The 537,790-nt window shown below is 47.6% G+C and overlaps 3 protein-coding genes across 4 annotated transcripts; 1 reads left to right on the top strand and 2 right to left on the bottom strand.

The window, feature by feature from the left end:
• Nucleotides 1-39,590: 39,590 nt before the first annotated feature.
• On the bottom strand, nt 39,591-71,980 carry KCNK16 (potassium two pore domain channel subfamily K member 16). Its single transcript, XM_089690365.1, has 5 exons — nt 71,768-71,980; nt 58,019-58,133; nt 49,418-49,584; nt 44,475-44,640; nt 39,591-39,814 (listed from the first exon to the last, which is right to left on the bottom strand). The coding sequence occupies exons 1-5, from the start codon at nt 71,978-71,980 to the stop codon at nt 39,591-39,593; spliced, it is 885 nt and encodes a 294-aa protein (XP_089546491.1).
• A 23,953-nt stretch (nt 71,981-95,933) lies between these two features.
• KIF6 (kinesin family member 6) lies at nt 95,934-470,452 on the bottom strand. Of its 2 annotated transcripts, XM_089690367.1 has the most exons (22): nt 470,317-470,452; nt 459,980-460,089; nt 453,375-453,449; nt 410,785-410,932; nt 406,528-406,637; nt 389,908-390,037; nt 359,390-359,596; nt 354,012-354,155; nt 348,949-349,035; nt 344,953-345,056; nt 328,467-328,572; nt 323,741-323,882; nt 317,595-317,813; nt 272,435-272,537; nt 258,715-258,770; nt 147,535-147,585; nt 145,558-145,642; nt 141,998-142,133; nt 141,776-141,834; nt 126,245-126,316; nt 109,522-109,628; nt 95,934-99,197 (listed from the first exon to the last, which is right to left on the bottom strand). In XM_089690367.1, exons 1-22 carry the CDS (start codon nt 470,389-470,391, stop codon nt 99,181-99,183), a joined length of 2,343 nt encoding a protein of 780 aa, XP_089546493.1. In that variant the 5' UTR covers nt 470,392-470,452; the 3' UTR covers nt 95,934-99,180. The 2 variants fall into 2 exon arrangements, with proteins under 2 accessions (XP_089546493.1, XP_089546494.1); XM_089690368.1 differs by lacking the exon at nt 126,245-126,316.
• Nucleotides 470,453-502,676: 32,224 nt separating this feature from the next.
• Nucleotides 502,677-537,306, top strand: LOC149451647 (zona pellucida sperm-binding protein 4-like). The gene is made up of 12 exons (XM_089690366.1): nt 502,677-502,899; nt 530,288-530,409; nt 531,156-531,249; nt 531,446-531,604; nt 532,031-532,215; nt 533,706-533,803; nt 533,871-534,001; nt 536,280-536,469; nt 536,540-536,690; nt 536,769-536,847; nt 536,959-537,054; nt 537,137-537,306. Exons 3-12 carry the CDS (start codon nt 531,168-531,170, stop codon nt 537,280-537,282), a joined length of 1,317 nt encoding a protein of 438 aa, XP_089546492.1. The 5' UTR covers nt 502,677-502,899; nt 530,288-530,409; nt 531,156-531,167; the 3' UTR covers nt 537,283-537,306.
• The last annotated feature ends 484 nt before the right edge of the window (nt 537,307-537,790 follow it).

Below are 537,790 nucleotides of genomic sequence, written 5' to 3'. Positions count from 1 at the left end.
TTCCTCTATAGTGACCCTTCCTTTGTAGTGACCCTTCCTCTATAGTGACCCTCCCACTATAGTGACCCTTCCTCTATAGTGACCCTTCCTCTATAGTGATCCTTCCTCTGTAGTGACCCTTCCTCTGTAGTGACCCTTCTTCTGTAGTGACCCTTCTTCTGTAGTGACTCTTCCTCTGTAGTGACCCTTCCTCTGTAGTGACTCTTCTTCTATAGTGACCCTTTCTCTATAGTGACCCTTCCTCTATAGTGACTCTTCTTCTGTAGTGACCCTTCCTCTATAGTGACCCTTCCTCTATAGTGACCCTTCCTCTATAGTGACTCTTCTTCAGTAGTGACCCTTCCTCTATAGTGACCCTTCCTCTGTAGTGACCCTTCCTCTATAGTGACCCTTCCTCTATAGTGACTCTTCCTCTATAGTGACCCTTCCTCTGTAGTGACCCTTCCTCTGTAGTGACTCTTCCTCCGTAGTGACCCTTCCTCTGTAGTGACCCTTCCTCTATAGTGACCCTTCCTCTATAGTGACCTTTCCTCTGTAGTGACCCTTGCTCTATAGTGACCCCTCCTCTATAGTAACCCTTCTTCTGTAGTGACCCTTCCTCTATAGTGACCCTTCCTCTATAGTGACTCTTCCTCTTTAGTGACCCTTCCTCTATAGTGACCCTTCCTCTATAGTGACCCTTCCTCTATAGTGACTCTTCCTCGATAGTGACCCTTCCTCTATGGTGACCCTTCCTCTATGGTGACCCTTCCTCTATAGTGACTCTTCCTTTATAGTGACCCTTCTTCTATAGTGACCCTTCCTCTATAGTGACCCTTCCTCTATAGTGACTCTTCCTCTATGGTGACTCTTCCTCTATGGTGACCCTTCCTCTCTAGTGACCCTTCCTCTATAGTGACCCTTCTTCTATGGTAACCCTTCCTCTATAGTGACCCTTCCCCTATAGTGACTCTTCCTCTATAGTGACCCTTCCTCCGTAGTGACCCTTCCTCTGTAATGACCCTTGCTCTATAGTGACCCTTCCTCTATGGTGACCCTTCCTCTATAGTGACCCTTCTTCTATAGTGACTCTTCCTCTATAGTGACCCTTCCTCTATAGTGACTCTTCCTCTATAGTGACCCTTCCTCTGTAGTGACCCTTCTTCTATAGTGACCCTTCCTCTATAGTGACCCTTCCTCTATAGTGACTCTTCCTCTATAGTGACCCTTCCTCTGTAGTGACCCTTCCTCTATAGTGACCCTTCCTCTATAGTGACCCTTCTTCTATAGTGACCCTTCCTCTATAGTGACTCTTCCTCTATAGTGACCCTTCCTCTATAGTGACCCTTCCTCTATAGTAGCCCTTCCTCTGTAGTGACCCTTCGTCTGTAGTGACCCTTCTTCTATAGTGACCCTTCCTCTATAGTGACCCTTCCTCTATAGTGACTCTTCCTCTATAGTGACTCTTCCTCTATAGTGACCCTTCTTCTATAGTGACCCTTCCTCTATAGTGACCCTTCCTCTATAGTAGCCCTTCCTCTGTAGTGACCCTTCGTCTGTAGTGACCCTTCTTCTATAGTGACTCTTCCTCTATAGTGACCCTTCCTCTATAGTGACTCTTCCTCTATAGTGACTCTTCCTCTATAGTGACCCTTCCTCTATAGTGACTCTTCCTCTATGGTGACCCTTCCTCTATAGTGACCCTTCCTCTATAGTGACTCTTCCTCTATAGTGACCCTTCCTCTATAGTGACTCTTCCTCTATAGTGACTCTTCCTCTATAGTGACCCTTCCTCTATAGTAACCCTTCCTCTATAGTGACCCTTCCTCTATAGTGACTCTTCTTCTTTTTCATTGCAGGTAAATAATGGATTCCAAGCAGAAGCAATGTGCCATCATTGAGTTGTTGATGAAGGAGGGGTGCCAGCTGTCTGACATCCACAGAATGTTTATGGAGATGGCTAGTGATGAACCCCCCCTGTTCAGTTTGCTGTTGAGCATTCAAACCCAACAAATGTTCCACTGTGAACTTCGAAACTTAATGCAAGTCTATGGGACTCGAAGGCTTATATACAAGGCATCAGTCATTAAAGAGGTATGGGGACTCGGGGACTACCCTGAGGGACATGAATATGAAAAAAATTCAAAAAGTTCAGTTTTTAAAGGGGCAGTCATTTTTCATTGCTAAAAGTAAAAAAAGAAAAAAGAAAAATTCCTTTAAATATCATGCTGTTGTGGTTGAGGGGTCCCCTTAAACGTATAGAACCTGCTGCAGCAGGACTGACAAAAAAGAAAAAAAAAACAACATAGGGTCCCCCCCCCAATACATACCAGACCCTTTAGGTCTAATATTATTATTATTATACAGGATTTATGGCGCCAACAGTTTGCTCAGCGCTTTACAATATAACGGGAGACAATACAGTTCAATACAAGAGGGATAGGAGGGCCTGATCCTGGGAGCTTACAATCTAAGAGCAGGAAAGTTAAGGGGGAACCCCAGGCAAAATAAAATTAAAAAAAATAAGTGTGTAGGGTTCCCTTTAAAAGCCATGCCAGGCCCTTTAGGCCTGAAAGGACTTTCGAGGGGAACCCCACCTCTCAAAACTGGGGGGAAAAAAGCATGGAGTCCCCCTACATTCCTACTAGACTCTTGATCCGTGCACAGGCCTGGCAGGACAGGAAATAAACAAGCGCCCCCCTCGAAGTTTACATGGGGACGGTGTCCCCATGCTGAAGGGGACAAGGGCCTCTTCCCCACAACCCTTGCTGGTGGTTGTGGCGGTCTGCTGGCAAGGGAGCTCATTAGCATCAGGGTACCCCTTTAAATAAGGGGGTACCCTGATGCTGGCCCCCCTTATGAAAGAGTAAGGGGTGCCCATTCGCTAAAGCACACGTGTCAAACACAAGGCCTGCGGGTCACATCCGGCCCTCCAAGCCATTTTATGTGGCCCTTTCATCACTCCTGCATATACCCCATTGTCTCTGCCCCACCCCAGTCGGCAGCAGAGAGGAGGACAGAACTCCTCTACCAAATCCTGCACCTCTCAGTGAAGATGCAGCACCCCCTCATCTCTGCCTCCCCTGATCTCAGCATTCAGCAGACTCTGGTAACTGACTCCACTCCACCGGAGGTCCTCCTCAAGACCCTGCACTCTCTGCTTTCCGGATCTGCCCCCAAAGGGGGTGCACGGTGATGTTAGGGAGGGTGTGGGATTCTTGACATCTGATATAAGGGGGTGTGGGGTGCTCTGGACATTTAGTCTAACAGATACAACGGGCCCTTTGAGGGCAACCATAATGCTGATATGGCCCACAATGAAATGCAGTTTGACACCCCTGCGCTAAAGGGTTGAATTTAGTAAAAAATAGAGACCAGTCCTTAGGAAAAAAATCCCTTATTGAACGAAAACAAAACAAAAGTTTTTGACAAGTCCGTTATTTAAAAAAAAAGTCCAAAAAATGGTTCCATCGTTGTAATCCATCATCAATCATGGCGTCAAACGACCCGTTCGTACCCGCTGAGCACTCACCGCACTCTGACATTTGCCAATCAGATGTAAGCAATTGGATGGGGCTAACGGTGACATCACTGCAAGCTCTGCCCAATTGTGCTGTGATTGGCCAAAGCAGTGCACCAGACTGGCTTTGGCCAATCACACTGTTGGATTGTTTGGGTTCCTTTGCCCTGTACAGGAGATGGCCCATCTTTACAGGTCTTACAGCACCCCTCAGAAAGTAGAGTAAAGGGAAACAGGACACCCCCTGGACATCAGAGCACCCTGGACAGCAAGAAATTGGTAGGAGAATGCATGAACAACTCGAACACTCTGAAGCAACAGCAACCTCTGCAGTTCTGTCTGTCCGCAGCACAACACTTGTCCAGGTGCAGCATTCCTCCCAGCAGAACAGCGCACATGGCCTGCTTTGTAGGCTCTCACAGAACCCCCAGGCACTCACGCTCTCTCCCCCTCTGTGGGTCCAAGCCACTCTGAGCTCAGCCGGGGGGTGGGCAGTTCTCCAGGTCATGTGGCCAGTCATAGTCTTCATTGACCAGTCAGCCAAAAGAATCCTCCTGATGCCCTGTTCTAGGGACGGGTCTCCTTCAGCTGAAGCAGAAGCCAAACACTGGGTGCAGTCTCCTCCTCTCTCCCTCCCTGGGTTGGAAGAGGAGAGGAGAAAAGAAAAAAAAAGTACTGCTGAGCGAATATGGAGAACTCAGCCGGCGTTAAACTTCCCCCACCAAAAACTCTTTGGTCCTCCAAAGAACAAAAATTTGCACACATACATTTAAGCTAGATAGCAGCATTCTCTGGGTAACAGTCTGCAACAAACAGCTCCCCACAACAGAAGACCTAAGCCCCTCTCTTTGCTTTGTTGGCTCCAGGCAGCACAGTACAGGCTCCCACAGCACCCCCAGGCACTCATGCTCTCTCCCCCTCTGTGGGTCCAAGTCACTCTGAGCTCGGCCGGGTGGTGGGCAGTTCTCCAGGTCATGTGGCCAGTCATAGTCTTCCTTGACCAGTCAGCCAAAAGAATCCTGATGCCCCGTTTTAGGGACGGGTCTCCTTCAGCTGAAGCAGCAGCCAAACACTGGGTGCAGTCTCCTCCTCTCTTCCTCCCTGGGTTGGAAGGGGAGAGGAGAAAAGAAAAAATAAGTACTGCTGAGCGAATTTTGAGGACTCAGCCGGCGTTAAACTTCCCCCACCAAAAACTCTTTGGTTCTCAAAAGAACAAAAATTTGTACACATAAATTTAAGCTAGATAGCAGCTGTCAGGGCTCTGTCCTCGGCAGAGGTGTTAGGAGACCTGGCACCCCTGCCAGTACCTTGCATGGCCGCAGAAGTACACATCGGCTCAAATTTGGTGCCAAACGGCCTTTATAAGGAAGCCCTGCACTACTCTCAGGTGCTGGTTGATCTCTGGCTTCCCAGTACCTTGCTCCTGTGCTATTGTGATTTCCTGTTAACGACTCGGCTTGCTCCTGGACCTGTCTGCTCTGTTTAACCCCTGACCTGACCCCAGCTTGTCTAACTCTCTTGCTCTCTGTGTATGACCTCGGCTATCCCTTTTGACTACGTCTGCTCCGATCCCCACCTGGCACCCGACCTTGGCTCAAACTGTTCTCCTGTGATCCTCTGTTTTCTGGAAGACCTGCATACCTCACACAGATGCCCCTGCCTGCAGACCCCATCTCAGCGCATCAGCCGTGCTCCTGGGTGGACCACCTAACAAGCACTCCTACAGGTGACCTGTGCTACTCTGGGCCTGACTCCTGCTGTCCCACCTTCAGGGGAGTCTGGAACTTAGGTGCAAGGGAAGCCCTCTCTCCATTGGCCTCTGTCACCAGGTATGTGATAGCAGCATTCTCTGGGTAACAGTCTGCAACAAACAGCTCCCCACAACAGCAGACCTAAGCCCCTCTCTTTGCTTTGTTGGCTCCAGGCAGCACAGGCTCACAGAGCACCCCCAGGCACTCACACTCTCTCCCCCTCTGTGGGTCCAAGCCACTCTAAGCTTTGTCTGGAGGTGAGCAGTTCTCCAGGTCATGTGGCCAGTCATAGTCTTACTTGACCAGTCAGTTTTTGAAGACTCAGCCAGCGTTAAACTTCCCCCACCAAAAACTCTTTGGTCCTCGAAAAAACAAACATTTGTACACATAAATTTAACCCAGATAGCAAGTCTCTGGGTAACAGTCTGCAACAAACAGCTCCCCACAACAGCAGACCTAAGCTCTTCTCCTTGTTTTTTTGGCTCCAGGCTCGCACAGAACCCCCAGGCACTCATGCTCTCTTCCCCTCTGTGGGTCCAAGCCACTCTGAGCTCTGCCAGGTGGTAGGCAGTTCTCCAGGTCATGTGGTCAGTCATAGTCTTCCTTTATCAGTCAGTCAAAATAATCCTCTTGATGCCCCATTCTAGGGGCGGGTCTCCTTCAGCTGAAGCAGCAGCCAAACACTGGGCGTAGTATCCTCCCCTCTACCTCCCTGGGTTGGAAGGGGAGAGGAAATAATAAAAAAAAAGTACTGCTGAGCGAATTTTGAGAACTCAGCCGGCGTTAAACTTCCCCCACCAAAAACTCTTTGGTCCTCAAAAGAGATAAAATTTGTACACATAAATTGAAGCTAGATAGCAGCATTCTCTGGGTAACAGTCTGCAACAGACAGCTCCCCACAACAGAAGACCTAAGCCCCTCTCTTTGCTTTATTGGCTCCAGGCAGCACAGTACAGGCTCCCACAGCACCCCCGGGCACTCATGCTCTCCCCCCTCTGTGGGTCCAAGCCACTCTGAGCTCGGCCGGGTGGTGGGCAGTTCTCCAGGTCATGTGGCCAGTCAAAGTCTTACTTGACCAGTCAGTTTTTGAAGACTCAGCCAGCGTTAAACTGGGCAGCACAGTGGCTAAATGGTTAGCACTTCCTCCCACACTCCAAAGACATGCTGGTAGGTGAATCGGCTCCTGTCTAAATTGGCCCTAGTATGTGTATGTATGAATGTGAGTTAGGGACCTTAGATTGTACGCTCCTCGGGGGCGGGGACTGATGTGAATGTACAATATATATGTGAAGCGCTGTGTAAATTGACGGCGCTATATAAGTACCTGAAATAAACAAATAATGATGAATAGAAAGGGGGAATCTCCCTAACGGGGGCACAGACAGCAATACAAACTGACAGGGGTGTCTTATCCTCTCCACTCCATGCAAAACTAAAAAAAAAAAAAAAGTTTTGCTTTTAGTTATACTTTAAAGTGTTGCTAAACCCACAACAGTACAATCAGTCTGTAGATGCAGTAAAGCATGCTGGTTATACTCACTGTGGAACCCAAAAAGGCTGTTTGATCCTGTCTTCTCTGATCCTCCCCTCCTTCTACTGTTCCTGATCCATCTGCTGAAGAACAGAGCCTTGAGGGCAAGCTTCACATGCTCAGTTTGGTGTGTATTGCGAGAGATTTTTATTTTTTTTTCATTGGGAGGGTGCATGTGATCAGCACAGGGCCAAACAGCACGGTCCAGACAGAGGGTCAGGGGTTCTGCAACCTGCTAGGACAATCCTCCTGCGAGCTTTATCCAGTGCTCTGCTGGACACTGATAGAAGTCACAAGACTGCTCTATACTGCTGATGAGAAAAGGTATTTAGCAATATATATAGTTACTAAAATAATTGCATTTCCATGTTCTGTGTACTGTGGGAGCGCGGATATAGTGAATGCGGGGTCCGGGGAGAGCGGATATAGTGAATACCGAGTCCAGGGAAGGGAATATAATGAATACAGGGTCAGGGGAGACTGGATATAGTGAATACGGGGTCTGGGGAGAGCGGATATAGTGAATGCGGGGTCCGGGGAGAGAGGATATAGTGAATGCGGGGTCCGGGGAGAGCGGATATAGTGAATGCGGGGTCCGGGGAGAGCGGATATAGTGAATGCGGGGTCCGGGGAGAGCGGATATAGTGAATGCGGGGTCCGGAGAGAGCGGATATAGTGAATGCGGGGTCCTGGGAGAGCGGATATAGTGGATGCGGGGTCCGGGGAGAGCGGATATAGTGGATGCGGGGTCCGGGGAGAGCGGATATAGTGAATGCGGGGTCCGGGGAGAGCGGATATAGTGAATGCGGGGTCCGGGGAGAGCGGATATAGTGAATGCGGGGTCCGGGGAGACCGGATATAGTGAATGCGGGGTCCGGGGAGAGCGGATATAGTGAATGCGGGGTTCGGGGAGAGCAGATATAGTGAATGCGGGGTCCGGGGAGAGCATATATAGTGAATGCGGGGTCCGGGGAGAGCGGATATAGGGAATGCAGGGTCCGGGGAGAGCGGATATAGTGAATGCAGGGTCTGGGGAGAGCGGATATAGTGAATGCGGGGTCCGGGGAGAGCATATATAGTGAATGCGGGGTCCGGGGAGAGCGGATATGGTGAATGCGGGGTCCAGGGAGAGCGGATATAGTGAATGCGGGGTCCAGGGAGAGCGGATATAGTGAATGCAGGGTCCAGGGAGAGCGGATATAGTGAATGCAGGGTCCAGGGAGACCGGATATAGTGAATGCAGGGTCTGGGGAGAGCGGATATAGTGAATGCGGGGTCTGGGGAGAGCGGATATAGTGAATGCGGGGTCCGGGGAGGGCGGATATAGTGAATGCGGGGTCCGGGGAGAGCGGATATAGTGAATGCGGGGTCCGGGGAGACCAGATACAGTGAATGTGGGGTCTGAGGAGAGCGGATATAGTGAATGCGGGGTCCGGGGAGAGTGGATATAGTGAAAGCAGGGTCCGGGGAGAGTGGATATAGTGAATGCAGGGTCCGGGGAGAGCGGATATAGGGAATGCGGGGTCCGGGGAGAGCGGATATAGTGAATGCGGGGTCCGGGGAGACCAGATACAGTGAATGCGGGGTCCGGGGAAAGCGGATATAGTGAATGAGGGGTCCGGGGAGAGGGGATACAGTGAATGCGGGGTCCGGGGAGACCAGATACAGTGAATGTGGGGTCTGGGGAGAGCGGATATAGTGAATGCGGGGTCCGGGGAGAGTGGATATAGTGAATGCGGGGTCCGGGGAGAGTGGATATAGTGAATGCAGGGTCCGGGGAGAGCGGATATAGGGAATGCGGGGTCCGGGGAGAGCGGATATAGTGAATGCGGGGTCCGGGGAGACCAGATACAGTGAATGCGGGGTCCGGGGAAAGCGGATATAGTGAATGAGGGGTCCGGGGAGAGGGGATACAGTGAATGCGGGGTCCGGGGAGAGCGAATATAGTGAATGCGGGGTCCGGGGAGAGCATATATAGTGAATGCGGGGTCCGGGGAGAGCGGATATAGGGAATGCAGGGTCCGGGGAGAGCGGATATAGGGAATGCGGGGTCCGGGGAGAGCGGATATAGTGAATGCGGGGTCCGGGGAGAGCGGATATAGTGGATGCAGGGTCTGGGGAGAGCGGATATAGTGAATGCGGGGTCCGGGGAGAGCATATATAGTGAATGCGGGGTCCGGGGAGAGCGGATATGGTGAATGCGGGGTCCGGGGAGAGCGGATATAGTGAATGCGGGGTCCGGGGAGAGCGGATATAGTGAATGCGGGGTCCAGGGAGAGCATATATAGTGAATGCGGGGTCCGGGGAGAGCGGATATAGTGAATGCAGGGTCCAGGGAGACCGGATATAGTGAATGCGGGGTCTGGGGAGAGCGGATATAGTGAATGCGGGGTCCGGGGAGAGCGGATATAGTGAATGCGGGGTCCAAGGAGGGCGGATATAGTGAATGCGGGGTCCGGGGAGAGCATATATAGTGAATGCGGGGTCCGGGGAGAGCGGATATAGTGAATGCGGGGTCCAGGGAGAGCGGATATAGTGAATGCGGGGTCCGGGGAGAGCATATATAGTGAATGCGGGGTCCGGGGAGAGCGGATATAGTGAATGCAGGGTCCAGGGAGAGCGGATATAGTGAATGCGGGGTCCGGGGAGGGCGGATATAGTGAATGCGGGGTCCGGGGAGAGCGGATATAGTGAATGCGGGGTCCGGGGAGACCAGATACAGTGAATGTGGGGTCTGGGGAGAGCGGATATAGTGAATGCGGGGTCCGGGGAGAGTGGATATAGTGAATGCAGGGTCCGGGGAGAGCGGATATAGGGAATGCGGGGTCCGGGGAGAGCGGATATAGTGAATGCGGGGTCCGGGGAGACCAGATACAGTGAATGCGGGGTCCGGGGAAAGCGGATATAGTGAATGCGGGGTCCGGGGAGAGGGGATACAGTGAATGCGGGGTCCGGGGAGAGCGAATATAGTGAATGCGGGGTCTGGGGTTTAGTAACACTTTAAGGGTTCACTTATCACTTTAAACTAACTTCCCCAAAAATCTTCATTTTAAAACTCATTTAAATGGGATTTGTTTAAAAAAAGGGAAGAGCTGCAAACAGGGACATGAAAATACTAACAGAAAGGAAGGTGATCTACTACTTCTCCTTCTCTTTGATCTGTGAATAGAATAATTATTATCTGTAGGCAGAAACCACAAACTGCCCGCACCCAGCGCTCACAATACAACCTTTATGTCGTCCTGTAGATGTTAGGTTATGTGTTGCCCCCCTCCCCCCCAGGACTGATATCTATTATGTACTGTATCATTGAGCAGCTTGTATCCACAGCCAGGACAGGAGATGATGTGAGCGATGTTACAATGTATCCCAAGACTAAACCCAAGAACACAAATGTGATACATTGTAGCTTTCCAGTCTTTAGATGTGCTGGCTGCATTTATTTTATTTTCTCCTTCGGGACCCTTTCAGCCCGGGTTCACATATATGCAATGCGGTATATCACATGTGGAACCGCACCGCATTCCTGTGCCAATCACATGCGATTTGTGTGCGGTGCGATCGGAGGCGTACATTTTGTATGGCTCTAATCGCACCGCATCCGCGCCAAAAAGGTGCAGGACCCTTTTTTTTGGGTCCGCACTAGAATCGGATCGCACGTGTATTCATACCTCTACGATCCGATTCTACACACCGCACCGCGTTTTGCGGACCGCTTTCGGGGCATTGTTAACTTAACATACACACCCGCAGCGGTTTGCATGAACGGGGTGCGATTCTGATGCGGTGCGGAATTCACACAGAAAACGCTGAGAATAGAGCCTCTATAGTCAATTTTGGAGAACTGGAAGGATTTTCGCATGCAGAGCGGTATTAGATTCCATTATCCACCATCCAAGGCTCATATTTGTCCATTCCCAGGAGAATTCAGGCCGTTTAGGATGCCAAAGGCCGTCCAACACCATATTGGGTAACAATTTCCTTCTTTTACTTGGCATTTCCATAGTTTTGTCCAACCCCTGTACAATGTGTGGGAGAAAAATGGGCAGTCAATGAAATGTGTGGACGAAAAACAGACAGTCGTTACAATGTGCGGGCAACAGACTTTGTTACAATATTCAGGGAACAAACAGAAAATCGTTACAATGTGTGGGGCATATTTTTTAAAATATATTTTTATTTTATTATATTTTATGCTATTGTATTATATTTTATACATTTTTTATTTTATTATATGTTATTGCAATATATATATATATATACATATATATAACTCTCTCTATATATATATCTATAACTGTATATATATATATATATATATATATATATATATATATATAAAACATTTATTTTATTATTTTTTATGCTATTTTATTATATTTTATATATTTTTATTTTATTATATATTATTTATTTTATATATATATAATTTATTTATTTTATTATATTTTATGCTATTGCCTTATATTTTATATATTTGTGCTTTATTATATTTTATGCTATTGTATTATATTTTATACATTTTTTATTTTATTATATGTTATTGCAATATATATATATATATATATAACTCTCTCTCTATATATATCTATATATACATATAACATTTATTTTATTATTTTTTATGCTATTGTATTATATTTTATATATTTTTATTTTATTATATATTATTTATTTTATATATATATATATTTATTTATTTATTTATATATAACTCTCTCTCTCTCTCTCTCTCTCTCTCTCTCTGTGTATATATATATATATCTATATATATATATAATTTATTTTATTATTTTTTATGCTATTGTATTATTTTTTATATATCTTTATTTTATTATATATTATTTATATATATATATATATATATACAGTATATATATATATATATTTATATATAACTCTCTCTATATATATATATAATTTATTTATTTTATGCTATTGTATTATATTTATATATTTTTACTTTATTATATGTTATATTATTGTATTATATATATATACTTTTTATTTTATTATTATTTTCTTTTACATTTTATTTTATTATCTTTTTTTTCAATTATTATATTTTATATTATTATATTTTAATGATGTTGAAAAGGAAGTAAAGAGCACCGGGACATGCAGCAGTTCAGTGATTGGATACATTTCCTTGTGTCAGCAGATCCAATTATAAGAGGTCGGTTGGTGTCTGCACGTTGCGCGCAGGGCGGTAGATGAGGTCGCAGGATGAGGTCACTGACAGGAAACACAAAGAAGTAAAGGAAGTTCTACTTACAGAAATGAAACTGAGCGACTCCTCAGTCCTGTCTGTGGGAAAAACTAAGAAAAGGTCAGAAATTGGAGCTTTCAGTTCTTTTTCACGGGAAGTACAATATCTGATCATTTCTTCTATAATTCGGATGCACGCTCCATCTTATTTCACACAATCATTTGTCCTTTTCATCGAACTAAAAAAAAAAATGCTGTATAATTGTGACAAAATTCACCCAACCACAACCCAAAAAAAAAAATCAACGTATTTTGTGTAATATGAACATTTCCCATGATCATAGGCGCCATCTAGTGGCCACAATGCAGTCTTTTTATCAAAATGCGTTAATCCATAAAAAAATCAGCTTAGGCCACTAGATGGCGCTGACGACAATAGGAAATACAGAGACTTTTCACCAGGGTGTTTAACAAGTTCATAGGGTGAATGACCCCCAAGTATATAACCAGCATGAGAGGCAACAGATGATGACACCTCCATAGTTCACAAATACATTACGTTTCATTTCAGACAGTGTAATCCCCTGAAACTCACACCAGCTGCAATTTTATATCAGTCATGCAATGGGAGTATCTGCTTTGCAAACCGATGGGCGGGAAGTACTGATAAGTCATGCCGCAGACCCCCTAACCCGCAGACCCTCTCACCCGCAGACCCCCTGACCTCCTGACCCTTTGACCCCCTGACCCTCTGACCCTCCATCCCTTTTGGAGGACAGGATGTGGGGACATATCACCATCCCAATAACAGGCTTTGTCTCTTCACCTTCTTGCAAGGTAAGGTTCTTGGGGGGAGGACATATTTGCTCCCCAGCCCCGCCCTTTTCTCTTTATGGCCCCCCGGATGAATGCATGGATAAGGGTCATTTAAAAAAAAAAAAACCTATAGGGGCCCCACAACTTTTTTTCTTTTTATATAGACAGTAAATATTTTATTTAAAAAGTGCCCTACTGCTACCCCTTAGAGGCAGATTGTCTCCAGGTTTCGTATCCATGTCAGGCTGGGGCCCCTTTCCACTGACCACCAATGTAAAGGGGGCCCTTCTGCACTGACCGCCAATGTAAAGGGGGCCCTTCTCCACTGACCATCAATGTAAAGGGGGCCCTTCTGCACTGACCACCAATGTAAAGGGGACCCTTCTCCACTGACCACCAATGTAAAGGGGGCCCTTCTCCACTGATCACTAGTATAAAGGGAGTCCTTCCCTTCTGACCACCAAGGTAAAGGGGGCCCTTCTCCACTGATCACCAATATAAAGGGGGCCCTTCTCCACTGATCATCAATGTAAAGGGGGCCCTTCTCCACTGATCATCAATGTAAAGGGGACCCTTCTCCACTGATCATCAATGTAAAGGGGACCCTTCTCCACTGATCATCAATGTAAAGGGGACCCTTCTCCACTGATCATCAATGTAAAGGGGGCCCTTCTCCACTGATCATCAATGTAAAGGGGGCCCTTCTCCACTGATCATCAATGTAAAGGGGACCCTTCTCCACTGATCATCCATGTAAAGGGGGCCCTTCTCCAATGATCACTAGTATAAAGGGGGTTCTTCCCCTCTGACCACCAAATAAGTGTGAGGTCCCACCCAGAAATCCACACCAGATCCTTATCTGAACATGCAGTCCAGGCAGGAAAAGGAGGGGGGGGGCGTTCCCCCCCCCCCCGCACCTTACCAGGTCACCCCTGTCACCCATAAAGGCTGTAAAAGCAATCATTTCTCCTTCTCTCTGGCTGCATTCCTGTAGCCATTGAGAAATACTGTGTGAGCTGTGATTGGTCACAGCTTGTCACATGGTAAAGGGCTGTTGTGAATAGCCCTGTACCATGTGATCTCTGTGATCATTCACTGATTTCACTAGTAGTAAGCAATGATGTCAGAAGTGATATTTTGCTTACTACTCTTCATGTGATCACTGATTGGCCAACCGGTGATCACATGATCGGGACCTTGCACAGAGGTCCCGTACAGCGATCGGTGTTCCCAGGGAGCACGCACAGGCAATGCCCACCTGCATTGGCAGCGCTACCATCTGGCCGTTTATTGACAAGAGCCAGATGGGAAGAAGTTAAAGGGACATTATCTTGAGCTCTCCACCATAATGGTTGGACCCAACGAGCTGGCCAGCAGAATGAACAGTTATTGTGGTATAGCGCCCCCTAGTAATGGTTTCCCAGTACGGGGTTCAGGAGGCCTTGTGTTTTATAACGAGGATGTCTGCAGCATATTACTCCTATTGCTTAATCATCGCAGCATAGTTCTCGTACTGTGTAACCGCATACCATGTACTTCTTTTCTGCCACACTGTTGCAATATACCTTTTGCTATTACTTAATCAGTTGTCATGTCATTCCTCATGTCTATGCAGCTTGAGGCATTGGGTTGTTTTACCCCCCCCCCCCCCCCCCGACCCCACTCAGCTATGTCTGTCATTGTATCCCACATGGAATATATTTTTAAAATATTCTTCCCAAATATATTGACATATATTTGAAATGCTACAATTTTGGACATATTCGATATATTTATATATATAAAAAAAAACTGAAGAATATATTTGAAAAAAAAATAAATATAAATTATAAATATTTATTTTTTAAATACATTCTTCAGATTTTTTTTAACATATATTTTTACATATATTTGTAAATGCATTCCAAAAAATGTAGATTTGTATTTTTAAAGGCATACAGTATATTTGAAATGTATTTTTAAAAATATTTTTCACATATTTTGTAATAAAAAACGAATTTCAGCATGCAGTGTATATATATATATAATGTAGAATGGGTGCACCACCCTGTGTTCATTCTTTGCCCCCTTTCCACGTGGAAGAAAAATATATTTAAAAAATATTCTTCCCAAATATATTGACATATATTTGAAATACTACTATTTTGGCCGTATTCTATATATTTCAAAATTTATTTATATATACACATTTTTATATGTTAAAAAAACGAAGAATATATTTAAAAAATCTATATTTTTAAAAATATTTTGTAATATATCAAACATGCACTGTGTGTATATATATATATATATATATATATATATATGTATATGTATATTATTTATATATATATATATATATTTATGTATTTATTGAAATATATTTTTGAAATATATTGGATACAGCCAAAATTGTAGCATTTCAAATATCTGGCAATATATTTGGGAAGATTTTTTTTTAAAATATATTTCAAATATATTTTTCTTCCATGTGGGATGTGATGCTATTTGAAGAGTCGCAGGAACAGAGTCCCCAGAAAATCCAGTTGCTCCTTTGGGGATAAGTGCTACATTATTATTATTATTATTTATTTTAATAAACATTGCTGTGAGAAAGAATTTCTCCCCTTTCCTGATTTTATTTTTTTTTAATATTTGTCGCACTTAAATAATTCACATCATAAAACAATTTTTTAATACAACACAAAGATAACCCGAGAAAATACAAAATGCAATTTTTAAATAATTATTTCAATTACTAAGGGAAAAAAGCTGCCTGGCCCCTTGTGAAAAAGTCATTGCCTTTGCTAATTCATGAATGAATTACGATTTAACCACTTTTTTTGAAAAACCGAGTTATATTTCACTTGCCACACCCAGGCCTGATTACTGCCAGACCTGTTGAATCAAGAAATCATTGAAAGTGGTCCTAAAGGGTCAAGGCTTTTTACCTTCTTCTTTGCATGAAGGTAAAAACCTTCTGTGTGCAGCAGCCCCCCCCCCCCCCAATAAAACCTTACCTGAGCCCCCTCCAATCCAGCGACATTCTTGACAGCTTCTGCTGCCTTGGGATTTGTCCTCCTCATTGGCTGAGACTGCAGCAGGAGGCCATTGGCTCCTGATGCGTTCAATCACAGCCAGTGAGCCAATGAGGAGAGAGCGGGGCGGGGGGCCGAGCCACAGCTCTAAGTGTCCTATGGACCAGGAGCAGACTGGCCATTTGAAACCTCCTCCTCCTCCTCCTCCTCCTCCTCCCATGCGCAGATTTTTTATCGGTAAAACGATCGGCCGATTTGCCCATCATTGCCAGGAAAATCGGCCGATCGTCAAAATCAGCCGCGAATTTCCCAACATGACTAATAGAAAAAATGTGCCAAAACCCCGAAAAACAGCCGACCAATTAACCCACTAATGGTGCGAAAATCAGACGATTTTCCACCCGTCTATGGCCGGCATAAATGAAATTATCTATTTAAAAAAACTTCATTTTTGTAACTCGGTCACCTCCGAGTAAAATCCTCGAATTCGTCTGACGATCTGAATCCTTTATGTGTGACCAATATTATAAAAATATCAGGAAGGGGGCAAATACTTTTTCACATCCCTGTATCGTGAGAAACCTGCAATAGGAAATGAGTACATAACTGTGGAGTTGTGGGAGGGGCGATATCACAGGGGGGTCCCGGGCTCGGGAATTCTGCAGAGCGGGGGGGAGGAAGGAATTTGATGTTTACAGTTCGGGGCTCTCAGTATGAAATGGGAGGGGCTTATACCGAGAGGTTTCGGCAGCTGTACATCCTGTTATTGGAACTTCGCACAAGAGTCCCCCCGCCCCCCCCCCCCATATCTGTAAACTCCTCACCCCGCTATAAACGCAGCAAACGCAGCCCAGCGCAGATTCCAGAGAACTCTTAAAGGGGCACTCCACCCTCAGTGCAGGCGATGGACAGACAAACCACCTGACTGCTTTCCTTTTGTGTTAGTAGTCTGATGGCAGCGACCCCGCCTACAGGGGGAGGGGCATGATAATGTGAACACCTGTAGGGTTCAGGGCCGCTTCACACTACAGAAACGCAGTTCAGGTACGTTCTGGATGCATTTTTGCATGCGTGTTCTTGGCACGTTCAAGTACGTTTTTTTTTGTATTATGTATATATTTTTTCCCCTCTTTTTCTTCAATTTAAAAAGGGACATGAGCGTTATAGTGCGTTTTTGCATGTGTGTTTTTGGCGCATTCTGGTGCGTTTTTGATGCATTTCTGAAGTGTTCCAGTGCGTTTTTTATATATTATAGTTCATTTTTCCCCCTTCTTTTGTCCCTTCAATTTAAATAGGGACGTTCTTTCCAGTGCGTTTTTGTGTGCGTGTTTTTGGTGCATTCCAGTGCATTTTTTATGCATTTTTGATGCGTTCCAGTGTGTTTTTGATACATTATAGCTAATTTTTTCCCCTCTCTTTTTCTTCACTGTAAATAGTGACGTGTGTTCCAGTGCATTTTTGCATGCTTGGTTTTGGCGTATTCCAGTGCGTTTTTGATGCATTCCAGTGCGTTTTTTATGCATTTTTGATGCGTTCCAGTGCGTTTTTATGCGTTTTTATGCATTTTTGATGCGTTCCAGTGTGTTTTTGATGCATTATACTGTAGCTCATTTTTCCCCTCTCTTTCTCTTCAGTTTAAAAAAGGGACATGTGCGTTCCATGCACGTTGCATACATGTTTTTGGCACGTTCTGGTGTATTTTTATGTAGTTTTGATGCAATTCAGTGCGTTTCTTATGCATTATATTAAATTTTTTCCCCTCGCTTTTTCTTCAATTTAAATAGGGACATGTGCAATTTTGGTGCATTTTTGTGCGTTCTGGTGTGTTTTTGATGCGTTATACCGCGTTCCAGTACAGTTCTGTGCAGGAAAAATGCAGACTGTTCTACTTTTTTTTCTGCATCCGGAACTGCAAGCACTGATGTGAACTATGACACTGACAACCAGATCACCGACTTTCTGTGCGTTTTGGATGCAGAAACAAAGCAACTGAAACGCATGGAATGTGAACTGACCCTCAAAGTACAACCAAAGTCCACTGAAGGGTCTAAAGAAATACAAAGACGAGTCTCTCCGGGGACTGTGTATGGGGACTGTGTATGGGGACCGCCTACACGGGACGAATGTCAGGAGCGATTGCCCAGCCGACCCGAATTCTGATCATAGAGTCCGATGATTGACAGCCCCATCTAGTGGCCATCCTGAGGTATTGTCCCGGAAATACCTCAATCAGGAAAAATATTGCCATTAGATGGAACCGCTTCGGATAATTCTCTTCGGATGTCATCGGATAATTCTCACCTCTTCTGATGTCATCGGATAATTCTCACCTCTTCCGATGTCATCGGATAATTCTCACCTCTTCGGATGTCATCGGATAATTCTCACCTCTTCCAATGTCATAGGATAATTCTCACCTCTTCCAATGTCATAGGATAATTCTCACCTCTTCGGATGTCATCGGATAATTCTCTTCGGATGTCATTGGATAATTCTCACCTCTTCCGATGTCATTGGATAATTCTCACCTCTTCCGATGTCATCGGATAATTCTCACCTCTTCGGATGTCATCGGATAATTCTCACCTCTTCGGATGTCATCGGATAATTCTCACCTCTTCCGATGTCATAGGATAATTCTCACCTCTTCGGATGTCATTGGATAATTCTCACCTCTTTGGATGTCATTGGATAATTCTCACCTCTTCGGATGTCATCAGATAATTCTCACCTCTTCGGATGTCATCGGATAATTCTCACCTCTTCGGATGTCATCGGATAATTCTCACCTCTTCGGATGTCATCGGATAATTCTCACCTCTTCGGATGTCATCAGATAATTCTCACCTCTTCGGATGTCATCAGATAATTCTCACCTCTTCTGATGTCATCGGATAATTCTCACCTCTTCGGATGTCATTGGATAATTCTCACCTCTTCGGATGTCATCGGATAATTCTCACCTCTTCCGATGTCATAGGATAATTCTCACCTCTTCGGATGTCATTGGATAATTCTCACCTCTTTGGATGTCATTGGATAATTCTCACCTCTTCGGATGTCATCAGATAATTCTCACCTCTTCGGATGTCATTGGATAATTCTCACCTCTTCGGATGTCATCGGATAATTCTCACCTCTTCGGATGTCATCGGATAATTCTCACCTCTTCGGATGTCATCAGATAATTCTCACCTCTTCGGATGTCATCGGATAATTCTCACCTCTTCGGATGTCATTGGATAATTCTCACCTCTTCGGATGTCATTGGATAATTCTCACCTCTTCCGATGTCATTGGATAATTCTCACCTCTTCGGATGTCATCGGATAATTCTCACCTCTTTGGATGTCATTGGATAATTCTCGCCTCTTCGGATGTCATCGGATAATTCTCACCTCTTCGGATGTCATCGGATAATTCTCACCTCTTCGGATGTCATTGGATAATTCTCACCTCTTCCGATGTCATTGGATAATTCTCACCTCTTAGGATCTCATTGGATAATTCTCACCTCTTCGGATCTCATCGGATAATTCTCACACCTTTCGCTGCATTTTTCCGCAATGATATTCTGTGGCATTTCAGTTGCATCGGATATCTGACAGATGTCCCCTCCATGGTCCCGGCACACACGGTGTCACCATTGTACAATCTCATGTCGGTTTCTCGGGACGAACATTTATGATATTTCATTGTCCCAGAATTGGAAACCGACCTCAGTGGCAGCAGCGCCACCACCTGGCTGGAAGGTGTCATTACAGATTGCTTTCTGTCTGTCGGGCTTTACAATCCCTGCAGCTGTCAAAAGGATCCCCAGAGCTGCAAATAAACAGCTGATTGGACGGCGCATGCGGGGCGTACAGGAGGGAGGAAATCGATGTCCTGCTATAAGTCGCTGATCTCCGCCATTACCAGTGTAGCGTCCATAGCTGCGCATATTCCAGTATACATCCCATAGTGTGCGGGCGCCATGACCTTCACACAAACCAATCAATAGACACTCAGTGGCATTTTTTTTTACCAGCAGAATACATTTTTGGCCTAAATTTATTGGACATGTTTTATAACAGCAGAAAATATGTATTATTATATATTATTATTATTATTGATATTTATTATTATTATTATTATTATTCTAATGTATTTTGTATTATTATTATATATTATTATTGTTGTTGTTATTATTATGTATTATGTATTATTTATTGTTATTATTATTTTACTACTATTTATTTTTGTTTTGAATTTTTTTTTATATTATAAAAAAAAATATTAAAGAACCCCAATACAACCAAAAGAAAGCTCTCTTGGTGTGAAAAAAAAAATGAAGTATTGCATGATGGCGCAAATGCCAGGTAAAGTAGCAAATGCCAGGTAAAAAAAAAAAAAGACTGGGTCATGAAGGGGGTGACACCCCGGACACACCGATCACAACTTTGAAATCGTGTGACTTTCAGTGAACGAGCGAACGATTATTATTATTAATATTTATTTAATTTTTATTATTATCATTATTATTATTACTATTATTTTTATTTAATATTTATTTATTATCTATTTATTTTTGTTTTCAATTTTTTTTTTAATACAGTTGTGCTCAAAAGTTTGCATACCCTTGCAAAAATTGTGAAATTTTGGCATTGATATTGAAAATACGACTGATCATGCCACAAAAAGGTTTTTTTATTGAAGGATGATGATCATATGAAGCCATTTTTTAACAAATAATTGTTTGGCTCCTTTTTAAATGCTAATGATAACAGAAATTCCCCAAATGGCCCGGATCAGAAGTCTCTGCCCCCAGATCACAAATCTCCCCCCCCCCCCCAGATCACAAGTCTCCGCCCCCGGATCACAAGTCTTCAACGAGGATCAGAAGTCTCCGCCCCCGGATCACAAGTCCCCGCCCCCGGATCACAAGTCTCCACCCCCGGATCACAAGTCTCCACCCCGGATCACAAGTCTCCCCCCCCCCGGATCAGAAGTCTCCGCCCCCTGGAATGTTGGGCTTTGGTACAGACACACAAGGTGACACACACGGGTTACAATGCCACTTAGAGGTTAATGTCCCCCATCTGTGGCTTTATAAATCACAATCAGTGTCAGTGTATAACCACTTCCTGTCCGGACACTTTTACCCCCTTCCTGTCCAGGGCAATTTTCAGCTTTCAGCGCTATCACACTTTGAATGACAATTGCGCGGTCATGCAATACTGTACTCATATGAATTTTTTACCATTTTTTTGAGACAGATAAAGCTTTATTTTGGTGGTATTTATTCACCGCTGGGATTTTTATTTTTTTTACTATGTAAATGAAAAAGTCCAAAAATTTTGAAAAAAAGTGTTTTTTTTTATAAAATTTTGCAAATAAATAATATTTCATCCTAAATCTTGGCCAAAATTTATTCCATTATTTTTTTAGTAAAAAAAAAAAATCCAAATTAGTTTATAACCAAACATTATAATTTTTAAACATTTTTTTTTACATTTTTATTTTATTTTTTTTTATATTATTTTTTTTTTTTATTTTTTATTTTTACATACTGTCACCCTAGCAGTACAGTGTCACCATGGTGACACTGTACTACTTGTGGGGGGTGATGAAGATTTTTTTTTTTTTTTTACACTGATTGCTTTTACACCCATATAGGATGTAAAAGCAATCATTTCTCTTTCTCTCTGTCTGCATTCTTGCAGTCATTGAGAAATACTGAGTGAGCTGTGATTGGTCACAGCTTGTCACATGGTACAAGGCTGTTGTGAATAGCCTTGTACCATGTGACCTCTGTGATCATTCACAGATTTCACACGTAGTAAGCAATGATGTCACAAGCAATGATGTCACAAGCTTACTACTTTGCATGTGATCACTGATTCGCCAATCAGTGATCACATGACCGGGACCTCGTACAGAGGTCCCGTACGACGATCGGTGTTTCACTGTGTCCGGAGGACACAGCGGACACAGCGGACACCGGATCGCGGTGGTGCGCGCTCCTAGGGAGCGCGCACAGCTAGAAAAGGCGGGTGCCGTTTAGGAACGGCAGCCCGACCTTGGACTGCCACCGCCCTGCCGTTTATAAACAGCAGGCGGACGGCAAGAGGTTAAATAGTCAGTGAGTGTGAGTTTGTTAGCTCACATGTGGAAGCACTGACTAGGCTAGATACTGAGCCATGGGGAGCAGAAAAGAACTGTCAAAAGTCCTGCGTAACAAGGTAATGGAGCTTTATAAAGATGGAAAAGGACAAATAAAGATGTCAAAAGCCTTGAATATGCCAATCAGTGCTGTTACATCACCTATTAAGAAGTGGAAAGTTCGGGGATCTCTTGATACCAAGCCAAGGTCAGGGAGACCAAGAAAGATTGCAGCCACAACTGCCAGAAGAATTGTTCAGGATACAAAGAAACCCCCCACAGGTAACCTCAGGAGAAATCCAGGCTGCTCTGGAAAATGACAGTGTGGTTGTTTTTAAGGAGTACAATATGATGATACTTGAACAAAAATGAGCTGCATGGTGGAGTTGTCAGAAGAAGCTTTTACTGCACCAATGCCCCAAAAAAGCCCGGCTACAACATGCCCGACAACACCTGGACATGCCTAACCGGGCCTTCTTGTGTCACTCCCATGCACATACTAAGGCCTATTTAGACAGGAGCCAGTTCACCTCCCAGCATGTCTTTGGATTGTGGGAGGAAACCGGTGCATGCAGAGGAAACCCACGCAGGCACAGGGAGAACATGCAAACTCCAGGAAGGTGGTGCCATGCACAATGATGAAGCCCATGGGCTTGATGTTCGAGTCGAACTTACGCTTTTCGCCCACCGCGCCCCACCATGCACTGCGCTCTCACAGTGCATTGGGATTGGCCAAAGCAACACACCTTGTGTTAGTAGAGGACTCAAATCGTCCACTTGCTTATCTGTTCCTGTCCTAATTTATGACGCTAGCTTTGAAATGTGCGCACATTGGAAGGGACTCACGCTGACACACAAGTTCAGTCTATGAATACTTCTAGTTTATTATAATGAGAAAGTGAACTTATATATGCAGAATGATGCGAGAGTCATGTGACATATTAGTCTAGTCTATTAGTCTTTGATTGGTCATTTCCACACGAAAACAATCTCCGTCATGGTATAGGTGTGATCTTCTTCCAGGCCTTATCTCATAGGAAAACATTCCTTTGTTTCCCAAATCACACGGTGGGAGGGGGTCTGTGTGTGTGAGCAGACATTTCTTAAGCAAGGATTTCTTATAGTACCACAAAGCCCAGCAGGCAGAAAATATTCACACAACATATGTATTAAAGTATAAAAGTAAATATTTATAAAACTTATAGAAATAGCGTATATATACAGTCATGGCCGAAATTGTTGGCACCCTTGATATTTCTCCAGGAAATCATGTATTTCTCACGAAACGTATTGCATTAACACATGTTTTGCTATACACATGTTTATTCCCTTTGTGTGTATTGGGACAAAACAAAAAAAGGGAGGAAAGAAAGCAAATTCGACATAATGTCACACAAACCTCCAAAAATGGGCTGGACAAAAGTATTGGCACCCTTTCACAACTGCGGATAAATAAGAATGTTACAAGCATGTGATGCTCCTGTAAACTCACCTGGGGCAAGTAACAGGTGTGGGCAATATAGAAATCACACCTGAAAGCAGATAAAAAGGAGAGACGTTCACTTAACCTTTGCATTGTGTGTCTGTCTGTGCCACACTAAGCATGGACAACAGAAAGAGGAGACGAGAACTGTCTGAGGACCTGAGAACCAAAATTGTGGCAAAATATCAACAATCTCAAGGTTACAAGTCCATCTCCAGAGAACTAGATTTGCCTTTGTCCACAGTGCGCAACATTATCAAGAAGTTTGCAACCCATGGCACTGTAGCTAATCTCCCTGGTCGTGGACGGATGAGGAAAATTGATGAAAGATTGCAACGCAGAATAGTCCGGATGGTGGATAAGCAGCCCCAAACATGTTCCAAAGACATTCAAGCTGTCCTGCAGGCTCAGGGAGCATCAGTGTCAGCGCGAACTATCCGTCGACATTTAAATGAAATGAAACGCTATGGCAGGAGACCCAGGAGGACCCCACTGCTGACACAGAGACATAAAAAAGCAAGACTACAGTTTGCCAAAATGTACTTGAGTAAGCCAAAAGCCTTCTGGGAAAACGTCTTGTGGACAGATGAGACCAAGATAGAGCTTTTCGGTAAAGCACATCATTCTACTGTTTACCGAAAACGGAATGAGGCCTACAAAGAACAAAACACAGTACCTACGGTAAAATATGGTGGAGGTTCAATGATGTTTTGGGGTTGTTTTGCTGCCTCTGGCACTGGGTGCCTTGACTGTGTGCAAGGCATCATGAAATCTGAGGATTACCAAAGGATTTTGGGTCGCACTGTAGGGCCCAGTGTCAGAAAGCTGGGTTTGCGTCCAAGATCCTGGGTCTTCCAGCAGGACAATGACCCCAAACATACGTCAAAAAGCACTCAGAAATGGATGGCAAAGAAGCGCTGGAGAGTTCTGAAGTGGCCAGCAATGAGCCCAGATCTAAATCCCATTGAACACCTGTGGAGAGATCTTAAAATTGCTGTTGGGAAAAGGTGTCCTTCCAATAAGAGAGACCTGGAGCTGTTTGCAAAGGAAGAGTGGTCCAAAATTCCGGGTGAGAGGTGTCAGAAGCTTATTGATGGTTATAGGAAGCGACTGATTTCAGTTATGTTTTCCAAAGGGTGTGCAACCAAATATTAAGTTAAGGGTGCCAATACTTTTGTCCAGCCCATTTTTGGGGTTTTGTGTGACATTATGTCATATTTGCTTTTCGGCCTCTGTTTTATATTTGTTCCAATACATACAAAGGGAATAAACATGTGTATAGCAAAACATGTGTTAATGCAATACCTTTTTTGTGTGAAATACTTGATTTTCAGGAAAAATATCAAGGGTGCCAACAATTTCGGCCATGACTGTATATATATTCAATAGGAAACGAAATAGGCATTTTACCAAATCCATCACAACCTGACCACACAATGCTTTGGCCAGTCCCACACAGAAGAAAAATATATTTTAAATATATTTTTAAAATAATCTTCCCAAATATATTGACATATATTTGAAATACTACAATTTTGGCCGTATTCAATATATTTCAATATATATATATATATATATATATATATATATATACAGTTGCAAGAAAAAGTATGTGAACCCCTTGGGATTACGTGGAGTTTTGCATGAATTGGGCATAAAATGTGCTCTGAACGTCATCTAAGTCACAACAATAGAAGAACACAGTCTGCTGAACATAATACTACACAAACATTAGATGTTGCCATGGTTTCATTGCACATAACATGTAAACATTCACAGTGCAGGGAGGAAAAAGTATGTGAGGCCCTAGCTTAATGACTTCTCCCAGAGCTAATTGGAGCCAGGAGTGAGCCAACCTTGACTCCAATCAGTGGGATGATATTGGATGTGTTGCTGACAGCTGTCCTGCCCTTAAAAAACACACACCTGTTTTGGGTTTACTGGTTTCAAGAAGCACTGTCTGATGTGAACCATGCCTCGCAGAAAAGAGCTCTCAGAAGACCTACGATCAAGAATTGTTGACTTGCATGAAGCTGGAAAGGGTTACAAAAGTATCTCCTTGAGCCTTGATGTTCATGTGTCCACGGTAAGACAGACTGTCTACAAATGGAGAAAGTTTAGCACTGTTGCTACTCTCCCTAGGCGCGGTCGTCCTGTAAAAATGACTGCAAGAGGACAGTGCAGAATGCTGCATGAGGTAAAGAAGAATCCTAGAGTGTCAGCTAAAGACCTACAGAAATCTCTGGCACATGCTAACATTTTTGTTGACACATCTACAATAAGGAAAACATTAAACAAGAATGGAGTACATGGGAGGACACCACGGAGGAAGCCATTGCTGTCCAAAAAGAAGATTGCAGCACGTTTGAAGTTTGCAAAAGAGCACCTGGATGTTCCACAGCACTACTGGCAAAATATACTGTGGACAGATGAAACCAAGATTGAGTTGTTTGGGAAGAACACACAACACTATGTGTGGAGAAAAAAAGGCACAGCACACCAACATCAAAACCTCATCCCCACTGTGAAACATGGCGGAGGGAGCATCATGGTTTGGGGCTGCTTTGCTGTCTCAGGGCCTGGACGGATTGTTGTCATTGATGGGAAAATGAATTCCAGAGTTTATCAAGACATTTTGCAGGAAAACGTACGACCGTCTGTCCGCCAACTGAAGCTCCGCAGAGGATGGGTGATGCAACAGGACAATGACCCAAAGCATACAAGTCATTCAACAAAACAATGGCTGCAACAGCACAGAATACGCCTTCTGGAGTGGCCCAGTCAGAGTCCTGACCTCAACCCGATTGAAATGCTGTGGCATGACCTTAAGAGAGCGATTCACACCAGACATCCCAAGAATATTGCTACACTGAAACAGTTTTGTGAAGAGGAGTGGTCCAAAATTACTGCAGATCGTTGTGCAGGTCTGATCTGCAACTACACGAAACGTTTGGTTGAGGTTATTGCTGCCAAAGGAGGGTCAACCAGTTATTAAGTCCAAAGGTTCACATACTTTTTCCTCCCTGCACTGTGAATGTTTACATGTTATGTGCAATTAAACCATGGCAACATCTAATGTTTGTGTAATATTATGTTCAGCAGACTGTGTTCTTCTATTGTTGTGACTTAGATGACGTTCAGAGCACATTTTATGCCCAATTCATGCAAAACTCCACGTAATCCCAAGGGGTTCACATACTTTTTCTTGCAACTGTAGATGGATACACTGTATGTTGAAAGGCGTTTTTTAAAATTTATGAAAAATATTTTTAAAAATATAAATTTTTAAAATATATTCTTCAGATTTTCTTTTTCAACATATAAAAAAGTTATTTTAACATACATTTTTACATACAGTCAGGTCCATACATATTGGGACATGGACACAATTCTAACATTTTTGGCTCTATACACCACCACAATGGATTTGAAATGAAACGAACAAGATGTGCTTTAACTGCAGACTGTCAGCTTTAATTTGAGGGTATTTACATCCAAATCAGGTGAACAGTGTAGGAATTACAACAGTTTGCATATGTGCCTCCCACTTGTTAAGGGACCAAAAGTAATGGGACAGAATAATAATCATAAATCAAACTTTCACTTTTTAATACTTGGTTGCAAATCCTTTGCAGTCAATGACAGCCTGAAGTGTGGAACGCATAGACATCCCCAGACGCTGGGTGTCATCCCTGGTGATGCTCTGCCAGGCCTCTACTGCAACTGTCTTCAGTTCCTGCTTGTTCATTTTCCCTTCAGTTTTGTCTTCAGCAAGTGAAATGCTCAATCGGATTCAGGTCAGGTGATGGACTTGGCCATTGCAGAACATTCCACTTCTTTCCCTTTGGTTGCTTTTGCAGTCTGCTTTGGGTCATTGTCCATCTGCACTGTGAAGCGTCCAATGAGTTGTGAAGCATTTGGCTGAATATGAGCCGATAATATTCCCGAAACACTTCACAATTCATCCGGCTGCTTCTGTCAGCAGTCACATCATCAATAAATACAAGAGAAGCAGTTCCATTGGCAGCCATACATGCCCACGCCATGACACTACCACCACCATGATCACTGATGAGGTGGTATGCTGAGGATCATGAGCAGTTCCTTCTCCATCCTCTTCTCTTCCCATCACTCTGGTACAAGTTGATGTCGGTCTCATCTGTCCATAGGATGTTGTTCCAGAACTGTGAAGGCTTTTTTACATGTCGTTTGGCAAACTCTAATCTGGCCTTCCTGTGTTTGAGGCTCACCAATGGTTTCCATCTTGTGGTGAACCCTCTGTATTCACTCTGGTGAAGTCTTCTCTTGATTGGTGACTTTGACACACATACACCTACCTCCTGGAGAGTGTTCTTGATCTGGCCAACTGTTGTGAAGGGTGTTTTCTTCACCAGGGAAAGAATTCTTCGCTCATCCACCACAGTTGTTTTCCGTGGTCTTCCGGGTCTTTTGGTGTTGCTGAGCTCACCGGTGCATTCCTTCTTTTTAAGAATGTTCCAAACAGTTGTTTTGGCCACGCCTAATGTTTTTGCTATCTCTCTGATGGGTTTGTTTTGTTTTTTCAGCCTAATGATGGCTTCACTGATAGTGACAGCTCTTTGGATCTCATCTTGAGAGTTGACAGCAACAGATTCCAAATGCAAATAGCAGACTTGAAATAAACTCTGGACCTTTTATCTGCTCATTGTAATTGGGATAATGAGGGAATAACACACACCTGGCCATGGAACAGCTGAGAAGCCAATTGTCCCATTACTTTTGGTCCCTTAACAAGTGGGAGGCACCTATGCAAACTGTTGTAATTCCTACACCGTTCACCTGATTTGGATGTAAATACCCTCAAATTAAAGCTGACAGTCTGCAGTTAAAGCACATCTTGTTCGTTTCATTTCAAATCCATTGTGGTGGTGTATAGAACCAAAAATGTTAGAATTGTGTCCATGTCCCAATATTTATAGACCTGACTGTATATTTGTAAATGCATTCCAAAAATGTAGATTAAATATATTTTTAAAGACATGCAGTATATTTGGAAAATGTATTTTTAAAAATGTTTTTCATATGTTTTGTTATATATAAGAAAACACATTTCCACATACAGTATATATATATACACACATACACACTGCGTGTTGAAATGCGTTTTTTATAGATTACAAAATATATGAAAAATATTTTTAAACATACAGTATATGTTTTTTAAATATATTCATCAGATTTTTTTAACATATAAAAAAGTAATTTTAACAGATATTTCTACATATATTTGTAAATGTATTCCATAAATGTAAATTAAATGTATTTTTATAGACATACAGTATATTTGAAAATGTATTTTTAAAAATGTTTTTCATATGTTTTGTAATATATAAAAACACATTGCAACATACAGTGTATATATATATATATACTGTATGTTGCAATGTGTTTTCTTATATATAACAAAATATATGAAAAATATTTTAAAAAAATACATATTTTTTAAATATATTCTTCAGATTTTTTTTTTAACATATAAAAAAGTAATTTTAACAGATATTTCTACATATATTTGTAAATGCATTCCAAAAATGTAGATTAAATGTATTTTTAAAGACATGCAGTATATTTGAAAATGTTTTTTTTAAAAATATTTTTCATATATTTTGTAATATATAAAAAACGCATTTCAACATAAAGTATATATATAGAGAGAGAGAGAATATGGCCAACAGTTTTGTATTTCAAATATATGTGAATATATTTGGGAATAATATTTTTAAAATAGATTTTTCTTCTATGTGGGATCACAGCACAATTGTTTACAATTGTTAACTTCTGACCGTCAAATGTCAGATTACGGCGGGTGTGGACGGGTCGGCGCGCATCGTGACAATGCTGGACGCCATGTTTGGCGATGGATTACAATGAAAAAACTGTTCTTTTTTGGGGTTTTTTTTTTTTTTTTTAATAAAGTCAAAAACTGTTGTGTTTTTGCTCAATAAAGACATTTTTCAAAAGTCTGGTGTCTTTATTTTTTACTGAATTTAACCCTTTAGTGAATGGGGGGGGCAGCATCAGGGTGCCCACTTACAGTATATTAAGGGGTACCCTGATGCTAATGGGCCCCCTGCCCGCAGACCCCCACAACCACAGGGCCATGGTTGTGGGGAGGAGGCCCTTGTCACCATCGGCATGGGGCCAGTGCCAAGGGCACGTGGCCTGGTGAGCCGCAGGGACGGGGGGGAAGATGCTCATGCATCCCACTCCCCCCCTTTCCTGGCCAGCCAGGCCTGTGCGCAGATCAAGGGTCTGGAAGGAATTTAGGGGAGCCCCCACGCTTTCATCCCCCTCCATTTTTGGGAGGTAGGGTTTCCAGTTCCCCTTAAAAGTCCTACCAGGTCTAAAGGGCCTCTTATGGCTTTTAAGGGGAGTCAGTGGTGCAGGGGGCCTGGTAACATGGAAGGTACGTTCACTACAACCTGACCTCCATGGGGGGTCACAGCGAGGTCATTTTATGGCAGGGGGCAGCATTTACCCCTCTAGGGTGTCATCTGGATGAAGATCACCCCGACGAGGAGCCCAATTTCAGCCGTTTCAATGGGCAACTATTATTGATGGAATACAAAATGTAAAATAAATGCAAGTTTATGGAACCCCTGCCTGGTGTAAATTGGGAACCCCTCCCTGCACTCCATCCTGACTCACCTCTCAGTCTAACAATACAAGTATTTCTGCTCTTGGGGGGGGACTGTTGGACTTTTAGAGGGTGCAAGTAAATTAGTAGGGGTGGGGGCTGAAGGACCCTTTTATCAGATAATTGGAAAACCCGCAGAATTACCCCCCCCCCCCCCCCCCGCCTACGGACCATATGGCCTCCACTGCCCATCCAATAATGGTTGGTGGGAGGAGCGGAGAGGAGGAGAGGGCAGCCCTTGTGATTGGGGGAGGGGGGGGTGGAGCGCAGGGCAGCAAGAGCCAGAGGGGGCCCCACGCAGGGGCCCATGAACAGCCCAAACCTATCACCTCCTAAGTATTTGTATTTCACTTTTCAAAAGCCATGAAAATATTACACAAGAAATCGTATTACAGCCTTTATTTTAGTTATAGAAAACACACATTTCTGTCATTTACCCTCCAGCTGACGAAAATCAACTCACGTCCATAGCAACAGAAGAGCGCCCCTTTGTGGTTTTTGTAAGTTATTGCAAGTGCAAAAGCGTACCTTCCAACTTTTTAGAGATGGGCATAGGACACACCCCCTGCCACGCCCCTTTAAAGAAGCATTCAACAGAAAAAAAATATTAATTAAACCCACAAGTGGTTTTTTTTTACCACAACTATTCCTTTACACTGGCTTTAGAAATTTACAAAATGCAGCCGTTTAGAATTTGGATGAAAGATTTAGAGCCGGAAAACACTTTAATGAATGATAAATAATGCATTTTATATACAAACATAGAGATCAGACCAAAATGAGGGGCAAATGAGGAGGAAAGAAGGACAGAGGGACTTTGTTCCAAATCAGGGACATCACTGACAGTGCGGATTGAAAAAGAGACCTGTCTGATTTCTGAGCAGTGCGGTCCACCTCAGGTGCAGATTACAGGCTATTGACTTCTACGGGAAAGAGGGACTTTGTTCCAAATCAGGGACATCACTGACAGTGCGGGTTGAAAAAGAGTCCTGTCTGATTTTTGAGCAGTGCGGTCCGCTTCAGGTGTGGATTACAGGCTATTGACTTCTACGGGAAAGAGGGACTTTGTTCCAAATCAGGGACATCACTGACAGTGCGGGTTGAAAAAGAGTCCTGTCTGATTTTTGAGCAGTGCGGTCCGCTTCAGGTGTGGATTACAGGCTATTGACTTCTATGGAAAAGAGGGACTTTGTTCCAAATCAGGGACAGTCCCTCAATATCAGGGACAGTTTGGAGCTATGCCTACATTGTCTGTTCACACGTGTCTGATGCACTAACAGTGCGGGTTGAAAAAGAGTCCTGTCTGATTTTTGAGCAGTGCGGTCCGCTTCAGGTGTGGATTACAGGCTATTGACTTCTATGGAAAAGAGGGACTTTGTTCCAAATCAGGGACAGTTGGGAGGTATGCCTATGGTGTCTGTTCACACATGTCCAGTGCACTGAAAGTGCATATTGAAAAAGAGTCCTGTCTGATTTCTGAGTGGTGCAGATTACAGGCTATTGACTTCTATGGGAAAGAGGGACAGAGGGACTTTGTTGCAAATCAGGGACAGTCCCTCGAAATCAGGGACAGTTGGGAGCTATGCTTATGGTGTCTGTTCACACATGTCCGGTGCACTAACAGTGCGGATTGAAAAAGAGTCCTGTCTGATTTCTGAGCAGTGCGGTCCGCCTCAGGTGTGGATTACAGGCTATTGACTTCTATGGGAAAGAGGGACAGAGGGACTTTGTTCCAAATCAGAGACAGTCCCTTAAATTCAGGAACAGTTGGGAGGTATGCCTATGGTGTCTGTTCACACATGTCTAGTGCACTGACAGTGCAGATTGAAAAAGAGTCCTGTCTGATTTCTGAGCAGTGCGGTCCACCTCAGGTGCAGATTACAGGCTATTGACTTCTATGGGAAAGAGGGACAGACTGACTTTGTTGCAAATCAGGGACAGTCCCTTGACATCAGGGGCAGTTGGGAGCTATGCCTACGTTGTCTGTTCACACATGTCCAGTGCACTGACAGTGCAGATTGAAAAAGAGTCCTGTCTGATTTCTGAGCACTGCATTCCGTCTCAGGTGCGGATTACAGGCTATTGACTTCTATGGGAAAGAGGGACAGAGGGACTTTGTTCCAAATCAGAGACAGTCCCTCAAAATCAGTGACAGTTGGGAGGTATGCCTATGGTGTCTGTTCACACATGTCCAGTGCACTGACCGTGCGGATTGAAAGATTGAAGAGTCCTGTCTGACTTCTGAGCAGTGCGGTCTGCCCCAGGTGTGATTACAGGCTATTGACTTCTATGGGAAAGAGGGACAGAGGGACTGTCCCTTTTTGCAAATCAGAGACAGTCCCTCAAAATCAGGGACAGTTGGGAGGTATGCCTATGTTTTCTGTTCACACATGCATGTCCCATGCTCTGACAGTGCGGTTTGAAAAAGAGTCCTGTCTATTTGCTCAGCAGTGAGGTCCACCTCAGGTGCGGTTTACAGGCTATTGACTTCTATGGGACAGAGGGACTTTGTTCCAAATCAGGGACAGTCCCTCGAAATCAGGGACAGATGGGAGCTATGCCTATGGTGTCTGTTCACACATGTCCGGTGCACTGACAGTGCAGATTGAAAAAGAGTCCTGTCTGATTTCTGAGCAGTGCATTCCGTCTCAGGTGCGGATTACAGGCTATTGACTTCTATGGGAAAGAGGGACAGAGGGACTTTGTTCCAAATCAGGGACAGTCCCTCAAAATCAGGGACAGTTGGGAGCTATGCTTAACGTATATCTAAAGCATGAAGATGTATTTGAAGTTCTTGATTAGGTTAAACTCCCTGTTGAGCCGCCCTGTATTCCCTGGAAGGGATTTTCAGGAACCTGTGAGCATAGCAATGTGGGAAGCCATGGCTTGATGTTAGGGTTTCCTGTCATCCAGGGCCGGGACAAGGGGTGGCCAGGACAAGGGGTCGGTGGGACAAGGGGTGGCCGGGAGGGGTGGCTGCCCTGGGCGCAGTGGTTTACTGTAGGTATGGAGGCTCCTTTCTCCTGTTACAAAGCTGACAGGAGTAGTGACAGTTCAGCGCTGGGAGTGGTGAAGGGAGGAGGAGAAGGCCAGGAGGTGGTGCAGGCTGTGCTCTCTCTCCCCCGCCTCCATTCTGCATTTGGAAGCCATTTGCCAGTTTGGCATCTATGCCCTGGGCGTTGGACCGCCTTGTCCCAGCACTGCTGTCCTCTCCATCATTTCATCACCGGTTATCGGGAGTAATAAAGCAGGATGCTAGATCTGGCCTTCATTTTTGCATGCTTTGTCTGGTTTTAGATCATTGTTGCTGTTTGTCCTCCTGAAGAAGATTTACCTCCATTTCCTGTGTGGTCACTGAAACAGGAAGTGAGCAGGATCTGCCCAACTGGGGCACAAGCAGTGGTTGTCATTTCTGGCTGTGTGAGGAAGGCCTGCATCCTTCTGCAGTTCTATTGCTGTCGCTGCTCCTGTTGGGGCGCCAGGGCTTTTTTTCAGCAGGAATGCGGGAGAACGCAGTTCCGGCACCTCCAGTGCTGAATGTATGTAATTGCAAGGGGTGTGCTGGAGGGTCTATTGATGCTGGCTGCTAGGGCATCTATTTTCGAGTGGGGTCTATTGTTGCTGGGAGGTCTATGTTGCTGGGGGTTCAATTTTTGCTGGGAGGGATCGACTGTTGAGGGAGAGGTCTACTGATGATGGTTGCTGGAAGATCTGTTGATGCTGCCGGGGGTCTGTTGTTCCTGGGGTAGTACTGTGTTGTGGGAGGTCCATTGTTGCTGGTGGGGGGTCTATTGATGTAGATGAGATCTATTGTTACTGGAGGGGGTCTATTGTTGTGGGGATTCATTGTTACTGGAGGGGGTCTATTGTGGGGATCCATTGTTACTGGAGGGGGTCTATTGTTGCTGGAGGGTCTGTGTAGCTGGTGGGGAGCCTATTGTTGCTGGGGGGCTTATGTTGCTGGGGGTTCAATTGTTGCTGGGAGGGATCGACTGTTGAGGGAGAAGTCAACTGATGATGGTTGCTGGAAGATCTGTTGATGCTGCTGGAGGTCTGTTGTTGCTGGGGTATTATTTTTTGTGGGGGGTATAATGTTGTAGAGGGGATCTATTGTTACTGGAGGGGGGTCTATTGTTATGGGGATCTATTGTTACTGGAGGGGGTCTATTGTGGGGATCCATTGTTACTGGAGGGGGCCAATTGTTGCTGTGGGGAGTCTATTGTTGTAGAGGGGATCTAATGTTGCTGGAGGGGGTCTATTGTCGTGGGAATCCATTGTTGCTGTGGGGAGTCTATTGTTGTAGAGGGGAACTATTGTTACCGGAGGGGCCGATTGTTGCTGGAGGTGGTCTATTGTGGGGATCTTTTGTTGCTGTGGGGTCTCTTGTTGCTGGCTAAAAGGGATCTATTTTACTAGTTTTCTTGTTATTATTAACAAATTCTATACAAATGACTTAGCTCCACAAAATGATACTTGGTTCTGCATTCTCCAAGGGTAGTGATCAGAGGTGGGGATGGGGTGGAACCAAGGAACAGTGCTCGGAGGTGGGTAGGGGGCGGAACCAAGGAACGGTGCTCGGAGGTGGGTAGGGGGCGGAACCAAGGAACGGTGCTCAGAGGTGGGTATGGGGTGGAACCAAGGGACGGTGCTCGGAGGTGGGTAGGGGGCGGAACCAAGGAACAGTGCTCGGAGGTGGGTAGGGGGCGGAACCAAGGAACAGTGCTCGGAGGTGGGTAGGGGGCGGAACCAAGGAACAGTGCTCGGAGGTGGGTAGGGGGCGGAACCAAGGAACAGTGCTCGGAGGTGGGTAGGGGGCGGAACCAAGGAACAGTGCTCAGAGGAAGGGAGTGGGCGGAACCAAGGGACAGTGCTCGGAGGTGGGTAGGAGAAGCAACCAAGTAACAGTGCTTGGAGGTGGGTAGGGGGCGGAACCAAGGAACAGTGCTCGGAGGTGGGTAGGGGGAGGAACCAAGTAACAGTGCTCGGAGGTGGGTATGGGGTGGAACCAAGGAACGGTGCTCGGAGGTGGGTATGGGGTGGAACCAAGGGACGGTGCTCGGAGGTGGGTATGGGGTGGAACCAAGGGACGGTGCTCGGAGGTGGGTAGGGGGCGGAACCAAGGAACAGTGCTCAGAGGTGGGTAGGGGGCGGAACCAAGGAACAGTGCTCGGAGGTGGGTAGGGGGTGGAACCAAGGAACAGTGCTCGGAGGTGGGTAGGGGGCGGAACCAAGGAACAGTGCTCGGAGGTGGGTAGGGGGCGGAACCAAGGAACAGTGCTCAGAGGAAGGGAGTGGGCGGAACCAAGGGACAGTGCTCGGAGGTGGGTAGGAGAAGCAACCAAGTAACAGTGCTCGGAGGTGGGTAGGGGGTGGAACCAAGGGACAGTACTCGGAGGTGGGTAGGGGGTGGAACCAAGGGACAGTACTCAGAGGTGGGTAGGGGGTGGAACCAAGGGACAGTGCTCGGAGGTGGGTAGGGGGAGGAACCAAGTAACAGTGCTCGGAGGTGGGTAGGGGGAGGAACCAAGTAACAGTGCTCGGAGGTGGGTATGGGGAGGAGACATGGGGTGATTCAGAAAGGGGGGAGTTCTTTCACCTATTTTCTGATAAAAAAAGCCCTGTGTGGGGCGCTATTTGTACAGTCAGGAAGGGAGGGCAGATCTCCCCAATATGAAGCAATAAAAACCAGGCAAAGGGTCCAACTCTTGTCCGCTGTATCTAAAACAGAAAAAAAACCTCTGGTGTGAGGATATGAGGTCTGATGAACCCCAACCTGTGCGGAGAGAATGGGGAGATTGGGCTAAAACACAGTGGGGGGGGGGGGGGAGATTTACTAAAACTGCAACACTCAGAATCTGGTGCAGCTCTGCATGGTGGCCAATCAGCTTCTACCTTCATCTTGTTCAGTTAAGCTTTGCCAATAAAACCCGGAAGTGGATTGGTTCCTGTGCAGAGCTGCACCAGATTCTGTGTGCTCCAGTTTTAGTAATAAAATGTCACCTTCGATTTCCCCAAAATTCAGAAGTCAGTAACAAGACGATCCGATTCAATTCTTTTGTCTGCGTTGACCATCCAAGGAAACGGACGCATTGAACGAAGATCGGGCCACTTGGATGAAATGCAGAGGCAACATAAACCTGAACCCCCCCCTCCCCCCAAGGCCTTCAAAGGACCCTGTGATGAGGTCTCCATGGTCTTTTTAGAACTGCACCTCTGTGAGGCCGGGGTGCAGACTTGCACTCACCTATAGCTGAACTTCCTGCAGTCCAACTGTATAAATATTCTGCCATTCTTACTGGGATGAAGTTACCTTCCTGAAAAGTGTTTACATGAATGTAGAGGAAGATATCGATCAATTCAACACCAAACATTCCGACATCACGAGGACCTGACGGCTAAGAGGACCACTTTAGCCTGGGATCACACTGCGGTGCGGGACACGCGTGTAATTTGTATGGAAATCGCACCGCATTACTAATGTGAATGACACCATACACTTTGTGGGGGTGTTGGTTGGTGCCAGGCTCTCTCCACGGGGGATGGGGGGGGGGGGTAGGCCAATATTTGTGTTGCCTAATGCAGCACAAAACCTAAATACACCACTGAGGGCAACTGCACATTGCAGAGTACACAGTCTATTTGCCTTTAGTAAATCAACCCCAATGTGTCCCTTGTGCTGATTCTTCTTCTTTTAGGAGAAATCGTCCTCCCCCAACCCGCTCTTGCTGCTGTAATCTCCAGGTGCAGGAGGGGTTCATACAGCTGAAGGGTCATCAGGAGAATCCCTACTACAACCTCTGTGAGAATCCCTACTACGGCTTCTGTGAGAATCCCTACTACGGCCTCTGTGAGAATCCCTACTACGGCTTCTGTGAGAATCCCTACTACGGCCTCTGTGAGAATCCCTACTACAACCTCTGTGAGAATCCCTACTACAACCTCTGTGAGAATCCCTACTATGGTCTCTGTGAGAATCCCTACTACAACCTCTGTGAGAATCCCTACTACAGCTTCTGTGAGAATCCCTACTACAGCTTCTGTGAGAATCCCTACTACGGCCTCTGTGAGAATCCCTGCTACGGCCTCTGTGAAAATCCCTACTACAACCTCTGTGAGAATTCCTGCTACGGCCTCTGTGAGAATCCCTACTACAACCTCTGTGAGAATCCCTACTACAGCTTCTGTGAGAATCCCTACTCCAACCTCTGTGAGAATCTCTGCTATGGCTTCTATGAGAATCCTTACTACGGCCTCTATGAGAATCCCTACTATGGCCTCTATGAGAATCCCTACTACGGCCTCTATGAGAATCCCTACTACGGCCTCTGTGAGAATCCCTACTACAACCTCTGTGAGAATCCCTACTGCGGCCTCTATGAGAATCCTTACTACAGCCTCTATGAGAATCCCTACTACGGCCTCTATGAGAATACCTACTACAGCCTCTATGAGAATCCCTACTACGGCCTCTATTTGAATACCTACTACGGCCTCTATGAGAATACCTACTACGGCTTCTATGAGAATCCCTACAATGGCTTCTATGAGAATCCCTACTACGGCCTCTATGAGAATCCCTACAACGGCTTCTATGAGAATCCCTACAACGGCTTCTATGAGAATCCCTACTACAACCTCTGTGAGAATCCCTACTGCGGCGTCTATGAGAATACCTACTACGGCCTCTATGAGAATCCCTACTGCGGCCTCTATGAGAATCCCTACTGCGGCCTCTATGAGAATACCTACTACGGCCTCTATGAGAATACCTACTACGGCTTCTATGAGAATCCCTACTACGGCCTCTATGAGAATCCCTACTGCGGCCTCTATGAGAATACCTACTATGGCCTCTATGAGAATACCTACTACGGCCTCTATGAGAATCCCTACTGCGGCCTCTATGAGAATCCCTACTGCGGCCTCTATGAGAATACCTACTACGGCCTCTATGAGAATACCTACTACGGCCTCTATGAGAATCCCTACTACGGCCTCTATGAGAAACCCTACTACAACCTCTATGAGAATCCCTACTGCGGCCTCTATGAGAATCCCTACTACAGCCTCTATGAGAATCCCTACTACAACCTCTATGAGAATCCCTACTGCGGCCTCTACGGTAGGTGTAAGATGGAGATAGATTTCTCCTAAAAGAAAAAGAATCGGCACATTGATTCATTAAATGACACATCCTACTAAGTTATGTCCCTTGTGCTGTTTTTTTTTTGTTTTTAATATTTAGCTAAACTTATGCAGGCCATAGACGGGTCGAAAATCGACCGTTTTTAAAAAAAAAACAAAAAATGAAAAATCAGTCGTTCAATAGGCCGACGTTACCACCAACGGTAAAAAAAATCGTCCCGTCTACGGCCGGCATTTAATTACTTCTGTCCCTGCAGAGAGCTCCGCTATTATATTTTACATGAAAGTCTTGCGGTTGCAACAATGTATCCATTTGTATCCATTTGTATCCATTTGTATCCATTTCGGATACAGATGTTTTATTCGGATACAAATAGATACATTGTTGCAACCGCAAGACTTTTCATATAAAATATAATAGCGGACTGGAATTCTTCTTTTTTTTCTTCTTCTTCCTCTTCCAGGTCACGGCTCATGCGCAGATTTTTTATCGGTAAAAAGATCGGCCGATTTGCCCATCATTGCCGGGAAAATCGGCCGATCGGCAAAATCGGCTGCTTTTTTTCCAACTTCACCGATAAAAAAAAAAGTGCCAAAATCCCAAAAAACGTCCGACCAATTAACCCACTAATGGTGCCAAAATTGGCCGATTTCCGACCCGTCTATGGCCTGCATCAGGCTTGAAGGCATCCTGAGGAACTACAGATTCCAGAATTCCCGCTCAGCCTCCGATCATCTCCACTTTTTAAATAATTATTTCCGCTTCCCACAATCTCCCGGGAACATCACACGATTACATCCCATTACTCCGCACCGTATTACATGACGTCGTATGATACAATGTAACTATCAGATGATCATATTGTTACAATCCGCAGAGCAGGCGGAACTCCGCCCACTCCTCTATATACCAACATTGGAGGAGAATCTCTCCGCCCCTCGCGTTCCTCATTTGCAGAATGGGTCGTATTGGTTCATCATTCCCAACGCTCACACTGTCCCACATGGGTGGCATTGTCCTGGCCTATGTAGTACAAATGAGGAGGGGGAGACAAGTTCTTGTAGAGTTCAGGAACCATTCAGTCCAATCCTGGAGCCAGCAGGAACTTAACAGCCAAGAATTTTTTTTTTTTTTCGTGAAAAGTTACTCATCGGGCAAAACCGCGGAGCCGTCATGTTTGGGCCCCATAAACATTTCTGCATCCCGGAATCCATTTTTGTTTTTCCCGAGGTGCACTGATGACCAGGCTCCGCCCAGTTCTCCGGTCCACATGGTTTCCATACTCGGCCGTCTGAGTTCCCAGAGGTTCCGCGGCACGGTTCTACATCCGGATTCCATGCTGGATGTGGATCGGGTGATCGTCCGCTTTTTGCACGCCGGTTTCCTCCTTCGCAGCGTCCTTCCTTAACATCCGCCATTGCACCAATGTTTCCACCAATTCTGCCACCAAATTGAACACCAAAGCCAGCCAGGCCAAGCCGAATATAATCCACAGCGCGGCTAAACTTCGATACATCGATATGTAGTGTTTGCTGGGATCCTTCCCTGACGGCAAATATATAGATAGACAGAAACGTCAGATTCCAGATTCCCCTCTAAAAACATCTTCCCTGCAAAATGTGATGTTGTAACGCAGAGATCTCCAAACTGCCCCTCCCCCCCGGGGGACAAACGCTGCCCTCTGCCTGCCTTTATCTTCCCCTGGAGGCACAATTCCTGCACTGACACCAACAATGCGGCACCATTTCTTCCACTGACACCAACAATGCGGCACTATTCCTTCCACTGACACCAATGATGGGGCACTATTCCTCCCACTGACACCAATGATGGGGCACTATTCCTCCCACTGACACCAATGATGGGGCACTATTCCTCCCACTGACACCAACGATGGGGCACTATTCCTCCCACTGACACCAACGATGGGGCACTATTCCTCCCACTGACACCAACGATGGGGCACTATTCCTCCCACTGACACCAATGATGGGGCACTATTCCTCCCACTGATATCAACGATGGGGCACTATTCCTCCCACTGACACCAACGATGGGGCACTATTCCTCCCACTGACACCAACGATGGGGCACTATTCCTCCCACTGATACCAATGATGGGGCACTATTCCTCCCACTGACACCAATGATGAGGCACTATTCCTCCCACTGATACCAATGATGGGTCACTATTCCTCCCACTGATACCAATGATGGGGCACTATTCCTCCCACTGACACCAATGATGGGGCAGTATTCCTCCCACTGACACCAATGATGGGGCACTATTCCCCCCACTGACACCAATGATGGGGCACTATTCCTCCCACTGATACCAATGATGGGTCACTATTCCTCCCACTGATACCAATGATGGGGCACTATTCCTCCCACTGACACCAATGATGGGGCAGTATTCCTCCAACTGACACCAATGATGGGGCACTATTCCTCCCACTGACACCAATGATGAGGCACTATTCCTCCCACTGATACCAATGATGGCGCACTGTTCCTCCCACTGACACCAATGATGGGGCACTATTCTTCACACTGATACCAATGTTGGGGCACTGTTCCTCCCACTGACACCAATGATGGGGCACTGTTCCTCCCACTGACACCAATGATGGGGCACCGTTCCTCCCACTGACACCAATGATGAGGCACCGTTCCTCCCACTGACACCAATGATGAGGCACCATTCCTCCCAGTGATACCAATGATGGGGCACTATTCCTCCCACTGACACCAATGATGGGGCACTATTCCTCACACTGACACCAATGATGGGGCACTATTCTTCACACTGATACCAATGTTGGGGCACTATTCATCCCACTGACACCAATGATGGGGCACTATTCCTCCCACTGATACCAATGATGGGGCACTATTCCTTCCACTGACACCAATGATGGGGCACTATTCCATCCACTGATACCAATGATGGGGCACTATTCCTTCCACTGACACCAATGATGGGGCACTATTCCATCCACTGATACCAATGATGGGGCACTATTCCTTCCACTGACACCAATGATGGGGCACTATTCCTCCCACTGACACCAATGATGGGGCACTATTCCTCCCACTGATACCAATGATGGGGCACTATTCCTCCCACTGATACCAATGATGGGGCACTATTCCTCCCACTGACACCAATGATGGGGCACTATTCCTCCCACTGACACCAATGATGGGGCACTATTCCTCCCACTGATACCAATGATGGGGCACTATTCCTTCCACTGACACCAATGATGGGGCACTATTCCACCTATTGACACCAAACAATTTTAATTTTAAAATCAATTTTTGGAAGGTGGCTATATTCGTTCTATTTGATTCTATTCAGTTTGTTTCTTTTTTCTATTCTATTTCATTCTTTATTTTCTATTCTGTCGTTTTATTTTATTATTTTCTATTCTGTTCCATTGTATACTATTTTATTCTATTCCATTCTTTTCTATTCTATGTTATAAAGCAGCCGATGTAAGTAGGAATGATCATCTTGTTTCACTTTTATACCTCACTGCAGCCTCTCTCACCCTTTTCAACACAAAGGAACCCTTGAAATAACTATTCGATCTCAAGGAACTCCTGACATTGGTGGTCAGTGGGAAGGATTCCCCCCTTACAGAGAGCTAATAAGATCAATGGTGTCAGTGGGAACTTATCTGAGAGGCAGAAATTGCTCATTGCTCAAGGAACCCCGAGCAACCTCTGGAGGAACCCCGAGCAACCTCTGGAGGAACCCTGAGCAACCTCTGGAGGAACCCCGAGCAACCTCTGGAGGAACCCCGAGCAACCTCTGGAGGAACCCTGAGCAACCTCTGGAGGAACCCCGAGCAACCTCTGGAGGAACCCCGAGCAACCTCTGGAGGAACCCTGAGCAACCTCTTGAGTAACCCCGAGCAACCTCTGGAAACCCTCCCTAATAGGTCGAAGTCCGAACTAATTTTCTTTAGAAAATCGGAAATTTTGTGTGTTTTGTAACCCGATGGCGCCACCATTGATTTCGAAATTCAACCAACCGAGCCGCCAGTTTCTCCTCATGTTGCTACAGAAAAGAATTTTCGTGGCCAAGAATTTTCATTTCTTTCCAGGTCACAGCTTTATATTTCCCGCACGATTCTCCCGTCATTGATTCGAAATTTGTTCGTTTTTCAAAAAATTTCCAACAGGCCCGATCACTCAAATTCGATGGTCATACGAAAATCGGCCGTTCCTGTGACCCACTAACGGTGCGAAATTCAAACAAAATTCTTAGGAAAGATTTTGGAAAGAAAATTCTTTCGGAATTCAACCCACAAACTCACATGGAAGAAAAATATATCGGAAACATATTTTAAAAATATTCTTCCCAAATATATTGGCATATAATTGAAATACTACAATTTTGGCCATATTCAATATATTTCAAAATATATCAATAAATAATGCACAGACCTCACCTTCCGCCCCCCCCCACCCCCCACCACCACCACCTTCCTGCTTCCTGGAGATCAGCAGCCCCTTGGAGGGGAGGGGGGGTGTAGTCCCATAGGATCTGAGGAAGGGGGGGTGGGGGGAAGAGTAAGAGGGAAGACAGAGAGAGAGAGAGAGGGAAGGAAGAGAGAGAGGGAAGAGAGAGAGGGGGAAGAGAGAGGAGAGGGGGGGGGAGAGATAGAGATGGGGGGAAGAGGGGGGAGAGGGAGAGATAGAGAGGGGGAGGAGAGAGAGGGAGAGGGGGGGAGAGAGGGGGGAGGGGGAAGAGAGGGAAGGAGAAGATAGAGAGAGAGAGGGGGGAAGAGAGAGAGAGAGGGGAAGAGAGAGAGAGAGAGAGGGGAAGAGAGAGAGAGAGAGGGGAAGAGAGAGGGGGGGGGAGAGAGATGGAGGGGAAGATAGAGGGGGGAGGGATGGAGGGGAAGAGAGCGAGAGAGAGGGGAAGAGAGAGAGGGGGGGGAGAGATGGAGGGGGGGGGAGATGGAGGGGAAGATAGAGGGGGGGTGGAGGGGAAGAGAGCGAGAGAGAGAGGGGAAGAGAGAGAGGGGGGGGAGATGGAGGGGAAGAGAGAGAGGGGAAGAGAGAGAGAGAGGGGAAGAGAGAGAGAGAGGGGGGGAGAGATGGAGGGGAAGATAGAGGGGGGAGGGATGGAGGGGAAGAGAGCGAGAGAGAGGGGAAGAGAGAGAGAGAGGGGGGAGATGGAGGGGAAGAGAAAGAGAGTGGGGAAAAGAGAGAGAGAGGGGGGGAGAGAGATGGAGGGGAAGATAGAGGGGGGAGGGATGGAGGGGAAGAGAGCAAGAGAGAGGGGAAGAGAGAGAGGGGGGAGAGAGGGGGGGAGAGATGGAGGGGGAGAGAGAGAGGGGGGGAGATGGAGGGGAAGAGAGAGAGGGGGAAGAGAGAGAGGGGGAAGAGAGAGAGGGGGAAGAGAGAGAGGGGGAAGAGAGAGAGAGGGGGAGAGAACTGGAGGGGAAGAGAGAGAGGGGGGAAGAGAGAGAGGGGGGAAGAGAGAGAGGGGGGAAGAGAGGTGGAGGGGGAGAGAGAGAGGGGGGGAGATGGAGGGGAAGAGAGAGAGGGGGGGAAGAGATGGAGGGGAATAGAGAGAGAGAGGGGGGAGAGAGATGGAGGGAAGAGAGAGAGAGAGGAGAGGGGGAGAGAGATGGAGGGGAAGAGAGAGGGGGGGGAGAGAGATGGAGGGGAAGAGAGAGAGGGGGGGGAGATGGAAGGGAAGAGAGAGAGAGGGGAAGAGAGAGAGGGGGGGAGAGATGGAGGGGGGGGAGAGAGGTGGAGGGGAAGAGAGAGGGGGGGGGGAGAGATGGAGGGGAAGAGAGAGGGGGAGGAGAGAGAGGGGGAGAGGGGGAAGATTGATAGGGGGGAGAGGGGAAGAGAGAGGGGGGGAGGGGGGAAGAGAGAGAGAGGGGGAAGAGAGGGGGGAGAGAGAGGGGGGAGAGAGGGGGGGGAAGAAATCATATACACATACACACACTTATTGAACTCTCTCGCTCTCTCCTTGGGGGGGGGGGGAAGATGACATGACAAACAGAAAAGTACTGTTAGATCCTGTCCAGTGCCTGGGCTCCGGAAATGTACTTGAGACACTTAATGGGAAATGATGGACAATCAGATTTGCTTTGAAGGAGCCCCGTGGGAAGACCTCACACACACACCAATGTCCTCCCATAGACTGCAGTGCAGACAATAGAGATGTCATTACCTACAACATAGTCACCGAATCCGATGGTGCTCAGTGTAATGAAGGCAAAGTAGAATCCTTCACAGTAGCTCCACCCCTCCACGTAGCTGAAGATCATTGGAGGGAAGACGAGGAAGAGGAGGGAGCCGGTGATGAGGAAAAGACCCTTTACTATCATCTTCATCATCTGAAAGAACACAAAAGTCTCATCATGGTCTCACCTTGTTCTCATCACCGATACATTTGGTGTCAGGGACTGTCTAGGCATTATGTGCTACCAAGTCCGTGAGAAAATTCCAACCAGAGTTCCTGTGGTGTCCACCTGATGTCACCCTTACCTGGTACACCAGTCCACCATTAGAGCAGAGGACAATGGTGCCATGTGACCATGGGAGGTGGATGCTGGAGTAGGGAGAAGATCTAGAGATACGAGGTATGGTCAATGGACCATCACACAGCTTACTGGGCATCCCATTCCAACACCATGGTCAGTGATATGGAATTGGCCCCCCTTGGACTCCTTCGGGAAGGTTTTCCACAAAACCTACAAGTGCGTCTGTTTGGGATTCAGGTCTTTTCAGCCAGAAGAGCATTTGTGAGGTCAGGTACCAATGGTGGATGAGAAGACCTGGATCACATCACTCTATCCCAAAGGTGTTCAGTAGGGTTGAGGTCAGGGCTCTGTGAAGGACAAGTTCTTCCAAACTAGAAAGGTCACATCATGTCTTTATGGAGCCGGCTGTGTACACAGGGAACAGTCATGGTGGAACAGAAATGGGTTTTAACCAAACTGTCACCACAAGGTTGGCCTAAACCAGAGGTCTCCAAACTGTGGCCCTTAGGGCACTATTCCTCCAAGTCAACTGACACCAATGATGGAGCACTATTCCTCCCACTGATACCAATGACGGGGCACTATTCCTCCCACTGACACCAACAATGGGGCACGATTCCTCCCACTGACACCAATGATGGGGCACTATTCCTCCCACTGACACCAATGATGGGGCACTATTCCTCCCACTGACACCAATGATGGAGCACTATTCCTCCCACTGATACCAATGATGGGGCACTATTCCTCCCACTGACACCAATGATGGGGCACTATTCCTCCCACTGACACCAACAATGGGGCACGATTCCTCCCACTGACACCAATGATGGGGCACGATTCCTCCCACTGACACCAATGATGGGGCACTATTCCTCCCACTGACACCAATGATGGGGCACTATTCCTCCCACTGACACCAATGATGGAGCACTATTCTTCCCACTGACACCAATGATGGGGCACTATTCCTCCAATTAAAAATAATGATGAGGCACTGTTCTTCCCACTGACACCAATGATGGTGCACCATTTCTTCCACTGACACCAATGATGGGGCACTATTCCTCCCACGGATACCAATGATGGGGCACTATTCCTCCCACTGATACCAATGAAGGGGCACTATTCCTCCCACTGACACCAATGATGGGGCACTATTCCTCCCACTGACACCAATGATGGGACACTATTCCTCCCACTGACACCAATGATGGGGCACTATTCCTCCCACTGACACCAATGATGGGGCACTATTCCTCCCACTGACACCAATGATGGGGCACTATTCCTCCCACTGATACCAATGATGGGGCACTATTCCTCCCACTGACACCAATGATGGTGCACTATTCCTCCCACTGACACCAATGATGGAGCACTATTCCTCTCACTGACACCAATGATGGGGCACTATTCCTCCCACTGACACCAATGATGGGGCACTATTCCTCCCACTGACACCAATGATGGGGCACTATTCCTCCCACTGACACCAATGATGGGGCACTATTCCTCCCACTGACACCAATGATGGGGCACTATTCCTCCCACTGACACCAATGATGGGGCACTATTCCTCCCACTGACACCAATGATGGGGCACTATTCCTCCCACTGATGGGTTAGCTCAGCACCTAATTGTAAAGTTGCGATACCCGTCATGTCAGGACTTGTGTGAGGGACCTGGGTCAATTGCTGGTGGCACTGTTGTTCCTAGAGTGGAATGGCGCAGTTCTGGTGGCCACCAGTGGGTGTCTCCCATCAATACACCTATCCTAGTCAACAGGCTGCAAATGATACTGGCTGCTGGGAATGTATTTAATCCCTTCCTTGATGAAGATCGATGCTGCAGTGTTCTACCTGTGAGCCATTTCCCTGCCTGATCCTGCGCCTTGTGACCTGTGACCGGCTTCCAATATCCAGTACTCAGTCGCCTGTACCGTGCACCCTGTACCCCGCTCTCCGCACCCTGTACCCCGCTCTCCGCACCCAGTACCCCGCTCTTCGCACCCAGTACCCGCTCTCCGCAACCAGTACCCCGCTCTCCGCACCCAGTACCCCGCTCTCCGCAACCAGTACCCCGCTCTCCGCAACCAGTACCCCGCTCTCCGCATCCAGCACCTTGCTCTCCGCACCCAGTACCCCGCTCTCCGCACCCAGTGCCCCGTTCTCCGCACCCAGTGCCCCGCTCTCCGCACCCAGTACCCCGCTCTCCGCACCCAGTACCCCGCTCTCCGCACCCAGTACCCCGTTATCCGCACCCAGTACCCCGCTCTCCGCACCCAGTACCCCGCTCTCCGCACCCAGTACCTCGCTCTCCGCACCCAGTACCCCACTCTCCGTACCCTGTACCCCGCTCTCCGCACCCAGTACCCCGCTCTCCGCACCCAGTACCCTGCTCTCTGCATCCAGTACCCCGCTCTCTGCACTCAGTACCCTGCTCTCTGCACCCAGTACCCTGCTCTCTGCACCCAGTACCCCGCTCTCTGCATCCAGTACCCCGCTCTCTGCATCCAGTACCCCGCTTCTCTTGTTTCCTGTCCCAGTCCATGTAAGCTCCCTCCATACATTGTACCCCGCTCTCCGCACCCTGTACCCCGCTCTCCGCACCCTGTACCCTGCTCTCTGCATCCAGTACCCCACTCTCTGCACCCAGTACCCCGCTCTCTGCACCCAGTACCCCGCTCTCCGCACCCAGTACCCCGCTCTCCGCACCCAGTACCCTGCTCTCCGCATCCAGTACCCCGCTCTCTGCATCCAGTACCCCACTCTCTGCACCCAGTACCCTGCTCTCTGCACCCAGTACCCCGCTCTCTGCACCCAGTACCCCGCTCTCCGCACCCAGTACCCTGCTCTCTGCACCCAGTACCCCGCTCTCCGCACCCAGTACCCTGCTCTCTGCACCCAGTACCCCGCTCTCCGCACCCAGTACCCCGCTCTCCGCACCCAGTACCCCGCTTCTCTTGTTTCCTGTCCCAGTCCATGTAAGCTCCCTCCATTTTGTACATAGGTTTTGTTAAGTTGTTCCGGGCTTTCTGCACTTTTATCACGTTTATTATTCTCATTGTTTTTGGCTGGCTGCTGTTAGAGATGAGCACGACGGGGGAAATCCGCCTGGTTCCATTTCAGATTCCTTCATTCAGGTGATCATTTCGTTTCATCAGATTTGTTATATTAGAACAATTCATTTTTGTTTTGTATATTCGGAATTTTTTGCATATTTGTTATTTTCAAATCGATTCGAAATTTGAAACCCCAACTGGAAATTTCAGAAGATGGCTATATTTGTTCTATTTATTTTTTCTATTATTTTCTATTCTTCTATTTTCAATTTTATTCTTTTCTATTCTTTTATTTTCAATTCCATTCTATTCTGTTCTATTCTATTATTTTCTATTTTGTTTTATTGTATTTTATTAGATTATTTTCAATTCGGTTTTATTCTATTCTATTCATTTTTATTCTTTTATTTTTCTATTCTATTCTATTCTTTTCTGTTCTATTCCAAACCTTTATTTTCTATTCTATCCTATTCATTTATTTCCTATTCTGTTCTGTTGTATTCTATTTTATTTTCTATTCTATCCTATTCATTTATTTTCTATTCTATTCAATTGTATTCTATTTTTTTTATTTTCTATTCTATCACTCATTTGTTTTCTATTCTGTTGTATTCTATTTTATTTTTTATTTTCTATTCTATTCTGTTTAATTCTATTCATATTCATTTTTATACTATTCTATTATTTTCTATTCTGTTATATTCTTTTTGATTCTATTCTATTCAGCAGGAATCATCACTTTATTTCTTTTTTATACCTTACTGCAATTACTGCAATATGTTTCCATTTCGAAATCAAATTCATTTTTGAATTATTTTCTCTTCTATTTTGTTGTATTCAATTTTTTCTATTCTTTTCATTTATTTTCTATTCTATTCTGTTGTATTCTATTTTATTTATTTTCTATTCTACCCTATTCATTTATTTTCTATTCTATTGTATTCTATTTTATTTTTTATTTTCTATTCTATTTTGTTTAATTCTATTCGTATTCTTTTTTTATTCTATTCTATTATAATCTACGCTATTACATTCTTTTTGATTCTATTCTATTCAGCAGGAATCATCACCTTATGTCTCTTTTATACCTTACTGCAATATGTTTCCATTTTGAATTCAAATTCATTTTTGAATTATTTTCTATTCTATTCTGTTGTATTCCATTTAATATTTAATATTTTATTTTCTATTCTATCCTATTCATTTATTTTCTATTCTATTTTATTTTCTATTCTATTCTGTTTAATTCTATTTGTATTTTTTTCTATTCTGTTCTATTCTTTTTGATTCTATTCTATTCAGCAGGAATCATCACCTTATTTCTCTTTGTTTCCATTTCGAATCCAAATTCATTTTTGAATTCGGGTCATTTGTTTTGTTATAATTTATTTCAGATTCTTTGAAATTTGTTACTATTGCGATTCAGATATTTAGACAGCAGCCGGCGATGCCTGAGCTATGACTACGTATTGGCCCCGCCCTCGGGTTCTTACTCGGGGGTGTGGCTTGTGGTGGCGCGTTTTATTTTAAAGAGATAAAAAGGTTAATATTTTTCCGTTTTTTACCCCCGATCCTCCGGGATGCTGCGCACAACGGCCCAGCGCCACCAGGTGGGTGTTCAGTCCTCTCCCGACCGCGTTCAGAAAGGCCACATTCAGCGGAATCCCAAACAAAGCGTAGAAGACGCAAAAGACCTGTCCAGCCGTCGTACTCGGATACAAATGTCCATAACCTGCAGGGGAGAGGAACAGATCAGCAGCAAAACATTCCGAACATGACATATCCTCAGCATTTCCTCAGCCTTCCCTCCCCCAGTGATCAGACTGTACATTGTAACTTTGTAGGAGGAGGAGGAGGGATTTCCTTAGTCTCCTCCCCCAGTGATCAGATTGTACATTGTAACTTTGTAGAAGGAGGAGGGGGCATTTCCTCAGTCTCCCCTCCCCCAGTGATCAGACTGTACATTGTAACTTTGTAGAAGGAGTCATTTCCTCAGTCTCCCCTCCCCCAGTGATCAGACTGTACATTGTAACTTTGTAGAAGGAAGAGGGGGCATTTCCTCAGTCTCCCCTCCCCAGTGATCAGACTGTACATTGTAACTTTGTAGAAGGAGGAGGAGGCATTTCCTCAGTCTCTCCTCCCCCAGTGATCAGACTGTACATTGGAACTTTGTAGAAGGAGGAGGAGGCATTTCCTCAGTCTCTCCTCCCCCAGTGATCAGACTGTACATTGGAACTTTGTAGAAGGAGGAGGAGGCGTTTCCTCAGTCTCCCCTCCCCCAGTGATCAGACTGTACATTGTAACTTTGTAGAAGGAGGAGGAGGCATTTCCTCAGTCTCCCCTCCCCCAGTGATCAGACTGTACATTGTAACTTTGTAGAAGGAGGAGGGGGCGTCTCCTCAGTCTCCCCTCCCCCAGTGATCAGACTGTACATTGTAACTTTGTAGAAGGAGGAGGGGGCGTCTCCTCAGTCTCCTCCCCCAGTGATCAGACTGTACATTGGAACAAGGATGAGAGGCTGCAGCAGGGGCTGATCTGTGTCAGACATTTGTGATCACAGCCCTCCACAGGCACCAGGATGTACAGGATCTCAGTGCAGGAAGTGGGTGATGCCTCAACAAAGATGGTGCCATCCTCCTGGAGAGAATGCAGATGGATGCCTTGTCCTGGGATCTCTGTGAGTGGGAATCAATACTTGGAAGTGTGGATATAATACTGAGCATTACAGATCTATCAGAGATCATCTCCTGGACCCGCGGGCGCAGCGCGGTGCACATATCGGGGTGTCGGGAGTCACAGATCCGGCAATCTGAAGTCATGGCCCCGCCTAGAAATAACCGTCACACAGCGGAGGAGAGGATGGCCTGCGGGGTACAACCACATTACTTCACACCAGAGTTCTTCTTTACATCCCGGAGACAGTCCACTTCCAGGTGCTACCATGGGGGGTCTCACCTTCCCGACACTCGGAAAATGGGGAGCAGAGGCAGGGAGGAGACCCCCCTACTGATCCCCAAAATGATGAGAGAAGTCTGCTGCCCTCTGCTGGGCTCAGTACAGTACTACAACACAATCCGCCACAGAGACGCCTCTCTGCGCAGTCTGGACCGTACCGGAATACTGACCTCCCGAGTACTGACCTCCCGGATGCTGACCTCCCGAGTACTGACCTCCCAAAGACTGACCTCCCGAGTACTGACCTCCCAAAGACTGACCTCCCGAGTACTGACCTCCCAAAGACTGACCTCCCTGATACTGACCTCCCTGATACTGACCTCCCGAAGACTGACCTCCCTGATACTGACCTCCCTGATACTGACCTCCCGAAGACTGACCTCCCAAGTACAGACCTCCCAAGTACAGACCTCCCAAGTACAGACCTCCCAAATACAGACCTCCCGAAGACTGACCTCCCGAAGACTGACCTCCCGAAGACTGACCTCCCGAAGACTGACCTCCCGAAGACTGACCTCCCGAAGACTGACCTCCCGAAGACTGACCTCCCGAATACGGAACTCCCAGATATTGACCTCCCAAAGACTGACCTCCCGGATACTGACCTCCCAGATATTGACCTCCCGGATACTGACCTCCCGAGTACGGACCTCCCGAAGACTGACCTCCCGAAGACTGACCTCCCGAAGACTGACCTCCCGAAGACTGACCTCCCGAAGACTGACCTCCCGAAGACTGACCTCCTGAAAATTGACCTCCCGAATACTGACCGTACTGAAGAATGCCCAATACACATCCACGGCCATTTGTTATCCTGGATGTGATCCCGGGTCCTTGTGTGCCAATCAGCACTCTGCGGGTGATGTCACCTCCTAATGGGAGAGGTTCCATGTATGGCGGGGACGGTTAGGCAGATCCACTGTAAGGCTAAGTTCAGAAATATGCTGGGTGCCCACCTAAATGCCAACACCCCCCCCCCCCCCATCAACAACTTTCACCATCCCCCTACCACCACCACCATCCCCCAACCACTATCTCCACTCCACTACCACCATCACTACGCCCCACCCCCATCAACACAACTTTCACCACCCCCTAATCAACGCAACTATCAGTACCCCCCTACCACCATCACCACCCCCTACCACTATCACCACCCCCCCATCAACACAACTATCAGTACCCCCCTACCACCATCACCACCCCCCTACCACTATCACCCCCCCCCCATCAACACAACTATCAGTACCCCCCTACCACCATCACCATCCCCCAACCATTATCACCACCCCCCTAACACCATCACCACCCCCTAACACTATCACCACCCTCAGCAAAATAACCATCACTAACCCCCTAGCACCATCACACCCCCCCAGCACCATCACCCCTCCCTACCACTATCACCCTCCACCCCAGCAAAACAACCATCACTACCCCCCTACCACTATCACCATCCCCCTACCACCATCACCACCCCCCCAACACTATCACCCCCCCCCAACAAAACAACTATCACTACCCCCCCACCACCATCCCCACGCCCTACCATCATCACCACCCCCTACGACCATCACCACCCCCTACCACCATCACCACACCCCTACCACCATCACCACGCCCCTACCACCATCACCACGCCCCTACCACCATCACCACCCCCTACCACCATCACCACCTTCTACCACCATCACCACCCCCTACCACCATCATCACATCCCTAACACCATCACCACACCCCCATCACCACCCCCAGCTTGTACACGTGCACCTTGTAGACATGTATGTAATATCGGTCAGTCTTGTACCGTACTCCTAGAATTGGAATAGTTTGTATGTACAGAACTTTGTTTAGTAAAGTCACATTAATACATTACAGAGGTTTAACCCGTCCAGCCAATAGCAAAATGTCGGCCGAGCGGGACATTCATTGATCTGGTTGGACATCATATGACGTCCTCCTGGATTGTGACCGTGCTGCAATGAGATCTGACATCGGCTGTATCCATCAGACACTTATGTGTGCACCGGCCCATTGCTGGTACCATATGACTGCTGTGACCAATCACAGCAGGTCACATGACAATTACAAACAATGAATGGCTTCCTTTCATGCCATCCATTGTATGCAATTGTGTTGCTAGCTGTGATTGGTCTCAGTGATCACATGGTACAGAATGGGCCAATCACAGCCAATCACAACAAAGCACACTGAATGAATTGATTTCATTCACTGAAATGCTTGCCCATAGCGGTGAAATTCACTTCTAGAGGCGGTCATAATGTGTAAAAAAATAAAAATAACCAAATACTGATGATTTCCCCAGAGCAGTGCGATGTCACGGTGGGATCTCCCCAGAGCAGTGCGATGTTACGGTGGGATCTCCCCAGAGCAGTGCGATGTTACGGTGGGATCTCCCCAGAGCAGTGCGATGTTACGGTGGGATCTCCCCAGAGCAGTGCGATGTTACGGTGGGATCTCCCCAGAGCAGTGCGATGTCACGGTGGGATCTCCCCAGAGCAGTGCGATGTTACGGTGGGATCTCCCCAGAGCAGTGCGATGTCACGGTGGGATCTCCCCAGAGCAGTGCGATGTCACGGTGGGATCTCCCCAGAGCAGTGCGATGTTACGGTGGGATCTCCCCAGAGCAGTGCGATGTTACGGTGGGATGTCCCCAGAGCAGTGCGATGTTACGGTGGGATCTCCCCAGAGCTGTGCGATGTTACGGTGGGATCTCCCCAGAGCAGTGCGATGTTACGGTGGGATCTCCCCAGAGCAGTGCGATGTTACGGTGGGATCTCCCCAGAGCAGTGCGATGTTACGGTGGGATCTCCCCAGAGCAGTGCGATGTTACGGTGGGATCTCCCCAGAGCTGTGCGATGTTACGGTGGGATCTCCCCAGAGCAGTGCGATGTTACGGTGGGATCTCCCCAGAGCAGTGCGATGTTACGGTGGGATCTCCCCAGAGCAGTGCGATGTTACGGTGGGATCTCCCCAGAGCAGTGCGATGTTACGGTGGGATCTCCCCAGAGCAGTGCGATGTTACGGTGGGATCTCCCCAGAGCAGTGCGATGTTACGGTGGGATCTCCCCAGAGCAGTGCGATGTTGCGGTGGGATCTCCCCAGAGCAGTGCGATGTTACGGTGGGATCTCCCCAGAGCAGTGCGATGTTACGGTGGGATCTCCCCAGAGCAGTGCGATGTTGCGGTGGGATCTCCCCAGAGCAGTGCGATGTTACGGTGGGATCTCCCCAGAGCTGTGCGATGTTGCGGTGGGATCTCCCCAGAGCAGTGCGATGTTACGGTGGGATTTCCCCAGAGCAGTGCGATGTTACGGTGGGATCTCCCCAGAGCAGTGCGATGTTACGGTGGGATCTCCCCAGAGCAGTGCGATGTTACGGTGGGATTTCCCCAGAGCTGTGCGATGTTACGGTGGGATGTCCCCAGAGCAGTGCGATGTTACGGTGGGATCTCCCCAGAGCAGTGCGATGTTACGGTGGGATCTCCCCAGAGCAGTGCGATGTTACGGTGGGATCTCCCCAGAGCAGTGCGATGTTACGGTGGGATCTCCCCAGAGCTGTGCGATGTTACGGTGGGATCTCCCCAGAGCAGTGCGATGTTACGGTGGGATCTCCGCAGAGCAGTGCGATGTTACGGTGGGATCTCCCCAGAGCAGTGCGATGTTACGGTGGGATCTCCCCAGAGCAGTGCGATGTTACGGTGGGATCTCCCCAGAGCAGTGCGATGTTACGGTGGGATCTCCGCAGAGCAGTGCGATGTTACGGTGGGATGTCCCCAGAGCAGTGCGATGTTACGGTGGGATCTCCCCAGAGCAGTGCGATGTTACGGTGGGATGTCCCCAGAGCAGTGCGATGTTACGGTGGGATCTCCCCAGAGCAGTGCGATGTTACGGTGGGATCTCCCCAGAGCAGTGCGATGTTACGGTGGGATCTCCCCAGAGCAGTGCGATGTTACGGTGGGATCTCCCCAGAGCAGTGCGATGTTACGGTGGGATCTCCGCAGAGCAGTGCGATGTTACGGTGGGATCTCCGCAGAGCAGTGCGATGTTACGGTGGGATCTCCCCAGAGCAGTGCGATGTTACGGTGGGATCTCCGCAGAGCTGTGCGATGTTACGGTGGGATCTCCCCAGAGCAGTGCGATGTTACGGTGGGATCTCCGCAGAGCAGTGCGATGTTACGATGGGATGTCCCCAGAGCAGTGCGATGTTACGGTGGGATCTCCCCAGAGCAGTGCGATGTTACGGTGGGATCTCCCCAGAGCAGTGCGATGTTACGGTGGGATCTCCCCAGAGCAGTGCGATGTTACGGTGGGATCTCCCCAGAGCTGTGCGATGTTACGGTGGGATCTCCCCAGAGTAGTGCGATGTTACGGTGGGATCTCCCCAGAGCAGTGCGATGTTACGGTGGGATCTCCCCAGAGCAGTGCGATGTTACGGTGGGATCTCCGCAGAGCAGTGCGATGTTACGGTGGGATCTCCCCAGAGAAGTGCGATGTTACGGTGGGATCTCCCCAGAGCAGTGCGATGTTACGGTGGGATCTCCCCAGAGCAGTGCGATGTTACGGTGGGATCTCCCCAGAGAAGTGCGATGTTACGGTGGGATCTCCCCAGAGCAGTGCGATGTTACGGTGGGATCTCCCCAGAGCAGTGCGATGTTACGGTGGGATCTCCCCAGAGCAGTGCGATGTTACGGTGGGATCTCCCCAGAGAAGTGCGATGTTACGGTGGGATCTCCCCAGAGCAGTGCGATGTTACGGTGGGATCTCCGCAGAGCAGTGCGATGTTACGGTGGGATCTCCGCAGAGCAGTGCGATGTTACGGTGGGATCATTATATCATTATATTACTCTGCTCACAGTGTTTTATGAAACAAAAAATTGTGAAAAAAAAGTAATAAAAAGAAAAAAAAAATCACCAGTTATATGATGACGCTGGACTGCTCTGGTGACAGGATGTAAAAGAAAATGGGGAAAAAAATGTATTTTATTTATTTTCCAAAAAATGATGACAACAAATTACAACTTGAAAAAACCCGCCACGCCTCTTACTACATACAGCCGACTGTTTACTTTCCAAAAAGGGGTCATTTTGGGGGTATTTCTACTGTCCTCACATCTGGGGGGATTTATACTTTCCTGACATTTGGGGGGGGGGGAGATTTGTACTGTCCTGACATTTGGGGGGAATTTGTACTGTCCTGACATTTGGGGGGGATTTGTACTGTCCTGACATTTGGGGGGGATTTATACTGTCCTGACATTTGGGGGGGATTTATACTGTCCTGACATTTGGGGGGGGGGGGAGATTTGTACTGTCCTGACATTTGGGGGGGATTTGTACTGTCCTGACATTTGGGGGGATTTGTACTGTCCTGACATTTGGAGGGGGGATTTGTACTGTCCTGACATTTGGGGGGAATTTGTACTGTCCTGACATTTGGGGGGGGGGGGGTTGTACTGTCCTGGTATTTTTTTTGGGGGGGGGATTTGTACTGTCCTGACATTTGGAGGGGGGATTTGTACTGTCCTGACATCTGGGGGGGGATTTGTACTGTCCTGACATTTGGGGGGATTTGTACTGTCCTGACATTTGGGGGGGATTTGTACTGTCCTGACATTTGGGGGGATTTGTACTGTCCTGACATTTGGGGGGGATTTGTACTGTCCTGAAATCTGGGGGGATTTGTACTGTCCTGACATTTGGGGGGGGGGGGATTTGTACTGTCCTGACATTTGGGGGGGGATTTGTACTGTCCCGACATCTGGGGGGGGGGAATTTGTACTGTCCTGACATTTGGAGGGGGGATTTGTACTGTCCTGACATTGGGGGGGGATTTGTACTGTCCTGACATCTGGGGGGATTTGTACTGTCCTAGTATTTGGGGGGGGGTTGTACTGTCCTGACATTTGGGGGGATTCATTGTGCTGACAGTTGGGGGGATTTGTACTATCCTGGTATTTGGGGGGGGGGTAATTGTACTGTCCTGACATTTGTGGGTATTTTTACTGTCCTGACATTTGGGGGGGGGGGGTTGTACTGTCCTGGTATTTTTTTTTTGGGGGGGGGACTTGTACTGTCCTGACATTTGGGGGGATTTGTACTGTCCTGACATTTGGGGGGAATTTGTACTGTCCTGACATTTGGGGGGGGGGGGGGGTTGTACTGTCCTGGTATTTTTTTTTGGGGGGGGGGTTTGTACTGTCCTGACATTTGAGGGGATTTGTACTGTCCTGACATTTGGGGGGAATTTGTCCTGTCTTGGCATTTGGGGGGGATTTGTCCTGTCTTGGCATTTGGGGGGGATTTGTACTGTCCTTGTATTTGGGGGGGGGGGGATTTGTACTGTCCTGACATTTGAGGGGATTTGTACTGTCCTGACATTTGAGGGGATTTGTCCTGTCTTGGCATTTGGGGGGGATTTGTACTGTCCTGACATTTGGGGGGGATTTGTACTGTCCTGACATTTGGGGGGGATTTGTACTATCTTGGCATTTGGGGGCAGATTTGTTGGCCTCAAGACATGAGATCGGCCGTCAGTACATCAGGATTGATCGATTATCAGATATATATCTCATAGTTTGTGGACTCTATAACTTTCCTACAGACTAAACAATAAACACTGATTTGGGTTACTTCCACCAAAGAAATGTAACAGAATAAATTTATGAAGAAAAATTATTTATTTGGGAAATTTTATAACAGAAACGAAAAACTATTTTTTTCAAAATGTTCTTTTTTTCATTTATTTAACAAAAAAATACCCCCCCCCCCCAGTGGTCATTAAATACCACCAAAGGAAAGCTCTAGTTGTGTGAACAAAATGATAAACATTTGGTTTGTGTACAATGTTGCAATTGTCATTCAAAGTGTAGGAGCGCTGAAAGCTGAAAATTAGCCGGGGCAGGAAGGGGGGGGGGGGGTAAAAGTGCTCAGTATTGAAGGGGTTAATTGCTTCCTTGGGTTTACCGCAAAGAACATTAAAGGACAGAAAGCAAAACCGGTGTGGACAATGGCCCCCTTCCTCCCGTGACCACATGCTGCACCATGTCCCAAAATATTGGGTATTTCTCTAGGAGTGGAGGGGAGGTATGTGCAGCTGCGGGGGCCACTATTACAGTGGCCCTTACCTGGCCCTGCATGGACACGGCGCGGATCTGTTTTACCTTTCATGGCTCTCCAGCTGCGATCTTACCTATGGTAGTGATGACGGTCCCAGCAAAGAAGAAGGAGTTGCTGAAGTCCCAGTTGCTGGGGTTGCTGGCGTTCCCTTTGGGGTTCAGTCCTTTCTCCCAGGCCTCGGAAATGATCTGCGTGAATGAGAATCAGCGTGAGAGGTGGCAGAGGAGGGCGCAAACTTCCTCCAAATGATATGGGGCTCATTCACATATTGGGTGCACCACAGGGGTGGACTGACAACTCATGGGGCCCCTGGGCAATAGGCGATCATGGGGCCCCTGTGTCCTTGCAGAAACTCAAAAAAGCCTATGAAAAAGGTACCAGGGGCATCTCATGGGGCCCCCTACTGACCCCGGGCCCTCGGGCAGTGCCCAAGTTTCCAAATGGTCAGTCCGCCCCTGGTGCACCACCATCTTCCTCTATATTTTACAAACTATGCCATCTGGTATGAAATCTCTGTCTTTATATAATCTGGTGTGTGTGTGTGGGGGGGGGGGGGGGGTGACCGGGGTAGGTAGGGTGGAGGTGGGGGGGGGCTCCTTTTATAGCACATGAGTCAAACACAAGGCCTGCAGGCCAAATTCGGCCCACAAGGCCATTTCACGTGGCCCTCGCAGCTCTCCTGCAGCTGCGGCACCCCCTCATCTTCGCCCCCATCTTGTCTCAGCAGTCGGCAGGTTCTCTGTGTACCCGCAGAGATGCTGGTTTCTGTCCGCCCTCCCCATCTGTCTGCAGCAGAGAGGAGGGCAGAACTCCTACAGATCCTGCACCTCTCAAGAGTCCTCCACCCTCCCTTGTATCACAGTGCACCCCTTTACCTTGTGCTGCTGCCGGGAAGAAGCTGGGGGTGCAAAGCTGGGAGGCAGAAAGTGCAGGGTCTGGAGCCACAGCACCCCCTCATCTCTGCCCCCCCCCCCCCCCCCCCTGGTCTCAGCATTTATTCAACTCCAGCCCTCCTCTGGTCCTCCTCCAGACCCTGCACTTTCTGCCTCCCAGCTTTGCACCCCCAGCTTCTTCCCGGCAGCAGCACAAGGTAAAGGGGTGCACTGTGATGTAAAGGAGGGTGAAGGACTCGATTTCTGATAGTGGAGGGGGTTCTTGACATCTGATGTAGGGGGGGGGGGTGAGTGCCATAACGCAGATGAGGCCCTACATCAAACTGAGCTGGACACCCCTGTTTTATAGAGCCTACACTTTCTCCCAGTCCTCCTGATACCCTCTAATGGGAACACCAGCTGTAAGCTCCTTTTTACATGTGCTCCTTTGTTTCATCACCTCTCTGCTATACAATTAAACCATCACACACAACAGGTAAAAGGAGTCAGAGCAGTGACTCCGCCCTTATCGGACAGATTCGTCTGAGGTTTCAGTCAGACACAGTAAGCCTTAAAGCAGGCTGCTTCCACTGTGCCATAGTGCTCTGAGAAAACAAAAAAAAGGTATAAATCACAAATATAAAATCATATAAACTTTACAAAAATAAGATATAGTTGACCTAAAATTATTTAAAGTATTCCGGACTCGTCAAGTTATGCACAGCTGCAGTGCTTTGCTCCCAAGATCCAAAATCTGGAAAAACGTCCACAGCAGTCATAGAGGACCAGTATCAGAATCAGAATCTCAGCTGGAGTACAGAATACTTTTTGCTGCAGATCCTCAGAGGTGGTGTACCTGATATTGTGTACATAATACCCTACAGGACTGTTGGGGAGATGGGTCAGACCAGGGGTGGACTAACCATTTGGAAACTCGGGCAGTGCCCAAGGGCCCGGGGTCAGTAGGGGGCCCCATGAGATGCCCCTGGTACCTTTTTCATAGGCTTTTTTGAGTTTGGGCAAGGACACAGGGGCCCCATGATCCCCCATTGCCCGGGGGCCCCATGAGTTGTCAGTCCGCCCCTGGGTCAGACCCTTCGCCAACAAATGAACCTTCATAGGGTCAGATGTTCCTGTAGAAGCCCATCTCTGCAGCAGAGGCAACTGTGTAAATAATCTCATGAATGTGGTTCTGACGGGGAACTTCAGATCACAGAAAGGGAGGCTGGATCAGGAATGTACATTCATAATTCAAAACTCTGGACCAGACATTGCCAACCCAGGTTCATCTAGTGGTTGTAGGGGGTTCATTGAGCTGTGGCTGACTGACCTCCTGGTATCTGCATAGTTCCAGGTCCAATGCCACTTGGCATAACCAGCATCATGGCACCAATTGTCTATCTGTCTGTAAGGAGCATTCTGACCCCCAATGTAAGGAGCATTCTTCCCTCTGTCCACCAATGTAAGGGGCATTCTTCCCTCTGTCCACCAATGTAAGGGACATTCTTCCCACTGACCACCAATGTAAGGGACATTCTTCCCACTGACCACCAATGTAAGGGGCATTCTTCCCTCTGTCCACCAATGTAAGGGGCATTCTTGCCACTGATCACCAATGTAAGGGACATTCTTCCCACTGACCACCAATGTAAGGGACATTCTTCCCACTGACCTCCAATGTAAGGGACATTCTTCCCACTGACCCCCAATGTAAGGGACATTCTTCTCACTGACCACCAATGTAAGGAACATTCTTCCCACTGATCCCCAATGTAAGGAACATTCTTCCCACTGATCACCAATGTAAGGGACATTCTTCCCACTGATCACCAATGTAAGGGACATTCTTCCCACTGACCCCAATGTAAGGGGCATTCTTCCCACTGACCTCCAATGTAAGGGACATTCTTCCCACTGACCCCCAATGTAAGGGACATTCTTCCCACTGATCACCAATGTAAGGAACATTCTTCCCACTGATCACCAATGTAAGGGACATTCTTCCCACTGACCCCCAATGTAAGGGACATTCTTCCCACTGACCACCAATGTAAGGGACATTCTTCCCACTGACCCCCAATGTAAGGGACATTCTTCCCACTGACCCCCAATGTAAGGGACATTCTTCCCACTGACCACCAATGTAAGGAACATTCTTCCCACTGACCCCCAATGTAAGGGACATTCTTCCCACTGACCACCAATGTAAGGAACATTCTTCCCACTGACCACCAATATAAGGGACATTCTTCCCACTGATCACCAATGTAAGGGACATTCTTCCCACTGATCACCAATGTAAGGGACATTCTTCCCACTGACCCCCAATGTAAGGGACATTCTTCCCACTGACCACCAATGTAAGGAACATTCTTCCCACTGACCACCAATATAAGGGACATTCATCCCACTGACCACCAATGTAAGGGACATTCTTCCCACTGATCACCAATGTAAGGGACATTCTTCCCACTGACCCCCCAATGTAAGGGACATTATTCTCACTGTCATCCAATGTAAGGGACATTCTTCCCACTGATCACCAATGTAAGGGACATTCTTCCCACTGACCCCCAATGTAAGGGACATTCTTCACACTGACCCCCAATGTAAGGGACATTCTTCCCACTGACCACCAATGTAAGGGACATTCTTCCCACTGACCCCCAACGTAGGGGACATTCTTCCCACTGACCACCAATGTAAGGGACATTCTTCCCACTGACCACCAATGTAAGGACATTCTTCCCACTGACCCCCAATGTAAGGAGCATTCTTCCCACTGATCACCAATGTAAGGGGCATTCTTCCCACTGACCCCCAATGTAAGGGACATTCTTCCCACTGATCACCAATGTAAGGGACATTCTTCCCACTGACCATCAATGTAAGGAGCATTCTTCCCACTGATCACCAATGTAAGGGGCATTCTTCCCACTGATCACCAATGTAAGGAGCATTGTTCCCACTGACCACCAATGTAAGGAGCATTCTTCGCACTGACCACCAATGTAAGGAGCATTGTTCCCACTGACCACCAATGTAAGGAGCATTCTTCCCACTGACCACCAATGTAAGGGATGTTCTTCCCACTGACCTCCAGCATCAGATGACCCGTGGTATTGCAGTGGAGACTGTGGCTGCACCTGATGAAAGGGTTAATGTCTGTGTGACTGACAATTCTGCAAGTGCAGGTGTGATGAACAATCCTAGGAGCTCAGATCTATCTGTGAATATTAATGTGCAGACTAGTGCTCTATCAGTGTGGGGCCTTGGTCCTGATAAGCCTACCTTTGCTCAGGTGGTAGGCTCTGCTCCTGGTAATGCCATCAAGCCAGGGCTGCAGTCAAAGGGGAACTCCACTTTCAAGCAAGTTGTTCCCCCAAAAACCACCACTTTGAGTATCACAGGGTGAGGTCTAAGATCTCTGGCCTCTGCCGGGGGTCTCATCATACTTAAATAGGAAGGTGGTGCAGTCCCTCCAGCAAGGTGAGTGGTGGTGGATTTGATCTTGGGGATGGGGTTCAGGGCAAATTACCTCTATGCCCTCATTCATGTAGCTGGGAGCCGGGAACACACCATAAGCTTCACCAGTTTAGAGGGTCTGGACCTGTTTTGGGAACGGTATGAGGCTCAGTGCAAGTCAAGCCCCGAATGGGAAGGTCTGGCACCAGTTGCTGTCTCACAGAGGTCAAAAGTGAAAAAGATAACCATCATCCTCAGTAATGAGAGTGTTCCTGCCCAGGACCTAGAGATCTGGTTGAGGCATTATGGGGAGGTTTTGATAAAAACAGATAAAATTCATGATGAGCGCAACATCTGGGGACTGGGAGTTGGTCGGTGACAGTCAGGTTGGCCAGGAATGGGAACATTGTCTGTCACCTGCCCTCCTCTACTTTTATAGGGAGAGACAGAATGACTATTTTCTATCCTGGGCAGCCAAAACTGTGTCACCAGTGTGGAGAAAAGGGGTACTTTATCTCCTCCTGTTCAGCTTTGATATGTTCAATGTGTCTAGGTAAGGGTCATGTGGCCAACGACTGCACCCAGATAAGGTGCAACCTGTGCCTACACCTTGGCCACCCCTACAGCCAATGTCCTGAGGCTTGGCACAATGTGGAGAAAGAGGTGATGGATAAACTGTTGAGGCTGGACAGGATGAAGGGCGAGGCCCCTGGTGTACCATCCTCCTTTCCGGTGACTGGTGATCCGGTGTCCAGCCCGATGTGCCTCTGTCCAGTGTCCAGCCCGATGTGCCTCTGTCCGGTGCCCAGCCCGATGTGCCTCTGTCCGGTGCCCAGCCCGATGTGCCAGTCTTTGATATCCTGCCAGTTACCGGACCTGGGCGGTGGAACATTTTACCCAGCTAGGACTGTTTGGAGCGTCCTGAGGCCGCTCCTTGAGGGGGGGGGTACTGTCAGGAATAGACTTGCCAATAATGGAGGGACTCACCTGCCTTGTGGGCTGCAGTACCAGGGCTGGCCAGCGGGTGCTCTCAGCAATCAGAGACTCACCCCTGCAATCAGCCAAACACCTGAAGCTGATTGCAGGGGTTGTATTTAAGGAATGGCCAGACTCACAGTCAAGGCCGTGGTGTGTGTTTTCCATGGGCCCCTGTATCTTGTAACCTGCATTCCTGTTCCTGTCTGACTTGTTGCCGACCCTGCCTGATCCTGACCTCTGCGGAGTTCTCCTGCTTGATCCCTGGCTTGTGACCCTGACCATTCTCTGCCTGATCCTCTGTACCGTGCTGCCCGTGAGTTACTGAACCCAGCTTGTGACCCCGACCACTCTCCCGCCTGTTCCTGGTACTCCGTTTGCCCGTTTGCTACTGACCCGGCCTGCTTGACGACTCTTGCATTGTATGTATTGTTATCTGTGGGTGGTTTGGTTTGGTTTGTTTGCACTGTGTTTATGTTTAGTTTTGCACTGCGTTTTGTATTGTTAGTCTTAATAAATTATATTGTTTATACCATATCTGAAGCCTGCGTTTCCCTGTGTCAGTCCACAAACCTCTGGTCATACCCTGATTCCTGACATCTTGTATAAGGGGGCAGAAAGCTTCCCTCTTGTTAATGGTTGGGTTGGGCAGTCCTTTGAGGTTGGCTCTGGGGTGCACCAGGGTTGTCCTCTCAGTCCCCTGCTCTATGGGTTTGCAATCGACCCCTTCATCAGGAGGCTAGAGAGCAGCGTGTTGTGTGGGGTACCAGTGGGGCTCCCGAGTGAGCCACCTTTGAGGGTTGTTGCCTATGCGGATGATGTATCAGTGATTGTCACTGGGACGGATGAAGCAGAGGAGGTGGTCTCTCTGATATCACGGTACTCTGAAGCATCAGGCTCCAAGATCAATCGGGATAAGAGTAACGTTTTCTGGATGGGAAAGGAAGGTGAGGTGTTTAATCTCCCGGACGCCTTTCCAACGCCCCAGGAAAAAATTAAGATACTAGACACTGAATTTGGACCTGGCGATTGGAAGTTGCCAATACTAGAGTGAACAGCTGGAAGAGATGGAAGGTATCTCTGAGGGAAAGGGTTCATCTGATTAAGACTTACCTGATTCCGATCTTCTTGTATGTCAGCTTTGTCTGCATCTTGCCAGTGTCTCTCTATGCTAGGGTCTCTAGTGTGTTCTTCCAGATGCTGTGGGGGAACAGACTGAACCTCATCAAGAGGAACATCACCTATCTGTCCAGGAGGGAGGGAGGCTTAGGTATGGTCAACCCAGTTCTTTTCACTGCTTTTTCTAAAGTTTTAACATTGGTAATATGCTTGCAGTGGAACCTTCTGGATGGACAGGCATGTTTAGATCTTGGTTTAGGCCTTTTCTATGACTTTGGGAAGAAGGTGGCCAAGTGAAGAATCTCAGAGGTCATCGTGGTCAGCTTCCAGCCTACGTCTCTCCGTGCCTGAAGTTGCTGCGGCAGTGGCGATTGTCGGCTGAAGATCTCAGATCAGCTCCGAGGAAAGATCCTATGAGCCGGGTCTTAACTGCAATCTTTCATGACCCACTGGCCTTAAGGGATTGCCCATGTGAAATTATGAGGGAAGGGTTAAGGCTGATTAATTTGGATAGAGTCCCCCTTAAATTTAGAGATCTGACCTGGCTGTACTTCCATGGCAGCCTTTATGTTCTGGGCAATTTGAAATATCGCAGTGAGATGGATCGTAGTTGTCCTGAGGAGGAGACTATGGACCATTTTCTGCTTCGTTGCCCTTTTAACATAGAGGTATACAAACAGGTGGGGTGGGCCCTCGGTGTTCCTTTCCTCTGTAGGCTGGGTTATGCTGAGTGGGTGTACGGAGCATTCAACACTGGTGGGGCTTTTTGTTTGGATACACTTTTTTAGTTAGTCTAGTAGTCCATTATTTCACCTGGAACACACGTTGTCAGGTCACCACTCAGCGTAAAATCCTCCTGTTCAGGTGGTGGTGTGTGACATTTTGCAATAGCTGGGGAAGATTTGGGTGCTTGAGAGAGACAAGTGGGGTCGGGGGGCTTGGATGAAGGCGTGGGGGAGTTTCAAGCCTCCCTGACTACAAGGAGTCTCTTTCCGGGGCGTGGCTGTCTGTCTCTTATCGCCCTCGTTTTTTATTTCCTTGATGCTCAATTTAGAAAAATGGCTGCGTACATACAGTTGTGTTCAAAATAATAGCAGTGTGGTGAAAAAAGTGAATAAAGCTGAAAATCCTTCTAATCCTTTTATTTCCATCCACACAAATGCATTGGGAACACGACACATTCTATTCCAAATCACAACATGAAGAAAAATACATCAAATTTGTGTTGTTCCTCTAAAAAAATGGAAGAAAAGTGAATAGTTAAAAAAAAATGGCCGTGTTTGTATTCTTCTTTACAAACTCAAACATTCACTATATAAACTGAGAAATGTTTGAAGATTTTGCTTTCCTTTGAATGACTTCATGAATATTTGGTTGTAGTCGCACTGTTTCTGAGAACTGCTGTACATCTGTGTTGCATGGAGTCCCCCAACTTCTGGCCCCTGTGATCAGGTATTCCAGCCCAGGATGATTGGACCACATTCCACAGTTCTTCTCTATTTCTTGGTTTTGCCTCAGAAACGGCATTTTTGATGTCACCCCACAAGTTTTCTATTGGATGAAGATCCGGGGATTGGGCTGCCCACTCCATAACGTCAATCTTGTTGGTCTGGAACCAAGATGTTGCACGTTTACTGGTGTGTTTGGGGTCGTTGTCTTGTTGGAACACCCATTTCAAGGGCATTTCCTCTTCAGCATAAGGCAGCATGACCTCTTCAAGTATTCTGATGGATTCAAACTGATCCATGATCCCTGGTATGCGATAAATAGGTCCAACACCGTAGTATGAGAAACATCCCCGTATCATGATGCTTGCACCACCATGCTTCACAGTCTTCACAGTGTACTGTGGCTTGAATTCAGTGTTTGGGGGTCATCTGACAAACTGTCTCCGCCCACTAGACCCAAAAAGAACAATCTTACTTTCATCAGTCCACAAAATATTGCGCCATTTCTCTTTAGGCCGGTCAATGTGCTCTTTGGCAGATTGTAACCTCTTCAGCACGTCTTTTTCCCAACAGTGGGACTTTGCGGGGACTTCTTGCAGATAGCTTGGCTTCACATCGGTGTCTTCTAATTGTAACAGTCCTCACAGGGAACGTCACACCTTCTTTCATCTTCCTGGAGCTGATTGTTGGCTGAGTCCTCACAGGGAACGTCACACCTTCTTTCATCTTCCTGGAGCTGATTGTTGGCTGAGTCCGCCCCATTTTGGCTATTCTTCTATCCATTCCAATGGTAGTTTTTCGCTTTCTTCCACGTCTTTCAGGTTTTGGTTGCCATTTTAAAGCATTTGCCATCATTTTAGCTGAGCAGCCGATCATTTTCTGCACTTCTTTATATGTTTTCCCCTCTCCAATCAACTTTTTAATCAAGGTACGCTGTTCTTCTGAACAATGTCTGGAACGACCCATTTTCCTCAGAATTTCAGAGAGAAATGCACTGTAACCAGCATGTACAACATTTGCTGCCTTCCTTCCTTAAATAAGGGCAATCATTGCCACCTGTTTATCAAAGAATGAATGACGTCACTAATAGAACTCCACACGGCTATTATTGTGAACACGCCCCTTTCAATGAGTGATTCAATGACACAGAATCAGCAGCATGCATGTCATGACTGTTGGGTCTGTTGGATTTCTATGACTCTACTACACCTGCTAGGAAATTATTTGCCGTGTAGGAATATCATTTCCACCAAAAACAGTGATTGATCCGGTTAGTGATGTCTGGTATTATTTTGAACACAACTGTAGATGACAGGCATACATAGGTGATGGGCATTCATAGGTGATGGGTTGTGCCTTAGGCCCTCTCTGCTGCTTTATGTAAATAGTTTTCAATAGTCAGAAAATGTTGGTAGTAAACTCTGTATATATTTTATATATTCTGGACGTGGATGTACATTCCTTTTGTTTTCTGTTGTATGACTGTACTATGGTTATGTTTTTTTTACGTTTGTATAAAATTATGTTGCTTGATTCTTTTCAATAAAAGATCAATAGTGCCTTATCTTTGGTGTCAGTGGGAGGAATAGTGCCCCTTCATTGGTATCAGTGGGAGGAATAGTGCCCCATCATTGGTGTCAGTGGGAGGAATAGTGCCCCCATCATTGGTGTCAGTGGGAGGAATAGTGCCCCAACATTGGTGCCAGTGGGAGGAATAGTGCCCCATCATTGGTGTCAGTGGGAGGAATAGTGTCCCATCATTGGTGTCAGTGGGAGGAATAGTGCCCCATCATTGGTGTCAGTGGGAGGAATAGTGCCCCATCATTGGTGTCGGTGGGAGGAATAGTGCCCCATCATTGGTGTCAGTGGGAGGAATAGTGCCCATCATTGGGTCAGTGGGTGGAAAAGTTCCGCATATCAGCATGAAGAACAGTGCTCTTGGGCCGGATAAAGGCAAGCAAATGGCCACATTCGTCTGGCATCCACAGTTTGGAGATCACAGCTTCAATGGGTGTCAAAATATTTTACATTTTTTTGATATTTTATTCCTCCTTCTTGTACTGTTATGTAGAAGGATGCAGGATTCAGAACTCTATAAAGCCTGGACGAGGGATCCCAAAGGCTTGTAATAAAGGGGATCACTTAAAATTAAAATTTTCTTCAATGTATTTGAAATTCACTGTTTGACTTCACTTGTGTCATGGTGTTCTCGTGAAACAAAGGGTCCCTTGGGCCCTTTAACGTATTGAGAAGTCGAAGTGTTTCTCAGCCTCGCCATTCATGAAAACCAATCTGCTGCAGTCACATGAAGTGGCGCGATGGGGGTGGTCATCGGTTTTATCGGCGAAACTGTCACATTTGTAATCTTGTTTACTAGGTGAGATGTTTGCTCCATTGTTTGTACAAATTGACAGATTGCTTCTTCTGGCTTTGAGTAAACATAGTCGGAGATACCGCATGGCACCCTGCCTGGGTCAGCGGGCACACTGGCAGCTCTAGAACCATCATTAGTACCGATTATCTGAGTGACCTTTTTGAAGGAAAATGTCAGACCAACAATATGTCTGGGAAGGAAGCAGCACAAGCAATATTTGCTCCATTTGCCTCCTATCTGTGTAGCATTCACAGATACATATGTCAGAATTTTAGATTATCTGTAAAGTGTTGCATCGTCCTATAGCAAAAGGGGGTTCCCGATTTAAAGGTAAGGTAGCAATGACCAGGAGCCCGCAGCTCATCAACGTGTTGACTGGCCTTCCACTGAAGTCTGGCTGTCATGTGCATCTGGAAAGTTTGGAAAGAGCAAAGGTCTCCCAACCATCCTACATTTGTCTGGTCAGTATGACTTAGAGCCATTTATGCAACCCTCTAAGTAGAGCCTCTGGTTTATAGACCAGATACATCCTAAATATAGAACCATTTATCCAACTGTCCATCCAGAGCCTCTGCTTTATAGACCGGATACATCCTAAATATAGAACCATTTATCCAACTGTCCATCCAGAGCCTCTGGTTTATAGCCGGATACATCCTAAATATAGAACCATTTATCCAAATGTCCAATCAGAGCCTCTGGTTTACAGACCAGATACATCCTAAATATAGAATCATTCATCCAACTGTCCATCCAGAGCCTCTGGTTTATAGACCGGATATTTCCTAAATATAGAGCCATTTATCCAACTGTCCATCCAGAGCCTCTGGTTTATAGACCGGATATTTCCTAAATATAGAGCCATTTATCCAACTGTCCATCCAGAGCCTCTGGTTTACAGACCAGATACATCCTAAATATAGAACCATTTATCCAATTGCCCATCCAAAGCCTCTAGTTTATAGACTGGATACATCTTAAATATAGAATCATTCATCCAACTGTCAAGACAAATGAATGAAAGCCTCTGGTTTACAGACTAGATACATCCTAAATAGATATATAAAGGGGGTTCCCGATTTAAAGGAAAGGTAGCAAACTCATAAGAAGAACCATACTCTTTTGGCTTTAATGGCCAGGAGCCTGCAGCCCATCAACGTGTTGACTGGCCTTCCACTGAAGTCAATAAAATCTGGCTGCCATGTGCATCTGGAAAGTTTGGAAGGAGCAAAGGTCTCCCAACCATCGTTCATTTGTCTTGTCAGTATGACTTAGAGCCATTTAACCAACCCTCTAAGCAGAGCCTCTGGTTTATAGACCGGATACATCCTAAATATAGAACCATTTATCCAACTGTCCATCCAGAGCCTCTGGTTTATAGACCGGATACATCCTAAATATAGAACCATTTATCCAACTGTCCATCCAGAGCCTCTGGTTTATAGACCGGATATTTCCTAAATATAGAGCCATTTATCCAACTGTCCATCCAGAGCCTCTGGTTTACAGACCAGATACATCCTAAATATAGAACCATTTATCCAATTGCCCATCCAAAGCCTCTAGTTTATAGACTGGATACATCTTAAATATAGAATCATTCATCCAACTGTCAAGACAAATGAATGAAAGCCTCTGGTTTACAGACTAGATACATCCTAAATAGATATAAAAAGGGGGTTCCCGATTTAAAGGAAAGGTAGCAAACTCATAAGAAGAACCATACTCTTTTGGCTTTAATGGCCAGGAGCCTGCAGCCCATCAACGTGTTGACTGGCCTTCCACTGAAGTCAATAAAATCTGGCTGCCATGTGCATCTGGAAAGTTTGGAAGGAGCAAAGGTCTCCCAACCATCGTTCATTTGTCTTGTCAGTATGACTTAGAGCCATTTAACCAACCCTCTAAGCAGAGCCTCTGGTTTATAGACCGGATACATCCTAAATATAGAACCATTTATCCAACTGTCCATCCAGAGCCTCTGGTTTATAGACCGGATACATCCTAAATATAGAACCATTTATCCAACTGTCCATCCAGAGCCTCTGGTTTATAGACCGGATACATCCTAAATATAGAACCATTTATCCAACTGACCAATCAGAGCCTCTGGTTTATAGACCAGATCCATCCTAAATATAGAACCATTTATCCAACTGTCCAATCAGAGCCTCTGGTTTATAGACCGGATACATACTAAATATAGAACCATTTATCCAACTGTCCATCCAGAGCCTCTGGTTTATAGACCGGATACATACTAAATATAGAACCATTTATCCAACTGTCCAATCAGAGCCTCTGGTTTATAGACCGGATACATACTAAATATAGAACCATTTATCCAACTGTCCATCCAGAGCCTCTGGTTTATAGACCGGATACATACTAAATATAGAACCATTTATCCAACTGTCCAATCAGAGCTTCAGGTTTATAGACCGGATACATCCTAAATATAGAACCATTTATCCAACTGTCCATCCAGAGCCTCTGGTTTATAGACCGGATACATACTAAATATAGAACCATTTATCCAACTGTCCATCCAGAGCCTCTGGTTTATAGACCGGATACATACTAAATATAGAACCATTTATCCAACTGTCCAATCAGAGCTTCAGGTTTATAGACCGGATACATCCTAAATATAGAACCATTTATCCAACTGTCCAATCAGAGCTTCAGGTTTATAGACCGGATACATCCTAAATATAGAACCATTTATCCAGCTGTTTCCCAAGACACAAGCAGGCAAACCCATCTCTAGAAACGTTCAACAAGACTCCCATACTCCTCCCTCTAATCCATTCATTAAGTTTTCCTTTTAAATACCCTTTGGACCATTTTATACTTACTAAGTCGGCCATCTGGATTCCAAACTAGGGGTCCAACACTGCGGATGTGCCGGTTGAACAGCCAATAGGAGATGTCCACATCACACAGGTGGTGAAATGGACACCTGAAAGGAACCCCAGTTTCCACGCATGAAGGCTGAAACATCACATGATGGCGGATTTATGGGAGTAAAAAGGGCATTTGGGAGAAGAGCAGTCCAAAATACAGGGGCTGCCCCTTGCTGCCTAGCTGGTATGTTGGCTCTCAGGCATCAGTACATTCTGAGAAAGAAGGCCACCATGGTAGCCAAGCAACTAGCATTTTTAGAAGGGGGTTAGTAATAGTTGCCTCTGTGTTTTCCTGGTTTACTTTAAAATGTCTGTAAATCCAAAACCTTAGACAGATACCACCAGAAGAGGTAGAAATATTTCCCTTCACCTTCTCTTCTTATGATAACCTACTTTCTGTCTTGAGACAATAGCCGCCATGACCAAGAGAAAGGATGAATCTGCCCAATGGGACACATACAGCAATTAAAACCTGGCAGATGTTTTAACCCTTACCCATTCTATTACAAACTAAAAACTTGACATATTTATCAATTAACTAAACTAACATTCTCTACGTAAACCAAGGAGCTCTCCATCTATGGTGGCCTTTGACATTTCTTCCAAGATATACAACTCATGGCCATTTGTTAGATGAGAACGCTTGAAAGAGTTGGCATATCGTACCTGTACAAACTGTTCGATGGCCCCCGCATCCAGGCAGGTGTAATTCTGGAGGAAACTAAGCTTGGCAAGCTGAAATTTATCTCGGGAATTGGCTTCAGCTTGTTTCTCCAGAATCTGGAACATCATTGCTCCCATGAAGAGGTATATGAAATAGCCCAGGGACAGGGCGACTCCTAGCATGGTCTGCCGGCTACAGATGAACATCTGACACATGGCTGAAGCTTCTAGACCACGATGAAGGCTTTACTAATCTAAAGAATCATCCCAACACCGATGTGAAGCTGTTGGTGTCCGCCAAAGTATAACTGGAGAGCTTATGTTACCTCCTTACGTTTGTCAATGCCCTGTCTTCTTGGATTGCCAAGCAAGAGGACATCATTTCCATCTTCAGAAATTGGGGAATCAAGTTGTGAAGCTCGGTTGAACCTTGGTGATGAAAAACTGGCACTGTAACTTGTTAATCATCCGGCCTCAGGCACCGAGGTCTGACTTGTCTTTTTTGCTCAGATTGACAATCTGGAGAAGTTTGTGTGTTCCTGGTAATGGATCATCTGCCTGAGGAGATAACGCGTCTTCCACATCACCCAACTCAGAAGGAAGCTGGTTAATCTTTAGCTTTGAAAAGTCGTGGCATATAGATTGACTTCGGTGGAAAAGCCAGAGAAGAGGCTAAATACAAATAGTCACACTGGAGTTTCTGATAAATGTGACATTTCGCTTCCAGATTATTTCACGGACAGCTACACCACAGCTCTCTTTTAAAGCTCAGCTCCAGGCAAATAGATAAATACACAAATGAGATACATACAATGGGGATGGAAAGTTTGGGCACCCCAGCTAAAAATTTGTATTAATATGCATAAAGAAGCCAAGGAAAGATGGAAAAATCTCCAAAAGGCATCAAATTACAGATTAGACATTCTTATAATATGTCAACAAAAGTTAGATTTTATTTCCATCATTTACACTTTCAAAATAACAGAAAACAAAAAAATGGCGTCTGCAAAAGTTTGGGCCCCCTGCAGAGTTAATATCTTGTACTGCCCCCTTTGGCAAGTATCACAGCTTGTAAACGCTTTTTGTAGCCAGCCAAGAGTCTTTCAATTCTTGTTTGAGGTATCTTTGCCCATTCTTCCTTACAAAAGTCTTCCAGTTCTTTGAGATTTCTGGGCTGTCTGTCACGCACGGCTCTTTTAAGGTCTATCCATAGATTTTCAATGATGTTGAGGTCAGGAGATTGTGAAGGCCATGGCAAAACCTTCAGTTTACGCCTCTTGATGTAATCCCCCGTGGATTTCGAGGTGTGTTTAGGATCATTATCCATTTGTAGAAGCCATCCTCTCTTTAACTTCAGCTTTTTCACAGATGGCATCAAGTTACCATCCAAAATTTGCTGAAATTTTATTGAATCCATTTTTCCTTCTACTCGTGAGATGTTCCCTGTGCCACTGGCTGCAACACAACCCCAAAGCATGATTGATCCAACCCCATGCTTCACAGTTGGACAGAGGTTCTTTTCATTCAATTCTGTGCCCCTTCTTCTCCAAACGTACCTTTGCTCATTCCGGCCAAAAAGTTCAATTTTAACCTCATCGGTCCACAGAACTTGTTTCCAAAATGCATCAGGCTTGTCTATATTTTCATTTGCAAAGTTCAAACGATGATTTTTGTGGTGAGGACGTAGAAGAGGTTTTCTTCTGATGACTCTTCCATGAAGACCATATTTGTACAAGTATCTCTTTATAGTGGAATAGTGACCACAACTCCAGTGTTTGCCAGATCTTTCTGGAGGGATCGTGCAGTCAAATGTGGGTTTTGAATTGTTTTTCTCACAATCCTGCGAGCTGTTCTGTCTGATATTTTTCTTGGTCTTCCAGATCTTGCTTTAACTTCCACTGTTCCTGATGACTGCCATTTCTTAATTACATTCCGAACAGAGGATATTGACATCTGAAAACGCTTTGCTATCTTCTTATAGCCTTCTCCAGCTTTGTGAGCGTCAACTATTTTCAGTTTCAGTTTTCTAGACAACTGCTTAGAAGAACCCATGGTGCTGATTGTTGGGGCAAGGTCAGATGAGTCTGAGCATTTAAAACCTTTGAGATTGACATCACCTGGTCTTCCCAGACGATGATTGAGAACAATCCATGACACTGGCAGGTCTCAGCTTGGCAAAGGGGGCAGTGCATGCTATAAATTCTGCAGGGTGCCCAAACTTTTGCAGACGCCATTTTTTTGTTTTCTGTTATTTTGAAAGTGTAAATGATGGAAATAAAATCTAACTTTTGCTGACATATTATAAGAATGTCTAATCTGTAATTTGATGCCTTTTGGAGATTTTTCTATCTTTCCTTGGCTTCTTTATGCACATTAATACAAATTTTTAGCTGGGGTGCCCAAACTTTCGATCCCCACTGTATATGGGGGCGGTTTTACCTGGTATAGAATTTATATTGTTGTCCATCCAGTCCTGAGATTTATGTTCAATTGTTTTTTATTGAAAATTTCAGACATTACATGGTAACAAGAAACGGTTCAATCAACAAATTAAACATTACACATTGAATATGTAAAATAGAAACCCCACCATTTGGCTGGGGAAATAGTTAACTTAACCTGAGAAGATTATTGGGTGAAAGAACCGCAATCCTTCGTATAGTTAATATAAACAAGGGGAATAACAGGTAGGGAAAGGAGGTAAAAAAGGGGTTGAGGGAAGGGAGGGAGATAGGGAGGGGAATACCACCATACCAGTCTAGTGCAGAGAGTTCAGAAAGTTCAAGTTTCATACATATAAGTCATCAACATATTACAGAACAGTTCGGGTTTCGTAGCCATCTAGCCCATTGGACGTGGAACTTATGGTATGAAAAGTTATTAAGGGTCGATCTTCTCTCCATATCACATTGGACGTTGAGGTCCACCACCAGCGAGGTAATAGATGGAGTTTTAGTAGAGTTCCACAATCTATTGAGATTGATTTTAGCTGCTGCTAGTGTGTGAATGATAACAGTGCGGGAATCATTTGGGAACTGATCAATTCCTATGTGAAGTAATGCAAGGGCAGGGTCGGGAGCTACTGAAGAATCAGTTTGTGTTGAGATCAAGTGAAACACACTATTCCAGTAAGATCTGATGGATTTGCACGTCCAAAGTATATGGAGAGTTGATCCTATGTCTCCGCACTGTCTCCAACACGCCGAGGAGTGCTGAGGATAGAATAGGGAGAGCTTAACTGGTGTGAAGTACCATTGGTGCAAGATTTTTATATATGATTCCCAGTGGGAGCTACACCGGGAAGCTTTATAGGTAATGGTAAAGGATTTTTCCCATGTGTGTGACGGAATATGTTGAGAGAAAAGTTTCTCCCAGTTGATTAGAGAAGTTGTTAATAGAGAGAATTGAGAGTTGGTAAAATACGTGTAAAAAGTAGAAATCCCTTTCCGTGGGTATTGTGTTTTATTGAAAAAATTGTACGCTACGGTAGGGATGTTCACCATAAGTGGGAGCTTTGTTTTTTGTAGGGAGTGTGCAATTCTCAAGTACGTAAAGTGTTCCGTATCAGGAAGATTCAATTTCCTTTGTAGAGTGGAGAAAGAATCTAAGGTGTCATCTGTATATAAGTGCTGTAAGTGGGTGATTCCTCGTTGTTCCCACTGTAATAGGTTTAAAAAGGGAATTATGATTCGGAGAGTGGCAATAGGGGTAGGTAGTGATGTGGTTTCATTCGAAGTGCAACTTACAAGATCATACCATGCCTGTAAAGATGCCCGAATACAAGGATGATTAAATATGGTAGTGGTCTGGAGCATTCGCGGTAGAAATAGAATATCTCGAGAAGAGATCGGGGTGTGCGGGATGGTTTCCATAGTTGACCATGTTTTCTCCCGATTAGGGTGCCACCAGAAATAAATCTGGTCTAGCAGGGCTGCAGTATAGTATGACTTCAAATGCGGGAGACCTGCACCTCCTCTGGACGTTGGGCGTATTATTATTATTAGTATTATTATACAGTATTTATAAAGCGCCGATAGTTCGCTCAGCGCTGTACATTACAGAGGGGGACAGAACATGTGACAGGACAATACCAATACAATGCAAAACATGAGGGGATTGAGGGCCCTGCTCCTTGGAGCTTACAATCTAGGAGGGAGGGGATGGTGGCACAGGAGGAGATAGCTGTGGGGGATGGAGTGGTAGGAAGAGTGGAGGAGGTCGGCAAGTTAGCAGGGGGTGGGGTAGGCTTCCCTGAAGAGATGGGTTTTCAGGGTGTGCCTAAAGGAGAGGAGAGTAGGTGACAATCTGATGGGTTGGGGCAGGGAGTTCCAGAGGATGGGTGACACCCTGGAGAAGTCCTGGAGGCGGGCATGGGAGGAGGAGACCAGGGAACTAGAGAGAAGGAGGTCTTGTGATGAGCAGAGTGTGTGTGTTGGGTGGTACTTGGATATTAGGTCAGTGATGTAGTTCGGGGCAGTATGGTGGACGGCTTTGTACGTCAGTGTTAGGATTTTGAATTTGATCCGTTGCGAAATCGGAAGCCAGTGGAGGGATTGGCAGAGAGGGGTGGAGGACACTGAGTGGAGCCCAGAGGAGGGATTGGCAGAGGGGGGTGGAGGACACTGAGTGGAGGCCAGTGGAGGGATTGGCAGAGGGGGGTGGCGGAGATGGAGCGGTTGGAAAGGTGAATGAGTCTGGCAGCCGTATTCAGGATCGATTGAAGCGGGGATAGCCAGCGGCAAGGCAGGCCAGTGAGGAGGGAGTTGCAGTAGTCGAGTCGTGATATGATGAGGGAGTGGATGAGCTGTTTAGTGGTTTCTGGGGTTAGGAACGTGCGGATTTTGGCGATGTTGCGGAGGTGGAGTCGGCACGAGTTTGTTAAAGATTGGACTTGGGGCTGGAAGGATAGGTTGGAGTCCAGAATGACACCAAGTACTCTGGCCTGCGGGGCAGGTTTGATGGTGGCGTTGTTGGATGTGATGGATAAGTCAATGGGGGGTGGTGTCTGGGCTGGGGGGAACACAAGAAACTCGGTTTTGGAGAGGATTAAGAGATTTGTTGTATATCTTGGTTGTTTTGAGTTCCAGAGGAACTTGGCAAATATCGCTTGTAGTTTAGTAAAAAAGGTATTGGGGATAGGGATAGTGCGGAATTTATATAGAATTTTGGGAAGTATATACATTTTTAAGGGTGCTATCCTGCCCAATTTTGACAGTGTGGAAGTGCACAAGTTAGTAAGGTCTTGTGGAATAGATTCAAGGAGAAGTTTATGATTTGACATATATAAGCTATCTATTGAGGGGATGAGTTTTATCCCCAAATAAGGAATGCTATGCTGTTCCCAAGGAAAGGTCAACCGTTTAGTTAACGTTTGTTGGATTTGGGTTGGGATATGGAGACCTAGGATCGAGGATTTAGATTCATTGAGTTTATAGTAAGAGACTTCCGAGTATGATTGAAGATGAGAGCGAATTGCAAGAAGCGATTTGTGAGGGTTTGTTATCATTAATATAATATCGTCAGCAAAGAGACTAATTTTGTGTTCTCTACCAAGGTGAGTAATTCCTATGAAAGACGGATCAGCTCTGAATTTTGCAGCTAAAGGTTCAATGAGTGGGATGAATATTATAGGAGGCAATGGACAACCTTGTCTCGTGCCGTTGGAGATGCAAAAGGGTTGCGAAAGTGTATCGTCGGTTAACACTCTGGCTGATGGGTTAGAGTATAGCGAGAGGATTGCAGAAAGCATCCAGTCGGTAATTCCAAATTTTTGAAGCGTTGATTTCATGAATTGCCAGTGAATACGGTCGAAAGCTTTTTCTGCGTCTAGGGACAAAAATATGGAGGGTTGTTTAGTGTGGTCTATTTTGTGGAGGAGGGATAGGAGTCTTCTGGTGGCGTCAGGTGCCTGGTGACCTGGGATGAATCCTACTTGGTCTGGGTGGATTAACATAGGCAGGAGGGGTAGCAGCCTTTGAGCTATTATTTTAGTGTAAAGTTCAATGTCCGTGTTTACTAGTGAGATTGGTCTATAGTTCTGAGTTAATTGGGAGTTTTTGCCTGGTTTTGGGACGGTCGTGATTATGGATTGTAACATTTATTTCGGAAATGTACCCGCGGAGGCCCCATGGTTAAAAAGAGTAGAGAGATACGGAGCCAGTGTCGGGGCAAAGGTTCTATAAAATGCGTTAGTAAAGCCATCAGTACCCGGGGATTTATTGAGAGGCAATAATTGAATGTTTTTTTCTACTTCCAAAGGGGATATTGGGGTAGATATTGACTCGAGTTGCGCTGGTGTAAGATGAGGAAGATTCGTATTGTCTAAAAATTTTTGTGTGGTGGTGAAAGTTGGTTGAGATGTATGTGGATCATCTTTGATGTTATATAATGTCGTGTAGTAGTCCGCAAACGCATTGGCTATATCTTGCGGGTTCGTGAGGGGGGATTGTGTGGTGGGGTGTTGGATGGAAGAGATTTCAGCTTTAAGGCGTTTTTGTTTAATTGTTTTGGTTAAGAGCGAGTTCGCTTTATTGGCGAGAGTTGAATCGTGCTTTTGTTTTTTGTAAGTTAAGGTCATAGTTGTGCAGTAGGAGTATACGGAGTTTGTTCCTATCAGAGGTGAGGGATGCAGTTGTGGAGGGAGAGGGATTTTGTTTATTGGATTCTTCTTTAAGTTTTATAGATGTTAACCATTAGCTGCCCGGCCTATAGCCGTTTGGCGGCGGCAAAAATGCTTCACCTTTCCGGGTGCACGCCATTTGGCACATGCGCAGTTCACGCGGTTGCAGAGCCGCGCAGCGGCGCGATCTGTCACCGGCCATGTACCCCGGACACAGCCGATGACAGATCTGAGTACCGGCCCCCGTTGCCGGTACCATGTGACCTGCTGTGACCAATCACAGCAGGTCACATGACAGTTGTATACAATGGATGGCTTCATTTATGCCATCCATTGTATACTAGTGCCTAGCTGTGAATGGTCACAGCAGGTCACATGCACATGTCATGTGATTAGCTGTGGCCAAATCACAGCTAAGCACAAAAAAAAAAACCTGAATGAATCGATTTCATTCAGGTAAATGCTTGCTTATAGCAAAGTAATTATTTGCAATAAGCAAATTGTGTAAAAAAAAAAAACAAAAATACTGATCACTTCCCCAAAGTAGTACAATGTTACTATGGTAACATTGTACTACTTTGGTCATAGTAAAATCTGAAAAAAAATCTTAAAAAAAAAAAAATGTAATAAAAAATTTTAAAAAATAAATAAATAAATAAATAAAATATATATATATATATTTTTTTTTTTCATACTGTCACCAGTCAGTGTCCCTGTTCACCACCATGCCAGTTATATGATGACGCTGTACTGCACTGGTGACAGTATGTAAAAAAAAAATAGTGAAAATTATTTTTTTAATTTTCCGAAAAATTATGACAAAAAAATACAACTTCAAAAAACGCGCCATGCCTCTTATGAAATACGTCAGACTGTCTACTTTGCAAAAAGGGGTCATTTGGGGGATATCTGTACCATCCTGACATTTGGGGGATATCTGTACTGTCCTGACATTTGGGGGATATCTGTACCATCCTGACATTTGGGGGATATCTGTCCTGTTCTGACATTTGGGAGATATCTGTACTGTTCTGACATTTGGGGGGATATCTGTATTGTGCTGACATTTGGGGGATATCTGTACTGTTCTGACATTTGGGGGATATCTGTACTGTGCTGACATTTGGGGGATATCTGTACTGTCCTGACATTTGGGGGATATCTGTACCGTCCTGACATTTGGGGGATATCTGTACCGTCCTGACATTTGGGGGGGATCTGTACTGTTCTGACATTTGGGGGATATCTGTACTGTGCTGACATTTGGGGGATATCTGTACTGTCCTGACATTTGGGGGATATCTGTACTGTTCTGACATTTGGGGGATATCTGTACTGTGCTGACATTTGGGGGATATCTGTACTGTTCTGACATTTGGGGGATATCTGTACTGTGCTGACATTTGGGGGATATCTGTACTGTCCTGACATTTGGGGGATATCTGTACTGTTCTGACATTTGGGGGATATCTGTACTGTCCTGACATTTGGGGGATATCTGTACCGTCCTGACATTTGGGGGATATCTGTACCGTCCTGACATTTGGGGGGGATCTATACTGTTCTGACATTTGGGGGATATCTGTACTGTGCTGACATTTGGGGGATATCTGTACTGTCCTGACATTTGGGGGATATCTATACTGTTCTGACATTTGGGGGATATCTGTACCGTCCTGACATTTGGGGGATATCTGTACTGTTCTGACATTTGGGGGATATCTGTACTGTTCTGACATTCTTGGACCTCAAGAAATTAGATTGGCTGTCAGTACTTCAGGATTGATCAATATTCAGATCTATACCATAGTTTGTGAACTCTATAACTTTCCTACAAACTAAAAAATACATCCTAATTTGGGTTATTTTCACCAAAGACATGGAGCAGAATACATCTCGGCCTAAATTTATGAAGAACAATTATTTATTTACAAACTTTTATAACAGAAACAAAGAATGTGTTTTTTTTCAAAATTTTCGGTCTTTTTTTGTTAATTTAGCAAAAAATAAAAACCCCAGCGGTGATTAAATACCACAAAAAGAAAGCTCTGGTTGTGTGAAGAAAATGATAAAATTTTAGTTTGGGTACAATGTTGTATGACCGCGCAATTGTCATTCAAAGTGTGAGAGCGCTGAAACCTGAAAACTGGCCTGGGCAGGAAGGGGTAAAATTGCCCGGTATTGAAATGGTTAAGAGTTGGTCAATTTGCTGCGATCGGATTTTGTTTATGCGTGAGTTAAGTTGGATAAGAATACCTCTCATATAGGCTTTGTAAGTGGTCCACAGTGTGGATATGGATATATCGGGTGTGTCATTGCATTCAAAAATGACATGCAATGACACAAAAATGACATGCAATGGGGAGGGGAAAAATATATGTAGTCTCTTTCCGTGCCATGTTGACATCACCAAATATCGTAAAGATCATGGGTATGCAGAAAGCTGTTGAAGCTCTGGTTCGAGGATCGTTTGGTCGAGGAAGAGTCCAGAGATGGATTTCCAATGATGTTGAAGTCACCTCCAATGATTATTATTATTATTATTACATCGATTTTATATAGCGCCAAAGGGTTTGCTCAGCGCTGTACAATAGGGGGGACAATACATGGCACAGTACAACAACAAACAACGTACGAGGGGTAAGAGGGCCCTACTCTTTCGAGCTTACAATCTAGGAGGGAGGGGGTAATGGTACAGTAGGAAGTGGCTGAGGGGAATGAGGGGTGGGAGGAAAGAGGGAGAATGGCCGTTAGGTGAGGGTGGGGTAGGCTTCCCTGAAGAGATGGGTTTTGAGGGAGCGCCTGAATGTGAGGAAGGAAGGCGACAGTCTGATGGATTGGGGCAGTGAGTTCCAGAGGATGGGGGAGGACCCGGAGAAGTCTTGCAGTCGTGCATGGGAGGAGGAGACAAGGGAGCAGGATAGAAGGAGGTCCAGTGAGGAGCGAAGGGTACGGGTAGGGCGGTACTTGGGGATCAGGTTGGTGAGGTAGGTAAGGGCAGTGTTGTGAACGGCTTTGTAGGTCAGGGTTAGAAGTTTAAATTTGATGCGTTGGGCAATCGGGAGCCAGTGGAGGGAGAGGCAGAGGGGGGTGGCAGAGGTGGAGTGGGTGGTGAGGTGGATGAGTCTAGCCGCTGAGTTCAGGATGGTCTGGAGCGGGGAGAGCCTGCACTGGGGTAGGCCGGTGAGGAGGGAGTTGCAGTAGTCAAGGCGTGAGATGATGAGTCTACCTCGTGTTTGAGAAGAGACAGCGGAGTAGAGTTTCTTGTAAAATCTCATTTGCTTGGTGTTAGGGCCATAAACGTTGACCAGAGTATATGGAATACTGTTGATTGTGCAGACTAGGATATGGAACCGACCTTGAGGGTCCGCTAACTCCGAGATGAGCTGGAATTGTGCAGAATCTTTGATAGCTGTAATGATGCCATTTTTTTTTTTTTTTTCGGATTGTTAGCCATATAGATGTGACGAAATCCATGTAAGGTCAATTTGGGGGATTTGGCAGATGCAAAATGTGTCTCTTGTAGAAAGAGAACGTCGGCGTGGAGCGTGCGGGTCTCTTTTTGAAGCATTGATCTCTTAAATGGAGAGTTCAGGCCGCGGACATTGAGAGACGTGATATTAATCATCCTGAGAATTATAGAGTCGATTAATGAGGTCGGGTAGTCATTTCTTGAGAATGTGGAAGAAGTTGGAGATAAGCGGTCCTGAGCATGATAATTCGAGAAAGATGGCAAGGTAGTGACGTCTTGAGTGAAGCTTTAGAGGTTGTGTTCCGAAACAACAAACATGCTGCACTATACAAGTTGCTTCAGACGTGCGACTGGTGGTATGGGAAGGTAAGAGGGTAAGGAGGGGTAAAAAAAACTTGTGCAAAACACAAGAAACATGAGTAGCAATGATTGCCACTGCAAAACATGGGGGTGCGATTTGGCGTTGACCATTATAGAAGTCATGCCGAACTTGCACTTGGATCAACAATATACTTGAGGGAGGCCGTTCGCCAGTATTGTGTTTGTCAGGTTACAGTGCCCAAGGAGGTACAGTTGGAGTTCTTGAGGATGTACCGAGACGGGATCATTCTGCTTCCATTTGTTGGCTGTTATGAAAGGCGGATCGTGGGGGTTCCACGGGTATTATGTTCCAGGATTTTAGCAAGTCGATGCCAGCCTCCAGATTTTTAACAGTGTATTTTCTGCCATATTGCTTAACCATCAGTTTTGTAGGGAAGCCCCATTGGTAACTTATACCATGGTTACGGAGGGCTTTAGTGACAGTCACCAGCTTTCTACGGTTAGAGAGCGTAGCTTTTGACAGATCTGCGTAAAACCTGATGTTTGCATGAGAAGGCGGGAGTGGTGGGGGATTTCTGGCTGCAGACATAGTTTTTTCTTTTACGTGGAAAAAGTATATGCGGGCCAATACATCTCTTGGGATAGAAGCTGAGAGAAAGGATGGTTTGGATATCCGATGCGCTCGATCTATGGCTAGCTCTAAATCTGAGATAGACGGGAGCAGGTGTTTCATATACAGTTGCAAGAAAAAGTATGTGAACCCCTTGGGATTACGTGGAGTTTTGCATGAATTGGGCATAAAATGTGCTCTGAACATCATCTAAGTCACAACAATAGAAGAACACAGTCTGCTGAACATAATACTACACAAACATTAGATGTTGCCGTGGTTTCATTGCACATAACATGTAAACATTCACAGTGCAGGGAGGAAAAAGTATGTGAACCTTTGGACTTAATAACTGGCTGACCCTCCTTTGGCAGCAATAACCTCAACCAAACGTTTCCTGTAGTTGCAGATCAGACCTGCACAACGATCTGGAGTCATTTTGGACCACTCCTCTTCACAAAACTGTTTCAGTGTAGCAATATTCTTGGGATGTCTGGTGTGAATCGCTCTCTTAAGGTCATGCCACAGCATTTCAATGGGGTTGAGGTCAGGACTCTGACTGGGCCACTCCAGAAGGCGTATTCTGTGCTGTTGCAGCCATTGTTTTGTTGAATTACTTGTATGCTTTGGGTCATTGTCCTGTTGCATCACCCATCCTCTGCGGAGCTTCAGTTGGCGGACAGATGGTCGTACGTTTTCCTGCAAAATGTCTTGATAAACTCTGGAATTCATTTTCCCATCAATGACAACAATCCGTCCAGGCCCTGAGGCAGCAAAGCAGCCCCAAACCATGATGCTCCCTCCGCCATGTTTCACAGTGGGGATGAGGTTTTAATGTTGGTGTGCTGGGCCTTTTTTTCTCCACACATAGTGTTGTGTGTTCTTCCCAAACAACTCAATCTTGGTGTCATCTGTCCACAGTATATTTTGCCAGTAGTGCTGTGGAACATCCGGGTGCTCTTTTGCAAACTTCAAACGTGCTGCAATCTTCTTTTTGGACAGCAATGGCTTCCTCCGTGGTGTCCTCCCATGTACTCCATTCTTGTTTAATGTTTTCCTTATTGTAGATGTGTCAACAAAAATGTTAGCATGTTCCAGAGATTTCTGTAGGTCTTTAGCTGACACTCTGGGATTCTTCTTTACCTCATGCAGCATTCTGCGCTGTGCTCTTGCAGTCATTTTTACAGGACGACCACGCCTAGGGAGAGTAGCAACAGTGCTAAACTTTCTCCATTTGTAGACAGTCTGTCTTACCGTGGACACATGAACATCAAGGCTCAAGGAGATACTTTTGTAACCCTTTCGAGCTTCATGCAAGTCAACAATTCTGAGAGCTCTTTTCTGCGAGGCATGGTTCACATCAGACAGTGCTTCTTGAAACCAGTAAACCCAAAACAGGTGTGTGTTTTTTAAGGGCAGGACAGCTGTCAGCAACACATCCAATATCATCACACTGATTGGAGTCAAGGTTGGCTCACTCCTGGCTCCAATTAGCTCTGGGAGAAGTCATTAAGCTAGGGCCTCACATACTTTTTCCTCCCTGCGCTGTGAATGTTTACATGTTATGTGCAATTAAACCATGGCAACATCTAATGTTTGTGTAGTATTATGTTCAGCAGACTGTGTTCTTCTATTGTTGTGACTTAGATGACGTTCAGAGCACATTTTATGCCCAATTCATGCAAAACTCCACGTAATCCCAAGGGGTTCACATACTTTTTCTTGCAAATGTATTGGTGGATGTATGAGGGTAGTGCGTCATTTGTGATATTCTCAGGTATCCCCCTCAGTTTATTATTGTTGCGTCTCGAGCGATCTTCCAGGTCTGCTAACTTTACATTTATTTGCTCAAGATCCGTAGTGTGGTCTGCATGTGCGTCAATTAGGTCATTATGTGCTGAGATCAAATCTCCCATTCTCGTTTCAACATGGCGCATTCTATGGTTTTGGTGTTGAACCACATTGGAGATCTGAGATAGGGATGTTGTTATGTCGCTGTGCAGCGTTTGACGCAAGGATAGTAACATATTTTTCATGCAGATTTCTGTAATGGGCTGATCTGACGCTGGGAATGATTCTATCTCTGATGGTTCTGCATTGATCTGGAGTGATAGTGGGAAGGGTGGTGGGCTTTCAGAAAAGGAATCCCCCTCCAAGCGTGGTCTCGATTTTGCTGGGCTACTAGTAGTGGGTGAGAGTGGAGGAGATGACTCACCCGGGTCCCCAGGGTATAGAGAAGCTCTCAGCCAAACATCTGGGTGCTGGGCTGTGCTGTCTCCCTCCTTGCTGCTGTGCCTGCTTGTCAGGGAGCCGGCGCCATCTTGGATTTCGGCCGACACGGCCGGGAAGAAACTTGTCAGTTTCCCTGGTGGTCCAGGGGTTTTACGGCGGCGTGGCATCGTTCTTGAGGGTTGTACACCCTTCATGTGTGCAGCTGTCCAGGATAGAAGCCTCAGGGCCGGTGAGTGCCGCTGTGTTACTGGCGCTGGGACGGAGCGGGTCTCAAGCTGCGTCCATCCGTGAGCCGGCCGCGCATGCGCCCCTCCAGTCCTGAGATTTAAACAGCTCTACCACATGGCAAAACTCTGCCTGGCAGAAAAAACTGTAGCTGTTGACTTTTAATAAACACACTTACCTGTCCCGGGGTCCAGCGATATTCTCACCCACACCATCCCTTCTCTCCTTCTCTCCCTGGTGCCGGCATCTCAACTGTGGGCACCAGGCTGTGACAGCTCGCGGCTTCACAACCGGGTGCCCACTGCACATGTGCAAGTCACGCTGGGCATTTTGATTGGTCCTGCAGTCTTCTGGGACCTGTGAAGGTTCCCAGAAGACTGCGGGAGGAAGGAGGGGGCCAAACTTCCGGCTCAGTTCACTACGGCAAACTGAGCCGGAAATGGGAGCAGGTACCTGTCCAGGGGCAGACTGACCATTTGGAAACTCGGGCACTGCCCGAGGGCCCGGGGTCAGTAGGGGGCCCCATGAGATGCCCCTGGTACCTTTTTTATAGGCTTTTTTAAGTTTGGGCAAGGACACAGGGGCCCCATGATCCCCTATTGCCCGGGGGCCCCATGAGTTGTCTGTCCGCCCCTGTACCTGTCAAAACCAGGTATCCGCTCCCCCCCAAAAGGTGCCAAATATGGTACTGGAGATGGGGAGGGACTGGAGATTTGGGTGGAACTCCGCTTTAAGTAACACTTACAGGCCTTCTCCCTCCCGTAGCCTGTGATTGGCCAGTGAAAGGCAAAGCAGCAGACCAGTGAGCTCATCTCTCAAAAACAAAGTTTCTATATTTCAGCGACCTTTTTCAATGGGATTGATCACTTTAGATATTTTTAATGGCTTTATGTGTCATCAGCTTGTAGAAACTCCTCCCTTAGGGCCCATTCACACCAGTAAGGACCGTTGAACGCACCACAACAAACCAAAATGTGGAAACTAGCCTTAAGTATGGCAATGCGTTATCACATGTTGCATTGGGAAGGTGCACTGGGAACGCCATTCACAATAAATGTCACCGCAGCACACCAACGCTCATAACGCGATATTGTGGTAATATGTAAATTACCACCAAGGACGTATTTACCACCAGGCACTTGCCTAGGGCGGCATTTTTCAGGGGGGCAGCACCTCCCCCCAGAAGAAGGCATGAAAGAAGGGACAAGAGCACCATGGGAACCAGGTGGGATCTGAGAGGGGCTGCTTGATGGTGTATGTGGAGCCTGGCTCTCATTCCCGTGGATGTTCGGAGCAATAACGATGAGTGTCTCTCTATCGCCGGGGGAGGGGGGTTGTAGTGGAAGGCTCTCCCGGGTGGGGGGCAGGGGTGTTGTTGGTCAGTGTCAGGCTCTCTCCATGGGAGGGAAAAGGGGGGGTTGTGTTGGTCGGTGTCCATGGGGGCAAATGATTTTTTGTTGCCTAGGGCAGCACAAAACCTAAATACACCCCTGGTTACCACAGTACAGTGATGTTAACATAATGCATCTGTATATCACACCGAGGAAGGCGCATGAACAACAAGTAGATGTTTCACCGTTGAAGTTGCGGGGAAAAGGGAACTATGGGACACATATGGTGGCACTCCACAAGTATACAGGATTATTGGAAGGAAATAATACAACTCATCCAGGAAATATGTGGGATTACAGTTCAGAGAGATCCTCGGATATGTCTGTTTTATAAATTCAAACCTTTAATAAACGAGCGCAGGAATAGAGTATTGTATCATCTAGTCAGTGCGGCCAAGGGCCTGATCCCCAAATTCTGCCAAGTCTCAGAGCCACCAAAAGACTGGAAAAAGAGAGTGGAAGATATTTATAGGTTGGAGGAGTTACATCATAATGAGGCGGATACATTGGATAAACTTGGGAAAACATGAAGTAGCTGGTTACATTATAAATCACCAAAAAAAGCTGGAATTAGTTGTTGTCTAGGTGGAATCTATCAGAAGTCTAAGATCCCGGGAGAAGGAAAGGATGTAAGATGGAGGGGTACAGAAATAGATAGAGAACCATGAGGAAGGAAAACGGAAGTAAGAGGATATGGATAGGGGTAGATGAGGATATGGATGGGGGTAGATGAGGATATGGATGGGGGTAGATGAGGGTATGGATGGGGGTAGATGAGGATATGGATGGAGGTAGATGAGGGTATGGATGGTGGTAGATGAAGATATGGATGGGGGTAGATGAGGATATGGATGGGGGCAGATGAGGGCATGGATGGTGGTAGATGAAGATATGGATGGGGGTAGATGAGGATATGGATGGGGGTAGATGAGGGTATGGATGGGGGCAGATGAGGGTATGGATGGGGGCAGATGAGGGTATGGATGGGGGCAGATGAAGGTATGGATGGGGGCAGATGAGGGTATGGATGGTGGCAGATGAGGGTATGGATGGGGGCAGATGAGGGTATGGATGGGGGAAGATGAGGATATGGATGGTGGTAGATGAGGATATGGATGGGGGCAGATGAGGGTATGGATGGTGGTATATGAAGGTATGGATGGGGGCAGATGAGGGTATGGATGGGGGCAGATGAGGATATGGATGGGGGTAGATGAGGATATGGAAAGGGCTAGATGAGGGTGGGAAGAAGGGTGGGGGAGGAAAAATGTGGCGAAAAATGAACGTAGGTAATGGGGATGTGAATGTGATGTGTATTCCTGCCTTTTTTATTATGTATTGGATGTATTTTTTGTAGCAGAAAAATTTAATAAATAAATTAAAAGAAAACCAAACATAATGCATCTGTAAAATAGAATGCCTTCCGTGGAACCAGCGCTCTGCCGTCTGGGGAAAAACCATAGAGGTGGGGTTTAGGAAAGCAGGACTGCGTCGCCTCATGACCCTTTTTGTAGCGGAATGTCATTTTGGCTGTAACGTACATTTTTACACGCTCACTGTACGTTTTTGTACGATGGTGTTTGATATACTTGATATGTAGATTGTTATACTTTCCCTTTAGTGGCTAATTCATCATCGTACACAGGGTGTGTGTGGTACATCTTGCTGCTTCTCCAGACCTTAATCCGAATGAAAATCTGTGGAGGGAGCTGAAAGTTCGAGTTGCCAAACATCAGCCACCAAACCTTAATGACTTGGAGAGGATCTGCCAAGAGGAGTGGGCCAAAATCCCTCCTGAGATGTGTGCGAACCTGGGGGCCAACTCCAGGAAACATCTGACCTCTGTGATTACCAACAAGGGATTGGCCACCAAGTACTAAGTCATGTCTTGTGAAGGGGATAAAATCCTCCTTTCCCTCATGAACATGCAGATCAGTCATCATTTGTTAGACGCATTTCTGCTGAATTTGTTGTTGTATTCTGTCTCTCAGTGTTACACCGAACATTCCATTGTTAGACCGATCATTTCTGTGTGAGGGGCGAACATTCAACATCAGCAGGGGAGCAAATACGCATTTCCTTCACTGTATATATTTTGGAAGTGTCTGGTGTGGACGTCACATCTGGTGTACAGAGTGGAGCAGCAGGAAGGAGAGTGGGGACTGGACTGGAGTGGAGCAACCGCCACATGAGATGCAACATAGGAAAGCTGTAGTGGAAGGTGAGTACCAGAGAGAGAGAGGAGAGGGCGGCGGAGGATGAGCAAAGCTGGGGGACTGGAGCAGGAGAAACTATCAGATGTCACACATGGGGCAAAGCATGGGAGCACTATAGCGGTAGGTGAGCAGGGACCAGAAAGAGAGGATGATCAGTGAACCAGAGGATCAGCAGAGCTGGGGGTTACTACTGAGTGGGGGATCAGCAGAGCTGGGGGTTACTAATGAGTGGGGGATCAGCAGAGCTGGGGGTTACTACTGAGTGGGGGAATCAGCAGAGCTGGGGGTTACTACTGAGTGGGGGAATCAGCAGAGCTGGGGGTTACTACTGAGTGGGAGATCAGCAGAGCTGGGGGTTACTAATGAGTGGGGGATCAGCAGAGCTGGGGATTACTACTGAGTGGGGGAATCAGCAGAGCTGGGGGTTACTACTGAGTGGGGGAATCGGCAGAGCTGGGGGTTACTACTGAGTGGGGGAATCAGCAGAGCTGGGGGTTACTACTGAGCGGGGGATCAGCAGAGCTGGGGGTTACTACTGAGCGGGGGATCAGCAGAGGTGGGGGTTACTACTGACTGGGGGATCAGCAAAGCTGGGGGTTACTAATGACTGGGGGATCAGCAAAGCTGGGGGTTACTACTGACTGGGGGATCAGCAGAGCTGGGGGTTACTACTGACTGGGGGATCAGCAGAGCTGGGGGTTACTCCGTGTGAATTTATCCTTTTTGCTGCCCTAGAAAACACTAAAATCTGCCACAACCCCTTCCCAGCCATGACCACTACCATCCCCAACCAACACCCCCCCCTACCCACCACTCTTTGCCACCGCTGCCCAACAACCCCGCGTTTGCATTGAGCGCTGCCTGGGCTCTGAGTGAAGAGCGGCTCTGGAGGGAAAGGACAGGGCAGAGAGCTCTACTACGTCATGAAGGATGTGACGGCCGGGCAGCGGGGTCCTACTCAACTCCAACCAAGGGCATGGCTTGCTCCTGCTGTGGACAGGTGAATCAGCCCAAAGTGCAGGCAGAAGCAGGGAACCTGCAAAGAAAGCCGGCAGGGGATGCAGGGAGCTCGAATGAGCTTGTTGGTGAAGCTGCTATCTTATAACAGCAGGGGGCAGCGCTGCCCCTCTGAAAATTGCAAACACCTTGTTTGCTCTATGGTAAATATGTTGCTCGGGTTACTACTGAGAAGGGAATCAGTAAAGCTGGGAGTAAATACTGAGTGGTGGATCAGCAGAGCTGGGTGTACTGCTGAGCAGGGGATCTGCTGAACAAGGGTACTAATAAACTGCGGATCTGCTAAAAGAGGGTGCTAATAAACTGGGCATCTGCTGATCAGGGTACACAGAAGCTGGGGATCTGCTGATCATGGAACACAGAAGCTGGGGATCTGCTGATCAGGGTACACAAAAGCTGGGGATCTGCTGATCAGGGTACACAGAAGCTGGGGATCTGCTGAACAGGGATACTAATGAGCTGGGGATCTGCTGAACAGGGGTACTGATGAGCTGGGGATCTGCTGATCAGGGCACACAGAAGCTGGGGATCTGCTGATCATGGTACACAGATTCTAGGGATCTGCTGAACAAGGGTACACAGAAGCTGGGGATCTGCTGATCATGGAACACAGAAGCTGGGGATCTGCTGAACAGGGGTACACAGAAGCTGGGGATCTGCTGATCAGGGTACACAGAAGCTGGGGATCTGCTGAACAGGGATACTAATGAGCTGGGGATCTGCTGAAGAGGGGTACATAGAAGCTGGGGATCTGCTGATCAGGGTACACAGAAGCTGGGGATCTGCTGAACAGGGGTACTGATGAGCTGGGGATCTGCTGAACAGGGGTACTGATGAGCTGGGGATCTGCTGATCAGGGTACACAAAAGCTGGGGATCTGCTGATCAGGGTACACAGAAGCTGGGGATCTGCTGAACAGGGATACTAATGAGCTGGGGATCTGCTGAACAGGGGTACTGATGAGCTGGGGATCTGCTGATCAGGGTACACAGAAGCTGGGGATCTGCTGAACAGGGGTACTGATGAGCTGGGGATCTGCTGATCAGGGTACACAGAAGCTGGGGATCTGCTGAACAGGGGTACTGATGAGCTGGGGATCTGCTGAACAGGGGTACTGATGAGCTGGGGATCTGCTGATCAGGTTACTCAGAAGCTGGGGATCTGCTGATCAGGGTACACAGAAGCTGGGGATCTGCTGATCAGGGCACACAGAAGCTGGGGATCTGCTGATCATGGTACACAGATGCTGGGGATCTGCTGAACAGGGGTACAGAGAAGCTGGGGATCTGCTGATCAGGGTACAGAGAAGCCGGGGATCTGCTGATCAGGGTACACAGAAGCTGTAGATCTGCTGGACAGGGGTACTAATGAGCTGTGGATCTGCTGATCAGGGTACACAGAAGCTGTGGATCTGCTGAATAGGGGTACTAATGAGCTGGGGATCTGCTGAACAGGGGTACACAGAAGTTGGGGATCTGCTGATCAGGGCACACAGAAGCTGGGGATCTGCTGATCATGGTACACAGATTCTAGGGATCTGCTGAACAAGGGTACACAGAAGCTGGGGATCTGCTGATCATGGAACACAGAAGCTGGGGATCTGCTGAACAGGGGTACACAGAAGCTGGGGATCTGCTGATCAGGGTACACAGAAGCTGGGGATCTGCTGAACAGGGATACTAATGAGCTGGGGATCTGCTGAAGAGGGGTACATAGAAGCTGGGGATCTGCTGATCAGGGTACACAGAAGCTGGGGATCTGCTGAACAGGGGTACTGATGAGCTGGGGATCTGCTGAACAGGGGTACTGATGAGCTGGGGATCTGCTGATCAGGTTACTCAGAAGCTGGGGATATGCTGATCACGGTACAAAGAAGATGGGATCTGCTGAACAGGGGTACACAGAAGCTGAGGATCTGCTGATCAGGGCACACAGAAGCTGGGGATCTGCTGATCATGGTACACAGATGCTGGGGATCTGCTGAACAGGGGTACACAGAAGCTGGGGATCTGCTTATCAGGGTACACAGAAGCTGGGGATCTGCTGATCAGGGTACACAGAAGCTGTGGATCTGCTGAACAGGGGTACTAATGAGCTGTGGATCTGCTGATCAGGGTACACAGAAGCTGGGGATCTGCACTGTGGGGGAGAACAACCCCTGCACGTTGTCATGGGAGTGCTGGGCGGGTGGGACCATTTGTCACGTTACCCCCTAAATATGGGTGCGACATGCTGCAAACGGTCGCGTTAGCCTTTGAGACAACGTGCGAAGTGTCAGTAGCATGGACCACATGAAAATCATCACCCCTATCAATCATTTCATGGAAGCGCCTCTCAGCCAGGGCTTGCATGGAGGCAGCAGATAAACCCAGCGCACCGGACAGTGTGAAAAGCTTTTCTGTCTTTGAAAATAACAATGAAAAATCAATAAATTTTTCCTATCAGAAGATAGAGGTGAGCAATTCAGGCCAGGCTTCCGCTACAGAGCATCAATCACAACGCGATAAGACTGGAGGCACCGCCATGCCTTTCAAGATACAACGCGTTTCAAAGAGACCACGGCGGGTCTGAATTATGAACAGGTTGTGTGATATTGACTGGAAGACGTCATATCGTTAACAATGCACCATTAGACAATGGAGAAGATCTAAAAGCAGATGAAAGGTGACTTAAAGTATATCTAAAGCCAACAGGTTTTCTTTTTTTTGGGCGGGGGGGGGGGTGTAGACAATGGTTGGAACCTCTGTCAGGTATTTTTTTGCTTTCTGTGATCGCCCCTTAGCAGCTGTAACAGATACCCCCCTAAGAAGGTTTCCTCTCTAATTTATGGTCACCGCAACAATTATTTTCCCAATGGAGACGTAGGCTCCATCCAAAACTCGATCCATTGACAAAAACATGGATGGAAACATTGGAATGAATATTTGAATTAATAATTTACCTCATTAAAAATAGGATCCTGAGCCCTAATCGCCAAAATTGAGAAGGATCATTCATACCAACAATTTATCTGTACAATAGGAGGATCTTATCTTCTAAAGAGATTTTTTGTCAAATACACCGGTGTCAACAAAATTACATATCCAAGACAAGGGACTTACCTTCTATGTACACCGAATGGCCTAAAGTATGTGAACCACCCCACTAAATGATTGAGTTCAGGTGTTTTCAGTGAAGGGTACTGGTAGTACAAAGATATTGTAGACAATTGTGCTCTTCCAACCTTAACATTTTGGTGAAGACCCTTTTCTGTTTCAGCGTGACTGTGTCCCTGTGTACAGAGCCAGCTCCATACAGATATGGTTTGACCATGTTTGCTGCAAAGGAATTCAAGTGTTCTTTAGTACCTTGACCTGAACCCTACCGAACACCTCTGGACTCAACCCTACTGAACACCTCTGGACTCAACCGCACTGAACAACTCTGGACTCAACCCCGCTGAACAACTCTGGACTCAACCCCGCTGAACAACTCTGGACTCAACCTTGCTGAACACCTCTGGACTCAACCTTGCTGAACAACTCTGGACTCAACCTTGCTGAACACCTCTGGACTCCAGCTTACTGAACACCTCTGGACTCAACCCTACTGAACACCTCTGGACTCAACCCTACTGAACACCTCTGGACTCAACCCTACTGAACACCTTTGGACGTCAACCCTACTGAACACCTCTGGACTCAACCCTACTGAACATCTCTGGACTCAACCCTACTGAACACCTCTGGACTCAACTCTACTGAACACCTCTGGACTCAACCCTACTGAACACCTTTGGACGTCAACCCTACTGAACACCTCTGGACTCAACAATACTGATCAATTTTAGACCTCAACTCTACTGAACACCTTTGAACCTCAACCCTACTGGACACCGTTGGACCTCAACCCTACTAATCAATTTTAGACCACAACCCCACTGAACACCTCTGGACTCAACCCCACTGAACAACTCTGGACTCAACCCCACTGAACAACTCTGGACTCAACCTTGCTGAACACCTCTGGACTCAACCTTGCTGAACACCTCTGGACTCAACCTTACTGAACACCTCTGGACTCAACCCTACTGAACACCTCTGGACTCAACCCTACTGAACACCTTTGGACGTCAACCCTACTGAACATCTCTGGACTCAACAATACTGATCAATTTTAGACCTCAACTCTACTTGAACACCTTTGAACCTCAACCCTACTGGACACCTTTGGACCTCAATCCTACTAATCAATTTTAGACCACAACCCCACTGAACACCTCTGGACTCAACCCCACTGAACAACTCTGGACTCAACCTTGCTGAACACCTCTGGACTCAACCCTACTGAATACCTCTGGACTCAACTCTACTGAACACCTTTGGAGCTCAACCCTACGGGACATTGTTGGACCCCAGCTCTGCTGAACACCTTTAAACTCCAACCCTACTAAACACTTTTGGACCTCAAGTCTACTAAGCACCTTTGGACCTCAAGCCTACTAAACACCTTTGGACATCAAGCCTACTAAACACCTTTGGACATCAACCCCACTGAACATCTTTGGACCTCAACCCTACTGAACATCCTACTGAACACCTCTGGACTCAACAATACTGATCAATTTTAGACCTCAACTCTACTGAACACCTTTGGACCTCAACCCTACTGGACACAACTGGAACCCAACTCTGCTGAACACCTTTGGACCTCAAGCCCACTGGACACATTTGGACCCCAACTCAACTAAACACCTTTGGACCCAAACCCTACTGGACACCGTTGGACCCATACTCTACTGAACACTGTTGGACCCAAACGCTGCTGAACACCTTTGGACCTCAACCCTACTGGACACCACTGGACCCCAGCTCTGCTGAACACCTTTGAACCTCAAGCCCAATGGACATATTTGGACCCCAACGCAACTAAACAACTTTGGACCCCAACCCTACTGGACACCTTTGGACCCATACTCTACTGAACACCGTTGGACCCAAACGCTGCTGAACACCTTTGGGCTCCAACCCTACTGAACATTTTTAGACCTAAACCCTACTGAACAACTTTGGACCTCAACTCTACTGGACACCTTTGAACCCTAGCTCTACTGAACACCTTTGGGCGTCAACCCTACTGGACACCTTTAGACCCCAACCCTACTGAACACTTTTGGACCTCAACCCTACTAGACAATTATATATCTCAACCCTACTGGACAATTTTAGACCTCAACCCTACAGGACATCTTTGGATCCCAACCCTACTGAACACCTTTGAACCTCAACCCTATCAGACACCTTTGGACACCAACTATACTTGACACCACTGGACCCCAATTCTACTAGACACCTCTGGCCCCCAATTCTACTGAACACCTTTGAACCTCAACTCTACTGAACACCTTTGGGATGAAGTCTTATCCAATATCAGTACCTGACCTGATAAATGGGCACAAATTCCCCCACACATCCCAAAATCTTGTGGAAAGCATTCCCAGAAGACTGGAGGATGTTATACCCACAACAAGGGGCAACTCCATATTAATGGCCGTGGTTTGGAATAGGATGGCCAACAAGGTCATATCATTGCGATGGTCAATTGCACTCTTACAAACACACCTCAGTGCACAGACAGGAAAGCAACACAATGCTAAAAATGTAATTGTGCTTAAGCAGTACCCATAAAAATGTATCTTCTGTCTGGAAGTCCTCCTGAGATGTAGTAGTGCACTTTCTGGTATGTGAAGGTGCCTAGGCACTCCGTCACCTCATAGCTGTATATCTGCAGTGTGAGATCTAAGGCACTGCTAGTCTCAGGAGATGTGCTGCTCACTGTCCATCTTGTTGGAGGCTTTAATGGGAGGAAGCAAAGCCCTGCTTCTACCAAGATGGCTCCCTCCATACAGAGACTCAGTGCAGAACAAGACCTGGTAAGTCAGTATTTGGGAATGATCTGCTGCAGGAAGACCACAGGTCACAACAGCGCTATCCCCTCTGCTGGACGTTTTTTGGGCACATCTCCCGGAGTTCAGGTCCTAAAATTTGGTCCACAGAGACATGCAGCATTAAAACGATTTGTGCATCATCTTATTACATTTTTTTATTAGAAATAAATACAAAATTCAATAAAATAATCAAATTAATGGAAGAAGAAATTTTCTAAGGTGGCACAAACTACAGTATAAGGACCGCTCAACATGAAGCAGATGCACTGCACCCCATTTTTATAGAAGCCCCGCCCCTAAAAAAAAAAACACTACTAAACTTTCATATAAATATACTCAATAGTCGCTATCAGAGGCTACAGGCAATTAGGAATATTTGCAGAGGCACTACTAAGCAGGAGGCAAGACCTGCCTGTGTAATGAACAAACATGGCTGCCCCCCTGCACAGAGCCAATCAGAAGTGCGATCGTTATATACAGCCCGGGGCGGGGGAGGGAAGGCACTACGAATACATACTATAAAGAGTTCACAATTTCAGTGATCACATAGTGGGGGGCAGGGGCGGACTGACAACTCATGGGGCCTCCGGGCAATAGGGGATCATGGGGCCCCTGTGTCCTTGCCCAAACTCAAAAAAGCCTATGAAAAAGGTACCAGGGGCATCTCATGGGGCCCCCTACTGACAGCGGGCCCTCGGGCAGTGCCTGAGTTTCCAAATGGTCAGTCCGCCCCTGGTGGGGGGTCATTGTAGGATTTCTGATGTTCACATTTGTACACCCTTGCTGCACCACATATTTGTAGAGTCGCCCCCTACTGGTTATCTATACTGTGGCCCCTCTACCACTCTGACAACACAAGGTCCGCTCCTTCACAATGGAGCAACGTAGTACAGTGCAGGTTCTGCATTCCAATGTGACGCCACGACTAGGTCCGCACCATGCAGGTGCGTCTGAGCGTTCACGCCTTTCAGCGCGTCACGCGTAGGGCAGACCATTCTTTTTAATGGGCTGCCCTAGATGTGAGAAACGCACAAAAGAAGGTCCTGATAGTTTTTCAAAAATTGCACCAAGCGGCATGCGTTAGCAGCCCGTTAAACAATTAGTGACACCGCCCCACGTCTACTAAAGGACAGTTTCTGTGCCTGTCAGGGAAAGACGCAATTTTGAACGCATTCCTGACACGCACAAGGGCTTGTTTACGTGTTACTGCACCTCTGAAAAGCGGTCTGTGGTGGATCACTTTTCAAAGGGCATTTGACAGGAAGTGAGAAGGCCATATGTGGCGAAATCGCATGCACTGTACACAGTTGCGGTGCGTCCGCCTGCAGTCCGTTACAACTCGCATGGGCCGCGTTTGACTGTGGCTATGCCCGCTGGCTGCTTAATTTTTGCCGGGCCATGTGCAGGGGCGTATTTACCACAAGGCACTTGCCTAGGGCGGCAGTTTTCAGGGGGCAGCACCTCCCCCCAGAAGAAGGGATGAAAGAAGGGACATGAGTGCCATGGGAACCAGGTGGGATCCAAGAGAGGCTGCGGGCTGCTTGATGGTGTATAAAGAGCCTGACTCTCGTTCTCGGGGATGTCCAGAGCTGTGAAGATGAGTGTGTTTTTCTCTATCGCTGGGGGGGGGGGGGGTAGTGGAAGGCTCTCCTGGGTGGGGGGTGTTGTTGATCAATGTCAGCAATATCAGGCTCTCTCTGTGGGAGGGAGAAGGGTGGTGTTGGTTGGTATCCATGGGGGCAGACGATTTTTGTGTTGCCTAGGGCAGCACAAAACCTAAATACACTACTGGCCATGTGTACAGTCCACGTTCAGGCAGGCGGGGTGGGGCTTGTTTTACTGCCCCCTAGCTGCACATGTGAACGAACCCTAAAAGACCCTGTTACAGTGCAGAGCCATGCCTTGTAATGCATGAAAAAGAAGGAAACCAGTCCACGCCCCGGACTACATCTTCCTGATGACGAAACGCGTTGGTTGGAGCTTCGGTGTGTGACGTCACCACGTTCTGGAGGGGCGGCGGACATATTTTTGGTTTGAAACAATTCCTATTCAATGCTGATTATTTTAAATTCTTGATGTACGTGGATCTTTTAATAAATCTGCCAATACTTTATTGAATGACTGCACTATGAGTTGCCTTTGTTCTTTATGTGTGGGGGGTGTCATTAGCCACGTGTCTGCTAAAGGGCAACGCGTTTCTGTGCACGTTGGCGAAGTGCGTACCCGGCCTTACCAGACACTGAGAAGTCTCATCTAAGAGGGGAGCTGATACACAAAATCCAACAAAGGCATACTCAGCAACATTATGATCTCAGGGCATGTTAACCCCGCCCACGGTCCCTCGTTAGTCCCACCCAGACCCTGCCTGGTTGGTCCCACATAGACCATGCCTCAAAATAGGTGGGGTCCACCCAATCGCTCCTCCATTCCCTGCAATGAATGCCTTTTTTCTAATTACTGTGCATGTGCAGTTAAGTTTGGCGGTGATTCCGGGACAGAGCCCTGGACACAGCATTGGAGGGACGGAGGGTCAAAATAGGGGACTGTCCCTGCCAATCCGGGACAGTTGGTATGTATGCAAAGGTTTGAATGATGTTCATACTGTCTTCCAGGGTAAGGGCCGATAAAGCTCACCTGTCCCGAGAGAAGGCTGACCACTCCTGAAAATGCGAGCTGCCTGGCTTTCCTACTTATCCTCCCTTGCATATCCTGGGCCCCTGACTTGTGATGGGAACGCAGAATCGGCCAATGATAGCTTTACTAGGCAACCTCCTTACACCTCTATGCAGCTGCCTGAAGGAACACATATTAGCCCCGGTTCACATCTATGCGGCAGTGCGGGCCGTGTTTTGCGCGGGCACAAGAGCCCATTCATTTGAATGGACTCCGGTGCCCCGGGACACGCAGGGAAGAAGTCCCGACACGTCTTTGGAGAATACAGCTGAGGTTCCCAGTACGGTTGCGATTTCCAGTGCGGGCGGCGTGCCATTAGAACTAATGGAACCCCCCCCCCCCCGCGGGTCCGCAATTCTCTGTGCGGGTGGTGCGGCTGCACGGATTTTTGTGCAAATCCGCAGAGGCACCACCCACACAGATGTGAACCTAGCCTTAGTTAAGATGATTCTGTTGATGGCCTTCTCCCCCCCTCCAGCCTGTGATGGTGTTTCCCGTTCCTCCCTGGGAGGGGACCCTGTTCAATGGCGGACGTATGGCACAATCCACATCACAATAATGACAGGTGCTCTTTGTGATCTGTTTCAGGCACCATTTAGCCGTCCTGCAATATGGCACTGTCTGAGGTGTGATCACAGCTCCATTTAGCGGGAGACGCAGGACCTTCTGGTGTCGGCAGTCTGTCTTAGCACGTGTTGGCACGCCGGCCGTCCGTTACTGATGGGCGGAGCCTAGGGAGGAAGAATAACAATCATAAAGACATGTGATTGGTCAACATGGGTAGGATGATTCAGATATGAGCAGAGAAGGGCGGAGTTAGAGCAAAAACCGCACCATCTAGTTTCAAGGTGTTCAGAAATCAACAGGGGGGGGGGGGGGGGCTGTAAGAAGCAACAAATATGTAATTTAAAGTGGAACTCCATGCAGTATTAATATAGACCAGAGGTCTCCAAATGGGGGCCCAGGGGCCACATGCGGCCCTTTGCTTGCCTTTTCTGGCCCTTGGGGCACTGTTCCTCTTACTGATAAGACACACTATTCCTCCCACTGACACCAATGACGGGGCACTATTCCTCCCACTGACACCAATGACGGGGCACTATTCCTCCCACTGACACCAATGACGGGGCACTATTCCTCCCACTGACACCAATGATGGGGCACTATTCCTCCCACTGACACCAATGATGGAGCACTATTCCTCCCACTGACACCAATGATGGGGCACTATTCCTCCCACTGACACCAATGATGGGACACTATTCCTCCCACTGACACCAATGATGGGGCACTATTCCTCCCACTGACACCAATGATGGGGCACTATTCCTCCCACTGACACCAATGATGGAGAATTATTCCTTCCACTGACACCATTGATGGTACACTATTCCTCCCACTGACACCAATGATGGAGAATTATTCCTTCCACTGACACCATTGATGGTACACTATTCCTCCCACTGACACCAATGATGGGGCACTATTCCTCCCACTGACACCAACAATGGGGCACTATTCTTCCCACTGACACCAATGATGGGGCACTATTCCTCCCACTGACACCAAAGATTGGGAACTATTCCTCCCACTGACACCAATGATGGGGCACTATTCCCCCCACTGACACCAATGATGGGGAACTATTCCCCCCACTGACACCAATGATGGGGAAAGATTCCTCCCACTGACACCAATGATGGGGAACGATTCCTCCCACTGATACCAATGATGGGGCACTATTCCTCCCACTGACACCAATGATGGGGCACTATTCCCCCCACTGACACCAATGATGGGGCACTATTCCTCCCACTGACACCAATGATGGGGCACTATTCCTCCCACTGACACCAATGATGGGGCACTATTCCCCCCACTGACACCAATGATGGGGCACTATTCCTCCCACTGACACCAATGATGGGGCACTATTCCTCCCACTGACACCAATGATGGGGCACTATTCCTCCCACTGACACCAATGATGGAGAATTATTCCTTCCACTGACACCATTGATGGTACACTATTCCTTCCACTGACACCAGTGATGGAGAGTTATTCCTTTCACTGACACCAAAAGTGCGGCACTATTCCTCCCACTGACACCAATGATGGGACACTATTCCTCCCACTGACACCAATGATGGGACACTATTCCTCCCACTGACACCAATGATGGGACACTATTCCTCTCACTGATACCAATGATGGGACACTATTCCTCCCACTGACACCAATGATGGGGCGCTATTCCTCCCACTGACACCAATGATGGAGCACTATTCCTCCCACTGACACCAATGATGGGGCACTATTCCTCCCACTGACACCAATGATGGGGCACTATTCCTCCCACTGACACCAATGATGGGGCACTATTCCTCCCACTGACACCAATGATGGGGCACTATTCCTCCCACTGACACCAATGATGGGGCACTATTCCTCCCACTGACACCAATGATGGGGCACTATTCCTCCCACTGATACCAACACTGGGGTATTATTCCTCCCACCGACACCAATGTCCAGCCCCCCTAAAGTCTGAAGGACATAAACTGGCCCTTTGTTTAGTGCAGACCCCTGATAAAGACGATGAAATCTTGGCCAATGCCTTGGCGTTGCTCTTTAAAAATGTGTGCTGCCCCCTGCTGGTAGTGATGAGTAATACTACTGGGAAGCTTACACGGTGACACCACACAACACTTCTGGTGTCACCAGTATCTTCAGTCTGTGAAGTACCCAGTAGCCTCTGGGACAGGAGCCCCTCCCTAAAGTGACATCACAATACACTCCCTTTCTGCTGAGCAGATGAAAGGCATGCTGGGAGATGTAGTCCCTGCAATGGTACACACCGCATCCTGACATGCTCAGCATTTTCTGCATCCAATGTGCATCTTCTTCCTGGGCGGTCCTAGAATTTTGCTTTAACCAATGAAAATGAGGAAAACCCCCACATGTGACTCTGTGATTGATATGCAATGTTCTCATTCCCTCTACAGATCATTGTGCAATGTGGGGGGGGATGGGCAGACCCCGATGATTGGATCTCTTACCGACGTTTCAGTCCTGAACCCCTGACACGAGATTAACCCCGCCCACAGCCTACCTGACCAAACGGTCCTGCCCACACCCATTCCAAGTCCCCTCCCACTTACTACAGTGGCCCACCCAAACCCCACCACTAATTATGCAGAGACCGCCCACCTCGGGCCCCAATCACTCTAATGAACGCCTTATTAAAGTGGCTGTAATCCCTGCCATGTACCCAGTGAGGTGACTGGCGTCAGAGATGACACGAATCCTCCTACATAAGGTGTTCCTGTTTATCTGCTGCCTTTTCTTCTCTACAGGCATTCAAAGTGCTGAATTTATACAGCTTGTCTGAGCTTTCAGAAAGCGAGGGGGCGGGGCCAAAGTTGCACTCTGCAGAGCTCAGTGAGAGCTGATTGGAGGGAATAGAAAGGAAGGGAAGGGAAAAGAAAGGAAGGGAAAGGAAGGGAAGGTAAAGGAAGGGAAGGTAAAGGAAGGGAAGGGAAAGGAAGGGAAAGGGAAAGGAAGGGAAGGGAAAGGAAGGGAAGGGAAAGGAAGGGAAGGGAAGAAAAAGGAAGGGAAAGGAAAGGAAGGGAAGGTAAAGGAAGGGAAGGGAAAGGAAGGGAAAGGAAAGGGAGGGAAGGTAAGGGAAAGGGAAGGGAAAGGAAAGGGAAGGGAAAGGGAAGGGAAAGGGAAAGGGAAGGGAAAGGAAAGGGAAGGGAAAGTAAGGGAAGGGAAAGGAAGGGAAGGGAAGGGAAAGGAAGGGAAAGGAAAGGGAGGGAAGGTAAGGGAAGGGAAAGGAAGGGAAAGGAAGGGAAGGGAAAGAGAAGGGAAAGGAAAGGGAAGGGAAAGGGAAAGGGAAGGGGAAGGGAAAGGGAAGGGAAAGGAAAAGGAAGGGAAGGGAAGGGAAAGGAAAAGGAAGGGAAGGGAAAGGACACCCCCCCTTCACACAGGAATAAAGCTGAGGCTGAAGATCCCTCCCCGGTCACCATTTTTCTCTTGGTGTCAGGAAAACACATCAGAAGTGACTCTTGCTGATAGCAGGGGACAGAGGCAGCAGAAGGAAATGAGACTTCATTCTCTGGACTGTGACAAGTACACACTATAGAGGGATATGCTTTGTTCATATTTCATGTCTGAGGATCACAACACACACGCATGCAGAGTAACTCAAATAATGGTGATATAAAGCCAGCTTGCATCAGGGCTGATGGCTCTTGAGAGGAGTACTGAGGCAGGGTGCTGTGATGTTTTCAGGAAACTATGTACAACACTCTTCCAGCCCCCCCTCCCCCCAGACACGATCTGCCTGCACTGCATAGAGAAGCACAGAGATCCAGTGATGACATCACTGGGTATAAAATAAGGTATGTCAAGAACATGGAAAGTCATTAGCATGTTGATGAGAGTGGGAGTGGGGGAGGGGAGTGGGGGGGTCATTGTTGCTGTATATGTGTCTATGGGTGTAAAGTCAACGACAGTTTGACTTTCACACACGAGGCGAGCTGTGCTGCAAATGGCCGGCGTGGGTCTGCGATGTCTCTGCGCTGTGATAAATGTCTGCTAATAAAGGGGCGATGTGATGAGTTAGCGGACACTCACATCAGGGTAATGGACTAGATGAACACACAATCATAGTACGCCATTAACCGCGACATGTGACCGCTGCTGGTCCGGCCGGCGGCTCCTCTGTTATCACCGGCACTGGATTGACAGTCACAGAGGAAGGACAAGTCGACACCCCCTCCCCCCCCCCCCATTGCGTCACCATTTGTAACTTGACTACCTTCTCTGGAAGGTGTACAGGACTCCCGGTGTGTCCGGGCGCGATCCCGCACACACCGCAGACCTCTGACACTCTTCCGGCACCGCGTGTGAGCATGTCAAAAATCCAAGTCTAAAAACTGGCCCACGTGTGCGCATGTGTGGGGGAACCGACGTCATTCTGGCCTGGATTTAGGTTGTGTAAGGAAAAAAAATATTTTCAAAGTTTTACTTTAAAAAAAAAAAATGTATAATTATTTTAATAGTAATAATAAATATAAATTTATATTAATAAAATGATTTGAAAATTAGCGAGGGGGGGGGAGTGGAATATGAAAAATGATTCCCCTTTAAGCATTTGCACGGGTACAACAAATGACCCCCATATTTATTGTGATATAATTATCTCCTATGATCATCATCTCCATCTAGTGGCCATAATGCGGTACTTTTTTATTTATTTTTTTAGGTATTTCAGGACAATACTATATTATGGCCACTAGATGGAGATGATGATCATAGGAGATAATTATATTACAATAAATACGGGATTATTTGTTGTGCTTGAGACATCTGCCTGGCAATTTTTTTTTAAACACAGACCCCTGAGTATCACACAATCATAACAAAGTACTGTTGGTGGGGTCCTGCATCTTCTTCTTGGATCTCGGTGATCTTTGTGTATTTCCACCAGATCTGGGCAGTAATCCAGTGTGAGACTTCCTGGAATAAAGACCGCTCACTGCTGCAATCTCTCCTTGTGCAGGGTGACTGGTCTTATTTCTGCCCCCCTCCTGTAGTTTTCTGTAGTGGGTGGAACCTGCTGGGCCCCTCCCACAGCTTTGCATTCTCTTCTTGTGCAGGGGGACCGATCTTGTCTCCGCCCCCTCCTGTAGTTTTCTGTAGTGGGTGGAACCTGCTGGGCCCCTTCCACAGCTTTGCGTTCTCTTCTTGTGCATGGGGAACGATCTTGACTCCGCCCCCTCCTGTAGTTCGTGGAGCCTGTTGGGCCCCTCCCACAACTTTGCATTCTCTCCTTGTGCTGGGGGACCGATTTTGTCTCTTCTTCCTCCTGTAGTTTTCTGTAGTGGGTGGAGCCTGCTGGGCCCCTCCCACAGCTTTGCATTCTCTCCTTGTGCAGGGGGACCGATCTTGTCTCTGCCCCCTCCTGTAGTTTTCTGTAGTGGTAGGAGCCTGCTGGGCTCCTCCCACAGCTTTGCATTCTCTCCTTGTGCAGGGGGACCGATCTTGTCTCTGCCCCCTCCTGTAGTTTTCTGTAGTCGGTGGGGTCTGCTGGGCTCCTCCCACAGATCTGTTTTCTCTCCTTGTCCCTGCCAACTCCTGTAGATTTTTTTTAAGTGTTTGGGGTCTGCTGGACCCCTCCTGCAGCTCTCTCTCCTTGTGCAGGGTTACTAGTCTGGTCTCCACCCCCCTCCTGTAGTTTTATGTAGTGGGTGGAGCTTCTGGGCCCCTCCCACATCTCTGTGTTCTTTCCTTGTGCAGGGGGACTGGTCTTGCCTCCGCCCCCTCCTGTAGTGGGTGGGGCCTGCTGGGCCACTCCTACAGCTCTACTTTCTCTCCTTGTACAGAGTGACTGGTCTTGTCCCCGCCCACTCCTGTAGTTTTTTGGTAGTTGGTGAGGCCTTCTGGGCCCCTCCAGTAGGTCTCTCTCCTTGTGCAGGGTGACAGGTCTTGTCTCCGCCCCCCTCATGTAATTTTCTCTAGTGGGTGGAGCCTTCTGGGCCCCTCCAGCAGGTCTCTCTCCTTGTGCAGGGTGACAGGTCTTGTCTCCGCCCCCCTCATGTAATTTTCTGTAGTGGGTGGAACCTGCTGGGCCCCTCCCACAGCTCTGATCTTTGCACAGGCTATGTACAGCCCAGTGATGATGTCACTGCAACTTTTACAAGGTAATATATGGATTTGCAAAGGCACAAAAAGTAGATTGATATCCTTTGTGACTATTGAGGAATATAGTTAAAGTCGGAGTTCAGTCTGCTTCTATTTTCCCTTCCCCGCCTCCAGATCATAGAAGGGGGTCACAGGGCAATGTGGTGGCCACCAGACAGTACATTAGACAGGGTCTGTATGGTGGGGGCGCCCATGACGCCGGGTGCAGAGATACCGCCAGAGACGTGAGCAGAAGCGGCGGGGCGCTCGGTGTGAAGTGGTGCCGCTTGCCATTCTCGCTGTGTTTGCCTGACAGCAATAGCTGATAAGCCGGCCGATAATAAAGTGCCTCTTAGGACAACAGTAACACCATATGCCGCTTCTGCTCATCGCCGTTCACTGGAAATGATGAGGGACGCCAATTACATCCACAGAGCTTCCTTAAAGGGCAATCCGCAGGGAAGGTGATGGGTGCAGTGGGGGGGGGGGGGCGTTACTGGAACCGATCCCCTGTATGGCTCCCTCTGCAGTAGCTGAAAGCCAGCGGGAGGGAGAGCAGAAGAACCAGCTTTCAGCTGCTGCGGAGGAAGCCATACAGGGGATCAGTTCCAGTAATTGCCCCCCAACCATGCTGATCACCCTTCCTGCGCCTTACAGGAGGACTGGAGGTCCCCCCTTATCCATGACCCTGGGTGAGTATGTCAGGGGGGCCCTTTGCAGAGACATTGTGATTTTGCCTTTTGGCAAGGCAACGGTGTCTCTTTACGTGTACCCAGCTTTATGGAACATATTAACACCTAAAAGCTACAATGTATGGAAATGTTCTGAGTAATTATACAAATGTTTAAATGATGGATTTTGTAGCAGGTTGTAACACGAGGAATTGTGGAGAATGGAGCCGGTAGGAACTCCGCTGAGCTACGATACATTCACACACGTGAATGTGCTTTGGGGGGGGGGGGGTGTAGGATTATGCTGAAAAGTCCACAGGTCCAAAACTAACCGAGGCGGCTCCTCAATCAGACTGCAGTGATCTCTGCAATATATAAAGGAAGCTGCAGAGGACGCCCACTAAGTGCAGTATATAGATAAAGACAGGGGCGGACTGACAACTCATGGGGCCCCCCGGGTAATAGGGGATCATGGGGCCCCTGTGTCCTTGCCCAAACTCAAAAAAGCCTATGAAAAAGGTACCAGGGGCATCTCATGGGGCCCCCTACTGACCCCGGGCCCTCGGGCAGTGCCCAAGTTTCCAAATGGTCAGTCCGCCCCTGGATAAAGACATTATTAAACATCACAGGTGGCAACTCTCAAGATGCATAAAGAGATGAACATGTCATCCACTCAAAGCGGTTGAGCCTCAGCGTGTCTTCTGAGGTTACTCTCTGCTCCCTCCATGTCAGGGTCCTGTCCACGGCAGAAGTTCTGGAAGATCTGGCATTTCTGCCAGTACTCTACATGGCCGCAGAAGTACACATCAGCCTCAGTTTGGTGCCAGACAGCCTTTATAAGGAGGCTCATCACTTCCTCAAGTTGCTGGATGATCTCTAGCTCCCCGTGCCCTGTTCCTGGTTCCTGACCCGTGATTTCCTGTTACCGACTCGGCTTGCTCCTGGACCTGTCTGCTCTGCTTTACCCCTGATCTGACCTCAGCCTGCCTTACGGATTCTCTCTCTCTCGCTCCTCTGTGTATGACCTCGGCTATCCCATCTGACTACGTCTGCTCTGATTCCCACCTGGTACCTGACCTTGGCTTGAACTGACTACCCAGTAAACATCTAAATCCCGGAAGGGCTTGCATGCCACGCACAGGCGCCTCCTGTCTGCAGACCTATCTCCGTGCACCAGCAGGCAACCTGTGCAACTTTGGGCCTGACTCCCGCTGTCCCACTCTCAGGGGAGTCCGGAACATAGCCGCAAGGGAAGCCCTCTCTCCATTGGCCTCCATCACCAGGTACATGATACTCCATCTGCTGCAGTACACGGGGGATCTTCAGATGGAGAGTAGGAAATGGGGGGTGATAAATATATCGTACTTACCGGGCCCTTTCTTTTCTGAATGAACACAGCGAGTGTCTGGTACCAATCGCTCACTGTGTTCATTCACAACTGAAGCCTAGTAAACTGTTTCCTATGCTTCATTTTGTGAATGAACAGGAAACCTCAGACCACTTCATTTGTTTCTCTGAGGCTGCAGAGAAAGTGATTGGGGGACTGTCCTCAGTCCCTTTCTTTGTCCCAAAAGTGAGACATCAGGGGTCTGATTAGACCCCGTGATAGCTCCCCAAGGACCTCCCATTAGCGATGTGCAAAAAAAAATAAAAATTTTGAACATTTGAAAAAAAAAAAATGTAAATTGTAAAAAATAAATAAAAATAGTAAACAAAATATATAAAAAAAAATAATAATTGTAAAGAGTAATTAATTACGTCCAAGCTCACGTCCAAGCTCCTTGAGCGCTTGGTCTACGATCGCCTAAGCGCCCACCTAACTGACAACAACCTCCTTGACCCACTACAGTCCGGCTTCCGTCCCCTACACTCCACCGAAACTGCCCTCCTCAAAATCACCAACGATCTACTAACCGCCAAAGCCAAAGGCGACTACTCTGTCCTCCTTCTCCTAGACCTCTCTGCGGCCTTTGACACAGTCGACCACCCCCTCCTCCTTAATAAACTACTCTCCCTTGGCATCAGAGACTCCGCTCTCTCCTGGTTCTCCTCCTACCTATCCCAACGCTCCTTCAGCGTTTGCTACAACGGCGCCACCTCCTCTTCCCTCCCCCTCTCTGTTGGGGTCCCCCAGGGCTCTGTCCTTGGACCCCTTCTCTTCTCCATCTACACCTCCTCCCTTGGCAAACTCATACACTCCCACGGCTTCAACTACCACCTCTATGCTGATGATACTCAAATCTACCTATCCGCCCCTCACCTCACCCCCACATTCTCCGCCCGCATCACTCACCTCCTAAACGACATCTCTGACTGGATGTCGCTCCATTTCCTCAAACTCAACCTCTCCAAAACCGAGCTTCTCGTCTTTCCCCCTTCCCGTGCCCCCCCCCCCATCCTTTCCATCACTACCAACAACACCACCATCAATCCCGCCCCGCAAGCCAAGGTCCTTGGCGTCATTCTGGACTCAAACCTTTCCTTTCAACCTCATATCAAATCTCTCACAAACTCATGCAGGCTCCACCTCCGGAACATCTCCAAGATACGCTCCTTCCTTACCCCAGACACCACTAAACTACTCGTTCACTCCCTGATTATCTCACGCCTTGACTACTGCAACTCCCTCCTCACCGGCCTACCCCAGTGCAAACTCACCCCGCTTCAGACCATCCTGAACTCAGCTGCCAGACTCATCCACCTCACCAGCCGCTCCACCTCTGCCACCCCCCTCTGCCTCTCCCTCCACTGGCTCCCCATTGCCCAACGCATTAAATTCAAACTACTCACTCTGACCTATAAAGCCATTCACAACACTGCCCCTAACTACCTCACCGACCTGATTCCCAAGTACCACCCTACCCGTACCCTTCGCTCTTCACAGGACCTCCTTCTATCTTGCTCCCTGGTCTCCTCCTCCCACGCACGACTGCAAGACTTCTCCAGGTCCTCCCCCATCCTCTGGAACTCACTACCCCAACCCATCAGACTGTCACCTTCCCTCCTCACCTTCAGGCGCTCCCTGAAAACCCACCTCTTCAGGGAAGCCTACCCCACCCTCACCTAACAGCCGCTGCCCTTCCCTCCTCCTTCCACTCCATCCCCCACAGCCATTTCCTCCTGTACCTCTACCCCCTCCCTCCTAGATTGTAAGCTCGAAAGAGTAGGGCCCTCTTACCCCTTGTGTGCTGTTTGATGTTACTGTACTGTTTCATGTATTGTCCCCCCCTCTATTGTACAATGCTGAGCAAACCCTTTGGCGCTATATAAACTCGATAAATAAATAAATAAATAAATAAATTAAAAAAAATGTACAAAAATAATTTAAAAAATGATTACTGGAGAAAAGAAAGTCAGGGTATACAGGAGGGGGGAGGGAAGATGTGTAGAGAGGGTGTGTACAGGAGTTGAATTCATTTTGGGATAATTGGTTGTGTTTATTTGTTGTTACCAATCAGATTATAAAGCCCCGCCCAATATGTAGCATCATTTGCCACACTCACTTTTTGCCGCGGCACGCTACACAACGCAGGTCGCCGTCTCCCTGATAGGGGCCCCGGTGCATTACTTTGCCCAGGGACCCATGATGCTATTAGGATGGCACTAAAGTGTACGATAAACCTGAAGACAATGATTTTGGCTGATCTTTATGCATAGAGCTCTAAACAAAGACATTTTATTGCAGAGCTTCATTACCTTTCCTCTGCAGGAGGTTCTGCCGCGCTCTCACAAATGCCAGGATGTCGGCGTCCGTCTGGCTGTCCCCCGTGAGCGGGATCGGAGTGTTGGCGGAGGGAGGAACTCTGCAATGTCAAATGTAACATAATGTATTGTTAGAAATACAAGAAATAATGAAGTTCGGTAGTAAAATCGATTATAAAATATCTTTTGTATACAATGTATCTTATTCTGTAATTATGAAACTCTGCATGAGAACGGATCGTATTTAGTATTGAATGCAGACAACAAGAACACCAGCTTTCTGAAAGACTGATCTACCACTGCTGTGGGGAAATGGCTGGAATAGCAGAGAGATCAGATTACACAGATTGCAATGTGCGCTGGAGAACTGACATGTCCCCTTCCTCTGTCCTAGCAGAGATGGACCAACTGAGTTATACAAATGCAGCCAACAAGCATGCTGGCAGTGAAGGCCCGGCTTAACAGCAATATAGACACTCTGTATTAGTGGCTAAATGGTTAGCACTTCCACCTGGCAGTACTCGGGTCGTCGGTTCGAATCCCAACCAAGGCACCACCTGCCTGGAGTTTCCATGTTCTCCCTGTGCCTGCGTGGGTTTCCTCTGGGTACTCTGGTTTCCTCCCACACTCCAAAGACATGCTGGTAGGTGAATTGGCTCCTGTCTATATTGTCCCTAGTATGTGTATGTATGGATGTGAGTTAGGGACTTTAGATTGTACGCCCCTCGGGGGCGGGGACTGATGGGAATGTACAATATATATGTAAGGCGCTGCGTTAATTGATGGCGATATATAAGTACCTGAAATAAATAAATATTATTATTATACAGGATATATATATATAACGCCAACAGTTTGCGCAGCACTTTACAAAATGAAGGCGGACATTACAGTTATATACAAAAAATCACCAACACCAAAAATTGTGAAATAATTCCTGAATATATGCTGCTGCTCCTTAGTGTAAACACTAATAAAATAACAAAAAACATCAAAACAGCGCAAATAAATACTCAAACGAATTAAAAAAAACATACAAAAAAACATATAATATATATAATATTAATTGGATAGTCCCACTCCAAAAAAATTATTTTTGAGATGAATATGGTGAGTAGAGTGTAATTGAAAGTCCTTATTCCAAGACCCCTGACCCGTGTTTTGTTGCAGTGCGACTGTCCAATTAATATTATATATATTATAAAATTTTTTGTATGTTTTTTTTTTTTTAATATTTTTCATTTATTCTTTTGAGTATTTATTTGTGCTGTTTTGATGTTTTTTGTTTTGGACATGACAGTTACAATATAATTTGGTACAAGAGGAACCAGAGGGCCCGGCTCCTGGAGCTTACAATCTAGGAGGAAGGGTGGAGCGATACAAAAGGTAATATCTGTGGGGGGAGGAGCTGATGGAGGAAATAAATGGCAGTTTACTAGGTAGAAGCAGGATAGGCTGCTTTAAAGAGAGAGGTTTTCAGGGATCGTCTAAAGGTGGATAGATTAGGAGATAGCCAGACAGATTGGGGTAGGGAGTTCCATAGGATGGGAGAAGCTCGGTAGAAGTCCTGGAGGTGAGCATGGGAGGAGGTGACACGGGAACTAGAGAGCAGAAGGTCTTGGGAGGATCGAAGAGAGCGGTTTGGTTGATATTTTGAGACCAGGTTGGTGATGTAGCCGGGGGCAGAGTTGTGGATGGCTTTGTAAGTTGTTGTTAGTATTCTGAATTTTATTCGTTGGGCGAGTGGAGGACACTGAGTGGAGGTCAGTGGAGGGATTGGCAGAGACGGGTGGAGGACACTGAGTGGAGGCCAGTGGAGGGATTGGCAGAGACGGGTGGAGGACACTGAGTGGAGGCCAGTGGAGGGATTGGCAGAGACGGGTGGAGGACACTGAGTGGAGGTTAGTGGAGGGATTGGCAGAGAGGTGTGGAGGACACTGAGTGGAGGCCAGTGGAGGGATTGGCAGAGACGGGTGGAGGACACTGAGTGGAGGTCAGTGGAGGGATTGGCAGAGATGGGTGGAGGACACTGAGTGGAGGTCAGTGGAGGGATTGGCAGGGAGGGATGGAGGACACTGAGTGGAGGTCAGTGGAGGGATTGGCAGAGAGGGGTGGAGGACAATGAGTGGAGGTCAGTGGAGGGATTGGCAGAGACGGGTGGAGGACACTGAGTGGAGGTCAGTGGAGGGATTGGCAGGGAGGGATGGAGGACACTGAGTGGAGGTCAGTGGAGGGATTGGCAGGGACGGGTGGAGGACACTAAGTAGCAGTCAGTGGAGGGATTGGCAGAGAGGGGTAGCAGCTGGGGGTTGGTCGGTGATGGTCAGGTTGGCCAGGGATGGGAATGTTGTCCGTCACCTGTCCTCCTCTGCTTTTATAGGGAGGGACAGGATGACTATTTTCTATCCTGGTCAGCCAAAACTGTCACCATTGTAGATAAAAGGGGTATTTTAGCTCCTCCTGTTCGGCTTTAATATGTTCAATTTGTCTGGGTAAGGGTCATGTGACCAAGGACTGCACCCAGATAAGGTGCAACCTGTGCCTACACCTTGGCCACCTCTACAGCCAATGTCCTGCGCAGAGGACTGATCAATTAGACTGGCTGCTGCTGCTAGCAAAATCACAAATGTGAACAAATGTGTGAGTGCAAACATAAAAATTGTTGTGCTGCCTCTCCCAAAAACTACTTTAAATAATTAATAAACAAATGCATGAACTCCCTACTACACAAAGAGTCCCACTATGAGCACAGTTTGTGAGCACAGTATCTCCCTTTGGATCCCAATGCAGCCCTGATCCTCCTAGCTGCCTGAGCTACAACAAAATGGTGGCGGCTGTTAACAGGGACTTAGTTCTATACCAATTAGTACTGACTACGGGAAAATGGCGGCCGCAAATCAAGCTTGATTTTTCACATACTTCTTGGGGGTATATATATATATGTATGTATGTGTATATATATATATATATATATATATATATATATATATATATATATATCACACACACATCAAGTGGGGTGCCCTAGTCATGCTCCTGATGACGTCATATGACGAAACATGTAGGGCGGGGCTTGATAGCGCTCTGAGAAGGGTGATTATAAAACCCCTGGGCCTATACCGACTTACAATAGATTCTCTCCGTTGAGACATTATGACACCTATTATGGAACCCCAAGAAATAATCATGGGTACAGAGGAGATTTTTTTCAGAAAGAATACAGAGAACGAGCCCCTGGAAATCACAGATGGAATGCCCCCCCCCCAGGGAAGATTACAGGGGAGACCTCAGGGGTCCTTCTTACAGGGACCCAGGATAAAACGGTCCCCCTTACAGGGATCCGGGATGGAGTGGCCCACCCAGAGAAGAAGGATGGCAAGGGCCGATGAATTATGGGGGATGGAGAGGCCCTCCAAGGAACACTGGGTGGAGAGGACCCCTCAGGATCCAGCAACAAAGGCAATATATCCACACCAAAACAAAGAGACCAAGGACATCAAGGGGGAGTATCCAGAGAGCCCCATATATCAAAAAATGCACCCGAGGAAGCAGGGGAGGTAGGAAGAAAAAGAAGAAGGGAGCAGTAGGGGCTGGGGTATTCAATCTCACCCATGAAACTTTCACTCAAGAGGAATTACGCATTTTGGCATTGGGATTGAAGTATGCCCCAGATAACAATGTGGATAAGTTTGAGATATATATGGATGTCCAAAAGTTTATTAGGAAGCTGAACCTTAACCCCTTCATGCGCAAAACAAATCTTAACACCTAAGCACAATTTTGCAACATTGACATGTGTTAGTAAAACCGTCCGTATCATCACCACTACATCCGGGTGGATTATACCGCGTTTTTTTCAGGACAAATTGGGCTTTCATTTGGTGGTAAATGGTAATGGATATCTCCTGATTTTTATTAATTATCAAAGGAAAACTGGCCCAAAATAGTAAAAAAATATATATTTTTTTAATTTAGCTGTGTGTTTCTTGTTACTACCATAACCTACCACTAAAGATCAACCCAAAATAAATTCTCCAGCTCCTGACGATCGCAGCGACACCATATAGGTGTATTTTATTTGTTGTTTGTACCCGGAGTACAGCCCAGAAACAATAGTGCGCATTTTGTTTTGTTTTTTTTTTATTTTGTTTTGGGTTTTTTTTAACCTAAAACACACTGACACCAATTTAAAAAAAAAAAAAAAACCTGACCTTTGACCCTGACCTTTTGACCTTGCCCTTTAACCCTGACCCAAACACTTACCCTGGCACTGAGCTAGATCAAACCTTGAACTAGGTATTTTTTCTTATTTTTAAATATTTCTTTATTCATCTTTTTTTTTTAACAAAACTTTTTCTCTATTCCAGGAGTAAGAGAGATACAATGTATAATAGAATGTATATAACGATACAATGTATAATAGAGTGTATATAATGATACAATGTATAATAGAATGTATATAATGATACAATGTATAATAGAATGTATATAATGATACAATGTATAATAGGATGTATATATTGATACAATGTATAATAGAATGTATATAATGATACAATGTATAATGGAATGTATATAATGATACAATGTATAATGGGATGTATATAATGATACAATGTATAATAGGATGTATATAATGATACAATGTATAATAGGATGTATATAATGATACAATGTATAATAGAATGTATATAATGATACAATGTATAATAGAATGTATATAATGATACAATGTATAATGGAATGTATATAATGATACAATGTATAATAGGATGTATATAATGATACAATGTATAATAGAATGTATATAATGATACAATGTATAATAGAATGTATATAATGATACAATGTATAATAGAATGTATATAATGATACAATGTATAATAGGATGTATATAATGATACAATGTATAATAGAATGTATATAATGATACAATGTATAATGGAATGTATATAATGATACAATGTATAATGGGATGTATATAATGATACAATGTATAATAGGATGTATATAATGATACAATGTATAATAGGATGTATATAATGATACAATGTATAATAGGATGTATAATGATACAATGTATAATAGGATGTATATAATGATACAATGTATAATAGAATGTATATAATGATACAATGTATAATAGAATGTATATAATGATACAATGTATAATGGGATGTATATAATGATACAATGTATAATGGAATGTATATAATGATACAATGCATAATAGAATGTATATAATGATACAATGTATAATAGAATGTATATAATGATACAATGTATAATGGAATGTATATAATGATACAATGTATAATGGACTGTATATAATGATACAATGTATAATAGAATGTATATAATGATACAATGTATAATAGAATGTATATAATGATACAATGTATAATGGGATGTATATAATGATACAATGTATAATAGGATGTATATAATGATACAATGTACAATAGAATGTATATAATGATACAATGTATAATGTGATGTATATAATGATACAATGTATAATGGAATGTATATAATGATACAATGTATAATAGGATGTATATAATGATACAATGTATAATAGAATGTATATAATGATACAATGTATAATGGGATGTATATAATGATACAATGTATAATAAGATGTATATAATGATACAATGTATAATAAGATGTATATGATACAATGTATAATAGAGTGTATTATAATGATACAATGTACAATAGGATGTATATAATGATACAATGTATAATAGGATGTATAGAATGATACAATGTATAATGAGATGTATATAATGATACAATGTACAATAGGATGTATATAATGATACAAGGTATAATAGATGTATAGAATGATACAATGTATAATGGAATGTATATAATGATACAATGTATAATGGAATGTATATAATGATACAATGTATAATAGGATGTATATCATGATACAATGTACAATAGGATGTATATAATGATACAATGTACAATAGGATGTATATAATGATACAATATATAATAGAATGTATATAATGATAAAATGTATAACAGGATGTATATAATGATACAATGTATAATAGAATGTATATAATGATACAATGTATAATAGGATATGTATGTAATGATACAATGTATAATGGGATGTATATAATGATACAATGTATAATAGGATATGTATATAATGATACAATGTATAATAGGGTGTATATAATGATACAATGTATAATAGGATGTATATAATGATACAATGTATAATGGGATGTATATAATGATACAATGTACAATAGAATGTATATAATGATACAATGTATAATAGAATGTATATAATGATACAATGTATAATAGGATGTGTATAATGATACAATGTATAATAGAATGTATATAATGATACAATGTATAATAGGATGTATATAATGATACAATGAATAATAGGATGTATATGATGATACAATGTATAATAGGATGCATACAATGATACAATGTATAATGGAATGTATATAACGATACAATGTATAATAGGATGTATATAATGATACAATGTATAATGGAATGTATATAATGATACAATGTATAATAGGATGTATATAATAATACAATGTATAATAGGATGTATATAATGATACAATGTATAATGGGATGTATATAATGATACAATGTATAATGGGATGTATATAATGATACAATGTATAAGAGGATGTATATAATGATACAATGCATCTCTCTCCTCCATTCATAGAGAAAAAAAAAACAAGGGGGCCGGGCTGTACAGTGACTGATCACTGTAGTAGCCAATCAGAGGCTATCACAGCGATCATGTGACCCGGAATCGAGAGTCCCAGGTCCAGATCGTTAGAACGGGACTCGGGGCTCTCAGTGACACCCCGGCCTTTGTGCTGGGAGCAAATATGCGGCGCCATGGAAAAAAGCCCGGTTTTGTGAGGCCGCATATTGTGTGACGTTGGCGTTAAGGGGTTAAATACCATGCAGAGAAGAAGTTTATAAGTTTGGAAGAAAGTAATTAGTTCCAACATAGTAATCTCAGAAATGATTCCACCTTCTGCCCCAAAATGGGAGGTAATAAATACCTGGAAGTTTTAAAAAAAACTGGTAACGGACGATATAGAAGATGTACCAGAAAAAAACATCACGGCAGGGCGATATATGGCGGGTTATTAACCTCCCTTGCGGTCTGATTATGTTCATATTTCTGTGCTCAAAGCGGTACATTTTTTTGCATGGAAATATGTTGTTTTTTTATTGTAGGCCTGTAATTTTTAGGAATAACTCACTGAAATCTGTCCGGACAAGAGTCTAGTAAACATCCCGGGGAGGATAAAATTTGAAACACAAAATCATAAATTATAATTTAATAAATAATCATAAAAAATAATAATATAATAATAAATGTAATTCAATAATATAATCAAACCAAAAACACTGAAATGTGAAATAGAGCGCCAAGTTCGCACATCGCTGAGCTCAGTCGCAGAATCGTTTTCAGTGTCTGATGAGGAATTTCCCCCACCAATCATTATCACTCAATTCTGCAAGTGGTTCTGATTTACTATCGCTGTTCTCTAGCCGGTCTAAAACCGCGTCTGACCTAAAGGGACGCTTTTTGGACGCCATGGACGTTTCTCAGTTTCCAGGCAGAAAGAACAGTAAAAATGCAGGCAGGGCGCCGGACAAAGCACTCGGGACAAAATGTATGTGAAATGGTTTGATACAGGAATGTTATACGATGTGATTTTAGTGTATTTAGTGAATGTCACTTTTAACATTTTCAAATTTCCTGCCAGTTCCATCCCCCGTACGTCCCGACGTCGCAGGGAACGGAACCCGGAAGACAGATGCCGGCATCGGCCGGAGGACATTACAGGGGACACTGCAGGGGGGACATTGCGGGAGCGCAGGACAAGGTAAGTGCAGAAGAGATCCCGGAGCAACGCTGCAGTGTATTCCCGAGTGTAGCTCGGGGGGGTTACCGCTTGTGGTGCTGAAACTTTACCCCGAGCTACACTCAGGAATACCGCCGGGGGGGTTAAACAGAGAGTAGAAAACATTTTGTAATTAGTCTGGAAGATAAAGGAGGGGGATTAGTTATCTTGTCTAAATCTGATTATGAAGAAGAGATGGGAATATTATTGAGCGTGAAGGATACATCCAAAAAACTGAGACGGAACCCCAAAAAGAGCTATGAGCATAACTTAACACGTTTGGTGAAGAAGGCCAAGGACAGAGGGATTCTTAACAAGCGAGAGGCTCGGTATCGTGTCCTGGAAGCAGCGAAGACTCCAGTTAGTTATTACACAAAAATGCAACCAACCCCCCCCCCCGGGAGACCCATAGTCAGTGGGACTAATTCCCTTTTTTCGAGGCTGTTGAGTATATTGACACATTTCTACAACCTCTGGCCGCTAAGGGCCAATCACATTTGAGAGATATCAAACAGTTAATATCCTTAAGGCTACGTTCACACTAGCCTTGTGTGCAGGCGGCAGAGAGGCGTTTGGGAAGCGTTTTTACCGCTTCCCGAACGTTTCTGCCAATTCTGCACATTACAGCACATGGTGCTGTTCTAACGGGAGCGTTTGCATCGCGTCGCGTTGCGTCACGGCAAAACGGACGCCTCTGGACGAGTCAGGAGGCTTTGAAGCCTCCTATTCTCGTCTATGGTGCCGCTCCGCAAACGCCCGGCCGGCGTTTGCGGTGCGGTTGCAATGCGGTTGCGGGGCGTTTGTGGAGCGGTAACACCACTCAAACTGCATTATAGGCGTTTGTGGGGCGTTATTAACGCTCGGCAAACGCCTAGCAACCGCCGCTAAACCGCGTATGCGGCGTTTGCGGAGCGTTTGCCGAGCGTTAATAACGCTCCGCAAACGCCGGACCAACACTTGCCAAACGCTATAGGGGCGTTTGGCAAGCGTTGGCAAAACAGCCTAGTGTGAACGAGCCCTAATAGATAGCTTACAGGATGTGAGTCGGTGCATCCTAGCTACTATTGATGTGAATTCACTATATACCAGTACTGGGCAACAGGACGGATTGGATAGTTCTGATTGGGCTTTGCAGACACAATCAAATCTGAAGGAGGATCAGATAAGATTTATAGCGGATGGATTGACGATGACAATGGAAAGCAATTATTTTTGCTATCAAGGGGAATATTATGTGCAAACTAAAGGAGCAGCCATGGGGGCAAAGTATGCACCCAGTGTTTCTAATATATTCATGAATAAGTGGGAGGAAGAGGAAATATAGTCTAGGGTACGTTCGGAATTAATAGTCTATCAACGCTATATAGACGACATCTTCCTTCTTTGGGAAGGTAGTGTGGAATCACTGGAATCCTTCTTTGAAGTAATAAACAAGAACAAGTACAATATTTTCTTTTAGTGGCAATTGGAACTACCATAGCATTAGTTATCTGGATCTAGAGGTCTTTAACCACTTCGACGCTTTCCCCCCCTTCCAGTCCGGACACTTTCCCCCCCTTCCAGTCCGGACACTTTCCCCCCCTTCCAGTCCGGACGCTTCCCCCCCCCTTCCAGTCCGGACGCTTTCACCCCCTTCTAGGCCGGACACTTTCACCCCCATCCAGTCCGGACGCTCTCACCCCCATCCAGTCCGGACGCTTTCACCCCCTTCCAGTCCGGACGCTTTCACCCCCCTTCCAGTCCGGACGCTTTCACCCCCCTTCCAGTCCGGACACTTTTACCCCCTTCCAGTCCGGACACTTTTACCCCCTTCCAGTCCGGACACTTTCCCCCCCTTCCAGTCCGGACGCTTTCCCCCCTTCCAGTCGGGACGCTTTCCCCCCTTCCAGTCCGGACACTTTCACCCCCTTCCAGTCGGGACACTTTCCCCCCCTTCCAGTCGGGACACTTTCACCCCCTTCCAGTCCGGACACTTTCCCCCCCTTCCAGTCCAGACACTTTCACCCCCTTCCAGTCCGGACACTTTCCCCCCCTTCCAGTCGGGACACTTTCCCCCCTTCCAGTCCGGACACTTTTACCCCCTTTCCAGTCCGGACACTTTCCCCCCCTTCCAGTCCGGACACTTCCCCCCCCTTCCAGTCCGGACACTTCCCCCCCTTCCAGTCCGGACACTTTCCCCCCCTTCCAGTCCGGACACTTTCCCCCCCTTCCAGTCCGGACACTTCCCCCCCCCCTTCCAGTCCGGACGCTTTCCCCCCCCTTCCAGTCCGGACACTTTCACCCCCTTCCAGTCCGGACACTTTCCCCCCCTTCCAGTCCGGACACTTTCACCCCTTCCAGTCCGGACACTTTCACCCCCTTCCAGTACGGACGCTTTCACCCCCTTCCAGTCCGGACACTTTCCCCCCCTTCCAGTACGGACACTTTCACCCCCTTCCAGTCCGGACACTTTCCCCCCCTTCCAGTCCAGGCCAATTTTCAGCTTTCAGCGCGGTTACTTTGAATGACAATTGTGCGGTCATGCAACACTGTACTGTGAATAGCAATTGGCATTTTTTTGAGACAGATAAAACTTTATTTTGGTGGTATTTACTCACCACTGAGATTTTTATTTTTTTTTTGCTATGTAAATGAAAAAGACCAAAAATGTTGAAAAAAATTGTTTTTCTTATACAGTTTGGCAAATAAACAATCTTTCTTCATAAATCTTGGCCAAAATTTATTCAGTTATCTTTTTAGTAAAAAAAATAACCTGAATTAGTTTATAACCAAAAAATTTTCTAAATTTGTTTTTACATTTTTTTTTTTACATACTGTCCCCCCAAGCAGTACAGTGTCACCATGGTGACACTGTACTACTTGTGGGGGGTGATGAAGATTTTTTTTTTTTTGTACACTGATTGCTTTTACACCCATAAAGGCTGTACAATCATTTCTCCTTCTCTCTGGCTGCATTCCTTCAGCCATTGAGAAATACTGTGTGAGCTGTGATTGGTCACAGCTTGTCACATGGTACAAGGCTGTTGTGAATAGCCCTGTATCATGTGATCTCTGTGATCATTCACAGATTTCACATGTAGTAAGCAATGATGTCAGAAGTGACATCTTGCTCACACCTATTCATGTGATCACTGATTGGCCAATCAGTGATCACATGATCGGGACCTCACACAAAGGTCCCGTGCAGCAACAGATCGCGGTGCCGCGCGCTCCCAAGGAGCGAGCACAATCCAAAATGTTTATGAACGGCAACCCGCCCCTGCACTGCCACCATCCAGCAGTTTATATACAGCGGCCTGACGGGAAGTGGTTAACATAGATATAGACCTTAATTGCTACATTTCCAACTACTAGGTATGGGAGCCCAGGTTCCTTTCATTCCTTTACCTCTGCATGGTTTTTTGGGGCTCAGGTTATGTAACATTGTTATCTACTGTGGAGGGGGGGGGGGGTATTCCCATGGTCACATTGGGTCCATTTTTGGCTGTGTTTAGTATTAGACATATACACGTATAGAGAGCACCAATGGATGCGGATTATCCCCCTGGATTTATGGAAGAGGTGGGACCAGTAGGTATATCCCCATTTTCCTATCTATTTAGTCACTTTATGGCCTGTACCTCAGGCAGGATGTGGATTATACTGTACTGGGTTCTAATTACCCCCTTGCTTTTGTAAAGGTGGGCTTACACGGCGCTTAGAACAGGGTGGTCTATATTCACCCTATTTTGAGTATGGAGTTTGCATACCAGTAGTATCAATGTCAGTCAGTGTCACAAGCTTGAGGCTCTGGAAACATGGCCGCCGAGTTTTTAAATTTGTTATAATGAATTGCACTAACCTTTCATTTATAATATTTTTAGTATATTAACTAGTTGTTAGCCTCCCTTTTTCTCAGTTATAAATGCCTCCCACCTTTTGTTTGGCCGGTTTTAGGGCCCATCATTCTAATAGAATCAGGATATGGGATTGCTTTGTATACTGTCTACAGTATCATGGCGACCGTAGTGACACGCCCACCGCATTGTGGCGGTCGTCTGGTTACCATGACGACCGCCCACAGTATGGAGGGGGTCCTCATACCAAGCTGGGGCTGGGGGTCTGAACACAGGTACCAAGTTATAAGCATAGTTTGTGAGCACAGTATCTCCCTTTGGATCCTAATTCAGCCTGATCCTCCTAGCTGCCAAAATGGCGGCAGCCGTTAACAGGAACTTAGCTCTATACCAATTAGTACTGACTACGGGAAAATGGCAGCGATCGGGACTACAACAAAATGGCAGCCGCAACTCAAGATCGATTGTTCACATACTTCTTAGGGGTATATATATACATCAAGTGGGGTGCCCTAGCCAGGCTCCTGATGACGTCATATGACGAAACGCGTAGGGCAGGGCTTGATAGCGCTACACTTGTCCTCTGAGGAGGAATTGCTTTTTGCTGAGATTTAAACTGCCATACACATGTTTTTTTTATTTCAGTGCAATTTTAAATGTTTTTTACCCAATAAATTTGTTGTTACACTATGGAAGTTTCCCTTTGATGTTTTTACGGTGGTGGAGAAGTACTGTGGAGGTTCTGGAGGAGTTTTGTCCTAAACGATTGATCTAGAGGTGTTTCCACTATGGAGTCTTCCATCAGCGTATAGAGGTGTCAAGACCACACAGACGGCCAACTTTCCTGCAGGAGAGCGCTGCAACATCGCATGCAAAATTTGACCGACCATTCCAGGGGGTCAGTTATCTGTGGTGGGTGGGGCTCTGGAGGAGGATCACTGATTGGAGCACTTCGCACAGAAAATTGCCATGGATAAGAAGATTTACTACTGTATCCCTTATTACTCACATTGGATGCGGATTGGGGTTTCTTTGGGATTTTTTTTGGAACTTTCATTGTTATTTGAACCTTTATATGTTTGCACAATTATTGAGACTTTAATATATATATATAGAATTGCCAGCCCACGGGGCATTATAGTATATGCATGTTTGTGGGGACTCTGTGTAGTAGGGAGTTCATTCATTCATTAATCATTTCAAGTAGCAATTTTTATGTTTGTTCTTCTGTAAAGAAGTCTTCTGTGAAGAATTCTAACAAAAAGCAAGAGATGATGAGAGCATCTCTGAGCCTGGCTGGCAGTACCTAGAGGGGAGAAGGAAGGTTGTGAGGCAGAAGAGGCGGGCGGTGGGGAAGGGGGAAGCTCCAGTGCCTGTCTCCAACCGTTTTTCCAATTTAGATATTTCCTCATCAGGCACTTCTTCTGAATGTAGTTCAGAATCTAAAATGGAGTTTGAGGAGGCCTCCAGAAAGAGAGAGGCTTCTGGTGATGAGCAGCAGAGGGACGCTAAGAAGCAATCCACCCAATAACCCAAATGGAGGTCCCCCCTCAATAAATGTCACCAGCATTAAGTCGGTAAGAGCTCGTTCTATGGCCTTCTTTTTGTTCAGCCAATTAGATGCTGAAATTTTATTTTTGCAAGAGACTAGGCTCACCTCCTTGGCAGATGTAAGGGACCACCTGGCGGTACCTCTAGCAGCCCACTGGTCAGGCTTCCCCAGAGTGCGGAGTCTAAGTCCCGGTTCACTTGTTCACCAGGGCCCCTGATGGTGGGGATGGACTTGGAGAGTACTGAAACCAGGTCGCGGCTGCTAGGTATACCTACCAGTGGTAGAGGAGCTCGCCAGAGGATCCTGCAGGGTGAGAGCCTGATGTGAGGAGGCCAGGAGATCCTGACGGGATGGACAGATGGATGAGCAAGTGCAAAGTCAGACAAGCCGAGTCGGTAGCCGTGGGGTCGGTGCGGTACAGAGCAGCGGGCAGAGAATGGTCGGGTCACACGCCAGGTCAGCAACAAGAGGTCAGATCCACAAGGGGGCATGCAGGAGCGAGGTCAGGTAAACCAAGGGTCAGAGCAGGAGAAATCAGCAAGGTCAGGCGTAATCTGGTCAGCAACAATCACGAAACACAGGAACAGGAATGCAGGGAGACCATACGGCAACCAGTGACAGCTCAGGGGGGATTTAAATACCGCGCTCTGCGCTGTCATCGGTGCCAGGCGCGCACCCGCGGACCCTAGTGCGCATGTGCGAGCTCCGTCGCCGCGGCTGGCTGACCAGGACCTAGTGCACGCATCCCCGAGCGAGACGGCTCACTGCGCCTGCGCCGGGACCAGCGCTGCGGCGATCCCTGACAGCAGATATTCATATGGCCAAGAGAGAGTGGAGGTTTGGTCCATCTTACTGGTGTCTTCCGGCTGAGCCTTACAGCGGTGTGGCGGTGTTGTGTAAAACCGGCATGGTAACTGTCCGGCGGGTTATTGAGGTGGAGATTGGGAGATGTATGGTCTTAGACATCCTTGTGGGAGGACCTGCACCTAATTCATGTTTATGGGGCGCACACAAAGTGGGACAGGAAAGGCCTTTCTACAAGGATCAAGCCATTTCTTTTTACATCCCGGCAAGTGGTCTTTGGAGGTGACTGTAATACTGTGACTAGGCCCAAGGACAGGAAGGACTTCAAAGACAAGCTGGGATATGATGGCGTTTTTTTGAATAGTATGGTTAGGGATGCTGGTCTTGTGGATGTGCATATTAAGCACCTCCCAGACAACACCGGGGGCACCTTTCATCCAGGTAAGAGCCAGAGTAGGATAGATAGGTTTTTTTAAAGGAGACCTCTGCTTTCTCTCCCCCAGTGGTGCAGGCAGTAGAGTTCTCTGATCACTGTATGCTATCTGTGGTCTTGAATGCTTTAGACTCCCCTCAGAGGGGCAAAGGCATCTGGAGATTGAATTCGACTCGATTCGAGGAAGAACATGTTAGACAATCCTTTGAGGAATTATTTCAGGCACAGGTGACCATCGTGGACTTTTGTATCAGTAAGGCTGACCAAAGGGAGGATCGCTGGATTCTTCAGGGGCCTAGCTAATAGAAAGCAGTTTGGTAGACACATGACCTAGCAAAGGTTGTGGAGGAAGCTGGATATTCTTGTCTCGAGAGGAGGAGATCCTGGGGCAATCTCTGAGGTGAAACTCCTCCTCAGGAAGTGTCAATATGATCGGCATGCCTCTTTGGTTGTGGAGAGGGACTATGGGAAGTACCACTCGTCCGACCCTTACCAGAACTGCAAACAAGGTGTAGCTGTTAAGACGGTCATTGGCCTTAAGGACAGTACAGATTCCTTGACAAAGTCCAGGTCAGGAATCCCGGAGGTCGTGGGGTCCTTTCAGGGGCGGACTGACCATTTGGAAACTCGGGCACTGCCCGAGGGCCCGGGGTCAGTAGGGGGCCCCATGAGATGACCCTGGTACCTTTTTCATAGGCTTTTTTGAGTTTGGGAAAGGACACAGGGGCCCCATGATCCCCTATTGCCCAGGGGCCCCATGAGTTGTCAGTCGGCCCCGGGTCCTTTTATAGTGAACGTCTTGGCAGGAAAGAGCTTGATCGAGGCAAGATGGAAGGCTTTTTTGGACTCTACTTCATGTCTAAATGCTGGAGATGTTCCATTGATGAATTTGACAGAGGAGATCAGAGTTGAAGAGGTGATGAGGGCGGTTGAGCAGCTAGCCATCAAAACGTCACCTGGACCGGATGGCTTGGCAGCTGAGATTTACAAAGCCTTTAAGTCAGTTCTGGACCCGCATTTGTTAGAGATTTTTAACAGCTGCCTCGCTGAGGGGACTCTTCCCCTTCCATGAGGCACTCAGCTGTGATTCTTCTGTCAAAAGGTAAGGATCCTTCGATGATTGAGAATTGGCGCCCCATCAGCCTTCTCAATGTCGATAGAAAGGTGCTGGTGAAGATACTTTCCTGGCGCTTATCCTCAGTAGCAGAGTCTTTGCTTTCTCGCCATCAGCACTGTTCAGTCCAGGTAGGAGCACCTTTACAGTGGTGTTAGCTGTCCGGGAGGACCTGGAGCAGTGCAGGGCTGCATGCTGGGGAAATTTGCTGGCATTTATAGAGGAAGGAGCGGAGTCCTCCAGCAGTGCAGAGTATTTCAGGAGAGGAGTTATAGAGGAAGGAGCGGAGTCCTCCAGCAGTGCAGAGTATTTCAGGAGAGGAGTTATAGAGGAAGGAGCGGAGTCCTCCAGCAGCGCAGAGTATTTCAGGAGAGGAGTTGTAGAGGAAGGAGCGGAGTCCTCCAGCAGAGCAGAGTATTTCAGGAGAGGAGTTATAGAGGAAGGAGCCGAGTCCACCAGCAGTGCAGAGTATTTCAGGAGAGGAGGGTTATAGAGGAAGGAGCGGAGTCCTCCAGCAGTGCAAAGTATTTCAGGAGAGGAGGGTTATAGAGGAAGGAGCGGAGTCCTCCAGCAGTGCAAAGTATTTCAGGAGAGGAGTTATAGAGGAAGGAGCCGAGTACTCCAGCAGTGCAGAGTATTTCAGGAGAGGAGTTATAGAGGAAGGAGCGGAGTCCCCCAGCAGCGCAGAGTATTTCAGGAGAGGAGAGTTATAGAGGAAGGAGCGGAGTCCCCCAGCAGCGCAGAGTATTTCAGGAGAGGAGAGTTATAGAGGAAGGAGCGGAGCCCTCCAGCAGAGCAGAGTATTTCAGGAGAGGAGAGTTATAGAGGAAGGGGCAGAGTCCTCCAGCAGAGCAGAGTATTTCAGGAGAGGAGAGTTATAGAGGAAGGAGCGGAGTCCTCCAGCAGTGCAGAGTATTTCAGGAGAGGAGAGTTATAGAGGAAGGAGCGGAGTCCTCCAGCAGTGCAGAGTATTTCAGGAGAGGAGAGTTATAGAGGAAGGAGCGGAGTCCCCCAGTAGCAGTATTCACTGAGTTTGCTGGCTGACCTCACCTCTGGGTGGATGCTGGACGCTGTACACTGCTTGCTGTGCTGCTGGCAATAAAATCTGTGTTGTCTGAAGCACTGTAAAACATACATACAGTAACTAAAAAATAGATGTATTCCATAATAAAAAACTAGGCAACAACTTCATCATGATAAAGCCATAACATGAAACCAGTGACACCAGAAATCCATCCTGGAGAACACGTTGTTGGCAATAGACTGTCCATATCTCTGCTCCTCACCAATGTGCAGCTGTACTACCTCACCGCAGCCAGTAGATGGCAGGAGAGCTCCTCCATTCTAATATACATCAGACCATCCAGGGCAGACAAGGAGCTCCTATAGAATAATAATGTACTGTGTATGTCAGCACAGACCGCAGCTGGCGGAACAGTCTGCAGGAGCCAGACCATCGCACCCATCATCACAGTTGCAAGTTCCAAAGCAAAAGAAAAAAAAACACATTTTTGTTTGCGGCAATATTGGTTTTTTTTGGGGTTTTTTTTTTTACAAAGGATGAACTTCTTAAAGTGTATTCAGTGGGGGGGGGGGGTGCTGTCAGCTTTCCTCTCATGTTGTTACAGTTGTGCCTGTGATAACTGTCACCTTCTCAGTCCAAGCTGTGTACTAAATGCCCTGATAAGAAGGGGGGCTCTGATATTAAGGGGGGGGCTCTGATGTGAAAGGGGGGCTTTGATATTAGGGGGAAGCTCTGACATGAAGGGGGAAATCTGATGTGATGGATGGGGGGGGGGGGCTCTGATGTGATGGGAGGACCTCTTATATGTAGGGGGCCTCTGATGTGAAAGGGGGTTGTGATATTGTGATGAGAAGGGGGGGCTCTGATGTGAATGGAGGGCTTTGATATTAGGGGGAAGCTCAGACATGATGGGGGGAACCTTATGTGATGGATGGAGGGGGGGGGGGCTCTGATGTGATGGGAGGACCTCTGATATGTAGGGGGGCTCTAATGTGAAAGGGGGAATCTGGTGAGAAGGGGAGGTCCTGATTTGACGGGGGGCTCTGATATTACAGGAGGCTGTGATGAGAAGGGGGGCTCCAATGTAAAGGGGGGACTTCTGATGTAAAGTGGAAAAGTATGTGAGGGGGGGGGGGGGCTCTGATATTAAGGAGAGTTTATGATGTGAAGGGGGGGTTCTAATGTGAATGGGGGCTCTGATATTAAGGGAGGGCTGTGATAGGAAGGGGAGGCTCTGATGTAAAGTTCTGCTGCAAAGGAAGGGCTCTGATATTAAGAAGGGTTGCTGAAGTGAAGGGTGGCTGTAATATTATGGGGGGGGGGGGTTCTGATATTAGGGTGGCTGCGATGAGAAGGGAGCTCCTATGTGAAGGGGGGCTTCCATATGAAAGGGGACTCTGATGTAAAGTACTGCTGTGAAGGGAGGGCTCTGATATTAAGGAGGGTTTCTGAAGTGAAGGGGGGCTGTGATATAATGGGGGGGGGTGGGGGGGGTTCTGATATTAGGGTGGCTGTGATGAGAAGGGGGCTCCTATGTGAAGGGGGCTTCAATGTGAAAGGGGACTCTGATGTAAAGTACTGCTGTGAAGGGAGGGCTCTGATATTAAGGAGGGTTTCTGAAGTGAAGGGGGGCTGTGATATAATGGGGGGGGGGGGTGTTCTGATATTAGGGTGGCTGTGATGAGAAGGGGGCTCCTATGTGAAGGGGGGCTTCAATGTGAAAGGGGACTCTGATGTAAAGTAGAAAAGTACTGCTGTGAAGGGAGGGCTGTGATAAGAATTAAGAATGCGGGGGGGGGGGGGGGGGCTCTGATGTAAAGTACTGATGTGAAGGGAGGGCTCTGATATTAAGGAGGGTGTCTGAAGTGAAGGGGGGCTGTGATATTATGGGGGTGGGGGGTTCTGATATAAGGGAGGCTGTGATGAGAAGGGGATGTCTATGTGAAGGGGGGCTTCGCTGTGAAAGGGGGCTCTGATATTAAAGAGGGTTTGTGAAGTGAAGGGGGGCTGTGATATTATGGGGGGGGGGGGGGGTGGTTCTGATATTAGGGTGGCTGTGATGAGAAGGGGGCTCCTATGTGAAGGGGGCTTCAATGTAAAGTAGACAAGTACTGCTGTGAAGGGAGGGTTCTGATATTAAGGAAAGGGGCTGTGATGTGAAGGGGGGGCTGTGATGTGAAGGGGGGGCTGTGATGTGAAGGGGGGGCTGTAATGTGAAGGGGGGGCTGTAATGTGAAGGGGGGCTGTGATGTGAAGGGGGGGATGTAATGTGAAGGGGGGGCTGTGATGTGAAGGGGGGCTGTGATGTGAAGGGGGAGCTGTAATGTGAAGGGGGGGCTGTGATGTGAAGGGGGAGCTGTAATGTGAAGGGGGGGCTGTGATGTGAAGGGGGGCTGTAATGTGATGGGGGGGCTGTAATGTGAAGGGGGGGCTGTAATGTGAAGGGGGGCATGTAATGTGAAGGGGGGCTGTGATGTGAAGGGGGGGCTGTAATGTGAAGGGGGGCTGTAATGTGAAGGGGGGGATGTAATGTGAAGGGGGGCTGTGATGTGAAGGGGGGGCTGTAATGTGAAGGGGGGGCTGTAATGTGAAGGGGGGCTGTAATGTGAAGGAGGGGATGTAATGTGAAGGGGAGCTGTGATGTGAAGGGGGGGATGTAATGTGAAGGGGGGCTGTAATGTGAAGAGGGGGATGTAATGTGAAGGGGGGGCTGTGATGTGAAGGGGGGGCTGTAATGTGAAGGGGGGCTGTAATGTGAAGGGGGGGATGTAATGTGAAGGGGGGCTGTGATGTGAAGGGGGAGCTGTAATGTGAAGGGGGGGCTGTGATGTGAAGGGGGGCTGTAATGTGAAGGGGGGGATGTAATGTGAAGGGGGGCTGTAATGTGAAGGGGGGGATGTAATGTGAAGGGGGGCTGTAATGTGAAGGGGGGGATGTAATGTGAAGGGGGGCTGTGATGTGAAGGGGGGGCTGTGATGTTAAAAGGGGGACTTTTGTTGCTCTGAAAGAAGGTATCTCTTGGGTCGATTTTATTAATTGAAATTGTATTCATTCATTTTTAAAACTGGTTTTCATTGGTCCCATGACTTGTGTAATATATCCGAAGTGATCGTCATACTGGAGACCCCGATCCTCCCCGGCCTGACTGCCCCTGCCCGCATTTCATTGGGTTTCAGTTCCGTCAATCACGGAGGCTCACATGTGGGCGTTTACCTGTCATACAAATGCAGTCTGCATGGTAACACCCGCTCTCCCAGATGGAATATGCCCCTATATTTGTATAACCCCTCCCAAGCACCAGCCCACTGCTTGGATTAGGGATGAGGGGTACAGAGGCAGGGCACTGTGATGTTTTCAGCACCCTGCCACCAGCCATGATATGCCTGCATTGCACAGAGAAGCACAGAGGCCTGGTCAGCCCCTCCCACCAGCCATGATCCACCTGTATTGCATAGAAAAGCGCAGAGACCCAGTGATGGCATCATTGGGTATAAAAATAAGGTATGTAATGAAAGTAGAAAGGTTTTATTTAAAAATGTCATTAATATGTTGGTGATGGGGGCAGGAAGGAACCAGAGAAGGCAAAGGAGACGGAACTTCAGCTGCAGTTCATGTCGATGAACATTTGTTGTGTCTGTGGCCGGCTCTAGACGATTCTACACTCGGGGAAACAATGGCAGGCTCCGAATGTGGTGGATTATTGGGATAAAGAGTAAGAGCGCTCTGAAATGTCATCTAATTAACACCACGGCGGAGAGCGCGCGGGGAAATTCCCAGAGACGCAGCCGGCGGCTCGGGTTTGATGCGGCTTCCCCTCCACATCTGTTAAGTGAATTGACCGCCGAGGAGTGTTGGGCGGCTGGCTCTGGCCCCTCAGGTCCCGGGACCGGTGTGAACAGACATGCTGCGCTGTAATGGAAGAAGCAGACCCCTAATCTGTCCCTCCAGTGGGCTCTGCGTATGGGAAGGAGGAAATAAAGATGTCTCTGCGCTGGCACGCGGCTCGGGGTGACGAGAGCGGCTCCCGCGTGTCTACGCGGCTGTGTGTGCGGAGGAGGAATTCATCCACAATACCAGGGACCAGACATGGAAAATGGAGCGCCGCATACAGAGCGCATTTGCACAAAAAAACCTCCAAAATCAGGTGGCTGCGGACAAAAACTGCTTTTATCTGACAACTCATGGGGCCCCCAGACAATAGGGGATCATGGGGCCCCCAGGAAATAGGGCATCATGGGGCCCCTGTGTCCTGGCCCAAACTCAAAAAAGCCTATGAAAAAGGTACCAGGGGCATCTCATGGGGCCCCCTACTGACCCTGGGCCCTCGGGCAGTACTGAATTTCCAAATGGTCAGTCCGCCCCTGTATCTGCCCCAATTTCTGGTTCCCAGCAAACCCGTATTTTAGTTTTGGACATGGCGGGGGAGGGGGAGCGTCCTGGTGCCCCTGTCAGGGTTACATTCTCCATATGGTACTACGTTGAAGAAGGGTGCAAGTGAAGGATGAAAGGTGAAAAGAGATCGATCCACGAGGTTCAGAGATCGTCATAAAGAGCCAACGGGGGGGGGGGGGGGGGGACCTTTCCCCACACCACTGAGAATCAAAGCAGATGCATTCCCTAACCTAAACAGAACTCCAGGCACAGACTTTCCTTTAAAAAGGATATAAATCCACTTTGTGAGCATCAAATGCCTTTGCAAACCCAGATATTGCCTTGTAAAGGGGGCAGTGACTTCATCACTGTGCTCTGCCTGTGCAAAGAGCAGAGTGTGGCCCAGCAGGCCCCACCCACTACAGAAAATTACAGGAGGGGGCGGAAACAAGACCAGTCACCCTGCACAAGGAGAGCAAGCAGAACTGTGGGAGGGGCCCAGCAGACTCCACCCTCTACTGGAGGGGGCGGAGAACAGACCAGTCACCCTGCACAAGAAGAGCAAGCAGAACTGTGGGAGGGGCCCAGCAGGCTCCACCCTCTACAGGAGGGGGCAGAGACAAGACCAGTCATCCTGCACAAGGAGAGCAGAGCTGTGGGAGGGGCCCAGCAGGCTCCACCCTCTACAGGAGGGGGCAGAGATAAGACCAGTCACCCTGCACAAGAAGAGCGAGCAGAGCTGTGGGAGGGGCCCAACAGGCTCCACCCTCTACAGGAGGGGGCAGAGACAAGACCAGTCACCCTGCACAAGGAGAGCAAGCAGAACTGTGGGAGGGGCCCAGCAGACTCCACCCTCTACTGGAGGGGGCGGAGAACAGACCAGTCACCCTGCACAAGAAGAGCGAGCAGAGCTGTGGGAGGGGCCCAGCAGGCTCCACCCTCTACAGGAGGGGGCAGAGACAAGACCAGTCATCCTGCACAAGGAGAGCAGAGCTGTGGGAGGGGCCCAGCAGGCTCCACCCTCTACAGGAGGGGGCAGAGATAAGACCAGTCACCCTGCACAAGAAGAGCGAGCAGAGCTGTGGGAGGGGCCCAACAGGCTCCACCCTCTACAGGAGGGGGCAGAGACAAGACCAGTCACCCTGCACAAGGAGAGCAGAGCTGTGGGAGGGGCCCAGCAGGCTCCACCCACTACAGAAAACTAAGGGAGGGGGCGGAGACAAGACCAATCACCTTGTAAAAGGAGAGCGAGCAGAGCCGTGGGAGGGGCCCAGCAGACTCCGCCCTCTACAGGAGGGGGCAGAGACAAGACCAGTCACCCTGCAGAAGAAGATCAAGCAGAGCTTTCAGAGGGGCCCCGCAGGCTCCATCCAGTACAGAAAACTACAGGAAGAGGCAGAGACCAGACCAGTCACCCTGCACAAGGAGAGAGAGCAGAGCTGTGGGAGGGGCCCAGCAGGCTCCACCCACTACAGAAAACTACAGGAGGGGGCGGCAACAAGACCCGTTCCGATTGATTTCTTTTTTAATAAAATATAATTTTCCCCTTTTTCTTGCTGTATCTCAGTGCTGCTGATTTGCATTCCCTGCCCCCCTTCTTAAACCTAGCAGAGTCATTTTTTCGAGGGTCCAGTATGCAGTGAGGTTGAACACGAGTCAAAACTCTTTTATCAGTTAACGTGTTTGCTCACATGTATGACGGGGACTGCCGAGCCGCAGAAAGAGATCCATGCTCTGATAGCTTTTCAGAGATGTGCGGAGGCATTGTATTGCCTCTTCCCCATCTGCTTTAGCTCTTTTCATCCCACCCTAGTGGGTTTGCATAGGGCAGGGGTAGGCAACCTGAGAGCCGCAGGACTACAAGTTCCATCATGCCTCTGCAAGTCATAGCTGTAACTGTCAGTCTTGTAATCTTTGCAATGCCTCATGGGAAATGTAGTTCCACAACAGCTAGAGAGCCGCAGGTTGCCTACCCCTGGCATAGCGGATCCCCTATGACTAAGTCGGAAGTGACGAAACGCGTCAGGGCGTGGCTGTGCAGTGAACGGAAGTGACGTGATCAGAACCAGAAGTGCCGTGATCAGAACCGGAAGTGACATGACCAGAACCGGAAGCAACATGACCAGAACCAGAAGTGATGTGGCCAGAGCTGGAAGTGACGTGACCAAAACCGGAAGTGACACGGGAGCGTCAGAGATCGAGGGCCGACAGTGGTGAGATCACTGGTGCAGCTTTCTGAACACTGAGAGCTTGCTAAAAGTCAACATCTTTGGGCTTTTATATTGATTCCCATCTTGTAAGTGGCACTTTATCGTGGCAATAATATCTTGTAGTTGGTACGGCACCATTGGGGGTTCTCTCGTTTTTTCTCCCATGGTTATTGGAGTGTGGAGCTCGGTGAGGAGGAGTCTATGTGCCGGAGTTTGGTCATCCTGGGATTCCAAGGTTTCAAGAATAAAACATCACAGTGACCTGATCTGGTCCTTGGAGAAATCGTCTACTTATAGAGGAGCTCCACCCAAAAGGGGAAGTTCCGCTTTAAGGACTGCTCCCCCGCTCCCCATTAAGGATTGGCACCTTTTGGGGGGCGGGTACCCGAATTTGACAGGTACTTGCTCCCACTTCTGGTCCGATCGCCTGGGTGACCGGAAGCAGAAGTTGTCCTTCCTCCCTCCCTGAAGTCTTGTGGGACACGTGACAGGTCCCAGAAGACTACAGGACCATTCATGAAGTGCAGCGCTTGGCCATAGTTTGGTAGCCCAGTCCAGCCTTGTGTAGGTCTACCATCTTGTCCCTGACATCCTTGGACAGCTCTTTGGTCTTTGCCATGGTGGAGAGTTTGGAATCTGATGGTTTGATTGCTCCTGTGGACAGATGTCTTTTATACAGGTAACACAATGAGATTAGCAGCACTCCCTTTAAGAGACTGCTTCTAATCTCAGCTTGTTACCTGTATGAAAGACACCTGGGAGCCAGAAATCCTGCTGAATGATAGGGGATCAAATCCTTCTTTCCCTCATGAACATGCAGATCCGTCATCATTTGTTAGACGCATTTCTGCTGAATTTGTTGTTGTATTCTGTCTCTCAGTGTTACACCGAACATTCCATTGTTAGACCGATCATTTCTGTGTGAGGGGCGAACATTCAGCATCAGCCGGGGAGCAAATACACATTTCCTTCACTGTAGGTATGCATTTAATTTCTTCACAAGTTTTCTTCATGTGGTGATTGATTTGTGGACTGATTCATTTGGACTTTTCTTTTTTAATATATTTTTTTTGCTATCCTATTAATTTGTATTTTTATACCATATATATATATTTTATACGGTTTTTTTGGCACTATTAACCACTTCAAGTCCAGACACTTTCCCCCCTTCCAGTCCGGACACTTTCACCCCCTTCCAGTCCGGACACTTTCCCCCCCTTCCAGTCCGGACACTTCCCCTCCTTCCAGTCCGGACACTTCCCCCCTTCCAGTCCGGACACTTTCCCCCCCTTCCAGTCCGGACACTTTCCCCCCTTCCAGTCCGGACACTTTCCCCCCCTTCCAGTCCGGACACTTTCCCCCCTTCCAGTCCGGACACTTTCCCCCCCCCCTTCCAGTCCAGACACTTTCACCCCCTTCCAGTCCGGACACTTCCCCCCCCCCTTCCAGTCCGGACACTCCCCCCCCCCCCTTCCAGTCCGGACACTTTCCCCCCCTTCCAGTCCGGACACTGCCCCCCCCCTTCCAGTCTGGACACTTTCCCCCCCTTCCAGTCCGGACACTTGCCCCCCCTTCCAGTCTGGACACTTTTACCCCTTCCCCCCCAGGCCAATTTTCAGCTTTCAGCGCTGTCACACTTGGAATGACAATTGCGCGGTCATGCAACACTGCACCCATATGAATTTTTTAGCATTTTTGTGAGACAGATAAAGCTTTATTTTGGTGATATTTATTCACCGCTGGGAGTTTAATTTTTTTTGCTATATAAATGAAAAAGTCCAAAAATGTTGAAAAAAAAGTGTTTTTCTTATAAAATTTTGCAAATAAATAATATTTCATCATAAATCTTGGCCAAAATTTATTCCGTTATCTTTTTAGTAAAAAAAAAAAAAAATAACCCAAATTAGTTTATAACCAAAAATGATAATTTTTAAACATTTATTTTTTTATTTTTTTTATATTATTATTTATGGGTTTTTTTTTTACATACTGTCACCCTAGCAGTGTGGGGTCACCATGGTGACACTGTACTACTTGTGGGGGGTGATGAAGATTTTTATTTTTTTTTACACTGATTGCTTTTACACCCATAAAGGCTGTAAGAGGAATCATTTCTCCTTCTCTCTGGCTGCATTCTTCCAGCCATTGAGAAATACTGTGAGAGCTGTGATTGGTCACAGCTTGTCACATGGTACAATGCTGTTGTGAATGGCCCTGTACCATGTGACCTCTGTGATCATTCACAGATTTCACACGTAGTAAGCAAAGATGTCAGAAGTGCCAATCAGTGATCACATGATCAGGACCTCGCACAGAGGTCCCGTATGATGATCGTGTGCTCCACTGTGTCCGGAGGACAGAGCGGGCACCGGATCGCAGTGCTGCGCACTCCCAGGGAGCAAGCACAAGCAGAGGGTGGGGAGGCCGTTTATAAACGGACACCCGCCTCTGCATTGCTCCCGTCCGGCCATTTATATACAACGGCCGGACGGGAAGTGGTTAATTAATTTTATGCACCATGAGAATACTTTTGAAGTGTATCTTTGCTAAAAAAGTCCTGCTGGATAATTTCAGTCTGGCCCCTTTTGTAGGTAGAGAAATGTAAAACATTGAAAATAAGTTCCTATAATGTTTAAAAACCAGTGACACACTATCATACCCTGCTCTGCACATGCTCAGCTGCTCTCCATTTTTAGGCGCTGTGCCGAAAATGTAGAGGCCAGTCTGCTGACAGCCTAAAGATTTACTGCTGCTAAGGGGCTCTGGACTTCAGCAAAATGGCCGCCTCCAGCAAGAAGAAACAGGAGCTGGAGGCAATTTTCAGCACACACTAATTTTGGTAGCATAACTATTAAACACTTGAGCTCTGGAAGGTTTTACCCCGTTCATAACCAGGCCATTTTTTGCTATTCGGCACTGCGCTACTAACAGGTAATTGCACAGTCATGCAAAGCTGTACCCAAACAACATTGATACAATTTTTTTTTCGCACAAATAGAGCTTTTCTTTTGGTGGTATTTGATCGCCACTGGGTTATTTTTTTATTATATAAATGAAAAAAAGAAAATTTTGAAAAAAAAACCCACAATATTTTTTAGTTTCTGCTATAAAACATATCCAATGAAAAAAAAATAAAAAAATCTAATTTCTTCATAACTTTTGGCCAAAATGTATTCTGCTACGACTTTGATTAAGAAAAATCCCAATGAGTGTATATTGATTGGTTTGTGTGAGAGTTATAGCTATGGGATATATTTTGGAATTTTTTTTCTTTTAGTAATGGCGATGATCAGCGACTTATAATGGCACTCTGATAGTGTGGTGGGAAATCTAACACTAACTGACGCTGGGGGGCGGGGGAACTGACTGACACTGACATCAACAGTGACACTAAACCACTGACTAGTGCTAAAACTATCCACTAATGACATTGGTTGGGACGGGGTTGACATCTAGGGCAATCAAAGGGTTAAATGTGAGCCTAACACGTGTTAATGTGTGTACTCTGTGCTGCTTTGTACTAAATATCTGTTTGTTCCTTCTCCCTACTTTGCAGGAAGAAGAAACAAAGAGATCATTCCCTCTGTACAGAGCCCTGTGTTGAATGACAACACAAGGCTCTGGGCTGTGATTGGACACAGCCGATCACCAGGTCCCAGTCATGAATGATGTGGTTAATGTGGAAAGCATGTTCCTTGCTCAGGATATAGTTTTCTATTGTTATGGGTACATTTCCACTTAAATCAGAGCTAGGGTTCTGGGCTCCACCCTCCCGAGGAGTCCGTGTGGTTGCAAGGGAGCCGCCAGAGGTGCGCGTTCCTGCGCGGTGCAGTCTAGGACAGAGAGAGGATCAAGCCTGAGGGCCGGAGCAGCAGGGAGCTGACGGAGGTACAACGCTTGAACACAGGGGTGCGGTGAGGTGGTCAGGACTATAGAGGCACAAGGCCTCTTAATAGCATCATAGGCCCCTGGGCAAGGTAATGCACTGGGGCCCCTACCAGCCTGCCCTGATTTTGCACCTACCCTCAAGAAATAGAGTATAAATAGTTGATAGAATTAAACATATATTAGTACTTTCAATAAAATGGATTTTAAACAAGGAGAAAACATGCCATAAATCAAAGACTGATCAACACAAAGGGCACAGTACGGGGGGGGGGGGGGGGGGCAGAAGGGCACAATACAGGGGGAGTCAAAAGAGCACAATACTGGGATCAGCTTGGTACAAAACGTGACTGTCCTGGCAAATCCGGGACAGTTGTCATGTACGATCACACTGTTCAACAGGTAAAAAGTTTTGGGCATAAAATTAGCTAATCTTACATAATTTTGGGGTGCTGAAAATGAAAATGACCCTAAAAAATGTTGATTGGCTCTAGTTTCCATGATATATTCACCCATCTAATGACGTAAGCCATTCAAAATTATGATGAAACTTCAGCTGCATATTGCGCAATTGATACTGGTGACCAATAGAAAATGTCATGTATACTGAGATGATGCAATATTAGCCTTTAATTGCATCACTTCACTGCATAAAAGCTGCAGTATCTGTAGCTGATTGGAGTTCGTCTTTACATTTCGTTTTATGCTTATATAGGCTACTCAGTAATGCCTCGAACTTGTGTGAATAAAGCAGATAATTTCTGCTATATCTGCGGTGAAATAACTTTTATCTCACAAAAAAGGAGGATAACAGGAATGATTAAGAAAGCCTACAACTTGTATTTTGGCTGCAAGATAGGAGACCAGGACAAGAGCTGGGCACCACATATATGCTGCAATTCTTGTGGGACGGCACTGGAGCAATGGTTGAATGGAAAAAAGGCATCTATGCCTTTCGCTGTGCCAATGATTTGGAGAGAGCCAACAGATCATGTTAGTAATTGTTACTTTTGTATGGTGCCTCCAATTGTAAAAGGGCTAAATAAGAAGAAAAAGTTATCTGTGCACTATCCAAATATTCCATCGGCAATACGTCCAGTTCCTCATGGAGAGGGGCTACCAATTCCTAAAGCATCAGAATCCTTCGTGGTTGAGTGAAGTGAGGAAGAACCTGAAGCGTGTAGTCACGTGCAGTTGTAAGAGATAGCCCTTTCCTCGAATACAAGAGAAGCGCCAAGAGAAGCAAAACCGACACAAACTGAAGACAAAACTAGTGAGAATCCTAAGTATTAAAATGATTCAACTTAGCTTATGGCTATCATTTTTCTTGGTAATCCTATGCAATATATTCTGCCATTTAGGCTTTGTTATGTAGTCAATATCACTTGCTTTATATTTGTGGAAAGACATCTATCTATATAATTATTGTGCATTATGTAGTCATTACGCCTATAGTAGAAAACTTTCCGTTTACAGAAAAACTAGAGCCAATTGACAAATTTCATTGTTATATTTGAACTCAGAATGTGAAATTCATTAAGAAATGGATCCTTTTGTTTCCAAAACTGGCAAAAAATAAAAATTTGTTGAACAGTGTTATCATGGGGCCCTATGCACCTGGGGCTCCTGGGCAGTTCCCAAGGGTGCCCATGCATTAAGGCAGCCCTGGGCTTCAGCGGTGGTGCTGTTGACGAGAGCCAGGAGGCTGAAGATCACCGTATATTGTGTTGATGGTGGAAATCCCTGCGAGGGTTACTGACTGCTGTGAACTTTTTTCTTCTTTTGTTTCCATAAAAGTGGGCCAACAACCCCTTAAAAGGCATTTTTGGCATGGACCTGGGAGGGGGGGGGGGGGGTAGAAGGGCACAATACAGGGGGAGTCAAAAGGGGAAAATACTAGCATCAGCTTGGTAAAAAACAGGACTGTCCTGGCAAATCCGAGACAATTGGCAAATATGATATAACGCACGATTATCATGGGGCCCCTATGCACCTGGGCAGTTCCCAAGGGTGCCCATCCATTAAGGCAGCCCTGGGCTTGAGCGGTGGTGCTGTTGACGAGAGCCAGGAGGCTAAAGATTAGTATATTTTGTGTTGATGGTGGAAACCCCTGCGAGGGCTACTGACTGCTGTGAACTTTTTCCTCTTTTGTTTCCATAAAAGTGGGCCAACAAGCCCTTAAAAGGCATTTCTGGCATAGACTGGGAGGGGGGGGGGGGGGGGAGGGAGAATGGCACAATACAGGGAGAGTCAAAAGGGCACAATACTGGGATCAGCTTGGTACAAAACGTGACTGTCCTGGCAAATCCGGGACAGTTGTCATGCACGATTATCATGGGGGCCCTATGCACCTGGGGCCCCTGGGCAGTTCCCAAGGGTGCCCATGCATTAAGGCAGCCCTGGGCTTGAGCGGTGGTGCTGTTGACGAGATCCAGGAGGCTGAAGATCACTGTATTTTGTGTTGATGGTGGAAACCCCTGCGATGGCTACTGACTAGTGTGAACTTTTTCCTTCTTTTGTTTCTATAAAAGTGGGCCAACAAGCCCTTAAAAGGTATTTCTGGCATAGACTGGACTCACTTGTGAGTGCAAACGTTCACCTAAACAACCCGCAGACATCACAGACAACATGGATGCAAGCAGGTATGTGTGGGAGTGGCATGTAAGAATGCCCCTTGCCCCCCACAGCAATGGCGGATCTAATGGTGGGAACATTGAAAGCCTATCTTGGCTTCTCCAGGCTGCAGCAGAACCAGCTGTTCACAGCCATATGTTGTGTCACATCAATGTAAAGCCTGGCATGGAGACAAGCCGCCACAGCTGCTCTGTAATCGCTCGGTGCCACGAGCGCTGAGACTTCCAATCCAAGGCCGCCAGTTCATGTCTACAGGACGGGCAGAGAACGCCAAGGAAGGTGCAAGAGAAACAAGGGCACACTTGGAGGGAAAGAGCAGAAAATCCCGGAATGGGTGACGTGTTATGACGGGTGATTACATTATCGGGAAGATGAAAAGCTCTGTACTGCAATGCCGGGCATTAGGTGTCGGGTCTGTAATAGGAGATTTAATACTTGGAAAATATTCCATAAACTACCGATCATACACAGACCAGGCCACGGGGGTGGGGGGTGGGGGGGGACTTCAGCCCTTTCTGGTGGCAGTTGGAGATTTATGGCTTTGTTTAATATTTACTGGCAGAAACAGCTGCTCAACCATTGCTGGAAATACAAAAGTCCCTAATAGTTCTGTGGGTCCATGTAGTTAATCACGGAGCTCCAGACTGCAGTGAAACATTCCTTCACCGGTCATCGGGGTGGAGGAGGAACAACAGCGCACAGGGTGCAGGTTATTGGTTGCTGTGGTTAGTGGCTTATTATACGGAGACATCAAAGTATCAAAGTGATTGTAAAGGATTACATTTTATATTTAAAAGATTATACTTACCTGTTCTGTAATGGTTTTGCACAGAGCAGCCCCGATCCGCCTCTTCTCAGGTCTCCCGCCGGAGCTCCTGGCTCCCCACCTCGCCAAGTGCCCCCATAGCATGCGGCACTTGTGTGGGCTTGCTCCTGAGTCGGCAATGTGCATCCATAGACACACAGAGTATGGCTCAACTCCACCCCTGCTCCCTCCTCACTGGTAGTGCTTGACAGTCAAGGGCTCCCGATGCTGTCTCTGAGTCAATGAGGCGGGAGAGAGCCAAGAGAGCCTCTACTCTTGTGCACAGTATGCATAGAGTTGGGGCACAGTTGGATAAATGGCTCTATATTTAGGATGTATTCGGTCTATAAACCAGAGGCTCTGGATGGACGGTTGGATAAATGGCTCTATATTTAGGATGTATCCGGTCTATAAACCAGAGGCTCTGGGTGTACAGTTGGATAAATGGCTCTATATTTAGGATGTATCCGGTCTATAAACCAGAGGCTCTGGATGGACGGTTGGATAAATGGCTCTATATTTAGGATGTATCTGGTCTATAAACCAGAGGCTCTGGGTGTACAGTTGGATAAATGGCTCTATATTTAGAATATATCCAGTCTATAAACGAGAGGCTCTGGAAAGACAGTTGGATAAATGGTTCTACATTTAGGATGGATCCAGTCTATAAACAAGAGGCTCTGGATGGACAGTTGGATAAATGCCTCAATATTGAGGATGTATCCGGTCTATAAACCAGAGGCTCTGGGTGTACAGTTGAATAAATGGCTCTATATTTAGGATGTATCTGGTCTATAAACCAGAGGCTCTGGATGAACAGTTGGATAAATGGTTCTATATTTAGGATGTATCCGGTCTATAAACCAGAGGCTCTGGATGGACAGTTGGATAAATGCCTCAATATTGAGGATGTATCCGGTCTATAAACCAGGGTTTCTGGATGGACAGTTGAATAAATGGCTCTATATTTAGGATGTATCTGGTCTATAAACCAGAGGCTCTGGATGGACAGTTGGATAAATGGTTCTATATTTAGGATGTATCCGGTCTATAAACCAGAGGCTCTGGATGGACAGTTGGATAAATGGTTCTACATTTAGGATGTATCCGGTCTATAAACCAGAGACTCTGGACGTGCAGTTTGATATAGCTGGTCTATAAGTCAGAAATTCCAGATGCAACATTAGCAAGGACATATAGGAATCATTTACTTGGTCCCACCTGCAATCCTTGATCCTTGATGATGGAAGAGGTGATATATTAAATATCTTCTGTTTTTGTAAAGTATGTGTAAAGTAAAGCTTTTATACCCAGCCTGTTACTGTCCAGATTAATTATATTGTAATACCGAATTTAGCCTGAACCCGCCATTTTGAAATGGTTAGCTCCAACGTTTAGACCTTCCAGCACTGTGCAAGATTGCTCATATAGAATCACAGGTCTAAATGGAACCATTGATGACTCAAATGGCTCTGCCCTCATTCTTCGAAGGTCATGTGACTAAATGGTCTCCTCTTGTAAATCAACTGCCAATATTCACTAAATCCTTCACCATTGGAAGGACCAAGTACAGTTTTTTCCCTCCTCTACTCTCCAGTTTATTATTACATTAAAAAGGGAATCTCTTGGAAACCAATGAATTTGTTTTGTACCTGGAAGAAAGGGACCGAGAAGGTGACACGGTGCTGCTTGTGCTCAGTTCTGTCCGGTTCTGCAGAAAAAAGAAAATAAGTTACTGTTGATGCTTTACTGATCGCCCAGCCATAGATACAAGGACACCTTGCCAGCTCAGCACAGTGCCGGGGGCCATGACTATGCTATAAAATGACCAGGCAATGCAGAAAAGACACAAGAAGAACATGTCTGTAGGTCACCTGTAAGTCTGAGGCCTCCTCGGCCCACCACTCCTCAAAGTCCTTCTGAAGTTTGACCTTTGCCTTTTCTAGGAGAAGCTGCAAGTGTTCGATTTCTGTCTTCAGGCTTTTCAGACGATTGAAGAGGGTTTTGTACCTGCAGAAGAGGAAACAGTGACTTTGCCAGGCAATAATCAGGGAACATAATCAGGATCTGAAGGAGTACTATGGGGAAAATATTGTTCGGGGTTAATATCTGTAATGACTGTAATCTGTGTATCAATTCTTTCTTTTGCAGCTCTTTATTTATACTTTACTGCACATCAAAGCGTATCTAGATCTCAAAACAGTAGAACATATTAGTCCCCACAGGTGTGGTGGCTGCATTAGATTTCTTTTTCGGGCTTTTTTGTTTTATTTTCACCTGTAATCCTGCAAATAACACACTTCCTGTCCTGGGAACTCCAATGTATCGTGGTCGTCACCCAGGCTGCACTACAAACAGGCAACCCAAGCGGTCTTCCTCTACATTTCCATTATATAGAGGGGCGCTGGGGGGGGATTAATAGTTTACAGGATAACCTTTAACTAGAACAGGGTCTGGAAAGTGCGAAAATGGAACCCAGTGCCCAAATTATACTTCCAGGCCTCACAGTGGCCAGCTTGGCTCCATAATGGCACTCTAAAGCTTGGTTGATAAAAGGCTGATCCAGATTGTGGCATCTAGAGACCAACTCAAGCAGCAATGTAGCAAGGAATCTCTTCAGTGAAACATTGAAGAAGAATTTAAGTAAAAAGCAAGCAAAAATGGTTGGACTTTTCCCAGCAGAGCTGAAGACATCATTCGTCCTAGGACACTGGTAAAAACTCAAGCATGCAGGGTAGAGGAGCGGATATCCAGAGCTGGCCTACAGACTTTTTGTTTGCAAGTCTCCAATTATCCTGTAGGAGGCAGTATGACTTCCTGTGTTTCTCAATGGATAAGAAAGAAAATAAAAAGAATGCAGCCACCACTGGTATTCTACACTCACCGGCCACTTTATTAGGTACACCTTGCTAGTGCCAAGAAAATATCCCCCACACCATTACACCACCAGAATGAACCGCTGATACCATGAAACATTGGATCCATGCTTTCATGTTGTCTATGCCAGATTCTGACCCTATCATCTGAATGTTGCAGCAACCAGTCTGCCCATTCTCCTCTGACCACTGACCTCAACAAGGCATTAGGTCCACCTTGCTAGTACCGGGTTGGACCCCTTTTGCCTTCAGAATGGCCTTCATTCTTCGTGGCATAGATTTAACAAGGTGTTTGAAACATTCCTTAGAAATTTTGGTCTATACTGTCCTGAGTTACTGTTGCCTTTCTATTATCTCGGACCAGTCTGCCCATTCTCCTCTGACCTCAACAAGGCATTAGGTCCACCTTACTAGTACCGGGTTGGACCCGTTTTGCCTTCAGAACGGCCTTCATTCTTCATGGCATAGATTCAACAAGGTGTTGGAAACATTCCTTAGAAATTTTGGTCTATACTGACCTGAGTTACTGTTGCCTTTCTATAATCTCGGACCAGTCTGCTCATTCTCCTCTGACCTCAACAAGGCATTTTCCTCCACACAACTGCCTCTCACAGGATATTTTCTATTTCCATGCCAAGTCACTTGTTGGTGTCAGAGGTCAGAGGAGAATGGGCAGACTGGTTCCACATGGTAGAAAGGCAACAGTAACTCATGTCAATATGGACCAAAATCTCTGAGGAATCTTTCCAACAGCTTAGTGAATCTATGCCATGAAGAATGAAGGCAGTTCCAAAGGCTAAAGGGGGTCCAACCCGGTGCTAGCAAGGTGGACTGAATAAAGTGGCTGGTGAGTGTAGGCAAAACATAAAAAGAAAAATGGAGAAAAGCCAAGAAATAAAATAAAAGGAACACCATTAAGTTTTAAAGTCACGTGTTCTCTCATCACATCTAATACTGGTGGGACAGTAACGAAAGCCCGCAAAAACGAGTGGTAAAAACCAGGGATACCAGGGCATAATCAGGGTTGGTGGCTCACCTGGACAAGTTGTTGAAAAGCAAGATCTGCTAGAACAGCCTTTCTCAACCAGGGTGCCAAAGCACCCTGGGGTGCCTTGAGGTTCCTTCAGGGGTGCCTTGGCAAAATGTCCAAAAATTGCCCAAAACTTGTATGCAAGCTAGTGGGTTTTCATTACGGGCACACAGGCACCACTACGACCTTCTAGCCGCAGATGTCCTGACAGCCAATAACATCATCAGTTGATAAGGAGGATGTAGGCTGTCTGCACAGCATCCTAGTTTGATCATCCCCTACCTCTCCCTGTCAGTGCTGGGGTCACATTAGCTCAGTGATGGAGAAAAACTGAGGGAGAAGAGAAACATTGGAATACTAGTCAGTACCAGTGTGCAGAAGTGTATTTGCTTTGAAAGAATAAATAACCTCCAATGTTGGGTGTCCTACATGTGTGTGGGTGTTGCTGCAATTACAAAACTATTAGAAGAGTTTTTTACATTTTAGAATGGGGTTCCTCAAGACTGTCCATAATTTTAAAGGGTGCCTCGAGATTGTCCATCATTTTAAAGGGTGCCTCAGGACTGTCCATCATTTTAAAGGGTGCCTCGGGATTGTCCATCATTTTAAAGGGTGCCTCAGGACTGCCCATCATTTTAAAGGGGGCCTCAAGACTGTCCATAATTTTAAAGGGTGCCTCGGGATTGTCCATAATTTTAAAGGGTGCCTCGGGATTGTCCATCATTTTAAAGGGTGCCTCAGGACTGTCCATCATTTTAAAGGGTGCCTCGGGATGGTCCATCATTTTAAAGGGTGCCTTGACTGAAAAAAGGTTAAGAAACACTGTGCTAGAGCTAGTAAAGCAATGTCTAAACTAGACTTTTTTTTTTCTTTTCTCATGGATGGTAGGGTGTGGGTCCTCGGGCCTGCCCTGAAGTCTAGGGGGAGGATGCGTGGCCTTTTGGTTCCTTCCTCCCCTGTTCCTGGGGGGTCTCTCTTCAGGAGAGCCCTCTGACCTAGTGATTGGTGGTCGGCTTTGGCTAGCCACAAGGAAAGGGGTCCGCCAGGCCTCTTGGCTAGGTGGACCATGTGGAAACCTCAGTCCCTGTCAGGAGCCTCGCGCCCTGGGGGATCAGGGTAGAGGTCCTACCCCTTTCGGGGGGTGGACTAAAGCACACCCCTAAGTGCACTTTTTTGTGTTTTGCACTTGAACGTTTTTTTGTTCACTTACGGGTTTTTTGTTTTTTCGCACTTCTGCAGACTTAGACAAAAACAAAATGTCTAAACTAGATGTGTGCGACCCAGTTGTATACCGCCGCCAAGATGCCCAAGTGGAATCAAAGTGTTTCCACGTTCCCTTGCATGTAGCAATCCACTCCTCAGCCCATTTACTGTTTCTGCACGTGGTCCTGTATACCTCCGCTCATTCTGGTCATTAAACCGGCAATCACTGTCAAGACAGCCAACTCACATAAACTAATTTTTCTAACAATAAAGGGAAATGTGTAAATGAAGTGCGTTTTATTGCAGCCACGCAGAGCGATCGTACCTCTTTTTTTCATCTTCCATCTGACCTCGCAGTTCATCCTCGGCTGGGTCGTACACGTTCAGTTCATCTGAGGAGCTGGAAACACCTAGAGGATATTTTGGAAATGATAGAATATTTGGCATGGATGTGCTCCCAACCTTGGCCTCCTGCTTTCTTGTAGTAAATACAATCATTTTACAGTGATTCCAGGGAGCTTACTACGCTTGGAGAAGGAAGAAAGACAACATAGCTCTTGGGTCGTTTACCATCACATGACACATCGCATATACTCACACCTGTCTACTACTAAACCATGAGCACCTGAACTCTCAGCGCCCTTAAAGGGTACCTGTCATACTGAAAAAAAGATGTTCAGCTAACCCTAGTTCCTACTTCAAGCGTACCTAAAGCCCAAGCTATTTTGAAGGCTTTAGGAAAGGGTCAGACCAGCCTTTCTCCATTTTTTGAACACTGATGAACCCTTGCAATAACTCTCCAGTTGCGATATCTCCTGCGCTCCGGGACCCAGACCGGTGGTGAGTAGATGGAATCAAACTCCAAAAAAGGAGGAAGAAGGCATGTCCTTCGAAACGCGTCAGTTGTACTGAGTGGCTTCCTCCATGATGGGATTCGCATTGGCATCTTGCCTTTAAAGTCCCTTTGAGGACTTACATGCCTGTTTTTATTCGCTGTTTGTGAGTACCATTCTTTTACTAAATACATTTTGGTTACTGAGGTAATGCACAAGGTTGGTGCACTTCTTGTTGTTGTTCTACTTCACAATAACTCTCCAGTCTCAGGGAACCCTTGTTGAAAATGACTATATCTACAACTCATGATACATTAGTGTGATGGCCAGCGGGAAGAATGCTCCTTACACTTGTGGTTGTTGGGAAGGATTAGTGGTAATTTTGATCTGAATAAAGTGAATATATGTTTGGTTACACTGCAGTTGGTCTTCCAGAGAAGCCTCTTTATTATGGTGACCTCCTTTGGTCAACAATACTTTCTTCTTAATAGGATTTTGGCTTAGGAGGTACCCCACTGATAATAGGTGAGTCGGTGACCATCATTAACTTTAATCAAACGGCACTAAGATCTCCCACAAATTATGGACCTAAGCACTCTATTAGCCTTTATATTCGTAATTAGTATATGTCGTTGGGAAGGATTACCTCTTACAGATAGATAAAAAGATCAATGGTGCCAATGGGAACCTATCTGAGGAACCCCTAGCAACCTTTGGAGGAACCCTGGTTGACATACCCTGGGTTAGACCTTCTGTCAATTTTTATCATGGTGTGTGTCAGAATCCAAAAAGGAACACAAGTGGAGAATACGAAGTGCAGTAATAAGACACAAGTTTATGAAAAAGCCATTAGGCAACTCACATGCTAGAAGAGAAAGGCAGGCATGTCTGATGTATCTGCGGTCTGAGAGTGGGCACAAGTCAAGTTCTCCAACTGGACTGATGTTTTTGCTCCTCACAGTGGTCAGAGCATGGGGGATCGCTACTGGAAGTAGCAGTGCCAGAGTGAAACGCAACCAGAAGTGACGTCACCAAGGAGCCCCAGGGAGGGGCTAGGTTTTGTGTTTCAGAGCTTCCACTTCTTTATCAAACCTCAAACCACCACAGGTTTGATGAAGAAGCAGAAGCTTTGTACCACGAAACCATGCTCCTTCCTGCTGCTCCTTGGTGACGTCACTTACATTTGCTCTCCAGGGTGGCTCTGCTACGTCCAGTCGCGGTCCCCCATGGTCTTTGAGCACTGTGAAGAGCAGAAACATCAGTCCAGTCGGAGAACCTGGCTTGTGTCCACCATCAGACTACTGATAAATCAGACATGCTTGCCTTTCTCTCTTTACATGGGAGTTGCCCATTGACTTTTTAATAAACTTGTGTTTTAATACTGTACTTAGTTGGGGCCCCCTTGTGTTCCTTTTCCAGATGGACATAGTTTGCTCCCCTGTATATAATGTAGCATGGTGTCTACTCACCTAATGCTGCTCTCTGCATCCTTCTCTTCTCCACTTCTCCCTTCAGGTGATCTGCAGGAAACACAAAAAAGAAACCCAAATCATAAGGTATCTCCTGAGACAACTTCAATAGATGTAAACCCTGAGGCCTCTTTCACACAGACGGCCGGGGGGTGGAGGGGGTTGGGGGTTAGGCTAGGTCAGTGGTCGGCAAGAAGCGGCTCGCGAGCCACATGCGGCTCTTTACACACTTTAATGCGGCTCTTCTGTGTGCCGGGCGTCCGCTCCCCTGCCTCCTCTCGGGCGGCCGCCCCAAAAGTCAGGACTCTGCAGCTAGCCCATCAATGGGCAAACTACGGCCCGGCGGCCCTTTTAATCCGGCCCGCGGAGCGTGGCAAACATTGGCTGTCAGGATGTAGGCGGGGCAGCGTGACGAACTCCTCTCCTCTCACAGTCCGCCCTGAAGACCGGAACGGTGCGGGAACACGGCGAGAGGAACGCGCGGAGCAAAGGTAAGTGAATTGACACAATATGGGGAATGAATTACTATATGGGGGATGAATTACTATATGGGGAATGAATTACTATAGGGGGGATGAATTACTATAGGGGGGATGAATTACTATATGGGGGATTAATTACTATGGGGGATGAATTACTATATGGGGGATGAATTACTATATGGGGGATTAATTACTATGGGGGATGAATTACTATATGGGGGATGAATTACTATATGGGGGATGAATTACTATATGGGGGATGAATTACTATGGGGGATGAATTACTATATGGGGGATTAATTACTATGGGGGATGAATTACTATATGGGGGATGAATTACTATATGGGGGATGAATTACTATGGGGGATGAATTACTATATGGGGGATGAATTACTATATGGGGGATGAATTACTATATGGGGGATGAATTACTATGGGGGATGAATTACTATATGGGGGATGAATTACTATATGTGGGATGAATTACTATGGGGGATGAATTACTATGGGGGATGAATTACTATATGGGGGATGTATTTTCAGTTTTAAAAATGTGGCTCTCAAAATAAATTTCAATCGTGGTTTTGGCGAGATTTTGCTCAGTTGAAAAAAAAGGTTGCCCACCACTGGGCTAGGTGGTCAAAACAGGTTATTGTTCTTTGGTTTTAATGCCCCATGACTTCCCACCTGAAGCCTATCATAAACATGTAAAATTGAGGTAGGCTCTATCTGACTCGATGAAGCATCTAATGCACGTTGTGAGCAGCTCGCAGTATGCCATGAAATCACAGTAAGCCATTTTAGTACAGAAGAGGAGCCTTAAAGTGGTTCTAAAGGCTGAAGTCTCTTTACCTTTATGCATTCTATGCATGAAGGTAAAAAACCTGGTTGCTGCTCCCCCTACAGCCCCCACCAATAATTACCTGAGCCCCATCTCCATCCAGTGCTGTGCACGGGAGCCTCAGGTCTCCTTTTCCTCATTTGGCTGAGACACAGCAGTGGGAGCCATTGGCTTCACTGCATGTAAAGAGAGCGCAGGGGGCGGGGCAGAGCCACAGCTCTATGTGTGTTATAAATGCATAGAGCGTGGCTCAGGAGCGAGCATTCACCAGTGCCCCCATAGCAAGCGGCTTGCTACTGGGGGCTCTGGTCAAGGGTGAGGAGCCAGGAGCGCCGGTGGGGGACCAGAGAAGAAGACGAACGGAGAGCTTTGTAAAAAACCATTACACTGAACAGTAACGAGTATAACATTGAATTCAATCTCAGGCTGTCACAGAGGCTGTCATACTGCAGAGGAGCTGGGATATCAGTGCTTCAGATGTGAATTTGAAAATGGGTTTATCCACAATGCCTATAGCTTCAAAGATCAATGTCGGCTTGTTTTAATGTGTGTTTAGTGCTGGTAAATTCTTTAGTGTGCATAATATGGACACATGTTCATTATTGGTGTTTATATCTGGGCTACGGGTTAGGTTTAAGGAGTGAAGCCAAGATTAGATGCTAGGGGGTTGAGTTATGCCCAGGGGTTAGTCTTATATGAAGGGTTAGGTTTAGATTATGAGTTCAGGAATAAGGTTTAGATTAGGTTTATGTCACGGTTTTGGGTAACGTTTAGGCGTTAGGTCAAGGGAGTTAGGTTTAGGTAGTTGTGTTCAGGAATAAACTTGAGGTATAAGGTCAGGTTTACATCAATGTTAAAGGTTAGGCTTTGGGGTTAGGTGAAGGTTAAATGGTAAGTCATGTCCAGAAGGTTGGTTTAGCTAAGAGTTGTGTTCAGGAATAAACCCGAGAGGTTAGGTTTACATCGAGGTTAAAGGTTAGGCTTTGGGGATAGGTGAAGGTTAAATGGTAGGTCATGTCCAGAAGGTTGGTTTAGCTAAGAGTTGTGTTCAGGAATAAACCCGAGAGGTTAGGTTTACATCGAGGTTAAAGGTTAGGCTTTGGGGTTAGGTGAAGGTTAAATGGTAGGTCATGTCCAGAAGGTTGGTTTAGCTAAGAGTTGTGTTCAGGAATAAACCCGAGAGGTTAGGTTTACATCGAGGTTAAAGGTTAGGCTTTGGGGTTAGGTGAAGGTTAAATGGTAGGTCATGTCCAGAAGGTTGGTTTAGCTAAGAGTTGTGTTCAGGAATAAACCCGAGAGGTTAGGTTTACATCAATGTTAAAGGTTAGGCTTTGGGGTTAGGTGAAGGTTAAATGGTAGGTCATGTCCAGAAGGTTGGTTTAGCTAAGAGTTGTGTTCAGGAATAAACCCGAGAGGTTAGGTTTACATCAATGTTAAAGGTTAGGCTTTGGGGTTAGGTGAAGGTTAAATGGTAGGTCATGTCCAGAAGGTTGGTTTAGCTAAGAGTTGTGTTCAGGAATAAACCTGAGAGGTTAGCTTTACATCAATGTTAAAGGTTAGGCTTTGGGGTTAGGTGAAGGTTAAATGGTAAGTCATGTCCAGAAGGTTGGTTTAGCTAAGAGTTGTGTTCAGGAATAAACCCGAGAGGTTAGGTTTACATCGAGGTTAAAGGTTAGGCTTTGGGGTTAGGTGAAGGTTAAATGGTAGGTCATGTCCAGAAGGTTGGTTTAGCTAAGAGTTGTGTTCAGGAATAAACCCGAGAGGTTAGGTTTACATCAAGGTTAAAGGTTAGGCTTTGGGGTTAGGTGAAGGTTAAATGGTAGGTCATGTCCAGAAGGTTGGTTTAGCTAAGAGTTGTGTTCAGGAATAAACCTGAGAGGTTAGGTTTACATCAAACTTAAGTCAAAGTTAGATGGTAGCTTATGTCCAGGCATTAGGCCCATGTTAAAGGTTTAGGTTAAAAGTTGTGTTCAGACATAAACCTGAGGTATAATGTTAGGTTTACATCAAGGTTATGGGTTAGGTTTAAGGGTTAAGTCAAGATTAGATAATAGGTTATCTCCAGGAGTTGGGCTCATGTTAAGCAGTTAGGTTAAAAGTTGTGTAAACCTGAGGTATAAGGTTTGGTTTATGTCAGGGTTAGAGTTCAAATTTAGGGGTTAGGTTAAAGTTGTTCGATGGTAGATTACGTCCAGCAGTTAAGATCATAATAAGGGTATATTAAGGGGAGATAAACCTGAGGTGTAAGGTTAGGTTTACGTCAAAGTTAAAGCTTAGGTTTAAGGGTTAGGTCAAGGTTAGATGATAGGTTATGTCCAGAAGGTGGGTCCACGTTAGGGAGTCAGATTTCAGTTAAGAGTTATTTTCAGGAATAAACCTGAGGTATAAAGTTATGTTTACGGTGGGGTTAGAGTTAGGTTTACGGGTTAGGTCAAAGTTAGACGGTAGTTTATGTCCAGGAGTTTGGGCTCATGTTAAGGGTTTAGGTTAAACGTTGTGTTCAGACATAAACCTGAGGTATAATGTTAGGTTTACATCAAGGTTAAGGGTTAGGTTTAAGGGTTAAGTCAAGATTAGATTATTATTATTATTATACAGTATTTATAAAGCGCCAATAGTTCGCTCAGCGCTGTACATTACAAAGGGGGACAGAACATAATAGGTTATCTCCAGGAGTTGGGCTCATGTTAAGCAGTTAGGTTAAAAATTGTGTAAACCTGAGGTATAAAGTTATGTTTACGGCGGGGTTAGAGTTAGGTTTACGGGTTGTCAAATTTAGACGGTAGTTTATGTCCAGGAGTTGGGCTCATGTTAAGGGTTAAAGGTTGTGTTCAGGAATAAACCTGAGGTATAAGGTTAGGTTTAGGTCAAGGTTGTAGGTTAGGTTTAGGTTTAGTTCAAAGTTAAACAGTAGTTTATGTCCTGGAGTTGGGCTCACGTTAAAGGTTGTGTTCAGGAATAAACCTGAGGTATGAGGTTAGGTTTACGTCAAGGTTGTAGGTTAGGTTTAGGTCAAGGTTAGACGGTAGTTTATGTCCAGGAGTTGGGCTCACATTAAAGGTTGTGTTCAGGAATAAACCTGAGGTATGAGGTTAGGTTTACGTCAAGGTTGTAGGTTAGGTTTAGGTCAAGGTTAGACGGTAGTTTATGTCCAGGAGTTGGGCTCATGTTAAGGGTTGTGTTCAGGAATAAACCTGAGGTATGAGATTAGGTTTAGGTCAAGGTTGTAGGTTAGGTTTAGGTCAAAGTTAGACGGTAGTTTATGTCCAGGAGTTGGGCTCACATTAAAGGTTGTGTTCAGGAATAAACCTGAGGTATGAGGTTAGGTTTACGTCAAGGTTGTAGGTTAGGTTTAGGTCAAGGTTAGACGGTAGTTTATGTCCAGGAGTTGGGCTCATGTTAAGGGTTGTGTTCAGGAATAAACCTGAGGTATGAGATTAGGTTTAGGTCAAGGTTGTAGGTTAGGTTTAGGTCAAAGTTAGACGGTAGTTTATGTCCTGGAGTTGGGCTCATGTTAAGGGTTGTGTTCAGGAATAAACCTGAGGTATGAGGTTAGGTTTACGTCAAGGTTGTAGGTTAGGTTTATGTTTAGGTCAAAGTTAGCCGGTAGTTTATGTCCTGGAGTTGGGCTCACGTTAAAGGTTGTGTTCAGGAATAAACCTGAGGTATGAGGTTAGGTTTACGTCAAGTTTGTAGGTTACGTTTAGGTGTTAGGTCAAGGTTAGGTAGTTGGTATGACCCATGGCAAGGGTTAGGTTTAGGTTAAGGGTAGTTTTTAGGTTATAAGGTTGGGGATTAAGTTCAGGATAATGATCGGTATTACACAGGTTGTGTTCAGGAATAAACCTGAGGTATGAGATTAGGTTTACGTCAAGGTTGTAGGTTAGGTTTAGGTCAAGGTTAGACGGTAGTTTATGTTCAGGAATTGGGCTCACATTAAGGGTTGTGTTCAGGAATAAACCTGAGGTATGAGATTAGGTTTAGGTCAAGGTTGTAGGTTAGGTTTAGGTCAAAGTTAGACGGTAGTTTATGTCCTGGAGTTGGGCTCATGTTAAGGGTTGTGTTCAGGAATAAACCTGAGGTATGAGATTAGGTTTAGGTCAAGGTTGTAGGTTAGGTTTATGTTTAGGTCAAAGTTAGACGGTAGTTTATGTCCTGGAGTTGGGCTCACGTTAAAGGTTGTGTTCAGGAATAAACCTGAGGTATGAGGTTAGGTTTACGTCAAGGTTGTAGGTTAGGTTTAGGTGTTAGGTCAAGGTTAGGTAGTTGGTATGACCCATGGCAAGGGTTAGGTTTAGGTTAAGGGTAGTTTTTAGGTTATAAGGTTGGGGATTAAGTTCAGGATAATGATCGGTATTACACAGGTTGTGTTCAGGAATAAACCTGAGGTATGAGATTAGGTTTACGTCAAGGTTGTAGGTTAGGTTTAGGTCAAGGTTGTACGTTAGGTTTAGGTCAAGGTTAGACGGTAGTTTATGTCCAGGAGTTGGGCTCATGTTAAGGGTTGTGTTCAGGAATAAACCTGAGGTATGAGATTAGGTTTAGGTCAAGGTTGTAGGTTAGGTTTAGGTCAAAGTTAGACTGTAGTTTATGTCCTGGAGTTGGGCTCATCTTAAAGGTTGTGTTCAGGAATAAACCTGAGGTATGAGGTTAGGTTTACGTCAAGTTTGTAGGTCAGGTTTAGGTGTCAGGTCAAGGTTAGGTAGTTGGTATGACCCAAGTCAAGGGTTAGGTTTAGGTTAAGGGTAGTTTTTAGGCTGGGGGTTAGGTTCAGGGTAATGATCGGTATGACACATTTAGGCCAACGCATTATATTTCCAAGTATGCTCCTTTCATTTTTCATGCTTTATCACCCAATTTTCCATGTATGACTTGGCTTAGTGCTGGGTTGTATCTAAACCTACTACTCCAATCTATCGACAAAGGAAAATAACATTCCGGCCCACACTTTCCATCAGGTTATTTAAATAAAAATATTTTTAAAAAAATGGAAATTGATTGATGATATTTTGATGGGCCTCCATATATGTCTTTATAAATGTGTATACAGCTGTTCACCACATTAAGCGGAGCCGTACGCAGGGCTTAAAATTTCAAGTGTAGACCTACTAGCCAGGCAAAAACCTTACTCTCCACCAGCTGCCCCACCAAACCTTGCCCAGGGCCGCTTCCAACCCCACCCCACCCCCGTCCCCCCAATCCTATAGACTCTCTAGTTATTATAGTATCACAGAAGCAGAGATCAGAGCGCCATCCTTTCCTCCGAACATCAGCCTGCTATAAATAGCGGATAGCTGGTAAGGATTTTGGCCGCAGCTTTCCTTCTTCCACAGATAACAGAGGAGGAAGATGTCTTGGCTGAACATTTCTCAGCGGAGGTGAAGAGAGCGCTCTACGTGTGCTGCTCGCTGTCATTGGACCTGTTGATAAATGTGTTGGTTTTGGCACCATCTGGGACACGGGGCAGGGTGGAGGTGCTGCAGAGGGAACACGGGGATTCGCTGGGATGGGGGGGGGGGGTGTAAGACGTGGTTATGGATTGCTGGGCTCACCGGTGTGTCAGGAGAGCAGAGCTCTTATCCTCCTTAGATGAGTACTCTGTACAGACAGGCAGATGATAACGTGGATGAGCTGGAACCGAGAAACCAGTCATTACACATAATGCTGCTGTGCCCATTATGAGGGGTTCCCTCCATCACTGTGCTGAGTTCCCGGGTCTGTACACCCGCTGTGCCCATTATGAGGGGTTCTCACTATCCCTGTGCTAAGTTCCTGGGTCTGTACACCCGCTGTGCCCATTATGAGGGGTTCCCACCATCCCTGTGCTGCGTTCCCGGGTCTGTACACCCACTGTGCCCATTATGAGGGGTTCTCACTATCCCTGTGCTAAGTTCCTGGGTCTGTACACCCGCTGTGCCCATTATGAGGGGTTCCCACCATCCCTGTGCTGCGTTCCCGGGTCTGTACACCCGCTTTGCCCATTATGAGGGGTTCCCACCATCCCTGTGCTGAGTTCCTGGGTCTGTACACCCACTGTGCCCATTATGAGGGGTTCCCACCATCCCTGTGCTGAGTTCCCGGGTCTGTACACCCACTGTGCCCATTATGAGGGGTTCCCACCATCCCTGTGCTGAGTTCCCGGGTCTGTACACCCACTGTGCCCATTATGAGGGGTTCTCACTATCCCTGTGCTGAGTTCCCGGGTCTGTACACCCGCTGTGCCCATTATGAGGGGTTCCCACCATCCCTGTGCTGAGTTCCCGGGTCTGTACACCCGCTGTGCCCATTATGAGGGGTTCCCACCATCCCTGTGCTGAGTTCCCGGGTCTGTACACCCGCTGTGCCCATTATGAGGGGTTCCCACCATCCCTGTGCTGAGTTCCCGGGTCTGTACACCCACTGTGCCCATTATGAGGGGTTCCCACCATACCATGGAACTCAACACAGGGATGATCGGAACCCCTCATATCAGCCTGAAGGAGTGAGCATGCTCCGAATGTGCGCAATCTTGGAAACCTGGTCCATGCGGTGACATCATCTCTGCGCCCTGGACACCACCAGAGCGGCAGGAAAACACCCAGAGCGCGGCCAAAGGACCTAATGCTCCTACTGGACCTCCATCACTTGACATGCCTACCTGTTACCTACCTGTGTGAGTGCAGTTTTACCATTAAATCTGCCTGATTTTAACCGTCTACACCCATTATGAGGGGTTCCCACCACCCTTGTGCTGAGTTTCCAGGTCTGTACACCTGCTCTGCCCATTATGTGGGGTTCCCACCATCCCTGTGCTGAATTCCTGGGTCTGTAAACCTGCTGTGCTTATTATGAGGGGTTCCCACCATCCCTGTGCTGAGTTCCTGGGTCTGTAAACCTGCTGTGCTTATTATGAGGGGTTCCCACCATCCCTGTGCTGAGTTCCTGGGTCTGTAAACCTGCTGTGCTTATTATGAGGGGTTCCCACCATCCCTGTGCTGAGTTCCTGGGTCTGTAAACCTGCTGTGCTTATTATGAGGGGTTCCCACCATAAAGGAAGGGAAAAACAGTGTAAACCACCATAGTGCAGCATCATTAATAAGAGTTCTTGTGACATAACATAAGTGGGGATCGCGAGGCAGGAGACAGACAGACCATACACCAATCACAAGCCCTGGCCAGGGGCATTGGACTTCACAGACATACTAAGTCACCCGGCATAACAAGGGCGCTTTTACTTATGCAGCATAGAGATGTTGCATAATTCTGGTGTTGGGAATGTCATGTGGTTGTGTACAGCCGCCGTCCCCCATTCATATCTATATGCAGCCCCCAGACAGCAGAATTATCTGTACGCTGCACGGGCGTGAAGCCTTATTATGGGGGGTCACTCAGTACGACTGTGAAGTCCAGTAGGCAGTAGAGTTACAGCCAGTGCACTCCGCACTAATAGACCTGGTAAGACACACCCCCTCTCTTCTGTGATGATGGGTGTGGCTACTACTCAGCTCCATCAGAAAGCAGCATTTTCACTGAGAGAAAAGTTCATTATTAATCACCGGATCCCCCCGCCCCCCATGTTTACCTGTCATTCGGCATGTGACAGGACGTGGGATGGATGTGTTTGGCGAGTGCTGGGATTTTTTATTCCCTGTGCAGGTCACAGATCCGGTAAGACACACCCCTTCTCTTCTGTGATGATGGGTGTGGCTACTACTCAGCTCTGCCAGAAAGCAGCATTTTCACTGAGAGAAAAGTTCATTATTAATCACCGAGGACCCCGCCATTCGGCATGTGACAGGATGTGAGACGGATGTATTCGGCGAGTGCTGGGATTTTTTATTCCCTGTGCAGGTCACAGATCCGGTAAGACACACCCCCTCTCTTCTGTGATGATGGGTGTGGCTATTACTCAGCTCCGTCAGAAAGCAGCATTTTCACTGAGAGAAAAGTTCATTATTAATCACAGGATGGCCCCGCCCCTATGTTTAACTGTCATTCGGCATGTGACAGGACGCGGGATGGATGTATTTGGCGAGTGCTGGGATTTTTTTATTCCCCGTGCAGGTTACAGATCCGGTAAGACACACCCCCTCTCTTCGGGGATAATGGGTGTGGCTACTACTCAGCTCCGTCAGAAAGCAGCATTTTCACTGAGAGAAAAGTTCATTATTAATCACCGGATGACCCCGCCCCCATGTCTACCTGCCATTCGGCATGTGACAGGACGCGGGACAGATGTATTCGGTGAGTGCTGGGATTTTTTTTTATTCCCAGTGCAGGTCACAGATCCGGTAAGACACACCCCTTCTCTTCTGTGATGATGGGTGTGGCTACTACTCAGCTCTGCTAGAAAGCAGCATTTTCACTGAGAGAAAAGTTCATTATTAATCACCGGATGACCCCGCCCTCATGTCTACCTGTCATTCGGCATGTGACAGAACGCGGGACGGATGTATGTGGCGAGTGCTGGGATTTTTTATTCCCTGTGCAGGTCACAGATTCGGTAAGACACACCCCCTCTCTTCGGGGATGATGGGTGTGGCTACTACTCAGCTCCATCAGAAAGCAGCATTTTCACTAAGAGAAAAGTTCATTATTAATCACCGGATGACCCCGCCCCATGTTTACCTGTCATTCAGCATGTGACAGAACGCGGGACGGATGTATGTGGCGAGTGCTGGGATTTTTTATTCCCTGTGCAGGTCACAGATTCGGTAAGACACACCCCCTCTCTTCGGGGATGATGGGTGTGGCTACTACTCAGCTCCATCAGAAAGCAGCATTTTCACTAAGAGAAAAGTTCATTATTAATCACCGGATGACCCCGCCCCATGTTTACCTGTCATTCAGCATGTGGCAGGACACGGGACGAATGTATTTGGCGAGTGCTGGGATTATTTTATTCCCCATGCAGGTCACAGATCCGGTAAGACACACCCCCTCTCCTCGAGGATGATGGGTGCAGCTGTTACTCAGCTCTGCCGTAAAGCAACTATTTGAGTAAAGTAGCACATGGTGCCACTGATTGTAGGTAGTACATATGCAGGACATTATGTCTCAGGGGCGGGCTGACCATCCAGGAACTTAAGCACTGCCCCAGGGCCCGGGGTCAGTAGGGGGCCCCATGAGATGCCCCTGCTACCTTTCATAGGCTTTTTTGGTTGTTGTTTGAGTGTGGGCGAGGACACAGGGGCCCCATGATCCCCTATTGCCCGGGGGCCCCATGAGTTGTCAGTTCACCCCTGTTATGTCTGTCATGTGATACTTTCCACAAATAGTAGCGCTTACCTGTGCACAGCCGTCTTCAACCATTCATGTCTATGGAAGGCTGTGTGCAGTTCCAGGACATCCTGAGCACCAGACATCTGCAATGTATTTACAATGCACGGGCAAATGCGCCCATGTGCATGAGGCCTTACTGCAACAAAAGAGTTGGAAGGAAGTTCTTAGTTCCAAGTCTATCTGACTGCATAGCTCATGGTGTGACTTCATTGGGATTTAGGGACTTGTTGTATCCCCCGGGCTGTGTGATCATTTCATCGCCATCGATACTTCTCTCTACCTTACTCCAGTTTTCCTTTCCCCTTAGACATCTACTACAATCTTCCAAACATCACCTGCGTCTGACCCGTAATCCAGTCTGCGAAGACAGCTCGGAGCATCTAATGAACGTGCTGGAGCTCTGCCAGTCCACGGCACTCTGTACAACATATCAGTCCGTATGTCAATCCTCAGCCAAAACGTACGTCTTCCAGCAGGCAAGTTTTATTAGCCGGATTAAGGTATGATGCAGGCCATTTGGTTCTGCACAGCGTTAACTTAAATCATTTTCTGTTGCAGAAAAGAACTCCCCCCCCCCCCCCCCAATGGCTTGACCATGGTTCACATTATCCACTGATTAACTGCATTTTGCAGAATCAATGATACGTAAGGGGAATACATCGCTTAATGAAGACACGGTTCGATTTTTGCTACAAGAGCTATAAATAAATTGCTGAGCAATAAAACCGGCAGCGGTGCATTTAAAGGCTACGATGGATCAATGTACATGTCAGGGCAGGGGCCGAGGAACGGACAGGTAGGCCTAGTGGCAGGGTAACGCACTGGCTGACGACAACCACCACCTACAGACCGAAGTCCCTCAGGGCGCGGAGTCTAAGTCCCAGGCTGCCCTTCACCAGGGCCCCTGATGGTGGGGATGGACTTGACGCAGCCAGGAACCAGGTCGCGGCCCCTGAGACACCCCGGCTGCGGTAATGGCCGCCGCCAATGGCGTGTAGCTGGTGAGAATGACAATAGCGTAGTCAGGCAAGCCGGGTCGACAACAACGGGACAAAACGGTACAGAACAGTAGACAGAGAATAACAGGTCACGGGCCGGGTTCAGCAACGGAAGGTCAGATCGAAGAAAAACACAGAGAATGGTCTTAGTCACAAGCCGAGTCAGATACCAGAAGAGTCACGAGCGTATACACAGAGCTGTAGCAAGACAAAGACACAAGACACAAATGCAAAGAGCATGTGCGGATCACAGGCTTATATGTACTCAGCCACACCCCTCTGGGGGATGGACCTCAGAGACCTGAAGGCATAAAAGATTCCCACCATGCTCAGCAGAGATCCAAGATGGATGCCAGCACATGGAGTAACATAACCTCTGGGAAAAGGTAGGACCTTGACAGTAAAATGGATGGGAGGTTAAAGAGAAACTGTGGAATAACCAAAAGAGCAATATCTTGTTCGAAAACACTTTGAGATCACAAAAAAAACAATAACCCTTGCGCTATTATGACCAAAGGTCTATGGACACCTATCACGCCTACCTATGTTGCCAAAATGATGAGTTCCGGTATTTCCAGTGAAGGGTACAGGTAATACTCCATCATACAAAGACATTGTATACAAGTGTGTCTTCCAACCTTGTGGTAACAGTTTGGTGAAGACCCTTTTCTGTTTCAGCATGACTTTGCCCATGTACAGAGCCCTGACCTTAACCCTACTGAACAGCTTTGGGATAAATTGGAATGCTGACTGAGAGTCAGGTCTTCTCATCCAACATCAGTCCTGTCATTGGAGGTTCATGATCTATGATTTCAATAGATACACTGTATGGCCCAAAGGATGTAATCTCTCCTCGAAATGATGGCAATAAGGTTTCTCCAGTGAAGGGTCCTATTAATACTACATCATACAAAGACCTTGTAGGCCAGTGTGTCTTCCAACTTTGTGGTCAAGGTTTGCTGAAGACCCTTTTCTGTTCCACCATGACTGCGCCATGGTTTGACCAGTTTGGCGTTGAGGAACTGGAGTGTCCTGAACAGAACTCTGACCTCAATCCTACTGAACATTTTTGGGATGGATTGTAATGATGATGGTGAGTCAGGTCTTCTCATCCAACATCAGTCCTGTCATTGGAGGTTCATGATCTATAATTTCAATAGATACACTGTATGGCCCAAAGGATGTAATCTCTCCTCGAAATGATGGCAGTAAGGTTTCTCCAGTGAAGGGTCCTATTAATACTACATCATACAAAGACCTTGTAGGCCAATGTGTCTTCCAACTTTATGGTCAAGGTTTGCTGAAGACCCTTTTCTGTTCCACCATGACTGCGCCATGGTTTGACCAGTTTGGCGTTGAGGAACTGGAGTGTCCTGAACAGAACTCTGACCTCAATCCTACTGAACATTTTTGGGATGGATTGGAATGATGATGGTGAGCCAGGTCTTCTCATCCAACATCAGTCCTGTCATTGGAGGATCAACTCCATATTATTGGCCATGGGAGAAGTTGGACAACTCCATATTATTGGCCATGGGAGAAGTTGGACAACTCCATATTATTGGCCATGGGAGAAGTTGGACAACTCCATATTATTGGCCATGGGAGAAGTTGGACAACTCCATATTATTGGCCATGGGAGAAGTTGGACAACTCCATATTATTGGCCATGGATTTAGAAAACAATATTCAACACAGGTGTGGTGGTCAGGTGTCCACAATCGTTATATCAACCCAAGTAGCACCGAAACCTTAATCCAATCACCACAGAATGTGGCAAGGCAAACTTTGATTATCCAAGAACAGGATGGAAAGTGTGAAAGTTGTGGAACCCCCCAGTTCCCATCCTTATGATTTCATGGTGATTAAGTCAAAGTGTTGCTCCTACCTTTGTGAATAAAAGTGTCAGTAGATATGTACGGTTCACTTTGATACAAATTGAAATGCCGACAAAATTTTCGTTGTTCGGAGATACGGATGCATCAAAATTTCCGAATCACATTTCAACGAATTTCAATGAATCTGAGAAAAATGATAACGTAACAAATGGTCCGAATTCAAATTAAAAATGAATTTAAATTCGAAAATGAATTTGGTTTCAACGTGGAACCCTACGGCAATAAATAAGGTATAAAAGTAAAATAAGAAGATGATTCTTATTAAAGCGGAACAGACAGAACAGAATATAAAAGGAATAGAACAGATTAAAACAGAACAGAATAGAACAGAACAGAAGAGAACAAAAAAATAAAATAATAGAGAATAATAAACTAGAAAAGAATAGAAAGGAATAGAATAGAAAATAATAGAGTAAAATAGGAAAATAAAAGAATAGAATACAGTAGAACATAATAGAATAGATTAAAAAAAAGTAGATTTTTTTTTTCCCTATGGTTGAACTGGATGGACTTTTGTCTTTTTTCAGCTAGACTAACTATGTAAGAATAGAATAAAACAGAATGAATATAGTCGTCTTTTGAAATTAAAATTCCACAATTTGAATCGATTTGAAACGAATGAATATACAAAACAAATCTGAATCATTTCAATATAATGGATATGACAAAATGAAATTATTAACTTAAAAAACGAATCCAAAACAAAACAAATTTTTCCACCATGTACATCTCTAAATGTTGGCGTACCTACCTGACACTCATTAGACCTGAAGAAGTGGATTGGAGAATCTACAAAATGTCTTCCACATCACAGAATCTACTCCTAGATATACCATGACCTGGATAAATGAGAACCTTCAGAGTCATAAGGTTTTGATTCGAATTATGAGATGTTGGTGACCTTATGTACGTTTTCCCCACAGAGTCCAGGAGGAAGCTGAGTTCAATGACACAAGAATCAGCATATTTGGCCATTCCTAGAAGGCAATGATCAATGTAGGATGACAAGGAAAGGTTAAGTGCCTTGGAGTTACCCCGGTCTGTCCTGGATTCCGGTCTGTCCTGGATTCCGGTCTGTCCTGGATTCCGGCATTCCACATGAACATGCAGCTAGACAGCAGTGATTGAAGGTTTTCACCTTGATTGATATCCAGGAATGCAGAAAACGAGGAGCAGTAGGAAGCTGGAAGGAGGGGGGTAAGGAAGGATTCTCTGAGATCTGATGAAATACATTATTTGTGTGGGACTTTGCCACAGGTGGAATAACACCGCGGGTAGATGATACAAGGCAGATGGCACTTAAAGGGGACCTGTCACGCGTTGTAGGAGCTGCAAAAATCCCATTTAGGGATCATTCCATGAACCCCAATGCAAGAGATACACATACGTCTCAAAATGCATAAATAAAAAGCATGAATGGGTCGTTATTTTGTACATTCATTGCTGAGTGAAGATTGGTGGAAAATTAAAAGTTTTTCCTTTATCAATTATTTATTAATTCTACTGTCAGGACCCGGATCTGAACCTGCAACTTCTGCTGTGTCTGGCAACGTCTCTCCTTGCTGAGCCACCTGAGATGCTGGACAGCTCCCAGGACCATTCCTTGAATTATCTTGCCTTGTTTCTCTTTAGTCTTGAACCCTTTGCGCCTCCCATGAACTTCCTATTTAAGCCTTGCCTTTGCACTTCCTGTTCACCAGATTATTGTGCTCTCTCTAGCCAATATCTCATTCTTGTCATTCCTGCTGATGTCTGTATCTTCACTACACTTATTGTAGACCTTTGGCTTGTTTCTCATCTATGCTAATGCTTAATCCCAACTTGCGACCACTCGTTACTGACCTTTGGCTTGTTTACTGGCTATGCTTCTGCTTGATCCCTACTTGATCCCTATATCTGCTACTGGACCCCGGCTTCCATACCTCCTGGTGGGTGATCCTGAGGACCGCGACCTGGTACTATCATGCAACAAAACCCATCTCCACCATTAGGAGCTCTGGTGAAAACCGGTTAGTGCTTAGACTCTGGAACCTCGGGTGAGCCTGCATCATCTGTCAGGGTGACCGTCTGATGCACTTATCCAACTAGTCAGTGGGAGCCTCTTTACTGCTATATCTACTGGCCTCCGAGTCTGACCACGACAACTATTCTGTAATAGTTGTTGTTGCATTATCATAGTTCACTCCACTTAGAAAACTGGTCAATTTTCCCGAACCTCCATAATGTAACAGAACCATGTCCAGCATCCAACTGATGTCCTACAGCAGGGGTCTCCAAACTATGGCCACCCAGCTGTTTAAAGTTCTACAAGTCCCTTCATGCCTCTGCCTCTAGGAGTCTGGTCTGTGGCTGCCAGAGTCTTGCAAAGCCTCATGTGACTTGCAGTTCCTTAACACCTGGAGGGCCATAGTTTGGAGAACCTCCATAATGTAACCGAACCATGTCCAGCATCCAACTGATGTCCTACAGCAGGGGTCTCCAAACTATGGCCACCCAGCTGTTTAAAGTTCTACAAGTCCCTTCATGCCTCTGCCTCTAGGAGTCTGGTCTGTGGCTGCCAGAGTCTTGCAAAGCCTCATGGGACTTGCAGTTCCTTAACACCTGGAGGGCCATAGTTTGGAGAACCTCCATAATGTAACCGAACCATGTCCAGCGTCCAACTGATGTCCTACAGCAGGGGTCTCCAAACTATGGCCACCCATCTGTTTAAAGTTCCACAAGTCCCTTCATGCCTCTGCCTCTGGGAGTCTTGTCTGTGGCTGCCAGAGTCTTGCAAAGCCTCATGGGACTTGCAGTTCCTCAACACCTGGAGGGCCAAAGTTTGGAGACCCCTGTCCTACAGGAATGTGCACATGTTCACATAGACATACACTCACATATGTGCAAAAGCCTGGGCACCCCCTGAATGCAAGTGCACCAACATACACTACGTGGACCTTCTACTTCAAAAGAACCGAACCTGGCCTCCAATGTTTCCAGCAGGATTGGTCAAAGCGATCACATGCCGCCACTGAATCGCTCTGATCTATCCTACAAGCCCTACAAAAAGACAGGGGGAGAAGAACAGGGATTTATAATCCCCAGCTTGCTGCACCGGCTACGTGGACACTCATAGCTCATCACCCATGGAGTTAGGTACCCACAGGGACTAGGGTGCGGGGGGGAGGATGTAGGATGTTCACCATTTATTTTTTTTTAAAGTGAATTAACCCTTTAATAATAACCCAGGGATGACAATTGTACCCAGCCCCAGCCAATGGTCATTTTTGTCCTTGAACCCCCCCGCCCCATCCAGAAGAAGGAAATGCATCTTTCACTATTAATTCTCTATTACTGTTTGCTTTTCTGCTCCAGTAATTCTCCCAGTGAAATGTTATAGTGTAACAATATTGTTATAACGGATTTCTGGGGCCGCCGTGTAGAAGGGCTGAGTGACGGCTCCCACCTCTGCCAAGACTAACCGTACAAAACGCCTTGTTTTCCCGTATTGTCATCTAAAGGTAAAACCATGTGACGTTTATGATTTCTGCACACGTTCTTTATAATATCAAGTGATTCAAAATGCTTTTTTTTTCCTTTTTTTTTTTTTTGGCTTCAATCTGCAGAAGCCGCGGCTTTATAAAACTGTCAAATTAGTCAAATGCGGCTTCTGGGCAACTACTGTAACCGTACTTGGTTTGTGCAGAACGATTCCCAGAAGTCTCATCTCTCTGCTCCTGTAATTGGCTCACTACCTTCCACGCCTGTCGGCACGGAGCTATGGGCGATATTTACTGACCCCCTGGTTCACATATCCGCGGTCCTTGGGCCACGTTTTGCGCGGGTACGAGAACCCATTCATTTGAATGGACTCCCGTGCCCTGGGACACGCAAGGAAGAAGTCCCTGCACTTCTTTGGAAACCGCAGCCCGCACGGGAATGTGATTTCTAATGCGGGTGGCGTGCCATTAAAATTAATGGCACCCACCCGCGGGTCTGCATTTTTCTGTGTGGGTGGTGCACAGGCTGCACAGATTTTTGTGCGGATCCACAGCGGCACCACCCGGACATATGTGAACCTAGCCTGAAACTGGAGCACTCAGAAAGTGGTGCAGCTGTGCATGGTAGCCAATCAGCTCCTAACTTCAGCTTGTTCAGTTAACCACTTCTTGACCGCGCTATAGGTGAATGACGGCTACAGCCCAGTCTATCAGTTCTGAGAGGGCGTCATATGACATCATCCCAGAATGCGCACCCCCCCTCCCCCTCAAGCGGCGCACATCCAGTGCTCTCTGTGATTGCTGTGTCCTTTGGGCACAGCTGATAACATTACATGATAAAAAGTACTGCCGATGACCGGCAACTGTCAAAAGAGGCATCTACACTGATTATCAGTGCAGCCCCAAAAGTGTCCAACAGTGCTGCCCATCAGTGACTGCCAGTGCCACCTATCAGTGCTGCCAGTCAGTGCCCATCATTGCTGCCTATTAGAGATGAGCGAATCGAAGTAGGCGAAGTGGAATTCGAGTCGAATATTGGAAAATGGCGGCGGACATGTGCGGCGACGGAGCGGGGATGTCTGGGAAGGCACGCAGACAAGGCGCGCTGACCCATAATGCATTCCTTAATGACATGTGATCGCATTAGCCAATCAGCAGCCAGGCAGCCAGCACTGTGTAATGGTCGAGCTATAAATAGCGGCCATTTTAGAATTCTTCATTTGCCTCCAGTCATTGAACAGAGGCAGACCGCTCTGTATTAGGGACAGAGTTAGGGCCACAGAAACGTTACTTGGGGACAGAGAAACGTTACTTAGGGACAGAGAAGCATTACTCAGGGACACAGAATTGTTAATGAGGGCCACAGAATCGTTACTTAGGGCCAAAGAAACGCTAGTTAGGGCCACAGAATTGTTACTCAGGGACATACAGAATTGTTACTGAGTGCCAGAGAATTGTTACTTAGGGCCACAGAAACGTTACTCAGGGCCACAGAATTGTTACTCAGGGACAGACACAGAATTGTTACTGAGGGCCACAGAACTGTTACTTAGAGCCACAGAAACGTTATTAGGGCCACAGAATTGTTACCCAGGGACAGACAGAATTGTTACTGAGTGCCAGAGAATTGTTACTTAGGGCCACAGAAACGTTAGATAGGGCCACAGAATTGTTACTCAGGGACAGACACAGAATTGTTACTGAGGGCCACAGAACTGTTACTTAGGGCCACAGAAACGTTAGTTAGGGCCACAGAATTGTTACTCGGACAGACACAGAATTGTTACTGAGGGCCACAGAATTGTTACTGAGGGCCACAGAACCGTTACTTAGGGCCACAGAATTGTAACTCAGGGACACAGAATTGTTACTGAGGGCCACAGAACCGTTACTTAGGGCCACAGAATTGTTACTCAGGGACAGACACAGAATTGTTACTCAGGGACACAGAATTGTTACTGAGGGCCACAGAACCGTTACTTAGGGCCACAGAATTTTTACTCAGGGACACAGAATTGTTACTGAGGGCCACAGAACCGTTACTTAGGGCCACAGAATTGTTACTCAGGGACAGACACAGAATTGTTACTCAGGGACACAGAATTGTTACTGAGGGCCACAGAACCGTTACTTAGGGCCACAGAATTTTTACTCAGGGACACAGAATTGTTACTGAGGGCCACAGAACCGTTACTTAGGGCCACAGAATTGTTACTCAGGGACACAGAATTGTTACATAGGGCCACAGAAACGTTACTCAGGGACACAGAATTGTTACTGAGGGCCACAGAACTGTTACTTAGGGCCACAGAAACGTTAGTTAGGGACACAGAATTGTTACTCAGGGACAGACACAGAATTGTTACTGAGGGCCACAGAATTGTTACTTAGGGCCACAGAAACGTTACTCAGGGACACAGAACCGTTACTTAGGGCCACAGAATTGTTACTCAGGGACAGACACAGAATTGTTACTCAGGGACACAGAATTGTTACTGAGGGCCACAGAAACGTTACTTAGGGCCACAGAAACGTTACTCAGGGACACAGAATTGTTACTGAGGGCCACAGAACCGTTACTTAGGGCCACAGAATTGTTACTCAGGGACAGACACAGAATTGTTACTGAGGGACACAGAATTGTTACTGAGGGCCACAGAACTGTTACTTAGGGCCACAGAAACGTTAATCAGGGACACAGAATTGTTACTGAGGGCCACAGAACCGTTACTTAGGTCCACATAAACGTTATTCAGGAACACAGAATTGTTACTGAGGGCCACAGAACTGTTACTTAGGGCCACAGAAACGTTAGTTAGGGCCACAGAATTGTTACTCAGGGACAGACACAGAATTGTTACTGAGGGACACAGAATTGTTACTGAGGGACACAGAACTGTTACTTAGGGCCACATAATTGTTACTCAGGGACACAGAATTGTTACTGAGGGCCACAGAACCGTTACTTAGGGCCACAGAATTGTTACTCAGGGACAGACACAGAATTGTTACTGAGGGACACAGAATTGTTACTGAGGGCCACAGAACCGTTACTTAGGGCCACAGAATTGTTACTCAGGGACAGACACAGAATTGTTACTGAGGGCCACAGAACCGTTACTTAGGGCCACAGAAACGTTACTCAGGGACACAGAATTGTTACTGAGGGCCACAGAACCGTTACTTAGGGCCACAGAATTGTTACTCAGGGACAGACACAGAATTGTTACTGAGGGACACAGAATTGTTACTGAGGGCCACAGAACCGTTACTTAGGGCCACAGAAACGTTACTCAGGGACACAGAATTGTTACTGAGGGCCACAGAACCGTTACTTAGGGCCACAGAATTGTTACTCAGGGACAGACATTATTGTTACTGAGGGACACAGAATTGTTACTGAGGGCCACAGAACCGTTACTTAGGGCCACAGAATTGTTACTCAGGGACACAGAACTGTTACTGAGGGACACAGAACCGTTACTTAGGGCCACAGAATTGTTACTCAGGGACAGACACAGAATTGTTACTCAGGGACACAGAATTGTTACTGAGGGCCACAGAACCGTTACTTAGGGCCACAGAAACGTTACTCAGGGACAGACACAGAATTCTTACTCAGGGACAGACACAGAATTGTTACTCAGGGACACAGAATTGTTACTGAGGGACACAGAATTGTTACTCAGGGACACAGAATTGTTACTCAGGGACACAGAATTGTTACTGAGGGACACAGAATTGTTACTCAGGGACAGACACAGAATTGTTACTCAGGGACAGACAGAATTGTTACTGAGGGCCACAGAAATGTTACTTAGGGCCACAGAAACGTTACTCAGGGCCACAGAATTGTTACTGAGGGACACAGAATTGTTACTCAGGGACAGACACAGAATTGTTACTCAGGGACAGACACAGAATTGTTACTGAGGGCCACAGAACTGTTACTTAGGGCCACAGAAACGTTAGTTAGGGCCACAGATTTGTTACTCGGACAGACACAGAACCGTTACTTAGGGCCACAGAATTGTTACTGAGGGCCACAGAACCGTTACTTAGGGCCACAGAATTGTAACTCAGGGACACAGAATTGTTACTGAGGGCCACAGAACCGTTACTTAGGGCCACAGAATTGTTACTCAGGGACAGACACAGAATTGTTACTCAGGGACACAGAATTGTTACTGAGGGCCACAGAACCGTTACTTAGGGCCACAGAAACGTTACTCAGGGACACAGAATTGTTACTGAGGGCCACAGAACCGTTACTTAGGGCCACAGAATTGTTACTCAGGGACACAGAATTGTTACTTAGGGCCACAGAACCGTTAGTTAGGGACACAGAATTGTTACTCAGGGACAGACACAGAATTGTTACTCAGGGACACAGAATTGTTACTGAGGGCCACAGAATTGTTACTCAGGGACACAGAATTGTTACTGAGGGCCACAGAACCGTTACTTAGGGCCACAGAATTGTTACTCAGGGACACAGAATTGTTACTGAGGGCCACAGAACCGTTACTTAGGGCCACAGAATTGTTACTCAGGGACACAGAATTGTTACTTAGGGCCACAGAAACGTTACTCAGGGACACAGAATTGTTACTGAGGGCCACAGAACTGTTACTTAGGGCCACAGAAACGTTAGTTAGGGACACAGAATTGTTACTCAGGGACAGACACAGAATTGTTACTGAGGGCCACAGAATTGATACTTAGGGCCACAGAAACGTTACTCAGGGACACAGAATTGTTACTGAGGGCCACAGAACCGTTACTTAGGGCCACAGAATTGTTACTCAGGGACAGACACAGAATTGTTACTCAGGGACACAGAATTGTTACTGAGGGCCACAGAAACGTTACTTAGGGCCACAGAAACGTTACTCAGGGACACAGAATTGTTACTGAGGGCCACAGAACCGTTACTTAGGGCCACAGAATTGTTACTCAGGGACAGACACAGAATTGTTACTGAGGGACACAGAATTGTTACTGAGGGCCACAGAACCGTTACTTAGGGCCACAGAAACGTTAATCAGGGACACAGAATTGTTACTGAAGGCCACAGAACCGTTACTTAGGTCCACATAAACGTTATTCAGGGACACAGAATTGTTACTGAGGGCCACAGAACTGTTACTTAGGGCCACAGAAACGTTAGTTAGGGCCACAGAATTTTTACTCAGGGACAGACACAGAATTGTTACTGAGGGACACAGAATTGTTACTGAGGGAAACAGAACTGTTACTTAGGGCCACATAATTGTTACTCAGGGCCACAGAATTGTTACTGAGGGCCACAGAACCGTTACTTAGGGCCACAGAATTGTTACTCAGGGACAGACACAGAATTGTTACTGAGGGACACAGAATTGTTACTGAGGGCCACAGAACCGTTACTTAGGGCCACAGAATTGTTACTCAGGGCCACAGAATTGTTACTGAGGGCCACAGAACCGTTACTTAGGGCCACAGAATTGTTACTCAGGGACAGACACAGAATTGTTACTCAGGGACACAGAATTGTTACTGAGGGCCACAGAACCGTTACTTAGGGCCACAGAACCGTTACTCAGGGACACAGAATTGTTACTGAGGGCCACAGAACCGTTACTTAGGGCCACAGAATTGTTACTCAGGGACAGACACAGAATTGTTACTGAGGGACACAGAATTGTTACTGAGGGCCACAGAACCGTTACTTAGGGCCACAGAAACGTTACTCAGGGACACAGAATTGTTACTGAGGGCCACAGAACCGTTACTTAGGGCCACAGAATTGTTACTCAGGGACAGACACAGAATTGTTACTGAGGGACACAGAATTGTTACTGAGGGCCACAGAACCGTTACTTAGGGCCACAGAAACGTTACTCAGGGACACAGAATTGTTACTGAGGGCCACAGAACCGTTACTTAGGGCCACAGAATTGTTACTCAGGGACAGACACAGAATTGTTACTGAGGGACACAGAATTGTTACTGAGGGCCACAGAACCGTTACTTAGGGCCACAGAATTGTTACTCAGGGACAGACACAGAATTGTTACTGAGGGCCACAGAACTGTTACTTAGGGCCACAGAAACGTTATTAGGGCCACAGAATTGCTACTCAGGGACAGACAGAATTGTTACTGAGTGCCAGAGAATTGTTACTTAGGGCCACAGAAACGTTAGATAGGGCCACAGAATTGTTACTCAGGGACAGACACAGAATTGTTACTGAGGGACACAGAATTGTTACTGAGGGCCACAGAACCGTTACTTAGGGCCACAGAATTGTTACTCAGGGCCACAGAATTGTTACTGAGGGCCACAGAACCGTTACTTAGGGCCACAGAATTGTTACTCAGGGACAGACACAGAATTGTTACTCAGGGACACAGAATTGTTACTGAGGGCCACAGAACCGTTACTTAGGGCCACAGAACCGTTACTCAGGGACACAGAATTGTTACTGAGGGCCACAGAACCGTTACTTAGGGCCACAGAATTGTTACTCAGGGACAGACACAGAATTGTTACTGAGGGACACAGAATTGTTACTGAGGGCCACAGAACCGTTACTTAGGGCCACAGAAACGTTACTCAGGGACACAGAATTGTTACTGAGGGCCACAGAACCGTTACTTAGGGCCACAGAATTGTTACTCAGGGACAGACACAGAATTGTTACTGAGGGACACAGAATTGTTACTGAGGGCCACAGAACCGTTACTTAGGGCCACAGAAACGTTACTCAGGGACACAGAATTGTTACTGAGGGCCACAGAACCGTTACTTAGGGCCACAGAAACGTTACTCAGGGACAGACACAGAATTGTTACTGAGGGACACAGAATTGTTACTGAGGGCCACAGAACCGTTACTTAGGGCCACAGAAACGTTACTCAGGGCCACAGAATTGTTACTCAGGGACAGACACAGAATTGTTACTGAGGGCCACAGAACTGTTACTTAGGGCCACAGAAACGTTATTAGGGCCACAGAATTGTTACTCAGGGACAGACAGAATTGTTACTGAGTGCCAGAGAATTGTTACTTAGGGCCACAGAAACGTTAGATAGGGCCACAGAATTGTTACTCAGGGACAGACACAGAATTGTTACTGAGGGACACAGAATTGTTACTGAGGGCCACAGAACCGTTACTTAGGGCCACAGAATTGTTACTCAGGGCCACAGAATTGTTACTGAGGGCCACAGAACCGTTACTTAGGGCCACAGAATTGTTACTCAGGGACAGACACAGAATTGTTACTCAGGGACACAGAATTGTTACTGAGGGCCACAGAACCGTTACTTAGGGCCACAGAACCGTTACTCAGGGACACAGAATTGTTACTGAGGGCCACAGAACCGTTACTTAGGGCCACAGAATTGTAACTCAGGGACAGACACAGAATTGTTACTGAGGGACACAGAATTGTTACTGAGGGCCACAGAACCGTTACTTAGGGCCACAGAAACGTTACTCAGGGACACAGAATTGTTACTGAGGGCCACAGAACCGTTACTTAGGGCCACAGAATTGTTACTCAGGGACAGACACAGAATTGTTACTGAGGGACACAGAATTGTTACTGAGGGCCACAGAACCGTTACTTAGGGCCACAGAAACGTTACTCAGGGACACAGAATTGTTACTGAGGGCCACAGAACCGTTACTTAGGGCCACAGAATTGTTACTCAGGGACAGACACAGAATTGTTACTGAGGGACACAGAATTGTTACTGAGGGCCACAGAACCGTTACTTAGGGCCACAGAAACGTTACTCAGGGCCACAGAATTGTTACTCAGGGACAGACACAGAATTGTTACTGAGGGCCACAGAACTGTTACTTAGGGCCACAGAAACGTTATTAGGGCCACAGAATTGTTACTCAGGGACAGACAGAATTGTTACTGAGTGCCAGAGAATTGTTACTTAGGGCCACAGAAACGTTAGATAGGGCCACAGAATTGTTACTCAGGGACAGACACAGAATTGTTACTGAGGGCCACAGAACTGTTACTTAGGGCCACAGAAACGTTAGTTAGGGCCACAGAATTGTTACTCAGGGACAGACACAGAATTGTTACTGAGGGACACAGAACTGTTACTTAGGGCCACATAATTGTTACTCAGGGACACAGAATTGTTACTGAGGGCCACAGAACCGTTACTTAGGGCCACAGAATTGTTACTCAGGGACAGACACAGAATTGTTACTGAGGGACACAGAATTGTTACTGAGGGCCACAGAACCGTTACTTAGGGCCACAGAATTGTTACTCAGGGACAGACACAGAATTGTTACTCAGGGACACAGAATTGTTACTGAGGGCCACAGAACCGTTACTTAGGGCCACAGAAACGTTACTCAGGGACACAGAATTGTTACTGAGGGCCACAGAACCGTTACTTAGGGCCACAGAATTGTTACTCAGGGACAGACACAGAATTCTTACTGAGGGACACAGAATTGTTACTGAGGGCCACAGAACCAATACTTAGGGCCACAGAATTGTTACTCAGGGACAGACACAGAATTGTTACTGAGGGACACAGAATTGTTACTGAGGGCCACAGAACTGTTACTTAGGGCCACAGAAACGTTAATCAGGGACACAGAATTGTTACTGAGGGCCACAGAACCGTTACTTAGGTCCACATAAACGTTATTCAGGAACACAGAATTGTTACTGAGGGCCACAGAACTGTTACTTAGGGCCACAGAAACGTTAGTTAGGGCCACAGAATTGTTACTCAGGGACAGACACAGAATTGTTACTGAGGGACACAGAATTGTTACTGAGGGACACAGAACTGTTACTTAGGGCCACATAATTGTTACTCAGGGACACAGAATTGTTACTGAGGGACACAGAATTGTTACTGAGGGACACAGAATTGTTACTCAGGGACAGACACAGAATTGTTACTGAGGGCCACAGAACTGTTACTTAGGGCCACAGAACTGTTACTTAGGGCCACAGAAACGTTACTCAGGGACACAGAATTGTTACTGAAGGACACAGAATTGTTACTGAGGGACACAGAATTGTTACTGAGGGACACAGAATTGTTACTCAGGGACAGACACAGAATTGTTACTGAGGGCCACAGAACTGTTACTTAGGGCCACAGAAACGTTATTCAGGGACACAGAATTGTTACTCAGGGACAGACACAGAATTGTTACTGAGGGCCACAGAACTGTTACTTAGGGCCACAGAACTGTTACTTAGGGCCACAGAAACGTTACTCAGGGATACAGAATTGTTACTCAGGGACACAGAATCGTTTAATTAAAGAGTATGTCAGACAACATGCAGAGGAGTGGCAGAGGAGGCAATGTTTTAGGAGCGAGCAGACGTGGCAGCAGAGGAAGGGGTCGAGGCAGCACTATTCGCAGCCAGAGGCTAGTGCTCCCGGTGTCATCCAGTACAGTGAGGAAGAGCTAACAGAGGGCGGTCAGGAACGGGGGGAGACATCCGCCTCTTCAGCAGCCAGGCGAAGAAGTAGTGGCGAGGAGAGTGGCTCGGTAGCCGGTGTAGAGACAGGTCTGTCTCCTGACCCACATGCAGCCGAGGGGGCTAGTAGTGAGGCGGAGACCCTAATTGATGATGATGAGGCTGATCGCACTTGGCAGCCTCGTCGTCATCAGGCTATTGCTTCCGCATCATCAGGAGAAGAGGGTGGCAGCTTGGCAGCGAGCAAAACAGTCGGTGGGTTGTCTCCATCGCCACACTCTGCCATGTGCCACTTTCAGATCTCCTCACACACTGCTGGTGTGTTGAATTTTTTGACATAGGGTGCTGGCAGATTACGGGCCTCCCATAGCTGCTGCCAGGCCCCTAGTCTGCCATGGGCCCCTATACCGCCTCCTCATGCTGCTGCCAGGTCCACAGTCTCTCATGCCATGTGCCACTTTCAGGTCTCCTCACACTGCTGGTGTGTTCAATTTTTTGACATAGGGTGCTGGCAGATTACGGGCCTCCCATAGCTGCTGCCAGGCCCCTAATCTGCCATGGGCCCCTATATACCGCCTCCTCATGCTGTTGCCAGGTCCAGAGTCTGTCATGGGTCCCTGTACGGCCTCCCATTGCTGCTGTCTCCATCGCCACACTCTGCCATGTGCCACTTTCAGGTCTCCTCACACTGCTGGTGTGTTGAATTTTTTGACATAGGGTGCTGGCAGATTACGGGCCTCCTATAGCTGCTGCCAGGCCCCTAATCTGCCATAGGCCCCTATATACCGCCTCCTCATGCTGCTGCCAGGTCCAGAGTCTCTCATGGGTCCCTGTACGGCCTCCCATTGCTGCTGTCTCCATCGCCACACTCTGCCATGTGCCACTTTCAGGTCTCCTCACACTGCTGGTGTGTTGAATTTTTTGACATAGGGTGCTGGCAGATTATGGGCCTCCCATAGCTGCTGCCAGGCCCCTAATCTGCCATGGGCCCCTATATACCGCCTCCTCATGCTGCTGCCAAGTCCAGAGTCTGTCATGGGTCCCTGTACGGCCTCCCATTGCTGCTGTCTCCATCGCCACACTCTGCCATGTGCCACTTTCAGGTCTCCTCACACTGCTGGTGTGTTGAATTTTTTGACATAGGGTGCTGGCAGATTACGGGCCTCCTATAGCTGCTGCCAGGCCCCTAATCTGTCATGGGCCCCTATACCGCCTCCTCATGCTGCTGCCAGGTCCACAGTCTCTCATGCCATGTGCCACTTTCAGGTCTCCTCACACTGCTGGTGTGTTGAATTTTTTGACATAGGGTGCTGGCAGATTACGGGCCTCCCATAGCTGCTGCCAGGCCCCTAATCTGCCATGGGCCCCTATACCGCCTCCTCATGCTGCTGCCAGGTCCAGAGTCTCTCATGGGTCCCTGTACGGCCTCCCATTGCTGCTGTCTCCATCGCCACACTCTGCCATGTGCCACTTTCAGGTCTCCTCACACACTGCTGGTGTGTTGAATTTTTTGACATAGGGTGCTGGCAGATTACGGGCCTCCCATTGCTGCTGCCAGGCCCGTAATCTGCCATGGGCCCCCGTACCGACTCCTCATGCTGTGACGTTGCAACAAGGTGGAATTCAACCCTACATATGTTAGACCGCCTTTACGAACAGCGAAAGGCCATCACAGATTTCCTGATGTTAAAAGCGGATAAAGGTACTCCCTGTGTAACTTAGATGTCAGCCATTGGCAGCTCATGCGTGACACCTGCGCTTGCTCAGGCCCTTTGAGGAGGCCACGCTATTCGTGAGTCGGCAGGACTATGGGATGAACGACGTCATTCCTCTGTTGCACGTCCTGGAACAAATGCTGTTAATAATGGCTGGTCAGGGTGCGGTAGACGTGGCGCACAGATCTCAACGCCACATGACCCATGTGGGGGCAGGACAGGAAGAAGAGGAGGAGGTAGAGGAGGACATTGGTGCTCAGGAATTATTGAGTGAAATGGGTGGTTTTTCCACTCAGCGGACAGGAGTGGAGGAGCAGGAGCATCTGGTAGAGGAGGAGGAAGAGGAGACAGAGGACCCAGACGCACCGTGGCAGTATGCTGTGGAGATGGAGGCAGGGAGTCCCTCGCATTCCTTGGCACAACTGGCCCATAGCATGCTCGCTTGCTTGCGTAGCGACAGCCGAATAATAACCATCAGACAGAGGGATGACTTTTGGCTGTCCACCTTGTTGGACCCTCGCTACCGTTCCAAAATGGTGGCCTTTTTCACACCTGCTGAGAGGGAGGCCAAAATAACGTACTATAAAAACCACCTATGTAGTCAGCTGGTCTCTGCCTGTCTGCGCCAACGTCCATCCTCAGACACTGTGGGCCCTGTGCGCTCGCGTTACGCTGCCATGGCAGCAGGGGAGGGGTGGGGTGGTAGGAGCAGTGGCAGCTCCACCAGCAGCAGCTGCCTCAGTCTGCAGTCGATGATGAGTAGCTTTCTTCACCAGCGCAGTGAGGAAACTACTAACCAGCCGCAGCAGCAGCAGCATCAGGTGGACCTGGAGCAGGACCTCAAACAACAGACTTGGGCCTACTTGGACAGCACCCTGCCAACCGAGGTAGACAATCCTCTTGACTACTGGGCAACGAAACTTGACCTTTGGCCCCAACTAGATGAATTTGCCCTTGAAAGACTGTCATGCCCGGCCAGTAGCGTGGCATCGGAGCGCGTGTTTAGTGCGGCAGGAGGTATTGCAACTCCGCGGAGGACACGACTGTCCACCCAAAGTGTGGAGAGACTCACGTTTGTGAAAATGAATCAGGCGTGGATTAGTCTGGATTTCAAACCACCAGTTCCTGACACAACTGACTAAATCCGCCATGAATCATGCCCCAAACATGTGCCACTTTCAGGTCTCCTCACACTGCTGGTGTGTTCCATTTTTTGTCATAGGGTGCTGGCAGATTACGGGCCTCCCATAGCTGCTGCCAGGCCCCTAATCTGCCATGGGCCCCTATACCGCCTCCTCATGCTGCTGCCAAGTCCAGAGTCTGTCATGGGTCCCTGTACGGCCTCCCATTGCTGCTGTCTCCATCGCCACACTCTGCCATGTGCCACTTTCAGGTCTCCTCACACTGCTGGTGTGTTGAATTTTTTGACATAGGGTGCTGGCAGATTACGGGCCTCCCATAGCTGCTGCCAGGCCCCTAATCTGCCATGGGCCCCTATATACCGCCTCCTCATGCTGCTGCCAAGTCCAGAGTCTGTCATGGGTCCCTGTACGGCCTCCCATTGCTGCTGTCTCCATCGCCACACTCTGCCATGTGCCACTTTCAGGTCTCCTCACACTGCTGGTGGGTTCCATTTTGTCATAGGGTGCTGACAGATTACGGGCCTCCCATTGCTGCTGCCAGGCCTGTAATCTGCCATGGGCCTCCGTACCGCCTGGTCACGCTGCTGCTGGGTCCACAGTGTGACATGGGTCCCTGTACCGCCTCCCATTGCTCCCACTCTGCCATGTGCCACTTTCAGGTCTCCTCACACTCCTGCTGGTTTCCATTTTGTCATAGGTTGCTGTATGGCCTCCCATTGCTGCTGCCTCCACCGCCACACTGTGGCTCCAAACACTGGTTTTGGCCCCGTGACTGGCCAAATGAGTGAAGTGTGCGGTGATTCTAAGATTGACGGCACTCATCTGCATGTCATACTGACTGACAGTATTATTTCTCTTCCCCAGCAGACTCCAAGGGCATTTAAATTAAAGGTACAGTGTTCTGCACTAATATTAAGTCTCTCTGAAGCCTAGAAACACCCTTTTTTAAGTTAAATTCACAGCGAATATATTCGACTCGAATCGAATATTGTTCACGAATTCGCCGAATCAGTCGAATCGAATTTTTGAATACTTCGCTCATCTCTACTGCCTATCATTGTCCATCACTGCAGCCTATTAGTGCAGCCTCATCAGTGACTGACAGTGCTGCCCGTCAGTACCACCTATCAGTGCCCAGCAGTCAGTGCCCATCATTGCCACCTATCAGTGCCCATCATTGCTGCCTACCAGTGCAGCCTCATCAGTGACCGACAGTGCTGCCTGTCAGTACCACCTATCAGTGCCCAGCAGTCAGTGCCCATCATTGCCAACTATCAGTGCAGCCTCATCAGTGACCGACAGTGCTGCCTGTCAGTACCACCTATCAGTGCCCAGTAGTCAGTGCCCATCATTGCCACCTATCAGTGCAGCCTCATCAGTGACCGACAGTGCTGCCCGTCAGTACCACCTATCAGTGCCCAGCAGTCAGTGCCCATCATTGCCACCTATCAGTGCAGCCTCATCAGTGACCGACAGTGCCCGTCAGTACCACCTATCAGTGCCCAGCAGTCAGTGCCCATCATTGCCACCTATCAGTGCAGCCTCATCAGTGACCGACAGTGCTGCCCGTCAGTACCACCTATCAGTGCCCAGCAGTCAGTGCCCATCATTGCCACCTATCAGTGCCCATCATTGCCGCCTATCAGTGCAGCCTCATAAGTGACGCCTATCAGTGCGGCCTCATCAGTGACGCCTAACAGTGCAGCCTCATCAGTGACGCCTATCACTGCAGCCTCATAAATGCACATCAGTGAAGGAGAATAATTACCTGTTTGCTAAATTTTATAACAGAAACAAAGAAAAACTAATAAAAAAAAAAAAATTGGTCTTTTTTCATTTATAGTGCAAAAAATAAAAAACCCAATGATGATTAAATACCACCAAAAGAAAGCCATATTTGTGTGGAAAGAAATTATAAAAATTTCATATGGGTGCAGTGTTGCATGACCGCGCAATTGCCATTCAAAGTGCGACAGCACTGAAAGCTGAAAATTGGCCTGGACAGGAAGGCGGTGAAAGTGCCTGGGCAAAACCCAAAAACCTGGAAGCTGTTTGGTTTCTATTCAGAGCTGCACCAGATTTTGCGCTCTCCAGTTTTAAGCTAAGAGCAGAGCTTAGAGGGGTAATAAAAGAAGCAGCACAAGGAGCCAGCGTGTATGCTGACAAGGAGCATGCTGATAGGAAAAGAGAACCCAGAGAAGAGCTCATCATGGTTCTCATTCCTTGCTCAGTTTCAGGGTGGTCGGGTCCAGGACAATCTGGGCTTAGAGGGAATAGGTTGACTGATGCCAGCCATCCTTCATTCCAGGAAAACAAGAGATATCAATTTGTGAGAAAGAAGTACTGCGGGGGGCAGCTCCGGACTGACGGTAAGTATTGCAACAAAAGCTGCTTTCTTTAAAACGGATTTCCATCCCCCCCCCCCCCACACACACACATTTTGTTATATACCCCTGCATACCTGGCGATGAGTTCTGCATATTTCAGATATTCTCCCACCCAGCAGATCCAGCGTTCTCCAGCTGAGATTCTCTTCTCTTCTGGCAATGGCCAGTCTCATGCCGCAAAGTTTTGGAGCGACATCATCGAGAGGCTGGCGGCTGTTCTGTTCTGAATGGAAGGCTTTGCCTCCTGGGATATGTGACATGCAGGGGGCAAAGGGAGGAAAGTGCCCAGGCCAACGGTCTCCAAACTTTCCAAGCAAAAGGGCCAGTTTACTGTCCTACAGGCATTGGGGGGGGCCAGATTGTGGCCAGTCTCGTGCCGCAAAGTTTTGGAGTGACATCATCGAGAGAAAGGCGGCTGTTCTGGGTTCAGTTGGCACGCTTCCCAATGATGCCCCTCTATCTTTACTGAATGGAAGGCTTTGCCTCCTGGAATATGTGACATGCAGGAGGCAAAGGGAGGAAAGTGCCTAGGCCAAGGGTCTCCAAACTTTCCAAGCAAAAGGGCCAGTTTACTGTCCTACAGGCTTTAGGGGAGATCAGACTGTGGCCAGTCTCGTGCCGCAAAATATTGGAGTGACATCGAGAGGCTGGCGGCTGTTCTGGGTTCAGTCGGCACGCTTCCCAATGATGCCCCTCTATCTTCACTGAATGAAAGGCTTTTCCTCCTGGGATATGTGACATGCAGGAGGCAAAGGGAGGAACGTGCCTAGGCCAAGGGTCTCCAAACTTTCCAAGCAAAAGGGCCAGTTTACTGTCCTACAGGCATTGGGGGGGGCCAGATTGTGGCCAGTCTCGTGCCGCAAAGTTTTGGAGTGACATCATCGAGAGAAAGGCGGCTGTTCTGGGTTCGGTCGGCATGCTTCCCAATGATGTCCCTCTATCTTCACTGAATGAAAGGCTTTTCCTCCTGCGATATGTGACATGCAGGAGGCAAAGGGAGGAAAGTGCCTAGGCCAAGGGTCTCCAAACTTTCCAAGCAAAAGGGCCAGTTTACTGTCCTACAGGCTTTAGGGGAGATCAGACTGTGGCCAGTCTCGTGCCGCAAAATATTGGAGTGACATCGAGAGGCTGGCGGCTGTTCTGGGTTCAGTCGGCACGCTTCCCAATGATGCCCCTCTATCTTTACTGAATGGAAGGCTTTGCCTCCTGGAATATGTGACATGCAGGAGGCAAAGGGAGGAAAGTGCCTAGGCCAAGGGTCTCCAAACTTTCCAAGCAAAAGGGCCAGTTTACTGTCCTACAGGCTTTGGGGGGGCCAGACTGTAGCCAGTCTTGTGCCGCAAAGTTTTGGAGCGACATCATCGAGAGGCTGGCGTCTGTTTTGGGTTCAGTCGGCACGCTTCCTAATGATGCCCCTACATCTTCACTGAATGAAAGGCTTTTCCTCCTGGGATATGTGACATGCAGGAGGCAAAGGGAGGAACGTGCCTAGGCCAAGGGTCTCCAAACTTTCCAAGCAAAAGGGCCAGTTTACTGTCCTACAGGTTTGGGGGGGGGGGTCAGACTGTGGCCAGTCTCGTGCCGCAAAGTTTTGGAGCGACATCATCGAGAGAAAGGCGGCTGTTCTGGGTTCAGTTGGCACGCTTCCCGATGATGCTCCCCTATCTTTACTGAATGGAAGGCTTTGCCCTCTGGGATATGTGACATGCAGGAGGCAAAGGGAGGAAAGTGCCTAGGTCAAGGGTCTCCAAACTTTCCAAGCAAAAGGGCCAGTTTACTGTTACAGGCTTTAGGGGAGGTCAGACTGTGGCAGTTGGGAGTAAAATATTCCCTGGAATCAGTGCCCCATCATTGGTTTCAATGGGAGAAATAGTGACCTATTGTTGATATCTGTGAGAATAATAGTGCACTCTTCATGATTTCAGTAGGGGGTATAGTTCCCCATCATTGATGTTAGTTGGTGGAATAGTGCCCCAAGTGCCAGATAACAGCAAGCAAAGAGCCACTATTGGCCCCCGGGCCACAGATTAGAGACCACAGGCCAAGAATGACATGCAAGGGGGGAGGAGGGCGGGACAGTTTATAAAAAAAAAAGCGCTATCCAGGCACAGGACTGGAGGAAGGGTAGAGAGGATCATATTTAAGAGGGTCCGTTTAAAATTATCTTTTGAATGGGTTTTTTTTTGTAATGGTGTTCTGCTTTAGGCCAGATTTCAGGCACCTCTTGGGTTCGCTGCAGCTTCATCCTTGCTGATATATTTGCAGAAGGTGCTGCGTGAGGGATGTCATGGAGGAACGGAGAACTGTATTTGCTTTTTACTATATGTATTCAATATTTATTTTAAAACAAACATGTAATAAAATGACAAAGGAATTCCAGAGTGCTAACAATCAGCTAAAGAGATAACAAAACTGATAATCCATTAATATAGAGATATCACCTCCCCCTTCACCATCAATATGGAGTTGCCCCCATCCCCATTAATGTGGAGTTGCTCCCCTCCCCCATGGCCATTAATATGGAGCTGCACTCCTCCCCATGGTCATTAATATGGAGTTGCCCTCCTTTGTGGCTATAACATCTTCCACTCTTGTAGGAAGGCTTTCCATAGGATTTTGGAGGCTGTCTGTGGGAATTTGTGCCCATATGTCAAGTCAGGTAATGATGTTGGATCAGAAGACCTGGTTCACGATCGGTGATGCAATTCATTCCAAAGGTGTTCAGTAGGGTTCAGGTTGAGGTGCAGGACACTCGAGTTCCTCCACACCATAGTGGTCAAACCATGTCTTTATGGAGCTGTACACAGGGGCATAGTCATGGTGGACCAGAAGAGGGTCTTCACCGAACTGTTACCACAAGGTTGGAAGAGCACAATTGTCTACAATGTCTTTGCTGTAGTTTTGAAAGTAACCTTCACTGGAAACCATGGTCATTAATGTGGAGTTGGTCCCTAACCCTTCCCTTCTTTGTAGCTAAGCCTCCACTCCTCTGGTAAGACTTTCCACAAGATTTTTGGAGGGTGTCTGTGGGAATCTGTGTTCATTTGTGAGGTCAGGTACTGATGTTGGATCAGAAGACCTGGCCTGCAATGATTCCAACTCAACACAAAGGTGTTCAGTAGGGTTGAGGTCAGGGCTCTGTGCAGGGCATATGAGTTCTTCCACACCAAACTGGTCAAACCATGTCTTTATGGAGCTGGCTTTGTACACAGGGGCACAGTTATGCTGGAAGAGAAAAGGGTCTTCACCAACCTGTTACCACAAGGTTGGAAGAACATAGTAGTCTACAATGTCTTTGTATGATGTAGGATTACCAGGACCCTTCACTGGAGACACCTGAACTCCATCATTTGGAGGAGTGTTCACATCCTTTGGGCCATATAGTGTATCTGATTGTAGTTATGACCCTATTATCATTATTAATAGAGTTCTTTAATCATGAACCTCAAATGACAGGACTGATGTTGGATGAGAAGACCTGGCTCACCATTGGAGTTCCAATTCATCCCTAAGGTGTTCAGTAGGGTTTAGATCAGGGCTTTGTGCAGGACGCTCACATTTCTCCACACTAAATGGATTAAACCATGTCTTTATGCAGCTGTCTTTGCACACAGGGGGCACAGTCATGGTGGAACAGAAAAGGGTCTTCACCAAACTGTTACCGCAAGGTTGGAAGAGCACAATTGTCTACAATGTCTTTTTGTGATGTGGTATTAATAGGGCCCTACACTGACACCTGAACTCCATCATATGGAAGGGGGTTCACATACTTTTGGCCATAAAGTGCTGATAGAGACAAGGGTAAAGCCAGATCCTCTTAACACATATCAGTAAGCAATACTCATGCTGAATTTGTATAAGATGCGGGATTAAGAGTTATTCTGGCAGAGAGGGAGCTTTGAGGTCACCAAGATAAAACCACCAATGGCACATCTGAATGAAATCAAGTAAACGATCACGTATTCTCTATAAGCGTTTAGAGTGCACAGTACGATGTCACAAGCTATTATCCTGAGAAAGGCAAAGCGGTGCACTGACCAGACCAGCATCCTTACTCCAGGAATACGATCAACTGGAAATGTTCAGTAGTAAAAGTAACGAGCTGATATAAAAACAGCACAAACTCATAAAATGCTTGTGTCGTGGCCAGCACTGTTCCTGGACCGGCTGGAGGAATGCGGCGGATTGCCACGGACATTTTCAATATTTACATTGCGCAATGTCGAGCGTTATCCCAAGAATACCGCGGCCTTTGTCTCTGCTAAATCCAGCTCGTTAACAAGACATTGCTGTGTAGATGTTCTGCTGAACGATTTGTTTTTCCACTTTCTGCTTGTGGTTTTATTAAATCTGAACTCCGCTCTAAATGGAACCTTTTCTGGAGGTTCTGGAAGCAGAGGTGAACAGACCTCAACTTAAACGTTTAGACGTAAAAGTCCTGCCTATGAGCAGATACTATAAAATGCTAGCTGGTACCTGGATTAGACAAAATATCCTCTTCAGTGCTCCTCCCTGACTTAGTTTTTACTGGGACCCAGCAACATAAAAAACTTTAACTAAAAGCACAGAAAAATCAGGTTTTTTAGCTCCTTACTGCTTCTGGGATCAATCACTTGGTGACTAAAGTACATACACTATTTTGCAGAAAGTATTGGCCCCGCCCTCCAAATCACTGGATTCAGGTGTTCCAATCCCCTCCATGGACACAGGTGTATACAATCAAGCCCCTAGGCATGCAGACGGCTTCTACAAACATTGGTGAAAGAATGGGTCACTCTCAGGAGCTCAGTGACTCCAAGCGTGGTCCCGTGATAGGTGGCCACCTGGGCAATAAGTCCATCCGTGACATTTCCTGGCTACTAAATATTCCACGGTCAACTGTTAGTGGGATTATAACAAAGTGGAAGCAACTGGGAACAACGACAGAGCAGGGTCAGCACACGCTGAAGCGCACAGGGCACAGAAGTCGCCAACTGTCTGCAGAGTCAATAGCTAAAGACCTCCAAACTTGGTGTGGCCTTCAGATGAGCCCAACAACAGTGCGTAGAGAGCTTCATGGAATGGGTTTCCATGGCCGAGCAGCTGCATCCAAGCCTTCCATCACCAAGTGCAATGCACAAAGTCCTGACCTCAACCTGACAGAGCACCTTTCGGCTGAATTAGAGTGGAGACTGTGAGCCAGGCCTTCTCATCCGACATTTGGACAATTTCATGCTCCCAACTTTGTGGGAAGAGTTTGGGGATGGCCCCTTCCTGTTCCAACATGACTGCGCACCAGTGCACAAAGCAAGGTCCATAAAGACATGGAGGAGCCAGTTTGGGGTGGAGGAACTTGACTGTCCTGCACAGAGTCCTGACCTCAACCCCATAGAACACCTTTGGGATGAATTAGAGCGGAGACTGCGAGCCAGGCCCCCTCCCCCGACATCAGTGCCTGACCTGACAAATGTGCTTCTGGAAGAATGGTCCAACCTTCCCATAGACACCCTCCTAAACCTTGTGGACAGCCTTCCCAGAAGAGTTGAAGCTGTTATAGCTGCAAAGGGCGGGGCCAACTCAATATTGAACCCTACGGACTAAGACTGGGGGGGCCATTAAAGTTCATGCGTGTGTAAAGGCATCATATCCCCCTGAGGAGGGGACCCTGTGGCCCAGCGCATAGGGGAGGGGCTTGTTGACATTACAACGCTCGTTATTCATCCATGCAACCACACTGTCACATCAGAGGAATGGAGTTTTTTCTTCGCCAGTTTGTACGGGGGCATTTCTGGTTTTAATGTCTGTATATCTGGTGCGATCCAGCACCTGAACCATGTGAGTTGCCACTTTTATGTTTCTAATAAAATTATGTGTTTTAAAAGATAAAGCACTATTGTGTTTCACTCGTTTTTTGGCATGTATGCTGAGTGGAGGAGGAAAGATTTAAGGGACCGGTGATCTCTGGAGGAAGAGTCCATTTTCAGGATATACCTGTCTATCTATGTCCACATCAAGGGTCACATGCATTTTTGACCAAACTATATGTGAGGTGAAAAACTCCAGGTGAGAGCATATCTGGTGTTTTGTGGTGGAAGATTAAAATGGCGCAAACATTGCATGAAGATATGGAATTGTGAGGTCTTTTAAATTGAAGAAATCACTGTATTTAGAGACTTTTTATTATATAAGTTCACAGTTTTTTTTTATATTATTTCTTTTATATAATTTGTTTGTATTCACATACATTTAAAGACATTGCGGCACTTTTCTGTTTCTGTATTGAAATTCACACATATGGTAGGAGTATGTGTTAGTGTGAGCTGCTTTCTGTAGTATAGCATTGTTTGATCTGATATACTAGCAAATAGGTTTTGTAGTATCTGAGACTGCTCCCAGAAGAGTTGAACCTGTTATAGCTGCAAAGGGCGGGGCCAACTCAATATTGAACCCTACGGACAAAGACTGGGGGGGTCATTAAAGGTCATGTGCGTGGAAAGGGCGGGGCCAACTCAATACTGAACCCTACGGACTAAGACTGGGAGGCCATTAAAGGTCATGTGCCTGGAAAGGGCGGGGCCAACTCAATATTGAACCCTACGGACAAAGACTGGGGGGGTCATTAAAGGTCATGTGTGTGGAAAGGGCGGGGCCAACTCAATATTAAACCCTACAGACTAAGACTGGGGGGCCATTAAAGGTCATGTGCGTGGAAAGGGTGGGGCCAACTCAATATTGAACCCTACGGACTAAGACTGGGAGGCCATTAAAGGTCATGTGCGTGGTAAGGGCGGGGCCAACTGAATATTGAACCCTACGGACTAAGACTGGGGGGGCCATTAAAGGTCATGTGTGTGGAAAGGGCGGGGCCAACTCAATATTAAACCCTACGGACTAAGACTGGGGGGCCATTAAAGGTCATGTGCGTGGAAAGGGTGGGGCCAACTCAATATTGAACCCTACGGACTAAGACTGGGAGGCCATTAAAGGTCATGTGCGTGGAAAGGGCGGGGCCAACTGAATATTGAACCCTACGGACTAAGACTGGGGGGGCCATTAAAGGTCATGTGTGTGGAAAGGGCGGGGCCAACTCAATATTGAACCCTACGGGCTAAGACTGGGACGCCATTAAAGGTCATGTGCGTGGAAAGGGCGGGGCCAACTCAATATTGAACTCTACGGGCTAAGACTGGGACGCCATTAAAGGTCATGTGCGTGGAAAGGGTGGGGCCAACTCAATATTGAACCCTACGGACTAAGACTGGGAGGCCATTAAAGGTCATGTGCGTGGTAAGGGCGGGGCCAACTGAATATTGAACCCTACGGACTAAGACTGGGGGGGCCATTAAAGGTCATGTGTGTGGAAAGGGCGGGGCCAACTCAATATTAAACCCTACGGACTAAGACTGGGGGGCCATTAAAGGTCATGTGCGTGGAAAGGGTGGGGCCAACTCAATATTGAACCCTACGGACTAAGACTGGGAGGCCATTAAAGGTCATGTGCGTGGAAAGACCGGTGTCCCAATAAGGCAATATAGTGTATATACAATGAAGGAAATGCATATTTGCTCCCCAGCTGATTTTGAATGTTTTCCCAGTCACAAAGAAATAATCGGTCTAAAAATCGAATGGTAGGTGCAGGGGCGGACTGACCATTTGGAAACTCGGGCACTGCCCAAGGGCCCCGGGGTCAGTAGGGGATCCCATGAGATGCCCCTGGTACCTTTTTCATAGGCTTTTTTGAGTTTGGGCAAGGACACAGGGGCCCCATCATCCCCTATTGCCTGGGGGCCCCATGAGTTGTCAGTCCGCCCCTGGGATTTTGGCTAACTCCTCTTGGCAGATCCTCTCCAAGTCATTGAGGTTTGGTGGCTGACATTTGGCAACTCTAACTTTCAGCCCCCAAAATACTTACAGTTGTGTCCAAAATTATTCAACCCCCACTGAAATTGAGTGTTTTGGCCAGTTTGACATTGCTTTTGATCATTCAGTCATCTTGCTTACATTTACATTAAAGAGGCACTTGTAGGTCAGACAAATATAACATAACAGTTATAATGAAATAACCACAAATGTCTTTTCTGTGCTCACAGCATTATCAGTTTTATTCAACCCCCAAGTGACATTCAATCTTAGTACTTAGTACAGCATCCTTTTACAGTTATAACAGCTTTTAAACGTGAAGCATAGCTTGACACAAGTGTCTTGCAGCGATCTACGGGTATCTTCGCCCATTCTTCATGGGCAAAGGCCTCCAGTTCAGTCACATTCTTAGGCTTGCGCACTGCAACTGCTTTCTTTAAGTCCCACCAGAGGTTCTCAATCGGATTTAAGTCTGGTGACTGCGATGGCCACTCCAAAATGTTCCAGCCTTTCCTCTGCAACCATGCTCTAGTGGACTTGGAGGTATGCTTGGGATCATTGTCCTGTTGAAAGGTCCAACGTCTCCCAAGCCTCAGGTGTGTGACGGACTGCATCACGTTTCCATCCAATATCTCCTGGTACTGAAGAGAATTCATGGTACCTTGCACACGCTGAAGCTTCCCTGTACCTGCAGAAGCAAAACAGCCCCAAAGCATGATTGACCCTCCACCATGCTTCACAGTAGGCAAGGTGTTCTTTTCATCATAGGCCTTGTTCTTCCTCCTCCAAACATAGCGTTGATCCATGGGCCCAAACAGTTCTAATTTTGTTTCATCAGTCCACAGAACACTATCCCACAACTTTTGTGGTTTGTCCACATGGCTTTTGGCATACTGCAGTCGACTCTTCTTATTCTTTGGAGACAGCAAGGGGGTACGCCTGGGAGTTCTGGCACGGAGGCCTTCATTACGCAGTGTGCGTCTTATTGTCTGGGCTGAAACTTCTGTACCCACATCTGACAAATCTTTTCTCAGTTCCTCAGCAGTCACACGGGGACTTCTCTCCACTCTACGCTTCAGGTAGCGCACAGCAGTCGAAGTCAGCATCTTCTTTCTGCCACGACCAGGTAGCGTTTCAACAGTGCCCTTTGCCTTGAATTTGCGAATGATGCTTCCTAAGGTGTCTCTTGGTATGTTTAACATCTTTGCAATCTTCTTATAGCCATTGCCCTTCCTGTGAAGAGAAATCACCTCTTCTCTTGTCTTCCTGGACCATTCTCTTGCCTTCACCATGTTTGTAACCACACCAGTAAATGTCTAGAAGGAGCTGAGTATCACAGTCATTTTAAAGCTGCCTAATTGGTGCTTATTATGCTTGATTGCTGCTCGGTGACATCCACAGGTGTTTTCAATACCTGATGGAAAGCACCTGTATGAACCTCTGTTCTTCAGAGTGGTAGTCTTTAAGGGGTTGAATAATTGTGGCAATGAAGAAACCACATAAGAACCATTTACTACTGTATTACATAAACAATTGATGTCATTTTAGTTGCATTTGGGTAGTTACAACGTCCTTGTAGGATTTGATTCTGAATACAATTCCAAATGTACACTATAGTCCCTAAACCCCTTTACAGCATTGGGGGTTGAATAATTTTGGACACAACTGTATTTCCTTGACTGTAAATATCTTCTCAGCAAGTGGTTGTTATAAGATCATCAAGCTGCAGCTATGATCCTGGTACAATTTTTTTCAACCGGCAACTGACTGTTTTGTATAAGTGATCCAGGTGCCTTTACAGCCACCTGATCACTTTTACAGCTCTGGGAAGGACCACCTTGGAAGCGGAGAATGACTTTAGTAGCCATACCTGCTGTCTCCTGGGTTCCATGTAAACGGCTGCACCGCTGCGCAGTCACCAATGGATGGCTTGGTGCTCAGTACAGGCACCTTCCAGAGAATGCTCTGATTGGATGAGTTGGAGAGACGTGATGGCATAGCCTCTACCTCATCCTCAAAGAAAATCTTGTATTGGTAGAAAAAAATACAAAGTGTTCACTGAATGGCCACTGCGTCGAGCGAACGACTTCCTATGGTTACTATGCAACAGAGCAGTCACTCAGGACAGGACTAGGAAGGCAGCGAAGATCACTGTAAGGGACCACCTGACAGCACCTCTAGCAACCCACTGGTCGGGCTTCCCCAGAGCGCGGAGTCTAAGTTCCGGAGCACTTGTTCACCAGGGCCCCTGATGGTGGGGATGGACTTGGAGCGCTCCGAGACCAGGTCGCAAGTATATACCCACCAGTGGTAGAGGAGTCCGCCAGGGGCTCCCCTGCAGGGTGAGAGTCTGATGTGAGGGGACCAGGGGGTCCTAGAGGGATGGATGGATGGAGGAGCGAAAGCTAAGTCAAACAAGCCGAGTCGGTAGCCGGGGGGGTCGGTGCGGTACAAAACAGTAGGCAAGGAATGGTCGGGTCACACGCCAGGTCAATAACAGGAGATCAGATCTAAAGCGGAACATCCAGGAGCGAAGTCAGGCAAGCCAGGGGGTCAGGATAGGAGAAGGCAGCAAGGTCAGACAATCCGGATCAATAGTACTCACAACACAGGTATCAGATAACAGGAATCACAGAAAGACCATTCGGCAACAAGTGTCTGTGCAGGGCTGGTTTAAGTAGCCCGCCCTGCACCTGACAGGCGCAGCCTAGGTCCTAGTGCCTGCCCAGCACTGTCATAGATGACGGGTGCGCCTGGGTCCTAGTGCCCTGCTGCCTGCATGTCTTGACAGACACCTACGCATGTGCAGACCCATGCGTCATGATGGTCCCTGACAATCACTGTACAAGGGTAGTTTGAAAAGTTCAAAGCCCGACACTGAAGAAGTGAGCACACAGACATGAAGCTTTATCACTGGACTAAGCCACTGTTCCAGATGTTCAGCGCTGAAAATGGCACATCCGCGCTCTATGGTTTTCACGCACTATTTTCAAACAGTTGAAAATAGAGAAACTGGAAGAAGGCTCAGAGTGTTCCATTAGCAGGCAAAGTGATGGCAACAGTCTTCTGCTCACCATCAAAATCCCACAAGACCGTTGCCACAATTTTGCCGGCTGATGCCTCTCGGGGGATCAGGAAGGAATTGTTTTCCCTGCAGGAGCAAATTGGATCATGCGTTGATGGTTTTTTTTTTTTTTTTTTTTTGCCTTCCTCTGGATCAACTGTGGGTGGAGGATTATAACTTTTTTTTTTTTTATTTAGTGGTTGAACTGGATGGACTTTTGTCTTTTTTCAGCCAGACTAACTATGTAAGATTTGATGACATTCTGGACATCCAAGATACTGCGCAGCGTTCCACAAAACAAATTCCAGGAATGTTTCCAGCAGTGGCACAAGCGTCTAGAAAAGTGCGTCGCAAGTGTATGATCCAAACGCACACGTTCCTGCGTTAAAAATGGCTGTGTGTATAAGTGGGTGCTGCAGTGACCGTCGGCTGGAACCGAACAAAATCAGCGAGGTCCTGCGAGACTCCGAAACGTTGCCTTGCTGTAACTATGTGATGGTTTATTAAAACCTTTGGACCCGAATTGGTGATCCTCGGTGTGCTGGTGACATTTTTTCCTAGAAAAGTGCGTCGCTTCCCAAGGGGACTACTTTGAAAGCAAGCTTTTTTTTTTTTAACCTCCCTGGCGGTATTCCCGAGTGTAGCTCGGGGTAAAATTTCAGTACCAAAAGCGGTAACCCCCCCGAGCTACACTCGGGCTTACCATGCGGCGCTGCATAGGGAGTCCCTGCAGCACTTACAGTTGCAAGAAAAAGTATGTGAACCCCTTGGGATTACGTGGAGTTTTGCATGAATTGGGCATAAAATGTGCTCTGAACGTCATCTAAGTCACAACAATAGAAGAACACAGTCTGCTGAACATAATACTACACAAACATTAGATGTTGCCATGGTTTAATTGCACATAACATGTAAACATTCACAGTGCAGGGAGGAAAAAGTATGTGAACCTTTGGACTTAATAACTGGTTGACCCTCCTTTGGCAGCAATAACCTCAACCAAACGTTTCCTGTAGTTGCAGATCAGGCCTGCACAACGATCTGGAGTCATTTTGGACCACTCCTCTTCACAAAACTGTTTCAGTGTAGCAATATTCTTGGGATGTCTGGTGTGAATCACTCTCTTAAGGTCATGCCACAGCATTTCAATCGGGTTGAGGTCAGGACTCTGACTGGGCCACTCCAGAAGGCGTATTCTCTGCTGTTGCAGCCATTGTTTTGTTGAATTACTTGTATGCTTTGGGTCATTGTCCTGTTGCATCACCCATCCTCTGCGGAGCTTCAGTTGGCGGACAGATGGTCGTACGTTTTCCTGCAAAATGTCTTGATAAACTCTGGAATTCATTTTCCCATCAATGACAACAATCCGTCCAGCCCTGAGGCAGCAAAGCAGCCCCAAACCATGATGCTCCCTCCGCCATGTTTCACAGTGGGGATGAGGTTTGATGTTGGTGTGCTGGGCCTTTTTTTCTCCACACATAGTGTTGTGTGTTCTTCCCAAACAACTCAATCTTGGTTTCATCTGTCCACAGTATATTTTGCCAGTAGTGCTGTGGAACATCCAGGTGCTCTTTTGCAAACTTCAAACGTGCTGCAATATTCTTTTTGGACAGCAATGGCTTCCTCCGTGGTGTCCTCCCATGTACTCCATTCTTGTTTAATGTTTTCCTGATTGTAGATGTGTCAACAAAAATGTTAGCATGTGCCAGAGATTTCTGTAGGTCTTTAGCTGACACTCTGGGATTCTTCTTTACCTCATGCAGCATTCTGCACTGTGCTCTTGCAGTCATTTTTACAGGACGACCACGCCTAGGGAGAGTAGCAACAGTGCTAAACTTTCTCTATTTGTAGACAGTCTGTCTTACCGTGGACACATGAACATCAAGGCTTTTGGAGATACTTTTGTAACCCTTTCCAGCTTCATGCAAGTCAACAATTCTTGATCGTAGGTCTTCTGAGAGCTCTTTTCTGCAAGGCATGGTTCACATCAGACAGTGCTTCTTGAAACCAGTAAACCCAAAACAGGTGTCAGCAACACATCCAATATCATCACACTGATTGGAGTCAAGGTTGGCTCACTCCTGGCTCCAATTAGCTCTGGGAGAAGTCATTAAGCTAGGGCTTCACATACTTTTTCCTCCCTGCACTGTGAATGTTTACATGTTATGTGCAATTAAACCATGGCAAAATCTAATGTTTGTGTAGTATTATGTTCAGCAGACTGTGTTCTTCTATTGTTGTGACTTAGATGACATTCAGAGCACATTTTATGCCCAATTCATGCAAAACTCCACGTAATCCCAAGGTGTTCACATACTTTTTCTTGCAACTGTACCTTGTCCTGCGCTCCCGCGATGTGTCCCCTGCAGCGTCCCCGGCCATCTCCTCCGGCTGATGCCGGCATCCGGCTCCTGTGTTCCGGTCCCTGTGACGTCGGGACGTACGGGCGCCGCCGCCGGCGGGAAATTTGAAAATTTTTAAAAAATGTCATTTTTTTTAAACGATTTTACATAGTAAAACATTGCTGTTTCAACCCATTTCACATACATGTTGTCCCGAGTGCTTTGTCCGGCGCCCTGCCTGCATTTTTACTGTTCTTTCTGCCTGGAAACTGAGAAACGTCCATGGCGTCCAAAAAGCGTCCCTTTAGGTCAGACGCGGTTTTAGGCCGGCTAGAGAACAGCGATAGTAAATCAGAACCACTTGCAGAATTGAGTGATAATGATTGGTGGGGGAAATTCCTCATCAGACACTGAAAACGATTCTGCGACTGAGCTCAGCGATGTGCGAACTTGGCGCTCTATTTCACATTTCAGTGTTTTTGGTTTGATTATATTATTGAATGAAATTTATTATTATTATATTATTATTTTTTATGTTTATTTATTAAATTATAATTTATGATTTCGTGTTTCAAATTTTATCCTCCCCGGGATGTTTACTAGACTCTTGTTCAGACAGATTTCAGGGAGTTATTCCTAAAAATTACAGCTTACAATAAAAAAACTACATATTTCCATGCAAAAAAATGTACCGCTTTCAGCACAAAAAATCTGAAATAATCATATCGCCAAGGAGGTTAACAGTCCATTTCAGGATTGAAATTGTCACGCCTCAGACATGTAAATTTCTGCGTAAATTGAGGACATTGAGGATAAAAACCTATAATACAGTGGGGATCGAATGTTTGGGCACTCCAGCTAAAAATTTGTATTAATGTGCATAAAGAAGCCAAGGAAAGATGGAAAAATCTCCAAAAGGCATCAAATGAAAGATTAGACATTCTTATAATATGTCAACAAAAGTTAGATTTTATTTCCATCATTTACACTTTCAAAATAACAGAAAACAAAAAAATGGCGTCTGCAAAAGTTTGGGCCCCCTGCAGAATTTATAGCATGCACTGCCCCCTTTGCCAAGCTGAGACCTGCCAGTGTCATGGATTGTTCTCAATCATCGTCTGGGAAGACCAGGTGATGTCAATCTCAAAGGTTTTAAATGCCCAGACTCATCTGACCTTGCCCCAACAATCAGCACCATGGGTTCTTCTAAGCAGTTGACATATTATAAGAATGTCTAATTTGATGCCTTTTGGAGATTTTTCCATCTTTCCTTGGCTTCTTTATGCACATTAATACACATTTTTAGCTGGGGTGCCCAAACTTTCGATCCCCACTGTACATAAAAGTGTCTTTGCATTTGCGGCGTGCTGCGTCTTGCATCTCCCTCCTGTGTTGTCACGGCTGCACATGGACTCACCCACTGCAGTAATAACCTTGACGGTGGAATGAAGAGCATTCTTCTCACTAATGATTCTCATACACACACAGATATTTCAGGAATGCCTCGTTTATGATGAGTTGGTTAGAATTTCCATCAGTAAAGAGACGTAAATAAGAGCGTTTTTGATTAAGATGTGTCTGGAAGGAGCGGTGGATCTTGGCCCTTGGTACGGACGCTCCATCCAAGAGAGACTGCGTCCGATCTCCGGAGCTGAACACCTTCGGCGGAACTAATTCCCTGCGCGGTATGAAGATATTTTACAGTCGCCGGTGCCAACTGCCCAGAGCACAGGACCTGCCAGACACTTTGACCTTACCTGAACCGTCAGGGAGCCCAGGATTCCCGTTTTCGGGGCAGTTTTAGAATTACAAAGTAACGATGATGAGAAAAAGAGATTATTTGTAATATTTTATGTTAAAGAGAAACTAGAATAGTTTGGGTCAATTTTTTAGTTGCCTTCTTCTTTTTTTGTTTTTTTTTAATACATTTGCAAACTGTTGTTTTGTGTGTTTTATCATTATCTATAAACAAGGGAATGATGCTGAGGAGGACTGGTTGGAAGTGTTGTGGTCAGATGAGACCAAAATCCAGCTCTTTGGCATCAACTCAACTCGCCGTGTTTGGAGGAGGAGGAATGCTGCCTATGACCCCAAGAACACCATCCCAACTGTGAAACATGGTGGTGGAAACATTCTGCTTTGGGGGTGTTCTTCTGCTAAGGGGATAGGACAACTGCACCGCATCAAAGGGATGATGGACGGGGCAATGTAGAGCTGTCCAAGGATGTCAGGGACAAGATTGTAGACCTACACAAGGCTGGACTGGGCTACCAAACTATGGCCAAGCAGCTTGGTGAGAAGGTGACAACAGTTGGTGCAATCATTCACAAATGGAAGAAACACAAAACAAGTGTCAGTCTCCCTAGGTCTGGTGCACCATGCAAGATCTCACCTCGTGGGGTGTCAATGATCATGAGAACAGTGAGGAATCATCCCAGAACTACACGTGAGGATCTTGTCAATGATCTCCAGGCAGCTGGGACCACAGTCACCAAGAAAACAATTGGTAACACACTATGCCGACAAGGACTGAAATCCTGCAGTGCCCACAAGGTCCCTCTGCTCAAGAAAGCACATGTCCAGGCCCGTCTGAAGTCTGCCACTGATCATCTGAATGATGCAGAGGAGGACTGGTGGGAAGTGTTGTGGTCAGATGAGACCAAAATTCAGCTCTTGGGCATCAACTCAACTCACCGTGTTTGGAGGAAGAATGCTGCCTATGACCCCAAGAACACCATCCCAACTGTGAAACATGGTGGTGGAAACATTCTGCTTTGATGGTGTTTTTCTGCTAAGGGGACAGGACAACTGTACTGCATCAAAGGGACGATGGACGGGGCAATGTACCCTCAAATCTTGGGTGAGAACCTTCTTCCTTCAGCCAGGGCATTGAAAATGGGTGGTGGATGGGTGTTCCAGCATGACAATGACTCAAAACACACGGCCAAGGCAACAAAGGAGTGGCTCAAGAAGAAGCACATTAAGGTCCTGGAATGGCCTAGCCAGTCTCCAGACCTTCATCCGATTGAAAATCGGTGGAGGAAGCTGAAAGTTTGAGTTGCCAAACATCAGCCACCAAACCTTAATGACTTGGAGAGGATCTGCCAAGAGGAGTGGGCCAAAATCCCTCCTGAGATGTGTGCGAACCTGGGGGCCAACTCCAGGAAACGTCTGACCTCTGTGATTGCCAACAAGGGATTTGCCGCCAAGTACTAAGTCATGTTTTGTGAAGGGGATCAAATACTTATTTCCTTCATGAACATGCAGATCCGTCATCATTTGTTAGACGCATTTCTGCTGAATTTGTTGTTGCTATTCTGTCTCTCAGTGTTACACCGAACATTCCATTGTTAGACCGATCATTTCTTTGTGAGGGGCGAACATTCCATTGTTAGACCGATCATTTCTTTGTGAGGGGCGAACATTCAACATCAGCCGGGGAGCAAATACGCATTTCCTGCACTGTACATGACACAGGATTCCCAGAGCCCTAGGAGTTATCTAAAGTGACAACACAGCAGATGAAGCTTGCATTGGCGCTCCCTGTGTCGGACTGAAACCTTGTACCCAGCCATATGATAAGGGTTGGGTCACTGCTGTGATGACCCTCTAGGCCACGGGTGTCAAACTGGCGGCCTTCCAGCTGTTGCCAAACTACAAGTCCCATGAGGCATTGCAAGATGGACAGTTATAAGCATGACTCCCAAAGGCAGAGGCATGATGGGAATGATAGTTTTGCAACAGCTGGAGGGCCACCAGTTTGACACCCCTGCTCTAGGATCTCTATGCCAGGGTGCTGGGGCCCAGTTTGTCCAGGATCAGCCCCATGAGTTGCCACGGCTAGGCTAGCCGCCAGCACCATGACAACGAAGAGCTCTGTGATGGCGGAAACTGCGTGATTTAGGCCTCTTGCACTCAGTATTGATATTCAAGCATCTGCTTTTTTTTAACGTATTTTCAGGCTCTTGTTTTGCATGTATTCTATATTTGCGCACATCTGTACATATTTATGAGCACAATGTATTCTTAGGGAAAATTAATTCATATTCGTGAATTCGTGTGCAGGAGGCATAAATTACTGACCAGAAACGCAGATTTACCTATATTTTTATACTGAGGAATACGCGGCGCTTATTTACATGTTTGTGCGCAAAATCACATTCTAGATAATGGGAAACAGTTATATCAGTGAAAACAAATGCTGCACTGAGCTGCTTCAGGCTGCAGTGTGCAAGAGGCCTTAGGGGTTCTGATGGGGGGATTGTGTGACTGGGGGGGGGGCTCAGTGATGGGGGGATTGTGTGATTGGGGTGCTTTGTGATGGGGGGATTGTGTGACTGGGGGGGCTTTGTGATGGGGGGATTGTGTGACTGGGGGGGCTTTGTGATGGGGGGATTGTGTGATTGGGGGGGTTCTGTGATGGGGGGATTGTGTGATTGGGGGGGCTCTGTGATGGGGGGATTGTGTGATTGGGGGGGGGGTGGCTCTGTGATGGGGGGATTGTGTGATGGGGGGGGGCTCTGTGATGGGGGGATTGTGTGACTGGGGGGGCTTTGTGATGGGGGGATTGTGTGACTGGGGGGGCTTTGTGATGGGGGGATTGTGTGATTGGGGGGGTTCTGTGATGGGGGGATTGTGTGATTGGGGGGGCTTTGTGATGGGGGGATTGTGTGATTGGGGGGGTGGCTCTGTGATGGGGGGATTGTGTGATGGGGGGGCTCTGTGATGGGGGGATTGTGTGACTGGGGGGGCTTTGTGATGGGGGGATTGTGTGACTGGGGGGGCTTTGTGATGGGGGGATTGTGTGACTGGGGGGGCTTTTTGATGGGGGGATTGTGTGACTGGGGGGGCTTTGTGATAGGGGGATTGTGTGACTGGGGGGCTCTGTGATGGGGGGATTGTGTGACTGGGGGGGCTTTGTGATGGGGGGATTGTGTGACTGGGGGGCTCTGTGATGGGGGGATTGTGTGACTGGGGGGGCTTTGTGATGGGGGGATTGTGTGACTGGGGGGCTCTGTGATGGGGGGCTTTGTGATGGGGGGATTGTGTGACTGGGGGGCTCTGTGATGGGGGGATTGTGTGACTGGGGGGGCTTTGTGATGGGGGGATTGTGTGACTGGGGGGGCTTTGTGATGGGGGGATTGTATGACTGGGGGGCTCTGTGATGGGGGGATTGTGTGACAGGGGTATTGTGTGACTGGGGGGGGCTCTGTGATGGGGGATTGTGTGACTGGGGGGCTCTGTGATAGGGGGGATTGTGTGACGGGGGGCTCTGTGATGGCGGGGATTGTGTGACTGGAGGGCTCTGATAGGGGGATGGTTCGACTGGGGGGTGCTGTGGTGGGGAGATTGTGTGACTGGGGGGGCTCTGTGATGGGGGGATTATGTGACTGGGGGGGCTCTGTGATGGGGGATTATGTGACTGGGGGGCTCTGTGATGGGGGGATTATGTGACTGGGGGGCTCTGCCATAAGATGGATTGTGTGACTGGGGGGGGGCTCACTGTGATGGGGAGATTGTGTGCCTGAGGGCATTCTGTGATGTGGGGATTGTGAGACTGAGGGGGCTCTGTGATGGGGGGGATTGTGACTGGAGGGGCTCTGTGATGGGGGGGTATTGTGTGACTAGGGGGCTCTGTGGTGGGGGGATTGTGTGCCTGGGGGCATTCTGTGATGTGGGGATTGTGACTGGGGGGGCTCTGTGATGGGGGGGATTGTGACTGGGGGGGCTCTGTGGTGGGGGGATTGTGTGACTGGGGGGGATTGTGTGATTGGGGGGGGCTCTGTGACGCCCTCCCAGAACTGGCCGGCTTCAGTGTAGCCGTCATTCGGCTATCTGCGGTTGGCAAGTAGTTAAAGTGGAACTTTATTCTCTCAATCAACATTGACTGTGTTTAATCCATATGCTACTCGCATCAGTAAATAGGACAGCAATTCATAATTACTTATTTTATATATTTTTTTTACATTTTTTTAATTACTTCCTGGTTTCCATGCCTAGGCAAATGATGTCATACATCCCAGGAGTCTTCGGGAGAGGAGGAGGGGTTTTTTCAGCTAAGCACAACCCTCCTGCCTGCATGCCTGAACTAAGGGCAGATGGCTTCCAGGAAGTAAATGCTACATGAATCATCTGCCCTTACTCAAAATGGCCACGGCCAGAAATGCTGGAGGGGTTTTTCTTTTCAACAAAATAAAGCATGGAGACGTGGATGGGCGGGGGAATTTGATATGATAATCAAGCTCTCTAGCTGTTGTGGAACTACATTTCCCATGAGGCATTGCAACATTACAAAACTGACAGTTACAGCTATGACTTGCAGAGGCATGATGGAACTTGTAGTCCTGCAACAGCTGGAGAGCCGCAGGTTGCCTACCCCTGACCTATACCAAAGCACATTCTTTACCTGGTGCTCGTAGCAACTTCATCTCCATATCAGACCCCCATAATGTGTCTGCCTCCCTATAGGAATGAAGCATTTTTCTGCATGAGATGTGTTGTGAATCGAACATTTGTCCCATTATCCTGGACGCAGGTAAACGTACGCCGCAATGCTGAGAGCGCGGCACTCCGTCCAGGCATGGTTCCGTGTCTACACATGCGTATCATTCACAAAAATGCTGCTACGGACAATCTGTGCAAAATATTTCAGGAATAGCACAAGGCTCTCCAAAACAAACACATCTGAAAACTATTCCAGGCATCCTATTGCCAAATTAGCAAGCCAAGGAATTAATGGCAGAGCGCACAACAAAATCAAGCCATCTTGCGGTGATGAAGGCCAGACTTCAAGGTGTTGGCCCTTTAATGCCTCCTTAGCTTAGGTCATAATGGGTTGAAAACAAACCCATTAAAAACAGCAAAACGTGGACTGCCATTGCTGAGTACCTTTGGAAAATGGCAGTTGCCTGGCTGTCTTGGAAAAATATGTATATTATTTAAAGATGATCTAAACCCGATCATGAAAGCGGTACTAAACTCTGATTTTAAACTTGTACCTACAGGTAAGCCTAAAATAAGACATACCTGTAGGTACAGTGAATGTCTCCTAAACTTGCGCTGCTTAGGAGATATTCACACTTGAAGCAGTCGGTGACGTCACCGGCACATGAGCACTGTGCTCTAAATTGAAAGGGTTCTTGTGGAAGAGCACAATTGTTGCCCATTGGTGAGGTAAGTTACTGATGTTGGTTGAGAAGACCTGGCTTACAACTGGCGTTCCAATTCATCCCAACGATGTTCAGTAGGGTTGAGGTGAGGGTCCTGTGCAGGACACTCGGGTTCTTCCACAGAGTCCACACCAAACCGGTCAAACCAAGTCTTTGTGGTGTTGGCGCCACTCTTCTGGGAAGGCTTTACACAAGATTTTGGAGGGTGTCTGTGGGAATTTGTGTCCATTTGTGAGGTCAGGTACTGATGTTGGAAGAGAAGACCTGGCTCGACATTCCAATCCATCCTGATGGTATTCAGTAGGGTTGAGGTCAGGGCTCTGTGTGGGACATTTGAATTCCTCAACACCAAACTGGTCAAACCGTGTCTTTATGGAGCTGGCTTTGTACACACGGGCACAGTCATGGTGGAACAGAAAAGGGTCTTCACCAAACTCTTAACATAAGGTTGGAAGAGCACAATTGTCTACAATGTCTTTGTATTCATTCACCCTTCATAGCAGAAACCTGAATCCATTCATTTGCAGTTGGGTCCACATATAGTTAATCATAGCTGTTGAATCCTAAACTCTTCTGAGAAGGCTTTCAACAAGATTTTGGAGGGTCTCTGTAGGAATGTGGTCCAATATGTGAGGTCAGGTACTGTTGTCGTATGAGAAGACCTGGCTCATCATCAGTGTTTCAATTAATGATGGTAAGCCAGGTCTTCTCATCCGACATCAGTACCTGACCTCACAAATGGGACCAAATTCACACAGAGACCCTCCAAAATCTTGTGGAAAGCCTTCCGAGAAGAGTGGAGGATTCAACAGCTATGATTAACTATATGTTGACCCAACTTCAAAAAAATGGATTCAGGTTTCTCCTATGAAGGGTCCTGGTAATACTCCATCATACAAAGACATTGTAGACAATTGTGTTCTTCCAACCTTATGATAACAGTTTGGTGAAAACCCTTTTCTGTTTCACCATGACTGTGCCCTGTGTACAAAGCCAGCTCCATAAAGACACGGTTTGACCAGTTTGGTGTGGAGGAATTCAAATGTCCCACACAGAGCCCTGACCTCAACCCTACTGAATACCATCAGGATGGATTGGAATGTCGAGCTAGGTCTTCTCTTCCAACGTCAGTACCTGACCTCAAAAATGGACACAAATTCCCACAGACACCCTCCAAAATCTTGTGTAAAGCCTTCCCAGAAGAGTGGCGCCAACTCCACAAAGACTTGGTTTGACCGGTTTGGTGTGGAATCTGTGGAAGAACCCTTTCAATTTAGAGCACAGTGCTCATGTGCCGGTGACGTCACCGACTGCTTCAAGTGTGAAAAACAGTGCTGTGGTGGTAGTAATATAGAAACCCCACTAGGGGGAGTAACTTTATTGGAATAAGCAATTATTGCTTATTCCAATAAAGCTACTCCCCCTAGTGGGGTTTTTAAACTTGTCAAATGCGACTCGTGCTTATAGCAAATGGAGGAGGCAGCAGGCAGAAAAGACAGTGCTCTGGATACAGACAAGTACACACTACAGAGGGATGTGCTTTGTTCATTTTTCATTGTGCAGCCCGTTTAAGGACTTTCTCCTGGCACTGCCGTGCAGTAATTTCACCGAACAGCAGCAATTCTGCCTTCTAAAAGGATTACTCTGACATACTGCGTGATTTATAAACTGGCACCACTAGAGGGCACTTGTAATCCAATGGTATGGTGATGTGCCAGATAATAGAAGAATTACGCACTCACCAGATGCGCGATTAGATCACGCATTAAAGATATATACTCTCAGTGGTCAGCCGGAGATCCCTTTAAGGATATTCACAGCCTGGTCTGGAGTTCCCTCTCTGGGTCATCTGCAGTCTGCAGTACCTTTGCCGTCCCTCTTATACAGCACCGTGGGTTGTTAAGCTCACAAAGAGCCCAAAGAAAGGATGCCAATAGTGTGATACTGCTTCAAAAAGTATTTATTTCTTCCATAAAGTGAAAATAGTACAGAGAAAGAAACTGATCATATGTGATTCCAAGATGGCCGCCGGACCTGCTCGAGGCTCCGGCAGCGTGATGTCACGACGTTACAGCTCCTCTCTGACGCGTTTCGTGCCAGTGCACATAATCATAGTGGGTGTGCCTGTAACATCTGACGTCTCTCTACTGTATTTATAGCGTAATCCGCACATGCGCATTCCGTGCGCGCCATCTTGTTGTAGACCAAACCTGCGCGCACCATTTTCCAAAGGATAATTTACCCAAATGCCACGCTGATCACCAGGGAATTACTAAACAACAATAACGTTCTAATATTGGGATATAGCAGTGCAAAATAAATAAAAAATAAGAGGGGACGGTGAAGGTGTACATCATTCCAGAAACCTTCGACTCCAGAAAGCCATCCCACGAAATGTTGTTAATGGGCATTGCTCCTTACCCCATTTATGCATATGTACAGTTGCAAGAAAAAGTATGTGAACCCCTTTGGGATTACGTGGAGTTTTGCATGAATTGGGCATAAAATGTGCTCTGAATGCGGAATATGAATCTAATGTTTGTGTAGTATTATGTTCAGCAGACTGTGTTCTTCTATTGTTGTGACTTAGATGACGTTCAGAGCACATTTTATGCCCAATTCATGCAAAACTCCACGTAATCCCAAGGGGTTCACATACTTTTTCTTGCAACTGTATATGGTATACGCTGATGAAATGCAGTATACAGTTGTGACCAAAATTATTCAACCCCCAATGCTGTAAAGGGGTTTAGGGACTATAGTGTACATTTGGAATTGTATTCAGAATCAAATCCTACAAGGACGTTGTAACTACCCAAATGCAACTAAAATGACATCAATTGTTTATGTAATACAGTAGTAAATGGTTCTTATGTGGTTTCTTCATTGCCACAATTATTCAACCCCTTAAAGACTACCACTCTGAAGAACAGAGGTTCATACAGGTGCTTTCCATCAGGTATTGAAAACACCTGTGGATGTCACCGAGCAGCAATCAAGCATAATAAGCACCAATTAGGCAGCTTTAAAATGACTGTGATACTCAGCTCCTTCTAGACATTTACTGGTGTGGTTACAAACATGGTGAAGGCAAGAGAATGGTCCAGGAAGACAAGAGAAGAGGTGATTTCTCTTCACAGGAAGGGCAATGGCTATAAGAAGATTGCAAAGATGTTAAACATACCAAGAGACACCTTAGGAAGCATCATTCGCAAATTCAAGGCAAAGGGCACTGTTGAAACGCTACCTGGTCGTGGCAGAAAGAAGATGCTGACTTCGACTGCTGTGCGCTACCTGAAGCGTAGAGTGGAGAGAAGTCCCCGTGTGACTGCTGAGGAACTGAGAAAAGATTTGTCAGATGTGGGTACAGAAGTTTCAGCCCAGACAATAAGACGCACACTGCGTAATGAAGGCCTCCGTGCCAGAACTCCCAGGCGTACCCCCTTGCTGTCTCCAAAGAATAAGAAGAGTCGACTGCAGTATGCCAAAAGCCATGTGGACAAACCACAAAAGTTGTGGGATAGTGTTCTGTGGACTGATGAAACAAAATTAGAACTGTTTGGGCCCATGGATCAACGCTATGTTTGGAGGAGGAAGAACAAGGCCTATGATGAAAAGAACACCTTGCCTACTGTGAAGCATGGTGGAGGGTCAATCATGCTTTGGGGCTGTTTTGCTTCTGCAGGTACAGGGAAGCTTCAGCGTGTGCAAGGTACCATGAATTCTCTTCAGTACCAGGAGATATTGGATGGAAACGTGATGCAGTCCGTCACACACCTGAGGCTTGGGAGACGTTGGACCTTTCAACAGGACAATGATCCCAAGCATACCTCCAAGTCCACTAGAGCATGGTTGCAGAGGAAAGGCTGGAACATTTTGGAGTGGCCATCGCAGTCACCAGACTTAAATCCGATTGAGAACCTCTGGTGGGACTTAAAGAAAGCAGTTGCAGTGCGCAAGCCTAAGAATGTGACTGAACTGGAGGCCTTTGCCCATGAAGAATGGGCGAAGATACCCGTAGATCGCTGCAAGACACTTGTGTCAAGCTATGCTTCACGTTTAAAAGCTGTTATAACTGTAAAAGGATGCTGTACTAAGTACTAAGATTGAATGTCACTTGGGGGTTGAATAAAACTGATAATGCTGTGAGCACAGAAAAGACATTTGTGGTTATTTCATTATAACTGTTATGTTATATTTGTCTGACCTACAAGTGCCTCTTTAATGTAAATGTAAGCAAGATGACTGAATGATCAAAAGCAATGTCAAACTGGCCAAAACACTCAATTTCAGTGGGGGTTGAATAATTTTGGTCACAACTGTATATACATTGCTTATTCCAATAAAGTACTCCCCCTAGCGGGGTTTTCAAACTTGTCAAATGTGACTCATGCTGATAGCAAAGGGAGGAGTCAGCAGGCAGAAAAGACAGTTGTAAGGAGCCGCGCCGGCGTGTGGCTCGGCGCAGTGTGCCGATTCGCACTGGCGTGTGGGCACAAGGTCCTGGGCGGTCGCGGCGACGGCAGAACTTGCGCATGCGCACTAAGGACCGCGGGCGCGCCTGGCACCAGTGACAGTGCAGGGGGAGGTATTTAAATCCGCTCTGCACTGACACTGGTTGCCGTATGGTCTTATCTGCTTGTTCCTGCTCCTGTTACCTGTTGATTGATTGTTGCCGACCCTGATTGTCCCTGACCGTGCTGTCTTCTCCTGCCCTGACCCCTGGCTTGCCTGACCTCTCTTTGGATGCCCCCCATTGGATCTGACCTCCCGTTACTGACCCGACTATTCTTTGCCTGCTGCCTTGTACCGCGCTGTCCCCACGGTTACCGACCCGGCCCGTCTGACTACGCTTCTACTCAGCCATCCATCCGTCCTGCACGGAGCCATCCGCCTCTTCACGTCAGGCTCTTATCCAGCAGATACCTCTGGCGGATCCCTCTACCACGGGTGGGTGTACTCAGGGGCCGCGACCTGGTCTCTGTCTGCTCCAAGTCCATCCCCACCATCAGGGGCCCTGGTGAACAAACAGACTGGGACTTAGACTCCGCGCTCTGGGGAAACCTATCCTGCGGGTCGCTAGAGGTACCGCCAGGCGGTGCATTACAACAGTGCTCTGGATACAGACAAGTACACACTACAGAGCGATGTGCTTTGTTCATTTTTCATTGTACAACCCCTTTAAGGCCTTTCTCCTGGCACTGGCGTGGAGGAATTTCTCCAAACAGCAGCAATTGTGCCTTCTAAAAGGATTACTCTGACATACTGCGTGATTTATAAAGTGGCACCACTAGAGGGCACTTGTAATCAAAGAAAAAAAAAATAAACGACAAGCGCAGTCCGCGGCGAGTACTGTAGGACGCGGCTTCACCCTGCCCTGACAGGGTAACATTTTCCTGCAGAATTCTGGCAGCAGGAGTCAGGCCTGCAGACCGGGCCACGTCCAGAACATCTGATGGGGAAGGGGGGGGGGGAGGGCATGCCTGTGATTATAGGATCTAAATAATGCAAAAAAAAAGAAAAAGAAAAGAAAAAGAATGTAAACTTTGGGAAAAGTTCGGGCAGCGCTTGGAAAATGACGAGGGGAGGGAGAGCCATCCAGGTCTGATTGAAACCAACTTCCAGAACAAGGATCTTTTGTGTCTCTCCAGAGCGATCTTCTCTTTTTACCCCGGCAGAAAGCGAACAGTTTGTCCCGCGGTCGGTAACGTGAGCAGCGCCGGCGGTAGCGGGTCACTGGCAGCTGTCACCATGGAACTCCAAATTCAAAAAAAAAAAAAAGAAAACAAATGTGAATTGAGAACGAAGAGACGCGGCGGGTAAAATGAACAGGAGACGGGCCGCTGCAATCTGTCACTTTAAATCACCTTCTGAAGCTTTGAATGGAAACGACTATTTTCAGTGTGTAAACGTTTCGCGGTTTTATGGGTAAAAAAAAAAAAATCTGCTCTGAAATAATTTTGTAATTGGACCCTGCGATTCCTCTCCTAGGCTCCATACGGCTCCTCTTACCGAGCATGGGTGACGGCCAGACCCAAGGACGAGACATGCGCACGCCGGAAATTCTCCTTTCGGAAACATTCATTCATGGAAGAGTTACCTTTCGTCATATTCGTTCTGTTGAACCGATTCGTTTTTGGCATTTGTTTCGTATATCCGCCATTGGTCGGCCTGGGTGGATTCGAAAAATTTTCAGTTTTTACAGAAGATTGCTATATATTCGGTTTCTATATTTGGGGCGGATTCATTATTCACATTTGTTTTTGGCATTTGTTTCGTATATCCGCCATTGGTCGGCCTGGGTGGATTCGAAAAATTTGCAGTTTTTACAGTAGATTGCTATATATTCGGTTTCTATATTTGGGGCGGATTCATTATTCACATATTTGTTTTTAGCATTTATTTTGTATATCCGCCATTGGTCGGCCTGGGTGGATTTGAAAAATTTGCATTTTTTTTCCAGAACATTGCTATATATTCGGTTTCGATGTTTGGGACGGATTCGTTATTCACATTTGTTTTTGGAATTTGTTTCGTATATCCGCCATTGGTCGGCCTGGGAGGATTCGAAAAATTTCCATTTTTTTTTTCAAAAGATTGCTATATATTCGGTTTCAATGTTTGGGGCAGATTCATTATTCACATATTTATTTTTGGAATTTGTTTCATATATCCGCCATTGGTCGGCCTGGATGGATTCGAAAAATTAGCATTTTTTTCAGAAGATTGCTATATATTCGGTTTCTATATTTGGGGCGGATTCGTTATTCACATTTGTTTTTGGCATTTGTTTCGTATATCCGCCATTGGTCGGCCTGGGTGGATTCGAAAAATTTGCAGTTTTTACAGAAGATTGCTATATATTCGGTTTCTATATTTGAGGCGGATTCATTATTCACATATTTGTTTTTGGCATTTGTTTTGTATATCCGCCATTGGTCGGCCTGGGTGGATTCGAAAAATTTGCATTTTTTTTCCAGAACATTGCTATATATTCGGTTTCGATGTTTGGGACGGATTCGTTATTCACATTTGATTTTGGAATTTGTTTCGTATATCCGCCATTGGTCGGCCTGGGAGGATTCGAAAAATTTCCATTTTTTTTTTCAAAAGATTGCTATATATTCGGTTTCAATGTTTGGGGCAGATTCATTATTCACATATTTGTTTTTGGAATTTGTTTCATATATCCGCCATTGGTCGGCCTGGGTGGATTTGAAAAATTTGCATTTTTTTCAGAAGATTGCTATATAATCGGTTTCTATATTTGGGGCGGATTCGTTATTCATATATTTGTTTTTGGCATTTGTTTTGTATATCCGCCATTGGTCGGCCTGGGTGGATTCGAAAAATTTGCATTTTTTTCCAGAACATTTCTATATATTCGGTTTTGATGTTTGGGATGGATTCGTTATTCACATTTGTTTTTGGAATTTGTTTTGTATATCCGCCATTGGTTGGCCTGGGAGGATTCGAAAAATTTCCATTTTTTTTTTCAAAAGATTGCTATATATTCGGTTTCGATGTTTGGGGCGGATTCGTTTTTCACATATCAAAACTATTTGATATTTTCAGACACATAATAAATAATGCAAACTTCTGCAGCCCCCGAATTTTTCAAGAATTGCATTAGACTGTGGGACTGAACTGACTGACTGTGACGATTACAACTTCAATTTAAATCACACATTTACTCAAATTCGGATTATTGAACAAATTCCAAAAATTTCCCCATGAGCCCAAACTGCCTATTGTGGCGTCATCCGAAATAAATGCATTATTTAATTTTGTTACCTTTTTTCGGATTTGCTGACGTTCGTTACTAGGTCCATTCGGAGATTTGGATACATCCAAATCTCTGAAAATCAAAATTTTATCTGAAAATCGATTCGTAATGAAACGCACGTCTAGTTTTTGTTTTAGAGATTATTTAAAGAAGAGTTCACCCCCCCCCCCAAAAAAAAAAAACCCCCCAGAAATTAAAAGTCAGAGACATGCGCACGCCGGATATTTTCCTTTCGGATACATTTATTCATTACAGAGTTACCTTTCGTCATATTCGTTCTGTTGAACCGATTCGTTTTTGGCATTTGCTTCCAATATCCGCCATTGGTCGGCCTAGGTGGATTCGAAAAATTAGCATTTTTTTTTCCAGAAGATTGCTATATATTCGGTTTCGATGTTTGGGGCGGATTCGTTGTTCATGTATCAAAACTATTTGCTATTTTCAGACACAACGGAATAAATAATGCAAAATTCTGCGGCCCCCGAATTTTTCAAAAATTGCATTAGACTGTGGGACTGAACTGACTGACTGTGACGATTACAACTTCAATTTAAATCACACTTTACTTGAATTCGGATTATTGAACAAATTCAAAAATTTCCCCATGAGCCCAAACTACCTCTTGTGGCGTCATCCGAAATAAATGCATTATTTAATTTTGTTACCTTTTTTCGGATTTGCTGACGTTCGTTACTAGGTCCATTCGGAGATTTGGATACATCCAAATCTCTGAAAATCAAAATTTTAAATCACACTTTACTTGAATTCGGATTATTGAACAAATTCAAAAATTTCCCCATGAGCCCAAACTACCTCTTGTGGCGTCATCCGACATTACGTAGTTAGTCTGGCTGAAAAAAGACAAAAGTCCATCCAGTTATAAACAAATAAAATATATAAATAAACAAATGCAATATTTAATTTCGTTAAATTTTTTCCGATTTGCTGACGTTCGTTACTATGTCCCTTCGGAGATTCATGTACATCCGAAGCTCCGAAAATCAAAATTTCATCTGAAAATCGATTCGTAATGAAACGCACATATCTAGTTTTTGTTTTAGAGATTATTTAAAGTAGAGTTCACCCCCCACCAAAAAAAAAATTCAAAGTCAACAGCTACAAATACTGTAGCTGCTCACTTTTACTATTAGAGCACTTACCTGTCCAGGCATCCAGCGGTGTCCTCACCCTCGAGCTGATGCTTCAATCGGCTATCGGGTGCTGGCGCGGCCATCTTGACTAAGGGAAACCAGCAGTGAAGCCTTTCAGCTTCACATCCGGTTCCCTACTGCACATACACGAAGCGCACTGCTCTTTGCAAATGAGCCGCAGTCTTTTGGGATCTGTGAAGTGTCCCAGAGGCCTGGGGGGAAAAGGGGGGGAAATGTCCAGGTTAGTTCGCTATGGTGAACTGAGCCAAAGTGGGATCAGGTGAATGATGAAACCACAAAACCAGGCACTCTCCCTAATGTGGCAGCGTAGGGGGGGAGGGGGGAGGAGGCAGACAAGCAGAGCTTCCACTTTTGGGTGGAACTCCACTTTAAAAGGTAAAACCGAGGATTTAGTGCACAGTATATAACCCACACACTCTATATTACAATAAACATGGATGCATGACAAAGGATTCTCAGAGGTCTACAGGTTAGCTAAAGAGAAGCAGCTTGCATTCCACTTTGTATTCCCTTCCCTAAAGTGGAACCAGAGTCAAAACTTTTTCTCCCCATTTTGGACAAAACAAGGGAGGGTTATAACCCCTATTAGTTTTTTTGTTATCTGTACCCCCCCATCGGGGGGGATTTGCCTTCACTTCCTATCCCCTACCCAAAACAGGAAGTGAGGGAAACTCCCTCCAAAGTGAGGGAATCCGTGGTGGTCTAGTACAGGGGTCTCCAAACTGCGGCCTGAGGGCTGGATATGGTCCTTTGCTTGCCTTTATCTGGCCATTGAGGCACTTTTTCATGCACTGACACCAATGATGGGTCACAATTCCTCCCACTGACACCAATGATGGGGCACTATTCCCCCCACTGACACCAATGATGGGGCACTATTCCTCCCATTGACATCAGTGATGGGACACTTTTCCTCCCACTGACACCAATGATGGGGCACTATTCCTCCCACTGACACCAAGGATGGAGCACTATTCCTCCCACTGACACCAATGATGGGGCACTATTCCTCCCACTGACACCAATGATGGGGCACTATTCCTCCCACTGACACCAATGATCGGACACTATTCCTCCCACTGACACCAATGATAGGACACTATTCCTCCCACTGACACCAATGATGGAGCACTATTCCTCCCACTGATACCAATGATGGGACACTATTCCTCCCACTGACACCAATGATGGGGCACTATTCATCCCACTGACACCAATGATGGGGTACTATTCCCCCCACTGACACCAATGATGGGGCACTATTCCTCCCACTGATACCAATGATGGGACACTATTCCTCCCACTGACACCAATGTTGAGGCACCATTACTGCCACTGACTCCAATGATGGGGCACCGTTGCTCCCACTGACACCAATGATGGGGCATCGTTACTCCCACTGACACCAATGATGGGGCACTGTTTCTCCCACTGATACCAATGATGGGGCACTATTCCTCCCACTGACACCAATGATGGGGCACTTTTCCTCCCACTGATACCAATGAAGGGGCGCTATTCCTCCCACTGACACCAATGATGGGGCACTATTCCTCCCACTGACACCAATGATGGGGCACTATTCCTCCCACTGACACCAATGATGGGGCACTATTCCTCCCACTGACACCAATGATGGGGCACTATTCCTCCAGCTGTCAACAATGACGGGACACTATTCCTCCCACTGACACCAAGGATGGAGCACTATTCCTCCCACTGACACCAATGATGGGGCACTATTCCTCCCACTGACGCCAATGATGGGACGCTATTCCTCCCACTGACACCAAGGATGGAGCACTATTCCTCCCACTGACACCAATGATGGGGCACTATTCCTCCCACTGACACCAATGATGGGGCGCTATTCCTCCCACTGACACCAATGATGGGGCACTATTCCTCCCACTGATACCAATGATGGGGCACTATTCCTCCCACTGATACCAGTGATGGGGCGCTATTCCTCCCACTGACTCCAGTGATGGGGCACTATTCCTCCCACTGACACCAATGATGGGGCACTATTCCTCCCACTGATACCAATGATGAGGCACTATTCCTCCCACTGACACCAATGATGAGGCACTATTCCTCCCACTGACACCAATGATGAGGCACTATTCCTCTCACTGATACCAATGATGTGGCACTATTCCTCCCACTGACACCAATGATGGGGCACTATTCCTCCCACTGACACCAGTGATGGGGCACTATTCCTCCCACTGACACCAGTGATGGGGCACTATTCCTCCCACTGACACCAATGATGGGGCACTATTCCTCCCACTGACACCAGTGATGGGGCACTATTCCTCCCACTGACACCAGTGATGGGGCACTATTCCTCCCACTGACACCAATGATGGGGCACTATTCCTTCCACTGACACCAATGAAGGGGCACTATTCCTTCCACTGTCACCAATGATGGGGCACTATTCCTCCCACTGTCACCAATGACAGGACACTATTCCTCCCACTGACACCAATGACGGGACACTATTCCTCCCACTGACACCAGTGATGGGGCACTATTCCTTCCACTGACACCAATGATGGGGCACTATTCCTCTCACTGATACCAATGATGGGGCACTATACCTGATCACCTTCTCTATCTCCTCGTCCTCCAACACCTACCCCTCCAAATGTCACACTACTACCAGCAGTAACCTCCGCAACCTTAACCCTGCCCCCCTCCACTCTGCAGCTGATCAACTCCACGACCGCATCCTCCCCCTGTCCTGCCCCGACTTGGCTATGACCGCCTACAACAATGCGCTGTCAGAAGCCCTTGACTCACTAGCGCCTTTAACCACACGCAACATCAGACTCCGACCGCTCCAGCCCTGGCAGACTGATCACACCAAAACCCTCAAATGACACAGTCGTGCCCTGGAGCGACTATGGCGCAAAACCAAATCCCAACAAGCCTTCACCCGCTACAAATCTGCCTTCCGCACCTACACCTAATCCCTCCATGCAGCCAAACAAGCCAACTTCCTGACCCTCATCAAGGCCCTCTCCTCCAATCCTTGCCGACTCTTCTCCACCTTCAACTCTCTACTCTCACCACCCCCACCTCCACCCAGCACCTCACTCACTGTCCTTGAGATTGCCAATCACTTCAAAAACAAGATTGACACAATTCGCAAGGACATTGCCGCAACTCACACGCCCTCTCAACCCGTCCCCTCTCACACAGCTACCCCCTCATCCCCCCTCCCCCTCGACATTACCCGCAGGGACTTCGTCACTGCTCAAACTCCCTCCAACCCCGTTCCCCCTCACTCAGCTACCCCCTCATCACCCCTCTCCCACGGCCCCACCACTGCTCTGACCTCCACTCCCACCCCACCCTACATTCCTCATACTGAAGCTCCCCCAACACTCCACACCTTTGACCTTACTACCATCGAGGAAGTCTCCAAGATCCTCTCTGATGCCCGCCTCACCACCTGCCCCCTCGACCCTATCCCCTCACAATTCCTACGACCTCCCTCCCCCTCCATCCTACGCTCCCTCACCCACATCTTTAATCTCTCCCTCTCCTCCGGCACTTTCCCCTCCCCACTGAAACATGCACACATCACCCCCATACTTAAAAAGCCCTCCCTGGACCCCAATGACCCGAACAACCTCAGACCCATCTCCCTGCTCCCACTTACATCTAAACTCCTCGAGCGCCTCGTCTACACCCGCCTATGCTCTCACCTCAACGACAACAACCTCCTCGATCCCCTACAGTCCGGCTTCCGTCCCCTACACTCCACCGAAACTGCTTTACTCAAACTCTCCAACGACCTGCTAACCGCCAAAGCTAATGGCCACTATTCAGTGCTCCTACTCCTTGACCTCTCTGCGGCCTTCGACACAGTTGACCATCCCCTCCTCCTCAAAATACTACACTCCCTCGGCCTCAGAGATTCTGCTCTCTCCTGGCTCTCATCCTACCTGTCACAACACTCCTTCAGCGTTACCTATAATGCTACCACCTCCCCCTCACTCCCCCTCTCTGTTGGGGTCCCTCAAGGCTCCGTCCTCGGGCCCCTTCTCTTCTCCATCTACACCTCCTCCCTCGGCCAACTCATACACTCTCACGGCTTCAACTACCACCTCTATGCCGACGACACACAAATCTATCTCTCAACCCCCCACCTCACCCCCTCGGTCTCTGCCCAAATCACACACCTACTGAGCGACATATCAGATTGGATGTCACTCCACTTCCTTAAACTGAATCTCTCCAAAACAGAGCTCCTTGTCTTCCCCCCAGGCCAAACCCCACCCCCCATTGACTTCTACATCACATCCAACAACGCCAATATCAAACCCGCTCTGCAGGCCAGAGTACTTGGTGTCATTCTGGACTCCAACCTATCCTTCCAGCCCCAAGTCCAATCTTTAACAAACTCGTGCAGACTCCGCCTCCGCAACATGCAGACTCCGCCTCCGCAACATGCAGACTCCACCTCCGCAACATCGCCAAAATCCGCACGTTCCTAACCCCAGAAACCACTAAACAGCTCATCCACTCCCTCATCATATCACGACTCGACTACTGCAACTCCCTCCTCACTGGCCTGCCTCGCCGCTGGCTATCCCCGCTTCAGTCCATCCTGAATACGGCTGCCAGACTCATTCACCTTTCCAACCGCTCCATCTCCGCCACCCCCCTCTGCCAATCCATCCACTGGCCTCCACTCAGTGCCCTCCACCCCCCTCTGCCAATCCCTCCACTGGCCTCCACTCAGTGTCCTCCACCCCCCCCTCTGCCAATCCCTCCACTGGCCTCCACTCAGTGTCCTCCACCCCCCTCTGCCAATCCCTCCACTGGCTTCCGATTGCCCAACAGATCAAATTCAAAATCCTAACACTGACATACAAAGCCGTCCACCATACTGCCCCGAACTACATCACTGACCTAATATCCAAGTACCACCCAACACGCACACTCCGCTCCTCACAAGACCTCCTTCTCTCTAGTTCCCTGGTCTCCTCCTCCCATGCCCGCCTCCAGGACTTCTCCAGGGTGTCACCCATCCTCTGGAACTCCCTGCCCCAACCCATCAGATTATCACCTACTCTCCTCTCCTTTAGGCGCACCCTGAAAACCCATCTCTTCAGGGAAGCCTACCCCACCCCCTGCTAACTTGCTGACCTCCTCCACTCTTCCTACCACTCCATCCCCCACAGCTATCTCCTCCTGTGCCACCATCCCCTCCCTCCTAGATTGTAAGCTCCAAAGAGCAGGGCCCTCGATCCCCTCATGTTTTGCATTGTATTGGTATTGTTCTGTCACATGTTCTGTCCCCCTCTGTAATGTACAGCGCTGAGCGAACTATTGGCGCTTTATAAATACTGTATAATAATAATAATAATTCCTCCCACTGACACCAATGATGGGGCACTATTCCTCCCACTGACACCAATGATGAGGAACTATTCCTCCCACTGACACCAATGATGGGGCACTATTCCTCCCACTGACACCAGTGATGGGGCACTATTCCTTCCACTGACACCAATGATGGGGCACTATTCCTCCCACTGACACCAATGATGGGGCACTATTCCTCCCACTGACACCAATGATGGGGCACTATTCCTCCCACTGACACCAATGATGGGGCACTATTCCTCCCACTGATACCAATGATGGGGCACTATTCCTCCCACTGACACCAATGATGGGGCACTATTTCTCTCCCCTACAAACAGCTGTAAAGCTCTGAGAGGTTCTAACCCTTCCACACCAGAAAGAAAGGTCTGCCAGGAACTCGACACGAGCGACTCGTGGAATGTCACCATTCAGGACTGATTCTTCATTACATAAAACACAACAGATCCTCTCTCTGGTGAAGACGGAACGGCTGCAGAATAATCTATTTTTATGGCAGCTTTTGCAGACATGACATTTTTATGCACTAGATTACCCTGAAATGACCCGTTTTTATACGACATTGGCTCCGGGGCCCGCCAACTGATGTACGTTCACCAGAATATCCCGAGGCTCGGCTGTAGGTGGGAATCCATCAGCCCTGCAATGAATCAAGCAGATGTACATCCAAGATAAATTCGATGGTGTCACAGGCGAACAGAACCTTGTCACGGTGACATGAACCTGCCTCCAAATCCACCTACACCTCGTTTTCAGACCTCCTCGGCTCTATTGCGTCCCCCCAGGGGCCCAACGGGGTCCTGTTGTTTGACACCATCACCTCCCTGCCTCTTCCACTACTCCCACGTGGGTCTGTAGGCCGCACCCTGACTCAATTATTTGCTTTTGGACAAAGTAGAAAGAGCAGCTGTGCACACAGAAAACAGTTTTACTCTTTTTTTTGGTGGGGGGGGGGGGGAATCAAGTATCAGTGGTGTCGTATATTGCATTGGAATGATCAGACCGAAAACTGCAATCCGTGGCCCAAGAAAAACAGCTCCGGGAGCCATGTTTTTGGAACTCGTGGCAGATTTTGCACATAGCATCATCGCGCTGAACCTGCAAGACGCGTGGTTATCCGTCCGGTACTATTTACCGTCTGTCTGCGCGGATTTAATAGGGGGGGGGGGGGGGGACACAATCCGATCCTTAGATTTATTAAAGAAAAAAAAATGGGAGCTTAGACATTCCAGAGGAAAGCGCTGAGTATGAGGAGGCTGAGCCATTCCAGGAGATATTTAATATTGCTCCCATGTAATTCCTGTGCAATTTCTGCATCTCTTCCCCGTACTGAACGCTCATTGTTTTTGGCCCCGGATCGGCCCACAACGTATTTAACAATCTTTCCTGAGCTGTAAATCATCAATCTACTGGGAGCCGATACTGAGGGGGGCTCTGCTGAAGACAAAGCTCACCGAACTATTGGAATAATGTCCTCCCATAGTCATACATTGTATAGCTCTGACATATACCACAGCGCTGTACAGAGGACACTGAGCCAGGCACATCAGTCTTTGTACCAGAAGAGCTTACACTCTATTGCCCCCTCCCCCACAGTCACATCAGTCTCTGTACCAGAGGAGCTGACACTCTAATGTCCCCTCCCCCACAGTCACATCAGTCTCTGTACCAGAGGAGCTTACACTCTAATGTCCCCTCCCCCACAGTCACATCAGTCTCTGCATCAGAGGAGCTTACACTCTAATGTCCCCCCCCCACAGTCACATCAGTCTCTGTACAGAGGAGCTTACACTCTAATGTCCCGTCCCCCACAGTCACATCAGTCTCTGTACCAGAGGAGCTTACACTCTAATGTCCCACCCCCACAGTCACATCAGTCTCTGTACCAGAGGAGCTTACACTCTAATGTCCCCTCCCCCACAGTCACATCAGTCTCTGTACCAGAAGAGCTTGCACTCTAATGTCCCCTCCCCCACAGTCACATCAGTCTCTGTACCAGAAGAGCTTACACTCTAATGTCCCCCCCCCCACAGTCACATCAGTCTCTGCACCAGAGGAGCTTACACTCTAATGTCCCCTCCCCCACAGTCACATCAGTCTCTGTACCAGAGGAGCTTACACTCTAATGTCCCCTCCCCCACAGTCACATCAGTCTCTGTAGCACAGGAGCTTACACTCTAATGTCCCCTCCCCCACAGTCACATCAGTCTCTGTACCAGAGGAGCTTACACTCTAATGTCCCCTCCCCCACAGTCACATCAGTCTCTGTACCAGAGGAGCTTACACTCTAATGTCCCCTCCCCCACAGTCACATCAGTCTCTGTAGCACAGGAGCTTACACTCTAATGTCCCCTCCCCCACAGTCACATCAGTCTCTGTAGCACAGGAGCTTACACTCTAATGTCCCCTCCCCCACAGTCACATCAGTCTCTGTAGCACAGGAGCTTACACTCTAATGTCCCCTCCCCCACAGTCACATCAGTCTCTGTAGCACAGGAGCTTACACTCTAATGTCACACCTGCACACACCTTCTCTAGCAGTTTTATTTAGAAGTAAAGTAACCAGGAATGATGTTTTAGTTGTGGGAATAAGAGAACACCCGGAGGGATGCACACCAGCAGAGAATTTGGCAGCTCCTTGCACACAGCATTCTTGGTGAGCCCAGGACCTCGGTGCTACAAGGGCAGCTTTCCAAGTGCTGTGTACTGTGGGCAGGAATGGTGACGCATCTTCTCGCCGTGTTGTATAATACAGCCCACGGTCACATACATGTCAGCGGCTCCGGTCACGTGGTAGAGATAGCTGGCAGGGCAGTTTTCCTGGATTTGATCTGAAATAAAATAAATTGTTCTGTGCACATAGGGAGCCAGCGCTGTGCCAACCGCTGTGAGTCACGGGCTCCTCGGAAAGCAGATCTTTAATTAAAGTGTCATCAGAAAGACGTGATGGATAATGTGTGAAATGGCCTCAATTTGGAGGCTCCATCACCCCTTACAAGTTACAGTTCCTGAAGGTTAACTCTGTAACTGCTGGAGGGGGGTTTGTAGACGTCTGTGCCGATGGTTGTACTTGGAGGTTTACATACAGTGAAGGAAATGCGTATTTACTCCCCGGCTGATGTTGAATGTTCGCCCCTCACACAGAAATGATCGGTCTAACAATGGAATGTTCGCCCCTCACACAGAAATGATCGGTCTAACAATGGAATGTTCGGTGTAACACTGAGAGACAGAATACAACAACAAATTCAGCAGAAATGCGTCTAACAAATGATGACGGATCTGCATGTTCATGAGGGAAAGAAGGATTTGATCCCCTATCATTCAGCAGGATTTCTGGCTCCCAGGTGTCTCTCATACAGGTAACAAGCTGAGATTAGAAGCAGTCTCTTAAAGGGAGTGCTGCTGATCTCATTGCGTTACCTGTTGTGAGAACTAGCATCAAATGGTAGAGTTTTTTCCAGCACACAGCCATTCGCTTTATTCTTTTTTAAAAGCCTTTTAGCCCAATTTTATTTAAAAGAACGTTCCACAACATGCTTCCCACGCAGGGGTATCCACCATCAAACCAATGAAACAAATAATCAGCCTCCTGGCTTGTACACAGATTTCTGCTGCTCTGGCCTTCCACTTTAGGCTCACAGCTGTCTCCTACAGACTCCTTCCAAAATGACTTTTAGTCCTTGCTGCTCCGGCTCCCAGCTCTCCTCGGTGGAGCTCTCCTGACTCCAAGGCAGTGACCTCCTCTCTGCCGGGGTGGAGCCCAGAACCCTGGTCCTGACTCTAGAAGAGAGCCATGCACACCTGACCAATCAGTATCCTGGCCATTCCCAAAATATGGTCCCAGGATTTAAGATTTCATCCCTCCCAAATCACTTTGAAATCTCCAGGCTCCAGGTCCCAAAATGGACTTTACAAAGACATGAGGAAAGTGAAACGCCACTTTCCTCTACATCAAACAAGTACCATGGAGCCCCTCAACCTGCCTTGTTGAGAATCCCAGGTGAAATATCCTTTTTATATTGTGACAGATCGCCACACTGTATAAAAGACACCTGTCCACAGGAGCAATCAAACCATCAGATTCCAAACTCTCCACCATGGCAAAGACCAAAGAGCTGTCCAAGGATGTCAGGGACAAGATGGTAGACCTACACAAGGCTGGACTGGGCTACCAAACTATGGCCAAGCAGCTTGGTGAGAAGGTGACAACAGTTGGTGCAATCATTCACAAATGGAAGAAACACAAAACAAGTGTCAGTCTCCCTAGGTCTGGTGCACCATGCAAGATCTCACCTCGTGGGGTGTCAATGATCATGAGAACAATGAGGAATCATCCCAGAACTACACGTGAGGATCTTGTCAATGATCTCCAGGCAGCTGGGACCACAGTCACCAAGAAAACAATTGGTAACACACTACAACGTTGTGAGTGGGCAAACATTCAAGATCAGCAGGGGATCAAATATTTATTTCCTTCGCTAGACATGGCAGAATTAGTAAGATGTGGACCACTTTAAATGCTGAAGTATAAGAAAGCATAGTTTTGCCCCGTCACATTTTTTCCAGCTTGGACCCATGTAAGTATGTTCCATACCTGTCTGATAGGGGCCTATGTGTCATACCTGGAAGATCCCCATGGAAGCTGGAAACTCTCCACCATGGCAAAGACCAAAGAGCTGTCCAAGGATGTCAGGGACAAGATTGTGGACCTACACAAGGCTGGACTGGGCTACCAAACTATGGCCAAGCAGCTTGGTGAGAAGGTGACAACAGTCGGTGCAATCATTCACAAATGGAAGAAACACAAAACAAGTGTCAGTCTCCCTAGGTCTGGTGCACCATGCAAGATCTCACCTCGTGGAGTGTCAATGATCATGAGAACAATGAGGAATCATCCCAGAACTACACGTGAGGATCTTGTCAATGATCTCCAGGCAGCTGGGACCACAGTCACCAAGAAAACAATTGGTAACACACTACGACGTTGTGAGTGGGCAAACATTCAAGATCAGCAGAAGATCAAATATTTATTTCCTTCACTAGACATGGCAGGATTAATAAGATGTGGACCAATTTAAATGCTGAAGTTTAGGAATGCATAGTTTTGCACCGTTACATTTTTTCCAGCTTGGACCCATGTAAGTATGTTCTATACCTGTCTGATAGGGGCCTATGTGTCATACCTGGAAGACCCCCATGGAAGCTGGAAACCACAGAAGTAGGTACCACTACTACACCACTACTACAGTGAATGCCGCTAGCTTCCGGGTCCCATACCAAGTGGAACACAGGACAACCACTCAGCAAAGGATTGTGAAGTGAGCGGCAATCACTGTAGTAGCTGTGTAGTAGCGGTACCTACTCCAGTGATCTCCAGCTTCCATGGGGATCTTCCAGGTATGACACATAGGCCCTTTTCAGACAGGACAGACTCTGTCCCAATCAGCAGGGGTCCCGCTCACAGATCCCCTGCTGATCAGAGCAGAACGCTCGGTGACGCATTGGTGTTTGCTCAGTTTATGCAGAGCGGACACAGACAGAGCTCACTCTGCTCTATGGGCAGCCTGGGAGTAAATGGACTCCACTGTCCACCCAACTACCCTCAGATCTTCTCTGCCTAAACAGAGGAGGGTCATGTGACAGACCCAACCAGGACAGGGGTTTTTGGAGGAGACTAGAAGGCTAGCCCAGTCCTGGTTGGATCTTTCACAGTCAGTTCCGCTTCTATTTTATTTAGTGGACTGCATCGGACCCGGAGGTCAGCAGGTGTAAAAAGATGCCCGTCTGTCCATAGGGGTGAACAGACCATCCGTGTGAAAGGGGCCTTGTATACCTACAGGGGCTAGGCAAAAAAATGGAAACACTCCATGATTTCAGGTGTGAAAGTGATGCCATGTTTGGTGGTGAAAGTGGAAGTGATGTAACATTCTTTTGCTTCCGCTGTGTGATGAGACACCTAGCTAACAGGTATGAAGACTCACTTTCCTCCCTCACTGCGTGCGCTGCTAGTGATACGGAGTCATGTCAGAGCTTACTGAGCTTCAAAGAGGACAAATTGTTGGTGCCGCTTAGCTGGGGCCTCTGTGACTGAAGTTGTCAATTTATTTGCCATGTCAGGAGGTTCAGTATCAAAGGATATGGCGGCATATACAGCTTCCGGGAAAAAGGCATCGATCCCTGAAAACCTCTCTCTTTAAAGAGGCCTATCCTGCTTCTACCTAGTGAACCACCATTTATTTCCTCCATCAGCTCCTCCCCCACAGCTATTATCTTTTGTATGACTCCACCCTTCCTCCTAGATTGTAAGCTCCCAGGATCAGGGCCCTCTGTGTCCTCTTCTACCATATTGTATTGTAACTGTAATGTCTGCTTTCATTTTGTACAGCGCTGCGCACACTGTTGGCGCCATATACCATAGGAGATGACCAGAGACTGCGGTCATAGTACAGGAGATGACCAGAGACTGCGGACACAGTACAGGAGATGACCAGAGACTGCGGACATAGTACAGGAGATGACCAGAGACTGCGGACATAGTACAGGAGATGACCAGAGACTGCGGACATAGTACAGGAGATGACCAGAGACTGCGGACACAGTACAGGAGATGACCAGAGACTGCGGACATAGTACAGGAGATGACCAGAGACTGCGGACATAATACAGGAGATGACCAGAGACTGCGGACACAGTACAGGAGATGACCAGAGACTGCGGACACGGTACAGGAGATGACCAGAGACTGCGGACACGGTACAGGAGATGACCAGAGACTGCGGACACAGTACAGGAGATGACCAGAGACTGCGGAGATAGTACGGGAGATGACCAGAGACTGCGGACACAGTACGGGAGATGACCGGAGACTGCGGACACAGTACAGGAGATGACCAGAGACTGCGGACATAGTACAGGAGATGACCAGAGACTGCAGACACAGTACAGGAGATGACCGGAGACTGCAGACATAGTACAGGAGATGACCGGAGACTGCGGACACAGTACAGGAGATGACCAGAGACTGCGGTCATAGTACAGGAGATGATCAGAGACTGCAGACATAGTACAGGAGATGACCAGAGACTGCGGACACAGTACAGGAGATGACCAGAGACTGCGGTCATAGTACAGGAGATGACCAGAGACTGCGGACACGGTACAGGAGATGAGCAGAGACTGCGGACACGGTACAGGAGATGACCAGAGACTGCGGACTCGGTACAGGAGATGACCAAAGACTGCGGACATAGTACAGGAGATGACCAGAGACTGCAGACATAGTACAGGGGATGACCAGAGACTGCGAACATAGTACAGGAGATGACCAGAGACTGCGGACATAGTACAGGAGATGACCAGAGACTGCGGACACAGTACAGGGAATGACCAGAGACTGCGGACATAGTACAGGAGATGACCAGAGACTGCGGACTCGGTACAGGAGATGACCAAAGACTGCGGACACAGTACAGGAGATGACCAGAGACTGCGGACACGGTACAGGAGATGAGCAGAGACTGCAGACACGGTACAGATGACCAGAGACTGCGGACACGGTACAGGAGATGAGCAGAGACTGCGGACATAGTACAGGAGATGAGCAGAGACTGCGGACACGGTACAGGAGATGACCAGAGACTGCGGACACGGTACAGGAGATGACCAGAGACTGCGGACTCGGTGCAAGAGATGACCAGAGACTGCAGACACGGTGCAGGAGATGACCAGAGACTGCAGACCTTTGGGGGGCAGGTACCCGAATTTGACAGGTTCCCACTCCTGCTGCGATCTCCTAGGCAATCGGAAGTGGAAGTTGTCCTCCCACCTCCCTCCCCGTAGTCTTGTGGGACATGTGACAGGTCCCAGAATACTACGGGGCCATTCACAAAGTGCAGCGCTTCTCGCACATGTGCAGTGGGCATCTGTGAAGCCGCAAGCTGTCACAGCCGGGTGCCCACACTGAAGATGCCGGCGCCAGGGAGAGAAGACGTCCAGTGAAACCAGCCGTGGTGAGGACACCGATAGACCGAGGGACAGGTAAGTGGCTGTATTATAAAAGTCAGCAGCTACAGTTTTTGTAGCTGCTGACTTTATTACTTTTTTTTTTTAAGCTGGATCTCCGCTTTAAGGGGCAGCTGCTTTGGGCCCTGCCTGGCGCTGCCACAGAAGAGCCGAGCGGCTGGCCTGGTATTTTAACACGCACAGACATTTCCCCCCATTTTTTGGGGGGGGGATTGCGTCTTATGGAGCAAAAAATACGTAAATCTCGTATAATAATAATAGTAATCAGCATAAGCGCAGTCCACATGGGCATCTGACCGAAAGACAAAAAGACGCTGCGCAGGATTGTGACCCGGAATAAGAAAACAACAAAAGTGACTGCAGAGCTCAATCTCAGTCTTCACAGGCCAGTCGCAGGACAGAAAATGGCATCACCTATGGCTTGCCTTAGTTCTAGGAAGGTATCTGGGCTGAGAATGGTGTCACCAAGCTGCTGTGTGCAGAGAGACGTACAGTATGAGCCCAAAATGACTGATCTGGTCTCCGCCCCCTCCCATAGTTTTCAACAGGCAACCTGTAGTTGGTGGAGCCTGCTGGGCCCCTCCAATAGCTCTGCTCCAGTTTCAAACTACAAGTCCCATGAGGCATTGCAAGATTGACAGTTACAAGCATGACTCCCAAAGGCAGAGGCATGATGGGACTTGTAGTTTCACATCAGTTGGAGGGCAGCCAGTTTGACACCTCTGGTGTAGAGGGATTAGACCCGCACCGGTTGACACCATCACAGGGGGTGACACTAAAATGAAAAGAAGAGCTGTCAGTGGCTGTCATCCATCCAAGCGGAGTGTCCCCTGTCCTCTCCCCGGGGCTCCTCATCCCTACTGCAGCCCCAGGAACAGCCGAGATGTTGGGTCTCGGCAGAGGGGGTGTTATGTCCGATCCCCGCCAATTCACACCCAACCCTTCCCCCATACATCTCTGATTGGACAGCTCCTACTCGACATGTCAGTCCATGGATGGTAATGACCCCACTCAGAGCTCGCCTCTCTGCATCACATGTCACTGGCCAGTCCCTGCACAGGACATCCTTCCTTCTCCCAACACAGAGCCCGGGGCCGGGTGACACCAACCCTAGTGAAGCCCCTGATAGCAGGTAGGGATCAAGCAGAATAGTCGTCTGTAAAGAAGCCAAAGGTTGGTAATGTGGTTGCAGGTTATGGTCAAGCGGAAGCGCAGTTAAGGGACAAACCAAAAGTTGGTAACGAGTGCTAGTGGAGATACGGAAGGCAGCAGGAGTGAAAAGAGCGAGATATTGGCTGGAGAGAGCGCAATACTCTGCCAAACAGGACGTGCAGAGACCTCTGCCAAACAGGACGTGCAGAGACATCTGTCAAACAGGACGTGCAGAGACCTCTTCCAAACAGGACGTGCAGAGACCTCTTCCAAACAGGACGTGCAGAGACATCTGTCAAACAGGACATGCAGAGATCTCTACCAAACAGGACGTTCAGAGACCTCTTCCAAACAGGACGTGCAGAGACCTCTTCCAAACAGGACGTGCAGAGACCTCTTCCAAACAGGACGTGCAGAGACATCTGTCAAACAGGACATGCAGAGACATCTGTCAAACAGGACGTGCAGAGACCTCTTCCAAACAGGACGTGCAGAGACCTCTACCAAACAGGACATGCAGAGACTTCTACCAAACAGGACATGCAGAGACCTCTACCAAACAGGACATGCAGAGACCTCTTGTTATGATCCGCCAGGTGGTGCCTCAGGCTGCCAACTTACAGACCTACTCAGAGCGTGGGGTCTAAGCCCGGGCTGTGCTTTCACCAGAGCCCGTGATGGTGGGGATGGACTTGAAACAGTCCCGGGCCAGGTCACGACCTCCGAGCAGGCCCACCAGTGGCTGAGGAGACCTTTGGGGACAGGTACCGGGAGACCCAGATATGAAGAGGATGGCGGCCCCAGCAGGGTAGTAACGGATCGTGGGCCCGTGAGGGTAAGCGGGGTACAGAATCGGTAGGCGAAGAGTAGTCGGGTCACACGCAGGGTCAGCAGGGAAGTCAATCCGTAGAATGGTCAGGGCAATCCGGGTCAACGCAGGAGCAGGCAGAGTAGTCAGGGCAATCCGGGTCAATCACAGGAGCAGGCAGCGTAGTCAGGGTCAATCAGGGTCACTAGACAGGTGCAGGAACTCAGGATCACAGGAAGACCTTGCGGCAATCTGTGACAGTGCAGGGCATCTTTAAATAGTGCGCCCTGCACTGTCATTGGCCGGCTAGGACGCGCCCCCGGCTGTCATTGGACGCCTGAGGCGCGCCCCCGGCACCTACTGCGCATGCGCGGCGTCCTGTCAGCCGCGGCTCGCCGGGACCTAGTGCCTGTGTCCCGGCGCGATCTGCCGCCAATGCGCATGCGCGGGGGACAGAGCCGCGATCGTGGACCACGGAGCCGCGATCCCTGACACCTCTGCTAAACAGGACGTGCAGAGACCTCTACCAAACTGGACGTGCAGAGACCTCTTCCAAACAGGACGTGCAGAGACCTCTTCCAAACAGGACGTGCAGAGACCTCTACCAAACAGGAAGTGCAGAGACCACATGTACAGACTGGGCCAATCACGGCCCATCTGTAGCATGTGATCAGCTATGGCCAATCACAGTTGATCACAACAAAAACTACCGAATGAATCAGTTTCATTTAGTAACAATGATTGCTTAGACTTATACCAATGTAATTTGTTGGTAAAAGCAACCATAATGTGTAAAAAAACAATAACAAACAAAAACAAATTCTGATCACTTACCCAGAGTAGTACAATGTTACTATGGTAACATTGTATTGCTCGGATCACAGAACCAGAAAAAAATAGTAAAAAAATTAAAACATTTTGTACAATTTTTTTTCTGCTCCTGTGATCCGAGCAATACAATGTTACCATAGTAACATTGTACTACTCTGGGTAAGTGATCAGAATTTTTTATTTTTTTTACATACTGTCACCAGTGTCCCTGAACACCGCCATGCTAGTTATATAATGACGCACTGTTGACAGGATGTAAAAAAAATTTAAAATGTTGTAAATGTGGTTAACTGCGTTTATAAGCGTTTGCGTTTAGAAGCGTTTTTTAACTGTTCCATATCCAGATGCTGTCCGGAGCCTTTTTTCATCATCAGAAATGCAAGCAAAGCGTTTTCCATGTATTCAAATGGACTCTGTACACCAGCGCAGTCAGTTCCAGGTTTCACGTGAAGGAAACAATGATAGAACGTGCCGCATTATACTCATGATGGGATCCATAGTGACTACAACCAGAAAAGACCGGTCATCTCAACACATACTGCTCTCCCTGCTTCCGCTCTCCATGCTTCTGCTCTCCCTCCTTCTGCTTTCTCTGCTTCCGCTCTCCCTGCTTCCATTCTCCCTGCTTCTGCTTTCCCTCCTTCCGCTCTCCCAGCTTCCGCTCTCCCTCCTTCCGCTCTCCCAGATTCCGCTCTCCCAGTTTTTGCTCTCTCTGCTACCGCTCTCCCTGCTTCCGCTCTCCCTGCTTCCGCTCTCCCTCCTTCCGCTCTCCCTCCTTCTGCTCTCCCAGCTTCCGCTCTCCCTGCTTCCGCTCTCCCTGCTTCCGCTCTCTCAATTTCCGCTCTCCCTGCTTCCGCTCTCCCTCCTTCCGCTCTCCCAGCTTCCGCTCTCCCAGCTTCCGCTCTCCCAGTTTTTGCTCTCCCTGCTTCTGCTCTCCCTGCTTAAGCTCTCCCTGCTTCCGCTCTCCCTGCTTCCGCTCTCCCAGCTTCCGCTCTCCCAGCTTCCGCTCTCCCTGCTTCCGCTCTCCCTGCTTCCGCTCTCTCAATTTCCGCTCTCCCTGCTTCCGCTCTCCCAGCTTCCGCTCTCCCTTCTTCCGCTCTCCCAGCTTCCGCTCTCCCTTCTTCCGCTCTCCCAGCTTCCGCTCTCCCAGTTTTTGCTCTCCCAGCTTCCGCTCTCCCTGCTTCCGCTCTCTCAAAATGTCTGAAATAGTTAATTATTTACTATATTTCAGTGCATTCTGGGCATTTTGAAATGTCTCATGAGGTCATCTGTTAAAAATAATTCTAAACTCAAACGCGCATAAACGCGGTATGCAAACGCGGCTAAACTGATGTTTATTAACCTACGTTTTCCAGCAGTCAGTTTCCATCGTTCAGCAGTGTCCTGTGTACATGAGCCCTAATAAGCAAAAAAACCCCAAAAACCTGAATATTGTCCCCGTTTCCTCCGTAGTGATTCTCTTCTATTTGTATTAGTTTATTCCCCGTAACGATGATACAGAACGGCAGAATGTGCGGCTCGCGGTCATTCGGAGATATGGTTATAATTACTACATTATTTATGTATCATAAACAGCTGAAGACAAAGGTTTACTTTACACCCCCTGCCCTCCGGCCCGCAGCCAAGCACACTTTATGAATAATCCCGGCAGGGCGGTGAATGATATTTATCACAATAAGCTCATTTGTACAAATCTCTCCCTCGATTATTCCTCTTCGTAGAGGCGAGGACATTTCATAACTGCGGCTGTACGCTCCGCGTCGCCCCCGGATTCTGTGCCGTCCTCACCCTGAACAATACTCATCTCATCCGAAGCATCTTCCTCGGATTTAACCCCTCCGTACTAAATGAGATCTCTGTTTAAAGGCATTGTATCTGCCACCCCTCTCTGCCAATCCCTCCACCGACCTCCACTCAGTGTCCTCCACCCCTCTCTGCCAATCCCTCCACTGGCCTCCACTCAGTGTCCTCCACCCCTCTCTGCCAATCCCTCCACCGACCTCCACTCAGTGTCCTCCACCCCTCTCTGCCAATCCCTCCACTGGCCTCCACTCAGTGTCCTCCACCCCTCTCTGCCAATCCCTCCACTGGCCTCCACTCAGTGTCCTCCACCCCTCTCTGCCAATCCCTCCACCGACCTCCACTCAGTGTCCTCCACCCCTCTCTGCCAATCCCTCCACCGATCTCCACTCAGTGTCCTCCACCCCTCTCTGCCAATCCCTCCACTGGCCTCCACTCAGTGTCCTCCATCCCTCTCTGCCAATCCCTCCACCGGCCTCCACTCAGTGTCCTCCACCCCTCTCTGCCAATCCCTCCACCGGCCTCCACTCAGTGTCCTCCACCCCTCTCTGCCAATCCCTTTACCGGCCTCCACTCAGTGTCCTCCATCCCTCTCTGCCAATCCCTCCACCGACCTCCACTCAGTGTCCTCCACCCCTCTCTGCCAATCCCTCCACCGACCTCCACTCAGTGTCCTCCACTCCTCTCTGCCAATCCCTCCACCGACCTCCACTCAGTGTCCTCCACCCCTCACTGCCAATCCCTCCACTGGCTTCCATTCAGTGTCCTCCACCCCTCTCTGCCAATCCCTCCACTGGCTTCCACTCAGTGTCCTCCAACCCTTCCTGCCAATCCCTCCATTGGCCTTCACTCAGTGTTCTCCATCCCTCTCTGCCAATCCCTCCACCGACCTCCACTCAGTGTCCTCCACCCCTCTCTGCCAATCCTTCCACCGACCTCCACTCAGTGTCCTCCACCCCTCTCTGCCAATCCCTCCACTGACCTCCACTCAGTGTCCTCCACCCCTCTCTGCCAATCCCTCCACTGGCCTCCACTCAGTGTCCTCCATCCCTCTCTGCCAATCCCTCCACCGGCCTCCACTCAGTGTCCTCCACCCCTCTCGGCCAATCCCTCCACCGGCCTCCACTCAGTGTCCTCCATCCCTCTCTGCCAATCCCTCCACCGACCTCCACTCAGTGTCCTCCACCCCTCTCTGCCAATCCCTCCACCGACCTCCACTCAGTGTCCTCCACCCCTCTCTGCCAATCCCTTTACCGACCTCCACTCAGTGTCCTCCACTCCTCTCTGCCAATCCCTCCACCGACCTCCACTCAGTGTCCTCCACCCCTCTCTGCCAATCCCTTTACCGACCTCCACTCAGTGTCCTCCACTCCTCTCTGCCAATCCCTCCACTGGCCTCCACTCAGTGTCCTCCATCCCTCTCTGCCAATCCCTCCACTGACCTCCACTCAGTGTCCTCCACCCAGTGGCGGAGTGACAATTCATGGGGCCCCCGGGCAATAGGGGATCATGGGGCCCCTGTGTCCTTGCCCAAGCTCAAAAAAAGCCTATGAAAAAGGTACCAGGGGCATCTCATGGGGCCCCCTACTGACCCCGGGCCCTCCACTGACCTCCACTACGCTCCACCCCTCTCTGCCAATCCCTCCACTGGCTTCCCATTGCCCAACGGATAAAATTTAAAACATTAACAATAACATATAAAACCATTTATAACTCCGCCCCAAATTACATCACCAATCTTGTCTCTAAATATCACCCAAACCGTACTCTCCGCTCCTCACAAGACCTCCTACTCTCTAGCTTCCTTGTCTCCTCCTCCCATGCTCGTCTCCAGGACTTCTCCAGAGCTTCCCCCATACTCTGGAACTCTCTGACCCAATTTATCAGACTATCTCCTACTCTGCTCACTTTTAGGCGATCTCTGAAAACCGATCTCTTCAGGGAAGCCTATCCTGCCCTCAGCTAATAATGGAATCTTCTACTCCTACCAGTCCATCCCCCACAGTTACTACCTTTTGTACCACTAGCCCCTCCCTCCTAGATTGTAAGCTCCCAGGATCAGGGACCTCCTATCCCTCTTGTATTGAACTGTATTGTTGCTGTATTGTCTCCCGTTATATTGTAAAGTGCCATAAATCCTGTATATAATAATTGTATACTTTCAATAGTTTTTGTTGTTTATAAGCCGGTATTCGTGTCGTTCTATTCCCTGTGTGGTTTGTTTGCCTTGTAATGACGGGTTCACATGTCTGCAGTTTATAGTCTCATGGCTGATCGATTCCCTCTATGTCCATGTATTCTTTCACCTAGCTTGTCCCCATTCATCAAAATAGAAAAGACAACTTCCTGTTCCAACATAAAAATTACTACGCTGCCTCTCCCAAAAACTACTCTGTGTGGGAGTGCTAATGTGGCTAGAACGTCTGCCTGGCAGTACTCGGTTCGTTGGTTTCGAATCACAACCACAGCACCACCTGCCTTGAGTTCACATGTTCTCCCTGTGCCTGCGTGGGTTTCCTCCGGATACTCCAGTTTCCTCCCACACGCCAAAGACATGCTGGTAGGTTAATTGTCTCCTGTCTAAATTGTCCCTAGTATGTGTATGTATGAATGTGAGTTAGGGACCTTAGATTGTACGCTCCTCGGGGGCGGGGACTGATGTGAATGTACAATATATATGTAAAGCGCTGCGTAAATTGACGGCGCGGTATAAGTACCTGACATAAATAAATATAAAAAAACATCTTCCAGGCGCATCAAAGAGGTCTTGGAATGCTCTGCTGTTTGTGTTTGCGTCTGATCTAAATACGGTGTCGCTCTCCCCTGCAGCAGCACTAAACTCAGAGACCCCGGAAATGTGGGATATGTCATTTCCGAATAGGAAGTGTCAGTTCTCAAACTACAGACAGAGGTGCCTCAGGTTTGGACACAAGCAGAAACTTCTGACACCGGAATGTGCCGATTTACTCTACCATGTGCACACAGCAACAAATGACACCATGAGGATGCAGGATCAATGTACATCATACGACTTGTGTACACATGAACTCACCACGTCACTACACGCTCCTGGCAGCAGAAACACGCTAAACGTGGCAAAAACGCATGTAAACGCTGCACTGTGTTCACCCACGTTTAGCGCTTGGACGCTTATACATTTGATTGGGCGGAGTATTTTCCATTGACACGGATAAATGCCCAAGAGCTAAACACGTGTTTTTGCCGCATTTAGCGTTTTCTGGCCAAAACTCTCCTGTTCTGAAGAGGAATGTTTAACTGCCTCTAAACTCCGGTAATAGCCTGTGTGTACACGGATACATTGGGTTTTACTGAGTTGAGTTCAGGGGCTTTGGGAAAAAAAAAATGCTCCCAAACGTGATTGTAAAGGTGAAAACACACGGTGCAGGTAGGATAGGATCACCTTTAAATGCATTTAATATCCTCAAGAATTCCATTATTCTCACCCAATTTCTGAGTATATCCGACGTGTGACAATACCGCCGCTGGAAACATTCCTGGAATTCATTTTCCAAAACGCTGCGCAGCATCTTTGACGCAATGCACTGGAGGTCCGGAATGTCATCACATTTGGGTCCTTTTAAGGCATTTTATGAATTTGGGAAACAGACAAAAGTCGCAGGGTGCAAAGTCAGAGGATTAAGGTGGTTGGTCAAGTTTTGGATTTCTGGGCCAGGAACTCGCAAACCCTTAAAGTGTTACTAAACCCCGGACCCCGCATTCACTATATCCGCTCTCCCCGGACCCCGCATTCACTATATCCTCTCTCCCCGGACCCCGCATTCACTATATCCGCTCTCCCCGGACCCTGCATTCACTATATCCGCTCTCCCCGGACCCTGCATTCACTATATCCACTCTCCCCGGACCCCGCATTCACTATATCCGCTCTCCCCGGACCCCCGCATTCACTATATCCTCTCTCCCCGGACCCCGCATTCACTATATCCGCTCTCCCCGGACCCCGCATTCACTATATCCACTCTCCCCGGACCCCGCATTCACTATATCCGCTCTCCCCAGACCCCGCATTCACTATATCCGCTCTCCCCGGACCCCGCATTCGCTATATCCGCTCTCCCCGGACCCCACATTCTCTATATCCAATCTGCCCGGACCCCGCATTCGCTCTATCCGCTCTCCCCGGACCCCGCATTCACTATATCCGCTCTCCCCGGACCCCGCATTCACTGTATCCGCTCTCCCCGGACCCCGCATTCACTGTATCCAATCTGCCCGGACCCCGCATTCACTGTATCCGCTCTCCCCGGACCCCGCATTCACTATAACCGCTCTCCCCGGACCCCGCATTCACTGTATCCGCTCTCCCCGGACCCCGCACTCACTGTATCCGCTCTCCCCGGACCCCGCACTCACTGTATCCGCTCTCCCCGGACCCCGCACTCACTGTATCCGCTCTCCCCGGACCCCACACTCACTGTATCCGCTCTCCCCGGACCCCGCATTCACTGTATCTGCTCTCCCCGGACCCCGCACTCACTGTATCCGCTCTCCCCGGACCCCGCATTCACTGTATCCGCTCTCCCCAGATCCCGCATTCACTATATCCGCTCTCCCCGGACCCCGCACTCACTATATCCGCTCTCCCCGGACCCCGCATTCACTGTATCCGCTCTCCCCGGACCCCGCATTCACTATATCCGCTCTCCCCGGACCCCGCACTCACTATATCCGCTCTCCCCGGACCCCGCATTCACTATATCCGCGAAAAACTACCATTGGAATGGATAGAAGAATAGCCAAAATGGCGCGGACTCAGCCAACAATCAGCTCCAGGAAGATGAAAGAAGGTGTGACGTTCCCTGTGAGGACTGTTACAATTAGAAGACGCCGATGTGAAGCCAAGCTATCTGCAAGAAGTCCCCGCAAAGTCCCACTGTTGGGAAAAAGACGTGTGCTGAAGAGGTTACAATCTGCCAAAGAGCACATTGACTGGCCTAAAGAGAAATGGGGCAACATTTTGTGGACTGATGAAAGTAAGATTGTTCTTTTTGGGGTCTAGTGGGCGGAGACAGTTTGTCAGACGACCCCCAAACACTGAATTCAAGCCACAGTACACTGTGAAGACTGTGAAGCATGGTGGTGCAAGCATCATGATATGGGGATGTTTCTCATACTACGGTGTTGGGCCTATTTATCGCATACCAGGGATCATGGATCAGTTTGAATCCATCAGAATACTTGAAGAGGTCATGCTGCCTTATGCTGAAGAGGAAATGCCCTTGAAATGGGTGTTCCAACAAGACGACCCCAAACACACCAGTAAACGGGCAACATCTTGGTTCCAGACCAACAAGATGGACATTATGGAGTGGCCAGCCCAATCCCCGGATCTTCATCCAATAGAAAACTTGTGGGGTGACATCAAAAATGCCGTTTCTGAGGCAAAACCAAGAAATAGAGAAGAACTGTGGAATGTGGTCCAATCATCCTGGGCTGGAATACCTGATCACAGGGGCCAGAAGTTGGGGGACTCCATGCAACACAGATGTACAGCAGTTCTCAGAAACAGTGCGACTACAACCAAATATTCATGAAGTCATTCAAAGGAAAGCAAAATCTTCAAACATTTCTCAGTTTATATAGTGAATGTTTGAGTTTGTAAAGAAGAATACAAACACGGCCATTTTTTTGAACCGTCTAATATTCACTTTTCTTCCATTTTTTTTAGAGGAACAACACAAATTTGATGTATTTTTCTTCATGTTGTGATTTGGAATAGAATGTGTCGTGTTCCCAATGCATTTGTGTGGATGGAAATAAAAGGATTAGAAGGATTTTCAGCTTTATTCACTTTTTTCATCACACTGCTATTATTTTGAACACAACGGTAACGTTTTGCATTTTATTTGTTGGGCAATGGGAAGCCAGTGGAGGGATTGGCAGAGAGGGATGGAGGACACTCAGAAGAGGCCAGTGGAGGGATTGGCATAGAGGGATTGAAGACACTAAGTGGAGGCCAGTGGAGGGATTGGCAGAGAGGGATGGAGGACACTAAGTGGAGGCCAGTGGAGGGATTGGCAGAGAGGGATGGAGGACACTGAGTGGAGGCCAGTGGAGGGATTGGCAGAGAGGGATGAAGGACACTGAGTGGAGGCCAGTGGAGGGGTTGGCAGAGAGGGATGGAGGACACTAAGTGGAGGCCAGTGAAGGGATTGGCAGAGAGGGATGGAGGACACTGAGCAGAGGCCAGTGAAGGGATTGGCAGAGAGGGGTGGAGGTCAGTGGAAGGATTGGCAGAAAGGGGTGAAGAACACTGAATGGAGGCAATTGGAGGGATTGGCAGAGAGGGGTGGAGGACACTGAGTGGAGGTCAGTGGAGGGATTGGCAGAGAGGGGTGGCAGATACAGAACGGTTAGTAAGGTGGATGAGTCTGGCAGCAGCATTCATGACAGACTGGAGGGGGGATAGCCTGCGATGAGGTCGGCCAATGAGGAGGGAGTTACAATAGTCAAGGCGAGACATAACCGGGGAGTGTGACTATACTGGCCCACCTGAAGTTATTACGGATAAGTGACAGTTCACTACAACTGACATTTTATTAAGTTGCACAATTTGTTGTATTCATATCACAAAGCACTGCTGATGTTATAGAATCTATGGGCGTTTATATGTACTTATGGGAATAGAGGATGAGTATTATATATTGATGATCACAAGCACGCTGGAGTGCGATGGACCGTCACTACGTAACGCACACTCAGGAGGTTGCAGGCATCATTCTATTCATTGTTGCGCTGCATTTTTCTACTATTATACTTCAGTCTTTGAAAACGCAGCAGCTGGGCCCGAGCCTGAATCCTCAATCTTCTGTGTCAGCAAATGACTCAGTTGTGGCGTACTTAGGGAATGCTTAAGTGAACATCATTATAGATGACGTGCGAGGAATTCAGCGTTGGATGGTAGGTATTTGTGTACAGTCCTGGTGAGGAATCGCACAGGCCAGACAGTGGTACAGAGGTGGGGGGGGGGGGGGTAGTCATCAGGCAGGTCAGGTCACCCCCAGCTCCTTCATTAGGGGGAGACGCTCTGTTTATATAGACTCGGCATGTTTGCACGCTGTCATGTCAGCTCATCACAACACAAGGAGCCCAGCGCTGCTTACTCACTGTCTGCAAATGATGGAAATTACACGGGCTGACCTTATCCAAACCCTGCAAGCTCAGACTGGCGTCCGCAGCACATCGCACGCTCCTCTACTGTCACATGTCCCCAGTTTCGCTAGGACTTGATCCCGGGAGCAGAGGTGCCCGGATCACATGTACAGGATTAGGATGCGGCAGATAACCTGACAATAGATCTATGAAGAGAGGATACAGGCAGCACAGTGACTAAATGGTTAGCACTTCCACCTGGCAGTACTCGGGGCGTTGGTTCGAATCCCAACCATGGCGCCACCTGCCTGGAGTTTGCATGTTCTCCCTGTGCCTGCGTGGGTTTCCTCCGGGTACTCCAGTTTCCTCCCACACTCCAAAGTCATGCTGGTAGGTGAATTGGATCCTGTCTAAATTGTCCCTAGTATGTGTATGTATGTGTATGTATGAATGTGAGTTAGGGACCTTAGATTGTACGCTCCTCGGGGGGGGGGGGGGTCCCCGGCCATTAGCTGTGGGAAGAAGCCCCATTAAAAGCAAAGGGAGGCTACCAACTGCACTGAGGGTCCTAAATCACTACTTGTGTATGGGGTGAAAAACACAGAAGGGGCCTTAACCTCCCTAGCGGTCTGATTATGTCCATATTTCTGTGCTCAAAGCGGTACATGGAAATATGTCATTTTGATTTATTGTCGGCCTGTAATTTTTAGGAATAACTCACTGAAATCTGTCAGAACAAGAGTCTAGTAAACATCCCGGGGAGGATAAAACTTGAAACACGAAATCATAAATTATAATTTAATAAATAATCTATGCAACCTATATGGGGTGACACCGGACCCGCTCCATTAAAAGGTAAGTTGTAAAGCAAGCCGACGATCCCCGCAGGATGGATCGGATCTGCGGACTGAGCATAATGGATCAGAGTCTGATCCATTATGCTCCCCAATCCGCAGATCCGAACCATCCTGCGGGGATCGTCGGCTTGCTTTACAACTTACCTTTTCATGGAGCGGGTCCGGTGTCACCCCGTATAGGTTGCATGCCGACAATCCCCGCAGGATGGATGGGATCTGCGGATTAGGGAGCATAATGGATCAGACTCTGATCCATTATGCTCAGTCCGCAGATCCGATCTATCCTGCGGGGATCGTCGGCTTGCTTTACAACTTACCTTTTCGTGGAGCGGGTCCAGAGTCACCCCGTATAGGTTGCATGCCAACGATCCCCGCAGGATGGTTCGGATCTGCAGATTGGGGAGCATAAGGGATCGGAGTCCGATCCATTATGCTCAATGCGCAGATCCGATCCATCCTGCGGGGATTGTCGGAGGGGGTGTCAACAAGTGTTACCGCACCGGGTGACTCCAACCCTAGGGACGCCCCTGGGATTTATGTACCGTTCTGCTGAAACAGAAAGGGATTTTCCCCCAAACTATTTCCACAAGGTTGGAGAAGCGCAATTGTCTAAGACGTCTTTGTGTGATGGAGTACTAAAGCGGGTCGAATTTCGAAAGAACTTTCTTTCAAAAATTTTTTCTGAGAATTTTCGTTCGAATTTCACACCATTAGTGGGCCACAGGGGTGTATTTACCACAAGGCAAACAAGGCATTTGCCTAGGGCGGCATTTTTTAGGGGGGGGCAGCGCTGCCTCTTGGAAGAAGCGATGGAAAAAGGGACACACGCAGCATGGGGATCTGGTGGCTTCGGAGAGTGTCTGTGGGTTTCATGATGGTGTACACACAGCCCGACTCTCCTTCCTGGGGATGTACGGAGCTGTGAAGGTGAGTGTCTCTCTCTCGCCATGGGGGATGGTGGCTGGTGTATGGGGGGCAGTGGTGTTGGAAGGCTCGGGTGGAGGGCAGGGTTGTTCTTGGTCAATGTCAGGCTCTTTCTCTGGGGGCGCCAATTTTTGTGTTGCCTAGAGCAGCACAAAACCTAAACACACCATTGGTGGGCCACAGCAGCGGACGATTTTCGAGCAACCGTTGAAATTAAATGATTGGGCATGTTGGAAATTTTTTTAAAAACGACTGAATTTCTAAATAATGATGGGAGAATCATGCGAGAAATGTAACTAAAAGAAAAAAAAAAAAAAGAGCGTGACCTCTGACCTGGAAAAAAAAGACCACGCAAATTCCTTTCTGTAGCAACACGAGGTGAAATGAAAGGCTTGGTTGGACGAATTTCGAAATTAATGGTGGCGCCATCGGGTTACAAAATGCATGGAATTTCCAATTTTCTAAAGAAAATTCGTTCGGAATGCAAAACAGGACCCTTAAGTGGAAACACCTGAATGTTCTTTTGGTCTTTTTTGGTCCTTTTGGCCATATAATGTAGATAGCCAGAAATCTAAATACAGAAATATATTTATACCAAAAAAGTAACAGAAAAAACGTATAGTAATAATTGAAGATGTGACCTCACCGACCTCTCGCCCCGTCATTTATTCCCCATACACACGCCGCCGCGTACCTACAGAGCTGCGCTGTATGAAACGCCTGTCTCCCGGGATGGGTCGTTGGTGGTTTTAGCGGAGAACCTCATTTGCACAGAAGGAAGACATTGCTGTTTCTCATTAAGCCCACAGACAGGGACTGACAATGCTTCGGCTTTTGTGGTTTCTCCGTCCTGATGTGGCATTTTAATGAGACAGGATAAATCGGCCGGGTTCACCTCATTTCATTAACTAAACATGATAAAGTTCAAGGCCCACTGAATTAGGGGCAACATTGAAAATTGGTAAGGATGCATCGTATTGTAACTGAAATTCTTTCCTGTTCTATATCCTCATAGCTGTACATCTTCCGTGTGAGATCATCTGAGGCACTGCTGCCGCTGCCTACTAGATTTTCCAGATTTGGAGTGAGATTTAGTTGTCAGGGTCCTGTCCACAGCAGAAGTTCTGGAAGATCTGGCATTTCTGCCAGTAGTCTGTATGGCCGCAGAAGGACACATCAGCCTCAGTTTGGTGCCAGACGGCCTTTATAAGGAGGCCCATCACTTCCTCAAGTTGCTGGATGATCTCTAGCTCCCTGTGCCCTGTTCCTGTGATTTTGACCCGTGATTTCCTGTTACCGACTCAGCTTGCTCCTGGACCTGTCTACTCTGCATTACCCCTGATCTGACCTCGGCTTGGCTTACGGATACTCTCTCTCTCTCCTCTGTGTATGACCTCGGTTATCCCATCTGACTACGTCTGCTCTGATTCCCACCTGGTACCTGACCTTGGCTTGAACCGACTACCCAGTAAACATCTAAATCCCGGAAGGGCTTGCATACCTCGCACAGGCGCCTCCTGTCTGCAGACCTATCTCCGTGCACCAGCTGTGCTCCTGAGTGGACCACCAACCAGCACTCCTACAGGTGACCTGTGCAACTTTGGGCCTGACTCCCGCTGTCCCACTCTCAGGGGAGTCCGGAACTTAGCCGCAAGGGAAGCCCTCTCTTCATTGGCCTCCATCACCAGGTACGTGATATTAGTGATGTCATTACTGTGCTGCACTGTTCTCCTTGCTGGAGGGGAAGCTGTACCTGAGGACCTGCAGTGTAAGAATCTCCATGTTTTTGCTTCATACATTCTGTGCATCTATACTTCCTCCCTTTCTCCGACTGCTTCTTGGTCATCACTCCACAACTCATCAGATCTGACATGAGAAAGTAAAGGCTGTCTCCATACAAAGATACAGCACAGAACATGGTACGGTAAGTAAGCAATGGGGAAAAGATCATCCGTGGAGAGCCTACAGGCAATACCAATCACTAGACCTTTGTCTTCTGATTGTCTAGTTTTGGCCACAGTTTCAGGTCATCTTCAAATGTAAGACAAAACATTCTCTCCTGGCCTACACAGTTCACAAAGATTGTGAGGCCGAGGCATGGTGTCACCTCCTGAGATCCTCTATTTACTTCTCAGCTACCTAAATTTAGTATTTATTCTTGACGACTTCCTGAATAGATCCCAACACTCCTTTATTTGGAATCACACCCCCAGCCTCTTCCCTCCTTGCTGTTCTGCTTTTTGGTCCGATTTATAGACCCCTATAAAATATGTATTATTTATTTACCGAAAGTGTTCTACTTGGCTGAACCCTTAATGTTATCCTTTGCCAAACCTTTCCTCCATCCTCTGTATCAGGGGTCTCCAATTTTTTTCAGCACAAGGGCCACAGTATCTATTTTATAAACATGCCAAAAAAAAAAACAACTATCAGCATCCCCCCAACATAAGGGTCCCCATTAGACTCCCCCTTACATCAGTTTCCCCCCTTTCATTATTATCCCCATCAGAGTTCTCCTTTACATCAGTGTCCCCATCAGAGTCCTCCCTTTCATTACTGTCTCCATCAGAGTTGCCCCCTTATATCAGTGTTCCCACCAGAGGTCTCCCTTACATCAGTGTCCCCATCAGAGGTCTCCCTTACATCAGTGTCCCCATCAGAGTGCCCCTTTACATCAGTGTCCCCATCAGAGTCCCCCTTTCATCAGTGTCCCCATCAGAGGTCCCCCTTTCATCAGTGTCCCCATCAGAGGTCCCCCTTACATCAGTGTCCCCATCAGAGGTCTCCCTTACATCAGTGTCCCCATCAGAGTGCCCCTTTACATCAGTGTCCCCATCAGATTTCCCCCTTACATCAGTGTCCCCATCAGATTTCCCCCTTACATCAGTGTCCCCATCAGATTTCCCCCTTTCATTACTGTCTCCATCAGAGTTGCCCCCTTATATCAGTGTCCCCATCAGAGTGCCCCTTTACATCAGTGTCCCCATCAGAGGTCTCCCTTACATCAGTGTCCCCATCAGCGTGCCCCTTTACATCAGTGTCCCCATCAGAGTCCCCCTTTCATCAGTGTCCCCATCAGAGGTCCCCCATACATCAGTGTCCCCATCAGAGGTCTCCCTTACATCAGTGTCCCCATCAGAGTGCCCCTTTACATCAGTGTCCCCATCAAAGGTCTCCCTTACATCAGTGTCCCCATCAGAGTGCCCCCTTACATCAGTGTCCCCATCAGAGTGCCCCCTTACATCAGTGTCCCCATCAGAGGTCTCCCTTACATCAGTGTCCCCATTAGAGTACCCCCTTTCATTACTGTCTCCATCAGAGTTCCCCCCTTACATCAGTGTCCCCATCAGAGGTCTCCCTTACATCAGTGTCCCCATCAGAGTGCCCCCTTACATCAGTGTCCCCATCAGAGTGCCCCCTTACATTACTGTCTGCATCAGAGTTCCCCCTTACATCAGTGTCCCCATCAGAGGTCTCCCTTACATCAGTGTCCCCATCAGAGTCTCCTCTTACATCAGTGTCCCCATCAGAGTGCCCCCTTACATTAGTGTCCCCATCAGAGTGCCCCCTTACATTACTGTCTCCATCAGAGTTCCCCCCTTACATCAGGTGTCTCCATCAGATTTCCCCCTTATATCACCTAGGCAAACGCAGCGGAAGTGGGAACCTGTCAAATTCGGGTACCCGCCCTCTCCCCCGCTCCCAAAGGTGCCAATCCTTAATGGGGAGCGGGGGACAAAGACTTAAAGCGGAAATTTCCCTTATGGGTGGAGCTCCACTTTAAGGTTAGTGCATGAATCAGGTGGTCACAACAAGGCGGGGTGTGTGATGGTCAGTGGTGGCGGCGGGGGAATGGGGAGTGGATCGTGGTGATGGGTGGGCAGCACAGTGGCTAAATGGTTAGCACTTCCACCTGGCAGTATTCAGGTCATTGGTTCGAATCCCAACCATGGCACCACCTGCCTGGAGTTTGCATGTTCTCCCTGTGCCTGCGTGGGTTTCCTCCGGGTACTCTGGTTTCCTCCCACACTCCAAAGACATGCTGGTAGGTGAATTGGCTCCTGTCTAAATTGGCCCTAGTATGTGTATGTATGAATGTGAGTTAGGGACCTTAGATTGTACGCTCCTCGGGGGCGGGGACTGATGTGAATGTACAATATAGATGTAAAGTGCTGCGTAACCTAACGGCGTTATATAAGTACCTGATATAAATAAATAATGGGCTGTTGTGGCGAAGGGTGGTGGTGGTGGTGGTGGGGTGGGGTGAGGTGCCACTGGTGGCAGCTCCACTTTAAAGCATACAGAGTGTGGTCCCAGTCCCCTGAGTGTAGCCACACAGATCTGGCCGTCCCTGCGGCGGATTCCTGACACTGAATCAACCTGCTGCAAGCGGCTTTCCCATCTCGTAGACTTTGTATGGGAAGAGAAGCAGTTCTGGTGTCACAGAAAGCATGCTGGCACAGGTCCTAGCTCTGGTGTCTGGCTTCAGACGGCACTGAATCGTAAATCCACCGAGCAATCATGAACAGGGTTGATAATTTGTAGAAAGATAGAGATGTGCCAAGTTTCTAGAGCCAGGAACGTGATCCGGGGAAATACGATCTTTCTGTATTTATATTTAACAATATTTAACGTCCTCATCTTTCCTCCCGCAGTGCCCTCCATTGCGCCCAGTCTCACGGAACGTCTGTCCCAGCACCGCATCCCGCTAAAACCTTCTGGAACGAATTTTCACTAAATAAATCAACAACTGAAACACGGAAAACAGAGGCCTTTGCTGGATTTCATCCTGCGCCGAGGATCCCGCGGATATTCCCAGCAATATTACTTTAACCCCTTGACGCCGACGTAACACAAATACGCGGCCTCACAGAACTGGGCTTTTTTCCGTGGGGCCGCATATTTGTGTACCTGTCTTTGTGCTGAGAGCGTGCGCACGGAGCGCTCCCAGCACAAAGACCGTGGTGTCACTGAGAGCACCGGGACTCCCGATTCCGGGTTACATGATCGCTGTGATAGCATCTGACTGGCTATCACAGTGATCAGTCACTTTACAGCCCGGCCCCTTTGTTTTTTTTCACTCTCTATGAATGGAGGAGAGAGATATCATTATCATTATATATATCCTATTATACATTTCACATTATAAACATCCTATTATACATTGTATCATTATATACATTCTTTTATAAATTGTATCATTATATACATCCCATTATACATTGTATCATTATATACATTCCATTATACATTGTATCATTATATACATTCCATTATACATTGTATCATTATATACATTCCATTGTACATTGTATCATTATATACATTCTATTGTACATTGTATCATTATATACATTCTATTATACATTGTATCATTATATACATTCTATTATACATTGTATCATTATATACATTCCATTATACATTGTATCATTATATACATTCTATTATACATTGTATCATTATATACATCCTATTATACATTGTATCATTATATACAATCCATTATACATTGTATCATTATATACATCCTATTATACATTGTATCATTATATACATCCTATTATACATAGTATCATTATATACATTCCATTATACATTGTATCATTATATACATCCTATTATACATAGTATCATTATATACATTCTATTATACATTGTATCATTATATACATCCTATTATACATTGTATCATTATATACATTCCATTATACATTGTATCATTATATACATTCTATTATACATTGTATCATTATATACATCCTATTATACATTGTATCATTATATACATCCTATTATACAGTTGCAAGAAAAAGTATGTGAACCCCTTGGGATTCCGTGGAGTTTTGCATGAATTGGGCATAAAATGTGCTCTGAACGTCATCTAAGTCACAACAATAGAAGAACACAGTCTGCTGAACATAATACTACACAAACATTAGATGTTGCCATGGTTTAATTGCACATAACATGTAAACATTCACAGTGCAGGGAGGAAAAAGTATGTGAACCTTTGGACTTAATAACTGGTTGACCCTCCTTTGGCAGCAATAACCTCAACCAAACGTTTCCTGTAGTTGCAGATCAGACCTGCACAACGATCTGGAGTCATTTTGGACCACTCCTCTTCACAAAACTGTTTCAGTGTAGCAATATTCTTGGGATGTCTGGTGTGAATCGCTCTCTTAAGGTCATCCCACAGCATTTCAATGGGGTTGAGGTCAGGACTCTGACTGGGCCACTCCAGAAGGCGTATTCTGTGCTGTTGCAGCCATTGTTTTGTTGAATGACTTGTATGCTTTGGGTCATTGTCCTGTTGCATCACCCATCCTCCGCGGAGCTTCAGTTGGCGGACAGATGGTCGTACGTTTTCCTGCAAAATGTCTTGATAAACTCTGGAATTCATTTTCCCATCAATGACAACAATCCGTCCAGCCCTGAGGCAGCAAAGCAGCCCCAAACCATGATGCTCCCTCCGCCATGTTTCACAGTGGGGATGAGGTTTTGATGTTGGTGTGCTGTGCCTTTTTTTCTCCACACATAGTGTTGTGTGTTCTTCCCAAACAACTCAATCTTGGTTTCATCTGTCCACAGTATATTCTGCCAGTAGTGCTGTGGAACATCCAGGTGCTCTTTTGCAAACTTCAAACGTGCTGCAATCTTCTTTTTGGACAGCAATGGCTTCCTCCGTGGTGTCCTCCCATGTACTCCATTCTTGTTTAATGTTTTCCTTATTGTAGATGTGTCAACAAAAATGTTAGCATGTGCCAGAGATTTCTGTAGGTCTTTAGCTGACACTCTGGGATTCTTCTTTACCTCATGCAGCATTCTGCGCTGTGCTCTTGCAGTCATTTTTACAGGACGACCACGCCTAGGGAGAGTAGCAACAGTGCTAAACTTTCTCCATTTGTAGACAGTCTGTCTTACCGTGGACACATGAACATCAAGGCTTTTGGAGATACTTTTGTAACCCTTTCCAGCTTCATGCAAGTCAACAATTCTTGATCGTAGGTCTTCTGAGAGCTCTTTTCTGCGAGGCATGGTTCACATCAGACAGTGCTTCTTGAAACCAGTAAACCCAAAACAGCTGTCAGCAACACATCCAATATCATCACACTGATTGGAGTCAAGGTTGGCTCACTCCTGGCTCCAATTAGCTCTGGGAGAAGTCATTAAGCTAGGGCCTCACATACTTTTTCCTCCCTGCACTGTGAATGTTTACATGTTATGTGCAATTAAACCATAGCAACATCTAATGTTTGTGTAGTATTATGTTCAGCAGACTGTGTTCTTCTATTGTTGTGACTTATGCAGGCCATAGATGGGTCAAAAATCGGCCGATTTTTCGGCCGAAAATAGAATCGGCCGATTTTCGGATCATTAGTAGGCTATTTGTTCGGCCGTTTTTCGGTATTTTGGCAGATTTTTTTTATCGGTAAAGTCGGAAATAAAAACGGCCAATTTTGCCGATCGGCCAATTTTCGCGGCAATGATGGGCAAATCGGACGATTTTTTACCGATAAAAAATCTGCGCATGAGCAGTGACCTGCAAGAGGAAGACAAAAAGAAGAAAAAGAAGAAGAGGAAGAGGAAGAAGAAGATGATGAAGAAGAAGAAGAAGAGGATGATGATGAAGCAGAAGAAGAGGATGATGAAGAAGAAGAAGAGGATGATGATGAAGAAGAACAAGAAGAGGATGATGAAGAAGAAGAAGAAGAGGATGATGAAGAAGAAGAAGAGGATGATGATGAAGAAGAAGAGGATGATGATGAAGAAGAAGAGGATGATGATGATGAAGAAGAAGAAGAAGAAGATGATGAAGAAGAAGAAGGATGAAAAATAAGAGGAATTCCAGTCCGGCAAAAACTGTCCCTGCAGAGAGCTCCGCTATTTCTTTGACAGTTCCTTGACATTTATAGTGGTTGCAACATTGTATCTATTTGTTTCCGAATAAAAACATCTGTATCCTAAATGGATACAAATAGATACAATGTTGCAACCGCTATAACTGTCAAAGAAATAGCAGAGCTCTCTGCAGGGACACTTTTTTCCGGCTGTAGACGGGATGAAAATCGGCCGATTTTTTTTACCATTGCTGGTAACGTCGGCCGCTTGAACGACCGATTTTTCGTTTTTTAAAAGAAAAATCGGCCGTTTTTCTCCCCGTCTATGGCCTGCATTAGATGACGTTCAGAGCACATTTCATGCCCAATTCATGCAAAACTCCACGTAATCCCAAGGGGTTCACATACTTTTCCTTGCAACTGTACATTGTATCATTATATACATTCTATTATACATTGTATCTCTCTAACTCCTGGCATAGAGAGAAAAAAAATGTTTGTAAAAAAAATCAAATAAATATTAAAAAATAAAGAAAAAATACCTAGACCAAGGTTTGATCTAGTTCAGTGGCAGGGTTAGTGTTTGGGTCAAGGTCAGGATCAAGGGTCAAGTTAAAAAAAAAAAAAAAAAAAAAAGGTCAGGGTCAAAGGTCAGGATTTAAAAAAAAAATTGGTGTCAGTTAGTGTCAATGTCAGTGTGTTTTAGGTAAAAAAAACAAAAAACAAAAACAAATTGCGCACTATTGTTTCTGGGCCATACTACAGGTACAAACAACAAATAACATACACATAGATGGTATCGCTGCGATCGTCAAGAGCTGGAGAATTTATTTTGGGTTGTCATTTGGTGGTAGGTTATGATAGTAACAAGAAATTCCCAGCTAAATAAATAAAAAAATATTTTTTTTATTATTTTGGGCCAGTTTTCCTTTGATAATAAAAAAAAATTCAGGAGATATCCGTTACCATTTACCACCAAATGAAATCCCAATTTGTCCTGAATAAAACGCGGTATAATCCACCTTGATGAACGCAGTAGTTGTGATTAGAGATGAGCGAATCGAACCTGGCGAAGTGGAATTCGTTTCGAATTTCAGGAAAAATTTGATTCGCATCGAATCCGAATTTTAGCAAACTTCGGGTGCACAAATCGAATTTTTCCCGATCAGCTGGCAAAAGTGTCACTGCAGAGAGCTCCGCTATTTCTGACAGCTCATTTACAGCGGTTGAAACATTGTATCTATTTGTTTCCATTTAGGATACAGATGTTTTTATTCGGAAATAAATAGATACAATGTTTCAACCGCTGTAAATGTGAAGGAACTGTCAGAGAACTGTCAGAAATAGCGGAGCTCTCTGCAGATACACTTTTTGCTGTACTGGAATACTTCTTTTTTTCATTCTTCTTCTTCTTTTCATTCTTCTTCTTCTTCTTCTTCTTTTCATTCTTCTTTTCATTCTTCTTCTTCTTCTTTTCATTCTTCTTCTTCTTCTTTTCATTCTTCTTCTTTTCATTCTTCTTTTCATTCTTCTTCTTCTTCTTTTCATTCTTCTTCTTCTTCTTTTCATTCTTTTTTTCATTCTTCTTCTTTTCATTCTTCTTCTTCTTCTTTTCATTCTTCTTTTCATTCTTCTTCTTTTCATTCTTCTTCTTCTTTTCATTCTTCTTTTCATTCTTCTTCTTCTTCTTTTCATTCTTCTTCTTCTTCTTTTCATTCTTCTTTTCATTCTTCTTCTTCTTCTTTTCATTCTTCTTCTTTTCATTCTTCTTCTTCTTCTTTTCATTCTTCTTCTTTTCATTCTTCTTTTCATTCTTCTCATTCTTCTTTTCATTCTTCTTCCTCTTCTTTTCATTCTTCTTCTTCTTCTTCGTCGTGCCCCGTGACTGCCCAAATGAGTGAAGTGTGCGGTGATTCTAAGATCGACGGCACTCATCTGCATGTCATACTGACTGACAGTATTATTTCTCTTCCCCAGCAGACTCCAAGGGCATTTAAATTAAAGGTACAGTGTTCTGCACTAATATAAAGGCTCTCTGAAGCCTAGAAACACCCTTTAAATAAGTTAAATTCGCGGCAAATAAATTTGCATCGAATCGAATTTCTCCCGCAAATTCGGCGAATCGGCCGAATCGAATTTTTGAATAATTCGCTCATCTCTAGTTGTGATGATACGGACGGTTTTACTAACACATGTCAACGTTGCAAAATTGTGCTTAGGCATTTGGATTTGTTTTACCCTCAGGCGTGAAGGGGTTAATAATCAGCATTCGGCGGTGAGGACAGGAAGGGATTCTGCGTTGTCTGGTTCGGTGTTCAGACGTCTGAGAAGGATTCACAGGAATGGTGGCCAGGCTGAGGCTGGACATTGTGAATCATCGCGGTGAATGGAGCTGTGAAATTCGGATGCTTGTCAGTATTGTGTATATAAGATTAGGTGCTGATATGAGGAGCAGACGCAGACTGCGGTGTGGAGGATATTACAATCCACGCTGACATTTCTATGACCCGCGGCATTCACATTCAATTGAACGCTGAAACCATGCAGATTGTTTTCTGTAACAAATAAGTCCAAATTGCTACAGAAAAATGGCAACCGATCGCACAAAGAACACCGACGCACGGGGGGGGGGGGGGATTTACTAAAACAAGAAAGTGCAAAATGTGGTGCATTGGTGACCAATCAGCTTCTAACTTCAGCTTGTTCAATCAAGCTTTGACAATAAGCCCCGGTCCACATCTATGCGGCCGTGCGGGCCGCGTTTTGCAGGGGCACGCGAGCCCATTTATTTGAATAGACTCCTGTGCCCCGGGACACGCAGGGAAGAAGTCCCGGCACTTCTTTGGAAAACGCAGACGAGGTTCCCAGTACGGTTGCGTTTTCCAATGCGGGCAGCGCGCCATTAGAACTGAGGGCACTCGCCCGCGGGTCCACATTCCTCTGTGCGGGTGGTGCGGCTGCACAGATTTTTGTGTGGATCCGCAGTGGCACCACCCGCACAGATGTGAACCTAGCCTGAGTCCTCATGCACACTTGAGCGGCTGCTTTTGGCTTTTGACATTTTTTTCTAGAGCCAGTAAACCCCCCCGCATGTTATCCTTGGTGTCCATCCCCGGCATGTTATCCTATGTGTCCATCCCCGGCATGTTCTCCTATGTGTCCATCCCCGGCATGTTATCCTTGGTGTCCATCCCCGGCATGTTATCCTTGGTGTCCATCCCCGGCATGTTGTCCTATGTGTCCATCCCCGGCATGTTCTCCTATGTGTCCATCCCCGGCATGTTCTCCTATGTGTCCATCCCCGGCATGTTATCCTATGTGTCCATCCCCGGCATGTTATCCTATGTGTCCATCCCCGGCATGTTCTCCTGTGTGTTCATCCCCAGCATGTTCTCCTGTGTGTCCATCCCCAGCGTGTTCTCCTATGTGTCCATCCCCTGCATGTTCTCCTATGTGTCCATCCCCGGCATGTTCTCCTGTGTATCCATCCCCGGCATGTTCTCCTATGTGTCCATCCCCTGCATGTTCTCCTATGTGTCCATCCCCGGCATGTTATCCTATGTGTCCATCCCCGGCATGTTCTCCTGTGTGTCCATCCCCGGCATGTTCTCCTGTGTGTCCATCCCCGGCATGTTCTCCTGTGTGTCCATCCCCGGCATGTTCTCCTGTGTGTCCATCCCCAGCATGTTCTCCTATGTGTCCATCCCCAGCATGTTCTCCTATGTGTCCATCCCCTGCATGTTCTCCTATGTGTCCATCCCCAGCATGATCTCCTATGTGTCCATCCCCTGCATGTTCTCCTATGTGTCCATCCCCAGCATGTTCTCCTATGTGTCCATCCCCAGCATGTTCTCCTGTGTGTCCATCCCCAGCATGTTATCCTATGTGTCCATCCCCAGCATGTTCTCCTATGTGTCCATCCTCAGCATGTTATCCTATGTGTCCATCCCCGGCATGTTCTCCTATGTGTCCATCCCCGGCATGTTCTCCTATGTGTCCATCCCCAGCATGTTCTCCTATGTGTCCATCCTCAGCATGTTATCCTATGTGTCCATCCCCAGCATGTTCTCCTATGTGTCCATCCCCAGCATGTTCTCCTGTGTGTCCATCCCCAGCATGTTCTCCTATGTGTCCATCCCCAGCATGTTATCCTATGTGTCCATCCTCAGCATGTTCTCCTATGTGTCCATCCCCGGCACGTTCTCCTATGTGTCCATCCCCGGCACGTTCTCCTATGTGTCCATCCCCAGCATGTTCTCCTATGTGTCCATCCCCAGCATGTTCTCCTATGTGTCCATCCCCGGCATGTTATCCTTGGTGTCCATCCCCGGCATGTTCTCCTATGTGTCCATCCCCAGCATGTTCTCCTATGTGTCCATCCCCAGCATGTTCTCCTATGTGTCCATCCCCGGCATGTTCTCCTATGTGTCCATCCCCAGCATGTTCTCCTATGTGTCCATCCCCGGCATGTTCTCCTATGTGTCCATCCCCGGCATGTTATCCTATGTGTCCATCCCCGGCATGTTCTCCTATGTGTCCATCCCCGGCATGTTATCCTATGTGTCCATCCCCGGCATGTTCTCCTATGTGTCCATCCCCGGCGTGTTCTCCTATGTGTCCATCCCCGGCATGTTCTCCTATGTGTCCATCCCCGGCATGTTCTCCTATGTGTCCATCCCCTGCATGTTATCCTATGTGTCCATCCCCGGCATGTTCTCCTATGTGTCCATCCCCGGCATGTTATCCTATGTGTCCATCCCCGGCATGTTCTCCTTGGTGTCCATCCCCAGCATGTTATCCTCGGTGTCCATACACACAGAGACTGGAATGAACGTTATACGGCTGGAAAAAAACCCAGAACTAGTAGGCTTCTAGAGGAGTTTTGTAGCTATAAAAACACTCTAACACTGAAAAACACAGCAAAACGCGGTAAAAAGCAGCAAACCGGCATTTTATAAATTTTACCAAATTTTTTTTGTAAAAAAAAAGGTAAAAAACACAAACTCTGCTAAACGCAGGAAACCGCTAACGCAAAAACGCTAAAAAAAGCTGAAACCTGTGGCTTTGTGTAACTAAAAGGCCGGCTTGTTCACCCGCCGGCTTGTATACACGTTTTGGGCAATTTTCAGAGATTTTGCCAAGGCACCCCTGAAGAAACCTCAAGGCACCACAGGGTACAATGGTTGAGAAAGGCTGACTTAGGGCAGCAGATGAACTATATACACCACTGCTCTCAGCACAGAGACCGAGCTGACAGCTCTTGGTTCCCAATGATTATCAGTAGCCGGTTGTGATGGAAGTCACTTTGGGTGGGGGTCATGGAACCCAGCTCCCTTTGGAGAGGTGGGGAGACCCCTGTCTCAGCTCCCCATATCCCTCTTATGTGTAAGTCACCCTGTGCCTGTTAGGGGTACAGGGTGATCTGTCCTAAAATTGGGGTGGGGGGTTGTGGATTGTTTGGTGTTATGTGGTTGTATCCCATTGTTCTATTGTGTGTCTGGCTTGGGAGCAAACTATTATGGGATGTATGTGTTTGTGTATTGGCTTGGTGGGGGGGTGTCTCCAGCAGCCCTCCCTCCTGATGGGACTGTCTGCTGGTGTGTCTATTGTTACTAAATGTAGATTGCCCTGCCGTGTGTCATTATGCAGGGAGGGGGGATTGTCCCGAGTGTATATATCTTGTATATGTGTTAAAATAAACTAGTTTACCTCCTGGTTTACTTCAAATCTGGTGTCATCTAGGTGTTCGGACAGGGAAGCTGTATTCTAAAGGAAGTAAAGGAAGTATTCTAAAGCGGTATTCTAAGTGCAGTCTGGGGTCGGTTTTGTTACACCGCTGGAACTGGCTTCCAATCATGTGACTACTTTGACAGCCAATCAGACGTTTGCCAATCATTCCTGTTCCCCTGGGTGTTCAGAACTTTTTCCATGGATGCTGGAGCAGGAGGGGAGGGGTTAAACCATCTGCACTGATGCACATTTCCCTACATCCCAAATCTCGATAACTCCAGCTAGACTCCGGCCATCACATCTGCTGCGGTAATATATAAGATAGCGGAGTGCTACAAAAACTATGTGAATGTGATAAAATCAATAAGATAATATAAATGATCAATGGAATATATGAGTTAAATGAAAACCATAGATAATCATCAAAGTAAAATTCTTAAATATTAAAATAAAAGTCCATAAATAAATTCAAATTCAAGGATCATATATGGGCCCCAAGGTGACGCGGTTATTCCTGGTGGTATATCAGTCATCAAACAAAATGGTGGGTGGTGACAAGTAGATAAAATGCGCACTCCCCAGATGCGCAAGGAAATTGCGCAATGTATTTAATCAAGCAGAGGTCTACCCGGAATCCCTCTTAAGATGGTACAGCTTAGGATAGGTATATAACATCAGGGTGGCTTTACATCCGGGGGTCCACTTTAAGGACGTACAGTTGTGTTCAAAATAATAGCAGTGTGTCGAAAAAAAGTGAATAAAGCTGAAAATCCTTCTAATACTTTTATTTCCATCCACACAAATGCATTGGGAACACGACACATTCTATTCCAAATCACAACATGAAGAAAAATACATCAAATTTGTGTTGTTCCTCTAAAAAAATGGAAGAAAAGTGAATATTAGACGGTTCAAAAAAATGGCCGTGTTTGTATTCTTCTTTACAAACTCAAACATTCACTATATAAACTGAGAAATGTTTGAAGATTTTGCTTTCCTTTGAATGACTTCATGAATATTTGGTTGTAGTCGCACTGTTTCTGAGAACTGCTGTACATCTGTGTTGCATGGAGTCCCCCAACTTCTGGCCCCTGTGATCAGGTATTCCAGCCCAGGATGATTGGACCACATTCCACAGTTCTTCTCTTTTTCTTGGTTTTGCCTCAGAAACGGCATTTTTGATGTCACCCCACAAGTTTTCTATTGGATGAAGATCCGGGGATTGGGCTGGCCACTCCATAACGTCCATCTTGTTGGTCTGGAACCAAGATGTTGCACGTTTACTGGTGTGTTTGGGGTCGTTGTCTTGTTGGAACACCCATTTCAAGGGCATTTCCTCTTCAGCATAAGGCAGCATGACCTCTTCAAGTATTCTGATGGATTCAAACTGATCCATGATCCCTGGTATGTGATAAATAGGCCCAACACCGTAGTATGAGATACACCCCCATATCATGATGCTTGCACCACCATGCTTCACGGTCTTCACAGTGTACTGTGGCTTGAATTCAGTGTTTGGGGGTCGTCTGACAAACTGTCTCCGCCCACTAGACCCAAAAAGAACAATCTTACTTCCATCAGTCCACAAAATGTTGCCCCATTTCTCTTTAGGCCAGTCAATGTGCTCTTTGGCAGATTGTAACCTCTTCAGCACACGTCTTTTTCCCAACAGTGGGACTTTGCGGGGACTTCTTGCAGATAGCTTGGCTTCACATCGGCGTCTTCTAATTGTAACAGTCCTCACAGGGAACGTCACACCTTCTTTCATCTTCCTGGAGCTGATTGTTGGCTGAGTCCTCACAAGGAACGTCACACCTTCTTTCATCTTCCTGGAGCTGATTGTTGGCTGAGTCCGCCCCATTTTGGCTATTCTTCTATCCATTCCAATGGTAGTTTTTCGCTTTCTTCCAAGTCTTTCAGGTTTTGGTTGCCATTTTAAAGCATTTGCCATCATTTTAGCTGAGCAGCCGATCATTTTCTGCACTTCTTTATATGTTTTCCCCTCTCCAATCAACTTTTTAATCAAGGTACGCTGTTCTTCTGAACAATGTCTGGAACGACCCATTTTCCTCACAATTTCACAGAGAAATGCACTGTAACCAGCATGTCCAACATTTGCTGCCTTCCTTCCTTAAATAAGGGCAATAATTGCCACCTGTTTATCAAAGAATGAATGACCTCACTAATAGAACTCCGCACTGCTATTATTTTGAACACGCCCCTCAATGAGTGATTCAATGACACAGAATCAGCAGCATGCATGTCATGACTGTTGGGTCTGTTGGATTTTTATTCCTCTACTACACCTGCTAGGAAATTATTTGCCATGTAGAAATATCATTTCCACCAAAAACAGCGATTGATCCGGTTAGTGATGTCTGACTGCTATTATTTTGAACACAACTGTATATACAGCCTGTTCCTAAACCAGGGATGGTCACCCGGGGGAGCTCTTTTCTACCAAAGCTGTTGGGTTCCTCCACAATCTTCATCTTGGCTGCAGCTGCATTGTGGACAGCGCATGCAGATCTGCAGAGGGGTCTGGGCAGGCTGGGGTGATGAGGGTTCCCACAGCATCCAGAAGAGGTTCAGCGAAGAGAAGAAACACATCTGCTGCGGTAACGCATCTTCTAGGGCTGCCGGGAGCTGGACTTACTTTGGAAAGAGATGTATTGCTGTTTGTAGGGTAAGGAGACATCATCTCCAGAGGTCTACGTCCACAAACGATTATCACAAGCCACAGATCAGAGTCACAAATGAGAATCCAAAAGAAATAAGTAGAGACCTACTTAACAAAGTCACATTTCTGTCTGTTTATTCAGAAAAAGTCTAATTAATTGGGATCTAATTAAACAAAAACAATGTCAATGGACTATTCTTGGCATTGCCGTTTGTTGAGTAATGTGATTGCAGGCCAGCTGGCTGCACAACAGAGTCTCCATCCTTTCATCTCAAGAAAAGACGAGAACTCCCAAATCAACTAATAACGGCTGTTTAATGAAAACGGGATCCTCAGCATCACCTGCCACAACCCAGCAAGTTCACAAAAGCATGTCGAGGTTCAGATGTATTGGGGTGGATTTACTAAAGGGCACAGAGACCGTGCGCTGTGCAAGTGCGTTTGCTTTCCTTTTCCCTAGAGCTTAGTTAAAGCAGCAAAAGCGTCACTTTGTAAAGAATACCCAATCAGGTGCAAGGAAAATGAAAAAAAAAATTGCATTTTTGCTTGCACGCGATTGGATGATGGAAGTCAGCGGAGCTTCACCACATTCAGAGAAAATGAGAGGTGCAAGGTGCCCAGTCCATTTGCCTTTAGTATATCAACCTCTTGGAGCCCGGGTTCACACCAAAGCGGTGCGGGAAACGCTACAAATCCCTTGCGTTTCCCGCACTGCAATCGCATCGCGTTCATGCGTCCTTTCCCGTTCTGGTACTGGCCTGAAGTGAAATAGGGGAGGAGTTGGGCTCCCTCCTCCCTATATATACGCTGGCCACGCCCCTGAAGACATCATTGATGACGAAACGTGTTGGGAGGAGCAAGAGTGCTTGACGTCAGCACGCACCGTAACGTGGCGGCCATCTTGTTGGTTAGAAACATACCATTTGGCTATATGGTAACATGCTGTTTTAATTGTCTTTTGATGTACGTTTAATACTACGTTGTCCTAGATTGTAAGCTCCCAGGATCAGCCCCTCCCTCTTAGATTGTAAGCTCCCAGGATCAGGGCCCTCCTAACCCTCTTGTATTGAACTGTATTGTTGCTGTATTATCTCCCGTTATATTGTAAAGCGCTGAGCAAACTGTTGGCACTATGTAAATCCTGTATAATAATAATAATAATAATATAAACCCTGTATGATAATAATAATATATATAAATATATATATATCCTGTATAATAATAATATAAACCCTGTATGATAATAATAATATATATAAATAAAACCTGTATAAAAAATATTAATAATAATAATAATAATATATATAAATATATATAAATCCTGTATAATAATAATAATAATAATAATAATATAAACCCTGTATAATAATAATAATATATATAAATATATATAAATCCTGTATAATATTAATATAAACCCTGTATGATAATAATATATACAAATAAAACCTGTATAAAAAAATATTAATAATAATAATATTAATATATATAAATCTTGTATTATAATAATATTAATAATAATATAAACCCTGTATGATAATAATAATAATAATTATAATTATAATAATAAATATATATAAATCCTGTATTATAATAATATTAATAATATAAACCCTGTATGATAATAATAATAAAAAATATAAATATAAATCCTGTATAATATTAATAATAATAATAATAATATATAAATATATATAAATCCTGTATAAATAATAATAATAATAATAATAATATATATAAATATATATAAATCCTGTATAATAATATATAAATATATATAAATCCTGTATGATAATAATAATATATATAAATATATATAAATCCTGTATAATAATAATGTTGTAAGGCAATAAATCCTTCTAATTATACTACACTATGATGATTATTTTGCTTTTTGGATGATTTTGTCCTCTTTGAGGATAATTCCTTTTTTTAAGTCTATATTTGGCAAATTACCTGGAATATCGGTCGAGAGTTAAGGCCTTGATTTGGGAATCCATTGAGCGGCAACCAACAGGCGTCTATCTACATCCAACACTTGGATATCATCTTATCCTTCCAGAGTCAAAAGATTTTGATTTTGTCATCCTAATTTGATATCCGCACTACGCTTTTCTTGACCCGCACTTAATTGTGGGGTCAATTCAGTCTGGAAAGAGGCAGTATTTTCTGAGGTGCTGGTGATGGTGGACTCCCATGGCGATTTTTTGAATTTATATTTGTCGCGAGAGACTTTATATTTTTGCTGGAAATCATTGGAATTTTATTTTAGTTTTTTTACTTTATTTATAGCGCCGTACTTTTTCTGTTTTATATACTGATACCTGTGATACTGTGCTGGCTGCTTTCTTGTTGCTATTTATCTTTATGTGACATTTTGAATTTATATAGCGCAGAAGTACTAAATTGTTAAAGATCTGGTGTGGGGGGTCAATGATAAATTAATGACACCCCGGAAACAGATCGCAAAACGCCATGCGATTGCCAGAAATCGCATTGCATGGGTGATAGCACCCATATGAAGTGATTCAGGTGTGGATTTAAAAAAGGGTCCTACACCTTTTTGGTGTGGATGTGATGCGATTTGAGAAAGAACAAAATGTATGGCACATGGTGTGAACCCGGGCTAAAGAAACATTCCGGGCAAATTTCTTATTTTCCTATGCAGTGGGGTTGTGTGGAGGGATTGGCAGAGAGGGGTGGAGGACACTCAGTGGAGGCCAGGGATTGGCAGAGAGGGATGGAGGACACTGAGTGGAGGTCAGTGGAGGGATTGGCAGAGAGGGATGGAGGATACTCAGTGGAGGCCAGTGGAGGGATTGGCAGAGAGGGATGGAGGACAGTGAGTGGAGGTCAGTGGAGGGATTGGCAGAGAGGGGTGGAGGACACTAATTGGAGGTCAGTGGAGGGATTGGCAGAGAGGGGTGGAGGACACTGAGTGGAGGTCAGTGGAGGGATTGGCAGAGGGGGGTGGAGGACACTGAGTGGAGGTCAGTGGAGGGATTGGCAGAGAGGGGTGGAGGACAGTGAGTGGAGGTCAGTGGAGGGATTGGCAGAGAGGGATGGAGGACACTCAGTGGAAGCCAGGGATTGGCAGAGAGGGATGGAGGACACTGAGTGGAGGTCAGTGGAGGGATTGGCAGAGAGGGATGGAGGACACTCAGTGGAGGCCAGTGGAGGGATTGGCAGAGAGGGATGGAGGACACTGAGTGGAGGTCAGTGGAGGGATTGGCAGAGAGGGATGGAGGACACTGAGTGGAGGTCAGTGGAGGGATTGGCAGAGAGGGGTGGAGGACACTGAGTGGAGGTCAGTGGAGGGATTGGCAGAGAGGGATGGAGGACACTGAGTGGAGGTCGGTGGAGGGATTGGCAGAGAGGGGTGGAGGACACTGAGTGGAGGTCAGTGGAGGGATTGGCAGAGAGGGGTGGAGGACAGTGAGTGGAGGTCAGTGGAGGGATTGGCAGAGAGGGATGGAGGACACTCAGTGGAGACCAGTGGAGGGATTGGCAGAGAGGGATGGAGGACACTGAGTGGAGGTCAGTGGAGGGATTGGCAGAGAGGGATGGAGGACACTCAGTGGAGGCCAGTGGAGGGATTGGCAGAGAAGCATGGAGGACACTGAGTGGAGGTCAGTGGAGGGATTGGCAGAGAGGGGTGGAGGACAGTCAGTGGAGGCCAGTGGAGGGATTGGCAGAGAGAGATGGAGGACACTGAGTGGAGGTCAGTGGAGGGATTGGCAGAGAGGGGTGGAGGACACTCAGTGGAGGCCAGTGGAGGGATTGGCAGAGAGAGATGGAGGACACTGAGTGGAGGTCAGTGGAGGGATTGGCAGAGAGGGGTGGAGGACAGTGAGTGGAGGTCAGTGGAGGGATTGGCAGAGAGGGATGGAGGACACTCAGTGGAGACCAGTGGAGGGATTGGCAGAGAGGGATGGAGGACACTGAGTGGAGGTCAGTGGAGGGATTGGCAGAGAGGGATGGAGGACACTCAGTGGAGGCCAGTGGAGGGATTGGCAGAGAAGGATGGAGGACACTGAGTGGAGGTCAGTGGAGGGATTGGCAGAGAGGGGTGGAGGACACTCAGTGGAGGCCAGTGGAGGGATTGGCAGAGAGAGATGGAGGACACTGAGTGGAGGTCAGTGGAGGGATTGGCAGAGCGGGGTGGAGGACACTCAGTGGAGGCCAGTGGAGGGATTTGCTGAGGGGGGGGGAGCAGGTACCCGAATTTGACAGTTACCCGCTCCCGCTGCGATCGCCTAAGGCAATCAGAAGCGGAATGTGTCCTCCCCCTCTCTCCCCGTAGTCTTGTGGGACATGTGACAGGTTCCACAAGACTACGGGGCATTCACAAAGCGCAGCTCTTCTCGCACATGCGCAGTTGGCACCCGGTGGTGAAGCCGCAAGCTGTCACATCCGGGTGACCACACTGAAGATGCCGGCGCCGGGGAGAGAAAGTCTATGGGACGTTACACACAGCTGAGTACAGATCAGTGATCCAGCGCTGAGTACAGAGCAGTAAAACAAAGTTAGAATATTTTCTCATTTGAGCGCGGTCGTTTACTTGCATGCGCGGGTTTACTCGTCTATAAGCACGTTTACGTATATTGATATATTACAATATACACCTATACTCCACATTGCTGAGGGCTTCATACTCAGTTTTTGGCTCCTTGCTCAGTGAAGTCACAAGTTCCTGAATAAACATTAAATATGTAACTCCAAACATTTCATATTCCTGACATGCACTTGCCGTCCGGCCGCTGTATATAAACAGCAGGACAGTGGCAGTCCAGGGGCGGGTTGCCATTCATAAACAGCGCCCACCATTTTGGACTATGAGTGCTCCCTGGGAGCACGCAACACAAGGATCCGGTGCCCACTGTGTCTTCCGGTGGAACACCGATCTCTGTACGGGACCTCTGTGTGAGATCCCGATCATGTGATCACTGATTGGCCAATCAGTGATCACATGCAGAGTAATAAGCAAGATGTCACTTCTGACATCATTGCTTACTACGTGTGAAATCTGTGAAGGATCATAGAGATCACATGGTACAGGGCCATACACAACAGCCTTGTACCATGTGACAAGCTGTGACCAATCACAGCTCTCACAGTATTTCTCAATGGCTGCAGGAATGCAGCCAGAGAGAAGGAGAAATGATTCCTCTTACAGCCTTTATGAGTGTAAAAAGCAATCAGTGTAAAAAAAAAAAAAAAAACTTCATCACCCCCCACAAGTAGTACAGTGTCACCATGGTACTGCTAGGGTGACAGTATGTAAAAAAAACAAACAAACAAAAAACATAAATATTAATATAAAAAAAAAAAATAAAAATGTAAAAAAAATTTTTAAACAATTATAATTTTTGGTTATAAACTAATTTGGGTTATTTTTTTATACTAAAAAGATAATGGAATAAATTTTGGCCAAGATTTATGATGAAATATTATTTATTTGCAAAATGTTATAAGAAAAACACTTTTTTTTTCAAAATTTTTGGACTTTTTCATTTACATAGCAAAAAAAAATAAAAATCCCAGCGGTGAATAAATACCACCAAAATAAAGCTTTATCTGTCTCAAAAAAATGCTAAACAATTCATATGTTGCATGACCGCGCAATTGTCATTCAAAGTGTGATAGCGCTGAAAGCTGAAAATTGGCCTGGGGACAGGAAGGGGGTGAAAGTATCCGGACTGGAAGGGGGGGAAAGTGTCTGGACTGGAAGGGGGTGAAAGTGTCCGGACTGGAAGGGGGTGAAAGTGTCCGGACTGGAAGGGGGGAAAGTGTCCGGACTGGAAGGGGGTGAAAGTGTCCGGACTGGAAGGGGGGAAAGTGTCCGGACTGGAAGGGGGGGAAAGTGTCCGGACTGGAAGGGGGGGAAAGTGTCCGGACTGGAAGGGGGGGAAAGTGTCCGGACTGGAAGGGGGTGAAAGTGTCCGGACTGGAAGGGGGGGAAAGTGTCCGGACTGGAAGGGGGGGAAAGTGTCCGGACTGGAAGGGGGTGAAAGTGTCCGGACTGGAAGGGGGGGAAAGTGTCCGGACTGGAAGGGGGGGAAAGTGTCCGGACTGGAAGGGGGGAAAGTGTCCGGACTGGAAGGGGGTGAAAGTGTCTGGACTGGAAGGGGGTGAAAGTGTCTGGACTGGAAGGGGGTGAAAGTGTCCGGACTGGAAGGGGGGAAAGTGTCCGGACTGGAAGGGGGGTGAAAGTGTCTGGACTGGAAGGGGGTGAAAGTGTCCGGACTGGAAGGGGGTGAAAGTGTCCGGACTGGAAGGGGGGAAAGTGTCCGGACTGGAAGGGGTGAAAGTGTCCGGACTGGAAGGGGGTGAAAGTGTCTGGACTGGAAGGGGGTGAAAGTGTCTGGACTGGAAGGGGGTGAAAGTGTCTGGACAGGAAGGGGGTGAAAGTGTCCGGACTGGAAGGGGGGAAAAGTGTCCGGACTGGAAGGGGGGGGAAGTGTCCGGACTGGAAGGGGGGAAAGTGTCTGGACTTGAAGTGGTTAAAAAAAGTCTCCTGTTCTCTTTGTATTGCTTCCTTGGTGTGAAATCCTCGGTGTTCCTGCCAGTCCCTCTGGTTAATTTAAACTGACCACACTAGGCATGAGAACACAGCGTGGTTAGATTTCTGGCTGTACTGGGAACTCAGCCTGCTCTCCTCCAATGATCAGACTTGTGTGTGGACATGCACCCCCCCCCCCTTACACAGCCATTCACCGGGACGACCAGTGTGCTCTTTCCCCAGCTCTCCGAGCTTCCTATGCAGCTGAGAACAGAGGGTATGTGATCACTTTAGTCTGTATGATGTGTTTTATATCTATACACAAATGTTTTGCCTTTCTTTTCTATTTTACAATGAATTGTTTTACAAGGTGAGGGTTCATATATACTTCAAAATAAATGCATTCAAATCCCAAATCCCCACTAAGAAGACAGGTACTCACTGATTCTGTTCCTCACATTGTTCACTTCTTCCCCCAGGGATTTGGCTTCTGCAAACCTAAGAAACACAAAAGAATTGAATATTATTGTAGCGTTCCCCCCAAAGGGGCTGCTATAGATTCCGCAGGTTCTTTCCTCCATCAATGAACGGCAACCAGGCAAACATCAACGGTCCATCCACTCAAACAGTCCCGGTCCGGTTACTTACAGCGAAATTCCAGCAAACAGAAAAATATAAGTGAGCCGAAATCCCGGAGACAGAATTCCTGACTGATAAGTAACAAACAGGCAGCCTAACTATATAAAATATATACAAAATAGGTGCCACAGATCAACAAGGTAAACTGGAGATGCCGGGAGAGGATGGGAAGGGGGAACCAGAATCAGGACTAACGGGAGCAGACAGGGAACAGGATGCAGAGCAGGAGCAAGATCAGGAGTGAGAGGCACTAGTAGGGAGGACCTAAATACCCTCCCAGCAGCCAGCATCGGGTTGAAACTAGTTACTGAGATCTGCTTGCTGCTGGGAGACACCCTCTGGTGGATACTGGAATTACAAATCTCCGCCCAAGGAACCACAGTGCCACCAGCAGGTCAGCCCAGTCAGCTGGAGCGATCTCTTGCATAGTCCCAGCCGTGACATTATCTGAGCAATAGAGCAGCTGCAATGGACGTAAAACTCGTCTAAAGATAAGTGTCCACTAAGCACCAATGCCAAGTAGGATTTCCTAATCCCACTGACACCAACAATGAAGCACCTTTCTTTCCATTAACACAAATAATAGGGCACTATTCATTCTACTGCCACGAAAGATGGGGAACTAATCCTTCCACTGACACCAACAATAGACCACTATTCCACTTCTTAACACCAACACTCTCGGTGACACAAATGATGGGGTACTATTCCTCCCACTGACACCAATGATGGGACTCTATTCCTCCCACTGACACCAATGATGGGGTACTATTCCTCCCACTGACACCAATGATCGGACTCTATTCCTCCCACTGACACCAATGATGGAGCACTATTCCTCCTACTGATACCAATGATGGGGCACTATTCCTCCCACTGACACCAATGATGGAGCACTATTCCTCCCACTGACACCAATGATGGAGCACTATTCCTCCCAGTGACACCAATGATGGGGCACTATTCCTCCCACTGACACCAATGATGGGACACTATTCCTCCCACTGATACCAATGATGGGGCACTATTCCTCCCACTGACACCAATGATGGGACACTATTCCTCCCATTGACACCAATGATGGGGCACTATTCCTCCACTGACACCAATGATGGGGCGCTATTCCTCCCACTGACACCAATGATGGGGCGCTATTCCTCCCACTGACACCAATGATGGGGCGCTATTCCTCCCACTGACACCAATGATGGGGCACTATTCCTCCCACTGACACCAATGATGGGGCACTATTCCTCCCACTGATACCAATGATGGGGCACTATCCCTCCCACTGACACCAATGATGGGGCACTATTCCTCCCACTGACACCAATGATGGGGCACTATTCCTCCCACTGACACCAATGATGGGGCACTATTCCTCCCACTGACACCAATGATGGGGCACTATTCCTCCCACTGACACCAATGATGGGGAACTATTCCTCCCACTGACACCAATGATGGGGCACTATTCCTCCCACTGACACCAATGATGGGGCACTATTTCTCCCACTTAATCAAATAATGGGCACCATTCCTCTTACTGATGCAGTGACTTTTTTTTACTCCCCATTGATCACCACTACAAAGGCATTTACTCCCACGAACCTCCATTTTTGGGGAATTATTTTATTTCTACAGATCATAGTTGGGACCACAAGCAGTCTGACAAACACTAACCCTTTGGGGCCCCTATTTTAGAGGCTCTTTGTTTGCCTCTTTGCTGAAAACAACCCGTCATTTGCACACAGCTCCACTACTTGTCCCAATCAATGGCTCACTGCAAAGTTTGAATCAGACGTGCGCCTCACAGCAAGAATCTGTGCTATCTCTTCAGCTAACCCTCAGTGCTTTATGAATCCTTTGTGTATGAAAATATTATTCATTTCCAAGGCTATATATATTTATATAATTTTTTTTCTAAGTATAATAAAATTATTATAGTTTGTTGCAATTTTCTATTTTCTTTTTTTATATTTAGACCAGATGCATAGTGTGTGTGTGTATGTATGAGTATATATATATATATATATATATATGTATATATATATAAAAAAAATGATATGTGTGTGTATAAATATATATATATATATATGTATATATATATAAAAAAAATGATATGTGTGTGTATAAATATATATATATATATATATATATATATATATATATATATATATATATATATATTTATATTTAATTTTTTTAATTTATTTATATATATATATATATATTTATATTTAATTTTTTTAATTTATTTATATATATATATATATATATATTTATACACACACACATATACTTTTTTTATTTTATTTATACACACACTCTATGCATCTGGTCTAAATATAAAAAAAAATAAAAATAAAAAATAAAAGGACAAGGAAAGAAAAAATTGCAACAAACTATTATAATTTTACTTTCAAACAACACCCAAGTAAACGGGATAATTTCAAACTGCGAGGTAGAAATAGTGGAAGTGTCTGGGAATAGCGGACACATGAATCATCCTTCGTTTTCAGGGCGACACATCAGGATAAACAGTGCGGTCTCTCTGTGGAACCGCTCACTGCAATTAGTCCAACCACCTAGTGAGACTGCTAAGAGGCAGAAACCAGAGACAGTGCAGGAGGGTGGCATGTTCTTTAGGAACATCTACAGCACCACTTGTGGTTTGTCCATATCTGACGTCTGGTACGGCAAGCCTTGGTGGAGTATGACTGGAGGGCATGGCGGCCCGGATAAGCCTTGGGTTATTTGAGGCTCCGTGTGAACTCAGCGTAGCAAGAACAGGGATCCCGCTCACCTTCACTATTCCCACTAATACCATGATGACCATCAAGACTTTACTCTTGTACATGGACCGTCCTTTACTTTTTGCCAGGGGCCTCCAAACCTCCTAAACAAAGGGCCAGTTTATTGCTCTTCAGACTTTAGGGAGCTGGACTGAATGCCTCAGGCTTGGTGGTCATTCAGAGTAAAAAAAAATGACAAAGGACATGTCATCAGTGAAAGGAATAGTGCACCATCATTGGTGTCAGTGGGAGGAATAGTGCACCATCATTGGTGTCAGTGGGAGGAATAGTGCCCCATCATTGGTGTCAGTGGGAGGAATAGGGCCCTATCACTGGTGTCACTGGGGGGAATAGAAGCCCATCTTTGGTGTCATTGGGAGGACTAGTAACCCATCATTGGTATCAGTGGGAGGAATAGTGCCCCATCATTGGTGTCAGTGGGAGGAATAGTGTCCCATCATTGGTGTCAGTGGAAGGAATAGTGTCCCATCATTGGTGTCAGTGGAAGGAATAGTGTCCCATCATTGGTGTCAGTGGGAGGAATAGTGCCCCATCATTGGTGTCAGTGGGAGGAATAGTGCCCCATCATTGGTGTCAGTGGGAGGAATAGTACCCCATCATTGGTGTCAGTGGGAGGAATAGTGCCCCATCATTGGTGTCAGTGGGAGGAATAGTGCCCCATCGTTGGTGTCAGTGGGAGGAATAGTGCCCCATCGTTGATGTCAGTGGGAGGAATAGTGCCCCATCGTTGGTGTCAGTGGGAGGAATAGTGCCCCATCATTGGTGTCAGTGGGAGGAATAGGGCCCTATCACTGGTGTCACTGGGGGGAATAGAAGCCCATCTTTGGTGTCATTGGGAGGACTAGTAACCCATCATTGGTATCAGTGGGAGGAATAGTGCCCCATCATTGGTGTCAGTGGGAGGAATAGTGTCCCATCATTGGTGTCAGTGGAAGGAATAGTGTCCCATCATTGGTGTCAGTGGAAGGAATAGTGTCCCATCATTGGTGTCAGTGGGAGGAATAGTGCCCCATCATTGGTGTCAGTGGGAGGAATAGTGCCCCATCATTGGTGTCAGTGGGAGGAATAGTACCCCATCATTGGTGTCAGTGGGAGGAATAGTGCCCCATCATTGGTGTCAGTGGGAGGAATAGTGCCCCATCGTTGGTGTCAGTGGGAGGAATAGTGCCCCATCGTTGATGTCAGTGGGAGGAATAGTGCCCCATCGTTGGTGTCAGTGGGAGGAATAGTGCCCCATCATTGGTGTCAGTGGGAGGAATAGTGTCCCATCATTGGTGTCAGTGGAAGGAATAGTGTCCCATCATTGGTGTCAGTGGAAGGAATAGTGTCCCATCATTGGTGTCAGTGGGAGGAATAGTGCCCCATCATTGGTATCAGTGGGAGGAATAGTGCCCCATCATTGGTGTCAGTGGGAGGAATAGAGCCCCATCATTGGTGTCAGTGGGAGGAATAGTGCCCCATCATTGGTATCAGTGGGAGGAATAGTGCCCCATCATTGGTGTCAGTGGGAGGAATAGTGCCCCATCATTGGTGTCAGTGGGAGGAATAGTGCCCCATCATTGGTATCAGTGGGAGGAATAGTGCCTCATCATTGGTGTCAGTGAGAGGAATAGTACCCCATCATTGGTGTCAGTGGGAGGAATAGTGCCCCATCATTGGTGTCAGTGGGAGGAATAGTGCCCCATCATTGGCGTCAGTGGGAGGAATAGTGCCCCATCATTGGCGTCAGTGGGAGGAATAGTGCCCCATCATTGGCGTCAGTGGGAGGAATAGTGCCCCATCATTGGTGTCAGTGGGAGGAATAGTGCCCCATCATTGGTGTCAGTGGGAGGAATAGTGCCCCATCATTGGTGTCAGTGGGAGGAATAGTGCCCCATCATTGGTGTCAGTGGGAGGAATAGTGCCCCATCATTGGTGTCAGTGGGAGGAATAGTGCCCCATCATTGGTGTCAGTGGGAGGAATAGTGCTCTGCAGGAAAGATAAAGGCAGGCAAAGAGCTGCATCCAGTCCACGGATCACCATTTGGAAACCACTGTTACCTGTAGCTGGATTCATTATCTGAATTTGTCTTAAATCTTAGCCATCTGTAATCTCCGGCACCCTAGAACTTCGGCTGGTCATACATTATACAATTTCCTTTAGATTTACCTTCAACTATGTAGAGCAAGAGCCCGTCTAATTATATACAATCGAAAGTGTTGTCTTTAGGCATGACCTCATACATGCTTTTTGGTAAAATCTAAAAGAAAACTGTATAATGTATGGGCAGCCTAAGTCTGAGAGAAGAGAGAGAGAGAGGACTGTCCAATCACAGGCTATGGGCGGGGAGGAGTGTCGAATCACAGGCTATGGGCGGGGAGGAGTGTCCAATCACAGGCTATGGGCGGGGAGGAGTGTTCAATTACAGGCTATGGGCGGGGAGGACTGTCCAATCACAGGCTATGGGCGGGGAGGACTGTCCAATCACAGGCTATGGGCGGGGAGGACTGTCCAATCACAGGCTATGGGCAGGCGGTGACCAGGCTGTACTGCTTATCTGAAGTGCACAAAAGTCAGGTCACCATCTCAGCTCCTCCTCCCGGCAGGGATTGGATATATAGAAATACCAATCCATTGGACTTTAGTTAGCCATTTGCCTGAATCAGCCTGTGTGTGTGTGGTGGGCTCCATCTCTCCAGTGTGTAGTGGGCTCCATCTCTCCTGTGTGTGTGGTGGGCTCCATCTCTCCAGTGTGTGGTGGGCTCCATCTCTCCTGTGTGTGTGGTGGGCTTCATCTCTCCTGTGTGTGTGGTGGGCTCCATCTCTCCAGTGTGTGGTGGGCTCCATCTCTCCAGTGTGTGGTGGGCTCCATGTCTCCAGTGTGTGGTGGGCTCCATGTCTCCAGTGTGTGGTGGGCTCCGTCTCTCCTGCCTCTGGTGGGCTCCGTCTCTCCTGCCTCTGGTGGGCTCAATCTCTCCTGCCTCTGGTGGGCTCCGTCTCTCCTGCGTGTGGTGGGCTCCGTCTCTCCTGCGTGTGGTGGGCTCCATCTCTCCTGCCTCTGGTGGGCTCCGTCTCTCCTGCCTCTGGTGGGCTCCGTCTCTCCTGCCTCTGGTGGGCTCCGTCTCTCCTGCCTCTGGTGGGCTCCGTCTCTCCTGCGTGTGGTGGGCTCCGTCTCTCCTGCGTGTGGTGGGCTCCATCTCTCCTGCCTCTGGTGGGGTCCATCTGTCCTGCGTGTGGTGGGCTCCATCTCTCCTGTGTGTGGTGGGCTCCATCTCTTCTGCGTGTGGTGGGCTCCATCTCTCCTGTGTGTGTGGTGGGCTTCATCTCTCCTGTGTGTGTGGTGGGCTCCATCTCTTCTTCGTGTGGTGGGCTCCATCTCTCCTGTGCTTGTGGTGGGCTCCATCTCTCCTTCATGTGGTGGGCTCCATCTCTCCTGTGCTTGTAGTGGGCTCCATCTCTCCTTCATGTGGTGGGCTCCATCTCTCCTGCGTGTGGTGGGCTCCAGCTCTCCTGCGTGTGGTGGGCTCCATCTCTCCTGTGTGTGTGGTGGGCTCCATCTCTCCTGTGTGTGTGGTGGGCTCCATCTCTCCTGCGTGTGGTGGGCTCCATCTCTCCTGCGTGTGGTGGGCTCCATCTCTACCCAAGACCCCATAATAAGTAGAATAGGACAGAACTGCGGAACGATGAGAATCTTCTGTGCTGGAAGAATTGGATGAGTAACACGGATTGGCCTTCTGCTTTCCAGCAATCCGGGTCATTCGTTGCCACATTCCTGGTCCACATGCAATGGGTTGTATTAACTGTGATCCGGTAATTACCCGGCAGGAAAGCTCGGATTATTTTTATAGGGTGACATCATGGTGGTTTGTAGTTCTGACATCTGCGAAGCTAATAAACAATCATTGATGAAACATCCACACAGAAATGTTATAGAAAAGCTGCTGTAATGCTGAGCTCGTCCGTTTAAAGGGTCATTCCGCACAGAACGATGACTTCAGTCCCACATGGAGCCAGGTGTGCGGAGTCACCACGTTGGTTCCTTACACCCCGACAGCTAGATAACCCCGATACAGTTCCTGTCTCTGTTCCCACGGATTCCAGGGGGACGGGGTGCTCCTGCTCACCTCGGGGGGGCCCCACTCCATAAAATATATGAAAATCCTGCAGGAACAGAGGGAACCCCAATGTGCTCATGGTTGGCAGACACCTAAATCCTTCGGCTCCTCCCCTCCAGTCTTGCACAGGTGTACCGGATCCTCCCCTCCAGTCTTGCACAGGTGTACCGGCTCCTCCCCTCCAGTCTTGCACAGGTGTACAGGCTCCTCCCCTCCAGCCTTGCACAGGTGTACCGGCTCCTCCCCTCCAGTCTTGCACAGATGTACCAGCTCCTCCCCTCCAGTCTTGCACAGGTGTACCAGCTCCTCCCCTCCAGTCTTGCACAGGTGTACTGGCTCCTCCCTTCCAATCTTGCACAGTTGTCCCGGCTCCTCCCTTTCAGTCTTGCAAAGGTCTACCGGCTCTTCCCTTCCAATCTTGCACAGTTGTACTGGCTCCTCCCCTTCAGTCTTGCACAGGTGTACCGGCTCCTCCCCTTCAGTCTTGCACAGGTGTACCGGCTCCTCCCTTTCAGTCTTGCACAGGTGTACCGGCTCCTCCCCTTCAGTCTTGCACAGGTGTACCAGCTTCTCTCCTGGACTGAAACGGCTTACTCTGATTTCAATGCACACTGTGAGCTTCTCGCCTCATTTCCTGGCTGGAGGACATCCAGCATCATCTAGCACAGGGATCTCCAAATATCGGGCCATTTTACTGTCCTTCAGTCTTTGGGGAGTGTCAAACTGCAGCCAGTAAGAGAAGAAAATGCTCTATGAGTAAACATAGCCCCATCATTGGTGTCAGTGGGAGGAATAGTGCCCCATCATTGGTGTCAGTGGGAGGAATAGTGCCCCATCATTGGTGTCAGTGGGAGGAATAGTGCCCCATCATTGGTGTCAGTGGGAGGATTAGTGCCCCATCATTGGTGTCAGTGGGAGGAATAGTGCCCCATCATTGGTATCAGTGGGACGAATAGTGCCCCATCATTGGTGTCAGTGGGAGGAATAGTGCCCCATCATTGGTGTCAGTGGGAGGAATAGTGCCCCATCATTGGTGTCAGTGGGAGGAATAGTGCCCCATTGTTGGTGTCATTGGGGGGAGTAGTGCCACATTGTTCGTGTTGGAGGAGGGGGGAATTAGTGTGCCATTGTTGATGTCAGTGGGACAGGACCCTGCATTCACTATATCCGCTCTCCCCGGACCCCGCATTCACTATATCCGCTCTCCCCGGACCCCGCATTCACTATATCCGCTCTCCCCGGACCCCGCATTCACTATATCCGCTCTCCCCGGACCCCGCATTCACTATATTCGCTCTCCCCGGACCCCGCATTCACTATATCCGCTCTCCCCGGACCCCACATTCACTATATCCGCTCTCCCCGGACCCCACATTCACTATATTCGCTCTCCCCGGACCCCGCATTCACTATATCCGCTCTCCCCGGACCCCGCATTCACTATATCCGCTCTCCCCGGACCCCGCATTCACTATATCCGCTCTCCCCGGACCCTGCATTCACTATATCCGCTCTCCCCGGACCCTGCATTCACTATATCTGCTCTCCCCGGACCCCGCATTCACTATATCTGCTCTCCCCGGACCCCGCATTCACTATATCCGCTCTCCCACAGTACACACAACATGGAAATGCAATTATTTTAGTAAATATAAACTGCTAAATACCTTTTCTTATCAGCAGTATAGAGCAGTCTTGTGACAACTATCAGTGTCCAGCAGAGCACTGGTTAAAGCAAATGTGGTAAGCTGAAATTCATGACATTTTTGATAACGGATTTAGTTGAACTTCAGCTGTTTACTCCACACAGCTTTTCACAGAACCCAAAAATCTGCATCCTGGTGGGATCCCCCAACAAGGCGGCAGACCCAGAATATTACAGGAACGGTGATCTGCCGCCACCTTATCTGTGGTTTATATATTAGTTGTGGCAGCAGCTGGAAGAAATCTAAATCCTCATTCATGTTATTTTATGACTCCTAAAATATCTCAGCCAATTATTTGGGTAAATAGTGTTTACAATATGTCATAAAAAAGCCACAAAGCCACCCCAGGTGAGGGTGTGAGTCAGAGGCTAAGGGGTCACCCCATGTGTGTCATGGCCGCCCCCCCCCCCATGGAGCACAATGGGTGAGAAGTGACTAAGTCTTCACACCGTGCAGCTTCTATGAGTCGGCAGTGCAGACCCCCGACCTTTCCTTTAATGTCCCACCAGAAGATATGAACATCTGGAGGTCTCAGCGATCTGCTCATGTGTGCTTTAGGGCTCATGTACACTGCGGCTGATAAACTGACGTTCAGGAGCTGTTCAGCGTTTTTTTCAGCAGCCCCTGAACTCTCCCTAATGTTCTCCTATGTGTCCGTGTACACATCGTCCTTTACAGTCGTTTACAGGCAGTTGAGTGTACAGTCATTTTTTTGAACGTAACAAACTTGCGTTCAGACATTGATTTTATCAGCATTTAAAACGCAAAACGCTTGTAAACGCGGAAAATCGCATTTATAAGCATTTGCGGTTTAAATTTTTTTTTTAACTCTTCCTGTTCCCAATGCTGTCCAGAGCCTTTTTTCATCATGAAAAATGCATGCAAAGTGGTTTCAAGGTGCTCAGATGGACAAAACACTGAACACAGGATGTTCCTACCAAGCTTGTCACACAGTGTAATGACCAATTCACACCTCAGACCTCTCCCACCCTTGGAAACAAAAGATATGTCAATGACCAATTCACACCTCAGACCTCTCCCACCCTTGGAAACAAAAGATATGTTAATGACCATTCACACCTCAGACCTCTCCCACCCTTGGAAACAAAAGATATGTCAATGACCATTCACACCTCAGACCTCTCCCACCCTTGGAAACAAAGGTTAATGACCATTCACACCTCAGACCTCTCCCACCCTTGGAAACAAAAGATATGTTAATTACCAATTCACACCTCAGACCTCTCCTTCCCTTGGAAACAAAAGATATGTTAATGATCATTCACACCTCAGACCTCTCCTTCCCTTGGAAACAAAAGATATGTCAATGACCATTCACACCTCAGACCACTCCCACCCTTGGAAAATAAAGATATGTTAATTACCAATTCACACCTCAGACCTCTCCTTCCCTTGGAAACAAAAGATATGTTAATGACCACTCACACCTCAGACCTCTCCCACCCTTGGAAACAAAAGATATGTAAATGAACAATTCACTTCTTAGACCTCTCCTGCCCTTGGAAACAAAAGTTAATGACCATTCACACCTCAGACCTCTCCCACCCCTGGAAACAAAAGATATGTCAATGACCATTCACACCTCAGACCTCTCCCACCCTTGGAAACAAAAGATATGTTAATGACCATTCACACCTCAAATTCCTCATGAAGACCCCCTGCCAGGTGACCTTAATGACTCGATCCACCAGACACCTCTCCCACCCTTGGAAACAAAAGAAATGTTAATGAGCAACTCACACCTAAGCTAATCTCAACACATACTGCTGTCTCTGCTTCTACTCTCTGTATTTCTCTGAAATAGTCTGAAATAGTTCATAATTTACCACTTTTCAGTACATTCTGGGCATTTGGGAGGTTCTCCAGTGATTATCTTTAAAAAACGCTTCTAAACGCACATAAACATGTTATGCAAATGCGGAAAAACAGACGTTTTTTAACCTACGTTTTCCTGCAGTCAGTTTCCATCGTTCAGAAACGTCCCGTGTACATGGGACCCTAGGCTGTATGAGGCTTTTCACAGAATGTGGTCACTAATGATCAGACCAGTCCGTATATAAACCAGATCCAAAGTAGAAGAATAATGCAGGATTTTCCTACTCAAATCTTACAGGAAGCTTAAATGTCCAACAATTCTAACTTTGCCAACCATTGTTGGCTTCTCAGGGCTCGATGAGCATTTCATAAGATTTTCCCACTCAAGACTATGGGGAAATCCTCCAATGAACGCTCTACAATGTCAACTAGGTCCCATCACAAAGGGTCCCATCAGGTCAGTTTTTCAACTGATCGGACCCTTCATTCACACCTATGGATCGGCGGGTGTAAACAGTCCCTTAACACCTGCTTACCTCCAATCCGATCCGGTTCTCTAAGAGAAAATGGAAGGGGATCCGTCCTCCTGCATCTAGGATTGGAGGGCAGTCGGGTGTAAATGAACAGCAGAGTCACCCACCAGTCCACAGAGCAGATAGGGCTTGGTCCATGTCAGCTCTGCATAAACTGTGCGGACGCTGACCTGTCATAATGCCCCAACATTGGTGTTAGTGAGAGGAATAGTGCCCCATCATTGGTATCAGTGGGAGGAATAGTGCCCCATCATTGGTGTCAGTGGGAGGAATAGTGCTCCATCATTGGTATCAGTGGGAGGAATAGTGCCCCATCATTGGTATCAGTGGGAGGAATAGTGCCCCATCATTGGTGTCAGTGGGAGGAATAGTGCCCCATCATTGGTGTCAGTGGGAGGAATAGTGCCCCATCATTGGTGTCAGTGGGAGGAATAGTGCCCCATCATTGGTGTCAGTGGGAGGAATAGTGCCCCATCATTGGTGTCAGTGGGAGGAATAGTGCCCCATCATTGGTGTCAGTGGGAGGAATAGTGCCCCATCATTGGTGTCAGTGGGAGGAATAGTGCCCCATCATTGGTGTCAGTGGGAGGAATAGTGCCCCATCATTGGTGTCAGTGGGAGGAATAGTTCCCCAACATTGGTGTCAGTGGGAGGAATAGTGCCCCATCATTGGTGTCAGTCAGAGGAACAGTACCCCATCATTGGTGTCAGTCAGAGGAACAGTACCCCATCATTGGTGTCAGTCAGAGGAACATTACCCCACCATTGATGTCAGTCTCAGGAATAGTACCCCATCATTGGTGTCAGTAAGAGGAACAGTACCCCACCATTGATGTCAGTCTCAGGAATAGTGCCCCATCATTGGTGTCAGTTGCAGAAATAGTCCCCCATCATTGGTGTCAATGGGAGGAATAGTACCTCATCATTGGTGTCAGTAAGAGGAACAGTGCCCCATCATTGGTGTTAGTGGAAGGAATAGTGCCCCATCATCGGTGTTAGTGGAAGGAATAGTGCCCCATCATTGGTGTCAGTGGAAGGAATAGTGCCCCATCATTGGTGTCAGTGGCTGGAATAGTGCCCCATCATTGGTGTCAGTGGGAGGAATAGTGCCCCATCATTGGTGTCAGTGGGAGGAATAGTGCCCCATCATTGGTGTCAGTGGAAGGAATAGTGCCCCATCATTGGTGTCAGTGGGAGGAATAGTGTCCCATCATTGGTGTCAGTGGGAGGAATAGTGCACCATCATTGGTATCAGTGGGAGGAATAGTGCCCCATCATTGGTGTCAGTGGGAGGAATAGTGCCCCATCATTGGTGTTAGTGGAAGGAATAGTGCCCCATCATTGGTGTCAGTGGGAGGAATAGTGCCCCATCATTGGTGTCAGTGGGAGGAATAGTGCCCCATCATTGGTGTCAGTGGGAGGAATAGTGCCCCATCATTGGTGTCAGTGGGAGGAATAGTGCCCCATCATTGGTGTCAGTGGGAGGAATAGTGCCCCATCATTGGTGTCAGTGGGAGGAATAGTGCCCCATCATTGGTGTCAGTGGGAGGAATAGTTCCCCAACATTGGTGTCAGTGGGAGGAATAGTGCCCCATCATTGGTGTCAGTCAGAGGAACAGTACCCCATCATTGGTGTCAGTCAGAGGAACAGTACCCCATCATTGGTGTCAGTCAGAGGAACATTACCCCACCATTGATGTCAGTCTCAGGAATAGTACCCCATCATTGGTGTCAGTAAGAGGAACAGTACCCCACCATTGATGTCAGTCTCAGGAATAGTGCCCCATCATTGGTGTCAGTTGCAGAAATAGTCCCCCATCATTGGTGTCAATGGGAGGAATAGTACCTCATCATTGGTGTCAGTAAGAGGAACAGTGCCCCATCATTGGTGTTAGTGGAAGGAATAGTGCCCCATCATCGGTGTTAGTGGAAGGAATAGTGCCCCATCATTGGTGTCAGTGGAAGGAATAGTGCCCCATCATTGGTGTCAGTGGAAGGAATAGTGCCCCATCATTGGTGTCAGTGGAAGGAATAGTGCCCCATCATTGGTGTCAGTGGGAGGAATAGTGTCCCATCATTGGTGTCAGTGGGAGGAATAGTGCACCATCATTGGTATCAGTGGGAGGAATAGTGCCCCATCATTGGTGTTAGTGGAAGGAATAGTGCCCCATCATTGGTGTCAGTGGGAGGAATAGTGCCCCATCATTGGTGTCAGTGGGAGGAATAGTGTCCCATCATTGGTGTCAGTGGGAGGAATAGTGCCCCATCATTGGTATCAGTGGAAGGAATAGTGTCCCATCATTGGTGTCAGTGGGAGGAATAGTGCCTCACATCAATGGAAGGAATAGTGTTCCAAGGGCTGGATATAGGCAAGCAAAGGGCCACATGTGGCCCACGGGAGGCAGTTTGGAGACCCCTGTTTTAGAGGGATCCCACAGGTATGGTATACGTATAGTTGATCCAAGCTGTAACAATGTATCGATGTATAAATAGCCATACTGGGAATTATCATCGTGGAATGTTGCCCCTACGGTTACCTTTGCTTGAGCAGAGCCTTGTTGTCCTCAATGCCGACTCTGTCCGGATAATCACGCTTGAAGATTTCAAATGCTTCTTGGCGGCCCAAAGACATGTTCTCCCCTGCGGACACAGACAGCCAGATGTTACTCTGCGCGGACCATACGCTGTACACCTCTTACATAGAATGCTGCTGTCTCCACAAATTGGGGGCATTTTGGAGGATTAAATATTACAAACGTGGAGTATTGTTTGTTTGTGTCTGCTCTTTGTTATCGAATGAACGGTTTGCCAGAAAAATACCGTTCTGTAACATTTCGGGCCGCAGCAGTAAACAAAGCCTGCCTATGACATTGTCCTGATTCTGCATTCCAGACAATCAACTGGGCAGGTTAATTCCGCCCAGCCATGTCCTCCTTCCATCAGTAATGACTTCGATTGCCCAATAATTCAAAGGATCAGCTGAATTTGAGCGTTGCTGCCATACTTGTATCATTGATGTCCTGGAGGGTGACAGAGAGACAGTTGGAGATGATTGCCATCACACGTCAGATCTTCCTGGACAGGGGACAATCCTCTCCTTTGTTACAAAGCAGATAAAAAAAAAGCCATTGTTGGTGTCAGGCAAGGAATGCAGCACGTCTTGGTGCTTGGCCAATGGCTGGCCCGTTGTCTTTCAATGGATTTCTTAGTGTTGCTATACACATAAGGTGATAGACTACAAAAACCTATTTCTTATAATAGATTGTTACAAAAATGCTTTCAATTCCTACAGTGCTTTGAAAAAGTATTCATACCCCTTGATATTTTCCCCATGTTGTCATGTTACAACCACAAACATCAATGTATTTTATTGGGATTGGATGTGATAGACCGACACAAAGTGGCAAGGAAAATGATAAATGGTTTTCAAAATGTTTTATAAATAAATATCTGAAAATTGTGGCGGCATTTGTATTCAGCCCCCTTTACTCTGGTACCCCTAACTAAAATCTAGTGGAACAAATTGACTTCAGAAGTCAGCTAATCGGTAAATAGAGTCCCCCTGTGTGTCATGTGATCTCAGTATAAATCCAGCTGTCCTGTGAAGCATTCAGAGGTTTGTTAGAGAACATTAGTAAACAAACGACATCATGAAGGCCAAGGAACACACCAGACAGGTCAGGGATAAAGTTGTGGAGAAGCAGGGTTAGGTTATAAAAAAACTATCCCAAGCTTTGACCATCTCACGGAGCACTGTTTAATCTATCATCCGAAAATGGAAAGAGTACGGCATAACTGCCAACCTACCAAGACATGGCCGTCCACCTAAACTGACCGGCTGGGCAAGGAGAGCATTCATCAGAGAAGCAGCCAAGAGGCTCATGGGAACTCTGGAGAAGCTGCAGAGATCCACAGCTCAGGTGGGAGAATCTGTCCACAGGACAACTGTTAGTCGTCAATCCACAAATCTGGCCTTTATGGAAGAGTGACAAGAAGAAAGCCATTGTTGGAGGAAAGCCATAATAAGTCCCATTTGCAGTTTGTGAGAAGCCATGTGGGGGACACAGCAAACATGTGGAAGAAGGGGTTCTGGTCAGAGGAGACCAAAATGGAACTTTACGGCCTAAAAGCAAAACGCTATGTGTGGGGGAAAACTAACACTGCACATCACCCTGAACACACCATCCCCACCGTGAAACATGGTGGTGGCAGCATCATGTGGTGGGGATGCTTTTCTTCAGCAGGGACAGGGAAGCTGCTCAGAGTTGATGGGAAGATGGATGGAGCCAAATACAGGGCAATCTTAGAAGAAAACCTGTTAGAGTCTGCAAAAGACTTGAGACCGGGGCAAAGGTTCCCCTTCCAGCAGGACAACAACCCAAAACATCCAGCCAGACCTACAATGGAATGGTTCCGATCAAAGCATCTTCATGTGTTAGAATGGCCCAGTCACAGTCCAGACCCAAATCCAATGGAGAATCTGTGGCCAGACCTGAAAATTGCTGTTCCCAGACGCTCTCCATCCAATCTGACAGCTTGAGGGATTCTACAAAGAAGAATGGGCAGAAATGTCCCTCTCTAGGTGTGCAAAGAGACATCCCCAAAAAGACTTTCAGCTAGAATTGCAGCCAAAGGGGGTCCTACAAAGTATTGACTCCGGGGGGCTGAATACAAATGCCGCCACACTTCTCACAGATTTATTGGTCACAAATGTTGGAAACCATTTCTCATTTTCCTTCCACTTCACAATTATGTGCCACTTTGTGTCGGTCCATCACATCCAATCCCAATAATTACATTTATGTTTTTGGTTGTAACATGACAAAATGTGGAAATTTTTAAAGGGGTGTGAAGACTTTTTCAAGGCGCTGTATATACTGTACTTGTTAATGCAAATTGATAATTTTTACAGGACTTTATGGGAGAGATTTACGAAAACTAAAACTGGTGCACACAGAACCTGGCACAGATGTGCACTGTAACTAATCAGCTTCTAATTTCAGCTTGTTCAGTTAAGCTCTGACAATGACCCCCAGTTCACATCTCCGTGGGTGGTGCCGCTGCGGATCCGCATGAAAATCCGTGCACCCGCACCACCCGCACAGAGAAATGCAGACCCGCGGGCGAGTGCCCTCAGTTCTAATGGCACGCCGCCCACACTGGAAAATGCAACCGTACTGAGAACCACGGCTGCGTTTTCCAAAGTAGTGCAGCGACTTCTTTCCCTGCGTGTCACAAGCACGGGAGTCCATTATAATGAATGAGCTCTCGTGCCCGTGCAAAACACAGCCCTCACGGCCGCATAGATGTGAACCGGGGGGTGAAACCTGGAAGCCGATTGGTTACTAAGCACAGCTGCACCAGATTCTTTGCGCACTAGTTTCAGTAAATCTTTCCCTATGGGTACTACTTGATATCAACAGTGAAGTTATTAAAAATGAATCAATTTTTTACTGTTACAGTAATACCTCGGTTTCAAAATTTAATTCGTTCTGCAGAACTTTTCGTATAGCGAAAAATTCGTAAAACGCATAGGAATGCATTGAAAACCAATTAATCCGTTCCGGAGATCAGAAAAAAGTAAACGCTACTACAATACCGCATGAGTTATTTCATCAAGTCATGCGGTATTTTAGTAGTGACAACCATGTGTTAACGTTTCAGCTGTCAGCGAGGTTCCCCACAGACAGCTGAGTGTAAAAGAATTGCCGGCAATTAAAAAAATTATTTTAAAAATGTCGTGGGGTTCCACCTCCCATCCAGTGACAACCATGTGTGAACGTTTCAGCTGTCAGCGAGGTTCCCCACTGACAGCTGAGTGTAAAAGAATTGCCGGCAATTAAAAAAATTATTTTAAAAATGTTGTGGCGTCCCCCCTCCCGTCCAGTGACAACCATGTGTTAACGTTTCAGCTGTCAGTGAGGTTCCCCACTGACAGCTGAGTGTAAAAGAATTGCTGGCAATTAAAAAAATTATTTTAAAAATGTTGTGGGGTCCCCCCTCCCATCCAGTGACAACCATGTGTGAACGTTTCAGCTGTCAGCGAGGTTCCCCACTGACAGCTGAGTGTAAAAGAATTGCAGGCAATTAAAAAAATTATTTTAAAAATGTTGTGGGGTCCCCCCTCCCATCCAGTGACAACCATGTGTTAACGTTTCAGCTGTCAGCGAGGTTCCCCACTGACAGCTGAGTGTAAAAGAATTGCCGGCAATTAAAAAAATTATTTTAATGTTGTGGGGTCCCCCCTCCCATCCATACCAAGCCCTTTGGGTATGGATTTTGAGGGGAACTCCCACGGCAAAATTAAAAAAAAAATGGAGTGGGATCCCCCCCAAAATCCACACCAGACCCTTATCTGAACATGCAGCCGGCAGGTCAGGCAAGGGAGGGGGGGGGGGGACGAGCAAACTCTCTAGGAAATGTTTCAAGCGCTCTTTGTTGCTGCACTTGCTCAATTCTGCTTGAGAATGTATTCCAGCTCTCTGGAAACAGAAGGCTCTCCCCTCTATTTCTATGTGGTTATCCAGGGTAGAGGACATTCACTCGATGGAAAGTATCATGGCGGCCGTCCGGGGTCAGGAGGCCCAGTTTTGCCAGCAATGGATTCATTGGTCTCTCTTTACTTGCTCAAGTGATTATGCTGCCTTGCTGCGATAAGTGGTTTGATGTCCCTTCGTCGTTCTCCTTTCACACCTCTCCTATTCCTTCTCTTCTGCCCCCCCCCCTTTTTTTTTTCCCTCTTCTCACCCTTTTCCCTGTCTTGGATGCCCCTGCTATTTTGTTTCTGTCAATGGACTGCTCTGTTTATACTACCTTCTGGACCAGAGTGCTCTTTTCTGCTCGCATCCACTTATGTGTCTTGTTTTTGTCTGTTTGTACTCTAAAAAAGCTGTTAAATAAAGAATGTTCAGAAAAGGTACCTGCATGACCGCATGTTGATTGTGCGGGTATATGACTTGCTTTTAGTTATTGCACCCAGCATTTTTATTACAGCATGGTAAGCCGTTACCTTATGGGACCTATAAAGAGCTTCCAGGGAAAATAAACAAAAAAGGTCACCGCTATCGTGTGTTAGACAGTCTGCTGGAGCTGGCACACGCTAACGTAAATATAGGACGTGCGGCAGCGACTTGGCTGCATTCTTATAGGAAATCTGCTCTGTGTCTCTCCGTACGCAGCCGGAATGAGCGGGGTTCTAGATTAAAATTATCCTCCGAATTTCTCCGGCAGGTTTACACCAGGGGAGGTTTAGCAAAACTGTAAACTATACAGTACACACTACTAAACCTGTTTTATCTGCCAAAAAAAATCTGTAAAGAAATTTTCATTCTCCGTGTGTTTTATGGCTGGACGCCATCAGGATGGTGACAACGCCTGCAATATTCCAGACTATGCCACTGCTCTGCCCCCTGCTTGGAATACTAGTGGTCATCAAGACACCAACCCTTCCCCCTGTGACATCAGCTGGGTGCCTTCAGCTCAACATTCCCAATATTTGGAATACTAGTGGTCATCAAGACACCAACCCTTCCCCTGTGACATCAGCTGGGTGCCTTCAGCTCAACACACCCAATATTTGGAATACTAGTGGTCATCAAGACACCAACCCTTCCCCTGTGACATCAGCTGAGTGCCTTCAGCTCAACATACCCAATATTTGGAATACTAATGGTCATCAAGACACCAACCCTTCCCCTTTGACATCAGCTGGGTGTCTTCAGCTCAACATACCCAATATTTGGAATACTAATGGTCATCAAGACACCAACTCTTCCCGTGACATCAGCTGGGTGCCTTCAGCTCAACATACCCAATATTTGGAATACTAATGGTCATCAAGACACCAACCCTTCCCCTGTGACATCAGCTGGGTGCCTTCAGCTCAACATACCCAATATTTGGAATGCTAGTGGTCATAAAGATACCAACCCTTCCCCTGTGACATCAGCTGGGTGCCTTCAGCTCAACATACCCAATATTTGGAATGCTAGTGGTCATCAAGACACCAACCCTTCCCCTGTGACATCAGCTGGGTGCCTTCAGCTCAACATACCCAATATTTGGAATGCTAGTGGTCATCAAGACACCAACCCTTCCCCCTGTGACATCAGGTGGGTGCCTTCAGCTCAATATACCCAATATTTGGAATGCTAGTGGTCATCAAGACACCAACCCTTCCCCTGTGACATCAGCTGGGTGCCTTCAGCTCACCATACCCAATATTTGGAATGTTAGTGGTCATCAAGACACCAACCCTTCCCCTGTGACATCAGCTGGGTGCCTTCAGCTCAACATACCCAATATTTGAAATACTAGTGGTCATCAAGACACCAACCCTTCCCCTGTGACATCAGCTGGGTGCCTTCAGCTCACCATACCCAATATTTGGAATACTAGTGGTCATCAAGACACCAACCCTTCCCCTGTGACATCAGCTGGGTGCCTTCAGCTCAACATACCCAATATTTGGAATACTAGTGATCATCAAGACACCAACCCTTCCCCTGTGACATCACCTGGGCGCCTTCAGCTCAACACACCCAATATTTGGAATACTAGTGGTCATCAAGACACCAACCCTTTCCCTGTGACATCAGCTGGGCGCCTTCAGCTCAACACACCCAATATTTGGAATACTAGTGGTCATCAGGACACCAACCCTTCCCCTGTGACATCAGCTGGGTGCCTTCAGCTCAACACACCCAATATTTGGAATACTAGTGGTCATCAAGACACCAACCCTTCCCCTGTGACATCAGCTGGGTGCCTTCAGCTCAACACACCCAATATTTGGAATACTAATGGTCATCAAGACACCAACCCTTCCCCTGTGACATCAGCTGGGTGCCTTCAGCTCAACATACCCAATATTTGGAATACTAGTGGTCATCAAGACACCAACCCTTCCCGTGACATCAGCTGGGTGCCTTCAGCTCCACATACCCAATATTTGGAATACTAGTGGTCATCAAGACACCAACCCTTCCCCTGTGACATCAGCTGGGTGCCTTCAGCTCCACATACCCAATATTTGGAATACTAGTGGTCATCAAGACACCAACCCTTCCCTTGTGACATCAGCTGGGTGCCTTCAGCTCAACACACCCAATATTTGGAATACTAGTGGTCATCAAGACACCAACCCTTCCCTTGTGACATCAGCTGGGTGCCTTCAGCTCCACATACCCAATATTTGGAATACTAGTGGTCATCAAGACACCAACCCTTCCCTTGTGACATCAGCTGGGTGCCTTCAGCTCAACATACCCAATATTTGGAATACTAATGGTCATCAAGACACCAACCCTTCCCCTGTGTTATCAGCTGGGTGCCTTCAGCTCAACATACCCAATATTTGGAATACTAGTGGTCATCAAGACACCAACCCTTCCCCTGTGACATCAGCTGGGTGCTTTCAGCTCAACATACCCAATATTTGGAATACTAGCGTTCATCAAGTCACCAACCCTTCCCCTGTGACATCAGCTGGGTGCCTTCAGCTCAACATACCCAATATTTGGAATACTAGTGGTCATCAAGACACCAACCCTTCCCCTGTGACATCAGCTGGGTGCCTTCAGCTCAACACACCCAATATTTGGAATACTAGTGGTCATCAAGACACCAACCCTTCCCCTGTGACATCATCGGGGTGCCTTCAGCTCAACATACCCAATATTTGGAATACTAGTGGTCATCAAGACACCAACCCTTCCCCTGTGACATCAGCTGGGTGCCTTCAGCTCAACATACCCAATATTTGGAATACTAGTGGTCATCAAGACACCAACCCTTCCCCTGTGACATCAGCTGGGTGCCTTCAGCTCACCATACCCAATATTTGGAATACTAGTGGTCATCAAGACACCAACCCTTCCCCTGTGACATCAGCTGGGTGCCTTCCTGCCCTATCAGCTCAACATTCAGCTGAAAACCTACTCCATATACAGTATATCATTTTACTAACTGTATTGAATCTACAAAAAAAATGTAGAGCCCATTTGCACCTTTCCATTATGGTACATTCCATTAATACACCCATATTATGTTGGGGAATGTACGTGTTGCTTAGAGCCAGACGAGTAACCCAATTGGGCTGCCAATGCACGAGAATTGATTAGAGAATGATCATACACCAATATTAGCCTCATAGAGCTTTGGGGTGCCAATGAATGAAAAACAAATGGTACTGCAATGTATCAATATGTATATGGCGCCCTAAAGCTGCATTACTTCAATACCACCCTTGCAGTGAGGCTCCACCCACACTGCAAGACTTAAGTGCTCAGTTTTTTTCAGAGCAAGGGACTCCAAACCTTGACCCATGGGCCAAATTTAGCTTGCTGATCGCTTGCATCTGGCCCACTACTGAGATGAGGTTCCTCCCACCATTCTGTGATCATCCTGTTACTTGGTTGCTAGGACTGCCAGTGTCATAGCAACGGATGACGTGCTTGCCCCAGCAGGAGTGTAGAACTTCCTCCATCAATACCTGCTCCAACTCCTGCCTTGCAGCATGACTACAGCCATGATGTAAGCAAGGTAAGGGCTGTAGTCATCTCATGTAAGAGGGGGGGAGACCTAAGACAGACTCTTATGTAAGAGGGGAATCTGTATTAAGGGGGGGGGGGAGGCCCTAATGGGGAACCTGATGTAAGGAGGGACTGTAATGTAAGGGGGAACTCAGGTAGGGAACCTGATGTAAGGGGCACTCTAAAGGGGAAGCTGATGTAAGACAACACTCTGATGGGGACTCTGATTTAAGGGGACACTCTGATAGGGATCCTGATGTAAGGGGGAACTCAGATGGGGACTCTAATGTAAAAGGGCACTTTGATAGGGACTCTGATGTAAGGAGGCACTCTGAAGGGGAAGCTGATGTAAGGGGGAACTCTGATGGGGACTAAAATGTAAGGGGGCACTTTGATAGGGACTCTGATGCAAGGAGGCACGCTGGTGGGGAATCTGATGTAAAGCAACATTCTGATGGGGAAGCTGATGTAAGGGGACATTATGACAGGGACCCAGATGTAAGGAAGCACTCTGATGGAGACTCTGATGTAAGGGGGAACTCTGATGGGGACTCTGATTTAAAGGGACACTCTGATAGGGACCCTGATGTAAGGGGGCATTATGATAGGGACCCTGATGTAAGGGGGCATTATGATAGGGACCTGTTGTAAGGGGGCATTATGATAGGGACCCTGATGAAAGGGGGCATTATGATAGGGACCCTGATGTAAGGGGGCATTATGATAGGGACCTGATGTAAGGGGGCATTATGATAGGGACCCTGATGAAAGGGGGCATTATGATAGGGACCATGATGTAAGGGGGCATTATGATAGGGACCCTGATGTAAGGAAGCACTCTGATGGAGACTCTGATGTAAGGGAGAACTTTGATAGGAACTCTCATGTAAGGAGGCACTCTGACGGCAAACATGCTGTAAGGAGGAACCGGAGAGCCTGGGAACCACCGTGGGTTCCCCCAAGGAAGGGGGGAGGGGTGAACTTTGAGAGCCACATAAAAGTGATCAGATGGCTCTACTGCCTCCCGGATCACTTTTATCAGAAGCCCTTCCCTGGCTGTTAGGTCAATGTCAGGTTCACAGCAGCAACAGCTGAGACTGTAATTTAACCGCTTGCCTACCATGCCGTTTACAAGGGACAAGTGATTAAAGGAAATAGAAATTCAACCGATTTACTGGCAGGATCAACAGGGTATAAAACCAAAGACCGCTGTGGCACTGCTACTGACAGACTGCACTGGGTCATTTCTGGCATTTTTGTATTTTGCCGGCAGCTCTATTTTAAATGAGCAAAAAAATCTCCATCCCTGATGTACTCAGTTCCATCCATCTGGGGGATTTATTCCCAGTATTTGTACAGCGGACTGGAGAAAGTGAATGTCGCTGTAATAAGCGGTTACATAGAGACACGCAGAGCCTGGCTGCAGCATGGCAGGACTGGCAGAGCCTGTGAGGAATGGATACAAGTCAAAGCCACAGAAGCGTTTAGCAGACGCGCCCAGCCCAGTCACCACACCTATGTAAATAGAGAGGGAGAAGCGCCTTGCGGTGCCAGAGATCACACATAGCGTATGCTGCATCTCCACACAAACAGGATGTGCATCACAGACCGCATTGCCTCGTCTGCTCTCCGGAGGACGCTGGCGCTATCACGTGGCTCTGATCATGCTTAAAGGCGCACGCCGTCTTACGCCAAGCGCAGATCGATGCAACATGCAGAAACAATGCTGGCACCGGACAGAAAACCAGAGTGGGCTCGTGCCTGGCTGTGTGACAACGCCGTGACCACATTCACGTATCAATCGCAGGAATAATCCAGGAGACAGGAAGGAGATGCTATATTTCTTGAATTTAAAAGGTTTCAGTCAAATATATATATATAAATCATTCATGTACTTATGTGTTCAGTAAGGCCTCATTTACACTGGCTTCAAAATGTGGCATTGGACACGCTTTTTTAAGCACGTCAAGTCCAGACACTTTTTTGAATTTTAATGCAAAAAACAAAATACATAACCCAATTTCATTGTAAAATATAAAAGATGGCGTTATGCTGAGTAAATAGATACCAAACATGTCATGCTTCAAAATTGCTTATGCCCATGCAACAATGACATTTTTACTATCAATAGGCGAAGCTTTAAGCAATTCATGTCCGGACACTCAACCTTCCAGTCCGGACACTCAACCTTCCAGTCCGGACACTCAACCTTCCAGTCTGGAAACTTCCCCCCCTTCCAGTCCGGACACTCAACCTTCCAGTCCGGACACTTTCCCCCCCTTCCAGTCCGGACACTTTTACCCCCCTTCCAGTCCGGACACTTTCCCCCCCCCTTCCAGTCCGGACACTTTCCCCCCCTTCCAGTCCGGACACTTTCCCCCCCCTTCCAGTCCGGACACTTTCCCCCCCCTTCCAGTCCGGACACTTTCCCCCCCTTCCAGTCCGGACACTTTTACCCCCTTCCAGTCCGGACACTTTCACCCCCTTCCACTCCGGACACTTTCACCCCCTTCCACTCCGGACACTTTCACCCCCTTCCACTCCGGACACTTTCACCCCCTTCCAGTCCGGACACTTTCACCCCCTTCCACTCCGGACACTTCCCCCCCCTTCCACTCCGGACACTTTCCCCCCCTTTCAGTCCGGACACTTTCCCCCCCTTTCAGTCCGGACACTTTCCCCCCCTTCCAGTCCGGACACTTTCACCCCCTTCCACTCCGGACACTTTTACCCCCTTCCACTCCGGACACTTTCCCCCCCTTTCAGTCCGGACACTTTCTCCCCCTTCCAGTCCGGACACTTTTACCCCCTTCCACTCCGGACACTTTTACCCCCTTCCAGTCCGGACACTTTCACCCACTTCCAGTCCAGACACTTTCCCCCCCTTCCAGTCCGGACACTTTCCCCCCCTTCCAGTCCGGACACTTTCACCCCCCTTCCAGTCCAGAGACTTTCACCCCCTTCCAGTCCGGACACTTCCCCCCCCCCCCCTTCCAGTCCGGACACTTTCCCCCCCTTCCAGTCCGGACACTTTCCCCCCCTTCCAGTCCGGACACTTTCACCCCCCTTCCAGTCCAGAGACTTTCACCCCCTTCCTGCCCGGACACTGCCCCCCCCTTCCAGTCCGGACACTCCCCCCCCCTTCCAGTCCGGACACTTTCCCCCCTTCCTGTCCAGGCCAATTTTCAGCTTTCAGTGCTATCACACTTTGAATGACAATTGCGCGGTCATGCAACACTGTATCCATATGAAGTTTGTATCATTTTTTTAGACAGATAAAGCTTTATTTTGGTGGTATTTATTCTCCGCTGGGATTTTTATTGTTTTGCTATATAAATGAAAAAGTCCAAACATTTTGAAAAAAAAAAAAGTGTTTTTCTTATAAAATATTGCAAATAAATCATCTTTCATAAATCTTGGCGAAAATGTATTCATCTATCTTTTTAGTAAAAAAAATAACCCAAATTAGTTTATAACCAAAAATTATAATTTTTCTAAATTTTGTTTTACATTTTTATTTTTTTATATTATTTTTTTTAACATCCTGTCACCCTAGCAGTACAGTGTCATCATGGTGACACTGTACTACTTGTGGGGGATGATGAAGATTTTTTTTTTTCATTTTTTACACTGAAAAAGCTTAAAAAAAGCATCACGGAATCATCAAAAACACATCAAAAATAATATTGAAGCTGTAGGCTCTTTAATGTGTGTTAAAGTTGAAGCAAAGAGGAGGACAGAACTCCTCAGTCAGATCCTGCTCTTCTCTGTGCAGCCACAGAGAGGCTTGTCTCTGCCCCCCCCCCCCCCCCCACCATCTCAGCAGTTGGCAGCAGAAAGGAGGACAGAACTCCTCAGTCAGATCCTGCTCTTCTTTGTGCAGCCACGGAGAGGCTTGTCTCTGCCTCCCCCCCCACCATCTCAGCAGTCGGCAGCAGAGAAGAGGACAGAACTCCTCAGTCAGATCTTGTTCTTCTCTGTGCAGCCACGGAGAGGCTTGTCTCTGCCTCCCCCCCCACCATCTCAGCAGTCGGCAGCAGAGAAGAGGACAGAGCTCCTCAGTCAGATCCTGCTCTTCTTTGTGCAGCCACGGAGAGGCTTGTCTCTGCCTCCCCCCCCACCATCTCAGCAGTTGGCAGCAGAGAAGAGGACAGAACTCCTCAGTCAGATCCTGTTCTTCTCTGTGCAGTCACGGAGAGGCTCTCTACCTCCCCCCCCCCCCCTCCATCATCTCAGCAGTCGGCAGCATGGAGGAGGACAGAACGTCTACAGATCCTGTGCCTCTCTGTGCAGCCGTAGCACCCCCAACCCCCTGTCTCCGCCTCCCCAAGTCTCCGCATTCAGCAGACTCTGGCAGTTGACTCCAGCCATCCTCTGGTCCTCCTCCAGACCCTGAACCTTGTTTCTCAGCTCCGCCCCCAGCTTCTTCCTGGCAGCAGCACAAGTTAAGGGGGCTGCACTGTGGTGTAAAGAAGGGTGGGAAAGTCTTGACTTCTAGGGGGTCCTCTTGATATCTGATTTAAGGGAGGGATGAGGAGCTCTGGACATCTAGTCTTACAGATACAACCTGCCTATAATCCTGATTTGGCCAGAAATGACATTGAGTTTGGCTCCCCTGACCTAGAGGTTCCCTGGTACTTGGCTATCAAAAATTATGCTGGCTTACTGCTAGCACTGAACACACACATATAAAAAGGTTCAAGTCTCAGGTAACATTCTAGGAAACATTCCCTGTGGTAGGCACCGATGGTTGAGCTGGATAATTCTGGCAGTTAATCTAGAGCTCCCACCAAGTATCCCGATGGAGTCAGCAGCGTAGGACTCTGAACGTTATACAAACTTGCATGGTTGAAGGATATCGGCCTACATACGGGAGTATGGGGGTGAAGGCACATATCCCTCCTGATGTATGTCTACACGTTGGGAGACTTCAGGCCGCGCTCCGTGGGATCACCGTTCCACATGTCAGACGAGATCCCAGCCAGGAAAACCTCAGTGATCAAGACCAGCACATGGCAGTGCCCGACTTCTGGAGAGGTGCCGCTCTCCGCCCTCACACTGTGGCTTTGCTGCCGGGCTCCTGGCACAGATGGCAGCCCCAATGGTCAAGCCATAACCCACAATAAGGCGTGGGCTCAGCGAGAGAAAGGCTCCGGCCAGGAAAAGGATTACATCAAATATGAATTGCTTCACTCAAAATCCTAAATCATTTTCTCTCTTCATTTTATAATGCCTGTTTGTGCTATAAAAATTCAAGTGCTCCACTAACTGGCCAAAAACATAAAATATGGAATAAAAGGAGAACCGAACCAATGGCAAAGCCCAAATATAGAATATTATTTTTATATATATATATGATTTTACTTCCATCTGTTGTGCTGAGCCACTCGCTGGTGACATTTTTTGGACACTCTCTCTTTTCTATTGCTCTTATCTCACACTTTATCTGTCTCTCTCTTCCGTGCAAATCCCAAAAGCCACTGTTGTCACCTTCTCACCAAGCTGCTTGGCCATAGTTTGGTAGCCCAGTCCAGCCTTGTGTAGGTCTACAATCTTGTCCCTGACATCCTTGGACAGCTCTTTGGTCTTTGCCATGGTGGAGAGTTTGGAATCTGATGGTTTGATTGCTCCTGTGGACAGGTGTCTTTTATACAGGTAACACAATGAGATTAGCATCACTCCCTTTAAGAGACTGCTTCTAATCTCAGCTTGTTACCTGTATGAGAGACACCTGGGAGCCAGAAATCCTGCTGAATGATAGGGGATCAAATCCTTCCCTCATGAACATGCAGATCAGTCATCATTTGTTAGACGCATTTCTGCTGAATTTGTTGTTGTATTCTGTCTCTCAGTGTTACACCGAATATTCCATTGTTAGACCGATCATTTCTGTGTGAGGGGCGAACATTCAGCATCAGCAGGGGAGCAAATACGCATTTCCTTCACTGTAGATAGATAGATAATAGATAGATAGATAGATAGATAGATAGATAGATAGATAATAGATAGATAGATAGATAGATAGATAGATAGATAATAGATAGATAGATAGATAGATGATAGATAGATAGATAGATAGATAGATAGATAGATAGATAGATAGATAGATAGATAGATGATAGATAAATAGATAGATAGATAGATAGATAGATAGATAGTGTGGCAGTGCGGTGTCCTGCCACGGCCAAAATAAAGCTGAAAACCCTGGATTCTCAACCAGGCAGGTTGAGGGGCTCCAGAGAGTTGATGGATTGCAGTGGAAACTGGCTTTTCAGTTTACTCATTTGTTCATTAAGTTTGTTTTGGGATCTGGAGCCTGGAGATTTCAAAGAGATCTGGGAGGGATGAAATCTCCAATCCGGGGTCCGTGTTTTGAGAACCCCCAGCACACTGATTGCACAGGTGTGTGCAGGGCTTTTTGTAGAGGCCTAACCATGGTTCTGGGCTCCACCCCGGCAGATGGAGTCAGGAGGGCTCCACCCCGGCAGACAGGAGGTCTCTGCCTTGGAGTCAGGTGAAAGCCAGACTAGCTGTGTGCTAGTGGCCATAATTTGGGAAGACTCTGCAGGAGACAGAGTTAAAACTGTGTACAAGCCAGGAGGCTGAATCTTTGTAGGTATTTCTTGATGGTGGATACCCCTGCGTGGGAAGCATTTGTGTTATTTGAACTTTCTTTAAATAAAAGTGGGCAAAAAAGCCCTTAAAGAAGCGAGTTGTTGTGTGCTTAAACAAGAAAAGCTCTACCAGTTGAAGCGAGTTCCCACAATAGATAGATAGATAGATAGATAGATAGATAGATAGATAGATAGATAGATAGATAGATAGATAATAGATAGATAGATAATAGATAGATAGATAGATAGATAGATAGATAGATAGATAGATAATAGATAGATAGATAGATAATAGATAGATAGATAGATAGATAGATAGATAATAGATAGATAATAGATAGATAGATAGATAGATAGATAATAGATAGATAGATAGATAGATAATAGATAGATAGATAGATAATAGATAGATAGATAGATAGATAGATAATAGATAGATAGATAGATAGATAATAGATAGATAGATAGATAGATAGATAGATAATAGATAGATAGATAGATAGATAGATAGATAGATAGATAGATAGATAATAGATAGATAGATAGATAGATAGATAGATAGATAGATAGATAGATAGATAGATAGATAGATAAATGGTTCACATTAAACTAAGCTGCCAAAATCATATCAACTCCATCTTGAAAATTAGCTTTTTATTACCTCTTTCCGAACACGTAACACATATTTGCAGCTGCAAGGAGAATGGGCCTTAATGCTAACGTGCCACACATACTGTATGTATCCATGGCCCTCCCAGGACAGTGACCAAGCTGTCGCTGACAGCTCCCCCACTCCCCTAAGTGCCGTGGTTAAGGAGTTAAGGCACACTGGCTTTTGGGATTTCCTCAGAAGAGAGAGACAGAGAAAGTGTGAGATAAGAGCAATAATAAAGAGAGAGTGGCCAAAAATGTGTATGTCACCAGCCAGTGGCTCAGCACAACAGATTCAAGTAAAATCACCAATCCCCTTAGCAATGTCCTCTTAACAGTAGCTTTTCTGCACAGTTCTGCTGGAAACGTTATGGCGAATACCACTCCCGCTCACCTCGCTCTACAAGCAAAGTAGTCCTTCTGCACTCTCCAGGCCTGCTCTGTCAGTAACCTGGCAATCTCCATACACTATAAAGATAATCCCATGAAACCCTTTCCCACACCCTCTGTGGCTATAACATTCTCCATTCTTTTGGTAAAGGCAAGTTTGGAGGGTGTCTGTGGGAATTGGTGCCCATTTGTGAGTTTGTGTACTGATGTTGGATGAGAAGACCTGGCTCACCATCAGTGTTCCAAGTCATCCCAAAGGTGTTCAGTAGAGTTGAGGTCAGGACACTTTAAAAGGCACTCAAGTTCCTCCACCTATCACACCTACAGTATATGAGCTTGGACATGTCATTCCAAATCCATGGCCATGAGTCAGCCCCTTTGCATGTATAACATCTTCCATTCTTCTGGAAAGACTTTCCACAAGATTTTGGAGGGTGTCTATAGGGATTTGTGCCCATTTGTGAGGTCAGGTATTCATGTTGCATAAGAAAACTTGGCTCTCCATCAGTGTTCCAATTCATCCCCAAACTGTTCAGTAGGGTTGAGGTCAAGGCTCTGTGAAGGACACTCAAGTTCCCCCACACCAAACTGGTCAAACCATGTCTTTATGGAACTGGCTTTGTACACAGGGGCACAGTAATGGTGGAACAGAAAAGGGTCTTCAACAAACTGGTACCAAGTTTGGAAGAGCACAACTGTCTGCAATGTCTTTATATGATGTAGTATGAACAGAACCCTTCACTAGAGGCACCTGAACTCCATCATTTGGAGGGGTATCCATATCCTTTTGGCCATATAGCGTATTTGTTTTGGGTGGGATGACCCTATTACCATTATTGATAGAGTTCTTTAATCATGAACCTCCAATGACAGGACTGATGTTGGATGAGAAGAGTTGACTCACAATCAGGTTTCCAGTTCACCCCAAAAGCGTTCAGTAGAGTTGAGGTCAGTGCTCTGTGCAGGACACACACCAAAATGGTCAAACCACGGGCCCACAGAGTCCTGGCTTTACTAGCTAGTCACTAATTTGTTAACTTGTAAATCAAGAATTTAATTTTTTTTTAGATCGCACTCACTGCCTGCTTGTTACAGGCAAATGATACTCAAGGATCAAAAGTAACAGCCTCCAAATATAGGACCACCAAAGACAGTTTTTTACTTCTATTCTCCATTTCCTTTGAACCCTATTGTACCCTAGAGCCTTTTTATACCCTGACACCTAACCATTAACACCCTAAAGTTACACCCTCATGAACTTAACCCTTAACATCTTAACACTTTACCTCTTCAACAAGTGACTCATAAACTTACCCTGAACAAAGCTCTTAACCATTCTAGCCATAAAACTCTACTTAGGAATAGATGTAAATGATAAATAGGTAACGTTAAGTTCGCTAAAGCACCAAGTATAAATAAAATTCTTTTTTTTTTTCTTCAAAGCCTAATTGAAGAAGCTGAAATAGAAGCTGATTGGCTACCATGCACAGCTGCATCGGATTTTGCACTCTGCAGTTTTAGTAAATCAACCCAATACGTTTTTCTTTTAGTAAAATATGATTTTTCCCTTTTTTCCCATCCCTTTCGCATTTTAGTGCTGCTGATCTCCTCCGGCCTCTTTTAGCCACCTACTGCCTACATGCAATCTCTCTAGCTTTGGCTGTACATCAATGCTGTGGACAGACAGTGACCAATGGTAGACCATGCCTGCGCAGTGTGTCGCAATGGTTGCTTGAAGCCTCCTACAAGGCACATGTGGTGGGGTAACACCCAGAAAGCCCAAGGAACTGTCACCCTGGAAACAGCTGATGAAATGACCTTCATGGTAGGATCACCATGGATTATTTTAATGAAAGCTGCAGATTGGCTAACTACATGCATTACCGTGACGGGGTGAGTGCCTATACAGGATCCGGGATGGCAGAAGAACATTACAGGCCATGCCCATGGTTTTGGGTCCAGGCATGGTTCCCAAGGTTTAGCATCGATCTGGATCCACTGCTTCTACTGTTACATTAGAAGAAAGTGAAGTTGACTGAAGAGTTGATTGAAGAATATGAAGGGAAAACAATATAGTAGTGATCAGGGGCGGACTGACAACTCATGGGGCCCCACGGGCAATAGGGGATCATGGGGCCCCTGTGCCCTTGCCGAAACTAAAAAAAGACTATGAAAAAGGTACCAGGGGCATCTCACAGGGCCCCCTACTGACCCCAGGCAGTGCCCGAGTTTCCAAATGGTCAGTCTGCCCCTGGTAGTGATGAGTAATTTCTCTGTATGGGAGAAGAGGTCCATTACCGAGGAGGTCCATTACCTTAGTACACGGAGTGGGGTAGAGTTATAGGGGTGACGCCCAGGAGGGCATGTCCTCAAAAGCTTGACAGTGTCCAATCACCTGAAGGTACTAGCCTATAACCCAGGGTCTATGAATACTCAGCCTATGTCCAATACTGTACGGTTAACATATACAAGCTTATCACATCAAGGGACCTCATGTCTGGCAATTCTATTAAGAGGCCCCATGTCTGGTAAATCCTACATTTTGGGCTTTTTATTATAAAGAACCTTGGATCATTTGGAAATCACACTCTGTTAGCCCCTCGCTTGCCATGGCATACATACTAACTAATGAAAAGAGATGTAGACACAACAGGGTTCAGAAGTTGAAAGAGAAAGGTATTACACCGCACTTCCGAGCATGCAGTCCAAGTGTAGAAGGTGAAGGCAGTTCAGCCTGGCTCCTCCCAGGTCACGCCCTCTGGTGGGCATTTCGACCTGCCCATGGGGCTTAGTCATGGAGTCACTTCTATGACTAAGCCCTGTGGGCATGGCAAAACACGTTAGGGGGCATGGACAGGGAGGAGCCAGGCTAAAGTCGCTTTCACCTTCTACACTTGGACTGTTTGTTCAGAAGTGCGGTGTCTTATCTTTCTTCTTTCCATGTGTGTGCAATGAGCCGGGACGGGCACTCCTGACCCCGGCACCCGAGATTAGTGAGAGTCCCCAGAGTGTCAAAGGATAAGCGCTTGGAGCAGCGCTTGAAGTTTTTTCATTTTAGGGTTCAGAAGTGGTCTGTGCGTAACATATGGTTTTGGGGAGCGATGCAGATCTACAGAAGAAGACCCAAACAGGTCTCTCCCCTGCACTCCAACATCAGGGTGCAAACCGGCATACAAAAGTACGTAGTCTGATGGATAAGCCCAAGTTTCAGGCTTGTACTGGTTTCAGCTCCTCTTTGAGAATGCACCACAGTTATAAAAGTTCTATTATTGGACCTGATGAATGGAAAGGAAAAACTGAAGAGTCACGACAAGGGGGATCTGGAGACGAGAGCTTGGCGCCCTTACCAAATAAATATTCAACATTTCTGCTCAATTAATTAAGAGATTGGAAGGGAGAGACAACAAATGCTTGCAGCTGCACGCCTGGCTTCGCCTCATTTTATTTTCAGTTTGGAAAGACGCGAAAAGAACCCCTAAAACTACATTTAAAGTCCAATTATAGATTTCATGCTGTATTTTTAGCGTGCGGAGCAGGCTGCGCTGGAATGTTGAGCTGTATAATTTGTGTGTTTACTAGTCGAAGAATTTATAGATGTGCAGCCAATCGGAGAGCGTGGCTGGAACACAGAACCGCTCGGTGAATATCCGGAGTGTGATATAATTACTCTGGGAAGTGTATGAATCAGACAAGGCAAGATCTGAGAACACTACCTCTCACATCGCCGGGTCTCCGGGGCCAAATTACGCCGCTGAGCTCACCTATTCATTCACCAGTACACTCTGGAACCGTTCCATAGAGTCTGATAAAGGATATGATAAATCAAAAGGTTCCATTTAAGTTTCTTTTATATTTCCTGGACAAACCACTAACTGAGTGCAAAGAGGACCTCTCAGAAAGAAAAAAAAACCTCTACAAGTCTGCATGACATCACAGTATACAGTATCACATCCCTCTTCTCTCTCCTTTCTCTGCTTTTACTGTATATAGCAGTATAGAGAAGGCAGTAGCTTTCAGGAAGGATGTCATCGGTCTTCTGCATGCAGGAGGAAGCATGTTCTCCGTCGTATCTCCACCAGTGACGTTGTATCTCCACTAGTGACGTCGTATCTCCACCAGTGACGTTGTATCTCCACTAGTGACGTCGTATCTCCACCAGTGACGTCGTATCTCCACCAGTGACGTATCTCCACCAGTGACGTATCTCCACCAGTGACGTCGTATCTCCACCAGCGGTGTCGTATCTCCACCAGCGGTGTCGTATCTCCACCAGTGACGTCCTATCTCCACCAGTGATGTTAAATCTCCACCAGCGGTGTCATATCTCCACCAGTGATGTCGTATCTCCACCAGTGACGTTGTATCTCCACCAGTGACGTCGTATCTCCACCAGTGACGTCGTATCTCCACCAGTGACGTCGTATCTCCACCAGTGACGTCGTATCTCCACCAGTGACGTCGCATCTCCACCAGTGATCATTCATCCAACGTAATGTACTAGCAGGCCGCAATGCAAGATGCAACATGGTGGCTAATCTTAGACTGAAAGAGACTTTTAGAGCTCATTTACACTTGCTTTGACAAATTAAAGCGCCTATCGTTTCAACATACCTTTTTGATGTGTTTTTGAGGTTTCTGTGATGCTTTCTGAAGCTTGGCAAATCCAAGTGTGTGTTTGTTGATTTTCAATTTGTTTTAAAGGGGCCCAGTACAAGCCCAGCTCAGTAGTACTCAGCAGATCTCCAGTAGTACTCAGCAGATACCCAGCTCATTAGTACCCCTACTCAGCAGATCCCCAGCTCATTAGTACCCCTACTCAGCAGATCCCCAGCTCATTGGTATCCCTGTTCAGTAGATCCCCAGCTCATTGGTACCCCTACTCAGCAGATCCCCAGCTCATTGGTACCCCTACTCAGCAGATCCCAGCTCATTGATACCCCTAGTCAGCAGATCCACAGCTCATTGGTACCCCTGTTCAGCAGATCCCCAGCTCATTGGTACCCCTACTCAGCAGATCCCCAGTTCATTGATACCCCTGTTCAGCAGATCCCCAGCTCATTGGTACCCCTAGTCAGCTAATCCCCAGCTCATTGGTACCCCTACTCAGCAGATCCCCAGCTCATTAGTACCCCTGTTCAGCAGATCCCCAACTCATTGGTACCCCTGTTCAGCAGATCCCCAGCTCATTAATACCCCTACTCAGCAGATCCCCAGCTCATTAGTACCCCTACTCAGCAGATCCCCAGCGCATTAGTACCCCTGTTTCTTTTTTTTAATAATTTATAAGCCATTTAATAAAAATACATCTCTCCTGGAAATGAGTATTGTAGCAAAAGTTGTTATTTTTATTTATTTTTTTTTAATTTTACTGTTGCTGAAGGACAGCTACAAAATATTCTGGCACCGGGCTTTAAAAATTGTTTACACTTGCTTCGGCTTTAACACACATTAAAGAGCCTTCTGCTACAACATGATTTTTTATGTGTTTTTGATGCTTCTGGGATGCTTTTTTTAAAGCTTTACTTAGTAGTACCCCTACTCATCAGATCCTCAGCTCATTAGTACCATTACTCAGCAGATCCCAAGCTCATTGGTACCCCTGTTCAGCAGATCCCGAGCTCATTAGTACCCCTGTTCAGCAGATCCCCAGCTCATTAGTAATCCCGTTCAGCAGATGCCCCACTCATTAGTACCCTCACTCAGCAGATCCCCAGCTCATTAGTACTCCCGTTCAGCAGATCCCCCGCTCATTAGTACCCTCACTCAGCAGATCCCCAGCTCACTGGTACCTCGTTCAGCAGATCCCCTGCTCAATAGTACCCCCAGCTTTGCTGATCCCCCACTTAATAGTAACTCCCAACTCTGCTGATCCCCCACTCAGTAGCAACCCCCAGCTCTGCTGATCCTCTGGTTTACCGATCCTTCTCTCTCTCTGGTCCCCGCTCACCATACTACTCCCACTACATGTGACATTGCTAGTTTCTCCTGCTCCGGTCCCCCAGCTCTGCTGATCCTCTGCCACTCAGTCCTCTCTCTCCGGTCCCCGCTCATCTTCTGCTATAGTGTTCCCATGTTGCACACCACGTGTGCCATCTGCTAGGTATCCAGCTCCAGATCAGACCCTGCTCACCTTCCTGCTGCTCCTCACTGCACACCAGACGTGATGCCTGTACCACACCCTCAGAATATATATCATGAACCGGAACTGACTGCTGATGATGTCCTTCCAGTTTGCTTTTTGGTTTCCCAGTGCATTCTGGGATATTTCATACCTACTATACCTCCAAAACAAAGTGAAGCTAACTCTGAATAAATGCCCCTCAATAGGTGCAGGCGCTGTTAGCGAGCATTGTCACAGACTTCTATGGAGGCTTTGGAGACGCACTGAAGCACCAAGAAAGCAACATGGGGTGTCATTTTTGAAGAGAAGCAAACACAACGTATGAACAGGACTGCAAGGTGACTATTTTATATAGTGACAGGTGGTTTGATTGGCATTCAGAGTGCTTTAAAAAATCGTGTCCAATGCCACATTTTGAAGCAAGTGTAAACGAGGCCTCAATGTATCGGATGTTAGGTCAACTTTAAGTACAATGCTGATTTAACCACTTTTACCCCCTCCCCCCCAGGCCAATTTTCAGCTTTCAGGGCTATCACACTTTGAATGACAATTGCGCGGTCATGCAACACTGTACCCATATGAATTTTTTAGCATTTTTTTTTTAGACAGATAAAGCTTTATTTTGGTGGTATTTATTCATCACTGGGATTTTATTTTTTTTGCTATGTAAATGAAAAAGTCCAAAAATTTTGAAAAAAGTGTTTTTCTTATAAAATTTTGCAAATAAATAATCTTTCATCATAAATCTTGGCAAGAATTTATTCAGTTATCGTTTTAATAAAAAAAAAAAAACCCCAGTTAGCTTATAACCAAAAATTATAATTTTTAAACATTTTTTTTACATCTTTATTTTTTTATATTATTATTTATGGTTTTTTTTTTTTTGTTTTTTTTTTTACATACTGTCACCCTAGCAGTACGGTGTTACCATGGTGACACTGTACTACTTGTGGGGAGTGAGGAAGATTTTTTGTTTTTGTTTTTACACTGATTGGTTTTACACCCATAAAGGCTGTAAAAGCAATAATTTCTCCTTCTTTCTGGCTGCATTCTTGCAGCCATTGGGAACTACTGTGTGAGCTGTGATTGGTCACAGCTTGTCACATGGTACAAGGCTGTTGTGAATGGCCTTGTACCATGTGACCTCTCTGATCATTCACAGATTTCACACGTAGTAAGCAGGGGCGGACTGACAACTCATGGGGCCCCCGGACAATAGGGGATCATGGGGCCCCTGTGTCCTTGCCCAAACTCAAAAAAGCCTATGAAAAAGGTAACAGGGGCACCTCATGGGGCCCCCTACTGACCCTGAGCCCTCGGGCAGTGCCCGAGTTTCCAAATGGTCAGTCTGCCCCTGGTAGTAAGTAATGATGTCAGAAGTGACATCTTGCTTACTACTCTGCATGTGATCACTGATTGGCCAATCAGTGATCACATGATCGGGACCTCGCACAAAGGTCCCGTACGACGATCGGGTTTCCACTGTGTCTGGAGGACACAGTGGGCACCGGATCACGGTGCTGAGCGCTCCCATTTATAAATGGCCACCCTCCCCTGCACTGCCACCGTCTGGCCGTTTATACACAACGGCAGGATGGGAGGTGGTTAAAAAATCGCGTCCAATGCCACATTTTGAAGCAAGTGTAAACGAGGCCTCAATGTATCGGATGTTAGGTCTACTTTAACCATTAGCCGCCCAGCCAATGGCCGTTTGGCGGCTTCAGATGTGCTCCTCCATTCCGGGTGCACGCCATTTGGCGTGCTCCCGCACATGCGCCGTTTGCGCTAGTGCAGAGTGGCGCAGCAGTGCGATCTGTCGTCGGCCGTGCACCTCGGACACGGCCGATGACAGATCCGAGTACCGGCTCCCGTTGCTGGTACCATGTGACCTGCTGTGACCAATCACAGCAGGTCACATGACAGTTGTATACATGAATGGCTTCATTCATGATGCCATCCATTGTGTCCTAGTGCCTAGCTGTGAATGGTCACAGCTAATCACATGCACATGTCATGTGATTAGCTGTGACCAAATCACAGCTAAGCACAAAAAAAAAAAAAAAAGCTGAATGAATCGATTTCATTCAGGTAAATGCTTGCTTATAGCAAAGTAATTCTTTGCTATAAGCAAATTGTGTAAAAAAAAAAAAATACTGATCACTTCCCCAAAGTAGTACAGTGTTACTATGGTAACATTGTACTACTTTGGTCATAGTAAAATATGAAAAAAAATTTAAAAAAATGTAATAAAAAATTAAATATAATAAAAAAAAAAAAAAAATTAAAAAAAAAAAATATTTTTTTTTTCATACTGTCACCAGTCAGTGTCCCTGATCACCGCCATGCCAGTTATATGATGACTCTGTACTGCACTGGTGACAGTATGTAAAAAAAAAAATAGTGAAAATCATTTTTTTCATTTTTTCATTTTCGGAAAAATTATGACAAAAAAATACAACTTCAAAAAACTCGCCATGCCTCTTATGAAGTACGTCGGACTGTCTACTCTGCAAAAAGGGGTCATTTGGGGGATATCTGTACTGTCCTGACATTTGGGGGATATCTGTACTGTCCTGACATTTGGGGGATATCTGTATTGTCCTGACATTTGGGGGATATCTGTATTGTCCTGACATTTGGGGGATATCTGTACTGTCCTGACATTTGGGGGATATCTGTACTGTCCTGACATTTGGGGGATATCTGTACTGTCCTGACATTTGGGGGATATCTGTACTGTCCTGACATTTGGGGGATATCTGTACTGTCCTGACATTTGGGGGATATCTGTACTGTCCTGACATTTGGGGGATATCTGTACTGTCCTGACATTTGGGGGATATCTGTATTGTCCTGACATTTGGGGGATATCTATACTGTCCTGACAATTGGGGGATATCTGTACTGTTCTGACATTTGGGGGATATCTGTACTGTCCTGACATTTGGGGGATATCTGTACTGTTCTGACATTTGGGGGATATCTGTACTGTCCTGACATTTGGGGGATATCTGTATTGTCCTGACATTTGGGGGATATCTATACTGTCCTGACAATTGGGGGATATCTGTACTGTCCTGACATTTGGGGGATATCTGTCCTGTCCTGACATTTGGGGGATATCTGTACTATTCTGACATTCTTGGACCTCAAGAAATGAGATTGGCTGTCAGTACTTCAGGATTGATCAATAATCAGATCTATCCCATAGTTTGTGAACTCTATAACTTTCCTACAAACTAAATAATACATCCTAATTTGGGTTATTTTCACCAAAGACATGGAGCAGAATACATCTCGGCCTAAAATTATGAAGAACAATTATTTATTTGCAAACTTTTATAACAGAAACAAAGAAAAATGTGTTTTTTTTTCAAAATTTTTCATCTTTTTTTGTTAATTTAGCAAAAAATAAAAACCCCAGCGGTGATTAAATACCACCAAAAGAAAGCTCTAGTTGTGTGAAGAAAATGATAAAATTTTAGTTTGGGTACAGTGTTGTATGACCGCGCAATTGTCATTCAAAGTGTGAGAGCGCTGAAACCTGAAAAATGGCCTGGGGGGGGGAAGGTGTAAAATTGCCCGGTATGGAAACGGTTAAGTACAATGCTTACTTAATTGATGTTGGATTTCTTCTAGATGTAACTTCTAAATCTGTTCAGCATACCCTCACTATGGCAGCCAACACAAGAGCAAACCCTTCATCTTGAAGCCTGAATACTCCTCCGTTGTTTGGACTGAATCTTTAATAACTTCCAGCCTGTTCCGTCCATCTGCAATCCCAGCAGAACCCGTTCTTTCTTCTCTTGTGTCCACGAAGAACTTGTTTCACTTGGAAGACAAAATCCATTACAGCAATGTTCGGCCATCCAGAGCAGCTGCTTTGTGAATGAAATAAACAGCGGTTGCCATAGAGGTGTCTTATGGGACGCCGCCACAAAGCCGTAGCTGCTCCTGAGGAAGAGAACAGGCGTTTGTGTGAAGTTGGATGCTGATGTTGTGAATCACCATTATTGACTTAGAAAGCAGCTCTCTGTGATTTAAAAACATCAATGGGATCGAAATTCGAAGAGAATCGAGCAGTGAGGTAACGGCATGTACTTGTCCAAGACAGTCCTCTGCACCTGTTTATTTTGGAAGCTGAGAGTAAAGTGAGCAGGGAAATGGAGCCGGCCAAAATCAGTGTAGGTCTGAAGAGGATCCAGTAGAGCCCTGAAAGGGGAGGTGTCAGAGGACCTTCGGAACTACCAAATTTTCTATAGAAGACATTGGCTCATTGGTTTAAAAAAAGATATTAATGTTGGGAATCTGATGCATTGTATATATTTTGTCTCCAGGACTTTTCCAGAGCTTCCCCCATCCTCTGAAACTCTCTACCCCAATTTAGCAGAATATCGCCTACTTTGCTCACTTTTAGGCGATCTCTGAAAACCAATCTCTTCAGGGAAGCCTATCCTGCCCTCAGCTAATAATGGAATCTTCTACTCCTACCAGTCCATCCCCCACAGTTACTATCTTTTGTACCACTAGCCCCTCCCTCCTAGATTGTAAGCTCCCAGGATCAGCCCCTCCTATCCCTCTTGTATTGAACTGTATTGTTGCTGTATTGTCTCCCGTTATATTGTAAAGTGCTGAGTGAACTGTTGGCGCCATAAATCCTGTATAATAATAATGATACAAAATAATTGCCTCTGCATTCCATTAATGCTGGTTTTAGTAATTTATTTTATTTTTTTTTTATTTTAGGTACATATATATCGCTGTCAGTTTACACCGCGCTTTACATATATATTGTACATTCACATCAGTCCCTAACCCTCAAGGGGCGTACAATCTAAGGTCCCTAGCTTACATTCATACATACACATATTAGGGCCAATTTGGACAGGAATCAATTAACCTACCAGCATGTTTTTGGAATGTTGGAGGAAACCAGAGTACGCGGAGAAAACCCACACAGGCACAGGGAGAACGTGCAAACTCCAGGCAGGTAATGCCGTGGTTGGGATTCGAACCAACAACCTGAGCACTGCCAGGCGGAAGTGCTAACCATTTAGCCACTGTGCTGGCCCAGTAATAACTTGAGACTTAAGCTGTGAAGGACAGGGGCAGACCGACACAGAGCCCACTCACACTCCTGTAGCAGAGGATGCAAGTCTGAAAAGGAGGGTCGCACACTGCTAATATCATCCACAAGAAACTTCACTGGAGACTGCTCAGACAGAGCATGGTTCTGCCATGGTGTGCTGTCTAAGCAGTCTCCAATAAAACTTCTTATGGATACCAGCGGTGTGCGACTCTCCTTTTCAACTGGCATAGAATTCCCCTATCCCCCCTTCCATCACAGTGCACACCCCTTACTTTGTGCTTCTGCCAGGAAGAAGCTGGGAAGCAGAAAGTGCAGGTTGTACAGGATATACAGGATGTACGAGGTGTATGGGGTGTACGGGGTGTACGGGGTATATGGGGTGTACAGGATGTACAGGATGTACGGGGTGTACAGGATATACAGGATGTACAGGATATATGGGGTGTACGGGGTGTACAGGGTATATGGGGTGTACGGGGTGTACAGGGTATAGGGGTGTACAGGGTGTACAGGATGTACGGGGTGTACAGGATATACAGGATGTACGGGGTGTATGGGGTGTACAGGATATACAGGGTGTACGGGGTGTACAGGATATACAGGATGTACGGGGTGTATGGGGTGTACGGGGTGTACAGGGTATATGGGGTGTACAGGGTGTACAGGATATACAGGATGTACAGGGTGTACAGGATATACAGGATGTATGGGGTGTACAGGGTGTACAGGATGTACGGGGTGTACAGGGTGTACAGGATGTACGGGGTGTACAGGATATACAGGATGTACGGGGTGTACGGGGTATACAGGATGTACGGGGTGTACGGAGTGTACAAGATATACAGGATGTACGGGGTGTACGGGGTATACAGGGTGTACAGGGTATACAGGATGTACGGGGTGTACAGGGTGTACGGGGTGTACAGGGTATACAGGATGTACGGGGTGTACAGGGTATACAGGATGTACGGGGTGTACAGGGTATACAGGATGTACGGGGTGTACAGGGTGTACGAGGTGTACAGGGTATACAGGATGTACGGGGTGTATGGGGTGTACAGGATTTACAGGATGTACGGGGTGTACGGGGTGTACAGGGTATACAGGATGTACGGGGTGTACGGGGTGTACAGGATATACAGGATGTACGGGGTGTACAGGATATACAGGATGTACAGGGTGTACAGGGTATACAGGATGTACGGGGTGTACAGGATATACAGGATGTACGGGGTGTACGGGGTGTACAGGATATACAGGATGTACGGGATGTACGGGGTGTACAGGATATACAGGATGTACGGGGTGTACGGGGTGTACAGGATATACAGGATGTACGGGGTGTACGGGGTGTACAGGGTATACAGGATGTACGGGGTGTACGGGGTGTACAGGATATACAGGATGTACGGGGTGTACAGGATATACAGGATGTACAGGGTGTACAGGGTATACAGGATGTACGGGGTGTACAGGATATACAGGATGTACGGGGTGTACGGGGTGTACAGGATATACAGGATGTACGGGGTGTACGGGATGTATGTATACCGAGGCTGGTTTGCTGATTTATAAGGCATGACTGACCTGTACAGCAGCCGATCAAACTGAGAAGCCAGAGGAGGGATGTGAGGTCTTACAGACCCCAGATCTTTCCATAAAGAGAACTTGTCATGGCCCATGCTATCACAAGGGGTATTATATTCTATCTGTGTTTACTAAAATTCATTGAAGTATATTTTTCCCAACAAACTAGTGTTTGAAAAAGCACTGCGCAAACAAAAAGAAAAAAAAAATGCAATACCCACTATTTTATTGTCCAGGGTCTCTGTGCAATGTGCATTTAGTATTTTTGTCCAAAGGAGCCTGGAAAGCATGTACAGATGTACGGTATATACAGGGTGTACGGGATATACAGGGTGTACAGGATGTACGGGATATACAGGGTGTACAGGATGTACGGGATATACAGAGTGTATGGGATATACAGGGTGTACGGGATGTACAGGGTGTAGGGGATATACAGGGTGTACGGGATGTACAGGGTGTACGGGATATACAGGGTGTACAGGGTATATGGGATATACAGGGTGTATGGGATGTACGGGATATACAGGTTATACGGGATATACAGCGTGTACGGGGTGTATGGGGTATACGGGATGTACAGGATGTACGGGGTATTCGGGATGTACAGAGGGTATGCGGGATGTACGGAATGTACGGGGTGTACGGGATGTACAGAGTGTATGGGGTATGTGGGATGTACGGAATGTACGGGGTGTACAGAGTGTATGGGGTATGTGGGATGTACGGAATGTACGGGGTGTACGGGATGTACAGAGTGTATGGGGTATGCGGGATGTACAGAATTTACGGGGTGTACGGGATGTACAGAGTGTATGGGGTATGCGGGATATACAGAGTGTATGGGGTATGCGGGATGTACGGAATGTACGGGGTGTACGGGATGTATGGAATGTACGGGGTGTACGGGATGTACAGAGTGTATGGGGTATGCGGGATATACGGGGTGTACGGGATGTACAGAGTGTATGGGGTATACGGAATGTACGGGGTGTACGGGATGTACAGAGTGTATGGGGTATGTGGGATGTAGAGTGTATGGGGTATGTGGGATGTAGAGTGTATGGGGTATACGGGATGTACGGGGTATGCGGGATGTATGGAATGTACAGGGTGTACGGGATGTACAGAGTGTATGGGGTATACGGGATGTACGGGGTGTACGGGATGTACAGAGTGTATGGGGTATGCGGGATGTATGGAATGTACGGGGTGTACGGGATGTACAGAGTGTATGGGGCATGCAGGATGTATGGAATGTACGGGGTGTACGGGATGTACAGAGTGTACGGGGTATGTGGGATGTATGGAATGTACGGGGTGTACGGGATGTACAGAGTGTATGGGGTATGCGGGATGTACGGGGTATACGGGATGTACTGGGTATGCGGGATGTACGGAATGTACGGGGTGTACGGGATGTACAGAGTGTACGGGGTATGCGGGATGTACAGAGTATATGGGGTATGCGGGATGGACGGGGTATACGGGATGTACTGGGTATGCGGGATGTACGGAATGTACGGGATGTACAGAGTGTATGGGGTATGCGGGATGTACGGGGTATGTGGGATGTACGGAGTGTACGGGGTGTACGGAGTGTATGGGGTATACGGGATGTATGGGGTATGCGGGATGTACGGAATGTACGGGGTGTACGGGGTATGCGGGATGTACGGGGTATGCGGAATGTACGGGGGAAGCGGGATGTACGGGGTATGCGGGATGTACGGGGTATGCGGGATGTACGGGGTATGCGGGATGTACAGTCAAGCTGATATACTGACAGGAAGCTTCAATGAACTGCCACGGCTGCAGCTATGGGAACATGTAACATGTTCCGAAGATGAACTAATCCTTTAAAAAAAAAAACCTACCTTTACAATTAAGTTAAAGAGCCTGTGATCTGTGTGATCTGTGACCTGTGATCTGTGACCTGTGATCTGTGACCTGTGAGATCTGTGTGATCTGTGACCTGTGATCTGTGACCTGTGATCTGTGACCTGTGATCTGTGACCTGTGAGATCTGTGTGATCTGTGACCTGTGAGATCTGTGTGATCTGTGACCTGTGATCTGTGACCTGTGATCTGTGTGACCTGTGTGATCTGTGACCTGTGATCTGTGACCTGTGAGACCTGTGATCTGTGACCTGTGATCCTAGTGATCTGCGTGATCTGTGACCTGTGATCTGTGACCTGTGATCTGTGACCTGTGATCTGTGACCTGTGATCTGTGACCTGTGAGATCTGTGTGATCTGTGACCTGTGAGATCTGTGTGATCTGTGACCTGTGATCTGTGTGACCTGTGTGATCTGTGACCTGTGATCTGTGAGACCTGTGATCTGTGACCTGTGATCCTAGTGATCTGCGTGATCTGTGACCTGTGATCTGTGACCTGTGACCTGTGATCTGTGACCTGTGATCCTAATGATCTGCGTGATCTGTGATCCTAGTGATCTGTGACCTGTGATCCTAGTGATCTGTGACCTGTGATCTGTGTGATCTGTGACCTGTGATCCTAGTGATCTGTGATCTGTGTGATCTGTGACCTGTGACCTGTGATCCTAATGATCTGCGTGATCTGTGATCCTAGTGATCTGTGATCTGTGTGATCTGTGATCTGTGTGATCTGTGACCTGTGATCCTAGTGATCTGTGATCCTAGTGATCTGTGATCTGTGATCCTAGTGATCTGTGATCTGTGTGATCTGTGACCTGTGACCTGTGATCCTAATGATCTGCGTGATCTGTGATCCTAGTGATCTGTGATCTGTGTGATCTGTGACCTGTGATCCTAGTGATCTGTGACCTGTGATCTGTGATCTGTGATCTGTGTGATCTGTGACCTGTGATCTGTGATCTGTACGATTACGAAAAACTTTTTCTTGCTACAGAAATGAGATAAAATAAAACCTGAATTATGATCCAGAATGGAGATTTGGGGGTACATTTGGGTCATGTCTGTACAAATCCGATAAAGTGGAACTACGCAGCATCTGAGCACCACAAACCATAAACACTATTTAATTCACTTTTAATATTCAAAGCAAACTCCCCATCCATCCATCCATCCATCCATCCATCCATCCAGGTCTCCATGATTTATTTTGTTGAGAAATCACTTTGAATCCCACCTACCCCCCCCCCACATTTCTAGCTGTGGCCATCTTGAGTAAGGGCAGAAGATTCATGTATCATTTTATTCCTGGAATCCATCTGCTCTTAGCTCACGCATGCAGATAGGAGGGTGTGCTTAGCAGAGCGAGCCCCTCCTCCCATTAAGACTCCTGGTATGTATGGTATCATTTTGGCCTAGGCCTGACTGGAAGGGGGTGAAAGTGTCCGGACTGGAAGGGGGGAGAGTGTCAGGACTGGAAGGGGGGGGGGGGGGGAAGTGTCCGGACTGGAAGGGGGTGAAAGTGTCCGGACTGGAAGGGGGTGAAAGTGTCCAGACTGGAAGGGGGTGAAAGTGTCCGGACTGGAAGGGGGGGGGAAGTGTCCGAGCTGGAAGGGGGTGAAAGTGTCCGAGCTGGAAGGGGGTGAAAGTGTCAGGACTGGAAGGGGGTGAAAGTGTCCGGACTGGAAGGGGGGGAAGTGTCCGGACTGGAAGGGGGTGAAAGTGTCCGGACTGGAAGGGGGTGAAAGTGTCCGGACTGGAAGGGGAGGAAAGTGTCCGGACTGGAAGGGGGTGAAAGTGTCCGGACTGGAAGGGGGTGAAAGTGTCCGGACTGGAAGGGGGTGAAAGTGTCCGGACTGGAAGGGGGTGAAAGTGTCCGGACTGGAAGGGGGGGGAAGTGTCCGGACTGGAAGGGGGTGAAAGTGTCCGGACTGGAAGGGGGTGAAAGTGTCCGGACTGGAAGGGGGTGAAAGTGTCCGGACTGGAAGGGGGTGAAAGTGTCCGGACTGGAAGGGGGGGGAAAGTGTCCGGACTGGAAGGGGGGGGGAAGTGTCCGGACTGGAAGGGGGGGGGAAGTGTCCGGACTGGAAGGGGGGGGGGGGAAAGTGTCCGGACTGGAATGGGGTGAAAGTGTCAGGACTGGAAGGGGGGGAGAGTGTCAGGACTGGAAGGGGGTGAAAGTGTCAGGACTGGAAGGGGGGGAGAGTGTCAGGACTGGAAGGGGGTGAAAGTGTCCGGACTGGAAGGGGGGGAAAGTGTCAGGACTGGAAGGGGGGGAGAGTGTCAGGACTGGAAGGGGGGGAGAGTGTCAGGACTGGAAGGGGGTGAAAGTGTCAGGACTGGAAGGGGGGGAGAGTGTCAGGACTGGAAGGGGGTGAAAGTGTCCGGACTGGAAGAGGGGAAAGTGTCCGGACTGGAAGGGGGGGAAAGTGTCCGGACTGGAAGGGGGGGAAAGTGTCCGGACTGGAAGGGGGGGGGGGAGTGTCCGGACCGGAAGGGGGGGAAAGTGTCCGGACCGGAAGGGGGGAAAGTGTCCGGACCGGAAGGGGGTGAAAGTGTCCGGACCGGAAGGGGAGGAAAGTGTCCGGACCGGAAGGGGGTGAAAGTGTCCGGACCGGAAGGGGGTGAAAGTGTCCGGACCGGAAGGGGGTGAAAGTGTCCGGACCGGAAGGGGGTGAAAGTGTCCGGACTGGAAGGGGGGGAAGTGTCCGGACTGGAAGGGGGGGAAGTGTCTGCACTGGAAGGGGGGGGAAGTGTCCGGACTGGAAGGGGGGGAAAGTGTCCGGACTGGAAGGGGGGGAAAGTGTCCGGACTGGAAGGGGGTGAAAGTGTCCGGACTGGAAGGGGGGGAAAGTGTCCGGACTGGAAGGGGGGGAAAGTGTCCGGACTGGAAGGGGGTGAAAGTGTCCGGACTGGAAGGGGTGAAAGTGTCCGGACTGGAAGGGGAGGAAAGTGTCCGGACTGGAAGGGGGGGGAAGTGTCCGGACTGGAAGGGGTTAAGCTTTATAGGCAGAGAAGGGTCACTATAAACAAAAATTTCAGGATTGGTGATCCAGAAAAAAGATGCATCCTGTCCCTTTAATTACCACATGGGGCGTACTTCTTTGTTTTTGGGACCTCTGTTTCAGAAAGCAGAAATGTAAAGAATGTGAATATATTTCTTTCCCCATCCACATCCAGCGCCATCAAACAAAAAATAAAAAGGCTGAAACATATTTACGAGTTTTATCTTGGAGCCAAACGATGAGATTGCTGTTATCAGAAACAAAGTTATAAGGGGGGAAAAGTTCACGGCGAACATTGCAAACAAATCCGAGTGTAAAACCCCATTCCGGAAAAATCCCATAAATCTGACCTGACAAATGACATCTGAAGGATGTGTGCTACAAATAATGACCAGAGTGCCACCCCCTCCCCCCCCCCCCACTCTATTCATCTGATTTATCATCAGAGCATTGCATGTCAAGAGGACCTGTCACCCCGCATCAACTATGGAACATTACAAGCTCTGGGAGTCATTGATTTTAATGACATTGAAGAAACATTTTACTACATACAGTTGACTCGAGTAATACGGCCAACTTCTATATCCTTGGATGTCACATATCATACATTACTATCATTAGGACTCCGCTCCTTCCTCTATAACTCTCCTCTCCTGAAATACTCTGCGCTGCTGGAGGACTCCGCTCCTTCCTCTAGATCTCCTCTCCTGAAATACTCTGCACTGCTGGAGGACTGCGCTCCTTCCTCTATAACTCTCCTCTCCTGAAATACTCTGCGCTGCTGGAGGACTCCTCTCCTTCCTCTATATCTCCTCTCCTGAAATACTCTGCTCTACTGGAGGACTCCGCTCCTTCCTCTATAACTCTCCTCTCCTGAAATACTCTGCGCTGCTGGAGGACTCCGCTCCTTCCTCTATACGTCTCCTCTCCTGAAATACTCTGCACTGCTGGAGGACTCCGCTCCTTCCTCTATAACTCCTCTCCTGAAATACTCTGCTCTGCTGGAGGACTCCGCTCCTTCCTCTATAACTCTCCTCTCCTGAAATACTCTGCACTGCTGGAGGACTCCGCTCCTTCCTCTATAACTCCTCTCCTGAAATACTCTGTGCTGCTGGAGGACTCCGCTCCTTCCTCTATAACTCCTCTCCTGAAATACTCTGCTCTGCTGGAGGACTCCGCTCCTTCCTCTATAACTCTCCTCTCCTGAAATACTCTGTGCTGCTGGAGGACTCCGCTCCTTCCTCTATAACTCCTCTCCTGAAATACTCTGCTCTGCTGGAGGACTCCGCTCCTTCCTCTATAACTCTCCTCTCCTGAAATACTCTGCACTGCCGGAGGACTCCGCTCCTTCCTCTATAACTCCTCTCCTGAAATACTCTGCTCTGCTGGAGGACTCCGCTCCTTCCTCTATAACTCTTCTCCTGAAATACTCTGCACTGCTGGAGGACTCCGCTCCTTCCTCTATAACTCCTCTCCTGAAATACTCTGCGCTGCTGGAGGACTCCGCTCCTTCCTATATAACTCCTCTCCTGAAATACTCTGCGCTGCTGGAGGACTCCTCTCCTTCCTCTATAACTCTCCTCTCCTGAAATACTCTGCACTGCTGGAGGACTCCGCTCCTTCCTCTATAACTCTCCTTTCCTGAAATACTCTGCACTGCTGGAGGACTCCGCTCCTTCCTCTATAACTCTCCTCTCCTGAAATACTCTGCTCTGCTGGAGGACTCCGCTCCTTCCTCTATAACTCCTCTCCTGAAATACTCTGCTCTGCTGGAGGACTCCGCTCCTTCCTCTATAACTCTCCTCTCCTGAAATACTCTGTGCTGCTGGAGGACTCCGCTCCTTCCTCTATAACTCCTCTCCTGAAATACTCTGCTCTGCTGGAGGACTCCGCTCTTTCCTCTATAACTCTCCTCTCCTGAAATACTCTGCACTGCCGGAGGACTCCGCTCCTTCCTCTATAACTCTCCTCTCCTGAAATACTCTGCACTGCTGGAGGACTCCGCCCCTTCCTCTATAACTCTCCTCTCCTGAAATACTCTGCACTGCTGGAGGACTCCGCTCCTTCCTCTATAACTCCTCTCCTGAAATACTCTGCACTGCTGGAGGACTCCGCTCCTTCCTCTATAACTCCTCTCCTGAAATACTCTGCACTGCTGGAGGACTCCGCTCCTTCCTCTATAACTCTCCTCTCCTGAAATACTCTGCGCTGCTGGAGGACTCCGCTCCTTCCTCTATAACTCCTCTCCTGAAATACTCTGCGCTGCTGGAGGACTCCGCTCCTTCCTCTGTAACTCTCCTCTCCTGAAATACTCTGCGCTGCTGGAGGACTCCGCTCCTTCCTCTATATCTCCTCTCCTGAAATACTCTGCTCTGCTGGAGGACTCCTCTCCTTCCTCTATAACTCATCTCCTGAAATACTCTGCACTGATGGAGGACTCCGCTCCTTCCTCTATAACTCTCCTCTCCTGAAATACTCTGCACTGCTGGAGGACTCCGCTCCTTCCTCTATAACTCCTCTCCTGAAATACTCTGCACTGCTGGAGGACTCCGCTCCTTCCTCTATAACTCTCCTCTCCTGAAATACTCTGCGCTGCTGGAGGACTCCGCTCCTTCCTCTATAACTCCTCTCCTGAAATACTCTGCGCTGCTGGAGGACTCCGCTCCTTCCTCTATAACTCCTCTCCTGAAATACTCTGCACTGCTGGAGGACTCCGCTCCTTCCTCTATAACTCTCCTCTCCTGAAATACTCTGCACTGCTGGAGGACTCCGCTCCTTCCTCTATAACTCTCCTCTCCTGAAATACTCTGCTCTGCTGGAGGACTCCGCTCCTTCCTCTATAACTCCTCTCCTGAAATACTCTGCTCTGCTGGAGGACTCCGCTCCTTCCTCTATAACTCCTCTCCTGAAATACTCTGCTCTGCTGGAGGACTCCGCTCCTTCCTCTATAACTCCTCTCCTGAAATACTCTGCTCTGCTGGAGGACTCCTCTCCTTCCTCTATAACTCTCCTCTCCTGAAATACTCTGCTCTGCTGGAGGACTCCGCTCCTTCCTCTATAACTCCTCTCCTGAAATACTCTGCGCTGCTGGAGGACTCCGCTCCTTCCTCTATAACTCCTCTCCTGAAATACTCTGCTCTGCCAGAGGACTCCGCTCCTTCTTCTATAACTCTCCTCTCCTGAAATACTCTGCACCATTGGAGGACTCCGCTCCTTCCTCTATGACTCTCCTCTCCTGAAATACTCTGCACTGCTGGAGGACTCCGCTCCTTCCTCTATAACTCCTCTCCTGAAATACTCTGCACTGCTGGAGGACTCCGCTCCTTCCTCTATAACTCCTCTCCTGAAATACTCTGCGCCTAAAGAAGAGGAAAGGTAATCTGCAGAACAGTCCTCTGGTGCACAGTGCCATGTCCCTGACATCACAGCTAAACAGTTACAGGATGCGGAGGAGACTCGCAGGGATTTCCGAGCTGCTGAACGGTTCCAGGTAAAGACTTGGACGCCATAAACATGGAGAAGATCGATGCTCAGACGGCTGTTATGTGAAGGAGAACAATATGGACATTTTCTAAATTTTATGGTCAAAAAATCAAAGATTTTCAAAATTTTGTTAGTATAAAAACACTCCTTTGGGGAGAGGCCAGCGATTTTAGACCTGAACCCGCTAAATCTTCTCCAGGGTGACTCGCAAATTAACATTTATTCAGAACAGAAAAGATTCAGATGTGCGGACAATGTACAGGGCGCGCTGAGAAGCCAAGAAAGGCGCTTGGCCAGAAAACATGGACAGCGGATGTAGAAAGACACAATGTGGGCGGCTTCAAGCAATATATACAGCAATATATACAGGTGAAACTCAAAAAATGAGAATCTGGTGCATTCATTCATTTATTTCAGTGCAGCAACTTAAAAGGTGAAACTAATATATGAGACTCATTCCATGCAAAGCAAGATAGTTCCAGCCGTGATTTGTCATCATTGTGATGATTATGGCTTACAGCTCATGAAAACCCCAAATCCACAATCTCAGAAAATGAGAATATTTTGAAAAGGTGGAATAATCTCGGCTCAAAGTGTCCCACTCTAATCAGCTCATTCAGCCATAACACCTGCAAAGGGTTCCTGAGCCTTTAAATGGTCTCTCAGTCTGGTTCAGTAGGAATCACAATCATGGGAAAGACTGCTGACCTGACACCATCACTGACACCCTCCATAAGGAGGGAAAGCCTCAAAAGGTCATTGCAGAAGAAGTTGGATGTTTCCAAAGTGCTGTATCAAAGCACATTAATAGGAAGTTATGTGGAAGGGAAAAGTGTGGAAGAAAAAGGTGCACAAGCAGCAGGGATGACCGCAGCCTGGAGAGGATTGTCAGGAAAAGGCCATTCAAAAGTGTTGGGGACTTTCACAAGGAGTGGACTGAGGCTGGAGTCAGTGCATCAAGAGCCCCCACACACAGACGGATCCTGGACATGGGCTTCAAATGTCGTATTCCTCTTGTCAAGCCGCTCCTGAACAACAAACAACGTCAGAAGCGTCTTACCTGGGCTAAAGAAAAACAGACCTGGTCTGCTGCTCAGTGGTCCAAAGTCCTCTTTTCTGATGAGAGCAATTTTTGCATGTCATTTGGAAACCAAGGACCCCGAGTATGGAGGAAGAATGGAGAGGCCCAAGGACCCCGAGTATGGAGGAAGAATGGAGAGGCCCAAGGACCCTGAGTATGGAGGAAGAATGGAGAGGCCCAAGGACCCTGAGTATGGAGGAAGAATGGAGAGGCACAAGGACCCCGAGTATGGAGGAAGAATGGAGAGGCCCAAGGACCCCGAGTATGGAGGAAGAATGGAGAGGCACAAGGACCCCGAGTATGGAGGAAGAATGGAGAGACACAAGGACCCCGAGTATGGAATGGAGGAAGAATGGAGAGGCACAAGGACCCCGAGTATGGAGGAAGAATGGAGAGGCACAAGGACCCCGAGTATGGAGGAAGAATGGAGAGGCACAAGGACCCCGAGTATGGAGGAAGAATGGAGAGGCACAAGGACCCCGAGTATGGAGGAAGAATGGAGAGACACAAGGACCCCGAGTATGGAATGGAGGAAGAATGGAGAGGCACAAGGACCCCGAGTATGGAGGAAGAATGGAGAGGCACAAGGACCCCGAGTATGGAGGAAGAATGGAAAGGCCCAAGGACCCCGAGTATGGAGGAAGAATGGAGAGGCCCAAGGACCCCGAGTATGGAGGAAGAATGGAGAGGCCCACACTGCAAGATGCTTGAAGTCCAGTGTGAAGTTTCCACAGTCTGTGTTGATTTGGGGAGCCATGTCATCTGCTGGTGTTGGTCCACTGTGCTTCATTAAGTCCAGGGTCACCGCAGCCGTCTACCAGGAGATTTTGGAGCACTTCATGCTTCCTTCCGCAGACCAGCTTTATGGGGATGCTGACTTCATTTTCCAGCAGGACTTGGCTCCGCCCACACTGCCAAAAGCACCAAAACCTGGTTCAATGACCGTGGGATTACTGTGTTTGATTGACCAGCAAACTCGTCTGACCTGAACCCCATAGAGAATCTATGGGGCATTGCCAAGAGAAGGATGAGAGACATGAGACCCAACAATGCAGAAGAGCTGAAGGCCGCTATTGAAGCATCCTGGTCTTCCATAACACCTCAGCAGTGCCACAGGCTGATAGCTTCCATGCCACGCCGCATTGAGGCAGTAATTGCTGCAAAAGGGGCCCAAACCAAGTACTGAGTACATATGCAGCTTCTACTTTTCAGAGGTGCGATATTGTTCTATGTACAATCCGTGTTTTATTGATTGCATGGAATATTCTCATTTTCTGGGATTGTGGATTTGGGGTTTTCATGAGCTGTAAGCCATAATCATCACAATGATGACAAATCACGGCTGGAACTATCTTGCTTTGCATGGAATGAGTCTCATATATTAGTGTCACCTTTTAAGTTGCTGCACTGAAATAAATCAACTTTTGCACCATATTCTAAGTTTTCAAGTTTCACCTGTATATTCAGAGCATGTTTTCAGACCTCTGAAGATGAGATTTAGGGGTCATCACTGCTCAGGAGCTTTCACAGGGAACTTCGCAAGGTGGCAGGCCGGGGCCAAAGCAAATATTGGTCACGTGTCTTGTGGAATCTCAGTGAGCTTTGTGTATGTCTTCCAGATCTGTGCAGTCATCCACGGTGAGACTTCCTGTGATAAAGGCCGCTCACTGCTGCCCTCTCTGCTTGTGCAGGGTGACTGGTCTGGTCTCCACCCCCTTCCTGTAGTCTTTTGCAGGCAGCCTGTAGTGGGTAGGGTTTTCTGGCCCCTCCCACAGCTGTGCTCTCTCCTTGTGCAGGGTGACTGGTCTGGTCTCCACCCCCTTCCTGTAGTTTTCTGCAGGCAGCCTGTAGTGGGTGGGGTATGCTGGCCCCTCCCACAGCTGTGCTCTCTTTCCTTGTGCAGGGTGACTGGTCTCGTCTCCGCCCCCCCCCCCCCCCCCCGCTGGCCAGCTCCTGGGTCCCTCCCACAACTCCCTGTACAGCACAGTGGTGATGTCAGTACTATTTTACATGGTGATTTCTGGCTTTGTGAAGGTTTTTGATCCACGCAGAAAAAATTGAGCGAGGTTCTAACTGTTTTATAGTTTGGTTGGAGATGCACTTTAAGCCTCACCCCTCACAGGCAGCGAGGGAGAAATGGTACAAGGAACTACATTGTGTTCATGCTGCCTGAGGATACTGAAATATGTCAGATCTAGAATACAACATGCATAGGAAAAGCAGATCTATGGACTAAACCAGGGAAACCCGGGCACTCCAACAAAGGGCCGGTTTAGTTTCCTTTAGACTTTAGGGGGGCTGGACTGTGGTTGGTGGGAGTTGAAAATGCCTAAGGCTTGGCGGTCAGTGGGAGTAAAAAAAAAAAATACACAGCACTTGTGGTCAGTAGGAGGAGAAAAAGTGCCCCATCATTGGTGTCAGTGGGAGGAATAGGGCCCCATCGCTGGTGTCAGTGGGAGGAATAGTGTCCCATCATTGGTGTCAGTGGGAGGAATAGGGCCCCATCGCTGGTGTCAGTGGGAGGAATAGTGCCCCATCATTGGTGTCAGTGGGAGGAATAGTGCCCCATCATTGGTGTCAGTGGGAGGAATAGTGCCCCATCGCTGGTGTCAGTGGGAGGAATAGTGCCCCATCATTGGTGTCAGTGGGAGGAATAGGGCCCCATTGTTGGTGTCAGTGGGAGGAATAGTGCCCCATCATTGGTGTCAGTCGGAGGAATAGTGCCCCATCATTGGTGTCAGTGGGAGGAATAGTGTCCCATCGCTGGTGTCAGTGGGAGGAATAGTGCCCCATCGCTGGTGTCAGTGGGAGGAATAGGGCCCCATCATTGGTGTCAGTGGAAGGAATAGTACCCTGTCATTGGTATCAGTGGGAGGAATAGTGCTCCATCCTTGGTGCAGGTGGGAGGAATAGCGGACACATGAATCATCCTTCGTTTTCAGGGCGACACATCAGGATAAACAGTGCGGTCTCTCTGTGGAACCGCTCACTGCAATTAGTCCAACCACCTAGTGAGTCTGCTAAGAGGCAGAAACCAGAGACAGTGCAGGAGGGTGGCGTGTTCTTTAGGAACATCTACAGCACCACTTGTGGTTTGTCCATATCTGACGTCTGGTACGGCAAGCCTTGGTGGAGTATGACTGGAGGGCATGGCGGCCCGGAGAAGCCTTGGGTTATTTGAGGCTCCGTGTGAACTCAGCGTAGCGAGAACAGGGATCCCGCTCACCTTCACTATTCCCACTAATACCATGAAGACCATCAAGACTTTACTCTTGTACATGGACCGTCCTTTACTTTTTGCCAGGGGCCTCCAAACCTCCTAAACAAAGGGCCAGTTTATTGCTCTTCAGACTTTAGGGAGCTGGACTGAATGCCTCAGGCTTGGTGGTCATTCAGAGCAAAAAAAAAAAATGACACAGGACATGTCATCAGTGAAAGGAATAGTGCTCCATCATTGGTGTCAGTGGGAGGAATAGTGCCCCATCATTGGTGTCAGTGGGAGGAATAGTGCCCCATCACTGGTTTTAGTGGAAGAAATAGTGCCCCATTCCTGGTGTCAGTAGGAGGAATTGTGTCCCATCGTTGGTGTCAGTAGTAGGAATATTGCCCATCGCTGGTGTCAGTGGGAGGAATAGGGCCCCATTGCTGGTGTCAGTGGGAGGAATAGGGCCCCATCGCTGGTGTCAGTGGGAGGAATAGGGCCCCATCATTGGTGTCAGTGGGAGGAATAGGGCCCCATCATTGGTGTCAGTGGGAGGAATAGGGCCCCATCATTGGTGTCAGTGGGAGGAATAGGGCCCCATCAATGGTGTCAGTGGGAGAAATAGTGTCCCATTGTTGGTTCCAGTGTAAGGAATAGTGCCCCATCACTGGTTTTAGTGGAAGGAATAATTTCCCACTCCTGGTGTCAGTAGGAGGAATATTGCCCCATCGTTGGTGTCAGTGGGAGGAATATTGCCCATCATTGGTGTCAGTGGGTGGAGATCTAGAGATCGGTGGTCCTCACTATAACCTCAGGGTCTTCAATCTACAGTCATCATAGATGACTGGGTAGAGCTGAGAAGGGAAGGTGGGTGATCGTTAGCTCACGTGCAGCTCACCGCACCTCCCGCTCTCATTCTGATACTAAAGACGGCGCCATAATCTACATCTTCTGCTACTCACGCAGGGTGATCACATACAACCCCCCATAACCCCACAGTACACGCAGTGCCAGACTTTACATCTATAGAGCATGGCCAAAGTTAGGCTCGCTCTGCTCCAAGGTTCTCTGGAACTTTTGTTCTCTGAATTTATATTACATATTGCTGGCAGAGTCAGGCGTACATCTGGACGCGCATATCTTACCATATAAGTAGCTGGATGTGGGTTCCATATGTTCCCATGGTGAGAAGTATGAGATCCCAGAGAACAGGTCAGTGTTAGCACTGGAAGGTCTCCTTGCTTGGTGACTGCCGTGACAATGAGCTTGGCCAAATCTGCCACAGATCAAGCCACCTGACCAAAACCCGCTGGGAGGCCCGGAACTCTTTCTATATGGGTAGCTTTAATTTATTTGATTCATTTATATAGAAGAGATTGACAGAGACCAATGAGCCAGCCACATGACTGCCTACACAAGGGCATGAAAGATACCCCACAAGGGCATGAAAGATACCCCACAAGGGCATGAAAGATACCCAAAGGCCGTCACCTGATCCTGTGGAGATCTGAGCCTAGCGGTCACAGGGGAGCATATACGGAATTCTTCTCCATTCCTGTAGACCAGTGGTTTTCAACCTGTGGGTCGCGACCCCTTTGGGGGTCGAACGACCCTTTCACAGGGGTCCCCTAAGACCATCAGAAAACAAATATTTCCGATGTGTAAAGAGCAGCTACTGTGTAGAAAGCAGCTGCTGTGTTGAAAGCAGCTACTCTGTTAAAAGCAGCTACTGTGTTGAAAGCAGCTACTGTGTAGAAAGCAGCTACTGTGTTGAAAGCAGCTACTGTGTTGAAAGCAGCTACTGTGTTGAAAGCAGCAGTATTGGAGGTAAAACGACACTTCATGACTTATAATTGCTGGGTAAATAATTTTATGGTTGGGGGTCACCACAACATGAGGAACTGTATGAAAGGGTGATGGCATTGGGAAGGTTGAGAACCACTGCTGTAGACCAAACTGACTAATCTGAGCTAGAGACCACGTTGGACTGGTTCAGACGGTATTTGGTGGTTTCACTGGGAAGTGGTGGTGCGGATCCCCCTTTAGAGGTTTGGTCTCCTACCTTACCGATACTTTGGTGCTGTCGCTTCAGTAGAAACAATGGCTGAATGAGAACAAAGGAGCAACCAGTGTCTGAAATAATGCAATTCTTGGTGGGAGGATACAATGGGTTATCGAAAGTGTGGGAACATAAAGATCAATCCAACGCGTTTCGGGACAATTGCCTTAACCTTCCTCAGGGCTATTGGTAAGCTTTAACGAGACGGATAGACTCTGAAGTATCAGAATTTCTGAAGGTACGTGGAATCCATCTTGAGCTCCCTGTTACCCGTGTTTCCTGCCTGCTTATACTTCTGATTTCCGTTACCGACTCGGCTAGCCACTGGATTACCCATGCTCTCTTCTGGCTCTGACCTCGGTTTGCTTCCTAGATCTGCCCCTGCCTGTTTCCTGTGAATGACCCCGCCTAGCCCCTGACTACGCTCCTGATCTCTCCTCTACTGACTATGGTGTTCTGACCCTGGCACTTGCTCCTGACTTCATCTCCTGTCTTGCCCTACCTGCTACCGCTGTGTCTGGCTGTATGGTCCAGTATCCTTCTGAAAGACCAGCTGCCCTCCTCATCTGGCTTCTATCCACCGAGGTCTAACTGCTACGGCACTACTCGCCTTCAGTACATCCGGCACCCCCTGCTTCCTTGGGCTCAGCATTTCCTGTTACCATCCTCAGGGTTGTGGAGTACGAAGCCATAAATAGAGCCCTCTCATCATTTCAGCCTCCAGACCAGGTACGTGACAGTGGCAGTAGTACTAGTAAAGGTAATCTTAAACAGTCCATGGTTCACAGCTGGGGACCATGAAACACAGTGAGCACAAATAAAGGCGGACTTGAATAAAGCGTGGTTCACAGCTGGGGACCATGAAACATAGTGAGCACAAATAAAGGCGGACTTGAATAGAGTACGGTTCACAACTGGGGACCATGAAACAGTGAGCACAAATAAAGGCGGACTTGAGTAGAGTACGGTTCACAGCTGGGGACCATGAAACATAGTGAGCACAAATAAAGGTAGCCTTGAAAAGAGCACGGTTCACAGCTGGGGACCATGAAACATAGTGAGCACATATAAAGGTGGACTTGAACAGAGCGCAGTTCACAGCTGGGGACCATGAAACATAGGGAGCACAAAAAAAAGGGGGACTTGAATAGAGGACGGTTCACAGCTGGGGACCATGAAACATAATTGCACAAATAAAGGTGAACTTGAAAAGAGCACGGTTCACAGCTGGGGACCATGAAACATAGTGAGCACAAATAAAGGTGGACTTGAATAGAGGACGGTTCACAGCTGGGGACCATGAAACATAGTGAGCACAAATAAAGGTGGACTTGAATAGAGGACGGTTCACAGCTGGGGACCATGAAACATAGTGAGCACAAATAAAGGTGGACTTGAATAGAGGACGGTTCACAGCTGGGGACCATGAAACATAGTGAGCACAAATAAAGGTGGACTTGAATAGAGGACGGTTCACAGCTGGGGACCATGTATTAACCCTAGCGCAGAAAAAGAGGTTCTATTCACAAGATCCTGGCAATATCAGTCCACAGGTGGAGCCTCCAGGAGTTGCTCCAGCTTTCAGTCCAAAAAGGGGGTCCAAAGACAAGCAACCCCCCTTCCTCCTTTCAGCTCAAAAGGTCCATCCCCACAGGGGAGAAAAGGCAATCTTCTCAGGGCTCCGAACTATTTAACAGCTCTCCCAGCCCCCATCTGGGCACACCTCCCCAGGCATTGGCTGGACCCTGCTCAATATTTAAGTTGGTTGTTTAAGTGCTCCCTACCTAAACTCCAGAATTGTCAACAAGAGGCAGGGGAAAGCAAACTCCCAGGCAGTGCAGCCCTGAGCAGACCAAAATAAACAATCACTGCTCCTCTGGCCACAGCAGGAGCCGAATTCTAAACATACCTAGTGGCCCAACTCGGAGAGTGCTACAAAAGCAAACAATGTACAAGATGTATTTGGTGTAGGTATAGATCACCTACCTGCCCTCTTCTGGAAAGCCACAGGTCTGGATTCCACAGCCGCACTGTCGCTGACCTGCTGAGGGGATGAATTCTTGGGTGTCGGAGGAGCCTTCCATGTTGCTCTTCCACTATGGCTGGCATCACTCCGTGACCGAAGCTGGTCTCCTGACTGGCTCATTTCATACACGGCATCCTGGTTCCTCTTCTTCTCTTTCTTCAACATGCTGACTAATATATCTGAACATCATCAATAGGAAAAAAGTATTTGTTAATCGAAATGGCTAAATTTGCTACAGATGGGTAGGTTTTGGAGCAATGGAAGCCTACTAAAGTGAGCTCCTCACGTCTCTGGAGCTGGGAATTGGGACATGGCCCTTCTTACAGGAACAGTTGCTGTTGAGCTTTCGCCAGAATTGCTGTGTGCTGGATCTAATTTTTAATACAGCGAAACCTTCTTCTGAAAGATTAAATTATCACCTTATTTCAGTTTTACTCCCAGGACGGCTCTTGGAGCCGAGTCTGAGCGGGGAGGCCCTAAGAGGCTTGCAGCCTTGTCTAATGCCTGTCCTCCTGCTGATAACACATGCTGACTGCCAAGTGTGAAATAACAGCTCAGGGACTGCAAAACTCTTCAGCTACAGGGCTCTGTTATGTGATCCTATGAAATACATCAAGCAGCTTGAACCATCAGCAAGAGGTTGGTTAGCTGAGATTGCGGCCAATGTTGGACGCCATGTTCCCCCGCAGTTCTCGGCACCAGAGGCATCTGCTAAATAAAGCTTAACCAGGCTCCAGGCTTTTTCTGACCCTTTTTGTTCATGTCAGGTTTTTGTTTTTTTGCTCCAAAATTACTTAGAACCCCCAAACATTTTATATTTTTTATTAAAGCGGAGTTCTGTCATGGAAATTTTGTATTTTAGGTTGAACTTTAAATGTGTCATATATGAGTGTTATTCACATGTCTCTCGTGTGGCTTAATTAAAGCTCTGAAGGCTGCAATTGGGCCATGCGCATGTACAATGTCTATATATTACAGTACTCAGCTCAGTAATGGAAGAGATGGCAGATCTGCGTATAGACCGGCGTGTATACCACCACGGCATTCGATGCGAATGCCGCCGGCGGTGGGCCGCGGGCCTGTATCCACATATCAGCAGCATAGTACCACATGGACTTCGTATAGCCAGGCGCCAGGCAGTGCGAACTCCGCGTGTAGGCTCATTGATATCTCTACAACCACTACCGACCTGAAACTGTATCTGGATGGATGTGTTTTAATAAAGATTGTATCGGGCCCATTCAGATACAGACTGGCACTGTTTAATCTAGGGGATGCTTGTACAGAGAATGTACATACTACTAGGAGCTGATAGGATGGGAAGTTTGCTCTCCTCAGAGAGCTCATGGGGGGAGGGGAGGACTGGTGTAACTGGCTTCCAGTATAGATAAGAGGAAAGGCTATGCTCCAATCGGGATGTACATTCTGTGTATAGACGCTCCCCACACATTGTTCTGTGGGAGGGGATTGACCTGACTCATGTGGGGGGCATGTGTGTGTTTGTAATAAAACTGGAGGCTGGGGTTGGAGCTGGTCTCTATGTGAATTCCAACAGCAACCTGAGAGTGTCGTGTGATCATTCCTGGGTAACGGGAGCTCCATTTCCCCACATCTCAACAGAGCTAAACCAGTTGGAGGCGCAGGAATCGTGGAGTTTAGCTGAAGTCATAGTAAGTGGAAGGCGTAATACGGCTGCAGCGAGATTCGCACAGTTTTATGGGGGATTTCTGCGCATCCAACTGCGAGTACTCACGGTAAGGCAAAATTCGTTGAAAGAGAATTTCCAAGACAGTTCCACTCGACCTATCAAAAAATAAAAGTCAGCAGCTACAAAATCTATAGCTGCTGACTTTTAAAAAACAGCCACTTATCTGTCTCTCGGTCCCGCGGTGTGTCCCCCACAGTCCGTTTCACCGGCCGTCCTGTATTCCAGGAGGCCGGCATCTTCAGTGTGGGCACCCGGCTGTGACAGCTTGTGGCTTACCCACTGCGCATGCGGGAGTAGCGCTGCGCTTCCTGAATGGTCCTGCAGTCTTCTGTGACCTGTCATGTGTCCCAAAAGACTACAGGGAGGGAGGGCACCTTCTGTTTCTGGTCACCTAGGCGATCGGACCAGAAGTGGGAGCGGGTACCTGTCAAATTCGTGTAACCGCTCCCCAAAGGTGCTCCTTAAAGCGGAACTTCCCCTTTTGGGTGGAGCTTCCCTTTAATACTGTAAATGGATGGGTTTTGCGTTTTTTTTATGTCACGCAGTATTTGCACAGCAGTGTTTTGAGAAAAAATACACCTTTTTTAAAATTTGAATGCAAAAAACACAATATATATATAACCCAATTTCTTTGTAAAATATAAAAGATGGCATTACGCTGAGTAAATAGATACCAAACATGTCACGCTCCAAAACTGCGCACGCTCATGGAACGATGACAATGTAAATTTTACTATCTATAGGCGAAGCTTTAAAAGTCTTTACAGGTTTATATTTACAGAGGAGGTCTGGTGCTGGAATTACTGGCCACAATCTGATGTTCGCGGTGATACCTCACAAGTATGAAGCGTCCCGGACAGACGCGTGCATTTGCCTTTGTGCGCATGCAGGGGGAGACTTTCATTTTTTTATTTTGCACTGTCACTTAAAGAAAAAAAAAAATTCTATCACTTTTATTGCTGTTACAAAGAATGACAGCAATAGGCATGTGACAGGTACTCTTTATGGAGGATTCCGGGGTCAATAAGATCCCACATCTCTCCTCATTTAATCACACTAATGCCGGCCATACACGGTTCGAATTCCAAATGATTTTCGTACAAAAATCGGACCTAAGAATAAACGGACCGATTTTCGCTCCGTTAGTGGGGCAACGGCACGATTGGGGCAATGGCTGCTTTTCATGGTTCCTCCCAATTTCGGGCATGCTGCAAAATTCATGAAAAACAACCAATTTTCGTAATCATTGGTGGCACCATCATATTACAGAACGAACGACGTTTTTGATTTTCGGACGAAAAATCGTTCAGAATTTGAACCACGTATGGCCTTGCATTAGATCGGTGTGATTGAATGCTTTTATTTTTTTTTTAAATGGCGCCGATTGTTTCTGGGTAAACCGGAAGTGATGTCAGGTTATCGCTTCTGGTTTACTATTTAACGGAACTGAACAAAGCCGATCCGGTCTTTGTCTGGTTACATGACTAGCTGGCCTATCAGGACTCCTGGTGGGACGGGAGATCCTGTGAAAGCGGGTGGGGGGGGGAAGAAACGACATTCCCTCCCCCTGCTTGCAATAGCAATCGAGCAGCTAGTTAGCAGCTCCGATCGCTATTACAAGAAAGTCGACCATTGGTCTCAAATAATGGTGCCAGGATGAAGACTGGTGATGTAACAGGTACATGATTGGTCGGTAATTCCAGGTATGGATATTTTTAAATAGTTACATTGTTTCAGCTTGGACCAACTACATGTGGGATCCCTCTGGAGGCTGGAAATCCCTGTACAGATACCAGGACTAGGATCTACATCTAACCTAGCTCCTGGATCCCATGCCGAGCGGCTGCCCTGCTGCTTCCTGAACACAGGGGGTCGGCTGCTCGGCCAGGGCACCATTCACAGAATGCTTTGCATCGTCTCAAAGACTGCAAAGTATTTTCTGATTGGACAAGGTGAGGAACATGACATCACCGCCCAGTCTCCTCACCTTGTCCAGGTGGAGGTTGTGGGCAGGACAAGCAACACCATCCTCGCCTAGGTGAGAAGTGAGGAAGTAGGAGCAGATACCAAAAAAAAATATTCACTCCCCCCCTGGGGGGGGGGGGGAGGGAGAGAATGAGAGGTATTTCACTTTTTGAGGGAAGTTCTGCTTTAAGTTCTTGTGTGGAAGACTGACACCAATCAGCCATAACTTTACAACCAGCAACAGATAAATTAAATAACTATGATCTCATTACAACGGCATCTGAAAGTGGGTCGGCTATGTTAGGCAGCGAGTGAACATGTTATCCCTGAAGTTGATGTGTTGAAAGCACAAAAAATGGGCATCGCAGTTTGTTGTATATGGGGCTGTGTAGCCGCAGACCGGCCAGGGAGCCCATGTTGACCCGTGTCCACAGCCAAACGTGCCTACAATGGGCATGTGAGCATTAGAACTGGGCCACGGAGTGGTGGAAGAAGGTGGCCTGGTCTGCTGAATCATGATTTCAGTTACATCATGTGGATGGGCGGGTGTGCGTGCGTCACTTACCTAGGGAAAAGTAGAGATATTCGCCCTGAGGTCATCACTGAGGACAAGGGGGCGCTCTTTACATCTGGAGGAAAAGAAATTTAATCTCCAAACACGGAAAGGTTTCTTCACAGTAAGAGCTGTGAGAATGTGGAACAGACTCCCTCCAGAGTTGGTTGTGGCCAGCTCAGTGGATTGCTGTAGGAAAGTCCTGGATTCTTTCTTGGATACACAGAATATAACTGGATATAACATTTATAGGGAAAGTTGATCCAGGGAATATCCGATTGCCTCTCGGGGGATCAGGAAGGAATCTTTTTCCCTGCAGGAGCAACTTGGATCGTGCTTTGCTGGGTTTTTTTTTGTCTTCCTCTGGATCACCTGCGGATGTAGGATTATAACTTTTTTTTTAATGGTTGAACTGGATGGACTTTTGTCTTTTTTCAGCCAGACTAACTATGTATCTCTCTATTTCCTGTCTGACCGATGTTTATAAACAATGTTACTTTGTATCTCTATCTCCCGTCTGATCGATGTTTATAAACAATGTTACTTTGTATCTCTCTATCTCCCGTCTGAGCGATGTTTATAAACAATGTTACTGTGTATCTCTCTATCTCCCGTCTGAGCGATGTTTATAAACAATGTTACTTTGTATCCCTCTGTATCCCATCCGATCAATGTTTATAAACAATGTTACTTTGTATCTATCTCTGTCTGATCAATGTTTATAAACAATGTTACTTTGTATCTATCTCCTGTCTGATCGATATTTATAAACAATGTTACTTTGTATCTCTATCTCCCGTCTGAGCGATGTTTATAAACAATGTTACTTTGTATCTCTCTATCTCCCGTCTGAGCGATGTTTATAAACAATGTTACTTTGTATCTCTCTATCTCCCGTCTGAGCGATGTTTATAAACAATGTTACTTTGCATCCCTCTGTATCCCATCCGATCAATGTTTATAAACAATGTTACTTTGTATCTATCTCTGTCTGATCAATGTTTATAAACAATGTTACTTTGTATCTATCTCCTGTCTGATCGATATTTATAAACAATGTTACTTTGTATCTCTATCTCCCATCTGATTGATGTTTATAAACAATGTTACTTTGTATCTCTCTATCTCCCGTCTGATCAATGTTTATAAACAATGTTACTTTGTATCTCTCTGTCTCCCATCTGATTGATGTTTATAAACAATGTTACTTTGTATCTCTCTGTCTCCCACCTGATCGTTGTTTATAAACAATGTTACTTGTATCTATTTTTTTAATGGTTGGACTGGATGGACTTTTGTCTTTTTTCAGCCAGACTAACTATGTAACTATGGCACCAGGATGTAGTATGGGAAGAAGACAAGCCGGCGGAGGCAGTGTGATGGTTTGGGCAATGTTCTGCTGGGAAAGCTTAGCTGCTGTCATGTGGATGTTACTAGACACGTACCACCTACCTAAACATTGTCCACCCCTTCATGGGAATGGAATTCCCTGATGGCAGTGGCCTCTTTCAGCAGGATAATGAGCCCTGTCACACTGCAAAAATGGATCAAGAAGGGTTGAGTTGACTTGGCCTCCAAATTCTCCAGATCGCAATCCAAGTCCGATCCATGGAGCCCCCTCCTCCCAGCTTACAGGACATAAAGGATCTGCTACTGACGGCTTGGTGCCAGATATCACAGCGTACCTTCAGAGGTCTAGTGGAGACCATGTCAGGGCTGTTTTAGAGGTAAAAGGGGGACCCACCTAATATTAGGTGGGTGGTCATCAAGTTACGGCTGACCAGTGTATTTGAGAAGGAAAAACATTACGGTGTGATTTTCAAGACTGCTTTGTGAATTCTCTAGAACGAATGAATGCGTTTTGGGCTGGACAAGGATACTGATTTCATTGTCTCTTTGCTGTAGAAGGTCTCGGAGCTTCTTCATTTCTTCTGGACGGACACTAGAAGATCCGGGTCTTTCCGTGGTGGTCTCAGGAGAGGAGATTCTCACATCAGATGGTTTTCGGTCACGGAAAAGCCTCTGAGAAGGAAAAAGGGGAATACGTTATAATTTTGGGGGCGGAGCCGCGCCATCTGTTTCAATGGACCCAGGCAGCGTGGTTCAGGATCAAGCCTGCAGGTGGACCCCGACAATGTAGCTTTGTATGGTGTCACGCAGAGAAAAAGAAGACAAAGCACACCAGTGGGGGACCCAAGAAGAGGACATTCAAGGCTGCTCTGTGCAAAACCATTACACAGAGCAGGTAAGTATGACGTGTTTTTTTAGGCTTTCATTTATTTTCATCTGGTGACCCAGCCAGTAAGTCTGTTGTATTTCAGAAGCTCAAGCTCTCCAGCAGAATGTATCTGTTTACGTAGGTGAGACCGTGCATTTAACACTGGCAGGGTGTATAAGATGTACGGGGTATACAGGATGTACAGGGTGTATGGGGTGTACAGGGTCTATGGGGTGTACAGGGATGTACAGGGGTGTATGGGATGTACGGGATGTATGGGGTTTTACAAGGTGTATGGGATGTATGGGGTGGACAGGGATGTATGGGGTGTATGGGATGTACGGGGTGAACAGGGATGTACGGGGGGTGTATGGGGTGTACAAGATTTACAGGGTGTACAGTCTGTATGGGGTGTACAGGGATGTGTGAGGTGTATGGGATGTATGGGGTGTATAGGGATGTGTGAGGTGTACGGAATGTATGGGGTGTACAGGGTGTATGAGATGTATGGGGTGTACAGGGTGTATGAGATGTATGGGGTGTACAGGGTGTATAAGATGTATGGGGTGTGCGAGGTGTACGGGGATGTAAAGGATGTATGGAGTGTACAGGGATGTATGAGGTGTACGGGGTGTACAGGATGTGCAAGATGTACGAAGTGTATGGGGTGTACAGGATGTACGAGGTGTATGGGGTGTATGGGGGTGTACGGGATGTATAGGGTGTACAGGGATGTACGAGGTGTATGAGGTATACAGGGTGTATAAGATGTACAGGGTGTATAGGGATTGTACAGGGTGTACGGGATGTATGTGAAAGTAAAGGGGTGTACAGGGATGTACAGGGTGTATGAGGTGTACAGGGTGTATAGGGATTGTACGGGGTGTACAGGATGTACGGGGTGTATAGGGTGTAGAGGGATGTACGGGGTGTATAGGGTGTAGAGGGATGTACGGGGTGTAGAGGGATGTATGGGGTGTATAGGGTGTAGAGGGATGTATGGGGTGTAGAGGGATGTACGGGGTGTAGAGGGATGTACGGGGTGTAGAGGGATGTACGGGGTGTAGAGGGATGTACGGGGTGTATAGGGTGTAGAGGGATGTACAGGGTGTAGAGGGATGTACGGGGTGTAGAGGGTGTAGAGGGATGTATGGGGTGTAGAGGGATGTACGGGGTGTAGAGGGATGTACGGGGTGTATAGGGTGTAGAGGGATGTACAGGGTGTAGAGGGATGTACGGGGTGTATAGGGTGTAGAGGGATGTACGGGGTGTAGAGGGATGTACGGGGTGTATAGGGTGTAGAGGGATGTACGGGGTGTAGAGGGATGTACGGGGTGTATAGGGTGTAGAGGAATGTATAGGGTGTAGAGGGATGTACGGGGTGTAGAGGGATGTACGGGGTGTATAGGGTGTAGAGGGATGTACGGGGTGTAGAGGGATGTACGGGGTGTATAGGGTGTAGAGGGATATACGGGGTGTATAGGGTGTATGGGGTGTACGGGGTGTACGGCCAAGCAGATATTCTGTCAGGAAGCCGCGGTAGTTCATTGAACAACTACCAGCCCACAGTCGCTAAGGCTGCCAGGACTTGCAGTTCATTCATTCACAGAAGTCCGCTAATGAACTACGCGGTCATGTGGGCGGAGCCACAAGTGGACACGCTGTTTTTAAATCTGACAGATAGTATGGGGAGACTTCTCCTCGTATTATCTGTCAGAGAGAGGGGTGGGTGACGGTTACGGCTATGGGAACATGTAACATGCTCCACCCTAAAAATGAGTGTCACATGTAACATGTTTCCGAAGGTGAACATATCCTTTAAACCTTTATCCCTAAAAAGAAAAACATAATGCTGTATCTGCTTACAAAGTGTGAGTTGGAGTTTGGCCTCAATTTGTTAGTGTATCTAAATCTGCTAGTCCATTTAACACTCTCCTCCTACCAGACTGACAATGCTGCTGTCCAAAGGCGCCCCCTGTGCTCCTTCATCCAGAGCGGGGGCACTCTAATACAAGAGGTGTCTTAGTGGCCACATCACCAGGTTAAAAAAAGGGGGAAAAGCCTAAAAAAGGAAAACTAATGCAGCCACCAAATCTTATGACTGGTAAGCTGCAATAACGGGATTTTTGATGACTCTCTGAGTTCATTGCCGGACACAGCTGCTCCTTCTTAATCCATTCCCATTATTATTATTATCTGGTAATGGATTAACCACTTTAGCGGCGTGCAAAATCACGTATATACACAAAATTTTGCGTTTCCAGGTAGGGGGAGCGCACGCCCTACCCGCGCCGCCATTTGAGCCGCGGCTGTCAATCACCGGGTCCCGGCCGGTGATTACTCGCCGGCGCCCGGTGATTGCGGAGGATCTTTGACGAGGGGGAGAACTGTTAGTAAGAAAAACAATACTCTCCTCTCTCAGCTCCTGCACACTGCTTTATATGGCTGTGCTCAGCACAGCCATGCAAAGCAGTGTGCTTACAGTGAAGCACACACACAGGACACAGGATGTAAAACAGCACAAAGCACAAAGTTAACCCTTTGATGGCCCCAGATGTTAACCCCTTCCTGCTCAGTGCCATTAGTACAGTGTCAGTGCTTTTTATTAGCACTGATCACTGTATTGGTGTCACTGGGGATGCCAGTGACACCAAGTCAGTTCCCCCCTCCCCCCAGTGTCAGTAAATGTTTAACCACTTCACGTCCGGCCCATGTATATAAACAGCCGGAAGGTGGCAGTGCAGGGTCGGGTGGACATTTACAAAAGGCCTCCCCGCCCCCTCCAAGTGCGCAGCACCGCGATCCGGTGCCCGCTGCGTCCTCCGGACACAGTGAAACAGATTGGACGGGACCTCTGTGCGAGGTCCCGATCATGTGATCACTGATTGGCCAATCAGCGATCACATGCAGAGTAGTAAGCAAGATGTCACTTCTGACATCATTGCTTACGACGTGTGAAATCTGTGAATGATCACAGAGATCACATGGTACAGGGCCATTCACAACAGCCTTGTACCATGTGACAAGCTGTGACCAATCACAGCTTTCACAGTATTTCTCAATACTGCAAGAATGCAGCCAGAGAGAAGGAGGAATGATTGATTTTACAGCCTTTATGGGTGTAAAAGCAATCAGTGTAAAAAAAAAATCTTCATCACCCCCCACAAGTAGTACAGTGTCACCATGGTGACTGTACTTCTAGGGTGACAGTATGTAAAAAAAATAAATAAATAAATAAATAATAATATAAGAAAACAAAATAAGAATGTAAAAAAAAAAAAGTTTAAAAATTATAATTTTTGGTTATAAACTAATTTGGCTTATTTTTTTTTTACTAAAAAGATAACGGAATACATTTTGGCCAAGATTTATGATAAAGGATTATTTATTTGCAAAATTTTATAAGAAACATACTTTTTTTTCAAAATTTTGGACTTTCATTTATATAGCAAAAAAATAAATAAATCCCAGCGGTGAATAAATACCACCAAAATAAAGCTTTATCTGTCTCAAAAAAATGCTAAACAATTCATATGTATACAGTGTTGCATGACCGCGCAATTGTCATTCAAAGTGTGATAGCTCTGAAAGCTGAAAATTGTCCTGGATAGGAAGGGGGTGAAAGTGTCCGGACTGGAAGGGGGGGAAGTGTCCGGACTGGAAGGGGGGGAAAGTGTTCAGACTGGAAGGGGGGAAAGTGTTCAGACTGGAAGGGGGGGAAAGTGTCCGGACTGGAAGGGGGGGAAGTGTCCGGACTGGAAGGGGGGGAAAGTGTTCAGACTGGAAGGGGGGAAAGTGTTCGGACTGGAAGGGGGGGGAAGTGTCCGGACTGGAAGGGGGGGAAAGTGTTCAGACTGGAAGGGGGGGAAATTGTCCGGACTGGAAGGGGGTGAAAGTGTTCAGACTGGAAGGGGGTGAAAGTGTCCGGACTGGAAGGGGGGGAAGTGTCCGGACTGGAAGGGGGGGAAGTGTCCGGACTGGAAGGGGGGGAAAGTGTTCAGACTGGAAGGGGGGGGAAGTGTCCGGACTGGAAGGGGGGGAAAGTGTCCGGACTGGAAGGGGGGTGAAAGTGTCCGGACTGGAAGGGGGGGGAAGTGTCCGGATTGGAAGGGTGGGAAAGTATCCGGACTGGAAGGGGGGGAAAGTGTCCGGACTGGAAGGGGGGGAAAGTGTCCGGACTGGAAGGGGGGGGAAGTGTCCGGACTGGAAGGGGGGGAAAGTGTCCGGACTGGAAGAGGTTAAAATGATGTAATAATGTGTTGCATTTTTTTTCTATATTGGTCTTTGTTGTCTTGGCACCAGAAAAATCCACCTCTGCTACAATGTCGGGTGACGGATCGGTCAGGAGGTAGGTGTCCTCTATAGCTCCGTACACACTGCCTGGTTACCTTTAGTCCAGCAAAGCAGTAATGAACTTTCCGCATGTCGGCTCCGGTGTCTAAGGTGCTCTCGGGGTCTCCATCATCCAGGAAATTGTGAATCTGCTCATCCAGCCTGCAAAAAAAATAAATACAAATTCTGATTCTTTACTATCACACTAAACCACAAATGGCAGTTCGCCAACTGTCACTGCCTGTGTGTGAGAGATACCAACAGTCATAAGCACAGCTCCATTGTGTATCTACACTCCATGCTGCTCTGTATGCTGTGCTGTAGGTAACAACCTCCTGATCTCTGCACTTTGTAACCTGTGCTGTACATTATATACTGCAAGCCATTGCACCCAGCATGCTGCATGCACCACATTGTGGCTCTCTGTACAACGGGGTGTACATTGTAAAAGCTTCACTCTCTATACAGCTCTATATTGCAAACTCCAAGTTGGTCCACTCTGTATGCTGTGCTGTGCATTATATACTCCAGATATGTCCACTCTGTATGCTGTGCATTATATACTCCAGATGTGTACACTCTGTATGCTGTGCTGTGCATTATATACTCCAGATATGTCCACTCTGTATGCTGTGCATTATATACTCCAGATGTGTACACTCTGTATGCTGTGCTGTACATTATATACTCCAAATTGGCTCACTCTGCATGCTGTACATTATATACTCCAGATGTGTATACTCTGCATGCTGTGCATTATATACTCCAGATATGTCCACTCTGTATGCTGTGCTGTGCATTATATACTCCAGATATGTCCACTCTGTATGCTGTGCTGTGCATTATATACTCCAGATGTGTACACTCTGCATGCTGTGCATTATATACTCCAGATATGTGCATGCTGTGCATTATATACTCCAGATGTGTATACTCTGTATGCTGTGCTGTGCATTATATACTCCAGATATGTCCACTCTGTATGCTGTGCTGTACATTATATACTCCAGATGTGTACACTCTGTATGCTGTGCTGTACATTATATACTCCAGATGTGTACACTCTGTATGCTGTGCTGTACATTATATACTCCAAATTGGCTCACTCTGCATGCTGTGCATTATATACTCCAGATGTGTACACTCTGCATGCTGTGCATTATATACTCCAGATATGTCCACTCTGTATGCTGTGCTGTGCATTATATACTCCAGATATGTCCACTCTGTATGCTGTGCTGTGCATTATATACTCCAGATGTGTACACTCTGTATGCTGTGCTGTGCATTATATACTCCAGATGTGTACACTCTGTATGCTGTGCTGTACATTATATACTCCAGATTGGCTCACTCTGTATGCTGTGCTGTACATTATATACTCCAGATTGGCTCACTCTGCATTATATACTCCAGATGTGTACACTCTGTATGCTGTGCTGTGCATTATATACTCCAGAAATGTCCACTCTGCATGCTGTGCTGTACATTATATACTCCAGATTGGCTCACTCTGCATTATATACTCCAGATGTGTACACTCTGTATGCTGTGCTGTGCATTATATACTCCAGATATGTCCACTCTGCATGCTGTGCTGTACATTATATACTCCAGATTGGCTCACTCTGCATGCTGTGCTGTATAGTACATACTCCAGGTCATATTCCCTACCTGGTGCTGTATATTACTTAGCCCGGATAACTATTTATTTAGGACTGGACTCTGGGGAGGCATTAACCAGACAAGCAGTAGGAGGAGACCGGCGGCGGTGGCCTGTGTGAGGGTCGCGGCACTCTCACCTGTGGCAAACGTTAATATTTTCCCAGTAATGGCTGAGCCAGGAAACGAGATTCGTCCATAAATCAGGAGGAAAGCAGCGTACGGAAGCCACGAGATAATTCATGGTACAAGGGACTCCGTCATCCAAAATCAGCAGCGCGGGGCCCGCCCGTTAATCTCCTCCGCTGGGGGCCCGACACGTTTTTGGACGCCTCCATAGCTGTTCATCGAATTCCGCAGACCGAGGCGATGAGACGTCCGTAGATCGATCGCTTGAAGTCCAGCCCATGGAAAGACCACGCCGAGACTTTGGAGAGAAATCTCGATTTTTGAAAATGTCAAACTATAAAAAAAAGGAGCTCGTCTGGGCCGGCGAAGGAATCAAATACGAACGAGCGGACGAACGATTTACGAGGAGGAACGCGCAACTCCTCCCTCGGCGTTCCAGATTTTGCGGAGTCCAGGGGTGATTGGAATGACCCGCCTGCATATCTCAGCCGTCACTACGACCCAGAGAGCCGCCGGAGCTGAACAACAAGAAATCAAAAAAAGACTTTATTTAACAGGAGCGATAAATGTGAACCGCGAGGCGGGTGGACTTCAAAGGAGGGCGATCACAAGGACAGCAACGCATGGCAAGGATCAGAACGGAACGGATCTGGACAGAAGGTTCTGACCCAGAAGGAAGAGGTTTGCTAGCCCACGTCTGACTTTCTGTTACTGATTGCCGTGGGGGAGACTCCGGCCTGCCACAGACAAGACACGTGGACAAGGTGTGCACCGGGATGGAGGAAGAGCACTTTGATCTTGGTGGGACAATAGAGATCTTCCAGAAAAATTCCAGCAATGGACCCTTCCCTGAAGATCGTTCAATCTCGGGGCCTCTGCGGAGGTTTTGGTTCAGTGGAGTGGAAAGCTCGGCTGAAAGTGGCTCAGACATGAAATCTTCTCACAAACCAGAGCAAGAAGCTTGGCAGATGCCCTCTGTTCGTTGACTTTCTTTGTGTTTTAAAGGGGCTCAATAGAACCCTGGTTCAGTAATACCCCCCTCCCCCCACACTCAGCAGATCCCCAGCTCATTAGCACCCTAACTCATTTGTGGGCATCTGTTGAATGGGGGTGTTCAACAGATTCCCAGCTCATTAGCACTGATGATCAGCTCTGCTGATCCCCCACTAAGTAGTAACCCCAAGCTCTGCTGAACCCCCCCTCAATAGCACCCCCAGCTCTCTGCTGATCCCCCCCTCAGTAGCACCCCCAGCTCTCTGCTGATCCCCCCCCCCCCCTCAGTAGCACCCCCAGCTCTCTGCTGATCCCCCACTCAATAGCACCCCCAGCTCTCTGCTGATCCCCCACTCAATAGCACCCCCAGCTCTCTGCTGATCCCCCACTCAGTAGTACCCCCAGCTCTGCTGATCCCCCACTCAGTAGTGCCCCCAGCTCTGCTGATCCCCCACTTAGTAGTACCCCCAGCTCTGCCGATCTCCCACTCAGTAGTAATCCAGCTCTGCTGATTCCCTGCTAAGTAGTAACCCCCAGTTTTGCTGATCCCCCTCTCAGTAGTACTCCCAGCTCTGCTGATGCCCCCCTCAGTAGTACCCTCAGCTCTGCTGATCCCCCCCTCAGTAGTACCCTCAGCCCTGCTGATCCCCCACTAAGTAGTACCCTCAGCTCTGCTGATCCCCCATTATGTAGTAATCCCCAGCTCTGCTGTTCCCCTGCTAAATAGTAATCCCCAGCTCTGCTGATCCCCAAGTAGTAACTCCCAGATCTGTTGATCCCCAGCTCAGTAGTAACCCCCAGCTCTGCGGATCCCCCTACTCAGTATTAATCCTCAGCTCTATGGATCTCCCTATAAGTAGTATCTCCCAATTCTGCTGATCCCCCGCTCAGTAGTAAACCCCAGCTCTGCTGTTCCCCCTCAATGGTAACTCCCAGCTCTGCTGATCCCCCACTCAGTGGTAACCCCCAGCTCTGCTGATCCCCCACTCAGTGGTAACCCCCAGCTCTGCTGATCCCCCCTCAGTAGTAACCCTAAGCTCTGCTGATCCTCCATTCAGTAGTAATCTGCAGTACTGCTGATTAGCAGTAGCCCCCTGATCTGCTGATCCTCTGGTTTGCTGATCCTCTACTTTCTCCAGTCCCCGTTCACCTCCTGCTACATTGCTCCCACACAGCATACCAAATCTGCCAGTTTCTCCTGCTCTGGTCCCCCAGCTCTGCTGATCCTACAGCCCTCACTCAATCTTCTCTTCCCAGTCCCTGCTCACCTTCCAGTATAGTGTTTACATGTTGCACACTACGTGTGCCATACGCTAGTTACCACACTGGTATGCTCTGTCTGATGTCAGGCTAGAAATTTGGATTCATACATGGATATAGCTTTGGAATTGCCGTTATGGCACAAACCCTTCCCTCAGTTGTTACATTTTATAGATTCCCCTTTATGGCAACGCCATGGCCTAATGGTCCTAGCTGATAATAACAACAATGTCTTACACTCCTTTGATCATCTTCATTAGAGGATATTATGAACTGAACTGCCCCAGACTTTGTTCTAGATATCTACAGTTACAACAAAGAAATGGACTTAAAGTGACGCCTATGGTGGGTTTTAGGTACCATAGATGGTCGTCCTTTCAAGGGCGTGGATATTTTTACATTTTGACATTTTTAGTTCACATTTACTCACTGCAACATCATCTTTTATACCCACATGGAAGAAAAATATATTTGAAATATATTTTTAAAATATTCTTCCCAAATACAGTGAAGGAAATGCACATTTGCTCCCCTGCTGATGGTGAATGTTCGCCCCTTACAAAGAAATGATCGGTCTAACAATGGAATGTTCGCCCCTTACAAAGAAATGATCGGTCTAACAATGGAATGTTCGGTGTAACACTGAGAGACAGAATACAACAAATTCATCAGAAATGCGTCTAACAAATGATGACTGATCTGCATGTTCATGAGGGAAAGAAGGATTTGATCCCCTTCACAAAACATGACTTATACTTGGTGGCAAATCCCTTGTTGGCAATCACAGAGGTCAGATGTTTCCTGGAGTTGGCCCCCAGGTTCGCACACATCTCAGGAGGGATTTTGGCCCACTCCTCTTGGCAGATCCTCTCCAAGTCATTAAGGTTTGGTGGCTGACGTTTGGCAACTCGAACTTTCAGCTCCCTCCACAGATTTCCAATCGGATGAAGGTCTGGAGACTGGCTAGGCCACTCCAGGACCTTAATGTGCTTCTTCTTGAGCCGCTCCTTTGTTGCCTTGGCCGTGTGTTTTGGGTCATTGTCATGCTGGAACACCCATCCACCACCCATTTTCAATCCCCTGGCTGAGGAAAGAAGGTTCTCACCCAGGATTTAAGGGTACCTTGCCCCGTCCATCGTCCCTTTGATGCGGTGCAGTTGTCCTGTCCCCTTAGCAGAACACCCCCCCCCCCCAAAGCAGAATGTTTCCACCACCATGTTTCACAGTTGGGATGGTTTTCTTGGGGTCATAGGCAGCATTCCTCCTCCTCCAAACATGGCGAGTTTAGTTGATGGCAAAGAGCTGGATTTTGGTCTGCTCTGACCACAACACTTTCCACCAGTCCTCCTCTGCACCATTCAGATGTTCAGTGGCAGACTTCAGACGGGCCTGGACATGTGCTTTCTGGAGCAGAGGGACCTTGCGGGCACTGCAGGATTTCAGTCCTTGTCGGCGTAGTGTGTTACCAATTGTTTTCTTGGTGACTGTGGTCCCAGCTGCCTGGAGATCATTGACAAGATCCTCACGTGTAGTTCTGGGATGATTCCTCACTGTTCTCATGATCATTGACACTCCACGAGGTGAGATCTTGCATGGTGCACCAGACCTAGGGAGACTGACACTTGTTTTGTGTTTCTTCCATTTGTGAATGATCGCACCAACTGTTGTCACCTTCTCACCAAGCTGCTTGGCCATAGTTTGGTAGCCCAGTCCAGCCTTGTGTAGCTCTACAATCTTGTCCCTGACATCCTTGGACAGCTCTTTGGTCTATGCCATGGTGGAGAGTTTGGAATCTGATGGTTTGATTGCTCCTGTGGACAGGTGTCTTTTATACAGGTAACACAATGAGATTAGCAGCACTCCCTTTAAGAGACTGCTTCTAATCTCAGCTTGTTACCTGTATGAGAGACACCTGGGAGCCAGAAATCCTGCTGAATGATAGGGGATCAAATCCTTCTTTCCCTCATGAACATGCAGATCCGTCATCATTTGTTAGACGCATTTCTGCTGAATTTGTTGTTGTATTCTGTTTCTCAGTGTTACACCGAACATTCCATTGTTAGACCGATCATTTCTGTGTGAGGGGCGAACATTCCATTGTTAGACCGATCATTTCTGTGTGAGGGGCGAACATTCCATTGTTAGACCGATCATTTCTGTGTGAGGGGCGAACATTCCATTGTTAGACCGATCATTTCTGTGTGAGGGGCGAACATTCCATTGTTAGACCGATCATTTCTGTGTGAGGGGCGAACATTCCATTGTTAGACCGATCATTTCTGTGTGAGGGGCGAACATTCCATTGTTAGACCGATCATTTCTGTGTGAGGGGCGAACATTCAACATCAGCAGGGGAGCAAATACGCATTTCCTTCACTGTATATTGACATATATTTGAAATGCTACAATTTGACCATATTCAATATATTTCAAAATATATTTCAATCAATATATATACTGTATGTTGAAATGCATTTTTATTACAAAATATATAAAAAATATTTTTATCTTTAAAATGCAAATCTACATTTCTGGAATGCATTTAAAAATTCTGTATATTTATAAATATATGTTAAAATGACTTTTTTATATGTTAAAAAAAATCTGAAAAATATATTTAGTACATCTTATTTATCTCCTCAATCTAGAGCCAAAAAAAAAAGAAAACAAATGGGCTTTAGACAGCACAGAGGGCTAGCAACAGCACGAGGCATGAGATGCGTTCTGCCTCCTTCTGCTGACACAATGACATTCACTCAGCTACTATACTGGCAGCCTGATTGGAGAGCAGATGGGCACCAGGAATAATGGAGTCCAGCACAGGATGGAAAGGAATGCACCGGAGAGGAGTGACATCTACTAAATCACGCTACACAAGAGCTCACTTCAGCAAGCCAGGGAGGTGCTAAGTCCGCTTCATTCCGTCCAATTAATCACTAAGGAAACTCAACTTCTATTTTTGAAGCTGTTACATCTCAAGTTATGTAAGTGGAGGAGAATTGGAAACATCTGTGCAGCGTCTTTCCCGATATGGAGACCGAGGAGGAGAGGAGCAGAGGGACTGTATGTCACAGTTCTGGATGCTGGACAGTGCCAGGGACTGCACTGTGTACAGGGAGGCACACAGCTATCAATGATGGATATATATATATATACACATTATATTGCCAAAAGTACTGTCCCCGCACTCCCAATCATGTGATTCAGGTGTTCCAATCCCCTCCCAATCATGTGATTCAGGTGTTCCAATCCCCTCCCAATCATGTGATTCAGGTGTTCCAATCCCCTCCCAATCATGTGATTCAGGTGTTCCAATCCCCTCCCAATCATGTGATTCAGGTGTTCCAATCCCCTCCCAATCATGTGATTCAAGTGTTCCAATCCCCTCCCAATCATGTGATTCAGGTGTTCCAATCCCCTCCCAATCATGTGATTCAGGTGTTCCAATCCCCTCCCAATCATGTGATTCAGGTGTTCCAATCCCCTCCCAATCATGTGATTCAAGTGTTCCAATCGCCTCCCAATCATGTGATTCAGGTGTTCCAATCCCCTCCCAATCATGTGATTCAGGTGTTCCAATCCCCTCCATATCATGTGATTCAGGTGTTCCAATCCCCTCCATATCATGTGATTCAGGTATTCCAATCCCCTCCATGGACACAGGTGTATACAATCAAGCCCCTAGGCATGCAGACGGCTTCTACAAACATTGGTGAAAGAATGGGTCGCTCTCAGGAGCTCAGTGACTCCAAGCGTGGTCCCGTGATAGGTGGCCACCTGGGCAATAAGTCCATCCGTGACATTTCCTGGCTACTAAATATTCCACGCTCAACTGTTAGTGGGATTATAACAAAGTGGAAGCCACTGGGAACAACAGCCACTCAGCCACCAAGTGGTAGGCCACGTCACATGACAGGGCGGGGTCAGCGCATGCTGAAGCGCACAGTGCGCAGAAGTCGCCAACTGTCTGCAGAGTCAATAGCTAAAGACCTCCAAACTTGGTGTGGCCTTCAGATGAGCCCAACAACAGTGCGTAGAGAGCTTCATGGAATGGGTTTCCATGGCCGAGCAGCTGCATCCAAACCTTCCATCACCAAGTGCAATGCAAAGCGGCGGATGCCGTGGTGTAAAGCATGCCGCCACTGGACTCTAGAGCAGAGGAGACGTGTTCTCTGGAGTGACCAATCACGCTTCTCTGTCTGGCAATCCGATGGACGTTTCTGGGATTGGTGATTGCCAGTAGAGCAGTACTTGCCTGACTGCATTGTGCCAAGTGTAAAGTTTGGTGGAGGAGGGATTATGGTGTGGGGTTGTTTTTCAGGGGTTGGGCTTGGCCCCCTAGTTCCAGTGAAGGGAACTCTTAAGGTGACATGTTGGACAATTTCATGCCCCCAACTTTGTGGGAAGAGTTTGGGGATGGTCCCTTCCTGTTCCAACATGACTGCGCACCAGTGCACAAAGCAAGGTCCATAAAGACATGGAGGAGCCAGTTTGGGGTGGAGGAACCTGACTGTCCTGCACAGAGTCCTGACCTCAACCCCATAGAACACCTTTGGGATGAATTAGAGCGGAGACTGCGAGCCAGGCCTCCTCCCCCGACATCAGTGCCTGACCTGACAAATGTGCTTCTGGAAGAATGGTCCAACCTTCCCATAGACACCCTCCTAAACCTTGTGGACGGCCTTCCCAGATGAGTTGAAGCTGTTATAGCTGCAAAGGGCGGGGCCAACTCAATATTAAACCCTACGGACTAAGACTGGGGGGGCATTAAAGGTCATGTGTGTGGAAAGGGCGGGGCCAACTCAATATTGAACCCTACGGACTAAGACTGGGGGGCCATTAAAGGTCATGTATGTGGAAAGGGCGGGGCCAACTCAATATTGAACCCTACAGACTAAGACGGGGGGGCCATTAAAGGTCATGTGTGTGGAAAGGGCGGGGCCAACTCAATATTGAACCCTACGGACTAAGACTGGTGGACCATTAAAGGTCATGTGCGTGGAAAGGGCGGGGCCAACTCAATATTGAACCCTACGGACTAAGACTGGTGGACCATTAAAGGTCATGTGCGTGGAAAGGGCAGGGCCAACTCAATATTGAACCCTATGGACTAAGACTGGGGGGCCATTAAAGGTCATGTGCGTGGAAAGACTAGCGGCCCAATACTGCGGGCAATATGGTATAAATACACACACACAATGTCCAGAGTTTCTCCCATCCTCTGGAACTTCCTACCCTGATCTATGCAGAGCCTCTGACATCCTCTGGAACTCCCTACCTCAATCTGTGCAGAGCCTCTGCCATCCTCTGGAACTCCCTACCCCAATTTGTCCAGAGTCTCTGCCATCCTCTGGAACTACATACCTCAATCTATGAAGAGCTTCTGCCATCCTCTGGAACTCCCTACCCCGATCTGTGCAGAGCCTCTCCTATCCTTTGGAACTCCCCACCCGAATCTATACAGAGCTTTTCCCATGCTTTGGAACCCCTCACCCCTACCTATCCAGAGCCTCCTTCATCCTCTGAGCTCCCACAGGTCTTTCCCCTCCTACAGCCTGTGACTGAACATTGAAAGGAGAAGCAACAGACCGATGAGCTCATTGCTCTGTCACCATGCTCTCTCCTCCTATGAGAATTACTCTCGTTAGCACTATGGCACCGTATATTGGCTCCCTGTGCTGCTTTTTTCTTTCCAAGTATGAGCTCTGCTGTATGAGGACTGCAAGTGACTGATACTAGGTCTCATTCAGGTATTTACACTGGTTGTATTAAAAAAAAAAAAAAAATGTAAAGCTGATCTCCGGGAACAGCAAATATCGTCTGAATCCATTAGTCCTGTGCGTGGTTCTAGAATCTCGGTGATCTTTGTGTATTTCATCCTGTTCTGTGCAGTAATCCAATGTGGGACTTCCTGTAATACAGACCTCTCACTGCTGTTCTCTCTCCTTATGCAAGGTGACTGGTCTCGTCTCCGCCCCCTCCTGTATTTTTCTGCAGGCAACCTGTAGTGGGTGGAGCCTTCTTGCCCCTCCCACAGCTCTGTCCCTGTGCAGGGGGATTGGTCTCGTCTCCGCCCCCTCCTGTGGGTTTCTGTGAGCGGTGGAGCCTGCTGGGCTCCTCCCACAGCTCCACTATTTATCGCTGTGCATTTTCTCCACAACCTTCGGTAGTGGGTGGAGCCTGCTGGGACCCTCCCACAGCTTTGCTCTCCGCACAGGCTATGTACAGCACAGTGATGATGTCACTGCTACCTTTACAAGGCAAAATCTGGGTTTGAAAAGACACACAAAGTGGATTTATATCCCTTGTCGCTACTGAGGAATGTATTTAGCTGAAAGTTGCACGGAGTTCAGCTTTCAATATGTATTAACCACTTGCCTACCGAGCTCTTACACCCCCTTCCTGTCCAGGCCAATTTCCAGCTTTCAGCACTGTCGCACTTTGAATGACAATTGCGCGGTCATGCAACATTACACCCATATGAAATTTTGATCATTTTTTTCTCACACATAGAGCTTTCTTTTGGTATTTACTTGCTGCTGGGTGTTTTACTATTTGCGCTATAAACAAAAAAAAGAGCAAAAAAAATGAAAACAAAAAAAAGAAGTTTCTTTGTTTCTATTATAACATTTTGCAAACAGGTAATTTTTTTCCTTCACTGATGTGCGTTGATGAGGCTGCACTGATAGGCAGCACTTATGGGCACTGATAGGCAGCACTTATGGGCACTGATAGGCGGCACCTATGGGCACTGATAGGAAGTACAGATGGGCACAGATAGGCAGCACTGATAGGCAGCACTGATAGGTAGCACTTATGGGCACTGATAGGCGGCACCTATGGGCACTGATAGGAAGTACAGATGGGCACAGATAGGCAGCACTGATGAGGCTGCACTGATAGGCAGCACTTATGGGCACTGATAGGCGGCACTTATGGGCACTGATAGGCGGCACTTATGGGCACTGATTGGAAGTACAGATGGGCACAGATAGGCAGTACTGATAGGCAGCACTGATAGGTAGCACTTATGGGCACTGATAGGCGGCACCTATGGGCACTGATAGGAAGTACAGATGGGCACAGATAGGCAGCACTGATGAGGCTGCACTGATAGGCAGCACTGATAGGCAGCACTTATGGGCACTGATAGGCGGCACTTATGGGCACTGATAGGCGGCACTTATGGGCACTGATAGGCGGCACTGATAGGCAGCACTAATGAGGTGGCACGGATAGGCAGCACGGATAGGCGGCACTGATGATGGGTACTGATAGTCGGCACTGACTGGCAGCACTGCTGGGCACTGACTGGCGCAAATGCTGGGCACTGACTGGTGGCACTGCTGGGCTGCACTGGTGGGTGGCACTGCTAGGCACAGGTGGGCGGCACTGCTGGGCACAGGTGGGCGGAACTGGTGGGTGGCACTGCTGGGCACCGATCATCAGGACAGTGGTCATCAGTGCCCTGATGATCAGTGCTGATCCCCGCTCTGACAACTGCCAGTTCTCAGCAGTACTTTCCCCACATTCTGACAGCGTGATTAAAGTGCAGCCGAGAACCGGCAACTGCATTTCCCGGTGATCAGCGTGATCATTGGACACGTCTGATCATGTGGTAAAAGGGCGTTGTGATTAGTCTTTTACCACATCACGTGATCAGCTGTATCCGTAGGACACAGCAATCATGGCGATCGCCGGGGGCGCGCAGGAGAGCGCATTCTGGGAGAGCGCCATATGACGGCCTCCCAGAACTGGCCAGCCGCAGTGCAGCCATCATTCGGCTATCTGCGGTCGGCAACAGTTAATAATTACAGAGCGGCATTCATTTGTGTCTTTTTCCATCCACATGGTGTTCAGCTTTAATTCCTTGCCGCGGCTATTATTGTAACGGATGGTAAAAATCGTATCCGCAGGAAATAGAAAGTGACATTTCCTGAAAACGAACCTTTAATGGTCCATTTCCTCGGAGCGCCTTCGTGTATTCACTATGTATGAGGTCACCGGCATCTGAGCGCAGCCCCTGAATTGAGGATTTTGTATCACATTTTAGCCGCTCGTTGTCTCCTCGGCCGCGGAGCCGTCAGGCTGGAGCTGGGGGCTTAGCACTTTGTTTTACGATGGAGATCAGCTGGTGTTGTCAGGTACGCGGCCTCTTCCAGCGATCGATGGACGTCCCGCCTGCTGCTTGGCTCCTGGATTTTTCATTAAGACGCTGACTGAGGGTTTATGGGACTTCCTACACGCCGGAGGAAAACCCGAGTGTGACATATAATTGGCCGGCTTCATACATCGAATTGGTCGAATATTAAACTCGTTCTCTGCAGCCTGTCTTGTGACTTTTATGGCGCACTTCAGACCAACTCCCCCTCTACATCACCTCAAAGCATTACTTTTTTTTCTTGTACTATGTTCCTGGAGTGTCCTGAAGTCTCACGGCTCGTTTACATTTGCTTCAAAATGTGGCATCAGAAACCTTTTTTTTAAAGCGCTCTAAATGCCAATCAAAGCCACTGCCGCTGAATAAAGTGGGTACCTTACAGTCCTATTCACACGTTGTGTTTGCTTTGCTTCAATAATTATACCGCATGGCACTTTCTTGGTGCTTTAAAGCGGAGTTCCACTTGAAAAAAAATAAAATAAAAACTGTAGCTGCTGACTTTTAAAATACAGCCACTTACCTGTCCCTCGGTCCAGCGGTGTCCTCACCACGGCTGGTTTCACCGGCTGTCTTCTCTCCTTGGCGCCGACATCTTCAGTGTGGGCATTCGGCTGTGACAGCTTGTGGCTTCAAAGCTGGGTGCCCACTGCGCATGCGCGAGAAGCGCTGCACTTTGTGAATGGCCCCGAAGTCTTCTGGGACCTGTCACATGTCCCAGAAGACTACGAGGAGGGAGGACAACTTCCGCTTCCGATCGCCTAGGCCCAATGACGTGCTGAGGCAGGTGCGGGGGGTGTGGCCCGCACCGGATGACACCGACCGCAGGGGGTGACACTGGACCAGCTCCTCGAAAGCTAAGTCGTAAAGCAAGCCGACGATCCCCGCAGGATCGTCGGCTTGCTTTACAACTTACCTTTTTGAGGAGTGGGTCCGGTGTCACCCCGTATAGGTTGCATGCCGACGATCCCCGCAGGATGGATGGGATCTGCGGATTGGGGAGCAAAATGGATTGGACTCTGATCCATTATGCTCAATCCGCAGATCCGAACTATCCTGCGGGGATCGTCGGCATGAAACCTATACGGGGTGACACCGGACCCACTCCTCAAAAAGGTAAGTTGTAAAGAAAGCCAATGATCCCCACAGGATGGATCGGATCTGTGGATTGAGCATAATGAATCGGAGTCAGATCCATTATGCTCCCCAATCTGCAGATCCAATCCATTCTGCGGGGATCGTCGGAGGGGGTGTCACCCAGTGTTACCGCACCGGGTGACACCAACCCTAGGGACGCCTCTGCCTAGGCCAGTGTTTCTCAACCTTTTTTTTGGTCAAGGCACCCTTTATAATTATGGACAGTCCTGAGGCACCCTTTAAAATTATGGACGGTCTTGAGACACCCCATTTTAAATTATGAAATAGTTTTATATAACGCAGCGACACTCACACATGTAGGACCAGGGGCAGACTGACAACTCATGGGGCCCCCGGGCAATAGGGGATCATGGGGCCCCTGTGTCCTCGCCCACACCCAAAAAAGCCTATGAAAAAGCCAATGAAAGGTACCAGGGGCATCTCAAGGGGCCCCCCTACTGACCCCGGGCCCTCGGGTAGTGCCCAAGTGCTCGAATGGTCAGTCCGCCCCTGTGTAGGACATTCACACATGTAAGACACCCAACGTTACAATGATTAATTCTTCCAATGCAAATACACTTTTGCACCCTGGTACTGACTAGTATGCCAGTGTTTCTCCTCTCCCTCAGTTTTTCTTCATCACTGAGCTAATGCGACCCCAGCACTGATGGAGAGGGACGGGGGAAGATCAAACTAGGATGCTGTGCAGGCAGCTGACATCCTCCTTATCAACTGATGTCATTGGTTGTCAGGACGCCGGCGGCTAGAAGCTCGTAATGGTGAGCAATGAGAACCTGTGACTCTGTGTAACTAAAAGGCAGGCTTGTTCCACCCGCTGGCTTGAGTACAAGTTTTGGACATTTTTTAGATATTTTTGCCAAGGCACCCCTGAAGAAACTTCAGGGCACCCCAGTGGAGAAAGACTGGCCTAGGCAATCGCAGCGGAAGTGGGAACAAGTACCTGTCAAATTCGAGTATCCCCCCCCAGAGGTGCCAATCCTTAATGGGGAGCGGGAGACAAAGGCTTAAAGTGGAACTTACCCTTTTGGGTGGAGTTACGCTTTAAAGAGGCTCCATTAAGGTCTATATTAATGCTCACTAACAGCAACTGCAGCATTTGAGGGGCTTTATTCAGTTAGCTTTGTTTTGGAGGTATTGCGGGAATTAAATATTGCAGGATGCTGGGAAACCAGCAAGTCAATCGGAAAGAAGTCATCAGGAATCATTCCCAGTTCATGTGTACATATCCTGGGAGTGTGTGGTGCAGACGTCACATCTGGTGTGCAGTGAGCAACAGGAAGGTGAGAGGGGTCCATACTGGAGCAGAGCAACCAGCAGACAGCATACGTGGCATGCAACATGGTAATGCAATAGTGGAATGTGAGTGGGGACCAGAGAGAGAGAGAGAACACTGAGCGGTGGAGGATCATCAGAGATGGGGGACCGGAGCAAGGCAAACTAGCAGATGTCACACGAGATGCACAGCATGGGAGCTATATAGTGGGATGTGAACGGAGACCAGAGAGAGAAGAGGATCAGCAAACCAGAGGATCAGCAGAGCTGAGGGTTACTACTGAGCTGGCGAACAGCAGAGCTGGGGGTTACTACTGAGCTGGCGATCAGCAGAGCTGGGGGTTACTACTGAGCTGGCGATCAGCAGAGCTGGGGGTTACTACTGAGTGGGTGATCAGCAGAGCTGGGGGTTACTACTGAGCTGGCGATAAGTAGAGCTGGGGGTTACTACTGAGCTGGCGATAAGCAGAGCTGGGGGTTACTACTGAGCTGGCGATCAGCAGAGCTGGGGGTTACTACTGAGCTGGCGATCAGCAGAGCTGGGTGTTACTACTGAGCTGGCAATCAGCAGAGCTGGGGGATACTACTGAGCTGGCGATCAGCAGAGCTGGGGGTTACTACTGAGCTGGCGATCAGCAGAGCTGGGTGTTACTACTGAGCTGGCAATCAGCAGAGCTGGGGGATACTACTGAGCTGGCGATCAGCAGAGCTGGGGGTTACTACTGAGCTGGCGATCAGCAGAGCTGGGTGTTACTACTGAGCTGGCGATCAGCAGAGCTGGGTGTTACTACTGAGCTGGCGATCAGCAGAGCTGGGGGTTACTACTGAGCTGGCGATCAGCAGAGCTGGGGGTTACTACTGAGCTGGTGATCAGCAGAGCTGGGGGTTACTACTGAGCTGGCGATCAGCAGAGCTGGGGGTTACTACTGAGCTGGCGATCAGCAGAGCTGGGGGTTACTACTGAGCTGGTGATCAGCAGAGCTGGGGGTTACCACAGAGCAGAGGATCAGTAGAGCAGGGGGTACTACTGAGTGAGCGATCTCCTGAACGGGTTACCAATGAGCTGGTGCATGGTCCTGCAATGTCAAATTGTTTGGCAAATATAAAAAAACAGACATCAGGAAGTGCAGTAGCACCTCCTGAACGCCTGACAGCCACTGCTAAATCACCTCCAAAAAAGCAATCCAGTTCGGATCACTTTTCAGCAAGCGGTAAGCATTGCTACTTATCTGAAAGGGCCCTTGTGTGAATGTCAAAAGTGCCTTGATGGGTGGAGTCAGCAGCAGTGGGCCTTACTAAGCAGGTTGTATATGCACGCAGACCACTTTAGGTAACACCCCTCATGACACCGAGCCTCCAAAATGGAAAGAACTGAAATCCAATGAATGAAAGCGGCAGGCCAGTGACAATCAGGCTGGGTAGGAAAGGGCTGGATGATATTCAGAATTTTGCTCTTTCCATTGCCCCATTTTTTTTACAGAAATGGAGCTCTAAGTGGGCGGGACTATCCTGTGGCTTGCAAGTCATCCCAGTGTAAAGCTAACCACAACTCCCAACAGAGCTGAGGCTGTCAATCACAGACTGTGTGCTGGAGCTCTCTTCCCTGTCACTTTTCTACCTCTTGGTGTCAGATAGGATGCACACAGATAGAGGAAGGAGGCAGCAGACAGAAATGAACGTTAATACTCTGGACAGAGACGAATACACACTATACAGGGATGTGGTTTGTTCATATTTTATGTCTGAGGTTTACAAACACTTTAAATGTACACATTCACAAATATATCTGACTCAGGATGTGATGTCATAAGACTCCGCCCCAACATTAGAAAGCCTCTGATGGAAGTTGGTTTTCCATGAATATATAATGGTGGGGGCAGATCCAGAGGAGGAGTTGATGTCAGGCTCACCTTAGTGTCTCCTCCTGAGTCAGGTCATCTGTCCGGGGCTCCCCAGTGACCAGGGCCAGCTCGTCCTTCAAGGCCTGGATCTCCTTCTTCAGACGAACAATCATCTGTGGACATCATACACCATAACATACACAGCAAAGAACATGTTGGCTTCAAAGCTCAAGAATGCAAGTGTGCAGGAAGTGGAGTCTCGGGGTACAAGTTCCATCATGACGGTAAACCACCAATATCCCACCTGCCTAAGAGATGACTACAGGCCACCTATCAGAATCACACAACACGGCTCTTTCCTGTTCTCAAAGTTACCAATAAAATAGAAAAGAGAACCTGTCACCACCTATGGTCAAAGTTGATGGACATAATTCACCAATCCCAAGCTCCATTGTCAGGGGGAGGCATGGTGGTTACTGTGTGCTCAGCGTCTCTATATGGTCTACAATTTGGCATCCCACCATCTCACCGTATGTATTCATCCCATAGGGCACTACCTAGTGACATTCATCACATGACCTGAAAAACCGGGAGTATAGTGGATCCTCAAATAAGGGGACATGATAGTACCAACAATCAACACAACTGAAGGACACCATAGTATGTTCTAACTCTCCTCTCCTGAAATACTCTGCACTGCTGGAAGACTCCGCTCCTTCCTCTATAACTCTCCTCTCCTGAAATACTCTGCACTGCTGGAAGACTCCGCTCCTTCCTCTATTACTCTCCTCTCCTGAAATACTCTGCTCTGCTGGGGGACTCCGCTCCTTCCTCTATAACTCTCCTCTCCTGAAATACTCTGCACTGCTGGAGGACTCCGCTCCTTCCTCTATAACTCTCCTCTCCTGAAATACTCTGCACTGCTGGAGGACTCCGCTCCTTCCTCTATAACTCTCCTCTCCTGAAATACTCTGCACTGCTGGAGGACTCCGCTCCTTCCTCTATAACTCCTCTCCTGAAATACTCTGCGCTGCTGGAGGACTCCGCTCCTTCCTCTATAACTCCTCTCCTGAAATACTCTGCTCTGCTGGAGGACTCCGCTCCTTCCTCTATATCTCCTCTCCTGAAATACTCTGCACTGCTGGAGGACTCCACTCCTTCCTCTATAACTCTCCTCTCCTGAAATACTCTGCACTGCTGGAGGACTCCACTCCTTCCTCTATAACTCTCCTCTCCTGAAATACTCTGCTCTGCTGGAGGACTCCACTCCTTCCTCTATAACTCTCCTCTCCTGAAATACTCTGCACTGCTGGAGGACTCCGCTCCTTCCTCTATAACTCTCCTCTCCTGAAATACTCTGCGCTCCTGGAGGACTCCGCTCCTTCCTCTATAACTCCTCTCCTGAAATACTCTGCTCTGCTGGAGGACTCCGCTCCTTGCTCTATAACTCCTCTCCTGAAATACTCTGCCCTGCTGGAGGACTCCGCTCCTTCCTCTATAACTCCTCTCCTGAAATACTCTGCACTGCTGGAGGACTCCGCTCCTTCCTCTATAACTCCTCTCCTGAAATACTCTGCGCTGCTGGAGGACTCCGCTCCTTCCTCTATAACTCTCCTCTCCTGAAATACTCTGCTCTGCTGGAGGACTCCGCTCCTTCCTCTATAACTCTCCTCTCCTGAAATACTCTGCACTGCTGGAGGACTCCGCTCCTTCCTCTATAACTCCTCTCCTGAAATACTCTGCACTGCTGGAGGACTCCGCTCCTTCCTCTATAACTCCTCTCCTGAAATACTCTGCACTGCTGGAGGACTCCGCTCCTTCCTCTATAACTCCTCTCCTGAAATACTCTGCACTGCTGGAGGACTCCGCTCCTTCCTCTATAACTCTCCTCTCCTGAAATACTCTGCACTGCTGGAGGACTCCGCTCCTTCCTCTATAACTCTCCTCTCCTGAAATACTCTGCACTGCTGGAGGACTCCGCTCCTTCCTCTATAACTCTCCTCTCCTGAAATACTCTGCACTGCTGGAGGACTCCGCTCCTTCCTCTATAACTCTCCTCTCCTGAAATACTCTGCGCTGCTGGAGGACTCCTCTCCTTCCTCTATAACTCTCCTCTCCTGAAATACTCTGCACTGCTGGAGGACTCCGCTCCTTCCTCTATAACTCTCCTCTCCTGAAATACTCTGCACTGCTGGAGGACTCCGCTCCTTCCTCTATAACTCCTCTCCTGAAATACTCTGCGCTGCTGGAGGACTCCGCTCCTTCCTCTATAACTCTCCTCTCCTGAAATACTCTGCGCTGCTGGAGGACTCCGCTCCTTCCTCTATAACTCCTCTCCTGAAATACTCTGCGCTGCTGGAGGACTCCGCTCCTTCCTCTATAACTCTCCTCTCCTGAAATACTCTGCACTGCTGGAAGACTCCGCTCCTTCCTCTATAACTCCTCTCCTGAAATACTCTGCACTGCTGGAGGACTCCGCTCCTTCCTCTATAACTCCTCTCCTGAAATACTCTGCTCTGCTGGAGGACTCCGCTCCTTCCTCTATAACTCCTCTCCTGAAATACTCTGCACTGCTGGAGGACTCCGCTCCTTCCTCTATAACTCTCCTCTCCTGAAATACTCTGCGCTGCTGGAGGACTCCGCTCCTTCCTCTATAACTCCTCTCCTGAAATACTCTGCACTGCTGGAGGACTCCTCTCCTTCCTCTATAACTCTCCTCTCCTGAAATACTCTGCACTGCTGGAGGACTCCGCTCCTTCCTCTATAACTCTCCTCTCCTGAAATACTCTGCACTGCTGGAGGACTCCGCTCCTTCCTCTATAACTCTCCTCTCCTGAAATACTCTACGCTCCTGGAGGACTCCGCTCCTTCCTCTATAACTCCTCTCCTGAAATACTCTGCACTGCTGGAGGACTCCGCTCCTTCCTCTATAACTCTCCTCTCCTGAAATACTCTGCACTGCTGGAGGACTCCGCTCCTTCCTCTATAACTCTCCTCTCCTGAAATACTCTGCACTGCTGGAAGACTCCGCTCCTTCCTCTATTACTCTCCTCTCCTGAAATACTCTGCACTGCTGGAGGACTCCGCTCCTTCCTCTATAACTCTCCTCTCCTGAAATACTCTGCGCTGCTGGAGGACTCCTCTCCTTCCTCTATAACTCTCCTCTCCTGAAATACTCTGCACTGCTGGAGGACTCCGCTCCTTCCTCTATAACTCTCCTCTCCTGAAATACTCTGCACTGCTGGAGGACTCCGCTCCTTCCTCTATAACTCCTCTCCTGAAATACTCTGCGCTGCTGGAGGACTCCGCTCCTTCCTCTATAACTCTCCTCTCCTGAAATACTCTGCGCTGCTGGAGGACTCCGCTCCTTCCTCTATAACTCCTCTCCTGAAATACTCTGCGCTGCTGGAGGACTCCGCTCCTTCCTCTATAACTCTCCTCTCCTGAAATACTCTGCACTGCTGGAGGACTCCGCTCCTTCCTCTATAACTCCTCTCCTGAAATACTCTGCACTGCTGGAGGACTCCGCTCCTTCCTCTATAACTCCTCTCCTGAAATACTCTGCACTGCTGGAGGACTCCGCTCCTTCCTCTATAACTCCTCTCCTGAAATACTCTGCACTGCTGGAGGACTCCGCTCCTTCCTCTATAACTCCTCTCCTGAAATACTCTGCACTGCTGGAGGACTCCGCTCCTTCCTCTATAACTCTCCTCTCCTGAAATACTCTGCACTGCTGGAGGACTCCGCTCCTTCCTCTATAACTCCTCTCCTGAAATACTCTGCACTGCTGGAGGACTCCGCTCCTTCCTCTATAACTCCTCTCCTGAAATACTCTGCACTGCTGGAGGACTCCACTCCTTCCTCTATAACTCTCCTCTCCTGAAATACTCTGCACTGCTGGAGGACTCCGCTCCTTCCTCTATAACTCCTCTCCTGAAATACTCTGCTCTGCTGGAGGACTCCTCTCTTTCCTCTATAACTCTCCTCTCCTGAAATACTCTGCACTGCTAGAAGACTCCGCTCCTTCCTCTATAACTCCTCTCCTGAATACAGTAGCGCACTCACCAGTTGAGGGTCGATTTCCTCATTCAGAAGAGCTTCATTCTTTATCATTGCCACTCGCTGGGCAAAACGACATGTAGAAATTGATTCCTAGAAAACACATGTATGATATTACATCACTTTCTATATATAATAAATAGGAGATAATGAATTTTGTTAAACATTTTTATTCTATTAATTCTGTAAGAACGTTTGTTCATTTTTCTAATCATTAGTGGACTCAAACTGACGTCCGAAAATTTGAATAAGGGGGATGGAAAAGTTTTCTCGAATGTACAAATTTCTAGCTTTGGTAAAGTCCATGAATTCCAAAATAAAATGATATCTTAAAGCGGAGTTTATGAAGCACTTCCAGTCTGGACACTTTCCCCCCCTTCCAGTCCGGACACTTTCCCCCCCTTCCAGTGCGGACACTTTCCCCCCCTTCCAGTCCGGACACTTTCCCCCCCTTCCAGTCCGGACGCTGTCACCCCCTTCCAGTCCGGACGCTTTCCCCCCCTTCCAGTCCGGACGCTTTCCCCCCCTTCCAGTCCGGACGCTTTCCCCCCCTTCCAGTCCGAACACTTTCCCCCCCTTCCAGTCCGGACACTTTCCCCCCCTTCCAGTCTGGACACTTCCCCCCCTTCCAGTCCGGACACTTCCCCCCCTTCCAGTCCGGACACTTTCCCCCCTTCCAGTCCGGACACTTTCCCCCCCTTCCAGTCCGGACACTTTCCCCCCCTTCCAGTCCGGACACTTTCCCCCCCTTCCAGTGCGGACACTTTCCCCCCCTTCCAGTCCGGACACTTTCCCCCCCTTCCAGTCCGGACGCTGTCACCCCCTTCCAGTCCGGACGCTTTCCCCCCCTTCCAGTCCGGACGCTTTCCCCCCCTTCCAGTCCGGACGCTTTCCCCCCCTTCCAGTCCGAACACTTTCCCCCCCTTCCAGTCCGGACACTTTCCCCCCCTTCCAGTCTGGACACTTCCCCCCCTTCCAGTCCGGACACTTCCCCCCCTTCCAGTCCGGACACTTTCCCCCCTTCCAGTCCGGACACTTTCCCCCCCTTCCAGTCCGGACACTTTCCCCCCCTTCCAGTCCGGACACTTTCCCCCCCTTCCAGTGCGGACACTTTCCCCCCCTTCCAGTCCGGACACTTTCCCCCCCTTCCAGTCCGGACACTTTCCCCCCCTTCCAGTGCGGACACTTTCCCCCCCTTCCAGTCCGGACGCTGTCACCCCCTTCCAGTCCGGACGCTTTCCCCCCCTTCCAGTCCGGACGCTTTCCCCCCCTTCCATTCCGGACACTTTCCCCCCCTTCCAGTCCGGACACTCCCCCCCTTCCAGTCCGGACACTTTCCCCCCCTTCCAGTCTGGAGACTTCCCCACCCCCCCTTCCAGTCCGGACACTTTCACCCCCTTCCAGTCCGGACACTTTTCCCCCCTTCCTGTCCAGGCCAATTTTCAGCTTTCAGCGCTATCACACTTTGAATGACAATTGCGCGGTCATGCAACACTGTACCTATATGCGTTTTTTAGCATTTATCAGATAAAACTTTATTTTGATGGTATTTATTCACCATTGGGATTTTTTTTTTTGCTATATAAGTGAAAAAGTCCAAAAAATAAGAAAAAAAAAGTGTTTTTCTTAAAAAATTTTGCAAATAAATAATCTTTATTTATAAATTTTAGCCAAAATTTATTCAGTTATCTTTTTAGTAAAAAAACAAAACAAATTAGTTTATAACCAAAAATTATAATTTTTCAAAAAAAATTTTTACATTATTTTATTTTTTTATATTATGTTTTTTTTTTTTACATACTGTCACCCTAGCAGTACAGGGTCACCATGGTGACACTGTACTACTTGTGGGGGGTGAGGTTTTTTTTTTTTTTTTTTTTTTTTTTTACACTGATTGCTTTTACACCCATAAAGGCTGTATAACCAATCATTTCTCCTCCTCTCAGAAGTGACATCTTGCTTACTACTCTTCCACCGGAGGACACAGCGGGCCCCCCGATTGCGGTGCTGCATGCTCCTAGGGAGGGCGCACAAGCAGGGAGCGGGGAGGTCGTTTATTAACGGCCACCGGACCCTGCACTGCTCCCTTCCAGCCATTTATATACATGGGCCGGACAGGAAGTGGTTAAAAGTCAGCAGCTAAAAAAGCTGTAGCTACTGACTTTCAATAAACACACATTTACCTGTCCCAGGGTCCAGTGACATGCTCATTCGCACCATCCCTTCTCTCCCTCTTCTCCGCCTGTTGCTGGCATCTCAACAGTGGGCACCAGGCAGTGACAGCTTGGGTACCCACTGCACATGCGCCAGCTGCTTTGTGCATTCCGATTGGTCTGGCAGTCTTCTGGGACCTGTGAAGATTCCCAAGAGACTGCGGGAGGAGAGGGGGTGGGGTCGAACTTCTGGCTTCACTGGAGCGAACTGAGCCAGAAGTGGGAGCGGGTACCTGTCAAAACCAAGTATCCGCTCCCCCCAAAAGGTGCCAAATATGGCAGTGAAGGGGGGGGGAGGCAAAACAAGTTTTAAACTACTTTCGATTTACATTCCAATGTTTTGAGAATGTTTGTACAATGTTACTTTGTATCTCCCGTCTGATCAATGTTTATAAACAATGTTACTTTGTATCTCTCTATCTCCTGTCTGATCGATGTTTATAAACAATGTTACTTTGTATCTCTCTATCTCCCATCTGATCGATGTTTATAAACAATGTTACTTTGTATCTCTATCTCCCGTCTGATCGATGTTTATAAACAATGTTACTTTGTATCTCTATCTCCCGTCTGATCGATGTTTATAAACAATGTTACTTTGTATCTATCTCCCGTCTGATCGATGTTTATAAACAATGTTACTTTGTATCTCTCCATCTCCCATCTGATCGATGTTTATAAACAAAGTTACTTTGTATCTCTATCTCCCGTCTGATCGATGTTTATAAACAATGTTACTTTGTATCTCTCTATCCCTCGTCTGATCGATGTTTATAAACAATGTTACTTGTATCTCTCTATCTCCCGTCTGATCGATGTTTATAAACAATGTTACTTTGTATCTCCCGTCTGATCGATGTTTATAAACAATGTTACTTTGTATCTCTCTATCTTCCGTCTGATCAATGTTTATAAACAATGTTACTTTGTATCTCCCGTCTGATCGATGTTTATAAATAATGTTACTTGTATCTCTCTATCACTCGTCTGATCAATGTTTATAAACAATGTTACCTTGTATCTTTCTATCTCCCGTCCGATCGATGTTTAAAAACAATGTTACTTTGTATCTTTCTATCTCCCGTCCGATCGATGTTTATAAACAATGTTACTTTGTATCTCTCTATCCCCCGTCCGATCGATGTTTATAAACAATGTTACTTTGTATCTCTCCATCTCCCATCTGATTTATGTTTATAAACAATGTCAGTTTGTGGACAAGGGGGCGCTCTTTACATCTGGAGGAAAAGAAATTTAACCTCCAAACACGGAAAGGTTTCTTCACAGTAAGAGCTGTGAGAATGTGGAATAGACTCCCTCCAGAGTTGGTTGTGGCCAGCTCAGTGGATTGCTGTAGGAAAGTCCTGGATTCTTTCTTGGATACACAGAATATAACTGGATATAACATTTATAGGGAAAGGTGATCCAGGGAATATCCGATTGCCTCTCGGGGGGTCAGGAAGGATTTTTTTTCCCAGCAGGAGCAAATTGGATCGTGCTTTGCTGGGTTTTTTGCCTTCCTCTGGATCACCTGTGGGTGTAGGATTATAATTTTTTTTTTTAATGGTTGAACTGGATGGACTTTTGTCTTTTTTCAGCCAGACTAACTATGTAACAGGGGCAGCACAGTGGCTACAGTAAGTGGTTAACACTTCCCCCTGGCAGTACTAGGTTAGTTGGTTCGACTCCCAACCACGGCACCACCTGCCTGGAGTTTGCATGTTCTCCCTGTGCCTGTGTAGGATTCCTCCATGTACTCCAGTTTCCTCCCACACGCCAAAGACATGCTGGGAGGTGAACTGTCTCCTGTCTAATTTGTCCCTAGTATGTGTATGTATGAATGTGAGTTAGGGACCTTAGATTGTACGCTCCTCGGGGGCGGGGACTGATGTGAATGTACAATATATATGTAAAGCGCTGAGTAAATTGACGGCGATATATAAGTACCTGAAATAAATAAACTGTAACTGGTGTCATGCTTGCAAGGCTCCTTTGGACAAAAATAATAAATGCGCATTTGTTTAACTGCAAAAAAATGTGCATTTATTATTTTTGTCCAAAAGGTGCACTTATCAGAATCTTCTCCACTCGACCTCTTCTCTTGTCCTCCTCACTCACCTGACTCTGCATCCTGTTCTTCTGACAAGTTTGAAATTGGCAAGTTTCTTGCTGTTTATGCTGTGAGGACAAGAGAAGAGGTCCAGGGGAGAAGATTCTGAGGCAGTGGAAGTCAAGATCTTGCCAGGATGGGGACAGAGCCCATCCCTGAATGGAGATCCACCATATTACACAGAGGAGGGAGTTCCTGTATACAGGCTGCAACACCCACTCATCCCTTAAAGGGGACCTCTGGCTGACTGGATCCATATACCACCCAGAAGTGCCTGACGTACCACCCATCCAGAGGGAGGATATCTCTTAACCTGGCTTCCTTAAAGGGGACCTCGGATGATTGATTTACATGCGTAGATTTTTTACGCATCTGGTGAGTGCGTATTCTTACCCCACTTTTTAAGCAGAAGCACTGAAGTGCCGCCACAGTGGGCACTCTACACACGGGCTGTCACCATAAGAATATTCATTTATATGGACATTATTATTATTTGTTCTACCTATTTATAGCGCTGCACTTTACTTACTGTTAGGACTGAGGTTTTATTTGGTTACCTATAGTGCATAGCTGCTGATGTTGAAAGCGCTCACTTTTTTATTTATTTACTGATCCCTCTCAGGGGCCACGCTGGACGAATGTAATAAGTTTGCAGACGCAACGCCGAACTGTGTTATACTGGAAAATAAGGCTTCACATTGACTCTATATACGCCTATGTGGTGAAAGGAGGACCTGTCTACGTACATCGATGTTCCTCTTTTCCATAGACAGTGTGGCAATCATGGTCGTCATGCAGTTGCCTCCCAGACTGTCCCGTAGTACAGACGTCATCATGGAGTTCCTATACGGGATGTGTGAGCGATTCCTCTCTGCCAGAGCAATAATGACCTGCAAGAGAACAGAAATCATACATATTGAGACTCCAGGGCTCCCCTATGGAATAAAACACTCAGACTCCAGGGCTCCCCTATAGAATACAAAACGCAGACCCCGGGGCTCCCCTATAGAATAAACACTCAGACTCCAAGGCTCCCCTATAGAATAAACACTCAGACACCAGGGCTCCCCTATAGAATAAAACACTTGGGTGCTCCCACTCGCTATTTGGAATTCCGATGTGACATTATCCAGTGTCTTTATTGATCAGGGGCCACGAGTCCCTGTGTAATTAAAGGAGAGGTTTGAAATCCAGTGCAGGGATGGTGGGAACCCCTCATAATGGGCACAGCGGGTGGACAGACCCGGGAACTCAGCAGAGGGATGGTGGGAACCCCTCATAATGGGCACAGCAGATGTACAGACCCGGGGACTGAGCACAGGGATGGTGGGAACCCCTAATAATGGGCACAGCAGGTGTACAGACCTGGGAGCTCAGCACAGGGATGGTGTAAACCCTCATAATGGTCCCAGTAGGTGTACAGACCTGGGAATTCAGCACAGGGACGGTGGGAACTCCTCATAATGGGCACAGCAGGTGTACAGACCCGGGCACTGAGCACAGGGACAGTGGGAACCCCTCATAACGGGCACAGTGGGTGTACAGACAAAGGAACTTGGCACAGGGATGGTGGGAACCCCTCATAACGGGCACAGCAGGGGTACAGACCTGGGATCTCAGCGCAGGGATGGTGGGAACTTCTCATAATGGGCACAGCAGGTGTACAGACCCGGGAACTCAGCACAGGGATGGTGGGAACCCCTCATAATGGGCACAGCAGGTGTACAGACCCGGGAACTCAGCACAGGGATGGTGGGAACCCCTCATAATGGGCACAGAAACAGTTCAAACCTTCAATATCCCGTCTGAGAGGGCAGGTCATATAAATGAGGATGATGATGTTCTTACCTGCTGTCCAGTGCAGTCAGAGGTGCAGGAGGACGCGTGGAGGTTATACAGAGCCATGTACACTGCATGCTGGGATCCAGCTGAATGGTGCAGTAATAGGAGGACACAAGGCTCAGTATTTGGATTTTACAAGGAAGAAATCGGAGGACAAACAGGTGTCAGTTCTCCAAGGTATGTCTTCCCTCCGAGATGAACAATATCTATTGTGACCCCCATCTAGACAAAGCCCATTCATAGCTGTTCCTCCGCTCACAGACCTCCACTACAAACCAGGACCAAAGACAACACTCTGTACATTGTGATGAGGGGTCACAGCCCCACCCACATCCCTCCTCCATGGACACACTGTGATCCCCGCTCTGTGATGCACACAATCGCCGTCTGTAGGTATTCCTTCCAATCCAGGGAAAGGGCAACTGAATCTTAAAGGTTCAGTAAGCCGTAAGGTGGGGGGGCATCAGGGGGCCTGTGTGGGGGCATCAGGGGGCCTCCGTGGGGCAGAAACACAAATGAATGGTTCCACATTCCCTCTGTATAGTCTTCCTGCTGCCTGCAGTGTTTGTAAAGCCCAAATGTTGCTTTTAGTTTTGGAAATAATGTGGAAGTATTAGAACCCGTCAGGTTTTTGTTGCTGTTTGTGTCCCCAGTAGAGAGATTCACCCTCTCCATTTGTCCTGGTGACCACTACAATAGAGAATGATGAGGAATCCAAAATGTAACACCGGAAGAGGATAACAAGGGTGCCAACTATCATAGATTTGCTAGACCAGGCCTTGAAATGTCCACTTGCCTGCTCGCCAATGGCGAGTGGAAATTATGGTGTGGGCGAGTGTGTCCCCCAGGGCCGTCTTGCTGAGCAGGCTTGGAGCTCAGGCTGGATCTGTCAGTGGCAGTGGGAGCCGTCAGACTGCTCAATAGCTGAGCGCAGTGAAAGCAAAGGAAGGAGTGCGTGCTGTGCTCTCTGCCTCCCCCTAGAGTGCAGTACCTGGCTCTGTGAGTGAACAACGAAGTACTGCAACTTTTTATAGGGCTGTGTGTGCGTGTTTGTGTGTTTCTGTGTATGCATGTACATGTGTCTGTGTGTATGTACATGTGTCTGCATGTATGTGTGTGTGTTCATGTGTGTGCGTACATGTGTCTGTGTGTGTGCGTATATGTTTTTGTGTGTACATGTGTCTGTGTGTATGTATTTCTGTGTATGTACATGTATCTGTGTGTATGCGTGACTGTACATGCCTGCGTGTGTATACAAGTGTCTGTGTGTGTGTACATGTGTCTCTTTGCGTGTGTGTACATGTTTCTGTGTGTGTGTACATGTGTCTCTTTGCGTGTGTGTACATGTTTCTGTGTGTGTGTACATGTGTCTCTTTGCGTGTGTGTACATGTTTCTGTGTGTGTGTACATGTCTGTGTGTGTGTACATGTGTCTCTTTGCGTGTGTGTACATGTTTCTGTGTGTGTGTACATGTGTCTCTTTGCATGTGTGTACATGTTTCTGTGTGTGTGTACATGTGTCTCTTTGCGTGTATGTACATGTTTCTGTGTGTGTGTGTGTACATGCCTGTGTGTGTGTACATGTGTCTCTTTGCATGTGTGTACATGTTTCTGTGTGTGTGTACATGTGTCTCTTTGCGTGTGTGTACATGTTTCTGTGTGTGTGTGTGTGTGTACATGTTTCTGTGTGTGTGTACATGTCTGTGTGTGTGTGTGTGTGTGTGTGTATGTACATGTCTGTGTGTGTGTACAGGTGTCTCTGTTTGTGTGTACATGTCTGTGTGTATGTGTGTATGTACATGTCTGTGTGTGTGTACATGTCTGTGTGTGTACATGTCTGTGTGTGTGTACATGTGTCTCTTTGCATGTGTGTACATGTCTGTGTGTATGTGTGTATGTACATGTCTGTGTGCGTACATGTCTGTGTGTGTGTACATGTGTCTCTTTGCATGTGTGTACATGTCTGTGTGTGTGTACATGTCTGTGTGTGTGTGTACATGTCTGTGTGTGTGTGTACATGTGTCTCTTTGCATGTGTGTACATGTCTGTGTGTGTGTACACGTGTCTCTGTTTGTGTGTGTTTTCATTGGTGGCGAGTAACTCTTAAGCCCTGTGCTAGACCAATGTCATATCTTGGGTCTCAATCCCAATGATGCCGTGTCCTGGGATGCCGTGTCCTGGGATGCAATGTCCTGGGATCAGAGTAAACCTTGAGTTAGGGCTTGTTCACGCATGAGGTTTGAGGGGGCGGTGTTAAAAATCCAGGATTTTACCACCCCCGACCACAAAAATGATGCTCCATGTCGCTTTCTTGGTGCTTCAAAGCCTCCACAGAAGTCCATGAAAACGCTCACCAACAGCACCTGAAGCATTTCAGAGGCTTTTATTCAGAGTTACCTTCGCTTTGTTTTGGAGGCTCTGCAGGTATGAGATATCCCAGGATGCACTGGGTAACCAAAAAACATAATCAGCAGTAACTTTTGGTCCATGGGTATATATCCTGGGAGTGTCTGGTGCAGACGTCACGTGTGGAGCAGCAGGAAGGGGAGCGGGGTCCAGACTGGAGTAGACGGCACATGTGGTATGCAACATAGGAATGCCATAGTGGAAGGAGTGCAGGGACCAGAGAGAGGACTGAGCGGCAGAAGATCAACAGAGCTGGAAAACCAGGGTGGGAGAACACATGGTGTGCAGTGTGGAAATAATATAGTGGATGGTAAGCAGAGACTGGAGTAGAGGAGGATCGGCAGAGCTGGGGGATACTACTGAGTGGGGGAATCAGCAGAGCTGTGTATTACCACTGAGTGGGGGAATCAGCAGAGCTGGGTGATACAACTGAATTGGGGAATCAGCAGAACTGGGGGATACTACCGAATGGGGGAATCAGCAGAGCTGGGGGATACTACTGAATGGGAGAATCAGCAGAGCTGGGGGATACTACTGAGTGGGGGAATCAGCAGAGCTGGGGGATACTACTGAGTGGGGGAATCAACACTGCTGGGGGTTACTACTGAGTGGGGGAATCAGCAGAGCTGGGGGATACTACTGAGTGGGGGAATCAGCAGAGCTGGGGATACTACTGAGAGGGGGAATCAACAGAGCTGGGGGATACTACTGAGTGGGGGAATCAGCAGAGGTGGGGGACACTATTGAGTGAGGGAATCAGCAGAGCTGGGGGTTACTACTGAGAGGGGGAATCAGCAGAGCTGGGGGTTACTACTGAGTGGGGGAATCAGCAGAGCTGGGGTTTACTACTGAGTGGGGAAATCAGCAGAGCTGGGGGTTACTACTGAGTGGGGGAATCAGCAGAGCTGGGGGATACTACTGAGTGGGGGAATCAGCAGAGCTGGGGGTTACTACTGAGTGGGGGAATCAACAGAGCTGGGGGTTACTACTGAGTGGGGGAATCAGCAGAGCTGGGGGTTACTACAGAGTGGGGGAATCAACAGATCTGGGGGTTACTACTGAGTGGGGGAATCAGCAGAGGTGGGGGTTACTACTGAGTGGGGGAATCAACAGAGCTGGGGGTTACTACTGAGTGGGGGAATCAGCAGAGCTGGGGGTTACTAATGAGTGGGGGAATCAGCAGAGCTGGGGGTTACTACTGAGTGGGGGAATCAGCAGAGCTGGGGGATACTACTGAGTGGGGGAATCAGCAGAGCTGGGGGTTACTACTGAGTGGTGGATCAGTAGACCTGGTGGTTGTTACTGCGAGGGGGATCTGCAGAGCTGGGGGATGTAACTGAGAGGGGGATAAGCAGAGCTGGGGGGTTACTACTGAGTGGGGGAATCAGCAGAGCTGGGGGTTACTATTATGTGGTGGATCAGTAGACCTGGTGGTTATTACTGCGAGGGGGATCTGCAGAGCTGGGGGTTACTACTGAGTGGGGGAATCAGCAGAGCTGGGGGGTTACTACTGAGTGGGGGAATCAGCAGAGCTGGGGGATACTACTGAGTGGGGGAATCAGCAGAGCTGGGGGGTTACTACTGAGTGGGGGAATCAGCAGAGCTGGGGGTTACTACTATGTGGTGGATCAGTAGACCTGGTGGTTATTACTGAGAGGGGGATCTGCAAAGCTGGGGGTTACTACTGAGTGGGGGAATCAGCAGAGCTGGTGGTTATTACTGAGAGGGGGATCTGGAGAGCTGGGGGATATTACTGGGGGATATAACATTCATTTTCCTGCCCCATTCGCACACAGAACAGATGTTCATGTACTTTCATTGGCTAAATTGCTATTAAATGTTTTTTTATAACTAGACCCCTTAGACTGGGTACTCACTTGCTCCAAGTAGTGCAGGGATAGGTTGATGTACTTGGCTTCCGTTAGCAGCTGTCCCCCCACTCCTGTCTTTGCTACTCGCTCAGATCCAGCCAGATCCACCAGGTGTAGCTTGGAGCGGCGGACGGTGGCGGAGCCGGGCTCCTTGCTGGACAGATGCATGGTGAATATGCAGTGGGAGCGGGTGGACGCCTGGTTCATCGGAGTCTGACAAAGACAGCAAACAAATCTGTTACTGCCGGAGGAAACACAACATTGGACACAACACAAGACTTACCAGAAATGGAGGACTTCTTAGCGGGGGTCCCATGTGTATCAATAAATCCTGTAGGTATTGTCCAGAGCAATACCCCCCCAGCACTGACCTGCACTACCCCAGGTAAAGCTGAACTCCAGGCAGATATAAGACACACAAATGAATGCAGCTCTGTAATCAATAATACATCATTCAATTGATTCTTTATAAAATACAAGTAGTAGACGTACCTGAATGTGACCTGGTATGAGCCTCTGACACTTATCAAACTGACCCCCAATGTAAGGGAGAACCTGTCCCCCTGACCACCAGTGTAAGGGAGAACCTATCCCACTGATCACCAATGTAAGGGAGAACCTATCCCACTGACCACCAATGTAAGGGAGAACCTATCCCACTGACCCCCAATGTAAGGGAGAACCTATCCCACTGATCACCAATGTAAGGGAGAACCTATCCCACTGACCACCAATGTAAGGGAGAACCTATCCCACTGACCCCCAATGTAAGGGAGAACCTATCCCACTGACCCCCAATGTAAGAGAGAACCTATCCCACTGACCCCCAATGTAAAGAAGAACCTATCCCACTGATCACCAATGTAAGGGAGAACCTATCCCACTGACCCCCAATGTAAGGGAGAACCTATCCCCATGACCCCCAATGTAAGGAAGAACCTATCCCACTGACCACCAATGTAAGAGAGAACCTATCCCACTGACCCCCAATGTAAGAGAGAACCTATCCCACTGATCACCAATGTAAGGGAGAACCTATCCCACTGACCCCCAATGTAAGGGAGAACCTGTCCCACTGACCCCCAATGTAAGGAAGAACCTATCCCACGGATCACCAATGTAAGGGAGAACCTATCCCACGGATCACCAATGTAAGGGAGAACCTATCCCACTGACCCCCAATGTAAGGGAGAACCTATCCCACTGATCACCAATGTAAGGAAGAGCCTATCCCACAGATCAACAATGTAAGGAAGAATCTATCCCACTGACCCCCAATGTATGGAGAATCTATCCCACTGACCACCAATGAAGGGGAGAACATATCCAACTGACCACCAATGTAAGGGAGAACTTATTCAACTGACCACCAATGTAAGGGAGAACCTATCCCACTGATCACCAATGTAAGGAAGAACATATCCCACTGACCACCAATGTAAGGGAGAACCTATCCCAGTGACCACCAATGTAAGGGAGAACCTATCCCACTGACCCCCAATGTAAGGGAGAATCTATCCCACTGACCACCAATGTAAAGGAGAACCTATCTCAGTGACCACCAATGTAAGGGAGAACCTATCCCACTGATCACCAATGTAAGGGAGAATCTATCCCACTGATCACCAATGTAAGGGAGAATCTATCCCACTGACCACCAATGTAAGAGAGAACCTATCCCACTGATCACCAATGTAAGGGAGAACATATCCCACTGACCACCAATGTAAGGGAGAACCTATCCCGCTGACCACCAATGTAAGGAAGAACCTATCCCACTGACCCCCAATGTATGGAGAATCTATCCCACTGACCACCAATGAAGGGGAGAACTTATTCAACTGACCACCAATGTAAGGGAGAACTTATTCAACTGACCACCAATGTAAGGGAGAACCTATCCCACTGACCACCAATGTAAGGGAGAACCTATCCCACTGATCACCAATGTAAGGGAGAACCTATCCCACTGACCACCACTGTAAGGGAGAACCCATTCCTATGGCCATGTGAACAGAATCCACCATCCGTCCCTCGGCCTGCTGCTACACTACGATCCCCATTCAGATTTCAGAAAAAAAGAGAACAAGTTATAAATGGATAAACTAAGGAGCGTAGATCCAATTATACAGTGAAGGAAATACTGACACTTGTTTTGTGTTTCTTCCATTTGTGAATGATTGCACCAACTGTTGTCACCTTCTCACCAAGCTGCTTGGCCATAGTTTGGTAGCCCAGTCCAGCCTTGTGTAGGTCTACCATCTTGTCCCTGACATCCTTGGACAGCTCTTTGGTCTTTGCCATGGTGGAGAGTTTGGAATCTGATGGTTTGATGGCTCCTGTGGACAGGTGTCTGTTATACAGGTAACACAATGAGATTAGCAGCACTTACTTTAAGAGACTGCTTCTAATCTCAGCTTGTTACCTGTATGAGAGACACCTGGGAGCCAGAAATCCTGCTGAATGATAGGGGATCAAATCCTTCTTTCCCTCATGAACATGCAGATCCGTCATCATTTGTTAGACGCATTTCTGCTGAATTTGTTGTTGTATTCTGTCTCTCAGTGTTACACCGAACATTCCATTGTTAGACCGATCATTTCTGTGTGAGGGGCGAACATTCCATTGTTAGACCGATCATTTCTGTGTGAGGGGCGAACATTCCATTGTTAGACCGATCATTTCTGTGTGAGGGGCGAACATTCAGCATCAGCAGGGGAGCAAATACACATTTCTCTCGCTGTATGTGCCATGTGGCCTTGAGAGGTCTTGGAATTAGATGCAGTCTTGACCGGCCAAGGAGAAGTCAACATCCAGAGCCTACTTCAAACAACTCAATGAAATGTATACAGGACTACCGGAGACAATGAATGAAATGTATACAGGACTACCGGAGACAATGAATGAAATGTATACAGGACTACCGGAGACAATGAATGAAATGTATACAGGACTACCAGAGACAATGAATGAAATGTATACAGGACTACCAGAGACAATGAATGAAATGTATACAGGACTACCGGAGACAATGAATGAAATGTATACAGGACTACCAGAGACAATGAATGAAATGTATACAGGACTACCCGAGACAATGAATGAAATGTATACAGGACTACCGGAGACAATGAATGAAATGTATACAGGACTACCCGAGACAATGAATGAAATGTATACAGGACTACCCGAGACAATGAATGAAATGTATACAGGACTACCAGAGACAATGAATGAAATATATACAGGACTACCAGAGACAATGAATGAATTGTATACAGGACTACCGGAGACAATGAATGAAATGTATACAGGACTACCGGAGACAATGAATGAAATGTATACAGGACTACCGGAGACAATGAATGAAATGTATACAGGACTACCAGAGACAATGAATGAAATGTATACAGGACTACCAGAGACAATGAATGAAATATATACAGGACTACCGGAGACAATGAATGAAATATATACAGGACTACCGGAGACAATGAATGAATTGTATACAGGACTACCGGAGACAATGAATGAAATGTATACAGGACTACCGGAGACAATGAATGAAATGTATACAGGACTACCGGAGACAATGAATGAAATGTATACAGGACTACCCGAGACAATGAATGAAATGTATACAGGACTACCGGAGACAATGAATGAAATGTATACAGGACTACCAGAGACAATGAATGAAATATATACAGGACTACCAGAGACAATGAATGAATTGTATACAGGACTACCGGAGACAATGAATGAAATGTATACAGGACTACCCGAGACAATGAATGAAATGTATACAGGACTACCGGAGACAATGAATGAAATGTATACAGGACTACCAGAGACAATGAATGAAATGTATACAGGACTACCCGAGACAATGAATGAAATGTATACAGGACTACCGGAGACAATGAATGAATTGTATACAGGACTACCGGAGACAATGAATGAAATGTATACAGGACTACCCGAGACAATGAATGAAATGTATACAGGACTACCGGAGACAATGAATGAAATGTATACAGGACTACCAGAGACAATGAATGAAATGTATACAGGACTACCGGAGACAATGAATGAATTGTATACAGGACTACCGGAGACAATGAATGAATTGTATACAGGACTACCGGAGACAATGGGGAGGGTTTTCTTTGTAGACTTTTTATGATCTTGGTCTACAGCTTATCTCACCAACAGTGATCACCAGCAGAGGACAATAACTTGCAGTTTGACATCTCTGGAGGAACTCCACCCTTCCAGGCCACTTTCTGCCATCCCACCCCCCTTCATTCACAATTTTTTTACAACCTTTTTCTAGGAATTCACTCCCCACTTCCTTTCCCAAACCATCATGATGTTTCTACTTCCAAAACCCTTCCATGGAGCCCCAGGCCGCAGGTATTCTAGTACGCAATTGCCAGGATGCGTCATCAGGGGGCTGGCTGTCTTTAAGATTTGCACTAAACCCAAATGCAAACATTTATTATATTGCAGCTTACCAATTCTTCGATGTGACGGCTGCATTAGCTTTTTTTTATTTTCACCTGGTGGTCCAGCCGATGTCTGTTGTTTTTTCAACAGAACAAGCTGTCCTGCAAATGTATGAGACAAACCGATAACCACTGACAGGGGTGCTTACAATGATCGTCTTTTATTTATGTCAAACTTTTATCCCCCCCCCCCCCCACTTAAAAAAAAAGCTGTTTCTGTAACTGCAGTATGAGCTGGATTTTGTCTTCAATTTGTTAGTGTATCTAAATCTGCTAGTCCATCTAACACTCCCCTCACCCCAGACTGACAATGCTGTTGTCTGCTATGCCCACTGTGCTCTTTCATCCAGAGCAGTGGTTCTCAACCTTTCTAATGCCGCGACCCCTTAATACAGTTCCTCATGTTGTGGTGACCCCCAACCATAAAATTATTTTCGTTGCTACTTCATAACTGTAATTTTGCAGTGGGAGGAGTAGTGCCCCATCATTGGTGTCAGTGGAAGGAATAGTGCCCCATCATTGGTGTCAGTGGGAGGAATAGTGTCCCATCATTGGTGTCAGTGGAAGGAGTAGTGCCCCATCACTGATGTCAGTGGGATGAATAGTGTCCCATCACTGGCGTCAGTGGGAGGAATAGTGCCCCATCGTTGGTATCAGTGGGAGGAATAGTGCCCCATCACTGGTGTCAGTGGGAGGAATAGTGCCCCATCACTGGCGTCAGTGGGAGGAATAGTGCCCCATCACTGGCGTCAGTGGGAGGAATAGTGCCCCATCGTTGGTGTCAGTGGGGGGAATAGTGCCCCATCGTTGGTGTCAGTGGGGGGAATAGTGCCCCATCGTTGGTGTCAGTGGGGGGAATAGTGCCCCATCGTTGGTGTCAGTGGGGGGAATAGTGCCCCATCATTGGTGTCAGTGGGAGGAATAGTGCCCCATCGTTGGTGTCAGTGGGAGGAATAGTGCCCCATCGTTGGTGTCAGTGGGAGGAATAGTGCCCCATCGTTGGTGTCAGTGGGAGGAATAGTGCCCCATCGTTGGTGTCAGTGGGAGGAATAGTGCCCCATCGTTGGTGTCAGTGGGAGGAATAGTGCCCCATCATTGGTGTCAGTGGGAGGAATAGTGCCCCATCATTGGTGTCAGTGGGAGGAATAGTGCCCCATCATTGGTGTCAGTGGGGGGAGTAGTGCCCCATCGTTGGTGTCAGTGGGGGGAGTAGTGCCCCATCGTTGGTGTCAGTGGGAGGAATAGTGCCCCATCGTTGGTGTCAGTGGGAGGAATAGTGCCCCATCGTTGGTGTCAGTGGGAGGAATAGTGCCCCATCGTTGGTGTCAGTGGGAGGAATAGTGCCCCATCATTGGTGTCAGTGGGAGGAATAGTGCCCCATCATTGGTGTCAGTGGGAGGAATAGTGCCCCATCATTGGTGTCAGTGGGAGGAATAGTGCCCCATCATTGCTGTCAGTGGGAGGAATAGTGCCCCATCATTGGTGTCAGTGGGGGGAGTAGTGCCCCATCATTGGTGTCAGTGGGGGGAGTAGTGCCCCATCATTGGTGTCAGTGGGGGGAGTAGTGCCCCATCATTGGTGTCAGTGGGGGGAGTAGTGCCCCATCATTGGTGTCAGTGGGGGGAGTAGTGCCCCATCACTGGTGTCAGTGGGGGGAGTAGTGCCCCATCACTGGTGTCAGTGGGAGGAGTAGTGCCCCATCACTGGTGTCAGTGGGGGGAGTAGTGCCCCATCATTGGTGTCAGTGGGGGGAGTAGTGCCCCATCATTGGTGTCAGTGGGAGGAATAGTGCCCCATCACTGGTGTCAGTGGGGGGAGTAGTGCCCCATCACTGGTGTCAGTGGGGGGAGTAGTGCCCCATCACTGGTGTCAGTGGGGGGAGTAGTGCCACATCATTGGTGTCAGTGGGAGGAATAGTGCCACATCATTGGTGTCAGTGGGGGGAATAGTGCCCCATCACTGGTGTCAGTGGGAGGAATAGTGCCCCATCATTGGTGTCAGTGGGAGGAATAGTGCCCCATCCTTGGTGTCAGTGGGAGGAATGGTGCCCCATCATTGGTGTCAGTGGGAGGAATAGTGCCCATCATTGGTGTCAGTGGGAGGAATAGTGCCCATCATTGATGTCAGTGTGGTGGAGGGGAGAATAGTGCCCCATCATTGGGGTCAGGGGAAATAGTGTCCCATCGTTGGTGTCAGTGGGGGGGGGGGGGGAAATAGTGTCCCATCGTTGGTGTCAGTGGGGGGAGGAATAGTGCCCCATCGTTGGTGTCAGTGGGGGGAGGAATAGTGCCCCATCGTTGGTATTAGTGACAGCCTGGGCTCGCTCTCTCACTTACCTGTCAGCTGTCTTCCTTCTCTGGCCGCTCTCCTCTTCACTCGCTCCGGCAGCTCCCTCGATCTTCTTTGATGTACGCGCGCTGCCGCTCGGCTCCTCCTCTCCAAGCTCCACCTCCTCGCCGGTGATTGGCCGCCTGTGTGCCTCTCCTGAGCTACAGTTCCGGTGGCCAATCAGCGGCGAGGAGGCGGAGCTGCTGAGCGATCCCGGAGGTGTGGCCAGGTGACAGGAGCAGCGTATCATCCCGCCCACACATCGCCGGAGAGAGGAGCGGTGTCTCGGTTCCTAAGACCATCGGAAATGTGTTTTCCGATGGTCTTAGGCGACCCCTGGGAAATGGTCGTTCGACCCCCAAAGGGGTCGCGACCCCCAGGTTGAGAACCACTGATCCAGAGTGAGGGCACTTTAATATAGGAGGTGTGTTACTGGCCACATCACCAGGTAAAAACAGAGGGGAAAAGGGCCTAAAAAAAAGAAAACTAATGCAGCCACCACATCTAATTTTCCGTAAGATGCAATATATTACATTTTTGGTTTGGGGATTAATACCACTTTAACTGACACCCTGATGATGGGCCATGGTGCGTGTGCCCAGTTGAAAGATCCTGAAGAGACAGCCGGCTTCCTGGTGATGTCACAGAAGATGGCAGCTCAGGACCCGGAGCAGGAGGGTGAGGGTGACTGAAGTTCCTCTTTAAATTGCAGGTATAATCCAAAATTTTTTTTTTTTAGTCATGGATAAAGTAGGAACACAATAACCCCCCACCATGGGTTTTTTTTTTTTTTTTTTACTGTTTGTCAACCACTGAGGAGATATCCCTAAACTTCACTGTCCACGGTCTGCAACAACAGGATGCTAGAAGAAATCTCCTACCCACATGGAAGAAAAATATATTTGAAAAATATTCTTCCCAAATATATTGCCATATACTACAAATACATATACTATACTGAAATACTACAATTTTGTCCATATTCTATATATATATATATATATATGTATTTGTGTGTATATATATATATATATATATATATATATATATATATAAAAAAAAGTAATTTTAACATACATTTGTAAATGCATTCCAAAAATGTAGATTTGTATATTTAAAGACATACAGAATAATTAAAAAGTATTTTTAAAAATATGTTTCATATATTTTGTAATAAAAAACATGCTAACTATATATATATATAAATAAATGTTAAAATTATTTTCTATGTGTTAAAAAAAATCTGAAGAATACCTTTTAAACATATATTTTTTTCAAATATATTCTTCAGATTTTTTTAACATATGAAAAAGTCATTTCACCATATATTTGTAAATGCATTCCAAAAATGTAGATTTGTATTTTTAAACACATACAGTGTGTGTGTATATATATATATACATATACACACACACACACACTGCATGTTGAAATGTTTTTATTACAAAATAAATGAAAAATATTTAAAAATATTAGTTTCAAATATACTGTATGTCTTTAAAAATACAAATCTACATTTTTGGAATGCATTTAAAAATATATGTTAAAATGACTTTTTATATGTTAAAAAAAAAATCTGAAGAATAGATTTTAAAAATATATATTTAATTTTTTTTTTTTTTTAATGTAGTCTTCGGATTTCTTTTCAACACATAAAGTAATTTTAACATATATTTTTTCATATATTAATATGATATATATATATATATAAATATATATATTATTTTTTATTTTTTTTAAATATATTGAATATAGCCAAAATTGTAGTATTTCAAACATATGGAAATATATTTGGGAAGAATATTTTTAAAATATATTTCAAATATATTTTTCTTCCATGCTGGTAAAGTCATGCAATGCTCTGTTGCAATTTTGTGCATTGCAGTGGAAAGTATTCACGTGGTCGTGTTTGTGTCACGCTAAAATGTATCCGAAGTGCATCATCCGGCATGAGCTTTAGTCTCTGAAGAGTGATCCGCATTCTGTTCGCTCCTCAGGGAGCATTGGACAGGCAGTAAGGAGGTGTTGTATTGCCTCCTCACCAGCCGCTTTAACTCCTTGATCGCTGAACTAGCATCCTGCAATTGTTTCCGTTGCAGAGCAGCCCCATTCACTTGAGCCCCATTAGTCTTTAAAAAAAATCTTACTGGTAATTGCTCGGTTATGCAACACTGTACACAATGGATACTTTTCATCATTCTTTTCACACAAATGCAGCTTTCTTTTGGTGGTATTTGATGACCACTGGGTGTTTTAATTTTTTTATTATATAAATAAAAAAAGACTGAAAACTTTGAAAAAAACCCCTAATATTTTCTACTTTCTGTTTATAAAAAAAATCTAATTTCTTCACAAATTTAGGCCAAAATGTATTCTGCTACATGTCTTAGGTAAAAAAAAATAAATCCCAATGAGTGTATATTGATTGGTTTGTGTGAAAGTTATAGCGTCTACAAACTATGGGAGATATTTGGTGGAATTTACGCCGCTATAGACGCGATACTGGTAATGGTCAAGAAGGAAGTAAAACCTTCCAGAGCTCAAGGTAATTACTCTATGTGATTGAAACCATTCTCCAAGAAAACATTCATATTGTATAGAGCTCTATACTGGTGCATCACATGTACTGCCCCCTTAAGATTTGAAAGACAGCAGCTTAAAAAATGGTGTTCCTCTCACTTTCAGGTAATGCAGTGTGACATCATCGGCTCCTCCCTATATATTGCGTCATCATAACGTGACTTCATCAGGGAATTTGGACTGCGCAGGAGTTGACGGTCCAGTAGGGACACTGACAGACAATGATGGTCCACTAGGGACACTGACAGACGATGGCGGTCTACTAAGGACACTGACAGAAGTTAACAGTCCACTGGGGACACCAAAAGACATTGACGGTCCATTAGGGACACCGACAGATGATGACGGTCCACTGGGGACACCAACAGATGTTGATACTACAATGGGACACTGACAAATGTTGATATTACAATGGGACACTGACAGATGTTGATATTACAGTGGGACACTGACAGATGTTGATATTACAATGGGACACTGACAGATGTTGATATTACAGTGGGACACTGACAGATGTTGATATTACAGTGGGACACTGACAGATGTTGATGTTACAATGGGACACTGACAGATGTTGATATTACAGTGGGACACTGACAGATGTTGATGTTACAATGGGACACTGACAGATGTTGATATTACAGTGGGACACTGACAGATGTTGATGTTACAATGGGACACTGACAGATGTTGATATTACAATGGGACACTGACAGATGTTGATATTGCAATGGGACACTGACAGATGTTGATGTTACAATGGGACACTGACAGATGTTGATATTACAATGGGACACTGACAGATGTTGATGTTACAATAGGACACTGACAGATGTTGATGTTACAATGGGACACTGACAGATGTTGATATTACAATGGGACACTGACAGATGTTGATGTTGCAATGGGACACTGACAGATGTTGATGTTGCAATGGGACACTGACAGATGTTGATGTTACAATGGGACACTGACAGATGTTGATGTTGCAATGGGACACTGACAGATGTTGATATTACAATGGGACACTGACAGATGTTGATGGGCACTGGTACAGATGTTGGTGTGCCTCACTTGGGCTGTCAGTGTGAGGAGAGGGAGAGCCATTAGGGAGATACGTGCCTTTGTTTACACATGATCGGGAAGTCAAATCAGAGAGAAGATGTCCCGATCTGTGATGTGCTGTGTCTATGTCCCACCCACCCATTTATCTACAGTGGCCAGGTAGGCTGCCTTATAGCACAAATACTGCTACAGGACGGCAGAGCTGTGGAAAATCACATTTTTATATATATATATATATATATATATATATATATATATATGTATATATATATATATACACACACACATGATTTTGCATTTCTGGGTAGGGGGCACGCCCTCTGCCCTACCTGCGCCGCTGTTGGCGGCTACAGCTGTCAGTCACTGGGTCCCGGCCAGAGATTCCACCCGGCACCTGGTGATCGCCGAAGAACACAGACAGGGGAGAGGTCTGTAAACAATACAGATCTCTCCTCTGTCAGCTCCAGCATGCTGCTTGGTTTTGCTCTGCATAGCAGGGAAATACAAAGCAGCATGCTTACACAGTACTACACACACAGCACAGTTAGTAACACAGCACATAGGTAACCCTTTGATGGCCCCAGATGTTAACCCCTTCCTGCCCAGTGCCATTAGTACAGTGTCGGGGCTTTATATTAGCACTAATCACTGTATTAGTGTCACTGGGGATGTCAGTGACACCAGGTCAGTTCCCACCCAGTGTAAATGCTATAACTTTCACGTAAACCAATTAATTTACACGTATCGGGATTTTTTTTTTTGCAACGACACAGAGCAGGATACATTTTAGCCTAAATTTATGCCGAAACTTGATTTTTATTTTTTTTTTACATTTTTTTTTTACTGGATCTGTTTTATAGCAGAGAGTCAAAAATATTGTTTTTTTTTTTCAAAATTGTTGGTCTTTTTTTTATTCATAGCGCTAAAAATAAAAAACTGCACAGGTGATCAAATACCACCGAAAGAAAGTTCCATTTGTGGGGGAAAAAAAAAGGACATAAATTTTGTTTTTGTCATGACCGCGCAATTGTCAGTTAAAGTAACGCAGCGCCGTATGGCAAAAAAAAAAAAAATGGCCTGGTCAGGAAGTGCGGTAAATCCTCTGGAGGGCGAGTGGTTAATACGTCCACACGAGCCTTTAGCTGTCACCGATTGGGTGTCCTCATTGGAAGACTCTTCCAAAGGACATTTCTGGATTTTCCTCACTTTCTGTTTCGGTGCTGATAATCAAAAAAAAGAAGAGGGACAGCAATTTAAAAAAAAAAAAAAACTGTCCGGAGTGGCGTGTGGAGCGCTCATTCTGGCCGGAGGGGCGTGGAACGCTCGTTCTGGCCCGGAGGGGTGTTGTAGCGCTCGTTCTGGTCGGAGGGGTGTGGAGCGCTCGTTCTGGCCGGAGGGGCGTGGAGCGCTCGTTGTGGCCGGAGGGGCGTGGGACGCTCGTTCTGGCCCGGAGGGGTGTTGTAGCGCTCGTTCTGGTCGGAGGGGCGTGGAACGCTCGCTTTGGCCCGGAGGGGCGTGGAACGCTCGCTCTGGCCCGGAGGGGCGTGGAACGGTCGCTCTGGCCCGGAGGGGCGTGGAACGCTCGCTCTGGCCCGGAGGGGCGTGGAACGCTCGCTCTGGCCCGGAGGGGCGTGGAACTCTCGCTCTGGCCCGGAGGGGCGTGGAACGCTCGCTCTGGCCCGGAGGGGCGTGGAGCGCTCGCTCTGGCCCGGAGGGGCGTGGAGCGCTCGCTCTGGCCCGGAGGGGCTTGGAACGCTCGCTCTGGCCCGGAGGGGCGTGGAACGCTCGCTCTGGCCCGGAGGGGCGTGGAACGCTCGCTCTGGCCCGGAGGGGCGTGGCTACAAGGTCACCCGCACACTGCAGCACTCCCACTTGTGCGGAAGACGTCGACACTACGTATTGCCCGACGAATGATTTTTTTAGATTGGTTAATGTGGGCCACGATTTCGACCAATGAATGAACGCCTGTCGGTCGTCTGATGACCGATCGGTCGATTTTCTAATCGTGTATTTCCACTTTTAGCTTCTCTACCAATAAAATAAATAAATTGCCTTTATATACAGTCCAGGGGCGGACTGACCATTTGGAAACTCGGGCACTGCCCGGGGCCCGGGGTCAGTAGGGGGCCCCATGAGATGCCCCTGGTACCTTTTTCTTAGGCTTTTCTGAGTTTGGGCAAGGACACAGGGGCCCCATGATCCCCTATTACCCGGGGGCCCCAGGAGTTGTCAGTCCACCCCTGATACAGTCTAATGAGGATTGCAGCAGATGTCGGTACTTAGTAAGATTTATGGCCATGCGTGGCTGAAGGATTTACAGAGACGGCGGGTATTCGGTCATCGTTAATAGTGGGGGGGCGGCAGTCAGTAAATATTTATAGACAGGCATGGCGTCTTGTAAACATTTATAGACAAAATGGGAGAAGGCAGAATGTAAATCTTTCCGAAGACTCCATTGTAACCGAAACAGCTGGAGACAAGCCCAAAAACCTCTCCATCCGCGGTGTCAGGAAAAGCGCGGTAGCTGCAAGAGTCATGATTCACAAGACGCACTCCATCAGCCGCTGACAGTATACAAGCTGTGTAATCTGAACAAATCTCCCCCCCTCCCCCCGCTATAAAACACCCTTTAATTAGACACGTAGACATCCCTGACAGTAGAGGATTACACTCTTTTTTTATTTCTCTTTAGATCTCCTCCACAATTACTTTCATCCAACTTTTCCCTGTAGACAGAGCCTTGCACATACTCAGACGCGCGCTCTGGCCGGAGGGGCGTGGAGCCTTGCACATACTCAGACTCCAATCCTGTGCAATGGTAGAGCACATGTGCACACTGCCATGTAACGGAGGGGGGGTCAAACTCAATGTAACTGCGGGGGCCGCATCATCATTATGGTTGACCTCAAAGAGCCAGGTGTATCTGTACGACTATATGTCCAGAACCCCCCCTTCATCAGATGTCAAGAACCCCCCCACCACCACCAATGGAAGTCAAGACAAGAGTCCCCCACCCTCATTTACATCATATTTACATCAGACATGAGATAGAGAGATACAAAGTAACATTGTTTATAAACATCGATCAGATGGGAGATAGAGAGATACAAAGTAACATTGTTTATAAACATCGATCAGACGGGAGAGAGAGAGGTACAAAGTAACATTGTTTATTAACATCGATCAGATGGGAGATACAAAGTAACATTGTTTATAAACATCGATCAGACAGGAGATAGAGATACAAAGTAACATTGTTTATAAACATCGATCAGACGGTAGATAGAGATACAAAGTAACATTGTTTATAAACATTGATCAGACAGGAGATGGAGAGATACAAAGTAACATTGTTTATAAACATCGATCAGACGGGAGATAGAGAGATACAAAGTAACATTGTTTATAAACATCGATCAGACGGGAGATAGAGAGATACAAAGTAACATTGTTTATAAACATCGATCAGACGGGAGATAGAGATACAAAGTAACATTGTTTATAAACATCGATCAGACGGGAGATAGAGAGATACAAAGTAACATTGTTTATAAACATCGATCAGACGGGAGATAGAGATACAAAGTAACATAGTCTGGCTGAAAAAAAGACAAAAGTCCATCCAGTTCAACCATAAAAAAAAATAAAAAAGTTATAATCCTTCACTCATTGATCTTTACCTCTCGTTCTCTCCTCAGATATATTCCATCAACCACGATGACTCTGGAGGCTCCTCCCTGGAGGTCACCGTTCCTCGTGATCTGGCGGATGGATTTATTAAAGCGGAGCTCCACCCAAAAGGGGAAGTTCCGCTCTAAGGACTGCTCCCCCACTCCCCATTAAGGATTGGCACCTGGGGGGGGGGGCGGGAGGGAGCAGGTAACCAAATTTTATAGGTACCCGCTCTCACTTTCGGTCCGATCGCCTAAATGGAAGTTGTCCTCCCTCCCGTAGTCTTTTGGGACACGTGACAGGTCCCAGAAGACTACAGGACCATTCATGAATCGCAGCGCTACTCGCGCATGCGCAGTGGGCACCCAGCAGTGAAGCCGCAAGCTGTCACAGCCAGGTGCCCACACTGAAGATGCCGGCCTCCTGGAATACAGGACGGCCGGTGAAACGGGCTGCGGGGGACACACCACGGGACAGAGGGACAGGTAAGTGTCTGTTTTTTAAAAGTCAGCAGCTACAGTTTTGTAGCTTAACCTATAATATGGTGCAGTGCTAGAAAACTATAATAAAATATAAATGACTCTAAAAAAATATATAAATGCATATACACACAATAATGTGAAAATATAGGAGATCCTACAGGGATCTATCGCAAAGTGCCATATAGTGCAAATGGTGAAATGAACCAATAGGTCCCAAAAATGGACCCTAATACAAAGTGAAAAAAAACTAAAAACTTCTCAATCCCAAAATGGGATAATATTCACACACCAAACGATTATCCCATCACTGGGATTCACTTTATTACGTTTGGTGTGTGAATATTATCCCATTTTGGGATTGGGAAGTTTTTAGTTTTTTTTCACTTTGTATTAGGGTCCATTTTTGGGACCTATTGGTTCATTTCACCATTTGAGTTGAGTTTAAAGCTGAAAATTGGCCTGGACAGGAAGGGGGGGAAAGTGCCCGGACCGGAAGGGGGGGAAAGTGTCCGGACCGGAAGGGGATGAAAGTGTCCGGACCGGAAGGGGATGAAAGTGTCCGGACCGGAAGGGGATGAAAGTGTCCGGACCGGAAGGGGTAAAAGTGTCCGGACCGGAAGGGGATGAAAGTGTCCGGACCGGAAGGGGATGAAAGTGTCCGGACCGGAAGGGGATGAAAGTGTCCGGACCGGAAGGGGATGAAAGTGTCCGGACCGGAAGGGGTAAAAGTGTCCGGACCGGAAGGGGTAAAAGTGTCCGGACCGGAAGGGGTAAAAGTGTCCGGACCGGAAGGGGGGAAAGTGTCCGGACCGGAAGGGGGGGAAAGTGTCCGGACCGGAAGGGGGGGAAAGTGTCCGGACCGGAAGGGGGGGAAAGTGTCCGGACCGGAAGGGGGGAAAGTGTCCGGACCGGAAGGGGGGAAAGTGTCCGGACCGGAAGGGGGGGAAAGTGTCCGGACCGGAAGGGGGGGAAAGTGTCCGGACCGGAAGGGGGGGAAAGTGTCCGGACCGGAAGGGGGGGAAAGTGTCCGGACCGGAAGGGGGGGAAAGTGTCCGGACCGGAAGGGGGGGAAAGTGTCCGGACCGGAAGGGGGGGAAAGTGTCCGGACCGGAAGGGGGGGAAAGTGTCCGGACCGGAAGGGGGGGAAAGTGTCCGGACCGGAAGGGGGGGAAAGTGTCCGGACCGGAAGGGGGTTAAAGTGTCCGGACCGGAAGGGGGGGAAAGTGTCCGGACTGGAAGGGGGTTAAAGTGTCCGGACTGGAAGTGGTTAAAGATAGAAATGCACGTTTGGGAGATATACTGTATAAGACAAAAGGGCAGTTCGACACTTTTCAAGAATTGAAGAATAAAAGAAATTTGTTTTTAGTTTTAGATAAACTGTGATATTACAAATTGGGAGATTTTGTCTCAACACCTCCTCAGCCTCTGAGGATGACGGGGGACATGTTCCCATTTGAAAGACTGCTGAGCTCCAAGACAAGTTGTGGACATCTAACATCTAGGATTGATAAGATCTTGGTTGAATTGGAGGGAGCTGGGTCACCATCGTTCTTGGAGGGTTGGGAAAGAGAATTGGGTATAAATATGAATGATCACCAGAAGAGGAAAATGTTCAAGTTAAGGCACGGGGTGATGAACACGAATATAGTTGAGATGAATTATAAATGTTTGTCTAGATCAGCGGTAGGCAACCTGCGGCTCTTTAGCTGTTGTGGAACTACATTTCCCATGAGGCATTGTAAAAATGACAAAACTGACAGTTACAGCTATGAATTGCAGAGGCATGATGGAACTTGTAGTCCTGCGGCTCTCAGGTTGCCTACCCCTGATCTTGATGGTATTGTACACCGAGTGTGGCACATAGACAGAGAGAAGAAGTATCACCTGTATGTTGGAGAGGATGTGGGGCAATAGGGACAATGGCTCCTATATGATGGTACCAGAGAATTTCAATGGTTAAAGAGATCTATATATATGACTAGATTAATAGGAGGGGAAAGAGAGGATAAGATGACATTGGACAGGGGTGTGTTTAAGGGGGGGGTGGGGGAATGGGGATAAACTTTATATGTATGATGTAAAAAGATTTATGATGGTTTTGTAAGATATTTTTTTCTTAAAAGAGAATTTAATAAAAGATATAATGGAAAAAAAAAGAAATTGCATTGGAACTGTAATGTCTGCCTTCATTTTGTAAAGCGCTGAGCAAACTGTTGGTGTTATATAAATCCTGTATAATAATAATATTTATGATGATTATTATTATTATTTATTAATAATAATATTCCAGTTAATGTATTTATTTATATTAGTTATTTTATTTTTGTTTTATCATTTATGTAATAATATTACTATTATTATGACTTATTATTTCAGTTATTTAAATTATTTGTTTTACTTATTTATCTAGTTAGTTAGTGAGGTTCATTAATGGAACATTCAGAAATTGTATTGTAACTGTAATGTCTACCTTCATTTTGTAAAGCGCTGAGCAAATTGTTGGCGCTATATAAATCCTGTAAAATATTATTATTATTATTATATTAGTATAATAATAATATTTATTATTATTATTAATATTCCAGTTAATGTATTTATTTTAGTTATTTTATTTTTGTTTTATCATTTATGTAATAATATTACTATTATTATGACTTGTTTCAGTTATTTAATTTGTCTTACTTATTTATCTACTTAGTGAGGTTAGTTAATGGAACATTCAGAAATTGTATTGTAACTGTAATGTCTGCCTCCATTTTGTAAAGCGCTGAGCAAACTGTTGGCGACATAAATCCTGTATAATAATAATATTTATGATGATGATTATTATTATTATTATTTATTAATAATAATATTCCAGTTAATGTATTTATTTATATTAGTTATTTTATTTTTTGTTTTATCATTTATGTAATAATATTACTATTATTATGACTTATTATTTCAGTTATTTAATTTATTTGTTTTACTTATTTATCTAGTTAGTTAGTGAGGTTAGTTAATGGAACATTCAGAAATTGTATTGTAACTGTAATGTCTGCCTTCATTTTGTAAAGCGCTGAGCAAATTGTTGGCGCTATATAAATCCTGTAAAATAATATTATTTTTATTATATTAGTATATTAATAATTATTATTATTATTATTATTATTATTAATAATAATATTCCAGTTAATGTATTTATTTTAGTTATTTTATTTTTGTTTTATCTTTTATGTAATAATATTACTATTATTATGACTTGTTTCAGTTATTTAATTTGTTTTACTTATTTATCTACTTAGTGAGGTTAGTTAATGGAACATTCAGAAATTGTATTGTAACTGTAATGTTTGCCTCCATTTTGTAAAGCGCTGAGCAAACTGTTGGCGCGATATAAATCCTGTATAATAATAATAATAATTTATTAATAATAGTATTATTCCAGTTAATGTATTTATATTATTTTATCATTTATGTAATAATATTAATATTATTATTACTTATTATTTCAGTTATTTAATTTATTTGTTTTACTTATTTATTTAGTTAGATATTTAGTCAGTTAATGGAACAATCAGAAGGTCTTGTTGCAGAACCCCTCAGCCCCACTGACCGAGCTGCAGGCAAACACAGATTAGATGGGGAAATAAGTTTTTTCATGACAGAACCCGCTGACAAGATAAGGGGATGATAATGGGCCGAGAACCTGCGGAGTTATTGGACGGAGAATGCGGCTTCTCGTGAGTTGATCCAGGGTTCAGGAATCGTACGTGGGAACGTCCCGGCGTTGCCCGCTCCACATTTGTTAGACATTAGACTCCGCAGATTCATATATTTTTTCATTAATGGACAATGATGAACTGCATGTCTAATGTAATAGAAAGAAGAATTCCTGCAGAAAAAAAGTCCAAAAACTCCTGAGAAATGTGCTTTAGTCAACAAGTGTTCTCCCGCCGCCAGCCAAAATTCCATTTCTATGGAGATGCCTTGGCGGGTTTTTTTTTATCATTGCCGTATTCTGCTCCAAAAATTGAGACACATGTAGAGTGACTCAAACAAATGGTCTATAACGAGCCGGTCCCCCCACATGTTCATTATTAAGAAGCAATGATCGTTGGAGTGTAACCACTTCAAATAGTGTCCCTCTGTCTGCAAGAAGCCCAGCAATGCCACAACAAAACAGCCAGAGCTCTGATCTTTTTATGTGCCTACATGTGCTCCACATACACTGTCTGAGCCGAGGAGAGAGGCAATCCGCGGCTTCAGGAATTAATATTCCCGGCTATGACCTCATTGGTGACCAATCACATTCATCAGGCATGGAGGAGAACTGCCTGAACTTGGGGACTGGGGTGTAGGTATGTGCTCACACCTGCTGCAACATGGTGCTCATCAACATTCAACAATTGACTACCAATGTAAGGAACATTCTCCCCACTGACCCCCAATGTAAGGGACATTCTTCCCACTGACCATCAATGTAAGGGACATTCTTCCCACTGACCCCCAATGTAAGGGACATTCTTCCCACTGACCCCCAATGTAAGGGACATTCTTCCCACTGATCACCAATGTAAGGGACATTCTTCCCACTGACCACCAATGTAAGGGACATTCTTCCCACTGATCACCAATGTAAGGGACATTCTTCCCACTGATCACCAATGTAAGGGACATTCTTCCCACTGACCACCAATGTAAGGGACATTCTTCCCACTGACCCCCAATGTAAGGAACATTCTTCCCACTGACCCCCAATGTAAGGAACAATCTTCCCACTGACCCCCAATGTAAGGGACATTCTTCCCACTGATCACCAATGTAAGGAGCATTCTTCCCACTGATCACCAATGTAAGGAGCATTCTTCCCACTGACCCCCAATGTAAGGAACAATCTTCCCACTGACCCCCAATGTAAGGGACATTCTTCCCACTGATCACCAATGTAAGGGACATTCTTCACACTGATCACCAATGTAAGGAGCATTCTTCCCACTGACCACCAATGTAAGGGACATTCTTCCCACTGACCCCCAATGTAAGGGACATTCTTCCCACTGACCCCCAATGTAAGAGACATTCTTCCCACTGACCCCCAATGTAAGGGACATTCTTCCCACTGATCACCAATGTAAGGGACATTCTTCCCACTGACCACCAATGTAAGGGACATTCTTCCCACTGACCACCAATGTAAGGGACATTCCTCCCACTGACCCCCAATGTAAGGAACAATCTTCCCACTGACCCCCAATGTAAGGGACATTCTTCCCACTGACCCCCAATGTAAGGAACATTCTCCCCACTGACTACCAATGTAAGGGACATTCTTCCCACTGACCCCCAATGTAAGGAACATTCTTCCCACTGATCACCAATGTAAGGGACATTCTTCCCACTGACCACCAATGTAAGGAACATTCTTCCCACAGACCCCCAATGTAAGGAACAATCTTCCCACTGACCACCAATGTAAGGAACATTCTTCCCACTGACCCCCAATGTAAGGAACATTCTTCCCACTGAGCACCAATGTAAGGGACATTCTTCCCACTGATCACCAATGTAAGGGACATTCTTCCCACTGATCCCCAATGTAAGGGACATTCTTCCCACTGAGCACCAATGTAAGGGACATTCTTCCCACTGAGCACCAATGTAAGGGACATTCTTCCCACTGAGCACCAATGTAAGGAACATTCTTCCCACTGGCCCCCAATGTAAGGGACATTCTTCCCACTGACTACCAATGTAAGGAACATTCTTCCCACTGACCCCCAATATAAGGAACAAACTTTCCACTGACAACCAATATAAGGGACATTCTTCCCACTGACCCCCAATGTAAGGGACATTCTTCCCACTGACCCCCAATGTAAGGGACATTCTTCCCACTGATCACCAATGTAAGGGACATTCTTCCCACTGACCACCAATGTAAGGGACATTCTTCCCACTGACCACCAATGTAAGGGACATTCTTCCCACTGATCCCCAATGTAAGGGACATTCTTCCCACTGAGCACCAATGTAAGGGACATTCTTCCCACTGAGCACCAATGTAAGGGACATTCTTCCCACTGAGCACCAATGTAAGGAACATTCTTCCCACTGACCCCCAATGTAAGGGACATTCTTCCCACTGATCACCAATGTAAGGGACATTCTTCCCACTGACCCCCAATGTAAGGGGCATTCTTCCCAATGACCCCCAATGTAAAGGACATTCTTCCCACTGAGCACCAATGTAAGGGAGATTCTTCCCACTGATCACCAATGTAAGGGACATTCTTCCCACTGACCACCAATGTAAGGGCCATTCTTCTCACTGACCACCAATGTAAGGGACATTCTTCCCACTGACCCCCAATGTAAGGGACATTCTTCCCACTGACCCCCAATGTAAGGAACAGTCTTCCCACTGACCCCCAATGTAAGGGACATTCTTCCCACTGACCCCCAATGTAAGGGACATTCTTCCCACTGACCACAAATGTAAGGGACATTCTTCCCACTGACCCCCAATGTAAAGGACATTCTTCCCACTGAGCACCAATGTAAGGGACATTCTTCCCACTGACCACCAATGTAAGGGGCATTCTTCCCACTGACCACCAATGTAAGGGACATTCTTCCCACTGACCCCCAATGTAAAGGACATTCTTCCCACTGAGCACCAATGTAAGGAGCATTCTTCCCACTGACCAGCAATGTAAGGGACGTTCTTCCCACTGACCCCCAATGTAAGGGACGTTCTTTCCACTGACCCCCAATGTAAGGGAGATTCTTCCCACTGACCACCAATGTAAGGGACGTTCTTTCCACTGACCACCAATGTAAGGGACATTCTTCCCACTGACCACCAATGTAAGGGACATTCTTCCCACTGACCCCCAATGTAAGGGACATTCTTCCCACTGACCACCAATGTAAGGGACATTCTTCCCACTGACCCCCAATGTAAGGGACATTCTTCCCACTGACCCCCAATGTAAGGGGCATTCTGCCCAATGATCCCCAATGTAAAGGACATTCTTCCCACTGAGCACCAATGTAAGGAGCATTCTTCCCACTGACCCCCAATGTAAGGGGCATTCTTCCCAATGACCCCCAATGTAAAGGACATTCTTCCCACTGAGCACCAATGTAAGGGAGATTCTTCCCACTGACCCCCAATGTAAGGAACATTCTTCCCACTGAGCACCAATGTAAGGGGCATTCTTCCCACTGACAACCAATGTAAGGGACATTCTTCCCACTGACCCCCAATGTAAAGGACATTCTTCCCACTGACCCCCAATGTAAGGGACATTCTTCCCACTGACCACCAATGTAAGGGACGTTCTTCCCACTGACCACCAATGTAAGGGACGTTCTTCCCACTGACCCCCAATGTAAGGGACGTTCTTTCCACTGACCCCCAATGTAAGGGAGATTCTTCCCACTGACCACCAATGTAAGGGACATTCTTCCCACTGACCACCAATGTAAGGGACATTCTTCCCACTGACCCCCAATGTAAGGGACATTCTTCCCACTGACCACCAATGTAAGGGACATTCTTCCCACTGACCCCCAATGTAAGGGACATTCTTCCCACTGACCCCCAATGTAAGGGGCATTCTGCCCAATGATCCCCAATGTAAAGGACATTCTTCCCACTGAGCACCAATGTAAGGAGCATTCTTCCCACTGACCCCCAATGTAAGGGGCATTCTTCCCAATGACCCCCAATGTAAAGGACATTCTTCCCACTGAGCACCAATGTAAGGGAGATTCTTCCCACTGACCCCCAATGTAAGGGACGTTCTTTCCACTGACCCCCAATGTAAGGGAGATTCTTCCCACTGACCCCCAATGTAAGGGACATTCTTCCCACTGACCCCCAATGTAAGATCGTTCTTTCCACTGACCCCCAATGTAAGGGACATTCTTCCCACTGAGCACCAATGTAAGGGACATTCTTCCCACTGATCACCAATGTAAGGAACATTCTTCCCACTGACCCCCAATGTAAGGGACGTTCTTTCCACTGACCCCCAATGTAAGGGACATTCTTCCCACTGACCACCAATGTAAGGGACATTCTTCCCACTGACCCCCAATGTAAGGGGCATTTTTCCCACTGACCACCAATGTAAGAGACATTCTTCCCACTGACCACCAATGTAAGGGACATTCTTCCCACTGACCCCCAATGTAAGGGGCATTTTTCCCACTGATCACCAATGTAAGGGACATTCTTCCCACTGACCACCAATGTAAGGGACATTCTTCCCACTGACCCCCAATGTAAGGGGCATTCTTCCCACTGACCACCAATGTAAGGGACATTCTTCCCACTGACCCCCAATGTAAGGGGCATTTTTCCCACTGACCACCAATGTAAGGGACATTCATCCCACTGATCACCAATGTAAGGGACATTCTTCCCACTGACCACCAATGTAAGGGACATTCATCCCACTGATCACCAATGTAAGGGACATTCTTCCCACTGACCACCAATGTAAGGGACATTCATCCCACTGATCACCAATGTAAGGGACGTTCTTCCCACTGATCACCAATGTGAGGAAAATTCTCCTCGCTGATAACCTATTACAAGAGCATTATTCATTTAAGTACCTCAAGAACCCGGACTGGAAGTCTTCCAAGATGTTGCTAAGTGAGGCCTAGCTGTTACTGCTCACCACCTCCATCCCAAGAGCAAGCTCTTCTCTGATTTGAACCCCCTCACATGTGCTTTCTCTCCCCTGATGCAGTAGCTCTGAGCTCAATGTTTGAGAGCTCACTCCTGTGATGGTGGAGGTGAGCAGTAATGACCAAGCCTCACTTAGCAACATCCTAGCAACATCCTGGGAGTATTTCCATCAGGCTTCAGGAGATATGACCAATCCCTATAGCAAGGGCATTATTCAACTTTGGTCAAAGCTGCAAAGTTTGTTGCTAAGCACAGACGCACCTTACCTGCACAGGTAGATATTTTGGTAAAAAAAAAACCTACTGTGTGCAGCTACCCTCCCCCATACTTACCTGAGCCCAATCTCCATCCATTTATGTGCATGAGAGCAGCAGCTCCCTCCTTGTTGGCTCAGTGACAATGGCGTTTGCTGCTGTCAATCACAGCCAGTGAGAAGGAGGGAGGGAGTGAGGGGGGGGAGTTAGGCTGAGCTGAGCTCTGTGTGTGTCTATGGACACGCAGAGCGGGGCTCAGGAGCAAGCACGCACGAATGCCTCCATAGCGAGCAGTTTGCTATGGAGGCACTTGTTTGAAAGCGTAGCTCCACCCAAAAAGGGAAGTTCTGCTTTTAAAGACTGCTCTCCCACTCCCCATTAAGGATTGGCAAATTTGGGGGGAGTGGGGGGGAGCGGGTACCCGAATTTGACAGGTACCAGCTCCCACGTCCGGTGTCCTCCCTCTCCGAGGTCTTTTGGGACACGTGACAGGTCCCAGAAGACTACAGGACCATTCATGAAGCGCAGCGCCTTCACGCACATGCGCAGTGGGCACCCCGCAGTGAAACTGCAAGCTGTCACAGCCGGGTGCCCACACTAAAGATGCCGGCGCCAGTGCCAGCATATAGGTTTGTCTGGTAAGGAGAAGAATTGTATTTCCTCTGGCCGTGATTAACCCCTTCCATACCGGACACTTTCCCCCCCTTCCATACCGGACACTTTCCCCCCCTTCCATACCGGACACTTTCCACCCCTTCCATACCGGACACTTTCCCCCCCTTCCATACCGGACACTTTCCACCCCTTCCATACCGGACACTTTCCCCCCCTTCCATACCGGACACTTTCCCCCCCTTCCATACCGGACACTTCCCCCCCCTTCCATACCGGACACTTCCCCCCCCCCTTCTAGTCCGGATACTTTCACCCCCTTCCAGTCCGGACACTTTCACCCCCTTCCATACCGGACACTTTCCCCCCCCCCTTCCAGTCCGGATACTTCCCCCCCCCCCTTCCAGTCCGGACACTTTCCCCCCCTTCCAGTCCGGACACTTTCCTCCCCTTCCAGTCCGGACACTTTCCCCCCCTTCCATACCGGACACTTTCCCCCCCTTCCATACCGGACACTTTCCCCCCCTTCCATACCGGACACTTTCCCCCCCTTCCATACCGGACACTTTCCCCCCCTTCCATACCGGACACTTTCCCCCCCTTCCATACCGGACACTTTCCACCCCTTCCATACCGGACACTTTCCCCCCCTTCCATACCGGACACTTCCCCCCCCCCCCCCCTTCCAGTCCGGATACTTTCACCCCCTTCCAGCCCGGACACTTTCACCCCCTTCCATACCGGACACTTTCCCCCCCCCCTTCCATACCAGACACTTTCCCCCCCCCCTTCCAGTCCGGATACTTTCCCCCCCCCCTTCCAGTCCGGATACTTCCCCCCCCCCCCTTCCAGTCCGGACACTTTCCCCCCCTTCCAGTCCGGACACTTTCCTCCCTTTCCAGTCCGGACACTTTCCCCCCCTTCCAGTCCGGACACTTTCCCCCCCTTCCAGTCCGGACACTTCCCCCCCCCCCCTTCCAGTCCGGACACTTTCCCCCCCTTCCAGTCCGGACACTTTCCCCCCCTTCCAGTCCGGACACTTTCCCCCCCTTCCAGTCCGGACACTTTCACCCCCTTCCATACCGGACACTTTCCCCCCCTTCCAGTCCGGACACTTTCCCCCCCTTCCAGTCCGGACACTTTCCCCCCCTTCCAGTCCGGACACTTTCCCCCCCTTCCAGTCCGGACACTTTCCCCCCCTTCCAGTCCGGACACTTTCCCCCCCTTCCAGTCCGGACACTTTCACCCCCTTTCATACCGGACACTTTCCCCCCCCCTTCCAGTCCGGATACTTCCCCCCCCCCCCCTTCCAGTCCGGATACTTCCCCCCCCCCTTCCAGTCCGGATACTTCCCCCCCCCCCCCTTCCAGTCCGGATACTTTCACCCCCTTCCAGTCCGGACACTTCCCCCCCCCCTTCCAGTCTGGATACTTTCACCCCCTTCCAGTCCGGACACTTCCCCCCCCCTTCCATACCGGACACTTCCCCCCCTTCCAGTCCGGATACTTTCACCCCCTTCCGGTCCGGACACTTTCCCCCCTTCCAGTCCGGACACTTTCCCCCCCTTCCATATCGGACACTTCCCCCCCCTTCCATACCGGACACTTTTCCCCCCCCTTCCAGTCCGGATACTTCCCCCCCCTTCCAGTCCGGATACTTCCCCCCCCTTCCAGTCCGGATACTTCCCCCCCCTTCCAGTCTGGACACTTTCCCCCCCCTTCCAGTCCGGACACTTTCCCCCCCTTCCAGTCCGGACACTTTCACCCCCTTCCAGTCCGGACACTTTCCCCCCCTTCCATACCGGACACTTTCCCCCCCCCCTTCCAGTCCGGATACTTCCCCCCCCCCCCCCCTTCCAGTCCGGACACTTTCCCCCCCTTCCAGTCCGGACACTTTCCCCCCCTTCCAGTCCGGACACTTTCCCCCCCTTCCAGTCCGGACACTTTCCCCCCCTTCCAGTCCGGACACTTTCACCCCCTTCCATACCGGACACTTTCCCCCCCCCTTCCAGTCCGGATACTTCCCCCCCCCCTTCCAGTCCGGATACTTCCCCCCCCCTTCCAGTCCGGATACTTTCACCCCCTTCCAGTCCAGACACTTTCACCCCCAGGGCAATTTTCAGCTTTCAGCGCTATCACACTTTGAATGACAATTGCGCGGTCATGCAACACTGTACCCGTATGAATTTTTTAGCATTTTTTTGAGACAGATAAAGCTTTATTTTGGTGATATTTATTCACCGCTGGGATTTTTTTTTTTTTTTTCTATATAAATGAAAAAGCCCAAAATTTTTGAAAAAAAGTGTTTTTCTTATAAAATTTTGCAAATAAATAATCTTTCTTCATAAATCTCAGCCAAAATTTATTCCGTTATCTTTTTAGTAAAAAAAAAAAAATAACCCAAATTAGTTTATAACCAAAAATTATAATTTTTAAAAAAATGTTTTTTAAATTTTTATATTATTATTTATGGGGTTTCTTTTACATACTGTCACCATAGCAGTACAGTGTCATCATGGTGACACCATGTACTACTTGTGGGGGGTGATGAAGTTTGTTCGTTTTTTTTTTTTTAGACTGATTGCTTTTACACCCGTAAAGGCTGTAAAAGCAATCATTTCTCCTTCTCTCTGGCTGCATTCTTGCAGCCATTCAGAAATACTGAGTGAGCTGTGATTGGTCACAGCTTGTCACATGGTGCAAGGCTGTTGTGAATAGCCCTGTACCATGTGATCTCTGTTATCATTCACAGATTTCACACGTAGTAAGCAATGATGTCAGAAGTGACATCTTGCTTACTACTCTGCATATGATCACTGATTGTCCAATCCGTGATCACATGATCGGGACCTCACACAGAGGTCCCGTCCGACGATCGGTGTCCGGAGGACACAGTGGGTACTGGATTGACCCTGCACTGCTCCCATCCGGTTGTTTATATACATGGACTGGACAGGAGGTGTTTAACTTAACATACACACTCGCAGCGGTTCGTATAAACAGGGTGCGATTGTGATGCGGTGCAGAATGAGAAAAAAACGCTGCGGATTCCGCACCACATCGGTGTGAACCCGGGCTAAGAGATCTGCAATAAATATAGGGCAGCACAGTGGCTAAATGGTTAGCACGTCCACCTGGCAGTACTCGGGTCGCCGGTTCGAATCCCAACCACGGCACCTCCTGCCTGGAGTTTGCATGTTCTCCCTGTGCCTGCGTGGGTTTCCTCCGGGTACTCCAGTTTCCTTCCACACTCCAAAGACATGCTGGGAGATGAATTGTCTCCTGTCTAAATTGTCCCTAGTATATGTATGTATGAATGTGAGTTAGGGACCTTAGATTGTACGCTCCTCGGGGGCGGGGACTGATGTGAATGTACAATATATATGTAAAGCGCAGTGTAAATGGATGGCGCTATATAAGTACCTGAAATAAATCAATAAATCTGTCCTTTATTTCTCCCCGGAGTTTAGCTTTAAGAGCCCATAAGATGAAGAGAAAACATTTCCCGTCTCCAGATGTCACACATGAGCGGAGAGAGCGGGAGGATGGAGTCTGTCACACAATGGTGGGTTTTTCTTTTTTGTCGGTACGGAGAAAAGTCGTCACAAATTATTTATAACCAAAACACATTTTGCAATGTTCCGTTCTGGAATCCCCTAACCATTCCCAGAAGACCCGGCACCCATAAACCGAATGAAGTCCAATAGCAGCCAATGAGGACGCAGGAACGCTCCCAATTCCTGACAAGATCAATGGGAGATTTTTTTTTATTGCACTTATTAAGCAGATATAACAAAACACTTTAATGAACAAACGGAAAGGGAGCCAATAACAGAAGTGCATCGTAAGGGCTCGCTCACACGTGCCGCAGTACATGCTGCACCTCTGAAAAGTGATTCACGGTGGAATGCTTTTTAGAGGGCCTTTGACAGTTGGTGAGGAGGCGGTATGTCACCTCCTCACTGTCTGCTATAACCCTCAAAATGCCAAAGCACCACACGGACCCCGCATTCACTATATCCGGTCTCCCCGGACCCCGCATTCACTATATCCGGTCTCCCCGGACCCCGCATTCACTATATCCACTCTCCTCGGACCCCGCATTCACTATATCCGCTCTCCCCGGACCCTGCATTCAATATATCCGCTGTCCCTGGACCCCGCATTCAATATATCCGCTCTCCCCGGACCCCGCATTCACTATATCCGCTCTCCCCGGACCCCGCATTCACTATATCCGCTCTCCCCGGACCCCGCATTCACTATATCCGCTCTCCCCGGACCCCGCAATCACTATATCCGCTCTCCCCGGACCCCGCATTCACTATATACGCTCTTCCCGGACCCCGCATTCACTATATCCGCTCTCCCCGGACCCCGCATTCACTATATCCGCTCTCCCCGGATCCCGCATTCACTATATCCGCCCTCCCGGGACCCCGCATTCACTATATCCGCTCTCCCCAGGCCCCCGCATTCACTATATCCGCTCTCCCCGGACCCCGCATTCAGTATATCCGCTCTCCCCAGACCCCGCATTCACTATATCCGCTCTCCCCGGACCCCGCATTCACTATATCCGCTCTCCCCGGACCCCGCATTCACTATATCCGCTCTCCCCAGGCCCTGTGGCCCTGTGCTGATCACATGCACTCTCCCAAGAAAAAAAAACACTCTCTAGCCATATACACCAAACTGAGCATGTGTAGCTTGTCCCCAAGGCTCTGTTCTTTTAGCACATGGATTGGGGACAGTAGAAGAAGGGGAGGATCAGATAAGAAAGGATCAAACAGCCTTTTTACACAGGGTGGAGGATTATCCCCTTAGGTTCCACAGTGAGTATAACAAGCATGCTTTCCTGCCTCTACAGACTGATTGTACTGTTGGGGGTTTAGTAACACTTTAATGTTTTATGGTGTTTATTATCTGCCTGGCGTTCAGTTTTCCCATTTCTAGCCCAGTGTGGAGGACAGAGGATTCAGGACACGTACAAGGAATCCTACTATGAAGTCTCTAATATGGAGAATAAATCCATCTTTCACGTTTACGCCGGATCTTCCAAATCCCACATATGTTAGTGATCAGAAGAGCCTCTCTATGAGAAATGTTAGTGCCGGTGTCACCTGGGAGGACTTCATGTCTTACAATATAAATAAACAGAAATATCTGGTAGGGTTGGGTCTCAGCGAGCTCCATTCTATGGAAAACACCAAATATTCCACGGAGGGTAAATATTGACAGAGAATACAGGAAAGGTGGAACATCAAAGATCTTCACCAATGACACCATAAAGCCTCTAGGTCACTCCCTGGTCATCTCTCGCCTCGACTACTGCAACTCCCTCCTCATTGGCGTACCTTTACATTGGCCACCCCCCCTCCAGTCCATCATGAATGCTGCTGCCAGACCCCTCTACCTTACCAACCGCTCAGTGTCCTCCACTCCTCTCTGCCAATCCCTCCACTGACCTCCAATCAGTATCCTCCACCTCTCTCTGCCAATCCCTCCACTAACCTCCAATCAGTGTCCTCCACCCCCCTCTGCTAATCCATCCACTGACCTTCACTCAGTGTCCTCCACCCCTCTCTGATTGGAGGTCAGTGGAGGGATTGGCAGAGAGGGGTGGAGGACACTGCATGGAGGTCAGTGGAGGGATTGGCAGAGAGGGGTGGAGGACACTGATTGGAGGTCAGTGGAGGGATTGGCAGAGAGGGGTGGAGGACACTGATTGGAGGTCAGAGGAGGGATTGGCAGAGAGGGGTGGAGGACACTGATTGGAGGTCAGAGGAGGGATTGGCAGTGTCCTCCAACCCTCTGTGCTAATCCCTCCACTGACCTCCAATCAGTGTCCTCCACCCCTCTCTGCCAATCCCTCCACTGACCTCCAATCAGTGTCCTCCACCCCCCTCTGCCAATCCATCCACTGACCTTCACTCAGTGTCCTCCACCCCACTCTGATTGGAGGTCAGTGGAGGGATTGGCAGAGAGGGGTGGAGGACACTGATTGGAGGTCAGTGGAGGGATTGGCAGTGTCCTCCAACCCTCTGTGCTAATCCCTCCACTGACCTCCAACCCTCTCTGCTGATCTCTCCATTGGCTTCCACTCACAAAATACTAACAACAATGTACAAAGCCATCCACAACTAGGCCCCGTCTAACCTAGTCTCAAAATATCAACCAAACCATCCTCTCGACTCCTCCCAAGACCTCCAGTTCTCCAGCTACCTCATTTCCTCCTCCCATGCTCACCTCCAGGACTTCTCCAGAGCCTCTCCCCATCCTATGAAACTCCCTCTCCATTTTTAAGTCAGTATAAAGATGATGCCTGAGCAGCTCACCTCAGCGATCATGCGATTTGTGTCCCCCAAGAAGAGCAGATTGAGGGCCTCCTCCTCGGTGTTGGCCTGATGAAGGGACAAGTTCTTCAGGTGGATGTTCTGATCAGGATCCTCCATGATGGTCACTTTTCTAGACAGAGAATAACATTGGATGTCAAGGAATAAATAATGGACAGTCTCCAAGTCTGCCCAAGTTTCTGGGCAGATGCTGGCTTTTTTTTTTTTTTTAATTTCTTATGTGTCTTGGGGGTAGGAAGATCTTGAATGTTCAGTTTGCAAACTGCATCTTGTTTGCTGTATTTATTTTGAATCATGAGAAAGCAACAGCCGGGTATCATTTACCTGGTGTTAGAGGCCAATGGAGAGAGGGCTTCCCTTGCGGCTAAGTTCCGGACTCCCCTGAGAGTGGGACAGCAGGAGTCAGGCCCAAAGTGGCACAGGTTGCCTGTAGGAGTGCTGCTTGGTGGTCCACCCAGGAGCACAGCTGATGCACTGAGATGGGGTCTGCAGACAGGTGGTGCCTGTGCGAGGTATGCAAGCCGGGAAACAGAGGATCACAGGATAGACGGTTCAAAGCCGAGGTCAGGTACCAGGTGGAGATCGGAGCAGACGTAGTCATATGGGATAGCCGAGGTCATACACAGAGGAGTAAGAGAGAAGATCCGTTAGCCAAGCCGAGGTCATACACAGAGGAGTAAGAGAGAAGATCCGTTAGCCAAGCCGAGGTCATACACAGAGGAGCGAGAGAGAAGATCCTTTAGCCAAGCCGAGGTCATACACAGAGGAGCGAGAGAGAAGATCTGTTAGCCAAGCCGAGGTCATACACAGAGGAGCGAGAGAGAAGATCCGTTAGCCAAGCCGAGGTCATACACAGAGGAGTAAGAGAGAAGATCCGTTAGCCAAGCCGAGGTCATACACAGAGGAGCGAGAGAGAAGATCCGTTAGCCAAGCCGAGGTCATACACAGAGGAGCGAGAGAGAAAATCTGTTAGCCAAGCCGAGGTCATACACAGAGGAGCGAGAGAGAAGATCTGTTAGCCAAGCCGAGGTCATACACAGAGGAGTAAGAGAGAAGATCCGTTAGCCAAGCCGAGGTCATACACAGAGGAGTAAGAGAGAAGATCCGTTAGCCAAGCCGAGGTCATACACAGAGGAGCGAGAGAGAAGATCCGTTAGCCAAGCCGAGGTCATACACAGAGGAGTAAGAGAGAAGATCCGTTAGCCAAGCCGAGGTCATACACAGAGGAGCGAGAGAGAAGATCCGTTAGCCAAGCCGAGGTCATACACAGAGGAGCAAGAGAGAAGATCCGTTAGCCAAGCCGAGGTCATACACAGAGGAGTAAGAGAGAAGATCCGTTAGCCAAGCCGAGGTCATACACAGAGGAGTAAGAGAGAAGATCCGTTAGCCAATCCGAGGTCATACACAGAGGAGTAAGAGAGAAGATCCGTTAGCCAAGCCGAGGTCATACACAGAGGAGTAAGAGAGAAGATCCGTTAGCCAAGCCGAGGTCATACACAGAGGAGAAGGAAAGAAGATCCGTTAGCCAAGCCGAGGTCATACACAGAGGAGTAAGAGAGAAGATCCGTTAGCCAATCCGAGGTCATACACAGAGGAGAGAGAGAGAAGATCCGTTAGCCAAGCCGAGGTCATACACAGAGGAGTAAGAGAGAAGATCCGTTAGCCAATCCGAGGTCATACACAGAGGAGAGAGAGAGAAGATCCGTTAGCCAAGCCGAGGTCATACACAGAGGAGCGAGAGAGAAGATCTGTTAGCCAAGCCGAGGTCATACACAGAGGAGCGAGAGAGAAGATCTGTTAGCCAAGCCGAGGTCATACACAGAGGAGCAAGAGAGAAGATCCGTTAGCCAATCCGAGGTCATACACAGAGGAGTAAGAGAGAAGATCCGTTAGCCAAGCCGAGGTCATACACAGAGGAGTGAGAGAGAAGATCCGTTAGCCAAGCCGAGGTCATACACAGAGGAGCGAGAGAGAAGATCTGTTAGCCAAGCCGAGGTCATACACAGAGGAGCGAGAGAGAAGATCCGTTAGCCAAGCCGAGGTCATACACAGAGGAGTAAGAGAGAAGATCTGTTAGCCAAGCCGAGGTCATACACAGAGGAGTAAGAGAGAAGATCCGTTAGCCAAGCCGAGGTCATACACAGAGGAGTAAGAGAGAAGATCCGTTAGCCAATCCGAGGTCATACACAGAGGAGCAAGAGAGAAGATCCGTTAGCCAAGCCGAGGTCATACACAGAGGAGTAAGATAGAAGATCCGTTAGCCAATCCGAGGTCATACACAGAGGAGTAAGAGAGAAGATCCGTTAGCCAAGCCGAGGTCATACACAGAGGAGAAGGAAAGAAGATCCGTTAGCCAAGCCGAGGTCATACACAGAGGAGCGAGAGAGAAGATCCGTTAGCCAATCTGAGGTCATACACAGAGGAGCAGGAGGGAATATCCGTTAGCCAAGCCGAGGTCAGGTCAGGGGGTTAAGCAGAGCAGACAGGTCCAAGAGTAAGCCAAGTCGGTATCAGGAAATCACAGATCACAGTAGCACAGGAACAGGAACAAGGTACTGGGAAGCCAGAGGTCAACCATCACCTGAGGAAGCACCTTCCTCATGAAGGCCGTTTGGCACCAAATTTGAGCTGACGTGAACTTCTGCGGCCATGCAAGGTACTGGCAGGGGTGCCAGGTATCCTAACACCTCTGCCGAGGACACCGGGCTAGCAGAGTCCACAAAAAGGAAGACACTACGTCAAGTGTGGCCAGAGGCTGGAATTGGGAAACTATGGCAGGGGCATATCACCACGGAGGTCTTCCAGAGATATAAGTAAGCAGAAGCAAATAACTCCATCTATGACAGATCACTTTGCGGTGAATCCTTCTTAAAGGGGATTTGCTAGAACAAAATTCGGGAGGTGCTGATGATGTAATGATTTTCCCAGCACGAGCAAATTGGATCGTGCTTTGCTGGGTTGTTTGCCTTCCTCCGGATCAACTGTGGGTGTAGGATTATAACTTTTGTTTTTTTTCTCTATGGTTGAACTGGATGGACTTTTGTCTTTTTTCAGCCAGACTAACTATGTACCTATGAACACTCTGAGTCTTATATCGTAATATTCATTATTGAACAGTCTTGTCTCAGTCAGTGGCTCGAAAAATACAGCATCTGTGTCAGAACCTGGATCACCTGCTGGTGGCGCTTTGCTTTCCAGAGCGGGAAGTTGTAATTCCAGTGTCCACCAGCCAGTGTCTCCCAGCAGCCAGCAGATTCCAGTAATCAGTTTCCACCTGATGCTGGCTGCTGGGAGGGTATTTAGACCCTCCTCTCCTATTACACTTTGATTCTGTGTTTTGCTTTGTCAACCAGATACTGGTAGCTGCTATCCTGTTCCTGCCCTGTATGCAATACTCTGTATCCTACTGCCATGATCCTGCTCCCCCTAGTTCCTGATCCCAGTGTTAGCTGCCATTTCCCATCTGCACCTCCAGTTTTTTCCCGCTTTTCTATGTTCCCCATTGTATATGTATTGTATATAGTTAATTGTTAGGCTTCTGTTATTAGTCAGGTATTCTGTCACCGGAATCTTTGGTTTCACTTTTCTTTTATGTTTGCTGGTATTGGATGGCTTATGGTTCACTGTAAATAAATCTCACTTAAAATGATAGTAAATTTTTTTTTTAAATAAATATAATATATAATAAAGCTTCCCTGTAGGTAAAACTAATATCTCCTAAATTTGCACCGTTTAGGAGATTGTCGCTCTTTTTTAGAACCGTTACATGTGCTCTGAAGGAACGGCATAGCCGTGCCATTCCTTCAGAGTACTGTGCCATGGCCCGGGGGGGAGGGGTGATATTATCGCGGCTCGGGCAGTCAGATGGGATGCATACATTACAACATCACCTTGCAGGGGATTTTTTTATGTTTTTATTTCTTACCTGCGGTTTATTACCGCTTTAACCACTTTAGGACCGCCCTATAGCAGATGTACTGCTACAGGGTGGCGCCTGTGCGCAGGATCACGTATATATAAGTCTTTCTGCATTTTCGGGTAGGGGGCGCACATGTGCGTCCTACCCGCGCCGCCATTAGCGGCCGTGGATGTCAATCACCGGGTCACGGCCGGTGATTACCTGCCGGCGCACGGTGATTACCGAGTATCTCCGACGGGGAGGAAGATTGTTTTGTTTACAAACAATCTTCCTCCCTGTCAGCTCAGGCACACTGCACAGTATAGCTATCCCGATCAGTGTGCTTGCAGTGAAGCACACACCCCCGCCCCCTAAAAAAAACACTCCCAGGAAACAGTTAACCCTTTGATCGCCACTCACATTAACCCCCTCCTGCCCAATGTAATTAGTACAGTGTCAGTGCTTTTTTTTAGCACTGATCACTGTATTGGTGTCAGTGACACCAAGTCAGTTCCCCCCCCCCCCCCTTAGTGTCAGAATGTCCGCCGCAGTCCCGCTAAAAGTCACTGATTGCCACCATTACTAGAAGAAAACAAAAATCCCAGTATCTATACCGCCATTTGTAGGCGCTATAACTTTCACGTAAACCAATTAATTTACACAAATCTGGATTTTTTTTTTTAGCAAAAACACAGAGCAGGAGACATTTTGGCCTAAATTTATGACGAAATTTGATTTTTTAACCTGTTTAACCACTTCCAGTCCAGACACTTTCCCCCCCTTCCAGTCCAGACACTTTCACCCCCTTCCAGTCCAGACACTTTCACCCCCTTCCAGTCCGGACACTTTTCCCCCCCCTTCCAGTCCGAACACTTTCACACCTTCCAGTCCGGACACTTTCCCCCCCTTCCAGTCCGGACACTTTCACCCCCTTCCAGTCCGGACACTTTCCCCCCCTTCCAGTCCGGACACTTTCCCCCCCTTCCAGTCCGGACACTTTCCCCCCCTTCCAGTCCGGACACTTTCCCCCCCTTCCAGTACGGACACTTTCCCCCCCTTCCAGTCCAGACACTTTCACCCCCTTCCAGTCCGGACACTTTCTCCCTCTTCCAGTCCGGACACTTTCCCCCCCTTCCAGTCCGGACACTTTCTCCCCTTCCAGTCCGGACACTTTCACCCCCTTCCAGTCCGGACACTTTCACCCCTTCCAGTCCGGACACTTTCACCCCCTTCCAGTCCGGACACTTTCACCCCCTTCCAGTCTGGACACTTTCCCCCCCTTCCGGTACGGACACTTTCACCCCCTTCCAGTCCCGACACTTTCCCCCCCTTCCAGTCCCGACACTTTCACACCCTTCCAGTCCGGACACTCCCCCCTCCCCTTCCAGTCCGGACACTTTCCCCCCTTCCAGTCCGGACACTCCCCCCCCCCCCCCAGGCCAATTTTCAGCTTTCAGCGCTATCACACTTTGAATGACAATTGCGCGGTCATGCAACACTACACAGATAAAGCTTTATTTTGGTGGTATTTATTCACCGCTGGGATTTTAATTTTTCTGCTATATAAAATGAAAAAGTCCAAAAATTTGGAAAAAAAAGTGTTTTTCTTATACAATTTTGCAAATAAATAATCTTTCTTTATAAATCTTGGCCAAAATGTATTCAGTTATCTTTTTAGTACAAATAAAATAACCAAAATTAGTTTATAACCAAAAATTATAATTTTTCAAAAACATTTTTTACATTTTTATTTTTTTTATATTATTATTTATGTTTTTTTTTTACATACTGTCACCCTAGCAGTGACACTGTACTACTTGTTGGGGGTGATGAAGATTTTTTTTTTTTTTTTTACACCGATTGCTTTTACACCCATAAAGGCTGTAAGAGGAATCATTTCTCCTTCTCTCTGGCTGCATTCCTGCAGTGTTGTCACCTTATACCAGGAAGTGCCTGAACAAGAACCTTCATTATTAAATCACCAAGGGTTTCTATTGGCTTCTACAAGTGGCCATTCTAACATACATTTCACAGGGAGGCTTACCCTGATAAATGATATGCAGCCATTGCTAGAATGCATGTAGACGGGAAGGTAATGAGCTGCACTGAGCAATAATAAAGGGTAAGCCTGCCTGTGTAATGGTTGTTAGAATTGCCACTTGTAGTCTCCATTAGAAGCCCATATGATAGGGTGACAACGCAGGAGCACAACTGCGAAACAGGGACATAGTGTTGTCACCTTATACCAGGAACATGCAAACTCCAGGCAGGTGGTGCCGTGGCTGGGATTCAATGCAACGACCCGAGTACTGCCAGGTGGAAGTGCTAACCATTTAGCCCAATATTTGAGTTTACGTTTTTTCTACTTTGTTATTGCTCAGTGATGCTCATTACCTGCAGCCACTTCCTGTCTACATGCATTCTAGCAATGGCTGCATGGCATTTATCAGGGTAAGCCTCCCTGTGTAATATGCGTTAGAATTGCCACTTGTAGTCTCCATTAGAAGCCCATATGATGGGGTGACAACGCAGGAGCACAATTGCGAAACAGGGACAGAGTGTTGTCACCTTATACCAGGAAGTGCCTGAACAAGGAAATTCATGATTGGATCACCAAGGGTGTCTATTGGCTTCTACAAGTGGCCATTCTAACGCACATTACACAGGGAGGCTTACCCTGATAAATGCCATGCAGCCATTGCTAGAATGCATGTAGACGGGAAGTGGCTGCAGGTAATGAGCAGCCCTGAGCAATAACAAAGTAGAAAAAACGTAAACTCAAATATTGGGCTAAATGGTTCGCACTTCCGCCTGGCAGTACTCGGGTCGTTGCGTTGAATCCCAGCCACGGCACCACCTGCCTGGAGTTTGCATGTTCTCCTTATGCCTGCGTGGGTTTCCTCCGGGTACACCGGTTTCCTCCCACACTCCAAAGACATGCTGGTAGGGTAATTGGATCCAGTCTAAATTGGCTCTAGTATGTGTATGTATGAATGTGAGTTAGGGAGCTTAGATTGTACGCCCCTCGGGGGCGGGGACTAGTGAATGTACAATGTCTATGTAAATTGATGGACCTATATACGTACCTGTAATAAATAAATATAAAAACGGGAAATATTTATTTCAGGTTTCCATCAGTTGAATGTCCACAGCCTGGCCACAGTTTCCCTTTAACCGCAAAGTAACTGCAGAATAAAATGGCCGCTACGGCTTCCCAGCAGTACAAATCGGTCAGCCCCGGCGGACATCATTATTGCTGGCGCAGGCTTCCTTCTGTCCTCACATATCATGCGTTCAAGTGCTGAAAATATCTGCGGTCATTACATCTGTTCTGTAGCCCGGCTCTTCCAGATACGTATCGCATTTCTACATAAACAACGATTCGGCCAAGCGGGATGGCAGCTAGTAATTTCCTCTATTTTTATGTCCGTACGGCGGGATCGATCGGAGGAATAATCCGAAAAAACTGCCGGCTCTGTATCTGGCCTGGAGGCAGATGGATGTATTTACAGCAGGTGGTTTGGTGTCGCTTTATCTCATAAATATACGTTCGGGCCGAGCGCCGGGGTTTGAGGATTCCACAGACACAGCTGTGATCGAGAGCGCAGGAGGAGAACGCTGCCGTGGATGAACATCGAACGCAACGATCGTTTCCAGAATACAAAGGATGGAAATTACACAGAACAATCCGCAATGTTATAAAGACTCTTAAGCCGGCCATAGATCAGAATTTGGCCGGTTCAGCAGGAATCGCCCAAATTGTGATCCATCTATGGGCACCCTGGTTGTACGATTTATCAGTCGACTTGGTTTTTTTTTTTTTGTTCAATCACTGCTGGCGGCTGTACCTGGCAGCAGTGATCACCGCATTCTAATGGCTGGGAAACCTCCCGCTGTCAGAATACAATGGCTCTCTGGGCCGGATTCCTCCATCAACAATGACTGTTATTGGGGGAATCGAGAAAATTGCATAATGTATGGCCAACCTTACACATGACTGCATACTAAGGGACAGGAAGAATTGTTTAAAATGATATCAAACCCAAAGAGCCCATACTCACTTGTGCGACCTGTCATGTGACAAGTTGCACCCCATGCTTCCCAATGGGTACCATTCATATCTGTGCGGCTCCAAGTCACAGTGACCTCAAAGTAGTTCCTGCACTACTCTGGTCCGACTTTTATTTGACTTGAGGGCCACAGATTTCAATGTAAACCCTCCAAAGTTGCATGAATGTCGCACCTGAATGTCGCACATGCGACTTGTGTGTGACTTTGGCACACAAAGCTGCACCAAAGTCGCACGTGTCCAAAGTCGTGTCAAACTCACATCAAGTCGCACTGTAAAGTTGCAATGAAAATCGCACGATTTGGAAGTCGCTCAAGTGTGAATGGACCAAAAAGCAAACATTTATGATATTGCTTATCTTTTTACCTTCATATATTCTATGCATGAAGGTAAAAAACCTTCTCTGTGCAGCATCCCCCCCAGCCCCCTAATACTCACCTAAGCCCCCCCTTGATCCAGCGATGTGCCCTTCGTCTTGTACCCCATAGCAAGCTGCTTGCTGTGAGGCCACCCAACAGGAGGGAGGGGCCAGGACCATTCAGCAACCCCCCCCAGCCCCCCTAATACTCACCTAAGCCCCCCCTTGATCCAGCGATGTGCCCTTCGTCTTGTGCCCCATAGCAAGCTGCTTGCTGTGAAGCCACCCAACAGGAGGGAGGGGCCAGAACCATTCAGCATCCTCCTCAGCCCCCCCCCCCCTAATACTTACCTAAGCCTCCTCTCGATCCAGCGATATGCACTGGAGTCTCGGCTATCCCGGGACTCCCTCTCCTCATTGGCTGAGACAGAAGCGGGAGCCATTGGCTATCAATCACAGCCAGTGAGCCAATAAAATAAAAGGGGGGGCTGGGCCAAGCCATGGTCCTGTGCATGAATGGAACTAGGTGCAGCGGCTGGGGAGTGCCCTTGCTAGGGTGCCCCCATAGCAAGCTGCTTGCTGTGAGGGCACCCAACAGAAGGGAGGGGCTAGGACTGTGGAGCATCACCCATAGCCCCCCTAATACTCACCTAAGTCCCCTCTCGATCCAGCGATGTGCACTGGAGTCTCAGCTATCCCGGGACTCCCTCTCCTCAATGGCTGAGACAGCAGTGGGAGCCATTGGCTGTCAATCACAGCCAGTGAGCCAATGAAATAAAGGGGGGGGCTGGGCCAAGCCATGGTTCTGTGCATGAATGGACACATTCGGTGCAGCGGCTGGGGAGTGCCCTTGCTCGGGTGCCCCATAGCAAGCTGTTTTCTGTGAGGGCACCCAACAGGAAGGAGGGGCCAGGACCGTGCAGCAACCTCCTCGGCCCCCCCTAATACTCACCTAAGCCCCCTATCGATTCAGCGATGTGCACTGGAGTCTCAACTATCCCAGGACTCCCTCTCCTCATTGGCTGAGACAGAAGCGGGAGCCATTGGCTGTCAATCACAGCCAGTGAGCCAATGAAATAAAGGGGGGGGCTGGGCCAAGCCATGGTTCTGTGCATGAATGGACACTCGGTGCAGCGGCTGGGGAGTGCCCTTGCTCGGGTGCCCCCATAGCAAGCTGCTTGCTGTGAGGGCACCCAACAGGAAGGAGGGCCAAGGCCTGTCGGCAGGGGAACCGAGAAGACAAAGATTTGGGCTGCTCTGTACAAAACCAATGCACACAGCAGGTAATTAGCACACCGCCCGCAGCATTCTGCTCCACCACAGAGCCTGGGACTGAAGCTGGTGGTTCTGCCGGCTTACCAAAGAGATGATGGAGGACCAGAACATCCCCAATCATCTCTATGGTATAAGAAACTGGAAGGGACTATTATTTTGTCACTTCTGGTTTCGGTCTCATGTAAACAAACCATTACTGGCTTGGCAAAGCATCTGATCAGTCGGATCTTGGTGTGATCAGATGCTTTTGAGGGCAGAGGAGAGATCTGGGGTCTAATAGTCTGTGAAAGAAACATTATAGTGAGAGCAATAATTCTAGTGCCAGACCTCCAGTGTAATTCTAAGGCCCCATGTACACGGCACACTTCTGAACGATGGAAACTGACAGCTAGCGAACGTAGGTTAAAAAACGTCTGTTTAGCCGCGTTTGCATAACGCATTTATGTGCGTTTGGAAGCGTTTTTTAAATATAAGCACAGGAGAACCTCCCAAATGCCCAGAATGCACTGAAAAGTGGTAAATTATGAACTATTTCAGACTGTTTCAGAGAAATACAGAGAGTAGAAGCAGAGACAGCAGTATGTGTTGAGATTAGCTGAGGTGTGAGTTGCTCATTAACATTTCTTTTGTTTCCAAGGGTGGGAAAGGTGTCTGGTGAAGGGAGTCATTAAGGCCACCTGGCAGGGGGTCTTCATGAGGAATTTGAGGTGTGAATGGTCATTAACATATCTTCTGTTTCCAAGGGTGGGAGAGGTCTGAGGTGTGAATGGTCATTAACATATCTTTTGTTTCCAAGGGTGGGAGAAGTCTGAGGTGTGAATGGTCATTAACATATCTTTTGTTTCCAAGGGTGGGAGAGGTCTGAGGTGTGAATTGGTCATTAACATATCTTTTGTTTCCAAGGGTGGGAGAGGTCTGAGGTGTGAATGGTCATTAACATATCTTTTGTTTCCAAGGGTGGGAGAGGTCTGAGGTGTGAATGGTCATTAACATATCTTTTGTTTCCAAGGGTGGGAGAGGTCTGAGGTATGAATTGGTCATTAACATATCTTTTGTTTCCAAGGGTGGGAGAGGTCTGAGGTGTGAATGATCATTAACATATCTTTTGTTTCCAAGGGTGGGAGAGGTCTGAGGTATGAATTGGTCATTAACATATCTTTTGTTTCCAAGGGCGGGAGAGGTCTGAGGTGTGAATGGTCATTAACATATCTTTTGTTTCCAAGGGTGGGAGAGGTCTGAGGTATGAATTGGTCATTAACATATCTTTTGTTTCCAAGGGTGGGAGAGGTCTGAGGTGTGAATGGTCATTAACATATCTTTTGTTTCCAAGGGCAGGAGAGGTCTGGGGTGTGAATGGTCATTAACATATCTTTTGTTTCCAAGGCTGGGAGAGGTCTGAGGTGTGAATGGTCTTTAACATATCTTTTGTTTCCAAGGGCGGGAGAGGTCTGGGGTGTGAATGGTCATTAACATATCTTTTGTTTCCAAGGGTGGGAGAGGTCTGAGGTGTGAATGGTCTTTAACATATCTTTTGTTTCCAAGGGTGGGAGAGGTCTGAAGTGTGAATTGGTCATTACAAAGTGTGACAAGCTTGGTAGGAATATCCTGTGTTCAGTGTTTTGTCCATCTGAGTACCTTGAAAACACTTTGCATGCATTTGTCATGATGAAAAAAGGCTCTGGACAGCATTGGGAACTGGAAGAGTTAAAAAAAAAAATTCAAACACAAACGCTTATAAACGTGATTTGCCGCATTTACAAGCCTTTTGCGTTTGAAATGCTGATAAAATCAACTGCTGAACACAAGTTTTCTGCGTTCAAAAAAACGACTGTAAAACGCAAATGCCTGTAAAGGACGATGTGTAGATGGACACACAGGAGAACATTAGGGAGAGTTCAGGAGCTGCTGAAAAAAACGCAGAAAAGCTCCTAAATGTGAGTTTATCAGCTGCAGTGTACATGGGGCCCTAAACTGGTAACCTGGAAGGGCTTTTATAGCATCACCTATTGAGATTTCTAAATACCGTTTGTCGCTGTTCCACGAGGGTGCGCAATTTTAAAGCGTGACATGTTAGGTGATTATTTACTTGGAGTAACATCATCTATTATATTTTAACAAATAATTAGGCATTAGATTGTGTTCTTGTACCTACCCCCTGCAACACCCGCCATTTTATTCTCCAGGGCCTCTGCTTAAAAAATATATAATGTTTGGGGGTTCTAAGTCATTTTCTAGCAAAAAAAAAAAAAAATGCTGATTTTTACAAGCAGGAATGAAGTCGCAGAGCAGATTTAGGGCAGTGAAGAGTCGGCAGCGAAGAGTCGGCAGCGAAGAGTCGGCAGTGAAGAGTCGGCAGCATCCCCCAGGTGGACGGTGTTCTATCCGAGCGCCTATTTTATCTAATGGAATGATGAATGGATGGGTTAGGTGTTGTCACCAGCACCAAGGACAGAATGACGACGGCACTCTGATGGGCAAATAAAAACATACAATTTCCACAGCGGGACAATTAGAGACTTTGCAGAAATTGGTGTCGGCTGCATTTAAGTAGAGTGTGTCATACGGGAAGAAATACGTTTCAGGAAAGCGCTGATAAGTATAGGCCGGGACGGCTCTGCCTGTAATTTGCTGCACTCTCCACATTATTACCAGTAACAGGATACTGCTGGAGGCCGGGAGGCCGATGTCATCTCACAGACCGGCGCAGCTTTATAAAGACCGGGGTGAGTTCTACCGCTGAACGCTCTACAGACGCTTCCATTTCTACCAGACATCCCATCTGAAGGGGCACTCCGCACATATCAGGAAGATATATCTGAGCTCAAAGGGGCATTAGAGTGTAAGCTCCTCTGGCACAGAGACTGATGTGACTGTGGGGGAGGGGACATTAGAGTGTAAGCTCCTCTGGTACACAGACTGATGTGTCTGGGTCAGTGATCTCTGTACAGCGCCGCGGTCTATGTCAGAGCTATATAAGATGTACAATAATAGTGTGTGACTGTGGGGGAGGGGACATTAGAGTGTAAGCTCCTCTGGTACACAGACTGATGTGACTGTGGGGGAGGGGACATTAGAGTGTAAGCTCCTCTGGTACAGAGACTGATGTGACTGTGGGGGAGGGGGCATTAGAGTGTAAGCTCCTCTGGTACACAGACTGATGTGACTGTGGGGGAGGGGACATTAGAGTGTAAGCTCCTCTGGTACAGAGACTGATGTGACTGTGGGGGGGACATTAGAGTGTAAGCTCCTCTGGTACAGAGACTGATGTGACTGTGGGGGGAGGGGACATTAGAGTGTAAGCTCCTTTGGTACAGAGACTGGTGTGACTGTGGGGGAGGGGACATTAGAGTGTAAGCTCCTCTGGTACAGAGACTGATGTGACTGTGGGGGGAGGGGACATTAGAGTGTAAGCTCCTCTGGTACAGAGACTGATGTGACTTGGGGGGGGACATTAGAGTGTAAGCTCCTCTGGTACAGAGACTGATGTGACTGTGGGGGGAGGGGACATTAGAGTGTAAGTTCCTCTGGTACACAGACTGATGTGACTTGGGGGGGGGGGACATTAGAGTGTAAGCTCCTCTGGTACACAGACTGATGTGACTGTGGGGGAGGGGACATTAGAGTGTAAGCTCCTCTGGTACAGAGACTGATGTGACTGTGGGGGAGGGGACATTAGAGTGTAAGTTCCTCTGGTACACAGACTGATGTGACTTGGGGGGGGGGGGACATTAGAGTGTAAGCTCCTCTGGTACAGAGACTGAATTCATGATAAACTGCAAATTATAAGCCAATTAGGATTCAGAAAGGAGGGGAAATGAAAAATGCAGAAAGACTTCACGGTGCAGGACTAGGTGCCCCACAACATTAATATTAGGATAGGGATGGGAATGGAAGGTATAGTAACAATTAATTAAATGACACCTTCATGTAAAGGTGAGTGACTGGGGGGGGATTAGAGTGTAAGCTCCTCTGGTCAGACTTAGTGGTTCACCATAGGTGTCTGAGGACCAATAGCTGTCTCCTGGTCCATCATTCAGTGGTGTGACTACGGTGCACATTCATGCCTGGAGCACGCTATACTTTGTGGTTTCCCGTGCTCGGAGGCGGCTCTGATGGCTGATTCCATGTGACAGCCATGTGAAAGTAATGAGTGTTTTCCTTGGTTATCCTCGGCTGTTCTCAATGACGGCTCTCGGTAGGATCCTGTTCAGCTCGCCGTAATGAGCGCCGTCTGTAATTCTCATTACTGGAGACGATAAACTCCGGTGGGGAATCTCCGTCACTAAACTCTGCTGAATTTCCTCTGAACGTGGGATTTATGAGGCGCTATGAGGACAGGACATGGAACATAATAAGGCAGTCACTGCTGAATGCTACTGTATGTCCAGGGACTAGAGCGGTGCGCCGGCTGAACGAGCTGGAGGAAGAATGTGGAAGAAAAATCTGCTTCACATCGTCCAATCATGGCACAGTCAGCACTAAATCATCCAATCATGGCACAGTCAGCACTAAATCATCCAATCATGGCACTGACACCACTAAATCGTCCAATCATGGCACAGTCAGCACTAAATCATCCAATCATGGCACAGTCAGCACTAAATCATCCAATCATGGCACGGTCAGCACCAAAACGTCCAATCATGGCACAGTCAGCACTAAATCATCCAATCATGGCAGGGTCAGCACTAAATCATCCAATCATGGCACGGTCAGCACCAAAACGTCCAATCATGGCACTGTCAGCACTAAATCGTCCAATCATGGCACTGTCAGCACTAAATCGTCCAATCATGGCACTGTCAGCACTAAATCATCCAATCATGGCAGGGTCAGCACTAAATCGTCCAATCATGGCACGGTCAGCACTAAATCGTCCAATCATGGCACGGTCAGCACTAAATCGTCCAATCATGGCACGGTCAGCACTAAATCTTCCAATCATGGCACTGACACCACTAAATCGTCCAATCATGGCACGGTCAGCACTAAATCCTCCAATCATGGCACTGTCAGCACCAAAACGTCCAATCATGGCACAGTCAGCACTAAATCGTCCAATCATGGCAGGGTCAGCACTAAATCGTCCAATCATGGCACGGTCAGCACTAAATCGTCCAAACATGGCAGTCAGCACCAAAACGTCCAATCATGGCACTGACAGCACCAAAACGTCCAATCATGGCACAGTCAGCACTAAATCGTCCAATCATGGCACGGTCAGCACTAAATCGTCCAATCATGGCAGGGTCAGCAGTAAATCGTCCAAACATGGCAGTCAGCACCAAAACGTCCAATCATGGCACTGACAGCACCAAAACGTCCAATAATGGCACGGTCAGCACTAAATCGTCCAATCATGGCACGGTCAGCACTAAATCGTCCAATCATGGCACAGTCAGCACTAAATCGTCCAATCATGGCACGGTCAGCACTAAATCATCCAATCATGGCACTGACACCACTAAATCGTCCAATCATGGCACGGTCAGCACTAAATCATCCAATCATGGCACTGACAGCACTAAATCGTCCAATCATGGCACGGTCAGCACTAAATCGTCCAATCATGGCACGGTCAGCACTAAATCGTCCAATCATGGCACGGTCAGCACTAAATCGTCCAATCATGGCACAGTCAGCACTAAATCGTCCAATCATGGCACTGTCAGCACCAAAACGTCCAATCATGGCACGGTCAGCACTAAATCGTCCAATCATGGCACGGTCAGCACTAAATCGTCCAATCATGGCAGGGTCAGCACTAAATCTTCCAATCATGGCACTGACACCACTAAATCGTCCAATCATGGCACTGACAGCACTAAATCGTCCAATCATGGCACGGTCAGCACTAAATCGTCCAATCATGGCACGGTCAGCACTAAATCGTCCAAACATGGCAGTCAGCACCAAAACGTCCAATCATGGCACTGACAGCACCAAAACGTCCAATCATGGCACGGTCAGCACTAAATCATCCAATCATGGCACGGTCAGCACTAAATCATCCAATCATGGCACGGTCAGCACTAAATCATCCAATCATGGCACTGACAGCACTAAATCGTCCAATCATGGCACGGTCAGCACTAAATCGTCCAATCATGGCACGGTCAGCACTAAATCGTCCAATCATGGCACAGTCAGCACTAAATCGTCCAATCATGGCACTGTCAGCACCAAAACGTCCAATCATGGCACGGTCAGCACTAAATAATCCAATCATGGCACTGACACCACTAAATCGTCCAATCATGGCACGGTCAGCACTAAATCATCCAATCATGGCACTGACAGCACTAAATCGTCCAATCATGGCACGGTCAGCACTAAATCGTCCATACATGGCAGGGTCAGCAGTAAATCGTCCAAACATGGCAGTCAGCACAAAAACGTCCAATCATGGCACTGACAGCACCAAAACGTCCAATCATGGCACGGTCAGCACTAAATCGTCCAATCATGGCACAGTCAGCACCAAACCGTCCAATCACAGCACTGTCAGCACCATTCTGTCCAATCACGGCACTGTCAGCACCATTTTGTCCAATCACGGCACTGTCAACACCAGGAACTTTATGCCAAGAAATAACAATGGCGGACAGGCAGGACTTGTCATGCAGAAGGGACATGCTTTGTCTCTTCTGCATTAAATCTACTTACCTGCCTGTCCGCCCCGTACAGTGAATGGCACACCTGCAGCTCATCGCAAAACATTTGTCAATGCCGAAGCTGACAGAACTCCTGCACATGGGCAGGAATTACATTTCTGGCCGATGACAGACCCGAGATCTGGCTGCCTGGAGACGTCAGCGGCAGGCAGGGCCCTCCATGACGTCACATCGCTGGACTGAAGGCGGTATAGTTCCGCTTTCATGTGTTAACACTTACAGGAGATTTCGGTGATTGGGTTCATGTGTGCTATGATTATGATGCTGTAGGTTTGATGATTTGTCAGCGGTCACAAGATATCGATAAAAAAAGATTGTGGTGACTTACGGGAGATCTTCCAGCTTGGAGGCCTCGTGTCTGGGGTCGAGCAGATCATAGCCGCACTCGTTGTAGATTTCCAGGTAGGAGATGTGGAGGGTGTACACCTTACTGCGGTCCTGATTGGAGGAAGAGGATTCAATGAGGAGACGGGGAGTAAGATCTGTACAGAAATTTTACAACACATTGAGAAGTCTCGGCTCCCAATGATTGTATTGTGTGTACTCAGTCCTGAGTTGATTTTATGTGTCTTATGCAGGCCATAGACGGGTCGAAAATCGGCCGATTTTTTTTTTTTGGGCCGAAAAATTTTCACACAGTTAGTGGGTTAATTGGTTGGCCATTTTTCAGGGTTTTGGCACTTTTTTTATCGGTCAAGTTGGAAAATTTGCAGTTGATTTTGACGATCGGCCAATTTTCCCGGCAACAATGGACAAATTGGCCGATCGTTTTACTGATAAAAAATCTGCACATGAGCTGTGACCTGCAAGAAGAAGAAAAAGAAGAAGAAGAAAGAAGAAGGAGGAAGAAGAAAGTAGAAAAAGAAGAAAGAAGAAGAAGAAAGAAGAGAAAGAAGAAGAAGAAGAAGAAAGAAGAAAGAAGAAGAAGAAGAAGAAGAAGAAGAAGAGGAAGAAGAAGAAAGAAGAAGAAGAAGGAAGAGGAAAGAAGAAGAAGAAGAAGGAAGAAGAAAGAAGAAAAGAAGAAGGAAGAAGAAAGAAGAAAAAGAAGAAGGAAGAAGAAAGAAGAAAAGAAGAAGGAAGAAGAAAGAAGAAAAAGAAGAAGGAAGAAGAAAGAAGAAGAAGAAGAAAGAAGAAAGAAGAAGAAGAAGAAGAAGAAAGAAGAAGGAGGAAGAAGAAAGAAGAAAAAGAAGAAGGAAGAAGAATGAAGAAAAGAAGAAGGAAGAAGAAAGAAGAAAAAGAAGAAGGAAGAAGAAAGAAGAAAGAAGAAAAAGAAGAAGAAGAAGAAGAAAGCAGAAGAAGAAGGAAGAAGAAGGAAGAAGAAGAAAGAAGAAAAAAGAAGAAGGAAGGAAAAGAAGAAGAAGGAAGAAGAAGACAGAAGAGAAAGAAGAAGAAGAAGGAAGAAAAAAATAGAAGAAGAAGAAAGAAGAAGAAAAAAGAAGAAGAAGGAAGAGAAGAAGGAAGAGGAAAGAAGAAAAAGAAGAAGGAAGAAGAAAGAAGAACAAGAAAGAAGAAGAAGGAAGAGGAAGAAAGAAGAAGAAAGAAGAAGAAGCAAGTAGAAGAAAGAAGAAGAACAAGAATTCCAGTCCGCTACTATATTTTACATGAAAGTCTTGCGGTTGCAACAATGTATCCATTTGTATCCGAATAAAACCATCTGGATCCGAAATGATACAAATAGATACATTGTTGCAACCGCAAGACTTTCATGTAAAATATAATAGCGGAGCTCTCTGCAGGGACAGAAGTAATTAAATGCCGGCCGTAGACGCAACGAAAATTGGCCGTTTTTTTTACCGTTGGTGGTAACATCGGCTGATCGAACTACCAATTTTTCGTTTTTTTTATTAAAAAACGGCCAGTTTTCGACCCGTCCATGGCCTGCATTAGGCAAGCCACAGATGATGACATTTTCTTTTATGTAACCCATCGCATGATTCACAATAGTGCTGCAGGAGAGATTCCCCCATTAACAATGACTGTATTGATGGGGTAATCTCTCCAGCAGCGCCACTGTGTTCTGTCGGTGGGCAGCCTTCCCTGGCGGCAGAATACAATGATCACTGCTAGCAATAGCTGCCGACAGTAATCGTAAGCAATAAAACCCACAGGCTGGCTATACTGTCGATCAATGGATATCGATCAATGGATGTTGATCAAGTTGATCAATGGATGACTTCAATACAACCGGCCTGCTTATAGATGGATCAAATCTTGGCTGGTCCCTGCTGAACCAGGTGAGATTCAATCCATGTATGACCGGTTTTATCCTTAGGCTGGCCATACACTATACAATTTTGTGTCCAATTTCCTTTAGATTTACCTTCAATTATGTAGTACAAGAGCCGGCCTAATTGGATACATTTGAAAGTGTTAGGTTTGACCTCCTATTATATGGTTTTTGGTAAATCTAAACCAAAAATCTCAAGAAAATTGGATAATCTATGGCCAGCCTGAATTCTGGAAGAATGTAATTACCACGCTAGCCACACCCCCTCGCCAGCACCCAACATCCGTCTGTTTGGTATACCTGAGAAAAAAAAAAAAACACTCTACACTAGATTACTTTTAGAGCAAAATTTAGGCATGCAGTTAAATTGCCACACCTCTGAGAAGTGCTGCACATTCTGATTGCTTTTCAGAGGCATTTGACAGGCGGTGAGGAAGTGATAGCATGCCTCTTCATTGCCTGTTTTAACCCCTTAAGTGCCACACCAATGAGCACAGCACATGATGGTGGGACGGGTGCAGCTCATCCCCGTTTCCTTAACCACTTCCAGTCCGGACGCTTTCACCCCCTTCCTGTCCGGACACTTTCCCCCCCTTCCAGTCCGGACACTTTCACCCCCCCTTCCAGTCCGGACACTTTCCCCCCCTTCCAGTCCGGACACTTTCACCCCCCCTTCCAGTCCGGACGCTCCCCCCCCCCCTTCCAGTCCGGACGCTTCCCCCCCCTTCCAGTCCGGACGCTTTCACCCCCTTCCTGTCCGGACACTTTCCCCCCCTTCCTGTCCGGACACTTTCCCCCCCTTCCAGTCCGGACACTTTCCCCCCTTTCCAGTCCGGACACTTTCACCCCCTTCCAGTCCGGACACTTTCACCCCCCTTCCAGTCCGGACACTTTCCCCCCCTTCCAGTCCGGACACTTTCCCCCCCTTCCAGTCCGGACACTTTCACCCCCTTCCAGTCTGGACACTTTCACCCCCTTCCAGTCCGGACACTTTCCCCCCCTTCCAGTCTGGACACTTTCACCCCCTTCCAGTCCGGACACTTTCCCCCCCTTCCAGTCCGGACACTTTCCCCCCCTTCCAGTCCGGACACTTTCCCCCCCTTCCAGTCTGGATACTTTCACCCCCTTCCAGTCCGGACACTTTCACCCCCCTTCCAGTCCGGACACTTTCCCCCCCTTCCAGTCCGGACACTTTCACCCCCTTCCTGTCCGGACACTTTCCCCCCCCCCTTCCAGTCCGGACACTTTCACCCCCCTTCCAGTCCAGGCCAATTTTCAGCTTTCAGCACTATCACACTTTGAATGACAATTGCGCGGTCATGCAACACTGTACCCATATGAATTTTTTATCATTTTTTTGAGACAGATAAAACTTTATTTTGGTGATATTTATTCACCGCTGGGATTTTTTTTTTTTTTTGCTATATAAATGAAAAAGTCCAAAAATTTTGAAAAAAAAAGTGTTTTTCTTTAAAATTTTGCAAATAATCTTTCTTCATACATATTGGCCAAAATGTATTCCGTTATCTTTTTAGTAAAAAAAAAAATAACCCAAATTAGTTTATAACCAAAAAAAATAAAAACTTTTTTACATTTTTATTTTATTTTTTATATTATTATTTCTGTTTTTTTTTTTTTTTTTTTAACATACTGTCACCCTAGCAGTACAGTGTTACCATGGTGACACTGTACTACTTGGGGGTGATGAAGATTTTTTTTAACACTGATTGCTTTTATACCCATAAAGGCTGCAAAAGCAATCATTTCTCCTTCTCTCTGGCTGCATTCCTGCAGCCATTGAGAAATACTGTGAGCTGTGATTGGTCACAGCTTGTCACATGGTACAAGGCTGTTGTGAATAGCCCTGTACCATGTGATCTCTGTGATCATTCACAGATTTCACACGTAGTAAGCAATGATGTCAGAAGTGACATCTTGCTTACTACTCTTCACGTGATCACTGATTGGCCAATCAGTGATCACATGAATCGGGAGCTCGCACAGAGGTCCCGTACGACGATTGGTGTTCCACTGTGTCAGGAGGACACAGTGGGTACCGGATTACGGTGCTGCGCGCTCCCAGGGAGCGCATACAAGCAGGGGGCACTGCTCCCATCCGGCCATTTATAAACATGGGACGGACGGGACGTGGTTAAATGGGTTGCATTTGGGGGGCACTGCCCTCTCCCCCAGACGCAATGGGGGGGTGGGGGGAATCATTTTTGCAGCATGTAACCACCCCCATCCGCTGCCTCTGCAGCTTTAGGGGGGATGGAGGTGCTTGGGGACTATGATTCCCCACAATGACCGTTGCTGGATGCACTTTGTGCGCAGATATTAATAAAAGACAGTTTTTACCTTCTGGAATTGCTGGAAGATATAGGAGAGGGTCCTGGGGATGATTCCTCTGTCATTGTACCGCTCCGCTCCTCCCGTAATCGTGAACGTCTTGCCGCTGCCGGTCTGCCCGTAGGCAAATATGGTGCCATTGTAGCCAGTCAGGACACTGCAGGGATGAAGATGATATAAAACATGAGATGTTCCTGACGCATCGGATTATATCTATGGAAGCAACCTAAAGAGTTATTAAAGGAAAACTCCGGGTAAAATTGAAAATGGAGGTTTAAATTGTGTACACAGATCACATCATTGGCTCCAGGCTTCAATGTTTCATCCAGGCCTTGTTATAGTGCACCCACCTACCCCTCATCCAGGCCTTGCTATAGTGCACCCACCTACCCTTCATCCAGGCCTTGTTATAGTGCACCCACCTACCCTTCATCCAGGCCTTGTTATAGTGCACCCACCTACCCCTCATCCTGGCCTTGCTATAGTGCACCCACCTACCCTTCATCCAGGCCTTGTTATAGTGCATCCACCTACCCTTCATCCAGGCCTTGTTATAGTGCACCCACCTACCCCTCATCCAGGCCTTGCTATAGTGCACCCACCTACCCTTCATCCAGGCCTTGCTATAGTGCACCCACCTACCCTTCATCCAGGCCTTGTTATAGTGCACCCACCTACCCCTCATCCAGGCCTTGTTATAGTGCACCCACTTACCCTTCATCCAGGCCTTGTTATAGTGCACCCACCTACCCTTCATCCAGGCCTTGTTATAGTGCACCCACCTACCCTTCATCCAGGTCTTGTTATAGTGCACCCACCTACCCCTCATCCAGGCCTTGCTTTATTGCACCCACCTACCCTTCATCCAGGCCTTGCTATAGTGCACCCACCTACCCTTCATCCAGGCCTTGCTTTATTGCACCCACCTACCCTTCATCCAGGCCTTGCTATAGTGCACCCACCTACCCTTCATCCAGGCCTTGTTACAGTGCACCCACCTACCCCTCATCCAGGCCTTGCTTTATTGCACCCATCTACCCTTCATCCAGGCCTTGCTATAGTGCACCCACCTACCTTTCATCCAGGCCTTGTTATAGTGCACCCACCTACCCCTCATCCAGGCCTTGTTATAGTGCACCCACCTACCCTTCATCCAGGCCTTGTTATAGTGCACCCACCTACCCCTCATCCAGGCCTTGCTTTATTGCACCCACCTACCCTTCATCCTGGCCTTGTTATAGTGCACCCACCTACCCTTCATCCAGGCCTTGTTATAGTGCACCCACCTACCCCTCATCCAGGCCTTGTTATAGTGCACCCACCTACCCCTCATCCAGGCCTTGTTATAGTGCACCCACCTACCCTTCATCCTGGCCTTGTTATAGTGCACCCACCTACCCCTCATCCTGGCCTTGTTATAGTGCACCCACCTACCCCTCATCCAGGCCTTGTTATAGTGCACCCACCTACCCCTCATCCTGGCCTTGTTATAGTGCACCCACCTACCCCTCATCCAGGCCTTGTTATAGTGCACCCACCTACCCCTCATCCTGGCCTTGTTATAGTGCACCCACCTACCCCTCATCCAGGCCTTGTTATAGTGCACCCACCTACCCCTCATCCTGGCCTTGTTATAGTGCACCCACCTACCCTTCATCCAGGCCTTGTTATAGTGCACCCACCTACCCCTCATCCAGGCCTTGCTATAGTGAACCCGCCTACCCCTCATCCAAGCTTTGCTATAGTGCACCCACCTACCCTTCATCCAGGCCTTGTTATAGTGCACCCACCTACCCCTCATCCAGGCCTTGTTATAGTGCACCCACCTACCCTTCATCCAGGCCTTGTTACAGTGCACCCACCTACCCTTCATCCAGGCCTTGCTACAGTGCACCCACCTACCCTTCATCCTGGCCTTGTTATAGTGCACCCACCTACCCTTCATCCTGGCCTTGTTATAGTGCACCCACCTACCCCTCATCTTGGCCTTGTTATAGTGCACCCACCTACCCTTCATCCTGGCCTTGTTATGGTGCACCCACCTACCCTTCATCCAGGCCTTGTTATAGTGCACCCACCTACCTTTCATCCAGGCCTTGCTATAGTGAACCCACCTACCCCTCATCCAAGCTTTGCTATAGTGCACCCACCTACCCTTCATCCTGGCCTTGTTATAGTGCACCCACCTACCCTTCATCCTGGCCTTGTTATAGTGCACCCACCTACCCTTCATCCAGGCCTTGTTATAGTGCACCCACCTACCCTTCATCCAGGCCTTGTTATAGTGCACCCACCTACCCCTCATCCAGGCCTTGCTATAGTGCACCCACCTACCTTTCATCCAGGCCTTGCTATAGTGAACCCACCTACCCCTCATCCAAGCTTTGCTATAGTGCACCCACCTACCCTTCATCCAGGCCTTGTTATAGTTCACCCACCTACCTTTCATCCAGGCCTTGCTATAGTGCACCCACCTACCCTTCATCCAGGTCTTGTTATAGTGCACCCACCTACCTTTCATCCAGGCCTTGTTATAGTGCACCCACCTACCCCTCATCCAGGCCTTGCTATAGTGCACCCACCTACCCTTCATCCAGGTCTTGCTGTAGTGCACCCACCTACCCTTCACCCAGGCCTTGTTATAGTGCACCCACCTACCCTTCATCCAGGCCTTGCTATAGTGCACCCACCTACCCTTCATCCAGGTCTTGCTGTAGTGCACCCACCTACCCTTCACCCAGGCCTTGTTATAGTGCACCCACCTACCCTTCATCCAGGCCTTGCTATAGTGCACCCACCTACCCTTCATCCAGGCCTTGTTATAGTGCACCCACCTACCCCTCATCCAGGCCTTGTTATAGTGCACCCACCTACCCTTCATCCAGGCCTTGCTATAGTGCACCCACCTACCCCTCATCCAGGCCTCGCTATAGTGCACCCACCTACCCCTCATCCAGGCCTTGTTATAGTGCACCCACCTACCCCTCATCCAGGCCTCGCTATAGTGCACCCACCTACCCACCCTACTGTCACTAATCTGGGACAAGAAATATAGGGGCTGCTCTATTGCAGAAGGTTGGAGGTCACCTTGGAGTTGCTACCTAGTCTTTTTTTTTTTATTTTTTGGTAAAAATTGTCTGTTTTCCCTGTTTTTTCGGTAGTAAAGGAAATGGGATAGAGCATAAAGCAACAACCTGCATGCACCACATCTATCCCAGGGGGCGCTGTGATCTGCAGTGTGACAGGAGAGCGCAATTCCAGCCGCCAGCCTGATCTGTAGGCATGGGGAGACTTCTGTGTACAGGGGAAGAATGTCACCAGCACACCAAGGAATCCTCAGAAGGGTCCAAAGCTTTTAGTGGTCTCCTATTAGACACAGCGCAAACATTTCGGAGCCACGCAGGGCCCCTTCATCAGGCAAGTGACGCCGGGGCCCTGCGTGGCTTTGAAACGTTGCCGCTGTGTATATGTGACCACTAAAAGCTTTGGACCCTTCTGAGGATTCCTTGGTGTGCTGGTGACATTCTTCCTCTTGGATTGTCTTCAGTTCCCAGCCCGTAGTCACTCTGCAGCACCCAACACCACTGAACAGCCATTGCAGGAACGTGTGCGTTGGGAAAACTGCGTTTATTTCTCTATAAAGGCCGCCTATGGTACTCAGTAACAGATGAAGAAATGTATTGGGTGGATAGAAGAACTCAGGAAAGAGAAGACGTAGGATGGATTTACAATGTCACCTTGCAGGAACATGCAGTAAAACACTTGCTTTCATTTTGAAAAGGTGCGGTGCCTGTGACGGGAGTGACTTTGGGTGGGGGGCCCATGGTACACAGCTCACTTCGGAGAGGTGGGGAGACCCCTGTCTCAGCTCCCCATATCCCTATTATGTGTAAGTCACCCTGTGCCTGTTAGGGGTACAGGGTGATCTGTCCTAATATTGGGGTGGGTGGTTGTGGATTGTTTGGTGTTATGTGGTTGCATCCCATTGGTCTATTGTGTGTCTTACTTGGGAGCAAACTATTATGGGATGTATGTGTTTATGTGTATTGGCTTGGTGGGGGGGGGGGGTGTCTCCAGCAGCCCTCCCTCCTGATGGGACTGTCTGCTGGTGTGTCTCTTGTTACTAAATGTAGATTGCCCCGCCCTGCGTCATTATGCAGGGGGGGGGAGGGGGTTGTTCCCTTGAGTGTATTTATCTTGTATCTGTGTTAAAATAAAGTAGTCTATTTCCTGGTTTACTTCAAGACTGGTGTCGTCTAGTCTTGTATGGTCGGCGGTGGTGTCTGTGGTCGGTGTTCAGACAGGGAAGCGGTAGTCTAATGGAAGTACCCAAGCGCAGTCGGGGTCCGGTTCCGTTACAGTGCCCAACACTCACCCCCAACCAACCAAAATAAGCCCATGTTATATAGAACATCACCATACGCTAATGTGAATCATCCATGGATCGTGCAGCAGGCAGCTTGTGCATTGATGGCATTTTTTAAATGAACCGGCTGCTCTACTGTAATTTAGGGGTTAACAGAACATTAAAGCTGACCCATTTTTTGCCTTCCCTGGTTTCTCCACCCCCTTCCTCATCAACATAAATAACGCTTTTACATTTTCATTATGTACCTTATTTTAGACCCAGCACTGTGTCTATGTGCTTCTCTATGCAATGCAGGTAGAGCATGGCTGGTGGGTGGGACCGGCAGGGTGCTGCACATAGCTTCCTGAAAACATCATAGCACCCTGCCTCAGTACTCCTCTCAAGAGCCCTCAGTCCTGATGTAAGCAATGGGCTGCGTCTTGGGAGGAGATATGCAAATATCAAAATGACGAGTGGATGTCAGTCTGGAGGAGTGGGTGCTCCTAGACAGGCTGTATTTGCCCACTTGTGATACTAAATCATGTGACTGAAAGAACTGAAAACTAAACAATGAAAGGGGCGGGGCCAGGGACAGTTAAGCTGGGGAGGAAAGTGCTAGATGATGCTGGACGTCCTCCAGCCAAGAAATGAAGTGAGCTCTAATGAATGAAAGGGGTGGGGTCAGGGACAGGCAGGCTGGGGAGAAAAGACCTGATGATGCTGGATGTCCTCCAGCCAGGAAAGAAAGTAGAGCTCTATCTGACTTGCTGCAGCTTCTAATGCACATTGTGAGAGGCTCCCAGTGTGCGGTGAAATCAGTGGAAGCCACTTCAGTCCAGGAGAGGAGCCGGTACACCTGTACAAAACTGGAGGGGAGGAGCCGGTACACCTGTGCAAGACTGAAGGGGAGGAGCCGGTACACCTGTGCAAGACTGAAGGGGAGGAGCCGGTACACCTGTGCAAGACTGAAGGGGAGGAGCCGGTACACCTGTGCAAGACTGAAGGGGAGGATGCGGTACACCTGTGTAAGACTGAAGGGGAGGAGCCGGTACACCTCTGCAAGACTAGAGGGGAGGAGCCGGTACACCTGTGCAAGCCTGAAGGGGAAGAGCCGGTACACCTGTGTAAGACTAGAGGGGAGGAGCAGTTACACCTGTGTAAGACTGGAGGGGAGGAGCCGGTACACCTGTGCAAGACTGAAGGGGAGGAGCAGGTACACCTGTGTAAGACTGAAGGGGAGGAGCCGGTACACCTGTGCAAGACTGAAGGGGAGGAGCAGGTACACCTGTGTAAGACTGAAGGGGAGGAGCCGGTACACCTGTAGAAGACTGAAAGGGAGGAGCCAGTACACCTGTGCAAGACTGAAGGGGAGGAGCCGGTACACCTGTACAAGACTGAAGGGGGGGCCGGAGGGAGGATTTAATCTGTTAACAAAAATGTGAATTTGGTGTTACTGGAGGGGGGAGGGGGGGGGGATAAATGTAACTTAAAAAGGAAACAATGCAGACCAAGTGACATAAAAAGGGGGGTTGTATTTTAGGCGTTTGCTCTCCCAGCGCAGAGGGTGACATCACAGACCACTTGACTTTTTCTGGGTATTTTTAGATTTATATTTTTGTTTCAGTCTAAATTAACTGGAACTAAACAGAGGAAGAGAGATATTTCAGTGGAATAAATTATAGGAGACGGCGGGTCAGTGAGTGCGCCACAGCTGGAGCACGAGATCCACCAGACACAACAAGAGCACAGCGGTATACGGCGTATACACTTCTAGCTATGGAGCTCTTCCTAAAGAGACCCTGTCACCAACCCAAACATCGCAGGGAAAACCAATGAAGAAACAGGTCCAAGTGCACCCCAGTGTCTCCAAATCTCCCCACTGCACCCCATATCATCTAGTAACTTCAAGTGTACTCCTGTGCACCACAGCGTCTCCAAGCCCCCCCCCACCCAGTGCACTCCATGTCGTCTCGTGACTCCAAGTGCACCTCTGTTTCTCTAAGCAGCCCCCAGTGCACCACATGTCATCTAGCAACTCCAAGTGTACCCCTATGTCTACTAGCACCCCTTAGTGTACCCCTATGTCTACTAGCACAACTTAGTGCACCCCTATGTCTACTAGCACCCCTTACTGCACCCCTATGTCATGTAGTGACTCCAAGCACCCCCCTGTGCACACCATTCATCTAGCAAGTCCAAGTGCACCCTTGGGTAGTCCAGTGTCTCCAAGCACCCCCACTGCCCTCATGTCATCTAATGACTTTACCTGCACTCCTGTGCACCCTGGTTTCTACTAGCACCTTCCCCCTTGTGCACACCATGTCATCTACTGCCGTCAAGTGTCCTGTGTCTCCTGGCACCCCCAAATGCACTACTTGTCATCTACTGACTCTAAGTGCACCTCAGTGTCTTCAAGTGTCTCTAATAACCCCCCCCCCCCAGTGCACCCCATGTCAACTTGTGATTTGAAGTGCGCCCCTGTGTCTCCAGTGTGCCCCACGGGCCTCTAGTATGCGCCCACGGGCCTCTAGTATGCTCCCACGGGCCTCTAGTATGCACCCACGGGCCTCCAGTGTGCCCCCACGGGTCTCCAGTATGCACCCACGGGCCTCCAGTGTGCCCCCACGGGTCTCCAGTATGCACCCACGGGCCTCCAGTGTGCCCCCACGGGTCTCCAGTATGCTCCCACGGGCCTCCTGTGTGCCCCCAAGTGTCTCCCTGTGCACCCCATGTCATCTAGTGACTCCAAGTGCACCCTGTTTTCATTGAAGTGCACCCTATGTCTCCAAGCACCCTTCCATTCCCCCAGTGTACACCACATCTCCCATTGACTCCAAGTGTCCCCCTGTGTCTCCAAGAACCCCCCCCCCCCCCCCAGTGCACCCCATGTCAACTCGTGATTTGAAGTGCGCCCCTGTGTCTCCAGTGTGCTCTCATGGGCCTCAAATATGTTCCCACGGGCCTCCAGTGTGCCCCCAAGGGTCTCCAGTGTGTCCCCAAGGGCCTCCAGTGTGCCCCCAAGGGTCTCCAGTGTGCCCCCAAGGGCCTCCAGTGTGCTCCCATGGGCCTCCTTGATACCTGTGTCGCCACGTGGCCTCACAAATGCTCTGGCAACATCTGGACAGTCCCTCTCTCAGTGAATATGGACCACTGGCCATGACATCTGGCACAAGGCCTTTTTTCCCTGGTTCAGACCTAATCTATAATACATTGAAAGGGAGGAATAATCATACATGGCTTATTTTAATGATTCCACATTATCTGCCGGTACTGCGGGGCTTCCATATTGTTTTCAGCATTTGCGTTGGGTTTTTTTTTTTTTTCAATCTAGGTTGGTATTATGATATGCAGGCAATTCAGTACAGACAGCAGTCAGCGAAGTTCCTTGAACTGGCATTCAAGTCAAACCATTTTGTACTGCCTGTGTCCCCAGCGTAGAGATTCTGTTCCCTTCCTGCCCTGTGACCACACAAAACGTAAGCAGGACACGAGTCAACTGAAAGCGGGCCGTTTTCAACCTCCACAAAAAAAGAAAATAATCAAGTTTTGTCTGGAGTTGTGCTGTAATCTATCAGATACAATGTAGATTGGTGTTTTTGTTATTGCCATGGTTTGTGGTTATGCTATTTCGGGGCTGTATGAAGCGTATGCCTGTTTTGCACATTTTTGCATCATTATTCAGACATACTTACGTTTGTGTGAATGTGAGATATCTTCGCTATGTTACTTGTATTTTATGCCAACAACCACAAAGCTCTCCGATCCACATACATTACAATCAGGTACACAGTGTTCCTGCGCAGGATTGGCTGTCATAGTTCCCTCCTATCAATCATTCTGGAATATAAAGAGTGAGTAATACAGAGGTGAGAAACCTGCAAGTGGGGTGCCTGGGGGCCCATCCAGTACTAAGCGCTGCGCTGACACCACACATTATTCTGCGATAATCAACACGACGTTGAGGCAGCACATGCAGAGTGAACAGGATGGCAGTGCAGATAAACGCACTGAAAGAAGGGCCCTTTATTGTTTAATGCAGTGCAGCTGCAACCAGTGCGGACCTCCAGTGTGGGTTCGTGGCCCCCTGCGGTAATCCGGTGTCAGGAGCCGTCCAAATGGCATTTTACCTTTCATGGACAATAAAGCACTATTAAATTTCCTCCCTTCCAGTCCGGACACTTTCACCCCCCTTCCAGTCCGGACACTTTCCCCCCCTTCCAGTCCGGACACTTCCCTCCCCTTCCAGTCCGGACGCTTTCCCCCCCTTCCAGTCCGGACACTTTCCCCCCCTTCCAGTCCGGACGCTTTCCCCCCCTTCCAGTCCGGACGCTTTCCCCCCCTTCCAGTCCGGACACTTTCACCCCCTTCCAGTCCTGACACTTCCCTCCCCTCCACCCTTCCAGTCCCGACGCTTACCCCCCCTCCAGTCCGGACGCTCTCCCCCCCCCCTTCCAGTCCGGACGCTTTCCCCCCCCTTCCAGTCCAGACGCTTTCCCCCCCCTTCCAGTCCGGATGCTTCCCCCCCCCCCCTTCTTCCAGTCCGGACACTTTCCCCCCCCCCTTCCAGTCCGGACACTTTCCCCCCCCCCTTCCAGTCCGGACACTTTCCCCCCCTTCCAGTCCCGACACTTCCCTCCCCTCCACCCTTCCAGTCCCGACGCTTACCCCCCCTCCAGTCCGGACGCTTTCCCCCCCCCCTTCCAGTCCGGACGCTCTCCCCCCCCCTTCCAGTCCGGACGCTTTCCCCCCCTTCCAGTCCAGACGCTTTCACCCTCTTCCAGTCCGGACACTTCCCCCCCCCCCCCCCTTCCAGTCCGGACACTTTCCCCCCCCCCTTCCAGTCCGGACACTTTCCCCCCCCCCTTCCAGTCCGGACACTTTTCCCCCCCCTTTCCAGTCCGGACACTTCCCCCCCCCCCCCCCCCTTCCAGTCCGGACACTTTCCCCCCCCCCCTTCCAGTCCGGACACTTTCCCCCCCCCCTTCCAGTCCGAACACTTTCCCCCCCTTCCAGTCCGGACACTTTCACCCCCTTCCAGTCCGGACACTTTCACCCTCTTCCAGTCCGGACACTTTCCCCCCCTTCCTGTCCAGGCCAATTTTCAGCGCTATCACACTTTGAATGACAATTGCGCGGTCATGCAACACTGTACCCATATGAATTTTTTAGCATTTTTTTGCAACAGATAAAGCTATATTTTGGTGGTATTTATTCACCGCTGGGATTTTTTATTTTTTTTTTGCTATATAAATGAAAAGGTCCAAAAATTTTGAAAAAAAGTGTTTTTCTTATAAAAGTTTGCAAATAAATAATCTTTCTTCATAAATCTTGGCCAAAATGTATTCAGTTATCTTTTTAGTAAAAAAAAAATAACCCAAATTAGTTTATAACCAAAAATTATAATTTTTCAAAAAATGTTTTTTTACATTTTTTATATTATTTATGTTTTTTTTTTTGTAACATACTGTCACCCTAGCAGTAGTGTCACCATGGTGACACTGTACTACTTGTGGGGGGTGATGAAGATTTTTTTTTTTTTTTTTATCACCGATTTCTTTTACATCCATAAAGGCTGTAAGAGGAATCATTTCTCCTTCTCTCTGGCTGAATTCCTGCAGCCATTGAAAAATACTGTGTGAGCTGTGATTGGTCACAGCTTGTCACATGGTACAAGGCTGTTGTGAATGGCCCTGTACCATGTGATCTCTGTGATCATTCACAGATTTTACACATAGTAAGCAATGACGTCAGAAGTGACATCTTGCTTACACCTATTCATGTGATCACTGATTGGCCAATAATTTTCAATAATAATGCCAAAATTTCACCATTTCTGCCAATGTATGTCAACAACCGGGTGAAGTCTACGGCAGCTGGGATGCTTCTCTTTATTTCCACCGAGTCAGGATGGACCCATCCCTAGCCAGCACCCTCATTAAACAGCAGTATCCACCTCACAGGACTTTGGTAGCCTGAGCGGGGCCCCTAAGCTACATCCAGCTTACCTCTGGGAGTTTTTGGAGAAGCTTACTGAAAATCCACAGCAATCAATAAACATCTTTTCACAGTAAGGAAGCATTAAGCCAAGCATGCAATAAAAATGCAAAGATGTTGAATATTGCACCCATACCTCCCTCCCCCTCCATCCTACGCTCCCTCACCCACATCTTTAATCTCTCCCTCTCCTCCGGCATATTCCCTTCCCCTCTGAAGCATGCACACATCACCCCCATACTTAAAAAGCCCTCCCTGGACCCCAATGACCCGAACAACCTCAGACCCATCTCCCTGCTCCCATTTACATCTAAACTCCTCGAGCACCTAGTCTACACCCGCCTATGCTCTCACCTCAATGACAACAACCTCCTTGATCCCCTACAGTCCGGCTTCCGTCCCCTACACTCCACCGAAACTGCCTTACTCAAACTCTCCAACGACCTGCTAACCGCCAAAGCTAATGGCCACCATTCAGTGCTCCTACTCCTTGACCTCTCTGCGGCCTTCAACACAGTCGACCACCCTCTCCTCCTCAAAAAACTACACTCCCTCGGCCTCAGAGATTCTGCTCTCTCCTGGCTCTCATCCTACCTGTCACAACACTCTTTCAGCGTTACCTATAATGCTACCACCTCCCCCTCTCTGTTGGGGTCCCTCAAGGCTCCGTCCTCGGGCCCCTTCTCTTCTCCATCTACACCTCCTCCCTTGGCCAACTCATACACTCTCACGACTTCAACTACCACCTCTATGCCGACGACACACAAATCTATCTCTCAACCCCCCACTTCACCCCCTCAGTCTCCGCCCGAATCACACACCTACTGAGCGACATATCAGATTGGATGTCGCTCCACTTCCTTAAACTGAACCTCTCCAAAACCGAGTTTCTTGTCTTCCCCCCAGCCCGGACCCCCCCCCCCCATTGACTTCTCCATCACATCCAACAACGCCACCATCAAACCCGCCCCGCAGGCCAGAGTACTTGGTGTCATTCTGGACTCCAACCTATCCTTCCAGCCCCAAGTCCAATCTTTAACAAACTTGTGCAGACTCCGCCTCCGCAACATGCAGACTCCGCCTCCGCAACATGCAGACTCCGCCTCTGCAACATGCAGACTCCGCCTCTGCAACATGCAGACTCCGCCTCTGCAACATGCAGACTCCGCCTCTGCAACATGCAGACTCCGCCTCCGCAACATCGCCAAAATCCGCGCGTTCCTAACCCCAGAAACCACTAAACAGCTCATCCACTCCCTCATCATATCACGACTCGACTACTGCAACTCCCTCCTCACTGGCCTGCCTCGCCGCTGGCTATCCCCGCTTCAGTCCATCCTGAATACGGCTGCCAGACTCACTCACCTTTCCAACCGCTCCATCTCCGCCACCCCCCTCTGCCAATCCCTCCACTGGCCTCCACTCAGTGTCCTCCACCCCTCTCTGCCAATCCCTCCACTGGCCTCCACTCAGTGTCCTCCACCCCCCTCTGCCAATCCCTCCACTGGCTTCCGATTGCGCAACGGATCAAATTCAAAATCCTAACACTGACGTACAAAGCCGTCCACCATACTGCCCCGAACTACATCACTGACCTAATATCCAAGTACCGCCCAACACGCACACTCCGCTCCTCACAAGACCTCCTTCTCTCTAGTTCCCTGGTCTCCTCCTCCCATGCCCGCCTCCAGGACTTCTCCAGGGTGTCACCCATCCTCTGGAACTCCCTGCCCCAACCCATCAGATTATCACCGACTCTCCTCTCCTTTAGGCACACCCTGAAAACCCATCTCTTCAGGGAAGCCTACCCCACCCCCTGCTAACTTGCCGACCTCCTCCACTCTTCCTACCACTCCATCCCCCACAGCTATCTCCTCCTGTGCCACCATCCCCTCCCTCCTAGATTGTAAGCTCCAAGGAGCAGGGCCCTCAATCCCCTCATGTTTTGCATTGTATTGGTATTGTTCTGTCACATGTTCTGTCCCCCTTTGTAATGTACAGCGCTGAGCGAACTATTGGCGCTTTATAAATACTGTATAATAATAATACCTGTTAACCATGATAATGATCGCTTTAATACATTGCTTACATAGACATAAAGTACAAAAGGTCGACCCCACAGGCAAGTGTTTTGAACTAGCTAGAAGGTCATGCTGCCCCATGACCACACTGGAAGTCAGGGAAACTGTCCTCCACCCCCACAGTTTGTTGCATCTCACGGAGGCTCCAGTGGTGAGATCTCCGTGCTTGAGTTCCCAAGTCCTTATACCACGGGTGTAAAACTGGCAGCCCTCCAGTTGTTGCCAAACTACAAGTCCCATGAGGCATTGCAAGATTGACAGTTACAAGCATGACTCCCAAAAGTAGAGGCATGATGGGACTTGTAGTTTCACAACAGCTGGAGGGCCACCAGTTTCACACCCTTGCCTGATACCATCAGCCATTGTATGACATTCCATGCCTCCTGTTAGAATGTTATTTTAAGGAGAATGGAGCATTGGAAGAGGAAACATTGAAAACTTTGAGGTTGGTAGAAACAAAATAGAGAACGATGATGGGGAGATCACGCTGCTGGAGACCCCAATGAGATTTTTCTGAACTCTGAACATACTGTATCTTTTTTCCTGCAGTCTTCTGGCTGGTCTTGTGACCTCACAGCTTTTCTTCCTCAGTGTTTATTATTGCTTGGCTACATGTAAAATATATTGCAGATATGCTTTGAAAATATTTGCATGACTAATGATCACATTCAAAACTAATATTTTTTTTAGTTCATCAGTACAGGTCACGGAGATCGCACTTTTGGTCTCCTGAACCCCATTTAGCATTCCATAGCATCAAGTTATGTTATGTGCCCCTGTGTACAAAGTCAGTTCCATGAAGACATGATTTGACCAGTTTGGTGTGGAAGAACTTGAGTGCCTTGCAAAGGGCCTCGACCTCAACCCTACTGAACACCTTTGGATCCCGACGCTACCAAACACCTTTGGACCCCGACGCTACCGAACACCTTTGGACCCCGACGCTACCGAACACCTTTGGACCCCGACCCTACCGAACACCTTTGGACCCCGACCCTACCGAACACCTTTGGACCCCGACCCTACCGAACACCTTTGGACCCCGACGCTACCGAACACCTTTGGACCCCGACGCTACCGAACACCTTTGGACCCCGACCCTACCGAATACCTTTGGACCCCGACCCTACCGAATACCTTTGGACCCCAACCCTACCGAACACCTTTGGATCCCAACCCTTCCGAACACCTTTGGACAGGTTTAAATATTGCTTGGCTACATGTCTCTGTCATAAAAAGCCCTTTTCAGATATGCTTTGACACTATTTGTATGACTAAAGATCACATTCAAAACGAATATTTTTTTTAGTTCATCAGTGCAGGTCACGGAGATCGCACTTTTGGTCTCCTGAACCCCATTTAGCATTCCATAGCATCAAGTTAAGTTATGTGCCCCTGTGTACAAAGTCAGTTCCATGAAGACATGATTTGACCAGTTTGGTGTGGAAGAACTTGAGTGCCTTGCAAAGAGCCTCGACCTCAACCCTACTGAACACCTTTGGATCCCAACGCTACCAAACACCTTTGAACCCCAACGCTACCAAACACCTTTGGACCCCAACGCTACCAAACACCTTTGGACCCCAACGCTACCAAACACCTTTGGACCCCAACGCTACCAAACACCTTTGGACCCCAACCCTACCAAACACCTTTGGACCCCAACCCTTCCGAACACCTTTGGACAGGTTTAAATATTGTTTGGCTACATGTCTCTGTCATAAAAAGCCCTTTGCAGATATGCTTTGACACTATTTGTATGACTAAAGATTACAATCAAAGCAAATATTTTTTTAGTTGATCATTGCAGGTCACAAAGATGACACTTTTGGCCTCCTGGCCCCCATCTAGCTTTCCATGACGTCAGGTTGCGTTGCCTGTCTGGCATGTTAATGCAAACTACCCATAAGCCCTTTGAGTTCAAAAGAGAGCTGTTCCCGAAAGAATATTATCGGTGTCGTAATCTCCTAAATACTCCAAAGCTTGGCGTATCTGGTGGAATCCAAGATTGTTGTATCGGTATCCAAGTACTGAAAATATTTGCTGTTTATTATGCTATTTCAGGCCTCGGGCACATCATTTACATCACAAACAAGCAGAAAAGGTTCCACAGCCCTTAGAGGTCTAATAAGATTTTAACACCACTTCCGTTATTAAAATAGAATCATTTCACGGTCACACGGCCGCGTCTTTCCATTACAAAGTCCCAAGCAATGTCTCCGGGTTGGTAAAGTCCAAGGTGAAGATGTAATATGCGGGGGTAGGTTTGATCGTGACGTCCTGAATACTGAGCAACAGGTTATTATTAGAGCATTCCAGTGAGGACAGCGTATGTAAAATTGTGAACCAAAACAAATAAATAATAGGCGAAGAAAGGGCGACTGGTGCTCTGAATAATGAAGACCAGATGTCCCCCAAAGGATCCAAGAGGAACATGTGCTGGAACTACTCTGTGGAACATCTATTTGGGAAAAAGGTTGAACAATGGGCTTAAAAAAGAAAATCCTGGATAAGGACTGTGATGCAAAAAGCAATTATTTGTCCCATTTTTATCATTTGGCCTTTTAGATTGTCGCCATTGTAAGAACAATATGGCATTTATTTCCATTTGAAAATGATTTTTTAGGCAAGAAGTGACAGCAATCAGTAAACTTCTAAAAACCAATTATAGTCTTTGGATGGGAGTCACTTTGGGTGGGGGCCCATGGAACACAGCCCCCTTTGGAGGGGTGGGGAGACCCCTGTCTCAGCTCCCCATATCCCTCTTATGGGTAAGTCACCCTGTGCCTGATAGGGGTGCAAGGTGAAATGTCCTGCTATTGTGTAGACATGTATAGGTGGGGGGTTGTTCATTGTTTAACGCCATGTGGTTGTCCCATTGTTCTATTGTGTGTCTCGCTTGGGAGCAAACGATTATGGGATGTATGTGTTTGTGTATTGGCTTGGTGGGGGGGTGTCTGCTGTGTGTCTCGTTACTAAATGTATTGCCCCGCCCTGTGTATATATCTTGTGTCTGTGTTAAAATAAAGCAGTCTATCTGTTGGTTTCCTTCAAGTCTGGTGCTGTGTTGTCTTGTATGGTCAGCGGTGGTGTCCGTGGATCTGTGTTCAGACAGGGAAGCGGAAGTTTAATGGAAATACCCTAGTGCAGTCGGGGTCCAGTTCCGTTATAGTCTTTTTGAGATTTAATACCAGCTACTACTTCAATTCTTTGTTATCTCTGCGCTTGACTACAGCAACTCCCTTCTCATTGGCCTACTTCCATACAGTCTACGATGAATGCTGCTGCAAGACTCATCCACCTTCACCGGATGCTCAGTGTTCTCCATCCCTCCGCCAATCCCTGCACTGGCTTCCTCTTCTGGCCCAACAAATGAAATGTAAAATACTAAAAAAAGAAAAACATACAAAGCCATCTGCAACTCTCCCCTGAACTACACCACCAACACCAACTCAAATATCACCCGAACAGTCCTCTCTGGTCCTTCCAAGGCCTCCTGATCTCCAGCTTCCTCTCCTGGACTTCTCCAGAGCCTCTCCTATCTTCTGGAACCCCCTACTCCAACCTCTCTGGTTATCTCCTACTCTGTACACTTTTTGGCAATCCCTGAAAATTCAACTCTTCAGGAAAGTCTATCCCTTCTCTAATAACAATTGAACTTTTACTTTCTTCATCAACTCACCCCCCCCCCCATCCTTCCACGCAGTTATTACCCTTTACATCACTTACCCCCTCCCTGTAAGCTCTCAGGAGCCAAGCCCACTTGACCCGATTGTATTGAATTATTTTAGCGCTGTACTGTCTCCCTTTAATTTGTAAAGCCACATTCCATTCCACAAATATCAGTGCAGGTGACAGATACATGGAAACAGGTACAAACATTTGGGCAAGCACCGTGTGTGGAGGTGATCTGAGACCAGAGTGTCCTCAGTGCAGCTGAACTCCCTCCCATCACTGCAGCGGTCACACAGACAGCTCAGTGATCAACGAGTCTTGTAGCTGGGCAGGTGGAGCCTGATGGGGGTTCAAAAAAAGACTAGTTCCCAGTCAGGTCAATCCATAGCCAATAAATAGCCTGTATTGATCTGCCAATCCCTCCACTGGCCTCCATTCAGTGTCCTCCACCCCTCTCTGCCAATCCTTTCACTGGCCTCTATTCAGTGTCCTCCACCCCTCTCTGCCAATCCTTTCACTGGCCTCTATTCAGTGTCCTCCACCCCTCTCTACCAATCCCTCCACTGGCTTCCCATTGCCCAACAAATACAGTTCAAAACATTAACAATAACATATAAAGCCATTTATAACTTCGCCCCAAATTACCTTACCAGTCTTGTCTCCAAATATCACCCAAATCGCCCTCTCCACTCCCCACACGACCTCCTGCTCTCTAGCTCCCTTGTCCCCTCCTTCCATGCTCATCTCCAGGACTTCTCCAGAACTTCCCCCATCCTCTGGAACTCTCTACCCCAATTTACAGACTATCGTCAACACTACTCACTTTTAGGCGATCTCTGAAAACCGATCTCCTCAGGGAACCCTATCCTGCCCTCAGCTAATACTGGAATCTTCTACTCTTCCAACCAGTCCATCCCCCACAGTTATTACCTTTTGTACCACCAGCCCCTCCCTCCTAGATTGTAAGCTCCCAGGATCAGAGCCCTCCTATCCCTCTTGTATTGAACTGTATTGTTGCTGTATTGTCTCCCGTTATATTGTAAAGCGCTGAGCAAACTCTCGGCACTATATATATAAATCCTGTATAATAATTCTCACTCTGGAACCTAAGAGATTAATCCTTTTGATCCTGACTTCTCTGCTCCTCCTCTTGTTCAGATGTCCACCTGATAAGACAGACTGAACCCGTAGCCATTCTGCACATGCTCAAATTGGTGTGTATTGCTAGAGAGGCTTTGTTTTTTTTTTTCTTGGGAGAGTGAATGTGATCAGCACTGTCCAGACAGGGGTCAAGGGTTCTGCATCCTCCTACAGCAGAAATAAAACTCCTCCTACAAGCTATAACCAGTGCTCAGCTGAAGACACAAGACTGCTATACATTGCCGGTGAGAAAAGGTATTTAGAAACCACCCACTGCCTGCTGTTAAGGAGCGAGTGGACCAGACATGAAACTAGTCCCCATCAGGTGATGCTGGCAGCATCCTAAGCAAAAAGTAACAGGGGAAGAAAGAAGGGGGTAGTGGCGGCAAACACGCAGCTCTGCTACACAGCAGTGTACAAAGACAGGCACTCTGCCTGTCTCTGTATTCCAAGCTAGGGCTGGTCTTAAATCTTTTTGTATTTGTGGCACGATTAAGAATGACCTGAACCCGCTGCACGTTTTATTGAATTCCCCTGACTAGCTCTTAGTGGTTGAGTTGTGCTCCATGTAGGCATCTCAACACTTCATTTTCAGGTCACCCCAAAGCGCCTGAGTTGTAAACCAACAGGTTCTGCATGCAGGCAGCCCATTCATGTCTATGGGGATGCAGCGGCGGCACGGACACAGCTGCTCGATCCCAATTTGACAGCCGCGTAGGAACGGGTGAGGAACCCCAAATGCTGACGGTGTGCAGCACCTGGCAGCTCCAGCTGCTTACAGACACCACCCATTCACAGACTAGAAATGGAAGTGCCCGTGTGAATGAGGCCCAAAGAACATCGTCAAGTTTACCGACATGGCCAAATTTGGTGTGGGAACTCCGGTACCAATGGCCCCTGGTCATTAACCTGTTGCCGCAATGGGAAAAGGTTGGGCTTTAACCACTTCCTGTCCACAGGACATACCCCGCGTCCTCAGATTGAAGTGGTTATACCAGGGCCATGGCTACAGCGGCAGTCACGACTTCGGTATCTTCCTGTTCAGGCGGTGATGCTAAACAATGTAAAAGTGATCCGAGCGGCTGTACAGCCACTAGACTGCTTTTACAAAGGGAACTCTCCCGGCTGACCATAGAGATGCAGGAGGAAGGGAAGTTCCCTGATCATCTCTATAGTGTATGAAACCGGAAGCCACGAGGATTGTGTCACTTCCGGTTTGTCGTTTACCAGATATTACTGGCTTGTAACAGCGTCTGATCAAACCGAATCTCGCTTTGATCTAAAGCTTTTAAGGGCAGAGGAGAGATATAGGGTCTCATAGACCCCATATCTCTCCATAAAGAGCACCTGTCATGGCTCATACTATCAAGGGATGTTGTTCGGCCCTTCTGATAGCAATAAAGTTGCTAAAAAAAAAAAATTAAAGAGACAGCATAAAAAAAAAAAATTAAAATAAAATAAAGAATAAAAAATTAAAGCATCCCCCCCGTGCCCATGCACACATGCAAACTCTGGTCCCACACATATGTAAACGGTGATCATACCACACGTGAGATATTGCTGCGAACTTCAGAGAGAGAGAGAGAGAGAGAGCAATGATTCTCCCGGACCTACTGTGCAACTCTAAACTGGTAACCTGTAAGGGCTTTTAAAGCGTCACATATGGAGATTTTCAGTGCCATTCCACATGTCTGGTATCTATTTACTCGGCTTAACATTATCTTTTATAGTTTACCAAACAATTCCTTTTTATATTGTGTTTTTGTGCATTAAAATTCATCAAAGTGTATTTTTCTCTGAAAACTTTGCATATGAAAAGTTATATTGTGTTACATAAAAAAAAACTGTAACAGCAACCGTTTTATTCTCTAGGGCCTCTGCTTTAAAAAAATATATAATGATTGATGGTTCTAAGTAATTTTCTAGCTAAAAAAACCTGCTGATGTTTACATTTATGAGAGAAATGTCAGAATTGGCCCGGTAAGCAAGTAGTTTTAGTCGTATCTTAGACATTTTACTTTTAGTCGTATTTTAGTCTTTTTAATTGAATGCCATTATCGTTTTGGTCATATTTTAGTCTTTTGAATAGAATGCCATTTTAGTTTTTGTCGTATTTTACTCTTTTGAGTAGAATGCCATTTTAGCTTTAGTGTTTTGAATGCCATTTTAGCTTTAAGCGCACTTTAGTCTTTTGAATAGAATGCCATTTTAACTGTAGTCATAGTTTTAGTCTTTTGAATAGAATGCTATTTTAGCTTTAGGCGCATTTTATTATTATTATTATACAGGATTTATGGCGCCAACAGTTTGCTCAGCGCTTTACAATATAATGGAGACAATATAGCAACAATACAATTCAGTACAGAAAAAATAGGAGGGCCCGGCTCATGGAGCTTACATTCTAAAGGAAGGGGGAGGTGATACAAAAGGTGATGGCTGCGGGGGATGATCTGGTGGAGGTGATTCAAGTACAGTTCTTAGGTGGCGGTGGGGTAGGCTTCCCTGAAGAAGTGCGTTTTCAAAGATCGCCTAAAGGCAGACAGGGTGGGGGCTGACCGGACATGCTGTGGTAGGGAGTTCCAGAGGATGGGAGAGGCTCTGAAGAAGTACTGGAGGCGAGCGTGGGAGGAGGTGATGAGGGAGCTCGAGAGGATGTCTAGGGAGGAACGGAGCGGGCGATTTGGGCGGTATCTGCAGATGAGGTCGGTGATGTAGCTAGGGGCAGTGTTACGGATAGCTTTGTAAGCTGTGGTTAGTATTTTGAATTTTATACGTTGGGTTAGTGGAAGCCAGTGGAGGGATTGGCAGAGAGGGGCAGCAGTCGCTGATCGGTTGGTAAGGTGTATGAGTCTAGGAGCAGTCGTTGATCGGTTGGTACGGTGTATGAGTCTAGCAGCAGTTGCTGATCAGTCGGTAAGGTGTATGAGTCTAGCGGCAGTTGCTGATCGGTTGGTAAAGTGTATGAGTCTAGCAGCAGTCGCTGATTGGTTGGTAAGGCGGATGAGTCTAGCAGCAGTTGCTGATCGGTTGGTAAGGCGGATGAGTCTAGCAGCAGTCACTGATCGGTTGGTAAGGTGTATGAGTCTAGCAGCAGTTGCTGATCAGTCGGTAAGGTGTATGAGTCTAGCAGCAGTTGCTGATCAGTCGGTAAGGTGTATGAGTCTAGCAGCAGTTGCTGATCAGTCGGTAAGGTGTATGAGTCTAGCGGCAGTTGCTGATCGGTTGGTAAAGTGTATGAGTCTAGCAGCAGTTGCTGATCGGTTGGTAAGGCGGATGAGTCTAGCAGCAGTCACTGATCGGTTGGTACGGTGTATGAGTCTAGCAGCAGTCGCTGATCAGTCGGTAAGGTGTATGAGTCTAGCAGCAGTTGCTGATCAGTCGGTAAGGTGTATGAGTCTAGCAGCAGTTGCTGATCGGTTGGTATGGTGTATGAGTCTAGCAGCAGTCGCTGATCAGTCGGTAAGGTGTATGAGTCTAGCAGCAGTTGCTGATTGGTTGGTAAGGCGGATGAGTCTAGCAGCAGTCGCTGATTGGTTGGTAAGGCGGATGAGTCTAGCAGCAGTCGCTGATCGGTTGGTAAGGCGGATGAGTCTAGCAGCAGTCGCTGATCGGTTGGTAAGGCGGATGAGTCTAGCAGCAGTCGCTGATCGGTTGGTGAGGTGTATGAGTCTAGCAGCAGTCGCTGATCGGTTGGTAAGGTGTATGAGTCTAGCGGCAGTCGCTCATCGGTTGGTAAAGTGTACGAGTCTAGCAGCAGTCGCTGATCGGTTGGTAAGGTGTATGTGTCTAGCGGCAGTCGCTAATCAGTTGGTAAGGTGTATGAGTCTAGCAGCAGTCGCTAATCGGTTGGTAAGGTGTATGAGTCTAGCAGCAGTCGCTGATCGGTTGGTAAGGTGTATGTGTCTAGCAGCAGTCGCTGATCGGTTGGTAAGGTGTATGAGTCTAGCGGCAGTCGCTGATCGGTTGGTAAGATGTATGAGTCTAGCGGCAGTCGCTGATCGGTTGGTAAGGTACATGAGTCTAGCGGCAGCCGCTGATCGGTTGGTAAGGTGTATGTGTCTAGCGGCAGTCGCTGATCGGTTGGTAAGGTGTATGAGTCTAGCGGCAGTCGCTAATCGGTTGGTAAGGTGTATGAGTCTAGCAGCAGTCGCTGATCGGTTGGTAAGGTGTATGAGTCTAGCGGCAGTCGCTGATCGGTTGGTAAGATGTATGAGTCTAGCAGCAGCATTCATAATAGACTGAAGGGGAGATAGCCTGTGTAACGGTAGACCAGTGAGGAGGGAGTTGCTGTAATCGAGGCGGGATATAACCAAGGCGTGGATAAGTTGTTTTGTGGTGTCATTGGTTAGGAAGGGGCGGATTTTGGAAATGTTCCGGAGGCTGAGGCGGCAGGATTTAGCCAGTGAGTGGGTGTGGGGTACAAAGGAGAGGTCAGCATCTAGGAATACGCCTAGCACCCTGGCATGAGAGGAAGGACCAATGGTAGTGCTGTTGATCTTAATGGTAAAGTCATGAGTGGGGGAAACCGGGGAGGGGGAGGAAATATTACAGCTCGGTTTTGGAAAGATTGAGTTTGAGGTAGTGATGTGACATCCATGCTGATATGTTGCTTAGTAGATTTGTGACACGTGAGGAGATTGAGGGGGTGAGCTGGGGAGTAGAAGATAGATCTGGGTGTCATCAGCATAGAGGTGGTATTGGAAGCCATGGGAGGTTATCAGTTGGCCCAGGGAGGAGGTATAGAGAGAGAAAAGGAAGGGCCCAAGAACAGAACATTGGGGGGACCCCAACAGAAAGAGGAAACGCAGGAGGAGGAGTTGTATGTGACACTGAAGCTGCGCTGCAAAAGGTAAGAGGAGAACCAGGAGAGAGCAGAATCACGGAGGCCGATGGAGTGGAGTTTACGGAGGAGGAGCGGGTGGTCGACTGTGTCAAAGGCAGCGGAAAAGTCAAGGAGTATGAGTATGGAGTAATGGCCGTTGGTTGGGATGAGTACGGAGTAATGGCCGTTGGTTGGGATGAGTACGGCGTAATGGCCATTGGCTGGGATGAGTACGGAGTAATGGCCATTGGCTGGGATGAGTACGGAGTAATGGCCATTGGCTGGGATGAGTACGGAGTAATGGCCATTGGTTGGGATGAGTACGGAGTAATGGCCATTGGTTGGGATGCGTACGGAGTAATGGCCGTTGGTTGGGATGAGTACGGAGTAGTGGCCGTTGGTTGGGATGAGTACGGAGTAGTGGCCGTTGGTTGGGATGAGTACGGACTAGTGGCCATTGGTTGGGATGAGTACGGAGTAGTGGCCGTTGGTTGGGATGAGTACGGAGTAGTGGCCGTTGGTTGGGATGAGTACGGAGTAGTGGCCGTTGGTTGGGATGAGTACGGAGTAGTGGCCGTTGGTTGGGATGAGTACGGACTAGTGGCCATTGGTTGGGATGAGTACGGAGTAGTGGCCGTTGGTTGGGATGAGTACGGAGTAGTGGCCGTTGGTTGGGATGAGTACGGAGTAGTGGCCATTGGTTGGGATGAGTACGGAGTAGTGGCCGTTGGTTGGGATGCGTACGGAGTAATGGCCGTTGGTTGGGATGAGTACGGAGTAGTGGCCGTTGGTTGGGATGAGTACGGAGTAATGGCCATTGGTTGGGATGAGTACGGAGTAGTGGCCATTGGTTGGGATGAGTACGGAGTAGTGGCCGTTGGTTGGGATGAGTACGGAGTAGTGGCCGTTGGTTGGGATGAGTACGGAGTAGTGACCATTGGTTGGGATGAGTACGGAGTAGTGGCCGTTGGTTGGGATGAGTACGGAGTAGTGGCCGTTGGTTGGGATGAGTACGGAGTAATGGCCGTTGGTTGGGATGAGTACGGAGTAATGGCCGTTGGTTTTAGCAGTTAGTAGGTCGTTGGTGAGTTTAGTAGGGCAGTTTCTGTGGAATGTTGTGGGCAGAAGCCAGACTGTAGGGGATCAAGAAGGTTGTTGTCGGTGAGGTAGCAGTTCATACGGTTGTGAACAAGGCGCTCGAGAAGCTTGGAGGCAAAGGGGAGCAGGGAGATGAGTCTTAAATTAAAGTATTTTAGTCTTTAGAATAGAATACCATTTTAGTTTTAGTCATATTTTAGTCAACACAAGTAACACTGCACCCACATGCCACCCATATACGTAGCTGGGCAGCTAATGTTTCTGTGCTGAGATCGTGCTCACGGAGCGTTCTCAGGAAACATACTGAGCTCTCATAGAGAACCAGCTCTCAATCATGTGACCACTGCGACAGCCAATCACTTTTTAAAGGTACCCTGTGGCAGGCATGAAGGGGTTAAAGGAGGCAAAAATCAAAATGCAATGACTTTTGGTGAATAGGCTCCAGCAGCTGTTCTGAAGAACTCCAAATGAAGCGCATCCTCCATAGCGGCAGGGAGCTGCGTGTAAATGCCAAGGTGTAAAATAAACCTGAATATTCAGGAATAAAACAACAATATGGCCGCCGAAAGCTTTGCAGCAGTGCTGACGGAAAAGGGGCACCTCACCAAAGCAATCTGTGCAGCGGCCAATTGTCTTCAAATAAAGCGTGACAGATTCAGAACACATTTCTAATAATGCAGAGCTGAGAAAACCTCCTCATTTCCTGTCCGTCATTGGGACCAGGGAGAAGGAAATCTGTATAAACAGGCCGGGATGGAAATTCTCCTCTCTGGTATTTATAAAGTCCGTGGATACAGTGAATCACTTCCCGGCCTCTGCAAAACCCGTGTCACCACCAAACACTTCATCATGGAGAGCGCTATGATGGAAGCCGAGGATTAACCCTTCAAGGACAGAACCGCACGGTATCACAGCATGAAGATCGACCAAGAGTGAAGGTTCAAGTTTAATCTGCTCATACTTTGCCGTCCCAAATTCCCCCTCCCCCATAAGCAACACATCAGTGTTATTTTTAAATAAAGCTTTTCCTTATTTTATACTCAGTGATATCATCTCTGGATCTATGTGCTTTCCTATGCAATGCCGGCAGATCAAGGCTGGTGGGAGGGGCTGGCAGAGTGCTGCCTGAAAACATCACAGCACCCTGCCTCAGCACCCCACTGAAGGGCCCTCAGTCCTGCAGCAAGCAGTGGGCTGGCTCTTGGGAGGAGTTATGTAAATATAAAAATACCTTGATGGGCGGTGTCAGTGTGGAAAAGTGGGGATTCCTAGGTTGGCTCTTGGGAGGAGTTATGCAAATATAAAATGCCTTGATGGGCAGTCACAGTGTGGATGATCGGGCGTTCCTAGGCTGGTTCTTGGGAGGAGTTATGCAAATATAAAAATAACTTGATAGGCAGTCTCAATGTGGAGTAGTGGGCGTTCCTAGATTGGCTGTTGGGAGGAGTTATGTAATATGAAAATGCCTTGATGGGTGGTCTCAGTGTGGTCTCCTAAGTTGGCTCTTGGAAGGAGTTATGTAAATATCAAAATACCTGTGCAAGACTGGAGGGGAGGAATCGGTACACCTGTGCAAGACTGGAGGGGAGGAGCCGGTACACCTGTGCAAGACTGGAGGGGAGGAGCCGGTACACCTGTGCAAGACTGGAGGGGAGGAGCCGGTACACCTGTGCAAGACTGGAGGGGAGGAGCCGGTACACCTGTGCAAGACTGGAGGGGAGGAATCGGTACACCTGTGCAAGACTGGAGGGGAGGAATCGGTACACCTGTGCAAGACTGGAGGGGAGGAATCGGTACACCTGTGCAAGACTGGAGGGGAGGAATCGGTACACCTGTGCAAGACTGGAGGGGAGGAGCCGGTACACCTGTGCAAGACTGGAGGGGAGGAGCCGGTACACCTGTGCAAGACTGGAGGGGAGGAGCCGGTACACCTGTGCAAGACTGGAGGGGAGGAGCAGGTACACCTGTGCAAGACTGGAGGGGAGGAGCCGGTACACCTGTGCAAGACTGGAGAGGAGGAGCAGGTACACCTGTGCAAGACTGGAGGGGAGGAGCAGGTACACCTGTGCAAGACTGGAGGGGAGGAGCCGGTACACCTGTGCAAGACTGGAGGGGAGGAGCCGGTACACCTGTGCAAGACTGCAAAGGAGGAGCCGGTACACCTGTGCAAGACTGAAGGGGAGGAGCTGGTAAACCTGTGCAACACTGAAGGGGAGGAGCAGGTACACCTGTGCAAGACTGAAGGGGAGGAGCTGGTACACCTGTGCAAGACTGGAGGGGAGGAGCCAGTACAGCTCTGCAAGACTGAAGGGGAGGAGGTGGTACACTTGTGCAAGACTGAAGGGGAGGAGCTGGTACAGCTGTACAACACTGAAAGGGAGGAGTCGTTAAACCTGTGCAAGACTGAAGGGGAGGAGCCAGTACACCTATGCAAGACCGAAGGGGAGGAGCCAGTACACCTATGCAAGACTGAAGGGGAGGAGCCAGTACACCTATGCAAGACTGAAGGGGGGGGGCCGGAGGGAGGATTCAGTTTGTTCAGATCTCATGTTTTTTTTGCTTTAAACACAATGCACTGGAGGGGACAGGTGTGAAGATTATATATACTGTATACACACATAACCCCCCCCCCCTTTAGGACCCCTCATTCATAAGAACAGCAGAAGCTGGGTGGAGCGGAAAGCGGTGTAGAGACCCCTCACCCTGAGGAGGGAGGAGTTCCAGGAACAGATCAGGAGGGCCGCGCTGTCCAGGGACACTGTGTACCCCGAGCTCGGCACTCATCATGCAGCAGCTGGAGCGCAGTCAGCGTCAGGGTGTAATGGTACAGCTGTGTGCACAACGCCACAGGAACGCCGACAAGCAATATAAACCGTGAGATGTAATCACATGATGCTGAAGAGCGACCCACAGTAGATCCCTGTTCAGAGACATCTGACAGACGGTGAGGAGGCGTTATGTCAACTCCTTATCACCTAAAGGCCTGCACCATGACGTGCTGCTGTAAGGCAGTGGTGGTGTGACCCCCGTTGATGTCACGGGCTGCATTCTGCAGATGGTAATGCCCACCAAATGCGAAGGAGGGGATCATTTTGCCACACAGTACTGGTGGCATGCGCATACCCCTGTGCAATGGGGCGGAGTCCTGTGCCAAGCGGCTGCCCTTCTGCCTAGAAATCACAGGGGGTCGCTCACTCAGCACAGCCGCCATTCACAGATCACCTTCTACTTCCTAAAGCGGTATTAAAACGCAAATCCACAAATGTCATATATTGTAGCTTACCAATCATTAGATGTGGCGGCTGCATTAGATTTCTTTTTTTTAGGTTTTTTTCCCCCTGCTGATTTAACCTGGTGATCTGGCCAGTGACATCCCTCCAGTATTAGAGCGCCCCCACTCTGGATGAAAGAGTACAGCAGACAGCAGCATTGTTAGTCTGAGGGAGGGAAGGGGAGTGTTAGATGGACTAGCAGATTTAGATACACTAACATACTGAAGCTGAATTTCAGCTCACACTTTATAAGCAGTTACAGTAACAGTTTATTCCTTTTGGGATAAAGGTTTTACATAAATAAATAAAAGCTGATCATTGTAAGTGCCCTGTCAGGGGTAAATGGTTTGTCACAACAATCTGATACAATTGTTGCAGGACAGACTTACTGGCTGGATCACCGGGTGAAAATAAAAGAAAGAATGCTTAAAGTGTGACTAAACCCCGGACCCCGCATTCACTATATCCACTCTCCCCGGACCCCGCATTCACTATATCCCCTCTCCCCGGACCCCGCATTCACTATATCCGCTCTCCCCGGACCCCGCATTCACTATATCCGCTCTCCCCGGACCCCGCATTCACTATATCCGCTCTCCCCGGACCTCGCATTCACTATATCCGCTCTCCCCGGACCCCGCATTCACTGTATCCGCTCTCCCCGGACCCCACATTCACTATATCCGCTCTCCCCGGACCCCGCATTCACTATATCCGCTCTCCCCGGACCCCGCATTCACTATATCCGCTCTCCCCGGACCCCGCATTCACTATATCCGCTCTCCCCGGACCCCGCATTCACTATATCCGCTCTCCCCGGACCCCGCATTCACTATATCCGCTCTCCCCGGACCCCGCATTCACTATATCCGCTCTCCCCGGACCCCGCATTCACTATATCCGCTCTCCCCGGACCCCGCATTCACTATATCCGCTCTCCCCGGACCTTGCATTCACTATATCCGCTCTCCCCGGACCCCGCATTCACTGTATCCGCTCTCCCCGGACCCCGCATTCACTATATCCGCTCTCCCCGGACCCCGCATTCACTATATCCGCTCTCCCCGGACCCCGCATTCACTATATCCGCTCTCCCCGGACCCCGCATTCACTATATCCGCTCTCCCCGGACCCCGCATTCACTATATCCGCTCTCCCCGGACCTCGCATTCACTATATCCGCTCTCCCCGGACCTCGCATTCACTATATCCGCTCTCCCCGGACCCCGCATTCACTATATCCGATCTCCCCGGACCCCGCATTCACTATATCCGCTCTCCCCGGACCCCGCATTCACTATATCCGCTCTCCCCGGACCCCGCATTCACTATATCCGCTCTCCCCGGACCCCGCATTCACTATATCCGCTCTCCCCGGACCCCGCATTCACTATATCCGCTCTCCCCGGACCCCGCATTCACTATATCCGCTCTCCCCGGACCCCGCATTCACTATATCCGCTCTCCCCGGACCCCGCATTCACTATATCCGCTCTCCCCGGACCCCGCATTCACTATATCCGCTCTCCCCGGACCCCGCATTCACTATATCCGCTCTCCCCGGCCCCCGCATTCACTATATCCGCTCTCCCCGGCCCCCGCATTCGCTATATCCGCTCTCCCCGGCCCCCGCATTCACTATATCCGCTCTCCCCGGCCCCCGCATTCACTATATCCGCTCTCCCCGGCCCCCGCATTCGCTATATCCGCTCTCCCCGGCCCCCGCATTCACTATATCCGCTCTCCCTGGACCCCGCATTCACTATATCCGCTCTCCCCGGACCCCGCATTCACTATATCCGCTCTCCCCGGACCCTGCATTCACTATAACCGCTCTCCCCAGACCCACAGTACACTGAACATGGAAATGCAATTATTTTAGTAAATATAAACCGCTAAATACCTTTTCTCATCAGCAATATATAGCAGTCTTGTGACTTCTATCAGTGTCCAGCCAAGCACTGGTTAAAGCTTGTAGGAGGAGTTTTCTTTCTGCTCTAGGAGGATGCAGAACCCCTGATCCTCTGTCTGAATAGTGCTGATTGGCCCTGTGCCGATCACATGCACTCTCCCAAGGAAAAAAAAACCTCTTTAGCATTACACATAATGAGCACAATACTGATACACAAGCTGAGCATGTGCAGAGTGTCTCCACACAATATGTCCTATCAGGAGGTAAGAGGGGGATCAGAGAAGACAGGATCAAACAGCCTTTTTACACAATGCAGAGGATTAACCCCTTGGGTTCCACAGTGAGTATAACCAGCATGCTTTCCTGCATATACAGACTGATTGTACTGTTGGGGGTTTAGTAACACTTTAAAAAAGAAAACTAATGCAGCCGCCACATCAAAGAATTGGTAAGATCCAGTATAACAAATGTTTGCTTTTAGGTTTAATGCCGTTTTAATGCTAGGACAAGGCGGAGAGGAGGAGCGATGGAGCGGAGGAGCGATGGAGAGGAGGAGCGATGGAGAGGAGGAGCGATGGAGAGGAGGAGCGATGGAGAGGAGGAGCGATGGAGAGGAGGAGCAATGGAGCAGCAAGGACAGCCGCAGGTGTAGATGAAGCTTTAATGATTTCAGAACTGATCACAGATGCCAGCAGAATGAACCTGAATACAAGATAGATTTGCTCATCAATACAACCCCAAACCAATCAAAAGCCGGCCCTAAACCTATTCACCATGGAAGAGCAGGACTCTATAATCAGCAAATGACACCGTCTGCGCACAGGCCCCCCCAACCCACCTACCGATACCCACCTACCGATACCCACCTCTCCATTGCCCCCCGGCCGCTCCATCACCATTTTAGTGTCAGCTGTGATGGAGGCAGGACTGGCAGGGGAGTGTTAGGGGTTTGGGGGTGGCCCTTACTGTACAAGGTAACAGGGTCTCTTTAATGCTGTTAGTAACCTCCATCATCCCATCCTTCAGTACAGCATCTCCCAACCTGTCAGTTGCAGAATCTTTTTAAAAGTATGAAAAATATGGAGCCCCTCCACTCTAAAATGTAAAACATGTAAATGTTACTTAATGGGAAACCTGAACCCGGGACAACGTACACAACCGACTGGATGACATTAACTTCACATCAGAGTCCCCCCATGAGAGGTTCCTCCATCAAATGAGCCCCCTCCTTTACATCAGAGGTCCTCCCATCCCATCAGATATACCCCCCATCATATCAGAGTTCCCCTCAACACAGAGGTCCCCCCATCATATTAGGGGTCACCCACTCACATCAGAGATCCTCCCATCACATCTCAGGTACCCCACTCACATTAGAGGTTCCCTATTACATATTAGAGGTCCCCCATCACATCAGAGATACCCCCCTCACATCAGAGGTTCCACCATCACATTAGAGCCGCCCCCCCTCCCCAATCACATCAAAACCCCCCATTACAGCATAGTCCCCCTCAACACATCAGAAACCCCCTTTATAACATAGGCCCCCTATGAAATCAGAGGTCCCCCTATCACATCCGAGGTCCCCCCATTACACCAAAGGTCCCCTTATCACATCAGAAACCCCCTTTAAATCATAGCACCCCCCCCCCCAATCACAAAAGATATTCCTTCTCCACATCGAAGGACCCCCATCATATCAGAAATCCCATTTTCATCATAGTTCCCCCCCAACACATCAGAGGTCCTCTAACTCCATCTAAGGTGCCCCATCACATCAGAAACCCGCTTTATAACAGAGGCTCCCCATCACATCAGAGGTCCTCCCATCACATCAGGGGTCACCCACTCACATCAGGGGTCACCCACTCACATCAGAGATACCCCCATCACATCTCAGGTACCCCAACCACATTAGAGGTTCCCCATTACATATCAGAGGTCCTACCATCACACCAGGGGTCCCCCATCTCATCAGAGATACCCCACTCACATCAGAGATACCCCCATCACATCAGAGATACCCCCATCACATCAGAGGTTCCACCATCATATTAGAGCCGCCCCCCCCATCATATCAAAACCCCCCATTACATCATAGTCCCGCACATCACATCAGAAACCCCCTTTATAACATAGGCCCCCTATGAAATCACAGGTCCCCCTATCACATCTGAGGTCCCCCCATTACACCAAAGGTCCCCTTATCACATCAGAAACCCCCTTTAAAATGATAGCACCCCCCATCACAAAATAGATTCCTTCTCCACATCAAAGGACCCCCCATCATATCAGAAATCCCCTTTTCATCATAGTTTCCCCCCGACACATCAGAGGTCCTCTAACCCCATCTAAGGTCCCCCCATCACAACAGAAACCCGCTTTAGAGGTCCTCCCATCATATCAGGTGGTCCCCCTATCACATCAGGAGATACCCCCATCACATCTCAGGTACCCCAACCACATTAGAGGTTCCCCATTACATATCAGAGGTCCTAGCATCACATCAGAGATTCCCCACTCACATCAGAGATAAACCCATCATATCAGAGGTTCCACCATCATATTAGAGCTGCCCCCCCCCCCCCCCATCACATCAAGACCCCCTTTATAACAGACTCCCTAAATCAGAGGTCCCCCTATCACATCCAAGGTCACCCCATTACATCAAAGGTCCTCTTATCACATCAGAAACCCTCTTTACATCATAGCACCCCCCCCCTCCCGAAAGAGATTCCTTCTCCACATCAAAGGACCCCCCATCACATCAGAAATCCGCTTTTCATCATAGTTCCTCCCCCCGACACATCAGAGGTCCCCTAACTCCATCTAAGGTCCCCCCATCACAACAGAAACCCCTTATAACAGAGGCTCCCATCACAGCAGAAATTTACATCATAGTCTCCCCCCCCCACCCCCATCACATCAGAAATTTACACCATAGTCCCGTCCCCCCCATTATATCAGAGGTCCCCTAACTGCATCTAAGGATCCCCCATAACATCATAAACAGACTCCCCCATCACATCAAGATCCACCCATGACAGAATCCCCCTTTACCCCCCCATCTCACTGTCCCCTCTACACATCAGACCCCTGCTTTTTGGCTCCAGCATGTGGTAGAAGGCCGGAGGTAGAAAGGTCCTGGAGGTGGCGGACCTCCATCATCTCCTGCATTCTATTGGCCCTGGATCAGAGTCACGCATTATCATAGTGTTGGCGAGCTGGCCGCCATCACTATAGCAACAAATGAGGCCATGCATCCTGACCGTGGAGCATCATTGGCTGTCATGGTGCTGGTGGCCGGTCCAGTTACCACGGCAACGAATGATGCTGGTCCCGGGCAAACCGTGTCCTGTGCTTGTGGAACCCAAACTGCATCCTGGTTGAGAAGAACGGCTGTAATGTATATACTTGTGACAGGTTCTCTTTATTATCTCTGCGATAGACTAGTTTATTCTCAGCGGGATTCTCCTCCACACATTTATTTTGGCTTTTCGGTGAGTTTTTATTCCTGATCTCCGGGTCAAGTCCCAAAGAACAGAAAACAACACGGAGAAGAATAGCGGCCGCCTTGCAGCTTCAGGGATTGCATAACCGAAATCCGGGATGGGTAATAAAAGTGCTGAACCACATGAAACAAAAACATGAAAACATTTTATTTGCTGGAAGAAATTCCAAACAGGCCACTAAATGATATTCCGGAGAGGCGAGAAGAAATGTGACGTCGCTAATGAGAACCTGTCACCGTCCCAGACCCACGGAGCCGTTTTCTGTCCCAGACAAAAGTCACAAAGACTGGGAACTGGAAGAGTCGAATTGTGGAATATACCCAACGAATCCTAAAAGTGTCCCCTCCCCCACCCCAACACCTATGCTGACGAACCTGTGTAAGAGAGATGTATATACCTACAGTATGTGAAGCCCGCTCTGGTTCGGTCATGTGATCCGGCTCTCCTGTGTCAGCCAGCAGCAGCTGCAGGGGAGAGGAGGGAGCGCCAACAATAGAATCCTAAAAGTGTCCCCTCCCCCACCCCAACACCTATGCTGACAAACCTGTGTAACAAAGATGTAGAACACCTACAGTATGTGAAGCCCACTCTGGTTCGGTCATGTGATCCAGCTCTCCTGTGTCAGCCAGCAGCAGCTGCAGGGGAGAGGAGGGAGCGCCAACAATAGAATCCTAAAAGTGTCCCCTCCCCCACCCCAACACCTATGCTGACAAACCTGTGTAAAAAAGATGTATATACCTACAGTATGTGAAGCCCACTCTGGTTCAGTCATGTGATGCGGCTCTCCTGTGTCGGCCAGCAGCAGCTGCAGGGGAGAGGAGGGAGCGCCAACAATAGATGGGCCATAGGAGCCTATGGGCAGGCTTTTACAACCGTTGTTGAGCGCTCTCTCTCCTCTCCCCTCCCATGCAGCCGCCGCTGACTGACCCGGAGATTAAGTGACCGGACCAGGCCGAAAATAGGCAAGTACATAGATAATTCTTCCACGGATGACGGATGGGTCATAGGAAGGCTATAGGTGAAGTCAGCATAGGCTTTGCTAGTCATCCTCAGAATGACCCCTTCTCTCCCCTGCAGCCGCCACAAGAGATCATGTGACTTGACTGGAGAGAGCTAAAAATAGGTAAGTACATAGATATTTCTTCCACGGATGACGGATGGGTCAAGGGGCGGACTGACAACTCATGGGGCCCCCGGGCAATAAGGGATCATGGGGCCTCTGTGTCCTTGCCCAAACTCAAAAAAGCCTATGAAAAAGGTACCAGGGGCATCTCATGGGGCCCCCTACTGACCCCGGGCCCTCGAGAAGTGCCCGAATTTCCAAATGGTCAGTCCGCCCCTGGATGGGTCATAGGAAGGCTATAGGTGATGTCAGCATAGGCTTTGCTAGTCATCCTCAGAATGCCCCCTTCTCTCCCCTGCAGCCGCCACAAGAGATCATGTGACTGGACCCGGAGAGAGCTGAAAATAGGTAAGTACATAGATAATTCTTCCATGGATGACAGATGGGGGCATTCTGAGGATGACTAGCAAAGCCTATGCTGACATCATCCATAGGCTTCCTATGACCCTTCTCTCCCCTGCAGCCACCACAAGAGATCATGTGACTGGACCCGGAGAGAGCTGAAAATAGGTAAGTACATAGATAATTCTTCCACGGATGACGGATGGGTCATAGGAAGCCTATGGGTGATGTCAGCATAGGCTTTGCTAGTCCTCCTCGGAATGCCCCCTTCTCTCCCCTGCAGCCGCCACAAGAGATCATGTGACTGGACCGGAGAGAGCTGAAAATAGGTAAGTACATAGATAATTCTTCCATGGATGACAGATGGGGGCATTCTGAGGATGACTAGCAAAACCTATGCTGACATCACCCGTTAGGCTTCCTATGACCCTTCTCTCCCCTGCAGCCGCCACAAGAGATCATGTGACTGGACCGGAGAGAGCTGAAAATACAGTAAGTATATACATTTTTCTTAGACAGGTTAGTCATCAATAGGTGTTAGGAGGGGGGAGGGAGCATTTTTAAGAGTAGTTATGTATATCCCAGAATTGTCATTTAAAGCGATTCTAAAAGGTTCAAATAAAAAAAAAAACAAACAAATAAACAATCATGTTATACTTACCTGCTCTATGCAGTTTTGCACATTGCAGCCCCAATTCTCCTCTTTTTGGATCTCCCGCCATCAGTTCTGACTCCTCCCCCCAGCCGAGTGCACCCAATAGCAAGATTCTTGCTATGGGGGCACTCGAGCAGGCTTTCTCCCGAGCTGCGCTCCTGTGAATGGATAATGTCCATTCACATACACAGAGCACGGCTAAGCCACGCCCCCAACTCTCTCCAGCATTTCCGGGTTGGGGGGAGCGTGCTGACGCCCGCCTGTACAGAACAAGTTGGTCAGCAAGTCCCAGCCAATGATTTATGACCGGGAGCTGCTGATCGACTTAGCGTATCGCAGCACAGATCCCTGTGTTTACAAACATCACAGGGCTATGTACACAGAGCAGCGATGTAGCTGTTTTTTCTCCCTGCAAAGCAGGGGAAAAAAAACAGCCACATCTCTTAGTAAAAGCAGCATATTATACACACATGGTTAGGCACACCGTTTGATTGCCTCTAGATGTTAACTCCTTCCCAACCGGTGTCATCAGTACAGTGACAGTATATATATTATCACTGATAACTGTCAGTCAGTTTGCATGAACAGGGGGAGGGGGGCGCTTTACCATTTTTTTTTTTTTTTTAATTCTATTATTTATTTTATTTAGTTTTCTTTTTTTCTTTCTTTCTTGTTTTTTTTTGTTTTTTTTACACTGTCTCTATTTTTTTGTAATCACTTTTATGGCTATTACAAGGAATGAACTAACATCCCTTGTGATAGCAGGAGCAGTGGCGTCCCTAGGCAGGTGCGGGGGGTACGCACCGCACCGGGTGACACCTATCGCACGGGGTGACACCGGACCCACTCCACAAAAAGGTAAGTTTTAAAGCAAGCTGACGATCCCCGCAGGATGGATCGGATCTGCGGATTGAGCATAATGGATCGGACTCCGATCCATTATGCTCCCCAATCCGCAGATCCGTTCCATCCTTCGGGGATCATCGGCTTGCTTTACAACTTACCTGTTCAGGGAGCTCGTGGAGAGATCAGTTAACCCTGTATAGGTTGCAAGCCGATGATCTCCGCAGGATGGATCGGATCTGCGGATTGGGGAGGATAATGGATCGGACTCTGATCCAAGATGCTCAATCCGCAGATCCGATCCATCCTGCGGGGATCGTCGGCTTGCTTTAAAACTTATCTTTTCATGGAGAGATCAGTTAACTCTGTATAGGTTGCAAGCCGACGATTCCCGCAGGATGGATCGGATCTGTGCATTGGGGAGGATAATGGATCAGACTCTGATCCAAGATGCTCAATCCACAGATCCGATCCATCCTGCGGGGATCGTCGGAGGGGTGAAACCAAGTGTTACTGCAGCAGGTGACACCAACCCTAGGGACGCCTCTGAGCAGGAGCAGTGACAGGTCCTCTTTATGGCGAGACCTGGGGTCTATTAGACCCCAGATATTTCTTTTGCCCTTCAAAGCGTCAGATCGAACCAAGATCCATTTGATCAGATGCTTTCAGAGGCTGGTAACAGTCTGTTCACATCAGACCGAAACTGAAAGTGTCAGGGCAGGGGCCGAGGAACGGACAGGCAGGCCTAACAATGTAACGCACTGGCTGACGACAACCACTACCCACAGATCGAAGTCCCTCAGGGCGCGGAGTCTAAGTCCCAGACTGCCCTTCACCAGGGCCCCTGATGGTGGGGATGGACTTGACGCAGCCAGGAACCAGGTCGCGGCCCCCGAGACACCTCAGCTGCGGTAATGGCCGCCGCCAATGGCGTGTAGCTGGAGAAAGAGACAAAAGAGTAGTCAGACAGGCCGGGTCAACACCAACAGGACAAAACAGTACAGGACAGCAGACGAGAATCACAGGTCACGAGCCGGGTTCAGCAACAGAGGGTCAGATCAAAGAATAGTCGAGTCACAATACGAATCAGATACCAGGAGAGTCACGAGAGTCCGAACAGAGTAATAGCAACACAAAGACACAAGTGCAAAGAGCATGTGCGGGCCACAGGCTTATATGTCATCAGTCACACCCCTCTGGGGGATGGACCACAGAGACCTGAAGGCATAAAAGGATTCCCACCATGCACAGCAGAATCCAAGATGGACGCCAGCACATGGAGTAACATAACCTCAGGGAAAAGGTAGGACCTTGACAGTGCCTCCACCTCAAGGGCCCCTCCCCCTCCGCAGCTCAACAAAGGTTTCTGAGGAAAGCGGGTATGAAAAGCGCGGAGGAGGGCAGGAGTATGGACATCCGTGGAAGGAACCCAGGAACGCTCCTCGGGACCATAACCGCGCCAATGAACCAGGAACTGTAATCGACCACGCACCAATCGAGAGTCCAGAATCCGGCTCACCTCATACTCCTCATGACCGTCAACCCGGACAGGACGGGGCCGAGGCAGAGAGGTAGTGAAGCGATTGCAGATCAAAGGTTTCAACAGGGAAACATGAAAGATATTGGAGATCCGCATCCCAGACGGAAGGGCAAGGGCATAGGCCACCGGATTCACTTTGCGGAGAATGCGGAAAGGACCGACAAAACGGGGAGCTAGTTTGGGTGTGGGCACCCGAAGATTGAGGTTGCGAGTAGACAACCACATCCGATCGCCGACCTGGTATGAAGGAGCGGGCAACCGTCTGTGATCAGCCTGGAACTTCTGGCGCTGAGCTGAGTCCCTCAAGGCCCTCTGGATCTGCCCCCATGAAGAACGCAGGGCAGCAAGATGGTTCTCCACAGCCGGAATGTCCTGTGGTGAGAACCTCTCCGGTAATACCGCGGGTTGGAACCCATAGTTGGCCATGAAGGGAGACATCCCGGAGGAGGAGTTGACCGCCGAGTTCCTGGCAAACTCTGCCCAAGGCAGGAGATCGGCCCAATCGTCCTGATGGTCTGAAATATAACACCGAAGGAATTGTTCTAAGGCCTGATTGGAACGCTCCGCAGCCCCATTGGACTGCGGGTGGTAGGCTGAAGAAAAGGAGAGACTAATACCCAACTGGGAGCAGAAGGCGCGCCAGAATCTGGACATGAACTGACTCCCGCGGTCCGAGACAATCACCTTAGGCAACCCATGCAGGCGAAAAATCTCCCTGGAAAAGACCGTGGCCAGTTCTTGCGCTGTGGGTAATTTCCTGAGTGGAATGCAATGGCACATCTTGGAAAACCGATCGACGATCATGAGGATAACTGTATGACCCCGAGACACCGGGAGGTCTACAATAAAGTCCATACCTAGATGTGACCAAGGACGCTCCCCATTGGGAATGGGTTGCAGAAGACCCAAAGGGAGATGCCGTGGAGACTTATTCTGGGCACAGATCGAACATGCCGCTACATAAGAGGCAATGTCGGCACGGAGGGTTGGCCACCAGAATAAGCGAGAGAGACGACCCAACACAGCTGGTTCTTCCCCGGATGCCCGGCAGTTTTGGCGTTATGGTAGGTACGCAGCAGGCGGGTGCGCAATCCCTCGGGTACGAAACATCTACCCTCCGGCTTCCCGGGAGGAGCATCAGTTTGAGCCGCCAAAATCTGCTCCCCAAGAGGAGAGGTCAGACTGGTGCGAATGGCAGCCAGGATCTGATCTGGAGGTATAAGTGAGATTGGCTCAGAGTCTTCCCTGGACAACTCAGAGTATTGCCGTGATAACGCATCAGCCCTGACATTCTTGGAACCAGGCAAATATGAAACCACATAGTTGAAGCGTGACAAGAACAGAGCCCATCTGGCCTGGCGGGGTGTCAATCTCTCGGCCTGCGAAAGATAAGTCAGGTTCTTGTGATCGGTAAGAATGAGGACCGGAACCGCGGAACCCTCGAGCAGGTGCCTCCACTCCTTGAGAGCCAGAATGATGACCAACAACTCCCGATCTCCGATCTGGTAGTTGCACTCTGCAGAGGAAAGCTTCCTGGAGTAGAACCCGCAGGGAAGTAGGGGTCCATCGGGCGACCGACGCTGAGACAGGAGAGCCCCTACTCCCGTCTCGGAAGCATCAACCTCGAGGACGAAGGGCAACCCAGGATTGGGATGCGAAAGAATCGGAGCCGAAGCAAAGGCGGCTTTCAGAGCCTCGAAAGCTATGATGGCCTCGGATGGCCACTCGTGAGGGTTACTCCCCTTCTTGGTTAGGTCAGAGAGAGGCTTTGCCAATGTGGAGAAGTTCCTGATGAACTTCCGATAGTAGTTGGCAAAACCCAGAAAGCGCTGAATGGGCCGAAGACCATTGGGACAAGGCCACTGCAGAACCGCCGCAACCTTCTGAGGGTCCATGGAAAATCCCTCCGCGGAAATTATGTAGCCCAAAAAGGCAACTTGGGATCGATGGAACTCGCACTTCTCGAGTTTACAAAAGAGTCCGTTCTCACGCAATCGTTGCAGCACCTGCTTGACATCCTGGACATGGGACTCCATGGAGGCAGAGTAAACCAAAATGTCATCCAGGTAAACCACTACGCACTGCTGCAACAAATCACGAAGGACATCGTTTATGAATTCCTGAAAAACCGCGGGCGCATTACACAATCCGAAGGGCATCACCAGGTATTCGTAGTGCCCGGTTCTGGTGTTAAACGCGGTCTTCCACTCATCCCCCTGCCTGATCCGTACGAGGTTGTACGCCGCCCTAAGGTCGAGTTTGGTAAAGACTGTTGCTCCCTTAAGGCGGTCGAACAACTCAGAAATCAAAGGAAATGGATATGCATTTTTAATGGTAATCCGATTGAGACCCCTATAATCGATGCAGGGCCTCAATTCCCCACCTTTCTTCTTTACAAAAAAAAAAACCTGCTCCTGCTGGAGAAGTAGACTTACGAATGTGCCCCCGGGAAAGCGCATCCACAACGTACTCTTCCATGGCCTTATTCTCCGCAACCGAGAGGGTACACCCTGCCACGCGGAGGAGTGGCCCCGGGTTGCAAGGATATGGCGCAGTCGTAAGGACGATGCGGTGGTAAGGTACCAGCGCGTACCTTATCAAACACGTCCCGGTACTCCCCATAGTCGGTGGGCAACGCAGAGTCCGAGGAGGCACACAATACCTTAACCGGCCCCCGGATGCACCCGGCCCCACACTGTGGAGACCATGAGAGAATCTCGGCTGTTTTCCAATTGAAGGTTGGATTGTGCCTCTGGAGCCAGGGATACCCCAAAACCACCAAATAGTGTGGGGAAGAAATCACCTGAAAACAGGCCAACTCCCTGTGAACAGCCCCAATGGCTACCTCTATTGGCAGAGTCTCGTGGGTAACCTGCGGCGGTTGCAGGGGCCTGCCATCTATTGCTTCGAGAACTAATGGGGTAGCACGAGCCTGCAGGGGAATGGAGTGCTGTGCAGCAAACGAGCTGTCCAAGAACAACCCACCGGCCCCAGAGTCTACCAACGCCTGGGCCGTCACCGAGCCCTCCGTCCAAGAAAGGACCACGGTGATCAGTGGCTTATCCTTGCGGAACGCCAGGGACGAGGAAACTCCACCCAAGATCTGTCCCCGACATGATCTCAGGTGCGAGCGTTTCCCGGACGGACCGGACAAGACTGCCGAAAGTGCCCACCGAGGCCACAGTACAGGCAGCGACCCTCCCGACGCCGAGCGGCCCGCTCCCCCTCGGAAAGGCGAGCAAACCCCAGCTGCATGGGTTCCCCACCAGACAAGCTATCCCCAGGAAGCGTGGGAGGAGAGGGAGGAACGGGTGGGACAGAAAACGCAGGTGCCAGTCGATTGGAAGGCCTCCGCAGGCGTTCCTTGAGTGAAGGCCTCTCCCTGAGCCTGGTGTCAATCAGGATCAAGAAAGAGATGAGCTCCTCCAACACCACAGGCAGTTCCTTAGCTGCGATCTCGTCCTTCAATGTGTCAGAAAGACCATGGGAAAACGCAGCCACCAGAGCCTCATTGTTCCAACCGACCTCTGCCGCCAGGGTACGAAACTCTATAGCGTACTCGGCAACGGTCCGTGAACCCTGATGCATGGTCATGAGCAGCTTGGCCGCCGAGGCGGAACGAGCCGGTACGTCGAATACCCTACGGAAGGCATCGACAAAACCGGAAAAATCTTGAATCACCGGGTCGTTCCTCTCCCATAAGGGATTTGCCCAGGCCAAGGCCTTGTCTGAGAGTAGTGAAATTAGGAACCCCACCTTTGACCTCTCAGACGGAAAGGCGTGGGGTATTAATTCAAAATAAATACCCACCTGGTTGAGGAACCCACGACACTGACTCGGCTCACCCCCAAAGCGCTGTGGAAGAGGGGCAGAGCCAGTCATACCTCTGGGTGCCGCTGATGCAGCCGTCGAGGTTGTGGACTCAATAGGCGGAGAAGCAGCGGGAGAGACCACCGGAGTGACTACCGGCCTAATAGCACCAGGAGCAAGGTGTGCAGTGCGTGCAAGCAGAGTTTGCAACGCCTGAGCGAACTGATCCAACAGGTGATCCTGTTGATCGAGTCTGGCGACTAGCATTGGGAGCGAAGGCGTGCCTGCACCGTCAGGGTTCATGGCACTTGTGTAATGTCAGGGCAGGAGCCGAGGAACGGACAGGCAGGCCTAACAATGTAACGCACTGGCTGACGACAACCACCACCCACAGACCGAAGTCCCTCAGGGCGCGGAGTCTAAGTCCCAGGCTGCCCTTCACCAGGGCCCCTGATGGTGGGGATGGACTTGACGCAGCCAGGAACCAGGTCGCGGCCCCCGAGACACCTCAGCTGCGGTAATGGCCGCCGCCAATGGCGTGTAGCTAGTGGAAGAGACAAAAGAGTAGTCAGACAAGCCGGGTCAACAACAGGACAAAACAGTACAGGGCAGCAGACGAGAATCACAGGTCACGAGCCGGGTTCAGCAACAGAGGGTCAGATCAAAGGAGAATACAAAGAATAGTCAAGTCACAAGCCGAGTCAGATACCAGGAGAGTCACGAGAGTCAGAACAGAGTAATAGCAACACAAAGACACAAGTGCAAAGAGCATGTGCGGGCCACAGGCTTATATGTCATCAGTCACACCCCTCTGGGGGATGGACCACAGAGACCTGAAGGCATAAAAGGATTCCCACCATGCACAGCAGAATCCAAGATGGACGCCAGCACATGGAGTAACATAACCTCAGGGAAAAGGTAGGACCTCGACAGGAAGTGACAAAATACTTGCCGCTTCCAGTTTCTTGAGACCATAGAGATGATCGGGGATGTTCTAGTCCTTGGTCATCTCTATGGTCAGCTGGAACAATTAGCACATGTGCAGCTCAGTTTACATTCCAGCACAGAACTTGTATTCAGGATATGACCAGCCAAAGAAGACGGTCACAATCCAGCACCCAAAAGAAGCCGGGTAGAAGATGTTGGTGCCAGTAAGGGACGTCGGACTTGAAGGAAAAGTAATTATCACAGACTTTAGTTACACTTATTAACAGGTTAACAGAAAAACTTCAACACTGGGGCTCATTCACGCTAGCTGGGCTCTCTGAAGAGCGTTCCACCTTCAGATCGCTCTTCAGAGAGCATCTGACAGGCGGTGAGGAGACCTTGTATTACCTTGTCAACGCCTGTCAAAAAATAAACGTCAGCAGCTACAAAAACTGTAGCTGCTGACTTTTAAAAAACAGCCACTTACCTGTCCCTCGGTCCCGCGGTGTGTCTCCCGCAGACCGTTTCAGCGGCTGTCCTGTATTCCAGGAGGCCGTAATCTACAGTGTGGGCACCCGGCTGTGATAGCTTGCGGCTTCAGACCCGGGTACCCACTGCGCATGCGTGAGTAGCACTCAGTGGCGGACTGACAACTCATGGGGCAATAGAGGACCATGGGGCCCCTGTGTCCTCGCCCATGCTCAAACCACACCCAAAAAAGCCTATGAAAAGGTACCAGGAGCATCTCACGGGGCCCCCTACTGACCCCGGGCCCACACGCAGTGCCTGAGTTTCCAAATGGTCAGTCCGCTCCTGGTAGCGCTGCGCTTTATGAATGGTCCTGTAGTCTTCTGGGACCTGGTCACATGTCCCAAAAGACTGCAGGGAGGGGGGGGGGACAGACACACCTTCCGTTTCCGATCGCCTAGGCGATTGGACCAGAAGTGGGAGCGGGTACCTGTCAAATTTGAGTATCCGCTCCCCAAGGATCCTTAATGGGGAGCAGTCCTTAAAGTGGAACTTCCCCTTTTTAAGCTCTGGAAGGTTTTATGCCCTTCATGACCGGGCCATTTTTTTTTTTTGCAGTTCAGCACTGCGCCACTTTAACTGGCATTTGCTCAGGCATGCAACACTGTACCCAAAAAAAAAAAAAAAATTATATCATTTTTTTCACATGAATAAAGCTTTCCTTTGGTGGTATTTGATCACCACTAGGTTTTTTATATTTATTATTATATAACTGGGGAGCGGGGTGGGGGGCAGTCCTTAAAGCGGAACTTCCCCTTTTGGGTGGAGCTCCGTTTTAAATCCCGCACTAGTGAGCATTGCACGCAGCTGCAAGGTGGCCCTATTCACTTGAAAAGCGACAGGGGGTAACCATGGAATGTGTCCAGAAGGTAACAGTTGGGGGAAGGGGCAATAAAAGCGCAGCTCAACCATGGAGTTTTACCGCCTCCCAACCACCAGCCCTTAGACATCACATTACAGACATACGGTCACCGTACCTCTCAGCTACCGGCTTGGCGATACATTCGAATACGGCGTCTTGCTTTGCGTCCTGGTCGAAGGTCTCCTGGAACCTGCAACACATCCAGCAATTAGAACCGTTTCTCGCCTCGGAGGGTGACACAGCGCAGTTCATGCGGCCAGTGTTTTTACAGATAAATCGGCCGTCCCGTACCTCGTAAAACACGGGCAGAGCCAAACAAAGCGCTCCTCTGTTCCCTGGCACTGCCCTCCCCGCCGCCATTGTCAGCACAGCCGCGGCGGAGATTAGCTCTGGGCAGTAAAATTCACCCCGCTGGCTGAAAATGACATCAATCTGGGATTTGTATTTCACATTAAGAAAACACAGGGAGGGGGCGGCGGGGGGCGGGAGGGTGCGGGGAGCCAGGTGCAAGGGGCTGCCTGTTGCTAGATTTGCGCAGCGCCGGCTCCACCAACACGAGGAAATTAAACACGTTCAGCGTGAAGCCAATTCACAAATCGTTTTCTATGGGGAAGCCTGTCAGTCACCGGGAAGATAAATACAGAACGGACTCCTAAAAAAGAATTTACACGTCACCAACTTCCATCACAAAGAGAAATATTAAATCTGACCTCCGGCCCCCCCTCCAGTCTCGTACAGTTGTACCGGCTCCTCTCCCGGACTGAAAGGGGGACTCTATTGGGGACACCTGATGTAAAGGGGGACTCTATTGTGGACACCTGATGTAAAGGGGGACTCTATTGTGGACACCTGATGTAAAGGGGGACTCTATTGGGGACACCGGATGTAAAGGGGGACTCTATTGTGGACACCTGATGTAAAGGGGGACTCTATTGTGGACACCTGATGTAAAGGGGGACTCTATTGTGGACACCTGATGTAAAGGGGGACTCTATTGGGGACACCGGATGTAAAGGGGGAATCTATTGGGGACACCGGATGTAAAGGGGGACTCTATTGGGGACACCGGATGTAAAGGGGGACTCTATTGGGGACAGCGGATGTAAAGGGGGACTCTATTGGGGACACCTGATGTAAAAGGGGACTCTATTGGGGACACCTGATGTAAAGCGGGACTCTATTGTAGACACCTGATGTAAAGGGGGACTCTATTGTAGACACCTGATGTAAAGGGGGACTCTATTGTAGACACCTGATGTAAAGGGGGACTCTATTGTAGACACCTGATGTAAAGGGGGACTCTATTGTAGACACCTGATGTAAAGGGGGACTCTATTGTAGACACCTGATGTAAAGGGGGACTCTATTGTAGACACCTGATGTAAAGGGGGACTCTATTGTAGACACCTGATGTAAAGGGGGACTCTATTGTAGACACCTGATGTAAAGGGGGACTCTATTGTAGACACCTGATGTAAAGGGGGACTCTATTGTAGACACCTGATGTAAAGGGGGACTCTATTGTAGACACCTGATGTAAAGGGGGACTCTATTGTAGACACCTGATGTAAAGGGGGACTCTATTGTAGACACCTGATGTAAAGGGGGACTCTATTGTAGACACCTGATGTAAAGGGGGACTCTATTGGGGACACCTGATGTAAAGGGGGACTCTATTGTAGACACCTGAGGTAAAGATTTGCGCAGCGCCGGCTCCACCAACACGAGGAAATTAAACATGTTCAGCGTGAAGCCAATTCACAAATCGTTTTCTATGGGGAAGCCTGTCAGTCACCGGGAAGATAAATACAGAACGGACTCCTAAAAAAGAATTTACACGTCACCAACTTCCATCACAAAGAGAAATATTAAATCTGACCTCCGGCCCCCCCTCCAGTCTCGTACAGTTGTACCGGCTCCTCTCCCGGACTGAAACGGCTGATTTCACTGCACACTGTGAGCTTCTCGCAATGTGCGTTAGAAGCTGCAGCAAGTCAGACAGAGCTCCGCCTCATTTCCTGGCTGGAGGACGTCCGGCATCATCTAGCACTTTCCTCCCTGCCCTGCCTGTCCCTGACCCCGCCCCTTTCATTCACTGGATTTCAGTTCTGTCAATCATGGAGGCTCAGCATCCCATGTGGGCGTTATCTAGAGTGATCTGTATACAAATACAGCCCACTCCCCCAACATGACACTTTTCCATCAAGACATTTTTGATATTTGCATAACTCCTCCCAAGAGCCAACCCACTGGGGGGAGTTGCACATCACCGCCCAGCCTGAGCGTATAGGATTCCTGTACATTACATGAGTGCCATGCCGCCCAAGAGGAGGGACCGCCCACTGCACTGGAAAAAAAGGAAGGACATTTCCTGTGGTTGGGAACGGGGATCTACCCCTCACAATTGGTCCACAGATATGATGGACTGCCTTGATGACCAATAGGTAGGTGTGGACAGCTCCAGGACATGGTCATCCAGCAACCAGGGCAAAAATGGAGAATTGAGAACCCCCCCACACCCCCGCCAGGTGGAGTTTCCAGTACAGCCCCCTTTAACATCAGGTGTCTTCAACAGAGTGACCCTTGATATCAGGCGTCCCCAATAGAGTCCCCTTTACGTCACATGTCCCCCGTTTAGTCCTCCATTACATCACGTCCCCAGTTTAGTCCTCCATTACGTCAGATGTCCGCAATAGAGTCCCCCTTGACGTCAAGCGTCCACAATACAGTCCCCTTTTACGTCAGGCGTCTACAATAGAGTCCCCCTTGATGTCAGGCGTCTACAGTAGAGTCCCCCTTGATGTCAGGCATCTACAATAGAGTCCCCCTTGATGTCAGACGTCTACAATATAGTCCCCCTTTACCTCAGGTGTCTACAATATAGTCCCCCTTCACATTAGGTGTCTACAATATAGTCCCCCTTTACATCAGGTGCCCCCAATAGAGTCCCCCTTTACATCAGGTGTCCCCAATAGAGTCCCCCTTTACATCAGGTGTCCCCAATAGAGTCCCCCTTTACATCAGGTGTCCCCAATAGAGTCCCCCTTTACATCAGGTGTCCCCAATAGAGTCCCCCTTTACCTCAGGTGTCTACAATATAGTCCCCCTTCACATTAGGTGTCTACAATATAGTCCCCCTTTACATCAGGTGCCCCCAATAGAGTCCCCCTTTACATCAGGTGTCCCCAATAGAGTCCCCCTTTACATCAGGTGTCCCCAATAGAGTCCCCCTTTACATCAGGTGTCCCCAATAGAGTCCCCCTTTACATCAGGTGTCCCCAATAGAGTCCCCCTTTACATCAGGTGTCCCCAATAGAGTCCCCCTTTACATCAGGTGTCCCCAACAGAGTCCCCCTTTACATCAGGTGTCCCCAACAGAGTCCCCCTTTACATCAGGTATCACCAATAGAGTCCCCCTTTACATCAGGTGTCTACAATATAGTCCCCCTTTACATCAGGTGTCCCCTGTAGAAACCCCCTTTATATCAAGTGTCCCCAACAGAGTCCCCCTTGTCATCACGTGAGCATCAGGTAAAAAAAAAAAGTGCATTTATTATTTCTGGTTGCAGGAGCCTGGACAGCATTGCACCACTGATCAGCAGTGTATGAAATCCAGCAGCAGCTGCAGCATTAGGAACGAGTTATAGGGTCGGGGATTATATATCCCATTCCAGTGTCTGCAGATGACACCGAGCTGTGCCGGGAATAACCTCCTTACAGGATGTCTCCAACTTACAAGCCGACCTCAATGTAATTGGGGGACTATGGGGCCAATGAGGTTCAATGTTGATAAATGTAAGGTTCTGCACTTGGGGGCTAAGAATATGCATCATACATACTAGGGGGGTACAACTGGGGGGGGGTCAATGGTGGAGAAGGATCTGGGGGGGGTCAATGGTAATAATGGCAGCAATGCCAAGCTGCAGGTTCTAAAGTGAGCAAAATCCTCTCTTGTCAGCCTCATTAGTTATACCTCATCTGGAATATGCAGTTCAGTTTTGGCTCTAATTCATAAAAAGAACATTGGGGAACTGGAGAAAGTAGAGAGAAGGGCAACCAAACTGATACGAGGCATGGAGGAGATCAGCTATGAGGAAAGATTAGAGGAACTGAATTTATTCTCTACTGAGAAGAGGAGATTAAGGGGGGATATGATCTCCATGTATAATACATAAGGGGGGATATGATCTCCATGTATAATACATAAGGGGGGATATGATCTCCATGTATAATACATAAGGGGGGATATGATCTCCATGTATAATACATAAGGGGGGGATATGATCTCCATGTATAATACATAAGGGGGGATATGATCTCCATGTATAATACATAAGGGGGATATGATCTCCATGTATAATACATAAGGGGGGATATGATCTCCATGTATAATACATAAGGGGGGATATGATCACCATGTATAATACATAAGGGGGGGGGATATGATCTCCATGTATAATACATAAGGGGGGATATGATCTCCATGTATAATACATAAGGGGGGGATATGATCTCCATGTATAATACATAAGCGGGGGATATGATCACCGTGTATAATACATAAGGGGGGATATGATCTCCGTGTATAATACATAAGGGGGGATATGATCACCATGTATAATACATAAGGGGGGATATGATCTCCGTGTATAATACATAAGGGGGGATATGATCACCATGTATAATACATAAGGGGGGGATATGATCTCCATGTATAATACATAAGGGGGGATATGATCACCATGTATAATACATAAGGGGGGATATGATCTCCATGTATAATACATAAGGGGGATATGATCACCATGTATAATACATAAGGGGGGATATGATCTCCATGTATAATACATAAGGGGGGATATGATCTCCATGTATAATACATAAGGGGGGATATGATCTCCATGTATAATACATAAGGGGGGATATGATCTCCATGTATAATACATAAGGTGGGATATGATCTCCATGTATAATACATAAGGGGGGGATATGATCTCCATGTATAATACATAAGGTGGGATATGATCTCCATGTATAATACATAAGGGGGGATATGATCTCCATGTATAATACATAAGGTGGGATATGATCTCCATGTATAATACATAAGGGGGGATATGATCTCCATGTATAATACATAAGGGGGGATATGATCTCCATGTATAATACATAAGGGGGGATATGATCTCCATGTATAATACATAAGGTGGGATATGATCTCCATGTATAATACATAAGGGGGGATATGATCTCCATGTATAATACATAAGGGGAGGATATGATCTCCATGTATAATACATAAGGGGAGATATGATCACCATGTATAATACATAAGGGGGGATATGATCTCCATGTATAATACATAAGGGGGGGGGGGGATATGATCACCATGTATAATACATAAGGGGGGGATATGATCTCCATGTATAATACATAAGGGGGATATGATCTCCATGTATAATACATAAGGGGGGATATGATCACCATGTATAATACATAAGGGGGGGATATGATCTCCATGTATAATACATAAGGGGGGGGGGATATGATCACCATGTATAATACATAAGGTGGGATATGATCTCCATGTATAATACATAAGGGGGGATATGATCACCATGTATAATACATAAGGGGGGATATGATCACCATGTATAATACATAAGGGGGAAATGATCTCCATGTATAATACATAAGGGGGGATATGATCTCCATGTATAATACATAAGGGGGGATATGATCTCCATGTATAATACATAAGGGGGGATATGATCTCCATGTATAATACATAAGGGGGGATATGATCTCCATGTATAATACATAAGGGGGGATATGATCACCATGTATAATACATAAGGGGGGGATATGATCACCATGTATAATACATAAGGGGGGGATATTATCTCCATGTATAATACATAAGGGGGGGATATGATCTCCATGTATAATACATAAGGGGGGATATGATCTCCATGTATAATACATAAGGGGGGGATATTATCTCCATGTATAATACATAAGGGGGGATATGATCTCCATGTATAATACATAAGGGGGGATATGATCTCCATGTATAATACATAAGGGGGGGATATGATCTCCATGTATAATACATAAGGGGGGGATATGATCTCCATGTATAAATACATAAGGGGGGATATGATCTCCATGTATAATACATAAGGGGGGATATGATCTCCATGTATAATACATCAGTGGCTCATATAGTGAACTCGGTGTAGTTATTCCCCCTGAGGTCATCACAGAGGACAAGGGGGCGCTCTTTACATCTGGAGGAAAAGAAATGTAATCTCCAAACACGGAAAGGTTTCTTCACAGTAAGAGCTGTGAGAATGTGGAATAGACTCCCTCCAGAGTTGGTTGTGGCCAGCTCAGTGGATTGCTGTAGGAAAGTCCTGGATTCTTTCTTGGATACACAGAATATAACTGGATATAACATTTATAGGGAAAGTTGATCCAGGGAATATCCGATTGCCTCTCGGGGGATCAGGAAGGAATTTTTCCCTGCAGGAGCAAATTGGATCGTGCTTTGCTGGGTTTTTTTGCCTTCCTCTGGATCAACTGTGGGTGTAGGATTATAACTTTTTTTTATTTTATGGTTGAACTGGATGGAGTTTTGTCTTTTCAGCCAGACTAACTATGTAACTGGCAATGGTGATCCGTGAAAAAGAGGAAAGCAGACGAGTGAAGATACTCCACCTGAATCGGTAAGTCTCCCGCTTATTATTAACAAATCCGTCCGCCAGATCCCGAGGAACGGTGACCTCCAGGGAGGAGCCTCCAGAGTCATCGTGGTTGATGGAATATATCTGAGGAGAGAACGAGAGGTAAAGATCAATGGAGACACGCAGTGCACAGAGCCCATACACACTACAGGAGGGGGTGTTCGGTACCAATGTACACCATACAGCCGAACATCGGTGACACCCGACCTTCACTTCTTCTATGTGGTGGAACTACGCGGCATCTGAGCGCCCCAAACCGAAAACGCTATTGAATTTATTTTTGATATTGAATGTCTCCATGCTTTATTTTGCTGGAAAAACACTTTGAAACCCCCCCCCCCCCAGCATCTCTAATCACAGCCATCTTGAATAAGGCAGATGATTCATGTAGCATTTACTTCCTGGAATCCATCCGCTCGTAGCTCAGGCATACAGGCAAAAGGGTGTCTTTAGCTGAGAAAGCCCCTCCTCCCATGAAGACTGATGGGATGTATGAAATAATTTTGGCCTAGGCCAGAAACCAGGAAGTAACAGAAGAAATGTCAAATAAGTTTAAAACAAGAAATAATAATAATTTAACTTCATTGCCATGATTGGACGATGCGATGCTGACAGTGCAGTGATTGGACGATGCGATGCTGACAGTGCCGTGATTGGACGATGAACAGATCATGCTAGCAACATAAGGATTACAAATAGTTCATGTTGGTCGGCAGAGTTTAGTTCCGCTTAGACTGATAGATTTCCTTCTTAAAATGTCCTTTTATTTATTTATTATTTATTTCAGGTACTTATATATCGCCATCAATTTACGCAGCACTTTACATATATATTGTACATTCACATCAGTCCCCGCCCCCGAGGAGCGTACAATCTAAGGTCCCTAACTCACATTCATACATACACATACTAGGGACAATTTAGACAGGAGCCAATTCACCTCCCAGCATGTCTTTGGAGTGTGGGAGGAAACCGGAGTACCTGGAGGAAACCCACGCAGGCACAGGGAGAACATGCAAACTCCAGGCAGGTGGTGCCATGGCTGGGATTCGAACCAATGACCTTAATACTGCCAGGAGGAAGTGCTAACCATTTAGCCGCTGTGCTGCCATTTTCACTTTTTAAACATTTTTTTGGTCCTCAGGGCTGCCGATCCCCTGAAGCCGGTTTGCAGCCACTTCTTGCACTCCAGTGATGCAGCATGGCATTCCTCAGGGGGAGGGATTCTGGATGGTGACGACATTGGACCATGCCTGTGTAATGTGTGTTGTAAAGACCACTTGTACAGCCCCAAGGACAGGATGACAACACAGAAGCACAACTGGGAAACAGGGACAGAGCGTGGTCACCCTATAACAGGATCTGTCTGAAAAAGGGCCCCTATGGCAGGATCACCAGGGATTATTTTATTCAAAGTTGCAGAATGAAAAATATTTAATACAAACTTTTGAACGACTTTAACCCCATGTGTACCAGGCTGTAGACACCCCTTCATTAAAGCGGAGTTCCACTCACCTGTCAAAAAAAAAAAGTCAGGAGCTACAAAACCTGTAGCTGCTGACTTTTAAAAAAACAGCCACTTACCTGTCCCTCTGTCCCGTGGTGTGTCCCCCGCAGCCCGATTCACCGGCCATCCTGTATTCCAGGAGGCCGGCATCTTCAGTGTGGGCACCCGGCTGTGACAGCTTGCGACTTCATCGGCGGGTACCTACTGCGCAATTGGCCAATCAGGGATCACATGATCGGGACCTCACACAAAGGTCCCGTACGATGATCGATGTTCCACTGTGTCCTGAGGACACAGCGGTCACCGGATCGCAGTGCTGTGCGCTTCCAGGGAGCGTGCACAAGCAGGGAGCAGGGAGTCCATTAACCTCCCTGGCGGTATTCCCGAGTGTAGCTCGGGGTAACATTTCAGTACCAAAAGCGGTAACCCCGAGCTACACTCGGGCTTACCATGCGGCACTGCTCCGGCAAGTGTTCTTCACTTACCTTACCCTGCGCTCCCACGATGTGTCCCCTGCAGCGTCCCCGGCCATCTCCTCCGGCCGATGCCGGCATCCGGCTTCTGTGTCCTGTCCCTGTGACGTCGGGACGTACGGGCGCCACCGCCGCCGCCGGCGGGAAATTTAAAAATTTTAAAAAATGTCATTTTTTTTTTTTTACATTTTACACAGTAAAACATTGCTGTTTCAACCTATTTCACATACATTTTGTCCCGAGTGCTTTGTCCGGCGCCCTGCCTGCATTTTGTCTGTTCTTTCTGCCTGGAAACTGAGAAATGTCCATGGCGTCCAAAAAGTGTCCCTTTAGGTCAAAAGCGGTTTAGATCAGCTAGAGAACAGCGATAGTAAATCAGAACCACTTGCAGAATTGAGTGATAATGATTGGTGGGGGAAATTCGTCATCAGAAACTGAAAACGATTTTGCGACTTTGCTCAGCGATGTGCGAACTTGGCGCTCTATTTCACATTTCAGTGTTTTTGGTTTGATTATATTATTGAATTAAATTTTTTATTATTTTTATATTATTTTTATGATTATTTATTAAATTATAATTTATGATTTTGTGTTTCAAATTTTATCATCCCCGGGATGTTTACTAGACTCTTGTTCGGACAGATTTCAGTGAGTTTTTCCTAAAAATTACAGCCTACAATAAAAAAAATACATATTTCCATGCAAAAAAATTTACCGCTTTCAGCACCAAAAATCTGAAATAATCATACCGCCAGGGAGGTTAATAAATGGCCACCCGTCCCTGCACTGCTCCCGTCCGGCTGTTTATATACATGGGCCGGACGTTTGATCAGATGCTTTCAGAGGCTGGTAACAGTCTGTTCACATCAGACTGAAACTGGAAGTGACAATACTTGTCGCTTCCAGTTTCTTGAGACCATAGAGATGATCGGGGATGTTCCAGTCCTTGGTCAACTCTATGGTCAGCTGGAACCGTTAGTACATGTGCAGCTCGGTTTACATTCCAGCACAGAACTTGTATTCAGGATATGACCAGCCAATGAAGACGGTCACAATCCAGCACCCAAAAGAAGCCGGGTAGAAGATGTTGGTGCCAGTAATGGACGTCGGACTGTTGAAGGAAAAGTAATTATCACAGACTTTAGTTACACTTATTAACAGGTTAAGAGAAAACCTTCAACACTGGGGCTCATTCACGCTAGCTGGGCTCTCTGAAGAGCGTTCCACCTTCAGATCGCTCTTCAGAGAGCATCTGACAGGCGGTGAGGAGGCCTTGTATTACCTTATCAACGCCCTGTCAAAAAATAAAAGTCTGTAGCTGCTGACTTTTAAAAAACAGCCACTTTCCTGTCCCTCTGTCCCGTGGTGTGTCCCCCGCAGCCAGATTCACCGGCCATCCTGTATTCCAGGAGGCCGGCATCTTCAGTGTGGGCACCGGCTGTAATAGCTTGCGGCTTCATAGTCGGGTACCTACTGTGCAATTGGCCAATCAGGGATCACATGATCGGGACCTCACACAAAGGTCCCGTACGATGATCGATGTTCCACTGTGTCCGGAGGACACAGCGGTCACCGGATCGCGGTGCTGTGCGCTCCCAGGGAGCGTGCACAAGCAGGGAGCAGGGAGTCCATTAATAAACGGCCACCCGTCCCTGCACTGCTCCCGTCCGGCTGTTTATATACATGGGCTGGACGGGAAGTGGTTACGTCCTGTAAGTTGCAAGGTGGGACCTCCATGGATCGGACTTGTTTTTCCAGCACAGCCCACGGCTGCTCAATTGGATTGAGATCTGGAGAATTGTAGGCCAAGTCAACACCTCAAACTCGTTGTGTTCCTCAAGCCATTATTGACCTCTTTTGCAGTGTGGCGGGGCGCATTATCTTGCTGAAAGAGGCCACTGCTATCACGGAACACGGTTCCCACGAAGGGGTGTAGTTGGTCACCAACGTTTAGGTAGGTGGTACATGTCAAGTAACATCCATAGGAATGGCGGGAGCCAAGGCTTTCCAGCAGAACATACCGCAAAGCATCACACCGCCTCCGCCGGCTTGTCTTCTTCCCATACTGCATCCTGGCGCCATTTCTTCCTCAGGTAAGTGACGCACACAACCGGCCACCCACATGGTGGAAAAGAAAACACGATTCATCAGACCAGGCCACCTTCTTCCATGGCTCCGTGCTCTGTGCCCATTGTAGGCTCATCTGGCTGTGGATACGGGTCAGCATGGACACCCTGACCGGTCTGCGGCTACACAGTCCCATACACAACAAACTGCGATGCTCTGTGTGTTCTGACACCCTTCTATCAGAACCAGCATTCACTTTTTCAGCAATTCCAGTAGCCCTTCTATTGGATCCGACTACATGGACCAACCTTCCCTCCTGATCAGTGAGCCTTGACCACCCGTGACTCTGTCACCAGTTGGCCGGTTCTCCTTCCTTGGACCACTTTTGGTTGGTCCTGACCACTGTAGACCAGGCACATCCCACAAGTTTTAGAGCTGCCCTGACCCAGTCATTTAGCCATTATAATCTGACTTTTGTCTCTCTCTCTCTATCCATTCAGTCATATCTGACCCTTGGCGATTTCACGGACCGTCACTCGTAAGCGACTTCTTCCATGAATTCTCTTAGCAATTATTTTACAGGGTAGGTTGCCAGGTCTTTCCCCAACCCCCACCATGCAGGAGATCCCGCGTGGCCAAGGATGAAACTAGAACAATTTAGACAGCATGTCTTTGGAGTGTGGGAGGAAACCGGAGTACCCGGAGGAAACCCATGCAAGCACAGGGAGAACATGCAAACTCCATGCAGGAGGCGCCATGGTTGGGGATCAAATCCATGACCCATTTACTGCACGGCTAACCACTAAGCCACTGTGCCGCCCCTGACTTTTGTCAAAGTCCCTCAAATCCTTACGCTTGTCCATTTGATCTGCTTTCAATACATCGACTTCAGGGACAACATGTTCACTTGCTGCTCAATATATCCCACCCACTTTCAGATGCCATTGCATTGAATTGTTATTCCCTTTACCGGTCAGTGGCCATAATGTTATGGCTGATCGGTGTATATGAATGTGATATCTCCACAACCGCCTCCCCCCTCTGCCAATCCCTTCATTGGCTCCCGATTGCCCAACGCATCAAATTCAAACTGCTAACCCTGACCTACAAAGCCGTTCACAATGCCGCCCCGAACTACATAACTGACCTGATACCCAGATACTACCCTACCCGTGCCCTCCGCTCCTCACAGGGCCTCCTACTCTCTAGCTCCCTGGTCTCCTCCTCCCATGCCCAAATGCAGGACTTCTCTAGGACTTCCCCCATCCTCTGGAACTCCCTACCCCAATCCATCAGACTGTCACCTACCCTCCTCACCTTCAGGTGCACCCTGAAAACCCTCCTCTTCAGGGAAGCCTACCCCACCCTCACCTAACACCCGACCTAACAACTAACCTCCTCCTCTCCTCCCACCACTCCATCCCCCACAGCCATTTCCTCCTGTACCACTATCCCCTCCCTCCTAGATTGTAAGCTCCCAGGATCAGGGCCCTCGAACCCCTCGTGTATTGTATTGTTACTGTCTTGTCTCATGTTCTGTCCTCCCGATATTGTACAGGCTGAGCATACCCTTTGGCGCTATATAAATACTGTATAATAATAATATCTAAACGATCCAACAGGAAATGATTTGCAGTACCGGAATGGCTGGTGTTCGGATACCAGAACCTGACACCTCAGGTGAACTATAGGGGGCCCATCGCGGATCTCCACCCAGATGGAATTCTGGGGACGCGTTCTGCAGTCTGGTGCAGCGGCTGCCTATACATATGGCTCTCCTCCGCCTGTCACCGTACATGAAATATTTCCATACATCCCGGATTAAAAGGACACGTCTCAGGATCCGATCCGAGCACGGAACCATCTACAATCCGTCAGGAAGACGTGACAAGACCCCAATAAACATACAGATGTGTCTTGGCAACCAATCCAACAATAGCAACTAAATAAACCCAACATCTGTCGGCGATTTCCAGCTTCAGGGGGGATTTCTGGAACATAAATTTACAGTAAATCTAAAGCCTGGATTTTTTTTTTTACCTTAAAAAATTCCCTACATTAAGGTAAAAAAAATCCAAGTGTTTGTATCGCCCCCCCCCCCTCACCCCTTTACACGTACCCGAGTCCCATATCCATCCCTCTCTCACAAAACGCGGCAGAAGTGGAAGCCACTGGCTTCTGCTGCTGTCAATTGAATACTGTGAGGAGGGAGCAGGGGGGCGGAACCGATTCATGCTGTGTGTATCAATAGACTCGCACAGTCCGGCTCAGGATTGAGCCCCCATAACAAGCGGCTTGCTATGGGAGGCACATAAAGAAAGAGGAGGAGCCAAATGCACTGACGGGGGACCCCAGAAGATGAGGTTTGGGTTCGCTCTGTGTAATACCATTACACAGGACAGTTAAAGAGGAGTTCCACTCACGCTGTCAAAAAATAAAAGTTCAGCAGCTACAAAAACTGTAGCTGCTGACTTTTAAAAAACAGCCACTTACCTGTCCCTCGGTCCCGTGGTGTGTCCCCCGCAGCCCGATTCATCGGACGTCCTGTATTCGAGGAGGCCGGCATCTTCAGTGTGGGCGACCGGCTGTGACAGCTTGCGGCTTCACAGCCGGGTGCCCACTGCGCATGCGCGAGAAGCGCCGCGCTTCCTGAATGGTGCTGTAGTCTTCTGGGACCTGTCACGTGTCCCTAAAGACTACGGGGAGGGACGGAGGGAGGGAGGACACCTTCCTCTTTCGATCGCCTAGGCGTTCAGACCGGAAGTGGCAGCGGGTACCTGTCAAATTCAGGTACCAGCTCCCCCCCGCCCCCCAAAGGTGCCAATCCTTAATGGGAAGCAGTCCATAAAGCAGAACTTCCCCTTTTGGGTGGAGCTCTGCTTTAAGTAGAACATGTTTGTTGGTTTAATTTAAAACAATACCTTTACAAATTTTTTTTTTTTAGTCCGCGCAGGTGCGAAAAAACGAAAAAAACCCGTAAGTGGACAAAAAACATGCAAATGCAAATCACAAAACACAAAAAAAGTGCACTTAGAGGTGTGCCTTAGTTCACCCCCCCCCCCCCCCCGAAGGGGTAGGACCTCTACCCTGATCCCCCAGGGCGCGAGGCTCCTGACAGGGACTGAGGTTTCCACATGGTCCACCTAGACAAAAGGCCTGGAGGACCCCTTTCCTTGTGGCTAGCCGAAGCCAATCACCGAGTACTAGGTCAAGGGGCTATCTGCTAGGTCAGGGACAGGGGAGGAAGGAACCTAATGGCCACGCATCCTTCCCCTAGACTTCAGGGCAGGCCCGAGGATCCACACCCTACCATCATAGTGAGAAAAAAAAAAAAAAAAACACACACAAAAGTGAAAGGTGACAAAATGTGGGAGAAAAATAAATAAATAAGTGGCCGTGCAATTGTGCGCTGGCGAGGCCCTGAGGCCTGTAGTAAAAACATTGCCCTGGACTTAGCCAAAAGGCCTAGTCCTAAAAGGCTCTTAACAAATGCTTCAACTCCCCCCCCCCCCCCATTTTGGATAGAGCAATGGAAGGTTATAAACCCTGTCAGTTTTTTTTTGGTGCCATCTGTGTCCCATTGGGGAGATTTCCCTTCACTTCCTGTCCCATAGCCAAAACAGGTAGTGAGAGGAAATCCCTGCAAATTAAGGGAATTCCTTGGGGGGGCCCCCAGGTCACCAGAACTAGTGTCCCCATTGGAAGATTACTCTATTACTTTTCTGGGGACAACTGAAAATTTGCGATTTTCTTTCACTTTCAATGAGAACGGTAAAACAGGAAAAAAGGAAAGAAGGAAAAAAAGGAAGGATGGAAAAAAGGAAGGAAGGAAGAAAAAAGGAAAGAAGGAAAAAAAAGGAAAAAAGGAAAGAAGGAAAAAAAAAGGAAAAAAGGAAAGAAGGAAAAAAAAAGGAAAGAAGAAAAAAAAGGAAGAAAGGAAATAAGGAAAAAAGGAAGGAAGGAAAAAAGGAAGGAAGGAAAAAAGGAAGGAAGGAAAAAAGGAAGGAAGGAAAGAAACGGAAAAAAGGAAAAAAAAAAGGAAAGAAGGGAAAAAAAAAGGAAGGAAGGGAAAAAGGAAGGAAGGGAAAAAGGAAGGAAGGGAAAAAGGAAGGAAGGGAAAAAGGAAGGAAGGGAAAAAGGAAGGAAGGGAGGGAAAAAAGGAAGGAAGGGAGGGAAAAAGGAAAGAAGGAAGGGAAAAGGAAAGAAGGGAAAAAGGAAAGAAGGAAGGCAGGAAAAAAGGAAGGAAGGAAAGAAGAAAAAAGCAAAGAAGAAGGAAAAAAGGAAGGAAGGGAAAAAGGAATGAAGGAAAGAAAACAGAAAAAAGGAAAGACGGAAAGAAGGGGAAAAAAGGAAGAAAAAAAAAAAAGGAAGGAAGGAAAAAAGAAAAAAGGAAAGAAGGAAGAAAGGAAAGAAGGAAAAAGGGAAACAAAAAAGGAAAAAGAAGGAAAGAAAAAAGGAAGGAAGGAAAGAAGGAAAATGTAAAGTGCCCCCCCCCCCTCTGCTCACATGCAAAGGTGAACCCACACATAGGTCGCACGCACATATGTAAACGGCGATCGCACCACATGTGGTCACAAGCGAGAGTAATAATTCTATCCCCAGACCTTCTGTGTCACTTTAAACTGGTAACCTGTAAAGGCTTTCAGCCATTTGCCTACCGGACACTTCCCCCCCCCCCCCTTCCTGCTGAGGCCAGTTTTCAGCTTTCAGCGCTATCACACTTTGAATGACAATTGCGCGGTCATGCAACACTGTACCCAAATAACATTTTTCTCATCTTTTTCACACAAACAGAGCTTTCCTTTTGGTGGTATTTCATCACCTCTGGGGGTTTTTTTTTTTTTGCTAAACAAATGAAAAAAGAAAATTCTGAAAAACAAAATTGAAAACAAAAAACAAAACCGTTTCTTCATTTCTGTTATAAAACTTTGAAAATATATCACTGATGTGTGCTGATAGGCTGCACTGATAGGCAGCAGTGATGAGGAGGCACTGATAGGCACTGTTAGGGTGCACTGATTGCGAGGCATTGATAGGCGGCAGTGACGAGGAGACACTGATAGGGGGCACTAATGGGGAGGCATTGATAGACGGCACTGACGAGGAGGCACTGATAGGGAGGCATTGATAGGCGGCACTGACGAGGAGGCACTGATAGGGGGCACTGATGGGGAGGCATTGATAGGCTGCACTGATAGGCAGCAGTGACAAGGAGGCACTGATAGGGGGCACTAATAGGCACGGTGAGGGGTCCCTGATAGGCGGCACTGACGAGGAGGCACTAATAGGCACACTGATGGGGAGGCATTGATAGGCTGCACTGATAGGCAGCAGTGACAAGGAGGCACTGATGGGGGCACTAATAGGCACGGTTAGGGGGCCCTGATAGGCGGCACTGATAGGGAGGCATTGATAGGGAGGCATTGAAAGGCGGCACTGACAAAGAGGCACTAATAGGCACACTGATGGGGAGGCACTGATAGGCTGCACTGATAAGCGGCACTGATGAGGCTACACTTATGGGTACGGATACAGCTGATCGAATGTTAAAGGGCCACTATGATTGGCCCTTTACCACGATGTGTGATCAGCGGTGTCTGATAATAGAGCACGCCAGTAGCGTGTCACAGGAGGCGTGGTTCCAGGTGGATGTCCATGGACGCCATCCTGGAACAAGAGCTGGGTTGCGTCCGTCTTCTGGCTATGGCGCCGTAATGACGTGATTGAATCATCCCCTATGGAGATTTTTCGGTACCGCAGTGTGGCGCCATTCCACAATGGTACAGTTTTAAAGTGCGTCATGTTTGGTATCTAATTACTCGGTGTAACGTCATTTTTTTAAACTTTACTAAAAAATTGGGGATTGCATTTTTGTGAACTAAAATTCATTCAAATTTATTTTTCCACAAAAAAAAAACTGCGCAGCGCAAATACCGTGCGACATAAAAAAACTGCAACACCAATCATTTTATTCTCCGGGGCCTCTGCTGAAATATATCTATAATGTTTGGGGGTCTGAGGGATCGTCTAGCGAAAAACAATCAGATTTTGACACGTGGGAGAGAAAGGTTACCCTGGACCCCACATTGATGCCTCAGTAACAAGGGAAACACAACTGTGCGCCCATAACTGTGACCCCCGGATACTAATCCCCGGTATAGTGGGTTCCAGGAATCTTCTGTCCCCCTAGTATAATGATTCCCCCACTCCTTCCTTCGTACAGTCACCGGTATAGCCCCCCCCCCTTCTCTCCCGGTATCTCACCCCGGAGGTATGACGACGGCTGTTCGGTCTGAGGCGGCAGTAGATACGGATAGCCTCCCGCACCATCTTCACCATAGCAACCGTATCCACGGACTCTACGGGACACGTGACCGGAAACAGATGCTCACATGACCTAAACAAACACAGTTGTCTTCTCCGCCCACAACATTGACACACCCTCCATGGAGACACGCCCACCGTACAGCACAGTCCTACTTATCAATATTCATAGAAACCCCGCCCCTTTATCTGTATAAGATCCACCCCTCCCCCTCCATACCCTGCACTGTACACCCCTCCCCCTCCATACCCTGCACTGTACACCCCTCCCCCCTGCACTGTACACCCCTCCCCCTTCCTGTATACCCTGCACTGTAAAACCCTCCCCCCTGTACACCCCTCCCCCTTCCTGTATACCCTGCACTGTACACCCCTCCCCCCTGTATACCCTTCACTGTACACCCCTCCCCTCTGCACTGTAGACCCCTCCCCCTGTATACCCTGCACTGTAGACCCCTCCCCCTGTATACCCTGCACTGTACACCCTCCCCCTGCACTGTAGACCCCTCCCCCTGTATACCCTGCACTGTACACCCCTCCCCCTGTATACCCTGCGCTGTACACCCCTCCCCCTCCATACCCTGTGCTGTACACCCCTCCCCCTGTATACCCTGTGCTGTACACCCCTCCCCCTCTATAACCTGCACTGTACACCCCTCCCCCCTGTATACCCTGCACTGTACACCCCTCCCCCTTCCTAGCAATTACTGACATGATAATCCTTCCCCGTCCTCCTGTATACCCTGCACTGTACACCCCTCCCCCTTCCTGTATACCCTGCACTGTACACCCCTCCCCCTTCCTGTATACCCTGCACTGTACACCCCTCCCCCTTCCTGTATACCCTGCACTGTACACCCCTCCCCCTTCCTGTATACCCTGCACTGTACACCCCTCCCCCTTCCTGTATACCCTGCACTGTACACCCCTTCCTGTATACCCTGCACTGTACACCCCTCCCCCTTCCTGTATACCCTGCACTGTACACCCCTCCCCCTTCCTGTATACCCTGCACTGTACACCCCTCCCCCTTCCTGTATACCCTGCACTGTACACCTCTCCCCCTTCCTGTATACCCTGCACTGTACACCTCTCCCCCTTCCTGTATACCCTGCACTGTACACCCCTCCCCCTTCCTGTATACCCTGCACTGTACACCCCTCCCCCTTCCTGTATACCCTGCACTGTACACCCCTCCCCCTTCCTGTATACCCTGCCACTCTCTGTTCCATAGTCCTGAGTTCTCTGGTAGTAATTGTTTGGTAAACTGAAGTCACATCAGAGTCACTCCAGATCAACAGGAAATTCTGAGCTAAAAATATCCAGACGTCATCGGGGGGCAGAACTTTCCCCAAACCCAGAGACCAATGAACATGGAAAACCAATCAGAACATCCCTCCTGTGCGCCCCCCCAATCCCATCCCTCCAATGTTGGCTCCTCCCTCCTGTACGTTCCCCAAAAACATCCCTCCAATGTCTTATCCTTCCTGTGTGCCCCCCAATCACATCCCTCCAATGTCTGCTCGTCCCTCCTGTGCGCCCCCCAATCACATCCCTCCAATGTCTGCTCGTCCCTCCTGTGCGCCCCCCAATCACATCCCTCCAATGTCTGCTCGTCCCTCCTGTGCACCCCCCAATCACATCCCTCCAATGTCTGCTCGTCCCTCCTGTGCGCACCCCAATCACATCCCTCCAATGTCTGCTCGTCCCTCCAGGTGCGCCCCCCAATCACATCCCTCCAATGTCTGCTCGTCCCTCCTGTGCGCCCCCAATCACATCCTTCCAATGTCTGCTCGTCCCTCCAGGTGCGCCCCCCAATCACATCCCTCCAATGTCTGCTCGTCCCTCCTGTGCGCCCCCAATCACATCCTTCCAATGTCTGCTTGTCCCTCCTGTGCGCCCCCCAATCACATCCTTCCAATGTCTGCTCGTCCCTCCTGTGCGCCCCCCAATCACATCCTTCCAATGTCTGCTCGTCCCTCCTGTGCGCCCCCCAATCACATCCCTCCAATGTCTGCTCGTCTCTCCTGTGCGCCCCCCAATCACATCCTTCCAATGTCTGCTCGTCCCTCCTGTGCGCCCGCCAATCACATCCCTCCAATGTCTGCTCGTCCCTCTTGTGCGCACCCCAATCACATCCTTCCAATGTCTGCTCGTCCCTCCTGTGCGCCCCCCAATCACATCCCTCCAATGTCTGCTCGTCCCTCCTGTGTGCCCCCAATCACATCCCTCCAATGTCGGCTCCTCCCTCCTGTGTGCCCCCCAATCACATCCCTCCAATGACTGCTCGTCCCTCCTGTGCGCCCCCCAATCACATCCCTCCAATGTCTGCTCAGTGAATGGATAGGCTGCATTCTCAGTGATGTCATCGCTCTCTAGTGAATGGATAGGCTGCGTTCTCTGTGATGTCACCGCTCTCTAGTGAATGGATAGGCTGCGTTCTCTGTGATGTCATCGCTCTCTAGTGAATGGATAGGCTGCGTTCTCTGTGATGTCACCGCTCTCTAGTGAATGGATAGTCTGCGTTCTCAGTGATGTCACCGCTCTCTAGTGAATGGATAGGCTGCGTTCTCAGTGATGTCACCGCTCTCTAGTGAATGGATAGGCTGCGTTCTCAGTGATGTCACCGCTCTCTAGTGAATGGATAGGCTGCATTCTCAGTGATGTCACCGCTCTCTAGTGCATGAATAGGCTGCGTTCTCAGTGATGTCACCGCTCTCTAGTGCATGGATAGGCTGCGTTCTCAGTGATGTCACCGCTCTCTAGTGCATGGATAGGCTGCGTTCTCAGTGATGTCACCGCTCTCTATTGAATGGATAGGCTGCACTGTCAGTGATGTCACCGCTCTCTAGTGAATGGATAGGCTGCATTCTCGGTGATGTCACTGCTCTCTATTGAATGGATAGGCTGCGTTCTTAGTGAAGTCACCGCTCTCTAGTGAATGGATAGGCTGCATTCTCAGTGAAGTCACCGCTCTCTAGTGAATGGATAGGCTGCATTCTCAGTGATGTCACCGCTCTCAAGTTAATGGATAGGCTGCTTTCTCAGTGATGTCATCTGCCTTCAACTGTCAATCTTACCTCTTATTATGGATGTCGTATCTGAATTGTTTTCCGGTTTTCTTTCTTTTTTTTTTCTAACAATGAAATGGAACGTTCTTTTCCTGCAGATTTGTCGTATTTTGTGTCTTACAGTTTCCATTTCCCATTTGTTGGATCCATAAACCTTCCAGATTGGATCCAGAACTGCGAGCCAACTGCCGTCCTATAAACCCCTAATAAATGTTCTATATATAACTGTTCCCGGTCAGATAACGAGGTTCTCATGGATTCTGGAGATTGGACTGGATCTCTTTTCATGTTTCAGAACGGCCTGGCTCCCATCAATGGGGCTCTCTTCCCGCCCCCGGCTCTTGCTGACTTTCCTTGACTTCCTGGATCCCGTCCCATTTGGAAGCCATAGCCGCGGACCGAGAGGGCTTTCCATGATGTCACTTAGCAACGTAATACGCGGCTCAATAAGGAGCCAAATAGAGATATTGCTTTCTACATTTTTACCGTCTCACCTCATTTCGTTCTCGCTGGCTGACCCCTCTCCGCACTTTTCCCTTTGTACATTTCGACGTAGTCAGAGGCCGTTCCAGTATCTCCGCTTTATCAGCCATCCTCATCGCAACGTCATCCCTCAAACCAATGGACCTAATTATGGAAATTGTAGAAGAACGGGAAGTCCGAGGACCGGGGTCTCCAAACTCTTCAAGGCCGGTTTATGTTCCTTCAGAACTTAAGAGGGCCGGTGTGTGGCCAGTGGGTGGTAAAAAATTATTGAGGCCCGGCATCAGGGAGAATAAACATGGCCTCAGGGATGGTGGTCAGTAGGATGAAGAGTAGTGCCCCATTGTTGGTATTCATGGGAGGAATAGTACCTCATAAGTGTCAATAGATGGGTGCAGCGCTATGACATAATATGCAACATAGTGCGTAGTGAATAAAATAATTAAAACACAATGAACATACATGTATAATAAAGTCCTCAGTATAAAGTGCAAGATATGATATCACCATGTGGTGACCATAGTGAATAGATGTCCCAAATAACACTGTAAACGTGAGGATCCTGTAAGATCACAACTCTTGTGTATGGATATCTGATCTGGGGGTGTCAGATCATGTGTCTAAATAAGTAAAGTGCGCACTCACCAGAAGTGCGCTTAAAACACGTAAGCCCTGCACCCTATGAATAAGTGCATAGCCCGAAACGCGTCAGGGGGGCTACAGCATCCAGACATCAAGCCACCGCAGGTGGCCATCCTGAATATATGGTCAGTGTCCTTATTTTACTATCATTGTTTACACCTGTCTTATATGGAATAAAGTGATCCCTATACAGTATCACACTAGGTGGTGTCCCTTATTGGGCTCTCCCTGTGAGTGCCGTCATTTGCAGAGCCTGCTTTAAAGGTGACCCCAGGCGGTGATACATACCAAGGGACACTGAGACCTTAGTACAGATGTGACCAGACGGTGTTATGGAACCTGGCCTGACCTGGGAGCAGATGGCCTGATTAGTACCTGATGAGACAGGATTAATCTCAAATGCGTGTTTTAAGCGCTCTTCTGGTGAGTGCGCACTTTACTTATTTAGACACATCATCTGTCACCCCCGGATCAGATATCCATACACACGAATTGTGATCCTATAGGATCCTCACGTTTACAGTGTTATTTGGGACAATCATTCACTATGGTCACCACATGGTGATATCATATCTTGCACTTTATACTGAGGACTTTATTATACATGTATGTTCATTGTGTTTTAATTATTTTATTCACTACGCACTATGTCGCATATTATGTCTTAGCGCTGCACCCAGCTATTGACAATTAACTTGGAAGTTTTTTTGGTTACCTTTTTGGTGTTCTAGCGGCTGTTCCCTCTTTTTAGGTAGCGCTCGCTTGACATTCTTTTCTTAGCACCCAATAAGTGTTCTCAGTGGGAGGAATAGTACCCCATCATTGGTGTCAGTGGGAAGAATAGTACCCCATCGTTGGTGTCAGTGGGAGGAATATTGCCCCATCATTGGTGTCAGTGGGAGGAATAGTGCCCCATCATTGGTGTCAGTGGGAGGAATAGTGCCCCATCATTGGTGTCAGTGGGAGGAATAGTACCCCATCATTGGTGTCAGTGGGAAGAATAGTACCCCATCATTGGTGTCAGTGGGAGGAATAGTGCCCCATCATTGGTGTCAGTGGGAGGAATAGTGCCCCATCGTTGGTGTCAGTGGGAGGAATAGTGCCCCATCGTTGGTGTCAGTGGGAGGAATAGTGCCCCATCGTTGGTGTCAGTGGGAGGAATATTGCCCCATCATTGGTGTCAGTGGGAGGAATAGTGCCCCATCATTGGTGTCAGTGGGAGGAATAGTGCCCCATCGTTGGTGTCAGTGGGAGGAATAGTACCCCATCGTTGGTGTCAGTGGGAGGAATAGTGCCCCATCGTTGGTGTCAGTGGGAGGAATAGTGCCCCATCGTTGGTGTCAGTGGGAGGAATAGTGCCCCATCGTTGGTGTCAGTGGGAGGAATAGTGCCCCATTGTTGGTGTCAGTGGAAAGAATAGTGCCCCATTGTTGGTATCAGTGGGAGGAATAGTGCCACATTGTTGATGTCAGTTGAAGGAATAGTGCCCCATCGTTGGTGTCAGTGGGAGGAATAGTGCCCCATCGTTGGTGTCAGTGGGAGGAATAGTGCCCCATCGTTGGTCTCAGTGGGAGGAATAGTGCCCCTTTGTTTGTGTCAGTGGAAGGAATAGTGCCACATTGTTGATGTCAGTGGGAGGAATAGTGCCCCATCGTTGGTGTCAGTGGGAGGAATAGTGCCCCATCATTGGTGTCAGTGGGAGGAATAGTACCCCATTGTTGGTGTCAGTGGGAGGAATAGTGCCCCTTTGTTAGTATCAGTGGGAGGAATCGTGCCCCATCGTTGGTGTCAGTGGGAGGAATAGTGCCCCATTGTTGGTGTCAGTGGAAGGAATAGTACCCCATTGTTGGTGTCAGTGGGAGGAATAGTGCCCCTTTGTTAGTATCAGTGGGAGGAATCGTGCCCCATCGTTGGTGTCAGTGGGAGGAATAGTGCCCCATCGTTGGTGTCAGTGGGAGGAATAGTGCCCCATCGTTGGTGTCAGTGGGAGGAATAGTGCCCCATTGTTGGTGTCAGTGGAAAGAATAGTGCCCCATTGTTGGTATCAGTGGGAGGAATAGTGCCACATTGTTGATGTCAGTTGAAGGAATAGTGCCCCATCGTTGGTGTCAGTGGGAGGAATAGTGCCCCATCGTTGGTGTCAGTGGGAGGAATAGTGCCCCATCATTGGTGTCAGTGGGAGGAATAGTGCCCCTTTGTTTGTGTCAGTGGAAGGAATAGTGCCCCTTTGTTAGTATCAGTGGGAGGAATAGTACCCCATCATTGGTGTCAGTGGGAAGAATAGTACCCCATCATTGGTGTCAGTGGGAAGAATAGTGCCCCATCATTGGTGTCAGTGGGAGGAATAGTGCCCCATCGTTGGTGTCAGTGGGAGGAATAGTGCCCCATCGTTGGTGTCAGTGGGAGGAATATTGCCCCATCATTGGTGTCAGTGGGAGGAATAGTGCCCCATCATTGGTGTCAGTGGGAGGAATAGTGCCCCATCATTGGTGTCAGTGGGAGGAATAGTACCCCATCATTGGTGTCAGTGGGAAGAATAGTACCCCATCATTGGTGTCAGTGGGAGGAATAGTGCCCCATCGTTGGTGTCAGTGGGAGGAATAGTGCCCCATCGTTGGTGTCAGTGGGAGGAATATTGCCCCATCATTGGTGTCAGTGGGAGGAATAGTGCCCCATCATTGGTGTCAGTGGGAGGAATAGTGCCCCATCGTTGGTGTCAGTGGGAGGAATAGTACCCCATCGTTGGTGTCAGTGGGAGGAATAGTGCCCCATCGTTGGTGTCAGTGGGAGGAATAGTGCCCCATCGTTGGTGTCAGTGGGAGGAATAGTGCCCCATCGTTGGTGTCAGTGGGAGGAATAGTGCCCCATTGTTGGTGTCAGTGGAAAGAATAGTGCCCCATTGTTGGTATCAGTGGGAGGAATAGTGCCACATTGTTGATGTCAGTTGAAGGAATAGTGCCCCATCGTTGGTGTCAGTGGGAGGAATAGTGCCCCATCGTTGGTGTCAGTGGGAGGAATAGTGCCCCATCGTTGGTCTCAGTGGGAGGAATAGTGCCCCTTTGTTTGTGTCAGTGGAAGGAATAGTGCCACATTGTTGATGTCAGTGGGAGGAATAGTGCCCCATCGTTGGTGTCAGTGGGAGGAATAGTGCCCCATCATTGGTGTCAGTGGGAGGAATAGTACCCCATTGTTGGTGTCAGTGGGAGGAATAGTGCCCCTTTGTTAGTATCAGTGGGAGGAATCGTGCCCCATCGTTGGTGTCAGTGGGAGGAATAGTGCCCCATTGTTGGTGTCAGTGGAAGGAATAGTACCCCATTGTTGGTGTCAGTGGGAGGAATAGTGCCCCTTTGTTAGTATCAGTGGGAGGAATCGTGCCCCATCGTTGGTGTCAGTGGGAGGAATAGTGCCCCATCGTTGGTGTCAGTGGGAGGAATAGTGCCCCATCGTTGGTGTCAGTGGGAGGAATAGTGCCCCATTGTTGGTGTCAGTGGAAAGAATAGTGCCCCATTGTTGGTATCAGTGGGAGGAATAGTGCCACATTGTTGATGTCAGTTGAAGGAATAGTGCCCCATCGTTGGTGTCAGTGGGAGGAATAGTGCCCCATCGTTGGTGTCAGTGGGAGGAATAGTGCCCCATCATTGGTGTCAGTGGGAGGAATAGTGCCCCATTGTTGGTGTCAGTGGAAGGAATAGTGCCCCTTTGTTAGTATCAGTGGGAGGAATAGTACCCCATCATTGGTGTCAGTGTGAGGAATAGTCCCCCATCATTGGTGTCAGTGGGAGGAATAGTGCCCCATTGTTGGTGTCAGTGGAAGGAATAGTGCCCCATTGTTGGTGTCAGTGGGAGGAATCGTGCCCCATTGTTGGTGTCAGTGGGCTGAACACTGCTTCCTATCATTGGGAGGAATAGCACCCCAAGGGCCGGATAAAGACTAGCAAAGGGCCACATCCGGCCCCTCAGGCCACAGTTTGGAGACCCCTGTTCTAGCAGATGAAAGCTTAAAATGACCCTTTTGCCACATTGCTAAAATATATGTGACAGCTTCCCATTGTCCATGGTTGCTGTTAGAACCCAACGGGGCTCCATACAGCCAACCTGACAGGGTCCCCCTCCAAAAAAAAGCACAGTTTACTATGTTTCAGTTAGGAATGAACACAGTGAATTATCAATACCCATCATTCATTGTGTTTATTCAGGGAAGAACTGGTAAATGTGACATATTTAACGGACCCTTCCCCCACTCTCCATCTTGAAGGATCCTATCGTGTGCTTGCAGCTGCCGCTGGGAAGGAGAGGAGGAAATCCAGCAACGCTACGGGGGTGGGAGCACACGGGGGGGTCTGGGCAGAAGGGAGAAACAAATGGTGCACAGGGAGAGTGATGGGTGAGGTGGGGAGGGGCAATTACTGGAACCAATCCCCTGTATGGCTCTCTCTGCAGCAGCTGAAAGCCAGTGGGAGGGAGAGGAGAGAAGCCATCAGCACTGCATAGGTGGGTGGACACAGGGGCCCCATACGTATGGTGCACAGGAAGGGTGATATGTATGGTTGGGGGGGGGCAATTACTGGAACCGATCCCCTGTATGGCTCTCCCTGTAGCAGCTGAAAGCCAGCGGGAGGGAAAGGAGAAGAAGCCACACGGGCAAAGGGGCTGCCACTCAAATGTGGGCACAAAACATGGGTCACGTGCAGGAATGGTGGTATGCTTTCAGAGATTGCCCGATACAATAGAAGTCTATGGCAAAGCATGGGCAACCCTCACCAAGCCCAGTGGCTACGCTGCACTGCAACGCTGCAAAACCACATCATCGTGAAAGAGCCCCAATCACACGTGGAAATGTTGGTGCTGCTGCAGTTTCTGTACATCCCAGAGGTGCACCCCCTCACAGGCAGGACTAGGGTACCCCCCCCCCCCTGGCATGTTATTTAACCACTTAGGCTCCAGAAATTTTTTCCCCCTTTATGACCCGGACATTTTGTGCTTTTGCACTGCAATATTAAAAGAAAATTTATGAAATTTATCACCACTGTTTTTTTATTATTATTACCATATAAATGAAAATAGACTGAATTTTTTTTTTTTTAAATTATATTTTTTACTTTCTGTTATAAAACATGTCCAATAAAAAAAAAATCTAATTTCTTCATAATTTTAGGCCAAAGTGTATTGTGCTCCATGTCTTTGGTGAAAAAAAAAATGATTGAGCTCTTCTGATGCAGAGATGGATGTGACCGGCTCAGTGTTCTCTGTACAGCGCTGCGGTATATGTCAGAGCTATATACAGAGTATCTCCCAGAAGTGAGTCCATCCCTCCCCCGGACTGTATACAATGTATATATATATACAGAGTATCTCCCAGAAGTGAGTCCCCCCCTCCAGAGCTTCACAGGTTGCCACTGAAGTCCTCTTCCCCTCCTCCATGACGACATCACGGGGCTGGTGGATGTTAGAGACCTTGCGCTCCTCCACCTTCCATCTTCCACTCCTCCATGACGACATCACGGGGCTGGTGGATGTTAGAGACCTTGCGCTCCTCCACCTTCCATCTTCCACTCCTCCATGACGACATCACGGGGCTGGTGGATGTTAGAGACCTTGCGCTCCTCCACCTTCCATCTTCCACTCCTCCATGACGACATCACGGGGCTGGTGGATGTTAGAGACCTTGCGCTCCTCCACCTTCCATCTTCCACTCCTCCATGACGACATCACGGGGCTGGTGGATGTTAGAGACCTTGCACTCCTCCACCTTCCATTTGAGGATGCCCCACAGATGCTCAATAGGGTTCAGGTCTGGAGACACGCTTGACCAGTCCATCACCTTTACCCTCAGCTGCTTTAGCCAGGCAGGGGTGGTCTTGGAGGTGTGTTTGGGGTCGTTATCATGTTGGAATGCTGCCCTGCGGCCCAGTCTCCGTAGGGAGGGGATCATGTTCTGCTTCAGTATGTCACAGTACATGTTGGCATTCATGGTTCCCTCAATGAACTGTAGCCCCCCAGTGCCGGCAGCACTCATGCAGCCCCAGACCATGACACCCCCACCACCATGCAGCCCCAGACCATGACACTCCCACCACCATGGGGCCCCAGACCATGACACTCCCACCACCATGGGGCCCCAGACCATGACACTCCCACCACCAAGCCTGACTGTAGGCAAGACACACTTGTCTTTGTACTCCTCACCTGGTTGCCGCCACACACGCCTGACACCATCTGAACCCATTCAGTTGGTCTTGGTGTCAGACCACAGGACGTGGTTCCAGTAATCCATGTCCTTATACAGGCCATAGACGGGTCGTTTATCGGCCAAATTTCGTCCGCATGAAAAAATCAGCCGATATTCACGCCGTTAGTGGGGCAATACTGTCGGCCGTTTTTTGCGGATCTTCTCGTTTACTTTTATCTGTCATGCTGGAAAATCCACGAAAAACTACCATTTTTCTTGGACATTGGTGGCAGCATCGCTGCCAGCAACGATGGATTTTTCGTTTATTGGCCGAAAATTCAGCCGACAAATGGCCTGTCTATGGCCTCCCTTAGTCTGCTTGTCTTCAGCAAACTGTTTGCGGCTTTCTTGTGCATCATCTTTAGAAGAGGCTTCCTTCTGGGGTGACAGTCATGCAGACCAATGTGATGCAGTGTGCGGCGTATGGTCTGAGCACCGACAGGCTGACCCCCCACCCCTACACCCTCTGCAGCAATGCTGGCACCACTGACAGGCTGACCCCCCACCCCTTCACCCTCTGCAGCAATGCTGGCACCACTGACAGGCTGACCCCCCACCCCTTCACCCTCTGCAGCAATGCTGGCACCACTGACAGGCTGACCCCCCACCCCTTCACCCTCTGCAGCAATGCTGGCACCACTGACAGGCTGACCCCCCACCCCTTCACCCTCTGCAGCAATGCTGGCACCACTGACAGGCTGACCCCCCACCCCTTCACCCTCTGCAGCAATGCTGGCAGCACTGACAGGCTGACCCCCCACCCCTACACCCTCTGCAGCAATGCTAGCCCCACTGACAGGCTGACCCCCCACCCCTTCACCCTCTGCAGCAATGCTGGCCCCACTGACAGGCTGACCCCCCCACCCCTTCACCCTCTGCAGCAATGCTAACACCACTGACAGGCTGACCCCCCACCCCTTCACCCTCTGCAGCAATGCTGGCAGCACTGACAGGCTGACCCCCCACCCCTACACCCTCTGCAGCAATGCTGGCCCCACTGACAGGCTGACCCCCCCCCCCCCCCCCTACACCCTCTGCAGCAATGCTGGCAGCACTCATATGTCTATTTCCCAAAGACAACCTCTGGATATGACGCTGATCACGTGCACTCAACTTCTTTGGTGGACCATGGTGAGGCCTGTTCTGAGTGGAACCTGTCCTGTTACACCGCTGGATGGTCTTGGCCCCCGTGCTGCAGCTCAGTTTCAGGGTCTCGGCAATCTTCTTATAGCCTCGGCCATCTTTATGTGGAGCAACAATTCTTTTTCTCAGATCCTCATAGAGTTCTCTGCCATGAGGTGCCATGTTGAACTTCCAGTGACCAGTGTGAGAGACTGAGAGCGATAACACCCAATGTAACCCCCCCGCTCCCCATTCACACCTGAGACCTTGTAACACCAACGAGTCACATGACACCGGGGAGGGAAAATGGCTAATTGGGCCCAATTTGGACCTTGTCACTTAGCGGTGGAGTCACTTTTGTTACCAGCGGTTTAGACCATCATGGCGGTGTGTTGAGTTATTTTGAGGGCACAGAAAATTTCCATGTTATACAAGCTGTACACTGACTACGTCACATTGTAGCAAAGTGTCATTTCTTCAGTGTTGTCACATGAAGAGATAGAATCAAATATTGACACAAATGTGAGGGGGGGGGGACTCACTTCTGGGAGATACTGTAAATGTATGATAATAATAATAGTGTGTGACTGTGGGGGAGGGGACATTAGAGTGTAAGCTCCTCTGGTACAGAGACTGATGTGACTGGCTTAGTGTTCTCTGTACAGCGCTGCGGTATATGTCAGAGCTACTGTATATAAATGTATAATGATAGTGTGTGACTGTGGGGGAGGGGACATTAGAGTGTAAGCTCTTCTGTACAGAGACTGATGTGACTGTGGGGGGAGGGGACATTAGAGTGTAAGCTCCTCTGGTACAGAGACTGATGTTACTGTGGGGGAGGGGACATTAGAGTGTAAGCTCCTCTGGTACAGAGAGTGATGTGACTGTGGGGGAGGGGACATTAGAGTGTAAGCTCCTCTGTACAGAGACTGATGGGACTGTGGGGGGAAGGGACATTAGAGTGTAAGCTCCTCTGGTACAGAGACTGATGGGACTGTGGGGGGAGGGGACATTAGAGTGTAAGCTTGTCTGGTACAGAGACTGATAGGACTGTGGGGGAGGGGACATTAGAGTGTAAGCTCATCTGGTACAGAGAGTGATGTGACTGTGGGGGAGGGGACATTAGAGTGTAAGCTCCCCTGGTACAGAGACTGATGTGTCTGTGGGGGAGGGGACATTAGAGTGTAAGCTCCCCTGGTACAGAGACTGATGTGTCTGTGGGGGAGGGGACATTAGAGTGTAAGCTCCCCTGGTACAGAGACTGATGTGTCTGTGGGGGAGGGGACATTAGAGTGTAAGCGCCTCTGGTACAGAGACTGATGTGTCTGTGGGGGAGGGGACATTAGAGTGTAAGCCCCTCTGGTACAGAGACTGATGGGACTGTGGGGGGACATTAGAGTGTAAGCTCATTTGGTACAGATACTGATGGGACTGTGGGGGAGGGGACATTAGAGTGTAAGCTCCTCTGGTACAGAGACTGATGTGACTGTGGGGGAGGGGACATTAGAGTGTAAGCTCCTCTGGTACAGAGACTGATGGGACTGTGGGGGAGGGGACATTAGAGTGTAAGCTCCCCTGGTACAGAGACTGATGGGACTGTGGGGGAGGGGACATTAGAGTGTAAGCGCCTCTGTACAGAGACTGATGGGACTGTGGGGGAGGGGACATTAGAGTGTAAGCTCCCCTGGTACAGAGACTGATGGGACTGTGGGGGGACATTAGAGTGTAAGCTCATCTGGTACAGATACTGATGGGACTGTGGGGGAGGGGACATTAGAGTGTAAGCTCCTCTGGTACAGAGAGTGATGTGACTGTGGGGGAGGGGACATTAGAGTGTAAGCTCCTCTGTACAGAGACTGATGGGACTGTGGGGGGAAGGGACATTAGAGTGTAAGCTCCTCTGGTACAGAGACTGATGGGACTGTGGGGGGAGGGGACATTAGAGTGTAAGCTCGTCTGGTACAGAGACTGATAGGACTGTGGGGGAGGGGACATTAGAGTGTAAGCTCATCTGGTACAGAGAGTGATGTGACTGTGGGGGAGGGGACATTAGAGTGTAAGCTCCCCTGGTACAGAGACTGATGTGTCTGTGGGGGAGGGGACATTAGAGTGTAAGCTCCCCTGGTACAGAGACTGATGTGTCTGTGGGGGAGGGGACATTAGAGTGTAAGCTCCCCTGGTACAGAGACTGATGTGTCTGTGGGGGAGGGGACATTAGAGTGTAAGCGCCTCTGGTACAGAGACTGATGTGTCTGTGGGGGAGGGGACATTAGAGTGTAAGCCCCTCTGGTACAGAGACTGATGGGACTGTGGGGGGACATTAGAGTGTAAGCTCATTTGGTACAGATACTGATGGGACTGTGGGGGAGGGGACATTAGAGTGTAAGCTCCTCTGGTACAGAGACTGATGTGACTGTGGGGGAGGGGACATTAGAGTGTAAGCTCCTCTGGTACAGAGACTGATGGGACTGTGGGGGAGGGGACCTTAGAGTGTAAGCTCCCCTGGTACAGAGACTGATGGGACTGTGGGGGAGGGGACATTAGAGTGTAAGCGCCTCTGTACAGAGACTGATGGGACTGTGGGGGGACATTAGAGTGTAAGCTCATCTGGTACAGATACTGATGGGACTGTGGGGGAGGGGACATTAGAGTGTAAGCTCCTCTGGTACAGAGACCAATGGGACCGGCTCAGTGTCCTCTGTACAGCACTGTGGTATATGTCAGCACTCTATACAGTAAATGTATAAGAGGAATACTGTGTGACTGTGGGGGAGGGGACATTAGAGTGTAAGCTCCTCTGGTACAGAGACTGATGTGTCTGGGGGGGAGGGGACATTAGAGTGTAAACTCGTCTGGTACAGAGACTGATCTGACTGTGGAGGAGGGGACATTAGAGTCTAAGCTCCTCTGGTACAGAGACTGATGTGACTGTGGGGGGGGGACATTAGAGTGTAAGCTCCTCTGGTACAGAGACTGATGTGACTGGCTCAGTGTTCTCTGTGGCGCAGCCTTTGTTCATCCTGGAAGTCATGGAGTCAGCCTTCTCCCGGAAGATTGCGATCCTCTCATGCCCTTCTCGTCTGGCAGCCACACATCTATAACTTCATTCTGGGCTCCACAAGGACAAGTGTCATAAAAAAGGAAATTTCATTAAGAACAAAAGGCAGCTGCTGATTGAAGGCACCTCCGGGGCTTCCGCCGCACTCAGAATGAGTCCCTGGAAAGGACAGAAAATTGTGATGTTCCTCATTATGGAAAGGACAAGGCTGGCCGTAGTAGTTAGGAGCGCTCAATCATTACGTACCAGAACAGAAGACTCGTAAAGCTCTCTGCCAGCTGTGCAGCACTTTGAGTTGGGCCAGCTTGTGCCGCATATGGTTAGCAGGTGTTGGAAAGATGACAGTTTAGAGGCAGAACTGGAAAACAAAGGCGCCGTCCTGTACGAGGATCTGGGAGAGCCCTGACACGGATGTCCCAACGCAGACCAACCAACACGGGTAAAGTGCCAGGATGACTGACAGCTTGCCACAGATGTTGAAGTTGGCCCACAGGTTCTTCCTACCGGATGAGAAGAGTCCATTGGCCCACATACAAGTAGATGAGCTAGTAGACACGCGCGTTTCTGTTCATTTCGGTTCTTTTTTTCAGATAAAAATTCAATTTTTTTGAGATTCAGATGTACACAAATCTTCAAATAGACATAGTACTGTATGTAAACGTAAAAAAAGTTACAGCGAAAAATAATTAATTCAGATGACGTCGCATGGTGGTTGGTGGGAAGAATGCTCTTTGCATAGGTTGTTAATGGGACGGATTTTTCCTACATTGGTGGTCAGTGGGAAGAATGTCCCTTACATTGGGGGTCAGTGGGAAGAATGTCCCTTACATTGGGGGTCAGTGGGAAGAATGTCCCTTACATTGGGGGTCAGTGGGAAGAATGTCCCTTACATTGGGGGTCAGTGGGAAGAATGTCCCTTACATTGGGGGTCAGTGGGAAGAATGTCCCTTACATTGGTGGTCAGTGGGAAGAATGTCCCTTACATTGGGGGTCAGTGGGAAGAATGTCCCTTACATTGGCGATCAGTGGGAAGAATGTTCCTTAAATTGGGGGTCAGTGGGAAGAATGTCCCTTACATTGGGGGTCAGTGGGAAGAATGTCCCTTACATTGGGGGTCAGTGGGAAGAATGTCCCTTACATTGGTGGTCAGTGGGAAGAATGTCCCTTACATTGGTGGTCAGTGGGAAGAATGTCCCTTACATTGGGGGTCAGTGGGAAGAATGTCCCTTACATTGGTGGTCAGTGGGAAGAATGTCCCTTACATTGGGGGTCAGTGGGAAGAATGTCCCTTACATTGGGGGTCAGTGGGAAGAATGTCCCTTACATTGGGGGTCAGTGGGAAGAATGTCCCTTACATTGGTGATCAGTGGGAAGAATGTCCCTTACATTGGGGGTCAGTGGGAAGAATGTCCCTTACATTGGGGGTCAGTGGGAAGAATGTCCCTTACATTGGGGGTCAGTGGGAAGAATGTCCCTTACATTGGCGATCAGTGGGAAGAATGTCCCTTACATTGGTGGTCAGTGGGAAGAATGTCCCTTACATTGGGGGTCAGTGGGAAGAATGTCCCTTACATTGGGGGTCAGTGGGAAGAATGGCCCTTACATTGGGGGTCAGTGGGAAGAATGTTCCTTAAATTGGGGGTCAGTGGGAAGAATGTCCCTTACATTGGGGGTCAGTGGGAAGAATGTCCCTTACATTGGGGGTCAGTGGGAAGAATGTCCCTTACATTGGGGGTCAGTGGGAAGAATGTCCCTTACATTGGTGATCAGTGGGAAGAATGTCCCTTACATTGGGGGTCAGTGGGAAGAATGTCCCTTACATTGGTGGTCAGTGGGAAGGATGTCCCTTACATTGGTGGTCAGTGGGAAGAATGTCCCTTACATTGGGGGTCAGTGGGAATTGGGGGTCAGAGGGAATAATGCTCCTTACATTGGTGATTGGTGGACCATGAATTTGCTTCCTGACCCAAGGCTGCTGTTAGAAATCAAGGGGCCCCGTACAGTCTATCTGAAAGGGTTTTTTTTTTTACCTGTGGGGGTGGGGGGAAGGGCATTCGGTGAAATATTAGGGGTCTCAAAATACCTCTGATGTCTCATTTTTGAGACAGTGAATGAGGTTATAGATTCCTCAACCCCGTCTCTGCAGCCTCTCCTGCACTGCAGATAAATGAACAGGAAGCACTCTGTACGAAGGATCCCTGTTCATTCACTAATGGAAGCATAGTTAAAACAGTTTACCATGCTTCATGCTTCAGTTATGAATGAACTCAGGAGCCAGGAGGAAGGCACAGATACTGGAACTGATCCCCATGTGGCTCCCCATGCAGCAGCTGAAAGCTGGCAGGAGGGGGAGAAGCCATGGTGGGATCAGTTTTATCTATAATTTAGTGCAGCTGACCCTGTTGCTCATCAGGCACCCAAGCTCCCCTATTGAACTGAAGGGGCCTGGGCCCCATACAGATGGGCCAGCTGTACTGATTTATCAGCATCCCTGGCTGACCCTGCACCTGTGTGCCTGGCTGCTGCTGAACATAGCTTGTGACCCGACTCCATACTGCCACTGGAAGGACTCCTGTGTTTGCAAGCTCCTGTTCACCAATCCAGCCTCCTGGCACCTGCACCCTTCCACTGCCCTAGAAGTCCCTGTTACCACTACAAGGGGTGCTTGAACAGGATATGCACAAGAGGCCACCCTCATCATCTCAGGGTCCACCATCAATTACGTGACACTTCCCCAGATTTGGAGTGAGAATGAGATGATAGAGCCTTGGAGGCAGTTTTGGGGATTCGGGTTCCAACACCAATCCAGCCTCCTGGCACCTGTGCCCTTCCACTGTCCTAGAAGTCCCTGTTACGACTACCAGGGGTGCTTGGATGGGAATTACACAAGAGGCCACCCTCATCATCTTGAGATCCACCGTCAGGTGGGTGACACCTCCCCAGATTTGGAGTGAGAATGGGATGATAGAACCTTGAAGGCAGCTTTGGGGACTCGTGTTCCAACACCAATCCAGCCTCCTGGCACCTGTGCCCTTCCACTGCCCTAGAAGTCCCTGTTACAACCACCAGGGGTGCTTGGATGGGAATTACACAAAAGGCCACCCCCATCATCTTGGGATCCACCGTCCAGGTATGTGACACCTCCCCAGATTTGAGTGAAAATGTGATGATAGAGCTTTGGAGGCAGCTTTGTGCCCCAGGTTCCAACACCAATCCAGCCTCCTGGCACCTGTGCCCTTCCACTGCCCTAGAAGTCCCTGTTACAACCACCAGGGGTGCTTGGATGGGAATTACACAAGAGGCCACCCTCATCATCTCGGGATCCACCGTCAGGTGGGTGACACCTCCCCAGATTTGGAGTGAGAATGGGATGATAGAGCCTTGAAGGCAGCTTTGGGGACTCGTGTTCCAACACCAATCCAGCCTCCTGGCACCTGTGCCCTTCCACTGCCCTAGAAGTCCCTGTTACAACCACCAGGGGTGCTTGGATGGGAATTACACAAAAGGCCACCCCCATCATCTTGGGATCCACCGTCCAGGTATGTGACACCTCCCCAGATTTGAGTGAAAATGTGATGATAGAGCTTTGGAGGCAGCTTTGTGCCCCAGGTTCCAACACCAATCCAGCCTCCTGGCACCTGTGCCCTTCCACTGCCCTAGAAGTCCCTGTTACAACCACCAGGGGTGCTTGGATGGGAATTACACAAGAGGCCACCCTCACCATCTCGGGATCCATCGTCAGATACGTGACACCTCCCCAGATTTGGAGTGAGAATGGGATGATAGAACTTTGGAGGCAGCTTTGGGTCCCCAAAGCACCAATACAGAGGGCCCCTGTGACACCTCCACTATCCCTGTATGATGCTCCATTATAAGTCACAGTGTTCTCCATGTCCATGTGTTTAATCCTTTCCTCGTCAAGATTTATCATCCGGCCCGGCTCTCGTCTAGCCATAACGACCCCCCTCCAAAGTTTCTTTTTATTAGCAATCGGTCTTGGAGCGCCAGCAAAAGAAAGTTGTGCCGTAAAAAAAAGGGCAGAGGGATCCCAGATGGAGGGTTTGTAACATTCAGCAGGTTTTTATTGCGGGGGCGATTATTCCTTTATCTCCTGAGTGGAGTATGAGGAGCGCGCCTCGTAATCTATAGATAGAATCAGGAGATTCGCAGGGAACAGCCAGCAGATGCGTAGTATTAGCTCTGGCACACAGAACCCGCTTTTTCCATCGTATTTTATTTTTTATCAGCTCGCTGTGATCCGAGCTCTTATTATTTCGACATCCTATCAACACTTCACATGCAAAAGTGAACTCACCATCAGGACACGCGTGGCTCCGCGCACAGCTGACACACGCAAAAAATTAACCCTTACGCAAACTAACCCCCAACAAGGTGTAGGGGAGTCCAAAAATAGATATGAAAAATTCTGGAGAATTTGATATAGAAGGATGGCATCTTGTGTTAGAAATTGTGTTTTCTTGGTATTTAACCCTTTCGCTGCTGTTTTTTTTTTTTTTTTTTGCAGACCCGTGCAAACTTTTTCAGCCATTCGAACTTGTAACGGAACCGGACCCCGACTACACTAGGGTATTTCCGTTAGACTCCCGCTTCCCTGTCCGAACACAGATCCACGGACACCACCGCTGACCATACAAGACTAGACGACACCAATCTGTCCGCACACCGACCACGGACACCACCGCTGACCATACACGATGAGACAGCACCACACATGAATTAAAACAGGAAATGGACTGCTGTATTTTAACATAGATACATGATATATACACAGGGAGGGGCAATACAACCAGTAACAGGAAACACATCAGCAAACCGTCCCATCAGGGGGAAGGGCTGCCAGAAACACCCCCCACCAAGCCAGTACAAATACATACATCCCATAATAGTTTGCTCCCAAGCAAGACACACAGTAGAACAATGGGATGCAGCACATGGCAGTGAACAATGGACAACCCCCACCCCCCACCTATACATATCTACACAATATTAGGACATTCCACCCTGTACCCCTAACAGGCACAGGGTGACTTACACATAATAGGAATATGGGGAGCTGAGACAGTGGTCTCCCCACCTCTCCAAAGGGGGCTGCGTTCCATGGGTCCCCCCACCCAAAGTGACTCCCATCACAGAACTCCAGCAGCTCTTCTATTGGATGTGCATGGCCCTGTTGGCAATTGGCCAGTTCTCCTTCCTTGGACCAATTTTGGTCGGTCCTGAGCAGGGGCAGACCGACAATTCATGGGGCCCCCGGGCAATAGGGGATCGTGGGGCCCCTGTGTCCTCACCCACACTCAAACCACACCCAAAAAAGCCTATGAAAGGTACTAGGGGTATCTCATGGGGCCCCCTACTGACCCTGGGCCCTCGGGCAGCGCCAGAGTGCCCGAATGGTCAGTCCGCCCCTGGTCCTGACCACTGCAGACCAGGAACATCCCACAAGAGATGCGATTTTGGAATCCTTCTTGAAACTGTTTACCGCTTGTTTCGTTTAGTGGAAAGTAAGTCCTCACGCACACGGGACGTTTTGATAACGCTGGTAAAGTTAGCTGTGTAAAGTCACGTTAAAAACCTGAGTTTTTCAGCTTTTTTTAGCTTTTTTTGCACTCGCGGTTTGCCGCATTTTGCCACGTTTAGGTGTGTTTTCCTGTATTTTTCTGCGTTTGCATTTTTTAGCATTTTTTTAACCCCCCCAACATTTTTTGGGGTCAAAAAAAGTCCAAAAACGCCGGTTGCGCATTTTTCAGCGTTAGAGTGTTTTTCCAGCTAAAAAATTCCTCTAGAAACCTGCTAGTCCTGCTATTTTCTCCAGCCAAAAAACGTTGATTCCAGTCTGTGTGTGTATGGACACATAGGAGAACATGCTGGGGGGTTTACTGACTGTAGAAAAAAACGTCAAAAGCCAAAAACAGCCGCTGTAAAAACGTCCCGTGTGCGTGAGGACTTAGCCCTCACGCACACAGGATGTTTTGATAACGCTGGTAAAGTTAGCTGTGTAAAGTCACGTTAAAAATGTGAGTTTTTCAGCTTTTTTTAGCATTTTTGCATTCGCATTTTGCCACGTTTAGCTGCGTTTTCCTGTATTTTTCAGCGTTTGCATTTTAGCATTTTTTTGACCCCCCTCCAACATTTTTTGGGGTCAAAAAGTTACAAAAACACCGGTTTGCTTTGTTTTTGACGCGTTTTACCGCGTTTTTCAGCGTTAGAGCGTTTTTACAGCTAAAAAAACGCCTCTAGAAACCCGCTAGTCCTGTTTTTTTTCCAGCCAAAAAACATTGATTCCAGTCTGTGTGTGTATGGACACCTAGGATAACATGCTGGAGGTTTACTGGCTGTAGAAAAAAACGTCAAAAGCCAAAAACAGCCGCTGTAAAAATGTCCCGTGTGCGTGAGGACTTAGCCCTCATGCACACGGGACGTTTTGATAACGCTGGTAAAGTTAGCTGTGTAAAGTCACGTTCAAAACGTGAGTTTTTCAGCTTTTTTTAGTGTTCCTGCATTAGCGTTTAGTAATGTTTTGCCGCGTTTGCATTTTTCTTATTGTTTTTTTGATCAAAATAAATACATTTTATTGGTAAAAAAAAGTCCAAAAGTGCCGGTTTGTGGCGTTTTACTGCGTTGTTCCGCATTTTTCAGCGTTAGAGTGTTTTTACAGGTAAACCCCACTAGTCCTGGGGTTTTTTCCAGCAAAAAACGTTGATTCCAGTCTCTGTGTGTATGGACACCTAGGATAACATGCTGGGGGGTTTACTGGCTGTAGAAAAAAAACATAAAAAGCCAAAAACAGCCTTTTATAAAAGCGTCCCGTGTGCATGAGGATTTAAAGTGCTTTTACTTACCCGATCCTCCACTCTCCCCAGCAGATAGTGCTCCCCCACTCTCTGGAGGTGGGCTGTTCCATGGCATCATCATATCTGTGGCTGGGCTGTTGACCCTGCATTGGTTTTGCTGACATCAGGACCTAAGACTGGTGGTACATGGGGGGAAGACGCTGCAGGGATCAGTCTAGCAGCATGAGTGAGAGGAGGATCGGGTAAGTAAATCTGCATTAAATTGGTATTAAACCCAAGGCAAAAATCTAATATATTGCAACTTACTAATCATTACATGTGGCGGCTGCATTCGTTTTCTTTTTTTTTTTAGGTTTTTTTCCCCCTGTTTTCACCTGGTGATCTGGCCAGTAACACTCCTCCTGTATTAAAGCGCCCCCACTCTGGATGAAGGAGCAAAAAAAACCACAGGCACACCCCTTTTGATAACGTGCGTGTGCACGAAACGCGTCAAGGAGGAGCCGTACGCCGTGACGTCACGATGCCGAAAACCTCACGAGTGGCTGTTCAGCTCCACTGTTTTTATGCTGTGCTTTTTTTGCTTCATTTATATTTCTAACTTTTTTACTTAGTAAATCAGAATAATACTACACTATGAGCATCTTCTTTTTTGGCTCTTTATTGAGCTAACGATTCCCAGGACCCCAGCAGGATTACGGTTGCAGAGCAGTCTTATATCCAGAGGAGGGAGTGTCTTCCCATGCAGGGGCGGACTGACAACTCATGGGGCCCCCGGGCAATAGGGGATCATGGGGCCCCTTTGTCCTTGCCCACACTCAAAAAAGCCTATGGAAAAGGTACTAGGGGCATCTCATGGGGCCCCCTACTGACCCTCCGGCAGTGCCAGAGTTTCCAAATGGTCAGTCTGCCCCTGTTCCCATGCTGTCTGTCTGGTCCTCTAAAAGGGGCTTCCTGCAGATCCTTGGTCAATATACCATTCAATGCATTGTGATTTAACTATGCGCATCTGGTGAGTGTGCATTTTTATCAATCTCCCGCCCGGATAAAAGTCACATGGAATAATCTGACACCACCTGTGCAGTAGGACCCATTTGCAGCACTATATTCTGACCCGTGTTTGTCAGACCTTCACCATCTTATGAATACTTTTTTTGTTTTAAGACTTTCACAACCGCACTTGTTTTATTGTGCCAACAATATACCCCATTTCAGCAAACTTTGCAATAAAAATTAGGGATATTTGGTTCATAAATATTGCAAAACATATTTTAGCTGGCCAACTGCATCCAAGTAATCCCTCAATGGCCAGTCCCACTCTGTCCTGCCTACGCAAATGCTACTGTGGACACAATGCCAATATTGGAGAAAAGCAGAGTTTGCTGGAATGGGTATATACCAGTGTGCACAGGGTTCCTTCAGAATTTCTAGTGTTAGTATGTGGTTACACCCCTTTAGCACCTGATGGATAAATGCATGTACTAGTTATTGGGATTTGAGCGCAGGTATCTCTTGTTTGTTGTATGCGGGTCAGTAGCCAGACCTAAACCTAGTAGCTCTCCCCCACTTTGTCTTTTCCCCAATATTGGCATTGTGTCCACAACAGCATTTGCGTTCATATCTCTCTTGGCTTGGATGACCAGCATTAGGCAACGTGTTTTGCATTCATGTCTCTTTTGGGTTGGATGACCATCATGAGATGGTGTGTTTTGCGTTTATGTCTCTCTTGGGTTGGATGACCAGCATTAGACGTGTTTTGCATTCATGTCTCTTTTGGGTTGGATGACCATCATGAGATGGTGTGTTTTGCGTTTATGTCTCTCTTGGGTTGGATGACCATCATAAGATGGTGTGTTTTGCATTTATGTCTCCCTTGGGTTGGATGACCAGCATTAGACGTGTTTTGCATTCATGTCTCTCTTGGGTTGGATGACCATCATTAGATGGTGTGTTTTGCGTTCATGTCTCTGAATTTATGTCTCTTGTGGGTTGGATGACCAGAATTAGACAGCATGTTTTGCATTCATGTCTCTCTTGGTTTGGATGACCAGCATTAGACAGCATGTCTTGCATTCATGTCTCTCTTGGTTTGGATGACCAGCATTAGACAGTGTGTTTTGCATTCATGTCTCTCGTCGGTTGGATGACCAGCATTAGACAGTGTGTTTCACATTTATATCTCTCTTGGTTTGGATGACCAGCATTAGACAGCATGTCTTGCATTCATGTCTCTCTTGGTTTGGATGACCAGCATTAGACAGCATGTCTTGCATTCATGTCTCTCTTGGTTTGGATGACCAGCATTAGACAGCGTGTTTTGCATTCATGTCTCTCGTCGGTTGGATGACCAGCATTAGACAGCGTGTTTCACATTTATATCTCTCTTGGGTTGGATGACCAGCATTAGATGGCATATTTTGCGTTCATGCTTCTCTTGGGTTGGATGACCAACATTAGACAGCATGTTTTGCATTCATATCTCTCTTGGTTTGGATGACCAGCATTAGACAGCATGTTTTGCATTCATGACTCTCGTCGGTTGGATGACCAGCGTTAGACAGCATGTTTTGCATTCATGTCTCTCTTGGGTTGGATGACCAGCATTATACAGCGTGTTTTGCATTCATGTATCTCTTGGGTTGGATGACCAGCATTAGACATCATGTTTCGCATTTATATCTCTCTTGGTTTGGATGACCAGCATTAGACAGAATGTCTTGTATTCATGTCTCTCTTGGTTTGGATGACCAGCATTAGACAGCATGTCTTGTATTCATGTCTCTCTTGGTTTGGATGACCAGCATTAGACAGCATGTCTTGTATTCATGTCTCTCTTGGTTTTGTCATGGAAATTTTGTATTGTTGGTCGAACTTTAAATGTGTCATGTATTTGTGTTATTCATATGTCTCTCGTGTGGCTTAATTAAAGCTCTGAAGGCTGCAATTGGGCCATGCGCATGTACAATGTATGTATTACAGTACTCGGCTTGGTAATGGATGAGATGGCAGATCTGCGCTTATAGACCGGCGTGTATACCACCACGGCATTCCATGCGAATGCCGCTGTCAGTAGACCGTGGGCCTGTATCCACATATCAGCAGCATGGTAGCACGTGGGCTTCATAACGCAATGCGCAAGCGGTGTGAACTCCACGTGTAGGCTTATGCATATCTTACAACCCATTACCAACTTGAAACTGTATCTGGGATGGATGTGTTTTAATAAAGATCGTATCGGGCCCATCCAGGTACAGACTGATATTTTTAGAGAGTGCTTGTACAGAGAATGTACATACCAATAGAAGATAGTAGGACAGGAAATATGACCTCAGATGGCTCATAGGGGGGAAGGGGAGGAAGTCTGCTGACCTCAGAAGGTTCATGGGGGAGGACCAGTGATAGATAATAGCAAAGGCTATGCTCCAATTGGAGTGTACATCCTCTGTATAAGCAATCCCCATTGTATTGTTCGGTGGGAGGGATTGACTTTATTCATGTGGGGGGCATGTGTGTATTCTTAATAAAAACAGAGAGCTGAGCCTAAAGCCGGCCCTTATGTGGATTGCAACACCAGCCTTAGAGTGTCGTGTGATCATTCTAGGGTAGCGGAGCTCCAATCACCCACAAATTCAACAGGACCAAAGTATTTGGATGGGCAGGAATCGTGTAGTTTGGCTGCAGTCGTGGTAAGCGAGATTCGCACAGCTTTATGGGGGATTTCTGCGCATCCAACTGCGAGTACTCACGGTAAGGAGAAATTCGTTAAAGTGAATTTCCAAGACAGTTTGGCGAGCCTGGTGGATACTAACGCGTATTCTTGCGTAGCTAACCAAGAACGAGGGGGGAATGAGCCATCATGAACTAGCAAAAAGTATGCCGGCACATTTCAGGTCTCTCTGCCATTAAGAGGATCGCTTTTTGCGTGTTCGTGTGGCTGATTTCGCTCTCTGTTAGCTAACAAGAAATACCGCTTAACAAGGACCTTGTTTTTTGTCCTAAACTCTTGATTTGTGGGTGAAAGACGAGGGTTTGTCTCTGCGGAGAGCAGCAGAGGGGTGGGTTTGGTTGGCTGGATTTGGTCAAGTTTAAAAATCTTCCAACCAAAAATTAAACGGGTATATGTTTTAGTGGGTAAAAGTTGTTGCATAGTGTTAGGTAAGTATTTGTGGGCTGTAGGTACTGTGGTGATTGCTTTACCCCCCTCCACGTGAGGTAATTATTACAGTGCTGAAAGGCTTAGGTTAATTGTTAACTGTTGTAAGATCTGTGTACAATGTTTTGTGGAACTACTGCTCCCAGCAAGCATGCAGCAGGGGGTCCTTTCTGTTACATGTGCATGTTAGTGTGATATGTTGGTGTTTTATGTCCGTTCTGTGATTGTGCCCAAATTGTGTTGTATGTGTACTTCATATTGTTGTGTAATTGTCCAGCGTATGTTCTGTTCAAAAGTCTGTTTTATGTAAGAGGCAATTTTGAGGCTAGAGGCTGCCGTGTGCTTCCCTGTGGGGGGCCATTCTAGTGTTACCATGTGCTCCTCTGTGGGGGGTCATTCTAGTATCTGCCATGTGCTCCTCTGTGGGGGGTCATCTTCTTGACTAAACCACATGGACTCCTTTTGTTTGGTGGCCATTTTGTTAATGACCATGTGCTTTCCCTGTTGGTGGCCATTTTGTTGGCTACCATATGTGCAGTAATCTCTATGCAATGTGCATGAAGTTTCCTATATGCATTTGACCCATATTGTGTTTTTAATCCAAATTTTTTACAGTTTCATTTGTTTGCTTTTAGCTTTAAATTTGCGTATTGCCAGCCAATTTAAAGTGTGTTAAGCGAGTTTTCCCTTCACGTGTTCCACATTTAATGAGCGCGGTGTAGTCTGGGTTTTTGCACATAGATTTCTTGTATAGTGATTATGTTTTTCTTGTGTTTTTCCTGTTAAAAGTAGTTCCTTATTGTAAAGCGGGTTTGTTTTAAGCTGCTGTGTCGCGTGTTTCACGTCCAGCAGACTTTTTGTGTAAACGGTTCTAGGTGGTTGCAGTAAAGATTGCGTGTATAACGTGGATCGTTTAGCGGTGCTGATAGGAGTGATTTTTGCGTCAGCAACAAGGTTACTTTTGGCGCAGTTTTTCGGTTTACCTCTGTGTAATTGTTTTACTGTGAAACGTCCCGTGTTTTTCATAAGGATCCACTTTGTCCTTTTTAACAGTTTTTCAGGTTGAAAAGAGTTTTTTTCTTTTTTTCTGTGTGTATTAGGAAAGTTTTTTTCTTTACACAAATTTCCTAAAGGTCAGTTAGCAGGTTTCTGCCCAACCAGTGACCCCTAAGTAACATCCAAGAACCCCTCTTTTTGTTTTGACTTGTGTTAGCTACTGTGTGCAGGGAGAGAAAAGCCACTTTCATCATTGTGCGGTGTGGCCTGCCAAACACAGTGGGTGATGAGAGCCACATAAATTACGCTGTGCGAGTGGGCGGTCCAGGGAAGTATAACACTTAGCCTGGTTACCACAAACACTTCGGGTGGTCAGGATCACACAAATTGCGCTGTGGGAGTGGGAGGTGTGCTCTCAGTCTGACCGCCACTTGATGCGCTTCGGGTGATCGATAAGTATCACATAAATTACGCTGTGCTGGGAAAGTGGTGGAATCAGGCCTCTCGGTAGGATCCCACCGAGTGCTCCAGGGGGTAAACAGGTACCCGGACGCGGGATATATACCAGTGACTAGTCACGATGGGCAGTAGTCAGTCCATGAAGAGAGAGGGGGAACCAGCCCTCTTCAGGGTAAGGACAGCTGCACAACTGATGAAGGTGAGTTTGGGGGGGAAGTCTACAGAACCCCTCAAAAGGTGGAATAAATGGTCGAAGGGTACCAGATGGGAAATTCCCCGGGAAGGTACATTTGACGCATGGAGGTGGGAAAAATTCATCTCTGAATTTGAACCACGGATGCAGGCGTCAGAACTAGAGATCGCACAGCTATGGCTTCACAGGTCAATCCGATTAGGGAAGCAGGGCATACATAAACTGGTGTCTGTCCGGAAGAACCAGGTGATGTATACCTGGCCTCCAGAGGGAATAAAACAGGAGGATCCGGTGTCAGAGGTGGAGGAAGCTCTTTCAGGGCTGACTCTACTAAGGCAGGCAGGATCAGGGTCTGCTGGGGTCCCCCAACAACCAACAGTGGCTGAGATAAGTATAACTGCACCTGTCTCTTCTGTTAGTGACGTCACTCTTGACATACCTTCTGTGTCTTCTGTCTCTATGCCTCAGCCTCTGCCTCTACCTCTCCCTTCTCCCTGCTTCACCCCAGCTCCTTCTGTTTCCAACTATGAAGCCTACTCAACAACCGATTTGCAGACTATCTGTGAATCAAGGGGAATAGACACCCGGTTAAAAAACAGGGCGGATTGCATCAAAGCGCTACGAGCCACTGATCAGACCCCTGCCCCCCAGCTATACCCTGATCTGAGGGACCTCAAACCTGAAGGTGCAGTAAGCGAGGTGGTTAATCTAAGCCCACCGATGATGCTGGGTCAGCCCTTGCACTCTTCCCGGACCGAGGCCTATCCAGTCAGGGTGCAGCAATTTGAAGGTCCTCCCAATGCACGGGGGGAACGGACTTTAGGGGAACGGGTAGTTTGGCATGTCCCCTTCACCCCGGCAGAGATCCGCACTATTCTGGCTGAGCTCCCGGACTATCGAGTCAATCCGAGAGGATTTGCTCGAATGTTTGGACAAAACCAGTTCAGCTATGGTATGAGCGGGTCAGATTGTGCACAGATCCTACGGGCAAAGGTGGGCATGGAAGTGGCCAGTACAGTGATTGCAGGGTGCTCTATAACCACTCATGAGGAGATGACTTCAGGGGGCAAAGAATTCTGTACACAGCTAAAGGCAAAGCTTCCAGAAATGTATGGTGCTACCTCTACTACGGACATGATGAAGCTCACCCAGGGTCCTAATGAGGAAAGCGCCTGCTTCTGGCGCCGTCTCAAGCAGACGGCACTGGATGCGGATCTGGAAGTTGGACCTGATGCTCCAACTGAAGGGGTAAAGGTGACCGCGACGCACATTCTGTTGCGGGCCAAATTTTTGGAAGGCATCGATACTAAAATTCGGGAAAGGCTGGTTCTGGCCCGACCCGAATATAATGAGATGTCTATCCCTGCTATCCTTTCCACTCTTGCGGCAATAGAGAGGGAAATGGATAGAAGAAAACAAGACAAGGCCAAAGTTCTTATGTCCCAGACCCCACACGAAAAACCAAGGGATCCGGGTCACAGGAAGGATAGGCCCCCACCCAGGTGCTTCCAGTGCCACCAAACGGGGCACATAAGGAGGAGCTGTCCCCAATTACCTAAAGGTCGGTGGCAGTTCATTCCTGATGAGTCCTCCGCCCCTATGACCACCATGGTAAGTAACTCCTATGAATTCTCATAGGAAGTTGACAAATCGGTGTCGGCCCAGATCCATCTTTTTCTAGAGGAATTAAAATATCCCCTCCCTTGCCTCACTGACACCGGTGCAGCAAGAACGGTCCTGCGAAAACAGGACATCCAAGGCAAGGTACCCCTCTCAGGGGAAAGCCCTCCTAACCCCTACTAACCTCACTATCAAACGATGCACTATTCTTAACCCAGCTTCTCTTCTTCCTGTGTCGGAAGATGAGAAGGGGGGGGAGGACAACAATGACAGTGCTGAATTTTGCAACACGACTAACAATACTAACACCTCTTCTGCTAACATGTCTTCTTTGTCCACTACTAATCTCTCTTCCAAAGGACACGACTGCATTTCTTTGGTGGAACTGGAGTCAGCGGCGACACACCCCATATCACCCCGAGAGTAGCGGTAAGGTTGAACGTCTCAACGGAATCCTTAAAAACAGGATCTCCAAAATCATGGCCGATACCAAAAAAACCTTGGCCTGAGTGTCTCCCCATTGCCCTCTATTCCATCCGGAATGCCCCTCGGCAACCACATGGGCTGTCACCCTACGAGGTGTTGTTTGGGGGACCTCCCAAAACAGGGTTGTACTTTCCTCAACAGTTGTCGTCTTTGCATTCACAGCTTACAGGTTATGTGCAATCTCTGCAACGGGAGCTGCAGAAGATACACCATCGGGTTCGCGAATCGCTCCCCGATCCAAATACAATAACAGGTGTTCTTTCTATTGAGCCAGGTGATTGGGTCGTCCTAAAGAAACATCAAAGAACCGGACTCGAGCCACGGTTCACCGGACCATACCAAGTCCAGCTGACGACACCTACCTCACTCAAACTCGAGGGACGAGACAACTGGGTGCACGCAAGCCACTGCAAGAAGCTTTTCAGCTACACCAGAGAATGAGGGGTGTCATTTTCCTTTTTCTTTTTGTTTGTATGTCATACATGTGTGTGAACGGAGGAAAAGACGGCAGATACCCCAACCTTTTATTTAAAATGCACCTGCGTTTAGCCAGAACCGCCAACAAAACCAACTGTTGGGTATGCTCTAAGCCCCCACCCAGTCATCACATGTCCGCAATGGCCGCTGTTCATGCCCTATATGACATCCGCGTCGGCATGAAAAAGCAAGGGACCCCTGGTCAGCCCCCACGTAGACATTTGTCGGTAGAACTTAATGACACATTTTTAGCAGGTAACATCAGTTTCAGCACCAATATTAGCTCTAGCTCCTGTAGGGCCCTCGTCAGTCCATTATGGGTAACTGGACAGCTAGGCAGCCCTCAGGTGTGCTTTAACATCAGCTTTGGCACAGGTAACAAGTTTGTTGGGACTACCACCTGTGAGGGAGGTATAACTGTCAATCTGACTAACCAGACTTCCCTTCTGAGTAACCACACTGACCGACCAGACCACGTGTGTTGGAAGGACGGATGTGATGTGCAGACTGAGGGAGCAATCCCCCAGTCTGTGCAACTGTTGCTCAGTACCAGAGGCCGAACGAGGAACTCCTCCTGTTCTGCTCTGACAGGTCCATACTATTTTCTGTGTGGTTCGGCAGCCTATAGAACATTTCCCCAGAACGCGAAAGGTTCGTGTGCCCTCATAAAGCTAGTCCCCGCATCCTATGTAGTGATGGACCATGAAGAGTTGATGGTCCACAAGAAGGTAAGGATGGCAGGGAGAGTTCGCAGGGAGCTGTTCTCCGAGGGCGACCAGGCATGGGCTTGGTTCCCCTCATGGACAGGATGGGGAATAGAACTTATGAAGCGCCTGAACAATTTTTCTGTCATCGTGGATAGTATGTTTAACGAGACCGTAGAGGCTGTCAGAGAAATTGCCCAAGAACAACGGCAGATGGGAATTTTAGTGCTTCAGGAGAAGATGGCCCTTGATTACCTTTTAGCCGCCAAAGGGGGGTTCTGTGAGTTCATCGGAGAGGATTGTTGTACTTGGATAGAAGACACCGATGACAAGGTCCAGGCCCATATGGACAAAGTTAGTGAACTACAGGGAAAAGCTAGAGCTATAGCTAGTGAGGGTTGGAATCCGTTCAAGGGTTTGGGAGGATTGGGAGATTTCCTGTTCTCCATCGGATCTTGGTTGAAGGAAGTGGGAGTGTATATCCTGATGCTTCTCTTTTTCATCTGCCTTTTATATGCCGCGGTGAGATGTTCCTGTTGCCTCATCGACCGTGTAAACCAAGCTCGGGCAGACGACCACATCTCCATGCCCGCTCCTGGGATCCCACTCCAACCACTGATCGGAGGAAGACCTCACCAACCATCCACCTTCTCTACAGATTACGTCCTGGCTTCCCTCTAATTTATCTCTCTGAAGACCACATTCTCCAAGACCTTCAAGCAAGCTTCAAGCCTCATCATGGTTTGTGTCTGCGATTTGGAAAACTGTCTGGGTCGAGACCAGCCTTGTGTGGCCCCGTCTGCAGGGGCAATTTGAGAATCTGTTGCTGGATCTCCCCAGACCACCGTGGGATCACAAGCTTTATTCATACCACAAGTCTGTTTGTGGTTTTTGCAAGAGCCTTCCTGTAGTGAAGGTTCCAACGCTCTTGAGGATCATCGCTTCAATCAAGCCTGTTTGCGTCGAGTCTGCGTCGGGTCTTGTTGTTTCAGGTACCCCGTGGAGCTTTATTCTCAGGGACAACTACAGGAACTCTTTGAAGTTTGAGACTACACCCATCAAGCTGAAGAAGATCAAGAAGGGACACGAGGAGAATATGATAAAACAGGAGGGAATGTCATGGAAATTTTGTATTGTTGGTCGAACTTTAAATGTGTCATGTATTTGTGTTATTCATATGTCTCTCGTGTGGCTTAATTAAAGCTCTGAAGGCTGCAATTGGGCCATGCGCATGTACAATGTATGTATTACAGTACTCGGCTTGGTAATGGATGAGATGGCAGATCTGCGCTTATAGACCGGCGTGTATACCACCACGGCATTCCATGCGAATGCCGCTGTCAGTAGACCGTGGGCCTGTATCCACATATCAGCAGCATGGTAGCACGTGGGCTTCATAACGCAATGCGCAAGCGGTGTGAACTCCACGTGTAGGCTTATGCATATCTTACAACCCATTACCAACTTGAAACTGTATCTGGGATGGATGTGTTTTAATAAAGATCGTATCGGGCCCATCCAGGTACAGACTGATATTTTTAGAGAGTGCTTGTACAGAGAATGTACATACCAATAGAAGATAGTAGGACAGGAAATATGACCTCAGATGGCTCATAGGGGGGAAGGGGAGGAAGTCTGCTGACCTCAGAAGGTTCATGGGGGAGGACCAGTGATAGATAATAGCAAAGGCTATGCTCCAATTGGAGTGTACATCCTCTGTATAAGCAATCCCCATTGTATTGTTCGGTGGGAGGGATTGACTTTATTCATGTGGGGGGCATGTGTGTATTCTTAATAAAAACAGAGAGCTGAGCCTAAAGCCGGCCCTTATGTGGATTGCAACACCAGCCTTAGAGTGTCGTGTGATCATTCTAGGGTAGCGGAGCTCCAATCACCCACAAATTCAACAGGACCAAAGTATTTGGATGGGCAGGAATCGTGTAGTTTGGCTGCAGTCGTGGTAAGCGAGATTCGCACAGCTTTATGGGGGATTTCTGCGCATCCAACTGCGAGTACTCACGGTAAGGAGAAATTCGTTAAAGTGAATTTCCAAGACAGTTTGGATGACCAGCATTAGACAGCGTGTTTTGCATTCATGTCTCTCGTGGGTTGGATGACCAGCATTAGACAGTGTGTTTTGCATTCATGTCTCTCGTCGGTTGGATGACCAGCATTAGACAGCGTGTTTTGCATTCATGTCTCTCGTCGGTTGGATGACCAGCATTAGACAGCATGTCTTGCATTCATGTATCTCTTGGGTTGGATGACCAGCATTAGACATCATGTTTCGCATTTATATCTCTCTTGGTTTGGATGACCAGCATTAGACAGCATGTCTTGTATTCATGTCTCTCTTGGTTTGGATGACCAGCACCAGCATTAGACAGCATGTCTTGTATTCATGTATCTCTTGGGTTGGATGACCAGCATTAGACATCATGTTTCGCATTTATATCTCTCTTGGTTTGGATGACCAGCATTACACAGCATGTCTTGTATTCATGTCTCTCTTGGTTTGGATGACCAGCACCAGCATTAGACAGCATGTCTTGTATTCATGTATCTCTTGGTTTGGATGACCAGCATTAGACAGCGTGTCTTGTATTCATGTATCTCTTGGTTTGGATGACCAGCATTAGGCAGCGTATTTCATGCTCATTTCTCTCTTGGCTCTTTTGGCCGACAGTAAATGGCTCTGGCCTGTAATGTAATTGTGGGAAGGTTCTCTAGATAGCAGAGGAATGCAGAGCGTAGTGAGATGAGATTATAACAAAACATAAACACTTGTCACACATCATAATGTAGCGGAGAAGTGTATCTTCCTCTATGATCTCCTTCGAGGTTTTCGCTTTGAATACAGAAAGGCCGAGCCGCGGCCAGCATGATAGAAAAACAAGTCTTTATTACATATATGTTTTTCTGATGCGTGGCGATAAAATAAAATTACACTGGAGGAGCTCCAGCTTATCTCTGATCGTTGTTTCAGCACTTAGAGAAAAAACTGCCACCCTTGCAAAAATTTCACATTAAAATGTTTTCTTTTTATGCTTTGCAAATTTAAAAAAGAACTTCTTCTAAATGTTCCCATGGCCTTCAATGGCCGTCATGATCCTTAACAGTTTTCCTTTAATGATTTTCTTCATGGAGCTGGGAGCCGATTGAGAAGACAGGACAACCAAAAATCTGCTGCCCCAACATTGTGCCCGGCCTATGCCTGCAATCCTTCAAGTTAATTTAAAGCCTAATGCAGGCCATAGACGGGTCGAAAACCGGATGCTTTAAAAAAAAAAAAGAAGAAAAATCGGTCGTTCAATAGGCCGACGTTACCACCAACGATAAAAAAAATCGGCCGATTTTTGTTCCGTCTTCGGCCGGCATTTCATTACTTCTGTCCCTGCAGAGAGCTCCGCTATTACATTTGACATGAAAAAGTCTTGCGGTTGCAACAATGTATCTATTTGTATCCATTTTGGATACAGATGGTTTTATTGGTATACAAATGGATACATTGTTGAAACCGCAATACTTTTTCATGTCAAATATAACAGTGGACTGGAATTCTTCTTCTTTTCCTTCTTCTTCTTTTTCTTCTCTTCTATTTCTTCTTCTTTTTCTTTTCTTTTTCTTCTTTTTCTTCTGCTTCTGCTTCTTTTCTTCTTTTTCTTTTCTTCTTTTTCTTTTACTTTTTCTTCTTTTTCTTTTCCTGATTCTTCTACTTCTTTTTCTTTTTGCTTTTTCCTTTTATTTCTTCTTGCAGGTCACAGCTCATGCGCAGATTTTTTATCGGTAAAACTATCGGCCGATTTGCCCATCATTGCAGGGAAAATCGGCCGATTTTTTTCAAACTTTACCGATAAAAAAAAATGTGCCAAACACCCCAAAAAACGGCCAACCAATTAACCCACTAACAGTGTGAAAATCAGCCAATTTTTTTTTTTCGGCCTAAAAATCGGCCGATTTTCGACCCGTCTATTACTCCATAACTCCAGGTAAAAATGTATTTAAAACTAAATTGAACAAACTTTGTTAAAATTGCTTAAACAGCAATTCCATATTTCCATAATTCCTATTTCTAGCTCTATCCTCCACAATACGTCTTCACCATTAGATGATGCTTCTGTACGGGGTTCAGTATGACGCTAAAGCCTCATTTGACCCATTTCCTGTTCATCCGGGATGTCGAGGACCCATCCTCTAGGGGTGCATCTTGTAGTTGGCCTGGTCTCAAGGGAGAATCCCACAAAAGGCGGTTATTTCACGGGTCGCACAATTATTCTGTTTGATAGTTTTCTTTAGACACTTCTTACCTGTCACTTCTTCATGCATTTTACCTACTTCGAAAAAAAAAATCACATTTTATTTATTTTTTTATTCTCTCGTACATCCCAACTACATCAAAACACACATTCTTCAACCTGTCCAATGGTTTTCTCTTTATTTGGACCTAAGAACAAAAGCAAATAAAAAGTGATCAACACGGATTCACATAAAAAATGGCATAGACAGAATCTGAATCCTGAAATTGGTGGATTATGGAATGATTGGACTGATAAAAATGAATGGACCCTCAATGGGTATCCCATCCAACTGTGTGTGTTTCCAGCAGTAGACATTATATGAGGGCTGTACCAAAAGTAACATAAAAGTGGGCATAACTTTTTTTTTAATTTACATAGGTTGCTAAAATTTCACATGCTGGTAGAGTAACTCTTCCTCTATAGCAGTGGTTCTCAACCTTTCTAATGCCGCGACCCCTTAATACAGTTCCTCATGTTGTGGTGACCCCCAACCATAAAATTATTTTCGTTGCTACTTCATAACTGTAATTTTGCAGTGGGAGGAATAGTGCCCCATCATTGGTGTCAGTGGGAGGAATAGTGCCCCATCATTGGTGTCAGTGGGAGGAATAGTGCCACATCATTGGTGACAGTGGGAGGAATAGTGCCACATCATTGGTGACAGTGGGAGGAATAGTGCCCCATCATTGTTATCAGTGGGAGGAATAGTGCCACATCATTGGTGTCAGTGGGAGGAATAGTGCCACATCATTGGTGACAGTGGGAGGAATAGTGCCACATCATTGGTGACAGTGGGAGGAATAGTGCCCCATCACTGATGTCAGTGGGGGGAATAGTGTCCCTACGTTGGTATCAGTGGGAGGAATAGCGCCCCATCATTGGTGTCAGTGGGATGAATAGCGTCACATCATTGGTGTCAGTGGGAGGAATAGTGCCCCATCATTGGTGTCAGTGGGAGGAATAGTGCCCCATCATTGGTGTCAGTGGGAGGAATAGTGCCCCATCGTTGGTATCAGTGGGAGGAATAGTGCCCCATCATTGGTATCAGTGGGAGGAATAGCGCCCCATCATTGGTGTCAGTGGGAGGAATAGTGCCCCATCATTGGTATCAGTGGGAGGAATAGCGCCCCATCTTTGGTGTCAGTGGAAGGAATAGTGTCCCATCATTGGTGTCAGTGAGAGGAATAGTGCCCCATCATTGGTGTCGGTGGGAGGAATAGTGCCCCATCATTGGTGTCAGTGGGAGGAATAGTGCCCCATCATTGGTGTCAGTGGGAGGAATAGTGCCCCATCATTGGTGTCAGTGGGAGGAATAGTGCCCCATCATTGGTGTCAGTGGGAGGAATAGTGCCCCATCATTGGTTTTCATGGGAGGAATTGAGGAATTGTATGCCATCATTGGTATCAGTGGGAGGAATAGTGCCCCATCATTGGTGTCAGTGGGAGGAATAGTGCCTCATCATTGATGTCAGTGTACTGGAGGGGGGAATAGTGCCCCATCATTGGTGTCAGTGGGAGGAATAGTGCCCCATCATTGGTATCAGTGGGAGGAATAGTGCCGCATCATTGGCGTCAGTGGGAGGAATAGTGCCCCATCATTGGTATCAGTGGGAGGAATAGTGCCCCATCATTGGTGTCAGTGGGAGGAATAGTGTCCCATCGTTGGTGTCAGTGGGAGGAATAGTGCCCCATCATTGGTGTCAGTGGGAGAAATAGTGCCCCATCATTGGTGTCAGTGGGAGGAATAGTGCCCCATCATTGGTGTCAGTGGGAGGAATAGTGCCCCATCATTGGTGTCAGTGGGAGGAATAGTGCCCCATCATTGGTATCAGTGGGAGGAATAGTGCCGCATCGTTGATGTCAGTGGGAGGAATAGTGTCCCATCGTTGGTATCAGTGGGAGGAATAGTGCCCCATCATTGGTGTCAGTGGGAGAAATAGTGCCCCATCATTGGTGTCAGTGGGAGGAATAGTGTCCCATCGTTGGTGTCAGTGGGAGGAATAGTGTCCCATCGTTGGTGTCAGTGGGGGGGGGGAATAGTGCCCCATCGTTGGTATTAGTGACAGCAATGATGGGGCACTATTCCTCCCACTGACACCAATGATACTTACCTTGCTGACCCCTGCTCCAGCCTGGGCTCGCTCGCTCTCTCCCTCTCCCATCTACAGGCAGCATACCTGGCTGCAGCAGCAAAATTTGCACTTACCTGTCAGCTGTCTTCCTTCTCTGGCCGCTCTCCTCTTCATTCGCTCCGGCAGCTCCCTCGATCTTCTTTGATCTACGCGCGCTGCCGCTCGGCTCCTCCTCTCCAAGCTCCACCTCCTCGCCGGTGATTGGCCGCCTGTGTGCCTCTCCTGAGCTACAGTTCCGGTGGCCAATCAGCGGCGAGGAGGCGGAGCTGTTGAGTGATCCCGGAGGTGTGGCCAGGTGATAGGGGCAGCATATCATCCCGCCCACAGATCGCGAGACAGAGCAGCGGTGTCTCGGTTCCTAAGACCATCGGAAATATGTGTTTTCCGATGGTCTTAGGCGACCCCTGTGAAATGGTCGTTCGACCCCCAAAGGGGTCGCGACCCCCAGGTTGAGAACCGCTGCTCTATAGTAACTCTTCTTCTTTTTTATTGAAGGTATATAATGGATTCTAAGCAGAAGCAATGTGCCTTCATTGAGTTCTTGACGAAGGAGGGGTGCAAGCTGTCTGACATCCACAGAAGGCTACAGAATGTTTACGGAGATGACACCATTGACAAGAGGAATATCTTGTCATTGGCGACTCTTGTGAATGGTGTCATCTCTGCAAATATTCTGTAGCTAACAATCAACCCAGTTAGATTTTTTTTAAAGCCTAATCACTATTGTAACCACCAAACAGGGCCTGTACAAGCATTTCTGCCACCATTCCTCTCCCTCCTTCACAGACATTAATATGCACACCTGAGCAGAGGCGTCCCTAGGGTTGGTGTCACCCGGTGTGATAACACTTGGTGACACCCCCTCCAATGATCTCCACAGAATGGATCGGATCTGCAGATTGGGGAGGATAATGGGTCTGACTCCAATCCATTATGCTCAATCCACAGATCCGATCCATCCTGCGGGGATCGTCGGCTTGCTTTGCAACTTACCTTTTCGTGAAGCGGGTCCGGTGTCACCCCGTATAGGTTGCATGCCGACGATCCCCGCAGGATGGATCGAATCTGCGGATGGAGCATAATGGATTGAAGTCCGATCCATTATCCTCCCCAATCCACAGATCTGAGAGTGGTGCAACACCCATAACCGGTGGACTATCGATCGATGGAAGACTGTAAAATAGTCCGATGAATTGAGCTTCACACTGTTCTCAACCAACGGACGTGTTTACATGTGGAGAACGCCATCCCAAGCTTACCACCAGGACTGTCTTGTGCCAACGATAAAGCGTGGTGGTGGTGCAGTCATAATAATAACAGAGTGCAGCGCTAAGAGAAAAGTGCAAAAAGCAAATAGTCCGTAGTTGTTAACTGAATATAAATAAATAGTTCCAAGAAATAACTGATGAAGACCAGGAAACAATGGAAAGAGTGCGCACTCACCGGACGCGCATGGAAAATGCGCATAAATGAATATCTCCTGGAATCCTAGAGTAGATGGAAAGGGTGAATTCCAATCTATGGATCAATCAGCCTGGGAAGATGTATCAAAGATCCGGTGGTGCAGTCATGGTCTGGGGAGCCATATCTTGGCATTCTGAAGGCCCCATCATCACCTTGAAAGGCAGAGTCACTACTAGCGACTATGCACAAATTTTGGCCGACCATGTGCACCCCATGGTGCAGACATTGTTTCGCCAAGACGGCGCCATTTACCAAGACGATAATACTCCGATTCACACAGCTGGTGTTGTCACATTTTGGTTTGATGCGCCTGCAGATGAAGTCTCGCACCTTCCCGGTTATCGTAGAGCCACTGCAGTCAATTTTTGAGAACAAGATTCGGGCTCGTTTTCCGCCTCCGGCATCTCTGCGAGACGTGAAGCGGTTTTTGCAGTTTCAAGAGTGTTTCAGATTTCATTATCCATCATCCAAGACTTCTGTTTGTCAATTCCCAGGAGAATTCAGGTGGCCTTGGATGCCAAAGGCCGTCCAACACGTATTACGTAACAATTTAGTTCTTTTACCTGGTGTTAACATCATTTTGTCCAACCCCTGTAGAGATGCAAATGGTAGTAGCCATGTGGGTATGAGTAAGGCATATTCAGTTGTTTGCTGAAATCCCCAACCAGCACAAATCTTTGCTTCCACCATTCCCCCTCCCCACTCAAATCCTCTCCCTTCCAAAATCTCCCACCGCAGCACAAATCCTGCATCCCTCAAGATTCCCCTCTGAGCATAAATCCTTTCCCCCTCCAAATCCCCCTCTTAGCACCAATTCTCCCTCTCAAAAATTTCCCCTCCTAGCACAAATCCCCCCATTCATCCCTACTAGCACAAATCCCCCCCCCACTAAATCCCTTTTTCTCACACAAATTCCCTCTCCCCATGACCCCCCCCCGCCCCCAAGCACAAATCCCATTCATCCCTACTAGCACAAATTCCCCCCAACTAATCCCTCTTCCTCACACAAATCCCCTCTCCCCTTGAAATGCCCCCCCTCCCCCCCAAGCACAAATCCCCCACAATCATTTGCACTGGGGGGCAAGGGCGGACTGACCATTTGGGAACTCAGGCATTGCTCGAGGGCCCGGGGTCAGTAGGGGGCCCCATGAGATGCCCCTGGTACCTTTCATAGGCTTTTTTGGGTGTGGTTTGAGTGTGGGCAAGGACACAGGGGCCCCATGATCCCCTATTACCCGGGGGCCCAATGAGTTGTCAGTCCGCCCCTGCTGGGGGGTTTGTACAGGAAGAGGGAGATTTTTTTTGTTTTGGTAGAGTTTTGGTTTGAAAGAGAATTTATGCTTGGGGATAAGCATGCCGATTAGGGCTCAAAATTGGGGGGAGGGGATTTTTGCTGACACATAAAGCTTATACATTTTGGGGGGGGCAGGGGCAGATTGACAACTCATGGGGCCCCCGGGCACTAGGGGATCATGGGGCCCCGTGTCCTCGCCTACACTCAAACCACACCCAAAAAAGCCTATGAAAGGTACCAGGGGCATCTCATGGGGCCCCCTACTGACCCCGGGCCTTCGGCAGTGCCCGAGTTCCCGAATGTTCAGTCCGCCCCTGCTGGGGGGTTTGTACAGGAAGAGGGAGATTTTTTTGTTTTGGTAGAATTTTGGTTTGAAAGAGAATTTATGCTTGGGGATAAGCATGACCTCCTCTAGCTAATTGCAAGAATTAAAACAAAACAAACCTGAATACCCGAAAAAAAATTTTGCACTATAATTTCATATATGTTGGGTATAAACCCAATACACGTCATTATTTTCCTACGAGATCCCATTGGGGTTGATTTGCTAAAACTGGAAAGTGCAAAATCTGGTACAGCTGTGCATGGAAGCCAATCAGCTTCCAACTTCAACTTGTTCAATTAAGCTTTGACAATAAAACCTGGAAGCTAATTGGCTTCTATGCAGAGCTGCACCAGATTTTGCACTCTCCAGCAGGGGCGAACTGACCATTCGGGCACTCGGGCACTGCCCGAGGGCCCAGGGTCAGTAGGGGGCCCCATGAGATGCCCCTGGTACCTTTTTCATAGGCTTTTTTGAGTTTGGGCAAGGACATAGGGGCCCCATGATCCCCTATTGCCCGGGGGCCCCATGAGTTGTCAGTCCGCCCCTGGCTTATACATTTTTTTCAGGGGGGGGCACCTTTTGGCATCTCCGCCCTGGGCGCTAGTCCTGGCACTGATTGGCAGTCCTGGTCACACATTCATCAAGCTAAAGGGAAAATTCCATTGCAAAGCGAACAGCCTATTTGCCTTTAGTAAACCAACCCCATAACGTATAAAAGCCTCGTTTAATGGAGGACATGCCTAGAAAAAAAATCCAAAAAATGCACGCTATAAAAAAGGCAAAGATTAACTTTCTGCAAAATCGTCTGATTTCACAACAAAAAGCAATCACAAAACTCCTGACAAGCTAAAAGGGAAACCTTCGCCACGAGGTCAGGTTATTACAATTTTTTTACAGTTCACGTATCCTACTGTCAGTTCTGAGAAACCCTTTTGATTTAATGGAGTCAGATGTTTAGCTGGTATATGAAAGCATTTCACAAACCATATTTTGTTTGGCTTGCTCGCCGACAAATTAAAATCACTTCAGTATTAACTGTGGAAAACTAACATTTCAAAGGCTTTGATGTGTGCGCAATCCATATTTTCTGCATTTGGAGACGCCGTCAATGTGTTTTGCACCTGTTTTTGGGGTGAAAATCTATTCCTTGCCTTTTTTTTTTTTTCTCATAATTTGATGTCTACAAGAAAATTTATTTCGCTGCAATACCACAAAGCTGAATCCAGCTTCCTAAAAATGTCCAAAACAAGCCGAGCGTATTTATTTTCTGTGTCGACTTCCAACTTGTATCTCCAAGGGGGACTAGGAAAAATATTATGACAAATTCAATATCGGTCAACGTCAGCGGCGGAAGGTCACCTGTCCGCTGCGTCTGCGGGGATCCTGACTGAGCAAGCTGTCCGTCACGGACCTGGACCCCCAATGCTGTGACCCACCGTGGCTTGTGCGCTACGGAGCGAAGGATTCTGGGGGCAAGTTTTATGATTGACGTCTCGGCTGCTGTTTGCAGAGATCCACGGGAGGTTAGGGGAAGAGGGGGCGCTTGGCTTGCTTAGTAACTAAAAACAGAAAAAGAAAAAAACCTCACAGGGGGTAAAGTGTTGGAATGAGGGCAGTGAGGTGACTTTCATGGCGAGAAACTGAACACAATGGGTTTGATTTACTAAAACAGGAGAGCAAGGCTGGACTGACAACTCATGGGGCCCCTGGACAATAGGGGATCATGGGGCCCCTGTGTCCTCACCCACACTCAAACCACACCCAAAAAAGCCTATGAAAGGTACCAGGGGCATCTCATGGGGCCCCCTACTGACCCCAGGCAGTGCCCGAGTGCACGAATGGTCAGTCCACCCCTGCTCTCCCCACATTAGGCTGGGCATTGTCTGCACCAGGAGGAACACAGGACCCACTACACCAGCGTAGGGTCTGACAATGGGTCCAAGGCAGGGGCAGACTGACAACTCATGGGGCCTCTGGACAATAGGGGATCATGGGGCCCCTGTGTCCTCACCCACACTCAAACCACACCCAAAAAAGCCTATGAAAGGTACCAGGGGCATCTCATGGGGCCCCCTACTGACCCCGGGCCCTCAGGCAGTGCCCGAGTGCACGAATGGTCAGTCCGCCCCTGTTCTCCCCCCATGAGGCCGGGCATTGTCTGCACCAGGAGGAACCCAGGACCCACTGCACCAGCGTAGGGTCTGACAATGGGTCCAAGGCAGGGGTGGACTGACAACTCATTGGGCCCCCGGGCAATAGGGGATCATGGGGCCCCTGTGTCCTCACCCACACTCAAACCACACCCAAAAAAGCCTATGAAAGGTACCAGGGGCATCTCATGGGGCCCCCTACTGACCCCGGGCCCTCAGGCAGTGCCCGAGTGCACGAATGGTCAGTCTGCCCCTGCTCTCCCCACATGAGGCCGGGCATTGTCTGCACCAGGAGGAACTCAGGACCCACTGCACCAGCGTAGGGTCTGAAAATGGGTCCAAGGCAGGGGCGGACTGACAACTCATGGGGCCCCCGGGCAATAGGGGATCATGGGGCCCCTGTGTCCTTGCCCAAACTCAAAAAAGCCTATGAAAAAGGTACCAGGGGCATCTCATGGGGCCCCCTACTGACCCTGGGCCCTCGGGCAGTGCCCGAGTGCCCGAATGGTCAGTTCGCCCCTGCTGGAGAGTGCAAAATCTGGTGCAGCTCTGCATAGAAACCAATCAGCTTCCAGGTTTTATTGTCAAAGCTTAATTGAACAAGTTGAAGTTAGAAGCTGATTGGCTTCCATGCACAGCTGTACCAGATTTTGCACTTTCCAGTTTTAGCAAATCAACCCCAATGGGATCTCGTAGGAAAATAATGACGTGTATTGGGGTTATACCCAACATATATGAAATTATAGTGCAAAAAAATGTTTAGGGTATTCAGGTTTGTTTTGTTTTAATTCTTGCAATTAGCTAGAGGAGGTCATTTTTGTAGGGGGTGGTTCCTTGGTTGAAGTTATATGTAAGGGGAAGAGTTATCTTTTAATGTTTTTTCTCTATGGGATATAATACATGTAGTACTTTGTGCCATGTTTCTAAGTGATTGCTAACAAAGTTATGAGGTTCGACCTGCCACCCTCCCCTCCTGCTGTGGCCATTCCGACAACAGCTAGGAAAGAGATGGCTGATTCAGAGATGCAGCTTATCTCAACAAAAGCAACTATAGAAGGAATTCAGGGGGAGGACATATCACCAGGCAGCGACTAGGTCACCCATTCTACAGTCAAAAAAAGAGCAGACTCGATGCATCAGATGACCAAGGATTTAGGCATTTAGAGCATTTGGGGGTTTTTTGTTTTAATTCCTATGATTAGGTAGAGAGGGTCATTTTTTAGGGAGGGGGGTTCCTTGGTTGGAGTTCAACTTAAAGAAGAGCTGTCATTATAATTTTTATTTTATAGTCCTGTCCCCTATGGGATGAAGTAAATGTAGTACTTTGTCCCATGTTTCTAAGTGATTTCTAACTCTAGTTATGAGGTATGACTTTCCACCCTCCCCTCCTGTCTTGGCCAACCCAACAACAGCTAGGAAGGAGACGGCTGATTCGTAGATGCAGCTTATCGCAGCTCAGAGCACTCTCCCTAGACAAGCAATGGCAAGAGGAATGCATAGGAATGGTGGACATGTCATCAGGCAGCGATGAGGCCACCCGAAGTAAGACCCTCCCATTCTTCAGCCTAAAAAAGTGAATACTCGGTGCATCACGTGACCATGGATGTACACTAGACAATTAGGGCATTTTCAATTGGAAATGTCCATATCACCAGGCAGCGGTGAGGTCACCCAAAGTAAGATCCTCCTTTCTGCAGCTTAAATAAGAGAAGACTTTGTGCATCACTTGACCACATATTAAGGCATTTAGGTTTGTTTTAATTCCTTTGATTAGTTAGAGGGAGTCATTTTTTTAGGGGAGTTCCTTGGTTGGAGTTGGACTTAAAGAAGATGTATCATTATAATTTTTTACAGTTCTGTCCCCTATGAGTCAAAGTACATATAGTACTTTGTCCTATGTTTTAATATGATTTCTAACTCTAGTCATGAGGCCTGACCTGCCACCCTCCCCTCCTGCCGTAGAGATCCTACAACAGTTAGGAAGGAGACGGCTGATTCAAAGCTGCAGTTTGTTTCGGCTCTGATCACTTACCTGAGACAAGCAATGGCAAGAAGAATGCAGAGGGAGGAGGGATGTGTCAGCCTCTGAATTCCTTTTGAATTTGAAAGTGCTCAGGAAAGTGCCCAAATTCTCCCCTTTTCCCCAAATCCTGGGCCACCATCATTTTCCTTTAACCAACACACACAGCATCCCCTATCCTTTAACAACGGCTGCAATCCACACAATCTGGTGTCTATCCCTCTTCTTCTAGAACCAGCCTCCCCTTTTCCTGTGCCCTCTGGAATGCCCACTCTGTCTGTCCATGACCTTTTTATCACAAACTCCTTTAATCTACTTGCAATTACAGAAACCTGGCTTCATGAATTTGACTTTCCCTTTCCTGCTGCCTTCTCCCATGGAGGCCTCCTCTGGACTCACTCTCCCAAGCCTAGTGGATGGAAGGGAGGTGGAGTTGGAATCCTCCTATCCCCTCAGAGCACTTTTCAGGTTCTTCAGTCACCTCTCTGTCCTTCTTCTCATTTGAAGCTCACTGTATTCGTCTATTCTCTCCAATTTCTTAGAGAATTTCTGTGATCTATCGGACTCCTGGACCGGTATCGAATTTCTATAATGACTTATCTACCTGGCTACCCTACTTTCTCTCTTCTGAAACTCCCACAATCATTCTCTGAGACTTCAACATCCCTGTTGATCTTAACATTCCTGCTACTTCTAAACTTCTGAGTCTAACTTCCTCTTTTGACCTACAACAATGGACGCATGCTTCTACTCACTCTGATGGCAACTGCCTTGACTTTGTATTCTCCTACCTATGCACTCCTTGCAAGTTCACCAACTTTCCTTTTCCTCTCTCTGATCACTCTCTTATTAGCTTCACTTTCTCCTTTTCTTCCTCCTCTTTGTCATCCAACTACCTCACAGTAACCTCAAGAAACTTTGCCATCTTAAACCTTCTCTTCATTTTTCTGCAACAGATTGTCTCTGTGACAAATTCTCAGCCATGTTCTGCCCCAACCTGGCCTCTTCTGTCTACAACAGTTATACTGTCATCCACCATGGACATATTGGCCCCCTTACTACACACAGAATCAGGCCCCGACCGCTACAACCCTGACAAACAGACAATACCAGATGCCTCAAAAAATGTAGCGCACTCTTGAGCGTCTGTAGTCTATGACTAAGTCCCAGTATGACTTTGATCAATACAAATCTGCCCTCCAAAAACACAATTCCTGCCTCCACACTGCCAAACAGACCTATTTTATCACTCTCATTGACACCCTCTCACGCAATCCCCGTCAACTCCTTTCTACCTTTAACTCTCTACTTCGTCCTTCATTACCTCCACCCACCAACTCACTCACTGCCCAGGAGATCGCTAATCACTTCAAAAATAAGATTGATACAATTCATGAAGAGATCTCCACTGTACAGATATCTCCCTCACTCTACACTCCTTGTCCACCAGACATCTCCCTCACCCTACACTCCTTGTCCACCAGAAATCTCCATTATCCTACACTCCTTGTCCACCTGATATCTCCCTCACCCTACACTCCTTGTCCACCAGACATCTCCCTCACCCTACACTCCTTGTCCACCGAACAGCTTCCTCACCCTACACTCCTTGTCCACCAGACATCTCCCTCACCCTACACTCCTTGTCCACCAGACATCTCCCTCACTCTACTTTCCTTGTCCACCAGACATCTCCCTCACCCTACACTCCTTGTCCACCGGACATCTCCCTCACCCTATACTCCTTGTCCACTGGACAGCTTCCTCACCCTACACTCCTTGTCCACCAGACATCTCCCTCACCCTACACTCCTTGCGCACCAGAAATCTCACTCACCCTACACTCCTTGTCCACCAGACATCTCCCTCAACCTACACTCCTTGTCCACCAGACATCTCCCTCACCCTACAGTCCTTGTCCACCAGACATCTCCCTCACCCTACACTCCTTGTCCACCAGACATCTCCCTCAACCTACACTCCTTGTCCACCTGTACAATCTATACTTCCCTTGTTTAACCCAGCTACCATCTATTATCTATCTATCTATCTATCTATCTATCTATCTATCTATCTATCTATCTATCTATCTATTATCTATCTATCTATTATCTATCTATCTATCTATCTATCTATCTATCTATCTATCTATTATCTATCTATCTATTATCTATCTATCTATCTATCTATCTATCTATCTATCTATCTATCTATCTATTATCTATCTATCTATTATCTATTATCTATCTATCTATCTATCTATCTATCTATCTATCTATCTATCTATCTATCTATCTATCTATCTATCTATCTATCTATCTATCTATCTATCTATCCATCTATGAATGTACAAATGTATAAATGTGTTTTGCACTCTGGCTGTTGCCGGTAATCAGATGATGTCTTCTCAGTAATATACAGTTTTGTGGACTCAGAAGTAGCATTAAAAATCAGCCAAAATATATCAAATTTCTGACCAAACAGCAGGATGATCTTCTTTATAATGTACCCTGCAGAGCCGTGAGTTACTTTATACTTCGAGGCTCAGACCTCCCCCAGGCAGATTCAGACCACCATAAACAATTTCTTACTGATTTTTGTATACATCACGGTTTAGAAATACCTCACATATACCCTGAGACACCATAAAAATATATATATATTTGTGATATATTTAAATAAAACATATAAAATATATATATATATATATTTATATATATATATAAATAAATCCGGTGAATTAACAGACAAGTACCGTAATTGTATTTCTGGGGAGGAATATAAGTGCCTTTCATTACTATATAGGAAAATTTCACATTCATAAAAACCTATAACATACACTATACAGTATTGACAAAAGTCTTGGCCCCGCCCTCCCAATCATGTGATTCAGGTGTTCCAATCCCCTCCATGGACACAGGTGTATACAATCAAGCCCCTAGACATGCAGACGGCTTCTACAAACATTGGTGAAAGAATGGGTCGCTCTCAGGAGCTCTGTGACTCCAAGCGTGGTCCTGTGATAGGTGGCCACCTGGGCAATAAGTCCATCCGTGACATTTCCTGGCTACTAAATATTCCACGCTCAACTGTTAGTGGGTTTATAACAAAGTGGAAGCAACTGGGAACAACAGCAACTCAGCCACCAAGTGGTAGGCCACGTCACATGACAGGGCGGGGTCAGCGCATGCTGAAGCGTGTCTGCAGAGTCAATATCTAAAGACCTCCAAACTTGGTGTGGCCTTCAGATGAGCCCAACAACAGTGCGTAGAGAGCTTCATGGAATGGGTTTCCATGGCCGAGCAGCTGCATCCAAGCCTTCCATCACCAAGTGCAATGCAAAGCGTCAGATGCCAGGGTGTAAAGCACGCCACCACTGGACTCTAGAGCAGTGGAAGCGTGTTCTCTGGAGTGACCAATCACGCTTCTCTGTCTGGCAATCCAATGGACGTGTCTGAGTTTGGCGGTTGCCAAGAGAACAGTACTTGCCTGACTGCATTGTGCCAAGTGTAAAGTTTGGTGGAGGGGGGATTATGGTACGGGGTTGTTTTTCAGGGGTTGGGCTTGGCCTCCTAGTTCCAGTGAAGGGAACTCTTAAGGCGTCAGCATACCAAGACATTTTGGACAATTTTATGCTCCCAACTTTGTGGGAAGAATTTGGGGACGGTCCTTTCCTGTTCCAACATGACTGCGCATCAGTGCACAAAGCAAGGTCCATAAAGACATGGCGGAGCCAGTTTGGGGTGGAGGAACTTGACTGGCCTGCACAGAGTCCTGACCTCATCCCCATAGAACACCTTTGGGATGAATTAGAGCGGAGACTGCGAGCCAGGCCTCCTCCCCCGACATCAGTGCCTGACCTGACAAATGTGCTTCTGGAAGAATGGTCCAACCTTCCCATAGACACCCTCCTAAACCTTGTGGACGGCCTTCCCAGAAGAGTTGAAGCTGTTATAGCTGCAAAGGGCGGGGCCAACTCAATATTGGACCCTACGGACTAAGACTGGGAGGCCAATAAAGGTCATGTGCGTGGAAAGGCAGGGGTCTCAATACCTTTGAAAATATATTGTATACTGTATATGTAGCACTACCCCTTTAGGAGTTGTTGTGATTTTTTGGTTCCCCTATAGTCCTAAGAGCCAGGCAACATGCATTTTCTTCCAAATTGCACACATGAGACAGTGAACAGTCCTTGTGTGAGGGACCGCCGAGCGGCACCACTAGCACTCCACTGGTCAGGTGTGCCCAGAGCGCGGAGTCTAAGCCCCAGGGTACTTGTTCACCAGAGCCCCTGATGGTGGGGATGGACTTGTAGTACCCCGAGACCAGGTCGCCTCTACTGAGCACACCTGTCAGTGGTAGGGGTGTTCGCCAGGGGCTCCAACCAGGGAGAGCCAGATGTGAGGAGGTCGGGTGACCCCGATGGGATGGATGGATGGATGGCTGAGCAAGTGCGTAGTCAGACAGGCCGAGTCGGTAAGGTAGAGGACGGTAAGGTACAAGGGAGCAGGCAGAGAATCGTCGGGTCACACGCCAGGTCAGCAACAGGAGGTCAGATCTAATGAGGGGCATCCAGGGAGAGAGGTCAGGCAAGCAAGGGTCTGGGCAGGAGAAATCAGCAGGTCAATAAACAATCCGGGTCAATAAACTTACTAGGCACAGGTACAGGATCACAGGAAGCAGATAAGACCAGAAGGCAAAGAAATGACAGCTCAGGGACCTTTAAATATCCTGCCCTGCGCTGCCATTGGTGCCCAGCGGGCGGCCGCGGCTTCTACTGCGCATGCGCGAACTCGAACGCCGCGGCCGGCCCGGACCTAGTGCGCCTGCGCCGGGACCATCGCGGCAGGGATCGAGGAGATCCCTGACACCTTGAGCTTATTTTTTAGGTTTTATTGCAGGGTATTAAACTTGACTGAGGTTGAGGGGTGTATGGGATGCCCAAGGAAACTGAAACTGAGGACAAGCTCCTTAGCAACTATGTACAAGTGTCTATAAAGCAGATTCTACAGAGAGATTTCCAGCCTCTCCTGGTGTTTCACCCCAGACCCCAGATGAATCCTCTTCTCATCTAGCTGAACTGAGGGAATACTTGAGAAAGGAGTCCCAGAATCTGTTGCTTTAAATGCACAGTCCCAGATGGGGGCTAGTCAGGTTTCCCACCAGAATGCCCTCTCCTCTTATCTGGCCCAAAGGGGTGTAGGATGACTCACTTTTCCTCACCTGCAGGCTGGTTGGGTTGGTAGCTGCCTTCAGGCCTTCTGCTGGGCTGGCTCCTTCCCTGGCTCTACAGCTGGTCCTCCCTCTGGGGACTGGTAAGGTCCAGCGATCCTCCTTTCCAGATTCTGCCTGGAGGTAGGCCCCTTCCTCCTGGGCCCCCTCCCAGGTTCCTGCATCCCAGTCTCTCACTTCATCTTCCACTTTCCGAACGCTTCTTTTGCTGAGCAGGCTCACTTACAATCAAGGGCTGCCCTGGCCCCATGCCAACCCTCCTGCTTGGGGATTGGCCAAAGTCCCTTAAGTGTGCAGGCCAGCCCCTCCTCACCCCCACCCACTGAGTTCTAGAGACTTCTCCAAATCTCTAGATCAGGGGAAGGTATCAAGGAACTGACCTGCAGAGCCCTCAGCCCTGACCTCTGATAACCCAGCTGACTCTTGCCCTGGCTGCTACTCTTGAAATTCGAATTTCGGAAGATGGCTATATTAACACTAATACACAGTCTTTGAAGGAAATCAGCAATAGTCAGCAATATGCTTATTTTTCTAATAGGAATTTGCAGCGTTTTCTGTGTGAATTCCGCACCACATCAGAATAGCACCCCGTTCATGCAAACTGCTGCGGGTGTGTATGTTAACACCCCGAAAGCGGTCCGCAAAACGCGGTGCAATGTGCAGAATCGGATCGCATAGGTGTGAATACCCGTGCAAACCGATTCTAGTGCAGAACAAAAAAGGGTCCTGCACCTTTTTGGTGCGGGTGCAGTACGATTAGAGCCATACAAAATGTACGGCTCCGATCGCACCGCAAATCGCATGTGATGTGCACAGGAATGAATTCCTGTGCGAATCACATGCGATGTACCGCACCGCATATATGTGAACCCGTGCTTAGTTTTCGAATTCGTTTTGAATTTGGGTCAATTGTTATTTCAGAAGAAATTTTGTTTCATTACATTGGATTCATTTAAATGTCTTACTATAATATTTGGAAATTCATATACATCCGAATAATGAAAATTCGGAACAGCACATGTCTAGCCCCCCACTGGGATATTTCTGATAAACAAAAATATACCCCAACACATCACATCGACATACAAGCTGAAGTCACCTGACAATACACAGTTAATCACATTTAGTGGACAGTTTGCAGTAGTCACATGTGAAAGCATATGCCGTACCTTTAGCAGCCATCTCCCTGATGCCCTCTACCTGGGGTCATTAGTACTCACCAAACTGGGCTCTCTGTAGATACCTCCTCCATAGGTACACCTCTCTGGGGACCCTCTAAGGAAGTAGCCTCTCCCAAGGAACTCTTGGACTGATCTAAAAAGCCTTTAGCAATCCGCCCTAGCCCCCACTTGTATAAGGAACGAAAGACTACAGCCAGGTCTTCCTGAGTACAGGTCTACTCCTCTCAGCTCCCCCCCTGCCCTGCCCTGCCCAGGGCCTACATATGCTGGTTAAATCTACATAGGTGTGGGGTGTTTAGCTCCAAGGCCCCAAGTGTCTGTGCTCCTCCCTGCCTGAATTATATATGTGTAGTACCCTCCTATTTTAGCCAGGGGGAGCCAGACGCCAGTGGTTAGACAGGGGCTGAGCAGCAGCCCAGGTGAAATAGCCAGAGAGGGGTCAAATTGTGGTGAGGGACGAGGCTCTGTAGGCTGGCCCCTCTGGAATTTCCCCCTGCTCTAGGGCTTTTGGAGGAAGGTCTTAGAGGCAGTGGGTGGATCTGAGGAGTGACTAGCTGCACTCTTGAGGGGTCCTAGCCAATCCCCAACAGGAGGCTGGCAAGGGGCTGGACACCCTTAAAAGTGTTGGAGCCTGCTCAGTGGCAGGAGAGTTGCAGGGAGAGTTCGGGTGGAAGATGTGAGGCTGAAGGAAGGAGGCTGTGAGGAGGCCCAGTGGGAAGGGGCCTACCTACAGGCCTGGAGCTGGAATGGAGGAAAGATCAGAGCTCACCGGCCCTCCTGAGAGAGGACCACCTGTATGGCAGGGAAGGAGCAGCCCAGCTAATAGGCCTGGTAGCAGCCACCAATTCACAAGTGGTACAGGAGCAGATCTGAGCGAGTACACCTGCACCCCCTGGGTGGATAGGGGAAGGAGCACTCTGGTGGAAAACCAGATTAGCCATCTGCCAGTGACTGTTCAACTCTTAAGATGACAGGAACCAGATCCCCTTTTCAGGGATATCTCCAGATTGCTGACTGATGAGGAGAAGTCCATCTAAGGTCTTGGGTGGTACAGTGAGGAGACCCTGGCTAGCTCTCCATCAAAAACTGTGCTGCAGAGGAGGCTTCTATATAGTTTCAGGAAGTTGTCCTCAGTCATTGGTACCCTTGGGCATCCCGTACACCCCTAACCCCATCCCAGTTCAAATCTCCTAAATAAAACAACAAAACCAAAGCCCGAGAACTGATTTCTGACTCTGGATGCAAGCTTTTATGAAGATGTGTGATGCCTGGTTGGGCAGGACTATAGGGGGACCCAAATCTTCTAGCGACTCCTAAGGAGGTAGTGCTACATATGGGTGCTGACTCATACCTGACGTCACTGCAAGAGGGGCTACCCAGGAGGAGCGCTATCTGGTTTGCTGCAGCTTCTAATGCACATTATGAGAAGCTCACAGTGTGCAGTGACATCAGAGGAAGCCGCTTCAGTCCAGGAGAGGAGCCGATACACCTGTGAAAGACTGAAGGGGAGGAGCCGATACACCTGTGAAAGACTGAAGGGGAGGAGCCGGTACACCTGTGTAAAACTGAAGGGGAGGAGTTAATACAACTGTGCAAGACTGAAGAGGAGGAGCTGGTACACCTGTGAAAGACTGAAGGGGAGGAGCTAATACAACTGTGCAAGACTGAAGGGGAGGAGTGGGTACACCTGTGCAAGACTAAAGGGGAGGAGCCGGTACACCTGTGTAAGACTGAAGGGGAGGAGCTAATAACACTGTGCAAGACTGAAGAGGAGGATCTGGTACACCTGTGCAAGACTAGAGGGGAGGAGCAAATACAACTGTGCAAGACTAAAGGGGAGGAGCTGGTACACCTGTGCAAGACTGGAGGGGAGGAGCTAATACACCTGTGCAAGACTGAAGGGGAGAAGCCGGTACACCTGTGCAAGACTGAAGGGGAGGAGCCGGTACACCTATGCAAGACTGAAGGGGAGGAGCCGATACACCTGTGCAAAACTGAAGAGGAGGAGCCAGTACACCTGTGCAAGACTGAAGGGGAGGAGGCGGCACACTTGTGCAAGACTTAAAGGGAGGAGCTGGTACACCTGTGCAAGACTAGAGAGGAGGATCTGGTACACCTTTGCAAGACTGGAGGGGAGGAGCTAATACAACTGTGCAAGACTAAAGGGGAGGAGTTGTACACCTGTGCAAGACTGAAGGGGAGGATCTGGTACACCTGTGCAAGACTGAAGGGGAGGAGCTGGTACACCTGTGCAAGACTGAAGGGGAGGAGCTGGTGCACCTGTGCAAGACTGAAGGGGAGGGGCCAGTACACCTGTGCAAGACTGAAAGGGAGGAGCTGCTACACCTGTGCAAGACTGAAGGGGAGGAGCCGGTACACCTGTGCAAGACTGAAGGGGAGGAGCTAATAACACTGTGCAAGACTGAAGAGGAGGAGCTGGTACACCTGTGCAAGACTGAAGGGGAGGCTGGAGGTCAGATTTAAACATAAAGATGATAATAAATAAACACTGACGAGGAGATATTATAGATAAATGATTAAACAATCCTGTTTGGTCCTCTGTGGTCAATAAATAGATAAATGGCCATTTTTGGGAATAATAATTGTCCTTGTATGTCTCGGAATGAACTCTGCGGTGGTCTGCCGTGGAATCCCGCCATCTTTGATGTTTGTACGATGGAAATGAGAAAAAAACATCGATGTTTATATACAACTTATGACTTCAAAAAAATAATAATGCCGGCTCCATATTAGAGATCTGGAAGGAATCTCCGGATTGTCCAACTTGTACACAAGGAGGACGCTCAGAACAGAGGATTTGTCTGTAGAACAAACAACGGCGGTCTGCAAATCCAGGGAACAGACCCAGTGATTAATACAATCAAGAAAGAGAAAAGAATAAACAGAAAACACATTGAGAGGATACAATCCGCCACCCTCACTCTTCATCCCCGAGGAAAATCAGACAAATCTGAGCCGAGTCAGGAAACACCAAACGTACCGTGCCGAGAAAATGAGGAAATATGGAGGATCAGTCATTGGTGGCTTCTGGGGTGTCTATTCTTGTGAATGGATAGGCTGCATTCTCAGTGATGTCACCGCTCTCTAGTGAATGGATAGGCTGCATTCTCGGTGATGTCACCGCTCTCTAGTGAATGGATAGGCTGCGTTCTCAGTGATGTCATCGCTCTCTAGTGAATGGATAGGCTGCATTCTCAGTGATGTCACCGCTCTCTAGTGAATGGATAGGCTGCATTCTCGGCGATGTCACCGCTCTCTAGTGAATGGATAGGCTGCATTCTCAGTGACGTCATCACTCTCTAGTGAGTGGATAGCCTGCATTCTCAGTGATGTCACCGCTCTCTAGTGAATGGATAGGCTGCGCTCTCAGTGATGTCACCGCTTTCTAGTGAATGGATAGGCTGCATTCTCAGTGACGTCATCACTCTCTAGTGAATGGATAGGCTGCATTCTCAGTGATGTCACCGCTCTCTAGTGAATGGATAGGCTGCATTCTCGGTGATGTCACCGCTTTCTAGTGAATGGATAGGCTTTATTCTCAGTGACGTCATCACTCTCTAGTGAATGGATAGGCTGCATTCTCAGTGATGTCACCGCTCTCTAGTGAATGGATAGGCTGCATTCTCGGTGATGTCACCGCTTTCTAGTGAATGGATAGGCTGCATTCTCAGTGATGTCATCGCTCTCTAGTGAATGGATAGGCTGCATTCTCAGTGATGTCACCGCTCTCTAGTGAATGGATAGGCTTTATTCTCGGCGATGTCACCGCTCTCTAGTGAATGGATAGGCTGCATTCTCAGCGACGTCACCGCTCTCTAGTGAATGGATAGGCTGCATTCTCGGCGATGTCACCGCTCTCTAGTGAATGGATAGGCTGCATTCTCGGCGATGTCACCGCTCTCTAGTGAATGGATAGGCTGCATTCTCGGCGATGTCACCGCTCTCTAGTGAATGGATAGGCTGCGTTCTCGGTGATGTCACCGCTCTCTAGTGAATGGATAGGCTGCATTCTCAGTGATGTCACCGCTCTCCAGTGAATGGATAGGCTGCATTCTCAGTGATGTCACCGCTCTCTAGTGAATGGATAGGCTGCATTCTCAGTGATGTCACCGCTCTCCAGTGAATGGATAGGCTGCATTCTCAGTGATGTCACCGCTCTCCAGTGAATGGATAGGCTGCATTCTCAGTGATGTCACCGCTCTCTAGTGAATGGATAGGCTGCATTCTTAGCGATGTCACCGCTCTCTAGTGAACGGATAGGCTGTGCTCTCAGTGATGTCACCGCTCTCTAGTGAACGGATAGGCTGCATTCTCAGTGATGTCACCGGTCATGTGGTGTGTCATTTTCTTAATTTGTGACCTCACTTCCTTCATTATTTGTTTGTTCATTAAATCATTTACCATTATCAGTTGTATTATTATTTATTTAGATTTTTTTATTTCATTCATTTGTATTTTTTTTTATTCGTGGAATTGTTTTTCTTGTACCCTCCAATCACATGCAGACGTGATGCGTTGCGGTAGGATGTGCTGTATAGACTTATTACAGCAACGCATTGCGCTTCGTTTTATTGCCGAACAAACCAAAGCAGCACAGGTGTGAACAGCACCAGTTGACGGAATTTCCTTTGCTACTGTTTTGTGGTTGAGTTAGGCAACACGGCCCAAAGCACCCCAATGGATCTGCTGTGAACCAACCCTTTAAGCTGGCTTTTGTGGAAATGCATTATAATGCACGCAACTGCCTATAAACTGTAAAATGCATTCAGAAATGCATACAATTTATACAAGCAAGCATCAAGAGCACCATCCATAGCACTATAAGGGGTCGTTCACGCAAGCTTTGGTCTCGGAAGGGTTTAAAACAGACCGTGATAAGGTGATACAAAATCTCCTCGCCGCCTGTCAAATGCTCTCTGAAGAGCGATTCAAATCTAGATCGCTCTTCAGAGAGCATTTGACAGGCGGTGAGGGGGTTTGTATCACCTTCTCATTGGATACAAATGGAGAAACAGAAAAAGGGCGCACCGACCTAGTGCATTATCGTTTAAAATAATTTATTAAAGAAACAAAAATAGGTATCATACTCACAACGGACATAATAACACAGGCATGTCAAACTGAACAAGATGTATGATCCAAACAACATCTGAGTCCATACGATGGAACCCTGGATGACCAACTGGCTAACGCGTTTCGAGGACACAACCTCTTCCTCAGAGCCAACTCACTGTCTGTTTTAAACCCTTGATTGTTGCACTAGCACACCGCAACCACATACAGTTGCTTGCTGAGCAGCCCAATTCATTTGAATGGGTTTAGTTTGGTGGCCGTAGCGCCAGGGGGGTATAATTCCTGCCGCGAAGCAAAGCATTGTGGCTGCAGCATGTTTGCAGTCCTGGCTGCTGCCTAGGGGGAAGGCATGTCTCAGCTGCAGGGCTTTACCACCCCCCAGCCACTACTGTGAATGAGCCCTACGACCAGGGGCGGACTGACAACTCATGGGGCCCCCGGGCAAGAGGGGATCATGGGGCCCCTGTGTCCTTGCCCAAACTCAAAAAAGCCTATGAAAAAGGTACCAGGGGCATCTCATGGGGCCCCCTACTGACCCCGGGCCCTCAGGCAGTGCCCGAGTTTCCAAATGGTCAGTCCGCCCCTGCCTACGACTAGGATTGCCACCTCATCCCTTTAAACCCGAATACATATTATTTACACAGGTTCTGAGGCTAATTCACCCCCCGGTTCACAACTATGCGGCCATGCGGGCCGCGTTTTGCATGGGCATGAGAGCCCATTCATTTGCCTGTGACACGCAGGGAAGAAGTCCCGGCACTTCTTTGGAAAACGCAGCCGAGGTTCCCAGTACAGTTGCATTTTCCAGTGCGGGCGGCGTGCCTTTAGAAGTAATGGCACTTGCCCGCGGGTCTGCATTCCTCTGTGCGGGTGGTGCGGCTGCACGGATTTTCATGCAGATCCGCAGCGGCACCACCCGCGCAGATGTGAACCGAGGGTTAATGAACATAAGTGAGTTTAATGACCACCTTAATCAGCCAAAAAGCCTGTTTAATTAATATGTGTTCAGGTTTAAGGCTCGGTTCACGTCTGTGCAGTTTGCGTTTGATCCGTTTCTGCAGTGCGTTTTGTGTTGAGTTTTCGCACATGCATTTTTGCCGCATTTTTCTTCTTTTTTTTCTTGTTGCTAGGCAACGCATAAAAAAAACACAGCAAAAACGCATAAAAAATGTACTACCTGTTTTTCTGCAGCGTTTCCATTGAAGTCTATAGAACCAAAAACGCAACGTTTTGCGTTCAAAAGAGTCCCCGACCCTTTCCAATAAAAGCACCAGGGTGAAATCGCGAAGATGTGAACCTGTCCCATAGGAAATCATGTTAAATGGACTGTAGTGCGTTTCTGCAAAAACTAAAAACGCTGCTGAAAACGATCTGGGGTAAATGGAGGAGCTGGCAACCCTAAGGGCTCGTTCACACTTGGCTGTTTTACCAACGCTTGCCAAACGCCCCTATAGCGTTTGGCAAGCGTTGGTCCAGCGTTTGCGGAGCGTTTTTTAACACTCCGCAAACGCCACATGCGCGGTTCAGCGGCGGTTGCTAGGCGTTTGCCGAGCGTTAAAAACGCCCCACAAACGCCTATAATGCAGTTTGAATGATGTTACTGCTCCGCAAACGGCCTGCAACCGCGTCGCAACGAGCGGCACCATAGACTAGAATACGAGGCTTCAATGCCTCCTGACTCAACCAGAGGCGTCCGTTTTGCCGCAACGCAATGCAAACGCTCCTGTTAGAATTGGCAGAGGCGTTTGGGAAGCGGTAAAAACGCTTCCCAAACGCCTCTCTGCCGTCTGCACACAACACTAGTGTGAACGTAGCCTAACTAGGACAGATTATAAAACCCAGCCGCTGATGGCCCTGTGGCTTTTACTTTTGTTGCTTGCTACTTAATGCCAAAAACATATGTGACCCCTCAGAACCCCTAAAACTTGGGGCTTGACATTGAAAACGTGAAGCTGCAACAAAAATGTGGCCCTTGGATGAGGTTATTGGCTGCTATGGGCAGTAGCCCAGTCTTTCTCTCCTTACTTGCTCCAGTTTTCATAAATCAGCGCCCAATTCTGCACATTCATGAAACATATAAAATAAAAAGCACAAGAAAACATTTTTAAAAAAGGAAAAAGCACAAAGCAGTAATCAGTCATGTTCCTAATCAGTCCAGAGCATGAACCTTGAATTGGTTTGATGAAACCCCCAATCGATAGTTCTGGGCCACCTTTGCAAATATTGGGATCACCTGTGTGCATACCAATCCCTGTCCAATCAACTGGAAGCCCGGCCCTCTCTCCAGGGTATAAATCTCCGGTCAGGGCTGAGGGTCAGTATTGCAATTGATCATCCAAGATGGGTTCTTCTAGAGAAGGATTGAGCTTAGCCCTGCTTCTTTGCTGCCTCAGTTTGTCCTGGCCACTTTCTGGTGCCAGAGGACACTTTGATGGCTCTTCTAGTCTCCACTGTTCTCTGGATAAAATTGAATTGTCCTTTTCTATGCCTGTTGAAGGGGTGGCCTTTTCCATCAGAGTTTTGGGTAAGTCTTGTTTAAAAACTGCTTTAATTTGTAAATTCTTGGGGGGTGAAGGGTGGACATGGCTGAAAGTAGGGGTGGTTATACTATTTGGCTGGTAGCTATGGGGGTAGCATGGTGGATGGGGGTAGCATGGTGGATGGGGGTAGCATGGTGGATGGGGGTAGCATGGTGGATGGGGGTAGCATGGTGGATGGGGGTAGCATGGTGGATGGGGGTAGCATGGTGGATGGGGGTAGCATGGTGGATGGGGGTAGCATGGTGGATGGGGGTAGCATGGTGGATGGGGGTAGCATGGTGGATGGGGGTAGCATGGTGGATGGGGGTAGCATGGTGGATGGGGGTAGCATGGTGGATGGGGGTAGCATGGTGGATGGGGGTAGCATGGTGGATGGGGGTAGCATGGTGGATGGGGGTAGCATGGTGGATGGGGGTAGCATATCTCCAATAAGGATCCGTGGGGCTGACTTACTAAAAGTGGAGAGTGCAAAATCTGGTGCAGCTCTCCATAGAAACCATTGGCTTCCAAGTTTTGTCACAGCTTGATAAGATGATTGGTTGCCATGCACAGCTGTAGCAGTTTCTGAGTGCTCCAGTTTTCTACATGGAGGGGTAGACTTCACAATTGCCTTAAGGTAATGCCGAGCAGGATATCAATCCTATACAAATGTATTAATTGCAAATTCTCTACCATGTAGTCCTGAATCAATTGAACCCTGACAAGTTTTGAGGGACTGTCTAGTCTCAACTCCAGTTGGAAGATGTCTGCAGAACTGGTGGCTGGATTCTAGATGTAGGGGGTTACAAATCTAGATTAGACTGCAAAGTGAGGGGCAGGTTAATTTGTCTAACTTGGCTTTGACATTCCCCCCTCCCCCCATGGCATTTCAAAGGCATGATGGTTGAAGCTTTGGAGAGGAACTATTAGAAGCAGGAGCTGTGCCGTCAGTCAGATCTGTTCATGCCAGCAGAGCATGGTGGTCATACTATATTTGTGCTACTATGGGGTTGGTGAATGGGATACTTGTTACGGCAGGACTAGACTCTTGCAGTCAAAGCTATATTGGCTGTATTTTAAAGCTGGGGTGTACACTTTAATGTTTTTAGTCTTGACAAAATTGACACCTCCCATAAGTTATGGGGCATCCTCACTCAGGAGAGGAGCCTTCTCAGCTATGTACAGTCTCATACATGCTTGAGCTAAGGGCATATGGATTCTGGGATGCCAGTAAAACCATCTGTCCTTTAAGATGGTCATAGCTAGAGGGGGGTGGTTTTTTTTTTTTTTTTTTTTTGTAATTCTCCAATTAAAACATGGAGATAGAGTTGGGGGGGGGGGGGGGTTGGTTTTTAAAATTGATGGCACTGTCAGTCTGTGCTGATAAAGGTTTGTATTAGGGTGGACTGACCATTCAGACACTGGGGCACTGCCCAGGATCAGTAGGGAGCCCCATGAGATGCCCTTGATACCTTTCATAGGCTTTTGAGTGTGGACAAGGAGACAGGAGCCCCATAATTCCCTATTGTCCGGGGGCCCCATGAGTTCAGTCTGCCCCTGGTAAAATGTTTACTAGGACTGTCTACACCTTGTGCTGTTTGAGCTGACTGGTGTAAATCTGCCTTCAAAAGTTAAGCTGGTGTTTTTTGTGACCATGTCTTAGTAGACATCTTTTAACTTTTTTTTCCATTCTTTTAAAGATTTCCAGGATGAATTTCAGATTTTTAGCAACGACTCTGCTTGCGGGCTCTGGGTAGGACAAGGACCCAATAACACAGTGGTGGTTGCTGCTGCTTATGATGGATGTTATGTAAGAGAAGAGGTAAGCTTGTCAAACCTGACATTTTGTCAATGGGCCAACTGGATTTTCCAGCTGTGGAATTGTTCCAGTAGAATCCCAAGAAACTATAACCAAACCTAATTATGTTAATGCATTCCTTAGGTGGACACAACCAACTCTTCAGACTGAGTTGCCCCAGTCTTTTTTGCACTCTGTCAGCACTTAAATGGCCATATCCCATGCTGGTGACCATTGGCACAAATGCTCACCAGCCACTTTTTAGGTACACCTTGCTAGTACTAGGTTGGACCTACTCTTGCCTTCAGAACTGACTTCCTTCTTAGATTCAACAAGGTGTTGGAAACATTCCTCAGAACTTGGTCCATTTTAACAGTTAACTGTGGCCATATCTCAAATCAGTCTGCCCGTTCTCCTGACATTTCATCCACACAACTGCCACTTGGTGGTTTTCTTTCAGACCATTCTCTATAAAACCTAGAGATGGTTGTGCATGAAAATCCCAGTAGGTCAGTGCTTTTTGAAATGCTCAGACCAGCCCATCTGGCACCAACAACCATGACATATGCAGTCACTTAAATCCCCTTTCTTCCCCATTTTCATGCTCCATTTGAATTTTAGCAAGTCCTCACCTAAAAGCAGAGTTGCTGCCATGTGATTGGCTGATTAGCAGTTTGTGTTACCAAGCAATTGAACAGGTGTAGCTATTGGAGATTATGGATCATTAGAGTTGAGAAAATTGATTGTAACGCTAACTTTGTTTTTCTTAGGATGGTGAATATATGATGGTTCTCCTTCTGGAAGAAATTGATGATGGTGTAGTTGACCAATACAAGGCTGAGAAGAGATGTCCAATCCAGAATGGTGATCAATTTAAGTTTTCTAAATGGGAATACTCATGGCATGGTCCCCTGCTAGGAGCACCATGTAGCTTGTGCTTCATTACTGGGGAGGTTTATTGGGACAGAAGGGTGAATCGCATAGCTTCTAACTTTCCTTTTTTTGCATTTCTATGCATATTTCTCGCTGAAATGCATGTTAAGCTTTAGTTTCTTGTTAGATGCTCTGGATGCCCCCAGCCGTGATGTCTGCTCTGCTGTTACTCAAGGGGACAAACTAGCCTGTGCTGGAACACCTGTAACAAGCGACGCCTGTGCAGCGATGGGATGCTGCTACTCCCCAAGTGATTCCACAAAGCCCTGTTTCTTTGGCAATAAGTGTAAGTAGGATATTGCTTTCTACACACTGATGGGTAGCAGTATCAGCCTGAACATGCCTAGGTCTAGCCTAGTGGCTGGCCGTAACCTATTTGTCAGGTATAGTTGCTAGCACCTTGGCATAGCTAAAGCACTTCAACTTGCATTTCCTAATTTAAGGGTGACTTTATGCCCAGTATAGACATGTACTTGTTTAAATTGATAAATGGGATTTACCCAAGTCTTGGCATTTTATATTGGACTTGGCCATGTTTTTCCAGGCTGACAACCCTCCAGGTGTTCAAGACTTTCTATGGTCCATCCTGTATAATTCCACTTGGAACAAATGTTGGGTGGATTAGACTATTCAACAAAATACTGCAATATCAATGACTAGGTAATTGTATGTCTAATCTACATGGTAACAACCCAACTTTTCCTTTCTGCAGTGACCACACAGTGCACATTGGATGGCAACATGGTGATTGCAGTGTCCAGTGATCTCACCATACCATCTCTACATCTGGACTCGGTCAGGGTGATTGGATTGGACTCCTGCACTGCGCTGACAGTAGAGAACACCAACTCCTTTGTCGTGTTCAGGTTCCCATTGTCCTGTAGCACAGCAAATCAGGTAGGTATTGCAGTACAGTCTGGATATACAAGTCTGACCCTCAAGCAGCTAGGACTAGACCTGCCATTAAGCCTGATCCTCATTGGTGCTAGCAAGGCTAACCTCTTGTACATGTTATGCATATGATGTCTAATGAGACATTAGGACTGATGCTTGCAGGCCACATTTTGATAAATTGGGAAACATGGCTGCAATTTTAGTCTTGGCTGAGATCTCACTTGGTGGTGAATTGGTTTACCTATTGCACAAAATGGTATTGCATCTTCAGGCTCCATGCATTCTAGCATTTAAAGTATAACCAAAGGCAAAACGTTAAGTTTTTGGATGGTAGAAAGGGATTAGAACCCCCTCAGGTTTTCATTGCAGTCTCTGCCCCATTAGGCAGAGTACCCCTCTCGTCCTGCTTTACATTTAGAGTAAAGAATCACATTGGAAGATTCCCCCTCTTGCTTTTCTGGGGACACTAGTTCTGGTGACCTGGGAGTCCCCAAGGAATTCCCTTTGCAGGGATTTCCTTTTTATGGCTATGGGACTAGAAGTAAAGGGAAGTCTCCTTTATAAAACATGTTATAACCCTACTTTACTCTATCCAAAATGGGGGAAGCTTTTTTGTTTCCCCTAGAGTTCTACAGTAATCTCAAAAGCTGGTTAGTGTTGGCATTGAGTTTTTACAGCACATAGGGGGGCCATTAAAAGTATTCAGCATTTTCTCACAAATCCCTCCCAACAGTGGTGGGGACAAGGTTGCCTAGTGTGAAGATGCAAAATGGCATTGTGTAAACATTGTCACTTAATAATTTTTTTTTTTTTAAGTCAATTCTCCCTAAAACATACTATCTTCTAGTTCAAATTTATCTCCCCTCCTAGCACCAGTCCTCTACCTTCAAATTTCCCTTTTCTAGCCCAAATCCTTCCCACCAAATCACTCTTCACATAAATCCACCCTTCAAGAATAACCCTCAATCTCCAACTGCACCCAGGGCAGCCACCCCTTGTCCTAGCCCTGCCACCCAAAAAAAGCCTCTTCCTAGAAGCTTTAACTTTTGGCCTACAGTAGTGTACATGGACATACAGATGACACTTCTCTTCTATTGGCAGGGGAGCTTAAAACTAGTGTCAGAATATTGCCACCTTGCATCTAAAGGTCATTGCAGTCCAACATACAAGAGCTAGCCAAAGATCACTACATGACTTGGTAGGGGCAGCCATTTAAATTTCATGAATGGCATGGCTGTAGATCACACTATTGACTTAATAGGTACTGAAAGTTGTACTGCACCATTAAGCCACCTGCTGTGGTTATCTAAAACATTCATAACACACTTCTGTGGGGTTCTGGTGTACAAAAGGCCACCATTTTGTAATCCAACATCTTGGTAGGTATTGAATGTGCTACTGTAAGTTGCAAGGACTTTAGGTGGGTGGCATTGCTTTTAAAGTTCCAAACCAGGATATGCAGACTGAGCTTTTGACTTTCTTTTTTCACCCAGGTGCCCAACGGTCCAATGAGCTATAAAGCTACTATTGAATCTAGAAGACAAATACAGACATGGAGGGGATCTTCTATCACTAGGGACAGTACATTGAGGTAAGATGCACAAACCTGTCGCAAATGTTGGCAAGAACCATTATCTAATACATTACTATTTCTCTAGGGTGACTGTGCAGTGCAGCTTCCTTCAAACTGGTATTGTTCCACTGCTGAACTTTACAGTGAACACTTTGCCACCACCTCTTCCTGTTAGTACATCTGGTCCTCTTGAGCTGGAGATGAGGATTGCACAAGGTGAGAATATAAATGTTCAGAATGCTAAAGGCAGGCTCATGCTTTCACTAGTGTTGGTACAGAGCACCCAGATAGCTATTACAAATCTCTAATGTACTAATTACATGACTTTGCATGGCCCTTTGGTTGTGGCCCTCTGCAGTATAAAAATGACTTTGGTTTACCTAGGTATTGTCCAGACTACCCACCCATTCACTCAGTGAGTGACTGATCCTGCAGCCACCTGGGATATCGGATGACCTATCCTCATATCCCAGGGTGCCTTACTCCATACAGCAGCTAGAGAGTACGAAGCTGGTCTTGGGTGTATGGCAGCTGTCTGAACCTGGGAGACACCTGGGCTTATCTCAGCAGTAGATGAGGACATTAAGTTCCCAAGTGTGTCTAGATGGATATGGCAGCAACAGGTATAGCAGTTGTAGGTCTGAGTCTTTTCCTGCATCATAGCCAGGCACACGTGCATGTTCACTCTTGGCTCAATTAGGTCTAAGGTGGCTTTTGATGTCTTAAAGGGTTGAACTTGGATGGGGATTAAAGAATGAGTTACTCCAATAACTTGCTGTAAAACTTGAGGACACCATTTAAAAACTACTACTGTCCCAGTGTAGTAGATGGACAGATTGGAGGTATGGTATTGAGGTTGAGCCTTCCTTTGTCAAGCGGCTTTGTCATTCCCTTTTTGAAGGGGCTGTTGACTAACAGTTGCTGTAGCATGCATACAAGGGTGATAGTCTCTAAAATATCACTGATGCCTCAGGAAAAGTTGCCTCCTACCAGTATCCTGCAGGCAGTCTCTCCCCAGTAGATCATCCAGACAACAGCCTTTAGCAGCATACGTTGGCTCCAGGCCCACCAGCCTGGGCCTCCACTTGAAAAGCTCATGGCAGCAGTGCCCAGTGGGGGCAAACCAACCCCTAGACATTTTTCCCTTTATGAATTCTGCTCATTTCAAGGTTATCTATGCTTTCTCCCAGAATCCTCTGGGCCAGGGATTTGTTGGTGCTACATTAAGGTTGCCCCCTAATTGCTTTAACATCTAATGCATATTACACAGGTTCTAAGCTTAACTTATTGCAGGTAAGGCAACAACTGGGCTGAATTACCACCTCAATCAGCCATAGAACCTGTGCAATTCATGTTTGGTTTTAAGGAATGAGGTGGCAACCTTAATCTACATTGAGCTGCTGACACCCTCCCTTGCTTGCTCTAACCACAGCTCCTCCAGGTGAAGAGTAAGCAAACTATCATGCAGCCTCTGGACCAGACCTAACTCAACCCAGCTCCACTGGTTACAGTAGCCCAAGACTAAATTTTACCTACTTAACCCAAAAAGTCAAGCTTCAATCTAAATTTACATTGGAACAATTTAATCCCTTGACTACAATAGGCTCAAACTTTTTTTCTAACTAGAAGGGTGCTACAGATGACAAGATGTATGGGGGTATGTTCTGAAACCCTGCTATGGCATTAAAGGTGGTCATACAGGATCTTAACTTATCAGTATATAACATATTGAGCAAGTGACTCTTAGGACTGAAGCTCTGCAGCCAGAAGGCAGTCTATCCTTTTGGTATTTGTGATCAGACCAGAAAAGCTAGGCTCCCTCACCAGTCTACTGACCACACAACTTGCTAACTCAATCTGTTCTCTGCCCCGTGAATTTCCTATCTGCTCATGGTCTTCCCTCAGTTTAGACTATCAAAAGCGTTCTTTCTCCCCCCCATATCAGTAGGCCATAGTTTAGGTTTTTGGACATGGTGATGGTGCTCATGGTTTGACTAGCATAGTTGAAGTACAGGGTATCTTCTCTTGGTTGCTGGATATAACATGAATGTGTGCTCCTGGGGCAAGGCTTTGCGCTGAACTTCTAGATGTATACCATATGAAGGACATGACAACAGCTTGGACATTTTATGTATTGCCTGTTCAGAATATTATGAAGTGGCATGGATCACAATTGTAAGGTAGGTAGTGCTTACATCAGCTGCTTGTTCTCCATGTGGGGAGGGCAGGCTTGTTAATATGCCAGCTTCTGGGAATTTAGTGCTAGGTGGGCCCAAGCATGACCTGACAGTTAAAACTTGTACAAATCTGGTTTTGGTATATAACTCTTATCTAAACTCTTCAATGTAAAGGAGATTACTGCAAGAATTCCTCTGGTAGTATAGGTTCCTTATGTCAGGCAAAGGTAACCTAACCCTAGCAAAAGTCCTTCAAGTGTCCCTGAACCCAGCCATTTTTCTTCAACTTGTTGCTCTACATATGTTATGTAATACAGGTCTCGACTATGCTTCATACTACACTGAGCAACAGTACCCTGTGGTCAAAGTGCTCAGAGAACCAATCTACCTGGAGGTCCGCATCACCGGCAGATCAGATCCAAACCTGGTCCTTGTCTTAAATGACTGCTGGGCCACCAACTCTGCAGATCCTTCACGTCGTCCTCAATGGCCCATCTTGTTTGACAGGTGGGTTTATAGGACAGTGGTATCAAGTCTGTCTTATTTGTGCGGACTCTAAATCTTTTCATGGTTTCAGGTGCCCCTTTAATGGAGACAACTACATGAGCCAGCTGATTCCTGTTGGAGCTCCTTCACAGGCTGTAGCTATACCAAGCTACTACCAGCGCTTTGTGGTCAGCACTTTCACATTTGTGGACTCCACCACCCAGCTTGCCCTTGGAGACCTGGTAAAGTAATGCAGCTTATCTCTTGGCATAACTTTTTTTATGCTTTGCTGTGGTTAAACTGTACAAACTTTCCCACAGGTATACTTCCACTGCAGTGCTTCTGTTTGTGTTCCATCTGCCATGGACAGCTGTGTGGCTTCTTGTGGTCCAAGGAGAAGTGAGTATTGGTGTAAACATTTTTTCATACAAATTTTAAACCCTTAAAGGGGAAACTTCTAAGCTATTGAAAAGAACATCCAAGGAATCTAAACTTGCATTCTTATCTTAGGGAGAACAGCTGAACTTCAGTCTTTGAAGAAAACAGTGACTTCCCAAGGACCTGTTGCTTTTGTTTCTGTGGATGAAGAAACTCTGAAACTGGAAGGTAACAAAACTGAGATTGGATGTGGGATTGCTTCAGTTGAGATCAAAGACTGACTTTTTTTTTTTTTTTTTTCCCCCTCCAGGTAAAAATCCTTCAGAATACTCAACATTGGACCTAGCGAGAGCACTGGTGACTGCTGGGGTTGTTGGGTCTGTGGCTGTTGCTGTTCTAGGCTTGTGGATATACTGCAGGAGGCAAACCTCTAACATTAAAATTGCAAATGTTTAAATAAACAAACATATTTTTCTAAAATTTCTCTTCTGGCTTTATTCCCTCCATGGTTTCAGAAAGACCTAAACATATCTGCTTTGTGGCTTGTAGCTGGTCAAAAATGGCTGCCACCCAAATACTAGGAACATATTCATCTACTGAAGACCCACTAAAAGGCTATGCATATTTGTCCCAGGTTCTATTCTAAGCTGAGTGCAAAGCAGCCAGGCACCACAGCTCCCAGTCTCATCACAATGACCATCAGTGAGTCTAGGGTTTCATGCTCATTAAATTTGAGGTTCAGGGTAAGACTTGGGATACTTCAAACTTTAGTTGCAAGTGTCGTCTGCTACATTTGTGCACTAGACTCTAGGGCAGCTCCCTTCTGGACCAGTAATAGGACTGCTCCTTTGCTTGGTGTGAGCAGTTACCCAAGTCAACAACTCTAAAGCAGATGTGTTAAGGGTTAAGCAGCAACACTAACCAGATTTTTCACTCTGTCTATGGTCCCTCAAATGCCAGACTA

The sequence above is a fragment of the Staurois parvus genome, unplaced genomic scaffold (genome assembly GCF_062004578.1).
Source record: "Staurois parvus isolate SC_StPar_1 unplaced genomic scaffold, SC_StPar_1.0 ptg000529l, whole genome shotgun sequence".
Lineage (NCBI taxonomy): Eukaryota > Metazoa > Chordata > Amphibia > Anura > Ranidae > Staurois > Staurois parvus.
The sequence above is the reverse complement of the archived record's forward strand: the minus strand, read 5'-3'. Positions and strand labels throughout refer to the sequence as shown.

Excerpts from the sequence above, each read along its gene's own strand:
- KCNK16 (XM_089690365.1), bottom strand. The coding sequence starts at position 71,980 with ATGTGTCAGATGTTCATCTGTAGCCGGCAGACCATGCTAGGAGTCGCC. Across the intron at positions 58,134-71,767 it reads CCATCGAACAGTTTGTACAG|ATCATTTCCGAGGCCTGGGA; the intron begins GTACGATATGCC and ends TCATTCACGCAG. Across the intron at positions 49,585-58,018 it reads GACCGTCATCACTACCATAG|GTTATGGACATTTGTATCCG; the intron begins GTAAGATCGCAG and ends TCTCCCCTGCAG.
- LOC149451647 (XM_089690366.1), top strand. The coding sequence starts at position 531,168 with ATGATGGTTCTCCTTCTGGAAGAAATTGATGATGGTGTAGTTGACCAA. Across the intron at positions 533,804-533,870 it reads ACTAGGGACAGTACATTGAG|GGTGACTGTGCAGTGCAGCT; the intron begins GTAAGATGCACA and ends CTATTTCTCTAG. Across the intron at positions 536,691-536,768 it reads AGCTTGCCCTTGGAGACCTG|GTATACTTCCACTGCAGTGC; the intron begins GTAAAGTAATGC and ends ACTTTCCCACAG.
- KIF6 (XM_089690367.1), bottom strand. The coding sequence starts at position 470,391 with ATGGTGAAGATGGTGCGGGAGGCTATCCGTATCTACTGCCGCCTCAGA. Across the intron at positions 460,090-470,316 it reads GCCGTCGTCATACCTCCGGG|ATATATTCCATCAACCACGA; the intron begins GTGAGATACCGG and ends TTCTCTCCTCAG. Across the intron at positions 345,057-348,948 it reads AGGAAATCGACCCTCAACTG|ATGATTGTTCGTCTGAAGAA; the intron begins GTGAGTGCGCTA and ends TGATGTCCACAG.